This window comes from Streptopelia decaocto (assembly GCF_964273445.1).
Source record: "Streptopelia decaocto genome assembly, chromosome: 12".
Taxonomy (NCBI): domain Eukaryota; kingdom Metazoa; phylum Chordata; class Aves; order Columbiformes; family Columbidae; genus Streptopelia; species Streptopelia decaocto.
The window spans coordinates 10,483,613-10,987,857 of NC_138667.1; the positions used below are offsets into that span (position 1 = coordinate 10,483,613).

The 504,245-nt window shown below is 41.4% G+C and overlaps 1 protein-coding gene across 2 annotated transcripts; it reads left to right on the forward strand.

The window, feature by feature from the left end:
- Nucleotides 1-27,844: 27,844 nt before the first annotated feature.
- Nucleotides 27,845-434,309, forward strand: FSTL4 (follistatin like 4). 2 transcript variants are annotated; one of them, XM_082063280.1, is made up of 15 exons: nt 27,845-27,990; nt 221,822-221,957; nt 235,207-235,240; nt 286,204-286,452; nt 333,156-333,346; nt 336,809-336,929; nt 393,948-394,114; nt 405,653-405,773; nt 413,245-413,406; nt 414,419-414,553; nt 420,756-420,874; nt 423,734-423,883; nt 424,446-424,553; nt 427,593-427,702; nt 430,835-434,309. In XM_082063280.1, the coding sequence occupies exons 2-15, from the start codon at nt 221,829-221,831 to the stop codon at nt 431,535-431,537; spliced, it is 2,499 nt and encodes an 832-aa protein (XP_081919406.1). In that variant the 5' UTR covers nt 27,845-27,990; nt 221,822-221,828; the 3' UTR covers nt 431,538-434,309. The 2 variants fall into 2 exon arrangements, with proteins under 2 accessions (XP_081919406.1, XP_081919407.1); XM_082063281.1 differs by lacking the exon at nt 27,845-27,990 and adding an exon at nt 216,902-216,940.
- Nucleotides 434,310-504,245: the final 69,936 nt, after the last annotated feature.

A 504,245-nucleotide genomic window follows, 5' to 3' on the forward strand; every position in this document is an offset into this window, starting at 1 on the left:
GAGGCCCTGGGGCAGATGAGATGCTTTGCAGCAAAATTGTGTGTAACACCTGACTTATTCTATATTACAGAGGGGGAGAGGGACTCTTAAATTAGGTATGTGTTTTCCAGTCCACACAGGTGTCTTCCCTGGCTATAACACTATCTGAATCTGAGGTAGGGAACTGGTATGAGCTATGAATACATTTATTACTGAACGAGAGCAATGGGATATGTACAGTGTACGTGCCAACTGCTGTTGGCAAAATGCTGGATTTGGTTGAGATTTATCATAACAAATCCTCTCTGCTGGAGGTGGGCTGCCCAGGACCTTGGCTGCTGTCTCCTGAAGAGCAGCAGTCACAGCAGTGGGGCTGAACTGGTGACAAACTGCAGAAGAGCTCATCCTATATGACACTTGCAAAGTGGCAATGGGTTTTTCCTTTGCCGTTCTATAATTTCCTGCAAATAATTTTATTACAGTGCTGCCCAAAGGCCTCAACCCAGCTCAGAGCTGTAATGTACCGAACACGCTCTCACACCATTATAAAAAAAACATTAGGCTGATACAACACAGTGCATTTCTGTGAGTTTCTCACAAGCATTACAAGGTTATTTAATCTGTGCAAAATATTGCTGCACTTTGCTCTCCCTGCATCTGACTATGAGCTTTGCATGGCAATATGTGTTTTGGGGTGTTTGCACATCTGATTTATACCCACACAGCTTATGATTAAAAGGAAATTAACACTTCCATAGCAGCATTATTTACAAGGAATAGCACATTCCTTGTCTAGAAGATCATCCTTGCTATAACTAATTAACACAGCATACTTAATTGCTTTGTGCAATTGAGGGTGGAGTTCCATTTACCTCCAGTGAGATGTGGGGAGCTCCCTCTGTGCAGTCACCCCAGGGCTGCACTGGACCTTTTGGTGATGGCAGAACAGCCATAGGGAGTCTGACACCTACAATTATTTCCTTTAAAAACTCTCCCACAGCTGAGTATTTAGAATATTTAATTAGCTGAAAGCCGTGATATCTGTCAATCACGTGTTGCCTCAGATTTGGGGTTTAAAGGGCAGAGTTATTACTGCAGACTTATTATTAAAGGAAATTACAAGTACAGTTGGCTCAGATCTTGCTAAGAAACAAGATTACAGATGGGTAATGTTACCATGGAAAACCAAACACTTTAATCATACCCCGGTACATAGTAATAGAGTTTTGAAAGCCATGCTACCAGAAAACAAAACCTGGGTGTTAGATAGGTACTTGAATATTAGCAAGCACTCAAGGGAACTTTTAAATGTTTGAATTCATCATGGGGCTTTGCAGCCGCAGCAGCAAGTCCTCATGTCTATCTGGCATGTGTTAGACATGTATGGAAATGGCTGCACAGATTCACTGGGCAATGAAGAATTAAATCCTGAAGAGCAGCAGCTTGAGGATCTGGGTAGAAAGTGGTTGGACTTACTGAATGAATCTGTCTTATCCCATAGTTGCTGGAAAATAGGTATAATTTGCCAACAGTGACTTATATCAGGAGAGTTGTTGCTCCTTTTTCACCCAGAGAGAAAGTGAAGAAGGTTTACTCACTTGCTCATGGCCAGTGACTAGGAGATATTGGTGCCACTGTTCAGGCATGGACAGGTCAGAAGGTTTGGCCATGCTTTGGGGCAAGAAGTCAGCCCTGTGGGGTAGCAGCCAAGAGGGTGGGCTAGAAATCTGCATCCTTCCAGTGGAAAAATGTTCAATATCCACAATCTGAATAGACACAAACCCATGATAATCCACAATCTTCGATCTATTTAAAGCAAAATAGTCTCAAGTGCCCAAAGTTCTGATAGAGTCAGGATAAATTGGCTTTTACTGTCTCCTGTAATTCAAGGCTGAGTGAAGCAGAAATTGCATCATTTGGGATTTTCTCGTGTTGTGGCAAGACAATGAAAATGACTCACTTGGACGTTTTATTATAGCCACTGGGAACCAAATGTAAATTATACACTTAAAAATGAAGCCGATAAAAAGCAAGGAGATTTAAATAGGAATGTGGCACGTGGCAGTCAGATTTAAAGCCAGCTGGAGGTTATATAGTAGCAATGAGATTAGGAAAGCCAAAGAGAAAGCCCTGGGCAACATAATAGGTCTGATTTGTTATGGGTACATAGCTGAAATAATAATAGTAATAATAATAATAATAAAATAATCTGTTCTGCCTGTTGCCAAACTCTTTCCCTGATCTCATAACATCAACAAGACCATGATGAAATGCTGGCAACTTTTGGTGTGAGCCATAAAGTTTGAAGGCATGCTCTGATCTTCTCCTGAATGTCATAGGACAATGCCCCTCAATGCTGCAGACTGATAATCGTTTCTACTTATGCAATCAAGTTCTGAATATTTTGATGCAAGTTCTCTTAGGCAGGATTTAGTGCCTGAACTGTGATCAGTGTTGGTGATGAGATAATACCTTTCTTTCCCCTTCTTCTGTCTGTGCATAAAGAACAAGTATTATCAAATACAGCAAAGGGGTGAGTTTGATGTGAGCCAGGAGAATTTTTTGATTGTATTCCTGTGAAGGAGGCCTGATGCTCAGACCTCTCTGTAGACATATGGTGGTATCTCATGGATGTGTGCTAGTAATTTCAATGACAGAAAAAGATATTAATCTGTTACCTGGAAAGACATTTCTTGGTCCATTTGAATCTGGTTAGTATATTTCCCAAGCTCCGATTTCTGAATCTCATGAATCTGGGAAAAAAAAAATTGAGACCTGTTACAAATGGATCAGCACAGAAGCTGGTGTAAAGAAAATATGAAAGTTCCTTTCAAGGAGTTAGTGCATTCTGTGAAATCAGATTCACGGCTCAGCAATGTGAGTGAATGCATGAAGAGGCTGTGCCTAATCCCCAGTGCTCTCAGAGTCTGAGAACGGTCGCTCACGGATTTTGGGCTTTGCAGTCAGACAGTTACAGATTCACTGATGCTTATTAGTGATCCAGCTCAATCATTCTCTCCTTTCTCCTAGCTTTTAATTGCTCCTTTGACTCCCATGTTTGGAGGGATGTCCTCATGCCTTACCACACAGGCTTGCTGCCTCCTCCACGGCACGAGCCTGTCTGGACCGCTCCGTGATTTGTGTGGAGGAAATGGCCACGGCCAGTCTCATCATCTCCTCACTTCATTCTGTTACTGCTTGCTATTGCAGAGATCTTTATATTAATGCTTTGTAAAAATAAGTCAGAACATTCCATTGTTGCAGCCCAAGTTCATTGGAAAGAGTGTGCATTTAACTTCCAGGCTTGTTTGAAGGGAAAGTCATGTGGCTGCAGGCGGTGGAGATGGTTGCTGCTGTTTCTAATGCCTCCATCTGTAGCTCTGCTCCAGGAGAGGCTTTGTTAGATGCCAGCATCTAATAGAAGTTTTTGCCTTGCTGGTACCAACAATGTTTTTATCAGATGTTTTCACAACCTTGCTCTGCCAGACTGCATGTACCGAGTGTTGCCATAGAAATTCCAGCTGTGCTGATGCTATTACACCCGTAAAAAGTTCTTAAGCTGGTATTATAGCATGATAGCTTCAGAGACAGTTTAAACATTTCTGCTGCTTTTCCTTTACTTTCTTTCCAACTTTCTACACTTAAAAAAAGATAAATCTTTGTTTTCTGCTTCTCATCTCACCTCTCTTTCTGAGTTACTGACCTGTAGACTTATTGTTAGGCAAAGTATGAGGCGACATACGGGGCCCTCTCAGGTAAAGGACTCTGTCCTCCCTCCTTTGCTTTATGTCCAGTTTGCACACTATGAGTTTGTTGGTTAGACCAAAGACTACAGAAATGGAATTACATCTGCGCAAGCACTTGGCAACTAGTTGGTGTTTCAGGTTAGTCTTTTGTTAATAGGTAAGTGAAGTAGAAAACTTTTTATTTTGAGCCCTGAGGATAAGAATAAATAGTATCTTGTTACTTAACTGAATGCATGTCCAGTTTTAATGATCTGCTACATCTCAGGCATGGCAGAGGGAAAGAAAATGTGTGAGTGAGGAGTAACCAAGCCAAAAGCTGGAGCTTAGCTAAGAAAAAGGCTGTCTTTCTTGGACATATCTTTTTTTGTTTTAATTATCTATTTAACATTATCTCAAGAAAATCTTATTTTTTGACTAATTAGTTAATCCCTGTCTGGTGCTAATGAAAAACTATGTTTTGGGGAGGTTTGTTGTTGCACAGCTGAGGATAAGGCAATTAGTAGGAACATACACTAAAGCTGAGTCTCCAAACTTACACAAAATGCTTAACGAGACAACTGGGATAGATACAAACAGGAGCCAAATGTGTTGCGAGTTGCTCACTGTTATTAAACCGAAAGCATATGGGTTGGAGAGTCTCCCTGATCCCTGCCCCGTCCCTCCTGTGCTGTCTTGGCTGGGGAGCAGCTGCTGGAATGGGGTGCTGCGATCAGAGCTCCCCATCCAAATGTTTTGCAGAGCCTTTGAGCGCTTCCCCTTGCTGCCAGGTCTCCAGCAAGGCGAACAGCTTTGTTGCAAGCACCAGATCGCAGTGTCAATAATTGATTTTTTTCAGTTCCTACCGAGATCTTGGCAATCAAAGTCCTGGCAGCCTGAACAATCTCAGCAGTGAGGTAGAAGATCTTTTGTTTTGGAAAATTTTCTGAAGATCTATGTTTAATTGATATGGGGATTATTTCAGTTGAAAGAAGGCACGTTATCGAATAAACACCCTACCTGCTGCTTTAGTCAGCAGCCTCACGAATTCCTGTAATTCCAGTCTTGCACAGATCAAAAGAAACACGTACCATGTGGATCTTGACCTACAGCCATAATTCCTATAGCTGAGCCTCAAACGCATATTTTGAGGGCTGTTTCTCTGCAGACCATCTGCCTACCGCTGCACAGGCTTTGGGCTGAGAAGAGTCAGGTTAGGCAGTGCTGGTGGACAATTCTGGCTTGGGCTGAGCTTTGGGTGCAGCTTCTTCAAACCAGCGTTTCTTTTGGTGCTGGAGGGAAGCTCTTGCCCCAGGTGCATGTGGTGGAGGGGAGAGCTGGGTCTCCCATCTGCTCGCAGTGATGATGCTTATTTTATGCCCATTGGTATCACAGGAGATAGGAACCATCCTTCCTGGACCGTTATGGGATAGTTAGTGAGATGCATCATTCATCTAATGGCATCTTGGATGGGAGTCCGGCTCTTCATCCTCTTGCAGTAGGAGAGGGTGCAGGTGGCTGGTAGGTGGAGACTTATGGGTTTTTAATTTTATTTTGGAGAAGCTGGACCAGACTCGGAGGCATGACGTGCTCCACAGGTGAGCCCAGTTCAGCTCATGAGCATTACAGCTGCTTAGCAGAAATAAAACGTCCTTATTTTGGATGTCTCCCCCATGAATGTCTGTGAGGTCAGGATTAGCCCCTAGTATCTGACTGCTTGTGTATAACATCTCAAAAATGACTTAAAACTGTTGCTCTCAGATTTCTTGTATGCAACTTTCACACTGGAATAATTTTTTTTTTTTATTTTTTTTTTTTTTTTTTAGTTATAGAGCTGTGGTTAAGAAACAGTGCAGTCATTACAGCTGCTATGATCTTCTGCCTAACCTCCACCATCTCCCCCAGCCACCCCCCCGCAGCATCATTCTAAAACTCAAACAAATAATTTTCTTGAAAGAAACGACATCCTGGAATGAACTCCCAGGATGTCTGTCTGGAAAAGTGGTTGGGTCCCCTGCAGTAAATTGCACTGTGGTAAATTAGAGAGGCATTTCATAACTTCAAAACTGATCATTTTTTAATGAATGTTAATATATTCAAAGGAAATTCTGTGATCCAACTGTGCCAGCCAATGCAAGCATTAAGGCAAAGAGTCAATCAAGACATAATTTTGTGATCATATAATTTAGAATGGCTGTGTATTCTTTCTAACTCATTTTTTATTGCTGTGACTCTATTATGGATAACTGTAAAATGCTTTTTATGCCTATTCATTTATTCTCTTGACCCTTATTTAAAATATCTTTTTTTTACAATTCATTTTAAGCTGACAACATGTCAAACTCTGCAGGTAATAAGAGTGTTAATAAGAAAACACACTTTAACTGCAGCCTTTCTCAATGCATTACACATCAGTTACTAATTGGACTTGGGGAAATTGCTGAAATATCTCATGAATGTTGGGTCTCATCCACCGAGCATCCCTCTGGATCTGTGTCAGGACAGCCAGTTGCCTGATGTCTGATCCCTTTCCAATTTCTTAAGCCCAAATAGCCTGTGTATAGTTTAGATCTGGGAAGTGCAGAATTAAAAAACTGGCTAAAAGTCGACTGAAGTGATACAGGTCACATCATGGACCAATTTTTTTTTTTTTTAGCTTGGTTTCCTAGGAAAATGACACTTGTGTCAGCGTGCATGCTTGCGTGAGACTGTATCCTTTCTTCTTGTAACTTTTGAACCTGTTAACATATTTTAAACTGATGCTCCAACAGTAGAGGCTCTGAAGCGATGATATTCCTACAAATTTCATGACAGCAGACAAACAGTAGAGAAAATCCTTTTCAGAGCTTTAGACTATGGGAAAGGCTGAAGTGTTACCTCAACTCTTTGCTGAGCACCAGGGAGTCGGCAGAGGAGAGGGATCACCTGGCGGGGATGCTGCACATGAGTGGAAATCTTCCCCCAAACTCGGGCTTTTGAAGGCAAGCAGGAGCCACACCAGCTCTTGAAGGATGGCTTGTTTAGATGAAAAGGAAGAGAAAAGATGGATTTTTTTAACAGAGTCAAAAGCCCTGTTGTTTTTCTTAATTGCTCCAAGACATCTTTCACACTCTCTATTTTATCTTTAGATTCTTCACCTTGGAGTAAATCCAGAGACAAAGCAATCTGAAAGATTGGCCGTGTGCACATTTTTAATATTACTGCTCTGACGCGCATGTTTATACTTCTGAATGCAATAGTGTATTGGGCACAAGTGTATTTTCAACCATTCATCTATGCAGTACCCTCGCAGAGGCTGTGTCGGCCAGTATCTTGCCCTCCTGTTCATCTGTTGAGTTTATTGTTACTTGTAAGACACTCTCAAGGCTGCTGGTTGCTTTCATCTTGCCTTTTTACTGCCTTGCTTATTTTTATCTTCATCCTGTTGCCTCTAAAGAGGTCTTTGTAAAACAGTGTCTATCTGCTATGCATGTCTCTCTATTATTAATAATTCATTAATCAATTTAGACTAGAGAGAAAAAAGGCACCAAAACCAACAGCTAGAAGTGATCACAGCTCAGAAATGATGTGGCGCAGGTTTTGCACCTCAGGCTGCATCATTTGCTAGCGCTACCTGCAAAACTCCTGCCAGAGATATCTGGAGATTTTGTTTTGTTGATCTGCTTAAAAATATATATATATATTCTTTTTTCTTACATGGGAAAATGTTCCCTGGGAAATCGATTGATATTGTGCAAAAATGGCACCACGTTTCTGGAGCTGGTGTTTGATTTTTGCAGGGAAGCAGACATCCACGTATGTGCTTACCAGAGTCTGCTGGGCAAAGCAATTACAGGTTCATCAAGAATTAAAATTCACCAGTGACTGCACAGTCATTTTGCTGAAGCTTCTGGTAATAAAGTCAAAATTGTTTCAATGACATGTAGGAATTAATGCCTAATTCTGAGCAGGCAGCTTGTTTTTACAGCCAACATCATTTGCCAGTTACTTTTAGTACGTCTTGGAGAGGGAGATGTTGCCTTTATCTGTGCATGAGCCTGGAGACCTCCTTGGTCTGAAGAAATCCCATCCCATGGCAGGGCAGGACACGGGCACAGATCCCTGTGCCGCCCCTCGGGTTCCGTAGCACCCGGTGGACAACACCTGGGCAGCAGCTGGAGAGAAGACTGTGGCCACTGCTGTTGTGCTTTTTAACTAATTGCTCCCAGATTAGCACTGTCTGAGCTCTGATACTCCTCGGGCTGCTCGTGGTTTGGTGATGCTTCTGAAATATGTTATTTCAGATGCACACAAACTCCTCCTCCCTGGCATTCGCTGCTGAATTGTTTCCAAAGCCAGATATTTTACCATAACCAAATCTGCTCTACATGCCACGAAGCTTCGTATTGAGATTCACCTTTACTTTTGTCCTCCGGACAGAAAATAAAAAGATTTGCTTGGTTTTCCTATAACCTTCAGCTGGTTCGGTGCTAATCCTACAGTGTTAAGGCAGTTTAATGCTCCGTTAATTATTTTGGAGGCAGTCTGGGAGCTGCGCACGGTAACAACTACACTGCTTATTCCGTGGAAAGCAGCTTCTTAGCACAATGTTAACCCCCATTAATAAATGCAGGCTGGTCACCAAGGAGAGAGTTTTCCCTGTAAGGAAAGTTAAAGCCTTTTCTTAGTCTGCCTGTGACCCAGAGTTTGCCTCCTATAATCCTCCTTTCAGTAGGCACAAAGCTGCACATTGTGAATTAACGGAGCTTGAGCAACCCTCTGGAGGCAGATGAATCCCCAAATACGTAAGATGTTAAACAAGTTCACATACTTCATCCAAGCTTCTGCCACAAAGTCACAGGAAGGGATAACATTATGAGTTTGTAATTTATTTCCATATTCTTTAATCATATTTCAGTGGCTGTTTGGTTTATGACCTTTAAAACCACCTTAGATTTAGATTGATAAATGGGTGGCAAATAAATTTAGCAAAATAAGCAATTTTAGCCTATGGAAGGTCAGCAGAGGGCTATGCAATCATGGCTTCCATTAATATGTTATATTTCAGTCAAAAGCTTTGAAATGCTGAAGGTTTTCAGAGGGAAAACGTATAGCTTTGATGAATGGGTTTCTTCTAATAGCTGAATGGGAAATGAAAATAAAAGGGAAAAAAACACCTTGTTTCTGAAGCAGAGATGACGTTAGGCAGTGGGTTTTCCTCTGACATGGGGGCAGGACAGTCAAGTGGGTTCAGTAATGAGCAAATTACGTTTCAGCTTGTAAGGCCATTTGAATAGTCTTGTAAATTAGTTAATTGACAGAGAGTATGAGTAATAACTATTATTATTATTGACATGGGGCTTGAGCAGAGGAGAGCCACACAAGACAGGTAAACTAAATAGGCATCTTTATTAGCAGATATTAATAGGGAGAGAGAGGAGAGAGCTCAGTGATGTTAACTCTCCATTTCCCACTGGCAGCTTTTCCAGCAATGTCAGCCGAGGTCCGAGTTGCCTGGGCAGGGGATTAAGCCTCTTTGAAGCAGAAAAGTTTATTAAATTAATTACTTGCTGGATGTTAACTCAGCTACATTCATAACCATGTGCAGGGCTCCCTTTTTTGTTGGGGTATGAGAAGTTTAATGGAGAAAGCAATGCAAAAGCTTCTTATGGGGCTGAGATGGTGTTTTCTTCAAGTTTAAAGCTACGGAGCTTTTGTGTGGAGTAGGAACTTGTATCTGTCGAAAGCAGCAGTGAGGAAGAATCATTACAGGAGGGATCCAGGAGATAAATGAAAGAAGCACATTAAAAACTGGGTTAGAGCTTATTTCTGACTCTCACTAAAGAGTATTTTTGCCACAAGTGGACTTAAAAATCCATTGTGAAGTCTCATTTAAAAAAACCCAAAACAATGAAGCAAAGTCAGTTGTCGTTTCTAAGTGCTGTGGGTCAGATCACTGGCACAGATATTATAAAAATATCTCGACTAGCTCCCGCAAGTCACAGGTGCCTTAGTGGTGATGTGACTTGTGGGGCTGGGGTTTGTGTGGGACAGGGAGCTCTGTCCCCTGCGCGAGAGGTCCTGGGGCGGGCTGTGGTTTGCCCCTATGACAGAACCAATCAGGGCAGCCTTGGCCTGCTCTGCCCCGGGGCTGCCAGGAGGACGCCTGGCAATCATAGCATCATTTTGGTTGGAGGAGACCCTCAAGATCATCAAGTCCAACCATAACCCAACTAGCACTAAACCATGTCCCCAAGAGCCTCGATCCTCAGCCCCGGGGAAGAGCGAGCAGAGATGTTCCGTTGTCCCATTGCTCTGCTCCCACAGAGGCACAGCTCAGCTGCAGCCACCTCCCAGTGCCCACCACCAGCCAAGGTGGAGATGTGGGGCAAAATGTGGTTGGGGAGAACATGGATTGGTGCTGGCTGTTCTCCCATGTGTGTGCCATCTCTGCAAAATGCAACCCCCCCTGTTATGCAAAGCCATGAAAGTTAAAATGCATATGACAACCAAAGCAAAGACGTGTCTGAGGACCGATGCGCAGAGTGGTGGCGATGTGGGGCAGGGTGGCAGGGGCAGACTGGCTTTGTGGGAAGCCCTGAGGTTTACGCTGGCAGAGGACCTGTTGTCTCTGGAGCAGGGAACTGTTCATTAATGCTTGAATTGCCAGTGGTGTTTGCGTCTGATTTAGTATCACTTAAGTAAGTGATGTATGATTTCAATTAGGAAGCAAAGATGCTTACTGCATCTCTGTGATATGTTTGGATGGAGAAAAGTGCTTTGCACAGTCTTTCTGTTTCGGGGGAGGTAAATGGAGCACAGGGTGTCTGTGGGTTGCTTGCTGCAAAGTTATTTCAATGTCGGCTGGGAAAGCAAACCGTGCCAAGTTCGTCCAACGTGTGCCAAAGTCGATGTAAAGTCACTGGGGTGGACTTGAGGGCTCTGCTGGCACTGGAGCCAGGCTGGTGAGTGCCATTGGGGATGGTTTCTTAGCAAATTAGCTGGCACCATACTAAAATCCTCACAAAATAAATGCCAATCATGATTTTAAATGTTATTTTCAGAACCTCGTTGCTACTAGCTCTGCTGGTGAGAGATGTTCCCATGTTTCAGCTGTATGAACTTTCAAACTGTTGAGCTAAACAGAAGAGAGAGAATATTCCTTTAAAATATCACAGTAAAGGGTGAAGTGCTTACAAACAAATTAGAGTTACCATGCACTAATTAGAGGAGTAATTGGAAAGCCCCTGTAAAGCCATAACAGAAATCACTTAACTGCTCAGAAAGAGAGTGACACATCACCAACTGTGCCAGTGTTGTGTTTCCTACCAGATCCCATCCCATCTGCAGGCAGAGCAAGTTTTCTAGAAGACGAAAACCCCAACCCTAGTGCTTTCCTTTTGGTAGCCGGGAGCCTTTCTTTCCAGTGAGAAGACAGAAGAAATTTTTTACAGGTGATGGGGTGACTGGAGGTGCAGACAATGGCTGCTTTGCTGCCTTCTGGAGTATCCTCTAAAAAGCAGTGTCCTTTCTCTCTTGCCACATCCTACCTTGTGTGTGACCATTCCTGATTTACCTGCACAGTCCATCACTTTCCTGCATTGCTCCAGCATGCTCATTCCACCTTCAGGAAGGGTTTTCCTCTTAATTAAATGTGATTTATTTATATTGTGCTGAACTCCAAAAGGGTGTGAGAACCCAGCCCTCTCCCAACAGTTGGGGTCAGCTCCTGGGCATGTTGTCCATCCTCAGCTCAGGAGTCCTTCAGGTCTGGATTCCCACAAGCCACATTTTTGAGTTGAAGGTGAGTCTGACAGCAAGCTCTTCAGATTCATGCACTATTCATGCAGTCCTCTAGGCTCCAGTGAAGCCCTTATAAGATAATAAGAAATTAATGAAACATGGCAGTCTACACCTCCACTACAGTTTTCATCCAAGGATCTCTGCGTTTCACTAATATTTATTAACTGAGCCTTGCAATAGTCCGGCAGAGTCTGAGATTCATTTCAGGTCCAAGGGACTTGCTCCGTGCAGTGAGCCCTTGGCAGGGTGGGGGTAAAACCTCAGCTCCTGGGGTGTAAAACATCAGCTCCTGCTTCCACCTACTGGTCGCTGTGCAAGGACACGGGCATCCCATCTTGGACTCCTCACCCCCCTTGCTATCCCTAGGGTGCTATGGGGTTTGCTAACAGAACTCTTGCACCTTTGGGTACTCTGCTTTCAGCACTGTGGGAATGGAAGGAAAACTTTGGATCCTGTGCCTATTGTGAAAGGACAAGGGTTGATGGTTTTAAACTAAAAGAGGGGAGATTTTGGCTAGACATGAAGAAGAAATTTCTTACAATGAGGGCAATAAAGTACAGGTTGGCCAGAGAGGTGGTGGATGCCCCATCCCTGGAGACACCCCAGGCCAGGCTGGACGGGGCTCTGAGCAACCTGAGATGGTGAAGATGTCCCTGCTCATGGCAGGGGTGGTGCTGGATGAGCTTTGAAGGTCCCTTCCAACCCAAACTACTCCATGATTCTAAGGGGGGTGAAGATGAGGGAGCTCAGTGATATCAAACACAGTTGTGAGTAGAGGCAGGTATACTGGAAGGATAAAATGGGCACTGAAATGAAGGACAAGGTCAAAAATGATGTCCTACTTCTCAGCTCTCCTGAGTCAGATGGAGGGAACTGAAGTATCTGGAGACAGAAAGTTGCAGATAAGAAAGGGCAGAATAGCAAGCAGGAGAATTTAAGGCAGGACAAACCTGAGTGAGAAGGGATTGGCAAAGACAGGAGCTGCAAGGTGACAAGAAACAATGGCAAGAAAAAGGCATTCAAAGAAGAAAAAGATAATGGGCCGGGAAAATGAGAGCACCCAGGAAGTAATTTAGAAAGCACCTGTACGTGTCCATGTGCCCCTCTGTCTATAAGATGGCTGTGACTCAGTTATGCCCTATTTTTCAGAGGTATAAATGTCTTTTTTTCCAGCTAGGTTAAGTGTGGCATTGGCTCTTATTTCCATTTGAAGCTGACTGAGATCACCCATCACCGGGAGCCGACTGCCCGGCTTCAGCACTTGGAGCTCCAGGCAGGGCACCCTGTTGACCTTAGCGGTGGCCCCTGCTGAGGAAGCAGACCCCTACACTGTTCTCTTGAAAAGATATGCTAAAGAAAATTACTGCCGTGACTGACATGAGTGCATATCTGCCACGTATTATATGTAGCAATGAATGTGAAGGGAAAGAGTCCATCATTTTTCAGGTTATTGAATCTGTCTGTGTAGCCCACAGATATGAGGCAGTTGACATTATGTGTTTGCTTCAGAAATCAGAATAATCCCATCTCACAGGCTGGCTCCCTTTCACAGAGATTTTGTATCCTTTTTTTCTTTTTTTCAAAAGAAATTGGACAACTAGACTGAAAATATCTTTTATTCTTCTTGATTCCCAAACAATATTTGAAAGTAAGCTCATTCTGTACTCGTACCACTTTAATTTAAAATTGCTTTTAACTTAAAATCTGTGATATTAGGAGCTACACATCTTCCACCCATAGCTAGTGGCATCTGTGCAGAGGCAAATACACTAAAAATTGCTTGAGTGACTCCAGCCCTTGTTGAGTCATACCTGTGTTTCATATGGTGGTGGATAGCAGATGCTGTAAGAGCCCCATCATAGGCAGACTTGAGATAATCTACTTCTGCCTCTCAATATCTGATCCTAATCCCTAATAGTCTGCAAATGTCTTAGACCTAGAAAATCCAAGGTTTTATGTTCTTTACAGTGTTTTCTCCTGTTGTCAATTATAAACCTCAGTCTATTTGTCAATGTTCAGTTAAATGTCTGCACCTTCAGCTGCAATCCTTGGAAGAAACCTCTTACCAGCAATTTAAACCAAGACTGGTATTGTAATTTCTTTTCTCTACCTCCTAAAGTTAGATTTCCTATATATTATTTACAGTTGTTTATTGTCGCCCTGCTGTGATAAAGACAACAGCTTTGTGGCTTTTTTAGCAAAACTCTGTTGCTAGCTTGCTGTGACGTCCCCACACACGACTCTCTGTGTCAGCACAAGGGTGTTCCTCACGCGGTGTGTTGAAAGCTAGAAATGATTTACATCTGCAGAGTGTCACCACTGAGGTTACTTTTATGAAAATCAGTGCTTGTAACAGCTGCTTCATGTGGGTTGTTTGTGCTATTTTTTTGTGCAGTATCTCATCTTCTTCTCTTGGTTTCTGCTGGGGGAGGCTGAGCCTCATAGGAATGAAGAAATTTGGGGTCACATAGAGCTATTCCTCTTCCCGAGAGCAAGATGAACCCCTGTGATCAAGGCAAGCAGTGACAGTAACAGAAACCACCTGGCCATCCCTCTCCTTTCATAGCCCCGGGGCGCTATCAGTGATGCATCTTTTTGTTTCTCAAAGATGCGGGAGAAGGAAGAAATTCCAAGCACCGAGTGGGGTCCAGCAATGAGAAGCCTGAGGGAGGATATACACCTGAAGTCTTGCATTACCGCAAAATTGCTCTTTCAGGGAAATGTAGCAAGTGACAGAAGAAGGTGTTTGTCTTCTGTAAAGGAAATAAGGTGTCTGAGCAAAACCCAGTAGTTCCTGAAGGGTAGGACCAGGCCAAGCCACTTCATCTTTCGGGTATGTTCGTCATTCAGCTTGGGACATTTGTGACACTGAAATCTCAGAGCTGCACAGGTCTGAGGTGCTTGTGGTGATGCAGACGGCCCCTGGCATGGCAGCAGGGCTGGGGCTGGCTCCCCCTTCCCCCGCCGCAGACCAGAGAAGGGCTCTTTAGCACACACTTCCATGCAGACCTGAGTCACCAGGTACCCTACGTGTTACCTAAGATGTAGAGAGGTATATCTCACCTGACAAGGTGCTCTGCCTCTGCACCTTCACGTGTAAGAAAAGAATAATTTATTTAAATTTATTATGGCTAACGGGCTTATCTAACTACAGTTAAAATAACTTGCTGAATTATTCATGTGATATTTGGAATCATGATTGTGGGAACAAATTAGCTGACTGAAACCTGGAGACTGATGTTGCTCATTAATAATACATGAGGGGAGGCCGGGTGCTTGGCGAGCGGGCGGGCTGGCTCCCAGCATACAAATGGGTCATTTCCACGTTAGAAATGTTCTTCTGGGCAGTGGTTGTGTGGAAAAGTGTCATCAGCTTCGCCGCTGGCTGAGTGGTCAGATCTGTTTGCAGAAGCAGGAGTCTGCATTGCATCAGGCAGGTATTCTGTGCCCGCTGCTGAGGATATTTCTAAGCTGAAGCACTGTGTCCTGGGCAAAGGCATGGCTATCCCACGGAGAATTCACGCTTCTTAAAATGTCTCCAACAACAATCCAAAAGTTTCCGTCTTCAATTGTGCAAGTGTTCCCCAAAAAAGACCTTTTTATTCTAGAGACTTTCCTTTGAAAGATAAAATGGTACCCTGTGTCACTCAGTATTTAGCAGTGATACTTTGCTTCTTTTAGGTCTTGTTTAAAAAGTCAGATAATATGGTGGATGTGAAAAGAAAGGTATCTTATCAGCTGGAAATCATCTAATGGCCATTGCTCTACATAGACAAAGAAGTGGAAAATATTTTAGGACTTAGGATCACATTAGCTTTGAGGATTTGCCAGATGGTTTGGTGTGCCATCAGATAAGGATGATATAATACAAACAGGGCACGACTTGGATAATGAGGGGCTATATGTGAAGTGACATGATTGCTTGATTAAGATAATAGTTGAAGCATGTGGAGAAGGAAATTATAATTTCTATATTGCTGATTGTGAGGTTTATTTTAAGGGTGTAATTTAAAGATTGTCAAAATCAGAAAGAAAGATCCTGAGCAAAAGGAAGTCAATGAAAGAAAAAGAGAAATTGCTACTGAACAATAAATGTCTGAGGCCAACAATGAGGGGCTGGTGGGCAGTAAAGGGTGGAAGAGCTGGAGAAGACAAAGACAAGAGCTCCCATACTTAGCAAAGACCAGAACAAGGTGCCAAACACCTGTTGGGGTTGGGAATGGCGATGGGTATATCTACCTCAGCCTTTTAAGGTGCTGCCAAATTTCAGCTGGATGCATGGAAGCTCCTGCTGCCAGCTCTTCCAGCCACCCTTGTCCATGTTGTTGGGGGTACCAGCATTGAGGGCTGAGCTGGCCAGTTCCGCTGCATGTCCTAAGCAATCTGCACGATGCCATGCTTTTTTACTGATGGCAGATATGTGCAAAATGTATTGCTGCATGATCTGGGGGAAGTCATGGTAGTTTCCAATCAGGCCAAAAACTTCAGTGTGGGTCCAATTGCAACCAGCTCAGTGTCTCGATGATGCTTTGGTGATGATGAATGTTGTTGGTGATGGTTTTGGAGACCAGGGAAGGCGACAGACATGGTGGGCAAGATGCTGGCATGGCCCACAGCCATCTGCAGCAACAGACAGATATTGCTGTGTCTCCAGAGTCAGTGCCATGTGAGGACTTTCTCCAAGGCAGCCAGTTTTCTGTCTGCATTGCTGATTTGTTCATCTGCAATGTCTTTAATATGATTAATGTAGAGGGTTTTTCAAACTGATCAAGACAGGCCTGGTCTGCCTGTAATTTCAGCTAAATTACTGTGATATTCAATTTCAAACATACCTTTGATACGGTAATAGAAAAAGCTAATTTAGCATATTGCACAGACTTCAAGTAAAGTGGAGGCGATACTGAATATTGATCACATACATACACAGGTAGCAATACTGGGGGATAGTATTTCTGTAGAGACTGAGTGGATTTATTTTGTTATCCCTCTGCAAGCTTGTACCTTAACTCCTAACACCTTTAATTAGAGGTGTTCAGGGCAGGCTTTCAGCTTGCTTCCATTGTGTTCCCATTATGAATCAAAAGTTTATTTGCTTCTTTGGTTGATGTGTGGGAAATAATGATATGGCATATAAGCTCACAACTCGCACAGCCACCATCAAAATGCCACGGTGAATGAAACTACCCATGTGTTATGACCTTGATGCACAATTTAAACAGGTGATTTTTCAAGCCAAATAAAACCTTTCACATTAGGCAGTAGATGAGCCACTTGTATGTGCTACAAATGCAGCTCCCCTCTCTCCTAATTAATAATACAAAATAGTGGTGGAATAGATTTATGCTTGTCAGCAGAGCAGTTAACTGTCACACCAGTGATGAGTCAATGGCTTGTTGTATCCTAAGTGCTGATAATACCCAGATCTGGGCTGGGCACTAAGCTGTGCTATGGCCATTTAGTTTTCACACACCATTTAGTTATGCTTTCATTTCAGATTAATCTCTGTTTTTTTCCATTTTTATTTCCATTTTAGTGCAATAGGCTCAACAGTGACCCAGGTCACAGTGTGAGAACTTGCCATCACATGCTGGACTTAAGCTGTGACTGTTTCTGCAGTTTTTGGAGAGAAGGATGCCTGGCAGAACCAGGGGAACAACCATGTCTACATGATTCCTGTTGAATTTTATGAATTATAGACTAGGCAAATTTTGGAGCATGCAACAAAAGGGTCAGACAGCCCCAAAGAGACAAACATTTCACTGGTCATCTTGTATTTGCATTTTCCAGGAACTCCATAGTGGTGAACGCCCCCTTCTGCCACAACAGCAAAGCTGAAAACATTTGTGTCATTTTTGCTCTTGTCAATGCACTGCAACCTGTTTGGAATGGAAAAGTTTGCAAAGGTCACTTATTTTCATAACAGGTATTTCTGATATATTTTATGAAGATCTATGGGTAAATATAAGAAGGCTGCATTAAAAAAAAAATAGTAACCGAGTTACTGGAATATTTGAAGTTTCTGTTAACATGTCTAAAAGCAATAGAAATGCCATATACAGTTTGAAACAGGGAGGGAGCAACAATTTTTTTTTTTTTTAAAACTAACTGCAGAATGTTTGGATGGAGGGGATGCTGAAAAAGCAAATACTGGAAGAGGAAATCTGGTGTATGTGCAGATTAAACTGACAACACTGCAATACCTAGCCTGCTCCTCTGAAATATTAGTGATTTATTTTATGTACAGTGGCAGGAGATGTTACTGGAGATAATTCTGACCATTTCTTTATCCCAGTACTGGAGCAAACAGCTGGCAGAGGTCCTGAGCTTGGTCTTGGCAAAATGGCAGCAACATTGTCCTTGTTAAACGGGTAGAGAACTGAGGTGCTGGAAAAAGTGTGTAGGTGTCTGAAAGTGCCGCCAAAGAGGTAAGGGAAGGCAGGTCCTGCTTTGCTTTAAGCATCAGGTTGTCTTTCCCTCAGGCACTGCCCTAAAATTGTGTAATCTATCCAAAACTCCTTACGTTGAACCTGTTCTGAGCTCAGGGGAGCTGAGCTTGACTTGCCTGTGGCCAGTTAGAGCTGGTTTATATTTCCACTACCCGTCACCCTTTTATATTCTTTGTTCATATACATAAGATAATAAGGCTGAAAGAGGAAAATGGGTATGGTGATAGAGAATATATAAAGAGTGCAGATGATGCTAAGTAATGGCCGTTAAACTACATAATAAATCCTTGGAGATAGTACAAAACCTTTGCATCTGCTCACAAGGTAGAATTATTTCATTGCTTCCAGGCCCTGTAGGTGGATATATAAGTCAGTGCATCAGCATCTTCAGGGACACATCCATAATAAAGATAATACTAATTTTCATAGCAATGTTTTTTCCTGTCAGCCAAAGGTAATTAAGTGGTTAAAGGAGAACTCAGTTTGCTACCTAATGTAAAAAATAACTCATGCGTTTTATGTCTCCTAGTCTTCTGACTTTCCCCAGTGTCAGGCCACATTGGTTTTGCATTTACTATAACCATCTCTCAGTAGATGTGAGATAGAGCATGCTAAGTGTGGGGTTTCTAATCACTTTTCTTTTGTGTCTGATGTCCCAGCTATCTGGGGACGTTAGACAGGATCAGATCATGGCTCTGAACTAATCAGATTTAATGTAAAAGTAAAAGAATGGATCCCAAATGAGGTGGAACTAACAAATTAAAATAATAATGAAATTAAATGACAGTAATTGAAAAGGTTTCTAATGTCTTAGATGCAGTACCATAACATTCCTTTACTGTTTATCCAGCCTTGAGACCAACTATTTGCTTTCGAAAAGTTTTGCAGAGGTACACAGATTGATGTAACTCGTGTATTTTCTGTACCCACTCTATCTAGACTAATGGAAGAGCTATCATGGAGAGGAAATTGAGTTGGTGTTGGGGGTTTGTGCTTGTGCTCTGATCTTCAGGAAACTGTAGGAAATCTCCAGAAAATTAATTGTTTAGACTTGAAAGTGTTCCATTAAGCTGAGGTAATGGGCAAGTTTGGCATTCTTCAACAACGATCTCAGGTTTCCTCCAAATCTTACTACACTAATCATTATTTCTGCATCATTCAGTCCTGTATTTTCTAAGCTTGCAGAGCATATACTACCAAATTACTGCTGTAGCTGGCGAGGCCTCATAGCAGAGGTAGGTACATTTTAAATTGCAGTAAGTTTTGCAGTGTTTTAAAAGAGAATATCATCCCAGGGTGATGAGTTCCCACCTCCCCAGCAACAGAAGGGTTGTTAAAAATCCCCATAAGAATAAAAACGTGTGTTGGAGCTTAATTTTTGATGTTGTTTATGTGTGTATATAAAAGGGAAATTTAAGCCTTGTTTTCTGGCTGGGTCCCCATGAAGTCCATTCTTCTGAGGACCATGACCCTCCTGTGCCGCAGGACCAGTCCCTCCGTCGCTTAGGACATGTCCTGTGATTTCATATCCCTTCCAAACCTTAGTGTCTCCCATATGTAGGAAATAACTTCCTTTTCTTCTCTTTATTTGCTTTTTATGCTTTTAACAGTGTCTTAGTGGCAGAGAAGCCCACGGAAGTAAAAGCTCTGCACAATAAGGCTACAGCAAAATACTTGATACCAGGGAGGGATGAATGAGACCTTGAAATTACAGCCTGCAATATATGACTCAGTCCTGCTCATGGGTACTAAAGACATTAATTTCTGAATACTGTCTGCTTTAGTAGGTAATTTTTGTGAAATGCCTGGAGAGGCTGGTGCATTTCACCATATACTATAATGAAGTATGGCAGGTTTTAGAGAGATGAAGGACTTTGCAAAGGTGCAGCAGCCTGACACCAGGATTCATTTTGAGCATGAGTTGGTTCCTATTTTATCTAAGCCTAATTCCGTCATCCTTGGAAAGGAGGGTGCTTGCTTTTGATGGTGAATCTTGTTATAAGTACTTATTTGGCATGCCAGTGAATAAGAAAAGCTATCATGATTTGACATGTGAAACGTGAAGTCTCAATTACTTTTATGTTGTTTTTCCTTCTGTAGATGGGGAGTGAAAAATATATTTTAATTAAAAAGTGAAATATGATATCCAGATCTCAGCATGCCTCGTGGAGAACAATCTGAATTTTGGAGTGCTTCATAAGTCTTGGAGCCGAGCTTACATTGCACTTCACAGGCATGGGCAGCAGCCGTGGCTGATAACGCTGACTGATTTATTTGGCCGTTATCTGACAGTTTCTTTACTTAAGGGAAAAGGAGCCTGTGGATTACATCCTGCATATTCAAATAGCTGTTATTGTAGAGTTCCTTTATGTATTTTATATATATATATATATATATATATTTTTTTTTTTTTTTTTCCCTTGCAGACCTAATTTTTTAAGGAAATGAGGGTAATGAGGTTGTGCTTTCTGCTTCCCTTCATCACCTCGTGCCCAGCCACTTTTGAATCCCTTGACCAGCCTCACTTGAATTTTCACAGAAACACAGAGTGTTAGGGATTGGAAAGGACCTCAAGAGATCATCTAGTCCAATCCCCCTGCCAGAGCAGGAACACACAAGACAAAGGCTCAGAGATGTTAAATCTCTGAAAATGCTGTGCCAATCACTGGTGAAGCAAAGATATTGCTCAGGTAAAATAAGGAAAAATGTCATTATTATGTGTTTTTGCTGATAATGCATGAGTTGTTATTTGGCATCTAAGATGGACTGGCTGCAGCAGAAGTTCTTGACCATGCAGTGAGCCAAAATAAAGCCGAAAGCCACTGAAAATGCAAGCGCATTTCTGAACTTGTTGTGGTGCTAAGGTCATGTTGCCTCTCTTTTAAGGAGCTGAGCCTCTATCCACCATGTCACTACAACCTGGCAGGATATTTTCCACTGACCAGGAATACAAGCAAGTATGATCTTTTGCTCAAATTAATGCCTAATTAAATAAAAAGGATAATTCTTGGTATGCTGGGCAAAAATGTCTCCTAATGTATTTTGAAGAGCTATGTCTGAAAAAGTAGAGGGTGTTTTCCTTGCTTGTGTTTCTTGATAATCATTGAAGGTCCCTCATTATTAATAAATAGTAACACATTCCTTCAATCAGTCTATGTAGTATAAAGACCTTGGCTCCTCCTCCATTACAGTAAGTGGACTGAAACTAAAGCTTTTTGTGGAGCTCCCTCTAATTTCCGGATGTACCACACCACTTCACCAATAAAGCAGTATTTTTTTTCTTAACAGAAAATTCTATTTACCCAACACTTTGTGAAGTGAGCTGTGTTGAAAGCAAACCATCTTTAATATCTAGCCCATAATGATGCTTGCACTTTCCTCTGAATGCTCCAGCTGCTGGGGGCTGAGGTCACTGCATATTGGTGGATACTTCAGCTGGTGTTTCTTCAAAGCAGCCTCACTAAGCAAGCTTAAATTTAGTCCGTGCCTTACTGAATAACACTTGAATCACAAAATCCTGTGCTATGAGATTGGCAATCACTATGCTTGGTGGTGCATGGTTTAAGCAGTACCCTGTGTATCTAAAGCCGTCAACAACTTAAAAAGGAATCAAAATGACAAAAATATAGATGGATAATTATGCAGTATTTTAATGGAATCATAAAAAATTCATTATATTATTTGCATATGTTGCTCTCTTGAAAAAAAAAAAAAAAAAGACAAAAAATACTTTTTTTAAAAAAAATCCTACCTCTGTTAAATTAGAAAGATCGGCAGAATTTTTTGTGGTTTGCTCCAGAAATGACCTGGTGGAAATTCATGGCATAACAACCCAAAATCCCAGGGATGTGAGGACCACAGCAGGCGGGAGGTTCAGGAGCAAGGAGGGGGAATGCGGCCCAGCAGAAGCTCACATGGGCTGTCAGCCCAGGGTTTGCCCTTTCCCTGCCAGGGCTGGAGCTGGTGGAAGGATGTGGTGGACATGGTAGAAGACATCTGCTCTCAGTCCCTGTCTTTCTGCGGTAGAGATGGCTAGGGGACCTCAACCCCTTCTCCAGACGTATGGAAATGGGCAGGACTTGCAGAAATATGGGGTTGTGTGTGTAGGCTTTCTGCTGAGCGCTGTTGTGCAGATTTGGTGTACATAGCATGTGCTTTTAACCAGGTTAAGGGGTTCATGATCGAATAAAATAGGGTCTTTCTACATTAGCCCTTTTGGCACTTTATGTCAGGTTAGAGCTCATAATAATTGTTTATTTAATACTTTGTTTATGTCACTAATCATCTTTATGCTCAAGGAACTGATTGTATTTAAACCCTGGGAAGTCAATGCATTTGAGTAGAAATTTCTCTGGAGCTTGTTACTTTAAATATGAGAGCAATGGGTGAATCTTACCAGTTGCATCATCCATTATTGTATTTGGTTCAGGGGTAGCTGCAATGCTAGAAGGGCTGTTCAAATAAATGGTCATTAAGTATGACAGTGATAATGGAATGTGCCCTGTGAAAGTATCTAATTACTGACACTTTGAGTCTGTATCAACAATTTGTTTTGAAATAGAATATAATTAAATTCTTTTGCTCCAAGTACATCCTGAAGAGCAATAAACTTTCAGACTTCAAATAACAAAGAGTGAACAAAGGGTTCCATGTAAAGATGATTTTGAACATTTGGAAGATAATATTCTTGCAGAAAAATGTATGTCACGACTACCATTCTTGAACCTGTTTGCTGGGATCTATTAAAACCTGTTGATGGTTATGGAAATGAAAAGGATGTTCCCGAAGGAAAGGGAGAAGACGAGAACAGTAACAGATGCTACAGCACCACTGAATGCTTTACTGTTGGCTGTGGAAGATATCTAGAGCCTGATTTGAACAGTAATTGCTTTATTGGGTCATAGCTTTGAAAAGTAATGTGGCTAAATGAACAGATGCATCTAATCTGTTATTCAGAATAAGAATGATCATAGATGCTTCTAAGTGTGGAAGTTCATCATTGCCATTTGTTGGAACAGGCTGTGAAACAGAAATACGAGTCAGACTGCTAAGCAATAGTTAGCGTTAACTGGACACTTGGAAAGGTGTCTGCAAACACGTTTGATCCAAATCTGGTAGTTTTCCACAAATCTTAGTGTATGAGTATCACAGGTAGCAGCTTGTATTTTGCAGGTGAGGAAGCTATGGATGAGGTGGTAGGAACGTGCCCGCCAAATCACAGAATGGTTGGAATGGGAAGAGACCTCTGGAGATCATCCAGTCCAACCCACTGCTAACACAAGGTCACCAAAAGCAGATCACACAGGATCGTGTCCAGGTGGGTTTGAATGTCTCCAAAGAAGGAGACTCCACAACCTCTCTGGGCAGCCTGTTCCAGTGCTCTGTCACCCCCAAAGTAGTTTTCCTTCATATTCGGATGGAACCTCCTGTGTTTCAGTTTGTGTCTGTTGCCCCTCATCCTGTCATTGGGCACCACTGAACAGAGTCTGTTCCAACCTCTTGACATCCCCCCTGGAGATACTTATAAACATTGATGAGATCCCCTCTCAGCCTTCACTTCTCCAGGCTGATCAGACCCAGGTCTCTCAGTCTCTCCTCATAAGAAAGATCCTCCAGACCCCTCAGCATCTTTGTGCCCTGCCACTGAACTCCCTCCAGTAATTCCTTGTCCTTCTTAAACTGGGAGCCCAGAACCGGCCACAGTGCTCTAAATGCAGCCTCACCAGGACAGAACAGAGGCGGAGGACAACCTCCCTGACCTGCTGGTCACACTTTTCCTAATAGCAAAGCAAAGCCAGAAGGGGACCCAAGAGGAGCCCAGGAGCTGTGAACCCATCACTTGCTGGGTGTCCCTTGGGCAGTGGATGCTGCGTGTGTGGGTGCTGGCTCAGCCTGGGACCCTGCACCGGGCAAGAAGCATCTCGCTGTCTGGTCATGGTGACAACAATGGAGGCAGATAAAAGATGTCATGACGTTTTCTGCCTCCTGATGTTTGGTCAGGAGTGTCCAGGAGAGAAATAGGCTCTAGAAGTATTTTGAGGGGGGCCTTTCTAGGTCCTAGCACTTGTATTGTTGTCAAGAGTAAGAGTAAAATTCAGAAAAGAAAAGATGGCAAAGGAAACAAAAAAACATTCATTTTCTAGATTGCATTGCTTGTAGCTTGCTAGAGCTCCTCCCTGTTTATCTCTTTATCAAGAAAACTAGGTTGCATGCATTTTTTTTTTTTAAATGTTGCTTTTCATCTACTAGCAAGAAAACTTGGGAGTAACGTTGTCTTCTCTTTTTTTTTTTTTTTTTTTTTTTGAATTAATTAGAAAATATATAACCAAGCAGTATAAAACAGCCAAGAATGTCATCTCTCAAGTATCACAGCCTTCAATAAAAATCGGAGTGGCATCATTCATGACCATGTGATGTTTACAGCTGCTGCTTCTAAAGTGCATTGTGTTTCAGCGTCCACCTTGGCTCGTCTTCATTCTTGCTTTAACCTCAGTGACTTTGGCACAGTTATTACAGTGTTGAACTTCGCCCATTTTATCTTCCACAGAATATGAAGTCTGCTGCTTGCTTATCAAATATGAATCTGTGCACAACTGGGCAACATAATGCTAATGGCATCGATACAGCAAAAAAGATCTCACAACCCCTCTGTACTTTTTACAATTTACTTTGTTCGTCACCCATTAATTCTTATATTGATTTTGCTATAAAACACAACTGCATTCCTATCACAGCCCAAGAAAAAAGCACATTGATTATATTGGAACAAGGTATGTTGTAAAAATGAAATGCCTAAAACATTTAAATGTAGTAAGCTCTGCTAAAGTACATAAATCACATTGTTTAATGTTGTAAATGAGTGGTGCTGGCTTAAACAAGGGAAAAATATGGTGCCATAAAGCAATTTTGACACAAAATAACAGTCTCTGTTTCTCTGTACCTGTCATTTTAGAAATGCTATCAAGAATGGTTACGGTTGTTTGCAAGTGGCGGGGGGGAAATGTTCTCAGTATCCCTTTTAAAAAGTTCCTTCAAAGTCACTTTGTGAAATTGACAACAGTGGTGTTATACCTCGCTATAAATAAAACCTGATTATTACTGTGTCCTGTTTACTTTTATCATGCACTCATAAAAAACTTTTTGATGCATCATTACTAACGATGGTTTCACGAGCCAAAGTCGTCCCATGTGTTTGAATTTTGAATATTGATGGGGGGGGAACTGCAGCTGATTCCCACCACCTCAGTGACCACAGCCTCTGCTGAAGATCATGGACACGGTTCCCCCACCTTAAAGGGAAGATGGTTCAAAGGGAATTCATCTTTCTGTACCGCTTAGAGTTTAACCCTGAGTAGAGAGTACTACTGATTAGGTATAAATCTGCACTGTGAGAGTGTCATGGCAGTGAAGAATGAAAAAGGAGAATTCCATGATGATTATAAAATAGGTGCTTTTTGTCACCAAAATTTGGACTGAAGAAATCTATTCTAGTTGAGATTCCCGTAGTGCTTTGGAGCTCTGGTCATGATCCAGGGCTCCACTAAGCCCAGTACAAGCCCAGGAAAGCCTCTTTGGAGAGCCCGCAGTTAACAAGAGGCAACAGCCAGGCAGGGCTGGGTGTGGGTTCAACAGAAAGAAAGGGAGGATGGGGTAAGAGGATTGGGAGCAGCTTTAACAGCTTAAAAACCTAAGCTCTTTCCAAGGTTTTCAGAATACATGGAAATAGATTGGACTGAGACAAAAAAAAAAAAAAAAGAAGAGGGAGGCAGGAAGAAAGCAAAAATGAAGGTGATTAAGGTGGGTATTGTGCATTTGTGTAGCATTTAAGCTGGTCAGAACAGGGGCCTTGCCTTCCCTCTCAGTGCTGTGTCTACACATGATGCCACAAAATCATCCCTTGTGCCAGATTTTCTTGAATGAGCTTGGGAAGAGGGAGAAGAAGAATTAACTCATCTTGGATTAGAGATCATGAAGTAGGGATGGGACTGTTGTTTGCTGCCTAACCCTCGGATGTGTGCTTCTCTTATTTTAGTTCTTGCTTCATCTTGCTCAATACATTCGTCTTTTTGTTTCAGCTTTTCTTGTGTGTTTTTCTCACCTGTGAATCAGAGAAGCTGCTGCAGAATCTGGGATGGCTCTGTCAGACTTTGTTTTATCTGTCAGCTAAAGCCTCCCTGCTTCCAGTTACATCACTCTAAAACCCAGCAAAAGTCAAGCGACTGTAAAGAGGTTGCTATAGACTTCACCTAGCAAGAGCAGCATTTGTCCTGTTCTTCTGGAAAACAGAGAAGAAGAGGATTTATTTTAGGCGATGTGAATATTCACTAAAGCTGCTGAGACTCTTCCCACACATGGCCTCCTCCAGGACAAGGCTGATGGAAAAGAGGCTGGTGACAACCCCTGGCTCAGGCTGCAGCACTAAACAACAAACACTGGGGGAAGCCAGCACACCTAGAAAATGTCCTGGGTATAAGTCCTCTTTTTTGGAGAAGAGAATATTATCTGTAGGGAGGTGGCAGACATGAGACCGACTTTACTCAACAGGAAATGTGCAGCTGCAAAATTCCAGTTAATTCCTGGGTGCCTTGTTATTTGAATTCATTAGCCCCAGTTTTTCCCGTGTGGTTGACAATTGTTTCTCCTTTAAAGTCATAATGTACTCATCTGATGGGAGGGCTCTTGTCCCTATTGAGTCAGCACTGTTTTTTCCAGTTCTTTGGGAAATTGCACTGTTGGCAGAACACAGGTCTGTTCTTTCCATGGGTCTGTAGGGCAGCGAGACTTCTTCCTTGCTCACCTCTGCCCTCTTTCTTCCTCACAGAAAATGAGGAAAATTAATGGAATTACTTTAATGTTGAAAACTCCGTGAAACAGATTCCTGTTCCTGCAAGAGGGAGCTCCATGAGGCCAGTGCTTATCTAAAAGGTCAGCTCCAAGGCTTTTCTAAGTTAATTATTGAAGTAAATTATCTCAGGTCTCTCATCAACGAAGGCTCCATTTTCCAGGTTGAAGCTCTTAATTTTTTATTGCAAGGCTCAGTCCTGTGAGATCCTCAGAAGTTCATTTAGCGGATTATGTCCCAATGACAGCTCTTTCGTTTGACTGCTGCGAATAAAAGCAGCTGCAGAGTCCCCCAAGCCTGGGTGGGTGGTGGAGGGCTGGTCCCTGTCAAAAAAAAGGTGTGGAAACATGAAAAACCTGAGGAACTGGAGAGGAAAACAATAAAAGAAAGAGTCTAATTGATTCTTTTGTGAGTGTTAAGCCCATATAACTATCTTGCTTCACCTGCACGCAGCACGTCTGGAAGAGCAGGTTGCTCTGATGGATGGACAGGAGATGTAAGTGCTGGGGAAGTGACTTTAGATGGGCCATTTGGTACAAGTAGCTGGAACTTTTACAAAGGCACAAGAAGTATGAGGAATTAGAGACAATCTTCTTGCAAACACCAGGGAGCTGAATGTCTGGACCAGGCTTTTATAGGCTCTGCTCAAACGCCAAATATCACAGTTCCATGGTGACTGTTTCCTCCCCAAAAACCATCGCTGGGTGTTGGGAACACATAATAATAACCAAGCCAGGAAATATGGTTTATGGGGGATAAAATGGGGACTTTGTCTGAGGCCAACAAGCAGAGTTACAAACAGCCAAGCTGAAAAGCCAGTTCCCAAGCTTCCTTCTTTTTCGTGAAGGCTTTTTAACGAGCAACTCCTGCAGTCCTCTCCCCTTCTGACTCCTCCGCAGCACACTGGGTGTCTGCAGGAGGTTAATTACGGAACTAGGCAAAGCTGGGGCTTTCTACTCACACATTTTGAGTCACTAAGTGCTTTCTTCTATTAAAACTAACATGCTTTTACAAGCCTGCCTTGTATTAATCTAGTGAGGATGATTATCCACCTCCAAAATTACATGATCCTTTTGAGCCAAGGCAACTCTCCTGGAGATGTGGAAGAGGTTTTGTTGCTGGTTTCTTTGGACTTGTCCCTGCAGGGCAGCTTGGTGGTGAATTAGCCTGAGGCAGCAAAAGCAAAGCTCAAAGCCTGTGGATGACAGTCCAGCTCTGAGTAAGTTTAAAAGTTTTTCTCTGTTTAAGTCGAGTCTGAGCAAACCTTTCTCAAACTGAAAGCTGACCTTCCTGTGGTGCAGTGCTGGGAGCTGGTGGCAAAGGCAATGGGTGGATGGGGAAGTCTGATCTGCCTGGTCTGTTGTTATTTCTGGTGTATTTTTAATTTGTTTGGTTTACTGTTTTACAAGTTTCTGTAAGTCAGTGTCATGACCTTGGTATTAGTTAAGCAATTGGTTGTACTAAACAGATGTTGTGGAGAAGATAAAGTAGCCCAACTTCTGATGGGTTTTATTCACCTGTTTACCGAACAGGTTCTGCTCTTTCTCCAGGCAGTTTCTCTTTTAGGCAAGTTGTTGTTAATTTTAAGTGCTGTTTGTGATGGCCCAGTCTGTGCTTCTGAGAAGGTACCGTGCCCTCAGCTTGAAGTGTTTTGGTCTATGTAACTACTCAAATTGCTGTTTTCTGCCTTATATGCAGGTAATTGTTATTGCTGCAAAATGTTTCCTTGGATGATTATCAGTTGACTTGTATTAATATTTACAATAACTTTTTTGTTGGTAGTTTGTTTGCTACAACAGGAAATGAAATGCAAATTAATAACTGTAAAGATTAAAACATAATGAAATAGGACATGAACTCCAGAGAACTAATGGGTAAAGTGGCTCGAAGGCATGAAAAGATGTCCTTCAAAAACAAACATAGAGATAAATAATTTTGAGGCATTAAACTGACAAAGAGAAAGAAATAACAAGTATGGGATAAATTGTTTCATGCCCACGTTATAATTGCATTCCTTTTTCTTAATAAAAAGGTGACGTTTCTCCCCAAAGTTAAGCAGCTGTGTAATTGCTACATGGTAGATATTTCCATAACTTACAAATCAGCACATCAAAACATCTCTCTGTTTGTTTAGCTTTACTGTCCTCGTCTGGTTACTTAACAAATATATTGGGCTAATGGACAGAAACAACACTATTTTTTAATTTTTACAGTATTATCTCCTGTGCTTTGTGTTGTTAAGCAGAAATGTGTATCTGAAGCTGCTGGGTGCTTTTATGAGGTGTTTAAAGCCTGTCCAAGCTGACAGGTATTAATCCCTTCACCAACAAGGCTCTCAAGCCCTGACTTCTTTTCTCTGTTGGTGGTGTTTTGGTTTCATTGGTTTAAGTTATCTTAGATCCTGTGAAATCATGAGGTATCTCTGAATCAGTTAATCTTTAATAATCTTTCACGTGCTGTTTAGCATGGCATAGCTTTAGCATGGTGCAAACATCTGTACAGCTCAAGTCTTTAGCTAAACTATCTCCCCTTAAGATCAACAAGACATCATTCATGGTGGGGTTGTCAGGGCTGGGACAAACTTCTCTGTAATCCCACACCACTTGGATTACCCAGTTACAGCCTGAGATGTTTTGCTTCTTGGTCTGCCTTCCATTGCTAATGCTTTTCTTAGGGAAAATAATTCAAATTTGGACTTCAGAAGTACCTGGGTACTCCCAGGTGACGATACTTGCCTAGCTGGATTTTCAGGAGTCCTTGAACCTCCCTGGAAATAAACTGAAATGAACATTGAACCTGTTTGAATTCCCAGGCTTTAAAAAAAAAAATAAGTAAAAAAAAAAAAAAAAAAAAAGCGATTTCTATTCACCTATCTTTTGTGAATTTTCATGACACACTTTGAAGACTCAGGTGGGACCTCACAGCAGTTACTTGCCCAGGTGAAGTTTGCATGTGTGAGCCAAGGCAGTCAGGCTCTCCTGCAGCTCATGGCTGGAGCCTATAATGGTCTGTAAAGATTGGTTGTTTTTTACTCAGGTTTGTTTGTTTGTTTTAAAGGATATTCCTCCTCCTTCTTTTTTTTTTTTTTCTTTTTTTTTTTTTTGATAAAAGTAAAATCATCTTATTTTTAAGGTTGTACATGCAAATGCTATTTCTGTTTATTCTTAGACTGACATCAGAATAACTCCGAGTATGACATTGCATTCATTACCATGCATAGGGTTGTGATGGCAGAGGACTTATTCCTCTTCTTTGCTCTTTGGGTAGAACTCTCAAAAACATATCAAACCTCAAAAATTAATTTTTAAAATAGAGCTAGTTGTATAAAACCGTTTTTTTTTTCTGACTTTTTTGTCATTTGCACCTCGAATTCCCTTGGACAGTCAAACACTGACACAGGAGGTAGAGTGAAAAAACCTCTCTGGGTGGAAATGTTTTCAGGTTTTTACCATGGAATCTTACTGCCTCTTAAATGTCATCTTTAATCTCTCGTTCCATGTTTGTGTCATCTAGCAGGTTTTGATGGCCTTGAGACTGCAGCTTGATTGGTCACAGTTAGTGCTTTCCAGCTTGGTAGCACCTCATAATGACTGAGCAATTAGATCAAGCATAAAAATAATATCTTGTATGCTGTTAACTGTAGAAGATGATCTGTCCTAGTAAATATATCTGGGTGAAAAAAACGCTATCAATGTCTATATGCATTCTACTCCACCTTTTCATAACCTTGGTGGCAAGTTATAAAAATATTTAATCTGCTGAATGCAGACTTGGTTTTAGAAATAGTGTATTTCAGCTCTCCAGAAATAAAAATTATGGGCCTAATTTTCATTTTTGCTAGGGACTGCTTGTATCTATTTGGGGATGGATCCTCAGCTAGTGTGAGTTCTCATAGCATCACTGCAGCTGGTGGAGTTCGGATGCCTCGCACCTACTGAGGGTTTGTTCCTGCGTGTTCCATGGCCCCATCGAGTCAGTGCAAATTTACACCAGAGCATTGCACAGGGCCTGAACCAGAATGAGAAACAGGTCTAATTAGGTTTTGTAACTGAAATCATTATGAAGGTCTCTCTCATTTCCCCTCTACAAATATTCCCACTGAAAGGATTATATTTACAAGTGCTATTTATAATTAAATATTCCACTTGATTCACCTGCAAACAGAATGCAAATCATGTTTTGCTCTGCTAAAAGGCAAGGAAAAGGGGAAAGTGTCTTCAAGTAATTTATATTACATTTTGTAGTTAGCAAAAACACAGGTCTATGCAAATATGGATTTGTTGAAGTCTGTGTATTTTACTTGTAATGGTACTTCTTTTCAGTTGGGCTCTGTTGGGCAGAGGAGAGGGGAAAAAAGATTGATTTGCTCATCCTCTGCAGTGCAGCTGAGCAACCCCTGGGTTCTGCAAACCAGGTTGGAAAGTGACAAATGTCCCCAGTCAGCAGCTCTTACAGCCAGGCTGTGCTCAAAGTTTGCAGTGGTTCGGGGAGGTTAACAGGGACCCAAACCTCTCTTGGGATGAGAGAGGTCCTGGAGCATCTGTAAGGAGGTTGCATGACATCCAGGGGATTACCTGCTTCAATCCAGTCTGTCCAGACTTAAGGGAAGATTAAAACCCTGCTTTGGGCTGCCTCAGGGAGGAGAAAGCTGTCTGGAAGAAGGTACTTGGATGTGTAGGGAATCCTTTTATGCAGAGATGAGAGGAAGTTTGTCAAAGCACTGAAAGATGAGGATAGCCAACTACTTTGGTACCTCGTGGCTCTGCTACAGATCAGATTTTCTTGCAATAAATAAGCTCCTAATGATGCTTAAAAGCTTCTGGTGTTTGTTGCTGAGGATGGAAGGAGACTTAAGGACTCAATGCAAAGAGGGCACTTTTTTGCTCCGCTGCCTTGGGAAGCTGATACCAGGAGGTGACACCTAAGCTATGAAAATAGAATGTTAAGCAAGAGTCACTGGGTAATTTCAGGGTTTTTATGGTGTAGCCCATCTCCCTACCATAGTTCAGCTGCAGTCCTGGGTCATGTCAGGGGGATATTACATTCCTGTATAGGCACCTACTTATTTGCATTGTGAACCTTTCTGTAGCTGCTACAGCAATATAGTTCATTGATGTGAATGGTAAGGATGAAATAACTTGCAAATTATACTCCTGATGTTAGCTAGTTCTGAGCAGGCATGAATTAGTCTTCATGCTTGCACATAAAAAACCCAAATAAGATTATTATTCTTTTAGCTTTGTTTTCTTATTCCTTCTTGTCAACTAGAAGTTCAGGGGCCCTGGCGTGTTTGGGTGGGTGTGTTTGTGGCAGGCAACTTAAACTGTTATTTTTCGGTTCATCTGCTCTTCCTAGGGGAAGAGAATCTTTCAGGAACACTCCTGAATTTGCTACAGAACCCAGTTTTGTAGCCTTTATTTGCAAAGCTAAATTCGATTTTCCATTTGCTAAAGAATCCACAGTTTTCATCTTGCTATTCACCGAGCTTCAGTAGTTGCAGCTGCACAAACCCCCATGAGATCTGGAACTTTCAATGGGGCAGTTGATGGCTCTTTGGCACCTTTTGTGCCCCATTGTCCCTTGTCCTCGCCTTGGTCGGCACCAACAGTCACATCCCTCCTCACGGACACCACCCCGGCTGTGGGGACAGGAGGGGCAGGACCCCTGCTCAACAGACAGAGTCTTCAGTAATGGAAGACAGAAGCTCCTGGACCACGCTCGTCATTCCCACAGCCAGATCCGACCAGGTTGTAAAATGGGCGCCCCCCAGAATTTCTCCTTGGAGTGGTCTTGGAGCAGCAGGTCTGTGATCTGAGCCCTCCCCTCAGGCTAAGACAACATCAAAAGAGGCTTCCTGGGACTGAGAGCCCTCACCTTCTCCTTGGCGAGTGAATTTGTGTTTTTTTGTTGTTTTTTTTTTTTTGTTTTGTTTTTTTTCTTTTGACTATATACTTGAGTGAGCCCTTGTCTCCCCCAGACAAGTGTTTTTTTCCCTCTGGGTACCCTTTAGTGGAAGAGGACTCTTGTTTTTGTGCGTGTGTGCTTTCGATAATCATTCTTGTACAAAATGATTCTATGATTTTTTTTCCAGTTGTATCACTCATTCCTAGTTCCTCAGACTGCTGGCCACTTGTTTTATCAGCCCTTTGGCGGCTTCTGCAGTGCAAGGACTGGTGAAGGAAATTGGTGCATCAAGGGGGAAGATGCAATAGAAGATGCCACCATCTCTGTGAATTGGGTTGTTTTCCCTCTTTCAAATGTGCTTTGTGAGAGTGTTTACTAAGGAGGTGAAGTTTGAAGGAAACAAAGACAGATTCTGATTTATGCACTGAAAGAGACTGGAGTAATTTAGTCCTGAGTTATGGTGTTCAGGTACAACCAGATCAGTGGGATCGAAGCCCACAGGGAGTTTGTGACTTGTTCAGCTGTAACCACCATTAAGCACAGAAAACGCGCATCCTTGGCTTCTGCACGCACTTCTGCTCTGAAGCTTAAAATAACTTTAGAGAATTCTGAGAAAATGTTTCCTTGCGGGTATGTAGTGTCTTCTGCCTGGTATTAAGTGGGTTGTTGGTGGAGGCCACAACATTAACTGCTGGAAGATGCTGTAGCTGGCAGAAGGGGTGTTTCTGACCTACTCCTTTGCTTTGGCTGTAGTGAGCGTTTCCTCTTGGAGTGAGGCAGGGGATTCCATCCAAAAATGTTCCTAAAAAACTGGAAAAAGAAAACAAAAGGAAGTGTTTCCAATTAGATCTGTGAGCATGAGCCTTTCCATGGGTATGTGGTCAGTAGAGCTGACACAAGGAAAGGACCGTGGCTTCATTCAATAATTTTATACATAAGCTATAAAAGCATATTGTGTTCAGTTTAAATTACACACCTTTTAAATCATATTTTTGCTACACTTCAGGTATCTATCCTTTGGTTATCCCAGTTAATTGAGACCTGACTCTTCAGTTAATGACTGAAAATGAAATATTTTCATTACTGCGGCGATTAGGAGCTCCAGCCAAGGGTTAGGCTCTGCTTGTGTTAGATACTGTACAGTCATAGCTCAAAAACATGACACCTGCCTTAAATACCTCATAACCCAATAGGAAAACAAAGAAAATATATGTATCTAATTACAAGGGAAGGGTCTGATGAGGGGAGGCCTGGGAAGGCAATAACCAAGTGGCAGCTTGCACAGGGCTGTCATCAAACCCTTCCCTACAGGGGAATGTCACTGGTGCTGCCTGAGCAGATCTCCAAAATTAGGAAAATTTAAAGGCCATCTGCTGGCAGATTAGGTAAATAAAAATACAACGTAATTGGATTGGGTGCTCATTTCAGCCTTCTGGGTTAGAAATGATAGGGAAAAGGTCACGGCTATCTGAAGCTGACTGGATTTATTGCTTTGGCTTTTTGTAACCCCCGGGTTAAGATGTAATATCAATTTCATTGTTATCTTTTTTTAGCAATGGAAAATCTCTCTGGCAATGCTGCGTGCGATGCAGCACTGCCGGCGCTGGCTGGACCCCTGCCAGAGGGCTGCGTGTTTATGTGTCTCCCAACTGTGTTTGGAAACAAGTAGATTTTTAAATGACAGGACAAATCAGTTGAGCTGTAAGCTTCCAGCTCGAGTAATTGCAGTTCTGTAATCTCCTGCTTCACAATTTAGTGTTGCAGATGCCTCCCTCCAGGTGCTATGGGAATAGCAGGAGCTAAACTGCATCCCAAACAGAGAGATGCTGCGGAACCTCTGCTGCGAGGGGAGCGTCCCATGCAGGAGGTGAATCAGGTGAAGCTACTAAAGTGTGAAATGCAATTGTAGTGTTATTTTGGCTTTCCTTCAACTAATTGGGAAGTCCTGGAGACATATGGTGTGACTGAGGCAAAGATGAGGGATATATTAATTTATTATCAAATGCGAGAGACTCAACCTGGAAAATTTGTATTTGTGTATCAGTGACACCAGCAGGATACCTGGATTAAAAAAATGCACGCCAGGGGGACACAACTGATGTTTAAATCATACACATTTGATTTAAAAGAATTGGATTTGGAAAGCAAAATAACTGCTCGCAAGCTGATGTCTGTATTTTAAGACAATAGTCCAACAGCGAGGGAGCTGGCATTACTGCATCTACAGAAGTTCAACCAAATGAAAACATGACTAGATGGAAAACAAGGGACACTGAGGATGCACCTTTAATTCTTTAAGTAATTTCTTCAGAGCTTTTCTCTAGAAACATTTATTACTTTTAAATTTTGATTTACTACATTTTAAATTTCTGCTGAGTATTTTATTTTAATTACCAGCAATAATTTGATATTTCAGTGTGAAACTACGCTGCTTTTAAAACTTCCTAGTTGACCCTGAGGTTCTCAGGGACATGGTTTAGAGCCAGTGTTAGGTTAACAATGATATTGAGGGTCTCTTCCAACCAAAATTATTCTGTGATTTATCATGGGTACATGTTTCCTCTAAACACAGGCCTCCTTCACTCCAAACATTTCTTTCACATACACACTTATGTCTCTTCTCTATCATACCTCCCACTCACTGTGCTGGTTCCCACACACTAGAAGTGAAATGTGATTTATTTTCACCCCAACAGGACCAGTTTTATTACAGCATCATTATGCAATGTCACCTCACATGCCCATCTGGAATTCCCGCTATTTAATTTCTGATAGTTTAAAAAGTGTCCAAACAGTTAATTTTAGGCCAGTGTACTTTAGATACAGCCCCCCCCCCAATACATAGTTATGAAAATGTATTTTTAAAAGTCCAAACTCTTAAAGGGGACAAGGGCTGCTGTGTGGTACAACTAGAAAGAAACTAGAGGAGACAACCTCCAAACCACAATGTGAAGGGTGCCACATCAAAGATGACAGACTCTGCACATGAATTTTATTTAGGCAGGAGCTGGATGTTAAATCCTAACAAAGCAAAGCTAAATTTCCCCCATTCTCAGCCTCAGTTTTGCAGAGGTGCCATAAGACCTCTCTGGTCAGCATCTGGCAGCCCCACGGTTGTTGGAGAAGATACTGAAGAGCATGTTTAATAAAGTAGAACGAAGATGAGTATTATAATATGGGGTGTGGGCACACAAAAATGTCATTAAGGAGAAAAATGAGCTCCCCAGGCCCTGTAATGCAGATGTTAAACAGCATGTTTCTCTTCAGCCTGGTTTTTGGTTTTGTTCTTGTTTGTATGTGATTGGATGGTTTGTTTGTTTTTTCCACTTCTTGCTAGTCTCTGGCAATGGTTTGTTCAGCCTTGCAGAGGCTTTTGGGGCAAAGCTGGTGTTTCTGAGCTCATCTCTCTGATGGGTCATCCACGTACCAGCTTAAAGACAGTGGGATTTTTTTGGGTGCCCAAGGTACCCCGCTTGGGTCAGCACAAACCTGCTTGTGGGCTGCGGGAAGCAAAGCCAAGTCTTTTCCTGGTGCACTGAAACAAATCCATGGGAATCGAGTCTTTGTTCAAGGAAACAAAGCCCACAAAGATAAATGGGGCTAATCTCACCACAGCCTGCAAACAAACACCACTGTTCAAACCCAGACAGATAACACCAACAACCCCAGGAAAGCAGTTTGGAGGGTGGTTAATCACACAACCAAGCCAATATATTACTCTGTGACTTCCAATTAGAGACTTGCTGCTGTATAATTAAGTTTCTGACGACACTGTATTTAAAGTCATGTCAGTGCTTTCATTTATAAATACTGCTCTGCAGGTGCCTGAGCTCCCAGCTGGAATCTCGCTTTCAGGATCAAATCCTAGAAGTTATTTTTTTTTTTTTTTAAATTTCATTTTAGTTTTGAGTGGGGGAAAAACAACAACCATCCTTCTGAGCAGTTAAGGTACACAGGAGGGAAAAGAATTAAGCATTTCCAGTATGTTTTAGTTCTGCTTTAGGTCCCAGCTGTGGATATGTATGTTTTATTATCAGCATGAGAGTATGTGTGTATCCATGTTTGCATATTTCTGTAAATTAGCCATAATCAGTGGAACCTGTGCTCTCTGGTGTGTTTTATACTTCACATAAATTGCAATATTGAAATGGACATTAATTCACCCTTTTTTAATTTTTATTTTTTGTATTCTTTATTTATGCTCTTTCCTTCATAAGATTCATGCATGCAGAACAAACTGTCTTTGCTTTTCCTGCACGGTTTGAGGGTTCCCAGTCTCAGTGAGAGCAGGGCTTGGGTGATGTTTGGGATGGAGGCAGCCCTCTCCTGCTGGTGCAGGCCGGCTATGTTTAATTGTGTACCTCTCGGGTGTATTTAATTCCACAGTGAGGATCTCATGGGCTGAGAGTCAGAGCTGGTGTATGTCTGGCTGCCCAACAGTGGGACAGAGGTAGTATGTGATGTTGAGACGTAAGAGGAGATTCAACATATAAAGCAGTGAGTCGAGGGGGTTGGGAAGCAACCCCTGTCCCAGACACTGGTTCATACCATTATCTTCTAATCTGCCCAGATCTGAGAAAATCCTAACCTGAGCTGGCAGCTGGTCCTGTCCAGAACGACCATGCCTGTGCTCTCACTTTAGCTCTTGTGTATAACAACAACAACAAAAAGGCAATAGAGATGAGTATGATGAGTATTACCTTTGGGATGATCATTACCTTTGGACTCAGTTTTGCCCTGAACACCAGAGGAGACACAACAGACCCGTTTTTTTTCACCCCCAGCTCATGCATGTACACAAGCATCAGCAGAAGGGAGTGTGAGCATCTTTCTTATGAGGAGAGACTGAAAGAGCTGGGGCTGTTCAGCCTGGAGAAGAGAAGGTGAGAGGGGATCTTATTGATGCTGATAAATATCTTAAGGGTGAGTGTCAAAAGGATGGGACCAGACTCTGTTCAGTGTTTCCCAATGACAGGATGAGGGGTAACAGGCACACACTGAAGCACAGGAGGTTCCATTTGAATATGAGGAGAAACTTCTTTACTTTGATGGTGCTGGAGCCCTGGAACAGGCTGCCCAGAGAGGTTGTAGAGTCTCCTTCTCTGGAGACATTCAAAATCTGCCTGGACACATTCCTGTGTGATCTGCTCTGGTGACCCTGCTTTAGCAGGTGGGTTGGACTAAATGATCTCCAGAGGTCCCTTCCAAACCCAACCATCCTGTGATTCTGTGATGGACGCTGTCCAGGGCAGGGGATGAGGGTGTCTGGGGCTGTGCCCCTCTGCCAGCCTGGGCTGGGGACCAGGCTCCTGTCTGGACAATCCCCTCCTGGACAAACCCAGCTCACACATGGTGAGAGGTGTTGGATGCTGGTGGCTGCTGCTTGCAGAGGCTGCATCCCCCAAACCCAGCACAGTCGCTGCTCACATCAGGCTTCTTGGCTTGGCGGTGGCTCTGCAGACATGTGAGGTGGTGATGTGGACATGGTGTACTGGTGGTCTGGACGAATCTGTGCCTCCTCCTGGGCACTTGCTGCCTGTGACAGGGAAAGTAGTCTCATGAGCTGAATTTCTTTTAAACATCTTAAAATCATGCTCAAGCTGTTGGCCATTACAGTACATTTAGAGCCAGATGCGGATGCCCAATGGTCCTTTTGGTTAGTTTTTATTGTGCTGATTGAAATCCTGTGGAGTCCTGAAGGATGAGGGGTCCGCAGAGTCCCATGGGGTGCAGTGACCTGGCAGTGACTTTCTGCCGGAGGGACAGCAGATGTGGGTGCTCCTCCATTCTGAAAGGTGTTTGCTCCTTCAAATTCAACAGACGTGAATAATGATACTCACTGAGCTGTGGAACTGTGTACGTGCCCTTCCTGAGGACTAAACCATTTGATTCTGTCTTGCTTGAAGGTCTGAAATTTCCAAATGGATAACTGAATTCCTGAGTCCATTAAGCAAGGCAATTTACAGTGTTCTCAAGCTTTGCCCATGGAAACACATTAACACAGTTTCCTATTCAGCTTGTCAAAGAGCCATTATTCTAAATACAAAAAGGGGAAGAAAAATAATTTTGCTTTTTCAAAATTTATTTGTTGTGTTTGTACCAGCACAGCAGGGTCGAGCAGTGCTCTGTGAGGCCTTTGACAATATTGGAGGGAAGTAGGGGGGAATACCGTGTTCCCACATTAGGAATGCTCTTAGCAGCCAGGATCTACCCAGGTAGCACTTGCTGCTGCTGTGGAAATCTGCATTTTTCTGTTTAAGACATGACCTAACAAATGAAGAATGAAGGCAGCCCTCAGTGCAGGTCAGAAGGATATGTCTCGGCATACCTGACCGCTCCTGAAATCACCAAAATATACATGAGGAGACATGGTAAATTGTCCCTGATGCCATCTATGATAATTTGTCACTTCCAAAGAGATCTTTAAGGTGACTGATCACTTGTGAAAAGCAGTTGTGTGGTGGTGGTTTTTGTTTTTTTTTTCCCCTTGATACTCTGTCTCCCTCTTTGCACTGAAGGAGTATATTTCTCCTTTAGATGTGAGAAGAGGGATGGATTTGAGGGAAATAGGTGATGTGAAAAGAGGTTTCTTGGCTGGGGCTGGGAGTACTTTGTCTCCCTGAGTCTCTTCTTCCCCTCTGTAAGTCAAACAGATGCTCATGATATCTAGTTTCTTGCTTGTGGCTTTGGCTCTCAATAGCATCTGTGGACAAAACATGGTACTGAATAGCTCTAGGGATGTAATTTGTTTTCTGCAGGTATTGGCTAGTGACTTTTTAATTCTAATTTTGAAGAGAAGTGGAATCTATCAGTAGTTAATACACTTTGTCTCAGAGAGGCAGCCCATGTAATCTCGCTGCTCAATTTAATGCATTAACACTATTTTCCTTTCTGTCAGGAGGAGGCTGCCGAAGGCAGGGACAGTTGTGGAAAGGGACACCAAAGGGAACAGCACACATTATTCAAGTAGATGGGTAACTTTAGCCTTATGCTGCTCCCTTATGTTTCCAGCAGAAAACACTTTCAGCACATCGATATTGGGAATTAGCAGCAAATCTTGCTTATCTGTCATACGCTAAGTAAGCGCCATGTATTATCCTAGGCCACCTATGAAAAATTCACTTGAGATGACAAAATGAGCAGGACCTTTTACCTTTTAGTGTTGGTGGTATCTCCAGGAAGATCTACATTGAGGCAGCGTTGAATACAAATAGCTAACAGTAAATGGTCTCCTTTAGACAGAGTTAATTGTTCCTGATCTCTGAATTCCTTGTGCTGGTCTGTCTTTTGAATTTTTCATTATTGCTAATACGCCTTTATATCAGTAAGGAGGAAATATATATTTGTCTGAGTAACTGTGTTCCATTGTTGACTTGGGAAGATGCTTCCCTTCTCCATTTGGTAGGAGTTCACATCTTGCTGGTAGAAAGTTATTCTTTCTATTGATGTTGGTGGTATTTTTTTTTTTCAGTTCGATGCTTTTTCAGTCACATTGCAACAATCTGGTTATTTTTGTTTAATAGTTTCTAGAAACGTGCTCTACCTAGCAGGTGTAGCTGAAGCCTTATGGGTGGTCATTAAGAGGGTGGTCTCACAGCCTTCAGCAAAAATGGTGTGATAGAAATCTATTTTCAATATACATTTCAGCTAAAGTTACTTTCTCTTGATTTTCCTTCCTATGGCACAGCATCAAGAAGTGGTAGTTTATTCTGCTTTTATGTTCTAATTGCTATCCACTAGTTGAAATTTTGGCGGACAGTGTATTTGGACGAAACTATGCGCACAAGGGTAGGAAAGAAAGGAGAATACAAAGAGGATATTGCTGCAAGAAAAGATGCATTTGCAGGAGAGATTTACTTTGAGCCTATTTAAAGGCTTGACAGTTGAAATATGACATTCATACACATCCAGGAGGAAATGGTGTTTAGGAGGTAAGTGGGCACTCTTTATTATTATTGCTCCTGTCAATACAGGTGAGAGAAAAACTTCTGTAAAGATATTTCCGCAGCACACAGTATCTGGAGCTCAGTACCAGGAGGCAAGTTGTAGCCAAATGTTTGAGAACACCTGGGCAGGAAAGAAAATAGGAAAATGGCAGAAAAAACTCCAGAAGATCTGGAGATGCTGATAGATTGTGTTTGAAAGAAACAGCATAGAAGCAAGATGGTTACCTCAGACCAATGAGAAAAGTATTGAGAGCAGATATTTCATTGTGGTTAGTAAGCTGTCGGTGTGTGGGCATGTGCTCATGCTCATCTGTGGATGTGTGATCCTCACACTGACAGAGATAATTTGAGCAGAAATACCTGGATGCATGGTTTTTCCTTGTTCTTTCATTATTTTTTTCCATGCTTTTCCAACTCTTAAAAAAATAGCTTTTAGAAATGTGGAAAATGGAAGCCCTTAATGTTCTTTATCTTTCCTTGAGGTGCCTCTCTCAGAATAATCAAATGTGGCGCTTCAGGGTTAATCTGGGTCTTAGTAGACTCACAAACCTGGTAGGATTGTCCTGTTCTACTCACCAGTGAAGGGGCAGAAGTGATGTGGTATGAAAAGCTCCCGTTCCCAAGTTACCTCACGGTATGGAGGCTGTACTGGAGTCCCTCTTTGGAGCTCTCTGAATTTCCCCACTCTAAATCCTTCCAGATTTAGAGAGCATGTGCCTCTCGCAAGGCTCACGATTCATCACAGGTTTAATGGTGCTTTCAGGCTTGCGATGCAAGGTGAGACTTGCAAGATCACACTCTCCAGAGGTCACAGTTTGAAGGTCTGGCAAGCTCCTTGCTGTACCATGCTCTAAATAAAGCAGGATGTTATTTCCCAGGCTATCTTGTAAGGCTTACCACCAGGCTGCGGAGTTTGTCTGTGGCTAAGCCACTGCAGCCCGCTATAACTAGAGTGATGTGAAGGCTTCTGCAATTCCAGCTGATGATTCACAGCAGATCATTTGATATTTAGGGCTCTGTTCATTAATAAGTTATGCTCCATTTACCTTGTTTTCTCTGGAATTTATGAGTTAAAAGTGCAGAGTGCACCAAAAATGATCCATTCATCAAATTCCTCTTCTCTTTGCGTAATTGCCTAACCCATCATTGCAGCCCCCAGGGGCACATTGCACAAAAAGGTGTGTCCCGCATGAGGGAGCAAAGCGGCCTTAGGAGGGGAAACAAGGATTTGGCTTCTGGTTGAGTCTGCAGGTTGCTCCAGTTGCTGGTTTTTTGAGCTGTGTAGGCAAGAAACTTCTTGAGACAATTTGTTTTCTCTGTGCATACGCTGGGCACTGTGACAGCCAAGGAGATGTCCTGCTTGTCCCTGGCTCACACAGAGTGCTTGAATGCAAAGGTTGCAGCTGCAAGTGTCAAGAGGCAGAGCAGAGGGAGGACAAGCTGTTTGGGTAATCTAAATCCATCTGTGGTTTGCATGGATGTGTGTTAGCATAACCCGGACTGTGACACAGAATAAAGGTGAATTTGTTGAGTGACAGAAAATGCCCAAGGTGCCAGAAGTTGTGGTACTAAGGGACTATCAGCTATGGGAATGTGGAGAATCGGTGAAGGGGGCAGGTTGTCTAAAAACCAGAAGAGGATGCCCCTTTGCTTGTAAAGAACAGGAAAATCTCTGCAGACCACGGTGTCTCTAGCTGGCATGTAAACAACTACTGTTGTTTCTTTTTTAATGTTCTTTTCAGTTAAGCACATAAATACTTAAATGTTGGCACAATTACTTACTCATTGACATAAGCTGGAGAAGCAATTTAATAGCAATGAAGACAAAAGAATGACTATTGCATATATCCTTTTAATTTCCCACCACTTAATGGGTAAAGCCCCAAGCAGAAGACAAAGCAAATAATTATTATTACATACTGCTTTACAGGATGAATTGTGGAAATGTCTCTGCTGCTGTCTGCAGTGAAGTGCAAAGATTCCCTCAATAGCTTTAAATGACCTGTCTAGCTGGTAAAGCAGAGAGCCTAACGTAGATTAATCCAACATTTTTAGCGCTTGCTATCTTGTTTAAAACTGCTTTGGATAACTACAGCACCCTGCAATATAGATACACTGCCTGACTCCCTTCTTTCCCTGGGTTACTTTATGAATAACCATTCAACATTGCGAGTGTCTGGAACAGTCTTAGCAGACTTTAGGAGAATGGAGGTTGAGGAAAGTGGGGTTTAGAAATGCAAAATAAAACTGAATTTTGTATGCAAAGAGCTGAATTCTGTATTGCTGGGCGGCTGACTTTATTTTCAGATCTAATCTTCTTAGTATGAGTTGGATATAAACACAGAAAAACAAATGAGAGGTTTTGTGTTAGGGTGAAAGGAGATACTGAAGCTTGCCAGGGGGCTAGGGATTCATCTACAAGTAACGGTTATTGAGGAAAACAGTTACAGTTAAAAAATACTTTGCCCCAAACTGCTTCCTCCCTACCATGAGCTGGATGGGTTGGAGCTTTACCAGGCAGCACCAGAGAGATGGTAGACAGTCCTGGAGGATCCTGGTCATGATTCCTGGCTTCTCCTGTTGGACAGACCTGTCACTTCATCGGATTAAAAGCATTAAAAAATGTCTTTCAGCTTTGAAGCTCAGTCAGGAGAGGCTAAACCTGCTCCTTGGTCTCCAAAAGCCTGTGCACAGTTGTTTTCAACAGATAACAGGTGTCTAAGAGGTTTCTTGTGCTGAAGCCAAGGTGTGTTGGACAGTGGCTTAGGTTGAAGGCTGTGTAGACAGCTGTTGTCTTAGACAAGTCCTGGCTCAACTGGGGTGCTTTGTATGATGCAGAAGTTTGTACTGATTTATAGGAGGTCTCAAAATCGATGTTTGCTGGAGCTCTGGCTTCCCCACGCTGCCTGTGAGTGGGACACGGGGAAAGGCACTGGGTTGGGGAGGGGAAACCTGGTCTTCCAGAGGCAGAACTGGGGTGTGATTTATTCTGCACTTCAATTATGTTCAGAAAGCACACTTTTTTTAGTGGTTCTCTTGAAGCAGGAGCTAACTCCACTGGATATCAGTCCAGTTGATGATGTGCTCAACCACATCCAAGAAGGGAGACACCAGGCTGAATCTCTCCAGTGCTGGCTTCACGTGTCCATGCTCTTAACTGCACCGGGGTTTGTGTCTGGAGGTGCCAAGTTTGGAAAGATTGAAGTTTTGCTTTCAAAATAGACCCAGTGAATGCAGCTCCCGATGTAAGCCTAAAAGAATAAAAATTAATCTCAATAATTTATCTTAATTGCTACAGAACCTAAAGAGAAAAAACCTCTGCGTGTATGAGCAGAAACAAGAAATAAATATTTGGAAGTGTTTTGGGGGTCATGAGTATTGGATTGGAGCTTGTATGAATGTAATTTTTGTTGGGAGTCAAGTCTAATAGCAATGTAATTTATATGAAATATATAGCTGGGGGCTATGTCTCAGTTCCACTGAAGTTAATGGTAAAACTCCAGTGTGCTCAGTGGGGGCGGGATTTGATGCCAGGAGAAACGTTTTATTATTAAAAGTTAACACTTCATATGCAAGGGCTATCTTCAATTGCCGTGGTGTTTCTGCTGCGTAGGCTTAAGAGCTGAAGAACCAAACAACAGAAATAATGCACCAAATCTTCTTTTCAGGCTGCAATTCTCAATGCAGTGTTGTAATAAAGGACTGTATTGAAAATGTTTGCCAAATAGATTAAAATATGGTTATTTTACACAAAGAATCTTTGGAGTAGGGTGCACAGAAGAGCTGTAATCAATTTTTATCCTCTCAAATTTTGCAGTGTAATAACTTATACTGAATTCCAACAGGCAACCTACAGAAACAATGAGTAATTTGGCTTGCGAATTTTACATGCTTCTGTCGCTGTGCCTGTAGGATTATTTCTTCACACACATCGTGAGTGCTTCCCTTTCCTTGGTTCTGCCTGCCTGGGATTAATTTCACTCTGCTTTTTTCTACATTTTTGAAATATTTCTTGCATTTTAGAACTGAAGAGAAATTTTTGGTCCATACAAACATGTTTGATGACAGTTCTGCTCTGGGAGTGTCACGTGTTCCTTTCTTTTCATTCATGTGCACTTCAATAGCACTTTATGACCTTACAGTCCTATCAAACCTGCACTTCAGTGATGGGTATTGCTCTGTCATATCACTTTAGGGGATTGTTAATCTTATTAATTCCCACCATAATCTCAATTAAATGTGCAGACACCTTAGCTTTGCGCTCTTGTCTATGGAAAATGGATGGTCTCTATTATTGCAAGCTGATGGCTGAAGGTGCATTGCTGCTTATGGAGCCGCTGGCTGCTTTTTTAACCTTGAAAAAAGGTGCCCTGTAGAATGGTAACACTTTGCACAAGCAGGAATGGTCTGGTTTGCTCCATTTCAGACCAGTTCTTCTGCCAGACGTCCAGGATTCATGGGGGGCTTATGCATGCAGGTGAGAGTCAACTGGAGTTACCCACTTAAAAGATTTCAGCAGCATTCCCTGGGTGCTTTTCTGCATATTTAGGCAGCTAAATACATTTATGAACCTGGCTGCTCCTCTTTGAGAAGTGGCTGCCTGCTTCAGCGCAAAGCTAGGATATCCCTGGATTTTGGGATGGTGAATGTCTGTGACATTCAGCCTGTGATGACTGAAGGACTGTCCTGGTGACCCTGTTCCTTGCAGTGGGTCTGTGGGATGCTGTTACCAACCAACAACACAAAGATCCGCAGGAGCAGAAGAAAACCCGAGAATTTGCTGTGCAGCTCTTCAACTCTGTTAGAGGCTGGAGAGAGACAAATTTATTAGTACTTCATAGCATTTTTCCTGTTAATATTTCATACAAGTTAGTTCTTGAAAGGCTTGAAAGGAGTTCTGAAAAATTACCGAGTATTAGTTGTTAACACTGTTGATGTAAGTGGAGAATTCAGACTACTGAGTGGTTGGGTAGGACCTGCCAAGATAAAAAGGCTGCTATTATGGGGATGGGTTTTTTTGATGTATCTCTAGAGCTAGCCAAAGGGTTGTAAGGCTGTATGACTTGTGAGAAAGCATTTCTTGTTATAAGCATTTGCAGAAGAAAAGCCTGTTCCTAATCAGTTTTGAAGTCTGCCTAATTTGAAAGCAGATATTACAAAATCAAATCCGAAATGACAGCTGTATCCACAGCTGCCACACAGCAGGTTGTAACCTTTGCGGATGTCTTGAAAAAACAGAACAAGAGTTGATTCTTAGCTGTCAGTTCTGGTTTCCTCCTTTTGGCTGCACTTTGATATTTCCATTGACTGCACTATTTTCCTTTCAAAAACAGCCAAACTGGAAGATTTCTTATCCTGCTGCTTACTGGTTTTCTATTCTTATCAGTCCCAGCAATGTAGCTCTGTTACCATGATTTTAATTGGAAGCTGTATTAATTAACTTGACATCTGGTACAGTGTGCAGGATCGGGGCTGGGGAAGGTGATTTACCTCCTTGGGCTTTGTGGACCACCATAAGTGTGAAGAGCAAACAGCGCTGATTCTCAGATCCCAGCCCAAGCTTCACTTATTTCCACAAAAAGCAAAGCTAGTACTGCTAAATCAGCTGCCACTTGAAAGGCACAAGCATTTAGGAAATGGGATTTGAGGAGAGAAGGTTTGAAGCAATAGAAAGCACTTGAGGTCTGCTTCATCCATAGCTAAATGTCTTAGATATTTGCATTTGAAAAAGCAGCCACCCCAGGTAAGGCCTCTAGCCAGAGTCTGTAACAGCTTTGAAGTCCAATTCATATTTTCTTTTGCAATTTTTTTTCTTTCCTGAGGGCTCCATTGTGAAGGCCTGGGAGTGAACAAATATTATCCACAATGTTTCATTTTAATTCAAACTAATCTGAAAGCCTTCATGCTTCAATAACTACATACTTGGTGACTTAGTGGCATGTTCAGTAAATAAACAATAAAAAAGGGAAAAATAGTGTCTGAGTGTTTAAAAAACAAAGCCAAACCAACCAACCAACCAACCAACCAACCAAAAACCCACCAGAAAAATTCCCCCTAGCTCCCTCCAAAAATCCCAAACCAAACAAAAATCAAAACCCAACAAAAGCCCCCCCCAAATCCCCTGTCATTTGGAGGCTGATTCTTGGTGCTAAGGGTGGGCTGGGATCAGCATACCCCAGTGGCGCCAGGAATTTGCTGCTGCTCTGGGAAGGTCTCTGCAGTGGATGTGTCCAGCAGAGATCTGCAATTTGGAAGACTGGCCAAATGAACATACCAAGATTTTTGTCCCCCAATATCACTTTTAAGTAAGACCTATAAACTTCATAGCTTTACCCAGCATTTAATGAGCTTGGATGGCACAATAAACTGTGGCTTACAAGACACCATGAATTAAACCTGTTTTCCTTATTTTGATCCTTTTCTTATGTTTCTGCTTAAGAAGGAGCAGTACTCATCGGCAAGAGAGAACTGCATATAAATTATGAGATTTAAAGTAGCAGCAGTAGATAGCTATTTACTAATCAAGCATTAGTTATGGTAGTTAAGCATTTAGGGGTAATAAAATGCAAATGTGCTTGCAGCACAAGTTGTGGTTCTTAAAGAATTTTTAAGAAAAATTGTTGCAATAAGGTTATGGCTAATATTAATTGCTGAATTGACTTACTGTACTGGATACTCCTTATACTAAAACGTAACTTAAGGAATTTATTTTATTTACATATACAACATGACTTAAATTGTCTGATCTGCAAGGGAAAACATGAAGTCTTTCCTGGAAGATTCTCATTTTAGTGCATCTCTCTTAAAAGGTGGTAGACAAGTTGACCCTGTTCTTCATCTAGAGAATACATGAGCACAGAATATTGTTTGCTGGGCTCTAAAGATTGCTATGCTGCGAAAGGGAAAAGTAGACCACAAACATGCCCTCTGAGTCTGTCTGTCAGCAGGAACTATATTCCATCTGTTAATATTAGCAAGCTTTGTGCTCGTAGGTGATTTGCAAAATACTGACGTAGGTGAGTTATTCCTCACCTGTTCTCCCATCTCTCTTTCTTGCATGTGTGATACTACATTGGCATTGTAAATGCACCTAGTTAAAGTAAAAATGTAATTATATTTTTGTAGGTAAACATAAGTAAATAAATTTTAATTGGGAAATATTGTAAATAGAAATATCAGACATGGTAGATAAGCACAAAGTGCTTCTATGAAAAGCAGAAACTGAGCATATGTGATCTCGGTTGGTTAAGCAGGAATTGCTGTTTAGGAATGTGGAGTCCCTTTGCTGTTTGTGGAGAACATCAGAAGCAGCTGCTTTCCCCACAGCTGATAAAGATGCTTGCTAAAGAGATGCTTTATCATGAGAACTTCTCTTCTGTATCCAAGTGACTTGGAAATACTGGAAAGAGCTGCATATCTGTAATCAGTGCCTACCCCACTGGGGTGGGCCAAGTCCCCCTGTGATGGTGTCAGGCTGTGCTGATGGGTAACAAAATGGGACTGAGGTGCTGAGACTGGGAATGGCAGAGCAGCTGGGCTGGATCTGGCCTTTTTGGGAGCCTAGGGCAGAAATATGGTTGTAATTGGCAGCTACATCTCTCCCTGTGGAGAAATATCATGTGAAAAATTGCCCCAGTAACACAATTGGTGGAAGCAAATCTCTAAGGTGGAGATGCTGAAACCCCAATGTTGGTGCTGAGCGCCTGCATCCAATTGCTGACTGAGGTTGCTCTTTCATGTACCAGAATATTGGGACATTAAAGAGATTTCATGGGCTAATCTATACTTTTGATTGGCTTTAATGGTCTTTGCAGTCTGTTACTCATACACAGCATTATTACACAGCAAGCTTTGTAAGGCATTAGGTCATTAGTGCATTTGCTTTACAGCTTGTCGGTTTTGCTGCTGAGCTAACCTGTCGTGGGTGTTCTGGGATATGTGCTGTGCTTTTAGATGGGTCTACTTTATTGATAAAGGAAAAAAAAGTAATAAAATGAGAAATCTAAAATGGCTTAGTAAGCGAGGGAGTGGTGGCTGTCTGATGCAGTTCTTTGCTTGGGATCTGCTAGGATGGGATCTTGTTTGTTCCAGTCCTGGTGAAGTTGGACCTTATTGACTTGTTCCTGGAGAGGATCGATTCCCTTGCAATAGGTAACAGGACCAGACAAAAGGAATTTCTCAGTTTTATTTCTATTTCTTAGAGAATGTAATGTAAAATCTCTTGGGTGTTTCATTTTGTATGAAGATTTATAGACTCCTTAGATTTTTTTTTTTTTCTGGGCTTCCACTATGATTCTGAGGATGGGAGAAAGGCAAGTAAGTGTGCGACGCTGCTTTCTGTGGCCAGGCTTTGCAAGGGGGATTGTCACCCCTCAAATCTTGATGGAGGTGGTACCTGTGGCAGGGAACCCTGTAGCTGTGAGATAAGAGCTGTGCTTCAGAGGAAGGGTGCAGAGTGCAGAAGGAACATTGAACTCTGCTTTGCATCCTCCCTGTGTTGGAACTGTTTACTTTTTCTCAGCTCCATTCTCTGCCACTCTTCCCTTGCATTTCCTTTTGCTACATTATACCACTGTGGTTTAATAAAGAAAGGTACAATTCAGAAGCTCCTGTTTTGACTTGTGCTGCAGAAGTTGTTCCCCCACTGCAAAGTGAGGGACTTTTAACAGCAAAATAAATCAACCACCTGATGTGAGAAGGTCCTCATTAATGACTAATGCAAAGGCTTGAGTAAAAGGCATTTCAGCTGCAAGGCATTTTAGCAGGGCAGGCAGGGCCGAGTGGCTGAAAAAAGGAGCTTTTTATGCCAAAGGAAAGTATGTAAGTCCAAGCTGACTCATAAAACACAAGTTTAAGTTTTGAGGTGAATTTTTTTTTCACAGAACTCCAAACGATATTCAGGTGCTCAATGTCAGGACTTGGTTTTGTGGGCTGGAGGTGTCATGTGCTTGAGCTCTGATTTCTACTTCTGGCCCTTGGCAGGTTTTCTATATTTAAGGGCATTGCTCAGTCTCTGGGAACAGCAGATGATTTGATAGAGGCGATTTCAGTGTCAAGAATTTGGTAAAAAGAGATGCTTTGTGTGTCCTCTCCTGCTCTGGGGGTATGACAACACTCCCCTGTTCCATAGCAGTGTTGAATCACTGAATAAATGAATATTTTGAAATTGCACTGAGCACCCAAACCCCGTCATAAATATAAATAATCACTTGTATCCAGTTTTTTTTTTTTTTTTTTCCTGTCTTATAAATAGGACAAGATAAATTTTCTGTCAAGGACTGGAACCAGTCAGAATTTTCTTTTGATGGGAAATTCTGTCATTTCAAGGCGTTCCACTAAAAATTGGAAGGAAAAGATAAAATTATGTGGAGAAATAAAATTACAAAAGAAAAGTATGTGAATTATTCACAACATTTTTATTATTTCAATAAGACCAAATTATTGCCTTCCTATAACTGTGAAGTTTTAATATGATAAAATATTTCAATTACTTGAAAACATATTATAGCACATTAAACATATATAAGTGGAACCAAGTTAATTTTTCAGCACGATATAAAACTAGAAATGAAATTAATTGAAATAACAGGTAAAATCCAAGCTTTTGCATTTTGGAGCAGAGTGAGAGCTGTGCATGTTTCTTTTTGACTTCTTTTCTATTTGTCCAGGATGGATGTATTGCTACGGATAGTTTCAGTTTTACAGGCATGGGTTTTCTCCAGGAAAACAGGTCTGCAATGCAGAGGGGAGATGGCTGGCGTTTGACCAGCATGTAAAGCCTCGGAAAAGCCAGATGACTTAAGGAATCTTGTGGCAGGGACTTGGCTCAGCCAGTCCTGGGTTTGTTGTTCTGCCAGTAAACCTCTTGCCTGGGCTCCCTAATTCTCACTAAGATGGACAAATCCAGAGCAGCGGGGCTGTTGTGAGTGCAGTGCTGTTGAGCAGCTCTGCAGTGTGAATGCCGGGGCGATGGAGTCCTCACCCCACTCCCTCTGGGACGTGGGTGCAGACACAAGGACGGGCTCTCCTGGCTGGCAGTGATTGGCAGCCCCGCTTCTGTGCACCGCAGATGGTTCTTTACAAGCCTGTTGTGTGCAGATGATGAAATATTAATAAGCTGTGTGTGGAGTTTCGCACTTTTCTTTGTTCAGGTCTTAGGTAATGGAGACCACGTGTCCTCACACTTGCTGTGCTCGTGTTTGACAAGAGGATCCCAGGGTGGGATTGTTGATGTGGTCTTAAGCTGTTCTGCAAAGAGATGGTTAGGCTACGTGTTGTCTGTGTGTTGGGATCCTGCTGGCCCTGCAGGGATGAGAGGTGTGTGGAGTTAGGGCAGGTGTGGCAGGAGCTCTGCACCTGTGTCCATGCTCCTGGATCCCCGTGGAAGGTGAGGTGGCTGGAACAGGGTGATGCTGCATCCAGCTGTGCAGCACCACAGAGCTCTGTGCCTTGTTCTGCTCTGAGAGGAACAGTAACGATGAACCATCTGTAAAGCAAGAGAGATTTGCAAGGTTCACATTTATTAAAGTTTGTAAAACACTTTGTGCTCCTTCAGATGGATGCTGATGCTGCTACACGGGATATTTTACTTTTGCACTGCTTGGGAGAGCTGTTGTGATTTGCTGTTCTCCTGGCTCCTGGGGAATCTGCAAGGACTCTTGGCTGCTTTCAGTCCCAAATGAGATTTTTCTGCATCCTTAATGTATTGAACTTACTGTAGTATAAAGAACATCATGACACCCAGGAGGTTTTATATCAGATTTTGTATGAATAGCATTATGGTCAAGCTCAACTTTTGATAAAGGAGCTGAAACCCCCTGCTTTTGACTCTGTCAGTGTTTGGCTTTTATTGTTTTTGTAATGAAGGGAAATAGGTTGATGCAAATACACATTGAACATGATCATCAGCAGGAAAAATATTGCTCTGTATCTCAAGTTTTGTCCAGGATGGGGTTTTCTGGTCTGAACCATGGATGCATTCAGGTTCTGGTTCCTGAATAGGATCAAAATAGAAAGGAAGAGAAGCCCAAGGTCTAACCGAACGTAGATCCAGGACCACATGTTTGCAGCTGCACTGGGGTGGTATTGTAACTGCAGCAGGCAAAGGATTGGAGAATGGAGACAGGTCAGGAAATTCATAATTCCTAGTGATGGATTTGCAATTTCTAGTTGTTTCTAGAAAACTTCCCTCATCTTCGTTATGAAGAATGATCACACAGAGTTTGTGAAACGCTTCTTTTCTGGTTTAGATATAGGGGTTTAGAATTGTGTCTCATGTAGGTGGAAATGATTTTAAAACAAACTACAGCGGTTTAGAAAAAAGTAATAAAAATAGTCATAAACAGGACTGAACCAGTGTCTATCAAGACAACTTGAAAGAAGGCAGTAGGAGGAGAAGCCTGGCTTAACATATGGCTAATGACTTGGCCAAATTGCTGAGAATCGTCATGCATGTGACTGAGAGCAGAATAAAGCCCAGATGTAATCTGCTCAATTCAGGCCAGAAAGGCTGCAGGATGTTTTCTTCAGAATGAAGCTTTCATCTCTGGGTGTATTTTCTTTTTTTGCGCAGCAGCTTTGATGTTGGATTGCTAGCTGAGTGGCATCGAGCAGACCGTACCTGTGCCGGGGCAGCAGACTGGGTGGTCCAGAGCCCCCTCCCCGCCAGCGAGTGAGGAGAAGCTTGCTTTATTTATTTGATTTTTTTAATTTTTTCCTTTCTTCCCCAGAATCTACATTTTCCATGGAAATGAGCCAAAATCTGCTGAGATAATTTTGTGCTTGGCTATTGATTAAGTCCATCCTGTTCCTCAGCAGGCATTTGTTGTCTAAATGCTCTTTTTCTTTTCTCCTTGCCGATTATAGTGGCAGAAATGCAATCCCTGCCTTTATCAGAAAAGGAAGGGCACTTCTTTAACCATTGATTAGAGACACAGAGCTCTTGTCCAGCTGTGCCCTTCTTCTAACAGCTGCTGGTGGGTTCTCAGGATGGGCACCATGGGCAGACATGGAGCACCTGCGGCAGCTGAGCAATGGTTTGGATTAGTTTGTTGCTAATGAACACCTTTTTGAGTTGATTGAAATGGGTGTTAATATTAAAAGAGGTGCTGTGATGCTGATCTGTGTGTGCAGACAGGTTGTGTTCATCTCTGCATTGTTTTAGAGTGAAGTTAGTCTTGGATGAAATGATGAATTAATGCCAAAGTGGGGAGTATTGAAATATTTAATATAACATTCATAATATATGTCTCATTATAATAATATACATCTCATTTTGACACTTCCAAAACAAAATGTTTTTCTCTTTGGCTCCAAAAAGTATGATTTGAGAATAAAGTTAGTCAGTATATAGGTTTTTCTTTTAAATCAGAGGAACTGAAAGAGACATTACGACTGCAAATAACATTTTTGGTTGTTCTTTGGCAGAAGAGAAATCTGGTAGATTATTATGAGGATGAAAAATGAATACTTCTTTTTTTTTTCCAAGCACTTTTGAGTTTTCCTGTCAGAAAGTCTTCTTTTGCCACAGATCCACTTGGTCCCTCTTTCCCAAGTGTCCAGGGAACGGCTCTGCAGCAAGAGAGGGTGGAAAAGCAAAGCGCTCGTCCTTCTCTGGGATACAGCAATGGAGACGAGAGGCCCCCCTGACTTAACAGGGCCACCTCAAAATTCTGTCAAATTAATTTTCTCCCTATTGTTAAAATGCCAAACTCTAGTGATGGGGTAGACTTGAAAGGCAATAAACAAGGAAATTGCATATTCTATTGCTGGTGTATTAATTTTGTCGTTTGAAACATTAACTCATTTTCTGCTGTTGCCCTGGGTGCTGTCTCTGAGTGGGTGTGCAGGCACCTGGTGCTGGGGAAGATCCATGTGTCCTGGTTTGCAGAAGTGATGCAGAGGAGGGAAGAGACCCAAGTGACCAGTTTTCTCAGCACAGTCAAAGTTGGGGAGCTTAGCTCAGCCTGTCCTCAGGCTCTGAGAGCTCATGTCACGAAGATGTGAACATAATCTGTTGGAGAAGGGCCAGAGGAGGCCACAAAAATGATCCAAGACTGGAACAGCTCTGCTGGAAGGTCAGGCTGAGAGAATTGGGGTTGTTCAGTTTGGACAAGAGAAGGCTCTGGGGAGACCTTATGGGGGCCTTTCTGTACTTAAAAGTGGATGATAAGAAAGAAAGGGACAGACTTTTTAGCCTGTTGCAATATGACAAGGGATGATGGTTTTAAACTAGAAGAGGGGAGATTCAGGTTAGACACGAGGAGGAAATTGTTTACACTGAGGGTGGTGAGAGCCTGGCCCAGGTTGCCCAGAGAGGTGGTGAATGCCCCATTCCTGGAGACATCCCAGGCCAGGCTGGATGGGGCTCTGAGCAACCTGAGCTGGTGAAGATGTCCCTGCTCATGGCAGGGGTGGCACTGGGTGAGCTTTGAAGGTCCCTTCAACCCAGACTATTCGGTAACTCTATGATTTGCTCATTGGCATTTTGGCTGGATGCCACCCTTCCCTGGCATCCTGGGAAACATGCAACTCCCTGCAACAGGGTCCTGCCCCAGAGAGGGCAGACACAGTCTCCTGTTGCTTATCATATAAGCCACTTACCCGAAGTTTCTGACCTTAAACTACTGACTACTCTATGATTGACAGCTTAGGTTTTTATTGCAAATTTTTGGTTGAAAATGTCCCAGGTGCAGGATTGTTTTTGCAGTGTTATCCTGCTGAATTATCATTCATGAAAGAGATCAGAGATGGTTTACAGGCTGAAATTTAAAAGTGCCTGAGTTAGAGTAGAGGTTAAAAAGTATTTCTTGTGATACAAGTTCAGTTTCACTGGAGACTCAGTTTCCTTCAGATGTAATCAAGGTCATTAGAACTAAACTGGGGCTGAGTTTACTCATAATTTCTGTGTCTGGAAGCAGAAATTGCTGCAGGGTTCTTCATGCACATGTACAATATGTGCTGAATATATGGGCAGACATGTCACAGATGTGAACTGATTCATTGCAGTATAATAAATGACTCCATAAGCCACTAGAAAAGTGTGTCTCTGAACTATACATGTGTTGTGATGAGGTGACCATATTTTCATGCAAATCAGTCTATTAATAGATTATTTTCTCTTTTTTTCCTCTTCCCCCCACCTTTTTTTCTTCTTTGTCCCCTCTCCCACCCTTTTGTTCCTGTACTGACTTGCCATTTTTTTTCATGTTTCATTACATGTGTGCATTGATACACATGCGTTTCTGCACTGGAATGCTACCAAGATCCTGATCAAATGTGTGCTTTAGAAATATCTATGGAATGCATCTCCACTGAAGTTAATAAATGTAGGAGGGATGCTGCTCACTAAAGAGTAATGAAGAAACTGTAATTTCATGAGCAGCTGGATCAGTCCCACCTGTTTAACTCATAAACTAATTCTTTCTTCTGTTCTTTGGGAAAGACTTTTGTATTGACTAAACAATTGAGATGCAGTGGTACTGAAACAGGGAGTGAATAAAATACTCCCTCTTTCGATGTTCAAGAAGCCAGATGGCTATTTCAGGTGGTCCCAAATCCAGTGCTCCTCCAAGTTACATTTAGAACTGATGATTAAGCTTCCTTTAACTTTTTAATCTTGAACTGATATTGAGAAGTCTTTAAAAAGATGTTAAACAATGGACTTCCTAATCAATCACACAAAATTATAATATATTGGAAACTTATTATTAATAATGGACTATTATTCTTTGTGTATCACATCTTACTATCTAATCTATCTATATTAGTTACTTTTAAAAGGAATCAGGTGATAAATTACTCCATTAAAACAGAACAAAGAGACTTAAGCTCTTCAATGGGGAAAATTGCAAAAGAGATTTTTACAGCAACTTAACAGCTTCACCAAACACATTGTATGTTGTTGGCTCCCTGGGTGCTGTGGAGGATGTGGGGTTTGGGCCAAGGGATGGGCGTTTGTTTAAACCCTGTGTCATGGTAGAGAGGTGAGCAACATGAAGGCAACCTCTGCTTGGTGCAGCACGTGCATGCCAGGCAGGTTTTGTTTTTGTTTTTCAAGTTGATGATGATTAATTGCAAGTTTTAGAAGGGTTGTTTTGTCTTGGGTTCTTATCGGCTTCCATCAAGTCTCTGCTGTGTTCAGTGAGTCAGTACGGACTCTGAGTTATGGGAACTCCTCTGCTTGATCCTATGTAGGAGATGATAAAAGAAAAAGAAACCAGCAGCCCATGAGCTCTTCTGAGATTAAAGAAAATATAGAGGAGAATTTGGGTGAAAGACTGTGTCAGGACATTTGCATTCCACTTTTTGCTTTGTAACTTACCCATCTCTGACTCATTTTCTATCACTTTGGGGTAAGTTTTGAAAAAGTGGCTGAAACAGTCTGCTCATGTCTGCTTTGTTTCTGTGGGCACCTTTTCCTGACAGGTGTGGATTTATTACACCACTTCTTTAATGCACTTATTTTTTTCCCCTCCAGCATGCCATGCAAGTTGCTGTTCTCATGATCTCTTGGGTACGTGCCAGGTTTGGGGAGACGAACGCAGAAACAAACACATGTATGTTTGCATTTGTAATGGGTAGGAAAAAAGGCTGTAAAATAGCACTTTTTTATTTTCCTGTGGGCTGATAAAGAGCAGAATGTGTGGGTTTGGGGAAAAATTCTTTTCAGCTTTTGAGGCAGGTTCAATCCAAGGTGGAGGACCTGGGCTGGTTGTTCTGCTGGGGACATGGGCTGCGTGTGGGGTTGTTTGAATGCTCTGGGTACCCCGGGGCTGGTAAAATAATAGTATTGGCACTGTTATGTGCAGGCTTAAGCTCATCTACCTTCTTTCTTACTACAACTTATTGCTATTAGAATAGCACATAAAGATTGGATTGGCATTGCATGGCATTGAAACACCTTGGTGCATTGCGAGGTGCTGCAGAGGAGCTTCCAGGTGCAGAAGGAGAATTTGGAAACTCAGATGAGCGAGGAGAGAAAATCAAACAAATAAGCAGAATGGGATTCATCTATTTGAATGTGCAATGCACATATAAGGGAAAAATCAATTTACTGAAATCCGAAATAAATAACTGATAACAGAATACATTAATCTTGAATTGAAAACAAAAATGGAAATGGTAAATAAATGATTCTCTGAATGGGTAAGAGTGCTAAAAGCAGCAGTAGCAGAGTTGGAGGGCTAAAGGCGCTACATTTTCATATAAAACAAAATATAAAAGCAGCATAAATTGAGGATAAAGGCCCTCTAGTAAAAGGCCTTTCTTTGTTTACTGATGCTTTAAACAGCTTGTTTTTTTCCTCTTCATTTTGATTTAAAATAATCTAAAATGGTGGGGAGGGATTTTCTGGAAGTAGCACAGTGTGCAGCCTAATCTTCCATCCCACAGACTTACCAGCATTATCATAAAAATGCTGAAGGTTTTCTTGGTTTTGAACTCATTTTTGTGGAAGTCTTGACAAATGAGCCCAAGTGCATTACTAATGGAACTGGAATGATTTTCATGTGTATAGGGAAACAGGCAGTCTCTTTGAATTTTATATTTTCATTGTCTTTGACAGTGTTTGTAATGCCTCACAGGCAATAACAAACCCTTCTTCTGGGGTTTGGTTTGCCTGGGTTGGGATTTCCCAGTGCATTGTGTCATCCCAGTTCCAGCTGGCCCTGTTGTAAACTTCAGTATTGATGGGTGAAAACTTTCCCCCTGATTTTTGTGGGGAAAAAAGGTGCTTTACCAGCACCTTTAAATGTATTGTAGTGTTCCATTCAATATCCTTCTTGAGCCCCCGAGGCGTTACAGTGCTCCAGGGGTGCTTTGGAGCAGGAATATGAGGGTGATTTTTCCAGCCCCTCCATGTGTCCATTCTCCCAGTTGGGCTGCCAAGTCTACTCGAGGTGGGATAACGAAAGCACAGTTTTCACCTGCGGGGTATCACTGAGCTCTGTGACAAAATCACAATTTCAGCCTCCCCTTTCCTTTTCCCTTCTCCTCTGTCTGTTCATCTGTAGCACTTTGTGCAGAGGTGCTTATTATAATGCTTTTGTTTCATTTAGAACTGGTTTTGTTATAATCCAGGAACATGTACAAACACTTCAAAGAAAGAAATGGTTCGTTACAGTAAAACAGAAGACACTTGTGTGTGTTGGTGGTGGTTGGTTGGTTTGTTTGTTTGTTTGTTTGTTGTTTTTGATGAAGCCTTTTTTACTTAAAGCACAAAGACATTTTTTATTTCTCGTGGCTTGGTATTAACAGCTGTAGGAAGGACTCCACAGAAAACTTGTGAGCACCCCCATGAAAATGTATACATTTGGAGGTAACTGTTGCATCAGTACCTGCCTGTTCTCCTCCCCAGCAATGGATCTCAAGCAAAGACTTGATGTTCTAGGGTTTTATGCAAACTAGCTAAAAAAGGCAAATTAGTGCTGATGCAACATGGAAAGTAACAGATGATGCAATTTACAGTAACAAACTCTCTCTTTCTGAAACGAAAAGCTGTAAAATATATTAATAGGTCCAAATACCATATTTAAGAGTTAGTGCACTGTGACCTAGCTTGCTTTTGAACTGTGTTTCACAGTTCAGTTTTAAGAGCACAGTACTTATAGTTACAGAAGTTAAAAGCCTAGAACGTTTATTTTGTATTTTGCCCCGCAAATGGAGGGGGAGGCTACGGCCTCTGCTCTGGAGCTTCCAAGTTGTCAGAGGTACCATATGCTTGTTAATAGGACAAAAACTGTTACAGTATATCTTCCTGATGCTACCATTTCCAGTTAAATAGGGCATTACACAAGAGCCATAAACCAGTTAATCCTACGTCTTTTTAAGGGAGTAGTTTGGCATCGTTAGGGGAATGCCACTGGGAAGGAAATGTCCTGGATGGCTGTCCAGAGGGAGCGATGGAAAACGGAGTCTAAAGAAAATGTGATTTTTAGGTCAGGTGAGTTCATTTTAACACTGTATAATACTCATCTTCTCTAAACACCATATTCAGTACTATAGGAGAGCCTATATTTCTACGTATTTTGCTAGATAAAGCAGAATCTCTCTTTCTTACTTGGCTTTTAACAATAACTGTGTGTTGCAGTGGATTTCACCCTCTCGGACAATAAATATCTTGCAGGACAGGTGGAATTTTAAGACCTTATTTTGCTGCTGCTGCATGTTTGAAACTTCTATTGAAATTAATGGCGATTGCAGTCTTGTAACCGTGTTAGGAGAGGACCCTGTGACCTTATAAATGCAGGCAATATTGTGAAGCAGCCAGCTGCCTTCAGGTGGTGAAGAGCAAACAAAACTGCACTTTATATTAGACATCACTCATTTGTCCTTTCTCTTCTTCTATTGCACTCTGGGTCCTGATCCTATTAGCCACTGTGTCCTTTTCTAATTTACAAAAATAATGCTTCGCGCTGGGATCTGGGAGGTGATTTCCTGCATTGCCTCCATCAGCATCACTTTTACCAGAGCCGGTGTCTGCAAACAGCCGAGCTGTTCCAGTGCGTGCCAGAGAGGCTGTTTTATTTGCTGGCTCAGATACAAATCTCTTTTCAGTTCTCTCTCTCCCTTTTTCCAGCCCTGCAGAGAAAACTGATGATATTCGAGGCAGGAGGAAATGCCAGGGGTGGGCAGAGGGCAGGGAAATGAATAAATGACCATGTGATTTATCTCCGATTCTTCCCAATTATTATTTTCTTACCTTTTGCTGTGGTTAATTGCGTTTTTGCCAAAATATAAACTCTCCTGACTCCTTCGTGCACTATTTTCAGGATAACCATGTAACTTCTTTTCCTATAGTCTCCAACATGTTTAAGAACAAAGGTATTAGGGCAGAGTGGTGAGCATCAGTGTTTCCGGAAGGTGTCCTGTCAGAGGCTGTTCGTTTTGATGTGTGATTTTCAGAAATTTGGATGTTTCTTGACTTTTGCTAAAGGATTTATTTTGATATTTAAAAAATTCAAGTAAGTACATGCTTAACATAAAACTGCAACTCATGCTCTCAAGTCACTTCCCTGCTCTTGAAAATGTCTCTGTGTTTTTTTTTCCAAATGTAGAATGTTCAAAGTTCCATAAAACTTAAAATCTTGGTGTTCTAGATTACTGTTAGCAGTAAGAGATTTTTGTGTCATTGTAAATGAATTTGGAGATTTTTTTCTTTTCCTAGGCGGATCTAGAAGCCTGCATTTCCTTCCATTAACTAATTTAAAAATGTATTTGAATAAATGAATAATTTTCCCCCTAAATGCATTTTAATCCAAATGTTAGAGCACAGTATGTACCTTCTGAAAAACACAGAACTCTTTGATTGCTTTAAAAAGAGTTGAGCACCAACAGTGCTTGAATTCTGCCTTTTTTTTAAAATCTATCCTACCTGTGGAGAAACCAAGGGATATATGGGTTGAGGTGACGTTCCGCAGATGGCACAGAAAGCTGGATTAGGTTCCTGCAAAGGCTTCCTGGTGCTGCCTTCATCACAGGCAATATTTCTGGAAAACAAAACAGTCAACATGTTTATAGCTCAGGTTCAAAACACTTGAAAGAAGAGAACTCAAATAGAAATTCTGATTTGTTTCTCCTCTGCATGCCCCTTCAATCACTCAGTGTCAAAGATGGTGTTGCTGGGGTAGCTCTGCTCTGCTATTGAGTAGTTCTGCTCCCAGCTATCGAGAGGGATGTTGAATCTTACTGTAGTGCTAATTACTGAAAATGTCTTGGTGTCCTTTATCTGAATCTTCAAAGGGTGAAACTATTATTATAGAGAAATATCATATCACATGAAATATCGCAATTGAGTGTGCGAGGCCATGGATCAGGAAGATTGCCTGAATTAACTCGACTCGGTGATGAATGGGAAGGGTAATAACTTCTCAGAAGAGCCATAGGAGGCAGGCAGCAGCTTGATTAGCAGTGATATATCATGGGTGAGGTTCTAGGGAAACACAGATCCAGAAAAAAATGTCAAAATGTGACTCCTTCATGAGTCTGGGCTCTGGGGAAGAAGCTGGCAGTGAAAGAAGTGGGGGGAGACAGAGCTTCACGAAAAGCAGGCACAGCATTTTGGTGCCAGGGGTGTGGGGCAAAATGCACCTGGAAAAGGAAGAATTGGAGAAGAGGAAGAGTTTATCCTGTTTTCTGCAGATCGTCCTAAAATCTCCATCCTGGAGATAACTTATTCTGAACTACGAGGCAGTGATAATCCCTCTAAAAGAGAGTTCCCTACTTTCCTCTAGCTTACCCAAAGGCAGATCAGCGACTTCACAGAAATCAGTGGAGTTTGTTTTGATTTACTGTGTTTAAATGAAAGGATTATGCCAAAGGGCCCAGGGCCTTTAAGCTGCTGTACTTTATTGAAATCAATGAGACAGTGTCACATTATACCAGCTAAGGACATGGCCTGAACGTTTTGTTTCTGGGATGCAAATGCAAAATCTCTTAATGGGGACAGATATTTTGAGATCCTTCTCCCTTTGCTCTAAGTTGTATCTCTCTCCTAATAACTTAGTTCTAAATAGTCCAGGAAGAAAATTCAGCTGTTGATTGTTGGGTTTGGATTTATTTGTATAAATTTCTCTTCATAGCATAGCTTCAAACAGCTGGGATTCTGAAGATACTGTAATGTGGATTAAGATTTCATAATCTGATAACAATATTTAATAGACCAATCTTTATTTGCGAAGTCATTTCTTCCTTTTTCTGTTCTTCCTTAAAATACAGCTTTATCTTACGTTATTTTAAAACTTAGTAAAGTCTCAAGAAGTCTCCAAAGACCACCTACTGTATATAAACACACTGCTTTTCAAGATCGCTTTACGTGCTTTGGAATTAAGCTACTAGAGAATAGTCCAATATAAAAGGACTTAGAGAGAAGTAGAAGAGCAACCTCTATCATCTGCTAAAAAGGCAGGCTGGAGATCTGTGCTGAAGAAATTAGTTTATTATAAAATAAATTACTGGCTAATTTCATGTCACGGTCCCTTCTAGAAATGGACCTTGAACAAATACCCAAATTGAGCTGCTAATATTGTTCTGTTCTCTCACCGTACCTCCCCAAACAGACTCTGCTATTACAACCCTAAATTATTCCGATTTCTTCAGTATATGGATGTGCTGAATGCCAGATCTTCCTGCCCTGCCTGTCTCTGCTTTGCAACACTAGAAGTCGATATAGCTGTGAGAGAGTGAACCTTGTGCTCCTGGGTTATTAGATCTACATGTGGTGAAGTCACTGGAAACAATTGCCATGGTCATGGTGGGCTGCTTTTGGTAGCTATTGTAGTCAGAATTGCTCCGGAAGGTGCTACTTTGCTTCATCTCATTTGAGATCTGTAAGTGGTCTGTGCAATTAAAAGACAGAAGATGGAGCAGCTGTTGGCAGTTCAGAGCACCAGCCTTTTGCAGTTTGCAGTTTGAACTTGAGAAACTAAAGAAACTTCTATCCAGGGTTTAACTTCCAAAATGAGATGAGCTTTAGGAAGGTTGTGCAAAGTAAGGCAGTTGGAACTCTCACTTTAGGGATTTCTGTTAGAACTAGCAAAATGATGGACAATATTAAGGAATAAGTTATACTTAATAAAACAACATTTTATTTTCTACCATGCAGAAGGCTTTTAGATCCAAAAGATACTTTATGGCAGAGTCCTGAACCTCAGCCTTGCCCTGATTAAGTTCTTATTTCTCAAGTTCTTATAAAATGCTCTGAAGTTAAAAATTCAACATTTTTAGAGATTATAATAATGAGTTTTAGATCCTTTACCAGTTTATAGATAAAATGCCGTATCAAGTGTAAGCAGTATTATGTTCTGTTTCGCAGTTCTGGATAGCTCTGACTAGAACATAAATCAGACTAGACTAAAGAAGAGTATTTTTTTGTAATGTAAATTTATGGCATCGCACAATAAAGTGCTGCTTCTCAGTTACAGGTATTTTTGGCATTCCAGTTAAAAGTGTCAAAATAAATGATTAAATTCAAATCACCCAGCAGCAGTTCTGGTACCCCCATACTAATGTAATAAAGCAAATACTAAAGCTGCAAGACACAAATCCAACAGCGTCTTCCTGCTGTGTCATTAACTTTCTCCCAAATTGCTGAGATATTTACAAGTCTTGCTCTGTGTCTACAATACAGACAAGGAAAAACAAGGATGCTTTGGGGCTGGGGACAGCAGCAGGAGTTGTCATGGGTAGGGGAGAAGTGGGGAAGTCTCAAGCTAAGGATTTAACTGTCTGTGTTGTCCCCAGAGCAGACCCCAGCGGGGTCCTGTATGCTACTTGTCATCTCTTTAATGCCATCCTCAGCAATTATAGAGAAAAGAGACCTGGAGTGACTCTGTGAGTTTTTATTTACTTGATTATATTTTATATTTATATGAAATATATATGTTTATATATATGTATCTTCATATAAATATTTTATTTACTTGATTATAGTTCTGTGTCTGAGCAATGGGTGGTGGGAAGAGGCTTAGGGTGGCAGTGCCCATCTTGCTGGGGCGGCAGCAGCAAGAGGAGACCCCATCACTGGATTGTGCTCCGAGTCAGGCCTGCATAGGCAGGGCCTGGCCAGCTGGAAACACTGAGTCCTTTGGCTTTGGTTTGATGTGCAGATCCTGGGGAGGAGCCTGTGGTTTGTTCACATTTATAGTCTGGGAAAAGAGAAACAAACCCAAACACCCCCTCACGTCCCCCCACCCAAAAAAAAAAAGGTTATTAGCATCACTTTGAGTCCCTGAGTTATAACTTTTATTTTTTAACCCTCCTCATTAACCCCCAAAACTTTGGTAATACTGGCTACATAAACCAGTGCTGGGCTAAATACAAGTTAATTATCTGGAGAAAGATTGTGACAAAGCTAAATTTGCCATGAGAATTGTAGGTACTATTGTAGGTACTTGGGCTGGCAGATGCACCGCAAGAGCAGGGGTGACGTGCTCCTGGCCCATGTCCCCACCGCTGCAGTTCAGCTGGTATCAGTCGATGGTCCAACCGTGGCAGGGGTGAGCTTCTCCGTGTTTTAAACTTGACACCACAGAAAAACACGTTGATCTGGGGCTTGAATTACACGTGTGGAATGTAGAAGTTGATGATATTCTATAAAAATTCAATAAACCTTGAGAAGAGCATCAGGGTTGATATCTATAGTTTAAAATAATGGATATCAAGAAATTGTTTCTCATTTATCTTTACAGCCAAGTTTCAGAGGCACCAAAGAGACTTCATTAGGCTTTTTTTTTTTTTTAATAGTTTCATTTATCTCAATCAATGATGGGTTCTAGAGGTGGCTGACTATTATGTTTAATAATATACAGGATTTAAAAAAATCGCCATCCTTTCACAATTTTTGACATATGTGGAAAGGATGTATGAAATCTCTTCTCAGTGGGAGATAGAAATAGATTAAAAAAAAAAGACTTCATTATGCAAGATTAATGTGTCTTTTGTTGCACAATGTGATCTGTAGGCAGAATATTTAAATCTTTGTTTTACATGGATTGAAGTTTCATTGAAAGAAAATACTTTGGAATCTCAGGTTTAAGGAAATACTGGTACCTAAACACGATTTAATCCTGTGAATGCTACCCCTGAGGGGCCTCTCCAGGAGATGCAGTTTACCCTGGACCTTTCAACAGAAGTTTTATAGAAACCTGAATATTGGATGTAACTGTTTTAAATCGCTCCCATGCCTCTCCATCCCTCGGGGCACCAGTTGCCTCAGCCAGGGGTTACTTAAGGAATCTATTAATATCTGTGTTCAGTGTTGTCCCCAGGGTACATAATCTGAGTTTTGGAGCTGCTCAGCTCCTGGCAATGCCATCTCTTGTCCCCCTCCCCTGGGCCCTGTGCTCTGCTCCAGAAAAACAGTATTTTCTCTTGCAAATTTAACCTCAGACCCTGCATTTGGGTGTCCCAGAGCGTGGACGAGTCTCTGCAGGTTTGTACCTGCTGCTCTGGCTTGTTGTGGGCTGTCACAGCCTCTCATTGCACATTGACTTGATGGAAGTTAAAATTCTGTTTTCACTCCTCTCTCAGATAATTTGGTGACAGCTTTGGCAGAGCTCAGGAGGCAGTCCTGAGGAATCCAACTTACTTTTGCTCTTTAGTGTCCTTCAAAAATTTGCAAAACTGTAGATAAATGATTTTTCTTTTTTCCCAAGTTACCAAAGGCAGGTTGTTTGTAGAGTCTGACCAAGGGAACATTGTGTTTGGGAACGAGGTGAGGTGCAAACAAAGAGTTCATCTAATGGAATGGAGTAAGGAAAAATTATGTAGAGGAAATGAAGAAATGCAATAGATCTTACCGTCGTGGGCTCACAGCCAATGCTGCCATCCCAAGTGCTGCTCCCTGTGCTCAGAGGAATTAAAGGAGATGAGATTTGTTTTTTTTCATTTTATTTATTTAAAAGTAACAAACCTGGTGGCAAGCTCGTGGCTTATATCTGTGACAGGTGCCCTGACTAAATTGGGTTTTCTTTTCCTAAATGAAACGCTAGCCTACTCTTGTGCTCAGTGTGCTCCAAATTGCAAAGGCCAGGGTATGAGCAGACTAAAACCCAAGAGTTCCTGTGAAAGGGGTTTCTAAAAGGGATTGTCCTTCGTGGCTGCTAGAAAGGAGAGTTTACCTGGCACATTTGAATACTGAAGTCTGCCAGACAAGACATACATGAATATGAGGAACTTGTGAAGCTTCTTTTGGCAGGGAAGAAAGGCTGGTTTGGGGCATGTCGCGCTGATGGGGAATGGCATAGTGGTATCAGCCGGTTTGAAATAACTCTGGTTGTGTGGTAGTGATTTGTAACTAGTCCTGTATATGGGCAACAGACGCAAAATATGTCTTCATTAACTTTGATAAGTTATAGGAGAAATATAGATGAACTGTATAATTGCCAAGAGAGAAAAAATGAATTTCTGAAGAGAACTTCTGGAATAACTCTTCCTGGGAAGGGCAGGGTTGGCAATTGCCATGCTCCAGAAGCAATTTATTTCCTCTTGCTGCAAAATCTGAATTTTTGGGAGCCCACATTTGAACCCCAGGAACATCAGTTTGTTAATTCAAACCTTGTGGATAACTTCTATGCAATTTTCTGGTGGAGTAGTCTTGTTTCCAAAGGGTAATGGACAGAGAGTAGAGGGGGGAAAACTCAAAAGCATAAATGGACAGAAAGCCTTCAACTTCCATTGGCATAGAGGGAATTAGGAAATCTGGTCTATTACTGTATGGCTGCTATGTTTTCAGCCTTTGTATCAACAGAGGATGAGGGTGGGAGATGTTAACCCACTGTTCTGGGTGATCTGGGTGCACCAAGGCGGTTGCACAAACAGGTAAGCAGATGGAGTAGGTGGGTGATAGTGAGTTTGTGGCATGTAATGCTGCTGATTTTGGTTAGGAGAAATACAAGTGTGATGATTGTTCAAATGTTCAGAGTATAAATATCCAGATCAAAAATAGGTCTTTATTTTCAGAGATGGCCATGTGCCTTGAGGCTTCCTCCATGACATCCTTAAGTATCAGCAAAACCAATTCGATGAGGGCAGAGAGGTTTAAGCTAGTGCATAAATAAGATTAAATCAGACAGGAAATGTGTTAAAATGGGGATCCTTGGAGATTTTGCTGTGTCATCTGGTGCAAATATTAAGGCTGGCAGTTTATCTTTGAATAAGAGGCCACTGAATAATTTACACATTCCGGCAAGCATTCTGCAGCTGCAGAAGCAGCGAGAGAGTGGGTGATGTGATGGTAATTAAGGAGTTACCTGGAGTGCAGAATCGTGGTAGATGTTGTGTGGCTTTGCGAGGTCCCATCAAACATTAGCACAGTTAACATCCGGCGATTAAGTTCTCCAGATAAGTGGAAAAGATTAGACCTTTCTCTTAATTCACACCAACAGTTTACGAAATGGGATAATCAGACATGATCTTTCTTTGCAATTACAGCTTACTGAAATTGAACATAGTATTTCTTTCGAAGTTGTTCCATTCTAACACAAATCAATAAAAAATACCTGGGAATTTGTTTTAAAGGGATCTAAGATATGGTGTTTTCTATCAGTTTCTTTCAATTCACTCCCAAGAAAAATGCCATCACTTTTGGTTATGTAGTTTTATTTCATCTTCTTATTGCATCTCAAACGTGGATCTGCACTTACTGTATGTTTTCAACAGGTGGTGTGGAGTGTCATGCACAGCTGGATTTTCCCAGCATATGTTGTGGAACTGTCTAAATTTACTTTTGGGTTTTAAAACACATATTCTATTCTTACTATTTGTTAAAAATGGAAGACTGGTCTTCAGGTAGGTGGTTCAGGGAACCCTTGAAATGCCAGAAAGTCAGGGCCAAGCTCTGTTTCCAGGGACAAAGCTTTCCCTGATGCATTGAGAGGGCTGGGGCAAAAGGATGTCATTAGTTCTAAAGGCAATGCATTTTTATTTACATATACATATATTTATATATGTAAATGGGCTCTACATTTATGCTGGATTTCTCAGGCTTCTGGGTTTTTCTAGATCCTATTCAGTCTCTTTGCTGAGTGCTACTGAGAAATATAGTTTCCAAAGGTTACAGTCACTCCTGGGATCAATAATTCTGGCACAGCTGTGTACAAGGAATAAGTAAATCTGAACTTTCTGACATGTTGGAGTGTAGATTTCTGTGCCCGAGCAGGATGTGACCCATCTCTGGATTTGCAGGAGAAAGTGATGCACTTATACCAAGTTTACTCTGAAGCTACTGCCATGGATGTTTGCTTCATTAGGAGCTCCAAGCAACGAGGCGGGGGGGGGGGGGGGTTCATTTTGTTGCTTGTGGAAACTATGGGCTCTCAACTACATGTGGTGTTTGTCAGAGGGACTGCCCTTGGATTGCGGGTAGGAAATTTTGTGGGCAAAATGATGGAAGTGTCCTGGAAGAGCAAAGCTTTTGCATGGGCTACTGGTCCCTAGTGGGTCCTATAAGGCCATGAGATGTGAGTGGAGTGCTCTCAAGGGCAAAATCATGAAACCAGGCAGCCTGCAGTTATTCTTCCTCATGTTTACAGTGGAATTACAATGTTTTGAGCAATGCATGAGCTGGAGATACTACACTAGCTGCTGTCACATCAAATAAACTGATTATTAATCATCAATCATTGTCTATGTTCAGAACATGTTCACTGTATATTTGTACATATTTCTAAGCTAATCGTTGTTGATACAGTTGTATCAGAGATCTAGGCTTGTCACTTAAACTTGTAAAGTGCCTTTTATTAAATTCATCTTTTCATGCTTGCATTTTCAAGGACTGGTCTGGAATTTTCTACGAAAATATTGAGAAAAAAAATTTATTTTTTATAAACAAAACCTGTTGAAACAAATCAACCATTTGACAGTGTACCAGACCATCTCATTGGGTTCCCATATGGAAGTTGTGTTTCAGATGCTCTTTCACCTTTTTTGTGAGGAAACTCATCCACAGTGTCTCACAGCCCTACCAAAACTGGTACAATCTCTTCATACCAAGTTTGGCCCATTCTGGAGGACTAACCCCAGGATAAAATATCATGGGGTGTGGTGGTTGGTTGGTTTGTTTGTTTGTTTTTGTGTGGTTGTTGTTGTTGTTGTTATTGTTTTTGAACTATTGCTGTCTACACATATATGCTGAAGGTCGTGGCTTTCAACCAGGCAGTTTACCAAAAGCCCTTTTGAGATTACTATTTTCATTTTGGTTTTTTATTCCCATAAAAACGTTTCAGTAAAGGTCCAAAATCCAGCATGTCAATGGCCTCTTCTTTCTTGTTACTGATTATGCTGTCCCTTTCAAGGACGTTTAGGACGTACAGCATCTTGTGTGTTACACGACCACGTGTGGGTTTTTAGCAAGATGTTACAGCTGGTTCCCACTGTGCTTGAACTTGCCTAACGAAGTCTTCTGATGAAGAACTTAAATTTACATGACTCATTCTACCTAATCAATATAAAGTATTATTCCTTTTGAGTGACATTTCTGATTTTGAAACTGAAATTCAGGAGGGAACAGTCGGGGATCTCCCGCTCCCCACCCCAGTGCTGTGACTCGGTGTGGTTTTGGCTATGGGACAAGGAAACTGGACATATTTTAGGACCTGTTGTAACTCATCTGTGACTCTGGCAGAACATCCATCTCTGCTGAGTTTTCTCCTCTGTTTGCATTAGCAATGGGAGTTTGGCTAAAATAATAGGCTTGAAAGCTCTCTAATTTGAATCCTGTCAGTATAAAATTTGTTTCCTCTCCCCTTAGGATTTTTGCTTGTTGGTTTTCTTTGACAATTTTCTAATATATTTGAATTATGTCCTCCTCTTAATTTTAAAGATTCCTTCCATGTGAATAAATTTAAACTGTAAGACTGCAGCCATTCGTACTGACTGTAAATCCCAAGGAAGCTCAAGAGAAAAGAAACACTGCTCTCCAAGATACATTCCACTTTACTTAATTTTCTCTTGTTATGTTTGTGTCATGTCCAGTGGGGCTGATTATAGCTGTCTATGCGGTATTGTCATGATGTTAAAACAGGAGTTTTATGCAGCTAAAATAGGAGGCTTTGTAATACTGCAGTTACTTAGTGGTTTTTTTTTTTGGTGATGCTCGCTAACACACAAAGTTAACCTGGAACACAACTATTAGAGCCTAGACCTTCTTTCCACTCAATTTAGTGTAAAATTTGGCTTAGAATCAATAGGTTTTTGAGGCAAAATTTAAAATGAGCTACTTGCTGCAGAGGATTTTCTGTTGGGGATCTGTTCTTGAGCAGTTTTCATGCCCTCATGTCTAGATGGCTGATGGTGCATGTCTCTATTCTGCTAATTAAACAAGAATTCAAGCATGTCTTCATGGTATTGTTAAAGTAACACCTGCAGGATGCTGTGAGTAAGTAAGGGCTGAACTTGCTCATGGCGGGAAAGATCTATACACAAAGCAGCGTGATGTTATTTCTGCAACAGCCTGCAGCCTGGCAATTTCACTGGGAGAAAGTTAAAATTATTTCAGTAGTTGAATTTATTTTTTCCTCTGTAGTTTTCTGTTTGGGACACTTTCCACTGGTTCTATACATACAGTATAATGTATCAATTGTGTAAATTTAGTTCAAACAGATAAGGCATCTTCAAGATGTTTAAAAAAGGCCTTTAAATCAAAGAGGCATCTTTGTTCTCCATAATTTTGAGAATGCTGCAGCTTTCACGATATCCTGTTTATCAAGCATTCCTCTTTTCTTGGCACTGAGCTACATACTTTTTAATGGAATTTAAGAGTTGAGGTTTAAGTACATTGCAGGTGTGTTTTTTCTCAAATGTGTAGTATCTACAGGTGCTGGTGGATACCTACAGATAACCACAATTCAGCAACGGGCTTTGTGTCTGTTTCTAAATGGTTTGTTGTTTTTGAAAGGGGGCACTTACCAGTTTGAGTCATTTAGACACTTTGGAAAAGTTTCTCTTGTCCAGCAGTTCAAATATGTCATGGGTTATCAAATCAGAGTTCTGTTTCAAGAAATGTCTGGATGATCCTGGTTTACAGTGGGATGGAGTCATATTGAGTGAGGTGCATTGAGCTCTTCTAGAAATGAAAGGAAAGGATAAGAAATGGGGGGGAAAGTATAATCAAAACCTAAAAATGTTAACTTTATCAGTATAGGAGTTCTTAAAGTACTGCTTCAATATGGGGTGAGACAAAGAGAAAATAAAAAGCCAGAAGAAATTGCAGGCTTGTCAATACTTTTTGGAATCGGTGGGACTGGTCTCTGTCCTTCATTTGTACTCCTCTAGACACTTGCTTGAGTTTTACTTGGCCGTCTAATTGTTTTATTTTCCTATTTCACCTCAGGCTTCCTGGGGAACCTTGGTTCTCTATCCCCTAAAGGTCCCAAATTCTACAGCTTGGTAAGGCTGATTTTGTTACGCCAATTCCTGCTCCATTAACACAGTCCATAGGTTATTTCTAATCCCCAGAATTGATTTATTTAATCCTTGTAGATGCCATTTGTTACATATTATTCTCAGCGTTTATTCACAGCACAAACAGATGGTCAACGAAACCAATTAACCTTTCCCAATCTCCCTTTCAGGCTTCCCACATTTTTTTGTGTCTATGGACAAATGAACAAAAACTATCAGGGGACTTGATGCCAGAGTGTGATGAATAGGAAAAGCCGAATGGCACGTGGGCTGTGCTCAAATAGACCTCGGCCCCCTCCTAGGCTTGAGCTCTGGAGGAGGACTATTGCTCACAAAATAGGGACAGCTTAACCTCATTCCTTAGTTTGTTTATGTGGTGTGTGGGTTGGGTGTTTTTTTTTTTTTTTTGTGTATGGCATTTTGTTTGTTTTCTTTAGGATTTTCAAGATATGAGGTTAAATAACAGGTTTTGTTATAAATGACTCTTTCAATCATCAAAGCTTTTGCTAAGTGCCATGTGAAAATAAAACACATATATCTGTTTTATTAACAATAAATGTAACATGTGAGTAATTATAAATTGTGTTTGTGCCCTTCACTGATAAACTGAAAGACAGACCATGTAAATTTAGAACAACGTTCATTGTTAACTTTTATGGCAAAACCATAAATAACTATTGAGGTGGATCCTATAGCAATCTATTTATTCATGTAATAAAAACACAACTGCATTTGTGTTGTATGAAATATCCTTTGATAGCTTAATGGCCAATTAGTTTATTATCAGAGCACATGGGCTGTCTGGCCACATCTCTGTTGTCGTTTTGTCAAAACCTGACGAAAACAGCCTGAAGGGACTTGGCAGGGCGTGAAAGGGATGTGTCAGGGTTCAGAGTGGGATTTTTGAGAGTTTCTTTAGTCTCCACAGGGTTTCCTGGTCCTACTTAACAGATACTATGTTGTGTGGAGAGCTGCAGTTATTTTATCTAAGCTACACCTGTCTGTGCAAGGACCACCATGATGTTTCTTATGTATCTAATGCTGCCCGTGTGTCTGCACAGATTTTGTATGTGGCAAGTGAAGCTGGGACTTGACAAACCTACCAGAAAGACCTCACTTGGACTGCAACTTGTCTGGTTTCAGCAAAGATAACATAGTCCATCCCAGCTGGAATAACATCCCGCACCAGTTCCTCACTCCTGAATAGTCTTAACCTGTTGGAAAGTTTTACTCTGGGTCAGAGGTGAAGGTTTACTCAGGGTCTGAGGTGATATCTCATTGCCAGCAGTAGCCACGTGCTTGTCTATATATAGATGCCTGCCATTTATTTCTCTTTTTGCTTAGGCTGTCAGGGTTATTTAAGTAGAAAGCCAAAGGTGTTTCTTTTCATTTACACTGAGTTGTACCAAAATAACTCACTCTACGTATCCTCTCAAAAGAGTGCAGACTTTATTATCAATCCAGTTCAACAGTTCGTCAGATTGTGCTTGGTTAGCAGGTGAGACACTGTGGGCTGTAATTATTCATTTGGGTTAATCCTTGTCTCAGATTAGCACCGAGATAAAAAAATCCCCAGATTTTCAAGTCAGGCTGGATCTTAGCGTCGTTATGCAGAAAGAATCCGTATAGTAGAAAGAAACGTTTGGGAACTTCTTGCGTTGCATGTTTGAGTCTCGTGGGTGGGCAGCCCCTCCGAGCAGAGCCGAGTTCAGCCAGAGAAGCTCAGACCACAGACCCAGGTGCTCCCTGGGTGTTCCAAAAATTGGCGCTTTCTGAAGAGGAGGTTATTCCAATTTAAATATCCGTGCTCTGCTAATGTATTCAATTACAGATAGCTGTATGCTCTTTCAGAAATATGAAAATTATTGTCTGAGAAGGAATTATTAAAATCTCATTATAGTACGTAGTAAAAACAGATGAAGAAATCCTACCTAGGACAACAACAGCTGATGATATTTGTACAACAAGCTATAAACTCATGCAGCCCTTGTGAACAAAGGAAGGCACAGCATGTTTGAAGTCTCCATCCTCATCTTCACAAAGCATGGGAATGGTGAGTGAGGATGTCAGGAGAGGTGTCAGCCTCACCACCGCCTGCCCACTGCTCTAACTGCAATCCCCCAAAATTGCAGCATCCCCGAGGACATTCTGGGTTTAGTTTGGGATCTGCCCAGTGTGGTGGGTGGTCTGTAATTATGTCACAGTAATTGGAGGGAAAAGGCTCACATGAAATGGGACAGGTGTTGGAGGTCCAGTGGTCTTGTATGGTGTGAGTCCGAAGAGGGTGTTTCTCTGACCTTGCATTATATGTGAGCACATTAACATTTACAGTAAAGACTTGTCAGAAGTAGAAAGATTGGTTTGAGTTATGTTTGTTAATTTTAACATTTTGTGTAAAAACAGGGTTAGGTATGGTGGCTTTTTTTATTCTATTCAGAAAGCATCATTGAGTTGACTTGCTCGTGTGACATTCTGCTTCGAGTCTTCTGCCTGAAACTCTTCTGTTTTGTGAAGGATATAAGAGAAATATCTTGCCTTTGTGCCTGTTTTTTGAAACGGAAATGATGCTCCCTCTCCTTCAAATAAAGGGCATTTATGGCTGATAATATATTTTATTCTTCAAACCTTAAAATCAGAGGCTTAAGTTTAATTTTGAACTTGACATTCTCTGATTAAAATTTAAAATTTAATAGAGCTCTGTATGCATCCAGCTATAGGGAAAGTAGTATCCAACTTCCAGCTGGCTGCTCCATCTGTTGAAACATCTCTGTGTAACTAGTGGTGCTGTTTGAGGCAATGTGGAAAACAGTGAGGGTGGGCTTTTTGGTGGAAGGGGGTGTATTGAGACCTTCCCTGTTGGGAGATTTTTGCAGTCCAAGAAAAGTTTTCATTGAGCTGCTGCTTTGGCAGAAACTCTTTAAGGAAAAGATTTTGGTGGTGGGTGGTTTTGTGCTTGTTTTGTTTTTAGTAGCCTACCTCTGGTTTAGAGGGAGCTGAAAGGTGGTAATATTTATTTATCATCCTTTCACTGGTTCTCTCTCATTATTTTAATGGTAAATGCCACAGTTTAGGTAGCCGCAAAGCAACAGTTTTATTCAAAGCGTATATCGAGGGTTTTTTGAAGACTTCTTTAAAATCAAATAACCGGTGTATATTTATTTTTTTACTCCCATTTAAATGGGAGTCAGAGCTCAATGGAGGCTGACAAGGATGCTGTCACATGGAGAAGAACTTCTTGTTGTAATTTATGTACCTGAGTTGTCATTGGCTTTATTTTTCTGAAAAAAAGACTGAACTGGGCCTCCAAGTTAGTTTTAGGAATCTGTGTATTTTGAATTTGATATGGAATGAAGGTTGTAGTCCACCCACAGGTGAAAAGATGATATTTACTGTAAATAGCTTAGCTGGCTTGGTGTTTCATCCCCATGGATAGGACTGGACTTCTCTGACTGGCAGATGCTGTGCATCAAGTAGGGGATGCAGGCTGGGTGTGGAATATGTGTAAGTTCCAGGTCAGAAAACATGTGGCAAAGACGATAACCTGCCTCTTCATGAGCAGCTTCATTACCGAGTTAAATTTATCCTCTTCTATTTGCCTTTTAGAGGATCTTTGCAGAATACATACTGTAAAAATCATTAAAAGCTCAGGAGAATAAAGACAATCTGCCTTCACTCTCTATCCCAAGAAAACACCACCCAACCCTGAGGAAAAAAACCCCAAACAATAACAACCCACCACAAACAAACAACCTAAAACAAAACCAAAAAACCCCACCAAATGTCCTTCCTTCTGTCCCATGTTTCCTGCTGAGGTCCAGTTTTCTCCATCCTCAGCAGAAACAACCTGAGCAACACTTCCAGAGATGAAAGATAATGTGCCAGTACTAGAATATTTCTAGAAGTAGAAGAAATCTATAAGTAAACTGAAATTTTGCTTCAGACAGTAAATTTCTTAATTCTCTTCATGAACAGTTTCTTGAAGGAGTTAATTGCATTTTAAAGTGATGACTGATTATCCTAATGTGGTTGAAACCACTGCAATTAAAAGTAAGAGCAGTCAGAACAGTAAGAGCAATATTAATATGCAAAATACTTATTTTTTTCCAGCTCCCTCTTGAAACATTTCCACACCTACATGTGCTTTGCTCCTTTTTTTTAAGTAGATAATTAGTAAGCAAGTTAACTTGACAAACACAGCTACTGTTTTTTATGATGGTAGTTGTGAGATATTTCAGTATTGATATATTTCTGCTTGCATTTAGTGTTTTTTGGATTAAATCTAAGCTGCACAACTCAAGTATTTTAGTGGCTGTAAAGCAAACTGTGTTTTCCTCTTTACCCATTTGGATTCATAGCTATTGATTTGTTGAGAAAATAAATATTTTGGAGAAGTAACTCCTTAAATTAAGAGCTGGGCGTTTCAGTTCTCCCTGTTTTAAATCAGACTTTGGTAGCTTTGCAGAAAATTCTCTCCCTCGCTCTTTCTTATTCACAAGTGAAGGAGACTTAAAATCTTTAAAAAGTTTGAAACCAGTTCAGCTTCTAGCACAAGAGATCTATTCATAAACAAATATTGGTTTTAGCATTAAACATGAGCTGGGTTAAATTGTCCCAATTCCATTGAGCTCCATCAGTTTATTCCAGTTGGGAATATAGCTGACATATTTGCCAAAATCCTATGTAAGACTCAATTAGTGCACGAGTGTTTTTTGAGGTAAAATCCGGCAGTGTGACCACAAGCTCTTCTATTTTTATCTGTTGAAAGATTTGTTAATTGTTCTGCCTAATAAGACCATGTAGAATCTGGAAAAGTAGTCTAATTTCCTGCCTCACATGCTTTTTTTTGGTTTATCTTTTTCTTTGCTGTCAAAAACTCCCCAAACATCCATTAGTTTCATTTGCTATATAGACAATGGATTAATTTCCTATTTTTTCCCCGTTGTTGTGCTCACTGCAGATTTAATTAACAATAAGTAATCTTTCTGTATTCTTGCTGCCTGCTACTTCTGGGTTTTGTGTTATGATTTAAAAAAAAAAATTATTATTATTTTTCTCACAAAGGATCCAACCTCTAAATCCTTTACTTGGTCCCAAAATGATTTTTATGAGTGACAGACCTTCACATCTGCTTCCCTGTCCCTTGGGAAAAGGCTGTAAATCCAGCACCAGGACACTGCAGTTGAATCGACAGTCATTGCACCTACTGACTGGGGACTGTAAAATGCGCCCGTGCCAAACGCACGCCTCTGTTAGTTAACAGCTACTCCCATAAGCGCTACTTCACAAGAAAACTATATAACTGCCAGGATGATTTATGGTTTTCTATTGCTAAGCTTCCAGTCAGATAATTTTTCAGTGTCCAGTTTTCTGCAGTATTGTGTAAAATAGAATTAAAATCCAGAATTTGGTTAAACCCTTCACTTTGGGGAAATGACTTACTTTGGGAAATTAGTTCTTTTTGGGAAGTGGACAGTAAGGGTGTGGAGGGGCAGCAGCCCTTGGTTGCTCTGTGGCCCCTGGGGTGGGTGTAGGGTCTGGTGGGTTTTGGGATGCTGTTCCCCATCTCTTGCTGGGGCTTAGATAGAATCATAGAACAGTTTGGTTTGAAGGGACCCTCCCGCTCCCCCAGTGCCACCCCTGCCATGAGCAGGGACATCTTCACCAGCTCAGGTTGCTCAGAGCCCCATCCAGCCTGGCCTGGGATGTCTCCAGGGATGGGGCATCCACCACCTCTCTGGCCAACCTGGGCCAGGCTCTCACCACCCTCAGTGTACACAATTTCTTCTTCATGTCCAGCCTGAATCTCCCCTCCTTTAGTTTAAAACCATCATCCCTTATTTTATTACAACAGGCCCTGCTAAAAAAGTCTGTCCCCATCAACAGGGGGGAACAGGTGTCACGAGGAGCTTCTGAAGCTGGGGTATGTGCTGCATGATTAAACTGAAAAAGATGCCCAGAGCATCACAGAAGGTCTGGGAAGAGGAGGCCCTCAAGGTTTAAGTGTGAGTGGAGCAGCTTCTTTGCAGGAAGGCTATTACAGGAAGGGTGCTGGTATAAGCCTGGGCTGGCAGGACTATCTAGGTGGTGTCTAGCACGTAATGTTGGAAGCAGAAGCTTGGGAATGTGTGGGGAAAACCCACACCTTTAAAATCAGTGTGAGTAATTCAAGGGAACTTCATCATGTGCTGTGCCTCCTAAATGTGAGCTTGTGATTTCTTCATCCATATGTCCTGACTGTTCTCTACTGCCAAACTGGAATCTTCACAAATCAAGTGGCATTAATAAATACCCAGTTATTGACACAAGAGAGGATGTTGGCACAACTTGGTTCCTCCAGGCTGGCAGGTGAGGGATGCATCAGGTCCTTTCCTGATGAGTGTCAGTGCTGTCAGAGGTCTGGAAGCCTTTGTAGCTGCTTCTCACCCTCTTGGCTGTTGCAAGGTGGGGTTAAACCATGTTTAGAAAACCAAAAGTATCATTTGTTACATCTCTAAGCTACTTTTCTGTAGCGGGTGATTGCAACAGCTCATCCCCTCAGTGGATTGGTATTGCATTGCGTGTTGTTAAGTGTACCGCAATGCCTCGTGCAATATTTTAGCGTTCATGCTGCCCGCAGGTAAGGGAATAAGGGAGAGGATGTGTTTTACTAGAGAGAGAGACAAATATTTGTTGCTATTGTACTTTATTTGTGATGAAGGTGCAGAGCATCCTCCAGCAGCAGGAGCTGTTTGATGGCTGTTCCGAAATGAATTGCTGAGATTTTTGTGGTGGGAACTTTTTCAGCATGTTATGTGGTAAAACTCCATCTTATGTGTTTTTCCTCACACTCTGGTTTCTGAGCTTTTATTTTAACAGAGCACTGACTCTTCTGAATATTTGATTAATGAAAATTGGCCTTTTGCATGGGTGCACAGTGCAATATTTTATATTTTGTATTAGGCGCTGCAGTGAGCCCAGCAATTCTGCAGAGATAGACATTATGCAGCACAATGATAAAGTATGAAAGGTGATGTGAAGTTCATGAGAGGAAAGAAATAAAAAAGGAAACCATAGGTGAATGTGTCTGGGTTTTACAGCTTCTTGGTATAGCAGTTGCATTGCAATTCTGATATCAAAGTGCAGCAGAAACACTGAAACACGACACTAAATGAGACAAATTTGCCCTTAGGATAAGCCTCCACTTTATTTACATTTATATAAGCATGTGTTGATCTACAGATAGAAAAACCCCTGAAGAGGTGCATGGTGTTAATGTAATGGGTGAGCAGAAAGTTCCGGATGCAGGCAACAGAGCTGGGACGGATGGGTATCATTTTGCTATCCTCTTCCCTCCTTAGAAAACAAGGAATGCCTGGCTTAGATAAAATAAGTGTATAAATTGCCACAAACGTGGGTAATATTTATAGTGCTAATTTGTAATGTTGGATTTATCTCCTGCCTGGCGAGAAAGAGTAAGGGTGTTTGTTTTTTTTTTTTTTATGCCCTCAATAGCTGCTGCTTCTCAGTTTGTATCACTTGTCATTTTTTTATATCACTTGAAAGGCTATGTGTGAAAGTGGAATTTGTACCAACCTGTTACAGCACAGTTAAAAATAAGTTTGGATGTCCAGGTTTCCTCCCGTTTAGTGGAGGAGCAGAGGGCTTTCTCTCAGAGGACTGGTTAATTGGGACTCTGTTTAAAGGTATGAGTTTATTTCAAGATTTAAAATGAGTGCTGTGAAGGACTTGCCAAGGCAGAAGATGAAACAGGATAAAATGTAATCCTAAATTTTGAAGCTGCGCCCAGCTTCTAAACTGTTTTTTTTCCTGGGAAGAAACCAGGGTAAGATAAATAACCTTCCCTAAGAAATGCATGTTCTTTTGTGATTCGGAGACATACGATCAGAACACCTTGATTTTGGTTTTTGCCTTTGTGAGGATTTGTGGTCCAGGTTTTCTCTGAAGCGTAATGCTGAAAAGTTATGCTGGTGCAGGTGCAGATGGGCATGAGGCAAGGTTGGAGGGCTGGGGTTGAAGGAAAACCACTTGACCCACAGTGCTTGTCCTGCAATTTTTAAACAACTGTGAGCGAGCTTTGATTTTTAAATACTTCTGGACAAATTAATGTCTAAAACCTGCATTACGTTCAGACCTTGTTCTTTGAGATAATATTCCTGAGGCTAGAGAGACAGCACAACTACCAAGGTATCAGGTTAAACCATTTTACCTTGAACCTGGAGTATGAATTATTCAAAGCTTTCTCATTAGTATTCATCCACGTAACCTCACTTGTCACTCATCTAATGTTGCATTTTTCCATCTACGCCCAATTCTTGTCCCAGTCTGGACCTCCCAAACCCATGCATTTTTCCATAAGCTCTGAATTACAGGGGCACAACTGGTGGTGCTCCTTCTCCTCTCTAACTTCTGCCAGTGCTGAAGCCTTTAATTTTTATCCAGGCCTCCTAAATGTAAAGCCAACAGCAACACAAGCTTTTGTAGTTAAGCAAACCCATGAAGAACATGGCCAAGCAGTTTGCTGGCAAGTGCCTGTTTTTTTCCAAGGTCCCACTCTGCAGCAGATTCCATCGGAAAGCAAACGGTGCAGTCTGGAGCGCTCCGGTCCCGTCATGTCTGGAGGGAGAAGTAATCGGGTTGAAGCAGTCAGGGACAGGCTGGTGGCAAGTGATTTAAGTAGGAGGTGATCTGCAAAGGTAGGGACAGATGGAGTGTGCAGGTGTTCAGCTGCCGAGGGCTTGGCAGGGAGCTGGGAAGACTTGAGACTGTTTTACTAAGAACTTGCAGGTATTCAGATGTACCAGGTTTTACTAGGTTGGGTTTTTCCCTTAATTATTTGGAAGCTGTGTTTCTACGTGTGCCTTATCAGATGCATGAGAGCCCCTTCTTGCAAAGCCCTCAGGTGATAAAAATGATGCTGCTCCTGTCTGCCAGTCTGCCTGCACTGCCACAGCAGCTTCTGAACCTGTTTCAAGCGCGTCCTGACAGGGAACTGGAGGGCTTAAAATTCTTAGGAATGTTTTGTCAGAAGAAACAATTATCTGGAAGAGGGAAACCTAATGGACATAATAAAATACATACAGAAAAGTGCCAGAGACAATCAGGCATCATAAACCTTTGTTTTTTCTGGAACACATTTTATCTGCTGGCACCAGGAGATGAAAACTCGTGCGGGTATTTTGCCTGTCGGTTGTGCCGTTAGCACAGCTGGGAGCGTGTTGCGACGGAGGGAAGTGTTGTTAAGCCAGGTCGGGCCATGCTCTGGCTTTGCAGGACTGTGGGCAGCAGGGAGCTTTTGGCAGCTATAGGCACCTGGAGAAAACCCTGCTGTTCGATACAGCCAAAATGATAAATCAAAAGCAGTCTTCTCTATCTACGCAATTTCCTTCGGTATCACTTGGTTTCATTGGGAATCTAGATTGAATGCAAGTAGCGCATTCAAGTTAATTATAAATTTAAAACATTTTAGGAAATAATGAATTTACATATGATAACGACAACTTGTTTAAAGGTCACTGGGTAAAGACTGTTTAAAAATCTATTAAAGATCTCGCATCTGCAAGGCTATGTGATCAAATTGTTTGCTCATTCAGGAGCAGACTTCTCTGAGTTACATTTATTCTTGGGTAAAACGAGGTGGAAGGGGCCTTTTCAATTACCTTCATTTTAACATTTCATTTCATTTTTAAAGTAATGTGGAAGCTGATGATCCAACCTTGATTGCTATTGCGATGGTGACAATGATGATTATGTATCCATAAAGTCCACTGAAAAAATTCAATCTGTTCTGCTGCTGGTGTTGCTTTGTGTAATGTGTTGCATAAGTTTGTGTATTTGTGTCTTGTCTGAAGCACGATAGACGAATGTAGGGGCTTCTAATGGTTTCTGCTGCCAGATCTACCTCTTCTCTGACCTGGGTTGCTCCTGCAGCCAGAGTCATTTCAGGTGTCTGCTATGGGACTCCCATATCTGGTTGCTTCCCTTACACTGAATCTAGACCCATTCTTGTGTTCATTAAAAATGACAGCAAAGATTTAATTAGTAAAAGGAAGAGCTCGGGCTAGTCTTGAGAGGGGGATTTGTCCCATTTAATTTTGGGACCAGCACCTCTATAGCAGGGTAAGTGGAAAAAGCAGCGGTTGGACATTGGGTGCAAGAATTGGTGATTCCTGGGATTGATTCCAAGATGTAGATGCTCTTAAAAGTATTAAGACAGGGGAATTCCTGATAACTGGTACTTGCAGTGGGGTTAACATCCCTGTTGCAATCTGCTGCTGAGCTGCATTGCCTCCCCGCCAGCACAGTGCCATGCTGCTGTGTTTGTCCTCTCGCTACACCATGGAGCATCCGTGCCATAGAAGAAGAGGGACCAGCTGAAAACCGGCAGCCGCCGCTCCCATTAGAAGAAGTCTGAACCCGCAACTTCCAGTTTTTTTTTTTTTTTTCTACAATCGGCTGCTATTATCCTTGCTTCTCTGGCTGAATGAACCAACACAATTTTACTAAATAAGCCATTTGTAATGTCTCTGGTACACCATGGAAAGCAATTTTGGAGACTGATGACTGCAAGGTCCCTCACAATAGCAGGTGTGAAGTCCCCCTGCTGCAACCACTCTTGCTGAGGATGGTGTCACCAGTGCTGGCATTGAGTGGGCAGAGGTGACAGAGCACCGGTGACATACAGTGTCCGCCTTCTTCAGAGAGAAGACACCTGAACCCAGGTCACACAGCAGGAGAATGTCCCTTTACTTAAGATCAGATTTTGTAAGAGGTGTCACTGGGCCAACTGCCATTTGGAAAGAGTGCTGTGGCCGTTCCAGCAGATGGACGTGTGACTCCTGCCAGCCCCCCCAAACCACCCACAGCCTGAGTTTGAGGAAAGTATCCCCAGCCTCCTGCCATTATAGTAGAATGATGCCTTTGCAGACAAGCAATTAGATATTGAAAACAGGAAAATACCATTTTGTAAAAGAAAAACTTGAGAGGAAGGATGGAGAACCATCTGGTAAAATCAGGAAATGTTGTCTTGCCTTGAGGGAGATGGGGAGCGAGGGAAGTGTGTGCAGGTCTGGAGAAGATGTTGGCAGATTGGCAGCATTTGTGCTGGTGAATGTCCTTTGCTTTAAAGTGGACCGTCACTTTCTCCTGCAGCAGGAACCATGCCTTTGTTGCCCACACCTTCAGAGTGAGGGGTAAGAAGGTGCAAGAGCGTCGTGGCAGCCAGGCACCCCTTCCAGCAAGCCACCAGTTGCCATCCTTCTTCTGTCGCACCCATGAATCCACTTTTTTTATTCCCAGGTGTCTCAAGGGATGGTAGCTCTAAAAATGAAGCCTTACCCCAGGTTCTGTCTCTGCAAGTAGGTGGAGTTATGAATTGCACCCCTTGCAGAAGGTCACTGGGTTGCCCATTTACAGAGGCATCAGGATATTTATGGGGCACCTCATAGCATTTCTGTCAGGATCCTTTCTTCTAATATATGTGTTAGATATTTTGAGCTTGGTGTGCAAGAAGGCTTATAAAGCCTCCACAATAAATCTGCTTGTATTAATTCAATGGCTCTCTTGTGCAAAGCCTTTTTACTGCTCCCAGTGCCGAGTAAACACAAAGCAAAGTCAAAGCACAATGATATTTTTTTGAACAACTCGTGGGTGATGCAGAACTCTGAGGAAGCCCACGCAGACAACATCAGAGCCAAATCACATGAGATGTTAAGTCCTAACAAATGACTGGGCTTTTTCCTATGAGCTAAGGCAGAGGGTGTCCAGCAGTGCTTCAGGTGATCCAGTAACCTGTTTCCAATAGAGGACAGTGTTACGCAGTCACACTGACTGCTTATTAATTAGGATTTAAAATCCAAAGTCATAAAATTATCCAGTTGAAAAAATCCTGGCCTAAATTCTTAATGGGCTTACCTCTCCTGATTTTTAAATTCCTGCTGTTGCAGTGTTTGACCCCAAAATTCCCTGCAGCAGGAACCGCACTGTGTTGGGCTTTCTGGCATTTCTGCCCACTGCTGGTTCTTCACCTTTTTTCATGGGTCCCATCAAATCTCACTGTCTGGCAAAGAGGGCAACCAAATTGAGAGGAAGGAGTGTCAGAGGAGGTGATGCTGCCCAAACTGCTGCAAGTGACCGAGCAGGCGTACCTATCTGCCTGTACCTGCGAGCAGGGTTCATGGACAGCAAAGCCTGGTGAGAAAGGCAGCTTAAATAATCATTAAGTTCCTTGAGGCTGCCTGGCCTGAAGTCATTGTGTTCCCTGCTAGCATGGATTGCATTTCACTCCTTTTGGCCATCTGAGTAGTTTGCCTAGCAAATTTTTTGCTGTCAAAAAAACCTCGAGATTTTCCTCTTTCTGTTCTTCTGGGGCATCTTGACTGGTCTCTTTAGTAAAGTCTTAGGTGTGTTATAGACTGTGGGGAAGTGGTTTGCATTTTTGTCCAGGGAGGTATGCTATAGATTTTCAGAGGGTTTTCTGATTCAGGCACCCATTACAAGGCTGCATGTGATTGCCAAGTATGGTATTTGTAAGTGAAAGGTCTTCTCCAGCGTTTGCTTCCATAGATTAGATTGAGGAGTTCATAAGTTAGCACTAGACTGATTGCTAATTTTGGAGCTAAGTTATATGTTTGTGACTCTGTGCCATGGATAGCAGCCTCTGTGCCCAGTACTGGGGTTTTGCACCTTTGAGGAGCACAGGTGAATCCTGCTGTTAGGAGGCTGCTCGTCTCTCTCGGAAGGTGAGGTGTTCTGGATTTTAAACAGAAAGTAGTTGTTTTTCCTTCTGAGAAGAGGTTCTTCTAGAAAGAGCATCCACTCACCCTTAAACTGGAGGGATGGATGTTTCTCTGTTCCATCAGTCACTGCCAGATACATGGGGAGAAGCCTGTGACATCTGGCGTGGGATCAGATACTGCTTTCTTATCATATTTTCATACTGGAGTGGTTTGGCTATAGTATCAGAACACTAGGGAAAACCTCTTGACAAATTGGGCAAATAGATGCAGCAAATAAACCCCATAAGCAACAAAAGCCTTTTTTATTGCATTCCGAGGCCACATTTTATTGGTGAATTAATAGGAATAACTGAACTATTTTAGTGGCTAACTGGGAACAGTATATTAGTAGCAGTATTAATAAGTGTGGAGTGACAGGAGACTTGTAAGAGTGGGAAAATGAGATACAGTATTTATCCCTTGTGCAAAATCTCTTTTATTATTGAAGATATTGGGTTAACTAGGGATAGATTTAATACTTCAACTCTGTTTTTATTGAATAATTAGTAGTGAGCAATCCCAACTCTGGGACAAGGACAGAAATCCAAAAATCAAGGAAGTCATGAAAGGGAGAGGAAAGAAAAAGAAAATAGGTAGCAGGTTTGGTTTGTTGACTTGTATCTTTTTAGATAGTCAGCCACAATGTTAAGACTTTGCTGGAGCAGGCGGAGGGGCAGATCATCAGTCCAGAGACACGTGGGGAGGAAAGGGTTTATGAGATAAACCCTTGCAGAAGAGTTTGACTTTTCATTACACATCTCACCGCTCGCCAGCCTGTGCACTGCCAGGTTGGTTATAAGGAAGAATAAAGAAAAGTGTGTTAGTTGTGGAATGGTAAAAGTCTTACTTGGTTTTAGTTTCCCAGATAAAAATGTGTACCAAGAATAGCAGATGTATGACATGATTTTCAAAGAATGAGAATAAGATTTAAAAGCTGGGAGTTGAAGTTTTGAAAGGCTCTGGAGATGCTGGGTGTTGATGGAGGGCATGAGAGATGCCAGCATTTTTTGCACAGGGGGGTAAAATGTAAACCACCCATCTTTAGGCTAATTGTGCAGAAAAAGAGCAAAGTGCTGCAGTTTTCTCTGCAAAGTGGTGCAATTGTGCAGCAGTACTAACATTTACTGACTATGGAGTCTGCTTATTTCCCCCATTTTTTATTATCAGCAAAACTTTAATTACAGCTTACCTACCACCTTCTGCCTAGGTTTACAATGCAATAAATTTTCAGTCTCCCTATGCAATCTGCATCTCAAACAGTGCAGTGCTCTGGCAACGGATGTTATTGATTCCTTGAAGAAATTATAACAGCATTTGTTCCAAGGAAAACAGGAACACAGAGGCATACACACGTGCTTGCCAGATATTAAAATGTCCCCTTTCTCCACCAGCACTCACTTGTCTGTGCTTTATTAAGCTACAGGACTCCAGGTTAGAAACCCAGTGCAATTATTTTGAAGTGATTGATGGGAGTCAGGAGGAGCAGAAGGATGAACAGGAATTTGGACTGAATTTGATTCTTTACTTTCCAAAAAACAGAAGCAGTTTTTGTTTGTTTTTCCCTGCCCTCAGTTGTAGGACTATTTAAAACTGGTGTGCAGGAAAAGATTGTTGCTTAGTGATTTAAAAAGTAAATGAGAAATTACTTTGTAGTGTTTAACTGATTTTTTTTTTTTTTTTCTGTTTGAATATCGGGATCAGATGTGTCTGTGAACAGTAATTAAGTGTGGAATCAATGGGCTGTTAGGAGGGATAAAATAGCTAGAAATTGAGTAAATGAAATATTTGAATAACATTATCTGACAAATTACTGCTAGCTCGAAAATATATACAACAGAATTCATTTAAAGAGTCTGAAGATGAAAATTTGCTTCTCATTTAAAGTTTGTGTTAATTTGTCACTAGTGTTCAATGACTTCATGAGTGCCTTAACTGCTGCAGCATCTGGTTGACCTCAGCCAAAGCTCCATGTTTTCCACTGTACCTTATGGAGAAGACTTCCCAAATACTTTCATTTAATAAGCGGGATGGCTGTGTTCTCCTCTGATGTAAATTAGTTTAACGTGAAATTAGTTGAACCATAGTGATTAACATTCTGTGGAGGTCGTCGCTTGTTAGAAGATGCTCAGTCCTAAGGTGTAACCCAGCTGGTGCAGTGCTGTGGGAGCTTTCTGTTCCAGTGCCGTGATAAAATAGCTAAAATACCACCAACAAGAGAAAAACTGAACTGTTCAGGTGACAAGTGAAATACAAAACCTGTGACTTTGCTATTTTTAGTGCGGTGATGAAGAGATCAGTCAGAAGGGTGATGTGACTCATTCAATCACCGAGCACCGAACGCAGTATCGCAGCTGTCTCGTGGCTCCATTCCCTTCAAAAAAACGAGTGGGATTCTGCAGACGCATGTCAGGAGAGGTGTAAAACCGCGAGGATGCGCGGCTGTGTGCCAGGGATCACATCGCAACTCTCGAGTGCTCATCCTAAGCAAGAAAAATGTTCCTGTTCTTTTATAGTGCCAAGTATTGAACCTTGATAATAATGATTTATCTCTAGAGTTAAGCTGGAGGAATATTAAAAGGTTGTAATTGTTGGAGAACAAGCCTGATTTTCAACATGCTGTATCTTATTCCCCTCCATAATGAGGCAGGGAAGAGAACTTCCTTCTTTTTGAATCTCCTGTGGCTGTCTTGCTATAATCTGTTCCAAAGCAGCGTCCTGCAACTTGATCGGATAAGACAGTGTTGAAAAAAACTGAAGAGAAAACAACAGAAGTGAGGGGTGCTGATTTATTTTACCAAAATATTCTGAAAATTAGCGTAATGTTGGTGCAGGTCAAGCTGCCTCTGCTGGCCTCCATCACCAGAGCATCACAGGGTCCAGGGGCTGAGGAGGGGCGGTGGGATGCTGGTGCTGGGTATTTCTGTGTAGGGAGGTGCTTTGCTATCAAATGCTGCTTATATAGATGAGAAGATGATTGTGTGTTTACAAATACTCCCGTCTGGCCTTGCTGGCTGAAGGTGATCAAAAGTAGGAGCTGGAGGATGGTTTTGGCTAAAGACATGTCCCAGTTTGCGGAGAAATTATTTCAGTTTCTTTCTATTCAGTGATACTTTTTAAATTATTTTTTCCCTAATTCGTGTAGTATCTTTTGCTTCACTTCTCAAACTGAGTGACACTGCGAGGGTTAAATACAAGGATTTTTCAGAATTATCAGGTGTTGCTGATGTAAGAAAGCCTACATCTTTTATTTTGTGTTGGTGGTTTGGCTTTTTATTTTTTTGGTTGATGTAAGATGTGATTCTTGGCTGTGGCACTAGATGGTGTTTAACTAAGCAAACTAAGCAGGAGTGGGGAGAGAAACTGGAATCCCAAACAGAAAGTTACTAGGGTTGAATAAACAAGAATTATGGTTCAGGTGTTACCCAGGTGAATGAGCACTGCGTTCATGACTCCAAAATTCATTGGAAAAAATCAGGTTTCAGCACCCCTTTTGTTTTGAAAATCAGTAGCACTGACATGTAACCTCCACTTAAAAAAAATAAAACAAAATCCCAACTTGGTCTCATCTTCAGCCCTTATATAATCAATAATGATAAAGGAATAAATCTAATAATAAACCTTATGAATTCTGAGAAAATGAGAAATAGCATGCCTGTTCACTTGAGGAATTTCAATTTATAGTAACTCCTAAACAGGAGGAAGGTGCTTCTCAAAATGAATTACACTGTCCTTGTCCGAAAGGTTCCCCTCAGTGTGTGTAGTATATATGTGAGCATAGAGCCTGCTATAAACCAGTGCCGGTGCAGTGCAATTCCAGCAGCACAGCTTTCTGGGGCAGCCTCTTATCTTCTACGTGAGGCAGAAAATGGATGCTTTGTTTTCACAGCAATAATGGGACATGTGAGGCCACCAGATGAACAGACTTGGGGTAGAAAAAATATAACAAAAAGGCAAAAATGCACATGTTAAGTGTCCCCAAAATGCTTCAGGACACTTAGCCAAATTGAGCGGAGTTAGTTTAATACTGTACATTTCGTGTACTCACTTGATGTATAATCTAAAAATAACTGCCAAAAGGCCTTAAGGTCTTATCTAGGTAAACCATTTACAAAAACCATACAAGAAGTGTTTAGTTTGGCAAGCCAAGTGTTTTCCCGTGTGTTGATGCTGTTTAATACCTTGAGTTATGTTTGGTCAATCTCAAATTAAATTCCGAAGCTCTGATAAACAGAACATGCACAATATTAATAAAAGTTTAAAAACAAATGAAGCGATCCTCCTTCAGCTGGATCTCAGTCCTAAAATACATTTATAGTGATAGAATTAGCAGCTCTTTTGTTTTCATTTAGGCTTAGCATTGCTAAATGTTTTCTAAACCCAGCATACATGGATACGTGTACAGCTGAGATACATCATCTCAAGACCTAGAAGTAACACAATTTACCTCCATCATTGTGATAGAGAAGTGTTTTCAGCATGAGATATATTGTTTTCCTTGTCATACTGTGAAACAACAGAAAATATCTGAAAATGGCAACATTAGGAAAAAAATAAAAATTAAGAATGGAACATTGTGAACAGCAGTGAAGCCCTTGTGGGAGGGAGCAGCAGGTTGTGGTGCTGGGGCTGTGTGGCCACCACCTGTCTAGTCTTTGGAACATCTGCTCTGAACGTGTCACCATGGCTGTGAGTGACAGCTGCTGCAATCCGATGGGTGCCAAACTCAAATCAGGTTTGGTAATGCCAAGCCTATTGCACACAAACAGCCAACGCTGGTGGCCTTGTGTGGGACACAGGTAGGCTCTAACTAACCCCCAGCCAGCCGGGGGGACTTGGTGCTCTCTGTGTGTGGGTCAGGCATCCAGCATCACCACCGCTTCCAGCATCTCTTTCACCTACCTGCTTGTTTTGTCTCCCTGTCCTCCCTGGGGGATGCTGTGTTGCACCTCCTGATGCCAGCACAGAGCAGGTTCTGCAGGCTTGGGGCTCCCTTGTCACCTCTGGGACTGGAACAAGTGGGTCTTCCTATGGGACAGGCTTTCTGGTTTTATGTCCCACCCATGTCTGTGCCCCTGAGAAAGTCAATGTCAGGTTGTATATGCCCAGGCTGAAGTACTCTGAGCCATTTATTGATTTTTTTTTTTTCTTTAATAATGTTCTTGCAAACACATCACCCTTAAATTAAGCTTTTTCTCTGTAACTTTCTAAATGCTCCACATATGTGTATTACACCTGAGATGTAGATACTTCTGTGGGGTGAATCACCAGGTGACGTGGGGATGAAGCTGGAAGCGTAGTACAGAGCTCCCAAAACAGCCCATGGGCTGGAAGCCCTTGGTGTGATCAGTGGTTTGGGAAACTGCTGCCAAATTCAGGGAGCAAAATACATAGTGAAGTGCAAAGGTCAACACATGGGATTAGACCCTCTATCTTGACATTCGTGTTTTTTTCCACCAGTCTAACTCTTCCTGTGCTGAGGCAAATGGAGTCCCAGCTTCAAAAGACCATTTGTTTAATCAACTGATCTTTTTTATTTTATTATTGGTTTATACATTTATGTATGTTGTTTTGCATTACTTCTATCAAGCTAGCATTTTTTTCCCTTACAGCTAGGACAATCAAGTGATGTATGAAATATATAATGCTCTTTGATTAATATTAAATATGGAGAACAAATACATTTAGAAGATCTTTATCTTTGGATTCACTTGCTCATTTGCAGTGCTGAGGCTGTGGCTGTGACAACTCCTTGGGGACACGTGGGGTGGCTCCCTTCTCTTTCAAGCCTCATTATGATTGAGCAAAACTTAAACCTTTTCTCAGTATTGCTTTTTTGCTTGCATTTAAAATATTTTGGATATTTTTTAATTCTTTAACATCTTACACTTCTTACACTAAGTTTCATAATTGCTGCTTTTAGTTTACTTTTAAAAGTCAACAGGTTACAGTTATTAAGGCTCTATCCACCTTTGCTTTGTCCTTCACGATGTAGCAGAAAAAATGCTCCTTTATGCTTTGGAAGTCAAGGTTTGCTTTATGTGCAGTATTGTATTAGGTGAAATTTTTCCCAAAATAGTAAACAAGCATCTACAACAGCTCTGCTTTATTGCATTTTAAATTAATTTCATATTCTTTGGGGATGACAAATGTTAGGAGGAAGAAAGTATTTTTCTGAATGAAAGATATATTAAGTATATATGAAAAAAAATGTAATGCCTGTGCAAGATTCTGCAAATCTGTTATTTTCTAGCCAGAAATAGCTTTCTCCTGCCTCCAAATGGCTTTGAACACAATTGGTGTTATTACCACCAGTCATTACATATTTCTGTTACGTCTCTTCTCTTTTTCACTGCTTTTCTTGGCATTTGTGTCCAACTTGTTTGCACGGTGAGATAAGGCAAGTGCCATAGCTGTGAGTAAATACTCCAGACTTTCAGGAAACCCTGAAGAATTGTTGGAGAATGACACTTTGGGGGATTTGGGAATAGAACACATTTCTGCCAGCATTGACCAGGATCGGAGGTTATCAGAGAGGAAAGAAAGGACACTTGACAGTGATAAGTACTGTTGCTTTCAATATGCTCTGACCTTAAAGTCGGTGATGTTGGCTGTGGTGAATCAATAGTATCTCTCCGAGGTGGGACTGACCTTGGACATGTCCGTGTGACATTCGGTGCGTACCCTTGTGTGAGGCAGGTGGGTGGGTCTGTGTGTCACTGGCTTATGTTTTCATTAAGCTGTATTAACAATTAGAAACAAATCTAAAGATTGAAATCAAACCTAGATGTGTTAGAGAGATTAGGGGAGAGATGCCCTGTGCTATAGGGAAGAGCTGAAGGCAAAGACTGGAAGCTGGTGATGGTCCCACCTATTGTTCTACCTGACATCCAATGTCGGACACAATGTTGGTAGAGCTTTACTAGGGCTTCATAAGGTAAGCAATACTATCTATTACAGCAGATCTCTTGTTGCTCCTCACCTTTACAAGTTATTTGTAAATAAGAGCTTTCCTTTTGTGTGTAATAGAATTACATAGAATTACATAGATAAATCAGTGCTCAGCTCCCTCCCTTTGCTGTAGCCTCCTGCAATTTCCTCTGTGAAGTCTTCACATTGGATGGCCTCTCCAGAGGCTTAAAATGAATCACAGAAAAAAATGAAACCTGACCTTATGCTGTATGTATTTTTTATGACTGGAGCTTATCTTGTCAGGCCCAGTTGCCTAACTTGCACCGGAAAGAAATTCTGGCTGATGTTTCCTAACGAAAAGAGAGAGATGTTGTTTCTTCAGGGCTTGATGAAAGGATCAACCTTATATATACATTTCACCCAGGCATGACCTTGCTTAAGAATAAAGCTATTTCTGAGCTCTGTTTTAAGAGTGGCCTAGCGGAAGCCCCATTGCTTGGCAGCAATTGAATATGGAGGGAGAGGGTGTTGTGATGGGGGTGACGGTGCTGCTGTTGCTGCTTGGCTTTGATGGTAATTGGGTTAGGCAGATGTCTCCGACAGCTGCAGCTAATGGGCTGCCACGCTGGGCAGGGACCAGACCTCGAAACTCTTTCTGCTCCACAGCAAATGTATGAGCCTGAGCACATGGAAAAATAAAACCTGTTCTACATTTAGCATTATCATTAAGTTCTGCCTTTGCTACTAACTCAACAAATTGTTGGTGCTTTACACTTAGAAGGTGGCCTTTTCTGCATAAGATTCATTCTGATTTTTTTTAAATTTTGATTTTTGATTTTATTTTCCTATTTTATTTGAAATGGCTATTTAAATTATTGATAAGATCTTAAAACTGAGATAATTCACTTCAATATATCCAATAGACGAAACTATTTATAATTAACTGAGAAGCAGAGGTCACTTTGGTGTATAATAGCTGCCAAGACAAATGAATAACAATTAGGTAGTTTTTATGCTAAGCTAAAAATTATGCAAGGACTACCTTCTGAATAGCCTTGAAATGATTAGCAAGAGATTTGGGTGGCAGGGTCTGCGGAAGGAGGAAAGAAATCCAGAGAGGGTCTCAGAACTCTGCACTTATTTATTATCTGGTTAGACTAGGTGTGCTGGCACTGGAAACAACGATCTTTTAAAATAAACCTTATCTTTAAATCATAGTGACAGGAAAAACTATTGTAAGAACATGACCATACATAATTGAAAAGGACAAAGGGTGAGGGTTTTACATAAAAAGAATAGGATCTGAGTGGTGGCTCGCTTCAGCTGTCAGTATTTGCCCTGGCAGTTCCTAGGGCCGTTGGGATCCTTAGCTCAGGTGGAAACTGCTGTTATCAGTTGCATAACCTTTTGGTTTTCTTAATGTTAAGAAGAAAATGTCCCTAAAATGTTCCTACCACCTTGCTATAGGTTCCTCTGGGGCTTGCGTGCTATTTGAGGAAGCAAGACATGAAGGAATAGATTTGCTCATACGCTGTCTGGGTAATGTGCTTTTGTTTGCACGGCATACTTTATTGCTGAGAAACAATGAATAGTTAAAAGAAAAAAAAATTAATGTAGGCTACAATGCAGAGTTATTGCACCAAAGCTGAAACAACTGTAAAAACTAGCAACTGTTGCATAATGGAACAATAAAAAAAGCTCCTTACCTTTGCTTTCAGGACATAATATGAGTTCACAGCACAATATAATTAGATTGCCACATCACCCCTTGTAAAACTAGAAAGAAAAGAAATGTAGGGGTGCATTAAAACTCCTTTCATTTTCTAATGCCTTTAGAGAGCTATTGGACATAGAGGACTTGCTCCGGCAAAAAGCTCTAGTGAGCTATTAGGTTTTTCACTATTTTATGGTTTTTTTATTGTTGCCAGGCCTACTTTTTCAGTACAATGGCTTTGTCCTCTTTCCCTCTTCCAACCTGTCGCACATTCATCAATCTCACAGGTAACATTCACTGTAAAGATTAGTCCAGGTTCCTACAAAGCCCTGTGTCCTGCTGACATACCCTTCCTTTCCCCTGCTTTTTTTTTAGCAAGTCTCACACGGCTCCATTTATCTGATGATCTTGTGATACAAATTTCTGGTGTCAGCTCCAGATCCCACAGACAACAGGAAAAAACCTGTCATGCAAGGAAGTGGACACCATCACCTCTGGGCCAGGTTGAAGTGGAACACAGCAGAGGAGAGTAGAGACCCTTCTGGGTCAGAACTTAACTTTCTGAAACAGTTAACCATGAGCAAAGCCCTTACTCTTGCTACCCGTTAGTTAATGCAATTTTGTTTTTCCTCTGCATTAAGGCTGTAAGGCTAAAATACAAGTGGTCAGAAGGGGGGACCGAATGTTGAAAAGCAACTTTATTCCCTCAGTGAAGCTGATGAAATTTACTTCTAGAAAAAGACGACTTTGCCAAGGACAAATGGATGCAAAAACGCTGCATTGCCAAGGGTTGATTAGAATTGGGTCTTTTCAAAGAAAAACAATATTACTTATTAGTGCATCTGCCAAATTTTGTCCCAACTCCAATTTTTTTAAATCTGTGGAAATGTCAGAGCTGCTATAAGCATGCACAGCTGACAATGATAAGTTGTGTGTATCTCTAACCAGGAGTTTTAAAATGATGCATAGAGAGATCAGCTGAAAGAAAACTTGCAAACTGATATGAGCAAGAAAAATGTTCCTGATTAATGCAGTGGGGAAAAAAAGAAAGTTGAAACTTCCTTATGTCGATTGTTTTTATGGCAGTGGGAGATGTGGGCTTAGCAGGGAGTTGGGGATTGATCAGGACTGTCACCACCCATGCCAAACCCTTTGAGGCTTCCCAGGCAGTGTGGGCTGAGCTGCTGAAGCCACTGAGAAATAGATGGGATGCTGACCTGGTAACTGACTGTATCTTAGAATCATAGAATTATTTTGGTTGGAAGTGACCCTTAAGATCAAGTTTAACCATAACCTCACTCTGGCACAAAACCATGTCCCTAAGAACCTCATCTACATGTCTTTTAATCTCCTCCAGGGAAGGTGACTCCATCACTTTCCTGGGCATCCTGTTACAATGCCTGACAACCCCTTCTGTGAAGAAATTTTCCTAGTATCCAATATGAACCTTCCCTGGTGTGGCTTGAGGCCATCTTAATGTGTCCCAGTTCACCTTTTTCACCTGTTTCACATTTAGTAGGCTGTGACTGGTGTCCAGAGCAGTATTCTTGGATCCATAATATGTAAGTTCAGGTTGCTGTAGAAAGACTGGGACAAGCCTGTCTGGTTTCTTCTGTGTCCAGCCACCCTCCCCAAAAGCTGGCCCTGGGAGCTGGACTGGGTTTCCAAGCCACCCTGGTGGCTTTTGGGTCTAAGGCTGGGCTGCCTCATCCTCCAGCTTCCTAGAAATTTTTCCATTACTTTTTCCTGGTCTTAATAACGAAGTTTGCAACATTGTTTTGGCATTAATGGAGACCTCAGCTGTGCATTTCCGTTTATATTTGTGTTTTGCAGTGAAAGTGAGATCAAGAGGAATCTGCTCTTCACTTCATAGCTTGGATTTCCTATCTGAGTCACAGGACTTTTAGCAGGCTGACAGAATAAGGCTGGACCATGCCGTTCCAGAGACGAGACATTTCCAGCTGGCCTAGGCTGACATGATCTCTATATTAAATTAAATTCAATACCACAAATATCTTACAAGAACGGCACCTCTACTAGACTTATGCAAGTACTACATGTGTATGAGTGTACATGCAGGGTTACGCCATAGTTTTTATATATTTATATGTGTTGTGCAATTATCCCCGCTATTATTAAATTTCATTGAACCGAGTGTGTTGACTCTGCTGCCTGCAGTGCAGGAATTGAACAGTGTATTTCTAAGCATATAGAAGATAACAAGAAGAAAAAATAATTAACAAGAAGTCATGTCAAGCCTATTCAGTTTTCACTTAGAGCAGTAACAAACCTTGTGGGTAATAAGCCAGTTTCACATAATATTACCATAAGCAAACGTTTATACAGGGCAAGTACAAAACTGGATGGAAAATTGTCCACCAGAAAATACCCTGCAAATGTAGCCTGCTCTGCCTGGAGTGGAGTGGATGAGGGGAGAGCCAAGAGGACAGTTTTTGAGCACAAAAAAGTCTGCTATAAACAAAAACTGAACCACGTGGTCTTAGAATATTTCAATCAGAAGGCACCTTCATGCAGATGGAACTAGAAAGAATAGCCTTAAATTGAAATAAGGAAAAATCAGACTGGATAAATTAAACAAACAAAACCAGAAAACAAAATAAAACCCCAAACCAACAAACAAACAAAAGAAAACCACACAACTCCCCCCCAAGCAAACAGAAGAGAAAGGCCCTGTTTGGCCTTGTTGTCCCAAGGTAGAAGTCTGAGCTTTCAAGCAAATAAAATTGTCAGTGTTTGCTAGATTTGTGTGAAAGGACTGGCTGTTGCTGAATACAGCAGCTCCTAAAAAGAAGAGGAACTTATCCCAGTTTTGGGTACCTTTTTTCTGTGATGACAATTCAGCAGTATAGGAAATGGTCTGAGGAAAGCAACTTTTAGAACAGGCATTAGCATGTTAATTATTACAGTGTTTCGACATGCAATCACGTAAGTTCACCCAGAACATAAAGGCTAGTGTTCAAGTGTTGCTGGTGATCAGTTTCCAGAAACAACCAAATATGACTTTTTAATTTATTTTTGATGTTTCTTGCTAATTTAAATGTCACAGCCCATATCTATGTCTCTGTTACCTCAAGGGTAGGCTATTCAAGTGTAAACTATAACAGAGCTGCATCTCAAACAGACTTGAAAAGGTACTTCAATGCAGAATGCCTCTATTTACAATTAAAATGATATATTATTATTTATTATTTATATTGCGGTAATACCCAGCAGCTCCAGACATCTATTAGGAAGCCTTTACGGTCAGTGCAAAACAGACCATAAAGTAATGTCCCTACCCCGATAGCTTTCATTTATAAGTAAATCCAGCCATGAATCATCAGTATGTCTTCACAGAAACCAGATACAGCTGTGTTGCAGTGTTGAGGCATTAGTTTTCTGTCTTCTAGCTGCCAATGGACTGAGATTTTGCTACACGAAAGGCTCATTTTCTTTCTTTCACAGCTAAAATCACCTCAGGCATTCAGGCTTGGGGCTACTCAGATACATGGGAGAAAGTAGCTTAAAGAGTATGTATGGTTTGACTTATAAGTTGGCCTTAACTTGGTGCAAATAACAACAATCTGATAATATGTAAGCTACCTTTAAAATGTCCTATGAGACTTTTGGGGCATTAGTGACAGAGGAGTATTGTTGGGATATTCTCTCTCTTCCCTTTTGTTTCCTTGAGCTGAAAGTTTAGAATTCCACACCACATGGAAACCTTTTAGATCTGTTTACCCAGGGATTTATTTTTTCCTGCAGATACGTACAGGCTGACTGGCTTTGGCAGACAGTGCAGCCTGTGCCTTGTCTGATGTGAAAGGCCCAGTGCTAATAAGCTAATATTCTCAGTTGCACTCATAAATGATGCAGTGATCCTAACAGGCTCTTCAGTTGCTACCAAAGGTCCCTGATCCATACGTCTGAGTGCACTCATAAACGCTGCAGGAATAGGGAAAGTGTGCTGCTCATGTCAGGGAGCAGGTATGGTTGTTAACGTGCTGTTGCCCTTTTCTATTCTTCTATGCATCTAAGCTGTGCTTAGCTTCTGTCCCGTGTTGTGGAAGAAAAAGGTCGTAGTTCTGGGTGTGGAAAGATATTGCATATGTTTTGTGTTGAATTAGATGGCAATCTGATGTTGTGCTGACAATAATTCTTGATATCTGGTGGGTGGAAGGCAGGTTCTTTAATAAGGATGCTCAGGTGTCAAAGGATGTGGTTTCTCAGTCTAGGTGGTGGCGTGTGAGGTAAGAGTTGGGCTGAGATCCTTTGAGCTGGGACTTATGTTTTCTGAGACCTAAAACACATCATAGAAGGTGTGTTGGTCAGGCTTCTAAATGTGGAGAAACCAAAATTGTTATCCCTCCTCACTTAAACTTGCTAAGTGCTTGGTGGCATGGCCAGGTTGGTTGTTGGAGCAGCAAGAGGCCCTTGTGTTTTGTAAAATTAAGGCTTTCCAGAAATGTTATGTTTTATGAACTTGTATCTTAAGCAAATTGTATTGTCTGCTGCTCAAGTTGGGCTCTTGCTTCTCCTTTGTATTGTGTACTACTTTTGTTTGTTTTTCTGTTCAGAAAAAAGGGAGTTAATTAAAAACAGTATTTGAAGTGGGTCCATTTAACATGCATCTATCCAATACGCAGAGACATACCTTTTCCTGAAATTCCTTTGTTTTCTTTCCTTGACACAAAGGCATTGCCTTGACAGTCTTAGAAAAAGCAAGACTCCACTAAAGCCATCACGACCAGCCCAGATGTTCATCCTGCCCCAAGTCAGGGCTCTGAGTCCAGCTTCCCACTTGGTCTGTAGGAGACAGCTACACGGAAGATGAAGGGCAGCAAGAGACTCTTGTATCCACTAACTGTACTGGAAATCTGGGGAGACTGGCGTCCTTGTGTGTATGTTCAACCTGCATATCCAGTGACTCACACCTATGCCAACCATCACAGTCATATGAAGATAAGCACAAAATCTGCTTTTTCTCACTTTTTCTGCCAAAATTATTTCCCCCCTGGGTCTTCCTTTTCTATCTTGAAAAAAATCCCTGCTACCTAACCTGGAGCCTTTTGTTTTGTGTGTTTTTCTATTGACAAAAAGATATATTTTCTGACTAAATTGTTGCTTTGCTACATGACTCCAAGAGCGGATCAAGGCACCATTTGTTCCTCTGTTCCCTTTTTGCTGCTTGAGCGAATGTCTGTGTTTAAAAGCATTTGCCTGGATTGAACCCAGTAAATTCACTCACAATATTTAAGAAAAGCTGTCAGCCGTACTATGTTCCTTGTGTTTAATCCAATAAGTATCATACATGTTCAGAAGTACAGAACTCAATGCAAGATGTCTTTGTGTGCATGTGGGCCCGCATCTGGAGATTTATCTTCTGTTTTTCTTCAATAACCTGGACGTTAATGTGACCCAGCCTGTGACCAAAATTCCTTTGTCACACTGTACTCATCAGGGTTGGGTTTGATGCAGGGGCTTGGAGCATCTCTGTGCCAGAGGAATAAACCCGCCTGCCCCTGTCATCCCTCCTCTGCACGAAGAACAATTGTACGTCAGGCCTGCAGACGTGTTTATGCTTTCTGTGGTTATGCAGGAAACTTGAAAGGGAAGGAAAAGTGAGATTGATTATGGGTTTAGAGACTTACAGCGAGGATTAGTACTGTAAGGCGGAAACTCATCAGCTAGAAACGTCTAATGAGGGGAAAGATTGTGGCATGGTGTTTGATCACAGTGTGATTATGAAACACTAAACCAGTTTGGCTGTATAAAAACCAAATGTACTGTAAGATTAAACAGCTGAAGTATTTCCTTCATTTATACAGAGGCATTAATCAGGAAATTATCAGTAAGGGTACTGAACACCTCACTAATCCCTCACAGTCAAAACAGCTGAAAAAAAAGTTAGAGCAAAGTGAAGAGAGTTTGATAATTATGTGGGAGATAGTGTTATACAGGATGAAAATTTAAAAAGAGACAAACTTGTAGCTTATTTGGCCCAACAAAATAAAACCTTTGAAGGTTGCTCTATATAGGTAGACAACAAGAGTAAGAGAACTCTTAAACCCAGAAGACGATACAGCAACAAGAGCAAATGAGTACAGATAAGCTAGAAATTAACAGGATTTGGGAGCAGCATGATTCCGGGAAGCCCTTGCACGAGCTGGCAGGGTAAAAGAGAAAAGTCATTTAAGATGATATTTGACCTGAGTGATGTGGTTGCCTGCCTTTCAGGGGACAAAGTGACCCAGGAGAATACTTCCAGTCCCGTGTTTCTGACTTTTTTTTCTTTTCTTACACTTGATCAAGTAGTAAGTAAAGGTACTTATTATTTGGATGACTTTGTCACTGTTTGCAAAGTAATTCCATTTAGATATCTGTTCAATAGCCACGAAAATATTCATGAATCCTGATTGTTTTGTGGATTTCAGTGCCATAATCAGTCAAATAAGATGTGTTGCACCTTGATGACTAGACAGTAAAACACTCGTTCCTTGCTCCATATAAAGTGACAGAGATTTTAATTGCATGCTTGAGAGGTCTGGAGTTGTTTCTGAATGAATGAATGAATCTATTAGTGCTGTTGTCTTTGACTATAAATGTTCTTGCATAATGATGAGGAAAAGCTATTACATTCACTCCCACTCCTGTGTTGTGCAAATTGTTTTTAGCCAGTGGTCAACACTGCATTGAATTTGATCTCAAAAAGCAAAGTGGAAAACTAATGTAAAGTACCACTGACCCATTCAAAATTCAACCAGTTTTCAGATTATTAGAGAAAGTATTCCTTCGCCTTACTCACATCTTATTCTCTGGCTTCAGAGAGTGTATCTTGCTTAATATGAAGCCTTACTTTTGCTGGTAGGATTATTATGCTGGTGGGATGGGTCAGCTTAAGGGATCTTTTCAGGAATATCTTTTATTTGGCTGTATCTAGTATGATATATTTTCAAAAGGCAAATCCTAATGCCTGACATACTAGTGGAGAAAACCACTGGGAAGACTTTTGTATCAAAAGCAGTATGGTGTGCTTTATTACTGACAGAATATTATGATGCCTGCTGGCTGCATTTTTCTGAATCTTGCTGTAGCATCCAAAGTCTTAAGGGATTCCTCTGCAGGTAGAAAACCCTGTGATACATGGAAATCCTAAGCACTGGCTGTAGATTTTCTGGGCATGCTGAAGAGCTTTGCTAAAACAGCTGGAATAAACAAGAATTTATGTTTCCTGCTAAAAAAGCTGTCTTAAAGAGAGTGTTTAATATAAAGTAATATATATATGGATGATGCCAACTCAAAAATCACCCCAAAGGCTGGATGCATTAATTGCAGTGTCTTAACTAACGGCAACTTCTCTTGTAGTAAAACTGTAGTCGTTTGCTCTTGCTGGAATCTGTGAGTTGAGTATTTTTAGGCTAAGAAGTCACATACTTTTGTTCAGTCATGACAAACCCCTGCTGTAGTTGCAGATAACATCAGCCAAGGAGTGCTTTGGGCACTGTTATTATTTATATCCATTCTGTAAACAATCTCTTGCTGGGATAACTGGATCTTCAGTGAGTTTTTTATTGCTGCAAAATATTATGCTCATAATGTTATGCTTGACTGGAACAGTTATCTAGCCAGGAGTTGTGTCCCAGTAAGAGTGAAGGGACTGCAATTGGGTGAAATTACCCTGAGATGTGGGTTGACAGAGAGTGGGAGTCTTGGGCAATGAAGAAATGGACAAAATGATTTCACTAAAGGTCGGTTCCCACCATCCTGTATCAGAGTTGGACTTCTACTGCTGAATCGAAATGTTTTCCTCTTCTTTGTGCCAGACTCCATAAAACACATCAAAACACCTCTAGATGTTAGCATAAAACTCAGCAAGTGCCTATTGTATACCATAGGTAGAGTGGAGAAGAATGGTTAAAAGAAGATATTTAAGGACATAATTATTTGCATGGAAAATCCAATTGTTCAGAATAATGGATGTGGGAAGGGGAAATGGAGAGATTTCCATTATAATAATGTTCTGCCTGGGTCAAAGGGACAAACAAAAATTTGGAATTAGCCCTGGGTCTCTCTGAAGTACTTGTCTGCATATTTAGAAGCCTTAAATAGGTAGATCCTAAGTTTTTCTTGCTCTACTGCAGATTTGTGGTTTTTCTGCTCACATTTCTTCTGCAGTGTGTATATATCCTGAGCAATAACAAGCTCAAAGTTACATCTTTCATTCCTAGCTGCACAAAACCAATAAGACTAAATGGCTGAAATACAGCATTATGGAACAAAAGCTTCCTCCTCCCTCATTTTCTTCCTGCATGACACAAGCTGATGACATGTCCTCAGAATTATTATATAGAAAATAATCTATGAAATAAATCCTGAGCATCGCTTCTTTCCTCTGTGACACGGGGAAGTGATATCTCCATGGCACAAAATCGGTGCAACTGTGCACGGCGTTAGGTTATGATTTCTTAGTGTAATAGGATAAATTAATTCTTGCGAAAGAAAGCGGCACACTATTTGTCAAGGGTGTCAATACATTTTCACCTTTGTTTCCCTTTGTGAGCAAAAAATAGACAACAAGAGAACTAACAAATGGTTCCTTTCCTTTAGCCCCTCAAACATCACTATAATGATGGCAAAACAGTGGCAACTTCTATAACCATCATGAAACTAAGAATTTACTGTCATGTTTCTCATGGGATCTAATTTAAAGCGGTGCTCTTGGAGAAACTCAGGTCAAGAGTAAAGAAGAAAAAGTTGATGGAGATCTGGTTTGACAGCTGGAATATCACAGAGCACACCAGGTAAAACTCTGACGGGCTTTATGGAAAAGGACTTCTGGGGAGTGTGTTCGAATCCCAACTGACTGGAAATAAATAGCACAGCTTTTCTGCTTCTTTGTATATAATTTCCTTTACTCATGCATGCTGTAAGTGCAGACAGTTTTGCCAGGAATGTTTCCAGGATCTGCTCTCTTCTTGCAGCAGTCCTGGGACATGAGCCTTGCCTTTCCTTAGGAAAAGCCCAGGGTTTTGCACCAGGGTCAGTGAGCAGATACAGCAACAGCTCTTTGAAGACAATGTGACCTGAAGGCAGGGCATCCCTCAGTCTGTCAGTGTTTGTCTTTCACATGGATTTCTTATCTCTCGCTAGTTTGTAGATCCTGTAGCTAACATGACTTAAGAAAGAATCTTTCTGGTGGGTGAAGATGTGGCTTTGGTTGCCCAGAAATATGTGTTTAATGGTTTTAAAATAAAGGAGGGGAGATTCAGGCCAGATGTGAGGAAGAAATTGTTTATGCTGAGGGTGGTGAGACACTGGCCCAGGTTGGCCAGAGAGGTGGTGGATGCCCCATCCCTGGAGACATCCCAGGCCAGGCTGGACGGGGCTCTGAGCAACCTGAGCTGGTGAAGATGTCCCTGCTCATGGCAGCGGGATTGCATTAGATGGCCTTTGAAGGCCCCTTCCAACCCAAACCATTCTATGATCTTCCGACTTAAGCACTTCTCTATGAAAATCCAAAAAAATGTAGAAAATACCTAAATTAAGCAAAATTCAACATCTTTGCTTTGGATTTCTGTACACTGCATACAATTCCTTCCATGCTTACTCTAGGACTGATTTTGGCACAAACATCTGAGAGGAGCACAACAGCTTTTTTTTTTCCTAACTTCTCTGAAAGCACGAGAAAACAACATACCCTTTGGTTTTAGTCAACATTCTGAACTTCGGAGAACAAAGAGGCATCTTCAAGCTTTAAATTCCTTGTAATTTGTTTAAACTTTTACAAATGTCGTGTAAGTGAAGGACTGAGGGTACCTGCAGGGAAATGTGGGGGTTTTGGCATTTTTTTTTTTTTTTTTTTAAATACAGCAGGAACCCACAATTAAGGCTATTTTTGTGGATTTTGCTAACAAAACTGAGTTTTTAGCTTCTTTTATATATTTTTTTAATGGCTAAAGGTAGCAGACCACTTCAGCATGATTTAAAAAAAAAAAAAAGAAAAAAAGCCCCATAGAGTCTTTGAATTAAATGTTCTTTTTCCTTTAAACGGTTCAAGACTTTGAAATAATGGATGGTGAGGCCTCATATATTTGAGGGCTTTCCTTTTTGAAGCATCACTTTTGTTTTACCATCTGAAACATCCTCTGGGATCCTGAGAACACTTTTACAAAGCATGAGTCCAAAAGTCAACTGTTTATGGCAAAGTCCTATCTAGAGGGAAGGGAATAAGTGAAACTGAAGTAATTCACCTCAAAGATAAAAATAGACACAAATATCATCAGGTTTTGATAAAAGATTAAGTGTTGCCAGATTGGAGAGGAGGAGAGCAGGGATTAGAAATAGAATGGGGATCATTAAAGGGCAGGATCTCGTCCTGGGGGGTGATCCTTCATTTATTGATATTGCTCTTTGTAAGGACAAGCTGTCCCAAGGTCCTGCCCCAAGGTGATATTGAAGATCACAAACAACGGAGACATTGCCATTCAGTAACCAGGAACTGGCTGGTTGTAATTGATCTAAATCCAGAATAAAACCTCAGACAAAGCTGACAGGGATCACCTGTTCATTACAGCGAAAACCTCTGCCAAGTCTTTTAACGGTGTTAATGAATAAAGCAAACAATGTCACATAAAAAAAAAAGTCAGGACAGAAGTATAAAATAATTTGGAAACTGAAAGAACTTCTTCTGAAACCTTGCATTCTTAATTTTTTTAAGAGAAGCTGTACAAATGTGGTGCCAGACCTCATATTTTCCATGAATAAAATGTCATTGAGGAATATTTTTGCTTTCCTTAGTGTGGCATATTTGCTTAGAAATATCAGAAGTTTTCATGGGTTGTAATCAACAAATTCAGGATCTATGTATGCTGCTGAATTTTCTCACACCCTGGCCATATTGTGTTTTCTCTAAACAAACCTGTGCTCAAGAGCTGCCAGAAGCTGGCAAAGCTAAAAGCAATGTGTCTACAGGAAAGTACAATTTTGCTGTCTTTATTCTTGTAATTTAAATGGAGTAGCAAGAGCCGCTCTGTCTGACCCGAATTTTCTTTTTACCGAACTGGGACAACAGGAGGTGGTTCATCTCTATGAAGAGAAAATAGCTCAAGGTGGACCAGAGAGAGACGCTCTCAGCCACTAGTGATGCCAAGCTCTATCACAGCTCTTCAGGTCTTTGCTTTCAGTTCAGGCAAAGGACACAGGCTTTGGCATGCATGACTTAAAAATAGTTCATTTGATCTGCATTGAGGAAGGGGCATCCAAACCCAGGGACCTGGAGTATCCCCTAATATGTCCTCTCCTTTTGCAGGTCACTGTGAGTCCTTCGTTTTGACCTCCTCTCTATGCTCAGCTCTTACATCCCATTGTACATACAGTGCATATTTCACATAAAGAAACCCACATTGTAACATAAAAGTGTATTTTCCCAAAAAAGACATTTTTGACAACCTGACAAAGGTCATCTATACGTGCCAGCTACTCTTTTAAAACCTCAAATTCTCCAATACAATAATGATACTGAAATATGTTTTCATGCTTTAGAAACTTGTTTATTGTGTCCTTTTGTTTGGCTGCTGCAGAACAAAAAATGTTGTCTTCAGATTTGTTTGAAGTCTTAGATAAAGTCTTCTTGGATATACAGGTTTGTTAATGTGGTAAATTTGGCAATAATTTTGAGGTTTTAGTTTGTGAGTGTGAATTCCAAAAATCTTAGCAGCAATGGAATGATCCACAAATGGGTTAAATAATTAAAAAAAAAAAAAAAAGCTTTTTTCTAAAGGAGGATATAATCCACAGTTATTATCCAAGGTTTATCATGAGAAGAAAATAATCCTAGTTTGTGTTATAACTGCAATGTAAAGGAAAAGGTTGCACCTGAAATGGACAGTTGGTTTTATGATGTTGAACTGAGGATTCTGTTGGGAGACTCCACACCTGGCGCCGATCTCGTGCGTTACTTCCACACAGAGTCTTGGCCAGATTGAATGCATTTCAGGTAGTGCTGTAATTTCCACATACCAATCACCTTATGAAAATCTAGATGAAAATGTTACCAACTAATAAGGCCTAATTTCATCATCCTTAAGCACTGGAGATGAATAAGCAGTATAATTAGACTAACACTGTCAGTGGCCTTCAGAGGAGAATTGTTTTTAAATAAAGCCGACCTGAATAAGAAAATAATTGGATTTATGGGCTTTGGATGTAGATTTGATAGCACTTTTAGATGAAAAGCCTAGTTTATCAAAAGTGAAGTCCCACAAGGGGTCAGGCATAGGAAGGGCTTCAAAGGAAGGTACACAGCAATGTACAGCACCGTACAGATGCTTTGCAGAAGCTATAGGGACCTGACCTTACTGGTGTAGGGTTCTTCTTGAGAAGCAGCTGCATCCTTAGTCCAAATTTTATAGTGATTTTCATACACTGATCATCTAAGAGTAAATTTAAACTTAGAGGTATGTAGGTCTGTTCAAGGAGCTGTTGGCTCAAGTAGAGCATGTTGACCTGGTCCTTCAGTAGGTTTTGCTACGTACCTAGTGGCAAATCAGTAGGTGTTTGTAACAACTCTTCCCACAAAAAAAGTTCTTTATAAATTAACTTAATTAGAAATGACCTACCATCAAAGTACAATGCTGTTTCCCATCCAAAGAATTTCACTGACAGGTCTCAAGGTACCACAACATTTTTATCTACAAATCAATAGCAAAGCTCCCCAACACTTGTACTATCAGACAATCAAAGCTCTGATGGCATGAAAATCAGTCATAGTCAGTGAGAGCACAATACTGGCTTCTAATGACATGAGTGTTATCTGAGATTTGCAGGACCTGATCAATTGAATGAGACAGTAGTTGACAATCAATAGTTTTTTATCATTATTGCAACCCCATTCATACTGCTGGAGTAAGAGTTTTGTCAGCATTTTCATTTTAGGTATTTTTCTGGGTTTTTATTCACTCAGATGGCTGAACTCCATTTACCAGATGTTGTCTTGGAAGCAGACTTTGCTTACATCCCAAATAGCCGAGTGGGTTTTTATAACTACTTTTTATTGAAAATCATTTTTCTGTGTATCCAAAAAGGGAAGGTTAATGACTAATTACCTTAGACAACACTTTTTTGGGGGAGAGTTGCAGCAGGGATAACGCTGCCTGAGGACAACTGCTGTTGTCAATACTGGTATCCAGGCCAAAGTAGCCAATATTGCATAAAATTGCCCTGGTTGCTACTCCATTTGTCTATCATATACACAGGTGTTTTTAGGTCAATTTTTAAGTACAGAGTTAAAAACCTTGAATTTTGGCATTTATTTTATTAATAGGCCTGTGCAAGTAGAGCATGACATGAAAGTCTTCTCAGTCAATACTTTTCAAAAATAGAAGCCAAAATCAGTCTCCTAAATCTGTACCCAGGCTCTTAAATAGAAGACCTGATTTTCTCAATGCTAAGCCTCAGCTAGCTCCTGTTAGTTGGATACTCAGCAATCTTGAAATCAACTTATTTATGAGCTGAATTACAGATTTAAGAGCTTAAGTTCAGGTTTCTCTTTCCAACACCTCAATTTTGTCATGCCTGTGTTTTCAAATCTGGTGTTCCATTTGTGCTGAGTGTCTGGTTGAGAGACTCACTCCACCTGCAGCAAATATTTACAGCTTCACCCCTGGGTTAGCAGCTCCGAGGTTGCTTCTACCCTTCCTCATGGGTGCTGGGCTGAGCAGGTTGTCTTGAGCAAAACAGCCCAAGTCTCACCCCAGTATACCAAGGCAATGATGAATTCCTGTATCACCTTTAGTTGAGGCTGAAGCGAGACTTTGGTGATGACAGCAGCTCTGCCAGGACTAGCATTAAGGTTAGGGCAAGATGATGGGTTTGAATAAAGAGGCGGTGAAACATCCGGGTGCCCTGGAAACACTTGGTGCTGTTGCTCACTGCTGGCTTGTTAGCTGAGGACTTTTAACGCAACTACTGGCCCAAAGTAACTCAAAACTTTCATCTGGGGGTGGAGGAGCATGTGGGACTTGCTGGCTGGCAGAAAGAATGTGTTCTAGCAGAGAAAGAGGCCCAGGAGGGTGATTGTGGGGGCAGCAGGTGCCTGTGGGGCAGGATGGGACCCATAAGTTACCTTCAGCTCCAAAGCAACTTTCTTTGCTCAGCACACAAACCATCACCTCTGCTTGATGGGAGCCCAAGTTCATGGTCTGCTTATAAGACCAATGGAAAAAATGGTTCTTATTACATCAGGTCATGTACTTGTCCTTGCCCATTAAAAAAAATAATGGAGGTTTAGGATCAGATTCCCACCTTTGACTGGAAGTTAAACTGCTGGCCGTGCGGAAAGCTCTGTGCCCTGCTTTCATTCATTATTTTGTTGTGTAAATAATTCAGTTTAATATTTCCTCGTGATCTCTTGCCTTTGCTGCAGTTTCCTTATCCCTACAGCCATCAATTTAATCACATATTACAGCTGGATTTGGGTTGCTGGCTGGATATTATTTTTGGGCTCTCAGACAGGAACATATCTCTTTATAAATTCTTTATAATATTTGAAGAGAAATATACTATCTCATTTGAATGTAATTAACTTAGTCACTGCACAATTAGTTTATAGGATTTATTAATGCCACTATTAAAGCCAGCTAACAAGCTTTGGCAATCCCTGTGTGGATTTCAAACCACAACACAGATAGACATAATAATAAAATAGAAACTTTTTAATATTCTCCTCTGAGTGAAATCCTGGCTTCTCTGCATGTTTTACACGGTCTTCAAATTAAAGTGCCTGCCAGCAGTGCAAACCCTGAGGTCCTCACTCAGTTTGTAATTTGGCTGCTTCAGGCAAATTTCTATTGCCTTTTGGTCTGGATTTTTGGTTTGTTTGGGGTTTTTTTTTGTGTGTGTGTGTGTGTTTTTGCTTTTTTTTTTTTTTTTTTCAGGCAGGGGCTATTTTCTGTATTTAGAAGTAAGGGTGGAATTTGAAAGAAGTATTTCTGATAGGACTTTCCCTGTGTTTAAGCTGACATGATTACGGTAATTATCTTGCTGAGATAATTATCAGTGAAGCGTTCAGTTTTTCTGGGTTTGGTCTTCACTGTTGCTTTAACAGAAGTCAGTAAAGCTTGAAAGGAAAATTAGGACTGCGCTAATTTACAGAGAACAGACTCAGAGCATGGAAATGTTTATGATTTCAGTTTTATGTTTGAAAGATTTGTTCTTGGTCTGTGTTTATGTATTTATAGCAGTTAGAATCATCGAATGCCATGAGTTGGAAGGGACCCACACAAGTCATCGAGTCCAACTCCTGCACAGGACAACCCCAAAATTCACACCATGTGTCTGAGGGCCTTGTCCAGTCGCTTCTTGAATGCTGTCAGGCTTGGGGCTGGGACTAGAGTTTATATTTAGGGTGGCTAAAAAACAAACAAAAACCAAACAAACCATCCCCCTCCGCCCCTCCCAAAAGAAAAAACAAAGCACACAAAACCAAACCAAACCAAAAAATCCTAAACCCAAAGCTTCTACTTACCACATTTTGTATTTACGAGGAAATTAGAAAATGCTAGCCTTTTTATCTTCAAGTTTCCTGCTCGAGGTAAAATGGCAAAGATCAGGTTTTCATTGCGAGGTTATTAGATTTGGCTTTATGTGGATTCAGTTTATAAGAATTAAAGGAAGTCTTAACTGTGCACCTTGCCTTGCCCCTGTGGCTCTCTCAGCCTGGAGAGATGTGATCTTTTCCCCATAACAGTTATAGCTTTAAAGAAAATATAAAATGATGTAGTCGTGGGTAAGTGCCGTAAAGGCTGTGTGGTCCAACCTGGCAAAAAGGCACCTCCGTGCAGGGGGACGGTGTCCACAGCTGCAGTGACCCAGCCCCGTGGCCATCTTCCCTGTGGCTGGATGGAGATGTCTCCTTTTGGCAAAGCAACAGGCTGCAACCCATGACTGGAGGAGAGGAAACCTAATTATTGTAATTAAATCACAGGGTGCATAACGCCTTTGAAAACATCAATGCCTGGCAAGCTACAGAGCGTACTTCTGTGCCTCCGTTAGTCTATAAAATGAAAATAACATGACTTTATATTAAAAGGTCTAAGTGATGCTCGTATCTTGCCATGAAACCTTTAGGTGAGGACTGCTGTGTGGTGTGAATGCAAAAAGCACGGATGGCGGTGTTTGTTGCTAAATGTGGCAAGAGTTGATGGATATATCTGATTACCCACTAAAAAAAACAGGCTTCCTGCTGGCCACACAAACACTGTGCTCTTCGCACCAGCTTTGCCACTCCACACCTTCCATTTCATACAAATTAGGCTGTTTTTCTTGCACAGGACTTACTCTGCTCTTGGACTGGAGTGAGATGTTGTCCTTGGAGCCCACAGATATATGTGGTGAGCCCAGGTTTTCCCCTGAGAGCCGAGTATGTCTGTAGGGATGATTAAGTTCATGGAGCAGTGTGCCTTCTCCCAGGTCAGGAGCTGTGATTTCCCTGATTTTTTGATGCAGGTTTGCTCTCTTTCAAAGCCTGTTCTGCAGATTTGTCATGTGAGAACGGGAGCTCCCAGCTGCGTTGGAGGTGCTTTGCCATATGTCACAAAATAAGCTTTCCGACTTTACTCCAGGTGAAGCATCAAATTGATTTAAATTTTCTATGGAGAGATGGAAGTTATTTTCAGAATAATATTTTTCTGTTTTCTCTTTACTGCATTGTTATTTTCTACAAAAAGATATAGGATAAGCTGTTACTGGAAAAATAAGTGCAGTCTTTGAATGGAAAAATAGAGGATTTATGTTTACATAAATAAACATAGAGGGTAAGTAGGCCATTAGTTAGAAATTTCAGGTTTTGAATCAACATACATTGAAGAAATGGCTGAAGTTATAAGCATTAAAAATAGATAACAATAATTCAAGTTTCATAAGCCCAGGTAATTCCGTGTAGTTTAGAGCTTCAAATTCTGGTTGTGCTGAAGTTAAAGGCAGCTTTGCCGTTACCTTCGGCATGGCCAGAATTTCACCCTGAGGGAAGCTGTTGTGAGAGCACAGGATGATTTGCTGAAGCAAATTCAGATTTTCTTCTCATTAGAGTATTCAGTTTGGAACAGAGTAATATATGGGAATTTCAGTGATTTGTGCACCTGAGAAGTGGTGAGAATGGCTTTTCTTCTCCCTGTCCTGCCTCCTGCAAGGGGAGTCTCACCTTTACAAAGGGCAGGCAGAAAAATCATGCAGTAAGTTATTGCTTGGAAGAGTTTATGTCAGGCAACAATCATATAGATGTGACAAAACATCCAAAATAAACAAAGTACCTGAGAGTCCCATTCTGGATAGATAATACAGTTTAGATATTTATTCTTACACTGTTATATTTTTCTAATGTTTGTCAGAATTTCAGGTTTGATTCAATATCAGCAGCTGTTAAAATCTGGTTGTATTGCTTCTTTCTTTTCTACTTATACTAAATAATTATATTTGTACTTTGGAGAGTTGTGTTTTATATTAGTTATTGCTCCCTGAAAAAATATTTTCCTTGGAAGTGAATTAAGCTTAATTAAATAGACTGACTCTAATTCTGAAACTGTCCATCTAGAGTTGTAATGCTGTTTAATTTACCCATACTTATGTTGCCCTATAATTATCTTGGATTATCTTCCTTGAGAGGCTTGTTCTGGTTTGAAAGGTTTTGAAGAGACATGTGCTACAAAGTCATGATCATGAAAGGTCCCTTTTCAATCTCCATCCTTTAGAAAGGAGATAAAAAGGCTGTATGGCGAATATAACTGGCTTTGCCCCAGCATGGGCTGCCCAGCACAAGGAAGGTATGTTCATTGTTGTCTCTTGAGATGTGGACTCATAGATTCAGTCAAGTTTATGATGGATGTGACCCCAGGACAGCTGCATGTGGCTCAGCGAAGGACATAAACCCAGAGATGAATCTCAGCAGGGCTGGGAACAACTTGTTCTTAGCCAAGCTGCTTAGGTGTGAAATTAATTGCTGGAGTAATTTGGATGGAGACAAACCCAATTAGGACATGCCCATCTGTGAGGTTAGGACACTCTTCTACAAATGAAAAGGTATAAAAAAACCACCAAACCAAAACCAAACCAAAACAACAAAAGCAAACAAACAAATGCCACTAAGCAAACAAATAAACAAAATCCCCAAACCAAACAAACCCAAGAAGGCAGATACGAAGAGAGTTTCCCAGCTTCTGGAGCAAGGGGTATTATCAAAGTGCTCTGCAGGTTTTTGCCGCAGACCTGGCCTGCTGGGGTGTGCTGGGGACTGGGTTAATCTTCCTTTTAACTCAGTGGTCATTGGGCAGTAAGGAAAAATGACTTGCCCAAAATGTAAGTCAAGACACAAATTTGCCAAAGAGCATTTTTGTTGTGTGTTGTACATGTGGGTAGAGTTTAAGAGCAGGGTGGCACTTGAGTTCACTGGAAACCCACTGCTTTTTTTGTGGTTTATTATTCTAGTGATGTTTTCTGAAGGACCTGATGATTATTGCAATCTTCCTTCTTCTCCTTCTGCGGGTGTTTTTGATAGGATTTGTAACTTTGGAGAGAAGCCATTTCATGGAAGGCAGAAGCACCTTAATGCTGTAAGCATGGTCTTCCTGACAGCACCTGTCAGACCCTCCAATACGTTTTCACCCAGCAAACCTCTGCGAGCTCATCTGGAACCTGCTACTCACAGCTGCTTCATTCCCTTTTTATGGCCATTTTCCTTTACCTACCCTGTGTGTTTTTAAAACTGCCCATGACAAAAATAAACCTCTAAAGAAAACAGTTGCTTCTCTGGACCGAGCGCTGTCATCACATCTCTTAAACCATGTTTCCACCTGGGTTATGCTGACATGCCCAATCTATCATCGTTTTGTTTACTCGGCAAACATTGAGCTGTCTTTGGCATGTATTGTCTTTGGTCTTAAGTGATCCTATCAAATTTTAAATGATTTGCATCTATTATGGTTTTGGCAGCATCTCTGCATAATGTCTGGTGAGTTTATTAACCCTCTTTAAATTCAGATATCTGCTCTCTTAATTTCCTGAGTCAAATATCAGCACAAAATCACAGACCTGTATGAAGTTAAAAGCCAGAAAAATCAGTATTTTTTTCCACATCGAAAGATATTAGGAGAGATTCGTATTGTATTTGCGCTGACATTTAGTTACACACTTCTGCATCAATGAGCTTTGCTAGTTTGCTTTTTTTTTTTTTTTTTTTGTATTGAAACAAAAACTGCTGCAGGCATTAATGCATTGAAAAAAACCTATTCCCTTACTTCTTTCCTGCTTATCTTACTTCTTTTTCAAACTGAAGTCTTCCAAAGTAAACTCAAGCTCCTGTCCTGCAAGCAGCAATACTACACCCAAATCTAATTTAATAGGCACGAGTGAGCAGTTTTGTATGTGCACGGGAAGGAGCTGTGTTGAAGCCGCTTTGGAAAGATCGTACTCCAAGGCAAAGAAGTTAAAAGGTTATAATTTCATGTTTGTTTTTTTTTCCTCAGCTGCATCTTCAGGAACCAAGAATCCACCTACTAAAACTTATAAAACGTCGCATTTTTCAGGCCACGTGTTCTGATGGAGATTTTCCAAGAACAAATAAATGGCTGTTCCAGTTGTCCCCAGTGGGGATATTGCTGTCAGCTAGACACTCTCTGCGGTACAAAATAATTCCAGCTTTCATCTTTGAAGTTCATACCTCTTTAGTCAGTACCTTATTCCATCTATCTGTTGTTCAGGAAGCAGGTTTTCTACAGTATAGGTGGATGGTATGGCACAAACCTGAGGTGACATCCAGGTAAAACCACCTGGGAGAAAAAAATGTTATTGACTTCACTTTACAGAGGAAAGACGGAGGCACAGGTTGAATCGATGCCTTGTCTGAAAATAGAGTGGAAGACTACGGTAGAGCTGGAATTGGACTGTGATAATTTAAAAAGTAATACACAAGTTTTAAACTGCACATCTGTATTTTCTCCTGACTCTCTTGGCATATCGGAGTCACTTCCTATAATTTCACCATCAACATTTGCAAAGTCATCTTGAAGTAGTCGCTTTGGTGCAGTGCAGTTTTGGTTTTCTCTCTGTTTTTGCCCCGAGCATCTTGCACGGAGGTCCCTGAACATCTGGGCTTCCAGCTGTGAGACTTTCACCTCGCTCCCCCTCTCCCACGCTTGCTGCTGAACCTGAACTGGTTTTATGATGAGATGATGACAGCCATGTGTGTTTGCAGTTAATTTGTTCTGACTACCAAGATGCAGACCAAAAGTTTAGGTTTCCCACACTGGAAATAACCCTTCATATATTTTAAAATAATGTTTGAATGTTTAATGTTTAAAATAATGTTTGGTTTCCTTTTAGGTAGCTTTTCTACTTAAAGCACAAGTGTAGGTTTCATTTTCAGCAAGATACTAACATGTAGCTCCCCTTAATGTGTCCTTGTATTGAAAATCTCCTAGAATAGTCACTAGATTAGGGGATGCATATTCCTTCTAATCTTCCTCCTTTACTTGAGCTTTTGATTTGCCCACATATTTAATGTCTTTCTGGTCTTTTAAATTTAAGAGTAAGAAGAGATTCCTGGATATTCCTTATTTGTCTTTGATTATAACAGAACTTCATGAATAAAGAATCGTATCTTTGTATTCTGAACATAAGGGAAATCTGATAGTTCTTGAAAATTAAAACATGACATTGAAATTAAAATCAAATTTCAGTCTTTAATCTGATAAACAGGAAACAAACCAGTTGATTAAGAGGAACCAGACTGCTGCGTGACACCAAGTTGCACAACTGCTGAGCACCTTTAGACTCATCAAAGGAACCCTGTGCTCAACACCATTGGCACCGAGAGGTGAAATATCACCCTGTTAATGCAAATGGGAGTGGCTGCTTATTGGAATCAGAGTTTTAAAATCTGCTTAATTCCCTCTGTTTCTTCTTCTGTACAAGCACAGCCGCTGGTGCTGTGTCCCTTGCCAAGTGCTGAGCAGCTTTGCAGGTTCTCCCCTCTGAAGGGAGCTAAAAATATCGCCAAGCCTTGCAGGATCAAACCTGGAAATTTGTGACATTGTCAAAGGCAGCCGGTGCTGCAGAGCAGAGCGGCACCGAGTACCTCTAAATCTTGGAAGCAAAAGTTTCCTTTGGAAGTTCACTGGCACATGTAATAAAAATCCATAGTTTCTCGGGGTAACTCATGGATATTCTCACTGGAAGGGATGTTTGCAAGGTGTCATGCACTTCATGCGGACTCTGCAAATACCGAGTAGCTCCTGCATTCCTTCCAGGTCATTCATGGTGGTGATTATTCTGGTTCAGATGCCATCAGAAGAACATACAGGCCAGCAGGAGCTTTTGTCAGCGTTCTTCTGCACCCCAGCACAGCAATGGGGCTACTCCAAAGCGGGGAGCCGGAGCAGTTGCACAGACTTTACTCTCATCTGCAAGTCCAATGAGGACACGGCAGTACTTTCTTACCTTCAGGGCAGCCTTGGGGCAAAAAGGATTTCCAGTGAGAAATCCAAAGCCACTGCTGATGTAAGACAGCATCATTCTCTACATTTTGACATCTGCACATGCAGATACTACTGTCAAAACCTGAAGCCATCGTACAAGATTTTTTTGTGCAAGGTCATATTTGGTGATCACAAATCTCAGGGAAGAAGGGAATCATTGACACTTCCATGAATAAAGGGTTCTCTGCGCAGGTTTTAACATCAACTTTCAAAACAGCTGTTCTTTCTGATGTGCAAATTTCCCCTTTGGGTGTTTGGTTGCTGGCTTGATCCTTGATGTCTGGTTTTCCTCTCTGTGCATAGGCAGAAATACTAACCTTATCCCACGTACACAGTCATTATTGTTGTATTTTACACTGTGTGTGTGGGGACAGTGACTACTACCCTTAAGTGTTCCTCATGCTGAAAGTTGTTTTGGCCAAGCTACTGCCGCTACATTGATGTGTCCACCTCCCCACTAAGATTTGTCCTTAAGGATTCAAATGACTTTATCCATCAGCTCCAGGAAGAAACAAGGCAGGATAAGATAGCATTTTGTTAGATTATTATTCAGTATCTTGAGCAATCTGAGTGCTTTTCTTGTTGGAATTAGGTGAGGGATAGTGGAAAGGAAAACACACAGTCCATTTTCTTTACATTATCTTCTCTGAGGTCATGAAAGGATGATGAAATAGGTCCCATGGGATGTGTTTGAAGTAGTTACATTCCCAGGTTATTTAGTGAGTGGGCTCTCCTTATACTTAAAGCTCTGCTATTTAGAGTTAAATAAATAATTTTCTTTAATAGTCTACAATCGTTGTATGAATTATGTTTGTTGCACATAATGAGAAAAATTGCACTGTGCAATTTTAATATGTATGTTAGCATATTAACATTGGACTAAGTTTATGTTCAGAGAGATGAGTAATCACCTAAACATGTGTTATATTTTTTTTTTTTTTTTTGATGGCTTAGCAGCTAAAACAACACTCCAACCCCCTTCTCTCTCTGATAAGTAGACAAGACTTGCAGTGGTTTGAGGGGGATGAGGATGGTGCTGGTATTGTTTGAGTATTGTTTATTTGCTCAGTTTAACCCTGCATGTTTCACTATGGGGCAGTGCATGGTGATAAAACTGGAGGGGTAGGGAATAATATATAAAAAGCTTAGAAAAAAAATGAATCCATGGTTTCTTTAATTAAACTGATTCTTGGTCTGGACCAGTCTAACTTGGAGCAATATGGGATGCTTTTCCTCTAGGCCTTTGGTTCCCAGGCTTGAGTAAGAGGGGTTTAGGTCTCCTGTCCTCCTCCTCCAGATGCAGTCGAACTCAGGTCCTGGGTCAGTTTTATTTCCAAAGGAAAGAAAGCGTTAAGTTTTAATCTCTATATGAAAGACAGCAAAATATGCAGATCTAATACAGAACAATCGTTTAGCTTTAAAAATCTCCCATCTCTAGTGCATTTGGATAAATGCAGACCTTGCATGTGCACTAAGAAGGGCTTTATTAGCCTAATGGAAATGGCTTATGGTGTCAAAATAGGTCTGAATCAGTGGGGCCTGTGGTAACGAAACAGAGCATCACAGAAGTTTCTTTTGTGCCCTCAGCCAGCTTTTTGGAGAAGCTGATCTGCCCGCTGGGCTGGGGGCTCTGCCCATCCCAATACAAGGATATAATTTTCTGTTCAGTTCTGCATTACAGGCCAAAAGTTCATTGAGCTACTCTCTAAAAAATGTCGCAGAGGTTAATAATTGTATCTCTGGGGAATCTAAGGTTAAGGATGTGAATTGCCATCGATGTAATAGCATCTACTTAAATTCATGGATTTATGTCTGCATAGGGATCAGCAGAGAATATTCCCAATTGCATAATGAACAAAACCTGTCAATAGAGATCAATACAATTTTCAACTTATGAAAGACAACCTTTTCTCCTTCGCCTGCCTTGTGCAGCTGTCGCTCCCTGCTATGCACACTGAAATTACATCTTTTTTCATTTTACTTTATTTATTTATTTATTTATTTTTTAAAATAGCATAGCAAAACAAAGCAAATCTTGGTTATTTAACCATGGACGGTCCAGCAAGAGCATGTCCCACTCTGAGACAGTGAACTTTGTGTTAAAGCAGCAGGTGTAAGTGGGTGTAGGCATTTCCATATGTTCGCTATGCTTCTATACATATGGCAAATTGAATGAAAAGAAAGAGGTTGTTGTTTTCCAGGATACACTTAGCTTCACTGTTTTGCTCCTATAAAACTACTGGATTGTTAAACGACCCTGCCAGGGATTTTTCCTCCTCTAAACTGATTTAAGCTCACTTGTTCCAAGCTGGGACCTGACACACCACGGTGCTCATCACATTCAGCTCATCTCAGGACTTAGCAAGGAGGGAAAGTCAGGTCTGCATCACCCAGGACTCCTTCTGTGTTTGCTAAATCCTCTGTTTACCTGCAGTCACATTGCGTGTACCTGGAGACACATGTTCGCCTGTACATGAGGACAAAAAAAATATAGCTTTCTCATCCTTAGAACATTATGATTTATTGCATTTGTGAAATCTTTTAACACTGACTATCTGGGGCTGTGCTGACTGCTCAAGGTGAGAAGCTGTGGGGTATCTAGTGGACACCTGCATGGCTGGGAATTCAGAAGGGCCAGGAAAAGAGGCAAAACATTGCCAAGGAGGTCAAAGGTGCTCCTGGCAAGCATAGGAAGAACTATTAAGACCATGACTAACTGCTGGAACTAACAGTGCGGCACCAAGGGGGCCTTGACAGTCTCTTGCTGTGAGTGTATACTGTGATCAGGCTCCAAAAATGGGCTTCCTGGTACTCATGGATGTATGGAAACAGGAAGGCAATGGAGCAGAGTTTCGTTGAGTGTGTTATGAACATGGAAATGTGCCATTGTCCTACCTTGCCTGCCTCTGATCTGTCCAGTAGCCTGGAATGGGAGGAAAATTATTCCGCTGTCTGCCAAAATGGTGGAGGAGCCAAAGCCAGGGTCATGTACACTAATGTTATGATCTGGCTCATTGAACATTTCTATTCGTGTCTCCTGTAAGGGACTGAGGAGATGAACTAAATACGTTCTACTGCTAGAAGAGGTTTCAGCTTGTGACCTTTTGGAACCAGGGGCTTGGCTATGAAGAATTGTTTGTTGGTTGAGTGTTATCTGTGTTTTCAGTGCTGCAGAGATGCAGGATGCTGTGAATATAAATCTTCCCTGAAAAGAAGTAAGAAAAACAAAGGTAGCAGAACAGCAAGGCTTCTAGCAAAAAGAACTGTCGGTCTTAACGCTGGAATGTGCATATACAGTGTGTTTTTATTTATTAGAACTATCTGCAATTTAGTATTTCTCTTCCATGGAAGACTGACACTTCAAAATTCAATGAAAAATATAATTGAAAAAAATGTAGTCGTGCAACCGATGTTTTTGGTTTGTTTTTTTTTTTTTTTCTTTGTCGATGAGGTGAAAATGTTTCTGTTTGATGTTTCAGTGATACATATTTTGTTTTACCTGGAATTCCAAGTTATTCTGAGAGACACACTTCAGATGGCGGTCTACTTGGAATTGGTAATCTAATAGTAACTTGTTTCATAATTTTTAATTGGTATTCTAATTAATTGGTTTTGTCATTTGTGTTTTAATTGGATCAGCAATTGGTGCTTGGTTTTCACGTGTGACTAGAATTCAAAGTGTCTCTTGTAACTGATACCCAATCCTGCGAGGGTGGAAGAAAGGGAGTGTGGGTTTAGGTTTTGTTGCTGTTTGGCTGCTGTGTTTATTTTAACTTTATTTCTTCTTTCTACTCTGCAGTTGTTCTCACAGAGTGCTACTAGGAGAGGGACTATGCTTCTAATCACACCTAGAAAGCAGTAGCCTCTACCAAAAAATTGCACGGGGTGCAGTTATTTCATTTTTTGTTAACTAGCTCAAGTCATTAAAATGAAATATAACTCATGCTCCCCAATAATACTTAAATAACTTCTTGAATTAATGGCTGCCATTTTTCTTTGATGCACAAAATTATCAAATACTGGAAGCATCTTAGTGCTTTGAGGGCAGAAAGTGTACTTACTGAAATATTTTATTCTGTGCTCAGTTTCAAGCCTTTGTAATAAAATGAAGCAGGACCTGGCTATGAAGTGAACCTTAATTCAAGCAGACACATTTCTCTCTCGAGGGGGGTACGCTTTCCTGATCGGTACGTGTGCTGTTGTAGCGTTTAATATACCAGGTTTTTGCTTCAGTGGTGGATATCCAACTTTGAGAGAAACATGAGGGAAGTTCCCTCCTGGTAGATATTGTCTGGCAAAGATGGGTTGTGCTGCATAGTCCCTGGTTTCTCTCATTCAAGGAAAAAATACTTTTGAGGAGGCAACTTCTGAGATGGTCCATAAGAACAGCAGATGCCAGTGGAGCTGGAGAAGGTGCTGAGATGGCGTGGTGCTTAACATCTTTACCAAAGGCAACTTGCAGAACTTCTTTTGTGTTCGTTTGTTAATGAACTTTAAAATTCAAGTGCTGAAAGTGCACATTATATAAATAGCATTTTCTTACTCATTAGTGCCCTGCTGTCATCAGTGAGGGTGGGAGTTCACCTGCAGCATCCCTCTCACTGGGAATGGGCTGAATCCCAAGAATAACTGAACTGTATTTTTGAATTCCACATTGAGATTGTGGGATAGTTGGGTTGCAGGTTTTTCATAAAGACTTGCCATGAAATTCCTGAAAGACAGTAAATATGCAATAGTGTGCAGTGTTCTCTTTAGAGCAATGCCTCAGACTTGCACTATCCTTTTAGAGATGGTGTTTTTCATATTCTTTTTTCTCACATTGGAGTCAGTAAAGAATTGTTAACTTCCCCAATTGTGTGAAATCCAATGCATAAAAATGTGTGTTTTTATGAATTTTTATGGACATGTGAAAAACCAGTCAGAGATGAAAATAGTATTTATTCTTCAGCAAAGCAGCCTTATGTGATGGAGCCAGGAGATACTGTGACCATTAGTAGTGTTGGCATGTCCACGCTGCAAACGTACAGAGTTGCTAAGCAACATCCAGAAATGCATTTGTATCTTGGCACATGGGCATCGATCATGCAAAATTTTTCATGTCTACCCAGCCAGTTCAATTCGATTCAGCCAGTCTATGCATGTAGTGCCAGACATCAACCCATTTGCAGAAGTGGGGCCCTATCTGCTGGAGTAACTGGTGCTTTAGGGATGGGTGGCAGGTGTTGTAGCTCATGTCCCCTGAGATGGTGTCTGGGTGTCCCTGTGGTGTTCCTAAGGTGCAGTCATGCTTGTCCTTCCTTAAAACCTGTCGTCAAAGGATGCTGATAAGTGGAGCATTGGTTTTTGGTGTCCTCAACTTGAGGGTAAAACGAGGGGCACGCAAGTAGAGGAAACCTGATTACATTTCAGTAATAGGTTCAGAGGTTCCCAACATAATCAGTTTGTACTCTCTGATCTTTGGCTGAAAATTACTGACTAAATGTCAGTCTGTATCATCCTCTGCAGATCTTTGCAAACGCATAAATGTTACTGTTTAATATGTTGCTTATTCTCAACTCTATTATAAGTTTCTATTTTTAAGGCTATTGAAATCAAACTAGATTAGCTAAAATTTAGACTACTGAGACAACTAAAAGAACATTTTATTATCAGTTATTACTGTAGCACCGAGCTTTTAAGATTCAATTATTGTTTTACTTCACTGCTGACAGCTCCTACATCCTTCACTATTCTGATTTAACTTCTCACTGGCCCCTTTTGGTTTCCCTTGTCTGCCATGTATTGTTTTATAAATACTGAGGAAAAGAGCTTTCTTTCAGCAGATAGATAATGGGTGGAAGGAAACTCTTGGGAATCTATCAAGTTAAAACCATGGAAATGTAATCGAATTGTTAGCATTTGGATTAGGTACTTGGAAGGATAGACATTGGCACATTAATGATTTGTTAATTAATGCAGGCAAATAACATAGGTTGGAAAGGACTTCTGTGTAAATCTTGAACTTGATCTACTACATTTTCTACCTAACTCTCAGGCAAATCATGTATACCAGCTACAAAACCAAAACTCCTGGTAGAGTTAACAACGTGTCTATGTCTGCACCAAGCACAGGATTGTGCCTTTAGCACAGGAGCTCCACACTCAAGTCTTATTGACTTGTCTGGGGCTCCCTGACCTTCCCTGAAGCTCTGCATTGTGAAGGATAAATAGCTGGGTACACTTAAATCAACCGAGAGGAAATTCATAATATGTTTTTTTCTTCCTAGTTTGTTTGGCAATGATCAGGGTTGCAAAAAGTTTTATACCAGCTATTCTGGTAACCGTACGTTTTACGTAAATCAGGAACAAAGAGATCAAGGTGCAGAGGGTATTCAAATCTGCTTGACCTCATCCCCTTAACTGTGCCAGAATTCATGCTGGGATGCGGTAAGTACAAGAAAGGGCAGAACAACCAGTGATAACCATCACAGAAAATTCTCCAGGAGCTTCTGGTAGCCAATTCATCATAAGGTGTGAATCTCACCCCGGTACCAAGTGTCACTACAAGCCCTATTCATCATTTATGTCTCAAAATGCTGTATTTGGAGAAGGCAAGTGGAGTGTAGGCATTTTGCTGGCTTGCTGCTCAGGATGAATTTTGACCTAGATGCTCACAGTTACTCTGAGTAATCAGAGTAGAAAGTGAATGTATCTAGCCCTGAGAAAGAAGCTTTCCTTCTGAGAAGTTTCAGAGATGACAGTTCAAAATGATGAATGATGTGTACTGCAAAGAACCGAAGATTAATTAAAAAAAAGAGAGTTAACATTCTGCTCTATTTCATAATGTTGGCATTCTCCTTGAAATACATACAATATCTGTGTGCTGAAGTGCAGCTAGACAAAACACATCAAGAAATACTTTGCTTTGAAAAATATGATTTCTTGATAAATATTGCATTCAAGAAGGTGATGCTGCTGAACGCTCAGTGTCTGTTGGGTAGCCTGGCAAGACAATATCGAGATTATGTGCTGCACTCCCTGCATGTGTTGCATGAATTAGGGCTCAATCTGTCTTCTGCTGAAGTCACCACTTTGTTATTACCATGGCTGGAGTTCCCTGCACTTTATACCATCTCCTTCTGTGTGGTTCTTGTCCTGAAAGGAGCCCAGAACAGCCTTCTAGAAAAGAACGCTTTCCTGGCAATTCTGCGAGCGTTATTTCCATCAATATCAAACTAATTAAAACCTCAGCGATCAATATTCTAGCCTTTGTATTAGTTTCTCTTATCTATTTAAACATGTGTTCTTGCTCTGACTCTTCCTTTTGCCCAAGAGGTCTTAATTAAAGATTAACAAATCAGTTGGAATCAAATAAGAGCAACTGAGCCAAAGTAAAAATATGAACTCGTAGAAACCCTAACGCAAGCTTGGATTTTTTTTTTTCCTTAACCACTTACAAAACGTCTCTTCTTCATCTCATCTTTATGGTGCCCTGCAGAGAGAGAAGCAGAAGCTCATCAGTGCTGTGAGAGAGGCTGTTCCTCTGTGTTTCTTTTGATGCAAATAATGGCATCAAGAGTGCTGTGGCTACCAGTATTCATACCAGGAAAATACTTCACTGTTTATTTCACTGAAGTGAGCCTTTGAATGTGGGAAGTGATTTGTTTTGATTTAACAAGGTTGTCTAAAATGTAACAATTTCAAGTATATCCACAGCGCCTGTCAGTACCACGCAGTGATGGGGAAGAAGAGCCGAAAACACTGAGTCGAGTGTGGGAAGAGAGCAAAGATGGGGAGAATGTGAAAGGAGAGCTGTGGGTGTAGATTGCAGATTGTGAGAGAAGTGTGTCATACTAAGGGACTGCTAAATTATTGTTAGTGTTAATTAGTGAATAGGAAACATGAGTGTTTGTTTTTGCTGAGGTTTGTTAGCCTGTGGTAGGGCACAGACTGCCTCGGTTTACTGAACAACTTCTCTAACACCTGACTCAGCACACTTCCAAAGGTTTTTGGAAACTAGAAAAAAAATCCTTGCATCTATTGGACAACCTCCAGGCAAAGCCCAGTGCTTCAAAACTGCCTACCAATTAAAGCTGTTTGGGATTTAAAGCTAATTACAAATTTTGCCAGTAGTCTTGGTGGTGTCTCATGCCTGATGTCTCATAGACTGGATTTTAGAGAACATTTCTTCCTGGAAAGGTCTGTCGGGCATTGGAACAGGCTGCCCAGGGCAGTGGTGGAGTCACCATCCCTGGAGGGGTTTAAAAGGCATGGAGATGATGTTCTTAGAGACATGGTTTAGTGCTAGAGTTAGGTTATGGTTGGACTCAATATTAAGGGTCTCTCCCAACCAAAATGATTCTATGTTGCACAGATATGAGAGGTTTAAGCTGTAATGAGCATGAAGAAGGGTTTCCTGAGGCTGGAAATTGTTTGCTCCAAGCCATGCACTATCTTGGTGTTTTCCCAAACCCTGTGCTAGACTTTGAACTTATGGAGACCCCTGCCCTGCAGATCAGCACCTCTCTTTATAAAGGGGCGTGCAGCCATCCCCCACCCTGAGCCACTGCGGGTGGGAGATGGGCCAGTTCTGCATCTCAGCTTCACCTCGCCCCAGCGTGAAGAGCTGATCCATGCAAACGCTCTGATTTTATTTATCCCTTTATTTGAAGAGTCAGATCACTTGGCAGTTGACAATGTTTCTCTCTTCAGCTGCACAGATACAGTGCCAAAAGTGAAGCTTCTCCTCCTCCTGCTCCTTTTTTTTTTACCTGTGTTGTTTTTTTTTTTGTTTTGTTTTGTTTTGGTTTTTTTGTCTTTTACTACTTTGGCTGAAAGCAGCAAACGGATAAATGTGTTGACAAGCAGTAGCTTAGCAGAGAACAAAAGTGGGAAAGAACAGCTTGAAAGAGGTAATCTTCTCCTGTGTGAGAAGCAAATGCACATGGGAGTGAGAGATGAGCAGGTAATAAAGGTATTTTTCCCTTTAATGCATCCAGCTCCTGGTATGCAAGCAGAAATGAAATGAGAGAGAAGCTGATTCTTACCCAGACAGAGTAAACATCTGCAGCATGGGCTACATCGATGCAGTGCTGCGAGGGCTGCCATGGAATTAACTGCTTTCTCGGTATCAAGCCCATTCAGAGTTATCAACAATAACAGACAGATGGAAGTCTTGTGGTGTGTGTTTCTTTTTTTTTTCCTTTCCTTTTTTTTTTTAGTAGATATATATGAACTGAAAAACTTGCAATAAAGCTTGCAGCAATACAGCAAAGAGAAGATGCAGACACTCGATGGAGTGGCTCAATGAGGAAATAGTGAGAGAGATCACACCACCGAGTGGAATTTTCCATGCGCACTTTTTAATTTGTTTTCCTCATAATTGGTAGCTTTCATTCTCTGAGATGGACCTTTGGGATATAAAGATTGACTTCATAAACCAACATAACTTCTCCTCTCCCAGGTCCTTCTCTTTCGCCCTCCTTCTATCTCCTTTTCTCCTTCACTCTTCAGAAAAAGGAGGTGGAATATGTGTTTTACACAGATTTCTACTTCGATTTGTGCTGAGGTTGTGTCCTGCTTGGATTAGAACGTGGTTCCCATTACGGTTTTGGGTGCAAGAAGGAATGAATACTAGCAGCCAAGCAAACCCAAATTATAAGGGAGGAATACCAGCTGGAATATCACCATTAAAATAAGAATTCATTTTAGATGTTTCTCCCCACTGTGGGTTGTGCCAAGACACAAGGCAAGTGTATTTGGAACTGGCAACATCTAGGTCTAGTTCTGTGTAGCTCTGAGTGGCCTCTAAATCCAAATGTTTTTCTCACCCATACCTGTCTTGCTGTCATTCAACGTGTTTCTCTTATTCAGAGTAGACAAGCAATATGATGTTTTTTCTTTTTTTCTGTTGAATCACATTTATGAAAACTCATGTTTGCTTTCTAGCTGGCTGAGCCATGGTCAATAGTGCTTGTTTGGACTCTGAGCAGAAGAATATCCAGCTTGAACCCTTCTCAAGCTAGAAATTAACTTGCAAAAAAGAAAGCTCAGCTGACCAGTGGTTCCTAGATCCGCAGATGACTGAGATGGTCTGTTCCCTGCACTAAGTGACCTTGTCACCTACTGTACCTCCATGCCAGTTAGAGGTTCTGCAGCCTTCTGGGCTGGCAGGTAAGAAAACCATTCCCACACATTTAATTTTTTCTCCTCCATTTGCTTTGGTTTCTAAAGAGATTAAATTTCCTGCTCTAATATTTCCAGTTTCCACTGGAAGAAAATGTCTCCTTCAAACGATCTATAAACATAAATAACAGTGCACAGAGACTGGAAATATGTAGGAAATCTAAGATGTACATGCAGAAAATGTAACAGAAGAGATTTAAAAAAAACCCATAAAACATAATGTAATCTCACTATAGATTTAGAATTATGCCACCTCTTCTTCAAAGCCCACCAGACAAAGGTTACATTTACAAATATAATAAATGTCCATGGAAAGGAATAATTGCTTATAGACTTACCTGGTTTGTGCCCCCAGCTTCCTTCCCTTAGCACGAGTATAGCAGATGGCTGTAATGAGTGTTCTCCTATTGGCATTAAGCTGTTGTGAAAAAACAAGTAGACCGAGATTTTACCTTTAATAAGACTCAATATGCAGTTGTTTAAGGCTACAGTTCAGACTAAACATGGATGAACAGTTTTATGGGTAAATACATTTTCAAAAAGTTTCAGCTGTTTTTCTGAAAAGCTTAAGAGCGGCTGAAGGTGGCCATGGGAGAAGAAAGCTGCATCTCAGCAGGGCTCTGCTGGCAGCTGGAGAAAGGGGCAGCAGCTCTGCAGAAGTCAGCAATATCTGTCCAGGATCAAAGCTTGAAGCTCTTCTAATTTCGAGGGGACTGAAGATATGATACGGTCCTGTGGCTGCAGGTCTCAAACAGCTTTCCTAACCCCAGCAGAGATGGACGTCTGTGTTGTTTCCATCTCTACTTCGCTCAGGTCTTCGTTATCTCTTCAAGTGTTCTGCTACACAGGAGAGCCCAGTCTACAGCCTGCATGTACATGAGGTCTGCAAAATTAATAAACTCCCTATGATTTTGCGTGGAATTCAGGCTTCTAAAAGTTTTCTGAAGTTTTAGGTATCTCTTACCGTTACACCAAATGGAAGTGTGACCTAGGAGGTCACGTTGGATAAAGGCAGTCATTCAGCCTGTGCCACTATGATTTTCTTCCACTCAACCTATTTTGGAAAAAAACCTGCAGAGTATCTTGTTCAGAAGGCCCTTGCAAAGCTTATATGCTCTTTAAGCCCTCAAAATAGGGCATAAGTAGAACTTAAATGGTTTACAGACATTGGCCCAAGGGGGGAATATCATACCAGTAGCATTCAAATCTCCCTGTCTTCTTGGCTGGGCCTTTAGCTTTTATTTTGCTTAATAGTATTGGTGAAAAGCCAAAGAAATGATCCAAAAACCGAACTGGGTACAGAATCAGCAAAATCTCACAGTAATGGATATAAGACTTCTTTTTTCTGCCCCTTAGACCTTGCATGTAAAAAAAAAACATCAGCCATTTGCCTGTGCTGAGGACCAGAACTGAGCAGTGTGACCAAAGAGGTAGATCAGTGATCCCTTTTGCACTGTGACAGTACTGATACGGCTTGTCACAGCGAGAATTATTTATTTAAGGAGATTGAAATGAAAATCAAAAAAGTACATAGCAAACTTTTTTTTTTTAATAATATTTAGTAGGATGGTGGACTTAAGCCCTTAGTAATTTACAGTGGCTTAAATATTTTCCCTGCTACACATCAAAGCAAAGCTCTTGGCAATATATAAAATTTGACAGCTGCTCTCGAGCCCGTATACATTGCGAGCAGATCTGTCTGTTACAGGTAGCTTCTCTGTTAGGAACAGATAAGAATCTTGAACTGATAGGGAGAGGTTAAACCAGCAAGTTTTGTAGGAAGGATTTAACAAAAATCTTGAATGAAATCTGGAAATAATAAAAACATATTTATAAGTTTAAAGAGGATCCTGTGGAAAGGTGATAAGTATTGTGCAGTTCCTGCTAGATTGAGGGGTGTTTTTGTGCTGTCTTAGAAAGAGATAGTGTTCATCTTTATTTGTACTAGAACTTCTATAGAATGGGCTTAAAAGGTAAGATATATATGAGCTGTGCTCAGTTTCCAGCAGCAATGACAGTTTGATTTTATCACTGCCAAATGCAATATGCAGTCTTGTGTTCAGTAGCCCTCCAGAAATCGAAATGCATTTTAAATGCAGGTGTAAAGGATTTTTTTTTATATAAAGCATTTAAGAGCGTGGCAAATGCTCTGCCTCTTACACAACTTGATCATTACTTGGTGGTGCACCTGCAGGTGGGATTTGTGTTTCTCTGTGTATATGACTTTGGGAGGTGCAGCAATGTGGCTTCTAGTCAGGGGGTATGGTAGCTAAAAATTTAACTTAGCGGAGCATGTATCCTCGGATTACTGTTGTACAGCCTTTTGGTTATATCAAAGCAGCTGGTGTACAGATAATAGTCACTGTCATGAGGTGGAATGGGGTTATTGAATTGGTGCAAGAACTGTAAATTGAAGTGAACGCTGCTTTTCAGAGATCCTGAGAGGGAAGGGAGTAGCCAGGCTGAATCTTCTTGGTGTAACAACACGTGCACATAACTTTGCGAGGAAATAAATATGTTTCCATCCAGTTCCCTTAAAACTAAAATATTCCTCTTGCCAGCTTTGAAATAGGTAAGGGGACCGTGTACTCTTGAGGCAGACATTAGCAATTGCCAAGAAAACTGCTTTGAGATAAAACATATGGCTGGTTTTGAAACCTCACTTTGGAAATGAAGCAATTTGGATTCTATTCTTGACTCTGGCCCAAACATTCAATTATAGAAAAGTTATTGGAAACCCAGGAAAATTTCCTTTATTTCAGTTTTATGGTATATAAAATGGGAATAAGCGTGCAGGTTCTTTGATACTATGTTAAATATTAAGTGACAACATTATCATAGTTAGTCATTGATATTTGTGAAGCATGTGGAAATCTTTGAATATGTAACTGTGTTTTTGCTTGATGATGCTGTAAAGCATAAGTAAGTGAAGAAATAATAACTTCGTAGGATGTTGCTGATATTTGCTTTCCATAGATATTTTAGCTAATACAGCTCAGAGTTTGAATTTCTGGGAGTGAATATAGCCTACCTCTGCAGTGCCTCATTTGTGTGGGTATTTTTGGGAAATAAAGGAAATTTTGAATATACCCTGATAGAAATGGAAACTACTGTGTCACAGATATTTCTAGCAGGGCAACCACCATATGTAAGTGTACATATACACAATCTTGCAATAGGAAATGATGATCAACCCCCTGTTGTGTTAATGGATTATGACATACCAGGTGATGTAATATTCTACATATTTCAGTAACATGAGAAAAATACGTTTCACAACTTTTGCTACTCGATGCTTGAGTGAGAGGTTTACTTTAAGGTCAGATATGGGGTAGATAGTCCATGCTGGAGCATCTGTTGAACTGTCATTATGTGCCTTTAGACTAGAGCGTGGCTTAGGTAGAGAAACTTATTTAGTGTCAAAATCAAGAAAATTCTGTTTGAATTTGGTATGATTAAATACTGCTGAAATGGGTAGAAAGAATTTGAATTGAAGGAGCCTGTAGAGATCACTTGCTGCCAGCTTTAGAGAGATGTGCTTTCTCACATTTTAGTTAAACAGTAAAAGAAATTGTAAGATTGTTCTTGGTGAATCTTCCTTCAAAAAACTTGAAACTTTTTCCCCCAACATTTTTGGCCTTTTCATTCCCTTTGCCTTTTTTCCTCTCCCTTCTGGGTGGTTATGTATGATGAACATAAGATCGCCACCCCTGTAGCTGACCCCACGACCTGCTTCCTCTACTCTCTTTAGTCTTTTTGGGGAATATAATTTGCAAAAATATTCTTTTCTTGTGAAAAGTTTTTTGGCAGGCCTGCTATTAAACTCTCACTGCCTTTATATTTTTGACTGTGTACACCAAATTGCTCATAATTCCATTATGCTCCATATATCACTGAGCAGGGAGAGTAATTCTGGCATATGCTAATGTCCCTTGGTTTACACACATAAAATGATATGCTGGTAACAATGTAGTGAGTATGTTTTATAATGGGATATATATCATTATAAATGGAACGCTGGTTTTACAAAATATTTTAAGAGGAAGGTAAATTAGATCATGAAAAGTGCATAAGGGCTATAAATTATGCAGTAGCCTAAAGAATTATTATAAAGAGATTGGGTTGCGGCCTGATCCCACGAAACCTTTAACTGTGGCCATTAAAATAAACCATATCAACTGCTCACGGCCACAGAAGATTTATTACATCCCATGGAATGGTCACCTAAAACTTCAAAATTGTGTACCACATGAAAATAATGGCCACCCCTAATCTTGATGCAGTTGTTTTTAATGAGTGACATTAAATGGGAAATGGTAGTAGCTGAAACTGGAGTTTTTATAGTTCTCTCTCTTGACATTCAAAATATTTTTCCCTTGAGAAATGCCTAGAATTTTTAGATGGGAAAAGCTTCAATGTCTGATTTGGCTTGTGAAAGATGCTCAGGGGTGACACACTGAAGTACCACGAGATGGAGCAGTGTATTTGAAACTGTCACTTGTCATTTAAGTTCTTCCTTGGGTATTGTGAAATAAACTTCATTTTCCTTCCTGTCTAAAACAGGCATCTCTTAATCTTTCTCACCTTTTTTTTGTCCCCTAATTTCTCTAGTTTTTCTTTTCAACATCACATCATTTATTTTTTTACCTTCTTCAAGCTTATGCAGCCAAACCTTTCTCTCAGAAGGATTTCCTTCATGGGCCTCCCCAAAAACTTCTTGATTAGGTGTCACATCACAGCAGTAGTAAAGGAATAATTTTTGAATGAGATTATTCTGTTTGCACAATCATGGATGCTTGGAGAATTAGCAGCATTTCCGTCTGTTGGTCCCTGCTGGAGTGGGGCAGCAGCTCAGTCTCCCAAGCTTCACCAAGAGGTCTTAGTCCCCAGTAACTGAGCTGGGGCCATGCAGGAGGGACCTGGGGGACTCATCACGGTGTGGTTCTGTGGTATTAGATACTTGCTTAATTTTTGTGCTGATGAGAGGTGAAATTGCCAATTATAATTAATTATTAATTCTGTCATAGAAAATGCCCTTCAGGAAATCTGAAGAAGAAACTGCATTTATTTAATTTGTGAGCTGTAGTAGTTTTGGATCATGGCCTTTTTTGAGACCCAAAAGACCCTTCACTGCTTTGGATGAACGGAGTGATTGAATCAGTGTCAGTGCTCTGGCACTTGGCCTGAAATTTGGAATAACTTCTCTAGATAGCACAGTGAAGAAGTGCTGCTTATGACAAAGCAGAGGAAGGGATAAAATAAAGTATCTTTGAAAGGAATTAAATTAAATCCTGATTAGGCATTAAGCATGTCATTAATTTCTGGGCTATTTTGGGGAAGAAGAAACCCTGCAGAAATATGTGGAGGAGTTGTTCTTCTCTCCACAGTGCAGATTTCTCTGAGATTCCCAAACTCTCTTGTCCCTGTTCCCCAACCTGGGATCAGGAGTCACTGTCCTTTCAGGTGATTCAGGCTCTCTGTGTGTCTGAGAAGTTGAATCCCTAAGTGCCTGTAAGTTTATCAGGTACAGGTAGTAAAATCCCATTAATTTCAAGGGTATTGTTCATACTGCTGCAAAACAGGAATGAGGAACAATTTGGCTTTATAGGTGGGCACTATCCGTCTTCCTTTGACACTCGACCCTCAGCAATCTATGGGAAGAATGATGAAAAATTAATGCTACTGCCCATTTGCAGGTGTTCTTGGCGCATTAGTGTCAACAAGAAAGCAGTCCTATGTCCATATTTAAAAAAATGTTTGCTGCATATTGCATACCCTGTGACAATCTGCACAAACTGTCATTTGAATGCATTTTGTTGTTTGTTGCCAACCCTAGGGATTTTCTCATTAGTCTCCTGACAGGTTATTTTTGTTTGGTTTTTGTCTGTGGTTTTTTTTTTTCCGTTTGTTTGGTTGTTTGGTTGGTTTGTTTTAATTCTTCCTGACAACAGTGCTACAGGGGCTTTTTCAGTTTAGCCTAGTTTGATGGTAGGATGGTATTATAGTTGATAATAATTATAGTAATAGTTAACTGTACTTTGATAGGATGGCTATAATGTGTCTGTAATTGTAGCTGGAATTATAGAAATATATCTCATTTTTAAAAGGAAGGTAAAATTCTAACCTTCATGGTACTGGGGAAAAGAGCTTGAAAATGTTATTTTCAAAAGATGAAAAGCTGGAGGGTTGAAATTAAGCCTTTCATTACGTTAAAGCTTAATCTTGTGATACTAAATCCTTTTTTTATGTTTTGAGGGTCTGACCTGTGATTTTGGTGTGTCTGGGGCTGACAGCATCAATTACATTACAGCAACCCATTAAGCCAGTGGCCTTTGGGCACTGACCTTTTCATCTCTAGCGTTAAAAGAATTTATGCAGGCAGAGTTTGAGACAAGTATTTTTGTTTTCTTCCTTATTTTTCACAAGTTGGCACTAACGTAAGTTGCTTGTTCGGGGTATTTTGCCTTGTGCTGATGGACACCATGGTTTCCATGAACCCTTCTCTAGCGTCCTACAAGACAGGGATGAGAAAATGACTCAGTGTCGTCTGTCCATCCAGTTGTGTGTCAATGCTGAAAAGGGATATTTTTGCCATCCGTCATCACTTGATGAGGCTGCTTAAAAGGTAGAAAGAGACTGGTGAATCGCTTCTACAGGTTATAATCAGGTTTTGCAGAATTAGGCTGTTTTGTCCTCATAATTTGTGCCAAGCTGTCTCGGCTGTGGTGCCGCAGGTCACTGTTTAGTTGATGAAGGGAAGGAAGAGGTTCTGCATCAGCTCTGGCAATGACTTAGCCCTTGGTTTTGTAGGTTTGTAAATTGCCTCGAAGCCTGTGGAAGCTGCTGGATAATCATAAATGATAATAATGTGAGGCAATAAAAGAGATTAAGGCTGTCAGTGATTATTTCTTTGTGAATTGTATGAAAATGTCTCAATAAGATTTTTTGGTGTGGTTTTTTGGTGTGTTTTTGTTTGTTTGTTTGTTTGGTGTGTGTGCCTGGCATCCTGAACTCTTACAGTCCAGAAATCTTTCCTGGAAGTTTTTAACCTTTACACTTGGGTAGATTTAACTCTCTACTTCAACCAGTGATTCCTCTTGTGTTTTCGGATGGCTTATTTGATATTTATCCTGTTTGAGTTGGAAAACACGTTCCTTTTGTGAATAATTTGTTTTATCCAGTCCTCATGACTAGAAAATGAGCTCAAATGCCTCAGAGGAGCCAATTCTTCCTAATGTATATATTGAATGTCACATATTTCTCATTTACTTTTTTGACATTTACCATCCAGACTTATATGGGGCAATGCCATAAGTAGAAAAATGCTTAAAAATGTACCATTAAGCAGAAGAAAAGCCTCCAGCTAGTTTTAGTGGTGATTTAATTAATTATGAACAGCACAAATACTATGTGCATTCAGTCATTCTTCTTACATAGCAATTATGTGTATTATGAGTCTTTATCCCTGCTTTCTGCATATGGATAGACAAATATCTGTGTAATTAAACATTAATTATGTATGCATGAACCCTTAGTATATTCAGGTGTATATCAGCTAATTATAGCTGTCGATTGAGTCCAGATACTCTTAACTGCCCTTTTGCTCACATCTCTGCCCCAGCAGCAATGCAGGAGGTTGAAGCTGGTCCAGCCCCCAGCTTCCTGCTCCCAGACCGGAGCATCATCATCATCAGGTTTTTTAGCAGCTTGTCCTTCCTTCATCACTGTCTCTGCCTTGCCATGTCCGATGAACACTTTGGTGCTCATTTATTTGAAGCCTTGGCACTCTGGTGATGTGCAATCTGGCCATGTACGACCTGATTCTACATTCATGTGGATTTTTATTATTTTTTTTCTTCCTTCAGGTGTTGAATATATTTTTGTTTGGAAGCTCAGGGGACAGATACTTGACTGTAGGGTTAACTAGTAACCAAGTTAATTCTAGCTCAGCATATGTCCAGTCAGCGAGCCCACCTCTCTCCTGAGATCCTACCCTAACCCCAAATCTAACCATGCTCCAAAAATTCCTCTAGATATCAGGATAGGCCATGAAGTCCCTAATTCCCCTAATGCAACCAGTGTAGAGACACTTGCTAGCCCCTGACCTAAGTTTAGCAGTTGGCTCAGTAGTCCAGGACCAAGCACCCTGCAACCCGTCTTTATAAACTTATCCGTCTGGTAACTCCAGGGAAATTGTAGCTGCTCTTTCAAGTGCTGGTGGTGGAGGAGAAGCTGAGGAAGGCTGGAGTTGGGAAGTACAACATGAGGCACTCCTGACAATTGTCAAGTCTAATTTTCTCCAACTGGTCATCCTGTGCCTGTGGAGTAGGTCACATATCTGGAGGAAAAATGAATTATCTGCTTTCTGAGCTCTGAGGGCGGCAGCAGCTCAACCATAATATCAAGGTTGCTTTTCAGCCACCTTAAAAAAAATCATGTAGGAAAAGGCCTGAGGTAAAATATCAGAGGAGGGAGATAGTCTGGCACATCTGGAAGAGAAGACAGAGTTATAGCCCAGAAGGTGTAACTTAATCTCTCTTGATCTCCTCTAGCAAGTGAGTGGAAGCATCTTGGATTGCAAGGGGAGGGCATGCGTTTGGGAGCTCTGACTTGCCTTCGCCAGGGCCTTAGCCAGATTTTTACAACCCAGGGAGCAAAAGCTCATACTGTGATAGCAGAACTAGTGGAGCCATTCACAACTTTGGTGAGGGGACAGTGTGTCTGCAGGTGTTTTTAGTATGTCAGCTTTTGCTGATGTGACCATGTTGCTGAGTGAACACTTTATACACTTTCTATGATAAACGCCCATGAGAGTATTGGAGATCCAGCCAGCCCAGGTGTTTCTGACCCAGGTATCCAACCAAGAGGCAGCTCTAGACTGTCAGACGCCTTTGGGCAGCTTGTTAAACAGTCTGAGGCTTTTGCGTGTTTCATTTCCACACACATGAACTGGCCTTGAGCAGAACTTTCAGTGAGTTTGAGATCTTTGGTGAACTTCTTAGCTTCAGCCATCGTGTTGGTATCCACCTCCTTCTGAGCAATCAAAATAGTTATGATAAATAAAATAAGGCTACCATGTGAAATGAGGGCTGCTTTCCTTGTTGCGCACCTTCCAGCTCTGACACTGTAATGTTCCAGCTGATGTCAAGTAGGAGTTCTCCAAAGCAGCTTGTTAGAAAGGACTTGGGGCAGGACTTCGCCTCTGTCCCTTTGTTTCCAGAACACTCGCTGTCTCTTAGACTTTTCCCTGTTTATAGCTGTTTGTAAATTCTTAAAGACTACTCTGACAAGAAAATCATTGGGGAAAGGGGTAATTGAAATTTCCCAGAGGGAATGCTTTAAGGTGGCAATGACCCAATGGTTGGCCAACATCGCTATGAGGCTTCCTGTCCCGTTGTCAAAGCCGGTTAACTAAAAGGTTTTCTCCCATCGTGGAATGTCAGGCTGAATTTGTCTTATAGCATGAGGGTGAATCAATGAACTGATTAGCAATTGTTGAGTTGGATATTTTTGGAATTAGCACTGGTATGATTTCCAGGGTTTCTTTGTGGTTTTGAACATAAAGGACCATGATCAGGCCAAGCATAAACAGGAATAGCTCTTGTAGTTGTAATGGCTGGATTTCTCCCAGGGAATGTTTTGGCCCGCCATGCAGAAAAGGAGATGCTGGAGTAAAGGCTTTAAAATAAAGTAAATCAATTGCCATTCCTTCCTGTATTCTTTTCCCTTTTCTGTTTTAATATCATTGATGAAGTGACCAAACTGGTACCTGGGCATATCTGAAAAATCAATGAAAAAGTAAATCTTAAATAAATAAATAAATTAAAAAAAAATCAATTGTCCTGCAATGTGAATTTAAATGTGACCTGTTTTGCTGTACTGTGTATATACTATTTAAATTATCTGTCTGTCAAGAGATATATTTTTGCTTTATTTCTTTCAGCCGGATTCTTGTAGGACCTAATTTCTCAAGAGAGAAAGATGTTGTCTGTTTTAGTTTTTCCAGCAAAGGTCCCAAATCCAAGCTCCCTACGTCAGAACCTTTATGAGCTTTTGAGTCCTCTGAGGGCTTCAAAGAGCTTCCTAATTGCTTTGCTAGGTAGCAGGTTAACCAGCTTCATTTAGATTTTCTTTCTCTGTCCTTCCTCACCTTTGTTCTCCTTTTTGACTGCATCTCTCAGACCACTGTACAGGATTTTATACTTGGTGAGTTCATTTTGTTTTGGTTTAATCTCCCAGTTCCTATGTCTTTACCATTAATGGGCAGGTTCACCCCTGCTCCATAACATCTCCCTCTGGTTGCTGCCCAGGCTTGTTTCTGCCCACAGCTGTCTTGTCTTCTCTGCCCACACGTGGCTGCCAGCATCCCCCATCATCTCCTATCCTGCTGTCTGCTGTTTCTACACTCTCTGACTGTTGTCTCTGAGCTCAGATAATGAGGATTAACACAGACCACAAAGGGGATGTTTCATATAAAGTAGAACAAAATTAAAAAGATACGAGATCTTCTATGACTATCACTGCTGATGGAATTGCATCAGGGAAATCTCAGAGCCCATGTGGAAATATGTATTTTCCATATTTATTAATCATACAGATGTACCCAGAAGCACACTTGTAAATCTCTCACTTGTAAAGCACTACTCAAAGAGCATTTTCTTCGCATGAGGGTCTTTATGAACACCAAACCTTCATTTTTTACGAGGAACCAAAGGAACTCCAGCAGGTCTTGGCTGATGGTAGGGAACTGGCCAGCGATGGCTGGAAGAGTGCAATTTTAAACATATAGGAAATGTGGTCCCTGCTTGTTGGAGCGATAAAGGACTCAGCAAACAATTTGATTCAATGTGAATCACGCTAAAGCCATTTATTACAGAAACAAGCCTCCTTATATATGCAACTATATTCTAATCACGCGTCCACACTCCAAGCATGAATTCGCTAAATGAGTATCGTGGGCTGTCCATGTGCTGGAGTCTCACTGATGATACGTCCGATGATTCATGCCACGCCAGGACCCCGCTGATTGAGGAATGCCCCTCTTTGTCACAGCAGATTCTGTTCTCAGCTTCTCGAAGTGGCCTTGAGATTCCTTTGAGCCTGACTAATTCAGCAACAGATCTTTATCTATCAAAACCGCTCCACACCTGCTTATCCACAACAAGCCCTGTGCATGCAGAGAGGAGCTGTCTCAGCCCAGAAACTCCATTAAAAGAGGTATATATTGGGTTTTGGAGAATGGCAAGTATATAACCCCAAAAATTCTGATGCTGGCTGTGTGCAAGGGTGGGATACATAGCAGTCATCATTTTTCCTTTGCCCACTCTTCCTGACATGCAAAACAAAGCACAGAAGCAACTTGCCCTAAATTACCTGGTGCCAGGAGCCAAAGTCGGGTCTTTCGAGTGCAAGGGCAGAATCCAGTTCAACAGTCCCACCTTCTGTAGGGATTTGACAGCATAATTTAACTGTACTGTGATTTACTATGCCCTGCTACATGTTCTACATTGCAGTGAGGCTGACCAAGTTTGTAATTTTAGTGTATGTTTTCCATTATCGGGGAAGTCTGTAATTCACCTCCCTCACTTGTGTCTCATGCAGGAGCATTTAATATCCATGACTGTAAATTATCAGCATTCAATCTTTGACAGTGTGATAGGAGATAATAGCCTGAAGTTTCCCAGGTGAATTATTTCAGCTGTCCAATTTGTGACATCTTTGAGGGCTTTTTTTTTTTTTGCCTACCGAGAAAGTGTTCAGCATTTTCTGAAGACCAGGACCTTCTACAGTGACTAAAACTTATTTTGTCTGAACTCTTATTTGTACAAAGTCTGTTATTATGTGTCCTCACTTTAGTTCTCCCACTAAGCCTCCAAAAGGTTAATAAACGTAGGGCAGATAAATGACCGGTTTGTACTGCCAGCCGTTTTTTCCCAGGTTGCTGCCTGTAATTTGTATTTTGAAATAAGGTTTGCAAAACCTGCTTAAATTACTCGAGCATAAGTTCCAGCGAAAGTTCTTAGGGTCTGAGCTTTTTCATTTGGGTTTATTTAAAACTCCTGTCCTTGTTTTCTGGCAATCACTGTTTACAACGGTCAGAACAAAACTATCAGTTTGATATTTTGAAGACATAAAGGTAATTAACTTCTCATTTCACACTCAAAAGGAATCAGGTACTGTTAATGAAGTCCCATTTCTATCTTTGAAACTCTCCTCTAGCATGGAAGCATGGTATTTAGTTCAAATACTTGTCTCAATTCTACAATATATCTAGTGCAATAAATACTTGAGGCAATCTGTACATGAATCCAGCCTCCTCAGGGCTTTTGACACGGCATCATCCCCTGAATATGTGGTCAGTTTAAATATCCTTGTCACAATATGATTTATCCTGAGTGCAGAGCCCCAGATGATGCCTGCAAGACACTTGGTGACCTGTGCGTCGAAGTACAATGAACCTTATTATTGAATTTGCTGGTGGTTATTCCAGCTATTCTTGGTCTTATGCAAAATTCCATTTTCTAACAGAAGCAACACTGGGCAGTTTGGTCACTGAAGCAGAAGACCAGGCTAATTTCCAGCAAGCAGACTTTGTCGAAGGGTTGCTTTATCTTCTCAGCCTGTGTGAGTTTCAAAAGAACAAGGATCCTATGAAAGTACTCTGGGAGGTGTAAATGAAGAGCACATTGAAATCCTGAACATATGGAGAGTGTGTGTTATTCTGATACACCTTGTATGTGGTTACCACGTCTTCAGAGACATCTTTCCTTATGTGTGCATGGTGTGAGCGGTTGAACTGGCCACTGGCATGCACAGTTGCCAGGTACCTATTGCTTTGTATGTACGTCTCCATGCATACAATTAAAAAGCTGGGCAGAGTTTTAATACATCAGCAAAGACAATGAACTTTACTGAGCCATCCGCAAATCCTTCCTCCTTTTGCTACACGTAGCAGCATGCACTGTGTTTCCCTGGAAGGACAATTCGTACAGTCTATCATCTGTGGAAGTGAGAAGATTTAAAACGTTCCATTGTAAACTGTAGGAAAGCTCAGGCGTTAATGCTGTGGGAATGTCAGGACTTGTGCAGGGTGTAGTTGATCTCTGCAGTGTTCCACTTACCTTCCTCACTACATCTGTTCAAAATTAATTTTTTCTGACTGTGCACCTTAGTTCTGTGACTTGTCAGATTCACTAATGTTGACCACTTCCATTAATGTCAAGGCACTATCTGTTGACATAACTGGACAGACATGAGACTGTAATGCGTCAAATCCTCTCAGAAATGTAGGCATTTTTCTGAAAATGGCTGTTACTTGTTGTAATGATAAAATACTATTCAGGCTTGTTTCAAGAAAGTGGAAACAAGGAAATCACTTAACTTTATCTTGTAGAGATTTTGACTAAGGGATATCATGAAGTTTAAGAAAAGTGGTTGACTACAAAGTTTCACTCACATATAATTTATTAGAATTTGTCAAGAATTTTATTCTTATTGTTTTATAAATACTTCAGCTTTTTTTTTTGCCTGCTGTAAATGCAGTGTAAATTTCATTATTTCTGAGAGGTATTTCCTTGATGTTTTAATATTTACAAAAATACATTTTCTATGTCCTACCTAAGTGTTTTTATTGCTACTTAAAACAACATAAATGTTTTATTGATCACAGGTCACGCTTTAGGAAGCATGGGGCAGCTCTGACCCCAAAGAGTGTCATGGTTTGGGTGAGAGGTTGCAGCTTGGTCTTAAGTCCAGCTCAAGGTGCATTGACAATCCTTTTCTGCTGGGAGCATGACCACAGGGAGATGGATAGAGCCCACAGACTTCTCTTAATGGCCATCAAATAGTCATCGCTCTTGTAGTGGCTTTTTAGTACTGATCCATGGACTGAACTTTTCAAAAGCAAGTCAGGCTCTTGAGCCTGTGCCCAGACAAGTCAGTGGGATATAGGGTCATTGTTTTAAAGGTGCAAAGTCAGTGCAAATCTGACTCATAAACACTTGTAAAGGTCTACCTGAGCATCAGCTTTGAAAACACTCAAGTGAATTATACTGATATGCTGACAAGTAACACGGCTCTCCCTCCCCTCCCCACCCACATAATAAAAAGACCCATTAATTTTCATATTGCAATTTGTGAACTGTGTTCTCCTGGGAGCTGTTACACAGGGGAGCAGAAAGCCGTGGGGCGGGCAGGGTGGAGAGGGAGGAGCAGGAGTTGGCTCAGCCCTTGCAGTAAAATCTGTCACCGTACCTGAACCCACACCAGCACATCGTGCTGGGGAAATGCTCAGCCTATACAGGAACCATGGACTCTAAAAGAATATGGAAGCTCTCCTATTGTACCCTGAAGCACACCATTCCTTGGCCGATTTAGTTCTTGATTTATTTTTTTTTCCCATGTCTTGGCAGTTTTCTTCTTTCCCAAATAGCTGCACCATCATTATTGCAATAAATGGAAACAAGCATCCCAAAAGCTGTACACTTTTTAATCAATATTTGGAGTCACATTTACTCGGAATTACAAGTGGAGTCACAAAAATGTATTAAAAAAATACATTTTTCTTCAAGAGCTAAGCCAGCAACACTTGATTATAATGGAATGACTAACTATTGTATCTGGGCATTGTATCACATTGTATGGCTTTAATTTAAGAAAAAAAAGTGGCAATTCAATAACATAGATGCTGGAATTGCTTTTGAAACACTTTCATGCCTGAAGGATAAGTAAATATCTTAAAAGAATTGTGGATTATTTCTCCCACAATACTTACAACAAAAGACGGAGCAGAACTGGCTGGGTTTTAAAAAAACTCTGTACTTAAGGAAGGCATCCTGCATCCAGCAGCACCTAGGGAGAGTCGTGGTGTGATGCAGAAGGGGCAGAGAGAGGGAAAATGTGACAATCACCCATCAGAGCTCACACAGTCACACATATTATAATCTAGTATATCCAGCCTTTGAATAAAAAGCTTTTTATAAAGTTGCTTTGAAAAGTTAACCATTGCGAACATCGTGCTGTTACTTTCCTAGCAAACCTGAGTACTTGTGCTAGTATTCAGCATGGGCAACGGTTTTTAAGCCACTTTGGGTTCAGATTTTACATTGTGGTTTGCCTTTACACCATGTTCACCACCTTCATGAAAGAACAGATGGACAGCATGAAATTTAAGGCAGTTTTTTTGGTTTTTTTGAGAGAGAGGGAGATGAACATTGAGTCCTGTGGTGCAGCCATTATGGCCCAGAAAAAGGACACCCTCTACAGGCACAATCCCTTCTACTTGTAAAATAAAACTCATAGTATTTGCACTGTATGGTGAAGGGATGAGGTAAAAAACTAGCACATTTCCTGGTGGTTGCTACATGTATAAGAACGGAGTGAGAGAGAAAGAAAAGGTAGGTGGTGGTTGTTTGTGTGTGTGTGGTTTTGTATTCTTCTTTTTTTTTTCTTTCTCCATTTCTGTTTTTGTGTGTGTGTCTGTGTGTTTTTCTGGTTGTGGGTGATGGGTTTTTCGCATGTGGTTTGGTTTTTTTGTTTGAAGGAATTTATGTCACAGAGGGGTACCAGCAGATGAAAATGGAGACCAGAGGCTGAAAAAGTACAGTTTAGCGAGCAGATTCACACAAACATCTCTAATGAATGTGCCGCAGCCCCACTTGTGACAGGCACTCACTTCACTGCCACTACTCGTTCCTGCTGCACTGCATCACTCCCCACAGCCCATGTCCATCATCTCCTGTGTGCCCATCAATGCCGTGCTCTCTCCTCTGCCAATCCCTCCGCGCGGCTGGAGTGAGGACGATGGCTGTGGAGCTGTAAGCGGTGCAGTGGACGAACAAAACTTGATATAAATGAATTAGCCCCTGTGTTGCTTATTAATGATGCTGTTGGTGATGACAAGCCAAGGTAAGCTGGGAAGGCTCACCTTTCCTGAACAGGAGCTCACATCACGCTTTTTAGGTCTGTGAACTACAAAATTAATGAGGTTTTACAGCCTCCTGTTGTGCTTGGCAATGGAGGGCTGGGATATGCTTCTCAGAAATACATATTTTTAAAGTTGTACTTTAAAAATACTGATTTATTCAGAAGAGTTTTTAATGTCATATTAATGATTTTTGCCATACCCTTTATTTAAGTGCGTAAGTATTTTTTACAGAAAATGTATTTTATAATGTCACATTTAGTTCCATACTCCCCCAAAAGCATCCTCAGAGCAGTGTGAAAACTGTTATTACTATATGAGCTGTTCACTTGCAGATATAAATCTACATTCTGGGTTGTTTTTTGGTACCCTGATGGGCTACTTGCAGCATTTAATTTCTTTCTCAGTCTCAATGTACCTTAATTTTAATTGAGAATAGTAAATTATCTTGGTAATTTGAGATACTGTCAGGTAGAGATTTACAAATAGCAGGAGGTGATCAACATTGTTTGTTACTCACTGCTGGGAGAGTGGCCTGGGAAGATGATGGTATGAAGAAAAGCAAATTATATGTTGCATGTGAATTAGAAATGTGAAAGCTAGGAAAATAACTTAGAAAAGCATCTGCTTTTTCCAAGAATGGGGAGTGCAACACAGGCACACAAAGTAGAGAGGAAAATACCAAACACAAGCTTTGTCCTTATGTTCCACTGATTACCAGTGCTTTCTGTAATGCTTCCTGCATGACTTCTTTTCTTCCATCAGTGATTATTTCAGCAACTATCATGCCTAAATTTAAAGGCATTCTTCTCTCTTAAGTGAGGAAAAAACTGTGAGTCTTGGTCCCAATTGTTTTGGATGTGCACTTCACTCTGGATTTCTAACATTATTAATCTTTTCTGTGCTGCAAAAATATCCACAGTTTATGGTAAGAAAAAAGAATGACCTAACAGCCAATTGTTAATGACACATACTCTGTTATTCCACTGTCTGCCTGACTGGTTCATATCTTCACCTACTCCTGCTATTCTTGTTTTTATTTCTTCTGCTGATAGATTAGAAGAGGAGTTAAACCTTTCTACATTCACCGCTGACTTTTGCATAACAGTTACGTTCTTACAGTTGTACATGTCCTGGACTGTGCTCATGGCAATTTTTTCCCACCTCTTTTCAGTCCTCCCCTATATCACCCAATGGGTGGTGTCCACCTGGTTCTTATATGCAGAAAATGAGAAATCTGCCTTACTGTCTACAAAACTATGGGTTGTTGGCTTCCTTCTGCCAGTAATTTTCTAATGAACAAATGCACGGGCACTAGAAAAGCTTTGCTTGACTCCAGTTGCTATTCTGAGTCTCTCACACCCATTAGGATCTCAGTGAAGGTTTCCTATTCTTCTCGTTATCTCCTGAGATAATCCACATTTAGGCTTTATCTTCTGGAAACATTTTTGTCCAGACTATCAAAGGCTTTTTCAAAGTCAATAAAGTTAACGATGATGGGTGCACAATTCCCCTCGGAAACCTTGTTTTTCTTTTAGCTGCTCCTGTGTCTCTGATTTCATCTGCGATAAAATTATCCTCTTACAAAGTTTTGTCTGATGCTGACAGTAAGTCTGTGCTGCACCGATTGGTACAATCTGTCAGATCTCTGTAATTCAGCAGTTTGGCAATTAAAGCCTTTTTTTCCAGTTCCTTGTTAGCTTCTTGTCTCCCCAGATTCACTTGCGCTTGTATAACAGCCACACAGTTGTTTTCTTACATCCTCCCTTTGAGTGCTGGTTTTGCTGCACTAAGTGATTTCTGCTGCAGCTTCTGCCTTCCCAGAGAAGTTTCCTTAGCAGCCACTGGTGCTGATGTTAGTGCTGAGGGTATTTCTTCAATGGTAGGTTTCCCCCATTCATAACATTTTTTGATTGTCTTTTTTAACTATCATGTTCTGTCTATTCATTTTCTTCTTTCTTCTTTCTTTCTTTCTTTCTTTCTTTCTTTCTTTCTTTCTTTCTTTCTTTCTTTCTTTCTTTCTTTCTTTCTTTCTTTCTTTCTTTCTTTCTTTCTTTCTTTCTTTCTTTCTTTCTTTCTTTCTTTCTTTCTTTCTTTCTTTCTTTCTTTCTTTCTTTCTTTCTTTCTTTCTTTCTTTCTTTCTTTCTTTCTTTTTTTTTTTTTTTTCCCTTAGTTTATTTTCTTTCTGTGCAGCTCACAGAGATCATCTCTCTGATTTCCATATTGCTGTGGAGGAGAGACAGCGGGTGCAGGAGGACACCAGTCCCACCAGGATGTCCACTGCTGCAGCTTCTTCCCAGAAAAAATGGACTTTATTCTGCTGAACTAAGTCAGAATAGGCAATAATTTGGGAGAGCAAGGAAAATAAATAAATTTACTGCTTTTTGCATCAATTCTTATTTGATTAAAGCATGAAAGGAAGATACACACATCTAAAGGGAAAAGGTTTCCTGACTATAGAGAGAAATACTCTCAGTGCAGTGTTTTTGTCCCATATCAAAAAGCACAAGGATATGTTTTTGCCCTTTTGTCGCCAGGTGCTTTACTTTATTAACATTTATGTCACCCCTGGAATGCACACAAGGATGAGTTTTATTCCTATTCTGTGGGTAAATTTTCTCCATCCCAAATAATGTCTACACTGCTCAGGAGGCTGCTGAGGACTTTGGATTTTTTCCTTCTCCCTCTGCTCAAGTGGCAGTTGTGGAATCTCTCCTCTGGATGGCCATAGACATTTAGGTTAGAAAAATACCTTTAAGATCATCAAGTCCAACTGTTAACCTAACACTGCCCAGACTACCTCTAAACCATGTCCTTAAGAGTCTTCATCTACTCATCTTCTAAAGGCCTCCAGGGATGGCGACTCCACCACTGCCCTGGGCAGCCTGTTCCAATGCCCAACAGCCCTTTTTGGGAAGAAATTTTCCCTAATATCCAACCTGAACCTTCCCTGGTGCAACTTGAGGCCATTTCCTCTTGTCCTGTTACTTGTTACCTGGGAGAAGAGACCAACACCCCCCTCACTCCAACCTCTTTCAGGTAGTTGCAGGGAGCCATGCTGCAGCGCTACTGCTTTTCCCATCAATATCAGACTCAGGCAAGTTGTTATAGTCTTTCTCTCTAGGGTCAATGGTATAGATTCTTTTGTGTGTGATTTTTTTTTTTTTTAGTGTTGTAAATATACACTTGTAATTAAGAACCACATTTATCTATTTGCTGACTGTAAAATGGAGGCCAGGATCTTATCTCATCTTGTGAATTCAGCACATGCCTGATGCTTCAAATGGCCAAAAGCCGCACATAAAAATCTATTTGGAATTTCCTTCCTATTTTAAGCTGGTACTAATAATTCCTTGATTGCTGTTCTGGGTGCCTGAGAATGCAAATGGGCAGTTAGTCATTTTGATGCTTATTAGCATACACTGGTCTGCTAATTTCATGTAAATTGTTAAACCTGCGTGGGAAGATTAGACAAATACTAGCAGATGCATTTTTATATGCTGTGATATGTGCTTGATTTTTTAAAAAAAAACAAATATTCCTAGTGTGAGAATTGCATTGTTTGAATTGTTTGAACGTTTGAATTGTTTGAATTGTTTGAATTGTTTGAACGAGCGAGTTGAGAGTGTATGGATCAGGATCAAGGGGCAGGCTGGCAGGGCTGACACTGTTGTGGGCGTCTGCTACAGGCCGCCAGATCAGGCTGAGGAAGTTGATGAGGCCTTCTATGGGCAGCTGAGAGTGGCCTCACAGTCACAGGCCATGGTTGTTGTGGGTGATTTTAACTTCCCTGATGTTTGCTGGAAGGACCATTCAGCCAGCCAGCCACAGTCCAGGAGGTTCCTCCAGTGCATTGATGATAACTTCCTCATGCAGATGGTGGAGGAGCCGACTAGGAGAGGTGCACTGCTGGATCTCATCCTCACTAACAAGGAGGGTCTGGTCGAAGCAGTAAAGGTTGAGGGCTGCCTGGGTTGCAGTGACCACGAGATGGTGGAGTTCAGCATCTCATGTGGCAGGAACAGAATAGCAAGTAGAATTGCAACCCTGGACTTCAGCAGGGCTAACTTTGGCCTTTTCAAGCAATTGCTGGGGGAAATCCCATGGGCAAGACTGCTTGAAGGAAAAGGGGCCCAAGATAGCTGGGTGGCATTCAGAGATTGCTTCTTCCACGCTCAGGATCAGAGCATCCCCACACGTAGGAAGTCAAGGAAGGGAGCCAGGAGGCCTGCGTGGTTGAATAGGGAGCTGTTGGGTATGCTCAAGCAGAAGAGGAGAGTTTACAGGTCATGGAAGCAGGGGCTGGCCACTTGGGAGGAATATAAGGCTGCTGTTAGAGGATATAGGAAGGCAGCTAGGATAGCCAAGGCCTCCTTAGAATTACAGCTGGCGAGAGGGGTCAAGGACAGCAAAAAGAACTTTTTCAAATACATAGCAGATAAAACTAACACCAGAGGCAATGTAGGCCCACTGATGAATGGGGTGGGTGCCCTGGTGGCAGAAGATACAGAGAAGGCAGAATTACTGAATGCCTTCTTTGTCTCTGTCTACTCTGCCGGAGGCTGTCCTGGGGAGCCCTGTACCCCTGAGACCCCGGATGAAGCCAGGTCAATGGAGGAGTTTGCTTTAGTCGATGAGGACTGGGTTAGGGAGCAATTAAATAGTCTGGACATTCATAAATCCATGGGTCCAGATGGGATGCATCCGCGGGTGCTGAAGGAGCTGGCTGAAGTCATTGCTGGACCGCTCTCCATCATCTTTGCCAAGTCTTGGGAAACGGGAGAGGTGCCCGAGGATTGGAGGAAAGCAAATGTCACTCCAGTCTTCAAAAAGGGCAAGAAGGAGGACCCGGGTAATTATAGACCGGTCAGCCTCACCTCTGTCCCTGGGAAAGTAATGGAACAGCTTGTCCTTGGTGCCATCTCAAGGCATATCAAGGATAAGAGGGTTATTAGGGGCAGTCAGCATGGCTTTACCAAGGGTAGGTCATGCTTGACCAACCTCATAGCCTTTTATGAGAATGTAACAAGGTGGATGGATGGTGGCAGAGCGGTGGATGTTGTCTACCTTGACTTCAGTAAAGCCTTTGACACAGTCTCCCACAGCATCCTCACAGCTAAGTTGAGGAGGTGTGGTCTAGACAATAGAGTAGTGAGGTGGGTTGCAAACTGGCTTAGGGAGAGAAGCCAGAGAGTGGTAGTCAATGGTGCGGAGTCTAGTTGGAGGCCAGTATCTAGTGGAGTGCCCCAAGGGTCAGTGCTGGGGCCAATATTATTCAATATATTCATTAACGATTTGGACGAGGGAATTGAGTGTACTATCAGCAAGTTTGCTGATGACACCAAGCTAGGAGGAGTGGCTGACACGCCGGAGGGCTGTGCTGCCATCCAGCGGGACCTGGACAGGCTGGAGAGCTGGGCAGGGAATAACCTGATGAAATTTAACAAGGACAAGTGTAGAGTCCTGCATCTGGGCAGGAACAACCCCAGGTTCCAGTATAGGTTGGGAGATTACATATTAGAGAGCAGTGTAGGGGAAAGGAACCTGGGGGTCCTGGTGGACAACAGGATGACCATGAGCCAGCACTGTGCCCTTGTGGCCAGGAAGGCCAATGGCATCCTGGGGTGTATTAGAAGGGGGGTGGTTAGTAGATCGAGAGAGGTCCTCCTTCCCCTCTACTCTGCCCTGGTGAGACCACATCTGGAATATTGTGTCCAGTTCTGGGCCCCTCAGTTCAAGAAGGACAGGGAACTGCTGGAGAGGGTCCAGCGTAGGGCAACGAAGATGATTAAGGGAGTGGAGCACCTCCCTTATGAAGAAAGGCTGAGGGAGCTGGGTCTCTTTAGTTTGGAGAAGAGGAGACTAAGGGGGGACCTTATTAATGTTTATAAATATATAAAGGGTGAGTGCCATGAGGATGGAGCCAGACTCTTCTCAGTGGCAAACAATGATAAGACAAGGGGTAATGGGATCAAGCTGGAACACAAGAGGTTCCACTTAAATTTGAGAAGAAACTTCTTCTCAGTGAGGGTGACAGAGCACTGGAACAGGCTGCCCAGGGAGGTTGTGGAGTCTCCTTCTCTGGAGACGTTCAAAACCCGCCTGGACATGTTCCTGTGCGACCTCACCTAGGTGTTCCTGCTCCAGCAGGGGGATTGGACTAGATGATCTTTTGAGGTCCCTTCCAATCCCAAACATACTGTGATACTGTGATACTGTGAATTCCTTTTTCATCCTTTTTTGAATAAGTGAGAAGTAAAGTTTTGGTACATCATTCACAGTGACTATGTCAGGGATGACCTAGGATCACTCTTGGGCAGAAATACAGGCTGGTTTGAATGCAGGAACTCTATGGGATCCTGATTTTGAGATATCCACAGAATATATTGGTTCTGGGATGCAAAGTGAGAAAAGAAGAAATGCATCTGAAAACTGTTTGATATGATAAAGAGAAGCCATAATGAGGGGAATGACATGGAAAGCTGTGCAGAAGAGTTTAAATGAGAAAAGGGAGTGGTGGCAGGACCATGCAGGGTATCTTAGTCCTGTGGAAGTCTTTGTGCTTTGGGGCAATCTTTTGCCATTGTCACTTATTATTTTTGTTCAGTTAAAAAACAAACTTTTTCCTGTCATATTTTAATCTCGTATTTGCAATGTGACCTAGCTCCTGAGAAATTCTAAAGGTAATGGTAGACTTAAACAAGTTTCAAAGCTATAGATATAGACACAAAAACACATAAACATCACTCTTCCTACTGCTAAAGCACATCCTCAGAGCAAATTTCAGTAGCTTTATAAAAAATGCTGGCACACATTGTTCAAAGTGAGTAAAAACACGATTATTTTTCTGAAAAACATGAAACGCACTGGTGTCTAGGCAGATACTTCTTTTGTTCAGAATCAGCCAAGCAGCCAAAAACTGCAGAAGATAAGTCCTTAGAATATTTGAAGCCCTGGCTTTAGCTGGTTGATGTGCAAGCAGGGACGGAGCTGTTTGTTTGTCCTTTGATGCAAGGGCTTTCTGCTGAAGTGATGAGGGCTTAAATGGGACTGAGGACAAGATTTTGTGCAAAGTAGGTCAAGGGAGGAAAATCTTTACTGTCTACCTACAGCCTGTCTCATCTCTGGAGTAGGAGAGACCAATGAGAAACACCAGCTTGTGGCCCAACAAGTACAATTATTGTGTACTGTGTCTTCATTTGGATGCCACGCTCAGTTAATAACCAGACCTCGGCCATACTTCTTTATTGCTTAGGCTGAAGGAGAAAGTAATTAAACTTAATAGGTATTGCCCTTGCTTTAAGGCCACTATACATTTAAAGTTGGCAGCATAAATAATTAATACTAATAGAAGTCATGAGTCCTAAACAAAGACATTTGTTTGCCAGGTAATCTACAACACGTACTTTTTGGAATAAATTATTTATATTATTATACATCCTATACATGAACGTAACTTCCTGCTTCATGGGTTTTATTCTCTCTGTCTCAAATTTGCAGTGAATCTTCTTTTTTCTGTGTGTCTCTGAATGCCACTTCTTCCCCAGGATTCCTTAAGAAAAGCTATAAGCTCACTATACTTTTTTTTTTTTTTTTAATGTTAACAACTTTTTATTTGAACGCAAGCAAGAATTAAAAATATGTATTTCTGTGTTGCAAGTTCCAATAATGCTGGGCAAGCACTGGGTATACTAATTGACCATATGGCTCTTTGATATTCACAGAAGGGGGAGATATATATTATCATTAGAAATGTGATGATGTCAACATCTTAACGCAGCATCAATATCAACTCAGCAGTGGCATGAAAACAGCCAGCTTGAACTCAAGAAAGCTGTCACTACCATGTCCAGGTATAGCTATATGATCTTTGAATCATAATAGACAAGATTTTGCTTAGAATTAGTGTCATGTTTTCCCATTGTAAATCATTTTCTACTTACCTGCCAGTCAAGTTTGGCTTGGTTGGCTGTTGCATGGGAACAAATCAATTTCTGCATAGAAGAAAGACAGAAATCGCTTCTAATTGTTTTCTGGGGGAGCCATTAGATCATCCACGTGAAACCTAAGCCTGTACAACCTTGATGTATTTCCATGAATAACCCGTTTCAATACTTTAGTGACCCAATTATTTTAGTTCTTGAAAAAATGAACAAGTAACTTCAACTCTCACCAACTTCCCAAGGACAAAGCCAAGTACCTAAACGTATTCTTTCTACTGTCAGAATGATGTCAAAATGCCAGTCTGCTGGGTGCAGAAACTCCCTCCTCAGCTTGTGCTGAGCAGAAGAGAAACAGCACAAAGTCAAGTCATGCAGTGAGAAGAGGGGAAAATTCTTTGTAGCTCTGAAGCACAGCTTAAAAACACGAAGTGGCAAAAAGTGAAACATCTGCCTTAGGCTACCGACTTTAATCAGTGCTAGGAAGCTGTATATTTTATTTTGAGGTTGATTTTGTCCAACTTCCAACACTAAATTGTCATTATACCTTTTCCTTAATGTAAAATGTTCGCTAATACCAGACATCCCTGTCTGTAAATATGTTTGTGACTACAGCGTGTTGCCCTTAGGCCAACTCAATGAGCTTTGCACTTAAATAAGGTGTGTTTTATTTTTTCAGCCACTGAGTACATTCTGGGTCCTTCTCATAGTCTCAGGGTCCATTTGGTGGCATCTGCCTCACAATTGCTCTCTTACAATTTGTTTGCTCCTTAGGTGATTAATGTCTAAACCTTTCATTTTTAAAGACTTGTCTCTTTAGTAAGTTGTTAACTGGCTTTAATAATTCAGACCTTTGTTCTGTCTCTGATCCTGATGTCTGACAGGTTCTTTCATTGCCTCTACTCCACTTTCATTCTCTTCTGGGGTCTTCATCTCTGCCCTACCCCCTCCACTTTTCCTTGTAGCCTGAAAAATTTGACCCTGCTTTTAATAGCTCAGCTGGCATTTCACTTAATGATCCTATTAGACATTCTTGAAGCCCTTTTCATTCAGGATTCTCAGGGCTCTATCAGTGTCAATTAATTTCCAAACACCTCCGTTTTATCATGCAGATTTTACACATGGGTAAAGTGGGGCATGGAAAAGTCAGACAGTGCTCAGCATCGCAGGCAAAAGTAGCACAGCTTAAAAAATGGCATGATCTTCAGTGCCCCCGAGAACCTCCAGCTCCTCTAGGCTGCATTTGTAGCTCTAAGTGGTGCAAATCAAACCAGAGTAGATTTAATACCCATGCATTCATACCTTTCCTGTGTGTTGATGTGAATGAAGCATCTCTGTTGGTCTGTGCATTTACAAAATGCATGGCTGAAGTTAGCGTACTATTAAACCGAGTACTTCAAAGATGAGCTAAAGAGTGCTGGATAATATTTAAACTCCTTAGATAAAGATCAGTGTCCCAAGCATCCAATAACATACACATTTAAACATCAGGAAAGCCACTGTTATAATATCATTTTGGTTTCTTCTGCTTTATCTTGTTCAAACTAAGTTGAACACATTTATCACGACTGAGCTGAAATTTGCCACTTCAGTACCAAATCAGTTAATGGCTTTTTCATATGACCAGCACTGCAGGGGTCTTGTTTTGATATTCAACAAGAAGGACACATAAATGTAAATGCTTTGCTCCTGACTTTTACTTATTCTTTTAAATTGAATTCATGAGTTTTCATGTCAATACAAATTAGATAAATAGCTGGAAGAACTTGTTAGTCTGTTTCTGGTGGTGTGGGTTCTTTTAGTTTACTAGACTTGACTTGCATTTGTTGACAAAGGGAAGGGAAAGAAAAAAATCCATCACAATTATGCACAACTTGCTGCAAGGCTTGAAAGGGCAATTTGGAAATCAGATGATAAAGTAGTTAGGCAGATACCTTAAAAAATGGCAAAGAAACAAAATTCCTGCTTTTAAACTGTCAAGCAAGTGCTTATGCATTTGCTCTATGTATGTCATCAAATTAAACAGTAAAAGAATCTTCATCTCCTGAAGCGTCCCGCTAATATCCAGATATGATCTTGAGGGATTTTCCTTCAAGCCGTGCTAGACAAGACCTGATGGAATATGGTGGGTTGGTAATTGCAGGAGGCTTGAGCAGGAGTCAGAGCTATTCCCTCTCTTTCTCTCTGCTTGAAGGCAGCAACAAAACTCTTGTTGGTCAATTGTAACAGGTCAGGGGCACTAAGAAGACCCACGTTGAAGTGATGGTATGCAGCAAGAGGTGAGCAGGGAGGAGGCACCACATTTGTGTTTCTGGATGGTGTGGGGAAGTAAGAGAGACACACAGTCCCTCCTCAGTCAAAAGTAGACAAATGTAGCCAGTCAGCTTTATTACAACTCTTTCAGATAACTACTTATTTTCAAATAGTCAGCACATGCCTATTAAAAAGTAATATGTGTCAAATCTTGTCCCAGCGTGGCACTTGGATAATGAGCTCATTCACCAGAGGTTTCATGTTGTGGTCAGAGAAAATGCTCCTCAATTAGGACTTTTCTGTAGGAGGAGAAGGAAGTTCATGAAAATTAATTTATCTCTCTGATCGTTACCCCTTCTGACCATTTATGGTGCATGGCACTCTGCTACTGATGTCAGATTTTTCTCCCGAGCTTTGTCTAGCTCCTTCTTGTTTTGAAGTTTGTTTTCAAGGTCTAACGAGAAGGGTGGCAGCATCTGAGCCTAACCCGACACTTGGAATCACTCAGTAGGAAAGATGTGTGCCCATTCATGCATATTTGATACATCACTTCTAAAAATAAAAGGACTTTTTAATCTAAGAACAATGTGTTTTCCAGTTAAAGTCAGAAATAAATCAGATGACGCTGCTATTTTGAGCTGTCTTCATGCACCTTTGACTGCTATGTACATTTCCTAAGCAATAACTATGGAAAAGGAGGGTAAAAGTTGATCCTCAGCTTGTTGGGTTTTTTCCAGTAATACCTTGGGATGTCGGGGGCAGCTGGAAGGGAATGATGCATGTTGCGCGTCCTGTAAGATAAAGTTGAAGGACACAGCAGAGCCTTGGAAAAGAACTATAAAAAGAGCTTCTGTCTCATTTTTCAGGAACGGAGCAGTGGATCAGGTTTTCTTCCCCAGGCTGCTCACAGCCTTTGTCTCTCGGAGCGGTGGGAGATGGTAGGGGGCATCTCTGCTGCGTTTCCAGGCAGATGCCTTCATGTCTGCAGGTTGTAGCGCTGTCCCACCACGGCTCGCTGCTGAGCTACAGGATACGCAATAATTAAAAGAATTTATCTCCTTTTCCCAGGATCCTGCCTACCACAGCAGGAAAACATTCCTAATAGAATGATCTCAATGAAATGGGAAGGAAAGACAAAGGTTTACGTGCTCAGTGTTACTCCACCAAGGCAGAGATTGCCATTTTTCTGGGTGAAAGTGAGTTTTGCTCATTTGAACAACAGAAGCTCAAGCTGAAGCTCCGAATTAAAATGAATTAATAAAGCAACCTGAATTAGGGGCCAGACCCAGCCTATCCACCATGTACAACCCCATGTTTTTCTATCTCTGCATGTATGTGTGCCCTTCTGTTGTTCTAGTAATTTTGTGGAGAGGCTTTCTCTCTCACTATTTTCACTCAAATTGTAGAGATCCTGTAATCTATCTCAGACCACATAAAGGCACGCTTTCATGCTTGCTGTCCCCAAAATGATAGTTCCTCTTATCACAGGATCACAGAATCACAGAATGTCAGGGATTGAAAGGGACCTCAAAAGCTCATCCAGTGCAATCCCCCCACTGGAGCAGGAACACCCAGATGAGGTTACACAGGAAGGTGTCCAGGCGGGTTGGAATGTCTGCAGAGAAGGAGACTCCACAACCCCCTGGGCAGCCTGGTCCAGGCTCTGTCACCCTCACTGGGAATAAGTTTCTTCTCATATTTAAGTGGAACTTCCTGTGTTCCAGTTTGTACTCATTGCCCCCTGTCCTCTCATTGGTTGTCACCGAGAAGAGCCTGGCTCCATCCTTGTGATATCACTCCTTACATATTTATAAACATTAATAAGCTCACCCCTCAGTCTCCTCTTCTCCAAGCTCCAGAGCCCCAGCTCCCTCAGCCTTTCCTCACACGGGAGATGCTCCACTCCCTTCATCTTCTTTGTTGCCCTGCGCTGGACTCTCTCCAGCAGTTCCCTGTCCTTCTGGAACTGAGGGGCCACAACTGGACACAAGATTCCAGGTGTGGTCTCACCAGGACAGAGTAGAGGGGCAGGAGAACCTCTCTGACCTACTGACCACCCCCTTCTAACCCACCCCAGTTACCATTGGCCTTCCTGGCCACAAGGGCCCAGTGCTGGCTCATGTTCATCCCACTGTCCCCAGGACCCCCAGGTCCCTTTCCCCTACGCTGCTCTCTAACAGGTCATTCCCCAACTTATACTGGAACCTGGGGTTGTTCCTGCCCCATTGTCAGACTCTACACTTGCCCTTATTATATTTCATTAAATGTTTCCCCGCCCAACTCTCCAGCCTGTCCAGGTCTCTGATGGCAGCACAGCCTCTGGCATGTCAGCCACTCCTCCCAGCTTCGTGTCATCAGCAAACTTGCTGACAGTCACTCTATTCCCTCATCCAAGTCATTGATGAATATATTGTACAGTGCAGTAGCTACTTTCTATCTGCTGCTGTATTCTGCCCTGTGTGGAAGAATTGATATTGTTCATTTGTCTGTCGCACACCACTGTTAGGAAATGCAATGGAAAGGTTTCCTTTCCAAGACACAGCTCCTGCTTTCTTAATAAGAGAATGATAGATGCAAGGTCTTCTGTGTATTAAGAGAAAGGGAAGAGAAAGCAGGAACAGCATCCTTTTCCTCCATTCCCTACCTTTTAGTGTATCTGCTAGTCCTGAATTCTCTTCACCAGCACAAAGATGAAGGGCTGAGGTGTGCTTTTGTGTGCACAAGCAATAAATGCAGCTATTTCTAGTAACTAGATTTTTTTTTTTCATTTCTATTTTTTTAATTTTAGCCATTTGGCATATTTTGTCTGATATCTTAGTTAAGCCTCTGTTCTTGGTTATTCAATTGCAATTTTGTATAAACCAAAGGAAAAAAAACACATTAATTTATAAGGGCTGGCCAGAGCAGCAGGGTTGAGAGAGTGCTATCCTGGAATGACGGGTGTGCAGTGTAGAAGGTTGCTAGAGAGGGCTGTAAATTATGTCATGTGTGGTTCATCAATTATATAGATAAAACTGTGAAGGAGAGTGGTTTGTCAGAAAAGATAAGAAAAGGGGGAATGAACCTAGATATATATTCTGTGCTGATGATCTGGTCGTTTTTAGAAGTGAGAGGAGTCACTTGTAGAAGCCACTTAGTAAATTTAATGACTATTGGAAGGGACAGGATAAAAAAGGACAGGGATAAAATGTTAAGTATGCTTTCAATTTTAAAGTCTGTGCCACTTTCCTTTAAGTTTGTTAATGACTGGAGGTGTCATCTGGAAATAAAGCACAGGTTGAAGAGGATGGGGTTAGCCACCTCTCACCAAAAGGGGAAGGGGTCCTGGTTGGGGGCTGGATTTGTGCAGGGGCCGGGACATCACATAAAGGACTCCCAGGCTCATAATGGGTTTTCTCAGCTGATTAGATTCCAGATGTGACGAGGTCAAGCACTTCCTTCCCAAGGTTATATGTGCTTCCAAAGGTGAAGCAGCATAAGAAAAATGTGGGCATTTTTATCATTTCTTCTCTGTTTCAAATGAAAATAGGAAGGAAGAAGAAAGATTTGCACATCCAGAAAAATACACATAAACCTTATTGAGTATTGAAATTAACATGGGCTGGATTTACCGGCATTTCTCCTCTTGCCTTACCCAGATGTTCATTTTACCCTGTGCCCCTTCGCAGGGGGGACCTGTGGGTCAGAGCACCCTCCTCAAAGGCAGCTGCGAAGCAAGTGGAAAACAAATCCCTCCTCCTAACCATTGTCCCACTGGCATTTTTCTAGAGCAGAAGACAAAATGACTTCCTATATGTCAATGACAGAAAGTCCTCTGAGCTGTGTTAGAGAAGGGCCCTGTGCAGGGGACAGTGACAGGGGTAGTTTTTCTTTGCTGAGTTGCTCTATGGCTTTGGGTGAGGGGAAGGTCATTTGGGAAAAGAATAAAGGAGACCTCACCAAAACAAAAGAGGGTTTGCGAGGACGAGAAGGAGAAGACTGAAATGTGCAGTTTTCTTCTTGGTTTTAATAGGCTACCCATCATGTCCTTTAATAGTCTCATTTCTGTGAGTAATAAATCGTAATACTCAAAGCCCATGGATAGGATTGATGGGATGTTTCATCAAGGCCCTTACCATTAAAACAAAACCACCTCCTTCCAAAACCAGCCTTAATAACAGGTGTTATTGATGCATGCCAGTTTGTGGCTTTATTTGCCAAAAGATGGCAATATTTGAATATATAAAATTTTCCAAAGGGTGGAAAAATAGAGGTTGCCACTGTACTGTGACCACTGCCACCTCTGCCCTGGCTGGAGGACACTGTCATTGTCCAGGGCTGAATTACATCGTCGTCACTTCTTGATGAATTGATCTGTAGAGCTCATGAGGGTGAATGCTTAACTATTCCTGATGGGTCACTGCATTTTGCCTCCCCAGGTGCCCCTCCGTAATAGGTTTGAGGCCCTGGATCTTGAAGAAGAGGTAGGTGAGGAGGTGGTGCCAAGCCTACAAGCCAACAAGCCTACAAGATCACGTAGGAAGAGGCAGTCGACCTCACAACTTAAGACTGCCTCTGATAAGAAAGAAAGAAGGGTGATTGTAATAGGAAACTCCCTTCTGAAAGGAACAGAGGGCCCAATATGCAGAGTTGACCCTCATCTTAGGGAAGTTTGTAGTCTCCCTGGAGCCCGGATCAAGGACATCGCTAGAGAGCTCCCCAAACTGGTGCACCCGACGGACTACTACCCGCTGCTGGTCTTCCAGACAGATGGGGAGGAAGCTGCTTCCCGTAGTCTGAGGGGGATGAAGAATGATTTCAAGGTCTTGGGAAGGATGGTGAAAGACTCAGGGGCTCAAGTGATCTTCTCTTCACTCCTTCCATCTTCAAGTGATGATGTGGGATGGAATAGGAAAATTCACTCTCTAAATGGTTGGCTCCAAGACTGGTGCTACAGGCAGGGCTTTGGATTTTTTGATAATGGTTGGTTTTATAAGACACCAGTCCGGACACTGTCACGTGGGAAAGGTTTATCTCGCAGGGGCAAAAGGATGCTGGGGCAGGAATTAGCTGGGCTCATTTGGAGAGCTTTAAACTAGGCTCGAAGGGGGATGGGGTTGTAGCTGGGCTTGTCCCAGTGGGGCTGCAATCTAAAACTGATGAGGACCGGGTGGCCTCCTATGCCCCTAGGGAGAAACTGGTGTGCTCTGCTCGCTCCCTGAAATGCCTGTATACCAATGCGCGCAGCATGGGGAATAAGCAGGAGGAGCTAGAATCCTATGTTCGGTCGGGAGATTATGATCTGGTGGCAATTACAGAAACATGGTGGGACAGTTCACATGACTGGAATGTGGTCATGGATGGCTATGCCCTTTTCAGGAAAGACAGGCCAGCCAGGCGTGGTGGTGGAGTTGCTCTCTATGTGAGACAGCAACTACAATGTACTAAATTCTGCCCAGGAGCGGATGATGAGCGAGTTGAGAGTGTATGGATCAGGATCAAGGGGCAGGCTGGCAGGGCTGACACTGTTGTGGGCGTCTGCTACAGGCCACCAGATCAGGCTGAGGAAGTTGATGAGGCCTTCTATGGGCAGCTGAGAGTGGCCTCACAGTCACAGGCCATGGTTGTTGTGGGTGATTTTAACTTCCCTGATGTTTGCTGGAAGGACCATTCAGCCAGCCAGCCACAGTCCAGGAGGTTCCTCCAGTGCATTGATGATAACTTCCTCATGCAGATGGTGGAGGAGCCGACTAGGAGAGGTGCACTGCTGGATCTCATCCTCACTAACAAGGAGGGTCTGGTCGAAGCAGTAAAGGTTGAGGGCTGCCTGGGTTGCAGTGACCACGAGATGGTGGAGTTCAGCATCTCATGTGGCAGGAACAGAATAGCAAGTAGAATTGCAACCCTGGACTTCAGCAGGGCTAACTTTGGCCTTTTCAAGCAATTGCTGGGGGAAATCCCATGGGCAAGACTGCTTGAAGGAAAAGGGGCCCAAGATAGCTGGGTGGCATTCAGAGATTGCTTCTTCCACGCTCAGGATCAGAGCATCCCCACACGTAGGAAGTCAAGGAAGGGAGCCAGGAGGCCTGCGTGGTTGAATAGGGAGCTGTTGGGTATGCTCAAGCAGAAGAGGAGAGTTTACAGGTCATGGAAGCAGGGGCTGGCCACTTGGGAGGAATATAAGGCTGCTGTTAGAGGATATAGGAAGGCAGCTAGGATAGCCAAGGCCTCCTTAGAATTACAGCTGGCGAGAGGGGTCAGGGACAGCAAAAAGAACTTTTTCAAATACATAGCAGATAAAACTAACACCAGAGGCAATGTAGGCCCACTGATGAATGGGGTGGGTGCCCTGGTGGCGGAAGATACAGAGAAGGCAGAATTACTGAATGCCTTCTTTGTCTCTGTCTACTCTGCCGGAGGCTGTCCTGGGGAGCCCTGTACCCCTGAGACCCCGGATGAAGCCAGGTCAATGGAGGAGTTTGCTTTAGTCGATGAGGACTGGGTTAGGGAGCAATTAAATAGTCTGGACATTCATAAATCCATGGGTCCAGATGGGATGCATCCGCGGGTGCTGAGGGAGCTGGCTGAAGTCATTGCTGGACCGCTCTCCATCATCTTTGCCAAGTCTTGGGAAACGGGAGAGGTGCCCGAGGATTGGAGGAAAGCAAATGTCACTCCAGTCTTCAAAAAGGGCAAGAAGGAGGACCCGGGTAATTATAGACCGGTCAGCCTCACCTCTGTCCCTGGGAAAGTAATGGAACAGCTTGTCCTTGGTGCCATCTCAAGGCATATCAAGGATAAGAGGGTTATTAGGGGCAGTCAGCATGGCTTTACCAAGGGTAGGTCATGCTTGACCAACCTCATAGCCTTTTATGAGAATGTAACAAGGTGGATGGATGATGGCAGAGTGGTGGATGTTGTCTACCTTGACTTCAGTAAAGCCTTTGACACAGTCTCCCACAGCATCCTCACAGCTAAGTTGAGGAGGTGTGGTCTAGACAATAGAGTAGTGAGGTGGGTTGCAAACTGGCTTAGGGAGAGAAGCCAGAGAGTGGTAGTCAATGGTGCGGAGTCTAGTTGGAGGCCAGTATCTAGTGGAGTGCCCCAAGGGTCAGTGCTGGGGCCAATATTATTCAATATATTCATTAACGATTTGGACGAGGGAATTGAGTGTACTATCAGCAAGTTTGCTGATGACACCAAGCTAGGAGGAGTGGCTGACACGCCGGAGGGCTGTGCTGCCATCCAGCGGGACCTGGACAGGCTGGAGAGCTGGGCAGGGAATAACCTGATGAAATTTAACAAGGACAAGTGTAGAGTCCTGCATCTGGGCAGGAACAACCCCAGGTTCCAGTATAGGTTGGGAGATTACATATTAGAGAGCAGTGTAGGGGAAAGGGACCTGGGGGTCCTGGTGGACAACAGGATGACCATGAGCCAGCACTGTGCCCTTGTGGCCAGGAAGGCCAATGGCATCCTGGGGTGTATTAGAAGGGGGGTGGTTAGTAGATCGAGAGAGGTCCTCCTTCCCCTCTACTCTGCCCTGGTGAGACCACATCTGGAATATTGTGTCCAGTTCTGGGCCCCTCAGTTCAAGAAGGACAGGGAACTGCTGGAGAGGGTCCAGCGTAGGGCAACGAAGATGATTAAGGGAGTGGAGCACCTCCCTTATGAAGAAAGGCTGAGGGAGCTGGGTCTCTTTAGTTTGGAGAAGAGGAGACTAAGGGGGGACCTTATTAATGTTTATAAATATATAAAGGGTGAGTGCCATGAGGATGGAGCCAGACTCTTCTCAGTGGCAAACAATGATAGGACAAGGGGTAATGGGATCAAGCTGGAACACAAGAGGTTCCACTTAAATTTGAGAAGAAACTTCTTCTCAGTGAGGGTGACAGAGCACTGGAACAGGCTGCCCAGGGAAGTTGTGGAGTCTCCTTCTCTGGAGACATTCAAAACCCGCCTGGACATGTTCCTGTGCGACCTCACCTAGGTGTTCCTGCTCCAGCAGGGGGATTGGACTAGATGATCTTTTGAGGTCCCTTCCAATCCCAAAAATACTGTGATACTGTGATACTGTGATTTTGGACCAGATATCAGTACGCTGTGCCACCTCTTGAGCATCTGGGGTGACTTTGCGGCAGAGATGCTGGGGTGCTCACTGTCACCATCCAACATGCAAAACACCGACAGCTCACAGGTCTCATGGAAGAATTCAATGGGCAGTTTTTCATTAACAGCAAACGTGTCTGAGAAAATTCACTTCTGCTGTAAATCTGCATTGACTCTGCTGAAATTATGTCAAGTTACATCCTCAGCCAACTTGGGCTATTATTTGATTTTATAAGTTGTATCAAGACAGTATTTTTTAAAAAATTAAACCAGATCATTTCCCTTTTCTGTACCTTATTGCTGACAGAAGGCTCTCACACAGCAAAGTTTACCTTTCATTAGTTCCTGTGTAATAACCCATTAGGTCTGCTGAGAAATACCGTGTTTCTTATGCAGTGTCAACACCTACTTCCATTTACCCTTTCTCTTCAGAAAACACAGCATGAATCCCAGATGCTGCAGTATGCTGGTGTCCTTGACCCACTGGAGTGTTAAGAGAAAGTAATTAAAGGAAAAAAATTGATGAGGATTGAAGGCTGGTAAAATGCACAGCTTTTTGTTTTCTTTTTCCTTGTTGCAGTGGTGAAGTTCGCTGGGCATAGTGAGGTTGATGGGTTTCCACCTGGGTCACAGACTCTGTGTTGGTACTTCCTGAAGGCCAGAGGTCTCAATAATTTCAAGAACGTTTAATTTAATTTTTCGAATTTACTTTTTACAGTTTGCATCAAACAGACCTCTGAGATTTGCTCTGTCACTAAATAATTTTCTCTGTTGGGTGAGAAGATAAGCAAGGTTAAATGGGAAGATCGCATCTAGCATTTTTATCTAGGATGTTTACCAACAGAATCTAGTAGCAATTTGTTTTCATCTCTAACTCCTATCTTCAGATAAAAAACTACTGTATTTCTTGTGGAATGCATCAAAATCATGAGATGCATTTCAGATACTTGAATAATTCAGGTACTGACGTACACTAAAGCTCATATTTCCCTGATATAGTAACACAGACATTATGCTGTTAGTTTTAAATGATTTATTCCCATGTGTTAATAAAATAGTGATTCTGAAAGACTCTTCCAGCCACTGTTAGTTAAATCTTGAGTACTCTACCAAGTTTTCACAGTACTATAGTATCTGCAAATACATCCAATGTGAACACATGCTTCTGGGGTCTGCCAAAAATATTCTCTTGCATGAAGGGTTTCTTAACCAGTAAGACTGAGATGCTTGGCACCAAGTAACTTCCAAAAGCTGCAAAACACGTACTTTCAGATAGAATTAATGTTTCTGGTAGGTATTTTGGGGTTTATCTTCCTTTATTTTTGGCTAAAAAAAATAAATAGAGCAGTGTCTCTACATCAACCAGCTTTTCTGAACTTTGAAATTGCTATGTACGTATTTACTGTACGAGATCTGAGGAGTCTCACTGGACCCAGAAAACACATTATATCCCTTGAAGCTCCCCATTAAAGGGTTACTCAAAACATCAGAAAGGTTCTAATAAGGTTTTTTTGGTTGTGTGTTTTTGTGGGTTGGTTGGTTTGGGTTTGTTGGTTGTTGGGGGAGGGGATTTGTTCTTTCTATTGTTGGTATTTTTTGTTTGTTTTTATGTGTTTAAGTGAGTCTGTTCATTTCTGGATTCTTTCTAACTAAGATCTGGGTCCATTTGGCTGCTGTTGCTCTGGCTCGATGGACACCCAGCTGAAGGGGCGGCTGGTGGGTGGGGGGCTTAGGGCAGCTGCTGCCGGGAGGTCATCAGGGATGCAAGCCGTGGGAAGAGATGAGCCTCTTGATAAGAAGGGAGTTGCAAAGGTAGGAGGGTACAAATGATCCCAGAGGCTCTTACTGGGACTAACTGCCTTTGTAGAAGCTGTTGAACGGAAAAAAGAAGGTTAGTTGTGACTTTGTAGTGTGCCATGCTGGTATGTTTGGGAAGCAGAGCAGGGAGAGCGACTTCTAGAGGCTGAGTTGAGTCCTGGGGATTTCTGTGCTGTGAGGGGCTGTATGAATCAAATGAGCCCTGAAAGCTGCCAAATACCTGGTACTTGTAAACAACGACAAAAATATGTGTATAGTCAGAGACGAAGAAAGGCAAGGGCTGGGATTGCAGCTGGAGAGCAACCCTCTTCATTTGTGGGTTACTGGTGGAGCAGATGATGCTGTGCTAATTTGTCCTGGCCATGGCAGCAGCGGTGGACTGAGGCCTCCTTCATGGCTGTGCCTTGGTGTCCTTGTCTGATGGTTTCACCTGACATGTTCAGCTCCTGGCAAAAACCTGATAGCATCAAGTAGGGAGCCAGCTTAACCCTGTTCCTGCTGCATACATGACTGAGTTTTCTAGTCTTGTTCTGTAATGTGCTGTTTGGTTGGGGTGAGGTAGGTTGAGGCTTTGGAGATGGCTCGTGGACAGTTGATTCAATGCAGAACAGCTCCCTTCTGCATTTCAGAGACCTCTTATTCCAACTCTGAACTCTGCAGAAACATAACACTTCTGACCCTGATCTCCTGTCAAGAGTCTCAGAGCTGGATGAGAACTGAGATAATAAGTGTTTTTCCAGAAGAGGTAATGGAATTAGGATGGAGAGTCTCACTTGTAAGTATTTTAGGTAGTGAATAAATATCACAGACCTGTCTATAATAAAAGTGCTGTATTGCCATCAGTAAGACTCTCACTACACCTGTGGAAGAACTATCATAGCTAAATGACAGGTGCTCACATTGACACAATACTAATTAAAGGAGGTTTTTAAGTTTTGAAGCATAAAATAAAGCACTTGGTAGGTGCTTGAATAAGTGACATTTGTGTACCTAATTTAGGTTAACTTCTGATGTTGGTGTATAAGGAGGGTGGCCTGTGCAACTTGCTCCAAAGTCAATCTGTAAGTCAGTGAGGCAATTCAGAGCAGATCCCAGGGGTCTTCTCCACTTGGCCCAAGCAATGTCATCTCTACCCCATTTGGGACTTGTTCTAAATTGTTAGAAATTTTATATTTGTAATGTATAATTTATGTTTTTAATATGATTTAAAAGCTGAAATGTTGCTTCTACTGCAGTCTGACATCGAAAAGTCCCTTGAGCACTTCAGCAGTTAACTTTGAACAAAATGTATGTCGTGAAGAAGTACCGAATTGCGTCAATTTAATTCCCAGGTCACTGGATTTCTCCTGGTTCAACCGAAGTAGCACTGAGTGTGTTTTTAGAATTTTCTCCAGTTCATTTGTTCATTAGTTTGTTTTGGATTCGAGCCTACAAAAATCCCTGTAGAATGTGAACTTGGATTGCACAGCTCTTTATATTGAATTTCTGTTCTTTTTAGGGCAGGTAAAATGAAGCAGTTAATCACATACCTTAAGGCACATCAGTAAATACAGTATTTAATATGCACACTTTCCCATATAGTTACATTGAATAGTATGTGTACTTAAAGACCCTCATAAAATTGGTGGGGGAGGGAGTTGCTTTATGCCACTAGGACATAGTATTTTGAAGTGGAAGCCCAGATAGACTACAGATGCAGCACGGTGTATGTATTTTACTGGAGGACTAGTGGCCATTAACCCAAATTGCAGAGTTTGTGCTGTATTCCCCAGAACTGTAGTATTACGTGGATGAGTAGGTATGTTTCCATTTCATACAAATCACTTATTTTCCACCATCTTTGGCCAGGACCTCTGTGCTGGCTGGTGGAGCTTCAGTGCTGGAAGATGCAGCTTTTGGGCTACCCCCTCATGTCCTTGTGGTGTTGGCTGGGAGGCACAGGACCAAAAACCTGTATGGATGATGGTTATTTCCAATGGGCAGTGATACATTCCAGACAGCCCTAATACAGCTCCGGAGCCCAGTGCACGGGGTGTTGTTGCTACTTTTCCTGGCCATTGAAAACTTATGGAGCTCTAACTTACACTAAGTTATATTTATTTTCCTAACAAATAAAGAACAGCAGCTTGAGTTAAATGTTAAAGGAGAAAACTTTCAAATCCAATACGGTTGCATCATTTTGGTAAAGTCTCAGGTCAAGACTTCAGGCATTTCCCCAGGAACGAAAGCTCGTGAAAGTTGTGCTAAAATAGGATAGATGTTTCCATTTGTCACTGGTGGTATTAAGAGTGCAAAAAACAAGAACTATGAGTATCTCAGATGCTGGTGGTGCAAATTGTTCAGCTATTTGTGTGGAGGGTTTGGGTTAGTAAAACAGAAAAGTAGTTACCTTGTGTCATTTGGTTTCCATTCCTTTAATTTCACCATATGTAAAGAAAAGGAGTATTTTAATGACATCCTGGACAGGAAAACAATCACATTGGTTATTTTCCTGCTTCTCCTTTAATTTGTTTTGTTTTCACTTTGCTTGTGATTTACTGTGTGTGCGTGTTCAAATTCTAGGAAGCATTTATGTAAAACGATGAATGTGACAGATTAAAGAAGTAGAAATTACTGAATGCCAAGGTGTTTTAAGAAATGTATTGACTCAGGAAGGTTCTCTGCTGTTATCATGGTGATGTGCATCTCCGTTAGAAGAAAAATTTCACAGATACACCTAGGTTCATATTGAGTGATTATCTCAATTTTTATACATTTACTTACATCCAAGCTGCTGAATTTAAAAGAATTCCAAAGAACTGACATGCTCATTTTAGAGTACAGTTTTTAACCACTTGGTTGTTGGGAATAGCTCCAAACCAAGTAAATATTTATTGAAGTCTCTGAATCACAAAGATAGATAACCTAGAATGGAATATTTTAAGTCAGGCTTATGATTTTTGATGCAGCATTGTGATTTTGGAAAGGGGATGGGGGGAGCTGAGGTAGAATATTTCTGCTTCTGATGCTGTCACTATTGGCAGACAGGGACAATATTTTCTCCTGGGCAGTAACATTTGTCACGGATGGGAGTTCAGATCCAGGCTTTCTGCCTGTGTTGGGCTGAGCTGCTATCGAGCTGCAGTTCAGAAAAACAGACAAACCCCTTCCCAGGGCTGAGACAGGTTTGCATACAGTGGGCTTTGGGACATCCACGGACTGGGAGCTCGAAGTAATTCTTAATTTAATACCTTAAGGGCTGCATTTGTATTCCACATTCTACTTGGGACAAAACTGATCCCAAGAAAGGAAAACCCACTTCCCTGTGTTAGGGAGGTTTATTCCCTAACACCTGGGTGGCTCCATATTGTTTAGTATTTGAGATTTTTTCCATGAGACCCTTATTTTTCAGTGTTACTATTTGTTCTTAAGTAACTCTTCTTGCATGTTTAACTCTACTACCTTATTTTCCATATGCTAATGAAATTTGGGTTGTTTGTTACAGTTCCCTAATCAAACTTTAAAACATCTGTGTATTTAATGAGTAGTACTGGCAGTCTTAAGTATTCAGTATGGCTGGATGATGAAAACATTTAATTTTCTCAGTAAGATATATACAAGTCAAAGCTTCGCTTAAGAATGGTGCAATTAAATCCAAGTGGTCTATAGTTTTCCCAGACAACAAAAAGCTTGTTCTAGTTTTTGAATGTACATCTTCAACACAGAAAGTTGAGGCGACCAAAACTAATCACAGCAAAGGAATTGGCTCTAACTTCATGATTTGCCTCGAATACAAAGCCTTTCTTTATAGCAAATGATGAAGAAGAAGTAAGTTTAATATAAGTGCAGTGTCTGATGCTTGTGACCACCTTTCTGTTTCTTTTGTGCCATTTCCCCACATCCATGACCCATTGTCCTCCTCAAAAATCTGAGTGTTGAGACTGACATCACAGTTACTTTTGCCTTGGAGTATTTACTAGCAGCATGTGTTTTTTTTGCTTCAATTTGATGATTTCCTTGTGCTAACCCAACACCGAGAAAAGAGCAATTACCAAATGTTGCAGTTCGAGGAGTTCAAAGTGATGGAGGATACCTGGCCAGCACAGCCCCAAACCCACACTTCATTTTCAAGAATAATGATACCATTCCCTCCACAATTGATAGAGCTCAGCACTGCTGCCAACAGGAGTTAATTCCAGATTTGAAGGACTGTCCTATCCATTAAAAATTGAAGATTATTGCAGAATGTCAGTGGATTTTAAATCAAGGAAGTTGTATTTGCAAGAAAATCTGTCTTAACGACTAGCATCAAGTAACATATGGTCTTGGATTTGTCAATAAGAGGCGTCTGAACTCCCTTTTGGGAATATTCTGAGAAGCTGCTAATTGTTGATGAAGAGAAGTGGTAGGTCTTTTGATTAAAGTGATTAAAGTAATCTTCTGCTGGAGAATTTGCCCATTTGATATGAGTCCTTCCGACTTTGTCCCATTTCTGCGATTAAGAGTAACTATTTATTGCACTGACGGGGGTTTGGTGCTTTATGAATCACAGCGCTTGAACCAAGAGCTGTATTGCAGCACATGTTTAATCACTGGGCAACAGTATGGATATTTCCCCCTTTTCTGCCTCTATTCCTCCTTCTCCTGCTTATCTTGTTTTCATTATAATGCAAATTAAAAACCATTTTCAAGACCTTGAAATAATTTTATGAAATGAATCTTTGCTTTCCAGCCAGTCTTAATCAAAGCCCCAAGTCAGGCTGTGTTTTTATAGTTTTATTTTGGGCTGATTTTAGTTTTCTCTGAGGTGACTTGCTGCCATTGCAAAGAGCCCTCAAAGTGCTGGGGGTTTCAAATGCCACCTATACTTACTGGAAGACCAAGCCATTTGAAAGGCCCTAGCATTTTTATCCAGTTCTTCTGCTGTTCAATTGTGTGCCCTTGATTTAAAAACATTTACCATAGACCCTCGCTAAAAATATTAAATGCTTGTTGCATTTTTTTTCCAGTGACTTCACTCACTAGGAATTATTGAAGTTTTGTGTGAATAGCTTTACATTTTCCCTCTGTCTGCCTTTAAGTTTATTCCTTATCTACAGTTTTGCCACAATTCAAGTTTGCGTCGTCTGCTGACACCATGACTTTTCTAGGTTTGAGAAGACAGAAAGGATCTTGGCTCTCCCTTCCCAGTGCCACCATGATGATGCACAACTAAGCAGAGCTAAAGTGGGAAATTATTTCTAAGATGGTTGTCAGAAAACACGGCAGAAAGAGGCTGCTCAGCCCCCCTGGTTCCCTCCAACCATGGAGTGACAGTTTCAACAGTGAACTTAAACCACGTTTAATCCAACCTTCCCAAGCTGAATATTTCTTTTGATGTTTAAGGAGAAAAGTATGTCATTTTGTCTAATTCTTTTTGTCAGGGGAATATATCATCTGGAGATGAAGCCCTTTGCATGTCAGAGGCCCCCATCACCTATCATTGTAGCATTTCACACCTTTCTTCTGTGGCCACCGTTTGTCACCCTTTCCTTTGTGCCAGTGCCCAACTAGAAGAAGCTGCTTTGGCAGGTCTGTGGTAAACCAGCATCTGATTAGCACATAAAAAATTCTAAGTTATATGTGGGTTTGGTGTTTGTTTTCTTGTTATTTTTGTGGGGGGCTTTTTGTTTGTTTGGTGGGTTTGTGTGAATGTGGTTTGTTTGTGCAGTTTTGTTGTTCTTTGTGGTGCTTCTCTGTTCTGTCTTTTCTTTCTTGTCTCTGTTGGATGGAAAGAGGAGGAGGTGAAATATTTTCTCAAGAGTTCTCCAGCACATTGCAGTTGCTGATCTGTCCTCAGCTTGGGTGTTCACCAGGATTTTTAGCTGTCCTGTTCAGATCAAATGCATAACAGAAATACCTGAATATGGAGTATGGAAAAACTGATAATTAATCCATGGCAAATGGTAGTGCTGATGGTGTTATGTGCTGTATAGACCAACAGTTGAGTGGTATTCACAGTACTCCCAGGAAGCTGTGGAAGAGATGCTGGATTGTTCACCAGGGGCTTCTTTTGTCAGATCTGTATCCTTCCCCCCACCTTGTTGCTGTGTTTGTACAAATTACACTGAGGGAGCAGTGATACTGCTTTCTGTTCATGAGAGGTTAGGTTTGTTCCTAAAAGCTGAAGGAAAAAAAACCCCACAACTCCCTAGTAGTTGCTAGTTTTGTTCTAAGTCTAGAATTAAAAATAAATGGGAACTAGAATAATATGCTGCTTTATTTGCAGTCAAGCCTCTTGTTTCTTAAAAAAAAAAAAATCCATAATATGATGCTTAGGACCTTGTTAGGATTTGTTTGTATAATCTGCTTTCTCCCCATAAGTAGCTACATTTGTATTGAACTTTTCCTCATACAATTGCACAAGTGAAAATGAACCCCTTATTTACCACAACTAGCTGAACCATCCGCGTGTTCATGGCATTAATATGTTTTGCCCTCCACCTGGGTGTTGTTATTTAGAGGCTTGTCAGTACAGTGGCATTTAGGTTTGTCTTGGTTTTGTCACTGTTTGCTCTTTATTGATCAAACCTGCTGTACTGTGGATAGGTTAGTCCCCTAAGCTATATATTGTATTATTACTAGTGATAAGAGAGCATTCGTTGGTGCTATTACTGATATACATCTTTAGCCCATTAAAATGCAAATTTTAAGGTGTGCAGCAGATAGAAATCTGCACTGAAAAGGCTGGCTAATTATGACTCAAACTATTTTTCAGATAAGTGAGCAGTAAGTCATTATAAAATTCCTAATGTAAATCCTTTTATTTCTCTTGTCCCCTGACTATTGAACTGCAGATAATCTCATAAGGCAGTCTCTTGTTTCTAGAATTAGTGCCCAAGAGTTTATGCATTACTCTAAATTTGAAAGCAAACAGAGCTACAAAAAACAACCCATAGTGCCTATTATTTGTCTAAAGCTACATGAATATATGTAGCCCAAAGATATATAATTTATGTCAACAAGACCAAAAATGAAGAGTTTTCTTACCATGTAGCTATCAGATGCCTCTCTTGTCTGCAGAAATTATTTCTGGGTACTCCTGTTTCTGGTATCTTCTATCTCAAGGTTCATCAAGAACCTAGAGATTCATGCCATTAAATGTGGCTCCGGGACAGACCTGACCACTTTTCCAGCAGAGAGCTGCTGTCTGAGGACAGACCCTCTCGGATGTTGCCTGAAACCCTTCCATCCACCAGCACCCCATAGTCTCCCACACTGTGAAACTCCTTGAGAAATTCCTGCCCTGAGCAATTAACTCGGCTGAACTGCCAACACCGGTGTCTGCAAATGTATCAGCCAAAAGAGAATGTTCTTATCATCATTCAGTAAGAAATCAACAGGATCATTCGTGCGATGGCATTTATGTATGGTTGAGCCTGAACATCAATTTTTGTATGTGTGGATACTCAGCTGGCAAAGCCTACTATAGATCTCATTTTATCTGAATTGCTTTCCTACTGAAGTGTTTCTTGATCTGGTTGGTCTGGTGTTTTTATAGTTGTTGCTCTTTGAACATGGATGAACCCATTGTGTTGCAGTCTATAGCATGAATGCAATTGCTGTGATTACATAAAGATACAGGAGAAATCCAATCTTCTGCTTTGCAATTTATGATCTTCCAATTTAATATGACATTTGTGGTGATCATTTTTCTCTTCTTCCCAGGTTTCAACTTTTTGACTGAGAGATTAACTGTGCATGTGTTAAGCCAGAAATAAACCCCTGGCAATATGGCAGAGTCTCTTTGTAATAAAGCAGGTCTCAATATTTGTTCCAAACCAAAGAGGAAGCTTTTCTTTGAGTTAAAGTTTAGTTAGCTTTCCCCATGTCGATTTTTCTTTGACTCTATTTGAAGAGCCCACCTCCAGCTGGCTTCTGAGACACAACCAAGATCTTTGAAAGATCAGCAGCTACATTAAAGGCAGAACAGGGAGCAGTTCCAATACAGCAGGTTAAATAGGAAAGTCTATGTCAGGAGCTTTAATTACTTTGTATGACTCTTGTGCAGAGCCAGAGAAAGGAAAACCAGATAATCTCTGAGTACAAGCAGGGTGAGATTTATAAATGGCGCTTCTTGTTCCAGCTCCCACTGAATTTGGGGTGCAGAAGGATGAAGCCTGAACCCCTCTTTCCAGGGGGGATTGGGTACAACCTGTCCTCAGTGGGGGTTTGGGATCCTTTCTCACAAAAATAATGTCTCTGCCACTGGGATTCAGTGGGAGCTGGAATGCAGCAGGCGAGTGCTCTTCAGCCACAACATGTTTGAACTCATCTTACAAAGGCAAGATCGGTTCCACGGTCCTGGAAAAGGGCTCTTTAGCTCATCTGAGAGAGGGCTGGAGGGAGAAAGAGTTTCTCTGTTTTTTTTTAAAAAATATGTTCTAGTTTTGAGGCATTTTCTAAATGTAATTGGACAAGTGCAGCTCCCTCAGTGGCTGCTGCCGGAGACTTTACAAGAAGAGAACTAAACACTTTTATGCAAGATCCCCCTATATGCACATAGCTGCTGGCTTGCCTGCAGGGCCATGTGTCCCAGCTTTCCAGGGTGCCTTATATAATGTGGATTTTTATTTTTAAGTTCTCTATCTAATAATGGAATAGAAATCTGGATGATGAGGGAAAATATATGCCCTTGCAGATTAAAAATAGAGGGGGGGGGGGGGAAGAAAACATCGATTCATGCATGGATGGGTTGTTCTGTGTCTCTTCCCCAGTTTGTACACGGGTATTGCTTCTGCCAGTAAAGTGTATCGGTTGGTACCAGTTCAGGATCTCTCCCTCTCCTGATTTTAGAAGCATTTGGCTTTTAGGTTTGAAGAGCCTGGCTTGAACCATGCTTTCCAGAGCAAGTCTTTGGCATGGATTCATTCTGGGCTGCAGGTGGCACTTCTCTTTGTGTTAAGCTATAGCAGAAGGGAGACAGGATAATGTAACCAAAATTGCTTTTTTCTGCCCCTGGCCACTTCAGATCAATGAGAAGATCTATGGAAAGCCTCAGTGTGGAGAAAATAAAGAAAAACAAAGGGAAAAAAGAAAACTCTTCTCCTGAGTGATCGTTTAAACCCTTCTGACAGCCATGGAAATGGAATTTCACTTCTTCTCCGCAAGTCCAGCCCAGATTGTTTACTTTTATCTGTGGACTTGTCTTCACTAGTTTTTCACCTTGAGTTAATTGATTGATTGCCACAAGGCAGTTAGTTAACACAATTGCAAACCTGTCTGAGTGCTCTCCAAACATGTGTTGCAGTGTGTTATCCTGAGTTCCCAGTATTTTCACCGGGATCATATTTGAATAGAAAAACCTGTAGCATCTCTCTACCTGTTGGTCTGTGTTATTATAATATCCACAAATGATTTTTGGCTATTACAAATATTAAGACCGAATTTATGGCAGGGGAAGATGACCTTCCCTATTAGATAAAGTCTTTGTAAATTTAGTAGCTCAGGTAAACCTTAGCAGGATGCAAGTAACATGTTAAAATACTGATTCACATAGTGGAGATTGAAAGGCTTGTGTAACTGTGTACAACACAGGGAACAGACTGTAGAGGAGCATCTTTAAATTAGAACTATAAGTTTAACTGCGTCTTAGCAGAAAGCAATTACCCAGGCTGGAATTTGATCCAGTCATCAGGATTAATATGCCATCATTCTTGAAGAAAATGCCTTTGGATATTTAGATTTCATAAGAAGATAGAGGACTGGTTTTATATCTCAACAGAAGGAGACAAATAGTAAATAGCAGTAGCTCTCACAGTTGGCTCATTACAGAAAACTATTAAGATGTCATCTTCTGTATGGCTAGTGCCACAATTCCCATCACCTCTCTGGCAGTTTAGAGCTCGATTGCAGATGTGGTTAACACCTTTGCCTGTACAGCTATGATGTTTGCATGCATAATATAAAACATCTTGCCCATAGACCATTTTTTTTCTCTTACATAATTTGTTGTGCCTGCATAATAGTATATATTTTTATTCAATCTTTTACATATAGATGAGTTTTATTGAATAAATGTTGCCATTGTCCATTCTCCACGCCATATTTTAGCTCTGTAACTAGTGAGTTTATGATTCCTCTTCGATTCTCTTGCAGTAACAAGTTTGTTTATTGCTTTTTAAATCTCCTGCACTGACACTGTGTAAAATTAAGGATGTGTTAAAATTCTTTATAGTTTCAAAGTCTTTTTAAAATTTCACATTTCCATAACCTTGGAGACTTAGTGTTACAAATCAAACCCAAGATGTTGTGGCTAGCTGGGTCTGAGCTTGGGACAAGCTGCTGCAATCTGCTGGCAAAGTCACTGCGGAGCTTTTGAGGTTCCCGTGCAAAGACAACGCACCACTCGGCTCTAATGAGAAGGACCAAAATACTGTATAAGCATTTTCATCTAGTTTTATTGTTTCTCCTTTTGTTTTACAAGTTTGTGTAAACCCAAGCTGAGAACCAGTGGAGTTGTGCAGCTGGCTATATTGGAAGATTTGTCTGAGTAAACCAACTATATTTTTTCTCTCGGATGACAGAGGATGTTTGTATATGTATGAAACATCAGGACCGATGTAGTGTGGATTTGAACAGGCTTGTCAGCTACTATTATTGACAGAAACTAATTACACAGCCAACGTCACAGCTAATACATGCACAAATAGTGTAACTATAACAAGAGAGGTCTGCAAACATTCAAAATAAAATGAAAAACCACAAGTCCTAATCCTCCTCTTCCTTAAGTCAACAGTTTTACCCTTGAGTGCTGTAGATTGTGCCTGTTGTGGTCTGGCATAACACAGCATCAGCTCTGAAAGGTGGCAGCAAGGCAGGGACAAAACTGGAAAAACAATGGGGGCTACTCTGTTCTCTGGCTGGTGGAGCTCAGGATGGGACTAGTATAAGCTGGGGCACAATGGGGCTGGGCAGAGCCCTCGTGTGCTGTTGGGGTCAATCCAAGATCAAGATGAGGGGAAGGTCAATTCTTCTTTGGAGAAGACAAGTGTTGCAGTAGTTCAGGATAATCTATGCTGGAGGCTAATAGCTTCATAGACCACTTCAAGGATCTTTGTATCATCAAGTTTTAATATAAAGTTAAGGAAAATGTGATTTATCATAGATTTTCTAATGCAGAAAGGGGTTTTAAAAATAATGCCATAGTTACTAAAATTGTCCTTGCATGTGCAATCATATGGATGTATTTGTGTTTTGTGTGTAGCTTGGGCTTTAAGGTAAAGCCTTATAAGAGCTGAAATGTTAATTAATATGGGAAAATCAGAGACTTAGGCAAATGGAAGTCTTTCAAACTGTCTTTTCAATAACGTAACAAACACACCTTTTTCCTTTTCATTTTTGGTCTCATAAATGGGGGATGTTTCCATCCCTTTGACTGAAACACTTGAAATTGAAGCTATTTTTCAGCTTATGAAAATATATTTTTGCTATTTGGCTCTATTTTGTTTGTGCACTCCTATCTTCCAAGTGTAGAAACGCTTTTCTCTGTTAAATGCGGTTATTGAACTCCTCTTATACCGTATAGCCTTTTCTGCAAAGCATTACGTTATGGGGACAAGAGAGAGGACATCAGATAAAAAAATGAATCGCAGCCCCTATGTTCCCAGGTAATTCAGTGTATTAAGGAAAGGGAGGAATTTCCATGGGAGTAAAATGGCAACTAAATATCTGTTGAAACTAATGGCAGGACTCCCACAGACTTAAACACGGTGAGAGTCTGGCTGTAATTCAGTCACTGCTAAATTAATGTAGCTGTTTCAGAGAAGGCTGACAAGATCAGTGTATTACAAGCACAGGAACGGGGAGGAATTTGGGGGAAGAGGGTGAGTTTCATGGGGGAGATGAAATAGCGGAATAAGTCAGCCCCTCTCCCTTGGCTGGGGAATGAATGAGCAACATGTGGGCTGGGACCAGATTGTTGACTGGTGCGATCTGCAGGAGAGGGCAAAACAAATTAACACCAGCAACAAGGTGGAGAAGAGTTTCTTTCTCAGCATCTGAAGAGCACAGGGGAACCAGGAGCTGAACTGCAGCTCGCCAGCAAGGCAGGTTTGCCTGTGCTCCCTGGGCTGAATGATAATTGTGCCAAAGCAATCTAGGGAGGTTTTCGGATGCTGAGCTTGCTTTTGTTTTTTATGTGCCTGTGACAAATAATGGGTTTAGCTTCAAAAATGATGGTACTACATCATAGAGCTCTTAGTTGGATCTGGATCATAAAAATCAAAGCAAAAAACGCAAAACCAAACACACAAAAAACAACAACAAAAAAACCCCAAACAAACAAAAAAAACCCAAAACAAACAAACAAAGCAAAACAAAACACAAACCTGAAAACTATAGATGCTAGTCTACTCTTCTTCTATATCACTTTCCTTGCTACACTATCTGCATTCCTTCCAGTACCATTTTCAGTGTTGTAGCTAACATCCAACACGTGTTTCATTCTTCCTATCATGCAGTATTTAAAAAAAAGAAAACCAACAGTAAAGTCTTTGCATAATGTATGGGATGTTTTCCTTGGAGTAAAACTGTGCTGTGCTTCAGGGAACGGGCTCTGCCTGCTGCTCAGTGATACTGCCCTGCTCACAAACCCAATCTGTCACTCCCTGATTAAGTGTTCCATGTCTATAAATGTGATATTTTATGTGGTCCACACTCAGCCTATGATCTCAGCTGCTCCCCAGATGCTTCTTTTGGTGCTTTTGCTAGAGATAAAGGTGCAACTGAAGCCCTTGCAGGAGGATCCCAGTGAGCTGTGCGGTTGTTCAGCTCAGCTGGTAGTGACTGCAGAGACCTCAGTGTGGACTGGGATATCTTTGCGGGAAATCTGCTGGGAGTATGCTTAGGTGGTGAATCCAGGGTTATTTGCATGCTGCTGAAGTCTGCCTAGTTCAACTAAGTAGGTTATCTTAAGTGCATGTAACCACAGCTTTGCTCCTGATATAGGGATGCAACGAGAGTGCAGCTGCATGCAGAGTGGGCAGGGAGCTGCTGTCAGGTGTGTGGGGCTGTGGTTGCATCCCAGGGATTTTTGCACTGATTGTGTTATAAGAGAAGGAGAACGACATTGAAATTACTTATACAGACACTACAGCTGCTAGGAGAATACTTATTTGCAGTGTGGATGTAACCATATTTTGGAGCTGGTGAACGATGCTAAGTCAAATACTCTGGGGGTCAGGCCTAATTAAGATGTTGGTATCAGATTCTAAACTAATTATGCAGGGAAAGTGAGCTCTACATCATTATGTGCAAGTTGTTGCACACAAAGGTAATGCACACTGATTCGTGCAGTGGAAGAAGATGTGATCTGTAATACATGTGTTGTGCTGAAGTCAGACTAACCACCCAGCTTGAGGAGCACAGGGGCTGAGGCAGTCCCAGTCACTTAGAGTCACAAAAGCTAATTACAACGTGACTTATTTTTGAGGATATAGTAGTCTGCTTGAGGACATTCCCCAAGGGAAGAATGAGGCCAAATTCATCGGATGCCTTGTTCATTGTAAATAATTCACTGCTGTGCACGAGGGGACCCTGCAGCTGCTCTGCCAAGCAGCCTTCAAGCACAGCCTGTCTCCCCATCGCTCCGCTCCCAGCACCGAAACCACGGCAGAGCATCAAAATACTTCGAAAGGTACCCTCTAACAGCCCTTCCTCCAGATTGCAACAGCTATTTACATTTTGGTTCTACTGTTTCTGTTGCACAAATGCACCAAAAGTCCTATATTGAGCCATATTAAAAATATTCTGAGAAGCAGTATTTAATACTGTTCCTACTCCTACCGGCACCAGTGGCTGGTTCCACTGAATTGATGAGTAGGTCTCAACTGGCATCACTGAATCCAAAGGACAGAAAGCCAGGATAGAAATTATAAGTGTCTTCAAGGATGTAAAGGGCTGCTATAGAAATGATGGGAATAGTATGTTTTCCCTTGTGTTGAGGCAACAGGCTTACACTGAAGGAGAGCCAGGTTAGACATTAAGGAACAGCTTTTCTGATGTTCAAGAGAAGGTAGGAATGTGTGGGGTATTTTAAAAATGGTTGGTTGGTTGGTTGGTTGGTTGGTTGGTTGGTTGGTTTTGTGTGGTTTTCTTTGTTTTTGTTGGTATATGTTTAAAAACCAACCAACCAAACAAAAAAACCCCACAACCCAACAACAACTACCAAAAAAACCACACAAAACCCAACCTAGAAATCACCCTCTCCATGCAATTAAATTTTAAAGGCTTCAGAACTAGGTTAGACAAACATCTGGGACTATAACCCTGTGACAGCTATGGAAACAGTCTTGCTACTGCAACTCCTCCTCCTGCTCTGTGGCTTTACCTGTTTGACCCCTAAAGCCCCCACGTCCTTAAATAAATTTATCATAAGTCATCATCATAAATAAATAACAATGATTTAAGAAGGGTAATTTTGTGTGGGTCTTGCCTGCAGGCTGTCGTACAGAATAACTTCTGAAACTGCCATTTTACAAGGGACTTTTCAAATCCTAATGACATTTCATTTCAGCCAACAAATTTCTCTTCAAATCAGTCAAATTTTTAGTTACTGAATAGTTTACTTGAAGTCTCTGTGGTTCAGAGATTCCTGGTAGACAAGACAGCTATGTACAAATGGAGAGGAGGACACAGCGTCCTGGTTTCAGAGAGGCAGCCCATGTCACTTAGTGCGCTGTCCTTGTTGGTTTTCATCAGGGCATTAAAATGACCCAATTTTCTCCTGCTTTTGCTATTATCCTCCCTCACTTAAAGGTATTGGTGATATTTAAAGCCATCCTTCTTTGCAGAATGTCAATGCTAAGACATCAGGACAGGTAGTGGGAATTGCTCACAGATAAAAGCATCCAGAGAAAGGGTTTTTTGACTGAAGTAATGCAGATTTCTGAAGGTAGCCTGTGTTGCTCATGTCTGTGCTGTGATGGTCTGGGCTCACTGCTTTCCAGGTAGAAATGCTGCAGGAACAGACAAACGGTTTGGGGAGGTGGTAGCTGAAATAAAGATGTGGGTAACAACAGAAGTTGTCATCATCGCATCTTTGGACCACATCCCAGACAAGAAAAAACCCTGATGCTAGCACTGCATAATAAATGCAATATAATCAGAACCTATTATAATCTAGTTCTGCTTGAAATTCAAGTGGTTTGGACTGGAGTTCATTTTATATATGCCTCTAAATAAAGTTAATGTGTTCCCTACTTCCCCTTCCCCCTTCGTCTATACTCTATCTTAATGAATAACAGGCTTAATCACTCTGGTATCAAGATAGCCCTTTTACTGCCATGCAAATGTTCTTTGGTATATAATTTGTACATGCTTCACTCATCTATTATCATTGTTCTTTCTAAATGAGAAAATGCAAATGTTACACCAAGGGCCCGGTCTTCATAGCTTACTGAATATAATTCCTGACAGCAACATGAAGCTGTTTAGCATAATTTCCCTGTTAATAAACTGCCAATTACAGTAATTTACTTCTTAGCTTCCAAAGACCAAAAGGTATATGACAATTTCCAGCACACTCCCAGTTAATGTCTCAGTTTATTATTTTGCTATGTCCGAGAAAACAGAAAAATTAGAAGGACTCAATTTTTTTAAAGATAATGCTAATGTGACTCCCTTTCATAAATTCAGAAGCTTTTCTAATCTGAGAAGCAAAATGCAATTTTGTGGGTATGCACTCCCCTTTGCGCATGCACATTCATACACGTAAACCACTCAGAACAGTGTTGGCAGTATCTGTATAACACGTGAATGTGAGTCAGCTTGAAAAACTACCAAATTAAACTTGGTAAAAGCTGTTAGAAACACCTGACAGCCATGACAAACTTTTTTTCTCCCAGTAACTTCTGTTTTTTGTTCAAATGCCTCTCAAATTCAGATGGTTACACAGCACTTCATAAAAGTCAGTGGGAAATACTGCAAGAGACCAGGCAGGGAAAGAGAATATTTAAGGAAATGTTTACAGTTGCTGGGAAAGATTCAGAAGCAATATATTTAGAAGCAATTATGTTTTGAGCAGCTCTTCACATACAGTGTTTTCTGTTCAGATCTCTTCTCAACCTTTCTTATTAAAGGCAATATGCATGAAAACAGAATCCTTGTTTCTTAAGAGTTTATCTGATTTTCCTGCTTATTTCTTACTTGCTGCTCCATCTGCTCCTGAAATCATCATTCACAATGATATAGCTGAACAATTTCTGAGGCAAGCTGGACTGATTTTAGCTGAGGAATAAGCAATAGATGGGATCTCAGGAAATCAAGATCCTATTACAATGCAAGAATCTCCAGTAGGCAAATGTAGGAAACAGAAGTGCTTTTGCTTTGGTGTAAAGCTGAAAAAAACAACCAAGCTAGGTGGAGCCCTTCAGATGGTTTGCTCTGGATACTGCCTTTCCACCCCCTGCTTTGGAAGTCGCTGAAGAACCTGTCCTGGGGTTTCTGATCTATTATTTCTTTCAAGAATATACCCACAGATTCTGTGAAAAACTTTGCAATTTTTGTCTCAGATAATTGTATCTGAGTCCAAACAAATAAAATATATAAAATCCATCTTTCCCTCAGCTATGTGCAATCCTTCGGAAATATAAGAAACTCTGCCTTGGCTGAGCCTCCCATCATCTGCCAGAGAACAGCAGTAGGCTGCAAGTGATTAAACCCTGACCATAATATTTATTAGACATTCAATAGTCAAGTTTTGCAGAAAAAATTCCACTACCTGTATAGACACTCAAGCTAAAGCCTGCTCTGGCTAAACAGCTAGAGTGGGTTGTTTCACAGGGCTTAGTGTTGGTGTCACTGGTCTCGGTAATGAAAATTAATTGGCTCCTGTGGAAGCACGGTGAGGTCAATGCTAAGCGGTTACTTAAATTCCACCTTCCTGCAAGCTATGTTTAGAGCACAAAAGTGCATTTAGTGCCATTGCCACGTCGTCTTTGCCCAGTCACCTCCTGGTGTTAGTGAGTGCATCACCCAAGATCTCCAGCACCTGAACCCAAGTAGCCCCTACGCCAAAATAACTGACCCTGCCTGCTTGCTTTTGGTAGCAAACAGAGCAGCTTGCTTGCCCAGCTGACTCTGCATGGCCAATGTAGGCAGAGATCCAGAGATCCAGATCCGAGGTTCACCTGCACAATCACCACGATTACCACGGGAGACAGTCCCGTCAGAGCCAGTCGCTACAGCAAGGCATGCTCTTTGCAGAGAAATTGCAAGGGCTTTGAGGAAAAAATCCAAGCAAGCTTGTTCGGGGACATTATTCAAACAGAGAGCACCCTATTAAGCTCTTCATGTGTCTCTGATGTTGTTGATGGCATTTGCCTGCTCGGCCAACTCCTCCCCAGTGTGATGCCTCAGGCAAGGGCTCAAACTAAAGAGGTTCCTCCAACACTTTGAAAGCTAAATTGAAAAAAAGTTATTGAAGTTATTAAACTTTAAGAAGGTGCAAGTGTATGTGCCAGCTAGTTACTTTTTGATAAGTGTATGCTATTAATAGCACTTGAAGAAAACCAACTCAAGAGCTGCAGTATAGGTATTCTTCAAGATACTTTTGTCTATTATGAGATTAATGGACATAGGGCAGCTTGGAACTGATGCATTAATTTTAGTCACTTAGCTCAGTTTGTATTAATGAGAGAGAAGTGGGTGAATCCTATACAAAGACAGGAGAATATATACCTTAAGGGCATACATGGTGATCATACATTTTGTATTAGAAAATTATTGCTAAGCACTGAAAATAACTGATAACTAAATTTATTAGATGGACACATCCAACAAACAGGGCAGTGCAGCAATATGTATGACAGCAGCAATTCCATTTTCTGTTAGATGAAGCAAATTCTGAAATAAATCTAGGGAGTGAAATAATTGTATTTCTTCCCACTGAAGACCTTCATATGTGTGTACTGGGACTGTGTTGTGGTGTGTTTGCCTGTGCTTGTACCGCGAATGTGGGCTTCTGACCATGTTATGATTTTTTTATACACTTGAGTGTTTGGTTGGAGCTGAATGACTCAAATTAATCATATCACTTTGAAGAACCTTTGCTATCAGTTTTTTTATTGATAGACTAGAAATTAGGACTCTACAGTACTTCCTTGCTGGCCTTGAAGCTAGCAAGTGCTCTTCTTTTCTAGTCTGACCTCTCTCCCCTGCTCTTGCTGTAAGTTCATCACCGTAGCCCGAGGCTGGAAAAGCCTGACAAGGGGCTGCCCTGGAACTGGTGTCAGGTTATTAAATGTAACAAGGAAAGAGATTTATACAGGAGTGACACCCCCGTGGATCTGCCCGGGGGCAGCGGTTCTCTGCCTACACGTGTTATGTCTATACGCTGTCAGCCTGAGGACCGAGAGCCCTGCGTTAGAGGATGATGTTGCACCTTGTGTAGGGCAAGCTGAGGTGATGCTGCCATGCCGTTGGGTTGGTGCTTCACTCCTCAGACAGCCCAGTGGGGATTTAACATGATGGGATGAGCTTTCATCACTAGGAAGCCTGCAAATGTTTGTAGTTATAATTAGGAAATGTGCTAACACCCCTATTAACCTGATTGATGTGAAGTCTTGGTTAGGCAGAAAACTGATTTTTTCCCTGAGTGACTGCAATAGAAGATCCATTTAGTTTGAAAAGAGAGTTATAAGGAGTGCAAATTTCCAGTCATCCCTTTAACTAATGAACAAATGTTAGGTGCATCTTCAAAGGTTTATATTGATGGGAGAAACCCCCAAATGAGGATGTGCGTTATAGGAGGGCAACGCTTTTCTTTAACCCTATAGGTAGGACCACAGCACAGAGTCTGGATAACCAACTCCCCCACAAACACCATGCTGTGTCACTCACCCAAAGCAAAGCTTGCTGATGTGGCACCATCCTCACCAGCTATCAAATTTAGGACATGTCTGTCCTTCCGAAAGGACAAGGTCTTTTCAAAACTGGGAGCAGAAGAACGACATAAAAGCTAGACTGATTATATGAGTGCATCCGTACAGGTATACAGTTTGGGACCCACACTAGTATCTGCAGAGTGTCCTTGTCGCCACGGGTCAATGCTAGCTCTGACGTCCCTGTACCATCTTCCATGGCACCAGGAGGATGTGCCCTTCCTAACCTAACAGAGTGATAAAGAAATTCACTCTCTTTTTAATGCAATTCTAGGTGAAAATGCTTGCTTTTCAGAAATAATACGGTTTCTGCTAAAGGTTTACCATGGTACCAATGCACTAGTGATGCAGCTGTACCTCTGCTGTGCAGCTCTCCACAGCGCAAAGTTTCTGACCTAAAGAAGAGCTTGTGTGCCCTAAAGCTTTTTTGTTTTCCCGCTACTTTCACTGGTTTAATAAAAGATTGTAGCTCTCCATGTAAACTTTGCTGTCTATACCATGAATTAAACTCCTGTGTCCAAAAGTACTTGATGTTGTTCTTAAAAACCTTGAAAACCTGTTAATACTAGGTCAGCTGAAGAAAATATATAGAACCAGGGTGAATCATGATTTACTTGTACACAGACAACCAAAGTTTTGTAATATAATCAGAGGCCAAAAATCAGCTCTAAGTAGATGCAATGGAGCCACAATGACAGTTATTGGATGGCACTTTGTCCCATTATTGTTTACATATTAATTGAAGCCACAATAATACTGAAGTCACCCTCACTAAACATACACCACTTTGTATTTTGACAGCACTTCATAAACATTAATGAATTAAGCTGAAGTAAACATTTCTCTAATATCAACCTTTCCTGAACTGATCTGCAAAGACAGATTAAAGGCAATGAGGAGCACATTGAAGTTCAAGCACATAAAAATCCCTCATTGACTGTCCAGGGCTGGAGAAAAAAAAAAACATGGACCTTCCATCTGCTGCAGATCCATTAACAAAGTATCATAAGCAGCTTTTATGTGCCCTGTCATTTGGACATTATACTAATGTAGGGGAAGGAGAAGGGTCAGGATAAAAATACAGTTTAAAAGGACCTTGCAAAGCTCAATGAATTCAGACTTACAGTGATAGAGAGAAGGTCTGTGCTTATGTGGAAAAATAAAAAAGAAAAAGAAAAGAAATAGAAAATTGTACCCCAAGGTAATCTCATCTCACTGGTTAGTTGCAAAATTCAGGTGATGCCACCTTCAGAGCTTATATTCATGTTAAAATAAGGTGTGATATGATAGATAGCAGCAGCAAAGGAAGGCAGTGTGGTCAGCAGAGACAGAGTGCGCTGAAACGTGGGGTTTTGATGTCCGTAAGGAAAGAACACAGAACCGCCTGCTGGCCGTATGTTTTTGGACAGCAGCGGGTTTTGGGGTGGGCCGTGCCGTTGTCCTGCGTTCGGGATCAGTGCCGCCGGTCGCTCCTGGACATGGACTGAGCCGGGCAGCACTGGGCTGGCTTCAGCACCAGGGGTAAGGTACTTAACAAAAGTGCTATTTGCCTGAGTTTGGACAAGCAAAACTCAAATATCTACAGTTTTTTTTGCTGAACTTGCAGGAACTCCTGAATGCAGACTCAATTCCCCCAAAAATACGGACAAAAAACCTCCTTGGCATCTTAATGGTCCCTTTGGGAAAGCTGCCCAAGTCAGACGGTAACATTCAGTAAATCCTTGTTATCTATGCTTGCTTTACTAATGAGCCTGAGTATCATATTTAAATCCCTGTAGCTGCATCTCATATACCGGCTGGCGTGAAAATAAAGTATTTTCATGCGGCATTTGGTGTATATCACAGGCCGCTCTGCTCCCGAAATGCCGTTCCTGTTATTAGCACGTTGTGGGCTTTTGAAGGGTCACTGTGATAAATAGGACAGCGGAGGCCATCGAAGGGCAACATTTCAAACCAAAAATGTTACAGCTATTGGAGGGTAATTGAGATACTGTGTATTTACACAGGTCTGTCTCAGAAATATGTCTTTTAAAAAGGCTAAGTTTGATTAACGGTGTTCCTCCTTGGATCTGGGCAAAGACAAATTTAAAGAGTAAGAGGAACAAAAGAGCAAGCAGGCTGGAAAAATAAAGCGGAACATTTCCAGTATAGCCAGGCTAAGGGGGAGCTGTGGATATTGGCTGAGAGCAGACGGATGTGACTCTGTTGTGGAGGCAGGATTTTCTAGTGGCACCTTGTGTGATTTTAGCATGACCCATTTTCTTTTGATCAAATTTGTGCTGCATTATGCAAAACATTTTAAACAACATTCTCTGGAAGGGTTATTTTTAGTAGGATTAAACTTCAGGAACAAGCGTTCGTTGGGCAAGGCTCTCCTTCCTTGATGTGTCGTGCTGCTTTTCCAAGCTGAGTTAAGAGTAACAAATGATAATTTTTAGATATGTGGAGATCTGTGTCCCTGTTATGTCATTAGTAGAATCAACAGGCTCAAGGATGAGGCTGAGTTTGAGGAGCTGTGTTTGGTCCCCCCATCCTGAGCAGGAGCTGGGACTGCCATGAGGAAAGCAATAGGATTTTAGAAGAGAAACACCCAGGCAGCTTAGAGGATCATAATATTTTTCACTCCAAACCTCTGGGAATACTCTAGATGAGATGGAGGGAACGGCATGAGCGGTTATGAAGAGCTGCTTCCCAGTGCTTGAGGGGAAGGTGAGCTTCGAAGTGAATTGTTGGTTCTGAAAACACGGGCTCTCTTTGTATGCAGGAGTTTTTATGTCCTGCTGCCTCATTATCTCAGTAACTTATTACATTTTTATGTCTGTGTTGTGCTGCAAATGGACTGCCCATAATCCCCTTTTTTAAGACTTAATCTGGCTGGTGATAAACGCCCATGATGGAGTCAGCGTAGCATCTTCCTCTTGGTGTTGGGGGCACAGCATGAGCCATTCCTGGGCAAGCTGAAAACACTCCTCTGGTCTGTAATTTAAAATCCTCTCTATTCCAATCTGACTTTAAAAAGGTGTTGGTGTTGATGTTTCTGTGTGAAATACAGATGTATGTTTGCTTCTGGAAAGATCACTGCCAGCTGTCAGAGCTGCAGTCTTCTGTATGCACACAGCGATGATTTAATTAACATCCCCTTTGGTACCTGGAAGTTAACATCAGACAAGTCTCTAAAGCTGGTTTTTGAAGATTATGGTAAACTGGGTACTTATTGAGGTAGGCTGGATGAATTTTAGAAACTGCCTTCTCAAACATTCTGTGAAATAACTATTATGATTTCACATCACCTGTACATACAAGCCAGTTAATTTGTTTTCAGTGAACATTTGTATGAGTGAATTATTCACCCATCTGCAATATTTATCTTTAAAATGACTAGACAATTCAGCTCTGTGTGGAGATGTGCCTCCGTCTGAATTCATAAATCCATGATTGCTGGCAGGACATTTTCTGCAGGGGCTGATGATCTATTTATTCTCACTTCTCTTCTCTCCAAGGGTTAGTCCAGGCCCTCTTGCTTTGACATGAACTGCAAGCAAACAACTTGTGTAATATTTTACTACTTCCTAGATTGAATATGGAACTCCGGCAATGCTCTCTGCAACTGTGACTTGTCAGTTTAGCAGCTCTCTTGGATGACTATAAGGCAGCAATTTTGTGTGAATTTTTTTCCTTGCGCACAGCAGACATAATGAGCAGAAGGGATTATGTGATGAGCTGAAATTACTGGGCTAAATGAGGAATTACAAATGCAAATTTGGAGCCTTTGCAACTATTAGTGGTCAGCTCTGAGCTTGCTAGCAGAAGGCTGATTTTTGGGAGGGGATGTCCCTTTTTCTGTTCAGAGATGCTTGGAGATCCCACGCTCTGGGGCAGCACAAAGAAGACACAGAGGAGCATAAAATTGCCAATTTAGATATTGAAAATCATCCTACCAGAATTGGCCTTTCTTGCCCCTGTGGCTGGGATTGCCCCGGGGCTGAGATTGTGCCAGAGGTGATGGGGTAGTCACTGGGATTGGTCCGTATTTCCACGGGCAATGATTCTCCTGGAGGAGAACGGGAAGATTAATACTGGCAATTGATAGTTGCCTAAACTAATGATTCAGAAAATTGTTACAACAGCTTCATCTTAAGAGAGTCTGGGTTTTAAAGAACAGTGAGGATCTCACTTAAATGGCATTCCTCTGTGGTCATTAATAAAGCCATTCTTTGTCAGGGAAGATCCAATATGATGAGCATGAGGGACTCCGTCTTACTAGTCTGGAGATTTGGGGCTTGATCTCAGCTTGTATGAACTAGAGCAGTTCCAGTCAACTGAGCAGTAATTTCCATAACCTTAGGAAGTAATCCTGAATATCCACGTTTTTGAAGAGCAAATTTGCTGAAGCATTTACTTAAGAAAATGCATTATTTGAATAGATCAACATTTACTGAAGCACTAAGGACTGAGTAGTTCACTGAAATACGCTGTGTGAGGGACAGCTTTTACTAGCAGTTACTAAATGTTACAGTCACACTTTTGTCTAATTGCTGATATGTAGCATACAAAGAACTATGCCTGAATTTCTTTCCTAAGAGTCTCATTCTTCACATATTTTCTTCAACCCTCCCCAGATGGGAGAAAAGAGAGAAAGAGAGAAAGAGAGAAAGAGAGAGAGAAAGAGAGAAAGAGAGAAAGAGAGAAAGAGAGAAAGAGAGAAAGAGAGAAAGAGAGAAAGAGAGAAAGAGAGAAAGAAAGAGAGAAAGAAAGAAAGAAAGAAAGAAAGAAAGAAAGAAAGAAAGAAAGAAAGAAAGAAAGAAAGAAAGAAAGAAAGAAAGAAAGAAAGAAAGAAAGAAAGAAAGAAAGAAAGAAAGAAAGAATCTTGCTTTCTCTGTGGCAAGAGAGTTTTCTTCATCTGCAAAGGAAAGGTTTTATTTGCCCCTGCTTTAAGTTATTCTGAAAGAACTTACGAATCTTACCTTGGAAGTAAAGTTGTTTGCCTCATTAAAAGTCTTGTGAAGAAAGCAGCTAAAATACTGTAACCTATTTCCACCGATTTTACAATTTAAGTTCTTCTAATGCATGCATACCCTTTGTTAATGTCTACATGGAGAATAGAGTGTTTTATACTTGAACTTTTAGTACCCAAAAGTAAGAACAGTGCAGCTGCAGTTGTAGTCACAGAGCAGAAATGATCATACTCACCCTGGCTCTGACTGTTAAGTACCAAAAAAATAACCTGATATGGATAGATCTGTGCAGGAAAGATTTGCTTAGTAAAGGAAGAGTCTAAATCATAGCTGTCCTCAATCGACTAGACACCAGCCCTATAACCTGTATAATTTTGTTATCTGAGTTATTACCTGTGGTGTGCCCCCATCCATGCTGTTTTAATTAGAAGGATAACTAACAGAGCAGTGTGGCACCACTAACAGGGAGACTGAAGTTTTAGTTGAATGCACAAATTAGCTTTGAAGTTTTCCTACAGTCCTAAAGATTTTATGGTAATTTTCCATTTCTGCATAGGCATATTTGCATTTTGCATGACAGTTCAGCTCTAATCATTTGTCAGATATCGCCAATCTGTTGTCAGTAGGGTAGAGCCACCAGCTTAGGGAGCTATTAATATCACTGTGCCCATTGTCTTCAGTGGACATCTGGGAACTGAGCAAAACAGGCATTACAGCATCAGTTTGGCCCAGAGAATCACTCACATGAAGTCTGCAAAATGCTGTAGGTAACCAAGCAGGCATATAGTACCAGACCAATAATGCATTGCAGAGCATTTGTTATCTCCTGCTCTTGTTTTCTGGTTTCCCTTTACTACACAGAATACAATGATCTGTTTAAGCATGAGGGATTGTGTAACCCCTGGTTTTGGCAACAGTTAGAGATGTCTCTAGGTACTTACCAGAAACAGTGATTGTATGAACAGCTTTTCCTTTGATTACCGTTATTGGAACATGAAGGAGCAAACTGAGAATAACTTTGGAGCATAAATTCTCTGGATATCTCTTCTCCTCAGCCTGGTGCTGTTTTCATTACAGCATCTGGGAGGATGTTCTTGCTCCTTGGTTCTTCTGCAGTCTTGAAATGGGGGTTCCATTATCAAACAATTAAAAATACAGCATCGCTGTGACCTTTTATTTATTCGCCAGACTGGGTCTTTTTTTTTTTGGTGCTGTGCTTTGTCCCTCCTCCCCTGAACTATCAGCTCCTTATCACCAGGTCACAAATTTCTTCTGCTTTTTCAAACTATCCCCTTTGACTCGGTCTCACCTCTTGGTTTGTTTGTGCATCACCTCACCCGGCAACCCTTGCTGGAGATTCAGACTCTGATCCCAGTGTCCCAGCATATTATTGCATCTGTGCCACTGGCATAACAAGCCAGATGGCTCAAGGAATGCCTCATGTGTGCTCCCACCAGCACCTTCCCTTTCACCTCCTCCAGCTCTCTGCTGTTGCTTCCTCTGAAAGCTCATTCATTCTAACAGGGATTTCTCCTTCCGTCCAAGCCCTCTCCAGCCCCATAAGGCAAAAGTCTCTTTTTAGATCTTTGGTCACAACCTGCAGCCCTCCAGATCACATATCATCAAACTGTTTCCTTACCTGGCAATACCTCGTCCTCGTCCCTCTGCTGACTCCTCTCTGCTGCTGCAGCAGGACGGTGTCTCCTGGCCCCTTCGTGTAGCTGCTCTGGCACCTGCACATTCCCCTTCCTCACTGTCCAGTGTGTTTTCAGATCATGCAAATATTCACACAAGCTCACAGTTCGTCCTTCCACAGCCCTAACCGAACTTTAAGCAGCTGCTGTCACAGCCCAGGCCTCATTTGTTAGTGAATTCCTTGTCTAATTGATTATTTCACTAGCCTTGCTCTTTTAACAGCCTTATTGAAGTTCATGTAAATAACATCTCCAGTCTCACTCCTGTTCTCTCTTGCTGTCCCTTTCTCGGAGATATGAATCAAACATTAATATTGATCAGCATTTAATGCCAGACACAAGGGAAAATCTGCTTTCAAGTCATATGAAATATTAATAAAACACCAATGAGGGCAAAGGAGAAGGCTGCAAACGTGATGGCCAGCTCATCTTTCCTCCTGCTCTAATACGGTATTGAGATACAGCTGCGTTATGCAATGCTCTGGACTTTCACCTGCACTGAAATCTGGATTTCATTTTTAAGTCCAGATTTTGAACACTCAAGGGACTTATCATTCCAAAGGATTGACTGGGAGACCTTAGGTGCTTTTATCCTCTGTATGCACAGGATGGTTCCTCAAATATTGATGCTCTGAATTTTAACACCAGTCATTTTATCAAAGTTGGACATGTTAATCACTTTCAAATATTGTGCTTCATTGAGCCGGACATTTACTCATGTTCCACTATGTGTTCCCCATGAACTACAGTAATATTTCTAACGGTGTAGACAGGTGCTCAGGATCCAGCAACTGAGTTCAATTAGTCAAAGGGACTTTCAGAGGTAAGTGCCTGTTTTGATTTCAGGTAGGTGTGAGCTTGCTTTAGGTTGCTCCTCGGGAAACTCTGAAGGATAACTTGAATGCTGAAAGTGCCTTCTCATTACTCTCCTAGTAGTTTGAGACCACGGTGAGGGAGAAAAGAATAAATTCAGGTGTAAAGAAAAGAACACGAAAGATAAATGCAGTTAAATCTGTTTGGAGGATTTGAAAATAAGAAAAAGTCAAAGTGATCTGTAAAACTGTACTTTGATCTGATTTATAACCACAGCAGAGACATCACATCTGAGCTGCAGTGAGACGGGGAGTCTCACTCTCTGCTGTGTAAAGGTAATCAGGGATAAAGCTCAGAGAAAAGAGAAGGGTAGAAAGAAATGAAAAATAGAAGAGGAATATAGGATGAGAAGAACAGAGGACCCAAAGACAGGACAAAGAACACAAACATCATGAAAATTATACCTATAAAAGAAAAAGACCTCAGAGTACTATGTCTGTTGTGAAATTAGTTTGTTCGGTGCAGATTGTGGAGCGGCCCCACTGGATGGATCCAGGCACTTTGGATCCACAAAGGCATTGTCCAAAGTAGTTTTGGTGTGTTGGGTTTGATGCTCTCCTGGATTACAGCTGACTTTGATGTGGTTTATGCAGGTGTGTGTGAGGGAAGAAACTGTACTCTGAGAGCAATTGATGACTAATAACAGGATACAAGAAAATAAGAAAAATAGGGCTAAAAAGATTATGAGAGCCATCTAATCTGGAGATCTGTGATTATACTTCAAACATCAAATCTTGCTAAGAAAAAAAAGGCCACTCTTATCCCAGGTTGTTTTTTTATCATGAACTTTGAAGGTGCTTCAGTGTTTACCAGTATCTGCTGATTGTTTGATCTTCAAGTTAAGTGTAGCCCCTGTTAGATTTATGAGCTGCTGAAAGAAAGAGAAGCAGGGTTATATTTCTACTGCACTACAGAGTAACTAGAGATGCTGCAGTCTTCTAAATCATTACTGCTTGTTAGGAAAACTTTTCTTTTCAGTTCTGCTGGATGACAGTTCGTTTTAATTTTGATTTCTGAGGATCCTTTCCATCAATGACCTGAAGTCTGCGTAAGTGGGAATATAAAGCAATTGACATGAAATCAATATTAATTCAGGACTGTGTTGGGTTTTTTTCCTCCTTTTGTAACAGATACTTATTAGGGTGTTACAAGCTCGCAGGCTGAAGCCTCTGAGCTTCCAAATCCAGGACTCCCAGGCTCTTGGAGGGATGCTCATGAGTGAGCACCGGCAGTGTCCTTTGGTTCTATTGTGTGCTCAAATACATAACAAGATTAAATGCCAGTTTTGTGTTCTTGCCTTTTATCAGAATCAGTCACTGTGGTTATTTCCAAGACTCAGAAAAAACAGTCTGAACTTCACAGCTGTTTCACTCAGAAGTCTGTTGAGCATCAGCTTGGTTTGGTCAGTGTTCGAGAAGCATGGCTCTGGTCTGGTTTTATTTTGCTTCATTTTTTGTGGAAATGAGAATAAAGAAAAATACAGTGGGATTGGGGTTTGTTTGTTTGTTTTAATTGGTGGTCTTAAAATAGGTTTAAACCAGAATTTATCACCTAGGATCAGAACTAGACTTTCCAGCCATCATAGCTGAGATCTTAGAACAGATGATGCTGGTACTTTACAGAGGTTTCTCCCCATGCGTAAGATGTTAAGTGGAAGGAATCCCAGGGATGTGGGAGAGAAAAGCTGATGCCTGTGAATCAGTTCGGCACTGGAGTTACTGCAGGACGCTTTGCCTGTTGGCTATGGTGAAGATTAAGTTCTGAACATTTCCTATTTAAAGACAAGAATATGGTATTTAACGTAGATTTGAAGCAGGTAACACTGGAAGGACTCCAAGAGGAATTTGCTGTGCAAAGAGCAATGAGCCAAGATGATTTTAGGGGCAACATCTCAGGAGACTGAAGGGAAAAAAGGCTGCACTGCAGATGATGGGGAAAACTTTCTAGGCTTTTATCAAGCACTAATCTAAACAGTCAGCCCTGTCAACAGAGGTTCGAGCTCAGGAAATGTGGAGTTTTTTCTGGCTTTGCAACTTATTTTTAACCTTGAACGAGTAAATTTCTTGCTCTCAGCCTCAGTTTCCTGTGCTTGAAAAAGGCGTTCATGGTACTATCCCCCTTAATAGCATACTTTGCTATATATTTAATGAAAGCGTGTAATAAAAGTTTAGTGCAATTTGTTGCGTGCAGAAAAAGCTTTTCCAGTAGCTATAACCAATGGTGCAAAAAGATCCATCATCCAAGGAGGCTGGTCATGGAGCAGCTCTCTCGTCCAAGCGAAGAGAGCAGCAAGCTGGGAGGCTGCTGTGCAGATCTGCCTCTGAGAAGGATGGAGGATTTTAGTTTCCAGGGCTGTTAATCTGGCACCTTTAACCAGGTATCCATAAAAAGTGGGAAAAATGATGAATCATCAGTCTCAGGTGCTTGCTAAATGTTCTTGTTAGAGACTGTTTCCAATGGTCTGTAGCTTTAGTCTGCTAAGAGTAATTCTGTTCATCCTTCTGGCTGCCCAGCAGATGAGCAAAATGACTGACAGCAGAAATATTCCAAAACAGGGGATATTAAGCAAGCACACTGATGACTGATGTCCGCTGTTCTCCCAGGGGAGGTATCACTCATGTGATTTAAGTTGACTTCAGTGACATTTTTGCCCTTGAGGATTTCTCTCCTCCTTTGCAGAACTGTGTGCGCTTTCCCTGAAGTTTTGTAAAGAGCTGGGAAGGGAGGATCTTCCCACTGCGAGACTGTTTCCATCAGTGCTACAGGCATCAGGCAAGCAGGGCTTTTCCAGCGACAGCAAATGTCATGAGCAACCCAGGACAGGAGCTAGTTTTCTGCTGGCCACTTGATCAGACCTAAGATCCTGGTGTCAAGCTGTAGTGTCCTCAGCTGGCCCTGGGTTGCCCTGAAAGTCCACAGCATTGTCTCACACTGAAACAGCAGTTTTCGGGAAAAGCGGGGTCAGCCTGGCTTCCCAGGTTAAGGCACTGGTAGAAACTGGACAGGATCTGTAGGTCTGAAATGGGTTTCCTCAAAGATCTTGCTGGCTTTCAGGACATGCTGGCCAGAGTGTCATCCGCAGAGGTCACCTCTAGTGTGGCTGATGGGAACCCCTGGGAAAGGCAGGGGAGCTATTTTTGTTATATCGGCCAAGGCAAGGAATAAATGCATCTTCCTACATCGATGTATGCATCAAAGCGTATAAATACATGAGTAAAGTAAGTTCATACAATATCAGACTAGAAAGATGTGATGTAACAGTTTCATTATCATGTTTATGTCTTCCTAATTGCACTCCACTGAGATCACTTGCAAGCCTGTGGTGGATTTCTGTATATTAGGATCAAGTTGTACTTGATCTTAAGCCTTTTTAAACAGGAAGCTGAAATGAAAGGTGAGATTCAGAAAAGATCATTAATATTATTGCCTGAATTTAATACCGAAAATATTTTCCCTTAATGGAACTTTCTCCCTGTAAACATGTGACCTATTTTCTAGAGTCTATCTGCATATTTATAATGTGCTGTGGGAGCAGGAACTGAACACCAAGGACTTCACTGTTTGGGTTGCCTGTGTGCTCAACAAAGCAGCTGTTAAATGGAGGGAAGCGATTTGTGGCAGAGCGCAACAGGAGGAAATACGCCTTCTGCATAGATAATAATATTGATTTAAATCATATTAGTATCTGGTCTCAGAGGTCATCTCCAGCCTTGAAGTACTTTTGGCTTCCATGCTCAATGTTGGTTTTAGTCACTGGTTATTCTGAGTCACAGTTGTTAGAAAAAACTACGTAGAATTCCTTACTTGGGGATGGTCAACTATTATAGCAAACAGCCAAGAAAAAGGAGCTGGTCTTTATCATAACATGATAAAGTGTGACACAGAGTTCTGGAAAGGATTGTTTTAAACTTGCTCTTGCCCTGCTGCGCTTGTCAGAGACCGACGGGCAAGTCTCGCTGGCTCAAAGTGCTGCTGACAAGATTGAAGGTGTATTAGGAAAACTGCTTTCTCCTGGGCATGAAATTATTCCGACAGTAGCTAAGGAAATGTATTCCAGTAATCTACTGCCACTTCATGTGTCCTGTAGAGAACTGGAGATTGCTTCAGCAAAAAATAACATCTGCATTAATACTGTGTAAAATCACCAAGAATCAACCACTTGCTTTATTCAGCAGTCAGAAAAGCAAACTGCTGTAATTAATGGATGTACTTCTTTTTTTTTTTTTTTTTTTGCATGTGTGCGTATTATTCTGCCCATTTCACAGATGCAAACATTGAGTTCACAGAAAAAAGGCATCTTTAGAAACCATAATTTCAGCTGTATGCTCATACTTTGGAGGACTGTGACCCTTCTGTATGATATAGTTCTGCATTAGAAGTGCTTCACCCAGGTATGCAGGATAGGTGCTCTGAGAGGTCCTCGCCAAAGAGATTTGTTTCTGGGACACCAAGTGATGACCGAAGAAAATGAGTAGGAAAGCTAGAAGAATCATACTGAGGAGTCTTACTGAAGGCTTTTTTACTCAATATTAGTCTTATTCATAGCTGTTTAGGTTTGGTAATTGTCAGAAAGATATGCAGAGCTTCTGCTTTGGGAACCATCATTCAAAGTTAGTGAATAGTTCATGGGCTGGACCAATTGGTGCTCACTCCACCCCACTGCAGCCCAGGGAGGCATCTGCAAGGTCTACTCAGGGAGGAGGACTTAAGAGTGTGCTCCCAGTGCAGCATCTCAAAGTGTTTCCAGGGTGGCTAGCAAACTTAAAACCGCCTTGGCATAAAACCACCAAGTTTTATCCTCCCCATAAATTTGTCCAAGGACTGGGAGTGTTTTAAGGCACATCAACCTAAAGAAGTTTTAGAGCGCGCTGGAAGAGAGCTATAGTGCTGCGATTTACAGCCAGGAACGTTCACCTGGACAATAAGAATCCTGGTGCATTGAGCTGAAAAATATGCTGCAGTGTATGGTATTGGCTTGTTTGTAATAAAACACTAGCCCAGTACATTTTATTGGTTTTACAGCCATTTATTGTTTTGTTTTCAGAAATACAGTATGTAAGCAAAACCAATAAAATAGTTTACTACATAGTAATTGTTCAAGAAGAGAAAGACCTATCAGAAGAGGCATCTCTTAAAAAGTATTCAGTGGGTCTCATGTATCAAGAGACAAAATGGAGGAGGTGGTTGAAGACTGTCCTGAGTTCTCTCTTGTCTTTAGTGTGGCTGGACAGAGTTTTTCACAAGGCTTTGGAGCTTTACCAGTGGGAGCCCAAAGGAGCTGAGAATGCAAAGCAGAAGCACAATATTTACTATTGGTCATTTATCAGGCTTTTATTAAAAGGTTTTAGCAGGGCAAATCAGAGGAAACCTCTGACACCAGACACAGAATGAGCAGCCATTTGACTAGCAAGTATTGCCTTCTGGTGGCCAGTTGTTGCTCTCTTTCCCCTTCTTTTGGACTTTCATAATATTAGATATGTTTGCTTAAATTCAAGTCTAGGCTCTGCAAAACCTTATCTATGTGCTCACCTCTTCTTACTCGGTCAGGCATGCTACTTTGGTGAGGCTTTGCATATGACAAAATAACAAGTCCATGTGTATCTTTGTAAGATGGTGGCTCTGGATTTCAGTATTTGAATGGTGAAACTTGTTGATGATAAATGAGCCATTAGTGTCAGCCTCATAGGACGAAGTCCAAGGAGAGGCTGTTCAGAGAAAATCACCAGAGTTCTGACAGTTTAGGACAGAGCTGAGTTTAGTGTGGTTTACACTGGAAAATTAACCAGAAATCTCAAGGAAAGGACAAAATAAATGGGAAAAAGTTGCATCAGAACGGTTGGAGACTAGATACTCTTGGAACCTTTTTTTTCTCTCCTTTGTCTACGGTTAAATAATTTATATCAGCCTTCAGGTCCTTTGGAGTAGCTCAGCACTAATGTCTGGTGTATTTGGAAGAGCAAAGTCACCACTCTGCCTTATCCTGCTCAGCTTCTGCACACATAAGCCCCCAGTAAGCAGCGGCTTTTCCAGGGGACACAGCAGTTTTATGGAATAGCATCCACCTTTACAGCTCCATTGAACAAGACTCTTTTATATCTCCATGTAGGTAAAAACAAACAAAAAGCCAGCAAAACAAAACAAAACAAACAAAAAAACCCCCACCACATTTCCTGAACTTTCAGATGTGCAGGTGATTTCATTTGCAGAGGTACAGAACAGTCACAGACAACATTCTCCAGCTTTGGACACGTGAGTTTGGACCACCAACCAGAGAAGGGCTACTTCTTCCCAAAGGATGCCTTTGGGAAGCCAAATTCCTTCCACACATGTCAAGTGCCCTAACTTTCATCCTGACTTCAAGCTGTAAGGAGTAGTGTTTGGTGCACACTCAGTTCCACCTGCAGCCTTTCAGCAGCTTGGGATGTTTGCTGTAACCCATGTCCTATGTAGCCTTTTTATTCAGCTGTCTGTAGTTGAGCAGCTCTTTCCAGCACACCCACTACAGCTTCATCCTTCTACTGCAGAAACCAATTCCAAGCTATTATTGCACTGCTTAATGATCCCGTTCGGGCTGTTTTGGAAGAGTAGTCCTCAGCGTCTCACCCCAGGGATTTAAATAGGCTCGTACATCAAGGCCAAGCCTTGATAATTCCTTTATTTCTGGTGGTATTTTAAATCACAGGGAAACCAGGAGCTTCTTCTGAGCAGGGAAATTACTTCCTGCCATTAGGCAGCACATATCACCGACCAAGAGCACTCTTGAAATTTATATTCTTAACTCTGGCACTTGCTCGGATGTAACAAATTGGGCTGGGACAAACAACTCCTTGTTTCAAATGTAAATTTCTCATCAAAGGATTTGTTTTCAACAAAGTAAGAAGGTTTGTTGTTTTGATGGGGTTTTTTTCTTCCCTCCCCCCTACTCCATGTTTTTGTTTAGTTTACAAGCCCATATGCAGTTCCATACTGCTATTTCAAACTGTATCTCTGAGAGCTACCACACCAAATCCATGTTTCAGTATACTCTTCCCTATGTGCCCATATACTCTAGTTTCTTCCTTCTCCATTTAATTGCTTTAGCCTGTGAGTTAAGGATCAAATTTTTCAAATAAAAACGAGAACTTTTCTTTTGAAACTAATCTGCATTACAATTATAAGAAGTTGGTAGCATTTCAATAATCATACTCCTATTGCTTTGTTCAATAGATGTTAGTTCACATTTTTGAGAACTCCTTTATATGCTACTAAGATCATCCCTGTAAAATGACAGATTTGCTGACCTTTTTCCTCTTCAAAGGCTTTTCACTGAACACACTTGTGCTACAGAATAATTGTTGGTAGCACTCCTGAACTCCAGGTACTTTCTGTTGAACCTCCAGCAGTGTGAAGTTCTTAATTTCCAGAATGTGACATTCTCTTGACCCTTGTTGAGTGCCATCGGAAATTACTATAGATGGATTTATTTGTAAATATTGTTGTGTAAATAGAAGTTTATCAGAAAGGCAGGAGAGAATGATACAGCACTTTCCTTGGAGATAAATTTATGGGATTCAGAGCTTTCCTTGCATAAGGGCAGGTGGATTGTGCCTGGAGGATAAAATTATCTTCTAAGAAAGCACAGAGGTTGAAAGCGGTAGAAAGAAGAATTAATGCCCAAAGGTTCTTAATCAAAAAATCAGATCTACGTTTTATTTAGGATGCAACTAAAAGCTGCCAACAGTCTAAATATGTATGGAATTTTAACATGAGATTTGTTACACAATGCAAATATTCTAAAATATTCACTACTTGATATTATTAACGTAATTGGAATTTAACTCACTGATATAACTTGTTTACAGAGGTCTGTTAAAAATAGTATCAGAACTACAAAGAGTTGTGCTGTGTTAATGACAGGAGAAATTTTGTCAATCTTTCTGCTCCTTGATTAAATTCTGTAACTAATGAATTCAGCATCTGTTTTGGATTTTGCTATTTTAAGACTTAAAAAAATACAAAAAATGGCTCATTATAAACTATTGAAATTATAAATCACAGCATTCACATGTTTTTAAGACAGAAAAATTAAGAGGGTTGAAGGCAAATCAGCATCAGACCCAGCCTAGCTACAAATATTGGTTTCCTTGGCTCATATTGATAGGTCTTTGCCCTTACTTACTAACGCCCAATGTCAGTCATTCGATAAGCTACTAGTACTGCTTATTGTCATGCATTTAGTCTCAGCTTGCAGCTTTGAGATAACAACGTGTCTCAGGAGCAAACACACATAGACAGAGGCTGGAGAATGGGGCTCAGCCTTAAGCTCCTGTCTCGGGCTCTGCAGTGATGCTGTGGGTCACTTTTCACACAGCACTGGCAAAGATCTCTGATGGGCTCTCATGGGGTCATGAGATCCATCTCAAAGGACTGAACATTTCCTAAGGACTTTCAGACCACAGATCAAAACCAGAGGTGGGCATAACCACACAGGGAATGCACCTAAGCGGGGGCTTTGGGAAGCAGCAGCACCTGCAAGGGATGTGAGTGAGCATCTGAAGGTTTCTCTGGGTGCTTCCTTCCCATGAGGAGTTTTCTGGACCATAGACAGGTATGAGGGCCTGACTACCACACTTTGCCAACGTGGAAGGGGTTGCTGGGGCAGAGCTTTGGTGATTCTGTGCCAGCAGCAGTTCCACAGCTGTGAGTGGAGTCTCTTGGTGTATCGCTCTGGGAGATATAATTCCCCAGAGTCCTGAACTTTGCTGCTCTGGTCATTTCAGTGTCCAGGTCCCTGATACGAGAACACAAAATAGTTTCCTTATGAACACTGGTGCAAGTGGAGTAACAAGTTACAGAGCCCAGTCCTGCATTGCTAAGAGCAACAACCATCCATGGCTGTTGCAGCTGATGAACACTACGATGCCATCCTACCTCTTCCTATGCATCTTTCTCCACCATTTTCTCTATGACGTTCTCAAAATATATCCTGCTTCCACATGAGATGCCTCTGCAACCTTGTTCTCTGACCTACACTTTCACTGTTGTAGCTCTGTCCTCATGGTCAAGATCGCTGTGTGTCCCTGTGGGTCTTGTCACACGGACATATGGTGATGAATAATGCACAGAACTCATTTAACTGTGCTTCCATTCCTCGTGCTAGCTCTTGAATTCAAGTACTTCTTTGGTCTTTCTTTGTATTTGAGTTGATTGAGAGGGTTTAACCATATACAATATTCAAATTGCTTTTATGCATGAAGAGATTTTCAAGAAATCAGTGCACTCTTTGAGTGACATAATTAATACATGAACTGACTGCCCTTTAAAGACAGTAGTAATGCTCCTTACTATGACCAATGCACTAATATCACATTCAGTAATGTACTTTTTAAAAGTCAAATTCTTCATCGTTGGTATTTCAGAAGGGCATAGAAGTAGACATGCCGAGCTGTATTTATTAGCAGAAAACTGATTGTTATTACTGACCAATCTGTTTTTTAATGATTCAGCAAGCATGTTGGTTTTTATAGTAATGAATGTGGGGCTCTTAATCAGGTGATCTGACAGGTGTGCAATTTACCTGGAAAATTATTCTGGATTGAAAGTGTTTCTGTGAAGAATGAAAAAGGGAAAAGGATCTGTTAGATGTTGGCATTTAGAGGAAGAAAGAGACAGGAAAAGCTGAAGGAACAACATTGCAATTCTTTGTGTCTATTGTCTGTATGCAGATATTTGGCCAAAATTCCCAGTTAATGTCAGGGTTTTACTGTGCCCAACTCAAGGCAGATTTCAGGTCTGGTTTTGCTGTTTTCCACTGCAGGTCAAGGGAGCAGGAACATAATGTTCCTCATGAGCAGGAAGGTGGGTTTGGTGCTATGAAAGGCCACTGTAAAAGCAGCTGCAGTTCCCTTGTGCTTTGGTGGCACGTTTACCTTCCTTTACTTAAAAAGGAAATATTTATTTTCACTTTGAATGCGTATTTGCCTCATTCTTTACCCACTCATGTTCCCCCAAGGCATCTTAGGTCTTCTCTTGCTTCACACTCCTGAAAGATGCCTTCTCCTACATCCAAGAGCCTGGGCTGAAGGAAGGATGGTGGGTCTTGTGGGCTGCCATTCATGCTCAGCACAGTCTAAGCAGTTTCTTACACTGAGGAAGTCTACGAAATGAAATAGAGGACATACCTCTGGCAACAGAGATTGAGTGAGGCTCTTTGGAGACTTCTTCTGTTGACTTCAATGGCTTTTGATCAGTCAATAAAAAGTCACTGTCACCAGCGACTTTTATCAACGTACAATCTAAGAAATGAATATACTACTAAAAATACACCAGACCTTCCTTTTTTTGGTTGGCTTTAATTTAGCAATCTCCCTCCCTATTCTGCTCTCGGTGATTGACTAGATGGTACTGTTGTATTTCATTCTGTTGATCCATTTGTAAGTGGGTGTCCCATTCTGGGGTTCAACTTGAGAGAATTATTGGACACTTCCCCTTCCAATTGACTATAGATAAAGTTAAATGAAATCTATTTTTGAATGAATGAATGATCCCAATGATTTTCTCATGGAAGACTCAATGTGGTAAGCAGGTAGATAGGAAACTCCCTAGGGAGCTACTTTTCATATATATACTGGTGTTTTTCAAATTCTGGTGTAGCATTGGAATTAATATGCCAGCTTTTGTCATTTCTGTGTCCCCTATAGCATTTGAATGATGAATATCAGGCTGTGGCTGCTATCAGGTCACTCACTTGATCAAAGACTTACTGAAGTTAATGTGAAGATCCCCATCGACACCAGTGTGCTTTGTATCATCTCAAACTCACAGCACTGGGCTTCTTCATATTGTGCACAACTTAATATGAGGCCGCATGTGTTACCTGGAGGAACCACCTCCATTGTTATAAACTTTGAGTCCCAGGTATCAGAATTTGTGCTTCAAGATAATTTCCACTGAAGCGACTGGAAATTGTATATAAATAAAAATTTTGGAAACTCTAGTTGCCTATTACATTGGAGGACCAGGTGTACTTTTGCTTTTTTCTCCTTCCCTCCATTTTCTCCTCTTCTGCAGCCACAATGGAGAATACTTGATTAACATTTCAAGGTAACAGGTGTGTTTACTTTATTTGTTTTGGTAAAAAAGTCATCAAATATGACAGACAATGGAAACAAGGCATGAAAGCGTTCTGCTTTCTTATTCTTAAAGGACTAAATGGAGCAAGGAGGCAATTTCAACTCTAGCCTTGTAAATACCCTTACATTTTTTCTTCCTAGGTTTAGTATTATTTTTGTATTGTGCACTGACCTCATACAAAAGAGGGGGTGTGAAGCTGGTAGAGAATAAGCACCAGCAGTGAATCAAGATAGGTGAACTAACTCCAGAAGTAAAAGTGCATTGGAGAGAAGCAATATTGCAATATTTTTGTAGTGTTGGTGACACCTGAGCCTTAAGTATCATTTGGAAATACAAAAATGTCCTTTTATCCACATTGTTAAACTGAAAGGATTCCCTGTCTATTTGCTCTTTGTCATCAAAAGCTGTTGCTCATGATTGCACAGTATTTTGTATTGTCTTCTGTAAAACTCTAAAATGACTGTTTAGATTGAATGCCTGAAGTGAGCACTAGGTAAGTCAAAGCACATTTTATTTCCTTTCCGGACTTGGGAGACAGATATGTCACGCAAAAGCATCTTTTCTTTATATTACAATCACAAGGTGCTCTAGTGCTTTTGTTCCACAATGATGAAAATAACTCTTTATTTTTAACTGGTCTTGAAAGCCACTTGGTGGTGTGAAATGTGGTGTAGAGAAACTGTAAAGTTTAAGCTTATGGTATGAGTTGGTCACCGATGTCACCTGCAGTTGACCTTCCCAACAAGCAAATAGCTCAGAAATGTTCACCATAACTTCCACCCTCACAGACAAAACTCCCACTGCTACTGGAGTTATTAATTATTTCAATTATGGTAAAACTTGGGTAACTATAAAAAAACTGGGCTATGTTATAGCACAAACTACATAAATTCAGAATAGTTGATGCTCTATGCTCTGATGGGCTCACAGTCTAAACAGATAAGACAGTTTTTGGCTGGGGTTAGAAGTATAATATATAACACTTCAATAAGTATATTAAAGTGTTGTTCAATAATCTCACATCAGCCTATGGATTTCTTTTAGGAATGATGGAACACCGTCTTCAAATGTTATGATTCCCTGTATAACTTAGTATCTTGTTAGTCTTCAAAACTCTGTTTTCTTGACAAAAATAAATCAGTGACACAACGAGCACTACACACATAGCGTAGCCAGCAAAAAATATCTCAACTTCTCCTCTAAGCTTCCAAGGGCGAACATCACGCTGTTGGTCCTCAAATAGCTGCTGCTTGTATGGTGAGAAACTACAGCTTTGTAGCACAGGTGTAAACCACAACACAAAGTACTATCAGAACTGACTGGCCCTTTCATAAAATGCTCCCAATGTTTACAGTTGCATAAGGTGGATGCTTTTATTACGGTATTTGTTAGGTGTTGGCTTGACCAAGATTTCAGCAGGAACTTAGCTTGGGACTGGCCATGGAGGGATCTCAGACAAATTTATACCCGACTTTGATGCTGGTACAGTCCTCTTAACAAGTTGAGTAATTTCTAAGTGTTTCTCCCCTTAATAGTTGAAGACCGACTATAATTCTGTAAATTGTGTTCATGATAAGCAACAAAAATGTGATCAGCAAAACCAAGCATCTGCCAAAATAGTTTGCTCAGGTAACAAATTTGAATATCTGAAATACATGTTACCTAAAGTTAGAACACTTTTTATCCTTAGGGGCGGGAAGATTCAAAATTAATCATCATCTAGGGTAGGCCAAATGAGCTCATATTTTGCATTATTTATTACAAAGATCAGCTATCATTCTTTCCAGTGTCACAGTTCTAGACATTCATTTGTTTTGACACATCCTCAATGGAATGGCTTTCCTGTAGTGACAAACTGGGAACCAGTAGAGAGTCTCACCAGCAAAGGTTGTTCGTTTTCATGTAACATTGTGTTGATAATCTGGAAGCTTTGTATTAAACTAGTATAAATACAACAGGAACCACAAGAAGGGGAATTGGAGATCTAATAATTCTGTTTATGCAGAGTTGGTAACCAAGAAGATTATGAGAATTAGTAGATTTTAACAAGATGTTTGTGGTTTTATTCACTGCACAAGACATGGATGACTCAGAGCATTGTATGTACCATTCTTGGAGATGCTGAGCAGCTGTCTGTATTTGGTTCCATGTTTCAGTTGTACTTTGAAAACTTTTCTCTGTAGTTAATGGTTTTGTCGCAAAGTACACATTCCCTGCACTTTGCAAACCTAACAACTTCTTTCTGAATAAGAGTCTATTATGGTAACTAAGAGTTGCTGGTAGGCATGGAAATAATCACTTTTCTTGACCTAACAAAGGTGGTGTTCTGCTCTCCTGCACGAATTGCACACCTCAGCTTTTTGGATAATTTACATGTTTCTGATTTAAATGATGCAAGGCTGTTATTGCACTTTTGAAAATACAGGGCATAAATCAGTGAGAGTGGTTGTTCAGTACATCCGAAGCGTAGTCCTTGGATGTACACATATGTCACCTGCTGACTGAAATCAATGCTCTTTTGATCACCTAAGGACAGAATTTATCCCATGCACCAAACGGAAAAACTGAGCTGATAAAGAAACGATGGGACTTGCACAGAGAGAAAAAGGTTGATATCCTGTGCCATAAAAATCAAATGTGAAAAAGTTCATAATTTAAATCTGCTCCAGGTCATAATAAATAATTCAGTCCTCAATTATATGCAGTTTCTCCTTAACATAGAACTACATCCCCAGTTTTTTGTAGAAAACAGTCCACAGACCCTTATAATCTGTGCACGTATATATATATATAAATCGACAGATAAATATATGCATATAAAATCTCATGTCATGGTAATAATTTACTTCAATTTATCAAGATTTGCTTTTTCTCCATGAATGGTTACCTTGTTGCTTTCTTTGTACTATATGACCTACAATAACCCAACCAGTAAAATAAGGGTTTTCAAGTGTGACTTCATTGGATTTGCTCCCAAATTCTGTATATATAGTACAGATGCATGAAGCATTGCCAGCATAAGATTTAACTAAAACAGTAAAGCTGAATGCATGCTTTGCCAATAGCCTTAATTCAACCTCACTTTCTCCTCCTAGGATTGTCACTAATAGGCAATGACTACATCTTAATTATTATTTAAGTTTAATAGTTGATTATTATTGCTTAATGATATGAATACTTTTAGCTGTGGCTGATCAGAGAAATCACTTTGCATTTCAGGTTCCTGAATGGATATGTTTGCAAACATTTTGCGTAGCACGTTTATTTAGGAAGAGTTGAAATCCACATTTCATGAACATGCTTTAAATTCCTTTACCGCAAACACGTCAATTACTCTGGGAAAGGCAGTGAACTTTTCTCAGATATGACCAAAAATAATTTAAAATTTGGATGAATATAGGCTTATTTCTTTGCTTCATTGCTTCTTCACTTTTATTTGAAATAGAAAAATGTATATTGAATTAGGTAATAGGAGCTATATTGGAAAGTCTTTGTCATGCAGCAGATGCAGAAGAGCAACCTGAGTCAATGTGGCTTGGCTCATCCCACCTAATTTGGGGATTTAACTGAGACACACAACTGAATCTCGTTGTTGGCATTTGCCAGAACTGCCCTATGGTGTGTGCGTCCCTCCTGGGACAGAAAGGGGCATATTATTGTCTGAATAAATTTGTCTCCTTCCCAATTGCCCACGACCTAGAATGCACATTTGCCTTTCCCACTAACCAGAAAACTCAGCTCTGGAACAAAAAGCACACATTAGCCAGCCAGCAGCCATGTGTGAGGAAGTAGGTAAATTTTGCTCTGACAGAGAGGCCCAAGCAATTAAATTTGTGAGCTCTTCCACAGAAGAGTTATAATGCTCACAGATTTGCTTCTGGTTTCTTTTTTCCCCTCCCCACCTTGGTTTCTCTGGAGCCCAGACAGGCAGGATTGACTTCACCAGTCTGCGGTGCCTCTGGGACTGCCAATGGACTTGTTAAATTGTGATAATAATTTTTAGGCTGTTGGCCACGCATTTGTTATGAAATGAAGTAACTCTCTTCACATGAGCTGTCAGACAGAAATTACTTTTAGTCACAATCAATCTAAATTTCAACTGGAGACTTCAAGGTGAAGTCTGTGAACTTTGTTACCTATTAAAGGCCCACGAAGCTACTCAAGCTTTTTCATTTTTAGCTAGAACAGTATTTCTGTACTTATGTACTCAAAAAGCATTGTTTATATGCTAAAATTCCATAACATCTAATGCAATAAATCCTGTATTCAGGAAACTGCTTCCATCGAAGTTGAGATTTAATTTCTTTGGGCCAAATGCTGCTTTCCCCTCCTTCTCCTGTTCAAAGACATAAAATCCTTAAATAAACTCAGAGGGAAGTTTCTGGCCCCATGTCAGTAAAACCCAAAAGAGTGATTAAAAAGTTGTGTGTTTATAACATTTCATTGGGCCTAAAATTGTCTCTCTTCTTCTCACGCGAATGTTTAGGATTTATCAGGTAAATGGTAGTCTCATTATGCTCATTTTAACATATTCACCCTTAAACCATTGGAGTACAGAGCCCATGAACTGAGGCTTTGTGAACTTTAAAGACTTCTTGTTGAAAGAGTTTGAATAAGAGACAGTGACTGTCCATAAGTGCTATATAGTTATTTACAAGAGAATATACATTGTACTTTGCATTTTCACGTTTCTCTTGAATGCCTTTTGCTTACACTTCATTTTTAATCAAGCGAGCTGAATGCAACCCAAAACAAGACCTTTACCTAATGCTGTATTTAATGACCCTTTTAATACCAGTAGAGTTGGCTGTCTTCTCTCTTTCTGCTCTTCCCTCGTAGCTTTGGAGCGTTAAATGTGTTATAAAAATGACTTTTTGGTATGGTCCACAAATTAACTGAAAGGTGCAGAGAAGCAGTATACTCATCCAGCATGAAATCAAAATCAAATCAATGCAGATTATGTTATATTAGTTAGGCAAGTAAACAATTAAGCATGTTAATGTTACCTGCCCTGTCCTTCAGCACTGAGCAGTTAAGGAATTTGTTTTCCTAGACAGGTTTAGTTCCAGCTCACGTTGGTGATGTTGCCATTTTGTAGATTAATTTTTCAACCTAGCACGTCCTGTCAGCCTGTTGTTTTGAATCTGTTGGAAGTCTTGAACAAAAATGAAGGAAACGTTGATAGAAAGAGAGGGTCATCTGCTTGGGAATGAATTGTGGATTTTTATGTCAACCCACGATGCAGACTAAGGAATTATCCTCAGGCTGGAGTTGTCACACATAGCAGCCTCTTGCCAGGCTGGATTATGTGGGATTACACAGGATTAAGATGCTTCTGGCAGGGCCAAGAATCTGAGTCCCCAACCACCAGCATCCCACCAGCATCCACGAGCATCCTACCGTCTCAGATGCTCTGGCAGACTCAGGAAGGTAAAACTGCTCCAAGTTTTTTTGGTAAATATGAAAACTAAATAAGTCATCGGTTTTGATTTAAATTAAATTGTTGGTTTTTTTCTAGTTATTTCCTCCTTCTGAATTCCCCACACGGTTCAAATCGACGTTTTGCTCATTAAGGTCACTGCGAAATGAAATCAGCAGCTGGAATTCTGGGACAGAAAAACCTGCTCCATTGCTCTGCCCTTTTCTTCAGATCTCATGAAAGTCACTGCTCAATTTGTATGGCCTGATGGTCTTTGAAACATACGTTGTATATGCCCAGGTCTTCCTACAGTGTTGTATTTCACTTTTGATTTACTGTGCCTTGCTTTCAGTTCTCTTTGGATTAAGACAAGCACACCAGCAAAAATAATTAGTTTAGCAATATTAAACCAGTTCCAGAGCATCTCTTTGCTAGTATCACTGTCACCAAGCTCCAGAAAAGCCAAGTCTGACTTTAAAGTTCTCACAGCAATGTAGGAATTAAATTGAGTTTATTTGCACAGTTAATTCCCTAAAACATAATCTGATATAATCTGATTTTAGCTGCTGTTTTTACAGAATTCTTGATGAAATGGAATTCATCCAGTGGTCATATCTAAAATATTACATCTACCTCCTATCATGAACACAAACTGTTTCAACATTTTTCACTCTAAGTAACTCTTGCTTGATATACCCAACTGTATTTCAGTTGTCTCCATTACTTGCAAAATTTCAGATCACCTCAATTTTTTTCATGTTATTATGTGCTTTGTAAAGGATTATATCCCATGTTAAACAGTATTATAGCCATTACAAATTTTAATTGACATAATGTATTAGTATTTAAATCTAATCAGTGACTCCCATACCAAGGTAGCTTATCTCACTTTTTCAGTGGGGTGGAAGAGAAACCACAGAACCTCTAAGATGTTTGCCGTAGCAGCTGTAGTTGTAGTTTGATTAAATGAGCCATTGCTGCTTTTTGTGATCACGTAAGCTGCTGAAAACATGGGATGTTTTTCCTGTTAAGTTAAACTTAATTAAGATGCGACTGCTTAGGACCAGCCACCATCAGCCATTTCTTCGGTTTGGCGTTGGGGGCAGATGACAGGTATCTTTGCACTGTGGACAGGCAGTGTCTTCGCTCTCCCAACATTCCCATCCCTGAGCAGCCTTGTGTGCCTGGCACATCGAGAAGACAGTCCTGTTCCTTGTGTATTTATGGTGGTCATTAGCACATTTACTGTTAAATGAGATTTGGTGAGTAAGTGGCAGGGGCAAATGCAGGCATAAGTGTATTATTTTATATAGTGCCATAAAACACAGCCTCATAAACTCCAGGTTGTGGGGCTTTCGCTTCTCTCAGTGGGGAGGATCCTGCTGGCGTGAAGTAAAAAGTTTGTCTTCTCAGCAGAAAAATGAAAAAGGTCAAATAAAATTTTGTTAACAGGTATTTGGGGTATTTTTCCACTTTAACAAATTAATTATATTTCTTTTAGACCTTCAAAAGCTATTTTTATTATTATTATTATTTTACTCTGGACAAGGAATCCAGATTATGAGATCAGTTCAAACTTTACAAACATTGAAGCCATAAAGCTGTAACTCGAAGCATGCAAATGAAGAGAATGGTTACTAGGCTCAAGGGAAGTGGGATTTGGGTGACTTGCATGCTTTTTTGGCAAGGATTTACCGTTTTTTAGACTTTGACATGTCCAATGAAATTCTATTTATTTGTAATTTTTTTCAAGTTTCTGCACTTCTACAGCCTGATCTTGGTCTTACTGCCTACTTCACTCTCATTTATTTTGATGGAGTCTATTTTTGATTGATGGAGTTATTGAGGTGGAATGCTAAATTATTCCAGATTAGCTGGTTTTGTGTATATGTGTGGATTAATGGAAAAAAAGAATAATCACCAGCTGAGATTTATAGATGTTTCCTTTCTCCATAACATTCTTATGCTATTTGCTGACAAATATTATGGAACAAAAAGGACTGGGTAAGCTTCTGATCTAGAAAAGATGCTTTTCGCATCATGAAAGTCAGAGAACTTCTGCCAGCTGGTTGCCATGACCCATCCGAACTCTGGTAAGTAATTGTGAAAGTTTGTGCACTCTGATTCACTTCAAACAATGTGTTGCGCAATGTCAGTAAAGAACAAAAGCCTATCAATAATCAAGGGGTTGCAGTTAAAAAAAATTAATGTCTCTTGATATAAAATTGGATCTCCAGGTCTTCACTCATCCACTTCAGAACTAGTTCAAAGCTATCCAAGGTAATAAAAGACCTTGCTAAAATAAAAGACCTATCCAAGCTAATAAAAAACTTGACAGAGTTACTGTGTGTCATTTTCCAGGGAGCTGTAATACTGTGTTATAGCCAGTTCATTGAGAACTAAGTACAGAGCCCAAACACTGATGAAGCTTTTGAAGAAAAATGAATCACGGCTGGATCAGATACAGACACAAAAGTGCTGTGATAGAGGTTAAAACCATTCCAGGAGCTGAATGCCTTTGCTGCATAGAAAAAGATGTGACAATGAATTTCATTTAAAGACTGAATTCATTTGCCACAGGAACAATGAGGTTTTGCTTTTTTAATCAAAATGCAGACAAGTAATTTCTTAGGCAAGCAAAGTTCTGAATTATGCTAGGGAAGATACAACGTGAGCAAACAGTCTTTTCTGTAATACAGCTATAAAATATTATAATATACATATACATGAAATAAAGAAGTGATTGAACTTGTCATTTAATTGTATTATCAGATTTGTAGCCTGTGAAAATGCCAGCGAAAATAACACAGTATGCAGGATGGGTCAATTTATTAATTGTGGATAATTTTTGAGCCAACTCCAGTCAGTGTTATGGTATTTCTTATTTATAAGTATTCACCAACTGCTTGGATAAATAATTTTCAGCCAGCAGGTTATTTTTTTTAGTCAGGATCCAATGACTGGTCTCTGAGGTCATGCAGCATCATTTTCACCAGGATGCCTGTGATATTTTGCCAGAGTGAGCTTTTTGATGATCTAATCTTTGTGACACTCTAAATGTTTGTAACCTTCCAAGTAACAGGAGAAAAGCGTTAATTTATTCATTCATATCTTTGCAATCTTGCCCGCTTTCCCTTTCTCCAAACCAGTTCTATTACAGGTTGTTTCACTTGCTTCTTAAAATCGAATGACCTAAAATCTCCAGTTAGACCAGTCCAGCTGGGGGCCAAATCTTGGTCTAGGTATTAATTTTCAGTCCAACAAAATCTGGGTAGTTCATCTGAACAAGAACTTAGGACTCAAATCTATTCTCTAACAAAGCAAAAACACCAGTTAGAGATTGAAACAATCTGTCAATATGTGCTTCAAGTGTATGTCATTGTTAGTGTTTTCACCAGTAAAGGCACAAAGACTTGAAGGTTTCCGCTTACTTGAGGAGCAGCATTCATGTGGAACTGCCCCCATAGCAGCACCAGTAAAACGACCTGCCCCAAATAAAGCCTCATCCATGCAAGCTGTCCTGGTCAGGCCGTTTCTTTGCTTTCTTGATGATACAAATTTCTAGAGAGAATTTGGTCACCAGAGATGTAGAGATCAAATGATGCTGGCACAGGGACTGCACATACTCTCCAGCAGGATTTTAAAACTAGATTTCAGGTAGGCTTTAGAGCACAGAAGTCACCAGGTTTTCAAAATACTTCAAGACCAGCTGTACTTTTGGTGATCTTGTCACTTCTTTAACTGAATGACATCAAAATGGGGGAGCTAACCTAAAGCTCTTCCTCCCTTCCCAGGAGAGCAGCTCTCCACATGGAGCTAACACAGCTCCCCATATAGCTCACATATATCCAGTATGGAGAAAATAATCTCTAATGGGAGTGGAAAAGAAATTTGGTGACATAGGAAGTGGGGCGGGAGGAAAATGGGATGCTTCATCCACTTCCCATGAGAATGCTGCTGTAAAAATAGGTTTTGTCCTGGTTGTATAAGTCTCTTATTTCATCGGATTCATGCCTTGACTCCAGCATCCCTAGAAGGGCAAAGACCTCTAAGCTTGGCTGTATTTCCTCTTCATGCCGTGGATCTTTTCAGGTTTAAAGCTTTACTTATTTGCAGATACTTATTTGTACGTTCCTCAGGAAGCCTGGAACAAACTATTCCTGGTTTTCAGATTTAAGTGTGGATTTTCAGGCAGGGAGAGAATATTTAAATGCAGATATTATTAGATGCTACTCATGTGCCCAAGGGAGACAGGATCGCAAAATCTTCATTAAGACCACATGAGAGGCAAAAAAAAAAAAGAAAAAAGGATTCAGCTCTTCATATTATTCATAGATAGGAATATATTGTTTTGAATATTAGCTCTGGGTCTTGTCCCTCGAGATCTGAACATGCTGATGATGAGGAGTTTCAAACAGGTTCCCAGACATTAGGGAATCACACAATGCATGAAGAAGGTGAGATGAGAACAGGGACTAGAGATGTCCCCATCCTCTTTTTTTTTTTTTTTTTTGGTCTAAGATACATCAATATTAAAAAAAAAAAAAAGGCAAAAAACTAGAATAGCGGCAGATTTTGTAATCCTGTCAATGAAAACAGAGAAACAAGATATGTACAGCCTGCAGTTGACACTAACTTCTTTCTTTCTTTTCCACCTGAATCTGAGATAATAGGAATAATAACTGTTCCACCTGCCCACCGACCCAAAAGATGTCTGTTATTGCGCTAATCCACTTCTGCCACTATTGACTGCTGGTCTCTATGGGTTTGCCTTGCAGAGAAATAAATTACCCATCAGAATCAGGGAAACTCATGGCTGTGGTTTACACTCTGTCACCCACATTTGCAAGTGAGAAGTGCTGGCAGAGTACTTCCATACTTCAATTTTGAGTGTGTAAGGGTGTGCAAGCCACCCTTGGAAGAAACTCCTCAGCATATGGTCACTGTTGGATCACTGCTATTGTTTCACAGTGCTGTTGGGTGAGAAAAACTTAAGTATCTTCAAAATCAGCATTGTTTTGCTCCTTGATATGGAAATAACATAATAAGTTGAGGGTCATGATGCTGATTCCTCAGTGACACTGAGGTTATTGCATGCCCCCAAAGCTCAAATTAAACTGAGTGCAACTACTTTACAGCCTGTCTTGTGCCACCTTGAATTTTAGTTTATATTATTAGTTATAAGCTGCCAGAGGTAGCTAGTTCACTGACGGCAGGATGGGTGTTGTGAATGAAAGAAGAAAAAAATCACAACTGCCCTCCTGACTCTGAGTGATCCTCTGGTATCTTTAAAATCCATGGAAGAGGGAGTATGTGCCATTAAGTTGTGCAAGTGATTCAAGAATTCAACAGCAGCACTAGTAAAATGTGAAGCCAAGCCGAGCAGCCTCAGGCTGAAGGGAGCTGCACGTTCAAGAGAGAAAACTCTTGAAGATGCTGGGTTGGTACTTTGGAAACTTTGAAAGATCCCAGTTCAGACCTCATCAGGAGTTTTCATAAAGGTGAAAATGAAATAATAACTTTTTTACATGTGTTAATCTTATTTAATATCACAGCAGCAACTGTTCATTGTAATACTGCATATGTAATTTTCAGAACTTCTTGCTTCTAGAGAGCAAATGAAGAAGTTTTCACTATTGGTTTGGAGTCTGAGCCTCTGTCTTGCTCTTTTAGTTAGAAGTCAGCTGGATACTGGTTACTTTCCATAGCCTTAGAATAAATATATCCTAGCCTGGTTGCCTGGAACTTATAATGGCATTAGCTGTTTATATTCACAAAGTGATGCTCCTTTTTTCTAGAGGGTGATGTCAAAAGCTATTTATAAAGTCACAGAACTGTAGACTAACTTAGATGGATGGGACTGGAGGTCACTGAGCCCAACCTCCCGCTTGAGGCAGGGTCTGCTAGAGCAGGTTGCTCAGAGCCTTGTCCAGTCAAATTTTAAATATTTCAAAGAAAAGATCCCACAACCTCTCTGAGTCCCTGTTTCAGTCTTTAACTGCCCTCGAGGCGATTTTTCCCCCCCTTCTATCTAACCAGAACATCCCTGTTGTACCCTTGGCTGTGCATGTTCACTTTATGCCTGTGAGGAGCATCTGGGTCCGTTTTGCTGCCCTCCCTCTCTGCAGTGCAATGAGATCCCCTCCTGAGCCTTTGCCTCTTAAGGCTGAACAAACTCATTTAGATAAGCCTTTATTATTTCGTTTATGGAGTTACAGTGTAGCAAGTGTCATTAGCACAGAATAGCTGTAGAGAAATTTGGGGTTTTTTCATTCATTGTAATATTTTCTCCATCTGTGTTTGTAAATAGCTATGATAGGAAGCCATAATTGTGCTGTTTCCTTTCACACAAAACTTCTGTTAGCTTCTGTGCAAACTGTACACTTACAATTAAGGTGGCCCATCATGTTTTGGCTTTGTCTGTGACTTGTTTTGATTCCTTCTAACCCAAAGCAGCCCCCAGCAGTGTTACTCTGCCCCTCCTAAAGGCAGAAAAAGATGTAACCAAAGTTTATCCTGAGGACCTGACTAAGAGACAGGCAAAAGCTGCTTTCAATTGAAAGGATGCTGAAGCAAGAGGTCTTTATCTCAGTATTTCACCATGAGCTGTGAAGCTCCCACTGCTTTGGTGATGCACACAGGAGGTACCTGGGACTCTGCAGCATCCTCAGCTGAGCGCACACAGGTGTCCCCACACCCCTCCAAGGTGACACCGAGGCCATGACAGCACACAGCTACATGGCAGTTCATGGTACAAAGGATTACTTGCAGCAGGGGTGGGTTTTTCAGCCCTCCGTTCCCTTCTACAGAGCTGCAGCTGTCTGTGCTTCCTTTAAACCAGCATAAGTGCCTCCCCGTGAGATGTAGTGGGATATTTGCATTGCGGCACAGATGTAACCAGTGTAACACCACATATAACTCTACAAAGCCAACATCTGGTCCCATTAAACAAGATAGAAATATTGTTATTGGTTCCAGTGGGCCTGGTAACTCATTTATTCATTTTGCATTTTTTTTTTCTACAGAAAATAAAAGTCACTCCTGTGATTGAGTAACCTGTCTGAGCTAGTCAAAGCTCCGACCCAGAGGTTTGGTGGTATGAGCGATTACATGGTTGCTCGTGTGACTTTCACAGATTTTATGCTTTCTTCCAGGTCACTATCTATTATTTTCAGAACGGAAAATTCAGAGATCTGAAAGCACCTAATAGGTTGAGAGAGACAATGCCTTATAAAAATGTTATTGCTATTGACTTGGTGGAAGATTTGATTACAATGAATTGGCAGGGAAATGATTTAATACTAAACATTGATGGCTGTAATATCCAAGAGTAATTCCACACAATAAGAGATGAGAAAAAAATGCATTTCCTTTTACTGCGGGAGAGACTGTTGCTAAAGGGATAACAGAGGCTCAGTATAGTAACTCCTAAGAGTGATATGCTTCTAATAGCAACACAACAGCCACCAAAACAGTTTGTGTTGGAAGAGTTACAGTAGAAATTTGGCCAAAGGAAAAAAAAATATAAGGAAAAATACCATAGGCAGCTGAAACAAATGCAAAATTAAATTTTTACTCCTTTAAACATTTTGTCAACTCCTGTTACAAGTGAATGGCCATAAATAAGGCAAAACAACCAAAAATCAATGTCTACACAAGGTCCCAAGACAGATTTGTTGAAGCCATTCAACACTTTGCTTTCTCATTGGTGTATGTTTGAGCCTTAAGCATGAGAAATTTTGACTGCTGGCTCAAACTATGGTCCCAAAAATTCTCTGTCAAGCTTGATTATTTCCCCACTTTCTCCAGTTTTCCACTTACATCTACCTGTGTATCATCCGAGCAAGGGTTTTACAACTCCTTGTGTTGGTTCAGCTAGAGATTGTGTTACAGTGCAGCCAAATCGCTGTCCACAAGAAAGCAAAACTCCTTAGTATGATTCCAACCAGACACTCTTTATCTTAAAATAGAGTGCTACGAAGCCTGATGTCCTCTGCTTTTATTAGCAGTTCTTGAGGGGTGCTTAGCTGGCAAGAGCAGCATCTGCCACCGGCTCATTTCAGCTTTAACAGCCTGAGCGCAAACCTCCCAGGCTGTGCACAAATAACATTTTACGGGGCCCGATGGCTGGTGCTGGTGGTAGGTTTTGTTGTTCCCAGGCTGATGGTTCCTCTGGAACCTGGGCACTGCAGCAGTGCGCAAGATGCAACCCTTTTCTGAGCAATGGGGAAGGTGGGACCTCGGTCCCTGCAGAGAGCAGCAGTCTCGGCCCCTTGCCAGTAAATCTTCTTTTTTGAGGTAAACCATCCTTTTTACCCTGTTCTAGCTCACTGTGGTCAAGGGAAAAGGATGGGCTGCTGTTGTGGTTCAGAGATAATTCTTCAGCAGGTATAAACCCCACATTTGAGCCTGCTGGTGCAGAGGGGACTGCTCATAGCCAGTAGCATTAATTTACCATGAAGGGAAAATTCCAGCGTAAGTGGTCTCTACTGTGTATAAAACACTCAGTACCAATGACATTAGCCTTTTCTCTTAGTGATAAAATATATTTATTTGTGAAGTAGATCTTAATTTATCTTGGAAAAGTGTTTTTAGTTTTTCACAGTCGCATTTATAATGATTGAAAGCATAGGCTGGAGAGGACATCTTTCTGTAGCAATGAACAAAAATAAGAATAACTTTTCAGCATTACCGTATATCAATAGCCAATTATTTTTGTATGGATGGGTTATGGCTGGCTGCTAATGGACTGACAATGAGATAAGTCTTCCAGGAGAGAAACCATCATTTCAAAGACGGAGTGGCTAGCCTTTTAATTTTAAGGTATTACCAAAATCACACCTTTCACCTTTAAAAATTGTAAATGATCACAGTCTTGTTCTAAATCATTTAATTGCTGTTTGAACTGAGCCTGGCTCATGCTTTGCAGGGGTTTGTCTTTCTTAGCACTGATGGTACCATTTACATTTCTTAATCCTTCTAGAAGAACAACGTCCTCCTTGCCTGTACGCTCCCTCCCAGCCCGCTCGCTGCCCATCTGTCTGCAGAGGCAATTTAAGGAATCTGAAGCCAATTCACCCTTGCTCATATGTATTTCTTGAACTTGATACACAGCGTAGATGTGCACAGGCATAAAGTAAAACCTCTTAAGCAATGAGATAAAATGCAAAAATGCTTTAGAAAACTTTTCCAAATGTTCCAATGAGGCAGGCTTGCTTTTCTTGCTAGCTTTTCTTCTGCTTTGGTGCTTATTCTTTCGTCTTCACCTGTTTCATTCATCAGCTTCCTTCTCTGACATGGGGAGTTTCGATGACCTGGATTAGGAGTCCCATATTCTGACTGACTGCCCACTCGTGTTGTAACAGCTCCGCTAAAGCTCCTCACTTTAAACGTCCTCTTGAAAACAAGCTTGAAAGAAATATCACCATATGGTCCAGAATATGCACCAAGACTTCCCTATGACTCAACTGTACATACAAACAACCCAGGAAAAAAATCTAAACCCCTTATTATTCACCATGCCCATGAATCGTGGTGCTTTCTTGTCTTTAGCTAAACCCTGCCCACTGTCTTTGATGGTCTCTCCTGGGCATCTGGAAGATGAGACAAAAAAAGTGTTCAGAGATGGATAAATTGAGGAAAATAGGTGCCACTTGCGAAGCCACAAGGTTGGTCAATGGCTGAAGGACCTGCTCATGCTGGTCTCACCGTTAGCCTTGTAGTTACCCTTGGCTGGCAATGGAGATGGAGTGAGCTGCTGAAAGTTGCCACATGAATTTTAATTCACGTATCTGGGACTATTTATTTGAAGCCTTTGCATGTCCCCTACACAGCAACAAGCCAGCGGCTCTGACAACTCCTAAGAAATAAGAAATGTGCCTTGAGTTCCTCTGGCATTTTATATTCCAAACTTTGCCCAGTGGCTGATGGTTCCTTCCTCAAAGTGACATATTGATTGTGGGTACACGTAGGGCGAGTATGATTGTGTTCAGTGTTTTGAGCTCATCATCTGTTATCCCATTCTCATTGTCATCTGAGGCCCAGACAGTACCAAATTGGAAGCAGTAGTGTAGAAAATTACGAACAAATAAAAAAAGACTACAGCTGTGAAATGAATCAAACCACTGTTTCTATGTTTAGTATTTCCTTTGGTATAAAACATCTTTTACAATTTATTTTTGTATTATTTTGGGCTTACAGCTATGAAGGCAGGGATGAAGCACTGCAATCCAGCATCCACTGTTTGCCAGCACTTACCAAACAGAGCTATCGTTGACTAAACATAATGAAGGAGGAGAAGGATGGGTCACTAAGAGCAGCATCTACCTAGATCTGGGCCTCGACCCATTTTGACCACCCAAGGGACATACCACTGCTGCGCAGGCTAATCCGCAGACATCCTGGCTGGTAAAACAATGGGAGAAAGGTGCCCATGAAGAACTCCCGCATGTTTGCAGCTCTTGACCTTGGTCCTCTCCATTTGCTGCATCTTCAGTGGAGTGATGCTGTGAGGAAAGTTCAAGGCTGAGTTCCATGTCAGCTTCTCAGAGCAGCCCCTCAGTGCATGTACCCTGAGAGCCTGCTTTAAATATGTGCGTGTTTGTATGACAATGACCACATTAAATTTAAGCAGAAATAAATGGTAATTTAACTGGCACAGATACACAAGGCTGACATAATCTCTAAAGGTTTGAGGCTGCTATTAGATTTGTTCCTCCTTATTAATTTGTGACCAAGAGGATAATGAAAAACTGGCAAATCTAAAGTTGACATAAAAGGTAAGAGATATACAGTTGGCATGGATAATTTTATGCACTGTCATAGTGAAAAGGCTTTTCTAAATGTATGTAGGCAAAGATACATGCTGTCATCTTAATGAGCAATTAGAAGACGGACTCATAATAATCAAATCACAACTCTTGTCACATTTTTATTTGTTTAATATCTCTAGTTTTGGTTGAATATGGTTTTGAGTTCTTATTTTAATCAGGTCTGATTTAGGCTCTTGGTTCAAATAACTAAAAGTGATGAGCGTGAATCTTCTTGTTCTATTACCTCCTCAGCTTCTTGTTTCTAATGAATACAATGTTCTCTTAAAACCTCATGTTTAATTAGTGCATTTAGCTCACAGGGCTGGACGAGGGGGGTTTGTGGCTGATTCTCTGTCATTCAAAGTTTGAATTTCTAAAGAGGAAACCGTATCTTCCTCTTCTGAAGGTCACCTAGTAGATTTTGGAAGGGCTTCGGGTGGCTTAGATGGTTACCAGTTAATTTCTTTGCTGGTAGAAATCAGGGACTCTTGGCTATGTCTGTGGTTCTTTTTGTCTGTTTGTTTTTGTTTTGATTTGTTTGTTTTATAATTTTTTTATTTTAAAAGTCCAATAAGAGAATACCGTCTGTTCTTCAAAACTCTTTCTCTTAAACTAACTGCCGTGGTCACCTTCGAGTGCTATCGTATCTTCAGTGACATGAGCTCTGCCTTGCAAATCTGTTGTTTAATATTTCTCACCAAATTCCTCAAGTCTCATCAGTCAAAGCTGACAACAGTTTGCACATTTCCAGCTCCTCTCACTGAAGCAGATGAGACCAGGACTGGCCCAGGTATCTCCTTCTTCACAGTCCTCGAATGTGCCCACGTTATATTAAACATATTGTCACTATCAGCTTCAACTCCTCTGAACTTCTAGAGTGTTTTTACTTGCTGTCTTGTTTTCTGTGTGATTTTTTTTTAACTGAGTGAAGAGGAGGATGCTTAATTTTCATTTAGTGAACAAGTTATCCCGTAGTTAAAAAAAAAAAAAAAAAAAGCGCAAACTTGTTTTCCCCCTTTCTCTGCACAGAAATAGAATATTTCCTTCCTCAAATCTGTCCTTAAAATAGTCCATTTTTCTTTTCCTTCTAACTCACATCACTGGTTTTTGGGCCTCTCCAATTCCCAGTTCAAAGGAAAGCAACAGTTATTTTGCTTCAAACTCATCCAGCCCTGAAGATGAGGAATTTATCAGTTTTCCATTGCCAGCCCACTCTGGAGCAAGCAGCAGTGTATTCCTCCAGTTTGGTAACAGAGCCGTTTGCTTTGCCCTGCCTTTGTGGGCGGGTGAACCAGCGCGGGCGCACAGAAGCCCCGTCTGCAAAGCTCCCACAGCTCCTGTTCCAAAACACCCCTTGGGATGCAGCCAGGCTCCCACGGGGCTTTTAGAAGGTCTCAAGAGATTGAAAGGGTTTGAGAAGGAGGAGGATGGAGCTGGACGGAGGATGAGGGTGCGAGGCGGGGGTGCCTGGTGGTCCCTTTGTATAAACAGTGTTTTCAAATGGTTGGAAAACATCAAAATATTTTGAAGCAAAATATCAGGACCCAAGTGTGGAAGAGAAGACAGTAAACACGACTGTTGGTACCGAACTGTGCCAGCGGTGGGGAAGGGAAATCTGGGCATCCCAGCATCCCTGGATTAGGAGCACAGTTGCCTCCCTCCGCTGTATCCTCCAGCATGTGCGGATATAAATAAATAGGGGATGTGTGGATGCTGCACATGTCTACTAATGCATCTGGTGTTTATGTCTGTCTTTAAGAGATCCAGAGAAATTACTAAATACTTCAAATTGACAGCACAAACATCCTTTCATAGAATGAATGATGTCGGTGAGTGGCAAGATGTTTCTTCCTTCACTTCAGGAAATGGGGAAGAGTTGTCTCTACAGATATTATTTCCAATTTTTTTCCCTCGGGAAAGAGAAAAAGATCTCACTGAAGAGAATGTATTTGTCTCTGATTGGATTTCAGCTTTATTTTTTAAAACCACAGACCTCTAAAACCTATAGGCCAGCTGTGAAATATGCAGTCATTTCTTCTTTTAGGACACTCTACAAAGACATCCTTTATATTGCCCATACACAATTCACAGTGGATACTCCCCATTTTATAACGTTTGTGATTTCTTTTTTAATCCAAACCTTAAATCAGCACTTGCAGATAGTTTCCTTCCTGAAAAAGGAAACCAGAACAAACAAACAAACAAACAAAACACAAAACCACCCCAAACCAACAAAACAATGAGGATCCTTACAAGCCTTTGTGCATGGTTTGAGTAGAATAAGCTCAATTTTTTCTGTAAACACCCAAAATATTTTGAAGGTGTTGCATTTAAGACGCCAGAACTAAGGATGTGAAAAATCCCAGAAAACCAACCTGCCTGATCACTTGGTATTTCCTGCAAAGAAAATAAAAATTAAAACCCCACTTACTCTCAGGAAAGAGCCTCTTCTCCAACCCCTTGCCTAATTTTGTGGAATGATTTTTTGATAAGCAAATTTTCTTCTGGACTAGACCCAGTTTCTGATAGTAGCCTGTGTCTTTTTAAACATCTCAGCTAGGGGGGCCTGTCCTTTTCACACCAAAGCCAATGACAAATCCAATGTAACTCAGCAGGATCCAGCAGTATTTATAGTATTTATAGGAAGAAATACACAAATTGGTGTGTTTAATCAGGTCTTTAAGACAGCTCATCTCCTTCTGTTATTAATTGTGGGTGTTACATCGCCTTTGTGATGTGTCCAGTTTGCGCCTAATTCTCTTAAGCAACCTTTGAAACCAAACACCCTAAATCCCCTTTGCTTCTGCAGTTTTTGCTCTCCCGTAAACATCCAACCTTTTTAAAAAATAAATGAGAAATGATTATATTGATTTTTTTTTTGAAACCAGATGCGATGAAGAGGAGAACGAAGGAATTTCAATGTTTGCCTTTCTGTACAACCACTGATGTGGAAATAGAAGGAGCGCTTCTCGGAACAGCGTTCTCCTCTTGTGCAGTGCAAGTTCATGGCGGGTTACAGGGAAAATTCGGTGTCCCACAAGAGCACCCCCGTTTCAGGGACACACAGTGGGAGGTCAGTGGCCTCCTCCTGCCCAACCCCGGGGCAGCCTGCGGCCCGTACCGCCCCAAGCGGCTCTCCCGGCCCCGGGGGCTGCCTTTGGGGAGAAGGGTTATCAGAGCGGGGATACCGGCAACAGCACCCCGAGGCGCTGCCCACCCCCGCGGGGGATCCCCCGCGTGTTTCTGGCACCCGCGCAGGCACGTTCCAACGAGGGCTCCCGTGCCCCGAGAGAGCTGCCCCGCCGCTCCGTTCGCTGCCCCGCCCGCAGCGCCCCGACGGGCGCCCGCTCCTCTCCCCTCCCCGCCGTGTGCCCCGAGGGGGCGGTGCCGCCGTCCCGGCACAGGTGCCGGCGATTGGGTGGAATATGCAAATGCGGCGCTGACGTCAGGTGGCTCCGGCCCAGAGAGCAGAAATAGGGCCGGCCCGGCCCGCGCCGCGTACTCGGCCGCTGCCGCTCCCGTCCCGGCTCCGCCGAGCCGCCCCGCTCCCCAGGTGAGTGCCGCGGGGAGCGCTCTGCCGCGGCTGCCCGCCCCGTACCTCACGGTTCCGCTGAGCGCTGCCCCGCGTCTCTGCGCACCCTGCGGAGCGCTGCTCTCCGCGCCCGGGCGGAGCGAAGAACGCCCGTGGGAGCCGCGCCGCTTTTCTCCGCTGTCCGCTCCGCGCGGGATGCGCTCGGGGCTGGGTAGCCTTCGGATGCTGCCGCCGCCGCCCCCCGCAGACCCGCCGTCCGCCCGCTCCGCGTCCCCAGCTGGGCGCGGTAACAGGTGGGCGTCCGCAGCGGGACTGCGGGCTAGCGGGACGGGCTTGGAGGGTGTCGCCCCCTCCCCACCCCGCGCCCCACAACATGGGGAGCGAGAGGTGGCAATGCCGCCTGTGGAGTGGACGCGGCTCCTTCCCCTCGGACGCGGATGGCGGTGCGGCGGTTCCCCGGTGCTGAAGCTGCGAGGCTGCCGCCGTCTGTAGAGCGCGGAGCCGGGTGGCGCGTCCCGCCGCGGTCGCGAGTGGGGCCAGCGCTTCCCCCCGCGGCCCCCGGGTGGCGCCGTGGCGCCGGCGGCCGGTCCCGCGGAGCGCCCCGTCGGGGACCGCTGACCCCGGCTGCCAGCAGGGGCGAGGGTAACGCGGCGGGACGGGAGCCCCCATGCCCCGGGCGACCTTCAGCCTGCAGTGCCTCCGTCCGCAGCTAGCGGGTTGAGTTTGCAGCCGGCAATAGTGAGTGATGTTGGTTTTTTTTATTATTTTTATTTAATAAGAGATTCTGGGCTTTCTTCCCAATTTGTGTTAAATGCTCCTGCGTGGTGGAAATAAATGTTTTTCCGGTGGTGGTGGCGCTGGGTGCCCAGCCGGAGGGTGACAGCAGGGATGGTACGCGATTATTATGAGCATAACCTCAGAGCAAAACCGTGATTGAGAGGTAGCAAAGTGTCACGGAGGCAGCCTTGAAAACAAAGGTTAAATACCCGTGAGATTTGGGAGCTTCTTGGCAGTTCTTTATCCCTGCTGGACTGATGTCCCCTGCGTGTCTTCTGGGAAACACTGGAGGAGGATTTAAAGCTCAAAGGAAGCATTCTTATCTATGCTTTCACTCAAATGAAGTGTCTGGTTTGTAGTTAAACATCACAGCTGATTCCAGTGAGTTCTTAATGTAAACTTTACGTATTTACCTAAGATACTGTAAATAGCTGACTGTTATTTGGCTTCACTGTGTCTCACTGAAAGGTTATCTTAGAACTGCTTTTCTCCTTAATTTTGTAGCACTTGTAGCACTCAACAAGAAATTATGCACATCAAAATTATTTTACAGGTTATAGAATTGCTGTCTAGATAAGGCTGAAGCAATTGGAGCAGCTGATGGCAGAGGAACTGAGGACCAGATTCTTATCTGGTGTTAATAGAGCCAGTTTATATAGGTGTAATGGTTTGGTCCAAATTCTTTCCTTTTGCTATAGCAACAGTCATAACTTCAGGTAATTTAGTTCTAATGTGAAGCTTGGTGGAAATTATTAAAAGCTATTGTGAAATATTAATTTCTCAATACTAAAGAAATAAGCTGCAATTTAAGTAGCCCTGAAAACAAAACAAATGACTGCTTTTGGCAAATTCTTTAATCTTGTTACAGTCACACAAATTGAATTCTTAAAGCTTCTGTGTCGTGGAGGAAAAAGTTGTGGCTTCGCAGCAGTAATCTAGCTGTTTGACTGCTTGCGCTGCATGTCACAGAAGTGCTTTAAGCAATTTATTTTGTTCTCTACTCAAATGGCCAATGTGATTAGTCCCCTTTTTTTTTCCAAGGTGACCTTTGTTCCTTGAGCAGCTCTAAAACCTGTGCCTGTGTCTTTGGCTTAGGTCTGCTTGCCGTTGTTCCTCTTCATTCAAAGGTGTTGCACCAATTTTCTTGTGAGGTGAGACTCTCCCTGTGGTGTTGGTGTCTGCGCAGACCTATCCAAGCTGGGTGTGGATGTTCTGCAATTGCTGGTGCTACAACAGCACCTGCGAGGCTTGGTTGCGCGTCGAGGTCCTGCCAAGCTGAGCGCTGCATGTGCAAGCGAGATGTTGTTTGAGCTTCTTCAGGAAACTGCGTGTGGCATGGGACCATTGTGCTTGTGGTAGTATTTCTTGGTAAAGCAGTGCCAGCTGCAAGGAAGTCTGTAGTTAATACTGTTCTAGTTCAGAGAAATGAACCACAACCTTTAGGTAAACTTCTAGGCTTTGGCTTTTACACCGAAGAAGATACTATGCAAAATTGCTTTAGAAGTAATTCCCCCGAAGCCAAAGGAAATGCTGCAAATGGATATGGGGCTTGACTTTGCTTACTTTAAAGTAGTTTAGTTTAATTCTAGTATCTGCATTACAGTTACTAATTTCTGCATTGCATAGTAGATTAAAATCTATTTGTTCATACAGATTGCTAAGAGCGGGTATGTGATAAACCCCTGTCTTCTCTAGCCCTTGAGAGACTTCTAGTGTTTAGCCACAAATGTTGTTCATTTTGTTTTTCTTCTGAATACAGTTGCCTGTTTTATGTAGACATTTCCATATGAAAGCGCTGTGTCTGGGCAGTGATGTCCACACAGGGTCATATCCAGCAAATCTGTGCCTCGTTTGAGTGAAGAAAGGGAACTGGTGGTAGAACTTGTCTGAGTTTACAGTGGTGGTCAGGATCTATTCAATCAGTTTGAATTTTTGTCAATTTCAGGAAACTTTAGACTGCAATCCAGTTCATGTAATCTGCCTGCTGCAACTGCAGACCAGATTCTGCTCAGGGGAAGGTGATGCCAAGGTGTGGTTTAGGATGCCAAGCGACATGGAAATGCTGTATGATTTCAGAGTTAACCCTGACTTGATATTTATGGCGCACATTTGTTGCTTGGTTTAGGCTATTCAGATATATAACATATGTTAGTGTGTTCTCCTCCTATTATTACAGCAATTAGTGTACTGTCAGTTGGCATGCAATAAAAATAAGTAATTTCTAAACTGACTAGAAAAACATGTTCTACAAATTCAATTTATAAAACAAGTAGAATTTCTAGCAGGTGGAGGGTGCCTTTTCAGTTTCATCAGTGTTACAAACCTCTTAACCCGAATACTATCATGTTTTCTAGCAGTTAATTATTTACTGAATATACATGAAACTAGCTAGTCCCCTGTTTTGTTCTATGATTGTAATTTCAAGCAGTGTATGAGTCAGAGGTCTTTAGAACTGCGAAGTGAAATAGTTGTATTTGCTGTGGTGATATCACCCGAGCATACAAAATACTTCTGTAAAAAACGTGAGAAATAGTATTGCTGTGCAAGAACAATTCATAATGTAACAATGTACTTGTCGCTTATTGATATAGTGACTTTGGTTTATTAAACATTTATTTGTAGCCCCAGTAACATTACATCTGAGGTTTCTAATTGGAATTTAGAAAGCCTAATAAATTTTGATTTCATCCTGAGTGCTCTCAATTCAGGGTGTTTACATTAATGCTGAGAAGCAAAGCGTGAGCTCCATGGGTGTGTGATGTGCAGTGGCTGTGGGCTGTGCTCATTCCAGTGATGATGTGTCTTTTGGCAAGATTAAATAGCTGAGCCCAAGTCAGCCCTAGTGTAACTGGTCACGGCTCCAAAATTAATAGTGATGTGCCAAGGCTTGGATACACCCTGCAGCAAGCACATGTAAAGCACTGTAAAATGGGTCCTGTCAAGATGAGGTATGTCATGGTGATTTAATTCAGCTGGGCTTAATTTTGCTGTTAGCAGGTAACTTGCCTTGTTAATATATATTGCTCAAACCAAGCAGCAGTCTGTCACTCGCATGCTATAGAAATGCCATCACCTGCTTCATTAAGTGGTCATTAGGCTTCATTGTGGGTCTGTGTTGGCATCCTCTGTGGCTGCTGTGAAAGGTCAAAATTGCCCTCAGCTACCACAGAAATGGTATCAGGCCTGAAGACTCCTTCGGTATTTTTATTGTGAAAAGTAATGACACAGTCTGGTGTCCTGTTCCCAAAAAAGTTCAGATGAAGTACAGAGCTCTCCCAGCTGAGCTTCCAGGGCACCAGTGCAGGACTCTGCATGTTGTCTGATGGAACTAACATGTGTTTCATGCACTGAGTGACTGTGTTGGTTTTGCTTCCAAACTCTTCGGCACAGAATTTGTTGTAGTGGGTTTGGTGACCATCTGGGCAGGTGCCCTCATCTGCTGGACAAATGACTGTTCTGTGTGTTTGGTGTCAACTGTCAGAGCCTGGCTTGCTGTCTGGCCCTGCAAGCCAAATCTCAGCCTAAGGTGGTGGTGAGGGCTGTATCTGCTCCAGGCAGCATCATCCTCTCAGTCTGAGGGGAATAATGATATTTTCTGGCATGTTGCTGGAAGTGTCCAGTGTTGAAAAGTGAATGTGGGGTATCTGGGGCTTTCTTGAAGATCTGCTGAGGGGTACAAGTGTGAGTTACTGAGTATGAGTGACCCTGTGCTGCTGGGAGTTCTGAAAATGGGATAAAGTCACCCTTTGGCTTCTGCTGTACCATAATACCATGTTTTGATGTGAATAGCTTCTGGCTGCAGTAGTTAGTTTTAGAAATCCCAGGGCTCTGGTTCTGCAGGTGCTGTGTGGGAACAGACTGGGAACAGCAGGTCCTGTGGGTGATTACTTTGGGGTAAATGTTTCACAAAACTGCTGTGATGTGGGAATTCATTGCCAATACACTGGATGCAAAACAGGAAAATCGGTGTTTTGTTACATGCGCTGTGGGAACCTGCAAAGCTACATCTGCACTGACCTGAGTGTGGACATAAACTGTCAGCTGAATCTTCAGCTGTGCTGTTGAATCTGACCTGGGTTTTGTTGTGAGAGGATTGTTTTATGGCTGTTCTCTTGTTTTCAACAGGTGTGAAATGATGAAATCAAAAAGCTTTTGGTTATCTCTCATATTGCTTGGGGTTTTCCCATCGGTCACGAGGGGATGGATGGACACGGACAGGAGCAGACGGCTGTATCCGGATGCGGGGAGGTTGCATCAAGAGGTACTGTACCCCAGCTGCTGCTGCACCTACAACTCTTGTTTCTATTTTTATGCTGTGCTCAGATGTTCCATACTGTGAAAACAGAAAACAAGTGAGGGCATATCCATGTATATTTGTGTTAAACACCTGCTGAGGAGGTCAGTGAAGAAACAGTGAAGCAGAAGCTCTTGTACTTTTTTGAGTATCCTGACATGGTTCTGGGAGTGAAACTGTGTGTCTGGCCATTGTGGAGCCACTGTCTTTGCCCCAAGGACTTTACAGTATGCTCTGTGTTGGGGCTGCTGGGACCAATTAAGCTCAATTTTAATAAGCAGGCTTTGTCCTAGCTCTTCATGTGGGTGACTGGACCTTCAGATGAGAAACCTGAAACAAGTTAGGTTGCTGCTTAAAACAAGGAAAACTGAGCCATGGGTGGTTCTGAGAGAGCCACTGAAGTAACTGCCCACAGCATTTTCCCCCTGATTTTCTGATGTCAACCCCCTGCAAAACACAGAACAACTGGAAAGGGAACAAGGGAGCATGGTGGCCACAGCAGGGGATGGTGGCTTGATGGGAGGTGGGACTCCTCATGTGTTAATGTGGGGTAGTAACATGCTTCTCATTCAAGCCCTGGGCTTGTGGGACTGGAGAAGCAATTAAACCAGTTTCTGGTGCTGAAGGTGACAGTTGTGGCTTTCATTGTGATGATGTGGATGATGCAGGTCCCTGTTCTGGTCTGTGTCCGGTGCAGGCTGTCCCAGCAGGGATGGTGGCTTTCAGGACCAGAATCTGCAGCCTGGGTTTGCTGTATTGATGTGGGTAGGCTGAGATTTTCACATGTGAGTCTGAGGTGTGTGAATAGGCCATAAAAATCCAGAAATGTGACTTTTAATGGAAAGAAAATAATACTGAAACAATTTTTAGTTATTTAATTAGTTCCTGATTTTCACAGGTTTGCTAAATGATTGCTCACATGCCCTGGAAGTGGGATGTGGTGGGGGAGGCAAGGAAAGGAGACATTTGTATTTTTTTAGCTGCCATTGCCTAGAACACTTACTGGCAGGTATGCTAATTGCTGCCAGGCTGATGATGAACCCTTGATGGATTTGTTCTGCAATTGGATCTATTTAAGCCTCAGGATTTTGTTCTACTTGGAGAATCACATTTGTCCCAGTCACATCCCATCTACAAGTACCCACAGTTGTGTGCATTGTTTCAATAAAGCAGTTTAAGCCAATTAAAAAGATGCTTTTCACTGCTCAGTGGGACTTGAAAATCATTTCAGTGGAGTTGGGGATTCTGCAGTTCTGAGTTTTGTCTCAGGTGTGCTTTTTCCTTGAGGTCTCTATCATCTGTTCTGTAAAAGTGAAGAAAAACAGTTCCCCTCCATGCTTCCACTGATAATTTGTTGCTGTGTAGACTTGGGTAGTTCACTGGCACTCAGACATGTTCTTGTACTGTCTCAGATTGTGGGGTTTTTTGCCTTTTTTTTGTTAAAAATAAATATTTTGCACGCTTTTGCATTTTTTTTTAAATTTCCTTCACTGGTGTGTATTAGTTTTGATATTTTTGAAAAAGTTACTGTGAGGAATTAAAGTCTTTACTCAAATGATTAACATTAATTTTAGAACTATTATACTACTTGAAAGACATTAATTCATTTGATCTTCCTCTATAAACCATAAAGTTATTGTACCAATTATTTGATGTTGCTTGAGGTGAAAGGATCTATGCTAGGAATGTATTTGTTCAGGTTTGCACAGAATTTAACTGATGCAAATATTACAATTTTAAATGTACAAAGTATGCAGTTAAAATAGCTTCAAGGGGTGTAAGTTATAATGCAGATTTAAAAAAAAAAATTGTACAGAAAGCTTGTTCCATAAGAAAGTGTTTATCCAGTGTGGCATCAAACACAAGATGAATCTGGTAGCCCTGAACGTAGGTTTCAGGTGGGTCAGTGAAATGGAGATAACTGCTGTTCTCTCTCAAAAGGTGTTTATTTTATCTGTCTGAAAATAGTTTAGCCATAATACCTTTTGAATAATAGAAACCACCTGAAATCCCTTTCTAGTGATATTGAGCTTGCTTTGATTTGGAGCTCCTTGTTCACAAGAAGTGTTTATAAGTTACGAAATTTGTGGTGTGGTTAATATGTAATTCCATTAACATGTGTTTAAAACATTGAATTGCAAATAGAAAACCTTTTAGCAATTCACTAAAATCACTTTAAAAATATGTAAAGGGTTAATTTACAGGTCAAATAATTTGAAGTGTGCTCTGATCTAAAGTTCCTATGAATTTGATCAAAGGAAGTACTTGGGTATTGGTCACTGACCTTCACTAATACTTGTTCTGATCTACATAGGAACAAGTTTACTGAATCAAAAACATTGCTTAATTTATGTTCAGATTGCTAAATCAATTTCTTCATGGTCCATGGTAGAATCATTGCAGCTGTGCTTTGCATTTGTAAAGGAAAAATAAGTCTTGAGGCCATAGATTGCAATATACAGCACTTCTGCATGAGAAATTAACTCTTAGCACACCAGTGCTGTATGTTTTCCTGATGCTCAGCTTTCTACCTCTCTAATTTATGCAGTGTTCCTGAGAAGAGGTTTGTTTTCAGAAATAATCTTAGTCCTGATTAGAATAGTTAACACACATATGCATGCAGTCTGAAATTTCTTGGGTGTAGAGGAATAGAAAGCCTAATTAAAAGGAGGACAATATTAGTATTTAACTGAAAAGCTGCAGCTTTCCTGGTCCATGTTAATTTTGGAGAATATTGCTGTCATTTTTATATTGGAGAACTACTCACAGGCTGGTTCCAGAGGGTGTTGGAAAGCTCTGGAAGCCTCTGGGTGCTGCACATGGACCCTCATGGAGTGATTAATGAGGCACAACTTCCCAGGGCTGAATCATCATGGGACTAAATCCTACTGAGTGGAATATGTGCCAAAATAGCTCAATATGAAGAGCTCACCACTCCGGGGTGATATTTTTGGTCAGGTTTTGCCTGTGCCTTCAGCAAGGCTGATTCCATGCTGAAGGTGGGCATTTTAGAGGTGACCACGTTTCAAAGACAGCTCTGTGCTGGTTTAGAAGGGCTTTGAGTTGCCCATGAAGGACCAGGTGCTGTAATCTGGGGTCACCTCTCCTTTCCTTGAAAAGAATTCTCAAAAATGTAGCAGCCAACAGTGGCTGAAGGCAGTTTCCAGCATGAGAATAGCAGAAGAGAGGCACAACCTGGATCTGAAATAACCCTGGAGTCCAAATTTAATGGAGAACTTGGGCAGGAGGTTCTGATGGAAAGCCGGTGGTGCTACTCCACTGAGTCTCTACAAGATAATCCACACTAGTAGCTCAGACCAATTTTTTTTTATCTACTGGAGTATTTTACAAAAGGATATTATTAAATAGTGAAATTTGACAGTTAGCTTTCCTTCTGTTCCTTGCTTTCTGTGTGAGAGGCTGCAGTTCTGCACGTGCCGAAGCCACACTGTTTTTTTGGACAGTTCTTGGGGTAAGCTTCTCATCTCCTCAGCCCGTGGTGCAGCAAAGCAGTGCTGCTGGTCTCCACTGGCTCTTCCAGGAGTGGGTCTCACATCTGCTGCAGAGACCTTCTCAAACACAGGTCGGCACAGTGCTGCATCTCAGGAATTAAACTCTGTGTTTTGTTTTCTGAGGCGCTGCTGGCAGGTAGCCTGAATAATATTGTCCTAGCTGGATAGTGTGAAAATAGAGAATAATTCTGTGTTGGTACATGTATAGTTGGTTTGTGCTGAGTTGTTAAAGGAAATATTTGGATGTCATGGAGAACTCCTGAGCAGTGCTATGCAGCCTGGCAGGCATCTTGCCGTCTGTTCTGGGCTACACAACTAAAACTGCTCTGTGCTTTTGTAGAAATAATTAATTGCTTTCATGCCATGCTCTATTTTTGCCACCTGCTTGATTTCAGAAGGCTCAGGAGATACCAGAAATGTGCTCAGCACCCCATGCTCCTCTGGGGAGAGGCGCTGCATCCCAGGGATGATCCAAGTGCTCACACAAGCTCTGGTGGCTCTTGCAGGTCCCAGTGCTGGCACATTTGCTTTTCCCCTCTCGTGCTGCAAGATGTTCATACCTCCCTGATGCACCTTAACTGTTCCCTGGATGGAGCAAGGCATTGGTGTGCAGTGCCATGTCTAATTTGGACTGTGATAGCATAGTTCAAGGGTAAACTAGACCAGCTGTACCAATATTGCTTCAGTTCCTTGATTATTTGTACCTGTTATGTTTGTTACCTTATCTGGCTTGTACCTTAAATTATATTGCCAACCTCAAAGTATCATGTGGAGTTATACCAACACTTACATTTATGCTAATGAACGTAGCAACCACACTCATTTCTGTAAGCTACCATAACTTACTGGTGTTTGCAAAGTATTGGCTGTGTTGTTATTATTAGTTATTACCTGAACTGCTTAAAATCTCCAAGCCATAAATGTCACCGTAGCCTTCTGTGTGACTGTGAGCACTGGGTCACACAGCCCTTCAGTGCCATCCTGCACAGCATGGAGCATCCTCTGGAGTCCCCTCACAGCATCAACTGCGCTTGTCCGAGAGTATCAGTTATTGGTGAAATTCCTAATTATCTTCAGATTCTTAAATGTTGTTTCACTTACTGCTGCCACAAAAGACCACTGTTGGTTATTCCAAGCAGCATGGGAGTTGTGCGGATGATTTTGTGCTCCTTCCCCTGGCAAAGTCGTATTTCCTAATCTGACAGGAGTGCTTTGGGAAGTAAGGTACAAAACTGCAACGGCTTTTGATAAAAGCTTTTGCTTATAATTCAGACAGAGGCATAATTTCAGAACAGGAGCTTGGAATAAGACAGGCACAGTGTATCAATTTTATATGCAGTCAAAGATCTAATATCCTGGTGTTTATTTTAAGAATTATTATTAGTAATTGCTGCTGTGTGTGTGTGCGCTCTTCCTGCTTGTAAGGCAGTTTGGAGAGAAGGAGAGAATCCGATTTAAATTAAAATCTATACTGGGCTACAGCCTGCTCCTGTTTAAAACATTAATGAAGGTAAAGAGAGACAAGACATAAACTTATTTTTGTGTCACTTTGGCATGTACTGAGCCTTCCCTCCTGGTTACCTACATTTGTGGTATCTCTAACAAGCTGTAATTGCTATTTGTAGACCTTTCTAAATCTTAGCTAGTATATTATCCCTGTGGAGATGAGAAGCTTTTCCCTTGAGTGTTGGTTGACAGAGTATCTGCAGTTCAAGGTGCTGTGGCATGTTTTCATAGTATTTGGATACCCATGTTGGGGTCCTTCCTCTGCATCCCTGAACTCACCTGCCCCCTCCTGTGTACCCAGAGGGTTTAATAAATATGATATTTTATGGGATGCTGTTATGTTTAAAGTGCTGGCAAATTTGTATGTTGGGTTACTTGGAACAAGAATAAAATTTGAAGAATTTTAGTTTTTGTAGACGGTTATGGTTCAGTATCAAGAGTGTCAGGGATTGTCAGGATGCATCTAAAGCACTTAAAAATGAAAACTCTTGTATGCAGTCCTTTACAGAACCAAAATCCTGCTTCTGGTTAAGATGTGGTGTGTGGTACCTCTTGGTGGTCCTGCATTGCCTGGTGTGGTGGGGACTGTCACCTTCCAGCTAACCAGGACCACCAGTTTGAGTGGTGCCTTGGATGTTAGTGACCTTGAATTCTGGTGCTGTAGCTGGAGGCAGCAAGTGCTTGGATGCTGTTCCCCCAGGGAATGGAGGGAGCGTGGGCTGGGGGTGCCTTGCTCTGTGCTGAGGCACAAACTGATCCCAAGAATCAAATTCCAGTAAGTTTTTTCTCAGTCACAGTTGAGCATCAGTGAAAAATCACACCTAGGTGGGGAGATGCTGGTGTATTCCTGAAGCAGGGAATAAGACCAGAGTAATAAGACCAAAGTCTGAGGCAATTTTTCCTTGGCTATGATGTGGCATAGGGTTACACTTTCTCATATCCTGTTCAGAAGGAACTTAACCTTAAAAGACTAAATATTGACAATTATTTCCAAATGTAGTGTAGTTTCCCTTCAAAAAAAAGGCTGTAGCAGTAGTTTTTAAAGGAAGACAGCTCTACTTGAAGTACTTTCTACCATCATGCAGGGGAATTCTCATTTTTGTAGAATAGGAAGGGCACATCTGCAAATTTGGGGTTTCTAAAAACAGGTATCCCATGAGCTTCCATATGACAATGTGGAAATCCATGGAGCTATACCTGGGTTTTTCACCTGAAGTCTAGAAATAGTAATGAGTAAAATCAGAGATGCAGCAGTTATCTCAATTAGCTGTTGTATGGGTGAGCAGATGATACTGTGTGATGTGAGACATTAGAGCTGCTCTCAATGTTTATACCACACAGGACAAATCTAAATTGCCGGTGTCTGTACTGAAAACAAGCTTTCTCTAAACAGTAGTGTGTGATTTATTGTTTTTTTTTTCTGTGTGCCCTGCTCAAACCCAATGAAGTGGCTGTTCTCTCCTTCAGTAGCATTGTTTTTGAAAATACACTGTTTGTGTTTGTAAACAAAATCCTGGTTGTCAAACTAAGTTGTATATTAGTCAGAACCACTGCAAATGCTACAGTCTGTATGTGGGGTGCCTCACCTGTACTGGGTATCAGTGTAATTTTCTTGATGCCTCACTTGAGATAAGGAAGAGCATGATCTGAAGGAAAAAAATCTGAGACAAAAGTCTGTAATAGGAACAGCCACTTCTTTATTAATTTGCTAAATGAGTCAGGGCTGTATATTTAGAAACTGTACAGCAGTTAGGCCGATCCTGAGAGTGGGTTCCTGGAGACTTGGTGTGTGCAGAGGTAACATCTGATGCAGTGATAGACCCAGTGTGAGCCCAGCCATGTGTGCTGAATTTGATGTATCCCCTTGCACAAGCACTGCAGTCTTTTCCACAAAGGAGCTGGTAAGAGGGTTGCTACAGTACAGTGATACAGGCAATTTGTGGGTCTGAAATGCGCTACCTGTTCTTCTGCATCTCTTCCAGCTGCTATGTGAATTGGTTTTGGCAGAGTCCCCTATGCCAACCTTTACTTCTGGTCGTAAAAGGTCTCCTTTTGACTAAATCTACATCAGTATTAAAGGGCGGGAGACTGAAAACGCTGCAAGGTGAACTGCTGGACTTGCAGGCAGTTGGTGCCTATTTGGTACCAACTTGGTGGTACATGTTAAGCATCATATGTGTGGGATCAGAGGCTTCTAAACAAAAAACAAACAAAAAAAAAAAACCAAAACACACACAAACAAAAAACCCAAACAAAACCAAAAAGACCCAAGCAAACAACAACAACAAAAACAACAAATGCACAGCCTTATACAAAACTGTAAATACCGCTCTGCAAATGGAGGAAGTTGGGGGAGAAAGAAAATTACAGCGAGACAATGTACTGTGAATGTTTGCACCTTAAAATACTACATCGAGCTATTGCTCAGTGCTTCCTGCTTGTGATGTGCCCCTGTGCATGTCTGGATTGTAAGCACTCATCCTCTGACTTAAGTCAAAAGAAAACTCAGAAGAAATATCAGACAGGAACCTGTCTCTCCTAATTTCAAGCTTAATTGTGACTGTTTCAGTTCCTAACCTTGCAAAGTGTTCTTGCCTTTTCTCTTCAAATCAGAATGCTGGAAATCGTGCGTGGCCACATGTGGATGTACATGGACAAAAGGGAGAACAACTGTTGCAGAAAAGAATCTGAAAATGGTCCTTTTCCTCTCCCTGTTGGTAGATTCAGTGCGCATTGCACATTGCTTACAAACTAAGTATAAAGTACTACATAGCTGCTGTAACTTATAACAGTGCTAGTCCCTGCATGCATTTTGGGGCAGTATTTTAGGGCAGGGAGCCTTGTCCCATGCTTCATCTCTCATTGTTTCTAGTCAGTGCTGGGGATGTCTGAGTGCCTTGTGGGCAAATACATCAAACCAAGGGTACGATGAAGCCTGTGTGACTGTGATTTTTGGACAAACCACAGGCAATTTTAGTAGTGAGTTGGCATATTTATTTGGTGGGCTGCTAAGCATATGTATTATACTCTACACCTTAATGTCTGGTCCAAAGTTGTAGAATCCAAGTTAACATATTGCTTTTAATCACACACAGCAGTGACTACTGAGGTGATTTTATACAGGCACCAAGCAGTTATAAATTCTGCCTGTCTAATGGTTGTTTTTAACTGGCTGTAGATGGTTAATATTACTTTCTTAAAGACTGGACTGTGTCATTTTTTGGGAGTTGATGAGAGCTTCAAGAACAGCTTGTTTGTGTGTCTGCATCTTGTCCCCCGTCCCATGGGTGTTTTAAAGCTTTGGAGATGTGCTTTGTCCTGTGCTTCCTGCAGACAGTCCTGCATTAGCTTTGTTTCTGAATGACCTGCCCTTACTCATGCTGCAATAATAATTTTGTGTAGTTAGAGCATCCACAACTCTTTTGCTCAGCCTGTTTGTTCCTTGGCTGGAGAGAAAATGTGGGTGTTAGTAACAGGGATTTCCCTTGAGGTGTGGGAATTAGACATAATACGTGGCAAAAAAAGTTGTCACAGTTTTGGACAGCAGTTTCTTGGGATTCATAGATCATTATTTTCCAGATTGGAAATTAGCCTTCTAATGCATTGGTCTTGCTTGTAGTTACAGGTCTAAGAGGAACACGCACATGGTCCTTTCTTGCACACTCCCTGTTAACTTGAGCACAGCTCTAACAAGTTAAAATTATCAAATGCTGAGTAATGTTGCTGTAGTAAGGCTAATCTGGAGTGATCTTAACAGAAATCTGTATTCTTAGTGTAGTGTTTGGTCTCCTATGTTTTCTGGGCTTCACTTCCTAGAGACATTCCTGAGCAGCACCCTGAGGCACATTGACCAGAACACTGACTGGGGCTCCAGCAAACTTGGGTTTGCTCAAGCACAAGAGCTGAAGCCAGGTCTTCTGTTATCCTAGAGTGCGAAGAAAACCCCATTAATTCAATGGAAACTGAAGTAAAATACAGTAGTTGAGAAAGCAAGCCCTTGACTGTCAAGTGTTTTGGTGTAAGTGGGAGCCTGAGACGGACAGTGTTGGGTGCTCCCTGCGAACAGGGTGATGTCCCCCCCTTCTCCAGTGGGTCCAGGAGATGAGGGGTCTCCAGCTTCAGCTGCTGAAGAGCAGAAGCTCATGTTGCCGATCTCCCTGCAACAGGGATTTACAGGTCAGAGAACATTGCTGTCTTGTGTAGTGCACAATATGTTCGTTGTGGGTATATAGGACAAATGCAGATATATTGTTATACAGGAGTGTTTAAAGGTTTTATTTACACTGATAGCAAACAACTTGAAAGTGGTTTTGCTGCTTGGATCCTTCACTAACGACTCTCAGTAAATCAGTTTGTAGCACATTGGCTACAGAGCAATGGTACGATATTGTGTATTCCCTCTGTGTAGTTGTATTTTAATGCTGTACAATGAAGTTCCCCCGCTGCCCTGTGTTCGTTCTGAATGAAATCTGTTTTTTCATTCCAGAAGTCCTCTGCTCATCTGTGGGCCCATGATTCAGCATTAATCAGTAGCCTATGACACAGACTGGCTATTATGTCTTGGCAGGACATCTAGATGCTGTCTTCTGAAATACTGGCGCTCTCTTTTTGTAAGAACAGAAAAGGGCTTTGTGCAAAAGAGTTGTTGAATTGTATAAGGTTCATGGAGGTGTTTGATGGGCAACACACAGCAGCTACAGGGAGTGAAGCTGTGTGACAGTGGCTAGGGAACTGTTTCTGATTTTTATTTTTATTATTGTCCCTCCTAATCCATTCAGGATTAGTAATTGTACTTGATCACAGTATATCCACTCTCATGCATTGGCACTGAGTTGGTTGGTCATTGGGAGACGCAGTAGATACGTGTCTGGTGAAAAGCAATACTGGAGCAAACGTGCTGCATTGATTTCCACATAACTATGATTAGACACTTCAGATAGAGAACAGAAGGACCTTTTATTCTGTGTTCAATTAACTAACATTAACAAGGAGGAAAATAGGTGCTAAAAGCAAACCTTGACAAATAAAACTATTGTATTGCATTAATGAAATGCTATTTAAAATGGTATTCATGAAGAAGCTTTATATGAGAAAGGAATGAGAAATCAGAAACAAATTTTTCTCTTCAAAGCATATGACTTATGCTCTGATAAAATTAGATTTTTAGTTAAAGGAATTTGCAGTCATTAAGTGCTGCCCATGAAATACGTCCCATTTATAACCATCTGCTTTATGGCTTCTGCAGAAAAGTATTCTTCCTCAGGCAATGTGTCTGAGGACTTTAGTGTCATTTTTATCAAAATAGTTTGGCTCTCTACTAGTAACATTATTAAAACCTCCATGTGATTTTTGTTACGTGAGAGCAGTATCTTACCCTTCTAAGAAAGGGTGACTACTACTTTTTGTAAGGAGATTGTCCAAGATTGTGACCAGACTTGCTGGTGATGTCTCTTGCTGGTGTATTATTAATAGATCACTAATGGAATCATCTTACGTTCAACATATACCCTCACAGAGAGAAAATTAGCATTGCTTATTCTTTTATGTGCTACAGAAGAGAGAAATAATTTGGCTGAGGCAAACTAAAAAACATGACAGTCTGTGCCATGGTTTCATTTTCCTGGAGGGATAGAAACCCCAGTTGTCTCCATCTGGAGCTGATGCTTTTGTGGCTGTTCTTTAAGTCATAGCATGGTTGCCAGGTATTTTTCCTATTTCCCATTTTTGTTAAATGTTGAGCATTCTCAATGTCACCGGTCTTTTCTCCATGGAAGGGGATGCTTTGGGGGACACACCAAATGCTGATATTCTCCCAGGTAATGCAAAGTGATGACTTGCAGCTTGATCTCACTGTGTCTTCCCTGGCATTTCTAACAAGCTTTTTCCTCTGAATCCTGAATCTGTTTTTTTTGGGGTAGTTTATATTCATTAGAGTTTACAAGGGGAACAGAAGAAAAGAAGGGAAACTTTGAAGACCGTCCTTTGTTTTTCACGATGTCTACACAGCTCTTTTCATGGAGCTACCAAAAGGGTATTTAATACAAGGAAGCTGACACTTGAATATTTTGTAGAGTGTGATTGTCTTTTTTTCTTTTGATCAATGTAATAGTTGTAATTAGTTTTAGTGTTTCTAAGCTTTTGAAGTGCAGAGAATTCAAACAGCTTGTTAAAGTGAGGGACTCCAGGGGAACTTTAAAAGTACTCTTCCCTTTTGCATATATTACACGTACATGGGCTTGATGATAGCAGGCTGTATCTGAATTTTGTCATCCTGTGCCCCACCTCTCAAACTAATATTTTGAAAAGCTCTGAGAGGTCCCTGGAGTGTAACTGTCTATGCAGCTCAGAGCTTTGCTGCCTAAAGAGGATAAGTGCTTTGAAGTCTGTACAAATCCTGAATGCCATTTTACAGATTTCTCAAGAGCACTGAGGTAGCATCTTACAGGGAATAATAACTTAATATTTTTTTAAGCAAATACTGATTTATTTTTTTTTTATTTCTCTCGGTTGATTTGGAGGGTTGTGAGGAGGAGACCATTTCTGCTGTTCTGATCCTTCTTGGCTTTGGTGAAAGCTTTGTTTTTGAGAAAAGCAGCTTGCTGGTTGCTCGTAGGAGAGAGAAGCAGCATCTGTTGCCTACACAACTGGTGCCAATGGGACAAAGTATAAATTGTCACCATGTTTGAGCAGCCAGGAAATGTGTGATGTGCTGTGGTCCCTGGGATGGAGAATGTCTTGGTGGGATGGGCCATGTCTGGAGCTGGGTCCTGGGAGAGGGACAGGAGGCAGAAAGGAGCATTTCTGTAGGCAGTAAATGAGTAACTACAACATTGTAGTGTGAGATGTGTGTGATATTATTACATCCTTGAATAAAACATCTCACTCTGGATTACTGGATGCTGTCTGTACTCAGGTGAGGGAGGTAAAGCCTCCAGGAGTTAGCTGAGCGTGTACTGTTGTTACTTCCATAAGCTGATTTTTTTTTTTGTTTATTTCTATCTTCTTTTACTTTGAAAAGCTCAGTATTTTTTTATCGTGTGCTCTGGTGGCAGCTTTCTGTATTTTCAATTACCCTGTGACAGGGTGCCTGGCAGTGCAGGAGGGGACTGTGGATACATTCCATTAGATGTGTAGCACTATACTTTATATCCCTTCGTCTAAATGTGGTCTGCAGGGAGTGACTTTATTTTTTAAAAAAAGTGAAGATACAAATAAAATACAAATAAAATTCTAATAAGCATCAGGCGGGCCAGAAAGCTCTGATGTCTGGGGAGGCCATGTGTTTCTTTCCTATCAAAACGAGGAAAGAAACAAACATTTTTGTTATTTCATTCTCTGATAAACAAACATCGGAGAACAGTGAGCACTAAGGGAATGACATGAGGTTAGACAAGGCATGTCCACAGGAATAAAAAAACAGTTTTGTGAGCTTTTGTCAGGGGTTTGGTGAGCTTGCTCCTCTTGCCTCTGTGGGGCTGTACCATGGTGGAGATGGTGCTGGGACCAGGTGGCACTGGTTGCAAGAACTAACTCAAATGATGGAAATAAGTATTTGTAATTAACTCACAAATAATGTTACTTCTTGGAATTAAATATTTATTAATCTGCAATGCACTACTAGTACAAGTAGGTAGTGTTGTCTGGGAATGCAACAGCCTCAACACCTTATGCAACATTATCTTTAAAAGAAGTTTCTTTAGAGACGGCACTGATGCTTTGCAAGAAATAGGGCAAATGATGTAGGTGTGCAAAGACTGAAATGAGCCCTCAGCTCTAAGTGTGAGTAGTCAGGTTGCTTTGAAATTCTTCAGCTATTTGAACAACTCTCTGCTAAAAATATCTGTAACGGCTCCTCCCTACTCAACTTTAAATCTGTGGTACAGTAATAATAACCCTCTAGCTGCTCCCTTTTAACATCAATAGAGGAAAAAAAATCCATTTTAAAGAAGGGTTTTGTGCTGTGCCATGTAACTTATCACAGAATGATGAATCATTTTAGGTGATATATTGATCCATTAAATATTTGTGGACAAACTGAAATGTATGCTTGTATTTACTCCTCGTTCTGTAGACCTTCATAGATGCTTCCCTGGGACAATGACTAATGTGTTTTAGGGGTTTCTGTTCATGCTGCCTTTGAACAATTCTTGTATTAAAGAAAAAAACAAAAACACAAAAAATTCTCTTTTTCCTTGTAGGATTCCAGAAGGTTTGAAGTTACAAGAAGAAAAGGTAGGAAAAAACCCCAGTTTTCTCTCAATGTGTGTGTTGGTGTGGAGTGTTCTTGCAGTAACTTTTTAAACAAACATGAGTTTACACACTTGGAAGAGTGTACTGCTGTGGGATTTCAAAGAGACTATGTTCCAACACTTGTTTGGCAGTTTTTAGTGTTGCAAATTTTTTTCCAATGGAAAGTTCCTCTTCCAGCACAGAACTGCATGGGGGTATTGGGATGCATGTCAAGGTTTGTTGGGTGCTGGCAGAGGATCTGAACTCTGACCCTGGAGCATTTTGAGGAGAAAAAGCTCCAGACCAGGCTCTCCATGCATTGGCACACTGCAAATCCACCTCAGGGTGCAGCAGTGTTAAATGCGAGTTGTGCTGGTGCCCTGAGCTCAGATCCTGCTCCTGGAAACTCTTGTGCATTAGTAACTAATTAGCTGCTCTGTGATGGATCCCAGCAGCTGGGTGAGAATTGACCATCAAAGAGCTCATTCTGGTTATCATTAATTTTGATTTTGTTTAGCAGATGTTTTCCGGATCAGGCAGTTAGTTGCTTCATCTGTCTGGGTACAATGGGAAGCGGGTGGCACTCTCCTGTGCAACAGATTAATGTATTCCCTGTTCCGTTCCAGCATCTTCTTTAATTGCTTCAGACATTCTGTATATTGGAAAGAGGTTGTAACTACCACTGTTCTACTGCATAAATGGAAAAGGTCAGGTCCAAGGGTAACTTTTCATCTAGGCACATAATCTCCTTTTTATTTTTTTGTTGTTGTTATATGTGTTTATGGTGTGTGTATGTGTTTTTTTCCTGTGAGACTGACGCAGTGAAGAGTCGAATAAATAAAATATATGGCTGTTGCTAAAGATGAATTCTGTTTAGCTCAGGTTTCCAGCGTGTCTGTGTGTTTGGTCAAACTTCTACTCTTCATGGAGAGATCCAGTTTTACCTGGACTTCCACTGGTCTTAGACTAAGGAGTGCTCTTGGATGGTTCAGGGTTGCTTTGAGATGCAGAAGAGCATCTTGGGATCTGGATATGGAGATTTTTGATATGATTTGGGTCTCCAAAATTTATTTCCCAGTGGAAGTAGCCAACACCTACAGAAACTTAAAGCAATTTTTGAAAGCAGGACTGAGTTTATAGATCATATGGGTGCTTGGAAAATGTTATTTCAGAACAAAAATTGGATTTTGAGGTCAGCGCCTCTAGACACCAAATTTCCAGGCTCAGGTCGATTTCTCCTTGCCTTCACATGATGGGTAAGACTTGGCTTCCACTTGGAGGGGTGAAACTCTACCTTTTTTTTTCAGAAATGACTTGGATATAACCAATGCCTCTGTCAGAAAGCTTCTTAGATCCATGGATAGAGTGGAGAGAAAGGGATGGTAGTTGGGGAGTTAAGGTTTACAGATAAATTTGGCTTATGCCCAGCAACACGATCTGTGAATAATCAAGTATGTCTGAAGAACTGCAAACTCCTCAGAAGTCAAGAAGAAAATGCTAACAAACATGATAAATACATCTTGGTCACAAAAGCCTGTGGATTTGTGGAACTACCTGGGGATTTTCAGCAATGATTAAGTATCTTCCTCTCTGGAGTTAGTCCTCAATAGTGCCTATAAAATAATTCAACAAAAGCCTCCTTCAGAAACCTGTTCAGTATTAAAATGTGTGCAGAGCAGATACCACTCAGTGCTGGAAAAAAAATAACAGGAGGGCTTAAATGTTTGTTATACGCATGAAAGGATTTATTAGAAATTTTATGATATGGTATGATCTGATTTTTAAGGTTCAGGCCTTTTTTCCCTGAAATGGTAATTTTTGTGGATAATGGTTTTTTTACCTGAGGAAACTAGATGATTGGAAAGTCTTTGAGAGTGGGAGTTTATGCTTGTTGCCTTCCCTTGGTGGAAGATTTGGCTTTCTGTTGAAAAGCTAAAAAAAACTTTGAAAGTTAAAAATATCAAACAGAACCCATGACACAGGGAGAGCTGCAGTGAACTTGCTCTGTGCCTTTTATTATCCCATGCTCACACATGAACCAGGACAATTAGAAAAGAGCTTTTGGTGAAAGGAGAGGCAGTCCTGGATCACACTTTCCAGAATATTTTTTTGACAAAAGGTTTGAGTCCTTTAGTTTGAAAGCTTTTTTTTTTTTCCGAAGGAAACAAAGTCTTGATTGTTGAGAAATGGTCTGTGGGTAAATACTAACTTGCCATCCTTATTTCCTTCAACAAATAGTCTATTTAATAGATGGTTGATGGTTAGTTGTGCTGGATTGTGTTTGTATTAGATGAAAGAAAGAGATGTGAAAGCACTTTCTTCCTTTTTCAGCTGTGGATGAGTGTAGTTAATCTGGGAGCCTTTTTGGTTTCCAAAGTGTCAGGACTACATGTGCTGGAGAAATTTTGAAGCTGCTCCAAAGCCCATTACAGCCGATGAATGGCTTTCCTTTGACTTCCGTGAGTGATAGATCAGCTATAATTATGTGATCTTTTAATTGCTGTGGTATGAAGGGGAGATGCTTCCCTGACTGCAGCTGGCAGCCGTCTTCCACCATAATGTATGAAGACTGATTTCTTTCTGAATTTCAATGGAAATGGCTGCAGATCTCTTTTGTTTCTGGGATGCTTAACTGGTGTTTGAATATTATCCTTTTTGACAAAAAATGACCTTTTAACCCAAAAAACCTCATTCTGGTAGTTGATTAGAAGCTGCAAGTATATTTTCCTACATTCAGTTTAAGCTCATTAAGTTGAAATTTTGCTCTCAGTGGGTCATGTGTACGACCCACTGCAGTTTCCATCTGCGTTATGCTCATGTAATGAAAAACATAATATGGTGCGAGATTGTGTTGCTAGCTTTAAAATAAACTAACAACAAACTTGAGAAAAACCAGCATTTGGTAAACAAGCACAGGATTTGAATACCATCTCGTATTGCTCTTTTAAACTAAATTTGAGGGGCAAGTTAGAGCAGGCAGACCCTTTTTCAGTTATCCAGTCTTCTGTCCCCATTTCTAAAGACCTGTTCATTTTTTACTCTGTATATTTACATATGGCTTCAGGTGTTAGCACTGTTGCTGGTTCCTATGAACTACCTGCCCTTAGTGTGCAGGAAAGGGAAACTGAGCAAAAATGTTAATAACCTGCACACTTTCATCAGCTGCCCTGTACAGTGAAATGATGCAGGAGAGCAGAACAGAGGCAGGGAGCTGAGAACAGCAGCAGTTTGTGAAGATCAGGTGGAGATAACAGGTATTAAGTGGAAAAAATGAAAGATAATGTGCAGCAGAAAGTTGGGAGACTAAAGGGTTTCTGTTAGGTCAGAGCGGGACTGGGCCGTGCTCTGAAGGGAACACCTGGGAGCATTTGGCTTGACAGTGCCAGGTCTTAATACCAAAGACTGGTGAGTTTTCACTGTGTAATGAGTGCGGATGAATGACCACACAATTTATGTATATAAAAGCAATATACGTTCATCAAATTCCACCTCTAGCAGAACGGGACCTCTGGGATGTCCCCAGCTATTTTGTTGCAAGAACATGGGGACTAATTCTGTAACTTCTGGAGCTGATAAATGCTCCTACTCCTGTTGGCAATGTGGGGCTAAAGGATGCTCAGTACTAGAATAAATTGTCTGCTGAGGATAACTGTATACCCAAGTGCATGTATAGTCACATCAAGCATAAAGAGCCACATCTTCAGTAGATACAAGTGAGCAAAGCCACGCTGAATTTAATGGATCACCTTTGCTTTTTACTAGTTGAGAGTCTAGCCCAAACATGTAAAACTTTTAATTTGTTTTTATGTTGCTCACAGCTATCCATTCAACAAATTAGTGTCAAAAGATGCTTTTGAAACCATTCAGGCAAGAAATGTTCAAGCAGATTGCTTCCACTCTGTTTGTCCATACAATCTTATTAAATGAGATGCAGCTCCAGATTTATTCAGTCAGGTGCCATCATGCTATCATAAAGATATGAACTGTATCTGTTTTGAGTTAGAAGGCTGAAACCTTTCTGAAGTATTTGCAAGCTCTGTATTGTGGATGCCCTGTTTGTTTTTATATGTATTTATTAGGGATGCGCAATCCTCATGTTACAGTGTGTTTCCAACCACAATGAGGAGCAGTAGAATAGAGCACACCCTGAGCTTTGACAAGTTGCCATAGTTTTATTGAAAATCTCTGGGGCTGCATCAATTAGCAGTGGTGGAGGATCCAGCCAACAGCTTAAGAAATATTTCATTACTTGCCACTTGACATAAATTCTCATGTTCTAGATGAAAAACTGACTCATGGTTATAAAACAGTAATGCCCTTTAGAAATTCTATTCACTTCATCCCTTCTTACGCATTTCAAATTTCCACCTATCTATGGAAGATGAAAGGTTCTTGAAACTTGGCAGGAATGGCCAGTTTCTCTCTTCAAACCTTTCATTAACATGATGAAGTGATCAGCTGTAATTACTTTGTGTTAAATCACCTATTAATTTCCAATCCTGTTGTTCTCTTCCTGTTGCTCAGTCCAAGAAATGTTTTGTTCCTTACGACCAGGTCAAAAACTCAGCAAAATCAGTAGCTGTGGCTGATTTTGCTCTTCGGAAGCAGCTCTGCTCCCGGGATCTCAGCTGTCTGCCCGTCCCAATGACATCCAGGTTATATACTATACCAGCTATATGTATCTGTATGTATATGCTGTGTACCTGGAGTTGTCATGTTCAGCAGTACCAGCTCTGTCTTCAGGATGGGCCTTATGTTCAGTGGATGGGCTATACATTAAAAGTAACTGTTTTATAGGATCACAAGTAGGAATAGTTTCTATGTTTATTATACTGATTTTAACAATAACTCAGTCTTTACTGAAACCAAAGGTTCATGTCTCTGTCCATCTCAGCTGCTCTGTTTTCATAGAAAACTTTATCTGTTTTTTCAGGGCATATGTTATTCGTAGATGGCAATCTGTTACCTGGGGAAGGATATGTGACTGGGTCAGAATATTAATCTGATGTTTAGCTCATTTTTTTAAGTTTGGGAAACTGCAGTCCCTGAGTGTTTTTTGTACCTCATCCCGCTTGAACATTATTGCTCAAGTACATGATGCAGTGGGGATGCCTCATTTGTGCAGTGCTTGCAGAGAATTAGATAGAAATAATGAAGGTAAAAATATTTTCAAGGAGCTGCCCCAGGCATTTTTTTAAATTTGGATTTTGAGAGTCAGGCTAACCCAAACTGGGGAGGGGGGGAAAGGGGCAAAATTGTTCGTTCCCACGTATCTATTGGCAATGGTGTTTAATTATAACTTGGCATATTTTGTGGTTCCAAGTGACAAGAGCTAACAGAGGGAGTAAAACCATGTGGAGGGGGAAGAGCCCCAAATAATCAACTCATTATGCAGAGCAGTAAATTAAACTAATATGGATACTCCCAGAGGGTCTTAGTATAGTTGTTAGAATTGTGTGTGTGCCTCTGAGCAAGGATGAGTAGCTGCAAACACCAAGCAGTAAATTGCAGCTCAGCCACGAAATTTGAGTGGTTTTCTAAACTAAACAGCACTGGTCCTCATGGTCATGTTTGGCTTCCAAATGGCTGTTTGTTCATTCAAATGGATTACATTTGAAAATGTGAATGGGGCTGTGGTTGAGCCCAGCTTTGCCAGCAGATGTAGGAAACCTATTGCATGCACAGCTCTTACACTGCTGGAAGCAGAAAGGTTTTGCACAATAAACTGCTTGTAAATGGAGATATCGGTTCCTGTAGTGAAGTATTAATACTTTGGGGCAGGAGGAGGAAGGAATTCTGTTCATGGCGGAAGGGGCATGAATGTTTAGTGAGTAAATAGAATAGCATGTGGCTTTGCTGGAGCAGCAGATTGATGGACCTAAAGGAACTGAAGTGAAAACTTCTTGAGAAGTGCAAAACCAGGCAGCTGGTGCGAGTGGCAAGTTGGAGGAAAGAGCTCATAGGAAGCTTAGGAGGTGTTCAGACTTCAGTTCCCTGCATGGGGAGAGGGAAAAGATGGAGATGAGTCAGAAACTGAGACTTTGAGGTTCTATAGGGAGATGCAAAATAATACACGTAACTATTCTACACTACCATATTTCATAAATAGGTATCCCCAGTGCAGAGTGCTGAGTCTGGATGTGCTTCAAGGCATCTCTTTTTCCACCTGAAAGCAGGATAAACTGTGCTGTTTTGGCAGCTGAATAAGCCGCTGGTGCTGCCGGGGCTGGCTGCCGCCCCATGCTGTCCACCTTTAGACAATCCCAGTTCCTGATCTGAACATGTGTGGAACAGCTGGAGATCAGTCACCTTGTCTTGGCACACAAGGGAAGTTACTAAAAAAAAAAGCCAGGATACTGCAATTGCCTGCCTGCCTTGTATTTAGTATCCATTGTGGGTGGATATTGCACAGCAGTATCATGTCCTAAAAGCAGACCTGTAGAAATCTCAAACTGCAGTATCTCCACTGTAGGAGAGTAGAAGATGCTGGATGCTCATTTACAGCTGATGACTTGTGGCTTGAAACCGTGTACTGACCAGCAGCAAAACAATGGCCTTATTCGCTCATGTGGCTCCTTCAACTGCTTTGTCTCTAGGAAACCAGAATTGCTTGATGTTTAGGGGTTTTTACAACCAATTATATTGCACATGACTTGCCAACTTAAAGCTTGTGACCAAAGTACACACCACAAAGCCAACTTCATCAACTCAGCTTCTCGGAACAGTTAACAGCAAGGCAGTGCTTACTGAACAGGCTTTTGGCTTCAGGCTACGCAAGAATTTTAAGTCAAAAGCACGCAAAAAATAAGATACAGCCGTGTTGAAGGGAGGCATCAGGAAGCATGTAGTATCCAACCTGGAAGCTGGATCTTTTCTGCTCTCAGCTCATGTTATTTGGAAACTTCAGAAGATATATTTTCTGGACTTAAAGGAGAGTGTGGTGTGGTGGTGTTTGTTGTTGTTGTGGTTTTTGTTCTGTTTTGGTTTTTGGTACATGCTAAATGCTGTGACTCTTAGGGCACCTCTGGCAGTGTCTGCCCTGTGCCTGTGTCCCTCAGCCTGGCAAGTCAAGAGCATCCTCTGTGCTCTCAAGGGGAGATCAGTCCCAGCAGGTCATGGTGCTGCCAGCTCCTGCCTGAGATGAATAACCTCCTTGCCAGCTTGAATGCCAAATTTTGATGAAGGCTTAATAGAGAGATTAGTTTTATTCCACAGGGCAGTCTCTCCCTCTCTTTTTCACTTCTCCCTTTAATCTGTGTTCCACAGCCTGTAAATTGCCTGTCCTTCCTGAGAGATAAGCACATTTTTCCCTACCCTGACATCCCTTGATTCTACAAGCTTCTCTACTTTTTCCAGCTAAACTGGGTGGTCTTTTGGAAGATGCTACTTTGTTCCACAAACCTCATCTTGGCTTCATCTTCCCACTCCCCCACAAGCACTTATGTCCAATAGACCCAGATCAGTAAAGAGGACTGGTTTGCACTGGTCTTTTAAGACAACCTATCCTTAGGAATAAGAGATTTTCAGACAAATGGACTGTTTTTGTTGACTTAGGTGTCCTTAGCAGCAGCCAGGTTGAAATTCAAAGTGAGATTTGAAGGCATGGTAGTAATTTTGCTGAGCGGTGTATTGCTGTTTGTATGAAATACTACTTTCCTTTCCAGCCACAATTCTGCAGAAACACTGTTATGCAGAGCATTGCATGATTTGGAAGTCTCTCTCATGTGGAGAGGTCACATGCTGCTTGCAAATAATATTGAAAGGTGCAAATGCTTGGAAACCCTGAGTTTTCAGACCAGATGTAAAAAAAACCTTCTTTGTAAGGGCTGAATAAAAAGCTGGCAGCAGATGTTTCTGATAATGGCAGTATAATGTAATATGCAAATATTCTCCAACAAGTCACTTTATCCAGCCTGTCTCGGAAATTAGCAAAATAAGTAACTCAGACTTCGAACTAGAAAAGCCAAAGTCCGAGATGGATTGTGGGCTCAGTCAGGTTTTTGAGTCACGAATTTTGAACGTGCTGCTAGTCTACTTAGTCTGTAAGAGCATCGTGTATTTTCAATTACAGACTTATTAGGTTTCAATGTGCCATTTCTTCCTGAACTGAGCTTTAACCATAAGGCAATTAGGTTAATATTTCAGAGCTTCAACTCACTGCCCAAATACAAGATAAAATAAGACAGAAATTGTCTTTGTGCTGAGGTCAGGTACCTATTACATAACCAGGTGGCCATGGCCTCTACCTGTGGCAGATGTGGCCTGTGGAGCTGCAGCCTGGAGGGTTGTGGCTTACAGGAGTGAAGGCTCCAATGCTGCCCTGGTGTCTTCTCCTGGAGGTGCTGAACTTTCCCAGGATGGTGGTGAAGAGGAGAGCATCAGCAGTCCTTGCAGCACTTACCTGTGAGTCTGTTATCTTCTTCCACCGCATCCATTTCTCACCAAATCCCACCGGCTGTGGAGAATGAACAGTTTGGGTACTGTAGCCATGGCCCTGGCTGCTGCCACAGCAAATACGCTGCTTAAATCAGTGATTTTCCAGCTGGGCTCTGCTTTGTTTGTAAATGTGTCCTTTGGACTTTACATTTCCAAGCGAGATTTCAGCTCAGTAATTAGTGTGTCGTCATATTTTTTTAATAAGACCTTATGAGCCTGTGAAATGGTCCAGTTGTTCATGGTGTTTGGGAAAGAAAAATCTGCTGTGTGTAAGGTAATGTAATTACTTTTCTAAAGGAGTCTTTATTATGCATCTAACTGCACATTTACTGTACTTGATAGACCAAAATAAAACCACAACAGAATGAATAAGCCATTTTGGTCCATTGGGTAAATAAAACAGCTAAAGTGTTTATAAATATGTATTTAGTCAGCGGAGCTGATTGGTGACTCTGCAACTGCTCCAGAGTCTGAGTTAAGTAATCCAAGTTAAATAGCCTTCCATAAATATTTCCTTGTTTGTCAAAAGGCAGTAGTTATTTATCCATGTCGTGCCGCTTGTTTGTTGTGTTTGAGATCTTTTGAAGAATACTGGAGAAGTTTGTTTTGCATATAACAGAAGATGGGCACTATGTGTGTTTCATGAAGTAGCATCAGAGTGGTACTTGGATCTTGCCCCCTTCTCCTTTCCATCCTTGCCTCTCCCTTGCAGGTGGTACGTCTCTTTGTCACTCTTTTTACTCTTTCAGTTTTGGTGAGGTTAAAATGTGCCTTCTTTCTGCTGAACTTCTAAATTCCATCTGTTAAAGTGACCCCAAAGATGTGCCAGTCATTAGGGCAGAATCTCAGTCCCGCTGCTTTTTCTAATTAAGGGTAAAACTATTTGACACCATTATGAAACTCATCTAGTAACATGTTTTACCAGAATTAAATTAGTTTGTGTGAATAGTGATTCTAGACATATAGGGCCTACAGATTTCAAAGCCTGTTGCTTCCAAAGGCAGAAGTTGGATTCTGGCTTTTAAATTTGTTCAGTGCGTTGGTCCAGCTCTGAGGTTATCTGTAAGTTTTTGTTCCTGTGGTTTGTTGTGTGCACTAGTTGGTGGAAAGACCACAGCTGAAATGCACCTTGTGCAGCCAGCAGATAATAGCATAAAGTTATGTTCTTGCTTAGAAAATAAAAAGTACAAGAAAAAAAATTGCTGTTTAAATCTGGCAGAACTGGAAGACTTTAAAAATGTCACTTCTTATGAGATTTCAATTTAGCTTCTCTTTGCAACTGCAAAGTAGGTAACAGTGACATGCAGTGCCCCTTCTGTTTGTTTTGCTTCTCCATTGAAAAATCTGTGATATGTATAAATTTTTCTTCTCATATTTGAATGTTTTAAAGAATAACTTTTCTCTCAGTTACGTAAGTAATATCTTTTATTCTCCCTTTTAAGTTTCATGCTTTCCACAGTAGTATTTCTTCTTTGCCCATGTGTTTTTCCAAAATTATTAGTTTTCCTTAAACTACATAGTAGTTGTATTTAGATTTTAACTCTTATTGCCCCATTAAATACAGACGTTCATCAGCCGCTTTTAGCAGAATCAATATTGTGGCAAACCTGATTCCCTGGGAATAGTCAATGAAGCCAGAAATTGGAAGCGGCCCAACGCAGCTTCTCGGCTGTTATCAACATGTCCAACTCTGTTGGCACCTGTGTCAATGAGGGATGATCCATTGCCAGAGACACTTGTATGGAAAAACAACAGTTTGGTAAAACAGAGGGTGGTTATGATTGGAGCAGATGTGTGGCAGAGCGTGTGAGGTGACCGGTCCTGCACCTCGAGACGCTGCTGGGACTTACCCAGCGTGCAGGAGTCAGGATCCAGGCTGTGTCTCAACAATGTTCAACAATGACCCATAGAAAATCCTGATAAAAGATCTATATTCTCCTGACTTTATAATAACGCTTTAAACAGTGCACCTCTGCAGCAGCCAAAAGCTGAGCTAAATTAATGGATGAACTCACAGCCTCTGCTCTGCTACATGATGCTCAGGATGGCGGGACCTGTGTGGGGTTCCCAGTGCTGGGAACTGGAGTGATGTGTGGCAGCCAGAGTCACAGAAAAGCTGGAGAGAATGCTGTGAGGCCATTCCTGTAAAAACAAGGTTGATTCTGCCATTATGAGAGAGTCTATTCTGGGCTGCAAGATGTGCACTGGGTATAGGGCTGTCACAGCTTACAGTGGTCTGTTGGTGTCAAAACCAGTAAGGAGCGACTCCTCCCTGTAAGGCACAGCATGGGGAATAAGTCAAAGCCCTCACAAGTACATTAAATTATCCTGGAAGCTCTGACAGCTCTTCAGTACTACAAGGTGTCTTAATTAGAGGGAAGTCTCAAATGGAGGTAGCAGTAAAGGAGCAGAGGCAGCAGAAAGCCCTCTCTGTATTTTCCTTTTGGAAATATAAGAAATGCTTCCCGTGTTTGGAGTTTCACATTTGGATGACATCCCTGAATATATTCAAAACAGGTCAGCTGGATTATAGGCACTGCTAAGTGAGCATTTGTGATAGGTCACAGAGTTTTGCAATTGCCACTGGAATGTCCTAATGTGTCTCTGGGAAGTGCGGAGATGCTGGCGAAGTAATCAGGCTTTGAGTGAACTTCCAAAAGATTTCTTTTTGAATGTCAGACAATGCTGAAAATGACTCTTTACCACCTTTCAGTGTTCACCCAATACAAATAACGTCACCAGAACAAATCCTTGCAGATCTGTGTATCAGGCACTGCAATTCTCCCTTTGAAGGAAGGATGTTCATCAGAGCTTGTTTGTTATAGCTGAACCGTATTCTGTCCGATTAGAGGACCCCATAATCTTGCACTTGTCTTTAACTAAGCACTCTAGTATTTTTAAACAGAAATCATTATTATAGCCCTTGTCTTTCACCCCTTTTCATCCCTTTGCCTTTCTGGCAGACAGAAGCTCTGATGTGATTATTTATCAAGATGTTTGTTCACTGGAGGGTGAGACTGGTCTTGTCATGAGAACAGTGCTACTGGCCTTGCTGACTGCCTGTGCAAAACATGGACTTTTGCCATGGTTTTTCTCTGTTTGAGAAACATGAAGGATTATTTTCAGTATCAGATATCGCAGCAATTAATAGTGGGGTTGACATAAAAAAACTGCGTTTTATTGTATCCACTTAACAATAAGAACATGATGAAAATCATTAAAAACATCCAACTTATTTTCCTTTGCACAGAGAAACTAATATTGATTCAGTACTCTCACAGTGGAGTTTCCATTTTACTTTCGTGGGTTTTGTAGCAATAATTTTCAGACCTGCCTTAAACCAAACCTGTTGTTCATTCTTTCAGTGTATTCCCATGGGACAACAAGGTTTCTGTCAGCACGGCAGTGGAGTTCTTCTGGAGGCTAAATGGAAGCAGGGAAGAGGGAGCCGAGGGGGGAGCTTGGTTCGGGGTGTGCGTGTCCCCTTTGCCGATGCGCTGATCAGCAGAGCGGCTGATGTTAATGGTGCTCCCTGGAGAGCGGCAGCTCTGCCGGCAGAGCCATTAATTTCCAGCCACTCTGTCAGTGGGAGCTGAGCATAGTGCACTTATTTAATTTAGATATTAAATCTTTTTCTTAGCACAAACAAACACTCCTTTGCTAGCTTAGAATTCTGATAGGAATTAATTCTGATAGAAGAAGTTAAAAAGTAATAATCACTTCTTCAGTCATGCTCTCGGGCATTTTTTCTCCTGAGATTTTCTTCTTCTGCATCGTCTCATAGGAAAAGAGACATGAAAACATGACTCACTGGAGTGCAAATATCACCAAAGCTTGTGCCATTTCTGAGATAAAATCAACTTAAAACTAATTATCATAATATTAAACTTCATAGTACTATCACAAATGTCAGTCTCATGTAATCCAATAGTCATGATGTGCCTTTTTTCTTATGGAGCAACAACAAATACTTTAGGTCTCGAATAGAGTTTAACTTGTTGCTGTCTGATAGTAGCAGTCTGTCATTGCTGATCCAACCCTATTGATTCTGAGTTTCAAATAATTAAAAGCAATAAATTTAAGTAGCAGAATATCCTCAAACTGGAGTATAGCTTTAGTATTTTCCCCTGTAATTGAGGTCGCTTAGTTTGCAAGAAAGATATGACCTCAGAGAGAGACAGCTGGTGTTAGTGAGAGCTGTAGTCACACAATTATTTGTGTAATTGTGTAATTACTTGTCTAAAAAATAGTCTTTTTACATGGTGTGAAGAAAACTCTTCTCTCCAGCTGGGACTAATCTGTAGCACGTTTTCAGTGCATCCCCTGAAGAAGGAAAATGCACAGGAAGGAGCTTCTGCTTCTTGCTGGTGTTTGTATGTATGTTGGGGTTTTTTGGCTTTTTTTTTTCCCCCCCCTTTTTTTTGTTTAAGAGTAGGAGCACAGCAAAGTGGCTGATACATTGAAGGCTGTGAGCCATGGTTGTGTCCTGGACATGCTGTGTCTTTCTAAAGCTTTTGCAGAAGCAAACCAAAATACCATGAATTAGACTCTGTTGGTGCCCGAGAGGCTCCATCTATTCTGGTACTTCCAGTGGCAGAAGCAAAGAAGAAATTTATGAGAGTGGTTAAAAATACTCCTATTGATTCCTGGGGCCGTGTCAGTCTGAGTGATTTGGTACGCTTTACTTTCTCTGTGCAGACCTCATTCAGTCGCTATTTCGTGCCTTTGTCATGATTTCGGTGAGGCAAGTTTAAAAGGAAAGTGATATCAATTGATCTGATACAAGTTGTAAGTGGAAAAACAGGCACTGCTTTGGAAACGGCAGCGCAGAGATGCTGGCCCCTCTGGGATGCTGGTGCTCCCATGCTTTGTCCTGTATCGGCACTACTTGGCCCGAATGTATGGATTTACTGGATTTATTAGTTATTTCATTGATAAATTGCTTTGCTTTGGCAAGTCAGGCTGTAACCAATAAATAAATGCTATTATTTGGTCTTAATGGGTTTGGGGGACCTAAGATGTATCTTGATCATTATGAGCTTAATACCTATAGCTAAGCATCCTAAATTCAGAAATACTTTAGCTTCTTTTCACACAATTTTGAAAATAACAGGAACTTCTTGACTACTGAGTTTTTATCCTGAAAGTCATTGTATTGTCTTACTCGCAGCAAGTAACCTTTCTTATGTGTGAAATGCGGATAACACTAAGTAAACTTAGAAACATTGCGTGGGGTGGTTAAGGATTTTGGTATCTTTAAAATAAAGCCGTGAAAGAAACTGTGTGTGTGCCAGGGATATATCTCGCTCTGGCAGGAACAGCTTTCTGCCCAGGTGACACTGTGGGTCAGTGACAGATGGGGCAGCTACAGCAAACTCCTAAAATTATTGATGTGTTGGGGACCATAGTCAGGTCAGAATTTGCCTGACATCAATGTCACAGCATGTCAGGGATTGGAAGGGACCTCGAAAGCTCATCCAGTCCAATCCCCCCTGGAGCAGGAACACCCAGATGAGTTTCACAGGAAGGTGTCCAGGTGGGTTTGAATGTCTCCAGAGAAGGAGACTCCACAACCCCCTGGGCAGCCTGGTCCAGGTTCTGTCACCCTCACTGAGAAGAAGTTTCTTCTCAAATTTAAGTGGAACCTTTTGTGTTCCAGTTTGTACCCATTACCCCTTGTCCTATCATTGGTTGTTACCGAGAAGAGCCTGGCTCCATTCTCCTGACACTCACCCTTTATATATTTATAAACATTAATGAGGTCAATAAGTGTCTGCTAATGGGTCTTCCCTCAGTTGTGCTTCATAGAATTGTAGAATAGTGGGTTGGAAGGGACCACAGGGATCATCTGGTCCAGCCTTTCTTGGCAAAAGCCCAGTCTGGACAAGCTGGTCCAGCTGCATCTTAGAAGTGTCCAGTGTTGGGGAATCCACCATTTCCCTGGGGAGATTATTCCAATGGCTGATTGTTATCAGGAGAAGTTTCCTTCTTGTGTCTGATCAGAATCTCCCCAGGAGTAACTTGTACCCATTGCCCCTCAGCTTTTCCATGAATTCCTTGTAAAAAGGGTGTCTCCATCTTCTTTGTAGCCACTTTGTCAATACTCTTCATCTTCTGCAGAGCCTGGTTCATGCTGTGCTTGCACTGAAATATCGCATCCCATGTGGATGCGCAGAGAAAGTGATTCTTCAAGTCTCCTAGGAACGAACTTTAAGGCTCTTTTCTCTGGAACTAGATTTATTGGCTAGAGGGAAATTGAATGGGATCACTTGAGAAAGAGGAGCAGTGGCAGAATGGAAAGGCTGCCAGGAACCTGCCTGCTGCTGGTCAGGGAAACTGTGCGGGAGGCTCAGGGAGATGCAATTTCTGTCCTGTAGCACTTAGAAAGGGGAGAGGGAGGACTGAGAGGAACAAAAGAGAACCACATGCTTTGAAAGAAAACAGCCCCTTGTTTAGTCTGGTTTGCTGTTCTAAATCTTGATTGAATTAGTTGTTCATGGAGGTGAGGCAGTGACTGCAGGAGGCCAGGAGCCCAGATGATGGATTTGCTCTCTGCAGAAGTATTTACTGGGCAGCTGCTGGTGTTTATTGGTGTTTTGCACAATTTTTCCTATATGCATATTCGAAGCAGGTGTTTTTCCTGTTGAAGAACTTTGACGATTGTAAAAGAAAAAAGCTTGACATCTTAGCTGTGCTCGTTAGAGCAAATCTAAAGGGAAGCCCAGGGCATTTTAGCATCAGTGTGTCATGGCAGATGGTGTCCATTCGATGCTGAAAGGCTGCAGTGTGCTCTGGTGTGCAGGGTATTGCCAGCCTCACTTCTGCATGGGAAGCCTTTCCTTCTGCCCCCAAGTCCCCTGGAAGATGTGGCTTTTTTGCCATCATGCCGCAGCATCGCTCTGGGCCGGACGTGCTGACGGAGCTGCCGTTGCTCCCCAGCCCGCGCTGCCGTGTCTCACCCCCCGGCAGCAGCCCTGGGAGTTGTGTGCCTGGCCGTGTTTGCAAATTTGGCCTTTAGCTGCTTGGTCTCCTGCTTTGTTGACGGCTGGAGAGATCATGCAGAACATACAGAAGGATGCAGCGGTGTGCCGTGAATAGTTAAGTGCCTGGTTTGTGTTATTCCTTGAGCCAGGTTTGAGAGACAACCTTTGTGGTGATTATTTTACAGAGCCTCTGTTGGAGCAAGGGCAAGCTTAAAGGTAAAGTGACAAAATTCAGCATCTCAGCCTGAAGTACTGACACCCCCCTGTCTATTAAAAATCATTGTGTGCCCTTCCAGCAACCCTCCCTGTATGTAATGAATAGCACCCAGTGTGCTGGACGTGGAGTATCTTTAGAGGAGAGCTCCACTTTAAAAGTCAGGATGATTTTTCTGTTTAGCTGTGCTGAATTATTTTTGATAGATGTTTCTGTGGTACAGACCAGCCTCAAATGACTTTCCTCTGTACCTCATCGTGATACACAGCTCTGAAATAGCTTCTTCCAGCTCTCTCTGGGGAAGGCAGTGCTTTACACCAAGTGAGAGATAAGATTGCAAAGTCTGCGCTTATCTTCCTTAAGAGTAAATAAAAAGCATTTCAACAGCCTGAGGTAAATAAGTGTTACCCTGGTATATTGTAGCAACTTTTTCAAGTGGAGGCTTTGTTAATACTGTAGTACTGGGGCAATTCTCTACAGCTGATATCTGCAAAATCTCTTCAGTTGTGTATTTCATTATTTCAACAGATCTTACTCATCCCTAAAGGTTTTGGTTTAGTCTGGAGGAAAAGCAGATGTATGTACATGTGATCCAGAGTAATGAAAGAAGAATATGGGTATGCACGCTGGATTTTTTTTTCTTCTCATGAATAGAAGATCCAAACAGAAAAAAGCTATCACAACCATCTGTGTTCTTCCATTCAGTTAAACCAAGGGACCCCAAATCCTGGGGGTGCATGAGCCAGCGCTGGGGTTTGGGAACTTGCACGTGTCTGTATCCAGTGTAAATGCAGAATTGCTTGAGCCAGGAAAACACAGCAGAAACCCACCTGCTCATGAGATTTTTCAGGACTGACTGGACACGATTTTGCCCCTATTTGCTTACCTGAAGCCTTCAAAGGATTGTCCCTGGCTGTGGGGAACATGAGAAAGGGCACATGGTGGCATGGGCAGGGACAGATCATGAGCCTGGCTCCTTATCTAGAGCTTGTGAAGATTTTACCTCAAATGACTCATCCTGCTCTGTCCTTCTTATCTCTCCCGCAGCTTTGCAAAATGTATTTCACGTACACGGTGTCTCCCTGCTTGAGCCAGTTATCTGGCTCTCAACAGCTACTTATTCTTTCAAAGTACTCTATTACTGCAAGGATTTGATTTTTATATATATACACTCATTTTGCTATTGTGCTGGTTGTGTGTGGCTGTGGATGCAAAAGCACCTTAGCTCCATGCTTTCCCATACACTCCATCTCTCACTGCAGTATTGATATTTCTACATGTGGTAAAATTAATTAAATTATGTTCTCTATTTATGAGCTAGTTTATTGCTTTAATTATTTATTGCTACTGCAGCTAATTTGATTTAGGCAATATTTAGTTCTGTTTCAGTAACTTTTAATTTTAAAAACAAACTGCTGGTTTGAATTCATTGGCATTAACAACCTGTTATTGATTAGTTTGGCCTCACACTGTGTGATGAGGAAAGAGTGGCTTCATGCCATGCTAAGCCTTCAGACCAGAGCATTGACAGCAAGTTTAAATATGTTTTTCTGGGAATAGTTCTTTAGGAAGTGTATGAAGACTTGCGGGTTGTCTAAGGAAGGTTAAAGCCCATCAGCAATTTCTGTGGTTTGAGTTTATCTTTATAGGAAGGAATAAAGGATGCACAACTAAAAACTGTAATACCTCCTCCCACTTTTATACCTCAATCACAACACTTAGGCATGCTCTTTACTACAGAGTTTTTTGTTGTGAATTGATAATAACGTCTGTAGTGGTGAAATTTGGTCTGCTAGACTGTGTATCTCTTAAGGTTTGCTTTCCAATTTGAAGAACTTAATTCAAAGCCTACTAAAATCAATTGGAAGGTTTCCTCTTTCACTTGTACTTTATTTCATACTGTATCTCCAATAATGACTTGCTAGCTTTTCTGTGTCATTACCTTCTGCTGACGGTTCATGATTTAAAAGACCAAGAGGTTAACTAGCTTCTCTTCCACCATCTCCAGTTACCTGTGACAAAAGCTCAAGGGCTACACATGGGAGCAGAAACCAAAGGTCTTATTTGTAAATTATGGTTCAAGGTCAGTCCAAAGGGTGTTTATTGAGGATTCGGGGCTGATCCTTCTGTTCCATAGCTCGTTTCATGTGTCTTACGCTGGCATGGCTCTGGATTTGCTGAGCTGTGCCAGGCTGTGCACAAAAGGTGAGGAAATGAGCCCATATTCAGATGACTGCATAGGCTGTTGAGGACATAGGGACTTGCCATGGTGCAGATCTGACCTGAGCAGTGGGCAGGGGTGAGGGCATTGGTACTAAGAGGGTTTTAGGTGGATATATGGAGTGTGTAGCACATGGGCAGCATGTGGTCTGCACTGTCCTGTCATAGAGCACGTAACTGGGTGGTCTTTTGACCTTTCAAGTTGCTATGGGATAACACACACATTTCACTTAGGAAATGCTATGGATAGGGTCCTTTGATCTTTTCCCTGGTTGTTCCATGTTGATCAGATATTCATATAACTATCCTGAAGACTTCTAATGCCAGTTCTTTTGGTCTACACTAACTTCTCTAATCTCAGTCCTCTTTGCAAGTGAAGAAGGCCAAGATGGTTATAAGATGGGGGCTCTTGTCAGGTGGTTGTCATGGCCATAGCACTGGGTTTGTGTTCAGCCAATTTGAACATGTGCCAGGTCCAAACCTCTCCTGAGGCTGAGCTGTTGTGGTCAGGGTGCAACTGGGACCTCTGCTTGGTCCTTGTGGTGGGTCTGACAAATGTTCTTTATTCCATCCTGCAGTGTGGTGTTCACAGCATAGGCAGTGATATGAAACAGCTGCCACATCTCAAGCCAGAGGTAGCTGCAGCAGTCCTGGAGTGCCTATGTAAGCTCACATCGAATCCCCAGGGATGAAGGGCTCTATTAAAAATGTAAAATCATTATCGCTGATCTTGAAAGTGGACCGATGCATTTAACATATATAATTATAAACTTTCAAACAAGATGATTTCATCTGGTGGAGCATCTGGGAATTGTTTTTTCATTATCACGTTTTGAAGAGTGAAAAATCTTCCTATTCTCTCTGAGGATTTTGTGGGATTAGTTGCTGCTGCGTATTCCTGCAAATGTTTGTGTAGTTACACACATTTCTAATTCATTCTGCATCCTTTTGAGCGGTTTTGCGTTGCCTTCCCCAGTGATGTGCTGGGATGGTCCCCTTTAGATGGCAAGGAAAATAGTCAAGCTTTTCCCATAGTTAGTCAATTTGAAAAATGGTTTGACAATGTGTACAGGAGTTTACTGATGCAGCAAAGTAGTTGCTTGTGCAATCAATTTGGGAATAACCATACTGACTCAGAAAACCACCTGATAAAGTGATTTGCATGAATGATATTTTCAGCATGAAATGTGATAGGAAACATATGCTGATACTTTTATTGCTAGATTGTCTAAATTCCCTTCTGAGACTCTGATAGCAGGTCATGCTGTCCAGGCAGTAGCTCTGACCACTTGTTTGCAGGGTAAGATATAAAAAGAGGTCTCTGGTCCTGGTGATTGAAAATTTTGTTTCCTGAAGGAAGTGCTTCGTCAGTAGGATTTTAAGATAAATGTTACAGACAGTCAAAAGTCACTCAGAGTGTGTTTTTACCTGATAAGGGCAGCTCATCCCAATTTGGGTTTTCAAAATATAGGGCTATTTGCTGTTGTGACAACTGATCTTAAACTTTTCTGTTAGAATAAAATCTAGTAAAGGCAAAACCAAAGCATCTTAATTTTAAATTAGTAAAGACTGAATTTCATCAGTAACCTTAATTGCCTCTCCTGCCAATACTGAGATTTTTAGGCAAAGTTCCTGGTTTTGACAATGCTGGGGAAAAAGTTGATTGCGATGGCCTGAGGATATTGTCACAGCTCTTTAAAGTCCAGTTCTTGGAGAAGCAGCCAGGCAAATATACATAAACAAGAAAGGCACAAGAATGGGGGAAACATGTAGTTTGTGGTGGTTAATCTAAGTATGTTGCTTAGGAAACATGATTGTATCTGCTATGCACAACCTGACTAACTTGCGCTAGTGCTGGATTTTTGAGGCAAGCTTTTTGCTCTCTGTTTAAGGACTTTTGGCACTGTTGCAACAAGACTTTGTGAGTGAAGCCGGGCTCTTAGCAGAAGACAGAGTGGCAGAGAAAGGGCAAGAAAGGCTTGGGAAGGAAAATGGTGTGGAAGAGAATTGTTTGCCTTGCAGGTGGGATGTAGCCCTGCAGCTGAAGGTGGTGATGCCCTTCTGATAAGGTGCTCGTGTGGCTCTTGGTGAGGAGCTCTAATGGAGGAGATAGGAGAATGATGAAAATTTATTGCTTTGAGCTCTGTTCTCCCAGCATTTTGATCTTTACAAAACTCAAAGGACATTAAGGGTCCAGAATGAATCCATCATTTTCATGTCTAAATTCTTAATGCAGTTCTTGCATGGTATCAATAGATACTGTCAGACCAAAGGATTTTTGTCTCTTGTTTAACTCTTTCTGAGTGAAGTGGACAGTTGGAACATCTTTTGTACCGTAGCACTTGTGGGATTTGCCCCACTCTGTGTTTCTGATGGATAATTCCATTGTAGGGCACCTTTTTCTTGTAAATAACATGACTTATTCTTAAAGCTGATCTTGATCTTTGTTAGGTTTTAGAGTTGGTAAAGTTATAAAGGTGCTGTTGGATTTCCCATTTGAGTGATAGTTCTTGCAAGAGTTTCTGGCTTGCTTCTCTTATTGCTCTGTAAATTCACCGTATATCCAAGAACTATAGGACTGGCAGCAACTTCAGATGTCTTATTCTCTATTGAGCTGCCTGGTTGTCACTCCTTACTTTCAGGAACTTGAGTAGAAAGGAGAAGCAGGGCAGGAGAGGAAGAGGTAAATAGTGTGAGAATGGGAAGGGAAGGAGGAGACTGGTGCAAATCCTGTGCTTGGCTGGGTGTTGAGCTGATGTCTCGACCAGGTAGCAGCTTTCTGGGAGTTAGACCAGGCAAGTGTGATAGCAGTATAAATATTTTGCAATGAAAAATGCTCAAGTTCCTCTTGAGGAAGATTCATGGTAGGTTTACTATTGTTTTGCCATAAGTGATCCACTTCTGGCCAGCCAAGTGTGTTTAAATTAGATCAGTGCATAAGGCTCTTAAATAACATTCTTTTGTAGGATGTTTTAAGGGTATTACAAGTTTTTCTTGTGCTGTTGCTTTCCTGTATCCAGAGGGTAAGGCAGGAGATACTGATGGAGGACCAGGCAGAGGAGGCTTGTTTGGGAATAAAGATACTCCAGAGAGCCTTAAAAAATACAAGTTAAATGGGAAATTTCTCCTTGGTCTTACTAAGGAGGGAAGATGCATTGCAGCTGCCTGCCGGAGGCAGAAATGGAGCTTGTCTGGCAGTCAGAGCTCAAGGTTTATTACAGTTGGTTGATGGAAATCTGTGTCCCCCTCTGTCCCGTGTTGGAAGCCAAAGGACTTTGTAAGAAGATGGAAGAACATTTGATTTTCTTTAGGATTTATTGTCCTTTTTTGATGGAAATGGTACATCACCATAAGCAAAAGTAGCGACAGAGAAACTTGCACTCAATTTGAGCAATGTGAGCATGTGACACCTCATTTTTTTGCCTGCATTGGAAAGCTACTGTAAAGTTTGCTAGCTTTACACCGTGGTCACAACCAAGCTGTGATCTTTGTGCCTTAAGCCTTAGTGATCTTTTGAGAAAGAAGACATGAGCGAAATAGAATATTTTTGTAGACTTGTCAAACTTAATTATTTTACAAGGGTAAACTTAATTAATAGAATTCATTGACACCTGCGGTTGAACTGGCTAACACATTCTCTTTCATCAAATGTTTAACCACTGTTAATTAATACAATTTTACAGTCTGCTAAAGCATCCCTAGCTTTGTTGAGCCTTGGCAAAGGCAGGGGTTTCTTGTGTAAGAACTGTAACACTGATTCCAAATGCCACATCTCCCTTTTACTTGGAGATGCTCATGTTCTGGAGAAAGAAGTGTTTGAGATGCATTTTTATTTTTTAATGGGCTAGCATGGTTGTTCAGCCTGATTGCACGGAGCCTGTCTATGCAGCTTGACATGGAGCCCATTTGCTGCTCTAGAAACCGTTGCAAATCATTTTGAAGTCAGAAATTTGCGCATACAATATGTGAAATGATTCAATGATTTAACACTATTTAAAACAGAGAAGTTCCTGTTATTCCTCTCTCTTCCCTTTTAAGCATTTCCATCAAGAGTGTTTGAAATCAATGGCGTAAACTCCTCTGTGCATCTGAATGTCTCATGGAAGGAGTGAAGGTTTTGCTGAAAATTTAAATAATGATTTTGGAAACCAATAGCGACATGAAATCAGTACACCTGGCAGTCACTGTGGTCCTCGTGTGTGGCAGCAAAGGGAAAGTAGCTTTAAAGTGCACCAGGCAAGACAGTGCCCTTAGTGACTTTGCACTACGAGTTATGCTTCTCTTGATAAAGGAGTGTGGGGTTTGTTTTGTTTGGTTGTTTTTTTATAAGCACAAAACAGGTGATTAAAATCAACTTAAGTTTTGCATTTGTACAGTGGCTTCATTAAAACTTTAAAACATAATGGCTAGTAAAAAGGATCAGAAGTAAAAGGGGATATTAATTTTACTTGGTCTGTAATGTTCCAGCAGTTATGTTCAATCATTTGTGCGACAGAAGGCTGTAAAATATACCCTGTGTTGAGGTTATAGTAAATCTAAACATAGTTATAAATAACAAAATTCAAATATTTATTCACTGATCTCTAAATAAGGTGTGATTGAAGTTAATATGATGGGAGACATTTAATTAAGCTGAATGAAGAAGTGTGGTAAAAATCACAACATTGCCAGTGAAAACAGAAAATTAATGTGTTGGCAGACAAAATAGTTAAGGCTCTCAAATGCGCCCATAACTATGTCCTTTTGATAAATGTTTTGGTACCTCTGTGAATGCTTTCAAATTTATTCAAGGACATCCAAACACTGTAATATCTTGCCCAGCCTCTCAGTCAGGGTTGTTTTGTGTCCTATTTTCAGTGAAAACATTACAAGTACAGAATGTATTCCATAAGGAGAAAACTGGCTAATACCACAACTCTATAAAATGAAAACACAGTTTGCATTTAAAGGATTGATGAGTGTACTGTCACAGATGTCAAATTGGTCTTGGTAGCACTAAATCTTGTTCTGTGGAGTGCTCGATTTCTCTTTTTGATATTTTCAGTAAAAACATCAAAATATTTTTTTATTGATCCGATGTTTGCTGATATAATTCTCCTCCATTTTCCTATTTTGAAATTACTGGATTCAGAAAAGGAGGGTGTGGTTCTAGGATGTGGCTCCTGCTAGAGACAGTATTGTGAAGAGCTGATAAAATTAAGCCCAAAGTCTTCTGCTTTGCTGCAGTTTATTTCTTGTGCCCACTATGCCAAACTGCTCTGTTCCCATTTAGATCCCCTCTCCCTTTTTGTATCCTTTTTTAATTTTGGAGTGATCTAGTCAGTCCTGCTCAGATTCCAGTTTCCCATCAGACAAGCTGTTGTTGTCCTGTTGCTTGCAGTATTAATAATATCACCCTGGGGTGCTGCTCAGGGTGCACTAATGAGTCTGACTCTCCAATGCATCTGCCTTTCACAATGTGAACAAAAGCAGCATCTTTAAGTTTCTTTTCAAACCAGACCAGTGCCTAATTTGTGGGAAGCCCATGTGCAGCCTATAGAGGCAGGTTCACTCCATCAGAAAATCAAAATTTCTTGTTCCATACCAGGTAGATAGTAGGAGTTAGTATTCGTAGGAGTTAGTGTTCATAGGAGGGGTGTCAGAACCATGAACTTACCAAGTTGGTAAGTACTGACTTTGTGCTTTTGGAGGACTTTATCCATAAAACGAGGTGGAGAGGAGTCGAGGTTAGAACACCAAGCACAATGCACAGACAGATGAAACCAGGGGCCATTAAGAGCCCTGTCTCTTGAAGTGTGCTTTGTGAAAGAAGTACATGAAAATCCCTCACTGCAGGTCCCCATCTGTAACGGTGTTAATGGAGCTTTGAATAACCCAGTGCAGTATTGCTGCAGTCTCTCTTTTGTCCTACTTTTCCCATTATTACTGGTTCTTCTATGCGAACCAGGCTTGTCCTTTCTATTCTTTTTTTTTTTTTTTTTTGATATGAAACATGCAGGATGCTGCCAGGTGGGCATCCCTGCCAGGAGCATGGCAGCGCTGCACTGCCCCTGTGCAGGCACACTGTCCCACGTGGCTTTGCACACTCCAGAGCACAGATCTTCTGCACAGCAATTCTTATTTCTGCTCTTCCTTCTTGCTGTTCCCCCAGACCTGGGCTGAAGGGGATGCGCAGAACACACCCCTAGGGAAGCTGGCAACTGTAACTATTTGTTTCTCCCTCCATGCGTATTTAAATAAGTTGGGAGCAGAGCCCCTGCACTTGACATTTTATCAATACTGCCTTCATTAGAAGTTCACTTCTGTTCATTAAAGTTCCCTTTTTAAATGTAATTTGTCATTTCCATTCAAGTGAGAAAAGGGTATCTGGAGGAATCGGGTGGTTGCGTTATTTTTTGATGTTGTAGATTCACAAAGAAAATGGATGTTATCAGCACATTGTCTGATACTCCCCTCCCGTGGTGGGAGTTGATTCAGGTCCAGATTAAAAGGTTAAGACCCATCAACAGTTCTGGCTGGTACCAGCCCAGCTGAGCTTGAAATGGAGGGTTTCAGGGAGCCAAAACATCCTTGTCTTTTATTTGACTTGCTAGAGAACAGATATCGATGTCACCTCCCTAAGGGCAGATTTAAAATTCAGTACATATCTGTAGTGATTTGTTTAGAGTCTCATTTTTTTGCTTAAATTCAGTCCCTAAAACTTCACCCGATGATTCCTGTAGTGTCTTTCTACTGTGGATATCAATGTGATGACCCATAGACTACTCTTAGGAAGACATTCAGGCTTCATTAAAGGCTTCATCGATGCTCAAAATATGCTGTATGATTTTTAGTTGTAAGACGACGTTGCTTTTCCCTAAAACCTACAACAGTCAAGCTAAATGTGGAAAACTGGATTAAAGTCTCTTACCAATAAAAAAACCCTCATATTTGCAGTGTTCTGAGACTTCCCACTCTGTGCAAAAATGAGGAGTTAGAGGTTGGTGGTTGATCATCACAACATGCGAAACTGAAATACCAGGTCCAAAGTACTGGTGCGGTGTGTGTATGTGCTTGAAGGAAAGACCCAGCGTAGCTTATCCTGCTCTCTGAAGTGACTGTGCCTTGATTCATAATTAAGTTATGCTGGAAAGGCTTGGTGGCTTCTTGAGAAACAAATGGAACATTAATGTTGGCAATTAACCCAGTTGTTCTACCGTGCAAAAAGGTGCAATTTTCCTCTTCATGAAAAATTAAGATCTGTTTTGATCATTTGGAAAGCATAAAGTAAACTACATAAGCAACTTCACTACATGAATTCCAACGTTCGTGCTAGGTAAATATACAGCATTGCTCCTTGTAGGCCCAGAGGAACTAACGTACAATCTCAAAATAGAAAACCATGGAAGAAATTGCAATTAAATTTGCAATGCATTTGAAGAGCTGAAAGGGAATGGTGTCATACTTGAAAACGTACGCATTACCAAAGAGAATAAATGATACATTTTTTTTTTTTTCCCCTCTCCATCAGAGGCAGCACCAGCTCTCCAAATAAGTAGAGAGGGTGGCACACAGTTGGTTTCTAGCTCATTAATAAAGAGTTTCATGTACAGTTTCAAGATAATGACAGAGCAAACAGCGACTTATGCAGGAAGATGACTGGATGTGCTTTGTAGGAAATACAGTGGTGTGATGTTCTGCTGAAGATGTGCCCACAACGTGGAGTCATCTGGTGGGAAGAGAACCTTGCTGGCCTTGTGCCCATGTGGCATGTCCTAGTGGTATCTGAGATAGGCAATGAGCTTGAGCTAAACCTATATTTTAGTTTACTGTGAAAAGTAATGCCCTTGAAAGGGAAAGGTGGATTTTTGATGCAAGGAGAAGTCTGGCAGAGCTGTTGTTCACAGTGTTGGCACAGGGCATGGTGAGGGATTGCAGTTTGCCAAAATACCTGAAGGCAAAACCCATCTCTGCCTCCTGTGGCTTAAGTGACTCCTGGAATATATCTGCTTCATCTGTTCAGGGAAAAAAAAAAGGATGGTAAGTCACAATAGTGCCAATTGATTGCTATGGACAAAGTTTATACTATTTTCATTCTATAAGCTAATGGGTCAACGAAGAAGGAATGAAGGTCTGCCAAAAATGAGGAATGTTCATACCCATCAGCATTTGAGGATGATGTTTATTTAAAAACTGTTCAGAAGATAGAAAAGCTGTTGCTATCCAGCTGTGCTGGCAGTTGGACCTGAGGCTCAGTGTGACCAGGAATCCATCTGGGATGGAAAAGGTGCCTGTGCTGAAATAAATACTTCTCTTGGTGAAGCTAAAGAGAAAACGCCTCCTGATAGAAATGCGAACTTAACATGACAAGATAGGACAGAGGAACAGAGCAAGGATAGTACAGTTTTGAAAAGGACAACTCATCCAAGGATTTTTTTTTTATGTGCTTCAATGTATGCATCAATGTGTCTAATTGAAGGAGAAAAGTATTAATTGCATTCAGAGAAAAGTGCCAAGATGTATTTTGAAAAGCATTCAAATGTTTTGATAAGTTCTGGAGCACTTCACGGGGTGGTCTGGGTTTTTTTCCTAGCTTGATGTGAAAGGTATCTCTGCAATGTGAAGGAAAATTGTATCTTGAAAAGGCATCTAAGCTTACATTGACTTGACTGTCATTTTCATGCTAATAGGTTATTAGAAGCTGAGTTGAATGGAAGACAGGAAACCTTCAGGGTCTGTTTAAGGCGCCATAAATATGACTACTGCTGCCTCTTGTCTTTATGCAACTCTTTTTTTATTAAGAAAAAAAAGTAGAACCATCTTTTTTTTCTAAACACCTTACTAAAAAGAGTGATGAGTGTGTTAATTTTTGAACATTTTTTCCATTCTGAAAGTTTCCCCACTCAGCGATGTGCTCTTACCCTCTGTGGGCAGGGTGTGGATTTCGCACTGAGGCTGCTGATGGGAATCTGCTGGCACTGGTGCCGGGGGAGGTCTGGCTGCGTATGGAGCTCTGGCCAGCGGGGACGGCTCTGCCTTGGCCATCCCCACCAGAAAACCCAGCAGGGAAGCTGTGCATAACCTTTGGCAAAAGGTTTAATTTGACCACCTTGCTTTGCAGTGTCAGGACCCAGCAATGTCAGTTATGTGACATCTACTGTCCACTGTCACCGAGTAGAGAGGAATTGGCAAGTGGGAAAATATGTCTCTGGGGACAGCCGAGTCTTACAGAATTAATAGAAAATGAGGTATGGCGATCCTTTCAACTGGCAAGCACAGTGTTTCAGTTTACTTATTAATGCTTTTCTCTTGCTTCAACATGGAAAAAGCATATGAAGTCAGTGTGTTAGAGTAGTTTGGCATGGGGAGAAGCAATCCATGTGTAATGCTTCGGATTGCGATTTCTAACTTGCGACGAAGCACGACATTTTGATAAGGTTTTTGTGCACAAGGCTGGGAGATAAGACTGTTGGCATTCCTTGCCATTGTCTGCATCTTGCTCCTCCACCTTTTTATGGCACAGTCCCATACAACAGTTTTGGTGATGTGACAGGAACATGTAAAGGGTTTGGAAGGGTTTGTTCACTTCAGCTGCTTTTGGAACTTCTCTGCAGCACGGATAACATTTCTAACACCTACCGCACAGTGCTGAAGCCAAGGAAGGGTCATTAATATTTACATGACATTTTGTAGGAGTATACTGATAAATTTCCAGAGATAAGCCTAACACAAAACCCAATCATAAACAAGAAACAAGCCACAAACAAGGCAAAGTGAATGGTTATTAGCATTGTGTATCCCTGGCCCTTCTGTTGTCTGTCCTTCATGCTTCTGCCATATTGTGAAGGCAGTGAAAGTTGGGATTCTCTATTAAAAATATTTTCTTATTCTTTACTCTGATTTCTTTGCTCCATTCTGACTGCTCTATGTCTTCTAGACTTTAGATCTGTATTAATGGATGTTTGTTCATTCTTCAGTAAATAGATCAGATAGATAACAAGTATTTATTTCACAGTGCAAGCCTATGCACTCAGCAAAGCTACAAGCAAGCGAGATTTGCCAGAAGCAAAATCAATTGGTTTAACTGTGAATATTTCAAAGTTGGGTGCTGCATGTGAACAGAGATTAAAAATGCTTTAATGTACTTGAGCCATTTTTCTCAGCTACAAAACCATATCTGATGGAAAAACAGCATTGCTCAAGTTTGCAGAAGTGTAAACAATGCCACCCAAAAATAAATTACTAAAATGGCTGGTGTCAGTCCTGTAATAATATACCTCAGATGCAGAGCATTGATAGTCTGTAAACTGATTGTAATGTGACTGGGCTGCAAAGCTTCAGAGAAGGAACTGATTTAAGCTTAACCTGTCTGAAACGCATTCCCAGTTGTCTGAATTAGTTGGGCATTGGCAGGGTACAGCTGGGGCTGATGCCCGCTGGGATCTGGAGCCTGGCACTATGTTTCCAGGCTAATGTTTGGTTTTTTTTATTTCATCTTTCTTTTAAAGGAATTTTCCATTCTTTGTTGGCCATTAAGGCTTATTAAATATCAGCATCTTTATGGTCCCTAATGTGAAGGCAAGAGGTGTGAGCTCTCCTGTCCTTGAGCAAATGTATTTCTGTTGTATTTGAAGCTATGGCCCTTTCTCTCTCCAAAATCTACTGCGGGTTTATATGTTAATTTAAGTATGACAGATGGCCTTGGTCTGCAAATCTCCACTGTCTTTTTATTATGTAATGTTAAGTGCTCTTTGTGAACAGTCTTTTGTATGTTTGCTAGAAGTTCTTAGCTGTACGAACTTCTAGTAGAGAAATATATTTAAATTACCTCTTGGAAAAAGGGATTGATTTTATTCCTTGAATTCTACCATAGTCCTTCTAGATTTTTGTGAGAGAAGACAAAATAATTTTGCAGACTTCTCTCAATTTTAGTGGGATGATGTTTGCTAACTGAAAGCACTGGTTTTGAAGCCTTTCCATACTCAGCTCTCTTTGCATACAGCTGTAAACATTTTCTCCTTTTCTATATCTGTTTGATATTCAGCAGCAATGAATTAAATCTTCCCACTCACCTGGCTTCTGTGGTTACTGCCTCTGAATAATACTTGACTGTGACACTTTGCCTTATCGCCTTGGCTTGCAGGATGGGGAGCCCCGCAGTGACCAGCGCACATAACTCTATAGCATATGGAATTAAAAACAGCTTAAAATGCAACTAAATACATGAGGAAAAGATGTGCATCAAAACTGCATGTTTTTACTGTATGTTATTGGAGTTTGCTTGTTAGTGCAGTTGTATTCTTCTGAAATGAGTTAACTTGAGCATGAAAATACTGCAAACAATTATCTGATTAAAGAGTGGCAAACAGATACCACAGGCTATCAGTTTTTTGAAGACGGTGAGGAGGTGGCTGCTACACTTATGAGTATTTTATCTGACAGCACAACGTTGAGTTCTGGCTCAATATTATTGCTTAGAAATGTCCCGATCTGCTGCACAAAGCAGTCTCCCAGCTGGGCCTTCAGGATCATCTTAAACCAATGAGGAAACCAATACTCCATCCACCAGTTGTTCTGTAAAGAAATCTATATTCTCAATGTGGAAAAATCTCCCAGTTCTTGTTTCCAGGGGCAGGAGCTCTGCCCAAATCACAGGGGAGTTTCAGCACAAAAAATGTACTGGGCAATTAATAATTTTTCTCATCCCTCTTTTCATTTTTCCTTCAGAAAATGCTACAGTTCTGGCAAAGTCCATTGCCTCTTTTGACGTTGATGGTGTCTGACACAGCATTAATGTGTAGTCAGACATGAAAAACAATGCAAGTAGCATTGATTTGTTGTTTTCCAGGTTGGGTAAGTTTCTTCCTATTGAGGAAAGCGATTTAAATATAGCTCGATAGGCTGAGGGAATAAATACAACCAGGAGTTCTCGTTGCCAGCCATATAATAGTGGAGCTCACTCTGCTTTCAGGTGATTCTGGATGGGACCCTGATGATGCTTCCAGGAAAAAGGGATTTTTAGTTTCTCCTTCATTGTGGTAGGTGTTAAATGAAGCATCTGCCATCCACAAACCACACCAAATCCACTTCCATTAAGTTCAGCAGTACTTTATGTGGGGCAAAATTCAGCTAAAGATAACCAGGGGTATTAAATGCAGTCCTGTACAAGTAATCAGAATTATAGTTATTGGGTGTAACATTTCCTCTGGATGAAACTGGACAATTTTCCTGCACTTCTTGTCACACTGTGAAATTTTTCCTACATGAGCTTTGCTCCTGTGATGTCCCCAAGCTGAAATGTGTCAGTGGAGCTGGAGGGCCAAGGTGACACCCTTCACTGAAGCATCAGTGGGAACTCTGTGGTTTAATGCTGACCCAATTTCCTTTATTTTGCTATTTCACATATGCGAACTGGTTTTGAAAGCCCCATGTTTATCCAAGATGTGGAGATGCTCGGCCAAGGATGTGGCTGGTGGCACTGTGGGATGTGGCAGCAGCTGCTCCTTGCTGATCTGCATGAACCCTCTTCATATCAAGGCTAGTTCTGATCTTATAGAGAGGTGAAGGGTATTTTCTCTGGGTGGAAATCTGGAATTTAGCCATCGAAATAGCACCAAGCAGACAGAAACATTGTTTACTCCAACCACAATGAGAACACTATGCTAATGGCTGAAGTTAGATTCCGCCCACCCCCCCAGCCCATAATGTTATGTTCTCGCAAGGGGAGTTGTAAACAGGGATAGAATTTTACCCAGGGTCAAATTCACAAATGGTCAATGGATTTTTGCTAATTGATGTTTACAAAGCAAAAGCCAGTGGGGGCTGCTGGCTCCAACTAGTCACATTGCATTTGGAAGATCGTCTGGCACTACTTTTAATTAAACCTGGGAGTTGTTTGTTCATGATGCCTTAGGAATGAGAAGGCACTTCACTTCTTGAATTTTGTAAGGTTTTTTATTAAGTCTTCCCATGTTGTGCTTCTGCCTGGGAAGTTTCCAGGCCTCTGTATCCCACAGGGATGTGTACTTCAGGGAATTGCTGATCTGTATGTTTTCTCACCTGATCAGAAGATGTATTTGAGTCTTATGTGCAGTACCAGAAAATCACAGCAGAATCTAAACTATGTGTTTGCAATGCTTTGTATAATCCAAAGCATATTTCTAAAGTATACTGGTAATGGGCCTTTTAGTTACCTCCAGAATGGGTGCTAGGTGAGACATTGCATCACGCACCCCAATGAAAGGGGTGCTGGGTTTGCTGGTTTGGGATTGAAACCACCTTTAAATTAGTAGGAGGGAGAAGAATCAACAGGGGTGGGTGTGAGCAGGATTGGGTCTTGTTGATGCATCACATGTAGTGGTGCTGAATGGGGAAGGGGTGGGGGCACCTGCAGTCTCTCTGATAAATCCAGGCCCCCTCCAGGTGCTTCTTGGTGTTCCTCTGTGTAGTCATCTACAGTCGGTATGGAAGAAGCTTAGGAAGAACGAGCAGGAGGCAAAATACCAGGCACAGGTGGGTGTCCTGGGTGAGCAAGCTCTGGAATATTGCAGCAGGGATGGCCAGACAGTTCATATGCTCTGATGTCTGGCATGACACAGTGGCCAGAGTGTGTTTGAAGGACCTTGTTGGTTGTGGGGGCCCCAGTTCCCTCTGAGGGCTAGTTCTCCCCCAGAACGTGTGGCAGTGGAGGGGTGAGTGTGCCCTGAGAGGGGGTCTTATCAACATTTATAAATCTCTCTGAGGGGGGGCATCAAGAGGATGGACCAGACTCTCTTCAGTGGTGCCCAATGACAGGATGAGGGGCAACAGGTGCAGACTAAAGCACAGGAGGTTCTGTCTAAACATGAGGAGAAACTTTCCTCTGAGTGTGCCAGAGCCCTGGAACAGGCTGCCCAGAGAGGTTGTGAAGTCTCTGGAGACATTCAAATCCACCTGGATGTGATCCTGTGTGATCTGCTCTGGTGAACCTGCTGCTGCAGGAGGAATATTTTGTTCTCTTCTGAACGTGATTTTGGATAACTTTCTACCATCGATAGCCCTCTAAGGGCTTACGGGGTTGTTGCAGCAGTGTCAGCCCTGTGCTGGACATGCCCTCTACCCCTACAAACACCGACCCTGGTATAAAACTTCCCTAACAATTAGTTTTGCTTGGGTTTATTGTTTGTAGTGAGGCATCCATCACTCTGCTCGGCCATGCAGCTCTGATAGGAGTTGGGAAAGACTTCAGCAAAGATCAGGTTAAGGAATTTTAAAGCCTCTATGCAGCCCTGTGGTGCAGACAGGAGGCTGCAGAAGTCCTGCATTAGGTTGTTCAGGTTGGAGTATGGGATGTTGGTGTGTTTTTTTTTTTTTCCCCGTGTTTTCATTACTCAGCTGGAGGCTATCTAGCTCAGAGAGAGATCTTTCATTGAGTTTCTCATCGTATTAATTTGCTTGGAATGTTTACTGGTTCCAGATGTGCCACTAATTTTAACACTATGTTAGTGTAAGGTGACAGCAGGGATGCCATATATTGTGTTTTGTTAGTCAGGAGATAACGTAGTCCAGATCTTTCACTGAACTTCATGGGTGTGTGGAGGTTCAGGTGTTCAGAGAAGCCCTGGAAATACCTGATTTAAATTCTTCTCCAGCTACTGGAAGAAAGAAGATAAATCATAAATAAACTTAAATTATGTTCTGCCGCCTTTGCAGATTTCTCTCCCCACCTCATGTAGTAGAAAAATGTGTGTTGTAAATCCCATGTGAGGTGCTTTATGCTGGCAGTTCATGTGACTGCATTAAAAGGGATGCTCGCTGACATATTTCAAACTTGCACCTTTTATTTTCCACATGCAAGTGGGTGCAGCTGGGGGAGAGAGAGCAAGCGGTTTGTCTAGACGATGTGGTCTGTGAGCTCACATAAGAATATTGGATCATGACCTAGAGAAGGAAAAAGAAGAAAAGGAGAAAAAGAAAAATAAAGGAAGAACCCTCCCCATAACTTAGGGGCCCTTGTTCTTTCAGATAATGTGCTATACTCACTGCTCAGCACATCTGGGGATGGACACCCATCTCCCTGGAAGCAGTGAAATTAAAAAGCGCTGGTGCTACTGGGGGGAAAAAAAAAGGGAGAAATTCAGGTATGCTGGGGTGGTTTTAGGTGACTGGTTTGTGATGCTTCAGTTCTCTGTTTAACTTCCATATTCTGCTTTGAGAGAGAGAAGGGAGCAGCTGGATCAGTGTTACCACTTCCCATTGTACCCGCTCGACTTTCCTGCTGACACTTGTTAGCTGGATCAGAGAGGGGAAGAATATCCCTTTCTTGTTGCTGTGTCTGCACCAAGTTTTGTGCTTCAAGAATAAATCAGGACGTGTCTCATCTTTGTAATGCGGAGGTGCTGAATCTGCACATGGGCTGTGAAAAGAGACTTTTTGACCAAAGATTCAGACTTTGTGCTGATTTTTTTTTTTTGACTCAACTTAGCTGTACTTGCTGAGCACAACATGAAGGAAGCAAAAACCCCTGCAAATTGGATATTACAGCTTTAACTGCAGAAAGCTGGTATTTAGACTGATAATGGTGTGATAGTGTCCTAATATGTGCAGGGTGCTGTGAAACCAAGAGGATGAAGGTGATTTTCATTGACTCCCTCACTTTAGGGATCTCTTCAAGATCTCATGTGGTGTCTGCAAAATTCCTCCATTGAAAAGAGTTTGGCTCAAGAGCAGGAGCTGTGGATGGGCTGTAGGCTTGACTTGGGCTTTCTAGGTTAGGCATTCACTACATTTACGACTGGATTTGTGGACTGTGTCAGTTATATTCTGCCTCTTTAGAGTCATTTTATGACTAAGGGCAGAGGGGGTGATGAGGCAGAGAATGAATCAGTAGAAGAAGCTAATTTACAGGTGGGACTTCTGGCAGCCCCATTCCCAGCACCTGACCCTGCTGCGGGGTTCATTTGATCCTTCATTTCTGGGGAGTTTAGGTTTTTCCATGAATATATGTAGATGAATCTGGAGATGGTCGGAAGAAGCAGTCACTGTTCCAGCTTTCTCTTGTTTCAGTTAGAAATATTGACTGAAAGCTGGTTTAGATTGAACAATCAATTAATACCCCTCAGCGTGCACACACACACTGAATTAATTTGATAATCCCTTGTGTAAAGTCAGTGGAAAGAAGAATACTTTTTGTTAGTTTACAACAGGAAGAAAGTGTATCTTCCAAAGATAAATGTCACCGTATCGATCAAAATTCAGAAGAGTGTGTCCAAAACTTTGCACCATTGCTGGAAGATTGGCCATATTTTGAGTAGAGATGCTGATACTTTTTTTCCTTTTTTCCTTTCTTTCCTCCTTTTATTTTAATGGTAGCACCTTTTACAATCAATTGCATCACAAAACTTTTCAAGTTGTGTTTTGTTGTTGGTTCTTTTTGCCTTTTCTGTTGTTTGCTTGTTTGTTTGTTTGTTTTTTCATGGTGGTAGTACCAAGTAGTTTGTGCTCGACTGATCCTGCATTAATCTGGCTGCTGGTGGGGCAAGGGCGGGGGTACCCAGCTAAGGAAGGGTTTGGTCTGCGCTGTAATGGAGCTAATGGCATTATACTCAGGATAGCTGCAGGTACATCTGGTGTTAAACTACCGTTATTTCAACTTCACTATGCGAGAGCCTGCCAGCTCTCCCACTTGCAGCATATAAATTATGTGAATTGCTCATGCACTTTTTTTAACCCTGATTTCTTTTGAATTATGGATGATAGACAGGCCCAGAATTTGCTTTTAGTGTTCCCTTGTGACCGTGTGTGTGCTGAGTGCACTGAGCAGTCATAATCTCAGTGTGTGCAGTCAGGGGATGCATAATATCATTTGGGCTGTGACCATACATACAGCTTGTATCCTAACCATTAAGGGAGTTATAACATCTGAAACTCAGAGCTATTCTGGGGCAAGGTGGGTGCTTTGATGCCAGGTTTGTGGGGAAAAAAAAAAAACCAACAACATAACCCTCCGAGGCTGTAAGGATTCATAACCATGAACTCTGAGTCTCAGCTGGGTTTTTGAAAGCTGGCGTGATGTCTCGTTTCCAGTGAGCCCTCCGTTGTAGAGATTAGAGACCGTCTTTCAGGCTTCTTTGTTGGGAGGAATAATAACTCCTGTTTTTAATCAAAATATTATGATTATCTTCCTTTGAAGTTTTCAAGCCCATGTGTGTGGTAGCCATACACTTAGTTGACTGAATACTCTCGTGTGGGCAGGGAACAGGTCTGAAAGAAGATTGTGGCGACGTGAGCATTGGTCTCTTCTCCCAAATAACAAGTGACAGGATGAGAGAAAACGGCCTTGAGTTGTACCAGAGGAGGTTTAGATTGGATATTTGGAAATGTTTCCTCCTGGAAAGGGTTGTCGGGCATTGGATCAGGCTGCCCGGGGCAGTAGTGGAGTCACCATCCCTGGAGGGGTTTAACAGATGTGGAGATGAGGTTCTTAGGTACATGGTTTAGAGGTGAAATTGGCAGTGTTGAGTTAGTGGTTGGACCTGATGGTCTTGAAAGTCTTTTCCAAGCTAAACAATTCTATGGTTCTAATTAAAGTAGAATGCTCCAGAGCCGATGGGGACCCTGCCAAAGCTGCTGGTGTTGCTGTGATTTCAACTTCTCATACTGCTCCTCAGAAAGGGAAACCTTTTGAAAGACATTAATGCAATGTGTGGATATCATAGCCCTTCTGCAGAAGCAAGTCAAGACATTACCACTTTGAAGATAATTTCCACAGCATTTATTGAATAATGTGTGTTTTTAAGGTACGCTAACAGCAGGTGTTTGTAAGTTGTATACAGCCGCTACAGATGCTGACAAACAGTGTGTTAGCACTCCTGTTGTTGCATTCAAACACTGCATAAAATTTAATACTTTTTTTTTTTAATGCTTAAATATGAAGAAAGCTTCACTCTGTAGCATATTGATTTCACAAGCATTAGGTCTTTAATCAAACAGCCCTGAAGTTTTGCACTTCATTAACTGATCTTTAGGAGTAAAGTGCAAACTATTTGCAGAGAGCTGCCTGGGTGAAGTCTGTGGTTGCTGATAGCAATTGAAATGCCCAGTGCTGGAAGATTTTAGACAAAAGTTGTGCTTGGAGTGGAGACAGCAGAAGTTAGAGCTATGGAAATTACTGGGTGGAAGAAATGAGGATGGTCAGGTGTGGTGACAAGTATTGCTAAGGGAAAAAAACACAGCAGTTAGTAGAAAAAGTCTTTCAGGGCTGTGAAGTTGTATGGAAGTGAACCTTGGTTTGTCTCAGAGGAGAATGGGGTGAAAAATGCATCAGTGTGGCCGAATAAATCCTCCTGCAGGTCCCGTTGCAGGTGTAGGTGCTGCCCTAAGTGGCTTGTGCATCGGGGCTGGTCCTGCAGGAACCTGGGCTGGGTGCTGCTGCGCACCTGGCTGTCAGCTGCACTTCAGCTGCTGGGGCTTGTGATACCAAGGATACATCGTTTCCATGCATAATTATGAAGACTTATTAATACTGAGCATTGTATAACACATTTGCAAATAATGGCTTCATAATGTCGCCTTAATCATTGCTTTAAAAATGGCTAGAGCATTATCGTATTAATGTCTTTTTTAAAGTATGCCATCAAAGTTCGTTTTCTTGTATATTTTCCTTATTTTTATGTTTTCTTGTTTTTCTTTCTACATTGCTATTTTGGACATTTAGGCATATCCAGACAGTCACCAGGAAGATATATTAGCTAAAAATTCTCTGGAAGCACTTCCAAAGTATTGAGCTGTTTCTTCACAGCCTGCAGTCTGTCATTTGCATGCATGCATGTAAAATACTGTGTAATGAGATGCATTTAATAGGTGCAGTTCATTAAAGGCGTGCAGAGCGGGGCCTGCCCTTTGCTGCAGAGGACCACTCGGTCCCCAAGACTCTTTGCAAGCACAGACCTCTCCAAAAGAAACCACTTAATCCTTGGGTGAGCAAATATGATGGTAATGTTCTGTGCTTTGTTGTGTGCTATGATCTAATTGAGATTTAATGCATTCAGCCTTGTCCCTGCTGTGGACTCCCTTTGGACCATGCAGTACAAAGCTTGGTGCTAGCAGCTTTCTTTGCTGTATCCCAATTTATATTTTCAAATGCATTCAGGCACTTGTTACTTAGTTGAGAGTGTTCAAAATAGTTGTGCTGGTAGGATGCACAAGAAGGGAAGAAACGAGATCCTTGCTTTTCCTTTCAAAATGCAATATTTGCTTTAAGTAAGAGTATTGAATTATGAGTCTTTCATTCTCCCACTCCCATGTTTAATAACCATATATTTGCTACTAATTGTGTTAAATATATCTGCACCTCACATGATGGTATCTAATTCCACAACAATATTTCAGTATAAAGTCAATTAAAATTGCTGGTACAGATGTGCATAGCAAATCCAGGTAGAGACAGTGTCAGACAGCTTTTGCAGCTGGGATGACAAGCCCCTGACGGGTGGTCGCCAGCACTGACAGCATCTTGCTTTTATTCTCATTTTCTTTTTTTTTTCTTCCTCTCTCTCTTCCTTACTGACCGGTCATTGACTCAACTGAATGGTCAGACCTAAGGGATTTCTTTTCGTTGACAGTTTCAGGCCTTTTATTCCCCCCCGAAATGGGCGCTGTGTGTGTTCTTCCACCTGGGTAACCTGGAGGCAGCCATTTAGTGCCTGCAAGTCGTGTTGGAGTCAGTAAGTCACCCTCCGAGATCACCACAGAGACCTGCTCTGCAAATGCAACTCCCGTTGGCGTCGGTGAGGATTATCAACGGGAACAGCTGGCAGCTCTGGTTTGTACTTTAGCTAGAGACAAATATTTCCATTGAGATGTACAGGCTTTTGAGTCAAAGCTGCGCTATGTTATTTTGTGCAGAAAATTTTCACATGAAACTTCTTTTCTTTGTCCCCAAGTATTTGCTCTATCTGTTGGACAATCCCAGCTTGTAGCAGCTCTGAAGTTGTCTGAATCTCTCCATGCTGGGTGTTAATGGGAGTTGGAGCAGTTGAACACATGTGCATCAGTAGGAGACTTGTAAGCATAAAAATGGAATTTTCTCCCTGCTTTTTTCTCTCCTATAGAGAAAATAGGCCCCATTAGTACAGAAAGCTTTGGCAATATGGTATTCGCAGTCCAAGGCTGGAAAGCAGCTGCCATCCCCAGTGTGTTGTTCGGCAGAGAACTTCACTTTTCACTGCTGCCAGTAATCCTATTTACCGCAAGCACAAAATACCAGCTGGATTTTGGCTGCTGGATGTGTTCTCCTGTTACGAATGGGCTGAAGTCATTTTGTGCTGCAGTTGATCTGACGGAGTGATGCACGGGGAAGACAGGGATGCAGGAAGGGTGGCATCATCTGGGGGCTGTCAGCACAGCCGGCCCTTTCCCAGCCACGGTGTGATGTGACGAGCTGCATTGAGGGTGAATAGACACAGTTTTTGCCTCTTAAGCAAATGTTTTTGCAAGTGAACTTTTCCCCAGGCCATTCCAGTCATCTTTGTCTTGTCCCCATGTTTCCTTTGCATGCGCTCAGCTCCTGTGTTGAAATGCTGAGCTGCAAAACACTCAGCAAAGGTATTATAGGTGCACAGCAGGCTCACGGGGAGATGGTGGTGGGTCCTGTGTGGACCCTGCAGCATGGGAGAACCTGAGTACCTTGTCACAGGGCAGCACCAGCTTCTTCTCTGCTTATGAATTAATTCATCACTTGAGGTCTGTAAGCATAGGGAAAAGAGCTGTGTCCTCAGCATGGGGTGTTCAGTATTTGCTTAGCTCTGCTCCTCTTTCAATTAATAATATCTAGCCTTTTTGAAAATCTTACTTTTTAAGTTTGTGGGGGTTTTTTGTGTGTTTTTTTTTGTGGGGTTGGTTTGTTTGTTTGTTTGGTTTTTTTAAGCTTCTGGGACACTTTCATGGATAAACTAAGAAGACTGCTCTTCTACTGGCATAACTAAAGGTTGTACTAGAGATGTTTGTGATGTCACAAAAATTGGTAGAAGTTGTTTCTGTGGTCTTGCCATGGAGTCCAATACAGTGCACATCGTGTACTCCTGTTGGTACAGTCATACTGTATCCGCATGGTTCCACTCAATACGTGAAACGTGCCCTGCCCCAAAATATGTTTTATTCCATTCCTTTTCTTAAAAGAATAAAAAAACCCCATAATGCTGTTTTTGACCAATATACTCTGATGTTGATGACTGATGATTGCGGCTTATTCCTGCTTTTTATCCAAAGATTTTCCTTTTCTGCTATTAAATGTGACCCTCCTGTTTTTCATTTGGTGCCTTTGTATTCAAAGGCAAACAATGTTTTGTTGATTTTATCAGTTGTTGCTTGTTTTTATTCATTGTAGAGAGCACTTTGAAAGGGAAGGCAGTGAATACATGTACTCTTATATCTGCTATTTCAGATTCAGCTCTCCACGTGCTTTTCCTGGTGTGAATGAATGAGGAACACTCCTGCATCCTAGATGTGTGCTGCTGTCTTTATTTAGCAGCAAAATAAGTTCAGGATGGACTCTCTGCATAGCTGTGCACCAGCACTGATGCCATATGAGGGGATAAAGCTCATTTTTGGTTGTGCAGGGCTCTACCCTGATGGGCAGTTTCCCAAACCAGATGCAAATTAAGACAATTCAGATTAAGTTAAAAATGTTTGAAACAAAAATACACCACTGCAGAAACCCTTAATTTCTTACTGATTTTTATCTATTTTCACCTCTTCTGGATTTTTCTTTTGAAAGTCTCAACCTGAGAAACTAGTGTTATTTCTTCTCCTTATAATAAAAAACACAACAAAATAGCTAATTTTAGTGTTTCAGTGCTAATGTTCCATTTCTGCACTGGTACCCTCTGAGCCAGTTTTAACAGTATGTGAAGTTTAAAGGCTTTTCACTTTCAAGATGGCTTTTTAGTTGGTTTTTCATTTTACCGTGTTATCCTTTCAAAAGCCAATAACTCTTCCATCAAGGAAATGCATGTTAAAATGCCTCCTTCAGCACAGAGGAAATACAGAGTAAAGGCTTGTAATGCAGTAGAAATGGCTTTAATTTTTCCATCCTCCTTTGTATAAGAAGCATGGGGAGAAGTAACTGCTGGAGGGTAAGTGGGGATAAAAAAGATGTGTTTTGTTGAATTTAGGAGCTTAAGATGTTGATGCATATACTTGCTACTGATTGGTGCAGGTAGGGGTGATGGCAGGACTGGCAAATGACAGTGGATGTCTGCTGGGGGTATTTACCTCAGGAATAGGTCTTGAAATCTGATATTCAGGAGCAGGATTGTTAGTCAAACTGCCTTAAGAAAGAGATAAATCTTCAATTGTGGTTGAGGTAATTTCTTTTACTGTTGTGAAAGTAAAATCCTCAAAAAGGGGGGAGAAATAGATGTGCCCTGAGGACAGAACCTTGAAAGGCTTGGTGTTAACTACAGGCTCTTGGGTCTGGTTTGCATTTGCTGACAGTGACCAAAATGTCAGGGTGTTGTCCTATACAAGATGAAGGTTTCAGTGTGATAATCCTGGCCCCAGACGGAGCAGGTAGTGAAACAAACTTGTGTGTCCACAAAATACGGGAGTGCTGGAGTGTAACGGTGTCCTGGAATTAGACAACAAATAGAAAATTAAACCAGTGGAGAATTGCAGAGTTAACATAAGGCGCAAAAGAACTGGATGCAATTGCTTAGAAAATAGTGTTTATCCATATTTCTTAGTCTTGGAGAAGAACTTCATTAAAGATAACATATGAGAGAGAGGTGTGCAAATGGTTATTGATTAGTGTTGGGCTGTGGCAATGTTTCAGGCTGGCTTTGGGCTTGTGGAGCATTTACTGCTCACTCACACTGACCAGCACTGAATTAAAGGTTGAAGGCACTCTGGTCTCTGTACCTAGAGCACAGGGAGTTGCTGGGGCACATCTATAGTCAGGCAATTTGGGGGATAGGTTGTGTATTTTGTATGTTTTGGTGAAGTTGTGATTAAAACTGGCTCATTCTGCCTGGCAGTGCACACATCTGGGGACAGGTTTGAGCAGCACTTCTCTCCATCTGATGAGGCACCACCGAGAGGAGTTTGATTCCGCATTATGGTCAGAAATGGTTGGGTCTTGCCCTGCCGGGGTTTTTCTGTTTAAAAAAATAAATATATAAACGCATATAGATTTCTTTTTAAAGTGCTTCCCTTAGATCGTTCCAGTAGCTTCAAAGAAGCTTCAGCTGGAAAATGGCTGGGGTGTCTGGTGGGGTTTGTGGCTGAACCCCCCCTCTTGTGCCAGCACAGCTGGTGATGGAAGGTGCTCATTGCTTTCTCCTCGCTGTCCCACTGACCCTCTCTGGAGCCTTTTCAGCAGGAAAGGTTTTCACAAGTGCAGGGATCACTCTGGATGTGCTATGCCCAAATGTCTTTTCTCTCTTTACCTAGAAGGAAATCACTCACCACATCAGCTGCTCTGGCATACACCCAGGTCAAACTTCAAGTAAAGGCTTACTTATAAAAAATGCAGAATATCCTGCGAGTCCTATGGGTAATCTGCAGGTCAGCTTGTGATCCTCTTGGAGACCATGGTGGGATTGTAGACACCAGCTAAGAAATATTTCTGTTACACTGTACTGGACAGTATCTCTTCAATATTCGCCAGGGCTTCACCTTTTCCCTGTGTTATTTTCTTTTGCAAAGCTGAACCAGCAATGGAGGAGGAGTTGGAGGTGGCCTGAGGGCAGCAGCTGAGCTGCTGCTGGTCTGTTGCTGTGGGCCCCTTTTGTGGCTTTTGTCTCCTTAGGTCATTTGCATGCTGCGGTTTTCTCCTAGACACAAATGAAATGGTTCATTAAGGATGAAAATAGGGGATGCACATGGACAAGCAAATAACTTACTTGGAGTCAATAAGAAGATCCCTCCACCAGTTACTTTCCCTTTCTGAGGGATGGCTCAAAACTGATTTATAAAAATGTCCTTTCTTCTGTGTCCCAACACAGATGTAGTATATCCTCGTTCAGTAGTTGCATGATTGTAATTCTGCCCATAATGGACCTGTTTGGCTCCCGCCTCACACTTCTGTTATGTGATAACATTCCTACGCTTGTAATCTATGAGGCTCTAAGTCGACTAGTTTGGAAAACATAAATGGAATGTCTTAAGGAAAAAAAAAATGTGAAAAGACTCTGTGCAATCTCAACAGTTTCCAGCAGGAAGTTTGTGCTGATTTAGATGTGCTGCTGGAATGGCACTAATTCCGCTGCTGGGGCTGCCTCTTCCATCAAGTAAAGTAGCCGTGAGTCAAACATGCATCACACTTCACCCAGGAGTAAAAGCCGCCCACATACAAAATACCTGCACTAACACAAACCCCATTATGACTAAATAGCTTTAATATTTTTCCCCCCCTTTCTCTCCATTTATTTCCAACAAATGGCAGCTTTTATAGGAAAACATCAGGGCTCAGAAATAAACTCACAAAATGAATCCTGCCTTATTCTCACACAGCTGTCTGTCTTCATTTCTGCATAGTACTAAATGACAGAAGTGTCACAAGTTGTCGATACGTGCAACTATTGATAAACTCCCTCTGGAAGCTTCTGTCCCTGATAATTAGTCCAGATTGGGAGAGGAGAGGCGGGAGAAGTGACAGTAGAAGACTCCATGGATTTGTTGTCTTAACATACCATACTGAGTTCTCCCTGGAGGTGGATTTGCAGGCTCACTCTTGCTTCCTTTAGAGGGTAAGGGCTTTCTTTGTTAAAGAAAGGGGCTGGTTTGAAAATTTTATTTCTGGCTGCTAGAGGAGGGGTGATGGGTATAGGGGCTCATGGAGGCAGCTCCATTTGAGTATTTGTCCCTTATATTTTGCACAGTCAAGTGCTTCCGATGGTGGAGCAGAATGAAGCCCATTTCTCCAAGTCACAAAGTATTTCCAAGTAATGCTGAAAACCAGGTGGAATATGGAAGTTACTAGAAGATCGGGTATTTCACTGTGTGTTTTTAGGTTGTACCCAGCACCAGCCTAGCAGTGAGAGAGATGGGTGAAATGGGAAGATGGTGTTTCTACCTCTTTTATGTTTTCAGGGTGTGCTTTAACATAGTTTGAAAAATGTTTTTCAAGAATGCAACTTCATTTTTAAGGTTCAAATGTGTGAATGCACCACTTAAAGAACAGGAAACACTAATGGAAGTTCTGACACAGGCATCACTGTGATAATGCAAACTGAGGTCTCTAAAATCAATCGTGTTGAAACCTTCTGCAGTGGTGTTCGTACAATTTGGTGCAAGTCAGATTTTTTTAAAACTAAAAGCAGCATTCAAGAATAATGTAATAAGGAAGCTGAATGGATATTAGTTATAAAAGCTCATTATCTATTCCTCTTCCAACCAAAAATAAATGATCAGAATAATGTGTTTTTTTGAGAGAAACATGATGATGAGCTGGCTTTCTGTTTCTGTTCTTTTTTCTCAATGAGCCTTATAAACCAGTGCACTGAATGAGAAAATAAATAGGAAACTGAAAACATCTTTCTGTCCAATCTGAAATAACATTTGGTTTGTGCATATGTAAGGAGAAAATAGGCATACAGAAACAAATGCAATTATTTTCTGATGAATGGTCTTATTGCAAAGTAATGGGTCAAAAAAAATAGAAAAAGGAGAGATTTCTGTGAGACTGTAGAATACCCCTTTGATGGAAACTTGGCATCTTTTGTTCTTGAACCATTGCTAATATTGCAAGATGTCCCCAGTTTTTATATAGGCAGGATAAGCGATGGCCATGTGCTTCCCCAGCCACTGCAGCATGGCCCAGGACAATTGGTTTATAGATTTCTCCTCCAGGAAGAAATGGTCAAAGCAATGGTAAAGTTCTGAAAGTTTTTGGAATCAAATGTTGAAAAATAGGTGGAAGTGAGAAATTACTGCCTTATGCCAAGGAGGTTTGGGGTAGTGGAAGGCTCTGGGTTCAGGGCGAATTGTGGAGGAGCCAGGAGAGGGGAGATGGAGTGTCCAGGGTGAAAAGGAGAGTGAGCAAAGGTGATGTGGATGGACACAATTAAAGGTCAATAATGCAGACAACTGGGAAGGTCTAGACAGTTCAGCTTGTGTCCAGCAGCTCCACTGGTAATGTAATTGGAGAAATCGCCAGGAAAACGGGCAAGTCATCTATAGTTATTTCATTATAGGATTTGAACCTCCTCGTAGTCTCTGTCACAAAAACGTCATTGAAGGAACAGCAGAAAGATGCGTGACGCTGAGTTATTGATTTCTCATGTCTTTTATAGTAGCCCAGAGAGTGCTAGGGCTTGCTGTGCTGGTCAAAGGATAAAAGACCACTGAAAACAAGGAGAGGAGCAAGGCTGGTCCTGAGAGTATGAGTGAAGGAATGGGGCAGGCAGAAGATTGATGAGCAAGATTAAAGGCAAGGAGACTGGTTTTGAGCCTTGACCTATGGGGATTTCACTACCTTCCTTCAGAAGAGTGTATTCTTCTGATATGGAGTTTTACCAAAGAAACGAAAGTATTAATGTGATCTGTTCCCTCCAGATCTGATACTGGAAAGTTTCTGCATTCTTCAGACTGTGCAATACTGAGATAATTAAATAAACGATCAAGTAATGTGTACATTACAAGTACATGTGTGTACACACATGCATGTAGATGTACACATGCTGCTACTGTTTTCACTGGGTTGCTCACAACGCTGTAAATACAGGTGCCCAAGGAAACACTAAATTAAATCTTCCTGATCAATGCAGGCAACATATTGGTCATATATTAATGTAGTGCTGGTTTTTTGCACGTCAGTCCAGCAGATTTCAGTCTATGTCTATACTTGCTGCACAGTGGTAATATAATAAAATTGCCCTCAATACGCAGTACCTATCATAGATAACTTTATCTAAACATGTAATAAAGAGCAGTTTTATAAATTGCCTCTTTAGTAGCTCTTCCAAGAAGAGAATAATCAAGCAAATTGTGCATGGTAGAGTTTCATGGCAAGGATCTAAATATATATGGTCTCATATATTGGCTGGTATTTCTTTCTCAGTAATCTCCGTATAAACTTTACGTAATTTGGATCTTTTGATTTGTACTTGCCTGTTGCCTCTTGTTTTCCTGTTAGTACTCTCGCAAACTGTGATACCATCCAAAAATAATAATTAATGAAGCTTTTGATCTCATAATGGTTAAATGGATTTGAAATGAGGCAAAAATTAGGTTATTTACACTAGAAATAATGTAGTTATTTTAAATTTTCAAATGCCTTTTCATGATATCACCTCTAATGGGTTTCATAGTCCTGATAGCTGTAGAAATAATATTAATCTCTATTTTCATATTTAAAATTGATACAGAAAACTTGCCTATGATTTTGAGTGCTTCCTTGGTGTTATTTGCAGCATAACTGCACACTGTTGCTGGATTTTGGATGAGCAATTTCATTGTGTTTGTATTTCATGTTAAACTGGGGATACAGATTAAGCAGTTCCCTTGGAATTGGTGTCATCAGTATAATTCTTTGTTGAAATACTCTTTTCTAGAGAAGATTTTCCTTTCCTTTTGCTGGTTGGTGGTTTGGTTTTGTTTTTTGTTTTTTGTTTTTTTTTTTTTTTTTTTTTTTTTTTGTCTTTTTGCCCTTCCCTTCTGAGGCTTATGTGTCCTTCTCTGTCTCGCTCAAAGATGCGCACACACATACACAGTTAGCTCCTGGACATTGAAATGAAATAGTTTGCATCCATAGCAAAACATGTGCTTGAAGCACATCTCATTTTCTGTATTTTTCTCCAGGATAAGTCACTAGTTTTGCTTTATAAAAATGAAGAAATCATAGCACTAAAGGCTAGTAATGGAGATAATGAATGTACTGTTGCCATGCCCCTATTCCAGGTGATTTATTGTGGTTTTTCTGCCTCTCCACATTCATACCAGGCATGCAATGAACCAAGAAACTCCTAGAGCAGATTTTTGTAAAATTCCTGCTTTATGTGTCTTTTCTTATTTTATGGCAGTAGTGATAACCTACATAGCACATTGTGTTTTCTAACTGAACAGAAGCCAGGTTCAATAGTCAAGCATCTGAACTTCGATTACTTACAACCACAAGTATTAAAGGTGTGCTGGGGAAGGAAGGTTTAAGGCACCGTGCTGCAGCATCTGGCTTCATATCATCAGCAAAAGTGAAGTTCTAGCAAGTCAAGCGTATGAGAAGTGTCTGGTCATGTGTAAATGTGCATAATCTGAGTATGTGACTAGGTGTGTGAAAAAACACACTTGAACACATCCAGCTGTGTGTATATATCTGCATGGACTAGCAATGCATATTTTTCAGCAGTAAACAGTGCTGACGGGTGTGGCGTTTTGGACTGTAGAAGATCAATGTGAGGAAGGAAAAATGTTGGAAAACTGGTGTGAAGATGCTGAATGAACAGCTTGTGAGCTGTTACCTTGCTGGTTTACCTAATGGAAGTAACAAGCTAAGTTTAGAGATGGAATGTTTTTATCACGTTACAGATGGTTTGATTTTATTTTTGTTATATTTGCAAGGTGCAGCATTATCTTTAAAGGACTTGGCATAGAAGCTTCCAGTTTCAGCTCTATCAGTCTCCAGTGCCCCATAATTAAAGTTTCCAGTTCTGGCTCCAGTCCTAATGTAACATCTAAACTTTTTCCTTTAGCAATAAAACTGGCTGTCCAGCTGCCTGCAGGAGCTCACTGTTGCTTGAAGGCAAACTGGCCTTCTACATGTAAATGTAGTAATTTACATTTCCGCAGTGTATAAGAAAGTTTTTATGTGTAGCAATATGATAAAGCTGTGTGGTTTTTGGTTTTGCTTTACGTGTGGTGGGTTTGCCTGGTTGGTCTCAATTGAACTCTTTGGGAGTTTTGCTGAAGCAAGGAATAACGTTGTGTTTGGGAATCAAAAAAAATTCTCTGAGCCGTAGTCTGTAACATATTTAATGGCATGTAAAAGGTAAATGAGGTTTCTGTCTTTATGAATTAATGAGCAGCTGGAGGATGCACATTCTCCATTGTGGCAATAACATCTTCATTTTCTCATTCAAATCTTGCTTTGGGATGAAGGCAGCCTGCTAAGCAGCCTTAAGAAGTTCCTCAACCTGGTTATTTTACTGCCTGCACCAGGCTTTTGTTGGTTACCCATTGAAATTCCAAATTTCTCAGGGACAGACAGATAACAATTGAAGTAAAGTGTTATTATGGGTGTATGTGAGTGGGCTTCCTCTTTCTATCCTGTTGGCTTTAATACAATGTAACAACCCAGTCTCTTGCCATGCTGAGTAAACTTAGTGTTGAAAAGTGGTTTGTTTTGCAAGATGATACATGTTTTTAACCTAAGTAAATTAGTTTCTTTGCAACTAATAAATTAAATAAATTATGCCTTCTTCCATGCAGTACTGTGGGGCCTGTGAATGCTGTGAGCAGTTAGTTGGTTGTTTCACTCGATTACCTTTCCCATTTCTGTTTTTAATAATCCATGTAAGAGTGGGAAATTCAGTCACTTTTAATGATGTGACAAAAAACCCATAGTGGCAGCAGGTGTGTTCCGTGTGGCTGAGCTCGGTGCCCGTGTCCTTCCTGGCCCAGCACTGCTGGTGGGATCAACGGGAGCAGGCGCCTGGATGCGACCGAGAAAAGTCCCTTTCTTTGACGTGTGGTGCTGCTCTGGATTAATTAATTACCTGGATAAATTCAACAATGCTTTTGCCATCAAATGCCTCCTTTCCTTTTGGTTTCCACTGGCTCTGTTCTGTTTCACATCCCATCACTGGGCAGAATATCTGTCTGTACGAGTGTGCTTGTGGGGAGCTTTTGTTCTTTGAAGGATTTTGCAAATAGTAATTGAATTAAAGAGCTGCTATCAACATTATCAGATTCTGGCAAAGACGTCCCATGTTGACACTCTGCTTGCAGACATAGATTGCAGAGGACTTGGACTAGTAGAAGCGCATCAGGATTCTGGAATATGTGAATATTGCCTTTTTTGCGGGGGGAGGCGGGCATTCTGTCTACCCCTTTACCTGACTTAGGTGTGTTTAAATAGGAGTTCCTCTGGGAACACAGAATAAACCAAACTGTGAACAAAACAAATGAGGCATTAATGCAGCCAGGCTTTCTGTGGTTTCTCTGTAGTAACCAGGTGGATGTAGAAAAACCAAGGTATCTTGTTCTTTGTTGTTTGTTTTTTTTCCTTAATTAAGGTAGTGTTTAACTGAATCTTTGATATGTCATTAAAAAACTGAAAATTTCCATTGCAGTAGGAATAGTCTCTGTCTTCAGTAATGCTAAGTTTATATTAAAAACTCTAAATACCAAAAATATTTGAGGGTTTTGGCAGCTGGTGGGGCAGGGTGCTGCTGTGGCCTGCCCAGATGTGACCTGATGCATTAAATCAGAGCATCCCACCATGAATGAGGAGGCAGAAATAACCTTCAGTGAGATGCATGGTGCAGTCCTCAGCTGCTGCTGGCTCTCAGGGATCAATTTTTAGTGATCGAGACAGCACGAGAAGGGCTTTGCTGTAGTTATGTCTGAATTACATTTATATAGACGGTAATAGCTCCCGAATCTTGGTTTTTAAATATCTTTAGCATTGGCAGCAGTCTCTAAAGCATTGTCTTTGTGGCACATTGTGATGGATAAGCCAAGTGCTTATAGAGATGCAGGTTCTGCCACCGAGAGGAGGAGGAAGAGGAAGATGATGCTTGGCCAGGGGTTCCTCAAGCCCTGATCCTTTGTGCTGCTCTGATCTCCAGCAGACACTGTAAATGCAGATGGCCTTGGCAGTGAGGTCTCCCAGCGGTCACAAAATTTGCATTCTTGAGGACATTTTGCAGAAATGCTGGAACAATTAGTAAAGCAAATAAAGAATATTCAGATACACCTTCCAGGGACTGTGCTTTTTGCACTGCTCAGAGATGCTTTGACCTTCTAGTTTATTATAAGTCAGGAAAAGTCAATATTTCTTAGCTTGCCAAGTTGGAGGAATTTTAATGAGTTATTGAGTCAAATAGTTAATCCTCTGATAACAGATTTTTTTTTTTCCCTTTCAGATTTACAGTGATAAAAAACAAAGGCTTAGCAGGACGAAGCAAAATGGGGTTTTGTAGAAACTTTTGCTTCTCTTTGTGTACATGCTTTAGCTTCTCGATCAGTAGCAGATGAAACATAGCTTTAACACTGGGGCATTTCATATTGCCGTAAAATGCTGCGCAAGCAGGGCTGTGTTGTTGTTAGCAAGGAATTTAGCATGATGAAAAGGAACTGATAGATTGAAGTAGCTCGTGCTGATGCTTCTCACATCCCCATTGCATGCGATGGGAGGATCTTTGGGTGACATCTGACCTGCTCTCCTGGGCTGAACTTTTCTGCTGCTTGAAAAACCTTGGAAGATAAGAGCCCTGGGTGTAGTTTGGAGGACACTGGTGCTACAGTTGCTGCAGGATTTGTTCCACTGGATGCTGGAGCACATCTGAAGCACTGCTTCCACTTGAGCTTCCTCTGAAATCTCTAGTGCACACCAAAACCTCAGTGAGAGCCAAACCTGCTTCTGGCAAATGGAGGCAACAGGGATTTGCTTCAAAACGGTCTTGTTGGTCCAGACTGAGTCACTGGTCTGGGTGCAGTGGCTGCTGGAAAGCTTTGCAAGGCTGGCAGCGGGCTGTGCACGACAAAATGTTTATTCCTGCCTTAATTATGCCTTTTGCAGCATCCCTTTGTAATTCTCAACTTTGTGTACTCCAATTAGCACAGAATAATCTAATTTCCTGGAACTCTCTTCATTGCATATAAGGCTAATTATTGCTCTGACTAGTGGCTTGTTTGGAAGTACCCTGTCCTGTATGAGTTATAATAATGGTCTTTTGTAAGCCTTTAAGCGAGGAAACTTCAGAAGCAGGAAATGTTATAGCACAAGAGCAACTTCCTTAGCCTTTTAATAGTATCAAATAGCAGATAGTAATGTTCAGAACATTATAATCCGATGAATTCTTAAAAGAAGAAAAGCTATTTTTCATTATATGTCATTCTTCAGAGTGTAGAGATAGTTACTGGTTGTCCCTTTAACAGCGAGAAGCATCTTCTCACAATATTCCCTTGACTTCAGTGATAGTCTTTCTTGGTGCTTGTTTGTTTTGTTTTCTTTTCCAAAAGCTCTCAGCAATTGTCTGAGCTTTCATTGAAACCTGTCCGAATTTTAGCCCTGGGGATGTTCTGCTTCTGGCTCATGGGTGGAAATTGGACTCTGAATGTGGACATTGGTAAAATGAAGCTCCTTGTGAGGAGTGTAGCTTTTCAGAATTGCTTTCTGATTGTAACTCATGGCCAAAGTTTGGGAACTGGAGTACTCTCACTGGATTTTATTTTAGGGTCTCATTTCACAAAGGGCTAAAAGAACAAACAGCCACATGTCCATCACTTTTCAGTAAAGCATTTTCAGCACGTGCTTAATGTTGTGAGGAGTGAGAGCTGGAGGTTTGGGAGCGCAGATGTGAAAATGACGCCTCACTATGAGGAAGACCTTGAGGTGCTGGAGCGAGTTGAGAGAAGGGAACGGAGCTGGGGAAGGGGCTGGAACACAAGTGTGATGGAAGCGGCTGAGGGACCTGGGGGTTCAGCCTGGAGAACAGGAGCTGAGGGGAGACCTTCTGATCTCTGAACTGCCTGAAAGGAGCTTGGAGCCAGGGGGGGTCAGGCTCTGCTCCCAAGGAACAGGTGACAGGATGAGAGGAAACGGCCTCAAGTTGCACCAGGGGAGGTTTAGGTTGGATCTTGGGAACAGTTTCCTCCCAGGAAGGGTTGTTGGGCGTTGGAACAGGCTGCCCAGGGCAGTGGTGGAGTCGCCACCCCTGGAGCGGTTTAGAAGACACGTAGATGTGGTTCTTAGGGACATGGTTTAGAGGTGGATTTTGCGCTGCTGGGTTAATGGTTGTACTTAGTGATCTTAAATGTCTTTTCCAACCAAAATGATTCTGTAATTCCAAGACACTCTTGCAACTGCTGCTGTTTCAAAGGCTGCTCTTTTCTCCTTGGAAACCCTTGTAGCTCCTGTAATGATTATGCTGCTGCAGCAGATGGGTCTGGTCTCTTAGGGAAATGTTGCTCACACTGATGTTTTCTGCTCTTCCCAGTGCTCTATGGGCAGGATGGCCTCCATGCATCGTGTGAGAAGAAGTACTGCGGCCGGGGGAGCAAATGTGTCGTGAACAAGGAGACCGATCAGCCCGAGTGCAGATGCATAGAAGATTGCAAGTCCAGCTACATGCCCATCTGTGGATCTGATGGCAAATTTTATGAAAATCATTGTCAACTGCATCGAGCCTCCTGTCTGCAGAGGAAGAAAATCTACATTATCCACAGCAAGGACTGTTTCTTCAAAGGTAGGACATCATTAAAAATAAATGCTTCTGCAGGACTTTCATCCCTCATCTTACTGTAATCCTGATAAATGACTGAATGGTATGTTTTATCTCTAAGAGAGACATTTTTCAAGAATGTTTTATTCTAGGACACTGTGGAACGTAACACAATGTTTTATGCAACTATTAAGCCTCTGAGTGTCATCACCACCCAAAACGTAATCAAACTGGGAACGGATAAATAATTAACATCACTGTGTGCATGTGTGCACCGTAGTTGTGCTGCTCAGTACTTTCGATTGCTGGTGTAATAACTTTTTACAATCCAATTCATTTGATAAGGCTTTGAACCAGAGAAAGACCAAGAAAAAATATACAGTGTTACAAAAAGTTTGTTGTGAAAATGAGAAACAAGAACCTGCTTAAGCAAATGTCGAGGGCAAAGGAAAGGAGCTGTTTAGATGAAAAAAGAGGAGTGGGAAATGTATGGCCAGAACAGAGTTTTAAATAATTTTAAATACAGTTCTGGTTACCAGTAGGATGCATACATACATCTTTAGTTCTTTTACTGGTTCAGTAGCAAATTTCATTATCATCATTACATCAAATCACCAAAGGGATGGAGTCCTGTGTCTTTTCCATTAATATTGTGTATACCATGTACCATCCTGTCACAAATCAAGTGATTCTGCAGTAGCAGGAGCGTGTGATAAAATGCCAGGGAGTGGAAGAAGGTATAAATTATTTTACTTCTAATGAGAGGTCTTATAAAGGCCTCACTAGAGTATATCTTGAAAACTTATTGTCAAATATGACTCCATGTACCAACTGAAAGATTTGAGTGAGTTGTTGCAAATATATCCAGTGACATTTACGTGATCAAATATGAAAATAATTCCCTTTATCTTCAGCTCACTAGGCACTTGAACCCCTGAGGAGCTTGGCTGTATACAGAGCTATCCATCCCAGGTTCTTGTTTACTAACCTGATGCCAGAAGAGCCTATATAAGAAACAGGAGCCCATCTGAAGAGTTTTAAAAATAATATTTGTAATAAGATAATAAGATAATTAATATCAAAGCATTACTGTTCTTGTGCCTTGGAGGAGGCATGGAGACTGAGACCAGACCAAAATTTCCAGAGCTATCTAGGCACTGCACAGCATTGTAAAATCTCATTTATTTTGGAGGTGGGCCTATGGATGGGGCAGAGGATTGACTTTGTGAATACCAGCTGAACTGGGTTAGTTGGCCACAGACATGCTCTAAATTCGTCAAAGGAGGTGATTAGTGTGGGATCAATAGACCTTGTGTGAAGTTAATGTTCGAAAGGGGTCACCTGAAGGTATATTTTGAGGGACAGCAATGAGCAGGTCAAGGTGAAGAGGGATTTTTTTGCTTGCCACTTTAAAAAATGAGCGTCTGAAAAGGACACTTGTGCCTTGCTCCTAGTGCTGGTGTTTCTGCCTCTCAGTATTGAGTTGGGTCAGGTCACATATCTGGCTGGAAACTGCCTCCATCTCTGAATAACTGGCAGATGGGACTACAGCATGAGAAACCTCCCAAAGAAAAGGGAAATCTTAATTTCAGAGGTGCTCAGCAGCTCCCTGATCCCACTTGAAGCCAGGGGTTTTCTTCCCCTGACTCCCCAAAAAGTGTCTTCAGGTTTTTCATTTTTGTACGTAGCCCACCTTTTTACAACGGTGCTTCTGGCCTGGGGTTTTATACATTCCTTATCACATACAGTGTTAAAGAAAATGAGTTCTCATTGCAGTAATCAGTGCCTCTGCAATGGCTATATTATACCTAATGATACAATGTCACGCTTGAATACTTTCCTGAACACACCATGAAATGATGTCAGAAAGTAGTAGTTTTGTGTCCCAGTTTAAAGTAACCCTTAAACTCTGGCCATGGAGCACTGCTTAACTCTGCTTTTCAGCAGAACAACACTTTTATGGGAGAGAAGAAAGAAACAAACTTGCTTCTCTTCCCTCATTAATAAATAAAAAAGTAGTTCACACTGCTGTCTACAGACATTAAACGGAGGAAAAAAGTTTACCTTAAGGGGGGAATGATGCCACAGAGTGTGACTCTGTAGGAATATTTGGCTTCAGCCCTTGTTTCTGCCATGCAGTTCCTCAGTAACCTTCTGTGTATCTTTCCATTGCTTTGTACTTTAGTCTCCTGTTTCCAAATCAAGAATTATAGTGTTTTCTTTTAAATAGAAATTAGTGGTGAGCAATTAAGCTACAGGTTTGTAAGCAATATTATGAGTGTAACAAAGTGTAAGACTTTATGACTGGATAAAAATCTCAAAGGTGCAAAATATATGGTTCCAACTGGATATTAGATGTACATCTGTCAGTGGGCACGTTATTTCTGTTTGTTTTCTATCAAGTAGGTAGTTTAATTGTTTGAGTACAATTAGGCTGCTTTGTGTTTTTTTGTCCCAGTTGACTTGTTCAATTAAGACTTAAGTCTCTGCCTAGAGCTGAGGGACACTGCAGATTGCATCTGTGTCCTCTGCCAGGTTACCCAGTTATCATTGACAAACTAGATGGCCTTAACGTATGATGGAGATCAAACAATCCAACTCCACTTTGAGGTAGGTCTGTGCACAGTAAGCTGATAACAAAGCAAATGGCAATGATCTTGTTTTCCTTTGTTTAATTTGGGGAAGGATTTTTTTTGGTCTTTTGACATATTCATCACTTGTGAAGTACCTTGTAAATACTGGTGTGTAGCAAATACTTGTACGTGACTGGGAGCATTGCTTGATTTGTGCTACCTCATGAGCATTTCATTCATACTAGCAGTAGCATTAGGAAGAGCAGAAGAGAATTTGGCTCTGGGCAAATTACTGATTTCTCCTTTGCACAGCCTCGAATGAAATGTCTCCTTGAAACCCTGAGAGTTCAAGAAGTTAAAAAAAACTTGTGTGCCTTCAGACATCCAGATTCTGCCACAGTATTGTTTGCAGTTAGTACATGTCTCTTTAAAGCTACCTGGAAAATCTCACAGACCTGCTGGGTGGAATTGAGCCATGAGGAAACATCGGCTCTCTGGTGTTTGTAAACATGGGTAAATTATATCAATGTTATTTTGGAAGACCTCATGGAAGGTGGCAGTCCTTGGTGTGCAGACTTTGGGCTGAGCTGGCTGTGGGCGAAGCAATGAGAGATCCCAGCAGGAGATTGCTCCCCAGGCTTCATCTTCATCCTGCACCCTCCAGTGCAGCACAGCTCCCCAGTGCTGCCATACACAAAAATACAAATGCCATCTCCTTTTATCAGTTGACAAAGCAAATGATAAACAGGTGGAAAACTTCACTTAGGAGTTTGGAGCCCAAAGAGAAATACCATAAAGCAGAAGTCCTACATCCAGAGGTCTCAGGAGAAATGTCACTCCTACTCATAGCCGTTGAAATTCTCTTCGATCCAGTTGTTTTCACTTGTGTGAAATATAGTTTAGTTTTCCCATAGGAAAACATTCTATTTAAGACACTTCTTCTATGTGGCAGGGTTTTTTTTTGTATGTTTTCACTTTTTTTTGAGAGATTCCATCGTCATTTGATTTGAGTGTTGGTGATTTTGAGTGGGTAACAAAATACAGGAGGAGAAAATGCTTTTGCTCTTTGCTGAAGAGGAGAAGAAATAAGTTTGTCTTCCCCAAAAGCACTCCCAATACCCATGAAAACTGGAAAGATACCTGCACTCGTATTGACATTTGTCCCACAGTTGTCCAGAAAGAGCAGTTGGCCTGGAAACATTCCTATTTAATAAATGCCTTGGATTATGCAGCTATATCATTTTAGCACAGTGATTTGGACTATGCTTTGCTTTCCCATAGCGGTAGTCCCCTCTTTTCCACTTCTATTCATTTTCTCTCCTTTTGACTTTTTAAACCCACCGTCTCTTCACTCATTTCATTATTTTTGGACAGCAAAAGCTGCGTGTACACCACTCAGTACAGTTTTTCTTCCCTTACCTCTTTCCTTTCTCCAGAAACATCAGAGCATTGCACTTCTCTAGCAGTGTACATACATTAGAGAAATTCTTTCTGATTAGAAGTATGCTTTTCCATTTTCAGGGTTTAGGAGCAATTTTTTCCTCTTCTTTCTTTCCTTCCCTCCCTGCTCTTTCCTGCGAGATCAGCAATCCTAAAGCTCCCCTGCATCAGCCAAGCCCCTGCTAGAGCAAGGCAGTTGTGTTTCTTGCCCAAGCTCATTCCTTATTTTCTCTGGTTCTGACATCCTCCCTTTATCCAGGTGTATTGGTTTTTTTTTTGTAAAAAGCTCAGCTTTTCTTGCCAGGCTGTACAGCGGCTTTGTGCTGCAGCTGGTCAGATTTAGTGTGTGCTCTGGCATGAATTCAATCCAACTTAGTTGACCAAATTCTTGAACTTTCCATTATGTGAATGCACTGCACCTGTACTGATTACTTTATTCATTTTTTTTTATTCAGTCCAACTTCTGCTAAATGTCTAATTTTATGGATCTGACAGAATTTTATGTGGAGTGATGGAGCACTATAAAGACACATTCGTGTCTGGTATTCCAGTCCTGTTCTCTTTCTTCCTCCAGTCTCTCCTGAAATGTCAGTAGTAATTTTTCCAATAATTTATTCTCGTTGCTTAAAATATATATATTTTCTTTTAAGTAAATACATGACAGTAGTCTTGCCCCTCACACAAGGTCAATTTTTGCTCCACAATAAATCAGATTTTTTGTAGAGGTTTTGTACAGAATTTGGAAAGAAATCCTTGTGGAGAACCACCCACCTTTCTCCTTTCTGTTGCATACATGAGCACAATGCTGGGCTTGAGCCTTTCATTGTTGCTCTGAACAACATTTCATACCACAAACCTATATATAGCCTTCCAAAATGTACATGCCCATGTACTGGGGTGTGCAGGTGTGTATGCACATTGAAAGAATGAAAATAACATGTTCTCTCATGACATTTATGCACGTATAGCATAGAGGATGGAGCCTGTCTCTGCATGGGAGGGGAATGAGAAACTAGAGGAAAAGCTGAAACAGGAGGTTCAGCCTGGATGGATGGATGGATAGATGGAGCTGGTTTCCCAATGAGGATGACCAAGTGGTGGGACAGGCTGCCAGGTGCCTCCTCCATCTCTGGGAACGGCCCTGAGAAACCTGGTCTGACTCTGCTCTAAATTTTTAAATGCTGAGGCCTCTTTAACCCCTATGATCCCATAATCTTAATGATTTTTATGGCCTTAAGTGACATCTTTCCTTTTCAACTTCTTTTCTGTCTTTCCTCCAGTTCTCAGAAAGTTTCCTTCTAATTATGGAAAATTATAATCTTCTGCATATCAACAGAAAACCTTCTCTGCTTGAATGTAAATAAATTACAAACTTGGAGAAAAACCAAGCAGGGTAATAACTTGTGCGATGTATCTCGGCTGTAATCTGGAGCAGATATGAATTCAGCCTCAGGTGCTCGTGGGTTATTTCCTCCGCATTTTATTTGTTGTCCATGTGTTAGTTTGGCGTTTTGTTACTTTCAGTAGTAATTTGCTCTAGAGAACAGCATTTCAAAACATGTCTGAGAAGGTTCTGGTTGTTTTGCTCATTTAGTTGTTGCAAAACAGACAAACCCACTCTGTCGGCTGGTTTGCAGGCTGCAAAGAAACCTGCTCCATTTAACACTCACTATCTTTCCAGCTGGGAAAAAAGAAGTTCTGAGTGTGAACTAATGGCAGATTTCCCAGCTGGCAATTAATATTTGCTGATTTAACTTTGCAGCACTGCTGACAGGCTGCGTCGGCAGTGGCGAGGTGGATTCGGAGCCGTTGGGAGGCATCAATTAATCCCTCTCGGGAGGAGTCAGGGGTCTTGGACGTGTAGGTCTGGCCTATAATGATCTTTTCAGTGTCCAATGTAAATATATTAGGACTTTCAAATGTTATAAAGAGAGATAAGTGCTGCATATAATGGAGGTGTGTGTTTGCTCTCAGTAGAGCTGATCCAGTTCTTGCTATACTTGAATACTCCAGGACTCTGGATACCAAAGGGATTTCTTACTATTCCCAGGCTGCTTTTTCAGCTCCTTCCACTGACTCTCTTGGGGGTGGATCAATTTTATGCGGCTTTTCGGGCTGAATCCTCTTAAATGTGATTGGCAGCTTAATTCCTTATAAACAGACTGGATCCATCTTTAGGGTAAATTATGGAAGCTCCATTGATTTATGTGAGGAGGCGAACATGAGACAGTCTGCTCGTAGCTTCGCTAATAGGAAGTTTGTAGGAGTATATTTAAGAGCTTTAGGAGTATTTTCCATCCGTTTTCCTTTTAGAAGACCTTTGCTCACATTATTGAAATTCACAGAAGGGAAATCTTGGCCCTCTAAGAGTCAGTAGTGAAACTGTCCCTGATATAGTTGGGCTTTCACTGGAAATTAAAGGCTGATAACAAGACAGCACAAGAAAAAGAATCAAAATTAGCAAAGGTCCCAGAAGAAGTTCCCAAAGAAGAAATACATGCAAGATTTATTTATTAAAAAAAAAAAAAAGTCTTTATGACCTAATACATATTAATAATAGGAAGCCTTTTCTGAAGACCTGATGTCCGTAGTGGTAACCCTACAAGTTCAGAGAAAAGTGAGACTGGAGGACTGCGTTGGACACTACATTTGAAATGGTCAATCAAAAGGTGAATTGTGTCAGCTGTAACTCCTCACTGCAGTGCCATTACTGCATCTGCTTCGCCAAAACCCAATCGCTATTTCCTTGATGCTGGGACTCTGCACAGGCTGGTGAGGCATTTCAGATGCAGTAGGTAAAGCTGAAATGGCAGAAAACGTACCATGGGTGGAGCTAGTGGGCAAAGTGGTATCATCTAAAGCAATCCCTGTCAGCATTGCATGTGTTTTTGTAGCTCCAGTTTGAGGCAATGGCCATTTGGGGAGTGCAGGAGTAATGTGACATTTCGTTTTTAATATGAAATTCTGTAAAGTTTGGTTTTTTTACAGCAGTCATGACTGAGGCCCCTGTGAACAGTTTTATTTGGTGACCGTTATCCGTTTCATTTTATTTAAGGACCAGTCTGTGAATCTTCTCCAGTCACCAGTCTTGATATGTATGGCCATTATATCTCCCCTAAAACCAAACAGCTTCATATTGTTGTAGTAGCGTTGGTGCCACCATGATGGTCTAAGAATGAAAATGTTCACAACTTTTTTTTTTTTACTCCCTTATGTATTATTTCTTTTTTCGATTCTTCTGTAGCATCTGCAGTAATTTGGAGGATTTCTCATGTGTCAAATGTTTATGAAAATAGAATTGTGTCAAGCTATACCTTTCAGAATGCCGTTTCCTGGAGGGTGCTCATGGGCAGGACAGACCCTCAGCTGGGTGACACTGGGGACACACACGGACAGGGCTTGCACAGCAAAAAGCTCAGCTGGCCAAGCTGCTGGCAAAGCCCTTGCTGCTGCTGTGATTTCCCACTGATTCTCAGTGGAGCTAATGGTAAAATTGGTGATCTGAGCATACCTATATATTGGGAAGGATAGAACCTGATTCTGGATGCTTGGTGGCTGCACTCAGTTTTGCATATGTACTCAGCCTCCTAATGAAGCAATAATTACAGTTTAATTCAGTTGGGTCTCAAAACCAATAAAAACCAAAAAACCCAACAAGCCAAACAAACACAAAAAACCCTCAATGAACTCTGAGACCCTGAGAGAGGATGAGAATTTGCTAATTGCTTTAGAAAGAAAACGGAAAAGGTTAAGACGTAGAGATGAGCATTGACAGATTAAGACAATCAGATCGTGGTAAAGGATGCTGGAAACTGAATGGAGGAAAACAAATGTGTAGAATAAATTTTAGGGCTGGAGAGACTCAGGCAAGGAGATTTAGAAGTGCTTTAAAGATAAAAGGGACTGACACTTGAGAATAGTTGATTAAAAGCTATTCAGCACAAATGCTAATTTTTTCTGGGTGCTCAGTGTAAAAATCTGTGGAGCAAATAGAAATTCTGAGCGCTGGGGAATACCAACAGGCTGGATGCTGTGGATTCAATTAAGGGGCTGCGAGGAGAAAAGCTCATGCAGCTTCCACCAGCCTTTGCTGCTCCTGCCTCTCCGCTCGAGGATTTAACAGGCACTTTTTGCTAATACGCTCAAGAGGGCTGAATCCTACCGGAGGTGTCGTGAAGCCAGAGGAATACCATTGAAAATAAGCATTCTGCCAGAGCTCTGCAGCACGAGGTGCTGATAAAGCCCTTTGTAATTCCTCAGTTGCTTTTTTCGCATATTGCATTGAAGCCGTGTTCTTGCTGGATGTGCACAAAGTGCCAGCGGTGAGGTTATCTGCCTTCCCTTGCCCGCGTGAGATGAAACTGTTCCCACAAACATTAAAACTTGACATAGCGATCTAATGAAAGATCTGGTCTGTCTGCTCGTGACTTGAAGGCTCTTCGAGTAAAACAACTTCTTTTTTGGTAAAAAGCTGAGTCACGGAGAAGAATTTAAGTTTTAAAGTGCTTAGTTAATTAGAAGTACAACAGTTTGTGTTGCGATGGGTGCCACGGTGGCGGGGGGATTCACGCCCCATCCCCATGCCCAGCGCTGATTTGGTTGGTCCCTGTGCGGTTGCAGGGATGCAGCATCCAGCCATGGAATCATAGGATCATTTTGGTTGGAAAAGACCTTTCAGCCCTGGCTCACTGAGCTGCAGGTACCGATCGCTTGTGAATTAGCCCTGACGCTGGCACCTTCCTATGGGGTGGGCTCCGCTGCTGGAGTGTACATGTAAATCCCATTACCTCTCATTGAGGATCTGTCACAAATTAAGGAGTAGGAGGAAGGTTTCCAGGTGATATTTAAAGGGGAGGTTCTCACTGATAATATTTTGCGTTTTCCATCAAACTATCCAGAATGCTTTAAAAAGATTAATGAATTAGACCTTGCAGCACTCCTGTATGCCAGGAAAATAGTGATCCACCTATTATAGAGGAGGAATTGAAGTCTAGAAGAGAGCTGGTGACTTTCTCAAGGTTATAGAAATGACTATCAGAGCTTTTGTTAAATCATCCCAATTCTAGACTCCCTGTCCCTGTAAAATCCCCTGCTGTGTGCTGTTTTCCTGTAGGTTTTGCAGGGGTGAAGGAGGATCATGACCTGGCTGGTTCTGCTGAATGCAGAATCCCTTTGCCCAAGCAGGGATACAATATGTTGTGGTCAGTAGGGATGTGATTGTGGTGCATTATGTCTGTGATGGTGGAGTTGAGCTGTCCTTGGCATGTGGGACAGCAGGTTTTGAAACCCATCCAGCTGCTCTACTCACATAAAGGATTGCCTCATGTTCAGGTTTGGGGCTCTGGAAGGGAAAGGAAATATTGCAGTTTTGCAAATGCAATTGCAGCCTCTTCATCTCGTAATGATCTTGCTGAACAAAAAATATCCCCGTGGTAATAAACATGTGTGATGGAGAAAACCACAGCTCATTCCTCTTCTGCTCTTTCAGTTAAAAATTCAGAGGAAAGAATGGCACAGTTCAGAGTGAGAAACTTGCTCACTTGCAATTATATTTAAATGTAACCTTCACAGTAAAAAGCCTATTGGCATGACAAGTCCAGAGGAAGACATTTGTTTTCCTTTTGAGTGAGGGTTGTTTTCACTGAAACAGCCTGATGGGCTAAACAAAGGTTCACCTGTAGCAGGTTCAACATGTAAAATGCTTGGGATTTGTCTCTTCCTGCAATCACTGCAATCTCCTGTCAGGGACTGTCAGAGTTTTTCTCTTCCCTGCTTAACTTGCTTTTTATCTGCCACACTGACAATTTACTTGAGAGTTTAGTGAATGCAGCTGTTTCCCAGGAATAATGCGAGGAATTTCAGTTTGAAAATTATTTCCAAGTAATATCTGAAATTTTAGTGGTGTTTTATTTATTTATCCTACTCAGAGGGTTGTGATCAAGATGTAGAAAAGCCTGAGAGAAAGAATATGAGTGCACCCAAAATATACATGGGGCTTTTGCTTTGCCCTTAGAGCTCAGGTGAGGCTTTGCCGTCAGAGCATCGTCAGCTCTCTGCTGTTGTGGCACAGCAGCTCCCCAGGGAGGGTTTGTGCTGGAATTTGGGAGGTGTTGGTTCCTCTTGGTGCATTTTGGGCACGTGCAAGGACATTGCGAGCACCCATCAGTTCTGGGGACCCTTCTCCAACACCAGTCGAGCTCCTCACCAGAGTTTTTCCAGTGGAATCCATAATGCGGAATTCCAGGCGTTATTATAATTCCTTTTTTTTCCCATTAAATTGAGAGCAAGCCAAATATTGTGAAAACATTTGCGGTGAATATTTAGTTGCATTTTTGTATATAAGCACTTTGGCTGTATCCATGGCCCTTTAGTTTGCTATTCATGAATATTTTAGCAAATTGATTTGCTAACAGGAATGTTGCCAGGAAGCAAGTGTTCCTGAATATTTGTAGAAAAACGGATTTAACTTTGTATTTGTAGTTCCTTGCTGTGGAAGCCTCATCTCAGCGCTCCTCTGGGAGGACCTAAGTAGCCAATTAAAACAAATCTTGTTTGGAAATGTTGGTTCTCAGAACCTGCCCAGAAATAAACTCAATCAAGGACTGATCGACCAGCTGTGGTAAGTTACCTTTCACCATAGCATCTGGGTGCCTTGCAGGTAAACTGGCAGCAGTAGGTGAAATCTCCTGTGAACTTGCAGGAACTGCTGATATTTGGCCTTTTTTTTTTTTTGGATCAGAGCTGTGCTCAGGCTCTTCTGAGGGAAATATTTATAAATAAAGATTTTAGTTTGGGGTGTCCCATGTAACATGAAGGTTTTAGAAGGGGAAGCGGGCTCTGGATTCTGCTGCATTCCTCTGGTTTGAGTTGTAAAACAGTCTAAAAGAAAATTGACACAGTGCTGTTCTCATATGACCAGTGTTTGAGTATTTATACTTGAATTTTAGAATAATGTGGGGAAAAAATAAAAAATAAAGGGCTGTGAATACCCACTGAGCTCAAGGGCTCCAAGTGCTGTGCCGAAGGCCATGGAGTGTGGGACCATGGGTGAGCATTGCTGGGGTCACTCTGAGCAGGGGTTTTGGGGTGCTCCTGCATGAGTGTAGAGAGTTCTGTTCACCCAATGTGCAGGAACATCTCCATCCCAAAGACTCTGCAGCTCAAGGCATCACGGCAGTGCGTGATGAGGGAGCTCTTCTTTCCTATGGGCTTGATGGTGAGTTGGCACTTGGGATACCTGCTTGGGGGAAAGGAGGTTGGAGTAAGGAATATTTACTATTTAGAGCATAAAATCCGTGCTCTAAACTAGAGCCAAGTGGTTTTGTTTGGTCCATGCACTCTGACGAACACAGCCCTTGTTTGGGCGGCAGCTTTGCCCTCCTGCATTTGTCTTTTCTGTCCTGAGAACAGAGCGATCTGTGTTAACAAAATGTGGGGCTGCTGAAGCCCCAGTCACGTGTGGTTTCTGATGCTGGATGGTTTTTGTGCAGTTTGCTCAGCTGGCTGGAACCTGGCACGTGGATGTGCAGTAGAGGAGTCACACTCAGTGCTGGACCTCTCCATACATGGCTTCCTGTTACCTTCCCATTCGTTCCCTATGATGGTTATCATCAGACTTTAGTTGTCACCCTGGTGTAGGCATTTGTGATATGTGGCCATTTTCTAGAGAAAATTATTCCCAGAAGCAGGGGTCAACCCATCTAAATGCAGCAGGTGCAACTCAGATGGCGTTTGGGAAGAAGTCTGCATCCAACATGTACATGAGATGCTCGTCACATCTGGAAAACATCTGTCTTGGACTCATAAATTGGCATTGTCATTCTTGGAGTCACAGCAAAACAGGGCCTTGTGGGAAATGTTTAATACTCCTGGACACGTTGTGTTTTGGTTTAATGGTAAAATAGCTTGTTAGGTCCAAACAAACTGACAGAAAATCTTGCTGAAGCTGTACAGTGTCGAGCAAGTAAAAGGCTATTAAGAGAAAAAACTCAGCCCCTCTGAACCCATGAGATTTTGGCTGCAGTTTTGCTGGAACAGAACTGAAAGATAATTGAAGGCATTTTGTGGCCCCACACTGGCTTTCAGCTGGGTTTTATTTTACATAATGAGCCAGTGAAAATCAGAGTACAGTTACTTTGGGTTCGCTATAAAGATGTGAACAGGTTGGAGTTTCGGGCTCATCAGTTGTGGCTAATTCCTTTGGCTCTTCTAAAACTGAGAAGCTTAATTTTCCTTTGCAAGAGGTGTTGTGGGCACGAGCGGCACACAGGGCTGCAGCGAGCACGGAGAAGCCGTTGGTGCTTTGCTCCTCATGAGCAGCCGCTTCCCAAACGCATTCCTCTTCCTGCCCTGATGGGATTTCTACATATTTTGTACAGTCAGATTTCGTTTTTGGAGGCTTCAGAAAGATCAGGAATTGGAGAAAGGGTTTAAGAAATGCTTAGTTTTCCTGTGTGGTATTGTTATGACCATGAGAGTGGATCTAGTGTGTAATGGCATCTGATCTGTTTCATCCACGCAACTATGAGTCTTTGGTAACCTGAGATCTGGGAATGTAGTAATAGAACTTATTTTTCTTCAACCTAAGACAGATAAAATACTGTTATCTCAAAAGACCACGTGCCAATAGAAACCAAACTTAAGAAAGGAGATGCCTTGAATCCCCAAATCTGGTCTCCTTGCTCCTCAGAAAGACTGCAGAAAAATCTGTCATCCCCAAGGAGGAGCCTGAGAACTCTGACATTTTGCAGTGATCAGGTAGAATTACAGCATCTCTAGATATATCTTTAACCTATTTACTCGAATTTCATTCACATGATCTCATAACATCTGTTGGATCAGAAAAAAGCCCAGAGCCACATCTGCAAAATATTTCATGAAGTGTTTTGATCTGGGAACGCAAAATCTTGGTATAGGTTTCCTATAGAATATTTTATATCTGTTTTTTGGGGGGGAATTTTTTATTTATTGTTTTCCCCGCTTATTTAAGCTTTCCATTATCTTCTCCTTTCAGTCCCCCATCAAACATTTACACACTCTTGCTGCCGTGCTCTTTTAGAAGATTTTCTAAACCAGGCACAACCTGGAGTCAGCTCATAAGAACTGCAGAGATCCTGCTTGGGTAGGTTTTTTTAGCCATATTTCAAATATGTGGCTGTGTAGGAGGGTCCTGTGGCCAGGACATGCAGAGCTCAGAATTGTTGCTGGAGCCATCGCTGCCAGGCAGGCATGAAACACTGCAAATGTAAGTTGGGCTGTATCCCACGGTATTAAAAAAACAAAGCAAACCACAGTGTCTTTACCCAAGTTCAGAAGTGTACCCGATGGCAAGATATATCTGCAATCAATAAGTTAAAAGGCAATGTGAGTAGGATTGTGGTTTTGGTTTTTTTTTAAAGAACATCCATATTTAGTTGAAATGCAGGAAAAGCATTTTGTAGGGGCCTTGAAAATTATATTAGAACTCTGTAGATGGCTGTAATTGTTGTGTCTTTTGGCAGTATATATAAGGGGTAATCTTTGTAGACTGCTATGACTAGAATTACGGAGTTGGCAAACCTTCTAAAAACTCCCATTCTAAGGAAGGTTAAAAAAAAAAATAAAATGTAGCTCAGTGTATTGAAGAAAATACTTGAAACTTGTAGAAATAGTGTTCTAAGTCCTGGATTGAATGAGCATTTGAGTAGGTGTTGTATAAAGCCGACCCAATTGAGGTTTATCCCTGCTGAGACATTTCAAATGCTGTGTAAACAGATTTATGTACAAATTAGCTTGTATGATAACTCCTGCCTTTACATACTGCATGAGGTTTTTTTGTGTTTTTAAGGTACATGTTAGCCCCTGAATCAGTCTATTTCTGAGGGTTTAAAATAAACCCCAAACACTTAGCATTGTCATGAATCTTCTACTCTGAGATCAATGGGAAATAACATGGAGTGAGGAAACTCCTGAGCGCTTTGGAAGGTGTTGGTCTTAATTTTTCTTTCATTATTGCGTTTGGTTTGGTACTTGTTACAGTAAGAAAAGAAAAAAACAAACACCCCCTGAATGTTCCATAAGAAAAAACACAGAGTAAGTAAAATATTAGCTATTGGTTTATTGCCATTATATTTCTGGTGGCAGTTTACAGTTGTCTTTGAGGAAAGCAGGCGCTCAATGATGAAAATCACTTATTACCAGTAAAGGCTACTTGTAGGAATTTAGCACCTGTAACAGGTAGAAACTGGAAGTTTGTGGGGTTTTTGTTTGTTTTTCACAGAATCACAGAATGGTTAGGGTTGGAAGGGACTCTGGAGATCATCTAGTCCAGTTTGTTTGGTTTTGCTTGTTTGTTTGGGGTTTTTTAGTTTATTTCTTTTTCCTCTGTGTCTTAGTACCATGAATTGTTCCAAAATAAGAGCAATGAGGAACCATAAGGATGATGGATGACCCAAGCAAGTTTTGTCAAGTCAGTGACACTCGTATGCAGCTCCCTGCTCACACCGACTCTGTAACAGTCACTTTGCCACAGCGTTTGCTCTGTGCTGCTGGTCAATAAAGCAAAAGGTGCAGAGAAGTGGAAAACCAGATTTTGTTAGCATAAAACAAAGAGGAGAATTGACGTGCCATTTTTTTTAGACTGATTTATGCTTTTCTGTATGTTGTTCATGCAATAAGGGATCTTCTCAGTGGTTTTGGTCCAAGGGGTCCTGGGTTTCAGTCCAAGGGATCTGGGCCAGGGATCTGGTGTGGGTCCAATGGTGAGACAGGCAGGTGACATCGGGCACGCAGTGGAAAGCAAAAATATAAAACCAAAATAGGCTGTTAATTTTCTGCATGGGTGTTATTGGCCCATTTTTAGCAGACTATTTTGAAGAAATTATTAATTAGGTATTTTAATTAGCTGCTAAATAGTTCCCTGTTTGATTAATCTAATTACTTGTTCTTTATTTATTCTTTCTTCGTCCAAGGGAGAGCCTGTGTCAGTGCCGATTGCAGCCTCCCAGATCTGCCTGTACCGCTGGAGAAAATCTATGAGAATGGGCTCTCCCTTATTTTTATTTTCAACTTTTGTGTGGGTTTATGCACTATAGCTCTTTTCTTTGTAAATCTCTTCACCTCTACTTGTTAATATTACCATGCAGGCCAGGAAAAACGTCTGCGGAGAGCTCTCAAATAGTACTTAACCCAGGGAATGATGCCCCTTGCTGGAACCCTCTGCTGGCTCCTCTCTTCCTCCTGTTTTGCAGACTCTTGCACAGTTGTGTGACAAAATTCACGCTGAAAAGGTCATATTTTCTATGTTAATGTATCAAAGAGCTTCATATCTCTCTGCTGCATATCCTGGGGCAATCGAGAAGATGATCCCTGTCCACCTTTGCAGCTCCTCAGTCACCTCCATACATCTCGTCTGTTTCCGTGTGTTACTGGGTATTCCATTTTTTCTTGGAGCTGATCAGTCCATCTTCCCAGATGGTCTTCTGCGATTTCAATATTTTTTTGTAATGAAAATGCCAAACTCCTTCAATTTGGTGGATTAGCATAGAAATGATCGATAATAACTGATACGAGTTGGTCACAGGCACACTGTAGTTTGCTATTACTGTTAGACAAGGGTTTTAATCCTTAACTAAACAGGGAGCGTTTAGGAGAATTTCCTGCTGGGAGATTGTATTCAGGTGAGGTACTGACGTTCAGAATTTCAATAAAGTATTAAATCCCTTTTAAGCCATAAAAAATGAAAAAGTTTATGAAGGAGAGTAGCTCATACCTTTTAATTTTAGTTCTGTGAAGTAATTTCCCCTCAAAACACTACTGTAAATTAATACTTCAGTAATAAAATCTGTTGTTTTAAAATAAAAATAAAATTAAAATACTTAAAATAATGTAAGATAACTTTGAAAATTTGTGGAAAAATGCAATTTATGAAAAAAATCTCAGCTCAGGGGATATGAGTCAATGCAAGAAGGGATTCTCTGCATGAATAAACTGTAATAATTTTTAAATAATCACTGTTAACACTTCTGGTGACAACCTAAGTACATGATGGCATATGGTATGTCGGCTTGAAGCGCTGATTTAGAGTTTGATATTATATACCAGTTTTCAAGCTGTTATATATAAACTAGAAGCAGCTTTATATAAGCAGACAGGTGGCGAGGATTCAGCAGCTTGGCGGGCAGGTGGGATGCTGCGCGTCCTGCTCGCGATGCAAAACCTGTGCTTTTCCTGCTGCCTCGTCGCCCTCTGTTCCCTGTCTCTGCATTTTTTCATCTCTTTTGTTGCTGTTTTTTTCCCCGACATCTTGTGCCTTGGTGGAGGAGCTCTCGTGTCCCCTGCCCAGTCGGGCTCCAAGGCACCCTTGGCATTATTGCACTTCTTGGGCAGAAATTGAAATTTCCTTGTTTTTTGGACGAGGGAGGAGGAGAGGAAGGAGGCAGGGTTTCCTTTTATGCCAGTGAAAAAACTTCTAAAAGCTGCAGGTGAGCATTGCAAACCAACCCCATAAATTTTGCTGCTCAAAATATGTCCTATTTATTGTTGTAAAAAGCAAGTGTGCTTTTCCTCCATGAGTTAGAAAGCTTGCAGGCCTTTGATTAACCACCTTTATGTACCTTTTGCATAATTTCTTTACGCAGGAGCTGAAAATGAAGATGCTATCTTCTGGAGCTTTAGTAGCCAGCTTTTGGAAGGAAAATACTGGCAGTTTTCCCAAATTTCTGCCATCTGTTGGGGACAGCCTTAAAAACTACAAACTTGCATTTGCTTTGTACAAAATTTGCAGGTAGGAAGTCATGGTAATATAGAGAATGTATGCAAAGTAATGCCATGTAGTAAAATATGTTTTATGCAGCTGCTTTACTGAGGGGGAGAAGTTGCAGTTGGTCCAAACCCACGTGTGGTTTGTGCAAAGCTCCCAGGGATCATGCCCTGAAATGTGTACGTCCTGATGATTTTCAGAAACAATTTATAGAAATTGCATCAGCTACCAGAAGCATCATCCAAGGTGCTCAGAGAAGAGAGAGAAGCAGCTGAGGTAAAGCATTGTTCCCACTGTATCCCAGGGTTTTGTTGGTGTAGTTGTCATCCAGAAAGAAAGAGCCACCCTGGTGTAATTAATGTGGCCTTGAGTTCTTTCTCATTAGTGCAAGAAGGAACTGATTTTTCTTGTAGTCAGGGCACAGGGAGATGGAGAGGGGCATCGTGAGTACGTTGCTCTATTTGCATACACAGCTCCAGGAGCAGGAATGTGCTTGTGAAGTCGCAGTGAATTCAGGTGAGTTTGTATCACAAAGCTGTGAGAAACTACTTGGAGGATGAAGTGGAGAAGCTGAGGCTATCTGACCTAACCTCTGGTCAGAGAGGACATGTGCAACCAGCAGGATGTTTTCTGGAAATTTAAGAAGTTTTCCCTCTTCTTTTTTTTTAAAAAAAAACCTCAAGATGCTGCATTTTTTTTCTGGGAAGGCTTAAGAACAGAGCTGTGCTGAGTCTTGAGCAACGGGAAATCCAGTCTGTGATATAAGGAAGATTTGAAGACTTCTCAGCTGGAAGCAAAGCTCCTTGCCAGGCTCACCACAGCAAAATTTGTCAGTGCCCAGCAAGGAACAGAAGATATTGAACCGCTCCTGAAGGCAGGGAAGGAGCGCAGACTGCTGCTGCATCGCTTCGCACCACGTCTGTCTTTTTAATCTCGGTGTTATGGGGGATCCTGTCTGCTCCAGGGAAGCGTCCTGGCTGGATGGGCCTGGAGGTATTTGCCAGATGCAAACCCCGGGAGCAGAAGATGAGGCTTTTTCTCCACCCGGTTGTTGTTAGGTGAGGAGACACACAGGGCAAGAGTAAGGTGTTAGAGAAGATGATGCTTTAAAGCTTCCTCAGGAGTAGTTTTTTTCTTACACCCATCGTCTATTGCACTCACAAACTGATCACACCCAAAATTTTATAGTATGACCCTTGTAGGAATATTTATGAACATGTGTTTTAAAGACCCCATAGAGTGACAGGGGAGTGAGGCAATATGAATAACTATATTCTTATGTGCTCTAATGATGTAGGTATTTCACTGGGCTTGGGCTTTTGGGGCCTCATACAGATTTTGAAGTCAGGATTTAATTTTTGGCTTGTGTATTTTATTATGGCTGGATTAAGCCTTAATTATCAAGGCTTTCAACAATTGCACAGCAATAAATACATGAAAAGGTGAATGTAAATATGAGTTAGAGAATGAAATGCAAATATGTGTATTTGTGTAAAACGTGTGCTTGTGCCTTGTAGTCAAATTTACATTTTTAAGTAGCTGCTTTTAAAACACTGTCTGCTGAAGTCCCTTAATATTAAATAGATAAATCTTTCTCTTCAGACTGGATTCACGTGTAGAAATAGCTAAATATATTCTTAACACAAAGTAAATTTACAGGGTTGTGCACTCTATCTAATGCATTGTCATTTTAATGGATTCTGGTTTAATTGCTCATATCCCACAGCTGAAAGCAGGTTTTCCTCATTCTCCTGAGGACCTGTTGCTTCCTTAAAGTATTGGCCGGGGGCCATAGCCTAAGCTGAAACAATTTGCCGAGCATTTTCCCTGTGTTTGGAGCAGGACCACAGCCGCTGATGTTTGCAGGGAAGCTCTAGCAGAACAAGCTGCCTGTGGGGGCTGGTGCTGAGGCCACACGTGGGGCAGGTCGGGGGCTCATGGAGGAGCCCGTCCTTCCTTGTTTTACACCCCGAGTCACTTATGACCTGAAAAAAAATCAGCTGATTAAACATTTTTTGCTCCAGAAGTCAATACTGTCTACACAGTGAGCTCGGAGAGAGTGGTAATAATTCCTAATATCTCTGTAAGTCTCAATATAAAAATGAGGCTTTGCCAATTGATTATGTGGGCTTATCCCGGATCAGCCCCTGATAAATGGAATAATCTGGCAGGAGTGAGTCCTCTCGAAGGGAGCTTAGTGGAAGGAGATGGACAGTCTGGGGAGCTGGTGGCTTTCGTATACACTGATGGATCTTTGTAGTTATTCCCAAATTCTTGTGTTCACTTTGATGCTTCCTCAGTTTGAGCTGGCGTACCTGTTACCCTTCCAATGGCCAAGAGGCAGGTTGGATGTGGAGGAGGCACAGGGTTTTAGGTCTGAGTGGCCCCTGTGCTCTTCCATGGAATAGCAGCAGGTGCTCCATTCTGGGTTTACCTGTTGAACATGAGGAGTCAGATGTTTCTCCTGATGAGTTGGGGGTTCTCTCTGTAGAGTCACAGAATCATAGAATGGTTTTGGTTGGAAAAAGACCTTTAAGACATCAAGTCCGACTGTTAACCCAGCAGTGCCAAGTCCACCTCTAAACCGTGTCCCTAAGAACCTCATCTACACATCTTTTAAACCCCTCTAGGGATGGTGACTCCACCACTGCCCTGGGCAGCCTGTTCCAACATCTGACAACCCTTTCTGGGGAGGAATTTTTCCTAATATCCCATCAAAACCTCCCCTGGTGCAACTTGAGGCCATTTTCTCTCGTCAGGGGTGTCTCGAAGCTGTGGCTGTGCTCACCGTCGGCACAGGGAGTGTGAGTCGGTGGGTGTGAGGATGAATGTGAATAGTTATAGATGGTGTCTGCTTAAGAGTTTGATAGGTTGTAGTAAAGTCTTACCAGCAACTCAGTTCACGCCATGTCTTAAACTGCTTGTGAAATAAATACAACTGTCAGATCTCTAAGTAGCAATGCACAGTTTGTGCACAGAATATTTTTCATTCAAACCAACCCAGAGGTAAAAATTGATGAAATGCTCCAAACAACAGATGGCATATCCACAGTGTCAGTGCGCACGGGGGATGAGTGATACGTGTCCTAACACGTTCTGCATGGCAGTTGCTCAGGCACTTCTCTGTGCTGATAATGAAAACAAAGTGACCAAATTTGATTTGAGATCTGAAAATGGGGAAAGCGATACAGCAGCTGAAGTATGTCATTTATCTTAAGAAGTCTCTTTGCTTGGATTTCCCAGGGAAAGTTTGCAACAGAAAACACCCTCCTTAAGCCTTCAGCTTAACCCCCTCGTACGGGAGATCTGGGGGCTTCACCAGGGCTGAGGAGTCGAGCGCATGGACAAGAGTTTGCAGGGCAGTTGGCCTTTAACTTGTGCCAGTCCGACACACCTTCTTCTCGAAGAACTCCCCCGGTAAAACACACAGCTCCGTGCACCAGACTTGTCTTCCATCATTTTTTTTGACCTGACTCTTTCATGTTTTCTATAAAAAGAGAGATGACGGTCCCAGCCATCCTTCTGCTTTGCTGGGTTGCACTGTCATGTTATTTCCATGGACAGGGATTTGAGCTGAAAACCAGCTGTGTTTTCTGCTGTAGAACTGTTTATCTTCTTGGAGGCTGGGGTGAAGTACAGCATCTTTTAATGAGACCTTGTCATTAGCACTGATATTATTAGATTGCCTTGTTCCTATTTCAATACCTGTTGTTTTAAATATGTAATAGAAAAAGGAATGCTATACTGCAGCTAAAAATACTCCAGAATGGTGTATTTGTGGCTCTTGTTACACTTTGATGGTTGTGGCTTGTTTTGTTTTCTTTTCTGGGAAAAATGTTCTGTCTGTTGTATTTTATGAAGAATTGGTGACATCTGGTGATCACTTATAATGAGCCTTCTTAAGGCTGCTGACAAAAAAAAACCTTTTAGTAACGAAGATTTGTCTTGCAGCGTTTCGAGGAGAGAGACTGCAATTAGCACGTAATCCCTACCCACCGCTTGGCTTGGGGAAACACTCAGAGTTGGTGTCAGAGCAAATATTCTGTTTTCAGCGTATTACAGAATGAAAAAGGTTCCTTGGCTCTTAGGTCTGATTGAATAAAGGTTTATCTAGGTGAAAAGGGCAGCAGTGATGCTCTGCTCCCCGCGAGATGGGCACACAGAGCTCCCGATAATGTCAGAGGAGGGGTTGTTTGCAGGATTAATACTGGCTACATCGTTAAGTTAGTTGCATTTATATTTGTGGGCAGGCTGTTTTACTTCAGAGTTTTCTCATTTGTGTTCAAGGTATAATAACCCAAAAGTAAAAGAACTAGAAAGCTGGCTTGGTATCAGTTCTGCATTGATCAGGTCGGGGGGTGTTCTACGTGCTCCCCCCGTGCACGTAGTGCCCATCTTCCCTGCTGGCATCGAGGCACCTATAGCATATATGAGCATGCTGGCAGCAGGCATATGGATTTTTATGAACCAGATGATCTGCATTGTTTGTCTTTTATGTTTGGTTTTTTTTTTTTTTTTTTAACAACTCCCAGCTGTTAAAACCTTTTTTGATTTTTTTTTTTTTTAACGTGTGGAAGGTTGGATTGCTGTGGATTGCATTTGTTACATGAATCTGAACAGTAAGGTGACACAGGGGTGTTTTTTAGTACCTTTTAAGAGGAAAAAATAATGTTGTCTTGATCATAGAACTTTTATTCATAGTGTGAATCTAAATGGTTATAGTGTTTTGCGTTTGTTTGTAAAACAAAGTTTCAAAAGGAGTTCTAAGGCCTTGAAGTAGCATTGACTTTGTAAAATATTTTGTGATACCTTGAGAATTTTACTATGATTTTTTTTGTGACTTTTTTTTAATCAGTGAAATTCATACAAGTGTCAGGAGTCCGATAATATTTTTATTTTAAAAATAGTAACCTTGTTCATAAGGTCTTAAAAACTTTGAACAGAATTACTATCAGTAGTAATTAAAATACTTAATTGAAAATCCGCAATGACTTCTTGTCTCTAGCTGTGCTCTGCCTTAGAACTGTCTTATATTTTTAAAAAACCAAAAATTAGCATTTAGAAAAAGGGTTAAATACCACCCATTTTGTGCAAAACTATTGAAGGTATTTGGGTGCTTCAATTCATTGAATGCAAGCACTAAAACTGAGTAAAAATAGAGGCATACGACGCATAGAATTACAGAAACACAGTTTGAACTTGGCTTTGCCCACAGCGTGATCCTGGTGCGGGGGTGACAGCAGATTTTCGGCTGCTTCGTATTGTGCCGACGTGCAGCTGCTTTCGGTGAACGTGAAGCTCTGGAAAAAACTTCAGTCAGGTTTATTTTTTAAGAAAGATCTCTCCAGGTTATCTGAATTGTGCAAGCCTAAAGCTTGCCTATGTAATCCCTGGAGAAACCACAGGTTCTTGTGAATAAAATGGGATCTGAAATACAGAACTGGTGGCCATGGTAGCATTTCTTTTATTTCTTTGATCAAGTAAGGTCTGCTCTTGCTACCTGGTTTTGTAGTCAATTTTGAAAGTAGCATATTTCTGACCAAAACCAGAAATGTCCTTTTTTTTTCTCCGTCTGTTTGAATTTCTCTTTCCAATCCTATGAATAGACACTCAAAGGACGAAGGCTCGGTGTTAGCCCTGGACAACCCTCCATTGTTTTCTCGTGTCACAAAAACATTAAGCTACTGATATCTCTGGATTAAGTGAAAAACAAAGCAATAGCTGGGTCCTCGCAGACCCGGGGTAATGCACACACTGATATGCAAACCAGTAAGTGTATCGCTGTGGGCTTCTCATTTCACCAGTGTGCCAGAGGAGATACCAGTGCAAGGAACAGCTTGGAAGTGATAGTCTCTTCCGAACTCCAGGTCTGCTCCATGCACTTAGGTGGGACTTAGTGGTGTGACCTTGGAGTGGAGCTTCTCAGTGTAGGGTAGACCTCAATGTCATCCTAATGTTGTGGACCATTTAAAGCTGGTTTGCAAAAAATGGATACAGATGTAGAGTGGTCTCTGCTACTTATCTGTTCTCTCTAGCGTGTTTTGAACTTTCTGACTGGTTTATACCAAATTAAACAGCAGAGGCACAGAAACCCAGACGACAGGTTTCTAGAAGTTTGAGAACCCCTCATGGATTGTCCAATGGGAAGCCAAGGCTGAAGCTGAACTTGCTGAGAGACAGTGGAGAATTGACACAAGAGGGAGCCATTATGTGTGAAAATATTTGGAAATTGGCTCAGCAAGTCCCAGTGCTCTGGGAACAACTTCTTGTATGTGCAATTGCACAGGAGCAGCCACCCCATTTCTGTGCCAGGGGAGGGACAAAGGGGCTCAGCTCCCCTGGAACGTCCCCAGGGAAGGACAGCATTTGGGGTGTGCTGTCCCCAGATCCATTTTATGCTGTAGCTGCTGCTGAACAGCTGCTTGGTTGTGTTAGGTTTGGTTTCCAGTCCTGCAAACAGCCAGGAGTGATGGATGTTGGCGCAGGAGGAGTTTGGAGGGTGGATGGAGGCCAAGTCCAGACCCTCTTGCTACTGACCTATGGACGGTTTGCTACTTATTCCTTCTCAGCTCTGTATAATTTATTCTGGATCTGATGGACACACCTTGTAGAGGACATTTAGCACATCAACAGCAATAGCTGAGGAAGTATGCATGTTTTCTTCTCCTTTATTACTTTTTTTTAAGACATAGAAGGACTGGGTCCTTTTTTATTATTTTATCTCTTTTCCCCAAGAGATCAGTGCCCAAGCCAGGTGCTGCCATCTCATGCAGCACCCCCAGCATGGGTCCCCACCTCCCATTTCATCATTAAATTCAATTATTTTGTTTTATCTTTGAAAGCAAAACCATGTTATCTTCTGAGTGTATTTGCAGACTATAAGCATTTCCATGCTTCTGCAGGATACCATGTGACAAACCTTAATCAGAGATCTCTACTGCTTGGATTTATGATGTCTCTCCATCCTTAAGCTTTTCCTATTAATTAAGATTGTAGAGAATGTCTTTCAGCTTTGCCTTCAGCATTTCATTGCTCGTTTTAGCATGTTTTTGTGTTCAGCTGCCTTGTAATTTTTTTGCACATCTGTGAGCTCTGCGAAGGTGAATCTCTTGGCCCAGGTGGGACCTTGGGGCAATGTTGGACATTCAGGGGAGGCTGTGGAAGTCCTACACCTTTCTTGCAGTCTAAAGTCAAATGGAAAGCCATGTTTGAGCTCACTTTATACATGTCTCTTTTTCCTCACTGTGTTATCTGACTATACGTTGAATATGCTTGCACATTTCTACATATAAAACTTCCTGTAGGTAGCTACTTGGCCACGTAACGCTGACTCGATGCCACCTTCAGCTCCCACCACCCCAGGAATACGTTTCGTGATGCTTGAGCCAAGGCATAATTTTCAAATGAGAAGGTAGACTCACGGTTTTACTATTTGATAGTATTATTCATTCTCTAATAAATTATATTGCCAAAAGAAGAGTTTTTGACTGTTTCTGAAGCATGGAAAACTAAGTTTCACAGTTAAAATGCCCTGGGCAAGATTGTCAGTAGTTATTAATGTGGGTAATTGCATATAGTCTCTCTTCTAGCTGTGCAATTTCCCTTGTCATTTAGTTGTTTTCCTGTTTTTTAGTGGATCATATTTATCAGCACTTATTACCTATCACAGCAAGCACTGACAGGCAAAGACCTGCTCTGAGTCCCAGCGCCATAGATGCCCCGGTTATTTCTGCAGGGCCAGAGAACTCAGGCACATTTCTGCAGTGCTCCCCAGCAGCCAGGCTGGATTTGAAAACACTGCCTTTGTGGTATTTCTGATGCTACCAATGCCCTCTAGATCATGGGAGAACAGAAGAAGAGCAAGAACCACAGCATGGGGAGTCTGCTCCCAAAATGTGGAGGGGGAGAGAGGTGTAAGCATTTTTTTTTTTTAAGTTATTCTGTGGAATGGATATGAATTAGAAATAGCATGTATTTCCTTCCCTTCTCCCCAGTTTTAATTCCTGCTTCTTTGTGACATTGAGGGTGTTGCTCTGTTTCCTCTGAAGATGGAGATAAGATCTTTGGATGTTCTGATGAGGAGATCACTGCCTGTAAGGGGGATATCTGCTGCTTGATTTGTGTTTGAAAAGTGTGAGCCTTGCAGAAACATTCCTTTCATCACATTTTAGTTAGTTATTTAGAAAATGGAAATAGGAAAAAAAATTGTATTTTTAGATTGCATGTTTCTAACACTTTTTCTGACTAGGAAGGAAAGAGACGCCAGGTCCTCCAAGAACTGCACAGAGTGTGTTTCTCCGAGGCTGCTGTGGGGGTATGGAGAAGACATGTGTGGGACGTTATCTGCCCTGGTTCCTCCTCATCCTCTTCCTGCTGCCGTGTTTGCTGCCCATGCTGGCAGAGAGATGGGGTCATTTCAGAGCTTCGAGGTTCTGGGTCCTTTGCACTTACCCTCTAACAGGCTTTCTCTTCTCCCCCTGCCAGTGGGTGACCTGAAAAACAGCATCTGATTTCCTCTAATGGCTGATTTGTTTGAGAGGTCGGAAAGCGCAGCTGTAAATTACTATATAGCTCCTTATTTGTTGTCCAGATCAAAAGAATGCTCTTGATTTTGAAGTAATGGTGGAAGAACAGCAGAATTTCCTGAATATTTTTTTTTTTCCTATGTGGACTAGATCCTCCCAATCTTGCTTTGTTTCTGCCATTTCTGGCATATGTAAAACCGTCTGCTCCTGGTGGGAAGGTACCACCAGCAGAGGTGGGCAGATGCTGGGCCAGGTCAGAGGATGCTCTAGCTTTTGGTTGTAGCTGGTGGCACTAGGGAAAGCCTAATGCCTCTGGGCATAATTGGGAGGAAAAGGGTGGTATAGGAGGATTGCTGGAACCTTGTTACCAAGAAAGACGGGAGCATTTTCTTTATAAATTTTATTCCATCTACTGTGCTGGGAAATGGGTTCACACGGATCATCTGAATCCGTATAAGTCATAACTACCTGGATTTATGTGAACAGGTATTTAATTGAACTGTTTCTTCTTCTTCTTCTTTTCAATTTATTTTTTTAACATGAATGTTTAACATCATGGGGAAAAAGCGCCAAGTGAGGTGTCCAGCCAACCCAGAGAGTGCCACTGACAATATTAGCAACTTCGCCGCATTTCTGCCTGTAGTCTCAGCCCAAAACAAAATACTCTGGGGGGCAACAGGGCTGTAGCCAGGGATGTTCACATCGTGAATCCAGATGCTTTGTCAAGTGATGTACCCAAGGTGTGTTTGGGCTTCCCCCATGGGTACCAGGAGCCCTCAGTGCTATATTATTTGAAGTACAGTGTTGTATAGAAGTCGTTACAAACTTGCAATAATTTTTACCATCTTTTCTAAAACCTTGTTATCCTAGCTGCAGTTTTACCCTTCTTGAGGTTATTATTGGTTCACCTATACTGTTTTCTGCACACCTAATCATGAGTTTGAGCCTTCTCAATTTGCCCCTCAGTCAGCAGCCCAGTGTGGTCGGGGGACTGGGAGAGGAGAGGATTTGACTCTAAGGTGGCACCCAACATTGGCACCCATGTTGGCCCTGAAGCTCATTAGGAACCATCCCCACAGAGAGGGCTTTTTTCCTGGAAGCTGCTTTGACCTGTTTTATACCTACCACATCTTCAGCACCTTCAAAAGGGCATCTGACAGCATCACACCTTTCTCCTGAGCCACTGGGATTGCCTTGACTGATGAGTGGTGGGTTTTGGCTCCCCAAAAAATCACATCTAGATCCCCTTAACCCAAAGGCAGCTCTCTGAGAAAATGTTGGTAGTTTGGAGGTACCCAAGGCTGAAGCTGGCAGAAGCAGTGGCTGTCTTCACAGGCATGAACGGAGTGCTGGGTCCCAGTACCGTGTCACAGCACCAATGGCATCCTCCTCCTCAGCACGAGTTCTGTTGTCAGTTCCTGCTTGTTTTTGCATCAGAGACTGGAATGGTGATGATGTCCGGCATTGCTCGCTGAGCCATTGCCTTTGTGCTGCCCTTGGTATCAAATAAATGACTATTTTATGTGTGAAGCTTGAGGACTGCAAATAGAGCATAGCTTGCCATAGCAAACACATCTCTATAAACTGCATGTACTGGTAAGATTTTCACAGGCTAACGTGTTTGCTATGTCTGAATAATCACACTAAAGAGGAGTCGATAACCTATAGATTTTACAGAATACAGTATGTTTCCTGTCTGGTCCAAATAGCCATGACGTGTGTGGTCATTCCAGTATTGTAGCACTCATGGGCATTGCTGTCTGGCAGGCTGGGTAGCTTGGCACTGAAGTACTTGCCTGTATGTTTAGTTTTAATTCAGGTCTGATTTTGTGATCTGTTAGCTCCATCAAGTTATTTAGGAGTTATGAATTTGTTAACGTATAGACATTAAGCATGGTATGAATAAGGCCATTTCTTATTATTTCTATCCAATTTAATGTACTTGTATTATCATTTCAGGATACTGATTTGAATTCAATACTGTTTAGAAAACAAATACACGTCCAAATTGGCTACAGATGTGATTCATTTAATTTTGTGCCTTTCAAGATGTTTTAAACATCTGATGTACAAGTGTGGTGGGAGGTTGCCAAGAGGGGCACGTTTTTATTGAAGTCAAAGAAGCAAAAACTCTTCATCTAAAACAAGGTAGGATTTTTTTTTTTCAATGTTTAAAAGAACGCCTAATCAAATATTTTAATGAAAGGACGTTTCTTTTGGCTCTGCATTAATATAATGAGTGTCCAACATTAACGGTTCTTCTGCCAAGGCACATCCATTGCCAGGTATTTCAGGTGCTCAGCTTGTGGTGGCCTTTAAGGCTGGAAAGGTGATGATGTGACCAGTGTGAATACAGCCACACACTTGGATGAGCTGAAGAGAGACAGATCCCTGCTGAAGAACACCGTATAGAGATGGCAAAGGAAGAGAAAATAATTAAGCAAGTTCAAAACAGGTGCAGAGGATATTTTGAAAGCTGTTGGTTTTCACTCCTTAGATGTTTTTTTTTCTGTAGAAAATATTGTTTTTTCCTTCAGTATTAAGGGAGGAGAAAATAATAAACTTCAAATACATTTCCATTCTAGGATTTTTATTTTTTAAATTGGAGTATGTTTTTCTCAGAGCTTAAACTTTCATATGCAGGGGATGTTTGCTGGAAAAGCAGGTGTATGTCTGAAGCCTCACACCTGTTAGGGATGCAGCAGCCAGCTAATACAATTTAGAGCACAATTTATGGTGATAAGGATGCCAGGACTGAATTATGCAGCAAGCAGCTGCTCTGTGTCCTCCTATCTCTGGCCCATACGATTGCTGCACCATATCTTCGTGTGTGCAATCATGTGTGTAAATGTGTATAAAAGTATTAATATGATATGCATGCCCTGCTGAGCTGGCTGAATTTTGGGCAGTACGCTGCTGCCAAGTTCAGGAGAGTTTAGATTAAGGAATTCCTGAGTTTGTAGGTTTTGATGCTCCCCAAACCCATATTTGGCCTTAATGGACCGGAGGAATTATGCCATTTAATGTCTTCATAGCCTGAATCACAATATGTATTTGAGTGCCTTTTAACTGAGCTCTGTATTTAAACCTGTGAGCAGTAAAAATAATCCTACCTATACAGATCAGTGTAATTTTCAGGTTCATGACAGATGCAGCTGGTAATTTCATTTTCCTAATTTTAGTAGTCGTCAAAACCTTCAGCTGCAGTCTCATAAAGGCACTTCTTGCAGGGTTTTCCAATCCCCGTGGTTCGAGGCGAGTTGGGAGGATTTTGCATGCTGGTGGTGTGTGCTCCCCTCCCCACAGACGCAGGCAGCGGGGCTTCCTGAGCAGCGATATTCATGGCTGGGGCTGGGAAATGAGGAAGCATTTTTAGTAGCAGCTTGTGAAAAGTGCTATTAAAAGGTGGCCTGAACTCCTCCCCTCCTCCGCTCCCAAGAGCTCTTGATATGAGTTTGGGCTATTTTCAAGCTCCTAGATAGTGTATTAGAAAAGCGGAGGTGCAGATAAGCAATAGCTGTTGACTTTGAAGCCAAGAGATTAATAACAGCTCCTGATATTGTTAGCAAAAGACATGAAAAGGACAGTAGTGTGAGGAAGCATGCCTTGATGTTGTGGACTGCTCCCATTTTTTATTGACTACTGCAATCTCTACAAGGTTTGACACGGTCTTAGAGCAGTGCCATCTTGGTGGAACGATGGTGGACCTTGCTGGTGGCATCCTTCCTTGGAAATGGTCATAATCTTTTAATCTTCACATCTCCGAGGCTTCCGCAATTGTAGTTTTTCAGCTTTTCACTCCTCAAAGGAAATACCATAGCTGCAGTCTGTCCTTTTATGACTTAGAGAAGTCCCATCTGCACATACTTCTGCCAGGTGTTGGTTTAAATGTGCTGTTGTCACCCTCTTGAACTGCACTGTTCGTATTTTATCTCGGGTTCTTCTCTGGTCTTGTTGCACCCCAGCTACAACTAACAGCTAGGTGAGCACATGGAAACGGAGGTACAAGGCGATATGGCATTAGCCAAATGCATATTAACATTTTTCTTTTTTCACCTGCCTCACTTCACAAATACGTACCCATGAAAAAGCATGCTCATGGAAAAGCATACCCCTTTCTCAAGTAAGGCTTTTCTAAATGTCCTTTGAGGAGTTAATAAATTAAAACTGGAAAAATAAATTGGTTTCAGGGTCTCTCTGGCTTCTAATATATATATATTTTTTTTAATTTTTTTTTTTTTAAGGTCATGCTTAGCTTTTTAAAACAACCTGAAAGACTGTGGAGATCTTCTACCTGACATGAAAATTTGACTTAACGAATAGAAGCAAAGGGACTATTTTGACATTTGCCTGTCTCTAAGAAAGCAGTTCTGCTATAGTACACCACAAAGACAAAAGATCCCGATAAAGTGTTGGGGTGAAAGGCTGTCCATTAGCAGGATGAGACTGTCTGTGGCTTTCCTGGGGAGTGTGTGGTTTGTAAACCTTTGGGCTTGTCTTCCCAGGGAAATTTAAATGCTGGAGGTTTCCTGTAATGGCTTCCTCCAGCCTGCACGTACACAGGGAACAGTGAAGGGGTCTGGTAGAGGGAAATTAATCAACTGGAAGCCAAAAGCACTAAATAACACATTTTTAAAACGATGGAAAAAAGGTGACCTAGGGAGGGGCACAGCCAGAGAGTGGTCTTGGTTCTTTATGTGTTGTAGGAAAGGATGATCAAAATTTAATGAGCATCATAAAAAAATGTTGCTCCGCTGTCATTTGCTGGTTTGCTCAGGGCTTTGGCATATGTTGTGTTTTCCATGCAGATACGGGAGGTAAGAAGTGGTGGGCACAGTGATTTGTAAAGAAACAACTGTGTGGAAATGCATTTCTGTAGTTTCTCTATATGTCTGTGCAATAGAGACATCTCAGCCTGCGCAGGCTGAGTCGCTACTGACCTTCTGCGCCCTAACAGAGATCCAGATATGCAATCTTCCTAGATTTCTGTTTTTTAAAAGTGTGACAGGGTTACATTGTTGTAACAACTCTACGCATGAATACCACCGTCACGTTTTGTATGTGGGTCACTTGCAATATCTCTGAAATATGAATTAGGCCAACGGGCTTTTGGCTGGTATCTTTGAGATGGCAGGCAGGATGCTACCTTACATTAGATAGCAATATAATTTTTTCACAGCTCAAAATAAATTTATCTGACAGCCATAGGTATATTTTCTGCTTGGTTGACTGCAACTCAAAACATTTTGTGTTATTACAAATCCTACCATGTGAGGCATAGAATTTCAGACTATTAGTTTTAAAAGTTTTCAGATGTTTGGCTGCTGTTATATTAAAAAAAAAGAGCAAAACTCAAGAGGTTACTTCACCTCTTTACCAGGGAAAAGGTATTGAAATAAATAAGCACAGATCTTGATGTGAGTCATCTTTTCTGTGCTGCAAATGAGGGCTGAATCCTGCAAACTCACTGATACTCCACCATCCTAAAAGTGGGGTGAGCAGAGTGGGAGCAATCCTCTGCAAACATGGTAGTCCATGGAGAAAAATGCAATCACCCTGTTACTGCAGCATTAATATAAGTTACTTTTAATTTGCTTTAGAAGCAAAGTGGTAAAGACACAGCACGCTACAAATTTTGGTACTGCTGTTATTTGCCTGGCTGTGGTTTGAGATGTTTGGAAGGCAGGTGAGGGGAGGATGATGGGTGGCTGTGGTGTGCAAGTCATCATCATTGCCTGCCACATGTTTTAGCTAGATTTTTATTTAAAGCTTGAACACTGAATCCCCTTTTAACTTTTTGTCACATTTCATATGGCTTAACAGAAACTTGTAGTGATGTATCATAGTTAGTGCGTCACAAAACCACACAGTGTATGAGAAGGACCTGACATGACTGAGGGCCTGACCCTGTTTCTAATAAATGGCATTAAATTCTTTGGCTTACCTTCCCGAGCAGCTTTTGCTTGTTTTCTATAGCTCTTGTGTTTTATGTAGTGCTAAAGACAAGAAGAAAATCTCTTGCTCCAGACCATGTATAAACTGATTTGACTTTTTCGTTAATGTAAAGTCTTTGTATACTTGCAGGGGGCTTTAGCAAGATACCGAGGTGATGAGAAAAGGTTTTCACTGAAGAAACAGGCACACTATCAGCAAGTTTTACTGTCTTATAGAACCTGCCGTGTCAGAAGGAGTTCCTCACATAAAACAGAATTACATGACTCCTTCAGAGCACTCAGCATCCAGACTTTTCTCTTAACTGTAGTGCCAGCACAACGGCTCTGCGATGCCCAGCGTGCGCCTTGTGCTGCAGGTTAAGCTGCACGCGTTTTCTGGCAAAGAAAGAAAATCGCTTTGGGTGATTTTCCCAGTGGCTGGGAGTATAAAGCGCGAGCATCACTTCTTCTGCAGAGCCCTCAACAAATAAAATTTATGTCAATAAAACTATGTTAAACCAGACTTACCATTATCAAACCGCCTCTCTGAGCGAAGAGGAGCTAAATCTGTGCAGCATTTTAACATCCTTCTCTGCTGCAATATTGAATTTTAATCTCTCAGCTGTAATAAACCTCAGAATTTTATCCTCTTCAGTGGTTTGAGTTTCATTTGTGTCCTGTGCTGTTTGGAGGCAGGTGGGATTTCGATGTTCTCTGTGGGAATGAAGGCTGGCTGTAAATTGTGAATAAACCCCAGCTCTTGTGACACTTTAAGGTTACTGTGAGCATAAGGGCGTGTAGTTGTGCCAGTTCATTGCTTGGCAGAGCCCTGGGAACCAAGGGATACATCACTTGTATCTGTCACTTGTATTGTACTTAATGCACTTGAAATAAATATTGTGTGTTATGAATAATGGAGCAGAGAATGAAATGAAAAGATTTCCTGGTATATGAAACAAATTCACCACTGTAGTTGAGGGTCTCCGTAGTGCCATTTGGGCAGAAATGTATTAAGATGGTAACTGTGTTTGGAAGGCTATCCTGTAAATGGCTTAAACGCTTTCTTTGGGAAGAGTCTAGTCATGTGCATTCCTTTCTTCCCTCTTTCCCCTCTAAACCTAAAACACCTTCTGATGCTGGGGGGTCTGTCAGGAAGCAGCAGGCACCCAGGGCAATGCCTGGCACTGCCTCCATCCTCTTCAGCATGGCCATAATTTGGGGGTTTTGGCTGCGGCCGAGGCAGAACCAGGCAGTGTGTGGGTTTTCCATGGGAGCGGCAATCCTCGTCCAAATGAGAGATGGAAATTTGCGGAGCACCTTTCTTTACGGGGGGGATCTATGGGGAGCACAAGCAGACACTTTGCAGGGTGGGAACAGAAGTGCTGGTGCCATCTGTGCTGTGCCTGGCGAGCAGGTCCCTTGAGGCCATCGCTCGCTGCGTCCCTGCCTTTAAATTGGGCTAATTCCCTCTCGACAGAGGCTCAGTGTAGGGCTCTTGTGGATCAAAACATAGTGATTTGTCATTTGTGCTTTACCCTGGAATATGTGTCACACTCAGTGCTGAAAATCTTCAGGAAAAACATGTTTTCATCCCTCTATTTCTGCAGTAAGAAGCTTCCCTCCCTACTTTGGTGACATATATAATGAAAAATCCCACTGCCGACGGTTCAGAGTGGGGATATTGTTATCTTGACAGGCCTCCAGCAGATCTACTCCAGAATTGGTACCTTGAACCGCAGAAAGGTTATTTGCGTTGTCAGCAGCAAAGCACTTCCAGTGCTTGGATGACTGTCCCATTCATCATCTATCATTATAGTGCTTAAGAGAATAGAAAAAAAAAATCCCATGAAGAAACAGGAGAGGAATTCATCCCCAAAATTCAGCCTGTTGCATTGGTGAGCTTTTAGTTATTAATTCTGTTTCTTGATCGGCTGCATTTGCTGCTCATATGTGGGTTTAAACTAGAAATACAAATATGATTGTTTCTGGTGTCTGGGATCCGATGGGGGAGGACAGGAGGAACTGTATGAATTTGTGTTATAAATGAGCAGATAGAGTAGATTTGTTTGTATTTTCTCTGTGTGTTGCGGCCCGAGAGCTGTAATGCTGTGGGTGCCTGGGTACAGGCAGGTGAAGGTGTACTTGGAGGTGTAGCTGGGTTGAATTTTGTGGTTAATTGGCCGAGTTGGTGTGATGGGAATCAGAGTCCTTGTTCGCACCATTTGTCGTGCAGAAAGGATCTAGTTTAACACTTTTTGGATTTGGGACATTCTATCATTAAGTGTCAGGTTTTGGTTGTCTGTCATGGGAGGTTCTCTTGATTTCTGGGGTGGCATATATTGTGGAGGATGATTATAATAACAAAAATCCAACTGAAGCGTTGGTGTTAAAACTACTTCAGGTGGATTAGTTTTGACCTCATCAAATTTTGGAGAAGTGGACTCTCGCACATACCTATGCATATTGTAAATGCTTCCCTTTAAGTCTGTTGTTGTTGGACCAATTTAAGAGTTCTGTGTGAAACTCTTACTCCTTTTTAATTAATTATTTTTACATTAGAAGTGCTTTCTCCCTCATTGTGCATGTTTTCCTCTTTAGAAGTTAACATTTTATAATTACAGTAATGCCCTTTAGGGTGTACATTACAATTGACTAATGAGATGCCTGAGAGGTCTCCTAACAACATCTGAACAGCAGTCACAGCATATTGTTATTAGACTATTACACCCATACTTAACAATACTAAATACTCTAGCTTACTGTAATCATATTGTCCTTTAGTGCTTAGCAAGAGGATCTTGGAGACTTCCCAGTTCAAGTGCAAGGTGGGGAAGTGCCTAAAATCAGCTGTTGTTTTGCAGTGGGTTTCTCTGAGGATGTGGAAGGACACACAGTCTGGGGAGAATTGTGGTGTTTTATTATTGCAGTTGGGTTGAGAATGTCATGAGAACTAGTTGCCAGTGCATGTGCGTACCCTCTGCACTCCCTGTGTGCAGAGGCAGGCGTAAACATCATCCACCTTCTGAGTGGGGATATTACTGAGAGAAACAGGGTAACCGTAGGCAATGGCTGGCTCAGAAATGCTTAAGAGTTACTGTGATAGAGGACGAAGCCATCCAAGGACAGATCCTGCGGTGTGGCGGTATAGAAGCAAGAGTATTTCCAGGAAGACAACAGGGAAACCTGTTTATACAAACACCCAATAAAAAAATTTAATGTTCTTGGCTTCATCCATCACCAAGGATGGCATGCAGTAGCCTTTATCACTCACATTGCTGTCTGCTTTTCCCTTGCGTACCTCAAGGTATGGATAAGAAACCAGACAGTAAGAAGCAAAGTACGTTTATTAATGCAAGAGAGTTGGATTCATGGGATCCCTCGCAGAGTGGTGTTGAAGTGCTCCTTCTGACAGTAGAAGCCAGTGAATTGTTTGGAAAGGTAAATGTTTCAGAGCACAACAGGATCAGTAAAATTTACATTAGTGCCAGAGGGCTTTAACGTTTATTAAAGCTTCCAAATAATACATTTGCTATCTAGAAGTATTTGATAGATGTGCCAGTCAGCCATAAAAAAGTGAACATTGGTTACTTCCCAGAGGAATCCAGACAATTTTGCTTTCTCTAATAGGAATAAGGTGGAGGATTGTAAAATGTCAAACAACAGATTGCATAGCATCATCAACTGAAGTAGGCATAAGGAGCAAACATACCATTTATCTTAAAAAAAGCCCTTTTGATTTTGTTAATTTAAATTACAGGGTGTCTTGATTAAAGTCACGATGAAATTTTCCATATAGAAATGGGGACTGTGAGTTTGCTACAGGTTGCCAAGGCTTTCTGGTCACTCAGACCGAGGGACCAAGACTCTCCCTCAATGTGACTCTTGAAGTGAGCTGAGCTAATCATCAATGTATGAAAATCAACTCTTCCAGTTCATGATGGCAAGTGGATGTGTTGTAGATGTTTTCAGGTGCTTCAAATGGCCAGAAAGATGATGACAATAATGATTATTGTTATTATTTTGTCCTGCAGATTGCTCATGAAGATTGGCTTCAACATTAATACAGCAGCACTCCCCAATGGTCTACCAGATCTATTACCTTCATTTAAAACTGGCGATCTCAGGTGCAAAAAATAAAACTAAAGGGCAGCATCACATGTAAACGGATGTTTACAGCAGATGCATTGCAAAAGAGATTTGGTTTAAAACAAGTCTTCCTCTTGTTTACCTGTTGATGTGTTTGTTTTGGTTTTTTTTCCTTTTTTCTGACCTCCAAACCATCAAACCAAGGATGATAGATCTTCTTGTCCATCTCCAGCTTTTGCTGCTTCTGTATTTGAAGCTGTAATCCTTTGCTGACAGCCACACCTGATGCTATTGTGTTTGTAGGTAGAAGGGTCCCAGCAGATCTGTTGAGCCGTATTTTTGCTTGTTGTTTGTGTTTTGACAGCACTCGGAGGCTCTCACCCTGTGCCAGGAGCTCTCTGAATGCATGGCAAGAGCCTCATCTCAGAGCCTCTGAGTGGACTGGACAGACACGGGACAGGGAGGAGTCCAGATTAGTGCAGACTGAACCCCAACCCCACTGGAATCCCCCCTCCCAGTCCTGCAGCTCCCTCCCCCCCCCAATACTCCTTTTGGTCCATCACAGCAAAACCATGTTGATCAGAGCCTTCCTGCCATTGCTAGTGCTCCAAAGGGATCACTCTCTGCAGACAGACTGCTCTCACTCAGCCATCCTTACAGCAAACACATGAGGAAATGTGTAGAGTAAATGTGATCTAGTTAATTCTTTCTGAAAGCAGGGGTTTGGGTTGTACAACTTTTGTTGTAGAATTGCCTTTAATTACCTTTGATTTGTTGAAGTAATGAAACAGAAATCAAAGTCTGGATTTATGTGGGACACCCCTGTTTTCAGGAGCTCTGCTCAAACTCTTCTATCCAGGAGCATGGCTTTTCATAGATAGTATTTTTACCTTTTGTTGTTGTTGTTTCTTTGTTTTTCATGTTGAAAAGTATAGGAATATGAAATATCCCTTATGGGCCAGATAGACCACAGCAAAGCAGTGCTGTCTTTCCTGAGGACACAGTCTAGGTGATGATGCCTCTCTTAGCAATAACTTGCATTCAGAAGCAAACAGCTACCTCAATATCCCACGACAAGCTGATAGGGTGAGAGCAAATGTCCTCCAGTTGCACCAGGGGAGGTTCAGATTGGATATTAGGAAAAATTTTTTCATGGAAAGGGCTGTGAAGCACTGGAACAGGCTGCCCAGGGCAGTGGTGGAGTCACCATCCCTGGAGGGGTTTAAAAGATGCATAGATGAGGTTCTTAGGGACATGGGTTAGTGTCAGAGTTAGGTTATGGTTGGACTCAGTGATCTTAGGCATCTCTTCCAACCAAAATAATTCTGATTCCATTATTCTAAGTTTGCTAAGCTGCTTTTTTCGGCATTGCTTGGCTATTTTCTGGCTCTCCAGCCTGTTGGTGGGGACCAAGCCAGGGGAAGGGCAGGTAAAGGAGCATTTCGGGACTCCAGGTGTGTCTGGACCTGCGTGAACTGAGCACAGCACCTTGCTGGGCTCCCTCCAAAGTGCCACTGATGGATCTGCCCTCAACATCTCGGGGAATTTGCTATTTGAGTCCTGCTGTCACCTCTCTGCATTTCCCATTCCCCAAGACAGCTGACTGGTTCCCCCCACGTGCTGACTGGTTTGCTCCCCATCTATGCCAGCCCTCACCTTCCCCGCTTCAAATCCAATCCCCTGCCAAATCCATCCCCTTGGCCCTGGTGTGAGGATCCCTGTCCCTGTTGGGGGGTCCCTTCTGGGGGTGGCATCCCCAGCACCTGCCTGGCGTATGCCCAGACCCCTCTCTCGATTTATTTTCTTCTTTTTCTTAACCTTTGCAGAAACTGCGCCGTCTTCCCGGGCTGTTTCAATACAGTGTTTTTCAATAATTGAATCAATTCATTACACTGTGAATTTGTTTTGAGTTGGGATCTTAAGTAATTGGACATTCTTTAAGTTCATTTTGTTGTCACTGTTAAAAACAGCTGTGTATGGCACATTTTCCTCTCCCGCTGCCTGCCTCCCCATCTGCAACTTAGGATGTAGCATCACTATTTTAGTTTAGTAGTTTTTACAAAGAAAAACAATGCAGTCTGAAGTCAAAATGCAATTTGGAGGGAGTACACAGCAGGCGCGTGAGTTGGGTGTGTGTGCCTATGTAAGATCATGTCTCCGTGCAGAGTCATGGATTTATAGCAGAGTGGGTGTGTTGTGAATAAATTAATCATTAGACGTAGCCAGTTTTCTGTTCATGAATCATGCATAATTCACTTATGATTTCTATTACTGTGTTTGTGCTCACCAAATAGTTCGGACAAGTGGTGCAGGGATGAGTTGTTTGCTTTGACTGTGTGTGTTCCTTCTTCATCTGCTGTGTTGTTCATGCCTTGTTTCTTCTCTCTGGTTTGACAAACATTTTTAGTTTCTTAACATGAAAATAATAACTAATACTCAGCAGGCAGTGAATAATAAAAACAGCAGTAGGAATAGCCTTGTTTGCTTATGGTATCTCAAAGAAAACTTTCCCAGCCCCAGGCATTGCTGTCAGTTACGTCTTCTTTATGCCCGATATGCTGTCTGAGTGCATCTTTGGGAGAGATGTCCTGGCGGGATGAGAGCAATTGTCTACCATAATCTTCTAGAAATCCCTGGCCTGGGAACAGGCTCATGCTCTCTGTGGGTTATGGAGCATCAACATGTGGTACCACAAACGGTCTGAGCCAGCTCAGGTGATGGACACTGAATTGTGGTGGAGCTGCCTGCTGCTGACTAGAAGCCGAAGGTTCTTGCAGACATGGCCGTGGTCATGTTGCTGACCAAAGGATGATAAAATTCCCAGTAAAGAGAAAAAAACAGTTGTTTATAACATGAGCTGCCTTAGCGAGGGCCACTGTCATCAGAAAGGACAGGTAAGATATGAGCTGAGTCCAGCATCGGTGCAAACCTGGGAAGATGACGTATGGGATGTAAGACTTACAGTTTGATGTACCAGATAAATGTGTAACAAAATTCAGTATATGGAAATTGAAGCTAAACAAATTAAAAATAAAATATGTTTGCCCATTGAGACTAAGTAATCATTTGAAAAATTACTCCTATGAGTTTAAATCAGGGCTGGAAGCCTTCCTGGGAGGTGTGCAAACAAATCATGGAGCTGCTGCAGGGGAAGTCTTGTTAAATTTGGTGCTTGTGTAATAGAAGAGGTGAGAGTGTGTGCATGATCCTTTCTGGCTTTAAAAAAAAATCCATAAATGTGTGGCACACAGCATAGGCAGAGCCAGGCACTTGATAAATTGCATTTATCGTGTGCTATCCCACCTGCAGACTTTGTCCAGCCTCCCTGTCCTGGGGATGCTCGTCGTGTCTCCTGCCTGTACTGCTGCCTGCGCCCTCCCGGGAAGGAGGCAGATCTAGAACTTGCTTTTGGAGTTGGTGAACCAAGCTGTGATTCTTGGGTTACCCAAGAAAGGCTGCAGATCCATCTGTCTCTTTTCCTGTGCGTTTAGAGCTAAGGCGTGTGAGTCATTTAGGTTGATGTAGTTCAGAAGGTAATTGTGAGAGGAAGGAATAGAGTTTTTGTTTATAGAACGGGGAACTTACATTCTGATGCTGTAAGTTTTTAATATATTTTAAAAGCTCACAGAGTAATAGATGGGTGCTTTTTCTTGTAATAAAATGAAATAGTGAAATAGATATACGCTGGGGCAAGTTTTAACTCTTCCAGGTTATAGATATCTAGTGTTTAATAGTATCTGCTTCTCATGGTGTATGTTCCATTCCATTTCTGTGATATATTTGGTGAGCTCCCAGTTGCTGCTAAATTATATATGGATATCTGATAAATGTACATCTTATTAACTGAAACATATCCCTAAGATAAGCAAGCTAGTTTGGGCTTTTATTTTTAATTGAATTTTTTCAGCAGTAGCAGCTGAAGGATTGCTAATGTTCATGAATTTGCATGATGTTAAACATCTGCTCCTCTTAGCGGGAACTTTACCAGAGTTTCACTTAACTTTTAAATGCAAATCAGGAATAAAGCAGGTCCTCAGCCTTCGAGGGGTTTAGCTGTGTGTAAAGTCGGCGGGCAGGTAGCACTGCAATGGGAGCACGGTGCAATTAGCCAGCTTTGCCTGAATGTCACATTGACAGCCCATGGCTCCCTCTGTGCACAGCAATGGTGGAGATCTTGGTCTTTGGTGGTTTTTGGAGGCGGCAGGATATTCTTTGCGTTATTATCAGGCATTACAGAAACATTGCGCTGTGGTTACCTGCCGTGTAATTGCTGCAAAGCACTGCCTGGTATTTTATGGGAAGCTTTCTCTGAGCAATCAAGAGTCAAATGGTTGATATCATGACTTGTTGTAGATTAAGATTTGGGTTAAACTCGCAGATGTCTCTCAATTGCAAGAAATCTCTGAATTTCACAAAGTTTTCTCAATATTCTTCTCTCACTGCAGCGAGCTGCTACGCTTGCTCAGAGGAGTATGTTCATGCAACTTGTTGAGAAAAGCAGGTTTTTTCCCTTTTTTCCAACCACACAGGAAGAGTAGGAGGAAAGTCCAACTAACCTCTCCATGCATGTGCAAAAAAGAGCAATTAAAGGAAGACAGGCAGAAAGAGAAAGATAGAAAATGTGCATGGAGGAATGGGGATTTGTAATGAGACCTCTGAAGAACTGAAGTCATCTTTAATTTTCCTGTCCCTGTGTAAACCTGCTCTGTCAAGTCAAACAGGCCACAAGGCCACAGGTTATTGGTGTAAAGAGTTCACATAATCATCTCACTCAGATTCAGCAGTCTGTTGTTTTGGGACCATGTTTTTGCAGTTCAGGGGTGCCAATGCTTTCATTTTGTATGCATGAAAATGGGCTGATGCTGATAGGCAATTTAGCTGTAAATGGCAAAAGAATTAAGGAGCCACGCTCATAAATGAATCTGTATCCTGTAACAGTCAAGTCCTTTTCTGGTGCTTCTAACAATACCAGGTAAAGCCTGAGTAAAGCATATGTTGGGCTGGGCTGTTTGGAAACAAAACTTTTCTCAAATCCCTTTAATTTTGTCTAGAAATGTCATTTTCAGTAACTACATCTCTTTTGCCCCATGGATATGAATGAGAAAACAAAGCTTAGTGCTCCCATCTCCTGCACTGAATTTCTTCCTGGAGCTAGAAAACTGCTCTAAGAACAGCCAAAAATAACCAGCACGGTCTAAGAGGAACTGTGAAATAAAATAAATCTCCATATATACCTTTTTGTGCAGATAATCACATACTTTTGTACTTAGGCTGGATGCTAATGACCACACAGCTTTTGTCGCGGATTTTATGAAGAGCTGCAGGTGCCATCTGCCATTCGTGCAGCCTCTGTAGTTGTGCTGCAAAATAGCTCAGTCACCAGTGGGGCTCAGATCCTCTAAAGACATCTGTACGTGTTTAGGTTCACACCTACTGTCAGGTTAGCTGAACGCCAAGGACTTTGAGATTGGTGCTCTATAGGTGTTATCAGATAATTTTTGATATTTGAAGAAGTACTGACGTTTCTAGTAATCATTGCATTGCAAGGCACCTTGGACAACAGTCTTTTACAAGGAGATTAGTTTACCCATCAAAGCAAGCTCTGCACTTCCTCAGTTCATTTTTTATTTTATGTTAACTGCATTCCTTTGAAGGACACTTAATCCCCAGACTTGCTGTTTCTTGATTATCTACTTTGACTCAGGAGTGGGCTGAAGATTGCTCAGGGATCCCACGGTAAAAACCTGCTACAATTCACAGAAACCAGAAGCAAAGTCCTTAAAGAGGGTAATTATTGAGGGAACTGGATTAATGATCTGTCATCACAATTTAGCCACATTCACCGCTGACCTTTCACAGAAAGGATGCTCTTGATAAATGTAGTTCATTACTGAGTTTTGACATGAAAACAGAATGGCACTCTGTGTTTCTTGGCAGGCTGATCAATATTTTATCTGCCAAAGCATGCATATGTACTAAACAGGATGAATTACATAGCTGCTGCAAAACAGAGCAAGAAACCGCATTGCTTGGAGTGAGCAGAGCATGTAAATGTGACAGTTACTGGCCAGACTTTAGCAATCAGACTTAATACGCTGGATTTTTCTTTTACTTGTATTCTATCATATTGTTTTTCATTGCTTTTTTTTTTCTTTTTTTTTTTTTTTTTTTAATTCAAACAGTGCCAGGCTTCACTGGTTTCGAAAGTGCTGTAAATGAATAAAAAGGGCTTGTTTCTTCAGAGATCTCAGGGGGGAATTGTGGGCTTCCCTGGCCAGGGGTGTTGCAGCATCATTCCTCGCTTTCGGCTCCATCCTACATCACACAGCTGCGGCTGCTGCCGGAGGAGGGTTTGGGGCCGGAGACCACTGCAGGCTGCTGCTGGAGGAGGGCTTTAATAGTCTTTTTCTACAAAAAAGAAAGTGCCAGAAATCCCTGAATTTTGTGCAAGTATACTGAAGTTTTATCCAAAGAGCACAGGAGGGAGCTGCACCTTGTGTGAGGTTGGTTTGAAAGCCACCGGTGTTTTCTTCTTTGGACTACAAAGTGAGATGTTGAGCTCACAAGAGGAATACAGGCTGACTTGGGGAGGGGAACAAAGGCATCTCTGCCCAGAGCATCCTACCGTGGGCCAAAAACCATGCAGCTTTTCCTGGGAAGGCTGGTGTTTGTTGTGCAAAGCATTGCTATCGAATTACGTTTGTGTTCAAAAAGTAGAGTGGCCATCAGTGGCAGTGATACGGAGTCTCTTGGAATGGTGGAGTGGCCTTTTAATTTATTTTAATTCTGAAGCTGGAATCCAAAGATTATGGTCTTATGTGTTGTTATTGAAGTTAGTGCAAAAAATACCCCACCCTGTGTTAGATGATCAGCATTTTAGTTTTGACTTCAGATGCCTATGGGATGCCCTTAACAGTGACGGTCACATCGCAGTGTGTGGGCTGGGAGACCCACCTCCCAACAAGCTGCCTCTGGAAGTGCAAAACTTGTCTGAGCTGGTGGCAATTGCCAACAGAATCCGTGTCCCTGGGAAGCCCTAACAAGGAAACCAAGCTGAGAGACATCCATTAGCGAGACCTACCGATGAGAGAAACTGCAAACGATGAGCTCATGGTGCAGAGGAAACCGCTGTGGGCACTTAGCAAAGCAGGGACAAGAATACGGATAAGTGAGAGGGTATACAGGTGGCTTTTCAGTGATTCTTTCTGTTTAACAGCTAGGGGTATAATACCTGGAAGAACAGAAAACATGCAAGAGGCAGCAGTGCTGTCAGAAACATAAAGAGACAGTATTTAGTAGATAAAGGTGGTAGATCCCAGGCACAAGGTAAGAAGATTACAAGGTGTCATCAACAGCAGGAGATGGGGGGGTGGCAAGGAGAGAAGATACAGAGCTGTCCTTTGCAGGGCCTGTACAACAGCTCTGAAAAATGAGGGTTAGCAGCCTCTGGAGGGAATATAGGTTAAAAGACAAAAGAATAATGCTTAGTAAAGGAGGGGAAGGATCTTTACTACAGGAGGGCCTAGCTGTCCTTGGCTTGGGGTGGCCAAATGATTCAAGTTGCCGAAATGTCTCCTCCGTTCCATGGGAGGGGAGCAGGCAGTGTCTTTTGTAGGGTTCCTCCAGCATCCATGTCTGGTCACTGCAGTGCTTTGAAGCTGTGTTTGGAATAGCATTAGGTCCAGGTTACGCAGCAAAACACCAGCTCAAACAGCTCAAGCATTGATAATTTTGGAAGTAACACCTTGGTCCGGATTAATATAAAGTCATAGTTTCAGGTCAAATGGAGTATCTCCTTTGACCTGGAGTGGTTTTTCCCCTGTTTTTCCACTACAGTGATATATAAATTATATAGATATTCATATATATTCATATATGCATATATATATTACCGTTTTAGTGCATTTTCCTATCTTTTAGTTCAAAAAACCCACAAATTATTAATCTCGCAACCCTGGGATGTTATTGCTTTCACTTATCGTTTGACACATCGAGCACTGCTGAGCTGTGCCATGCTCTGAAGTGACTGCTCGTGCGTCACCGCAGCCCTCAGATATCAGGAGAAGATGTTCAAAGGTGCAAGACCCGTGGAGTCTTGTCACAGTCGCACTGTGGAGAGATGCTGAGGGATCCACTTCCAGCAGAGCTAAGAGTGTAGTTTTCTCCTGAGATAAGTGAAGGTAATGAGGTATTGGAGCAGTTTTAAGAGAGGCTGAGTGCACCTCCTGACCTTCCAACTGTGGCACGTGTTAACAGCATGCGAAACTGAACTTATTTTTTAAATAGGAGACATTGCCTTATTGCTGTTTTTCTTTGCTGTGTGTGCAGTGGAATGGCGTTATCCTGCCGTGCAGGATGGGGCTCTGTTGGTAGATGGTCCGTGACCCTGGACACAGCAGTAGTGTGGTGGGGTAAAAAGTATTGCGAGAGTTTATAACAGAATTTGGGAGTTCCTCCCAGAGACTGTCACCAGCTCCATCCTTCCATGGTTTCCTTTATTTCACTCTTCGTGCCCATCACATTCACCTGGAGGCTGCAGCATGGCGGTGACCCTCTGAAGGTCCCCAAATGAGCATACCCACCTTGGGCTGTCTTGCAGCCCAGAACAGTGTGTACTTTTTTACAAAGAGCAGTTGTCTGCTGCCTTTGTTTTCAGAGCATGGAGAAATCAGGAAGGGTTATAATGCAGGGAAAAGAGATTGCCATCTCCCTGCTCACACCATGCAACTCATTCGAGGGCCTGGCTGTGTCACCACTGGGTGGCCTGGTCAGGTCCCACACACACAGGAATTGAGATCCAACGTTTGTGCTCCTTGCACATACTGTGTATATTTTGCCATTGCATTAACACGATTCACACTGGAAATTCTGTTTAAACATGCAGTTGTGCTGAGTTTTGTCTGAGGCTCCAGTGTCCAAGGAACTGTCACACCAGTTAATCCTCCAGGCAGGTGCATGGGATCAGACCGGTGCCAGGGATAGCTGTTAGCCAGAAAAGTTGTCAATATAAGCTTAATAAAGTGAGAAGGCTTGTTAGAAGAGATGAAGAGTATTCAGAAGCACTTGGGTCCTTTTCCAGTTCTGCCTTTTGTGGTCAGAAAGAGGGTGGAGGTGAGTCAGAAAGGCAGCAAGGGAGGAGGGCTGGGAAAGCACTGCCCTGGGCACCAGTTAGAGAGTCTCTGGAAAAAAACCCAGCTGCAGAAAATAAAAGGTCTGGGAGGTGTAAAGGAAGAGCTGCTTTGATATATGCTACTGGTGAAAGTCAATAGGAGGATGAAGTGAGAAATAAAAAGGGCTGAAGGCAGGTGTCAGGGTGAGCAGATCTGGGGGCTGCGCGGTAGTCCCCACTGTGGAGAGGACTGTGTCAGCGGGTCAGCCCACCTGGGGGTCACCGTGTGGCATGTCTGTAGCTGTGATTGTGCTCCTGAATGGAAACCACAAAGCAAAAGCAAATCAATGAGATTTCCCTGTTTTCATTAGTCTTAGATGCATCTCAGGGATTTAAAGTTGACTGAAGATAAACGAAAATTCCAGCTCACAAAAAAACTATCATTGTAGTAACTAAAGTGGTATTTACAACAAGATTGCAAAATTACGTGATTACACTGCATGTGACAATCAATTTTAAATAAGCATATGATTGGAAGAAAGATATCTCTTCATACTGACTTCACAATAGGCATCATATGACATGTTTCTGGAGGGGTATGGGGGGTGTGGATGGGAAACACAAAACCCCACAAAAACCAATAAAAAACCAACACAAATAATAAACAAGACTAATAGCAGCTGACTAGTTTTTTTTCCATAGAATTAGTGGAACCAAGAGATCTTTGGAGATTGTTTAGAGAGAAGGAATAATTTTATAGCTCCTTAGTACCCCTGAGCAGTGAGAAACTCTCAAACCTAGAAGAGTTCAGGGTGGAAAATAAACCTTGTCTTGCAGTTATTGCTTGTGCAGCAGGAGGGCACTGATCCTGACGGGTGAACACGTGTCCAGCCTTTGTGTCCTCTCACACCTTCTCAAGTTGTGGTGCTTCTAAAGCTGTGAGCCCAAAATACAAAGGGTAAAAAAGAAATCTTGGCAGTCGATGGGTTTGCTATCAGGGAAATGCCTCCCACCAGGAATTGTAATTGGGTTTCAGCTGGAGTGGGACCAGAGGACCAAAAATGGTGCAGCTCAACAAGAAAAGGACGGGAACACCTAGTTGTCCGTATGCCAGTCTTCCGTTATTTTTCAGAGGAGTAATGTTTGGAGTCCTTTGGGAGCTGATCTACAAGGGTATTGTCCCTTAAACTGAAGCAAGACCAGGTTCCCTCAGATTTAATCCAACAGGGTCAGTGGTTTTAAAGCACCATTACAGAGAGTAAGGGCAACTACATTATAGAGAAAATACATTCTAGAGAAAAGGGCATCTAATGGGAACCCCTGACTGTGTCAGTACTGTTGGTGGGTGATGGTTGATGCCCACGCAGTGTGGGAGAGCTGGAACACGAGGGTGCTGCAGAGTCAGCCAGATTCCTGCAAGACACCAGCCACTGCGGTCTACACGAAAGCAAACAGATTTACACAAAAAAGACAGTTGCCATTCTTTATTCTGCCAAGCTCTGCCAGACAGCAGTTGAGCAGAAAAGGGCCATACCATCTTACATTACTTTAGTATGTGGATGTGTTTCTTCTTTAAGAGGATGCCCTGAAATCAGAGCAAGATTTTCCCCAGAGAACAACTGTGGAAGAGCTGACTGCTGCGACCATAGCAGGAACTTTCAGGGTCAGGAAGATTCTGTATGATTCCTCTGGCCAGCCTGGTGTCACTTCAGGGCAAATGGCTTGAGGGCTTTTCCCTGATACTAACCTTTTTCCCTGGTCGGGGGCTGAGGAAAGCATTTGTGTCATCTGCACGGGTTGATGTGCACGCACCAGTGGCATCCCAGCTGCAGGGCCTCCTCGCTGTCCTCCCTCTGACCGGCCGACCACCTTGGCCACATTTAATCCCCATGTTTGGCACAAGGTAACACTCAGGGTGTGCCATTTATTTATGTTTGGGGCACTTTCTAAACATCAGCTTCCCCAGGATTAGTTTTTTCGCTTTATAATCACAGGGTAGATGAATTTATTTTATCTTTACAAAATGTAGAGCCCATGTAATATGGATGGGGATTAGAAAGCTGAGTGTGGAAGTCTGCAACTGAAGCTCTATAGTCTGGAAGGTGACATGCTGAAGAGCATCCTTGACAGCAGGATTTAGAAAAGCTGCCAGCTATTGCAGAAGGTAACATCTGCAGGAGCTCCTCAAGCACAGAGCTGAGTGGCACTGTACACTCAGACAGCCTGGATTCTGCTGTGCCTTATTTTTCCTTTTAGTAGCTCCATCCTTTAAAAAGATTAAGGTGAATGTACGTGGTCTGGTAATGTGGTCTTGCCTTTTAGGTGACACCTGTACCATGGCAGACTACAGCCGGCTCAAAAGCATCCTCCTGGACCTGCAGGCTCATCGGCAGAGCCCACCGAGCAGCCTGGCCGAGGACGGAGTCTCCCAGAAGCGCTTCTTAGTTGAAAATATGTTTAAACACTTGGATACAAACAGTGATGGGCATCTCAGCAGCTCGGAACTGGCTCAGGTGAGTTTATTGTGCAATGAAAAAGGAATTATGAAGTGGATTGCATTTTTCCTTCAGAGAGTGAATGAAGTGTAACGCAGCAGCGCTCTTGTGAGAAGAGTCGTTTGTAACTGTCTGGCTGGCAGCAGGTAAAGGAGGAAAATCTACTTCAGTGTATGAGTCTGTCTCTGTGTCTCTGGGGTAACGGTGTCGTCACAAACATTTGAAGCTACTCTACAAACAAAAAACGTGGCAGTTTTCCAGCCCCATCCATGCTCCTGAAAATAGATACTAATCCTCGCTTATAACTGTCATCTTCTGAAGTATTTCCAGCTAGCCAGCTTGGGGAGAATTAATTTGGATTTTTTTAGGTGCATGTAAGTTAGGCAGAAATCTCTTAATTCTTCCTTCCTGCCTTCTGGACCATGCATTAACATGCAGTAACATGACAGCAAAGCTGGAATCATTTTTAACAGGCTTATTTTCCCCAAATCCCTAGGAAGATGCTGAAATGTTGATTAGCAGAACTTAATAATGAAAGAAAAGGTGAGAGCTTGAAAAAAATCTGTTATTTATAATTATGGGTGTGCTGTGTTAGAATTCATCTAATTGGTAAAGTAAACCAAACAGGCAGCCAACGCGCTCAACCTGGTTACTCTGTGTCCTGAACTTGCTCTTTGCACATGCAGACCTTGAGGAAACAGTCTCATAAGTATAAGAAGATGCTTTATGCCAGATGTGGGAAGATCTTGTCTTTTCCATTTAATCGTGTCATCTATGAGGAGAATTAAAAACAAATGCCTTTTAAAAGGCTTTTGGAAGCCAGTACCTGCCTGGGAGCTGTTCCAGGTTCCAGAGCTGGCACTTCACCCTGTGTTCTGCACGAGCATCTCATCTGCCCTCGCTTCCCAGCGAACATGAAGTGAGCTGCAGCTCCAGTGTGTAAATGTGAGCTGCGAGCACGCAGGAGGCAGACACAAGCTTGCTCCTCCCTCAGCTCACTCCTGTGTAGGAGAGTTTGCACTGAATTTTAATCCTCAGGCTGTTGACACGATGCACAATCCTTTCTGCACAATGCAAAGTGTCAGCGTAAATTCCCTTAGATCTCAGAGCTATGAATTTATACAATGCTTCATCTAAGTGCAATGATTCTTTTATAAAGACATGGTAGGTTTAAGTAAACACTTCTATCTGAATTCAAAGCCAGCTTTTGCATAGTGACATCCAAGTGTCTGTTCTACTCTCCATTTTTCCCCCCTTTTTACATGAAACTTATTCTGTTAGGATATTAAAACTCAGCTCGTGTGGAAATAAAGGTTTGGCAGCCTGCAAGCCATTATCATTAGGAAGAAAAAATGACCTGCATTTTAAAGAAGCAGGAGTCAGTGCTTTAAGGTTGGCCACAAAGTTACTATGGGTTTTATTTGCAGATGTGCTTGAAGCCTAGGTCTCTCTCACAAGAGCAAACATAGACATTGGCTACTATTATTTTAATTATTCTCACTCTTATCAAAATTGACAAACCTGCTTTGCATATCTGGAATCCACTTCAATTTGATGGACCAGAATAAGTTGAGCCCTCTCAGCCCAACATCCTCCACAAAGTCTTGCCAGCAGCATTGCTGAGTTGACAGTGTGATCACCTCTCAAAAGACAAAATAATGGAGCTAATGCAGAATAGAGATAAACCATGAATACTTATAATCCTGAGTGGAGTGGTGCTGGTCTTGGGTCCTCAGTGGGACTGTGGCTGGATTCCCAATCAGAGGATGTGTCTGCAGGGCAGCTCTGGGGCTCTCATACCAACAGGATTCACGGTTTACATGTAGCATGTCAATTCTTTATTTTTCTTGTCAGCTCTAACAACAAGATGATTTTCATGTGCTCTTACATGATCGGTTGATTCACCCAGTTTTCAAATGACTTATTTTTAGGTAATGAGCAATTTTTAATCTTCTCTCTTATAGTCTCAACAGAACTTTCCTTGCCTTGTTAGGTAAATTTGTGATTGATTTGCATTGGATCTTTAATTTGAAACTCTCTGCAACTTTCAAATTTCCCCAAAGATGGGAATTTCATTGCCTGTGGGTGAAAACATATGTGGTGCAGCTGAAATGAATGTGGTGCAGTGGGATCTCCTTCTCTCGCTGCTGGATGAGCTGCTGCTGTGCATTTCTTTCTTTTATTTAGAAGAAAAAATAGTCTCTCGAGCACTATAACCTTGTCTGCAAGGAAAAACTCGAGGCAGGTAATGTGCACTGCTGCAGAAAAAAGTAATTTTTAAGACCTGAAGGGCGATCTTTAGGATGCTCATTGCAGACGGATTCACCCTAAAGCAAAAAATGGCAGCAGGGTCCCTCTGGAGGGGACAGTCCTGCATTGGGGCAGTACCTGGGGATGGTGAGGATCTTCACTCACTTGTTTGTCCTCCATGACAGAATTGCTTTGAGCAAAAAAGCGGCAGCAGATGGTCTGTCCTCCTCTCTTTAGAGAGTGTAGTAATTGGAATGTTATTTCCATTTAAAACTTTAATGCATTTTAAAGTCAGATTCATAAATCTACTGAATTTCTTGCAGCTGAAGTGTTTCATGTTGTGTGTTGTGGTTTTTTTGTTTTTTTTTCTGACATTAAATCAAAAGGACTAGTAAAAACTTGTCAGTCTTATGAAAAGTTAATCAATTTTCAATACAAAGGTAGACAAAGGGAAATTTCCATCCTTAAAAGATTGATCTTGTACGTTGTGGTTGATCTCACTTTTATTGAACATTTTTACTTGCTAGGTGAAGGGTCATTTTTTTAGCATTATTACTTTACATTGCTTCAATATAATGGGCCAAGACTAGAATAGTAAATAAAAGAGACCCTGGGCTACAACAAAAAGCCTTCCTGCCCAGAAGATGCAACATTTCAGCAGTTTTCTTCACGTTTTACAATAAATTCAGATAACCCAACATTTTCATTATCCTTAGGTCTGATTTTGGCTATTTGCTAACTTGGATGTATGACTTCTAAAGCTGTCTTCATTTTTAATGTGGAATGTGTGAAATGTTTACAATACACGAGAAACAAATTGTCAGAGGCTGGAAAAACATGTTAGTGTTGAATTCACTATCCACTCTTGCCCAGTCTAGTGTTAAAAGCAGGGAATACAATTTTTGTCCTTACCTACACAGGAGAGAGAGAAAAACAGACTTTCCTTTTTCCCTGTTTTGTATGTATTTTGCAATACATTTGTGAAGTGAAAATGCGTTTCTGTGCTGCTGCTGAAGGAAGAGGCTCCTCACCCTCACCAGTACATGGCCCACGAAGCGCTACAGGAATGGGAATATCCATTGTATCTTCATAAAAAGCAAATACATAATGATGGATACAATATATCTATATCTCCCCAAAGAGCATTTAGTGGAAAATCTGCTGGGTGAGCTGGGACTGCAATCTGTCGCTTTACATTATATGTAAGATTACCTGTTCTCTTTGCTACAGCTAATGAAGAAGGAGGACCTGGAAGATGATTTATTGGATTGTACGCTAGAAGACCTTCTCCGGTTTGATGATTACAACAATGACAGTCGCTTAACCCTGCAGGAGCTCTATACAGCATTCCGTGAGTCCTGAGGCCTTTGTCTGTCCTGGGTGTTGAAAGCATGTGAATATCTACAATGGCAATGTAGTATTCCCAGACATGGTCGGCAAAAATAATCCCTTTTTGTATTGCTGTGAAAATACTATGGAAGACTAAAGGTTTCTAAAGGTTACTGTTCTCCAAAGAATAAGCGTGAGCTAGGAAGTTGGTAAAATTGTGTGGGGCTTATTGTTTTCTTGTGTATTTTGTTGTGCTGCTTGTTGTTGACAGTGGAGAGATGATGTTGAACTGGCCATGTCTGTAGACCTGAATATGTGGTTTCTGAGGAAACAGGGTTGGAAGCTGTCTAAATGTGGCAACATGGGTTAGTTTGCTGTGGGGAAGGTGTTTAACTGGGCATTCTGCCTGGCAATGATATTTTCTGCATTTAGTTTCCATCTAAGTAAATGGATTACAGTGTGCGATCTCAATCCATATCTCAGCAACATTTGCAAGGATCCCTAGATCACTGAGCTTCTTAAACAGTGTGAAAAAATAAGTACTTGTGTTATCCCATTTATCTTCATAACTTTATGTTCATACTTTAAGTTACACATTCATTGAAATCCTTCCCTGGAACAGGCCCACATTGTCTCCTTCACCTGAATGACAGAAAGTTTTATTGACGCCTATCCCTTTGGGATACTAAAAAAGAGAGAAAATGCGGGGGTTTATTCAACAATAAGGATAGTGAGCTACAGAATACCTGTATGTGATAAATGCGCTTTTAAACAAAAGCAAAATTCAGCCATTGAACTGCTAAGTGCAGGCAAAAGGCCGATAGCAAGCTGGTTACCTCTGAAGCTGGAATCTCTAATCTTTGCATATGGCCTTTTATAGACAAAGTAATTTCAGTAGCTCTTAATTTCCTTTTCTAAACCAGTGCACCTGGCTCCAGTGCCTGCTCAGTGGGAAATGCTGGTTGGGTGTAAGAGTCACCATGTGCCCACACCAGCACTTGCCTTGTTGATGCTCTTTGGCAAGCAACGATGCTAACGTAGATCTTCTACTTTTGCCAAAGATCTTCTTTTCTAAAGAGAGTGGTTTCTGTTTTCTTGACTTCAGCTTCTTGCTTAAAAAAAAAAAAAATAAAAATCTTAGGATAATAATGTTTAAAGTGCGTTTAAATTGCCCCCAGTTGTCACTTTGGACCTGTTTGAACCACATATGCATTTAATTCAACACAGCACACTCAAACCAGTAGATATACAATAAAACATAAAAACGCATGCATTAAGAAGGCCATAAAGTGAATTAACCCAGCTATAAAGACTTGACACGTAGTTATTTGGGAGCATATTTGGATCAATGGGTTCTCAAAGTCACAGCAACTCGAAGCTAAATTCCAAGAGTCATTTGTATGAGTTTTCAGTTCAGTGAATTTTAAGTAGACATTGAAAATAAGACAGGTACAAAATATTAGCCAATGAATAGAGATAGTGATCGATAAACTGCAAAAATTTAGTAACAAAACCCAAGGCGTAACAATGAGTGTCTATCAAAAGGATTTTGTATATGGAGAGAATTGTCTTCCATCTGAAGCCGAAAATCAGCCTGACTTCTCCATTTGCAATTTTCCCAGAATGTCTGCTTTTTGTCAAGTTCAGTTAATGGCTCATCAGCTTTTAATTTAAAAACAAAGTTCGTTGCTTGCAACTTTTGAAATGTTGGGGACTGTGTAAGCAAACTTTAGTGCTTGGTGAAAGTTACACAATGTAGGAAAAATGCTCAAAAATACTTCAAATACTTGTCTTAAGTGCACACTTTGTTTTGCAGTCCTTAAGCGTTTATGAATTTTTGCCTTGTTATGCCAGAATTTGGCTTGGAGTAGTAGTTTAAAGGTGCAACATCCTGCACGTTTTTCATATTTTTGGCCTGTTAGGATGGTCTTTTCGTTGCTTGAAATTCACCCAAGTCACTCATTTCTACATGCTGGCAGCAGGCTGCAGGGATGGCTGCTCAGCAAACCGAGGAACATAATTACCAGAATTCAGTGACATCAGAAAGTCTTAATCTAATTTATCCTCTCAAAAACTGTGTTACATCTGTTGCAGTGTGCCGTGCCCTGGTGTTTTGTCGCAGTGTTGGAAAGGTTTGAAGATGACCTTGATAATGTGAAGAGCTTTCCAATTTGTCATTCCCATGCTGCTTTAGAAGTTGCATTTTATTTTAAATAGTCTCATGGCTTTTCTGTAACTTATGGAGCCACAAAATAGTCTCTTCCTCTCCCTCCTTGTGTGTCTCTGTTTTCTCCAAGACCCACAAAGATTCAAATGGCATTTTTGATTCCCATCCATGTTGATCAGCACAAATGAATGAAAAGTGCATGGGTGAGAAAAATCCAAGTGTGGTTTTGCCCTTACAAGCACTACGTCTAATATTATTTTTAATAATAATTTCTAATCATGCTAATAATTTTCATACACATCTTAGCGCACGGTTTTGGATTACGGACAGAAATGATGGCCTACCCCATCATGTTTCTTCTGGTTTTCTGAAAGTTCTTTTGTTCCTGAATCCCAAGGATATGCCTTTTAGGAGTTTACTTGCATGCATGAGGAGGACTAGGAATATCTATTAACACAGGATTAAAGTATCACTTTTCAAATCACCTTAATCATATGTAAGTAATGTATGAGACCAATGAAATGCTCTTCTGGCAGGTCTGGCAAGCACAACTTGTAGGTGTCTTCTAATTTCTCATTAATAAATTATATTAGGTAAGCAGGCTCAGGACCATAATTAAAAAAGTAATTTTTAATATGATCTCAAGATTTTTCACATTCCAAAAATACAGAGTGTACTAGCAAGTGTCTTTGTCTGTTGTCTGTATATTGTCACAAAGATTCAATAAATTACTAAGAAATGAAAGGCTTAGTTGTCATAAGAGCTAAGGTAGAGCATGTGTCTGATTAATCAACATGGAGATGGTCGGGTGAGTTGGCAAGCACATCACCCAGCTGAGTCATACTTTAAATATGCTCAGATGAGTGATTTTTGGATATAACTTCTGGAACCATATCTGACTGGAGGTCATTAGAATTAGGAATGTCACTTTTGGCAATCCTCTTGTTTTCCCTAATGGGAAAGTAGCAGTCTGGCAAATGTGAAAGCCTACCAGAAGAAAGAAAAAAAAATCACTATAATCTTGTAGATCTGTATTATCATCAATGTGGACAGGTCAATTTGCTATACAAATATGTCAAAGAGAGGGAAAACATGCATTCCATCAAAGTGACTTTATCTTGTCAACATTGTTTAGCGAATAAGAAGTCGTTAACCCTACAACAAAATCCGCTTAAATTCTAGCTCACTGGCAATCAGAGTGCTCTCCTAAGCAACATCCCCTTCTCACCGTTGGCTTTTGCATTTTGTTACTTTTCTGAAAGCACAGAAAAGGCCTCTTGCAAGCATCTTTGGTGCCCCACAGCACCTCTTCCCAGTAGGTCCCAGAAGGGTTTAGAAAGTTTTTTGACTGAGAATGCATAAAAGACCAGGAGTATTTCATTAGGTCAGGTTAGAAATTATGCCCCAAGATAATTTCCCCATCTCAATGCTATCATGACCAACTGAGAGTGCCTTGCACTTCCCAGCGGGGCTCTTAAAGGCCCATGTGTCACACGGTTTCTAGGGGCTCTGCAGCAACGTTTTAAGATCCTTAATGTCATATCTGGCTGGGAAAAAAAAAAAAAGACAAAGGGAGTTTGAAGGAAAAATACCGAATTGTTGTTTTTCAGTCCAGTCATTATTTCCCAATAATTTATGCATATATGTTACATGTAGACAGAAAATTGCTATTTCTCCAAGATGAGCAATATGTTATCGTCTGTGGATATCTTATTATCTAAAGAACACAAATATTGTTTAGAAGGAGCATGCAGGAATGGATGCAGAAGAGGCTGCAGGATCAATGTGTTCTTCTCTTAAACTTCCTCTTATGATGCTGTTATACTCCTTAAAAGAAGTTTGCATTCTTCCCTGATTCAGTTTTAGTTCAGATTTTCCTTTTTTACCTGTCTTTAAGATTGATCAAAGAAGTGGGAGAGGGAACAAGTTGTTGATTGAGGAAGGAAGCTGTGAGAAGTGTATGTATTCTGGATAGACATCTAATCTTAAGGAAGGTGACAAATAAATGCTGTGTAAGGAAAATGAGCACCTGTATTTAGAAAAATGCATCCATAATAATAATATGTACTCGACGTACACATAGCAAGCCAGCTATTCCAACAGAAATTGCATCTGTAAATTCTGTGTTCAGGTGAAGTGTTTACTCACATCTTTACGAAACTGGCACGTAGGGTTGGGTGTTTGTCACTACTACTTTCCAGCTAGATTGGTCAAGCCTGGTTAATTATGTTGGACAGCTATATTGTGAGATAAAATGTTTTGCTTGAGGTGTTCTCTTAAGCAGTGCTGTAGCAACTGTTATCTACAGGATCAAATCACAGGCCTAAAATATTGACAGTTTGTGGACCATGCTCTGCCTCTTCAGCTGCAATCTCCTTGGTATGTGATTTTTCTTTCATGTTACTGCAGATATTGGTACAAAGTTGAAAATAATTCATTAGCTTACCAACATTGATTTGCTTCTTCTGTGAGCTATGGGATATCTAAACTTCAAACACTCCGTAGCAGGCTGGGGAGGGCTGGCCTCTCCTTTCGGTTTGAGGCAGCGTTAGAGGTGATGTGAAAGAAATGAAGTTTCCTTCAGCTGCCCAAAGCAACCCGTTCCTGTTTGCCTCGAGGAACGGTGTGCAGCCGTGTTACTGAGGATAAAGGCAACTAAAGGGGCATCTTCTAGAATGATGAATGTAATAGTGCAATCTTATAGCAAAAACAAAACTAAAAGTTTAAAAAGAAAATGAAACAAAAGGCAGAAATTTAAAGCATTTAGCTTATTTCTATAGTAGGTGCAGACTGGCTGAGATGATGGGAAAAAAACAACAGGCATTCAGGTCACTGACACAGCATTTAGTAACCAGTGTTTGCACAACCAAGCTGTGATCCTTTACTGGGTATTTAGGCTTTAATAGGTATTTAGGCTTTATTGGGACTGATCTGGCAGTGTTGAGCTGTAGGTGGATGCAGCAGCTTAGTAAAGTGGTGATACAAACCCGTGCTCAGGGGCTCCCTGCGCGTGGGCTGATGCTCCAAATGCACAATTGATCTGTAGCAAGAAAGACAAATTTATTCTAAGCAAAAATGTTGCAAATGCTAAAATATGGTTCCAGAGAAAAAAATAAGAATGCTCAGATCAGTAAAAAATACATTGCATGTGGATGCGTCTTTAAGGGTGGAAAGGGGGACATGGCTTTGCCTTAGGCCAAAAAGTGAATGTTGCTGCGTTAAGATCAGATATTCATTCATCTAACCAGGTTGGCTGTTGAGTTGTGTACTTTGCTTAGTTTATACGTTTTGGCATTATGATTTGAATTAACAGAGTCTCCTGAAATAAAATTCGGGCAAAATTAATAGCAACTGTAGACATGGTTAAAATTATTTTGATTTCATGCTTTTTGGTCAAGAATTGCCATCCAGATACTTTCAGGAAAAGGCAGGGAGAGTATCTGACACTGTTTTGCTGTTTCTTTTTGTGCAGTCGTATCAGTTGCATGCCGGAATCGGTGCATTCAAGTGTGAATTGCCAAACTCTAGTTTTTCAAATATATCTAATTTCAAAAGATACCATCTGCAAAATGTCAGTGATCTTAATATGTAACGATTGGATAAGAGAAAATGAGCTAATTACAAGTTGTTATTGGAAATCTATTGTCTACAAATTGCAAAGAAAACTCACAAGGATACAATGTACTGGTGATTTTAAAATGCTCTTCAGGGCGCATTGATTTGTTAGTCTTGGTTTTAAATGCAAGAATTTGCAGTGTGGAGTAGTGTTTGAGAGGTGATGTAATACAAGGCATATCAAATGTCTACACACACTTGCAGGGGTAGTATGTTTAAATATTTAGAAGTACTTATGAGTGGCTCACTAGCACATAAAACCAGGCAAATACTACTTCTCAAAAAATTATTTGATCCATTCCAGCAATGTTCACTGAAGCAATTTCTCAGACAGAAATAACAGCGTTTTCGTTTGCTTGCAGATAAAAAATTATGTCAGTGAACAGCAAATACAAATATTGGTGAGATCACGAAATGGCTGACAGTTCTAGATATACGTGTGCCCCTTCAGATCACATCAGTAGAGCTCTAAAAGGTGGAATTTGATTTGTCAGTGAGCTGGGAGTGCGGAATTGCAGGCTTTCCTAGGGCTTCCTTCTGGCCTTGCAAAAGCAGTTGCTATTTCTGAAAGCTGGATCCAAACTTTTCTGCGTTGCATTTACTTTCATTTTTTCCCAAAGTCTATCTGTCTTAGTTAAAATGCGTAGGATTTTATGTGAAGTCAAAAGGCGTGGTATGGTAGCATCCTGGCCAGGCTTTCCTAGGTCTTCTCTTATTACGTACAAACCAGAATATCTTAGCTGCTGCTTTCCTCTTGTTTTCTCTACCTGTTTTTCCTAGTGGGTAATTGTTAGATTTTTTCCTTTTGAAATCTGCTTTCATCTAAGGAAAGCTGCTGTGGATGTTCTCTTTCTTTGCCTTTTCAGGCATCTCACAGATTATTTGAATTGCTTCTCCACCTATATGCTCTTCTCTTCTCTTGGACCAGTTCAGCAGATTCATAGCTTTTAAAGCCAAAAATGTTCCTTAATGTCTCTCTAGCATTTGTCTCAGATGTATCTCCTGCAACTACCACTCCTGATTCATGTTGTATTTGTCTTGGGTAGCTCATCATGCCTTTTAGGTTCCACACCACCAGGATCAGTGTGGAAGGTAGAATCTCCCATGTGCTGTTATTGCCCTTCCCCACCATCCAGGCAGGGTTCACACTGGTCTTTGGTCACTGTTGTATATTTTGTCACTTATTGACCCTTTTCCCTGCTAAAAGTGGGGGCTGGACTAGTTACTTCATCTGGTTTTCATTGTATGGTTCTGTCCTTCACTCCTCATTCCTGGACATGTGGTCAATGTGTTATTTGTAAATGTGTATGTGATTATATTAAAATGCTTGATTGTCCATGGGCACAGGTTCCTGACCAAGCCAAAAAGCTCGGTGCCTCGGTCCTGCCTTCCACTCCATCACTCTCTGGTGTCTGTAATATCAGCTGGGATTTGCGTTCGTTCCAGATCTCAGTGGAAATGACAAACAGATTTGGGCTTTGGACAGCTCTTCACGTGGCACCACTAGAAACAGCCCCATTTGAGTGGTCCACTCTGAGAAATGTTGTTTCAGATCTGTCCGTCAGCCAGTTCTTAGTTCATTTAGCACGTACTTTATTGATACTGGATAGCACTACAGAGCTGCAGTGCTAATTTTTTAATCAAAATGCTGGAGCAGCCATCAGAAAATTACCAAGTATAGTACATATTCTCAGAGCAATGATACGATTTATGTAGAGCCACAGCTGAGATGTTTTTATTTTATGTTCTTCACAGGAGAAAATCTCCTTGACAAATCCAGGATGTCCAGAAAAAAATGTGCTGAAAAAAATAGCTATAGGAAATTGAATAAGCTGAACTCAAAGGTTCGTTCAGCTTTAATACTTCCAAAAATAATAAAAAACAGTGCTAGCCTATAGAGAAAAGTAAAAAGCTTCAGAGATGCTTCAGTGGCATCAGGATTTGAGGTGAAACGTGGCTGTTGCCAAAGTCTGTCTTTAGCACTGTCATAAAAAGCTCATTCTCAAGTTTCTTGATGATCAGAACTTCAGAAAGAACATCAAGAGCTGTCAATAGAAATAAATAACTCAGAGCTCAGGCCTGCCCTGCCTCCAAAGCACCGCTTCTGCTGTCAGATTTTCCCTCTGCAGTATATAAAATACATCTGCAGAATCTTTGTTTCTCTTTCTGCAAACCAGCAAGTACAGGTCCCACTGAACTCCTGCCTTAAGCTACATTTAAATCCTATAATTTTCACCACAGTCTGGGCACTGACATCCCACCAGTATTATTATAATAGAAACTTGCTGCTTGGAGAAGTAATTGGTGACCATGATTTGCCCCCCCAAAAAGTATGCTAAATATATGCAGCTTTTTTCTTTCTATTTGTCATCGTGTTCATCATGCAAATCTGAATAATGTGGTAGAAAAGGTCACAGGCACCGTCCTGGGCACAGAACCACTCAGAGTAGTGTCCTGCTCTAGGGATGGCTGGAACCCGGCATCGGTTTGCAGCACCGTGCATTGGTCCCCAAAACTGCTGGAGTGGCGGTGGAGTGCAGAGAGGGACAGAACAGGCAGTGGGAATGACAGGAGTGTCCAAGCAAAGCACCAAAAAAGAAGCAGGGTGAAAAAGAGAGAGTAAAAATATCCTCACCCTGTGATTCCATGAGGTATGCACACCTTTTAAATTTGAAATTAAATGGGAGAACTGAGAGCTTGAAAGAGCAGGCTAACATTTAAAATACACTTTCAGGCTGTATTTTGACATGAACTGTTTTCAGGGTTTTCCCACAGCCTGATTTCACGTAGTTGCAGTGCAGGACTCTGGTCTGATGGAGCTGCCTCTAAGTTGCTTTCTGCTAGTGATTGGTTTTGAAGTTTTTTCCTGAAAGACACTGCCCAGACCAACTTTTCCTGTGCTTTTGTTGTCCTGTTTGGCTCTGTGACCCAATCCTCCATGTGATTCATGCTTTATTTTAATCATGGAGAAAATTCGGCTTTCCCCAGTCTCTGGTACTACTGTGAAGTGGAGTTGCCCATCACAGCCCCTTTGCTGGAACTGTTCTGCAGCCTGGATCCCTGTCCTGCTGTGCATACATGGAAGCGGAAAAAAAAGCAAGATTATTTGGACCCTGAATTGTGAAAACCCAGGAGCCATTTCCAGTCATGACACCATATTGGCCAACTTCAGGCAGTGCCACTGGACGGTTTGTTTTTACAGCGGAGTTGCTATATATATGTATTTTTAATATACCACCTCACAGCTATTACTTGATAGATCTTGGACTCATAAAATTTTTGCTGCACAAATGTCTTCCTTTTATATTCTGCTCACCTCTGAAAGGCTACTGATCTAAGGAACCCATTGCTGGTCAGGGGAAAAAAGATATAATTTCTGCCATAAAAATCCAGGCACTTTGTACAGAGCCTTTAGCAATCTCATGAGAGGAACTGCAGCGCTACTGCTGCTGGTCCAGGCTTAATATTGTTCTGGGTATCTCACCTGTCTCTGTTAGCACAGCCCTCTCGAATGCCCTTAATGAAATTGGGAGCTGAAGGAAAAGCATTTGCTAATGCTTCTATGGTGAAATTGGAGGATGACATGCTGTGCCACCTGCTCCTCAGCATCTTCCCCAAAACCTGGTGGTTTACGTGCCCCACAGAGGGTTCCCCTAGAGGATGACTGCTCATTTGTGGGTCCAAGTCCACATGTAAAGTTACAGTTTCCTGCAGTTTACAGCAATGAAGTTAAAAATGAACCATTTGGCAGGGCCTGATTGGCAGGATGGGAATCTCAGTTTTTTGTTACGATGGTTGCCAGTTGAGGACACGTTGGCTGGGGTGGGAGGCATGGACCTTCCCGTCCTGCACAGCTTCCTGCAGCAGGGCAACCCAGGTTCATGCACAGACCGAAACACATGGAACCAAAGCTCCTTTTTTTGCCCTAAAAACCCAAACAAGAACATGGCAGCCCTGGCATCTGTAGCCGATATGCAGGCATGATTAGACAGGGTTTATATTTCTGCAGGACCTGGAGGCAAAGTTGTTCCAGAAGTAGTGATAACATCTGGTTGCATTTGGTCATTACTGATATCAGAGGCTGTTGCCTTCAATCTTTTCTCTTCAGGGGACTGCAGTTTATTGTAGCAACAAAGAGAGCTCTGTGCCAGGTTCTCCTGCGGTAAACAGCGTAAAAATCTGCCCTGTCTGTCTTAATTCATGTGACACCGTGGTAGCCACCAAAATCATCTCCAGCCCCTGAGAAAGCCCATATGGTAATTTATGCGTTTAAGAAGGTATTAAATGAATATGTATTCTGAATGTTTTAGAGAATACATCTCCACTTATTGTGACACTAATTATTATTGTTGTATTTCACCAACAGTATATATTCAGTGCAGTAGAAACCGCAAAAAATACCCGTGTGTCTCCTAGGTAGGCTACTTTGGAATCTGCTGTGAGGCGCAATACATCTTCATCAGGACTAATAGAGTTGTTTTTCTTCTAATGCACTTTACTAACCAATTGTCTACTAAAATATGAGATATATATGAGTCTAAATATGCTATTATCCTACTTATTTTTTTTAATATATATTTTTATGAGCTCATTCACTCCAAGTCAGGCAAGAAACACTCATGGAAAGACTCCAATGTGTTAATTGGTATTTATTGAATACTTCAGTGTAATGTGATGAGCGGGCACCGCGGATTGTAATTAATACATTGACATCCAACAGCTATAGCTGAATGGAAGATGAAAGCAATTTCTAATGGACATAGCATGCATTAATCTCGCAGTGCTACATGGCCACCCACCAAGTCAAGTAGCTTTTAAAGATGATGGAAGTGCATTTTCTGTGCCACACAGGAGTTTCGTGGCAACAGCAAAACATTGACGTGGCAGAAATATAAACCTGTGGGTGCTGAAGGGGCTGCTCATGGGCTGACTACTCCAGAGAGCAGCACATCCCTCCAGCGTCATCGTCTCCTGTGAAGGAGAGGGATACTGAGGGCACAAAAGAACAAACTCGGCTGCTGCCAGCCAGGTGAACACTGCTGGTGTCTTCCCCTGCTCTCCCCATCCACATTTGCCTTACCCTGCACCCTCGCCACCTTGGGTTTGGTGAAAGCCGGTGCGTTGGTGGGAGGAATTTGGCTGAGAAAATAGTTTTCTCCTTTCTTAAATAGAGAGTAACCCACTTACTCCTTTGATGCATTAGCACAGGTGGCCTCTTGAATGTAATGCATTAAAGAAATTATATGAACTGCAAATAATATGGTTTGTATTCTGGGGCATAAACAGGACTTCAGCAAATAAATAAACTGATGGCAAAAAAGCTGCTTTTCCGATTTCTCTTTTCAAGCCCTGCAATGAGGCACTCATACCATTATGTCAAATGTGTGTTGAGCAGATAGAAGTAATGAACTGTTGGATTCCTTTTCTGTAAGAGCTCTTTAACAGACAACGTTGGGGAATAAAGGATTTTCCCTGCAATAGGTATCATGTGTCCAAGAGCTTTAAAAATAAAAAGAGTGGTAGGTTAGCTTCATTCTTCTGGCTCCTGGGAGAAGACCAGCAGCTCCAAGCAATCATTGATCGGCTTTCCTTTTGTTAAACATTAGGCAAGAGATGACTTGGCAGGTGTAATTTCCTTTAAGGAGAAAGCAAGAGGGAAGGGAAAAGGAAATCTGGGGGACGTGGTACCTCATTGTAGCGAGCCATCACCTCTAGTGCCGTAACTCTCTAACGTACAGATCTTCCATCAGGCTTTGCAAGCGTTTTTCTGCCCATGGAACAAAAAGTGCTTCAATTAAGAGTTAATTGATCCACTGTATTCCTATAATAAAAGAAACTTTGAAGAAACCAACAGGGCCAGTGGCAAAGCAATTTCATTACATGTCTCTTGTCAGTGCAATGGTAATTTACTCTGAGGATTAGATACAAGTTGCTCATAGAAGAGGTTGAGATATCCGATGAACCAGTTATACTACTTGTGGGGATGTTTGGTTTCCTATGGTTATTATTGCTGTTGTTGTTGTTATTAGTTTTTGTGGACGATGCCCCACAGGAGCTGGATTGAGACACCCAGCTAATTTCAAATTCCAACTGCAAAAGTTTTCACTTGAAAACCACTTTAAGTCACTCGAAATAACAGATTTGTTTCAGTGCAGTGGAGATGGCTGGTGCTGGGCTCTGCAAACAGCCAAATAAATGTTACAGGTATTGCTAGAGCTGATCCAAGATAGTAGAAGTGGTATCTGAGCTTTACTGTTTCTCTTGCAATTATCTTGTAGACTAAGCAAGATGATTTTGCTGTGCTGACGTGTGATTTAATTAGTTGTCTGGGCTGTTTTGCTGCACTGTTGCACCCAGCTGACATGTCCAGGGCTCAGTCTCCAGCAAACCCAGCAGTGGTCAGCTTTGAAATATGTTATTTCTGGTAAATCTCTTATCCTTGTATCAGGTTTGTATATGAAATGTGAATTCTGCATACTCGATGGTCTTTGCCTATTCCAGGTTTAAGCTGGTATGACCTCTGGCAGTATAATTCTCCTCACATACGCCTGTAACTTTTAATAAGTTCTAAAGCTCATTTAATTTAAGAGGAAATGCTCATGTGTCACAACACACCTATTTATAAATATTTATGGTCTCAAGTGCAAAGAAACATCCTTTCAAGCCATTTCTTCTGCCCACTCCATAAAATGGCCACGACATCTCTCATGTTATAAATAAACCAGTGAGAGCCCTGGAAGGAAAACAGCACGAGGAGTAGCAGAAAGAGCTAATATTGTTGTTTTGTGGTTTTTTTAATGCCCCTCTGCCTTCCTTGGGCTAATAAAGTCTGATAATCATTTCTAAGCCTTCTCTTTGCATAACTCTTGGGAAAAAAAATGGTTATCAGTGTCTAAGAGATGTTTTTAAAACTTTTTTTAATGCTTAGGAATTATTCTGTGTCTATAGCAGATGGGTCTCAGTTGTCAGGGGCTATAGCATCTCTCTTCAATTCACAGACACTGAAAATCTGGAAAATTTGGGGGTAATTTATGTCTCTTCTCTCACAGATCTCTTTCTAACCGGAGTAAGAAAGAAGCCATTTCTTCAGCATTTCTTCACCATTTAAACCCTTCTTAGCCATATCTGTTGCAGGACTTGCCATGTCTTCCTCCTCCTCTGGTCTTGGGCAGTCTTCAATGTCCCTGTCCTCTTCAGAGCAGAAAGAAATGTATTTGTACTGTACATCGAAAGGGTTGCAGCTTTACTCATTACTGTACTATAGACTTCTTAGACATGTCCACATCAGCATTAGTTCCTTATGTTATAGCAGGTAGAGATGTGGAAATAATGGTGTGACACTGTCAGAGAGAATGTAATGGTTGCAAGCTCTGCTGGTTTCAAAAAAGGGATGCAGATGGGAGGTGTCCATGCTCCGGTGGCTGGCCATCATCTCCCTGCCTTGATAACACTTCAGGAGTTTCTTTTATCTTAATTTGGTTGGCAGTAAATCAAGAACTACACCCAGATTTCACGTGATGTAATTTTATTGTAACTGCTCATCACACTGATTGTGTGTCCAGTGCTGGCTGGTGGAAATGCCCCTGCCAAGTAGCAGGGTATCTTTTATCAGACAATGAATTTACATGATCTGTGGCTGTGGGACTGCTGTTTCCTGGCAGAGTATGTGTCCTCTACAAGGAGGAGAGAATCATCCATATATTAAAAAAGGTATTCATAATTTTGTATGTTTGAACGATGTTACAATGTCAACATCATAATCTCATCAGATCACAGGGTTTTAGTTAAATCAGAATGACAGGAAATTTCCTTGGGTTGTACTCGTCATCTGAAGAAACTGGTTAGAGTCTGAGTTTGTAGAGCAAACACATCAAAATGAGTTTGGAGACCTGCTGGAAATAGCAAGACCTATGTGGGTAACTTTCTTGCAATTTCTCTTATTATTAAGATTTAACTTCTGAAATTGACTGCAAATTTTGACTAGGAATCTTTCATTATACTGCCCAATGAATTTGTTGGTCTTCATCCTTTTGTGAACATTTTTTCTTTTTATTTTTCTTTTTTCAGTGCATGCAGCAATGGGCCTGGTGACCTCTGTCATAGCCGCTTACACAGGGTTTGCATTTCAAGTAATCAAAGTCTCTGTTAAGTGGGATTCCAGCTCCTTCCCCCCTGCTTCTCTTCATGTCACAGAACACAGAGCAGGCGAAGGGTTTGGGTTTCTTGTTGGTCTTACTGAAGCTGTCAGTTTTCAGAAAAGTGTTTGTTGTGTGGCTTTTTTTAAATAATAGTCTTTGCCTTTTTGCTTTTTCCACCCTCCAGAGGTGCACTTTTTTGTATACTTCATGTCTTTTAAGAGCCGTTTTCTGCAGGCAGCCCCAAATGGGTGGCCGTTAGGGTCTCTCATCAGGGTCTCTGACTAAAGTCTTTCATTGGGGTCTCTCATTAGTGTTGCAGCAGGGCCGGTGCCTGAAGATCCCGATAACTTCATGCAGAGCACAGCAGCTCCTTTTGCAACTGGGGATGCTCGGTGCTGGCCATGGCCCTTGCAAACACAGATCCCATCACGATGACATTGTCACTCGCTTTCATGCTGAACATCTCTCTTTTTTTTCTTCTCTTCGAAAAAGCCCAACTTGCCTTCTGGTTCAAATATAAACTTTTGAAGAATACTTTACTTTTTTTTCATTTTAAACGTTCCTCAGAGTGACTTTTCCCCGGAATATGACCTTGCCGTCACCGCTCGCTCGTCACCACCCGATGAGCTTGTTGTGTGAGCGGGGGGTCTAGGGGAATCGCTGCCACCAGCCACTATTTATCTTTCTCTGAAGTGTTCAGAAGCACAGTCTGAGACAGCCATCCTGTGTATCACACACAAGGACTGGAGTAACTTTAAAGCTGAGGTGCCCGTAATGTTGAGGAGTGATTTACAAAGCAGGTAAGGGATCATGCTCTGGGTTTTTAAAAGTGATGTGTTTGCTGTAGGTGGTTTCCCTCAAAGCCATTCTTTTGCCAGAAAGAGAAAGGAACCCTAGGACAGAGGTGCAAGATTTTAATATTATTTAAATGCCGTTATTCCGTTGCATTATATAAACATAACCTAATTGTGGTCATAAAAGTTAGAGGACCATGAACCATGGGGTTTTTTTCCAAGAGAGGATATTGTTTAATTTGTATAGAAAAGAAAAAAAACATTCACCATGTATTGGGTACGCAGCAGCTCTGATGGTTTTGGGGGCAGGTGAAGTTTATTACCATCTTCCTGAGCATGCAGGAAGACAAGAGAATATTTGGTCTTGGTGGACACCAAGAGTTAGGGCACATCTTTCTGTTCAGGAAAATTGAGGGGGATATGGTGGCTGCTACTCCAGCCATCCCCTTGCAGGAGTGGGAGCAATGAGGATGGCCGGGTGGAGGAAGGCAAAGAGGCAGGTCCTGGTTTCCAGTGCTGAGCAGGACTGTGTTGGCCCAGAGCTGTAACACACTGGTGAGACCTGGGAGTGAGACCTGCTCTGGGCACTGCTGGCAGCAGCCACCCAAGGGTTAAGTGGTTCCCCAGCCCTGGCTGTTTCAGGGTGATATTTGTGGCTATCTGGGAACACCTGTATTTGCCTCTTCTGCAGCTAAATCTACTCGAACAGTGGCAGGAAAAGGTGAAGAAAGGATCCTTGAAAAAAACCTCTGAGGCTGAATTGAGTAACTCTGCCCTGAAGAATATGGGACTGTCCAGCCTGACTGTTTGCCAGAAAAATAACATCTCTTGTTAAAAACAGTAAGGAAGTGAATGCAGTGCCATCTGTGCTCCAAGGCTATGTCCTTAAATCGGTGAACCTGAATTTATAGAAGTGAACCACCTGTCAGCTCCCTTGTAGGGGATTTTTTAAAAAGCAGCAATGTTCCTTTACATCACTAGCCTTGTCAGGGCAGTGCAAACAATGGGTCTTTTCTCATCATATTACCTGCCTAGAAACAGCAAATAAGAACATACAAAAATAGTTTTTTCAGAGCAAGCTCCCCTCCAGGAGGGCAGGGTAGATAGAGTCCGCATCTCGGACTTGCTGAGCTGTCCGGAAGGGTTCAGTCTAGGATCTGATGGCAATATTTCAATATTGATCATTTTCTTGCATTTGGCAGGTATCTGTTTGCTTCATCTCCCCTTCCCACCTCCCACAAAATTGTTCGGTCTGTCTGCTTGTTTCAGTCACATTTGGTGAGAAGCGAAAGTTTTAAATATGCCAAATCTTATTAAAAACAAACAAAAATACCACAAACAAAACACCACAGGAAAGGAAACAGAATTTATCTTTTGGTCCCAGCTGAGGGAAAAGCTGGAGAATGAGTTCACTGCCTAGAGACACATTGGGGTAGCACTGAGAAGGTCCTGCTAAACCCCCCGGAGGCAGAGCACCTTCGGGAGCTCCTGTCACCTTAGGTACTGAAGTCAGCCCACCGTGGGCTGGTGCTGGGTAAGGCAGAGCTGCTTCAGTGCCAGTGCTGTTGGAGATGCTCCTTTATAAGCCTAAGCAGGTAGCCAGGTGTTTATTGTCGAGTAAGTTACATTCTTGTTGTGTGAATTTGTAACAGCAGAGTGACTTAGCTGTGAATCATAGTTTTCCTGGTAGGACGTGCCACTTAATCATGAGATATCTGCTGCTTATCTGTTCTTATTTCATGACAGATTTTTCAAAAATAATGGTTCAAGAAATTCCATTTCATTCTTTTGCTCTCCTTACTTCCCGACATTGTAATATAAAATAATTAATCCTGATGCAGCTCACACAGCAGTTTGCAGCTCTTGTTGGTGATGCTCTGGTGCTCCAAGCAGAAGTAACTTGCATGGTTGCTTAACAAATTGACTGCCTAGAATTGCTTAGAGTACTCATTTTTGGTTTAGATTATTCTTTTCTTGGAGGGATGAAAAGCTTTCAGTAGGCTGCTTTTTATTGCGTCTATGGGCAAGCAGAAATATGTTAGAAGAGGACATAGCAGCTTTCCCATCTAGGTTTTGTGGCTCTTACTTATTGCATAAGGTATATATTTTACAAAAAATTAAAAAAAAATATACTTACTGGTTGTGCTTGGGCATCTGAGCTAAGGGGATGGTGAAAACCTGTGGTGTGTGTTGCAGACATGATGTGTCCTGAGGTGGGATTTCTTTTGCTGGATCCCCCATCACACGTCCTAGATGAACCGTCCTGCTCTGATGGCAGATAACAAGTGGCCCATGATCCTATGCAGCTTTGTGGATTTTTAATAAATTTTTGCCCTTGCTTTAGTCAGAGGGCTGCATCACTTGGGGATTCCTTGTGTCTGCCTAGAAACCAGAGAGAATAAATAGACAACTGTTTTGAAGAGGCATGCAGTGAAAATATAATTAAGCAATCATGCCATTGTTACCATTTTGTATTTACTTAATTAGGGTGTATCATCTCTTTTGAAAGCCCCAGTTCTTCACTGGTTCATTAAAGACTACCGTCTCCTCCCAGCTCCCTCCCATCGCTGTTTAGATAGATTGGACAGATCTTGTTAGCTTGCTTCTGGTAATGACGGGGACCAAAAAGTCATTTAAACATATTTGGCAGGCCATACATCTTAATGCTATCCAGGAATAATTCAACAGAGAAAGAAGTCTTGTGACTACAGGCTAAATGAAATGAAATTAGGGCCCTCTGCTCCCCATGGGCCCTAATCCCTTTGTCTCACTTGATGTAAATGAGATGGGAATGTGAGCTGCGTAATCAAGCTGGAGAAGTGATGCTCAGGGATCTTCAGTGGGGAGCCATGGTCCAAATGTCCTTTGTTGGGCACAGGCTGTTCGGTGCAAATACGCAAAAGCTTTTGCAGCGGTATCTCAGTGACCCAAAGTGCTGGTAACTGATGTGCAAACCCTCTGGAAGGGGGTTTGCCAGCCATACCAGGAAAACTTTGACTCTCCTTTTACAGCAATTAACAGGAGGAGAGAAACCGAGAGCAAACAGGGATGACAGGCCAAGGGTGTTTCCATACGAGGAGAAATGAAACATGTTGTTCATCATGGCTGTTGGAGGAGAAGCAACTGAGTATAAACAGCATACAGACATTTTTATCACTGTGCTATCAAACCCATCCCAGGCAGATTTAAGGCATTATTGCTGGAGGTAGCAGTCAGTGCAGCCAAGGAGGCATCTAACCTCAGTGAAGAAATTATCTAAGCTTCCTTCTACAATAAAATTTATTTCCTCAGCATTAAAAAAAAGGGGCAGATGTGTGTCTGGGGTGGGAGACGTGTCCCTCCCACCACGCTCCGTGCTGCTCCCGCAAAGCTTTCCTTTCAGCTGTAAACTTTGCATAGCAATTACTGTCTGGGGTAGCAACAACTTCTGGGTTGCATTTGTTTACATGAACCACACAAATCCTGAGGTTTCATTACCCAGCTTGTGGCTCGCGCGTAATTCAGGCTGGATGCCTTGTGCAGTGCCAAGCACGGCAGGGAACCAAACTGCCCAAGAGTGCTGGGTGCCTCTTAACCAGGTATAGTAAATTATAGTAACCTCAGAATTATATCTTGGAGCCCCAGTTTTGTGTGTCAAATGTGATGTGAGGGGCTCAGATGCTCTGGGTGGTGATGCTGTTTTAAGGTGTTTAAATTCCAAAGGACATGTAGCATCAGTGGAGCTTTTCTAACGTATGGCCAGGGTACGTCTAAAGTGAATCTCGGGGCTGCTGTGCTCACCCACAGACACTGAGCAGCTGTCATGGGCAGGGATGCCAGGCAGCCTCTTCCATGGTTGTTTTTGCTGCTGTAAAGTAATTTCCAGTATTGTGTTGTCAGTATTTGTTCTCCTCCTTCCCTTTAACTCCTTCTCCATCACCCTGTGCTCTCAAGTTAGGTGGCTCCAGCACTGATTTGGTTGCAGTTTAAGGATTTAATCCACTTGTAAAAAGCTTCATGACAAAAAAAAATCCCAACTTGTTCCAGGCATCAGATCTGATGTCAGATTCTGCAAGTTCTTTTACAAGTGTTTGCATGGTTGAAAGGAAAAGAAAAAAAAACCACCAAAACACACACACATCAAAAAACCCACACAAGCAGAGCCGTGTAATTAAAATGACAGCATAATAGAATAAAGGTGTAAGAGAAGGGATTTCAGCTCTGTTGTCATTTTAGAAACTTCATTATCCAGTTATGGGCTTTGATATTGCTATTGATTTCACATAGAAGATACTCAGATACTACAGTGACGTGAATCATATAAAACCCTAAGAGAGATCACAGCAAAGATATAGTAAGGTGGTGATTACAGCTTATATTTTTAGTGAAAACTTCCACTAATACATATAAATCTGTAATGAAATTGCTCCTTAAATGAATTATTATTCAAGAATTTTATTATCAATATAAATCCTCTATCATGTCATACTCCAATTAAATTAGGATATTATTTTATGTGAGATGGTAATTAACTAAGCTGGAATTTGGCCAAGTAGCCTTAATTTACACCTGGACTCTGAAGAGATATATGAGAATTTTAATATTTACGGTTGAGAACTACTTGAGTTCTCCATTCATCCGGAAGACAATATTTTGCCTTTCATTCACCATTAATATGGTAGAGCAGACCTAGGACTTCTTTAGGTTTACGTTTTTTAAATATGTTTCTGTCTGCAAAATGTCACTTACATATTTGTTTAAGGGGTGAAATTTCAGCCAGGTTAGGTTTTTTGGGTGGCAAGAATAAGAAGGTGATGGCAACGTTTTGCACATGTGAGATCATGCTGTGTATGTGTGTGTACATGGGAGCTGTGCAGGGAACCAGCCCAGCTGAGAGGGCTTGAAGTCAGAAAGATAAAAAGATATCTGGAATCAATATTTTTTGAATTAGGTTTCTATTTTATAGGATTAGAAATGTTTCATGAGTGACCTGGAAGAAAAATGTAGACTGGAGGCAAAGTAGAAATTATTACTGTACCTAATAACTTCCAGATGTCCAGCAATATTTTGAGTAGAAGGGTGAAGTGCCAGTTTTCAGGCATTACATATTATGAGTTTCAAAGTGGTGTTTTGTTTTTCTTGGTTAGTTGGTTTATTGTATTTTGTTTTGGTTTTTTAATTAGTGCAAAAGCAACCTTTGCTGGAGAACTGTTGAAATAACTGCTTCTTTCTTAGATATGAATAACTTTATAAACATGATCTTTAGTAGTTATGAAATGGGAATAACGTAGTGTGTTTTCTAATGGAGTTTTAAATCATTCCATTGCAAGCTTAACACTTACACAAACCAAATCTGTTCTATAGTAGTATAGATTAGTACACAAGTTAGTTGTACCGTGGTCAGCTCTTTCTTACAACATATCAAACCATTCATGGAATTTTACATGACTTAATAGATTTGTCACAGACTTAACATTAATAACAGTGTAATATAGTTTGAAGTTGCCCATCATCATGGTATTTTATTTCTTTGCTGTGGGTTGGCAGCATCAGAGCTGGCAGGTCCCTGGCTCTGGGGGTTGCAATGAAGGAGAAGGAGGATTGTCCATTGTGGTGATGGCAGGAGGAAAACTCCTGAAAACTCTAATGTTTGCACATGTTCCTGACTGTATAAAAACAGTCCTTTGTGTAGACCTGAAATGGGATTACCTATGTGGAAATGGCTGTAGTTTCATTCTAAGGCAATATTAAGTATGATGGGTACAAGTCATACATTTGTAGTCAAAGCCATGAGATCTGTTGGGCACAGAAACTCATTGCTGTCAACAGCAGAGTCATTTGATAACCTCACAGAAAAAAAATAACCCAGATAATACTCAAAGACTAACACAAAAAACCCCATAGAATGTTAAACTTGTCAGTATATGTTTGCTTAGATCCCACTGAATGAAAACCTATTGGTTCTTTCTCTGTCTTTAATAAAAACAAATCCCCTTTCTCACCTGGAAGCTGTCAGCAACAGGGAACTTTGCCCTTCAGATTATCGTTTACTGAATCTTCAAGAAATTGAATTGTTCATTATAGGTGTCAGCTGCGGTTTATCAGGACACTTCTGTCCCTCCAGGAAAGAACTGATTGCTCTAAGCATATAACTGATTTAGTCTAAAATTTTAGAAATCCAGATGCAGTTCTAGTGCATGTATATTCCTCCTTTCCTTTTAACATTATCATAGGAAATTTATTTATGAGTGTATGGCATTGACTGCCCATCACTCATAAAACACATTGAATTTAAAAGATAAAAATATATTTTAATTAAAATAACCCTTTCTTTTTATTAATATGGCTTGTGTTAACATTTACCTTTTTCTCTCCTGATATCCATATCTCATTTCTGTGTGGATCCTAAAGAACCAAACCTCCTCTCAATCTAAAAGGCCAGTGATCTTTTCAGAAGAGAGGGATTCAAGTAAAGACTTGTCCAGAGCTGGGGGTTCCTTCAGCCCCAATTCTGGGTGCTGTTATGGAGCACTGTGGGGTTGGTCTGGATGTGCAGCATAAGTCACGTTTACTTGGCATCACTGGATCTGACTTATCCTTTCACGCACTTTTTGGTGACTGTCCCTTCATCGTGTAAGCTTCCATGTGTAGGCATGTACTCATGGACAGATCAAGTGACAGTGTGATTCATTCTCAGCACCTGTTAGATGATGCCAGTGTTCCCAGTAAGCACAAGGATACAGTCTTCCCAGACGGTCTGGCCTCCAGACCATCGAAGAAAACACCACAGCACTTAACTGCAAATATTTTAGAATAAATTGTTAGTTCTTTCTGTCAATGGAAACTATTTTTGAGTTGCGTGATCACAAACCATGTACAACACACATCACTAGGCTTATTGTAATGCCTTGATTCAGTGGAAGATAATATTTAATAAGCAGCATGTGGGGTTCTTTTGCGAATATTTTACATAAAAGAATGTGACTATGAACCTACAGGAAAGGAAACTTAGAAGGATTCATGTATCAGACTTGAAAACCAGATAAAGATTCAAATCCCAGCTCGTCGAACATGACACAATCCTTTTTTACTCTTTAATGATTGTGGAAGATAAATGCTGCAGCAGTAGCTTGCGTGGCATGAGAAATGTTGTAAGAATAAGGAAAGGTGGTTAGTGGGGGTCCCAGCAGGAACATATTCTTCACAAATTGCGAAGGAATTTATGAGGATGAGGGGAGGGAGTGAAGCTGGATGCTCTGTGCATCACTTAAAGGACTCAGCAGTACATCTGCGTGTGTTGCGGGCACCTGCGAAGGGAGCTGGGTGGTGCCTCACAGGACATTTGCAGAAGAATTCTTTGGAGGAAAGTGAGGATATTTACACAGTGCTTTTGGAGAACTTCAGCCTGTGGTTTCCTGTAGGAGACTGAGCATGGGACTGACGTTTTAGGAAAAATGTTTTCTGATATTTTATAATAGTTAGTGTGCAGACATCCTCTATTTTGGAGAGAAGCATCATGAGGTTTTGTACATGGTGCTGTAAGCAGCCTGTAGCTGGTGATCATGCCAAAATGGAGTCAGGGTTTATGACATACCTTTGCATAAATGCCGTTGCTGAGTTTTTGTGTGTGTTATGCTGCAATACCTAATACAATGCTGAGCAGGTGATAAAGAAAATATAATCTTAAAGAGAGTAGGTTAAATAAGTGGCAGCTGTTGGACCCGGTATTTTGAGACTAACACTCCCCTTGCGTTTTTTCAGGTAGTGTTGTTTGGTTTATTGGTGTGTGCTGAATCACAGTGCACTGTATTGCACAGTGGAACAGGGCAGCAGCTGGAAGCAAATCCTGATGCCAGCACTGCCCGATCCCATGTCCCACAGTGAGGGTTCCCGTGGAAAGCTGGTCCTTGCCCAGGGGTGAATAATGCAGAGTGCAGGTTTTCTTGCTGCTTATAAACCTCTGACTCAGTGACATTTCAGCATCTTTGCATTGCATAGGAGCTCTCCTGGGATAAACAGGGACTGAGGGAGAAGGGACATTGGCTGTCAGCGGGTATGAAACACCTGGCTGCAGCGGTCTCAGTCTCATCAGGTCTGTTTATGAATGTAAAGTCTCTGTGACCACGGAGATGTAATCGATTGAGGACTACAGAATGGGCTTATGTATTGGCAAGACTGACTCGGTAGTGGAGTTTAAAATCCTTTTATGCAGTTTGACCTTTTTGCCTGTGTGAAGCAGTAGGGATGTGCTTCAGCAGAGAGGGTGGATGTACGTGCGACAGCCAGGGCCAGCCCTCCTGACCCATCAGCTGTACAGAATCCCATAGCACCTGAGATATGAAAATATCCAAAACCTGCCAGGGCTGGAGATCAAAGATTCCCACTCTGAGAGGACTAATAAGGTCTCAGCTCTTCTGAGATTTCTTTTTCCATCTCCCAGCCTGTTTGTCCTCCTGGTTCCCTTTGGACACCAAAAATAGTTCCTCTGATGGAAAAAAGTCAGTGTAAGCCTCTTCTTTGTTGAATCGTCAAACTGATTGCATTGCGTTGACTGTTTATCAGTAGAAGGGGTAAGTGCTGGGTTTCTCGATGCCTGAATTAACACTTAGGACACTATATAGCCAGCTGCAGCAAAATAATTATCTAAACCTCATATATAAGTGTGTATACATATATATATATTTTTTTTTTTTTTTTGAGGGTTTAAAAATTCAGAATCTTAATATGGCAATTTTCCATGTATTCCAAGATTCTGTTTAAACCTTCAACACAAATGTGGGTATGTTTATTTTGCAAGCGTCTATATAACGTGCTCCATTAAAAACATGTGGTGATGTAGAAGCAAGAGCTGTGCACATAAGGCAACTGCCCCAAAACACTGTCTGGATGTCCGGTGGCATTGTCATTTCATGAATTAAGTGCCTTAAAACTTGTAGGAAAAATTGTTGGTTTGTTTGCTAAAAACTCTTTCCAGGTATGGATTGCAAGCTGGTTTTTCCTTTTTATCCAAGCTCTGATGGTGGGAGCCTGCAATGTAACCCACAGCTACTTTCTCGCATTCATTCTAGGACAGTTCAGTTGCGGTAGGACCCTGTGTATTTTTCTCAGCTCATAAGAAACATTGCTATTTGGGGTAAATACTCTGCTGTTGCTAATGGGCTTAAAATTCATTTCAAGTTTTCCAATTACATATTTCATTTATTTCATGAATGTGAAATGACACTGCAGACAGCAAAGCTGTTAGCTGGCATGGGCTGAGTTCGGAGAGGTTTCACTTCTGCATTTTGCATTTAAACACTCAGAATTAATTAGTGACATGAAAGTTGTTCTCATTTACTGTGATCTGCCTTGCATTTATCTGGCTGAGATCCTGATGTGTACCCACCTCTTCTGTTTTATGTAGCAGGAAAAGAAAGGATGGCCCTAAAATAGTCTACAGGGAGGCTTTTCTTTCTGGCTTCAGCAGTAGCTCTGCATGTCAATGAAATGCTAAAACGCATCCCAGCCCTTGTCCCTCTCTGCCATTAAATATTAAGCACCTGTCTGAAGCCTCTCCAGGAATCAAGGATGGAGTATTCACTCCCTGTATCCTATTTGGTGGTTGTAGGCTTGAGGCAGGGTGGCATAAAGGAGAAAAAAGTGCATTTCTAGTTCTTGAGCACTTTATCTTCTTCCACAGTGCAACCTACAATATGGGCTTATATAAGTCAGGTGAAAAAAAATAAGTCTGGTATGTCATGACCTTCCTTGTCATGATTTATCTCGCCTCCCCTCTCGCTCCTACACCAGCTTTGGTGAAGTATCCACGATCACGAATAACACCGTGCAAAGTGAAGGAAGAAGCTGGCTTGTGCCAACTCATGCTTTCTGGTGTTCAACCAGTCTAAGCTTGGCACAAGAAGTGTTTTAGGACTGAAATAATTACTGATGGAGCATATGGAGCTGAACAAAGCCCGAGGCAGTTTATAAACTCCTACTGTTTACACTGTAATATGTATGTTAAACCTGTGACATTAAAAACAAGCTTTTCACCAATTAGCTTATATTGTTGCTTTTCTACTCAGATTAGACATGGCACTGCTGCCCACGCAATGCAATTCAGTTGAAGAAAAAAAGAATTACAGAAGGTTAGTGAGAGTTATTGCATCCTGGGTGGCTTTGTGCTCCGTACAAAAATACCTGTTGTGTTGTTCTAATCTACTTTGTCCTCTACCTTTACTTGCCAGGATATCTGGATTTAGGGTGGGGTTCTCTTTATTCTGTGTGTCCTCAAGATCGTGGCTTTATGTCCGTTGTTTTGGGATTTTATTTTTCTTTTTTATAACATGCCTGGCTCTGCCTGGCAAGTTGTTCCTTACTGTTGTGTAATTATTAAATTAATTGCATATATAGTTTTGAAAAACAAAATGTCTTGCCGGTCCTCCCTCTTTTCTCCAGGGAGTGTTGGAGGAGAATACCACATTATGCAGGCAACATTGTCAAGTGCATTTAAACATCCAAAAAGGACATAAATTCATGGTGGGAGTTCAGAAGCATGAGAGCACATTTTCAGTGGCTTCTCAGTGGGAACTGGGGATCCACTTGGGTGATCTTGTGTTCAGAGAAGGTGTTCAAATCTTAAAAAGTCTAGACCATGTTAAAAAAATGAAGAATAAATTATAATAAATAACAAAATGAGAATAAATAACCAAAACTAGAACAAGAGAAAGATAAGACCATCCTGATTTACAATTTTGCATTTACTGAAGCTACAAAATCCTGCCCATTTTTTTAGCTGTTGATGGATTGTGGCAAGCTCATAAAATCCCTTTTAGGGCCCTAGTATATGGATCTGCTGTTGTGTTACTCTTGGAGACAGACCTGAAGGTGTTGGTGTGTGGATGCCATTCACTGATTAAATTTGCAAATCAAGTATAGGTCCTGAGAGTACAAACTCAGGGACTGGCAGGGGTAACACAGTTGGTCCCAGCCCGCGATAAAGAGCTGTGCTGTCTTTGAACATGAAATTCTAGTGTTCAGGAGGGTTATTCTGTGGACTGTAAAGAGGAATAGCGTTCTTTGTTCAGTGATCAGAAAAAAAAAAGTGCATGTCAGAACAACGCGTTCCCCTCTTTATCTCTTTCGTTTATGCATGAAAAGGATCAATGAGAACAAATGCTTGGTGTAAACATTACAGATGATCATTTATTTCAGGTATCTTTTTCACAAAGCATAGGAAGCAGTCAGGTAAGACCCAGCAGGTAACTATCCCAGTGTTTCAGGCACTAATAAAATCTTAACACAATTCTTAAACTCATGGTTCTTCCACAGTATAAGATATATAGAAAGATGGATTATTTCAGTTATTTCATCTCAAGCTTAGAGTTTTACGTTTTTAAAAACAGCAAACTGATTTACAAGGTTTCTTCTGTAAGTTCCTTAAAGTAAATTACCTGTCACAAGGGTCGTGGATCCCTGTCTTTATGTTTGAATAAAACGTGTAACAGATTTATAGCATTAATAATGGGGCTGTCTGGGAAAGCTCTCAGTTTGCAACAGTAGGAGTGAAAAGATGGCAGTTTGGTTATTTAGCACCCTGCCTGTCTTTCTTCTGAAGTTCTGAGAAGAACTTGGCTGCTGATTATTTAAGTTGTGCGCAAGAACATTGACCTTTACTGGAAAGCCTAAAAATCCTGTTACCTGAATGGAGAGTCAGCACTGGCAAAAGCTTCGGATGGAAGAGGAGAGAGCTTGGAGGAGCTGTGTGGTCCCATAAAGCAGTGCTTCAGCATTGGATTTTACTATCTTTTCCCTGTGACCAGAGAAAATGTGTCATGAAATCTCCACTTTTTTGTGCCACTCATTCCTATTTTGCTGAACTGTATAATTTTATCAGAAAAGGCTGTGGGGAAAAATATTTTGAGATCCCCAGCTTTCCCCATCCAAGGAAGAAGAATCCATCTACCAGTGGTTGCTTGTGTGGCAATAACAGAAGAAATTCAGCATGTAATAAAATTAACTAAATATTGTGGGAAAGTAGGAGCCGTCTTGTCCTCATCCCTGATGGATTTGATGTGAATTCAGAGCATCCTCTTTAGCCCAACCAGGAACCACCCTCTGGCCATCCTGGCATCTCCTCCCCTTTGGACACCCTCCAGCATCCTGCTTTCTGATGGGAACCTCCCTGGCCTTGGCTGTCCTCCTGTAGCACTTTCCAGTGCTACCTCCCCAAAACCAGGAGTGTCCATAGCTGCCCACGTCCCGGTCTATAGGGCTGGTGGTAGGTGTCAAGCGTTCGAGATACAAGGCCCAGCAGATGAGGTGAGGATGCACATTTTAATTTTCTTCCCCAATTCTTCAGCAGGCAAAAAGCTCCAGATCAACTGATTCAAGCCACGTGGATTAAATTTGTTACCATTCCTGCAGAAATTGAAATAATGAAATTGCTATTTTAGAGCCTCTCTTTAATAAAATACACTATCATCAGACTAGCATTGTATCTCTACAGAAATTCATACACTCATGTGTACATCTCTGAAATTAGACTGGAGCACTTGAAATAAAATCCTGCACTTTATGAACAATTCCAGCTGGGGCCTGCTGTAATGATACTTCTGTATCAGACAGGGTTGAGTGTCACCACAAAATAGATGTAGCTGCTCTTCCATGCATACTTAGACTATTGTTTTAAATAAATGCATGTTGCAGAGCCCCAGTGACACAGCCTGTATATCTTACTCATCTGAGAGGAGTTTACATTTTATTCTTGTTTATCTGTAAACAAGCCACGCAGCTCCATGGCAAGTGAGAGATGGATGGAGTCACTAATGTGAAATTTAATGCATATCTGAAACGCATGCAGAGACATTCAGCTATACATCCTCTTTCTCTCCTTTTAACCAGATGAGCTTGCTAGAAGCTTGGACAAAAGCATCGTTCTCTTTTGATGAAGTGAAGGGTCATACGTGGGCAGAGCTGCCTGTGGGAGCAGGAACATGAGGTCTCACAGCTGATCAGCAGCTGCTGCGAGTCTGTCCCTGAGCCGTGTGTTCTCGAAGCCATCAAAAGAGAGCGCAGTCTGTGGCTTGAGGAACTCAGACTTTCCATCCTGCAGGAACAAACATCTTTTTGCCCATTTTTGGCATTTCTCTTTGCTCTGCTTCCTTAGATTCCTGATTCTCCAGCCCGTTGAGGTCCCTCTGCAAAGTTCATAAAAGGGTTTGTGCCTTATTCTCCTGACCACAAAGAAAGTAAAGAATATGGCTCTGAATTTTGCCTACAGACAGAACTGGAATAATTTGCACCTCATTTGCTTTGCTAGAAGGTTGTTTTGTTGGTTTATGTATATGAAGTAAAGGATGAAGGTACACTGAGTTAGAAGAATCATATTGATGGGAGTTGGCAAAATTTGAGAAAAAGTAAGTTGGAACACTATAAGTCATCTTTGTACCAGTATAGATGGTACAAAATTGAGACAGCTTTTGCCAGTAGAGGTGATGGGATAAAAGATTATACTCTGAACTGATATAGTCAGACCCATCTGAGAATGGTCCTGTGTCATCCTGCTTCTTTTGTCCCAAAGTAGTATTTCTGTGTCATGTTATTTAATGAAATACCAGTGCTGGGTATTTTGGCTCATTTGCAAACCTCCTGCTACCTGGATCTGAATAGAGAAAACAAAACAAAACCACACACACACTTAAAACCCACCTCTAGTGGAACAAGAAATAAGGCATGCATAGAATATTAAATCTTCACAACAGTTTATCTTGCATTATTTTTAATTACATTAGCTTTCCTGCCACGTAATTAGTCTGCAAATGTGTTCCTGAGTAAAAGATGTGTAGATTTGTTTGTACTGCTATCTTCCGTTCCAAAAGTGTAACAGTACTTTTTTATATGTTTTATATGTGCATAACTTAACTGGGAAATTCGTTAGATCTTTAAATGCGAACTGTAATTCTCGTAATCGTGTGTGTTCTTTGGTGAGTGAGGTTGCTTTCACTGTTGCTAATTGCATTGCTCAGTTCACGCTGTGCTGCACAGTTCACATGGAGTGCTGTAGTGGCCAGGAAACTTTTATTTTCCTAAGAAAATAAGCAAAAGGGACTATAAAATGAATGCATTGGGAAGGTCACCTCCACTGCTGTTGTAAAAGTGGATGTTCAGTGAGGGGGGATGATGATATACCACAATTAAAAATACAAAACCACAGAGAACAATAGACCCAGTCTCGAGATAGCCCAGTGCAGGATCAATCTGTCGATTTGATTTCTCAGTTGCACCAACTTCTACAATAGATCTTTATCCAAATGTTGTGTTACGTGTAGGGTTTAGGTAACATCTATGCATGTTACCTTGAAGTAATTTAGGATGAAGTGATACCTATAAAAGGTGAAGTTTACTTGCTTAGTTGACATCTAGATTAAATTATCATAATTTAAAATGAGACTATTCTAATGCAGAGCTGTTAGTTTAACTTCATCACCTTATTACTTGTCTATTCAAGTAGCATGTGTGGTACTTTCCAAGGAGTGTGACACTAATAATGTAACTACAGTGAAAAAGGAAATTAGCATTAACATTTAATGGTGTTTTTCTATTGATTCTTCATTAGACATTTTCAGAGGTCTGCTGCTAAGCCAGCTGGAAGTCCTGGACAAAGGAAATGAGCTGCTCAGGGTCTGGCAAATCAAAATTCCGTTTAGCACATGCAAAGTCTAAGGAGATTCTGAGCAAACTTTCTGTTCCCAGTGGTCTAATACATGGCGATGTATTGTAGAGAAAGAGCTAAACTGGTCCCTTAATCAGCAATCAGGTATGATTCACTGATTTTGCTAGAAAAGTGGATATTTAGGACTGTTAAGTCTGAGTGTCTGACGTGGGAGCATCAAGCAGTGAGAGGCATTGTTTGCCAAACTGAGAGGCAAACCTTCACTTTAATAACTGTAGAGCTCTAATGCTGTGTAGTTAACCAAGTATTACTGACCCTGCCGTGTAAGTCTGGGTCTCAATATACTGCTGTAAAAGTAATGTAGTGATTTCTCTTGTTTTCTATATGCTGGAGAGGATTTGGAGATGTTTTCCTTACTTGACCATTGTCTGCACTGCACCTGGGTGGGATTTTCCTGGTGTTAATATGGAGGTTTGCTCTATTTTGCCCCGGTATGCACTTTTCCCAGTCTTCTTTGGGCTATGCAAACCTGTGTCTGGACTTTTTGTGTTCTAGGAGCTGGAGAGGTTTTTCTTTCTCTGATGTGGGTTGAGTCTGTCTATAGGAAACATCTGCATCCTTCCCTTGGGATGTGAAACACCAGTGCAGTGTACCACCAGAATCAGTATTACTCTCAAATACTGTGGGATCTTAGATCCCTTTTTGATATAAACCCATTTTATTCAAGGCTGTGCAATTAGGAAGAAAACATAAAATCCAGAATCTGTAATTTACCTACCAGGTAACATGCAATATTCGTTACTGGATTTGGGGTTTCTCTGTACTCACGCAAACTAAATGAAAATAAAGCTGTAATATCCAGCAGGGTGTTAATGCCGAATTGCTGCTTTACATATATTGCTGGAATTTAAATACTATGCAAGAACCATAAACACAAAGTTAAAGTCATGCTCTGCTTAAGCAGCAGTCTACTAATTAGATCTTGAAGTAACCTTGTCTGGGTTTTGTGTAGGTTTTTACAAGGAAAATCTTTAAAACCTTCCTTCATCATCTGAGAGTTGAATTTGCTTCACAGGGCTCTGACACAGCAGTAAAAGCCACACTGTAATATTTATAATATTAAATTTATTGTGTGCAATAACGTTTATCACTGTCATAGTGATTATATGCCTCTAATTAGGAAAGAGCAGAGAAATCTATCAGCCCTCAGCAGTGGCGGCGGGGAGAGGGGGGAGAGTGCTGGTTAACCTTGCATCTAAACCCAACCAGCTGAAATAACACTCTTCTGCTCAACCGGGGTGGCTCACTCTTGCCACCTGCAAAACGCCACCTAACAGAAACTCATTAAAACACACTTTATGATTTTCCAATGCAAATTACCATGAAGCATGCTGCATCAGTTAAAAACAATCAAGTGTGTGTATCTTGTTGCTCAAGGTGTGCAAACATCCCCACCCTGCAAAGCCAAGGTAGAATGTTGTCCCTGTGTGGGCTCTTGCTCATCCCTGAGGGTTTGGTGCTGGGGAGTTGCACAAAACAGTCGTGAGGATGAGGAGGCAGCATGTGTTGCTGGCACATAAATGGAAATTCTGTGTGATTGCAACCTGGAATTCTCAAAATCCTCCTGGAACAACAGACATTGCTCTCACCCTCTGCCCGACCTCTGCACATCTGTGGAGGTCCAGCCAGCATCAAGTGACACTGTATAACACCACAGACTTCCTAAGTAGAATGAGAAACAGCCCTTTGCTTCGTTCTACCTGCAATTTATGTACAGTTATTTAGGCAGAGGAACTACTTCTGATTATTTTTTGTTGCGGTGAGTGAGAATACTAATAAGGGCACGGGCATTGCTGTGAACGTGGCCTGTGGCTTAATGCAGCATCTCATCACAGGAGCATCTCATGGTCTCCTGTGGTACAGACATGCCCTCTGCTTCCGTGGCTTCACGCGTGCAGAGAGGGGCTCGCTTTGGTGTTTTTTTGGGTTGACCACCAGATCTTTTCATTTTGTTGGACAAAGCTGTGGCAGCAGTGATGTCCCTGTGTAGAGGGAAGCATTTTTTCTCTTTAGAAAAAGGCAGCAATGCTGGTTAAGAGTCTTGCATAAGCTCAAAGCAGGAATTTCAACAGCTGTTTAAAATAGATGTTATTCCAGAGACCACAGAGGGAAAAAGCTTTTGGCTTTGATTCAAAAAGACATTAAAATGCATGCCTTAAATCCTCCCGTATTCAGCAGCAAGTTGAGCATTTACCTGGAATCAAAACCCAAGCTCCTGAAATGGCACTTCTGTGTCCATCTGGATCTGAAGGGGAGAGCGCAGGAGTGGGAGGGAGCAGAGCAGGCTTGAGTGATGCTCAGATGGGAAGGAGGCACAGGAGCCAGTACTGTTTTAAATATTTCCAGAGATTTATGGAACAGGATTTGATTTGTTTTTTGATATATTTCAGTCTGCATAACCACAAGCAAAAAAATACCCAAGACTGTACTTTAAAAAATTGAACCTCAGCTGCAGTGAAGTGATCAGTGGGATGGGAAGTGACCCGGGCTTGTACTTTGTGTTGATACCACTCGCTGTTTTAGGAGGGTTTTAGAGAGTGTTGGTTGACAGTGGCTGAACATGAGCCAGCGTGTGCACAGGTGGCCAAAAAGGCCAAGACCCCCCTGTACTGGGTGCTGGTGAGGCTGCACCTCGAATTCTGGGGTCAGTTTTGGGCCCCTCACAACATGAAAGACCTTGAGGTGCTGGAGCGAGTTGAGAAAAGGACAAAGAAGCTGGTGAAGGGTCTGGAGCACAAGTGTGATGGGAGCGGCTGAGGGACCCGGGGGTTCAGCCTGGAGAACTGGAGCTGAGGGGAGACCTTCTGATCTCTGAACTGCCTGAAAGGAGCTTGGAGCATGGAGGGTGTTGATCTCTTCTCCCGAGTAACAAGTGACAGGATAAGGGGAAATGACCTCAAGCTGTGCCAGGGGAGGTTTAGATTGGATATTAGGAAAAATTTCTTCCTGAAAAGGGTTGTCGGGCATTGAAACAGACTGCCCAGTGAAGTGGAGGAGTCACCATCCCTGGAGGGGTTTAAAAGATGTGGAGATGAGGTTCTTATGGACATGGTTTAGTGGTGGACTTGGCAGTGTTGGGTTAAGGGTTGGACTTAGTGACCTTAGATGTCTTTTCCAACCAAAATGATTTTAATACTCTATATAAGCATGGCTAGCCCCACCAAACTGCGGTGGGGAGGGGAAGGGAGCAAAGTCTGGGAAGCACAGGCCATCACCTGCCTGCTGCTTTGCTCTGCTTCATCTTCAAAAAACACTCTGGAGCTGCGTCTCCTGTGCTGGGACGGGCAGGGGAACAGCCACCGCCTGCGGATCCGCCACTGCAAAGTGGAATGAAAAAGGAGGAGGTTGTTAGTGGGATAATGCTGGCCAGGGTGCAAGGTTTTCTGTCGTATTTTTATATCTGAATTAACCTCAGCACCGATGCGTTCGACTCAGCACATTAATGTTTTGCCGGGATAGGTATTTTGTTGGGGGTTGGTATAAGCCATAGCAGCAAAGCTGATTTTATGCACCTATAAATGGCATGTGGACAAGGCAGATTTGCTGGTGCAGCTTATCGTTGCTGGGCCAGGATCAGCAGACTTTTCCTAGCAGGCACCTGCCTTCAGTGTGGACTTTGTCTCACTGTATACCCAGAAGACTTTTGAAAATCTTGCTGAAGACCTTTTATCCAGCACTGCTTTAAAGCATGTAATATTTAAATACTTTTTAATCATCCTAATATTCTTATTATTGCCTACACATGCTGCTGTTTCCTGGGGTCTTTATGGATGAAAGATGGGTGATACATCAAACCACTCCCTGGTGCTGGTCCCAGGTGCATCACCTAATGCAGTGATGCCGATGGGTGATCGGGGTTTCACAGTAACAGGCAAAACCCTTTTTAAAGGAGGAGTGGAGAAAATGCAAAGCAAGATATACCCAGCTCTTCCAATGGCTGTTAAGGGATGAAATATAAATCATATTTTTCTGGAGTAGTACAGTGAGTTACATTGCTATATGAAAATGGGAACAAGGCTGGAGTATCCAATTAGTAGTGAGCATGCCATGAATTATCTGCAGATGACATTTTTTAATTGAATTGCAATGTAATATCCCAGTAATGTATTACAATAATAAGAATATTAGGATGATTAAAATATATTTAACACCTGAGCCAACTGAAATGCTAAGATCCGGTGCTGCGTAGCACGCACGTGATGTGTATAAGTCTCATCAGTTCTCAAAAATGGATGGTGATTTGGTGGTGTGTGGCTCTGCCGTGTCATAAAGTTCCTCTCTGATGTGTGCTTGAAGTCTGCTTGTCAGTTTTAAACGTTTCTTCCCAACAATAGCAGTACTGGGGGCTGCCTGAAGTGCAAGCATAAGACATAATATACTTTTCATATGTCTAGCAGAATATGTAGGTAATGATTGCATGGAAAAAATGTAGTTCCTTCCCTGTTTACTCCAGGAGAGGACTGCGTACTCAGCATCAGAGCCAAAATCATCTGGAGCGAATGCAAGGGTTTCTGTTGGTGTTGGTGACTTATTTAAACTTGTTTATATGCGTTTAGGATTGGTGACTTGACTAAATACCACGAAGACAGCATGCGATGCATAGATAGGGAGCAGGCTGATTCCAGAAAGATGTAAATGTCTCGTTTGCCCTGGAGACTTGATGCATTGCTTAAACAGACCTATCCTACGCTTCAGTATAGCTCATACAGTTCCCTCTCCCATCACATTAATTACTGGCAGGTAAAGCATTTGCTGTGAAAGCTGCAGGTGGGAAAAATATTGAATTGGCCCATAGAACCTGCTTTGTGTTAGTTACCTTCTCAGCTTGCTTCTCCTTAGCAGAAATGCAACAGCCCGCAAAGTGAAATGCATACAAAATACATAATTTTACATATAAAATATATAATATTTTATATTTATATAAGTTATGAAATTGAGAACTTTCTGCTTGGCTTCAGTCGGAACAAAGGACACAACTTTGTCAACTGCATCCCTTAGGAAACTCGAGAATAATACACAGTGTCCTGCTGATAGCACAGCATGGAGAATCCCAGCCTCTTCCCACCCTGCACCTCCCTTCTTTCCTTTTTCCCTCCATTTTGTATCCAAACAGACCATCCGCTACTGAGTAATCCAGGAAAACCATGAAAAATGTCCATCATTCAGCTTTTCCAGTGCAACAAGGTTCAGTCCTCAGGCTGAGAAGCACAACAACCTTCTGTTGCCACAATCTATCATAAAATGTATTATGCCTTAATTGATCTTTAATTGTCCCAGCTTGGTTAGCACTTATTTATTACTGAGTAACACATACTCCGGAAACCATTGAAATAAAACGTATTCCAGGAATGAAATGCTGACTGAAGACTCCCGCTACCAGGCACAGGGGAAAACAGCGCAGACAGGATCCCGTTAGATGAATGCCTGTGAAGAAAAAGCCAGCCTTCTGTGAACAGAAAGATAAAATGCAGTCATAATTTAAACTGTTTGATACAGTAAACACTTAGATTATGTTTTGCAAATTCCTTACCATAGGGGTGAATCACTCTCAGTTCACCTACTGCACAAATATTGCGCTTGTCAAGGAAAAAGTGTTTCTGTGCATTTCCATTTTGGGATGAAATGGGTTTGAGGGAGAGCGCATATGCTGAAGCATGCTTAAGGGATGTATGGCTGTGTGTGCATCTATATATACAGGCATTCATGCATTCATATACTGTGGACATCTGAAAGGCTGCCAATTCCAGAACTAGAAAATCATCGTATGCCAGATTTACAGTTAGGTCCTCGGCAATGGGATTGGTGGGACAGGGAGAGGGGTGGTCGTGGGGAAGGCAGGGAATGAGGGGCTGGAGAGAACTTCAGAGGAGATGGGTTATAGGGCTGAGACTTTGAAATAATAATGTAGTTTCAGAAGTAGCCAAGAAAGGGCAAATGAGGCAAGAAAAAGAAGATTTTAGGAAAAAGATAGAGGTTTCCACTCCTGCCCACCCTGTGCAGGTGCCGACAAGCCCTGCGGTGCCTCCATTCCTCATTTCCCACAGCAAGGTTTTATTTCCAGTTCTTTCCCCTTTGCCAAAGCAAATCTGCTTGAGCTGAAATGCTCCATGCCAGGAACCTGCTGAAAATGAATTTGTCTTTTTTATTTGCTTTCTGGAAGCGGCAGTGAGAATTGCTCAGCAGCTTTCAGTAACAAGATTAGAGAAATGTCCAGTACTTAGCCCATGCTACGGAGAAAAAATCTTATTGTTACCACTATAGTGTGAAGTTCTCATATTGGATGTTTTGCAGTATTGGATTGAAACCAGGTGGCTGGGCTGCACTTGGAGTCAGGATTTTTTTTTCTGAATACGTATAAAAAACGAACCAAAATTTGAGAAAATTATGAGTTTTGATAATGTCGCTTTGTGTGTGCAGAGCAAGGTGGTCAGTGGAGAGAACCTGGTGGGGATGACCAATGACCAACCGTTGTCCCATAATTCCTATAATCATACAGACTTCTGGGAAGTTTTGCACCACTGAATTTTATGAAACAGTCACTAAACAGTCTTCCACTCCCAAGATTTTTGGGGTTTTTTGGTGTGGTTTTGTTTGTTTGTTTTGTGCCGGTTTTTTTTTGTTTGGGTTGGGGGTTTTGTTTTGGTTTATTTTTTATTTTCCCACCCAGAATTGCATTGATAATAAATTCCCACCTGTCAGAGCAGCAGACGTCAAGTATAACCATTTATGACTCATTAGCGTGGTGCAACTTCCATGAACACAGAAGATAATAATCTCAATTTGGAGAAGCACAATGCTTACAACCTTTGGTTGTGCAGACATGCTGGGGTTTAAAACTGTAGCTTTGGAATGATAAAGATTATTTCTACACCACCTGCAAGAAGTTCAAAAGATTTCGTTTATATTTTCTCTGGGAGTTGAGAATCAAAATCTAATAGAGATCTTTGAAAATGTTTGGGTCACACCCCTTGTTAAGATGAAGTTGATGGAGTTTAATCATGCTTTGGGGTGTGGTGTGGGGATTTCTGTGCCTCTGCAAACCCAAGCAGGTCAGGCTTGATGCTAAAATGTCCTTTCTCCTTCTTCCCAGGGTGCAATAAATAGGTGCTACGGTTTTTGAGGTGCTCCTGTATTACCATACAAGGAATTTTCTAGGTACCCTCCTCGCTGGGAAATCATTATGAATAATTACACTTTTTAATTATAGCTCCACTCAGAGCCTTACATATGCCCTTAGAGAGTGTCGAGAATCCTTGACAGTCCTGCACAGGATGTTTCTCTGCCTGGTGGTGATTTCAGGAGATTTAACTCAGTTTGTAATCTCACTTCAGCTTAAAGCTGGAGAGTTAGAAATAAGCTGAAAGGAACCACTTTTGTGCTGTTTTCCATAACAAAATGTCCTGAGTCTGCCAGCGAGAGAGCCTGACCTTTTAGGGTTCCCATTAACTTCCTTGCCACCCTGCCTTTTATTTTGGCTTTTCTGGTGGGCAAATTGTTTCAACGCTTTAATTTGTGAAAAGCCTGGGAGCGAAGGAACACAACAGGGAAGGAAAGAAGCAATCATGGCTTTGTCATCTGAGGGGGAGGCTGACCCTTGTGTCCTATCAAATTTAGTCCTAAATATATTTTACCTTTATTGTAAAATGCCCTTCAGCTGGCACAAGAGCTCCTCGCACCCTGAGCTAATGCATTCAACAGCACAGACTCTTTAAGGGGAGAATTGAATCTTGTTGCCCCTTGACAGAGATGGAATAATAGCGTAATGCAACAGAACATTTTTGAAATGCTAATACTTGCCACCTGCAACTTAATTTTATTTTTTTCCTTATTGCCTTTTTTATGACATTTCACAGTCCCATGGTCTCAATAGATGGATCTGCATCGTAAAAATGACACATTGATGATTTAAGAAGGATAGTCAGTCTGAGTGAAACGGATGGAGTGCTTTAAGAGTGTCAGTTTAGCACCTATTACATGGGGTCAATGTTCATTTTCAATACATCATTAAAGCATCCTGCTAAATCACTCAGAAAATGTTCATGTTCGCCTTTTTGAGCCACCATGTTAGATTACAGGGATAATGAAGTGGAACTGCACATAAATGGCAGTATTACACAAGCATATTTTATTGTTTTCAGGGCCACTGTTTTAGTTATTCTGAATATGAAACATTAAAAAATCCACGATGAAATACTGAGTACCTCCTTAGGTGACAGTTCCCATACTTAGGTTTGCAGTCAGCTACCAGCTCCATCAAGTTTGATATCTAGTGCAGTCATTTTCCCACTCTATCAGTTTTACAATATACAGTGTTCACTAAACTAATATCAATAAAATCAAAACTGCCCTCAGCCTGGTAGATAGTTCTTAAATTACATTACAGAAGATGTATTTCTATTATTTTGAGATGAACCTGGGAAGCTCAGTTATTTCAACAGAAGTCACTTTGCCAAGGTCATTTCAAGTGCAAGGAGATTTTTGCTGACTCCAGATGCTATCAGCAGTGCAGGGTCCCTGTGACACCTGTCACGATTAAAGTTTTGATTATTAGGGTAAGGTTAAAAATCAGACTTTGGAAGACAAGAATCAGGATTTGTGAACATAAGGTGTTAAATATTTAAATAAATCATTGTAGTCTATCCCTGACACTGACCCTTCCCATAGAACCTGCTGGTAACCGCTTGGTATGAACCTGGCTCTATGGATTGTGTATACTAATACTGAAAATATTAACTCCTGTTGTACTGAAACAGGGAGCACAGTACTGGCTAAAGCTACCTTCATTTGAGTAGGAAGAGAAAAAAATGTCAGGCTCCCGCAGGCTTATAAAATATTTATTTTCTTTTATTGCATTTTGTAATGGAAAACATGACTTTTATTTACAGAAAGGTGATGCAAGTATGTCCCAAGGTACCTGTTCATCCTGCCTAATCCAGGACATCTAACCGAGGGCCTTAAATTAATACCTCTGTTACTTTGGGCTTTCACTGCCTTCACTAGTCAGAGACAGGTACCTTAGACTTTCTCTTTGTTAATTACGGAAGGATCTCCAGTTTCGCTGTCCTAACTTGTAGACTACGAGTCAGCTACTTTGTTTGTTTGGGTCATGTCATTGTGGTATGTAATAAATAATAACAGATGAAGGCAGAATGAGCTGTGCTGTGGGAATAGAGAGTTTTGAGGGTATCGTTGTAGGCAGGATGGGGAACGGCTGGAACAGGGCTGGAGAAGAGGAGGGAACCAAGAAGCATGGTGCTGGGGAAGAGCCAAAGGGACAGCTGTCTCTGGACAAGATCTGGCAGATGACTGATCCATGTTTTCAGGAGAAAAAATTGTTGGTTTGCCCAGTTTTTTCCTGTTGTCTTTTCCTGTTGTCTTCTCCTTACGTAGAGCTGAAGTTTCTGGGGTCATATCATCTTCATCCTGTACATCAAGCAGCTAAGCGTGCCACACGTCATGATGTGGTGGCCTTTCTTCTTGTCTCCTCCTCTCCAAGCTAGTGCAGATGTCCTCTTTGTCCGCGTTGCAGACAGGAAGGATCAGCACAAGGCAGAGCCACGAGAGGCTTTGCCAGCATGGGAAAGGCTCCAGGGTGCAGTGACGCAGATACATGGAGCAGAAGGTGGCGCTGGCTGTTGTTACACGGAGCTGGGTAGAGCAGAGGAGCTTTCTGAGGCAGGTAATGATGCAGGCACTGCAGATTTTTTAATGCTTCAGTTGGGAAATTCCTACCATTAACAAGACATTTGTCTTAATGACAGGCTTATTTTAGAAAACGTTCAAAGCTAATAACTATACTCAATGATGATAGTGAACATTATTGAGTTTTCCCCATTCACCTGTAAAGGATTGTAAAAGTCTCCTACCCTAGTGCCAATAAAGTCTTCTACAGGCTATATACTCTGCTGCTCATCTCCTCTACCCATCTTCTTACCAGGACTTGCAGGGAAAAGTTACTTGAGAAGGTGCTGTTTCATGAAATAAGAGTTATGGGAAGAAACGATACTTAAATAAAGTTTTTTCCATTACAAATAGAACAGTTGTGATCCACAACTGGAAACTGTTATGCAAAGAGTCATATTCCTTATTCCTGTTTGGAAGAGCAGGGGTTGTTTAAGCACATGGTATTCCTTCTCCAGCACAGTTTTTTGTAGGTTTCAGCATCCTTTCAGGAAAGGGACCATGGCTCTGCTGTTCCTTGTCTAGGATCAGCTCCCAGCTGTGGTTCAAGGTTGACACAAGTCTCCTGTCCCCTCTTTCCCCCACAACCCTGAGCTGTGTGGAATAAACCCTTCAGCATCAACTGGGGTTGGGGAGCACCCTGCTCTCCAGGTAGGGGGAACCTTCCTTGGGTTCAGGGAAGGACATTCACATTTGTATTCTTAGAGCAAAATGACTTTCTACAAAGTCAGTAGAAGTGGTCCCATGAGCTGCGGAATTTGGTCCCGATTCAGAGACAATTTTCTTGTCCTTTCAATTTATTTTCTAGCCTTCCCTTTGGAAACAAGCCAGTGCTCACTCCATGTTCTTGACTTCACTTAATTGCCTGAAAAAAAATATTTTTGAAGATCTGTTAGTTTTATTTTATGAAGCTGCTCTGAGTTCTCCAGTTTGCCCATATTTCCTTATTATAGCACCCTCTTACTCTTTGCAAGTGTGGCAATAAATCAGTATTATCAGGTCTCTAGTCCTTTAGCATTTGGAAAGCTTCAGTGGGTAATCCCAATATTTTCCTCTTAAATTAGTGAAGACTTTATTTATGCCCTGCCCTCAGCCTTTCTGATCTTGGGCCGGTTCGGGGGCTGCAGTATTGGTTTCATGCGGCAGGGACACCTTGGTCCTTGCCACGGCCACCTAGAGACAGTAAGCAACAAGAGAAGTCACAATGTTTTGTTTAATTTCTCATGCCCTAATAGCTTTGCTTTGATTTTCTTACTGAGCACTAAATGATGGTCTCAAAGGTTTCTGTTCAAAATAAATAAATTAATAAATTAATGCTCAAGTCCTGTAGAGTGTTGCACATGACTGAAGCAATTAGCAGCTGCTCCCTCAGTAAGTTCTCTGCTCATGGGCTCATTATTTCACATTTGTCTGCACTGATCAGCAGCTGATTTCTGCAGCTGCAGTTCTTTGTGTCATGCTAAACTTCTGGAAGACAGCTCTAGCCTTTGGTTTACTCTGTTTCTTGACTTAGGGAAGCCTCTTGACCTTTGTGGTTTTCTGTTGCATGGAGAAGGGACCGTGCTTGCCCCAACTCCAGCATGGAGTATGTAGCCCCAGATTTTCCAAGGAGTTTGCCCTTAGCTGGCAAATGCTTTCCCTTCTCCCTCCCTTCTCCCCCTCAAGGAGGGCTGTCCCCATGCTGGTGCTGGCCGTGGCTCATTTTGTGGTTCGTGAAGCTGAAGACCCTGAGGGAGCTGCAGCATCTCTGTGGGATCCAGGAAGGTGTACACGGCGGCTGCTGTGTCCTGCAAAACCAGTCATTAAAGCATCTGGAGCACAGGAGCTCCTGCGATAAATACAGCCCAAGAATTTAACTATTACCTTGAGGATTACTGTACCGTCTGATTTAATTCTTCTGGCATTTCACTGTCAGGTCAAAGCCAAGTGTGATTCTGTTAAGAATTGCACAGAAATGCTGCAGCTGAAGCTTTTTAAAGGGTCATTATTCACCCTGCTGTATGCAACGCTGTGCAGAGATCATATCCTCTAGCAGCTGGCCCTCAAACATCGCCTCTAAACCTTTGAACCAGTGATTTGTATGATATGTCTTGTCATTTCTATGGCAAATCTTGCTCTATAAGTGATCTTAGCATGAGTTAGTCAGAAGAAAACTTTTCATCTCATTTAGTATAAACACAAGATCCAGAGCACTGGCATAATTTGGTTATAAAGGTTCAGACATGGTCTGATGGCTTGGAAAAAAGTGGCACTTATATCTGTGGGTCAGCATAGCTCTTCCTCTAGTGAAACCCAACTGAACTGAACCGTTTTGGCCTGATTCATATACATCCCTGCATCTGAAAGTTATGCTATGGTAAAACAAGATACTAGGGGATAAAACTTTAAAGGTTGGTAGTAAAAAGGTAATAAATAGGGATATACAATAGGCTGATGGGAAACTTCATTTATTTCCTGGAGTTACAGATGACCTCATAACTCATGAGTGGTGGAGCGAGGCGGAGTTATGAAAGTCATGAGAGGTTATCAATAAGAAGTGGAAAAAAATGAGTTAGTCTATTGTATTTTCTGTTTGTGTGAATCACCTGATGATAAATGTGACAATAATGTCAGGGTGATGAGGCTGGGAGGGAGCCCAGGAGGAGTGGCGTGACCCCCAGCAGCACTACTGAGACCCCAGCCTAGAACACAGGCCATCTGCTCCGTCAGAAATGAGGCACAAAGAAAAGCTTCTATCTTAAGTAGAGAAAAGACAAGGAAGGTGGCAGCACAGCCAAGGATGTGACTTGTTGTCCTGGTCCCATAGGCACCGTTGCCATGGGGTGGCAGACCTTGGTTTGTTTTTCGGAGAGGTTGCTGGTGCAGGTCTCAGGCAAAGACTGAGCAGGGATCAAAAGGCTCCAACAGTACTGACTCAGATGACTTACAGTGCAATGTAACAGCAGGAAGGTGTAGAACGTCTTTTGATGACATTTCTTTTGGTGTTAGACTGTTAGTTGAGTGGTTTTGTATTTTAATCCAGCCTCCAGTATCCTCTCAGAGTGTTTTTTCAGATTTGATGGTAACCATCCCCACTCTGGCCTTCTGCAAACCCTTGCAGAAGCCAAGGTCAAAACAGGGCATGACAACCACTGAAAACTCAAACCTTGCTCAGTTTTTAAGATGAGCATCTGCCTGTACATAGCTATTCCACCCATAATGGGATTACAGAGTAATCTTGGAGAGGCTGGAAGAGTAACCTTGGGAAATAAGGCACGTGTCTGGTTCTCGTTCAGATACGCTGTGTAACTGCAGCTAAATAACGTCTGTCTCTGCTTCAGCTCACCATCTGTAAAGGAAGGATTTTTACATTCTTTCCATAAAGGAATATTGCTGGAGAGAGGAGAAAACCCAACTATGAATTGTGCAGATATTCTTGTACTGGAGAACCAGCAACAGAGCAGTACCCAATGGAAAATCACTAGAGGAAAGTAAAAGAACAGTATTTTGATGAGTCAGTCAGAGCCAACACTCTTCCTGCTGACAGAGTATTGAACTTCAAAATTTGGTTAGAAGGCACTGTTTTGCTGACAGTACTGTCTTTCAAAGGACATGCAAAATCAACACCTGACCATCTGTAGTCATTTAAGATTCACTCATAACATTTTTTGTAATATAGCGGTTGTTGTTAACCTTGACATCCTGGACAAATGCCAGTGTCTCCCAGTCTATATTAGTCATCCAGCATAAAATCTTCACATCCTCTTCTGTCATGTAATACCCTTTTGAGCTCTTGCACATGTGCTGCATTTCAATCCTCGAGTGAGTGCAGGTTTGCATCTCCCACTACCATTACAGCAAACTGTAAGCTGCAGTGATACGGTCCACATAGTCCTGGGGTTAGGCCACCTCAGACCCAAAGTCTTCCCAAGTCTGTGTTTACGAGAGACCGTCCCATGCAGGTTTTCCCTTGAGTGCTCGGGCAGGCATGACAGCCAGGCTGCTTCTCAGGAAGGTCTTCAAGGACGTACGTGACTGGTGTGCAGACCCCTTCTCCCAATATATTCATGGAAGACTAGGAAGGAAGGATCTCCTGACTTTTAACTTCCAAACTCTGTAACTCTACAGGAGATAAGTGTGCTTTTTCCTTAAGCATGTAGCATAAATTTTGATGAGCAGTTAATGCTCTGAGGTATTGCGAAGTGAAGAAGTTGGGAGAAAATACTTTAAGCAAGTTACCACAGTGCAGTAGACAGTATTACAGAAATATTTCTATGCCTGTGTTGCTTGAAAATACTGGGGAGCACTGAATTTGCCTCGTTTAGTGTCTTTGGCTTTTCTCCTTCCTTCAATTACTATTATCTGTAACTTGGGAATAAAGGCTCCATTCAGTCTGAAAGGAGCGGTCCTGCGGTGGTTTATGAATGCTTTGTTTGCTCAAACATCTGAAATATATTACTCTGAGTCATTAAGAGCCTTTTTTCACAATATGTCCTTGACTTCAGTACTTCATCCTTAATGTACATCCTAGGTAAGCATTGCTCTTGATTTATACTGAGAGTTGATGATTTACAGTGCATGAAGTAAAATGCGATAGCCATGGCTTCAGAAGGGGGGATTTGAAATTACAGGCATAGCTTTAACTTAGGGCAAAGAACAGAGGTGCCTGTGCAGGCCAGTCCTTGGAGCACACCTTGAGATACCACTGATGTTCTTCATTTTCAGGTGCAGTCAGTGGCTTGCTGCAGGGGGACAGTCAAAAAAGCCCAGATGAGCAGGCTCATCATTTCAGACAGTGCTTGGATAGTTACAGGACCCAATCCTGTACTGCTCCAACCTATTAATATTTGGTGAGGTTTATCAATGAGCCAAACCACCACTGCTTTGCAGAGGGTCTGAAGGAATCTTCTTGGAAAGTTCCTTGGAAAGGTTGGAGGTGAGGTTTGCCTTGCTCGTGGCACAGCTGTCCTCTGCTCTTAATGAAAAGGGGGGTGGAAAAACACAGTCCTCCTCAACCTGACCTGGGCTGAAAGAGAAGTGTCTCTCAGCTTTTGGCACTAGTTGTGGCATTTTCATTTGCAGGATGCCCTTTTTATAGGATCAGAGGCAATCTTCTCAGTTCCACACTTTGGCATTTTGCTCTCTTGCTCGGTGTAGCCCTAGTGCAGAGAAGGCAAACAAACGTAGAAAAGATAGAGAAACTAGAGATCATGCACTTTTCTGCCACCATTGCATATTTCTATTGCAGCTCTCTAGGGCATGAACCATTTTTTTAGTATATGTTTGGACAAAGCTTTGCTCTGTGAATCCCTGATTGTGGTTGGGCCCTTTTAGTGTACTATGTCTCACTAGCCTTACATAAAATCCAAACCAAACCTTGTCAGGCATCATGTCTGGCACTGTGACAGTGTTGGGAATAACTAAATAATAGCTCCATGAATTGCCATTTGTTTACCCAAATTAATAATAATACAGATGAGTCAATTAAAAATGTAGGATTTGAGATTACTTTGAATGGATATAAGCCACAAAGGACTATACATCAATTAAAGTACTGCAGAAGGCTTTTCACTGAATGCCCTGCAGGTATGTGTTATATCTTAGTGAATAAATGTCATGTTACGTTTGTGAAAATCATTTCATTATCAAAGCCATGATTTACACAATGGATAATACATACTGGCATGTACAAGCCAACCACTGATCTTATTTATACTTGTATTGGCTGTAGGTTTTACACTGGAAGTATTTAGCTTTGACATTACCATTGTGAGCAGTAGCTACACTTTAATACTGTTTTCTGTGGTTTTCCTACCACAGAGATATTATTTAGGTAAGATATTAGCAAAAGCAATTGAGCCATCAGTGCTGATGTTCTGCGCAAAGCAGTGGCTTTTTATGATGTAGTAATTTGTATCTGACCTTTGCCGAATGGATGAATGCATTTTGAACGTTGTTCTGTGTCTCTGCGTAGCTGCGGAAAATCAAGGGGGAGGAAGGTCAGGCTGGAGCAGGCGAGGAAGGTTCCTGTTCAGGGAGGAACCGGCTGTGAGGAGGGACATTGCTTTAACCGTTCCTGTGATCCGGCTGTTGTGATGTGCACGTGGATGTGCAATCAGAGAGGCTTTCTGGTTTTTTCTTCCTATTGAGAGTGAATTGTTTCTTGGAAAAATGGAGCATCTGGTTGGTAATATTCGTGATGAGTGTGGTGCTAAAAATCTGAAAAAGAAACTATCCCCAGACTCTTGATGTGATGAATATTGTTATTTGTGGCACTTGGCATATGGTAGCTATGCTGGCAAATAATTTAGCATTAAACAAGCTTTTATTTGGCCCACTCGATTTCTGGGCTGTTGGTGTTTGTGTTTAAGTTACAGATTTAACCAGCAATAATTAATTATGTATAGTGTAATGTGCATTCCTCAAGTGTTCAGTTTATTGAGCTGATTTTAATTTGTGATCTTTAAACGTAAACAAGGCATGTACCTACTGCAATCAGCCTAAAATGTCAATATTTAATAGCCATTACCAAAATGGTGATATCTAAGATTGTATTCTCTTAGTACAAGAGAAATCTTTGTGTTGTGATCTATAATCACCTGTATAGGGAGGAGGTGGTGGGTACCACAGAGCCATTTAATGTCCCATACCAAGAGATAACGAGATGTAGTTGATCGAAAATGAGAAGGGAACAATTAAGAAATTGAGGGCTAGAGGGAAGACTATTTTCATAGGAAGAAGGGATGGAAATGTGCTCGTTATTTTAAATACTGTCGGTTGGAATGGATAATAAAGAACATGTGGCAGGAGAGCAGAGGTGGGTAAGGGCTGTAGGGGATATCAAATCTGGAGATGATGGGAAGAACCTATGACAACGGGGACGGGACACTGGGACCAGCCCTTCATGGGGTGACTAGACTGGGCAGGGACAGGGATCTGGGCCAGGTTGGAGCTGGGAGCAGGCTGGAGCTGAGCAGAAAATGGGGCCAAGTAATGCCCCTTTGAGGCCACACAACTCACTTAAAGAAGTCAAAGGTCCTTGCGAGTGTTTCTCAAGCTGGTTTCATGGTGAAGGGTGTTACAGAAAAATCCAGGAAGAAATTAATCATTTCTTCTTTCAGAGCTACATTTGAATAGTTGAAAATATGGTTGAGGATAGTAGATAAGAAAAAGTATTGAAAAGCTGCTCTCTAAATGTGCTCTGTCTGTTTATGCAAAAATAGCATACAGTGATGGAATTTGGAAGGGGGTGTGTGTGACCCGAGGGATGTCTCCGTTCTCCTTTCCTTGCTTCCCTTTGCAACCTGAATGTTCTTCTAATGCCAAGGGGTTTTATGTGACATAAGACTTACGAGCCTGAATGATAAAGAACAGCTTCTATAAATCATCTTGCTCTGCAGATTTCAAAGTTTCAAGAAGCTAACATCAGTTGGTACACAAAGTATGACTGGCCACATTTGATTTTGCCAGCATATCTTGCTTTTCTATATGCCTTTTAATATGATAGTCTGAATGATTTGTTTTTCCTGTTACTTTCAAGGATGCAGCATTTATCATTCTTGTATTACTGGAATTTAAGTTTCTCACAGCAGTAGCTGCAAATCTCTGCTTCAAAGTATTTTTTGTGTAATTAAATTTCAGTTTTATAGGTAGATTTTATCTGTGAACCTTTAAGGGTTTTTTAATGAGAAATCCACAGACATGACACGCTTGTGGGTATTCGTGCAGCACCTATTACCATGATTGCTTAGAAATCTTTTCGAATGTGTTGTTCCTAGAATGGCCTGAATGGCTTTCCTGTGGGGGAAACTGAGGCAGAGCAGGAGTCAATGTCTTTCTGGGCAAGGACTTAGATTTCCTTCTCCTGCCATCACCATCACTCATCTCCATCTCTGGAGCTCTCTACAGAGGTTTCACTCCACCAGAGAGTCCACCTCGGCAGCCACATGAACCCTGCACTTCGTCCTTCCCAAACCTTTTGTTGCCTATCCTGCACTTTCCCCTGGAGGCCAAAACCACAGAAATACGGACCTAACGCCAGCTTTGAAGTTCTGGTTCACAATTTTGTTCAACAGCCCCAGCTGCCTGCCAGGCATCGCACAGGAGCACGCATGAATTGCCCGGCCTTTCTGTGCGCTTCTTAAAGGGCTCTGAACTGCAGGGAATTCACCTTGAAAAGGTTTAATGGGGAAAAGCCTGCCCACAACAATAGATTAGTTGATAGCATGAATCAGGGGTTTTTCTTTAGGTGTTGTTCTTTGCTCTCTGGTTTCCCTTCACCCTCCTCTCCAGAAGGAAATGTTATTAAGTTCCCAGCTGCTGTTCATCTGCATGTTCCTGACTTTCTACTAAACTTTAGTTAAACAGTTTTGAATATGGGAAGGACATGGACGAGAGTGCTGATATAGAAGTTTTTATCAACTAATATATTTTTAAAATACGGGATGTTATCTGGATGAAGCTTGCTGTAACCTTGCAAGGTCCCCTCAGCCGAATTTGCGCCATTCGTGCCAGTTCGATCTATATGTCACTGCAGCACGTGTTAAATTGGTCTGAAGCCTCATTCTCCATGACAGCAGTGTCAGGACGAAGAGAAATACATCCTCAAGATGCACATTCAGCTGATCCCCGGCATAGCTGGAGTCTTTATGTCCATAATCTTGCTTTGCAGCCCAGGAGGTGGCATTTCTGACTCATATTATGCAAGTCCTATGTCAGCCAGAGGTGCGTGGCAAAAATATATGGGTATGCCCTATAGCCACTTGCTTTTTATTGCGTTGTTTTTCCCCTGCTCATGTAACTATAATTCACAAATGAAATGTGCTCTGGTTTTATACTGCTGGCCTGGGACCCGGGAAGCTGTTTGTAAGGAAAAATCACCAAAAACCTGGGAGAGAGACTGGACTCTGACTTTAATGAGGCAAAACCCAAATGGTCAAAGGCTGGAGTGGAAGGCAAAGGAGGGGGGTGAAATAGCTCATGACGGCATGGGCACAGGAGACCAGAGTCTTTGCATTTATTAAGTATCCTGAGCGTAGCTACAGTCAGAAAAGATGCAAAATCCATATAATCACCATGGCTGAATTTGCAGTCATCCTTAGAAAGCGCAGTGAAAGCTCCATGAAAAACATTACCCACGCTTATTTATAACTTGAAAGGTGTGCTATCACTGATTCGGTGGTTTATGAACGCAGCAAATGTGGGAATATGAGAGAAATAAATACACATGATTTTAAATGCTTGGGTTTTTTTTAGAAACCCTTCATGTGGGTTTTAGAAGCAGTGTGGGACTTTTTTTCCAGGTTCCTTGTTTCCTGGTTCATTCATTTTTCAATATATCAAGTTCATCGCATAATGCTTGCGGAGAACTCGGAGTAAAATGAACAGAGATTGGAGCGATTTGGTGCAGCCATTTTTGATGTCTCAGTGGTTTTAAACTATATGTGAATGCTTCTTGAACCCCAAATACCCTGTGGCCCGACTTGTCTCTATTTTCGAAGTAATTTACGTACACATTACAGCAGTTCCCACAAGTCATGCTGGACTTAATGGTCTGACAGTATTTCTGTGATAAACCCTGGGGGTTTATAGAGCAGCCATAAAAATTCACTCCAGGGAGAAACTTGGCAAGCCACATCCTCTACCAGAAGCTATCTTTTCTGCCTTTAATCAGGTATAAATCAGTTCAGCTGCTGTAACTTTCAGAAGTTACCAAAAAAAAAAAAAAAAAGTTTAGTCGTTTCATATGTTTTTTGGTCCTGTGAAGCTCTGAAATACCGTAGTTTAAATATAGATGGTGGCTGTTCTTAAAAGTTTCATTGCTTTGAAAGAACATACCCGTGCTAAAGAGTTCTCCATTTCAAAGCTAAGGTGTTTCTGAAGGACTGGGAAAAACTTTTAAACTCCTAGAAATGCTGAAATAAACCTTTTACTAGAGACAACTGTTGCTTTTGTGGTAAAGAAACAACTGATGCTAATTATTTCCATCATTTCCAATAGGTTAGAAAGTGCAAAACACAGAGAGCAGCTCTGAAACCTCTCTTCTGTCCCAAAAATCCATAATGGTCTTTTTTCTGTGGGCTCAGTGAGAGATTTTAATATTGCTCTTCCATAATTATTTGGAGAGTATGTATACGATAGTATATATAGTGTGTGTGTATATATATGTAGCATACTCTGGTGTGTTTTTTACTCTTCTTAAGAAAAAGAGACAGAACTTCTGAGTTAAGTGTTTAACCGTCGTGACTACCAGAAGTAATTAGGAGAGCCTGTTAGACCATTAGCAATTTCACTTTTCAAATTAATAAATTGACTGGGGAAATGCATGGCTGTTACAATCCAGGCAGGACACTGTTGACACAACATGGGAATATTTTATCAAAAATTAATCATATCAACATTGCTCTCAGTCTGTGGGAAATAGGAATTTAAAATAAAAACAAATGTATTTATGTAAACTGTTCTCTAAAATAGACTACTTACACCTATTTACATAATGAATCCATCACTTATCACCCTCAGGAGATTAGCTAATTAAGCACTGAACAACTTACATTTATTCATGTGCTTTCAAGAATGAATGAATTATCCCTTTTTGCACAAACTAAATGTTCTCCCTCTGATTAGTAACAGGAGGGCAGTGATGGGATTTTATGATGGAAAGTGTTTTGGTTGTTTTCTTTAAAAAAAAACCCACAACTTGATCTTTGGAATATGGTACATAAAGAAGCTGTGTTTGGTTTAAAGTCAGTATAAGTGATTTTTAGCAAATTTATTAGCTATGTGAATGTTCTTGCTGTAGATTCATATGGGAAGGCTAGGCTTCTTTTCTTGAATGTGTATGGTTTTTTGAAGTAATTTGCGTATCATTTAAATAAATATCTAAAACAGCAGTTTGAACAGTTGGCCTCTCCAGATGTAGACGTTTCCAGTGCAGGTGGCTCTATTGGAGTTCCTCACCTGAAGTTCCTCTAGAGTCAGTGTGAAAAATGAACCTTCCATGGGAGCAAATCACCCCACCTGCAATGTGTCCAAGCCAAGTTAAGCTTAGTTTTATTGTGCGTATTCTCGTTGTCTAAATAACCAGCTACTCTGAGCAATCTCATCTAGAGGTAGGGGTTTGGACTCAATGATCTTCGAAGGTCCATTCCAACCCAAAATGTTGTACAATATGTCAGTGACAGTGTATTAGGGACACACAAAATGTCTTAGTTGCTGAAGAACAGTAAAAGGCATTGTAATTTTTAATTGTTTTAGTAGCTGCTTTTCTCTTACATTTAATCTAAAAGTCATGATCACAGAGACTAGAAGGTTGTTCAGCTTGACAGGGATGAGAGACAGGGTCTTGTCCTTTAACGCCATGCCAGAGCTGAATGTCGCTGTGATTTGCACACATTTATTCTGAATTCCATGACAAGACAGGTTTTAGCTTTCAGTGCAAGATCAGGACCTACCTCAGGGAGTCATAGCCTGTGGCCTTCAAGAGTAATGACAGAAGAGGGCTTGAGGTACTGAGTTCTTTCATACTGCTAGAAACATGATTGTGCCTTTTAATGACTTGGAAAACAGCATTACTAATTTAGTAGAGAATTTACAATAAAATACTTCCTGAAGTAGCATACCCAAGGTCCTGAGGATTTATAAATTACATTAAAAACTTGAATTATTGCAGTTACAAAATAAAGCTGAGATATGAACATTTCTATTTAGCTTTATAAATCATTTTATAATTCACATTAATTAGGCTTATAAGCATTAAAGGAATGATGCATTGTGGTACCTCTTTTCTGAGGGAAAACAAACTCCTCAGATGTCCCGGGGAGGCCAAGTGTGGCATGGTGGGTATCCCCAAGGTGGCCAGAAGCAGAGCCAGCTCTTGATGGATGTTTTTCATAGAATATAAAGCCAGAAGCCTCATCCCAGTCACCTGCTCTGAACTGATGTGGGAGCTGTAGGAATTCTCTGGGTTAATTAGTTGTGAACAACTTGAATCATGTTCATTAACAGCTCTAATGTTGTTAATTAATAACATAAACATTTTTAGCAGCATGACTGGCTCTCCTGTAATTCTAAGCTGGTGTTCAGAAAATAGAGTTTTCTTTTGGGGCTGGGTGATGGATTGTCCTTTCACCTGACTCTGGGCAGGTGAGAAGACAGCAGACAGGTCTAGGTAAGCCTGGCTGGCTGAACCGTAATAACCAGAAAAATGTGGTAGCATGGCAACGTTTCTTCTGGAGATAGTCCTAAAACCAGCTGGCGGGACAGGTTTGCAAAGGCAGGCAAACCCAGGGTGATTTGTGTCTTAATGTTTTTATTAATTCATTTATTTGGTTTATAGAGTAGGGTAGAAACTAAATCATATGCTAATATGCATAATATATAAGCTTATTATACAGTGCTTTCCAGATTCAGACCCACTGTGAACTGCCCTTCATTTCTTTTAATCTATCTCTGCAGTGACTAATTAGATTACCACATCTCATCCCAGGGTCTCCTGAACTGTGTCACCAGAGTCACTCTTTGGCTGGCCAAATCTCATGTTCAGTTGTGTGTTTATAAATACATCTCATATATATATCATGGTCACTTAAAATCCATTAACTGTAGTTGACTCAGATTTAAGAAGGTCTAAAACTGTTCTCCCCTTCCTATGCAAAGCAAAATCTCATCAAAATTATTGGGGAAAATAATTATGAAAGGTATATATTGTTTTTTTTTCCTCTTATCCATTAATTGTTTTTATTTTCTTGACTTGGTTCCTCACTTGAGAATGTGTTTATTGAGAGGAGACTTTTATCTACTGAAACAAACACTAGGATCAGCATTGACCTTCATGCTGCAATATTGGGCCACAAGGCAATAAACAGATTTTACCAATGCAATGCAGTGTATAAACACAGCTGGGGATTGAGGGAAGGCAGAAGTTTGCATCCCATTAAATCAATCCTGACTTGAACCCTTGCTGGAGAAACACAATGTCTTTAGGGCTGCCTTACTCATGCCTCAGTTCACAAACAAAACGTCTTTTTGCTCAGGAGCATTAATTTGGGGACACGAATCTGTGCTTGAGACCTTCTTTGAAAGTCATCCTCCCATTGCTTTGAACAAGGCTACATTTTGGTTCATTTTCTCCCCACTGAGCAAGTTAAGGGATTAGAAAGTCTTGCTTTGTCCCCTACGTAGAATCTTAGCAATAAAGTCAGTTGCTCCATATTGTGTTTCAGAAAGGCAAGATATCAGTGAGCAAATTAATGAACAGCAATTAACGGTGGCAACAATGTATTAAAAAGTATATTTTCTTTAGATTTAGGGGAAAAGATCTAATTAATGATATTAAGCACTTTTTAAGGTGTGATATCTGTTTCTGAATGTAGTGTAGCATGAGCAAAGGCGAGCAACTGACATTTACTATGTAAATTATCTCCATGCAGTGCTAAATCAATGAGTTTTTCTCCATAGATGCTCATTCCAGGTTGCTCCCTGTAATGACCTCAATTATACATGTCTTCATTGTGAAATTATGATTGCCTTTGGCGGGCTGCAAATGACAGCGGAGAAAAAGGTTTCCATGATAAAACCGCACAACAAAGTAGTACCTGCTCGCATTAGTATTCACAGCTTGCAAAGGTGCGGTGCAGCTCCAGCTTAGCACCTTAAGCAGTGAAATTGGAGCAGAGGGAGGACCAAGGAAAATGTTCGGCAATATCTTGACATTTCTAACAAGAAAAGGAATTAGTAAGACTTCACGTTCTCATATGTAGCCGTGAGACCTGGTATTGCAAGGAATTTAACATCAGAACATGAGAACATCAGACTGGCTACAGCTGGGTCACCAAAGGGCCACAGTGCTTTGCAGCCTGTCTCAGACTGAAGGTGATATCATGTATAATATAATGTCATATAATATAACGTAATATAACATAACATAACATGTAATACAACAAACATAACATAATGAAGGTGTGAGAGGCAAGGCAGAGCCATCCTTCCCCTCCTGGCACACATGGAGGGATCCTGTGCCCTCCTGGATGGGGGGACAGGTCAAAAGGTGGCACTGCCCGAATCCCTGGAGCTGCACAAGCTTCAGGAGCTGAGCTGCTGCCATCACCAAAGAGTTTGCAGTGTCCCTGCTGCCTTTTACTGACCATGATTTTGGCTCAACACCTGATGAAAGATTACTCCAGGACCTCTGATACACATGGTTATACCCATTTCTTCTTAAAAGGTGATTATTACCAAGGCTTTATCGCTGTCTTGAGCTATTAAAAGTTGAGTTAAAAATCATAGTGTCCCATTCTCTGACAATGGCATCTCTCTCTCTGATACCAGAGTAGTTGGGAGGAATCTCTTTTTGTTTCCAACTGACGTGGGCTAAGGACTTGCTTCAGCTGAAATCCCGGAGTAGAGTACCAGGTTTGTATGACTTGATAAATATGGTCAGCTAGGACTGATACTAGGCGAATCCATTGAATGTAGAAAACTGTTTTGTATGCATCATCCTACAGAATTTTCAAATGAAGATAAAATTGCCTGATTTTAGGACCAAATTCCATTCCAGCCTGTATTCTGCAAGTCAGCGCACTTTGAATATTACCCATTTCTTCTGTTCGGTTTTATAAGCGTGGTAAAAATCCTTTTATCTCCTAAAGGTTTCTAAGAATAAAAAGGACGGTGTTCAATATTTAACCTAGAGGCAGTACACAAAATCATTATGGTGTCTTGAATAATTTGTATGCATAATCCAACTAGCATCAGTGTGTCTAAGCTTTACAATTTAAGTCCAAGATTCTGAGTTTTTTAAAAGATTTTTAAGAAGCCCAGCCCTCACATCCTCTTTAGAGAATCTCTGTTTCTTCCCCAGTACACCTGGTTGTGTAAGGAAATCTTTTCTGTTGATAACAGTAAGATAATGACTAAAGCCACGAAAAATAGTCTTGTATTAGTAGAAAAGCTATTAGATGTTAATAGGATGCCCTCAAATGTATGGGTAATAACATGCCCTCAAACATATTCCATAGAAATATTCAAAAAGGAGTGTGTTTGTATTGTTAAAGTGGTCTGTACTAATTTTACGCTTTAATATAAAAAGTCACCTCTTGGCCTGATATGGTTCATGCAAGAATGGCAGCTATGCAAGGTGTCTTTTTAATTAAAAGTTAATGTATTTTTCATTACTGTGCTTCAAAAATGTAAAACCAAAGCCTCTTTAGCTGTTATTTGGAAGATGGGCTGGGAACCTTAAATAAAAGGTTGGACCAGGTGATCCTTGAGGTGCCTTCCAGCCTGATATTCTATGATTGATTGATTCTAATGCGAGAAAACACTCAAAAACCATTGCTGAAGAGGAAGCTGATGGGGGCCCAGCGTGAGCCAGGGAACTCAAGACAGTGTGAGAAACAGCAGAGGGAATTAAGGAAAAAGGCAGTAAGATGAAAAACCAATTCACTCATAAATGAACGACCCTCTATTTTATTTCTACTCAAGAAAAGATGTCCTTATTAGCCCTACTCCATGCTACAAATTACTGTAATTATCAGTTCTTTATCCTGTCAAGTGCACTCCAAATATTTTATTCATAAAAAGAGCTCTATTTTATGCAGAAAATAACTCCATTATTAGCCCCTGTGGGCTGTTTACATGTTTCAGGCTGCTGGATGAGGGTGGTGGGGTGGGACATCCCCGTTTCTGTGGCTACAGGTCATGGTCCTGCGTATCCGCGTCTGTGGTCTCCTCCAGTCGCTGTGGAGGTCGATGTAATTTAATGATGTGTTTCTGGCGTTGCTGCTAACCTGCTTGTTGACCTTGCAGGGGTGATATTCTCCTTCCATTCTCCTCCGTTTCTCCATTTGGACTTGAAGGTTTCAGGTGTAGAAACTGGTGGTCCGGCTGTGTCAGACACTGTACTCATTTAATGCCTAGGCACTAAATAATAGCAGTAAGTTAGCCACACCTTCCAATTTTTGATCTCCCATATATCAAAACTGCAGTTACCATTTGTTTGAAACAGCTGTACTCTTTCTAAAAGAGCTGTAGGAATATTAAGTGGAGAACAGCTAACTGCTGGCAGACACGACATGCAACGCTGTATTGATCTTTGCAGCCCTAAGTCAGCCCCAGATCTCCAGCAGTGAACGCAGTTTGTGGCACATGGAATTAACTTCTCGCTTAGTTGGAAGAAGCAGGAAGAGAAAGGATGCAGAGATGTTTGGGTGCTGCTGCAAAAGCAGGTTTTGCACGATTTGCAATCAGTTGCTGAAACAAATCCTTCCAGGCTTCCCAAGGCTACTGAAATGGGCTGAATATTTTAGTGAACAGATTTAACAGATTTACTACTCCAGAGATGTTAAAGCAATTTTTCCATTAGAGGGTGTGAAGAGGTGGAAAATGGTGCTTGCAAAGCACAGTGTGGGTTTTTTTTATTTTTATTCCATGCATTTCCATAGTGCAAGCCCCATAAATGAGTGCAAGATTTTCCCACCAAAGCTGTTAACTTTTAAGGCAAAATCACATCTTAAACTGTGAATTGACACGATAAAAATGAGTGTTTGGATTCACTGGAAGTCAGCACTTCTTCAGAGGGCTGGAAGAAAGTACACATAGCATTTGGCTCTTACCAGTGTCGATACTCTGTAAGTGATACACAGATCTCATGCGGGTTGTAACAGCAGAGGTGAGAAGCAAACAATCAGGATGAAGAGTAATTTTGCCAGCTGGTGAGAGGGAGCAGAGTGACCCCAAATGTCACTTTATAGTGTCAGCACTGCTTGAAGTGGGTTTTCCCAAAGCACATGGCCTTGGGTGAGGCAGCATCGGGCTCTTTGCTCCCTGTTTTACTGCAGTTGATGCCAGTGGGAGATGAGAAAGGAGGCACCTTATGGCCAGGAGAGGCTGGTCCATTCCCCAGTCCAAGTTCCTGAGCTGGCTGAAGTGGCATTACACCAAGGTGCTGTGAACATTCCCTCTTCATCTCAAGGGGCTGTTACCTTGAAAAAACAGTTTTCAGCATTTGTATGCAATATAGTTTCAAGGCTTTCTTATTGCAGAGCTTGTGAATGAGAGTGAGGAAAAAAAAAATCATGTAAATTATGAGAATGCAACAGCTTTGAGGACGTGGCCTGAGTGCCCTGTTGCTGGTTCACTGCTGCGGAAATGCTTAATAATGACAAATCTGCACCTGCAGTAATTCTGATATCAAATGTCTTACCTGTCTGTATGGCCACACATGGCAAAATATGCAGACATATCTGGTGAGCCAGAGGAGATGATGTGACGTGGTGTGGTTTCAGAGATGTTGGTGTGGTTTTCAGTAAGGCCTGCTCCCTTGGGTGTTTCTTTTATGTGGTACATATAAATCAAAATAACTGTTTTTTTTTTAATTTAAATAAAATATGAGGGGGCTTCTCACTCCTGGATTAGTAGAATATCTGTATCTCAGATGGCATGTCTGTCTGCATTTGGCAAAGGAGTTTTTGTGCTTGCTGGCTTCCAATATTTGGGAAATTCAAAACTAGGTTTATTTATATTGCAGTGACATCAGTCGTATCTTAATTCTGCTTATGCAAGGATAGAACCTGACTCATTCTTGTGCCTTTTCAAAGGACCTTGGCAGGAATCCTCTAGAGAAACAAACCCAGACAGGCTCAAGCAGGAGAACCTTTGCTTGTCCTGTTGTAGAGTCAACTATTGCAGCCAGACTTGCCAGAAGGACCCATCTTAGTGTCCTAATGCCACAACTACCACTGGATACCTCGGGAAAATTATGCAGAGATTTTGATTGGGGCAGATTCAATTTCTCTGTTTCTTACTTGGCTTTATTGTTTAAGGGTTTTTTATAGCATAGATAATCCACCTCCTTGCCAACCTCCTTCAAAGGTCTTCCTGGAATTAGGAAGAAGGAAGGCAGAGGGTGGAGAAGGGGAACAGCTTCCTTTTGTAGGATTTGGTATTATTCCTGGCTTGTTGTTGCCTTTTGCAGAGGTGGTTCAGCTGAGCCTGCCAGAGGACCAGAAGATCAGCATTACCACCATCACCGTTGGCCTGAGCACCGTCCTGACGTGCAGCATCCGCGGGGCCCTGCGGCCCCCCATCATCTGGAAGCGCAACGGCATCATCCTCAACTTCCTCGACTTGGAGGATATCAATGTAAGTCCTGAATTACTCGTCATTTTCTTTTTAGGACATTGAGTGTGACTTCATTTAACAGATTATATTTTTAAGAGAACAAGTTTTATCTTATTATTATGGAAAACTGGAAGCTGGTGTGATATTTTGTTTTTGCGTGAATATGTCTCAGGAATAAATGTGGAACGACATATATGCAGCTGAGAACAGGGGTACTTGGGATATATTATTATGAAATTAAAACTCAGTAGTGTAATAACCCAGCACTTAAATAGCACTGATACTTCATCCCTTGTTTCTCATTCACCTTGGGGCAACTTGTGTCCATGGATTGCAGCCCTGGAAACGCAGGGGAAAACAGCTCTGCAGACCATGAACTCCTCAGGGGTTTCTTTCCTGGTACAGAGAAACAGGTTCATTGAGAGCATAAAAGAATGCATTTATAGTTGGCAATGAAATCTCTCCTCTAGCTAAATCAAATAATACATTCTTATCTTTGTTCCTCCTGTGTCACTTGTCTTCAGCCAATTCTCATCTCATTCCTTGGCTACTATTTCAGATAAGCAGTTTAAAATATGGGATTATTCAGCAGGGTGTGGCAATAACCTCGAAGAAAGATGAATCTCTTTTAATTTGCAGTGCTGGTCTGAAGTCTGAGTCATAGTTTGTAGTAAAGACAATACCTGAATGATGGTATAAACTTACTAATTTATTTAATAACATTTAATTACAGAGAGAGTGGAAAGTAGTGTACAAAAATATGGTCTGTATTTCATTTCTGTTTGCATTACAGTACACAGTAAATCAGGTTTTATTTTAATTACACTACAGCAAGAGTTGATGTATGGTTTTGTTCAGCTCTTGTTAATTTGGTAACCACTCAGTTCAGGGTTGTTACAGTCAATGCTGTAGCTCCCTAAGTTGTTATGTGTTCAGGGTTACTGAAATGTGAAAAATCTTTGGTTTACTCTTCTGCATTAATACATGAAAATTACAGCACATAGGACAGAAATACACACTGCAACTCGTTACATTATTTGTTGACTCTACCTTAGCAGGAAATCCATGTGCACTACATATAGGTGATTACTGTGTGCACAAACTCAGTAATTATAACTGAGCTGGTGAATCCAAATAGATTTCTTATAGACATCCAAAAATAATGAAAATTCCAGGCATTTATCTTACCTTTATGAAATTCTAGTTATGATCACATTGATGTTAAAAGACTAGAAGTTCATGCATGAGCTGGGCACGAAGTGATAGTCCAGGAATTGGAGTACAAAGACATCCTTGAAGGACAGATAACATATGGCTCTGCGGTTTCACTTGCAGCTCATACTATTTTAAATAGAATTTTGTAGAGTAAATTTTCAGGCTGAAATGCCAGTTTTTCTCCAATTTAGCACTAGCCCCAGTGTGGTTTACTTATAAGTGATTTTCTTTCTCCTTGATTATTAAACAGTAAGAGAAAGAAACATTAAACAAAAGAAACATAAACTGATTCCTGAATGATTCAACATCCCCTAAGACAGTCCCATACAATACAGCAGGAAAAAAACCCACTTTTTGATCTGTTTGAACTGGTATATCACTGATAAACCATGTCAAAGGAGCACTCTGAAATTCTTAGAAGGAGGGAAAAGAGGATTTATGCCTCAATTTTAATGTTTCACATGTCAGTTTACAACCTCTCTCACCCTGTCATATAACACCTGCTACTAGCGTGCATCAACTTCTTTTTATCCAATAAACACCTCCACACCTTTTTCATCTTTAATTAAACTGTAAAGTTTTGATGCTCTGTGTATATCATTGTCATCTGTATTCTGGTCTGGTTATTGAGGTGACACAAGTTGGGAATCACCATCTTTTATTTTCCCTCTCCTGCTCTGGACAATTTGTAGGACTCTTGAGCGCAGGTGTGTCCCCTCTCTGGCTATCGAGGACGGACACCTCCATGTCTGAAGCACTTGTTCTTAGCAGGGGTGAAGAGATGGTCCTTCAGCTGGTAATCCAGTCTTTTTATTTAGATTAATTGCAAGTTTTAAAAGACCTATACTTGTGGAACATGAGCCACATTCATCTGCATCATGAACATGCTTGTGTTTGGGGTCGATACTTGCGTGTAGGATGGAAGCAGCACCAACAAGCCCTTTGAGGGTTGCAATGTGCAGATGTGTGGAGCCACACATGCTCAGCGGTGCCACAGACGGTTCAAAGCTTCAGCCTCTCGTAGGTATCAAAACTCACATTAAACAATAATCTATGTAAAGGCTTTGACAGCAGGAAAGTAAAGGCAGTGTGCTTCTTAATATACTTGAAGTCGGTTAATTAAATTACTTCAGTTTTCTTTTAGTACGCCTCAAGCAGAAACTCAATTGCATTTCTGCTTTTCACAATAAGGTTAGCAATTTGGCTAATTGGAAGTGCAACAGGAGATTAATTGTACCTTTTTAACTTCAAGAAAACCCTCCCTGCTCCCACCACAGTGGTAATCACATACAAACCTACAGGATATTCATGTTCTTGGAAAAATCCTTGTACTATATTTCAATTAAACTCTTTCTCTTCCACATGCTAATTCAGGAAATCAGATGAAAACAGAAGCCAAATTCTGGAAAAAAACAGAATCCTTACAACTAGGTGTGAGAGCAGCACAGGAGAGGCACCGCTGAAAAGTCCTTTGTGGCTTTATTCTCTCCAAATTTCGTGACAAATGTGACATGAGAATGTTGACTATGTTCCAGATTAATACTAGAAGTGACAAAGATGGTTAACAAGAACCTAGATAATCCTGAATTTATGCAGAACTGAAAGGTTGAAAATTACTATAAAGCCTGGTTGTTTAAGTGCATTACTTAAATAATTTTGATGTGATAGTTTGATTGGCAACCAAATATCAATAACTTTTCATTGCTCTTTTAATCAAAAGCTTTCATAAGCAACGTAGTAATAATTTGTCTTGTCCTGTCTGTGAAGAACTCTGTTAATGAGTTGTCACATAGCAATTGCAAAAGAGCCATCTTAATGGTACATGTAATTAAACTATCTTTCTTGCAAACAGTTAAGATTGCTTTTAGCATAAAAAAGTATTATCCATAGATCATCCATATTATTTATCTATCAGAAGTCCATTTGCAGCTTTGCTTTAAGAAAGACACATCAACTTTTCCCATGCAGAAAATAACTGTAGTGTAGCTGAAACTAATAAGACTGTGATAGCTATAACTTGATTTCTGACTGCAAATAGTGAAGTGGTCAAAATGTGTCATCTTTCAAAAAAATATACAGTAGTCCTCTAGACAAGCAGTATGTCTTCCCAAATATGTGATTATAAAAGCATTCCACAGTTTGAAAATATAATAAACTCCTCATGGAGTCAAATGTATTTATTCAGTATTTATAGGATATTTTTTCACATGGTTTGACATTATCTCCAGAGAAACATAGATACATTTATAAACAAAATTTATAAACAAAGGTTTATGCTCCAGAAGGATGGTGAAAGCATACACAAACAACAGGGAAGAGAGTATTACCATAGGCAAACAAATGTTAAGGAATACAGGTAGATAAGAATTTGGTGAATTACCAAGTGTAATGCAGGTAGCTGTAACATAAATTTATTAGTATCTTTCATTTTTAATTTCATATTAATCCTTACACTTTAACTTGAATCTGCATTAGATCATTAGTTCAAAAATAAGCTTTCCATTACAGATCATTGATATACAGGTTTCTTAATTTCTGCTGATGCAGAAGGGGAGTGAGAGTGCTTTGCAGCTACTTGATCGCTTGTCTTTTTCCTTGTTTGATGAAAAATCAATAACTGCCTTTAACAAGCATGCTCCCGTGAGTTAATAAAATGCATCATATCAGTTGTTTACTACTGTCACTTGTGTGTATCAGTCAGCTCACCTTGCACAAAGTACATGGAGAAGTGTACAGTACCAAATCCACGTGCCACATTCTCAAGCCTTGAATGTTCTGTACAAAAAAGACCCGCACCAGTTTCATGCACGGTCAGTTCTTTGTTCCAGTGTTGGTATGTCACACAGCTGAAGGGCAGACGGTTTGAAGCTGTGATGAGACAAGTCCAGGTTCGGGGGAGAAGCTGTTCATCACGAGGACCAAGTCCCTCTTTGCCTTACTTCAGCAGAATCCAAGCCTGGCTCCATCTCTGCTCACCAAACCTCTGCCGGGTCCACGGTGCAAAGAGCACAGGGGAGTGGCAGAAGCGACTCTGGGGGGCACAGATCACTTTCTAAATCATTGGTTGCTCACATTCCACATCTGTCTGTGCACCTGGGAAGATTCACCTCCATGTATATCTCATGGCTCTTACAAGTCCTGTGCCTGCTTGCCTTGATACACGTTTCATGTATATTCATGTAAATGTCAATTTTCCATGTATAATATTAGAAACCCGAAGCAAATGGCCAGCCTTTCAAGTGCAAGTAGTTTGGGTTAGATTTCTCATTAAAACAGGCTGTATGAAGGCAATACATTACTGTTGATGTTTTTAGCATAGTTCCACTGTTAAATAATAAAAAGATCATGTGTGACTAACCCCACTTAATACCTTGCTAATAGAAATTGGGCCATTAAAATGATCAAACCCTGTGTCATCCCACGTGCTGCAGTAATACAGCGATGGGAGGAAATGACAGGAAGTTGCATGTTTAAAGCCAAGTTTTTTCTCTTTCAAATCAAAGTTTAAGAAATTGCACAGTGCTTCTAGTATCTTAGGTCTTTGCAGGCTCTAAAATAGAGGATAAGTGGAAAATTAATATTTACAGTATTTTCAGAATACATATAGAATCTCTCACTTTGCTATGATGAAGATCATAGAACTTGTATTCACTTGTGCCTTCAGCGGAATCACTTGGTTTTGGGTCACAGGCCAAAGTTTGTAGGTGATTATTGCAAATGCAGAAATACCTTCATGGAGACCGCATGAAGTTTAACAAGGGCAAGTGCTGGATTTTGCACCTGGGACACAGCAACCCTGGCTGTACATACAGACTGGGGGACGAGATGCTGGAAAGCAGCTCTGCAGAGAGGGATCTGGGGATTCTGGTTGTTACCTGGTCATAAATAACCTGTGGAGTATAAGGCTTGACCTTCCTAAACATCCTGGTTTTGTGGAGGAAAATGTTACTCTGCGGTGTCTTTGTTTTGCTTGCATTTTTGGAGGTGTATAGGGCACATAACCTGGTGAAAATTTTGAGAAGCTTGAGATGTTAGATGCAACTCTCCTATCGACAAATTGCATGCTCTTGGCTTGGGTGTCATAACAGAAAGCAGATGTATGAATACAGCATGAATCTTCTAAAAATGAGTAGGAAGAAAGGAGTGAGTCTGTCTCCTGTGTGGTATTAAGGTAACTAGTCAAGCATGCTCAAAAACAGGTGTTAGAAAAAAATTGAGAAAGAGATTAGAACTCTCTGGAATCAGTTGCGCTCTCCCATACCTGCTCTGACTGTCGGGATTGATAATGGAATTACAGACTGAAATCCATGAATCCCAGTTATGTACCTCTGTACTGTAGGGAGAAGGTTGTAGTTTATGAATACAATTTCCTTCCAGGATTGGTACTTACCTATTCAGCCATGGTCATTGCATTTTTCTGAAATATCTACTGGATCCAGTTAATAGAAACATTTCACTAGGTCTCTGGTATGCTAATTCCTCACTTTCAACAGCTCCAGCAGGATGGCTACCATTGATTTTCCTTGTGGTATTGTGTCTGTGAGGTTTTCGGGATATAGAAGTCATCCATTTTTATCTATGTTATAGTTGCACAACTATCTGAAAGGTTCATTTCCATATGTTCAAGTAAAAAACTCTTTTAGCTCATCAGCCAAGTCTTATGTTGTGCTAAATTCTTTGAGCAGAACAGCAAGAAAAGATAAATTAATACCACATCAGGCTGTGTTTGCCATAGTTTTCTGGCATTTGCTTAAGGCTGAATTTTTCTCCATGTAAATTTCTAAAGTGATAGCATGTGTAAAACCAAGAACAAATAATATTAATGAAGCATAGGTTCTCAGCTTGTCTCTGGAAATGAATTATTAAAAGCACCAAAGAAAGTGATTTAAGAGCCCATGACTAATTTAGTTTTTATTATTTTTATATGAATCACTCACGAATCTATTGTAAAAAAGGTCAGAGACATTTGATTAGTGAGAAGAAATAATTTTCAAAGTGATAGCCATTGTTGTAGATTTTGCATAATAATAATCTCATTAAACTCTTGGGTACATTTTGTTTTAAAATCCGGTAAACATTATCAGAGAGAGATTTCTAGGACTCTCAGGATCAGGCAAGTTTTTTAACATAAGCTGGTTGATATATTTTCACTGCTGTGCTGGTTACTATGGAGTTGTGGTGGCATTTCTCTTCCTCTAGTGGAAAACCAGTGACACCAGTTAGCCCCAGGTTTTGTTGGTAGGGACTGAAGACCTATGGGGGAGATTCCCAGCCTCCTTGGGCTTGACGGAAAGGGAAGAGTTTAAAAGTGAAGCACATTATTGTTGTTTTTATTATTATTATTATTTAGCAAGAAATCCCAGCAACTGGTGGGATTCTCCCAAGAGAAGAAACCATTTGGAGAACAATAATCACCTACAAACATTTCTGCTTATGGACACGCTTAAGTCAGTGTGGTAAGAGGGTATCAACTGTCTTTGGGACTCATCCCCAAAGTGTATTAGGAGCATTCAGTACTAATTGGGGTGATCTAAAATCACTGCATAAGTTTAAAATCGCGTGGGCCAGGCAGTGACTGCCTGCTGGGGAGCGTGTGCCCCATTGGCACCTGTGCCAGCCTTTGCCAATAGCTGCAGAGATGGGAGGATTTTCTGGTTTTGTGCCACGTGGACTTGTTTTTCTCCTCCTTCTTCCTATTGATAGCTATAAGGCAAGTTTGTTTGTTTGTTTGTTTCTCAAATAGCTGAAAGTTACCCTAAAAAATAATAAGCCTGAATCTAATTCCTCTTCAAACTTCCTGGAAAAAAACAGAAACCTTGCCAGAATTTTAGGTGCTTTAAATATGTTTCTATTCTGTGTCAGAACAACCCTAGGACAGGTTAGAAAGCTTAATGGAGCACAAGTGTGACAGGAGTGGCTGAGGAACCTGGGGGTTCAGCCTGGAGAACAGGAGCTGAGGGGAGACCTTCTGATCTCTGAACTGCCTGAAAGGAGCTTGGAGCCAGGGGGGGTTGGGCTCTGCTCCCAGGTAGCAAGTGACAGGATGAGAGGAAATGGCCTCAAGGGAAGATTTAGACTGGATATTAGGAAATATTTCTTCCTGGGAAGAGTTGTGAAGCATTGGAACAGGCTGCCCAGGGCAGTGGTGGAGTCGCCTTCCCTGGAGGGGTTTAGAAGACATGTAGATGAGGTTCTTTGGGACATGGTTTTGTGGTGGACTTGACAGTGTTGGGTTAATGGTTAGATTTAGTGATCTTAAATGTTTTTTCCAGCCAAAATGATTCTATGATTCTATGAAAAAGCATCTGAAATGGGCAAAAATGGTGGGCAGGTGGTGTCCCCGCATCCTCTAGCATTGGCCCCAGCCGTGGCTCAGCACCCCCAGGTTAATGTGGGCTCCATCTCCACCGCCTGGTCCTGGGTGTCAGAGCAGGAGATTTGTGGCATTACAATCACATATTGGATTTCACTTGAGACAGAATGTGAACGAGATTTATAAGCAATATGCAATGTTTTACACATTTCTAAGCACGTTGTCTCTGAGCCGTGGCAGATTGCATGACCAGGGAATGCATTAGAAGGGAGGAATGGGATAAATAAATATGAAAAATCATCTGTTTGGAGAGACCAATGCCTTGGGTAATCAGTAGTGATGGAAAGGAAATACAATACAAAAAAAAGTACATACCCATTTTCTAGGATCTGCTTTGTTATTTTTTCAAATTGACTGTGTGCAGTAGCAAGTTTTTTTTTAATTTATTTTTAGGTTACTGAGCTGTTATCAATTTAAAATGCAGGGTTGTGCCTTTTTATAATCTTGGAAAGTTAAAACGTATTCTGAGGTCACTTAATCAGTCCTTTATTTGAAGGGTAACTGGAAGACATAAAAGAAGCTCATGAAGGGCAGAGAACTTTTTATTCCAGAAAGAGAGAGAAAACATGAGACAAACTGCAAGAGAAGTCAATTTATCATCTGCCAGTAGTTGACCTTATCAATTATAAGCACACCTTGCTGATTTTTTTATTTTTTTTTTACCAGAACATGTAATGTTATTTTATAATGAAATTCATAAAATAGAGGTGATGAACACCTTATCCTTATCTGGCAAGGTGCAAGGCTCATCAGTTTGTGGGGGTTAAAATAGCTTCTGCCTCTTGTTCATATATTTTCATCACTCCTGTTTCTTCCTCTTCACAAGAAAATTCCTCAATGGTAAAGGAAGAAAGCCATGTCCCACAAGTTCTTTTTTTTTTTTTTGCCTTTCTCCTGGTTTCCTGCCCTTTTTTCATGGGTTGATAACTAAAAATGCTATTTCAGTTCACTTTTAGGCATTGCTGGGGGAAGGAGCAGGCCAGTCCTGGGGTGGGGGTGCAGCACTCGCTGTGACTCCTGGACAGCCCTGGGGTTCTCTGCTCTAAGGGTTGGGTGGTTTTCAGGACAGAAGAATTACGTTAAATAATTTTTATAGATGTTTATGGCTCCCTCTAACTGCTTTCAGGTTCGTGGTGACATGGAAACCTGGCTTTGCAAGCAAAAGCCATCAGAGAAAAGTCAAAGCACACAAAAAATGTTTCCTCTGCCTTTTTCCAGCATGAATTCTGCCTGTTCCCTCTGCCCGCCCCATCCTCTCCCCTGCCAGTTCTCCCAGCAAGCTCATATGCGCATATTTGGATCATAGAATCATAGATTGGTTTGGGTTGGAAGAGACCTTAGAGATCATCTAGTTCCAACCCCCCTGCGATGGGCAGACACACCTTCCACTAGACCAGAAATGGAGGGATGGAGCTCAGAACCTGAGTCCCTAAAAATGTTTTGTGCTAAACAGTTTCTGAGAACTTTTATTGAAAGAGCTCCTACTTGCCTGATACATGGTTTTGAAAGACAAGACGTCCTTATTGACTTGCACTCCCTTCTCGGCTTGATAAAACTGCATGCGGCACTATGAGGTTACACCCTGTGAAGATGCTTCCCAGCAAGCCAAGAGAGCAGCTGAGCACAGGGTCAGTGTTGTTAGAACCTACACCCGTTCACAGAGTGGCAAGGGATGCCCTGGAGCAGCTCCTAAGAGCTACCCAAGGCAGGGTGGTGGGGAGGGCTGTGGGAAATAGCCAAATATTATACCAGAGCTGCCCCCACAGCCTGGGACAGCATCCCATGGGGATGAGGGTAAGATGTAGAGTTAGAGGCTATTAAGGAATCAAAGACTCATCATTTCCTAATGCTCCAGGGCTCGAGTTTTTACAGCGCTTCCAAATATACCTTTATAAAATATATGCAGAAAGTGCTTGTGCATAAGAATGCATGCATATATAAAAATGTAACAGTGAAATCCTAATGTACTAATTATATCCACAGGGAAACATGAGGAGAAACTGTGAGCTGCAATAAATAAGCACAGAGAAAGAGTCATTAATTTGTTAGAGAATTCAGTATTCTTTTTGTAGCAGCAAATGTTCAGTTCTGAACCTAAATTTCATAAACACTTTTTCCTTCCCACATCAAATACTGGTCATTCTTAATAACATTGTATTCTTATGTGAATTTATTGTGTATGTGCAACTTCTAATGCAGGGCAGATAATTTTGTTCTGTGCCTGAAGTAAATGACATAGTGTTAACCTAAGTCATCTTTGATACCCTTTAAATGCTAGAAGTCAGAAAATAGTTTTTAAAAGTCATAAACCATGCTTTGACAAATATAAACTTCTACTTTACAAGAAAAATGCATTTGGAGAGGAAAAGAATAATGATATAATCTGGCATCAGTTTGTTTTTGCAAGGGTCTTTACTTATATTAATACATTTGTATGCATTGGAAAAAAACAGATTGTCCATAAAAAGACAATTACAGAGCACAAACCAAGCATTCGTAATATTTTTCTGAGATATCTTAAAGGAAGCAACGTACTTAAAACAGTGAAGATTTTACTGTCCTGTTTTTCCACAACTCCTTATAAATCATTCCATAAAAGTAGCCACCCTGCTTTTATTGATCTAAATTCAATTTGAGTTGCTTTGGGATTAACTTTAGAAACTGTTATTGAGTCCCCTCCACTGCAAGCATTTTCTCTATTTCATGCAGATATCATTTGAACAGGGTTGATATCTTTTCTATTTGCACTTACTCATGTCTCTCTGTTTTCTGTCAGGAAAGATCTAGCTGACCAAAAAACAGGCAAATGCTTGAAATGGGAATTTTTTAGTAGATATTTGTAATAACGTATTGGGTAGGTTAACCAGTGTATCCCATAGTGTGAAAGCCAAATCTGCCTGACACCCAAGGTGGCAGGAATAGCTGAGATGGCTTTGACGCCAAAGCAAGCAGAAGTAGTGCCAGATCGGTCCCATTCTGCAAGAGATGGGATACTTTGTATTGTACTTTTCTTTAAGGGTGCCAGCTGGCATTGCAGGTCTGCATCAGGAGATTCTAACTTGAATTTTACCATATTTTTGCCATGAAATTCATCAAAGAGTTTAGTTTAGCCTGTTTCGCTCATGGAGCTAATTAAAGAAAAATTGTTCAAGCTCATGAACTGTTTTTTAAATGTATCCTTATGGGTTTGCATAGAACTACAAACGTTCTGGAGCTGCAGAAGTCTGAACGTTAATGGAGTAACAAGAGAAGCTCCTTCATATACCCATCATTACTGTGGTTCTCTTAACTACAATTTGAAATAATATTCCTAAGCAGGGCAATTGTACAACGTATTCAAGTGCCAAAACCTCTCTACTGACTCATATTCTCCCTATCTATAATCAGAAATTGAAGTAATGCAAGAGCAGATCTGGGAAGATGAAGGGGCTAAAGAAAGATGCTTCTCTAGCAGTTACAAATCAAAAGTTTCTTTGAGAGAATGCTTTTTGTCTTTTTCCTTGTCTCCTGCCTAGGATATTGTGTGAGATAAGCGACAAACAGTTTCCATTCTTTCTCATCAAGTCTCAAGGTTACAGTGCATTTTCTAAGAACCAGCAGAGATAAAAGAAACCTTAACCCACCCAGAAGTTAGCATTTTGTGCATCTGAGGTTAACAGGTTGATATTAAATTCCCCCATAAATTAAGCAGCTGGAAATTGCCATCTTTTCATGTACAAAGAGCACCTTGTTAGCAACCAGCACAAAAGTTCATGTTCTCAGATGAGTTAGTTTGCTTTACTCTTAAATTGCCGCTCATTTTCTCCCTACACGTTGATTTATGAACTTTAAAACTTACTGTTCAAAATTCAAGCTGTGTTTCCAAGCTGTGGTGCTATCAAAACTGCTGAAGAGGTAGTCTTGCTTTGTGTGGTGTTTAAAATATTATTACTAAATAATAAGGCATCTTTCCTGTCTTTTGTTACATACAGGATTTTGGAGAAGATGATTCCCTCTACATCACCAAGGTAACAACTATTCACATGGGCAATTACACCTGTCATGCCTACGGCTATGAAGAGCTGTATCAGACCCACATCCTTCAGGTGAATGGTTAGTAAATGGCATACATGACAATCCGTGAAAACGTTCCTGTAAGCAAAGTTGCATGTTAATCTCATTTGCGCAGAGATGTGAAAGGCCATGCACCAAATAGTCTTTGTACGAGAGTAAACGCAGCATGGGGTTTGCTCGCTCTTGCTATCACACAGACAATCAAAAAGAAAGGTACCAAGGGGGGGACGTGTATAATTACCTGGGCTTCAGCAGGTATCCTGACTGTCAAACAAGCTGTCAGTAATGTTTCCGTAGAGTTAAGAGCAGTGTTTCACAGCATCTCTTGGACTAATGACTACTTTTGTCAACAGCAGTGTTGCTTCAATAATTTCTTCTTCCAGAAGGTAATTTCTGTTGCGTGAAATAGCTCAGGACAGTTAAATAAATACAGTGCAGTGTTTCCAAAACTAGCTATCTAACACACAGCTATAAATCAGATTATAACTTGATTGTAGTCAGCTTGGTTCACTGAGAGCTATTTACATTGGGTAAAGATATGGGCCACTGGTTTGCAAAATGAGGGCAAACCATTTTACAGGTGAGAGAATCACACAGGTCACACTCCAGCATCCTCGTTCCCCTCTGTCCCCTGGACCACACTTGTGCCTGGTGGAACTTATATTCAGGCATTTGCTGTCTTTCTTCTGACCTCAAACTCAGCCATATGGATTTTGTTTAAAATTACATTACCTTAAATCAGCATTTCACTGAGGGACCAGCCTGTGGAGTATCCAGCAGCAAAATCCTTATCCAACTTTAAACCCATATTTACATGTGCTAATATGACTAGCAGTATCCCCAGAATAGGAGACAGGGTAACCCATTGCTCACTGTGGGTAGATTTTGACATACTCTGGTATGAAAACATTTCATTTTACAGGATAATTCAGTAACTTTATTACAGTAGATATATTATAAGGAAAATTAATATTTAGTTCTTTCTTCAGACGTGTGCAGACCTCTACAAAGGAGAGAGTAAGAGCAGATAGCTACATACAGGTTAACAGAGAGAGGCTGACATGAAGAGAAACAGTAAAAAAGAATATTTATGCACTTTAAGAAGCACTGAGTTGGACGTGGGGTTTAGGTTTGACTGCAGCTCAGGTCTTCTGGATGTGTGTAACTGCTCCCCACCCACAGCGAGTAACTAGAGGGGAGCATGAAACACCTAGTTGATTTGAATGAAAACTGGCTTAATATTTCTACATAATAATTTGTCATCTTTTGAGACAGTAAACTGTAAAGTCTCAGCAATGTGGATAACTAGATTGTGCATGCTGCAGCAGGGAAAATAGGTTTCCTTCCTCAAAGTGCTATTTGTTTGATGAATAGCAGTTGAAAGAAAAGCGAGCTAACAACTTAATCCCGTGTATATTATGTGATATATTATGAGGCCTGAATGGAGTTTAGTTGGCAGACAACAATGTAGACTTTATCATCACTGAGAATATAAGGCCCAAAGGCTTTGAAACTGAAACCAGAATGAGAGGAAAGCTAGATGGAGTGCGGGGAGAGGTTGATTTGTTTTGTACTCATGCCTGCCACTTAGATTTAACTTATTGTTGAAAGATCCCATTTTCTTTTTGAATGGAAGTTTCAGACCACAGCTGCATGCAGTTTTTCTTATTAATACAAGAACACTGTTATACAAAAAATCCCAATCCGTGTTGACTTTTTAATGTTGCTATATAGTGACTAAACACTGAAAAAGATGCCATGCATTCTGTTATTAACCCAGACTTGCTAGAAAACACTGCAGGGTCTAGGAATCTTTGTCTTACAGCATCTGATATTCCCATGTGAGCCATTAGGCTTTGTAAATCCAGGTTTTGCAGTTCTTGATGTGGCTGACTGGCTGCCCACGTCACTAAATTCTCTCGTTTTCTGCCTGTGTGGTGGCTTCCTCCAGCAAAGGATGTTGGGGTAACAGCCCCCATGACAGGACAACGTTCTTCCCTTCAGATGCCTGGTGGGGTTCCCCAGGCAGAGCCCTGCTCAGGAAATCCTTCATGGTTTTTACTAACTTAAAGGACAAATTGAGGAATTTCTCTTGACGGGAGTATAGGGAAGAAGCTGAGCCAAGCTGAACTGAGTGAAGATGCCGGGATTCTAAGTGTGGTTGACGGGCTCTGTTCAGCACTGGGGATTGTCTCTGTCTGTCAGTATCAAACTAAAAACTCCATCTTCAACATGGGATGGGTTTTGTTGCTTTTCTGTGTTGGACTAAAACAGTAAGAGAATGTGACAGAACCAAGTCAGCCCAGAACTAACGTGTATCTGCTCGCCTGTCTCCTCCAGGGAGGGACTGATACACTTTGAACATCAAAAACGCAGGGGTTTTTATTCTATGAAAACAATCAGAATTTTTTTTTCTTTTTAAAAGAGAAAACTCCAAGTTGGGAAAGAGTAGAGAAGGAAGAACCAACTGGAAGTAAAAGGGTTTATCCCAACCCTTCCCAAGCTCACTGTGTCCGTACAGACAGGTCCCAACTTTAAGACTGCAACTCAGTTAATTCAGTGTTTTCAAAGCTCCAGTGTCCTTTGATCCTTTATGTACCACCTGGACCCTGGCTTACTGTTCCACTGAGGCCCAGCAGATCAGCTTACAAAATATTTTCCTTTTGTTGCCTTTCTCTCCTTAAAAGAATCTGATCCTGGTTATATGCATACTCTTCATATGCTTTTATCCAACATATTATATTCTCTTTATCTTGCTTTCTCATTTGTCTCTTCAGAACATAAAACTGGCTTGTAACAGCTCCTTGATTAGGTGATACAGAAAATTAGGAAATAAAAGCTTAAATAAAAAGATTTGAGACTGATTTTGACAAAAGTTTCTGGGATTTGGAGTTTGGCTTGGATCTATTCCAGACTAATCAAATTTATCAAAAGTTTCCCCATAGAAAGCCTTGCTTTTATTCCAGTATATTATCATGGTTGTTCCTTTTCTTGCCCACGGAAAGTAAACTGACTTCAGTGCAGTCAAATCCTGCTGGAATACAGGCACGTACTTGTATCAGCTGGGTCAGGATATCACAGATAATATGGGCAGATCCAGATGCTCCTTTGGACAAGCAGAAATAGTGAAGACCACCAGATGGATGCTGCAAACTGCTGCCTCACATCTTCAGTGTATTTACAGGCCTGGCCCTTAAAGTCTTTGGAAGAAAAGAATGTGCTGAAAGACAGCACAAAGTTTAAGAATGAAAAATTCATCTTTCGTGCTTGTATCTTTGATCAGGAGAAGCCAAGAACAGTAGGAAAGTTATGTTCTCTCCTATGTATGGATATTGCTTGGGAAATGTGTACAGCATAGTCTAACTGTATGAAGGAAAAGCCATTTATGACTTTCTAGAGGAAAAATAGTTGCTGAGGATAAAAAATATAATAAAATTGCAATCAACTATGAAAATTGATAGTTTGCAAATCAAGAGACTGCTGAGTGTAGGGTAGCATTTTTCTTGGTCCTCGCACTCTGGAAAACATCAACATAAATCAGAATGTTGTCTTCCTTGAAAACAGTTTTTAAAAGCTGTTTGATCCTGGGCCCAATTATAAGGCTCCAATAGGATAAATTTTCCAGTAACAGAGAGATGTTTTAAACACAGATGTTTTGTTAATATGGCTTTTCAAGAGAAAACATATAAGGCTGAAAACTTCTTTCAAATCATAAATGGAAAGAATAAAACATCTCAAGTAACTGATTAATCTGTTAATTATTACTAAGCCCTGGAGTAGATATGTCCTGTAGCAGCGATGTATGTCTCTGGTGTTTGATACTGCTATCTGTGCTCATCGTGTACTTTATCACCTGAGTTGTTTTATTGTAATGAATTGGTCTGTTCACAAGTAAGGTGTATTAATACTACTCGTTATGCAGTAGTAGGCAATCTACCCAATCTCTTACTTGTTTGAATGCCTCTTTTTTCCACTTTGCTTAAGATAATAGCATTTTTATATTGCCTTTGGCTGCAGACACAGTAATGGTTAGCAACGATATATACACCAAGGGAGATAGCAAAGGATAATCCATATATTCCAAAGTCTGGCACCAAAATCTTTGCAAGTTTAAAGCGAAAAGTGCTTACTTGGAATGTACTAATTTGTAGCAGGGGCAATAAAAATGAATTCTGCAGTTCACTGTTATCACAAGGCAGTTGCCTGCAATAATTCACCTGTGTAATGAATTATGTAAGACAAGGGAGAAGAAATGAAGAGTTTAAAAATCAAAGGAGCAGGAAAATTATAAGAGAGCAGGAATGGAGGTGCAACACATATTTCTGTAGGTGAACGAAAGCAGTTTCCTTGTTAATCACTCTGGAAGATACCTTACTATAATTCCAAGTTAAGCTAATTTTCATGCTGAACATGGACTCAGTGTCTAGGACCCCTGAGCTACCTTTTGCAATATAAATCTATTATGTTTTCACCTCTTTGAGTAATATATGTGGGTTTCTCACATGCAGACTAACGTGGTATGAGACAAAAAGCTGTGCGATGCAAGTAAACTCTGTTTTGTGAAGGAGCGCCCTGCGTCTGGGGAGCGTGATCATTGTGGCAGGCATTGGGAGGACTGATGTGAGCACCCAAGCACGGAGGAAACCTAAAGCAAACTATTGACAGAAAATATCAGCCCACACTGGTTTTGAAAGCATTAAATAGGTTGTGTCTCAGATGGGCTCTATCTCCATTAAGAGCTGGTGAGTGAGAAAAAAAACACTAGGCTCAGAGTAAAATTGCTCTGGTATCTTTGGCCATTTGAGATGTGTTAAGAGAAGGGCTTGAGCCCAGGTTGGGGCATCTCTACCTCTCCAGGAGGTAACCTGTCAGGAGCAGAGCTCTGCACAGGGCACAGGACCTCGCTGACCTTGCTCCAGACCGGGTTTTCATGCAGCCAGGTGCAAACACAGGCACACAGGTCATAGAATCATTTTGGCTGGAAGAGACCCTTAAGATCATCTAGTCCAATCATAACCTAGCTCTGACACTAAACCATGTCCCTAAGACCCTCATGTAGATGTCTTCTAAACCCCTCCAGGGATGGTGGCTCCACCACTTCCGTGGGCAGCCTGTTCCAGTGTTTCACAACCCTTTCCATGAAGAAATGTTTCCTAAGTCTTTCTGCAAGAGGCTGGGGCAGGCAAACCCCCAGGCAGGAAGGGGTCAGCATCAGGGGACTGGAAGAGGCAGGTTCTGCCATCTGTACAATTAGGAAAGTACCTGGGGACGTTAACTACTAAATGTCAGTCAAGTTCACCAGGATTTGGGCATCTGTCCTGCTTGGGTATTGCAAGTTTTTTCTTATGCATTTGTTGGAGACAAACTACCTCTCCTCTAGGGGTCTGAATAAATCACATACGCTTTCAACAGAGCTCAGTTCCTAAATCATTTTGTTCTAAAAATGTTACTAGTAGCAGGAAAATCATAGGTGAGACAAGCATTGAGTGCGGGACCTTCATAAAATTCTGTCAAAGTGGACAAAAATTACTATCTTTATCCCATCATGCCTGAAGCCACTGACTTGGAGAAATTTAAATTAATTTTCCGGGATACAGACGGAATCATGAGCTTTCAACTCTCAGTCTTATTCCCCTGAATTGCTTGGGCACTGTCCCTTAAATAAAGGCAGCGATGGCTGTGACAGCTGCCAGCTGTTTCCAGCAGCAGATCTTCCTTTGCTCTCCTTCTGCTTGATCTGCCACCTCCTGAAGTCGAGCTGAACCCTGACAGTGACGGGGGGAAGAAAAGATAAGAAGTTAGGAAATGCTTTCATTTAGAATTTGCAAACTCAATATAATAAAACAAACCTTGTCTTTTTTTGGTAACCTCCTGATTAAAAAGCTCTTACATGGTTTTATACTCACTACCCTGTGTCTCACAACACATTTTCTTCTCAGGTAAAGGGAATATAAGACAAAGAAGTAAGCCCACATGTCCAGGGCAGAGGTGAAGTTTAAAGCTGTTCGGTTCCTAGAAGTTCCCATTTTTTGGCTCCAGTTACCCCTAGGCATTTCCTCTCAGATTACACTTGAACAATCTTCTGCTTTTAAAGCTGTAAAAACCAAGTAGACTTGAGGGCTTTCTGTCGTGGCAGATTTCCTTCCAAGCTGATGACTCAGCTCTGGTTAATACCTGACAGCTGGTAGGTAAGACAGAAGTAAAATACACCTCTCTCTGCTAAGGCCCATAAAAAATAAAAATAGAAAGATGGAAAGTGTATGCTAGTGAATATGATTATTTAAACTGTCCCCATATGGATATATAGACACGTAGCAAGCTACACATTTCATTTTATTCTAAAGCAACTGTTAAGTCAATTTAATTTTGCCAGTCCTGGAGCCTGGTGATTGACTGTATAAAAACACAGCAGTGAGTTAGGTACCTTAAGCCAGTGATTTCCAGTGGAAGTTTTTTATTGACTCATTCAGGCTTTCTAAAAAACCCACAAATTTTCCTCAGTCCTTCACTAGTTCTAGCAGAGGTTACTCATTTTCCTTGAGGAAGAAGTTGGGTCTCCACATATCGCATCCACATTTGACTCTGACCACGGCTTTCCAAAACTGTACCCCGTTCAACATTTACATTGTGAGTCCCAACATTTCCTAATTTGGTAGAAAATTTCACCGCTTGATTATGAAACATAGCAGTCCATGACCACCCTACAAATGCCATCAGCCACAATACGGCACATCCTCGCGTTTGCTTTTGTTAGGTGAAAGGAAGGAGAGTCCTGTTGATTTTTTTTCACTGATATTACAATATTGCAAATTCTCTTTAAACTATGTGAGAAAATTGTTAAGAAATAGTTAATGGGTGATATTAAGCCTTGTTGATTTGAGCAATGAAGGCAACATGATTGAAAATCAATGAACTTGTCTGAAATTGTAATATAATTAGTAGTTCTGCCAATTGAGTGTGTTGAATAGTTCAGAGGGGCCTTCCTGAAGCAAGCTAAGACACATTTTGAAAGCCTCTCTGAAGAGAAGTAATTTATAGACATTTTATTTGTTCAGAATAACAGGTAGTGAATGTACAGGCAATTTCCTGATGTATTTTTAATTAAAATGTTAAATAATGTGCTACTTCTAATAGGCAAAAACTCCCAATTCCTTCCTAACTAGATTCAGTGAAGGTCTGGAGTTTATACTTTAATTTTTAAATGTGTGAGTACCCGCCTTAGGTTTTAATCCAACTTTACTGAAGTTCGGTCAGTAACAATGAAAGAAAGCAAGGACGGTATAAATACAACATCACATATCGGGATGCTCCCTGGCATCCATTTATTAATTTACTCTTTTCTATTGCTATTTTCTGCCCCCAAAGTTGAGCTGTAGAAAAACCATTACTGTAGCTTGCGCTGGAAGCTGATGCGTTGCTCATCTCCCCACACCAGACCCTCCTCTCGAGCCACTGACAAGGGCAGAACCTGATGGGGACTTTAGAGTCACCAATTCCTTGTTTCCCGCAGTGCCACCAGTGATTCGCGTCTACCCTGAAACACAAGCGCAGGAGCCCGGCGTGTCAGCGAGCCTCAAATGTCACGCCGAAGGCATCCCTAATCCCCGAATTACCTGGCTGAAGAACGGCATTGATATCATGCCAAAACTATCCAAACAACTAACGCTCCTCGGTAAGAACAGAATTTTGATTAATTAAACTATTGTAGACAGGGATTAAGGAGGATTATTTTTCACTTTAAACCAGAAGTTCTTGTACTTTCACTAAGCCCCAGTTGTTGGAAATCGTGTTACAAAACCCCTGTTCTTTCTTTTTATCTTTTTCTCCTGTGAATTTCTGGGGAAATACAGTATTGATTGATGTAAGTGGTAACGGCATTCTGTTAAAAGAACATGTGCCTGGTTCTCCACTGCCTCATCTTTTGTGTACAGCTGTGCAATTTAGAAGAGAAATGCATTAAATTATTTGTTGAGGTATAAGCACTATATTGGATGCAAGTCAGCTGAGAACCAGGCTGCAGTTCACCCACCTCTGCAGAGGGATTCAGGCTCTTGCTCCTGTTGGTCCTAGTTCAAATGAGGGTGCCACAGACACAATGAAAGGCAAAATTATTTATTTTCAGCTTTCTGTGTAAAAATATTTAAAACCTCCCCATGCCCTCTCGGGTCTGGCTGTGGTGTATTGCAGCCTTCAAACAGTGTTGGCAACACAGAAATCTCAGCGTGGTTGCGTGCGATATCTCAAAATCTCCCGAGGGTTTTAGGCAACAGTCCCCCTCCAGAACCCCAAATGATAGGAAGAACTGCAGAGAGACCCCTCCCAAACCCAAGTGTTTGGCAATCTGATGAAAAACCGTTTGCAAAATTGAAGTTGTTTTTCTCCGCTAAAGTCAAAGCATTTCTTTTTTTTAAACCAGAAGAAACAAATTAAATGTAATTTATTGTTTGCACTTGAGATTGTTCTTTGTTCGTTTCTGGTGCAGAGTGTGCATGTGCTAATGGAAAGAAGCAAAAAATCAGCTCTCACGAGAATCTCCGAAATTCCTCTAGTTATGTATGGGGAAATATTGTGCAGTGAAGCCACCCTGTTGAGCCATTGCCAGGCAGCTGCAGCAATGTAAGGCAATTAAGGGCAGTAAAAGCAATTAGCAGCAGTGAGGAACACTGTGCATGTCTTTCTTACAGCAAATGGAAGTGAACTTCATATCAGTAGCGTTCGGTATGAAGACACCGGTGCCTATACCTGCATTGCTAAAAATGAGGTGGGAGTGGATGAGGACATATCTTCGCTTTTCATAGAAGATTCGGCAAGAAAGACCCGTAAGTTTAATCTTCCATGTATTTACTTATTTAAAGTGAATTTAGATGTAACAATATACATGCAATTTGATAGTTCAGTCCATTGCATGCCGTGTGTTGGACTCATAAGATAATGACAATTTTGTCTGTGCTTTGATCAGAGGGTTGGATACTGTTCTGGGAAGGAATCAGGTGGGGAAGGTAAAAATCTTGTCATCCAGGACGATGGTGCCTTTCACGTGCCAGAAGTGTACCGGGTGTGGGGCAGTTAACATCTTTACTACACTAACAAATTGGCAATAGTTTTAGATATAAAAGAATCCAAACCCTAATATTTTGTTGAATTATGTGCAGTTTCAGAAGATAAATTTCACCAATTTCTGTACAAGACTTCTTTTAAAGCCAGTTTCAAGACTACATTCTCAAATATTTAGGTGCTTGAAAAATGTTTTGATTGAATTATGTATTTTACTAGTATTTACATCACCACCTAGCAAAATAGGTTTCCCCGGGTGTGAAATGATCTTCGTTTCAAAGACAAATGTTTTCCTAGCCATTCTTAGCTGCATGTCTCCCGTAGCAGTGCAGCAGTGTTATCTTGACCACAGTGCTCCCAAAGCAAAATTAATGAAGGTGATTAGTTGCCCCAGTGGATAAGCTCCCACAGGCCTGATCCTTCCTAATTCCACTGTCTTAACCACTTGGGAGATTGCCCGGGTTCACGGTGATACTAAAAGGCTACATGCAAATGGGATTTTTGCTACTTTTTCTGGCTGTTAATGTAGAGCAAGAATTAAAAATGAAATTAGCCATAAATATGCACTCTTGTGGCAATTCTTTGGAAAATATATTCTATTCCACATTAGATTTATGTGCTCTTGTTAATATCAGTTGTTTCCCTTGAATATTGAGCAAGGGAAATTACAGTATGTTGGGAAATAATAGGATGTACCTTAAAGAGAAATTCAAATGTGGATGTGCTTTTAGAGAGTATTTGAATCCTAAAATAAAATGTAGTTGCATGAAATTCCAAGAAGAAATGCAGCAAAGTGTGTAGCTGCTGTAACTGCCAGTCTCGGGCTTCTGAAAGATGTCAAGTTTGCTTATTGTACAGAAAATCACAGCCTGTACCATACGTCCAGTTACATTCAAAGGTAACATCATCTCTTTAGTAAGACTTTGATCTTTGCACAGGCTAAAGTTGACTGCATTTCAGTGAGGATTTTTCCCATGTCAGAGTTCCAGAATTGTCTCTAAAAGGAGCAAATGTATTTAGAACTATCTGTCTTTCCTGATATTTTATTTGAATTAATGTTGCAGAGTTTTCACAAATTAAACAGTTCATGTAAACATGAGTATTAATTCAGTTACTTGCTGCAATGAAAATTTTGACATTGTTTTATTGTTTTTTTTTTCTTTTCTTGATTATTTTCTGGCTTTCCCAATTTTCTGATGCTGCAGTTGCAAACATACTGTGGCGAGAGGAAGGTACTGCAGTAAAGTTCTTTTGTCGTAGTGATAATGTGCTTGTCTGCTTTAATAATTCCATGATGGGCCATTCTGCACTGACTTGCCACTAACTCTATCAACTTTCACAGTTACCAGATTAAGTACAGACTATACATTTAAAAGCTAAATTATTCAAATAAGAGATGTCATGCTCATAATATAAATTGTACATATAACTTCTTATATTTTCCTACTATGAAATACTAGGTGACTGTAAAATATATTAAAATGTGAATTTTATATAAACTGCCACCAGTGCAAGTAGCCAGAGATTCTCAAGCTGCATTAACAATTGCACAAGTGTCAGAAGTCCTCCAAAATTACCATAATTGAACAAGTAAGGCATAAATTCAATACACTGCATTTTTAAACAAGTAATTCAGGCTCTTCCTCCTCAGTAGCACATATTGATGTTTACTAGGTGAGCAACAGAAATTGTGTTCTTGACTGTATAGAAAAAAAACAAAAAACAAAAAACAACACAAACCCACAACAGGTTTTGCTTCCTTCTATCCTTTAATCGATGCAGGGTAAAGGTTGTCCTATTTCTCCTTGTTTTAATTGGCAGTTAAGATCTCTAGTTTGATCAAATTGATAGTGTGCCCTGCACAAGGTCAACTTCTGTGTATCTTGGAAGGCAAATTAGAAAAAAAAATCCTAAACAGCTAGTTAACTCAAAAAATATTATGGAGGCACTTGAAATGAAAAGATATTTGATTCTGTGCGTGCTCGTGCTGTCATAATTTCCCAAACACCCAGTAAGATGCATCAAGCAGAGGCCCAAGGAGCTCTGGAGCAGCTCACCCATCTGCCTCTGTAGATCTGGTACCCAGGGCACAGCCGGGGACCTCCTGGCACCAGCGGCTGCAAGCAGGGTCTCCGCTCACTGGAGGAAGGTTCTTGGGTTGAAAACCAGGCATAAGCCAGTTCTTTTGTCTGTCAGTTGCATAAGAGGAAGCTGGGACCTCAGTGTCCTTCTATCCTTGTGGGGAAGGTCTCTTCTGCTTCATGCCTTTTGTTTGGAGCTTTCTGCTTCGCTGTGGCTTGGCCCAAAGGATTTGAGGAGCACAAGGAAAGTGCGAGCCCTTAGTGACCGGTGCTACCTTGGCCTGATGCGTACCTCTTGTCCCGCTCTTGTAGATTTGTGCACACAGCAAATGCAGCCACTTGGAGGTCACGAGACATGGGGCAGCCACTTAAGACAGTTCTCCAGCACTTATTCCGAAATGTGCCACCTGCAAGTGCCTGCTGCACTCTTAACTGCTAATGTTCTTCTAAATGGCATTATGGGCACTGAGAATTGCTATTTCCCGTCTGCTTCAAAGTGAAAACTCTATTGCATCTAATCAGTCCAGCATCATCTGCATGGTGCTACATGGCTCTTCATATACTGCATCCCCTATGCTCCTTTTTAAAGAAAGTACTTGGATAACTCTACCAGATGTAGAAGTACAGTAATATTTAAAGAAGAGCTAAGAAGTTGGTTGCAGAAAGTCTTATTATAATTCTGCTGGACATTATGGACTTGCTGCTTGTCAACCTTGCACATTTGAAATAAAAGCATGAGTAATGTACAGGGAAAACATGGGCAGTAAATGCAGATGTACTATTGATGTTCCTAAACAATGCTATCTTTAGAGCAGGTTTATTCCCCTGCCTGTGTTGTTCTATAGTATTTGATCAGCACATTTTTTTTTAGAAAAAGAATCCATTGAACATACTTTAGCATGTGGAATCTTGACACAGAAAAAGCTGGAAGAGAGGAACAATATTTTGTTTTTACATTTTAACATATTCTTTCAATTCTGTTAAAATGAAAACTTATGTGTAAGTAGCAGTATTATCAAATGGATTGGTAGACTAGAGCTCCTTTGAAATGATCACGTCCTCATGCCCACAAGGTCTGTAGTAACTAAAGCTATCGGGACCATGCCTACACAGAATATTGCATAGAACAAGCTTTTTTCTGCAAGTAAGTTTTAACACAAGTAATTGGTCATTTTTAAAAGTCTATCAGGCTGTTCTCAAAACCTTTCACAAATCATTCACAAGTGAAACCTCAAGAAATGAGTGCACATAGCATGGCCAGCCATTAAACATGGACCTGAAAGCACATGCAGTATTTACTCAATGTACAAACTACTTTTTAATTGTGTACAAAAAATACTATGAGTAGCCCAAATGTGAGGTAGAGATTTTTTCATGCCAATGTTCATTTTTGCGGTGAATGTTGTTTTTTATCATGCCAGTGGGCAATCATCAGTTATATGAATGCATGCACTTAAAAAGCTGAAAGCCTTTTTGTTACCAAATTAAAGTTCTAAAACGCTTCCAAGCATTTAGATTAAATTGAGGAAAATTATTGGAGTATCAGAAGAGAATATTCCATGGTGACACATTCTCCCTTTTATCTCAAAGGAGGGAAATACAAATGCACACTCAGATGGAGGTTGTATTCCTCAAAGAAAGAAAACTCTTCTTGTCATTAGCTGTCCTCCTGAAGTGTTTAAAAAAATAAACATTTTAGAGTCAACTTCATCTGCAATGGTTCAGATAAGAACAGTGCAGTTTAGGAGACCCTCCCCATTCTTATTGGCATTTTGGGGTTTGGTTTTTGTTTTTTTTTTTTTTTGTTATACAGATTAAGTATGTTGCATTTTATAAAACCTTCAGCTTTTTAACTAGTTGCGTCATCCAACCTGAAATATCTTCAAATAAAGGGGGGAAAAAGTAAAACTGCTCCTCTTTAATCCTCTAGTTCCCAATGTAGTACCTGCCTCATTAGTTTAAATAACACAACTGAGCAAAGTTCTCCATTGCCCACCTCTGTACTGAAATAATTCCCTAGACTGAGGAGTTGTGGCAGTATAATCATGAGTGGAGTCTGTTTTACCGATGTCGATGAGATTGTTAGAGATGTACCCCAATCAAGACTTGGCCAATACTTTATAAGTCACAATAAAACATCTCCTTTGTCTATTAAAATCCTGCTTTATATAAACATTGGTGTAAAGTTTACGCTCTGAAAAAAAGTATTTTTAATTTAAATTGGTAAACTTCAAAAAAAGAGTACCTGAGTGCTATTAGCAATTTTTAGCCAGTCAGCAGGAAAACTTGCACTCATTTTAGTGTAAAATAAGTGATGGGACTTGCCAAGTCACTATATCTGCTGGGTAAATTTATTATCAAAATCTTAGTTTGGAAATACACTCTCATTGTAATAGGATCACCAGACAAAATCACACTACTATCCTGCATGAAAATAGTAATAAGCATCTTCACAATGGTCATAATTTGTTGCCTGCCTGTTTCCACTTTGTAGGATAAAAACCTTTACTTATGAAAATATGCGCACTCATTCCAGCCAGGGTTAAATTTGCCCTCTGATGTATTCACTCAAATCCTATCAAAGCAGATGGGGGTTGTGTGTGTGCTGTGAGCGTGGATTTTGGTCCAAAGTGCCCAAATGAAATGTTTTAACAATATACTTATGAAGAGTTAGCTCTTAGTCCATAAAGATAACTCAGTTCTCAATGGAAGTTCAGTATGTTTTTTTTCTACACGCATGATCCCACACAAACGTATTTATCCAAATTATACGTCTTTACTGTGAAGTTTTCCTGTGATGATTTAGACCTCAATCCTGCAAACACTTAAGAGACGTGAGAAGCTCTGCAGATGTGAGCTGGCACAAACCAATCAAGGGAATCATAACACTGAACCTTGTTCAGATCTGTAGAACTAGGACCTTATTTCACCATGGGTAAAACGTAATTAATTACAAATTATCACATCACCATATCGTTGGCAGATAAGTGCACTATCAGCATCACAGGGGGTGACAGTGGTCATTGCAAACACATACTGGTGGCAATGTGAAAAAGATGAAATGGTGCTTGGATCTTTCTAACTAGAGTGTTTGAAAAGATCCTGAACATTTCTTACAGATGCTCATTACGGCAATTGCATGTAGCTGAAGAACAGCTAAATAATCTGTGTTTTAAGGCATTTCTGCATGACAGAAATGAGAAAATATGATCTCGTAACAGCAAAGCAATGACAGGTAGTTTTCCAAATCTCCTGGAATGCCCCAGTTGGATAAATGAGTGCTATTGCAATGCTGAACTACTCCACATTTGTGAATTACAGTTTGCAAGATTTCAAAAATGTATTTGTTTTGGTGGCCATGGTTAGCTGAAGAAAACAGAGACTGTATTTTCATTCATGAAACAGATGTTAAACACATTGATTTTTGCATTGCGGTTACAAGAAATCAAGTAAACTGTTACAAACCAACTTTTAGCTTAATTTTAACAACAGCTTCTCAGTTCTCAAATTATTAGCAAGCTATTTTTAAGTAAAACATTAAAAAAACCTAAGTTATAATCTGAGGGAGCTACAGTGTAATATGGGGGCTTCTTTTGACCAAAGCCTGCTTTGGTACAAATGCACACGACCCAAACATAGTTATCTGCATGCAACCGCCACCAAGGCAATGCATTTTTGAATGTGTCTGTACCTCTTCACTCCTTGAAGCCCTCATTGTGACATGAAATTTGATTTTGTGAATGCACCAACTATATCCAAATGGCCAACTTCTGTCTAAGGCAGATTTTGTTTGTTGGGGGAGGAGGGAGAGGTTTTTAAAAAAGTCCTAACAGCTATAGAAGCATAAAAAAGAATTCCTGCTCCTTTTGCTTTATCCCCCTTCAAGGCCTGAGTGTTGGGAATATGTTCTATGTCTTTTCCGATGATGGGATCACAGTCCTTCAGCCAAACGAATGTGAAATCCAGAGACACATCAGGCCCGAAGAGAGGATTTTCACAAGTTATGTAAGTCCTAAACCCGACAGCTGGGAAACTTTCTCTTAATCTCTTCAAAGGTTGTTATTGCTGAAGGACACAGGGATTTTGGAGCTTGATGAGCTTTGTGTGGCATCCCTGAGGTTTATCATCTTCTCTTCTTGAAAATTAAGGGGTCCACATATGTAATAAGACAGTCATGGGGGATTACTGGCATGCTACAGAGACTTTGATGACAGTTATCATATCAAAATGTAGGCAAATATTTTCACTTGCCCTCTTTGACCTATTTACATATCCATGCCCAAAAGTTGTAACTGGGCTGTACAGAAAGTGTGAAACTCAATAGCAAGGAGATGCAGACATCACTCCATGGTGCTCACTGGCCCCTTTTACTGACAGCTCCATAGGCAAAGGAATGGGCTATTTTCTTCTCCTTAGAAATAGTTTCCCAGGTTAAACCGTGAGTAAGAGTGCACAGAGAATGGTTGTGCCATGCTGCTCCCCTGCCTCTTCTGCTCCTGAACCAGAGACCTGCACTGTCCTCATGTGCATTTTCTGCCAGTACTGAGTTTACCTAACCCTTGCTTTAGGAAATTGCAAGGAAAATTTGTTCAGGTGGCAGCGGACGTCAAGCACTGGCTCGCACACAGCGAAGCTCAATGTGGCACATGGGTAACACATGCCGGTAGGCCCTGGGAGGCCAGTGTTTTCAGTGACCTGTGCCGTGTACTCACACGTGGTAACACACAGCATGTATATACTCATGAAACTATCAAATCTCAGAAAATACAGGTGCTGAAATATATCCAGAAATGCTTTGTTAGTCACTCCATTATTCAGGTTTTTTTAAAAGGCTCAATTTGCAGGGGAAGCTGAGAATGCGGCTCCCTTCTGGAGAAAAGGGCTCAGCCTTGCTTTCAATTTTGGGAGCAATAAAAGGGCAGAACCACTATCATGAGCCCTGCAGGCCGGGTCAGGCTCTGCTACCATGGGCTAAGATCTTCCTGTGAGTCTGTATTCAGTATTTTTTAAAATCTCAATAAATTTGTGGTTGATACCGTTGTTTTTTTTTCCACTGGAGTATTGTAGTATACTTCACTTCAAATCCAGAGTGATGCTCACCCCAAGGCTGGTCCTTAGCATGAACTTATTAAGCCACACTTGAGCTGTAGCTACTCAAAGACAGGTATCTTGTGTTTCTTTTCCGAAGAGCTGTAAATATTGAAGAGGTGGTTCTGGAGAAACAGCTTGAAAAGAACAGAGGAGAGAGGGCACTTAAGGAAATAATGTCAGCACAGCGGTGGGCATAAAAAGGGATTTTTAACGTCATTACTTAGCTGCCTTTCAGAGAGATCTCTAAGGGTTTCCTACAGATATCCTAGGGCATTTTCCCTTGGTATACAGAGGATTGACTTATTTTTACTCCCTTTTCTCTTTTAGTATCTTGAGTGTTTGCCATGTAGACAGTGACACCAGCCTGCAACTTTAGGAGGGTTTCTCTACAACAGAGATTTCTTTATTTGCTGTTAGAAGGCACAAAATCAGACAGAGCAGCTGCAGCTGAACTCTGTAGCAGAAAGTCCGGTGACCTTTCCCTGCTTATGTTGGCTTTGGTGGATGTTGTGTTGTGAGAGCCCCAGCCCCAGGGCACAGGCGAGGAGGAGGAGGGCACTTCGGAGGCTGTTGGGTGTTTGGCCATTGTAACACGGCTGCTTCAAGCCCAAGGCTGGCTTTTGTAGCATAGTTTAGCTTGCAGTAGTGATGATCCCCAGCCTGGCTGGAGGGCAGAAAGGAACACACAGCCCAGCTGTTGAGTCTTGTATCTTCAACCCTTACACATGGTCTCCACCAAGGTACTGAACCAATGGACCTGGGCTGCTTTGAGGTGAAATCTTTTTATCCGGAATCATTACTCTGATACAGACCTGGTGTTGGCATTGCTTTTGCTGGTACCTTCTCTTTCCCCAAAAGAGTTCTGCTGCTCTAATCGCTGTCCTCACAAGGATGTTGTGCCATCATTTAAAGTGACCCAACTCTTGTATCAATAAGATTTAAGACCAACAGTTGTGCTCACTAAAATATATATGTGTTCATTTAGCTTTACCCTTGTTTCCACACTGCAGCCTGGTCCCACACAAATGTTCTTTCACATAAAACAACTCAACAGAAGGAAAAGCAATGAAGAGTAGCCAGCATGCAGGGGCTTGTTGGTGAGACCATGTGTGAGTCTTCAAACTGAGGGTACTGGTGAGCTCCCACTAAACCTAATATCAGTTTTGCAGAGAACTCAGTGAGTGAAGGATCAGAGACAAAATAAGGCGTCAGGCAGTTGTGAACAGGATTTGGTCCAAAGCAACAGCATTTGGTTCCTTTTGAACAGGGGAAGTGTCTACATTGAAGCAATAGGCTGTAGGATCCTACTTGTTTTGCTACCATTTCCCTGAGCACAAGCATCTTAGAGCATGCTCTCCTGAACTGAAAATGAAGGCTTTATGAAAAATATAAACCTGTGATTCAATTAATGTAAATCTCTGTTTTTTTCAAAGCACGGAGTGATATTTCTATTGCTAATAAATGCTGACAGCACTGCAAGTGTCAATGAACTGCAGTGTACTTCAAAAGACAGATCCATAGACTATGTGGTTATTTAAATTCAGCATGAGTTTGCAGGAGGTCCAGCTGGTTAATGTCATGGGGTAAAGCCAAGCTGCGGTGTGCTACCTGATAAAATAATTATTTCATGTTTTGCAGGAGAGAAAGGGGAAGAAATCATCTTAATGGAATCCCCACTGAGTTTTTTTCTATGATTTTCAAGGCTAAGCTTCTTTCTGCTGCAGGCCCTCAACTTGTAGAAATTAAACCTTTTCTCCTCTTTCTTTTTTTCAGGAAGAGATCTGTCCTAGAGGGGAAGGCGAAGGCACTCAGTCCTGCCTCTGGGCTTCAGCAGTCAATGTCAGAGACAAGTACATTTATGTGACACAGCCTAAGCAGAATAGAGTAATGATAATTGATATCCAGACTCAGAAAGCCATGCAGGTACTTACAAGGGGAATGCTTTATTCAGTGATGGCAAAATACTTTGATATGGGACAAAAAAAAGTAGATCTTTGCTCAGTGGATCTGCAGACATCACCCATGCTTTCACCCGTGAGTTTACACTTTTTGTAAACTCACTGGCAGGAAAAAGCCCTTTACAGACTGTTTGTCATCATCTTGGGGCTGCATCTGCAGCCAGGCTTGCAGCTAGCATGATAAAATAATGCTAGAATGAATTTCTGACTTACAGAGCCGCTGCCTGACCTCGGTTATAAGCAGGTTGGCAAGAATGAACTGGTGGGGGTATAATTCAAGCAAAAATTGTCCCCTGATATACTGGCTATAAGTAACAACAGAAGATGGAGTGATGTCTAGTTGGAAAACAGCACTGAGCAGCCAGATTTTTCTACTGCTGGTGCTGCTGCTGATCCCCCAGTTGATTTGGAGGTACTTGTGTGCAAAGCTGAGTGTAACAGTGAGAATGTCTGGAGTAAACTAATTCAGTGTTCGTCATGTGCATTTGGGTCACTACGTAAACACCTCTCTATTTTTTTTTTTTAAGTCCTTGGATGTTGACCCGTTACCAACCAAATTACATTATGACAAGTCCCATGACCAAGTCTGGGTGCTGAGCTGGGGTGACATGCGGAAATCCTCCCCAACACTGCAGGTAAGTCCTAGTGCACCCGAGCCTTTACCCTTACTTGGCTTGGCATCGTCGTTAGCAAGCTGGTGGCTGGTTGGTTGCAGGTAATTAACAGCATTTAATGGTCTCTATTTAAAGCTGCTCTTTCATTTGCATATCTAGTGTGTTCTATTCATCCCTCCTCCGTCCATCCTCACATATTTTTCCTGCTGTTTAATTTGGTTTTGAGCAATGGCTGTGCCATAGGCTGGCAGCAGGACTGCTTTGTTGCCAAGGTCTGTTTTGTTTAAGGCTGATGACAGAGCCAAGTGCTATAACACCGTACAGCAGGGGCTGGCAGCTGACTGCGAACGCTATGGACCTGCGATGCTCCAGGTCATTTGTGCAGCCTGTGCGAGCGCAGCTTCTTTCTCACTTGATTGAGGTCTAAAAGCAGCAGGTACCAAGAAGCCACAAAGAACACACTTTCTGCAGAAAAATCTGTTATTCTTTCGGCTATTGGTAGTGTTTTCATTGGAGGTGCAGGTCAGGCTGAGCAACACACTCAAGGTGGAGCCTAAGGCAGGGACTCTGTGTTCACTGCAGAGCTGCAGCACACCCTTCGCAGACATTATGATGACCTGCGAATTTTTCTCTCTGCAGAGTTTGGGAGCATTGCATGTAAAAAGAAACATTAAAAGGTGAATGAATTGTACTGTACCTCAATATTCATACCTCTTTCAGGATTACTAGCCTATCACCGTTATGCATTGATCAAAACCATCCTGTTCTTCAGTTTGGTAAAGGCATTTACCTCTTCTTGTCTTATACATAGGAGAAGTCCAGATTTTCTGCCAGTGCGCTAAATTGCTGCTTATTTTCTTTAAACTCATTTTGTCACTTGTGTCCCACAAGCCTTCATCCTCCTTTTGGATGATAGTGAAGCTTAATGTGGTAGAATTGTTCCTCACAGTAAAATGCAAAAAGGGGCTCCCTAGAGCATGAAAAGAAGCCCATAAACAGCAAACGTAAAACCTTGGGGACAAGCTCTGTTATTGGGTGTTGGTGTTTCCACTGGAGGGGTGCCAGGGAGCTCCCTGCAGCTGCTCCATGCTCAGCACCATCAGACCCACTGTTGATACTGGGCTCTCTGGGGCACAGTAATGCACGTAGATTTGGGCAACTAAAGTAGCTTCCATTTCTGGATTGCCCTGGAGGATTCACTCTTCAGTTGATGGTACAGAAACATAAAGTGCAGGCATCTGATGCGGCCTTTTGTTGCTGCTGTATGTCATATGACAGAGCTGACACGAGAGCTGATGTGATCCATCCAGACATACCCTTCCCTAGTAGTTATTTTCTGGCACTTACTGCCCAGCCTTTCTGGAAACAAAGGTGTCATGTGAATACTCCTTCTACCAGAAATGTTTGTGTCTAAGTTTGCATTAAAGCATTCCCCAACAGGCAGAGAAGAAGGGTGACTGTGCTTTCTGACCTAAAAACCTACAAATCTGGAGTCTGTGTTAGTCTGGGGCTGCCCAAGGCTTTGCTGGAGATGCTGCCCCATGAAGGTGGGATGAGCCGTCCCCACCAGCCACGTGCTCCATATGAGATACTGGCTGCAGCCTGTAGGTTTTAAATAGTAAGGAATGGACCAGCAACTCAACGTGGGCATTTTGAGGAAAATATGCCAGAAACAGAATAGAGGCAAATAAAGGAAGGTTTCTGAGGCAATTCCACCAGCTTGTCTCACCTGGGGACAAGTTTTCTGTACAGGGTCTAAGGAGACAAAATGGCTCTCTTTACCCTCCTGGACTTAATTTCTTCCATCCAGCTGTGAGAGGTTTCTGTAATTAAAGGAGAGATGGCACAAGCATGTGATTATTAAGAATAACACACCATCTGCACAGTTGGAAACTTGTTATAAGATTCCAGCTCTCAGATAGTCCTTTCTGTTACCTTTATGAAGTGCAGTTACACATGTAGAGAATGAGATTAGCGTCAGCATCAACAGATCTTTTCTTTTTACTGTCCGTCTTTCCCAAGAGGTGGGCGACAACTAATTTGGAAAAATCCATTCTTAAAACCTGCAGTTGTTAGTTGCAGACATGCAATAAAATATTTTTTTTTTAACAAAGATGCTACTGCATAGGTTGATCTCAGTTTCCACTCGTTCCTTGGCAGTCAGGGATTTATCAAACAACCCATGCAGCCAACTCACAGGATGCTGTTGTTTAGCCATTACTGGCTTATGGGAAGCAAATGTCTGGCTTTTTGAAAGCACTGTGTAAGAGTGGGCATCTTTCTTGAGCAATCTAATTGGAAGAAATCTAAATGGCATGACCAGAACATCTGTCTGAACTAAACCTTGTAGGGTTTTAGCATTTCCTTAATGAGTTATGTAGCTGTAAATTCAAAGTAACTACTGTTGCACATTAGAGCAGAAGTTCCTAATGAATGGGCTAAAGTCATCTTGAACCGAGCAAGCAATTTGAATATTTAACATTTTAATTATTGAAAAATTCCACGTCTCCTTTTCTGGAGCAATGGAGGAGCTGAGTGTCCGTGACATGGGGACAGCACGGGGAGGGGCGCACAGCCCAAGGGCCTGAATTGTATGTGGTGCAGTCCATGGATGAACAGTTCTTCAAAGTGATAATTAATTGCTGTGAGTTAGTGTTTGATCCTTCAAGCTGATAAATAATCACTGTGCATTTATGTGAGATTAATAAACATAACCATGAAATAAATGTTTATTTTAGACAGCGGGGAATAAATTGTTGTGGTCTTAGCGTTGTTGTACTATTTCAGCTCCTGCATGATGGCTCTTTCTCAAGATATAAACATGGTACGAAAGTAGAATTTTGTACTTACCTTACAAATGTCAAGCCTCAGATACTATTTATTAGCACACCTTTTTCCAGAGAGCTACACCAAACAATATTTTGAAGTTATTAGTCAGTTTTAGTCTTCTACATCCCTGGGAAAAGCCACTCCGTACCGTGCATGACTATGGAATCTGTATGTACATTTTGCCTTACTTGCTGCTTTTCTTGTACCCAACCTGGTGTGTATTTATTGTAGGTAATACCAGAAGCAAGTGCAGGGGAGGATCAGCATGTTATCCGTACACCGTTTGAAGGAGTGGATGATTTTTTTATACCACCTACAAATCTTATTATTAATCATGTTAGGTAAGAAATTATCTTAATGAATAGCAACAGTGACCATGCTGCTTTCTTCTAGTGGGCATCCTTCTAATAATCTTACAGCACTTGACAACTGTTAATGAGTGAATTTGTGATCAAACTAACCACTCTTATTCCCATTTTCACGTATGAAATGGAGAAATGGTTGAGCAAATTACCTGTAGTTATTCAGTGAATCAATGGAAACACAAGAAACAAACCTGGACTTCCCTCAGACCGTCCGCAGGTGTCCAAACCTCAGGCTGGTCAGTGATGGCTCCTTGCAGCAAAGCGAGACACGCTGCCCAGGGTTGCTTGTGCCAGGAATTCGATGGCCGGAAAACTGCCTTCCCTCCTCAAAACCGCTTTGTGTATTTGGGCAGAAACCCGTGTCAAAGATTTATGGCCTGAAGTGGTAAAAGTTTACTCTACCTGAAGCATGAAGCATGGTCCTGCCACGTGTTTTCAACTATTTACTTGTTCAAATATTGGATCTCTTTGTGAGGTGTATGGTTTGAGCAGAAAAATGGTATGCACTGCATATTAAAAAAGACACCTCTATAAACCATCAGTTTTGAATGTTAATGTGATGTAGTAGTTAATGAGATTGTATAACTAACATACTAATTACTTGGAATAGTACTGGCTGCTTCCCAAGCAGGCACTGGAAGCCTCCCATTAACATTATAAAAATTGATGGTAATGGCACAGCAATTTACTCTATTCTTACCATGTTATAACAACTGTTTAACCATCTTCTGTCTCCAGTATAGTTTAACTAAGTTCAACACTCAAAAAATCATAGTGTAACTCCTTACATTAATCTTAAGTTCCCTGCAGTGAACACTGAAGACAGGGAGGTCACACTTAAATGATTATGTGTTGAATCTGATCCAAAATAAATAACTTTGTTTCCCGAAACACAAAATAATGAGACATACTTCATGGTTGTCATTCTTAATTTTTCCCTACCTCATTTTTCCAGTTCACTTTCAAAATATCATTCTGACTAATAGTAGTGTCAGGAGGTAGGTGCCTCTGCTGAATGCTAAAGCTGATGAGAAGGTATGGTCTGGGTTCAAAGACAGAATGGTGGAACAATTCTGTTTCTTTTTTGTTTGTTTTGTTGTCTTTTTTGCTTCAGTGTGATTAATCGACTGTATAGAGATGTTCTTCCTTAAGATATATTAAATGTAGATAATTGTCCATAGCTTTCGATGCACAAAGCAGAGAATGCTGTGCCTAATTTCCTATTTCATTTGTTCAGGGCCAGGTCTTTGTCCGTTCTCTCTCACCCTCAGCACAGAAAAATAATTGCTCACAGTCTAATGAGGCTTACTGAGATCACGTTCTAAATTCTCCACTAAGAAACAATAAATGGCAATACCAGCATTTCCCAGGAAGGTGTATATTTAAGCAATCTCTTCCACCAGTCAAAAAATATTTGTATGCAAATGTTCCTGCATATGTATTTCAGCTGCCTGTTATTTCAGATGGATATCTAGGAATGTATCCATTTTTATTAGTTCCCAGGGTAGATTGTTGTCTATTAAAAACTCTCTAAGTGCAAAGTTTTCTTTGAGATTTCAGATCACAGATTTCATGCAAGCGCTGCACCTCTTCTGCAGCCGTGTGCACATAAAACACGTTCTGACCCAGTTTTTTAAATTAGAGTTTATGATAAGAACCATTTTTTAACTTCTTCAGGCATTTGGCCAAGCATTAAGGAAGTCTTGGGAAAAAATACTGTAAGGGAAAGCATTTTTTAAAGTGTACTTAAAATGCATTCATCCAGGAGAAATACAAGTGTCATATCCAATTTCTGCACACACAGTGCACTATGACTCTCCACTGCAGATATTTTCTGAAGTTTCTAATGGATGCGAGTATAATGAGAAAATGAAAGGCTTGGCCCAGTGATTTTCATGGGATCATACACTACATTGACTTGTTCTTTAGAAGTGAAATCATTGCTGAGTGTCTCATTGACAAATGGATTAAGAATAAAGAAATAAACCCAGTGTTTTAAGCAAAATATATATTATCTGTGCACAAGCACGTTATCCTCCATATTTCACAAAGCAATTTTACATCTTTCAGAGAAGAGATACAAAACTAAGCATTCACTTCATTTCCTTCTGTCTGCATTGAACGGATGAAAAGATACTCAATGTAGAATTAGTTTTTGTCAGTCAGTATCAGTGACCTGCGAACCCAGGGGAACACAAACAGGCTGTTTCTATAGGCTCCCTCTCAAATTAAGCAGAAACCTTTCTTGGCTATTCTTGACCTTTTCTTGTCTTCAGCAAAAGGTCAGATGTGCTGCAGCATATATCTTTTACAGAACATTTCTTCTCTGCTCGTTGTTGTCTGCCCTCTCTTGAGGCAGAAAGTAAAGACACAGTTTCTTCAGCTCACCCAGGCTGGTTTTGTTCCTCAATAAATGTTTTACACCTTCCCTGGGCTGTGGGACAGTGCTTAACACAAGTCTGTTCTACACCTCAGCTTTACCAGCTTCTGCAATGGTCCCCAGGTCCCAGGGGTAGCAAATGTGCATCACAGCTGCCATCTGATGCTGTAATTTAAGAGATGAGGTTGTACATGGTCTTCACTCAATGGTTATACATGCAGCTCAAAATCATTTTCTGGCCCCAGCCTGGCTGGGATGTGCTTTATTTTGAACAGTTATCTATTTTGAGATTTAAGAAGTCTTGAGTACTTCACAGTATGTTTGGGATTGGATTACTTATTGAATTACATCTCTTTAAACCTGAAACAGATTAGGTACAAAACTGGTCAACACTAACCTACAAAACACCTGAGCCTTAATATAATTCCTATTGTCTTGTCTGTTGGTCTAGCCAAGAAAAGGCTTCAGCTCTTGAAGATGTTATTTAAATACTCAAGCACATATTCAAGCTTCCAGGATCAGGCTGCTAGTTTTAACTGATATATATACTTCGTTTTAGCACTTTTTAGAAGCACTGAGAGAGATTTCTTACAGAAAAGAGACAGCAGTATTGCACACACTTACGAAACCAACAGGGTAGAGTTTCCTGGTTGTGCTGACTTTCATCTTTTCTCAAGCATATCACTGTGTCTCCAGAGATGACTTCAGTGTCATGTTTTCTATTTCAGGTTTGGCTTCATCTTTAACAAATCAAAATCTGCAGTTCACAAAATTGACCTGGAAACTGTGACCCACATCAAGACTATCAACTTCAAAAACCATAACTGCGTACCACAGACCATGGCTTATACCCACCTGGGCGGTTACTTCTTTGTCCAGTGCAGGAGAAATAGGTCAGTGGCTGCGTCACCGCAGCTTATTATTGACAGTGTGACCGATGCTGTCATTGGTCCCAACAGCGACGTGTCGGGCACACCATACATCTCACCAGACGGACGGTATTTGGTCAGCGCGGATGAAGACAGTGGCAGGATCAAAGTCCAGGCGCTAACTGTCCAAGGGGAAATCAAGTTGATTTATGACTTACAAACAAACATACATGTATCTGATCTGACATTTCAACCCTCTTTCACTGAAGGTAATCAGTACTATATATATGCTACTTCACATTTGCAAACAGATGTGCTTTTTGTAGAGCTGTCAACGGGGAAAATGAATGTACTGAAGAATTTAAAAGACCCCATCACATCCAAAGACTGGCCTTGGAGCAACTACAACAGAATTGTGAAAGACAGTGGATTATTTGGACAGTATCTCATTACACCAGCTAAAGATTCCTTGTTTGTTATAAATGGGAGGCAAAATACTTTACGCTGTGAGGTTTCAGGTATAAGGAGGGGTAACACAGTGGTCTGGGTTGGAGAGGTATGAAAGGGCAATAGCAGTAGAGCCTTCGTCAGGCAAGTACCAGTTGGACCTTTACACTGCAACAAATGAGCAGTAGCATTGTATATTTTTACACTGGGGAAAAAAAAAAAAAGAAAAAAAATAAAGAAAAAAACCCCTGTATAGGCTTCATGGTACAACACTGGTCTACTTGCAAGTTTTCTAATATAAGGTATGCTCTGCTAATAAGGAAGTGGTTTTGAAGGAATATTTTTTATTTGTGAGTATGATTTGTGGTTATGAGAAAAATGCTGGGAAGTGAATAATATCTCCACTGAGAGATCGTATAAGCCACGAAACCTAGTGATTCCGTAGAACAAAACAGATTTTGACTTTCCGTACTGAGGAGCTTTTATGTTATGTTCAAGCCATCCTTTTTCTTTCCTGTATCCCTTGCCCGTTAGCTGTGCTGAATATCCCACCCCGACACAGAAGCAGTGACCGCAGTTAAAATTCACCTTCGGATGATGAGGGAAAATAAGCATCAGAGAGCAGTTTTCAAGCCACAGAAACCTAGGAGAGCGATTTAATGAAAACTGATCCATTTTCTCTGCAGGATGGCTTTGGGAGGATTCACGGATGTGATTTCAGAAGGCGGCTTAACAGAAATAGTAACTGTCAGCTCGCTTGCTTCTGCGCTTAATTTTGCTCTTGGTACTACTGAAGGCAATGTTAATGAGTCCCCCCTCTTCTAATGCGTATTTGTGTGATCATATTTGTGAAATTTGGCATGAAATATCTAGGCCATTAGAGTGGGTAAAAAAAAAACACTGAGCAGGGGTCAGAGTTTGTAAAAAATTTTATTGAGAGGGGGGCATTAGCCTTTCAGCAGCTTGTGACTGCGGTCAGCTTGGGCACAATATGCAAAATCTGCTCTTCAGGGCCAGAGAATTAGTTACGGTTATTCCCATAGGAGGCAGCAACACTTCTAGAAATTGTTGGTTTCTCTCATTAAATATTTACTAGCACTGAATTCACTTGGTTCTTCATAAAATAATGGCTACAATGACAAAGAGTATTTTTAATAGAAAACTCACTCATTTTCTGGTCATAGCCTTAATTTGACTGTTTCTTTTCAGACATCCTAAGAAACAATTTTTCTTTGTGATTTTTTTTTTCCCATTTAGAGTACACTTGTTTATAGCCAATTATCTTTTAGTCACGAGCAAAGAGATTGATGTAAAACCAGCTGGGTTACCCTAGAATGCAACAGCTGGCATTGAGAAATTTCAGTTGATTTCCTATTAAAAATACAGATCCATTTGCACATTTGGAAGATATAAAAACTTTTCTTGTTGCCTTTTTGTAACTTTCTATGTCCATCACCATGAAGTAATCAGGGCAAGAGCAACTTTGGCTCATGCAAACCAGGCGAGCTCCACTGCCACCATCAGTGGGCGCATCCGAGCTGTTGTATCCCACATAATGCTTTGAAAATGTGGTCTTGATGTTGGTGAGAACTCTCAAGATAAACATCTGTCATATCGGAGGCACCCATTGGCCTTCTGAAAGATTCAGCTCGTTTTGCAAATGACCTTGTTGCCCAGAGTTTGGACGGCAGCAGCTACTGAATGCACGCAGTGAGATGCAGTGGCACGGTAATTATTTTTCTCCACAGATGCTTAAAGTCACCCATTTCACAATGCACACAGAGCGGTTTTAAATGAGAAGGATGCAGACTGACACTGGTAATCTTTGCTTAAACTTTTACCAAAAGAGTAGCATTTTAGCATTGCTGTAGACCTGAAGTAATTTAAACGATTTTGGTTCTATAGAGAACATATAAAAATCTGTTCAGACAAACGAAGAAGGGGAGCTGAATCCTATGAATTCATTAAACGTGGAGTCCTTGAAACTGCCCTTCAATACCCATAGGCTGGAACCTACATCTCTTTTCACTTATGAGCCATAGCGGTTGGAAGATACTATCCCATCATGGCAATGCAGATGTACAGAACAGATTGCTGTAGCTTTCCTTTAGCAATGCATGGTGTCTATGATTTTCTACTCATCCGATTAGGAAACATACCCATGTCAAGGAAAGGAGAAGACCAGCTTTGTAAGTACCTTTATATATGCACAACTCCTTTCTTGAACAAAGCTGTATCCATATGTTGCAGTCATCCTAAATGTGTTTTACCAAGGCCAAACACTGCTCTAGTGTTATCTTTTATGACTTCTTGAATATTTTATTATGCCTATGTTAAGTTTCCCTGTAGAGACGCTCATTGTGTCATAGATCAAGCAAATATTACTTTTTTAAGAATATTTAAAAAACCCTGTATATATCTGTTCAGGTAAATATTCTTGAGGCTGGTTTATATATAGGCTGTGAAAGATGTGTAACAGACCTCACTTCTTCCTGTTTGTTGCAAAATATTGGAATAGCGTTCACTTGAAAAATCCCACTTGGACCTTCCAAAGATGTTCCATTTCTTCCCTCTTCAGCCCAAGTTCTGGTGATGTGTTTTCCAAATTATCCTAATGGTTATATATATATAATACTTAGAAAATGAAGTACAACTTAGATTGTACACACTACTTGTGAACAGTTCCAATGACAGTCAAATCTGACATTAAAGTGCTGCACATTTGTTACTCTGATTTTATTTTTTTTATGACACAGAAATTTTATATATACTCAGAAAATGTTTCAACTTATTTTTGCCTTTCAGCTCTGTCAAAAAGAGACTATGTTTCCTGCTTTGTAGATTCTTTCCCACTCCCCTTGTGTTCTCCACCAATTCACAAGTAATTCCTAGCTAATAAATTAACTAGTCACAGTAATTAATTGAATTTAAATTGAATTAATGACCACTTGGTTATCCTGTAACACTCATAAATCAGTTGGGTGTTCTGACACTAGAATAATGGAAGAAATAGTCCCTAGTTGACATAAGGCTCTAGTCCCAAGATCAGATGCATTTTCCATTCGTTGTTGAGGTTAAACAGCAGTATAATGGAAATACTGTTTTGTCTTTGTATTTCTCTTAGTATTTTCACTTTCTGAATGAGTGTGAGTTTTTACATAACATTTTTAAGTACGCAGTTGAATGACTTTTTACAAACTGTCCACTTTTAAATTGGAGAGAAAACTAGTGAGTGCCTTAATTTGAGATCTGTGGCAATAATCAGTATATTATTTAAGACTTTGATTTTTTTTTTATTAACCACTACTGAGAAAAAAAAAAAATCAACAAAAGTCCCAAACTAATTCAGTGGGCAGAGGCGGGCATGTCCACAGGATGGGTGGGAGATGGGAAACTGCTCAGTAACCCCTGCAAAAGGGGCTGGGGGAGAGGGCGGGGGGGGCTCTTAAAAACCACACACCTTGAAGAAATTGGGCTGTGTGGTTGTGTTGACCTTCCACAAACACGGCTTTGCCCAAGAGACACACGAGTCCTGATGACCTATTGACAAGTACCTATTTACTTGATTTGTACCACGATTAGGTCTTAATTGCTAGAGTGCCCAGTAGAGTGTTCGGTACTGCGCAAAACAGATAAAAAGGCCAAGATCTCAATCCTGTAAGGAGATAATGACTAATTCCGTGTACAACCCTGCAGCAGGTCAACAAAATGAGCAGGAAAGCAGGAACTGAGGCTGGGGGAGATGTAGGAGTTGATGTGAGTGCAAGAACCTGGTTATTCATCAAAGACACAGGCATGCCACGATGCCCGTATGCTTTATTTTCCCTAATAACCCCTTTATCCCTCCCTATTCAGAGCTTTATTTTAAGTGAACATCCCGGTGGTTACATCCATAGCTGTTGCTTCTCTTCATCAAACTCTTGGGAATCTGTGACACTCGACCCTAAGGGTCTTGTGGCTCAACACCTCATGCCCAGATAATTTCTTCCCTAGAACACCTGGAGGCAAATCCTTATTCTGATGAAGAGCATCCCATAAGGCAAGCAGCGAGAGCCCGCTTTCCAAACTGGATCGCAACTCCCTCTCTACCTCCCATCTGAAACCTGCATTTGTCACTTGACTCACCACTCTGCACATTTTCTCTTGGGACAGCAAAAACAAACAAACAAAAAAACCCCAAACAAAACAAACAAACAGAAAAAAAACAACACACACACACAATAAAAAAAAAAACCCAACCTACAATACAGTTAGGTCATGGCAAACAAAACAGAGATCAATGTTATATTTGCCTCTTCTAGTGCTGCTACTTGCCCCTAATAGATCATCTACCCCCAGCCTGTGTGTGTTTCTTTTATATAAGAGATGGTGCAATGATATTTGGTGTTGAGGACAGGAGAAATTCCCAGCCAAGCACAGGGAGCCTGGGAAGAGAGAGCGCTTGTATCTCCTAGACGAATGTCCTGAAATGTCACCTTTCTTTCTAACCTGTCTCCACAAGAGGGTTAGTTCTTTTTTAATGATGATCTCTAAAAATAAAGAACAAAATCGCGAAGTTATGAGGATTTTTTAAATTACCCTGAAAAACAGGGAAAGGAGGCCAGCAGGCAGGAATCTCACATTTGGTAAAAATCAGGATACCTCCAAAATACAAAGGTCCCCAAATACTCAAGGCTTGTGTCTGAGCGGGTTGCGGCTGTGTTTCCAGTGATGCTCAGGTGACTTACAGTCCTCCGAGAATCAGTGGCTGGGAAGAAGCTCTGCTTTCCTTTGGGGTTTTTTTTCTTTCTACTCTTTTGATTTCTCTCTCATTGTGAGCAAAAAAAAAAATGCCTGAAAAAGGGATGAAATCTCATACTAGTGGCACAGAACTCGGTGGTCAACAAGGCTCTTCCATGTCTTGTCTTAAATTTGGGAAACATGGGGGATTGTGGATCATATTTTCCAAATACTTGTAGTTGTTAGACAAAAGGCAAGACTAAAAAAATAAAAGATCCCTGCTGCGGTGCTTCTACCATACAAACCACTGCTGCCTAGAGGCTTTTGTAATTAAACACTTCAGCATCCAACCCTTGGCTGTCCATGGTGTCTGTGGTACTTGACCAAAGCCATCAGCTAAAGGCAGCAGGCGCAGCAGGGAGCAGAAAGCCAGCTGCAGCCGGTAGACAAGAACCCATCCCAGTTAACAATGTCAGAGCATTGGCATTTCCAGAAGTCAAAATCAAGTTCCCGGATTAGCAAAGTTTTCTCTCTCCAGCTGCAGGCGTGTGATGGCCACATCTGCACCATCAGATGCCCAACCCAAAAGCTGTCTGCTTTCCAGTTGCTCTTGAACTTGCAGCAAGAGGGTGCAATGTTGGCTGGCATGTTGCCTGTAATCACAGCAGAGCTGTGAGTGAAGCATTAGCTGAAGAGGAGGGGGTTTGGTTGGCTTTTTTTGTTTGATTTTTTGGTGGGTTGGTTTTGTTTGGTTTTTTTAACTGCAAGAGGTATTGTAGAGCGAGAGGTTTTAATGTTTTATTTAAGGCCACAGTAAGCTTGCTGTTAATTGACTTCCAGAAGGTGGAGGGAAGTTTCCACACAGGAAAGTGCAGAATTTGTGCAGAGGATTTGCTTCGATCTGAGTGGGGTCAGACAGGGAGACGAGCACGTCTAGTCCCAGTGCAGATCAAATTCCCTGCTGTACGAGCACAGCTGAGCTCCTGCAGGAAGACACCACATGTTGGCACAGGCAGCAAGCGCCAGCAAACCCTCCTCCCTCGGCACTTTTCCAGTGCCCGAGCTTGCTCAGCACAACGTCAGCTCTGTATTAAACACAACCTCAGCTTTGAAGCTGGCTGACTGGCATCCAACTGCTGGCACGCAGGATGCCATCTTTATCCCATAGCCAAAATTACTCACTATTTTCTCTCTGTAAAATTATTTCAGTCCAGTAGCTTCATCAGTTTCTTTATGATTTCTTAAACAGATTTTATTCTATCAAGGCAAGGCATTTTCTCAAGCCTCAAAACTCTTTATGTGATTCTTCTTTTTTTCTTTATTATTTTTCATATTTTCAATAGTCTTTATTTTTCAATGGGGAAGGAGATGCGACCACATTTGTAGACAACATCTTGGTGTGGCATTGCCCTTTCTCCCTCACACATGGACCATGTTGGAAAAAAAATCACAGTGAGAACTGACGATTTCTAAAAGCAATAGAGCAGGAAAAATGCTGAAGCAGGAAGCACAGTACTGCCCTGGACTGCAACTATAATACCACCAAAAAATAGAGAACTGTGGCCAGCAAGACTGGAAAAGTGTGCCAGAGCCCCCTGCCAAGTTAGCTGAAGTGTCTTGGATTAAGCTAAAAACCCTTGCCATCAGACACTTAGCAGAATATTGAATGGAGGAGGCAGAGGGAGGAAAAATTAGGGAGGTTTTTAGCACCGAGCCTGGCAAGGAGGTGGTGAGGCAATTGAAACAGGCACTTGATGGAGTTGCTTTGCTGGATTCTTCATGTTTGCATAGTTCAAAACAGACTAACTACTGGTATAATTGCTCTGACTGTGTGTAGGAAAATTAATAGCATCCCTGAAGAGTACTTACTACACTAGGTTCTCACTTGTGGAGGCACAAAGCTTTCCCAGGAAAAGATATCCCAAGCATCCTTCCTCTTCTTCATGGATATTTGGGCAAACATATGGCCAAAAATAATAACCTAACAAATTATTATTCTCTCCAAATAAAAGGTGAGGGGACTGCAGGCTAAAAGCTCTTTTATTTATTTCACCAAACTTCATTGAGGACACTGAAAACTAGTGAAAATTTGTGATTAAATTTGAAAGCTATGGCTGAAGAAAACAAAATTTAAACACTTCTGTCAATACCTAAATCATTAAGAGCAGAGATCAACATTTTAGCACTCATTTGAATTTTAATAGACAAATATCTGCCTCTTTTGCTGCACTTTGTATTTTAGACACACAAGCCTATGATTTGCCTGTGTGGATTTTTTATTCATCCTGGACTTCAATATGTCTTTTAAGTCCACCATGAAGCACAACTCTAGAAATAGCACCAGGAATCTCAAGGGAAATTGGATCATGCCAGGGGAGCTCAGTCCGAAGAGCAGATACAGCACAGCTCAAGCAAAATACAGGTAAAGCTTCAAGGTAAATGTATGAAGTGGCAGGCTGCTAACTGATATGGGGCTGTTTTTTAAACTGAGGGGTTTTTCACCTTTTTTCTTTCTCCGCTTGCCTCTGAACAGCATTTTCAGCTGCTTATTCCCCCTGCCCCAACTTCATCTGTCTGTGAAATCTGTGTGTGCTCGCAGCTCTTGCCAAAACAGAGATCCTGCTTTCACCCTGCAGACAAAAGCTTATTCAGAAGGTGAATCAAGACAACCCCACAAGACCTGCTGAAAAAGCTTTGGGAACCTTAGTAGGTGGGTTTGGGTGTGTTATTTTTGTTGCTTTTGCCCTTGATGAAAGAGCCTCTGCATCACTGGTCCAATGCAGACCCTGCTGTCAGTTGTGCACTGTCCCCTATGTACACAGCTACAATATGTCAACAGCACATCCGTACCCTTTAAGTTTTGCTACAAGTCAGGTTCATTTGTCTCACGACAGACTAATAATGATTTTCAACACTGAACACATACACTGGATAATGTGCAGTGGAAAAAAAAAAAATCAACTTTGCCTGAAAAAGCCTCCTCTTTAATGCTTGTACATGTGAATTCCCCCCCCCCCCCTTATTTATAAAATATATGAAAGTATTTTTAATACATCAACTTTAGTAGAGATTTGTACTTACACAGTATTAGTGTGCAACATTTGAAATACATTTGTATTTACTTTGATGTGTTATATAGCACCACTCAGTGTATTTGCAGTAACACCTGGTATAGAAGAGGAGAGGCAAAAAAAAGAATCACATTAAGTGCTCTCTATAGATACTGTAAATTTCTTTTTCTTCAAATTTTACAATAAAACTTGTCAAAAGATCATGCTGACGATGTCTGTTTTATCCTTTGGGTGTTAGGATTATTGGTGACAGGATGGTGTCTCCCTTTTGTGCTGGGTATAAGTCTGCGATCAATGTCTTTTAAAATGTCAGCATGCAAATCCAGCTGAAATACAGGTGAAATGATGAGCAAGGCTCCTCTCCACCCTAAAAAAACAGATGAATGTGTTGCTGCCCATGTATGCACAAGTTTGTAACTGTATTTGCAGCTGGGAACTTGTGGATCTGGTGGAATAGGTGAGCTCCTCATTTTCTCATGCACTGCGTACTATGGCTCTGTGGTTTTACATTTAAGCTTAGCCTGCCACATCTGTGTATTTGATTTACAATTAGAATTGTGGGCTGGGAAAAAAATTAATCTGTCTTCACATGGAGCTGTTGTGACACTGACTCACAGATGGCTGATTATCGAAATGTCTAATAGCATCTTTGTAATAGTCCTAAGGCAAAACAAACAAACAAACAAACAAAAACAAAAAAAAAAACCCACACCAAACAACAAACACACACACAAATCCACCAAAAAAACCCACAAACAACACCACTTTTGAAAAGCATTATTTGCTGAAACAAATTCCATTTAATTAAGACATGAAGTCTGCGCTGAAAGGCATCCTAGCTTGTCAACAATATTAACCACAGCATACAGTGCTAGAGGTTATGCTTTGCATTAAGACTGCATGGTAAAAGACAGGAGCTTGTTGAAGAATTTCTTAAGTTTTCCTGTGTAAAAAGGCTAAGCTGGTCATTTTTCTTGAACACTATTATACTTTAGATGTTCAAATCAGTGCTGATGAAAACATCCCACTTGACAGCTTCAGAGGCTAAAATCCTATCTGTACCCTAAAAAACCCCCTCATTTTACCAGCATGGGTTGCTCTGCATGCCTTGCCCTGAGGTCTGCAGAGTCCTGATATCCCGGAGGGGCAGGGGCTGTGTCAGCGGGGCCATCAGCACTTCTCATAGCTGGATGGGTGTTAGCAAACCCCCCAGCATCGTGCAAGCACCTCAGCTGGACAACATCGCACCGGTGACTCAGCAGAAACGGTGGGCTCATGCACAGAGGGGTTGTACGCAGAGCCAGCAGCTCAAGGTCCACAGTATCCCATATGGCAGTAAAATTATTCAAGGAGAAATTATGCAGATAGTCAACATGTTCAAGCTGAAATGAATTATGCTGAAGACATCAGCACAAGTAGCAGTTAATTTGTTTTACAGTCAACAAAGGCAGCTTCGTTTGTTTTCTCCTGTTAGAGGCCCTGGGGGCTCAGGGGCTAGGGATACTTGGCGATGCTCTAATAAACTCCCTAAAGCTCCTGCTCATGCATTGCTATGTGACAACACTTGGAAGTTAGCAGGGGAAAAAAAGTTCACTGGTAATAACCATTGTGCATGTAGCACTACACTTTATCCACTAACAGTCCATCTGCTGGTTTTCCGGACGTGCTAGAGGGCATTTAATTGAGGCAGACTGGTTTTGGCAAGTGTGGGAGGAATAAGGGCAGCGGAGAAGGTGCTATTTTTAATTACTGCAGTTTCGATGCCAGGCTGACTCCCAGCTCCTGCTGCTCCCTGGCAGTTTCCCTGGATGCGGTGGGAGTGTCCCAAGTCTGGCCGCTTTGCAGGACTTGCCTCTCCCGGGCAAGACATGGAAAATTCTCTGATCCATGTCATCATTACAGTAAAAAGGAGTAAAAAGCACAATTAGCAGATGCACTTACCTGGTATTATATTAAAAGTAAGAGTACAGCAGTCTTCAAAGCAAAATCGACCACTGTCCGTCCAATAAGAGTCTGCTGATCGCTGCAAGCCAGAGTTTTATAACCGGCTTTACATTGATTAGCACCTTCTACTGACACCTTAATGAGTAAGAACATCAGCAGCGGGTCTGCAGACTCCAATGGTCACAGTATCAAACAAAACAGATCAAGCATGGGTTTGGGGAGCTATAATCAGGTTTGTGTCAAACATCCCTTCAAAATGTCATCAAAGCAGAATGGAGGCTGAGGCAGTCTTCACAAAACACTGAGTCATGATACAGAATATGTTAAATTTGTGCTTATTTAAATCCTTCCAGCAATAAAAATCAAACCCACTGGTAGTCATTTCAAAGTGTTTCCTTAAGGCAGCCAAACAAACCCCTGAATTACCATCTGCAGCAAGCAAAATGCAGACACACTATTAAGCTGGGCTGTAAATATTACTGAAAAGTACACGCTGATCAATAAATTAGGGTCTGTGGTGGGAACAGTGTTAACACAAGCGTGGAAGGAGATGCTCACCTATTTATTTGCAGTGTTGCAAATAACCTATTTATATGCAGCGTTGCAGGAGAGACGAGAGGCAGCTGATGGATGCCAGGTGTGTAGCACACGCTGTTCACTAAACCATTGAGATCGCTGCCAAGCACCTCGCGATCAATGGGCAAGTGACAGCCGGGAAGATTTACACTCACTGTCACACCTCCTCGGGAAGGCTGGGTGGTCCAGAGCGTGCTGTGAGGCTGCTGAAAACTCAGGGCCAAAAAAAGTCCGAGGTCAGCCAGCCCTGGGTACATTCCAGGGTTTCCATTCCATCACTAAAGTGAATGCAGCACCTTCAAGGTTTGCATAAAAAAATAACTGGAAGGAGCAATAGTCTTCTGAATATGGAGCAACCAAGAGGAATACTGGATTTGCCGATATTTCAGGTATTGGTGAAGGTGAAGCCATTTTTAAAATGAAAAAAATTCTACCTGCAACCCTTAAGATGGTTGCTAGCAGTATAAATAATATGATCAGTAATGGCTTCAATCCAGCATGTGGCTGTTGATGCCCTTAGTTCCCTCTGAAGACAAGGCACTGCATGGTAAGTAAATCCCTGTGGGATGTGAAGCAACTGTCCTGCTCCGGGACAACGTCAGTGTGTCCTGTGCCTCATGGGCTGTGCTGCTGAGCACATCAGCTGCGGCACCGAGCTGTAATTAACTGCAGAAACATCCCAAAAGTTTAAATCAGCATGCTTTCTTTTAGAAAAAAATAAATATGCTTCACTACATGGGACATGCAATTCTGTCTTCTTACAGGAACAGATGATACTTTAGTTTAGCAGCATCAGTTCAGTGAAGGTGATGTTGAAATCTTCATTAAACTCATCATTCCCATAATAAATAGACACAAACAAATAATATTTTTAATGCCTTAGTGGGTGAATTTTAAGTTAATACTTTGTCCCATTTTATTTACTCTATTTTTGGTTGTACCATCAAATAGTTTAATTATTTAATGACAGGGCAAGGCAGCAGCCTCTACCGTACCTTAGTAGGACATAGAAGTCATGTATGTCATGTGCGTTAATTGTTCCTATTAGGACAGTGCAAAAAAGTGTCCTGTGATAACAAAAACATCAAGAAATGGCTCTTGTGCCTTTACTCCAGATGCAAAGAATGGATTGTGGTTGTAAGGTGTAGCTTGGGCTTGCATGTACTCATAACCTTTGAAGGGCAGTCTAGGATCATTTCAGTTAACAATAACTGTATAAAAATAAATCCAGCAATTAGTATGGCAGCTGGAGGTGTTGCATAAACAGGTTACAGAGAGATGTAATAATTGCATTTCCCACACTCCTGTGCCCTGGTAGGTTTGGTTTGCTCAATCCCAGTATGGACCAGTCAGGTGTTACTCAAAGGTGGCCCCATGGATACCCCAGGACTGGAAACCTTGACTGGTTCCACTTTAGTAGAGCAAGTCTCACTGCATTGACTTGATGTATGACTGCAGGAATAAGGAGTGGGGAAAAATAAATAAATTTTAGTAGAGATAAATAGAATTTACAAAGCTGTCATCTCTAGCAACTTTGGCTTTTCAATTCATTAAAATTCCAGACAAATTAGATGTTTGTATTCATTTAAAATAATTTCTCTTCCTTGACCTAGCTTAATTTATCATTTTATGTCTTTCTGCAGTGCTTAGGAGACCTGCTGTTTAAATGAACCTAAAGGAATATTCGAGTAAAATATCAAGCAGTTATAATTAACAACATGGTACATTAAAACCCAGCACCGCAGCTTCCCTATGGCTATTTTTGCCAAGACAAACACAGAGTATTCTCCTACAGATGTAGGATTTGTATTTCTTGTAGTATTGAAGTCCAGACATCTTGTAACAGCGGTTTCACAACTAACACCTGTATCTCAGGAGTTCAACTGTAGTCACTGCAGCGGAAAAGAAACACCAAAGATGAAATTCTGCACCTCAACAAAAACTAATCCTTATTCAAATAATATTCTTCTTCTAATAAAAACCTCCCATCATTAATTTCTTCAGTTTTGTATACATTTTGGAATTTTGTGTGCTTGTATGAGTAGTTACATTTTGGTGACGCAAAGTGCTATTTATAATTTGTACATTCAAATAGTTTCAGAAAGGAGAGGCTGGATAATCAACAAACATCTACCCAAACATTCATATCTTCAATTTCAGAAGTAAATTTTTGTTTACACTCTGAGAGGTCTAACACAGAGCAACGTTTATGCACTCAGAGTTAGAAGTAACCCAAGAGTAAGCCTCTCTCATAAATGCATTATTCATTTCCCCATCATCAGAAACAGATAATGTCAATGAGGAGTACATAAATTTTATTTATCCAGCAGGCTTAAACAAAGACATAATGAATCCTGCTGAGGATTTGGTATCTTCTTTTTAAATGACTTGTATTAATGTGGTTGTCAGGTGGAGAGAAGGATAAGGAAAAGATACAGGACTTCCCCAACATCTTGAGGAAATCAGGGACAGAATGGAATAAACCAGTACAGAAAATACAAATATTAACTACCTGAAGGTGATACTTCCTGCATAACACAAAAACATTATAAACTCTAAACTGCAACAAAACCTAACATTCTCACCAAGCAGTTTACTCACATAAATAGCTAATCTGGGTGCACTAACATGGTCACAAAACATCCTTTCCAGGATGGGTCTCTATTAGATGCCAGCAAAAGCCATCACTGTGGTTTGACAAGAAAGAAGTACACATATATGTGTACCCTGCATTGGAGAACAGTAGCCACACAGCACCAACAATAAATGCAAAGAAGCAAAATGTGTATATATATATATTTATCTATACAGATATATAAAATTAAGTGTCTCTCTGAAAATAATGTGGATTTTCATTATGTTTATCAGCAAAGGGTGTTCTTTCCTGTATTTCTCCTACAGTACCAAAGTCTGTAACGTGGCATTGCTGCTGTTTCAGCCCTTCCTTATTGAAAGCTTTTTATAGAAAACTTAATTTAAATGTACACTTTGCTGCTCATGGCCATGAGTTTCCCAGGTGAGAAAGTTGACTCCTAATGCCACAACTACCATCTGTTGACTGTCTGAGATGTTCAGAGGGATCTTGCCATGTGGTCTGATTTGATTTCTGCCTGAAATCCGCGCTCCCTTCTTTGGATGACATCCAGAAAACACCTGTGATTTTTCATTTTGAAATGCCATTTGCAGCCTACTACATGCTGACTTGGGTGTTAAGAGACCTCTGGGGAACTGAGTGACATCAGCATGAGCAATTTGTCATAATGACTGAGAAAATTACAGGCTAAAATGTACATATCAGCATTACAGTAAAAGGAGGGATCACTTGTTCTCCCTTTCAAATACGTGAGACTTTCTGCTCCAGCCCAAGACCCTCTCTCACCCCACGCTGTACACGAAGCAGAAGGTAATGGGCCACGGCACAGTTTGCAGAGCATTCCCAGGTGATGGACACAACCTCTTCCATCCCAAAGCCTGCAAAACCAAGGTCAAAGATGTAAGCAAAAAAGTGCTCAGAGAGGAGGAAGTAGGTGGCATTTGGGGCTGGACTAGATGACCTTTGAAAGTCCTTTCCAACCCGAACTATTCTATGATTCAATGATTTTATCAGATTTGACAGCAGAACGGTCAGTTAGGCGTGGAGAGGAGAATTAACTAAGGATTAGTAAATAAGCATTGTTTTGGCCATCAGCTAAGCCTACGAACCTCCGTGGTCTGCTTGGAGCATTCCTGTTTGCACCGCGACATCTCCACAGGCACCTGGCAGGAGATGGACCTTGTGAGAAGGGACATGTCAAGGATTTGGCAGCAGCGCTGGGCTCTCAACCACAGAGCAAGCTGCCAAGAGCAGCAGGACGCTGTTAGGTGACAGGTGAACAGGCAGACGGACAGGTATCCACTGAAAAATAACTATAAATAAAAGTCATGGTCCAGTGAGTTCTCCCTGGTAAGGCTATTGCAGTCGACCTCTAGACGTGTCTGGGTGTGAGCAGAGGTCTCATTTTCATGTTCAGTAGCTGTTCAGAGCTCAGAAAGGGACCTCTGTCACTCTGGCTTGTAAGATAATAATATGTGTGTAATCTCTGAAGATCTCTATTAAATTAGATAACAAATAATTTGATAATTTTAATTTACTTTATGAATCTTCCAGAGAGTAAACTGCTTACAGGCAGCTAATGCAATAAACTTACTTTGTAAGCGGAGACCAGCATCTGTTACAATGAAGAGTCTGCAGCACGCATCAGGATTCTGCGCACACTCAGCTGTAGTTAGAGTAAATGTATCATTAAGTTGGTATCCTTTCCCATTCAAAGCACACTTTTCAAGATTTATGTACTGCAGACAATAAGATAGCAGGAGAATCAACTCGCACTTGATTCTTTTTTGCATTCAACCCCCGTCCCACGGCAAGATAATGTTAATAAAAAGGGTAAGACAGAGCATGGAAGTTGGGTCACTTCTATGCATGGCAAAGAAATAGCTTCAGCCCCACATACATCCGATGGCATGATAAAGGCAGAAGCTAAAAGTGCATTGTTAAGGTCACAATATCAAACTCTCACAAATCAAGAAACTTCATCATAAACCTTTCCTTGCATACAGATTGCTGTCAGAGATGCAATTGCAGGGAGCGGCCCAGGCCACAGCCTGCCCAGAGTAGGCAAAAACCTGGATTAATATGCCTTCTAAAAAATCTTAAATATCTCAGCTATGTGCAAACTGCAATTTTTCCAAAGTCTTGTAAAATCAACAAATGAGGCAAATAGAACTGACAGAAAGGAATATTCTCGATAAAGAAACCCACTCTTATCATGGATGTGACATCCAGACCTGAAGAGTACTATAAAAGATCAACAAAAACATTTATTTTTGCTTGGGCAAAACAATGTCTTTAAGGGACCATGTACACTCACACACCTACCTTTTTCAAAGTTACAATGATACCCTATTTTCAGAAGTGACCACTGATTTCTTAGGTACCCTTGCTGTTTGAATGGCAGAGGAGCCTGCTTTTTGGAGGATGAATGCTTTATTGCCATTGATGCAGCCTGTCTATATTTGTAATTGAACTGGCAGTAGAATATAAAAATAAAACCAAATCAGCCGAGCAATGCTATTGTGCATCTTAGCAGTAATAGAAAACCACATTGTCCCTTCAGGCAGATGAGCATAGCACTAAAGATATCTCCAGATGTCAATTATGTGCGAGATCCATTTTTATTGTAATTTAATCTACCGTGTCAGTCACACATACAAACTCTGTCAATGGTCATCACATACTACAAGAAAATGAGCCTTTCTTGCTGTTGGATTTTGCAGTTGCTGACTTCCTCCATTTAAAGAGAAGTTAACAAGGTAGTATTAATGGGCAGGAGTTGCTTAATAAGCAGTTTATTTCTCTTGGCGGGAAAGAGAACCAGCCCCAGCACAAGCACAGAGCTGCATCATCCATGTGCTTGCTGTGGGTGAAATTGTTGGCAGATCCACAGCAGGTTGATTGGGAAGAAAGAGCGTTGTATCTGCACTTTCATTAGCAATGATGGGCTCTTATAATCCTGCTTTTCTTCTTTTTAGATTCTGGGACAAGTCCCAGTGAGGGTCACTATGAATATGGATGGTTTGTGTCAAGGCTTTCAACTTTGTCTTGATGTCTTTCCTTCAAGAAGATTAAAGTCTTTAGGAAGAACTAACTTGAATAGCATGAAATAAAGCAAAATAAATCAACATGGGAGCCACACCATGGTCACCTACACAGCAAGATATCATCTGTGGTGGGAAAATCCAGCAAAGATAGCTGATTGACCCTTCCAGACAGAGCTACTGGAGAGCCACCCACCATGCTGAGCCCTAGAAAAGGTCCAACCCAAGTTTTTTGGCTGCTGAAAGGTGTCACTTGCTCCACATAAAGACACAGAGATACTGGCATGATGGATGGCCAAGAAATCCTGAAGATTACTCCATCCTAGACTAGAAGTTATTAAAAATTCTTGGGTCTTTCAACCGCAAGGAGACAATCCCTGTATATTCCCTACCCTTTGCCTGGTGAATGGGAAAACCCTGTGTGTCCTTTGTCCTTCTCTGGGCAGTTACCCACAGAAGCAGATGGGTGAAATGTGCAAAATTCACTTTGTGAGTTTTCAAAGTAAAGTTCAGCGCACTTCTTAACGTGGACCTTGAGGTCAGCATTTGTCATCATGCTTTATAGAGGAAACAGGCTATTTTTTAACCTCCTTGTCTTGGAAATGTGTCTCTTCTCCCCTTCAAAAAACCTAAGGAAACAAAATTTACAGAAAAGTCTACAACTGCCCATACTCAGAGGATGGCAGATGTTACTGTGTCCTGAGGCTTACATCTTACTAGAAGAGTGTTAGAGAAGATCTGTGTCCACAACCTAAAGCACAGGCACATCTGTCTTGACACTGGACCTAGAACTTATCCACGTATTAACTTATGGACTCAGTGATCACAGTGCTCTTACTATGAAAATTGGGTTGAATATGGGGCTTCAAGCTCCAGATTTGGACCCGTTAGTTCTGGTTGGGTCAACTGACATAGAAACATATGTAAAAGAACTCCTCAAAATAACTTGCAGCCTCATGGGCAATTCAGAAAAGTTGCATATGATTCCCTTATGTGCAGAAAACCCTTTATGAGCTGTGACACGAGGTGCTGTGTGGGGGGAAGGAGTTATGAGCTTAAGATGCACTGAAAATTTGATAACTGGATTAGGCACAAGAAAGAATTTCCTGAGGGGGGAAAAATTCACATCTTCTCTCCTGAGAATGATTTCTAGACCAATCTAATTTATTATGCATTCATTTGTTAAGTAAATATTCATGATATATAAGTGCTAGTGTCACTTTAATATTCTGATTAGCATGGTACATCTTCTCCTCTGTCTAGATAATGGCGAAAGTCATACTAATTGAAGTAATGTTGTGTGTCAAATGATATAGAGCTGATTTACTTAAGACTTGAATGTCTGCTCCAATTAACTTCCGAAGTAAATTGCACTGAAGTTCCTTTTTCTTTTATGAAACAGAATACATAAAAAGTAGGAGCTGCAAAGCAAATGTGCCTAATTTCTCTTCTATTACCTCTCCACGTATTCACTGACCTTCTGCCAGTCGTTTCCAAAGCAGAGAGAAGCCTGCAAAATCCGCAACAGTTATCTACTACTCCTGCAATAAATTTGTTATCTATTTGCAAACACAAGATCAGTGTGTTGTCTATTTCAGATTTCAGGCTTCTCCGTACACTGTACAGCTGTTACAGCAAACAGCCATTCACAACAGGAAAGAAACTACATGGAATAAAGGATGCAAGACATATAAAGTCCAGATGGTTGAGTGAAATAAGTTCATTGTGTCTTAACTGCTTTCTTAACTGTTCCTGGATGTGTTTATAATCCGCCTTTACAAGTCACATAGAAAAGCATCACTCGGGTGGGTTACCACTGAAGGCCTGACCTTGTTAACATCCACTGTATCTTCTCATTTGGACTAACATTACTGGACTGCTCCTGTGTTTTTTGCAGTTCAGAAGTGCATTTGGAAAGTAGTTTACATGACAATCCAGCATCAATTTCAGGACAAGTGAATGGAATGAATCATGAAATAAAAGGAAATATTAACTGGGCACCAACAGTAAAAAGAGAATTATTTTGGCCACTTCAGTTTGTAGTTCAAATGAAACAGAACAAAATATTCAATGGTTGCACAGATATTACTTAAGAATAAGAGGGCAAATGCATGAGAGACCAAAATCCTAGTTCATTTTATTTTTAGATAGCAAAATTACTAGTTCAGTTGCCAGCACACAGCTTGTATCTCAAGCCTATAAAAATTCATTGTAGTAGACCTTATTCAGGCCCTGACTTTAAAGCACTTCAGCCCAAGCTGCAACTCCACGCTCAAACCTAAACTCACCCATACTCACACCTACATAATCTCTGAAACGCAAAGCACTTCTTCATGTCACAGTGATTTGATGGGGAATTTAGATATCGGCTTCACCACTTTGCTGAATCAGCTCTTAGGAGATCTTCTGGACTTCCACAGTCTGTAGTGTCAAATCCCAGGAAAGGATTTATACAATCTCTGCAATATCAAAATGCAAGGAGTCCAGGAGGGGATGGGTGTGGGTGCCAGGATCCTGCGGGCTCAGCTGAGGACCAGCCCCCCTCAGCCCCAGCTGCATCCCAGCCCCTCCTCAGCAATTAGGACCTCTTTAAATTCTCCTGGCAACCCAGAGATACCAGAGAAGGAACAAGTAAATATTTAATCTACTGTCTGAGTTTTAACTGGTAGTTCTGGGAAGAGCGATTGAATTTCTATCTGGAAAGATGATTTGTGTGCTAAGAATATCAGAATCTGATGCTCACACAGGGATGTTCAGAACAACGAAATCTCCTCAGAAATACTTGAATTACTAGCATTTCAGCTGGACTCTAAAGGACTCCTGGCTGAGCCAAGGGTACTTTATCAGTATTCATGCAATGGACCAGTCGGGGGAGCTGCAAATATACCACTGATTTTCAAAGCCAGGAATGAAGTTGATTGGCACCAATCAGCCCCCGATAGCAATAGCAAATACAGTTTAATCAATAGCAGCTGACAACACTGGAATAGCTTTGGAGATGCAGATGTGCACCCAACCACACGCTCTGTCAGACTGGAGGATATCGGCTCGGGCGCAAAGGGGACGACACTCCAGCTCAGCTCCAGCGGCATAACCTTCGAAAGGACAGAAAAGCAGAGACTTAAACCTGAACTTCCTTATTTTTAATTCAGTTAATTCCTCAGGTTACTTTAATTTAGTAATTTGTATTTAATTTCCTGTTCAAGGGGGGAAGAGGATGAGGAGAAGCAGATGTTGCCCCCTGTGGTCTGTAGAACAAAAAGAGCCATGAGAACTCCTCCGTCCATCTAATTGCTTTTTTATTAAGTAACACAGATGCCAGGAAGATGGTGAGAACGGAGGTATGTCAAAACATTAACTTCTGCTGTGTTTTGGCTTTGTTTTGTGTTGGTTTTTTGCTTGTTTTCATTTAGATTTGAATTACCAGTAGAAAATAAGATTGAAAATAAGGTAGTAAACCTGCTTTCTCTTCCATCTATTGAATATGCAGTAAACATCTGGTTTTTATCTTTTTTCTAAAATGTGAGAGTGGAATGTAACTAGGGAATTTTTGCAATAAAGCACTGATTTTTCTAAAGGATGTTTAAGCAGGGTTTTATTTATGTGCTTCGTCTGTAAAGGATTGGTGTTTCTATTTTATGTAGAAGTTCAAAGTCATAACTGCTAAAAAAGGTGCAGGACTGATTTAATACAGGCTGACATAAACGCAAGTTTTGGCCACGCTCTTTGAAAACTTGTCAAATAGTGTAGCATTTTGAGATATCCTCTATGCAGCTTGCTATGGGTTGAAAATGCAAAAATTGCCTTAAGTTGCAAAGCATTCGGAAGCAGGCGTGCGTCTTCACCTGAGGGGGCGGGAAGGTAGGAAAGAGAAAACACATTTTTCAGGGCTGTTTGGTTTTAGCCATTTTGTCAGATCTGTCAAACACATTAATAGAGTCAAAAAATGCGAAATTCTGTAGCAACAGATATATAAATTAAATGGGGAATGGCCTCTTCTGAGCATGAAAATCTATTAATCCATTTCTAGAGCTCTTTGGCTATAGCAAAACAAGTTTAAGATGAGACAAATGAGATTGCTCTAACTATCCTTTAATTGTCATTGTGAAATGAGGAAAGCTGAGACACTGAAGGAAATACAGAGGGCTAACCCAGAAGGAAATTTGGTAGAGATCCTCAAGATCTCTTGGCTAGACACCTATACTGAGAAATAGTTTGACTGTTCCTGCTGCACTTTTGCAGCTGGAGCACATGCCGATCTTACATCTTGTCTATGTAAAGATCTTTTTATCTACTTGGATTTAACTAGTTCAAGAGCAGTGTGAGCTGTATTTTCTCCCAGCTCCAGGGGATCAGGGATGCTCAGACCTCAAGGTTTGCAGGAGATTTTTTGCTGGTAGAGAGGAGAGTCTATGTGGAGGAGGCAGTCTGCAGGCATTAACTGGAAGGAGAAGAATCGTAACTTTGCCCTGGGAAAGTGTGCAAGCATCATATTTTTAGGGAAGCGATCATTCTGCTGGAAGAAAATTACACTACTTCCTTCAATTAAAAAAAAAGTATTTCAAATCACTAAAATATGCAAACCATTCTCTTCTATTCCACTAGCTCCAAACCATAAAAATTTACAGCTGAAGCCAACTCCATGGCGAGTTGACGCTGGTAAAGGAAACTAGACCATGACTTGTTATGTAAATAAGGTCATAAAAGTCTTGAGATTTTACATGAAAATCAGATCTGCAACAACCATTCTGCCTTAGCTTTGTGGATTGTTTAATTTGTACATACAAGATTATGTGTTATTATACAGAGAAGGCATTTTATAAACCTTTAAATGATCAATCAGTTAAATAAATAAAGCATCTCTGGCAATGCCACACCAACCTTTTAGGAAGCGTCTCATCCTTCTGTCATTAACATAATCAGCTTGAATAATGTTTTCACGGCAATTGCCACCAGTGGGTCAATGTCTGCTATTAGCAACCTTTCCTCCATGGATCACCAACACCATAAAGCATGAGACAGCCCCCGAAGACAACGCGTGTCAGGAAACTTTCCCCAGCACCGGTGCCAGGCTGCTTTAATGCGGCACGTATTGTGACAGTAGATTGTCAAGGATCATTCAATGCAACAACAATTTACTGTCTCAGTGGGAGTTTTCTCATTTTGAGAAGTTCAGCAAGTGTTATAAATCTGTAAATTATATCAGACGTAAGAGGAAAGTACATATATACCAAAGCGTTTTGTAACAAATAAAAGTTGTACCTGCTGAAAAACTGCTTTTTCAACTCATATTTCCTTTTCTTTCATTGTTACCTTTTGGCATTGGTTCACATGGGGTCAAGCTGGCACAACATTCAGGCTTTAAAGCAGTTTGCTGTGGAAGAAATGCCAGTAAAATGTTTTAGAACAAGCAGTACTTGGCCACTAAACTTAATTAGAAGCAATGTGATTTAAACCAAACATCCAGGGGTTACCTGAGGGCGTGAAGGTTAATTGCAATTGTTACTGTATTACTTTCCAAACTCAAATTTTCATTCCTTGTATGCAATAAATCCTGCTAAGTCAGGATACAAAAAAAAAAAAAAAAAAAAAAAAATCTACATACAAGACGTGCACCTTCTCTAATTCAAATATAGGAACGTGTTCTGCAGAAAGCACCTTTCACAACTGGAAAATAACCCACTTCATAGGTTGGTGGAACTGATATTGCAGAGTTCAGGCTTTAGGGCAAGCAAGGGGGCAGAACCCACATCTCACTCCCAAGGAGGAACCCAGAGATGCCACCAGTGCAGCAAAGAGGTTTCAAAGCAATACGGTCCCTAGGAAATGTAACACTGCAAAATCTTCCATTGTGATTAAAACAGACATTTTTCTCATAAATACATGTATGGGGTTTGTATTTTCTTATGCAAAATACACGCACAGACAGATTTGTCACAGAAGTAAAAGAAAATTCTTCCTTATTTTAACAGCAATAGGTGGTACTTACCTCCAGCTTAGAGATTTGCACCCTCTGTTGGGTGGCTTTGGAATAATTTGGTCACTTCTTTTTACCACCAGGCCTTGCACAGTGAAACCATCAGCTTCTCCAGAATGGGAAAATGAGCTGGGGCTTCCTACAGGCTAAGGGGCAGCAAGAGGGCTGCTCAGCCTTCATGAAAGGCGCCAGTCCCTTGGTAAGCAATAATGTCAGATTTCCTGAAAAATATGGTTTTACTGAATAAGCAAACAAAGAAAAAATGTATTGATTTGAAAATAAATTCTGCCTTATTTTAAAAATTATTTTCTCCTGCTATTTGAGGTAGCAACCATGAAAGTCTCATATTTGGTACTCGAACATACAGTAAATTACTGTATTTAGTCTGCAGAATTTAACATTATTTATGCAATCAGGAGTTTGAAAAACAAACCCCACCTCTGTTTTCTCTTCTTGGAAGCATTTCAGTTATTCCCAGTTTCAGTTATTTTCAGTTCTACCAGTGTGATCAGCATATTTAAAATTCAATCAGCCTTCTCGTTTAAAACATTTCATGTGTGTGTCACACTAACAATCAACAAGAGTCCTGAATTTAACATCTGTTCCTACTAGTAAATGGTTTTAATTTGAGAACTGAAAAAAAATATATAAAGTAATTACTAGGCACTCAATCACAATGAATAATGTGTTTGCTACCAGCAGTTCTGTCCTGTCAGCAAAAACTCTGAAGAGGCAGAGTGGCAGAAAAGTGAAATTGCTAGAAACTAGAAAAAAAAAAATCAAAATACAGAAACCAGGAGCAGGATGCTGCTGCGCCCCTCACCAGGGCAGACGCAGGGGTCATTGCTGGGGGCTGCGCACCAGCCGGCCGGTAGGTACCAATGATGTTGTGCTGGCTTTTGCATCTCATCACGCCATTCCTCTGCCCACATTCCTGCTTGCCTTCTGAAAACAGGTTTGGTTTTATTGCTGCAGAAGGCAGGGAGGGTACAATGGCCAAAGCTGTGGCCAGGTCCCCAGCAAGCAGCCACCACTCCTCTTGTTTTGTCCAACGCAGCCCCCTCCCATCATTTCCTCAGCAACAGTTTCAGTTGAACCAGTATCTTTTCTGCAAGCAGTAAAATTGATTCACTCAAGAATAAAAGGAAAACCTGAAATAAAATAGCAGCAAGCAGGTCTGTGCTCTACAGAGCAAGTCCTGCCCAGCGCTTTGCATACAACCAGATCGGACGCCCTCCAGCAAAGATGTGCCTCTGCCATGTGGCGGGGAAAGCAGAAATAAACAGCTCAGATATCGCAAAGCAAAGTCCCGCAGAGGCTGCCGGCGTGGGAGCTCTGGGGCTGCTCAGCTCAGCCCCAGCCCTTGTCCCTGGAGAGCGCTCGGCTGCTGCTCCGGAGTCACTCTGCAGCTTCCCAAGGGAGACGCTGTCCTCCCGCCAGCCCCACAAGCAAATTAAAAATCACCTTGTTTTAAAAACCATGCATAGATAGACATTATACAAACTTTAAAAAAAAAAAAGAGAGAATTGTTTTATCTAAGCATGTTGCACCACTTGGATTTTTTTTTAAATCAAAATTCAACAATTCAAAGAATTACTTCTGTCCTTCTGAGTATTGAAACCTTTAATGTCGAAGACTTCACTGGGCCGGAGACATTTTCACCCCAGGTGTTTCTGGAGAATACAGGACTAGATGCCAACAGTCCTTAAAGAAATTACCAAATTCTGTGCAAAATTACCATTTTTTTTTAAGTAACTACATCCCTCTCAACATTTCTTTTATTCCAGAAGTAATATTGCAAATTCTTCCATTGTAATTATTTTAACCATGGTTGACCAGCAATTAAATAATAAAATATCCTGAGCCCCACACATTTTCTCTGATGTGAACATTAGTGATACCAATTCCACTGAAGGCAATGCTGAAAAAAATCACTGCTTCCAGCTCATTGGACTTAACCCAAAAAAAAATACATATTTTATAGAAACATCTTCTGATGATTCACTGTGTATTGAGGAGGAAGGGGAAAATACAGAAGAAAACATAGGACAGATTCTAACTAATTGCCATTACACTGATGGCAAATTAAAGCAGTGAGCCAAAAGACTGGTTTGAAGTGTCTAGAAATAACTTTTTATTGCCCAAATGTTGTTTTGTTGAGTTTAACACAGGCATCTTTTGCTAAGTGCTTGGTAATACAGAATAAGATCACATAGCACTTTACTCCTAAGAATTAGTGCTCGTGAAGGTGACACAAGAGTGACTGTGGGGTCTCTGGTACAACGTGATACCTGTGTGAGACTGAACACATTCTGTAGCTCTCACTCAAGAGGTATCCAGCTCTGATTTGATGGTAATATCAAATCATATATATTGATATTAATAAACTAAACCTCACTCAATGCTGCAGTCAGTCAAGGCTGTATCTGGCACAGTTATATCCTCTGGGTGTACCTAAGGGTGTAGACGGCCAAAATGCCAATATTGTTTGGACATACATTTTAGCTTTTTAAAAAAATATATTTTTAGCACATCTTCAGGCACCGGAAAACAAATGGAAACAAAATGGTAGTTATTTTGAAATATGGTGATGTAGAAAATACATATGCACTCCTTTTGGCCTCACAAGTGAGAAAAATATTTCATTTCTCACATTTGCTGGCAATGCTCCATTCAGTTCATAATACAGATGTATGATTTTGTACTTTGGATCTGCTCAGTCAGATGCACAACACAATTCTTAATTATTTCAAAATTATTTAAATGAAATAATAAATTTAGTATTTGATGCAATGTGGCTGCCTGACCCAAAGAAATATGTGGCTAATTATCATGCTTCCTAAGTGGATTTTTTTTCCCCACATCAGGCACTAATTAATGGCTACACTTGCAATGATCACTTGGAGTAATTGTGATGTTTTACCATGTTGTTTTGGACAAGAACAATATAATCTTCTTAATGAAAATAAATGCATAGATATTACTCCTAGGCCAAAATGCAAATGTAGTTGGTCTCATGGTTAGGAACATAATAAACGAAAGTGACCTAAAAAAAACAAACGAAGCAACAAACAGCAAAAAAACCCACCAAAGGTTAGAAACTTGCAATAGTAATTTTCTGAACAAGAAAACCCAGTATCAACTGCACCGCACTACAGAGACCCTATGTTGCAGGACCCTTAACAAGGTCACAACAAATGGAGGTAAATGGAGATCAGTCTAGTAATGAAAGGGTCTAGCCGTGCATATAGATTTTTGGTTAGAAGAAGAAAAATCAGTGTACCTTAAGTATGTTTTTAAAGCTTTTCTGTATAATAACTCACATGTGATAAAACAGCATTCAAAATCACGCATTCTCAGTCTAGCACAACCTCCTAACTTCCAGTTTTAGGTAGTGAAGTCCTCTTTAAAGGCCAACAACCTAAATTACAAATAGCCAGCAATAATAATATTGATTTAGCATCTCTAGAGGTACATTTTTTCACAGGTGTCTGGTTAAACTTCAAGTCCTAATGGACATTTTTAGTCTCTGCAGTTAGCCAAGTTCAGGTTTCAGCTGCATTTAAAGCTGCTCTCAGGGATCTAATCCATGTTCTGTCTTTGATCACTCTGGGAAAACTAAATAAAAAATAGGTTGCTGAAACATGAACAAGAATGAAGAGAGCCAAGAAGATGACATGAAACAAAAGCTCTGCCCCTCAATCCTGCTCCTTTTCATAAATCCTTGATTAAATGTGGAGAGGGTGACATAACATCAAAAAAATGGCCTCAGACTTCTATAGTATTTCACATGAAAAGGAATGTTCCTTCGCACTTCCCTTTTAGTCCGAATATAGGGGGTTTTTGTTACTGTACTTGCTTTAAAGAAAAACACAGCTTTACCTACATAGTATGGTATTTCTCATTCATTAGTTGTATTATATAAATAAGTATGTACACACAAAAAGAAAGGGAAAGAGCAGCTCTGCACACAGCTCTGCCTTTTTATACTGGGCTTCCTGCATGTTTGACTTGAAAATATTCTGATAACCTCTGTCTTTGCAAGCATAAGACCTGATTTACTAATGCATAATAGTGTGAACCAGAGTGCAAAATGAAGTAGTAATCTGAGCTGCGTTGTTAAAAAATGTGTAATAGAAAAAAGTATGTATTATGCACTTCATTCAAAATGACTTCTATGTGTGCATGTATATATATATATGCGTGTGTGTGTGTATGCACACATGTATGTGTATATATGACAAGTTTACTTATCTATCTATAAAGAATAGTGTATCCTAACTATGATCCCTTTAGTGGAAACCTTTCCAAAACATAATAAGCAAATCCGTTAAATAAAACTATATTTTGTGCTAACACGGAGCTGTTTGTAATGACACACGGGTGATTTCCCCTGGAGGACTGCACCACCAACACCAGCACAGAAGTTCCCAGCCAGGCACCTTAACCTATGGAAGAACTAACCTGGGGTACCTGCAGAACATGTATTATGGTTGACTTGGTTTTGCTGGCATTTCATTGGAAGTGCACAACTGTCAATGTCTGCCAAGACAAATTCACCCCTAATTCTCTTAAATTTACTGTTTGCTTCCAAAAGTATAAGCGTGAACTAATCACCCCAGTGATTAGCAGCTCTTTTAGAGAAGGAAAGCACTTAGTGGGTGGAAATAAAAAAGGTTGGTTTGTCACTATTATCCATAAGTTGGTTTTCTGAAAATTCCATTAGCCACTCTCCCCGCCTGCTGCCAGAGGAGGCTGCGGATCCCTGCACCCCATCTCCCGGGTCACACTATAAACCAAACCCTGGCTACCGTAGGTGCAGAGAACAACAGTCACCCCAGCCCGTGGCCTTTGCTATTCTGCATCTCTTTTGAACGCATTCACGTAGAAGCGAGTCGTGTTAATCTTACTCTTATCAGCAGTTTCCAGGACTTGGGATGGCAACTTTGAATTAGCATGAAGCGAGTAATTCTCCGAGTCCTTTGCAAGAGCTTTAAGCAATAGCTGCTGTATGAAATTATTCATTTCCCATTGCTGTCAGCAATCCTTTTATTTACTATGATTTTTCTGTCCTTTATCCCCAGCCCTAATTTTGACCTTTAACTCATCACTTACGTTTTATGCTTTCCACAGCCATCATACATGTCTATTCCTCCGAGAGGTTGCAGTGGTAGATGCTGGATGACAGCAGATACCCCTGCTCTCACTCCTGGGCAGAGATCAAGTCTGGTTTTCCCACGTCTGCATCCATCAAAAGTGCTGATATATAGAAGCAACCGATCCTTCCTGGCAGAGCTGCAGGAAAATGCCCCCAAGATGTACAGGAGGGACTGAAAATTATGGACATGCACAAAACTTTGCAGCTTGTCTCATAAACATGCACATCGCACAGCCAAAATATGAGTCTTTATGATGGCAAACACAAGCCAGGGATCTCAGCAGCTTGGTCCAGTCCTGTCCCTCAGGGCATCTTCTCTCGATCACTGAAAGGGGGTCCTGGACAAAGGGACACGTCAAGCAACAACGACATTTGCTGCAAGCAACCCCACATCTCTGCATTGCCATTGGGATGAGGTTCTCAATCACACTCAGCTGCAGTTCACATCTCACCTGTGCTCCCTGATGGTGTCAGTACTTCATGGTTACGAGATGTCACACCACATATTTCAGCCTGGGGACCCTGTTTGGCAGCCAGAAATGCCAGCGCTCATCCTTCCTGAGCACATCCTGCAATGGGAACGAAGGGCAGAGACGGCTGCAGCTTTGGCCCCTCTTTCACAATGACATATTTCAATCAGAATGACTGGTTCTTTAATTATGTGGGAGAAAGAGCTTCGTTAATTGCCTTGCCTGCGAACAGCAATCAATGGGACTAACGCACCCCGCACGACCAGGAAAATACAAATTGAATCATTCCTGCAGCTTTCATTTGTACACTTCCCATCCAGTTGCACAAATACACACTTCACATTAAATCCAAACCACATACTGGACATAAATTTATACAAAAGTATTAAATGGTTTCTATTTATAAAGTAATTCTGGGTGAGATTATAGATTCCTGGCTTGGACTGACTGCAAATTTTCCATCTTGTGACTTGATTAAAATGCATTATGAAAGAAAGATGGCAGCAAGGAAGCCTGCATTTTCAAGTCAGGAAAAAAGCGCCCGGTTTGCCCTGCTGAATGTCCTTTTGAGCAGCAGGAGCTGCTTTCGCAGACTGCCGCATCTTAGCTGCACACTCAGATAAGCCCAGCTCCAGAATGCTGCATTTCCCATTCCACATTTCCATTTAAAATTTCTGTTTCATATGATATTCTCAGACTAGCTACTTGCAATCTGGATTTTAATGCAAATATTTAAAGCTTAAGATAGAAACAGGAATAGCTAGCTCGAGAAACTGATAAAGCATTAGAAAGCCTTTTATCTTTCTAAGTTACCATTTCACGTTTGATTCAGTGCAGGAAGTAATTGTGCATGGGCCCATATGCATATTCTCATCAATGAAAATAAGGACAACGAGAACAACTGAAATAAACGTCACATGAAAATGCAGTTTTTAGAGAATGAGAGTATTTCCTGTCGCTGAGCATCAGGGGTGCTGTGGGTGGCAAGAAGGGCTGAGCTGAATGTGAGGGCTGCAGCCAACTCCCAGCTTATCCAAACCTTTTAAATATATATATATATATTTATGTATATATATATGTTAGTGTGTGTACATATACAGATACCTTACATAGATATCTATATATACTTTTTTATATAACCTTTATATATATGTAAAAAACTTCAGATATATTCAGATCTATATTGCAACAAATTATGAACTCATCTATTTCGGTTTCATTCTGATTTGACAACTCTTGAATTTTTTTTCTGGCACAAAACTACCCTTGAAATAGCGAATACCATCAGCTTTTCTTCTGGAAGGGGAAGAGCCAGTTTCAAGCCCTTGCACTGCCTGATTTGGGCCAGGAGGACACCCAGACTCAGGTATTACTCTGTATTATTCCCATTTAATCTCCTGATGCTTAAATCAAAACTAAAGCACATGGCTTGAAAACTTTCCTAAGTGTTTGTCTCCATCAGATGTAATTGTGAGCATCCCTTGTAGCCATATGAATATCTTCCTGGAATCTGCAAACCTAACATTTTGGATCTATAAGAAAATTCCAAGAGAGCATTCCTGCATTGTATTTTCAATTTCATCCTCCATTACAGAGTTAACAGCAAAACACCCCTAATGCCGCTTTTATAGGGATAATAGAAGCTATGTACCATGGCAAATATACCTCTAATAAAATGAAATGTCTGAATTGAATTAAATGAGATTCTGTAGGTATCTTTTGCTGGAAAATCAACCTGTTTCTTCTTAAATTAACCTGGCCTTCAGTCTCTTAACACCTAATTGTTACTTCCCCGGTATCCACTAATGGGTTTGAAATCAGAGGAACGTGAATGATAATGTGAACTGTTTAAATTCCTTCTTATTGATTTGGTTTGGTAGTTTCCAGCTTCTTGAGTGTGGCTCTGCCAATGCAACTCTGTGTATGTGCACACATGTCAGTACATGTGTGTGCACACATGTGTGTCAGTGCGTGTGTGTGTGCATGCGTGTGTGCACACGTGTGCTTGCACATGTGCATGTGTGTGTGCTCTGCAGATACGCGCACACACGCGCATGCTGCTGGTTTGGTACTCAAGCAATACATGAAATCCATCTGTGAAATGGTAAAACCATAATAATGTATATTCAGCTAGTGCTGAATTTCAGTTTGGTGATCATGTTCTCCAGGTCTGTTAAAATGACATCTAAATATATCTTTTGTCTTGGGATCCAATTCTTATGAAATTAGCAGACTCTCATTTAATTTTTACTGGCCCCTATATGATTGTCAGCATGGGTGAGGTTGTGCAATAGGAGACTGGGAAGCTGGATGCTTATGGTTGTTCTGAGGGTACAATTTGGGGTCGGTAACAGTTACAACAAGTAGCTGATGCTGTACTTTATCTGCTCATATTTTAACCCCTGGTCTTGGCAGGTAACTTGCTTCCAAGCTGTCGCTAACTCCAGCATTCAATGACATCTTTGACAGTGTCACTCCCCCTCCCGTCAGGCCTATTCAGAACTTGCTAAAGAAATCATAAAAAATGATTTTAACATTCTAGTCATACCCATCTCCTCATCTGGTTTCAGTAATGCCAGCCAGGTGGAATTTGTGCTCAGTGTAATCAATCCAGATAGTTTCCTTCCTTGATTAACTTTCTGCCTGATATTTTGATCTGGTGTTAATTTTGCTCCCTCTTTTTATCCTGCCATTCTGTCATCAGGGGGTGACCCCAGGGCCAGTGCATTGGAGCTACACGTGTTGTTTCCCCACTCCTGTCCCCTGCCCACTCCTGTCAGCCCCAGCATCACCCACTGGTCAAGGCTTCCACTGGTACAACTGTAATTTCTTCTCTCTTCCCAAAATCTGAAGCATTGCATCCAAGCAGGAGCCTCTATTCTGTTCTCCCCTCTGCTTGTTGAATGCCTGGTGTAATTTAATTCATATTTTAAAATATACACCTCTTCAGAGAAAAATATAAATTGCATATAACAAGGGAAGAGATGACACCCAGCAACACCAGTACCTCCAAGGCCCACGCACGCCTGAGAAACAGAGGGTTTATCTCCGCACCACTGTGTACTGGAAATATTTCTCTGCTCAAAAGAAGAGATATGGCTGAAAAGTAGAAGATACAAAAAAGGTAACGCTTCTAATGCCCAGAGAGATAAAGGCAGTGTCATTCATGCTCACAGCTATATTGAAAAGATTTGAAAAAATCCTGCGATTTGTCTCTTCTTCTGACAGAGGATGCTCGTGACCTGTTGCAGCCATGGGTAGTGTTGTGGCTGTGACTGCACAGAGCCAGACCCAGCACTGTGCTCAGAGGGCAGGTTTCCCCCGACACGGTTTTACCTTAGAAATAAAAACACCTCCCTCCGTAGAGCACAGTCAGCCGCAAAAGCCGTACTTACTCCACATTGGGGTTCTCAATCCTGATTTCCAGAATACCCTGAAGAATAGCAATTAAAAAAAAAAAAAAAAAAAAAAAAAAGCATCCCTCTTCTTTCTGAGCATTATTCTCTACATACATAAAGATATACTACTGATATTTTCAGACATGGCTCCAGCCACGTCTCCTGTATCTACTTAATGTTCAAGCAATCCCTGTTTTAAACCCCTTTTTTATAAAGACAGTTCTTACCAGTCAGGGGTGAATATATACAGTCTGACATCTCACACTGTGTGTCACTGCAAGAAGATGTGATGGGACAAGACAGAGCTCTCCATTTGGGATTCACGCAGGGGCTGGATGGACCATCATTGCTCGGTCGTTCCTTGCAGAAGCCTCGTTACAAACCCTCCGGAGCAGTGAGGAGGGGCACAGCTCTCAAACAGGGATCTGCATGGCTCTTTAGCCACAATTTGCAGCCTATGAGCTGCAAAAATACATTTATTTTAACCTAACCCCAGTCCATGGGCTCCAGACAATCCCCTTTTCTCAGAAAACAGGTAGCAAAAAAGTGCACTCTTAAACTGGGCAAGGTGAAAAATGTTAAACTTTTTTTTTCAATGCTATCAATGATTAGGTTTTAAATTTTTCCCTGGAATGAGAATGTCTGAAGTATTGATCACACTCATCATCTGTTTTCATTGGAGAAGATAATACAAGTATCATATAGTAAAGCACACTTTGAAGCATAGTGTCTTGATCCCACCTGCTTTTAATTAAAAATATTGTGAACGTATTGCATTAGTCAATTAGTCAATTAGTCTTCTGTCAAAATCTTTCTGCTAGCAAAAGGTGCAAGGCAAGTTTAAAGTAACCAAATCAGTGTCTCCATCATTGGCAGAGTTTACTGAAAACAGAAACATTTTTATGCACTGAATATTTTCTCACTCAAGGCAATTTGGATGTTTTCTATCAGATTATCAGCAGGCAGTAATATTTTGATGCTCTAATGCTACTGAAACAGAGACATCACAAAAAGTGCACTGCACAATTTTTAGCTCAAGGAAATCTAATGCAATATGCCACTTTGAATTTTAGTTATGTGTCCTTACACCATAAAAAACAGTAGGTATTTTGACTGCACAGCATAACCAATCTTCCAGGTACAACATTTCCCAGCTGCGTGACATTTCACTGTTACCTTTTTTAATACAGAGTTATAAGACAAATATCATTGGTGCAAAGAGCTTTAAAATCACACTACTTGAAAGTTTAGACTCTTGAGGAATACAGCAGTCCTTAAAGACACCAAACACCACCAGGATGAGAAGCAGCATAGACTTTCTCTGCCGTGTCAACAAATATTTTAAATCCCTGTTGAAAAAGCTCTGCAATTACATTATGAGAGAAAGTATCTGAGCAAGTAAATACTCCCTGATTTCCCCTGATGCTAGGACATGCTGCGAGCAAGTTGCTGAGACATTTCAAGATCACTTTGCATTTCAGGCAGGAGCTGGTGAACAGCTCATGATGGGTAATGAGGAAAAACCATCAGCACTTAGAGAGCCAGGGAAGATCCCTTGCAAGGAGCAGACTGAAGGAGATGACTTGAGACACATGTGCAGCCCAGAGCAGGACTCTTCCATTCCTGACAGCGTATCTGTAGAAAATGCCAAGTATTAAAGTAACTATTCCCTGGGGTCTAGAGGGAAACACACTTCATATCAGTTTGCCTGGAATGAGAAATCTTCCCTTATTTCATTGCTCAATCATAGAGAACAGTCAAAGGCACACATGTGAGAAGGAGAATGGGAGAACAGCACAAACGAGGAGCAGAGAAGAGAAGCACAGTATCCATGGGACAAATCCATGTCTTAGTACCAGAGAGTGTTTCCAGCCGGGTACTTTGTTACAGGCCTTCCTGCCTACCCATAATGACAGAGAAAATCAATGTTAACTGGTAAATGCTGCTGGCACGGTGAGATGATTACAAGAATAAATTCTGGTCCATTAAAGAACTGATGATCACCTATAACCTAATACTTACCAGTATTGTTGACCAAAAAACCTATCAGAGGCAATAAGGAATGGAGATGTATGTTTTGGCGGTTTTGTTCACTGTCCTTCCCTTCTCTGCAGCAGCGCAGCAAGACTTCTCCTTGCAAAAGACACGTTGAAGCAGCAAACATTGCCTGAAACAGCCTTTTTTTCTCAAGTGCTTTAGCTGCCCTTAATGTAAGAAAATGAAATTAAATTAACTAAAAATAAAAACAAACCACTAACACAGCAGGATGAGAGTCAGTTTTACTTTAAAGTTATTACTCAAACCTTGTGCCGAGCTTATGTAAGCAAAAAATATTTCCAGGTTTTGCACTTTTCTTCCCCTGCCCTCATTCCCTGCCATGGCTCGTGGGTCCATGCAGAGACTCCGCACCCAGCCACGGTCCTGCAGTGAGGTCAGGGTGAAGGTGCCAGTGCCACGGGTGCCTGGGGTGCCCAGCGTACCAGGTGCCGGCACAGACGTACCCGAGAAACACAGGAACATTCACACAAAGAAATTTCTGAAGCCAAATATACACAGCAGAAGTTTGTTTCCAAGGGTTAACTCAATTGAGGAACAGGGGTTCACCGGGAGCCCAGCATGTCCCTTCTGCACTCAAGGAAATACTTTGTAATGAAACATCCACGATCAAATCTATACAGCTTTGAGGAATGATTTAAAATTAATGCTTAAAAGCAGCACCCTTTTTGTGGATAATTTACACACCACAAGGAAGATGGGATTTGTCAAACAAACTGAGCACTTAACAGAAGCTGCTAAAAAGATTCCAGAGGTTGCTGAGCCATTTTTAGGCTCGGGATGTCTTATGAATATTCCTCATCTGCCTGGTTTCCAACCAGCTGTACTAGCACAGCGTCCCACTAGATGCAAGTTGAATTTACATAGCCTGTTCAGATAATCAGAGTTGTGATCATTTACATGAAACAAATGAGACAAATATTTAAACAACTAAACAGTCTGTGGTTTTATGAAAACATGATGACTGCATAATTAATTCTTCCCAGGCACCGTGAATTCCTGCATGGTTTGAACCAATGTTTTCAGAGTGTGACATTTTAAAAGGAGGAGAAAAGGCACTGTGTCAAGTCTGAGAAAACTACCTTTAGTGATGCTGGTGCCTCGACCAGGCAACCAGCCAAGAGGACTTGCTGGACAGTTGGGAGGGTTCCTACCCCATTCCTCAGCATTGTCCCGGCAACCACAGCCCACATTGCCCCCAGGAAGAAAAGGTTTCCTACATCTTAAAGAGCTCAGATACTAAAGGTGGAAAAACACCTCAGGGATGCCCAGCACTGGAATATCTCCTCTGTTATCTTTCATTTTCTCATCCACCTGAAATGCTAAGATTAATGACTTTGCAAAGTCTGCCCAAGCGCTCTCCTCTGGATGTTCCACTTGAAGACTCCCTGGCTCCTCAGCCACTTCCACATGACCCATTTGCTGGGACAATAAGCCTCATTTTGATCTGAAATTCTTCATATTAATAATGTCATACATTATATTTGACAGCTTCTACCCAATTCTCTGACTTTTATATGGCAAAAACTTCTGGCAGTGTTATTGGCTTTCCCTTTTTTATTAACTGCTCTGACTGGCAGCAATATCCCCAGCAGAAACGGATGCTCCTGGGGGAATTTTTCAAAGGTTAGATCCTCTCATGCTGATGCAACACTTTTGTCGTTATTTAAGAAGACAGATTAATCACTTAGGCCTATATCCTAATCACAGCAGGGAAAAAAAAAAAAAAAAAGTCAGATGCTTAAAAAACGTTTAAGCATTTAAAGATACTTCACAAATTTAGTCCCTGGTAATCAAGCACTGGAACAGGGAGAGCAGTGAAGGGGGAGAATGAGACAAAGGAACAGAGGTTCATTATGAGCCCAAAGAGAATTAAGCAATATGGCATCAGGAATGGAAAACGTAGCTGGCGAGATGTAAGAAACTTCAGGTGTTTTCTTAACAAGAAGGTAGATACTAACACAAAGAGTACTGATGCTGCAAGCACAATGGAAGTGGTAATAATGCGCAGCTTCTGAGGACACTGAAGCTACAAGCCAAAGTCACTCACAGGTGGATTCCACAGATTGTGCTGCAAAATAACTCCATAATTCCTCCAAAAAACATAATGCTGTACTGCATTCCTACAGTGCAAACACCCAAGTGAAAACGCATGGGCCAAGGGAAAACAATTTAGAAACTGGCCTGGAAAATTCACTGTTTATTGTAACTCTATGTTCATTCCATTAATCCACCTTTACTTTCTATACCCACAGTACAAAAATTGAATAATAGTTACTTTTTGGAGACACTCATTGTAGGGAATCCAAGTCATCTTGAAAGGGTTTGAGATTAATTATTTGAATTGATACATTTCAATACTTTGATCACAGAGACTTGTGATGGGTGAGATATTATTGAGAAAAGTCTAATGAAATTTGTTATGTTTAATATGTCTATGGTTAATGGAAGAGTGGAGTAAAAGCCATTTTAGCTATCTAACATGTGAAAATGAGCAATTGTGTCCAGGAGAGATGGATAGGGAGTGAATGGGTCTCTTGGGACAGACTCTCCTTGCCAAACATATCTTTTCACTATAGGCTATAGTGCCTGAAGGGTGTCTGCCCTCCCTACCTCCTGCTGTTGAAGGACCACCCCTCCTTTACTTCCCTCCCTCCCCACAAGGCCAGTATGAGGAATCCATCTCCTTTCCCCAGTTTCTTTCGAATCCAGCTATGGATCATGCTCAAGGACTGAAAGTGAGGTTTAGCATGGAGGGTGTTGGTCCCTTCTCCCTAGTAAAAAGTGACAGGACTAGAGGAAATGGCCTCAGGTTGCGCCAGGGAAGGTTCAGGTTGGATATCAGGAAAAATTTCTTCCTGGAAAGGGTTGTAAAGCACCTTGGAGTCACCATGCCTGGAGGTGTTCAAAAGATGTATAGACGAGGTTCTTAGGGACATGGTTTAGTGCTAGAGTTAGGTTATGGTTGGACTCAGTGATCTTAAGGGTCTCTTCCAACCAAAATGATTCTATGATTCTATGAGCAGTGCACACTAGTCCCAGCTCCTCTGGCTCTTAGACGGCAGATCATTGCTCCTGTAACAAGTTTATCTTCCATTGTACTGAATGCTCTCAGCTCATAAATTGTGCAAAGGTATATTTGGACAGGTGAAGTATATTTTCTCATTGCTGAGCCACGGTGGAACTCATCTGTTCAAATCAGCTCCCAGTTGTTTACATTCCCATGACAGAGTCCTGTTCATCACAAAGACAATATGAGGTCCAATTATTGTGGTCAAACAACTCTTAACTTTTCAGGCAAGTCAGTCATTGATCTCTGAAAAACCCTGATGCTGCTTGACTTCAGGCCTCCACGTGAACTCTGGATGAATGAACCAAGCTACTCCCATTGGGTTTGCAGGTTGCACCTGCTCAGGGCCATGTACGATTCCCTAAGTGTTATCCCTTTATCTGTCCCTATTCTGGGTTTTTTTGCAGGACTTAGTTCAAATGACATTTAGCTGAAAAAAAACACAAACAACCACAAAACACGACATATTCCAGCTCATGCAGAAAAGCACTTAAGGTAGCATACTGCAATAATCTAAATAATTATCTTCAGTGACCCAGCTCAGAGAGGCAGAGCTGAGAAAGGAAGGCTTTTGCCCTATTTCCACATCCATATGCAGACAGACAATAGGACAGTTTTCTTTGTAAACTTGGAAGAATCACAACAATTTTGCTTAAATTCCAGATTTCTATTCTGTCATATAACAAAGTTGACATGCTTTGTCTTCCTTCCATACATTGCAGCAGTAGCCAGTAATTTAAAACAGATCATTCAATACTTGTCAGATTAGCAAAGATCCCTTCCTAACATGCAGGACAGAATAAGCTTGAAATTAATAAAAAAAATTAGAGATTATCCAAAGCTTTATAGACCATATTTACTATTTAAAGGCCTGATACATACTCTATTGCATGTTCCTATTAACTTAATCAGATGCTGAATTATATCATTGGACTACTGCAAGTATATGTTTACAAAAATTAACAGAAAAAAGCAGCTCACCTTCTATCTCTGATCACTGGTCAGAACAGATAGCGTGGCATATTAGGGGAAAGTATGCATTTTCAAGGAATTTATAGAATTTTTTAAATGTATAGATTATTTCTTAAAAATAGGAATTTATCCCATTGAACTGAAAATGAAAATCTTAGCACCTTTTCATCCAAAGTAATGAGGCAATGCATTTATTCTTTACACTGCAAATCTCCTTATTTCAATAGACAGCACTTTTTACATGCTGCTGTACATTTGTCATAGTGAAGGCATTTCTTTTTCAGATTCCCAAGCATATGGTCTTCTGTAAAAAAGGCTCTCCTATTGGCCTAGGGATAGTTTTCACAGGGTGCAGACAAGGGGAAGAGCATTTTCACGGTTCCCCGAGGAACTGAAGACATTATGTCTCAATGGTTAATTTTTTCTCTTCCTAAAGCACACCTCGTGCCTGTACAAACCTTCATGATACATTATGGCAGAATTTAGAAAGCAGAATCTGTCCATCATTGTGGTGATAAAATCTCACGGAAAAAGAAGAGTTACCCTGTGCACAACCATATTTACAGATACAATTGTAAAACTCAGCCAAGTATTCAGATTAACCAATAACTCTTTGACAAGTTTAAATTCATCTTAAAAATATTCAAGAAAAGATGTTGAATTTATTCTTGACATGCCCCTCCTGTAGATAATAGCTTGCATAAACATGGTATGAATATTCAATGTTCAAGACTTAAAATATGGACTGTCAGTTAGTTACGTAAATCATGTACTATTACTTCTTTTCCTTCATGGCATATGTAACTAAGCAACAAATCATGAATTGAAACATTAAATTTAATACATTCTGCCCTTTACACGGTGATAACTGACACAGAGCTCTCAGCTCAACAAGACATGGGTGCTGCTGTCCTAAAGGTGGAGAATCAGAGAAGCATATCAACTCAAAATCAAATGATGCTGCCTATTCTGGATTGGAATTTGCATAATGAGACTTATTGCCCCAGCAAGGCTCCATTTCTTGGTTATTCCCCAAAATTAATTCAAAATATCAAGAACGGGATGAAACTTAAACTTGTTCTTGAATTTAGAAGACAACTGATCTATGTGGCCATGGCCACCACTGCATTGCTGGCTGTAAATAATCAGAGTACCTAAAGAATTTGTAAGAATTGCTGCAGATATTTTCAATCAAAAATGGGATGTGCTAAGACAAAGAGCTGCAAAAGCAGTGCAAAATGAGGAGCTCTCTTCAACAGTTAGAGGAGCTATTTCTCATTTAAAACAGAAATTGAAGACTTCTAGGGAAAAAATGGCAGAATAACCTTAGAGTAAGAGGTATTAAGGTACTAAAGGGAGTAACCTTTAAAGCCTGCCCACAAAATGGATCCCTGAAGTCCTGAATCATAATAGCAGAGGGGAGGAGAGAGCCTTGAAATAAATGAACATTAGTCCAGCATTCTCCCAGAGATGACAGAGAGTGCAGAAGTTTCATGCTAAACTGTTTTATTTTGTTGATAAAACCTGAACTCCTAAGTAGCAGAGAGTGCAAGAGGAAAGAAGAGAGGAAGGATAATATGAGGGCAAATAAATCTTTTCTTTTAAATGCATTTAGTGGTGTAGTGATAGGGGTAGAGATTACATTCAGTTTAATCTGAATGGATAACGCAGTCCACGATATTATCTCTAGTTTTCTTAAAATCTTGCCTGAAACTCGGCTTTAGCATTTCTTTCTGCAACAGTAGCTTCACTCCCCGGCTGTGCCATTTACCATAACACTCTGCTGTTCGGTTTAGACCTCTGCAAAATGGGCCTTCTGACACAGCACAGAAAAAAATAGTGTAATTCAAGGGAGAAATTGAACTAGTGAATAAGGAGGCAGAAGTCCTGAGCTGGTTAATTTGGGGAAAATTATACAAACCTCTTGTGTAAAACACATGGGATCCATCAGTAATAAATGTAAGCTGCTGTTGTTAACCAGATAAGAAAAGGGATTGCAGGAAGACCTACCTACCTAAAACTAGCTATTGGCTTTTACCTGCTTTGTACAGTCTTCGTGAAGCTGAGAAACATTTCGCCATTTTGCAATAACAGGTCGCAATCTTGTCTTTGTAATCTTGCAAACTAGCATACCTCAAGTTGTGCGGTCCAGATGGCTTACAGCTCCTGGCTGCTCCACCTTGCCATCCTGGTCAAAGATGCATTACCTGCTGTCACAGGGTTGCAGGAATGGGTCACCGCAGTGACAATCAGGAGTTGTTTGATCTGAATTTGCTTCATGCATCCACTCCAGTCAACGCCCCGCAGCAGGATTACACCTGCTGAATCATGGGATTATAGAATGGTTTTGGTTGAAAAAGTTCAACTGCTACCTCACATTGCCAAATGAACAACTAAACCATGTCCCTAAGTGCCACATCTACACATCTCTTAAATCCCTTCTGGGACGGTGATTCCATCACTGTCCTGGGCAGCCTGTTCCAATTCCTGACAATCCCTTCTGGGAAGAATTTTTTCCTGCTATCCCATCTAAACGTTCCTTGGCATAACTTGAGGCCATTTCCTCTTGTCCTATCCTTGTTACCTGGGAGAAGAGACCAACACCCTCCATGCTCCAACTTCCTTTCAAGTAGTTTTAGAGTGAGAAGGTCTGCCCTGAATCTCTCGCCTTGCTTCATGTTCACTTCTACTAAAGTTGCTACCCAGATAGTGGACTAAGATTATGACATAATAACAGTGCCAAATACAGGATAGACAAAATAGATGAAGAAGATTAGTTCTATTTTTATGGCAAACTTCCTACTGGTGCTTAATTATCAACAATTTAGTATCTAATCACTTGGTGGTTCCTACTTCCAGTCATTTTCTCAGTGGCACAAGGGCTTGCAACAGGGGTGAGTGGCTGTACCATGTCTGCTTGCAAATAATCTGTCACTTCACAAAGGGCTGTGGTGCCATTAGCTGGGTTAATTGGGTTGATAATTGTTGCCAATCCAGACATCTGTGCTCAGCTGCTGCCACTGGAGAAGAAAAAAGAACCTAAACACAAGTTCCTTGAAATGCTGCCAGCGAGAAACTTGCCCTCAGATGGCTTTTGCATCCCAAAGAAGTCACAAAGAGAAAGAGGGTGCACAGGGGAGAACCCTCTTGGCTAGCGAGATTTTCCTAGTTTCAGACATTATTTCTAGAAACACAATTTCCAGAATACAAACCCCTGATTTCCAAGAATAGATGTGGGAAAATTCATAGGTAAATAAGATTAGAAATGCAAATGGGATTTGCAAAGGGAAAATATCAAGGGAATTCTTTCAGCTAGCAAAACATGTGTTTTTAAGTAATCTTCAATACTGGAGATGTCTCAATTCCTCTATAGTACCTTTCTCAGAAGAAGTACTGGGAGGCATAAGTTACTGTTTTCTGACTCACAGATCAAGAATTGTTGTCTGCCTTTTTCCAGCTGAGGTGGGCATAGGACAAGGAAGCTTTAATTACTATGGGTAACAGTAGAGTGACAGGTAAATGGAGATTTAACTTTGTGAATGTATTGAGTTAGACAGCATTTTGTGAAAACTCACAACTAAAGAGATTTTTATGAACAAAATTGAGAGGTATTGGCTTTTTTTTCCTTCTAGCTAACATTTAATGTAGAACTGCTCTCTGTGATTGACATTACATTTTAGACGAGAGTTTTGTTTTGGTTTTTTATCTGCTCTAGAGAATGACGCTAAGTTATTTAATGGGATTAGTGATTTCAGTAATGTGAGTAGGTTGGTTGTCGTGATTAGCAGAAGCCAAAGCAAAGCAGCATTTGCTAACTGCAGAGAATTGAGACGATGTGGCTGGCCATGGCAGCTTATTAAATGTATAATGAGCTCAGGCAACTTATAAAAGGAATCAAAATTCTGTAACACAAAGAAGCAAAGTTCCTGAGTACCAGCATATTCCTGCAAGACTCTGAGGTGACAGGAGATTATTATAAAGTATTTAGTGAACAGACATCTAATTGAACACATGAGTACTGGAAAAAGGATTTAGGACAGTGTGTTTTTCTGAGCATAATTTTAAAGTTTGGCTTAAGCAAGCCAATAACTATTTGCACTGCAATGCTGCTGAGGAGAGCATCAGCCTCTCTTCTTCCATCACAGACCATTTTTCCCTAGCACTAAAGTATGACCCTTTGAATCTGTACATTGTTTCCGATTATATTTTTTGGCTTTCTGTCATCTGCTATAGTGAATTCCCCATGCATTGTAATATTCCCACTTTAATCAGACCCTGCTTTGATTTCAGACTCTACCCTCCTGACTTTGCCTTGCAGACCTTTCTCTCCGCAGCCGCTGTCTCTCAAAGAGATCTCCACACGCCTGCCCCCAGCCTTCCCCTTTCATTTGATGTGGTTGCTACCAGTCTGCAATGTAAAATAACAATATTTTCAGCAATTCTTAAACTGTTATTTTCTACAAAACACATAGAGCTTACCTGCATCATCTTCCAAAAAATGTACCACTTCCAGCGAAGTTAGATTTTGTTTGTGTGGTATTTACATGGAGTTCCCCAAAGAGGTACAAATTTTTATCTCAAAAAAGTGCATTTCCAGCATGATGTTTAAATACAGGATCTGTAAATCACATCGGACAGTGTAAGAAATTGGAAACAGCTGTAGGCGAGGAAGAGCACTGCCAAGAGCAGCTTTACCAAGGTTACCAATTTGGGGGTTTTTCTTGCAGTCAGGCAAGAGACTCCTGATTTCCATCAGGTCACTGACACCCCCTCAACTTCTCGAACCCAACAGTTCTCCTATTATCAAGTCCAGCACAGAGATATCCCTGCTGCTCTCAGATTGTGCTTTACAACTACAAAGTGTGCGTTCCTCCTGCCTCCCAAACTCCTCATGGCTGTTCAGGAACATGGGGTGAGACTCTACAGCAATGGCAGTAACCTTTGGGTTATGCGATCCTCTCTGTAGGTGAAGAAGCAAAAGACATTGTAAATGATGGTGCAAACTAAGGGTTGCAAGAGCTCTGCTCCTTTCCTAGCAGTTAACTCACACAACATCACCCCAAGGGACCCATTTGCAAGTTCTGTCATTATTGATAGTCTCCAAAACATTGTGCTGAAAGTTGTCTCGCAGAGAGGGGCTGGAGGACACAAAATTAACATAATGTACCACCAAAGGTGTTGGAGCAAGACTTAGAGCACATGAGCCAACAGACAAGAACGTTAAGCATATAACTCACACTGAATTTTAGCGAAATTTGGGAATCTGACTCCTTTCCCCTCCTCTACAAATCCCATCCCTAATGAAATTCAGGTGCTGGAATTGATGAGGGTCTGCAAGCAAAAGGAAAATATTAATTTAGCTCAGACTCCATAGCATTGTGCTTAGTAGGCAATTCTCTGGTATGTGGAAATGTGTGCTACCTCAGAGGGGATTTAACCATTTTTCTCCAATAGCAAGGAAAAAAGTTTTTTCATGTTCTTTTGTGAAGAAATATATACAAGCTAGGCAAGAGGAAGGTCTCGGTTCATGTAAAATGTAGGAAGATATAATGGAAGTTTCACAATACCCTTTCAAAGTACCCTAATACACATTGGGCAGACAATTTCAGCTGCTGAATTCATTCAACATTTCCCTAGTTTCTGTTCAAAACTTGTGAAATATGGTAGGTTTATGATTAGAGCATTGCCATTTATAGATTTTACTTCAGTCATTCATTTAGCAAAAAAACCCCTTGTCCAGCCAAAGAGAATAATTTAATCTCTGTCTAGTTGGGGAATATCTAACAGTGCTATTTGGCCCCAGCCGAAACTCAGGGCAGAGCAAGCCACCCCATCTTTTATTTTCATCTTGGTCCTCCCAACACAGAAAGTTAAGCAAATTATTTAAAAATAACCAACATAAAGAGCTCATTCAGTGGCAGCTGGTGGAAGAAAATTTCCTGCTTGCACAGAAGATGTTATTGCAGAAGGGAAGTGGCAAAAGAGACATTTACTATTCAATTACAGATCCGCTTCCATGCCAAAGGTGCTGCAAAATGCAATCTTGGATTTCCATGTAAAAAGGGAGACTGAGTGCTTTGGGGTGTTGCAAATATAACATGGGGTTGAATTCAAGCCAGATCAGATCTCACTGAAATGAATAGCACAGATTTTATCATAAAATACACACCACACCATCTCCTTGGATTAACAAATGATTTTATAGAAATCTTACGCATGCTGTTTTGTAACGATGATGAACTTTCATTATCTTGCTCTAAATACACAGGTCAGCACACAAGAGCATCCGAGGTAACATGAGGCAGACAGCTTGCAGCTCCTGAGGGTTTGCACACATTAGTTGAATGCATACATGCTTTTAAAAGAAACCCTTAGGGTTAAGCTGAAAAGTAAAAAAAAAGGGTTAATAATTTTGGGCTCCTTCTCGTAGCAAACTCTACTCAGAGGAGAAAAAGTGTAGTCAAAACGTAGCGAATTAACTGCAAAGGGCAGATTTTGACCTGATAAAATTGGCGTGGCTATTTAGGGAGCAAGATTTCATTAGAGTTGCTATAGCAATTGGAACAGTTTGACAAAACCTAATGAAGGATTATGACAGAAATAGAGAAGGTTCTAAGCTGTCAAAAGCTATAGGAACAGAAGCTTCATAGGTTTCTGAGCAAAATCCCTCGGGAAGTACACTGATCTCCCTGGAAGATATCACACTCGTTTCAAACATTTCTCCAGGGTATTCACTGAGCAATGATTGCGATACAAAACTGAGTGCCCTCTCTACTGCAAAGAGTTATTCGCAAATTTTCCCCTCTGAGAGGCTCACTTTATTATTAAGTGCTTTAGAATAAAAATACTTGGCACTTGCATGGCACCTCTCATCACAGAATGGTGCAGAAGTTACTCCTGATGCTGTGTATTAACCTCCTCAAAGTGGTATTAGATAGTCCTGTGGCTGAATAACTGAAGCCCGAGCCATTAAAGGATTTTATTCCAGCCTTTCCAGGGATGGGCTCCCAGATGCCCAAATAAACCTGATGGTGCATGAGCGGGGGTACCTGCAGAGTTCTCACCATGTGAGGTACCCCATGGTGGGCATGTGCTGCAAAACGTCTTCTAGGTCTGGCTGAGCTCTTGCAGTGCTGCAGGGCTTCTCCAAGGTGTCAAATCAAAGCTCCTGTCTGCAGGGGATGTTCTTAACTTAAACCCTGCATGGGGCCAAAAGCGTTGCTCAGGAGCAGCATAACAATATATATATATATTTATTCTGTTATATAAAGCCCAGCACAACGTCTCCCACCAGGAGAGAGGGTTTTCCCTCAGATCTAAGACTGAGGAAAAAATTACCTCATGGACAGCACGCACACTTGAAACAATTCCCCATCAAGCCGGCATGCACGAAGCTGGTCCAGCCTGCAGCTGCTCGTCCGTCACCAGAGCAAGGAGGAAGGAGGCTCTTGCCTCACCTTCAGCTCTTGGCCCATCCAAGTTGCTGTTGGTTTTGCTCTGCCCTTGTGGTCAGGGCTCCTGATTTCAAAACCTAGAGCCATCTGTAGATGAACAGCACTGATTTCAGGTGCAGGGTTTTTAGGCTGTTGGATGTGCTGAGGTGCAGCCCTCAAGTTCAGCATGTGGGAAGTATTCCATTACTGGGCAGAGCTTCAACACGGGATGGAGCTTGAAATGACAGACATTCACCTGCAGCAGGGGCTGAAACACTTTTTTCTTTCCTAGAGACTTCCGGATTGTGTCTTTACAACACAAAAATCTAAATCAACAATAAAACTTGTCCTTCACAGAGTTTGACTAATGTTAATGGAGTTAAAAGGAAGATAATTTGATACTGGGCTCTTTGAAGCCTCCAACTCCAGAACATCCCCCAGGAGCCTCCTACAACTGATGAAAGGTTTTATAAATAAAGATTCAAATTAAAAAGTAGATTTCTTTTCAATTTTGTAAGAATTGGACAGCCCAGTCCTGGGCAGCTGGCCCTGGGGTTCCATGTGGGGGCAGCTGAGACAGAGCATTGAGATGGAAACCATTAAGAGCTCTCTCTGCTATAAGAAATTGCAGATAGAACATGTTTTCCAAACATTTCTGTTAACATCTGTATGAATGAATTTTCTGTTTGTTCAGATGTATCAGTCAGCTGTTGGTGAGTGTTTGAAACATGCCTAAGCATCAAAAAATGTATTTTGACATTAACTTTGGTTTTGGCAGAAAAAACACAAAACATTTAACACATTGGAGGCCTTGACATGTCAAGTCAGTATGCTAACTGTGCTGTGGTAGCTTTAGATCACTTCTGAAAAATTACCTTCAGCCTGCGCTTGTCAGACAGACACAATGAACAGAGGAGTTGCTCACCAGTGTCAGTGCAGAGGGCACACAGAGCCCAGCACACTCAGCCATTTACTGATCACTGTATTAAACCTGCAGGTGATGTTCCAGTTTAACTCGGGGCCATTAGCCTGCTAGGTACTATGTCTTTCACTATATTCAAGAAATAAAGATCTCATTACATGCTTTGGAATATGTCTGACGTTGAAGTCGTAGCTTACTTTTACCCTGCCCTAAATAGTTCAGAGCTAGACGACAAAATGAAATTTTAATTTTTAAATGAAGGAGATTTGTCTCTGTTCATGACCCCATTACACTCATTTCCTATGAACCTTGTGATCCTACCTGGCATTTGCATCCAAGTGCAGATGGAAACACATCTGGAATTAACACCCGGCATCAGGTGAAAACCTCCTGAGCTGCCCCACCACCACACATCCAGCCCATGCTGCATGTTCCACATTGCTGGTGGAGAGAAGGCAAGTGGGGTCCACTGGCTGTGTGCCAGCCCAACCCGTGAGGCTGTGGGAAGGATGGGGAGTGAGACGAGGTTTCATTTTTGTGGTTTTCGGATTAGGTTCATCAACAGCACAGCTGGGAAAATCAGAAAAACACCAAAACACGCCAGTGATCTATCAGAAAAGCTAGCATCTAGAGCAGCCACTATCATGCATTTCAGAGCAAGATATAAAAAGTTAAATACAAGATATTCTTCTCCCCTACAAAATTCTCCTCTGATCTCCAGCAACAGGCTCCTGGTTCAGTAGCACTTCCCAGGGCTCCTGCTGTGCATCCCAGCCCCAACACAGCCCGTCCCCCCCGGTGACCCTGGGGCATCGCTGCATCCCTCAGGCATGCATTGCCACTTGCCCCGGACCCAGGCAAATGCTGGTTTAAGTTCAGAAGCACAAGTTTTTAATCTTTCTCCAGGAAGTTTTTGTTACTGTTAACTCTAATAACACTGGTTATTCCTCTTTGTCACATCAGATGGTTAATCTCTCTATCAGGTTCGAGTCTTCAGTCTAACTGCTACATCCTGGCATTCCTACTTAGCATTTAGACTAAGGACTCAGTGCTGTTAGGGGGATTAGACATTTTATATTGCCATGTTCCATATTTTAATATATTCGAGGTCAGAAAATTATTTCCACTGCACACTTTTGGATTGTTGCCTTTCAGTTTCAGTAAAAGTTACTTAGGACTTGCACGAAGAGATCAGGAAAATGGCATTTCTCAGCTGATGTGAGCATATAATGTGCTCTTGAGCAGAAAAGAGAGAAGAAAACACATGCTTTCCATTTTGCATTATTCATTTAGCTTTAACTATCACTCTTGATAGCCAGTGTGAACACATGTAGGTGTGGGAGGGAGCTCCTGCTGCCTATTTATCTAATTGTCTTACAGTTGGTCCAGGCTCATCAGTGAATGCCACTTTGGAAGTGACCGTTTGGAATTCATGAGTTTCACATCAAATCTCCCTTCTTCAAAAAGAAGGTGATAAACTTTAAAGAGGCCCATAATCTAATCATTTCTACAGAAAGAGACTTAATACATGCAAGGGCATGAGCAAGCCCTAAAGAAGAAAATGTGAAATTATAGTGGTGTGTATGTGAAGAGGGTTTTATGCTGATGATCTGCAATATTTTGTACAGAGACATTACAGCTTGGTTATCAATTACAATGTCCTTCTGGCAGGATTTTTTTTTCTGAATGAAAATTCTTGCACAATTATTACCAAGAAAAGAGAACGGAAACTCTTTGTTTGGATGGGCTACAGTCCTGCATTATAACCTGTTTCACTTTTCACATCTTACATTATTTTATTTTGGGTAAAAAGACTTTTCAGGACATTTGCAAACAGAGTCTAATATCCAACACGGTGTTATCCTGATAGCAAAAACACATTTCTCTGATAGTGTGAAGGAATTTGGAGAAACAAGCAGAAAACAACCACTCTAGTGATAAGGGGCAAGAGATCTTTGTTTCACTTCTTCAAAGGGATGGGGAAGGGAACCTTTCCAATGCTTGAGGGAACTGAACTTACTGAACTCAACGTGTCAAGTTTTTAGGTTGTTCCAAGCATGTTACTGATAGAGAACGAAAAATATGTGCATTGACTTCTCTGAGGGAAAGTGAAAAAAACACAGAGCTGATTTCAGGTCAGCTCTAAGCTCCTGGTGGTGTGGAGTCAGGCCCCAGCCTGCTCTGAGAAGGGTTGAGTGGTTTGGTAATGATGAAAATCAAAACTATGAATCCTCCTACAAGGAGCCATTCTAACTTCAGAACAGGCTAATAGAAAATATGTGCATGCTTTAGAGACCTGAATCTAAACACATAAATTCATTTTCATTCATCTAATCATTAAGCTCCTCAAAAATTGTGATTTTAAAGTAACAATGACCTTCTTTTGCCAGAGAAAAGTAACTACATACTGAAAAAAAAAAAAAACAACAAAACCAACAACAACAAACCACCTTTCTGCTTTTTGAGTTGAGAGCAAATTTGACTGAGGATTTGTTAAATTATCTGTTAAATTATTTGTTAAATTATCAAAAACTAAAAAGTTTGAAAAGAGTGAACAAACCAAACACATCTGAACCTATGCAGCTGACACACAGTGCTGCAATGGGTATGGGAGCCCTTTCTGTGTTCCACTAACCCAGAAACCAAAGGGAAGTCAAGAGGTTCACTGTTTCATACCAAATGTCACTACTGCCACTCCTCACGTGACTGAAATAGTGGAAAGAAAAACACAATGATGTTTGCAGGTTAGTCTCACACCTTAGTATCTCTGCTTTCTCGTAAGGCCATTGATACAACCAAATATATAAGCAAATTGAAGGGCAAGATGATTAAGGCAGGTGGTCGATCAGGCCAGCATTAGCCCCGTAACCCAATCTTTTCAGCCAGCCTCCAGACTCAATGAACAGCCAGTGTGAATCATCCACTTCAAGAGTCTCTGTCTCCACTGACTACAGAGTCAGGCAGGCAAAACCAAACTCACTAGGCTAAGCTTAGCCCCTCTGAATACTCAGCAAAGGGAGCGGCTCAGAAAATGTGAGGAAACAGTGATAATAACACAAAAAGAAACAGGAAGCCTTGATTTACTTAAAATAATAGTCACAGCATTTCCCAAACACTTTTTTTCCTCCTCACAGTCACTTCTCTCTGCTATTAGTGCTCTCTCCTACGCTTTCCATGTGTTTAGGGTCACCACAGAGTAACTGGCTACAATATGTTTGGCACAGTCTGGAGTAGCTGGGGGCCACACCATTAGACTGTCATTTTCTTAGAACTTCAAAACAGCCAAAAAATCAGAACAAGTAGCATTTGGGGAAGTTTTCGACATATGGCTACATGAGCAAATTTTAAACATATGGGCTATCAAATGCATTCAAGATGTGTTAAAGCCCATTCAGTGATCCCCAGTCAGTTATCACATAAGATTTCATAAAACGGAGGAGGTAGGTGCCCTTTTCAGTCTCACGACTAGTCCAGGGGCACTTCATCTGCAGGAGAAAGATGAGAATTCACCTCATTCAAAGGGTATTCATGAATTAATTGTCTGGGAATTTGAACAGTAAGCAACTCACCTTTGGGATTTCTCATCTTTGGTTCTGGTACTAAATAATATCCATTTGGTACTAAAGAAAAAAAAGAATGATCAAAATATGTATTTAATTTAACTTCATACGGGACATACAAGATAGCTGATTCATCCATCCTCTCTTAAAAATGAAAGCAATAATAGTTGTTTTTGATTATATTATCCTGCTGGGAGGCAGAAATAAACCTGAATGTGGAAACTTCTTAAATCACAACTTGCAATTTACTAAAACAAAACAAAACAAAACCAGAAAGGAATGGCATATCTTCTCATTTTATAGCAACATCCAATGTAAAAACGACAACAACAGCAATTCTTAACTATGAATAAGTAACCAATGATAGTAGATATTTTGTAATACAAAAATATTGTTATATAAAGCTGTAACATTTTTTCCTCTGAGAACTAAAGTACTTCCTAGTGTGTTAAGTATTACAGTGAATCATGGAAATTATTTGTTTGAAGGATGAAACTAATGTGTGGCTTGTAAGAGCACAACCCTACCTCTTTCCTATAGCACAAGCCCAAATAAAGATGTCCATCTTAACTTAGGCAGCAGATACTCACCAAGACAGCTGCTTGCAGTCAGGCTGGCAATGTGGATATTAATGTCATTCATAGATTATCAATAACCAAGAAAAGTTGCTTAGCATTTCAGTGATCAGCTTCAAGAGAGATTTTTTTCTGTCTACTTTCACTCCATTCCTCTGTCTTTGGTTTTGCTTTTGTCCAAGGACTTGCCATTGGCGTCTGGTAGCAGGTGAACGTATCCTCTGCTGCAATCAATGGTATCCTTGCCCTTCAGCTCAGCTTCAAGTGCTCTCTATGATGGCTTCAAAAATGTCAGCTATGGCATTTAAGTCAGCACTAGTAAATCAAGGAAGAGAAAAAAAAAATCCTGAATTTCTCCAGAAGTGCAGCTGAGATTCACCACTGGAAACCTGATTCTGTCCCAGTAAAGACTCACAAGCCAATTCACAAATCTGTCTATGGGGAGTACACCTTTCATGTGGGTGTTCTGGATAAAACTGTTCCCCTTCTAAAAATAATAATAGCACAAATACTACAGGGGGATTAGAGGCAATGACAAGGCCTTAAAAGGAAACACCACCATACTGGAAGGAGCCTAGTTCTCCAGGGGTTGCAATCCCTTTGCAAATATCTCCCTTTGCAGCCATCTCCTGTACACCTGCACCAGCTCCAGGAATTGAAGAATATTTCAGCAGTGTGCAATGCCTGCCAGCTTCTCTTCCCTGGAGAGAACAGCTGGGACTCGATATACTTCGGTGAGCACTTCCTTTACAAGGTTCATTAACACTTACAGAGAGCATGTAAAAGTTTGGGTTTCACCTCTGACAACCTGTTCACGGGCATTGCTGGTCCCCACTGGGCTGGTGGCACGATGCTGAGTCTGGCCAAAGGCTCCGCAGCGCTCCCAGGACACGTGTGGGTTTTTGAACAGCTCTCGTCAAGGACTAACAAAATTCAGGGATTGTATTAAGAGGAAGAGTAGAAGCAGAAGGTCATCAGAACAGTAAGAGATAAACATTAAGCAACGTTTGAAATAAATAAGGAGGGAGAAACCACGAGAAGCAGCAGCACTTTTAAACAAATTGCCATGGTAGAAGTAATTTGTTGGGAGAAAGGGCATGAGGAAGTGTTGGTCAGAGCTTTGGAGATGTTCCCTTTGACAGTGACATTATTCAGCCCATTCCTGAGGTCCATAACCTTTGAATTATCCCTGATTTTAAGCCACCTCCTGGGAACTGCAGTGGCTGAGCATCCCTGCTCGATCCCCGCTGGCCGCCCCAGCAGCATCCCCGTGGGGCAGCCGTGGTCCAGCTAGGAGGTCTGTCTCTGTTCTATCAATGGGACCATGTCTGCTCGCCCAGCCCTGCTCTCATGCTTGGAGGGGCTGCTGACTAATTTCCACATCCAGCGTGCTACACTTGCAAAAAGAAAAGGGACCTGTTCTCTACCTTGCCCTTTCTTTATTCAATAAAATGCACTGAGCACACAGATTGAAATCTGAGCCCTAGCTGAATTTAAACTTGTTATTTTGGTCTGCTTACTTAGTCTGTCATTTTCTTATCCATTTACCATCTTTTTTTCCTACCCAGCCGTGTGTGTGAGAGGGAGGTTTGGCTGAAGGTCATTTACACATGAGCTGTTGAGCCCCACACTGTGTCCCCTGCCAGCAGCTTTCAGGAGACTCTGCAATGTCCCCATCACAGCGCTGTGCATAACCAGGCACTGGGGGGACTTCCTCCTCCAGCCCAGGCAATCACTGGCTTATATCCATGTGCAACAGGAAGATTAATACATAGAAGAGACATTTTTAAGAGTAAAATAAGAATTATCACAGCCAGTGTTATAGTTCTTTCCCAGCAAAACTCTCCTCTGATGAAGGCTGACGAAGCAAAGTGTAGAATGCAACCCTTAGCAGAGGAGACTCTTTAAAAAGTCAGATTTAATTGAAACCCTTGGAAGCACTTCATTTTTGAGAAGTGGGCCACATTTTCCTAACACTGAAAACAAGAGCTATGTAGTGGAAGCATTATATCTAACACTGAAAAGAAGGACTATAATTGACAGTAAGTCAAGGAGCCCTTTAATTCCTTGGAAAAGCCAAACCAGAAGGATGGTTTCCTCTGAGAGCATCTCCTCCAGACCACCTGATTGATCTGATACTTGCGATTTAAACGTTTACAGTTTCTGGATGTTACGGTGACTCACATCAGGTGACTCATACACCACATGGTTCACAAACAAATGTAAAATATTCAGTTGGATCAAGGTATTGTTGGGAAACCTGGCAAACACAATGCTTGGGGCAGGAAAGCCACAGAAGTATTTAAGGGATAAGAAAGACCAACCCTGCCTCAGGGTTTCCATATCACAAATTAATTGTTGGCCAAACTAAAGGTGGGATGTTTTTGGTTAAACGCTTTGAGAAAGCTGTTTCTTCTGCAGGCAGCAGTCATGGGGGGACACTGTGGCTTGCACAGCATTTGCTCCACACCATCTCAGGTGCAATGAAAATTGGGTTTTCATATCAGCTTCGTCACTTCTTAGATTCATGATACCACTTTAGTGATGTGGAAAACCAAGGGTGGCTGGTCACAAGCTTCCCCAGCCACTCCCAATGCATTTGCTTGACCGTACTGGAGAACAGCAACAAGAGTATAAGGTTATACTGTTTGGGAATGGCACAGCCAAATTTCACCCGGTGCACACTGTCCACACTTCCTGTTTCTCTGTTCGCGCCTATATTTGCAGCAATGTATCCCTCATCGCCCCATTGCTACCACTCTTTGGACTCTCAGCACCCTGAGGCAATGACTTTTCAATGGGGTGACTAAGATAGGGCCAAACTTGGCTGTTCCCCAGCCTTTAATGTAATACAGAGGAGTTGAATCAAAATCAATAGCCTTCAGAGAAATATCATTGCTCACATATACCCCAGTGACTTGCACCTCGGCATTCTAGCAGTCAAAAAAGAAACACAAACAAAAAGCTTTATGTCAGGACAAACCATGTTCCATAAACACATATGAGGATGATAAATTTATGCACTTTAAAAAAAAAAAAAAGAAAAACCGTCTCGGCTCAACAGGGCTGTTCAGCATAACAAAGCTGCCCGAGGGCTGTGTATTGCTCTTATTGGCATTTTTTGTGGTCTAGATGTGTGCACAGCAGCAGGGTTTCCCAACTCGCCACTCAGTTTCTGCTTTACCCTGCAAGATCTCCCTGCCAGGTTGTTCTGAACAAATGCAGTGAGCGAATGGTGGGGCAGGAGCTCTGCACACCGCGACGGGCAGTGGGATGGGACCGAGACGTGGGACCACCACCCGAGCAGGCTCTGCAGCGCTTATTCCAGGCAATTTGCAGCACTTGTCCTTCTGTAACACGGACTCCATTTCTACTGCCTTCATCTTATTACCTAGAAGGTTATGTTTTAGAGGAAAGATAATTATTTGATTGTCAGCTGCTGTTTCATTTCTGTATTCCATTCCAGCAAGATTTTTCTTGTAACAATGTCTTTGCTAATGGACAGTCCTCTGTGCTGCCCATTTACAACACCTTTCCTATTAAACCTGCTAGACAAGGTCTGACACAACACAACAAACATTACTGAATTAAACCTTAGCTGTAAAGTAAGCAAGCCTTATTATACCCAATTTTACAGTTGGGTAAACTTACATATTGGAGACATTTAAATGGCTTTCCACAGCTTTACAGAATGAGTCAGTGAAGGCACAGAGCCTGGAAAAGTTCAGCTCTCAGTCACTTGCTCCAGGCTCCTCTTCGAGAAAGCAAATTTATTAAGCATATGGTTAATATTAAGCTTATGAGAAAGGGGGCATTAAGTCATTACAAAGCTCCCTTCCTTCAACATGCCAAAAACCTGCTGCCAGACAGCAATGACAGGATATTAATGGTACCTTCCACCACTCCCATGGTCAGAAGGCAGCTGTGATTTGTCATTTTGCAATGAAATGATGTGATATTCATGGCTTCTGACACAGAGACGGAGGAAAGCATGCCGGGTCAGGGGACTTTTGGAGCCTATTTGACCCCAAAACTTAAAGGAAAACTACAATAAAGCAAACAAAGTGATAAAAAGTGATACTGCTCTCAGAAGCAGGACAGTGTGTTTTGCAAAATCCAGATGTCCCTTATAGGGATGTCAGCCATCCCAGGATTAGCTTTCCATTAAAAAGCATTAGTCTCCAAAGACTGGCCAACTATCCTGGTGTAGGTACCAATGAAGTCAGCTCAGCAGGTGGAACCAAGCCTCAGCCCGCAGCACTGACTTACTTCTTCATACTCCCCCTGCTGCAAGTCCATTAAAATCCCAACTTTTTCTTTAGCATCCTTTCTGAATGCTTGGCTGTCTGTAAATAGATGCATTTTCTCTTCTGAGTGCTCAGTTCATCCTCCCAGTTTCATTCCACAGTGCTGCCGTCTTGCCTTTTTCACATCACAGGTCACAGGAGTTGCAATTACGTTATGAACATTGGATTGTCGTTACTGGCAGAATGAATCAGAAGGAGCTGGTGGTGAAAAGAAGAGGGTTTTATTCATTAATAACCAAAGCAAATTATAACTCCAGAGAAAATTGCACTAAATGCAAGTGCTGCAGTGGAGGAACTTGGGGGTGTAATGTGTGATTTTCAGGGTTTGGGGGGCAGAGCCTATAGGCTGGTTAGAAAATCGGCTAAGGAAAATAGTTTGCAGTGGGAAAATTTGAACTGAAACTATTCCAAACCCCAGAAACTGAGTCACTGGTGTATTTGGAAACTCCTCTAGACGGTAAATTGCTCTTTAGCTTAACTTGGACTTTGCCATCAGACAATATGTGTGGAGCTGTGCTTGCACATCTTATTTTAGCAATAATTATTAACTTGAGAAATTGGGAAAACAAGAACTAATTAAATACTAAGAAAAGGGACGCTACTGTACAATTGGCCAGACTAGAAAGGAGCTGGGACTGGGTAACAAATTCATCCTTCAAGACGTCCCTGCTACACCAGACCCCAAACCCAATCTCGTGCTTGTAAAGGACTCGAAAAGAGGTCATGGCCCAGGAGCAGCGTTCCTTTCCCCCGGCTCTGCCTCACTTTTGCTGTCCTAATTGAGTTTTTGTGCTGAAAATACATTTCTTCCGGAGGAACAAGAAAAGGGCAGGACAAATCCTGGCTGCTTTCCAGAGAGCTCTGGTTGTTTCAACATCATCCTGAGATTTAGACCCTAAAATGAACTATAAATGGATCAATTTTGCACTGCTTAATGGAGGCTTATACAAGGTGGAGTGGGGATTCCAGGTCTTCTGCCAGCTGGGACAAAAGCCCTAGAGGTACCATGCATTTCATAACTTGGGAAAAACTCATCTGGGATCCCTTATCAGTAAATTCCAGGTGCCCATGAACCAGATTGTCCTCACGCTGATATGAGCCCAAAAACACATTCACTAACCCATGTGGAGGGAGAGAGGGAGGAGGGGAGAAACAAGGAGAAATCAAGCTGCAGTGAGAACTTTGGGGGTCTGCCGAGAGGAGCTGTGGTGAACCCAACTTTGTTTTTCACCAAATCCAATGTACATGGGCAAAGGATGCTTATTCCAACACCAGCTGGGACCCTGAGTTCTCCCTTCTCTTTCCATGACACTTGCTGAGCTGGGTTTAACTAACAACCCCAGAATTTTGTCACCCAACTGGGGCCATTTGGGGTGGCTGAGGACACTGGCAATATATTTTGCCTGGATCTTTTGTCTGAATCGCTCAGCACTCGCCATTCCCACAAACTTCTGCCAGATCTGTGAAACCAGCACTTCAGAAATAGTCATGCATAAGCTATTCAGCCAAGGACAGATGCCCATCATGTGGGAATGGCTCCTTTTCTCCCTGTTTCAGCAGCCTCTGAGGAATGACAAGCACCAACCTGCTCTTTGCTCACCAAAAACCCAGGGAAAACTCTCCGTGCTCAGTCCAGATGACATTGCACCCCATGTAGGAGTTGTGACATTAAAATTTTCTCAGTGCATATTACAGAGAGACAAAGGATTGAGCTGTATTTCAGCACGTGAACTTTACAACCAGAAAAATCAAGCACGTGTCAGTGCCGCTGCAATTTCATCCGCTCTCTGGTCTCCACAGCATATGGTCTGATGGTGCTATTCCATTTGCTTTCCCTGGGAGAGCAGTTTGAAACGGAGAGAAATAGCATGGTACATTTGAGTTTATGAGGTATTAAAAGGGCTACAGTGAATAGTAGCCAAGGCACTGAAGTAAATTATTTATAGTGCAATTGCACTTTCTCCTAAACTACCCTTCAGACAGGTCAGGACTCGGACATTCACATTAAGGTCTTGTTAAAGAAGCCAAGGTTCTATCCAACAATACTGTGATATCCACAGATACTGTGGTTTTACATGAAACTGCGTTCTAGTAAAATTCCTTCAAAGTAGCACTCTGAGAATGACTTTACTTATTTCTCAGGTTATGAGCAGACACAGATTTTACATAAACCTCCCTTTATTTTCCCTCTTTTTTTTTTTTTTGGTAGGATCTTCTAATGTACCATGCTCTCTATATTTTGAAAATGTTAGAACAAAAGCAGACTCCCTTTCTTTCCCCACCAATACTGAATATAAGAGTTACCCAAGGGATGTCTTTGAGCTCAGGTGCCAGCTAGGTCCACAGAAATCTAATTTGCACAGAAAAATGGCACCAGTTCTGCATTGCAGAGAGCTGCAGTGATTTGCTGCATCACTTTTATGCTGTTGCAATGTGGACCTTGTGGTCTGCAGGAAAAAGTATTTGCTTTCCCAGTCTGGCAATGAAGTTTTTCAGCCAAGGAACATCTCCCCTAAGTGGTGCAGAACCCAGACACTGCTCAGCACCCTGCAAAGCCCTCCTTTTTTGCAGGTAGAGTTTCCTTTAGCTAGAGTGGAAGGAAAAACAAAACCTATCAGCCTAGGAAGTTAATCAAGGCTCTGTATGACAAAGGTACTATAGAAAAGAGATAAAACAAACCCTTAAGCTTAGTCAGGTAACAATTGCCCAGGAAACACTAATATTAAAGACTTACTTCTTAACCTGCATTTTCTATCCAGTCACAGCTGGTAACAGCTTGTCTTGCAGCCCTGGAGACAGGAGTTTCAGATTCTTTGGGGCACAGTTTCATAGTTAGAAAAGACTAGATTTCATGGCTGAATTTTGGAGCAGGGCTTGAAATCACCATTACCCTCCCGTCCTTGGACTCCCAGGCATCCTGCACAAACCCTGCCCCAGCCGATCGATGCTCAGCTCAAAGGATGCGAGCAGGACATTGATCACCCAGGAAAGATGGTACCCACTGGTCCTGGCGATGAGTGGCCGCTGTGCTGCGTGGTCCTGCTCTGCCTTGGCCATCAGCAAGCAGAGTAGAAATACCATCTCAGCAGCAAACTAATGGGTACATATTTTTATGAGACTTGATAGCACTTTAATTGATTTTATTGCAATTTATGGCATTTGCATAATGATGTGAGTCAATACAAAGATAGTGAAGCAGGTTATAAAAAGCATTTCAGAGTCTCATTCTCAGGGAGCTGAGTCCAATCTCAGTATTTTAACATTTCAAGTTTCCTTATTTTTTGTAACACAGTAGTTTTGCATAACTTTCTGAAGCAAGTAGCAGCATTCTGACAACATGCTGACTAGCATTAGCATCTGACAGTGCTAACTAGGAAACATCTGATGTCAACGACTGATGGAATTAAGTCTTTAACTACAGGATTTTAAAATGAATAAATAAAATTCACATTGTTAAATCCCCCTGTTGAGGACTTCTCAATCAAACCAACAATCTTACTTAGCTAATTGACAGTCACCAAAGAGGTGTCACTTGTTCAGGCCAACTCGTTGCATTGCCCCTTTTTTCCTTGCTTCCCAGATTTAGGCAGAGGTGGTGGCTGCAGTGCCACCCTCCTGCTTCAGCCATCTTGCCATCCAAAGCACAAGACACAAAGATGATTAATGGGCAGCATTATGACTTCAATGCAACTGAAGACCATTTTGTTATCCATGAGCAATTCTGTAAATTAAACTGTATGGAAGATCTTCTATGTGGAGTCAATGCAATGGGGATCTGTTTGAAAGGAAGACTTGTAGGTAAGTAAATATCAGATTATCATCATTATTAGAGGATTTTTTTCCAGCACTGATGGGATAACAGTCATGATCTATAACTGCATTAAAAGCAGTGTTCAGTAAATAAAGCTTGGCCAGCATCATGCAAAATGATGGCTGTAAATGGGAGCATCACCCAATTGGACTTCTTACCTTGGCAAAAATCAAACGGTCCTGTGAAGGATCGGTTTCCATTGCACATTACAGCCCACTGGCCTCATGCCATTCACTAGCAACAGCACTAAACCAGGAGATTTTTTGTTGTTCTCCAAACGGACTCCAGCAAATGTGAATTGTTGGAATGAGAATTTCATTTATAACAGATAACAAAAAAAGCTGTAATTCATGCTTGTTAACAAACTTGTGGAAGTAATTAGACTATCTTTCAGCAGAAAACATTACATCTACAGTAATAATAACAATAATAATCAGCAAAATATGCAATATCTTTGTTCTAGCCAGCTCATCCGTTTCTGTTTTTGCATCTTCATTTGATCAAACACTGTCCCAAATAAAGTTGCCATCTTAATTATCAAATCACTGAAATTGAGTAAAGCTCAGAACCAATACTAGTCAATACTTGGAATTTCTTTCAACTGACAGTCCAAAAACACTTTTAATGTAATAATCCTCACAGCAGCCATGTGATCTAAACAGGTTTCATTACAATCGGTCTACAGATGAAAAGTGCAAGGATGATAAAATACAGTCACATTCCCCCCCAAGCCTGACTTTGGGCATAAAGCAGAAACCCTGACCAAGAGGGAGGGAAAATCCGACCCACAGCTCTGAGAAGGGAACATTTCTCTTTCCTGCCCCCTCAGAGGGGATGAGAGGCTCAAGTCATTCCATGCTACAATTGGATGTGCATGTACTCTGCAAGATAAAATTACATCTACAGATGGTCTAGACAAAAAAACACAGCTAATTTTAGCTTAGACAGAACCTTGTGTATGTATCTGTGGGAATAAAATTAGATGCACTTTATGTACTTCCTAAATTATCAAGAAGAGCTTACTCCATAAATAAATATCAGCCAAAACCGAATTTTATGCTCTATACAATGTAGTTCAGTATTTAGGGGTTTTTTTCATGAAATATCACAAGTAGCAAAAAAGCATATTTCTTTTTGTACATCTACACAGACACATTTAGAGCTTGGTATTTTTTGCCTATCTTGTAAAATCCCATTATCACACAGTAATGTGTCCCTAGTACCCTTCATAGATTATTTTTCTGCTTTTCCAATTCTGTTAAATAATTAGTGGTAATTGCCCTAAGCAAATGGTTACCAAGCAATCCAATGCTGTCAGTAAGCAATTTGTGCTTTTGAGATGCCCTTGTCTTCACACGCTTGTGTCAGTGGAGCCCAGAGGAGGACAGACGATGTGAACATCTACCGCATTGCTCTCAGTATTCATGGAGGCAATCAGCAATTTGCATCAACGCAAATTTTGGCATAGGTACAACTGGAGAAAATGAGGACAGAAGGGTTTGGGTGAAGGATGGGGCTGACCAGCTCTGCCAGGAGGTGGTGGGTTGTCCTCCATCCCCAGACTTGCACCTGGTGTGATCAGACAAACAAGTTTGCGGACAAGAGCTAAAAAGTATGGGTAAAGAGGGTAGAAAAGACGGTGCCCTTGGGAAGCAGGTGTAAAACAGGCATCTGCAAGAGAGGATATGCAGAAGGACCAACAAGGAGGAGAGTGGGGAGAGCCTGTATCTGGAGAGAGATGCTTTGCATCCTTCAACAGGAGCAACAGCTGAATTTTCCAGAGCAGCCAGGAAAGTTTCCAATGTACACACCTCTTTCTCAAATATCAGATTCCTTGTAAATAACTTCAAAAGCAGTGCTGTGTTGCTCCCCTGCACACCTGTCTCTTGTTAGTCCAAAATTCTTTAACTTTTTATAGCACTTGCACAAGCTAAAAATAAAAACAAATCATTATCTTTTAGTGAGAATCCAAATGAACTGTACTTACCCTCAACACATTGAACCACCAAAACATGGCACATGAAAAGAAAACCAGAGATGCCACATCTTGTGTGTGGCATCGCCATTCTGCATGTGGGGCAGCGGGTCCTGCTCATGCAGCCCAGCACCGACCGCGTCGGCTGCTTTAAAGAGCCCAGACTTTCCCAGTCAAACACAGGAGATTTCCAAGCCTGCTCCTTGGAGCAACAACATAAAAATAATATTAAAGGCTATCAAGTCTTTATGTCATTGCATACAATGCAAGAAATTCAGACTTACCTGGAATACCTCTTCTCTGGGATTAATTATTTTTATTATGGACGGTGATCTTTAAGTTCACTGTCAGCAGCCAGCAGGTGTGAATGGTAAGTACAGCCCATTACACTCCAGACAAAAGGCAATTTGCAGCTTTTACACAGTGGTATGCAGAATAACTGTAGTGTTTTCACTATTCAGTATCTTTCATACGAAGAAGAAGAATTTAAAGCTCTTTGCAAACAGTAACTCTTAAAAATCCCTCCTGTGGGACATTTTACCTTCCCTTTATGGATAAGTGCACCAAAAAGTGCATTCAGTTTCTTTCGGACAAGGCTGCAAAAAGCAATGGTGCCTCCAACGTGATTAGAAGTTGTGATGCCAAATTGTGGCTCCAGCTCCCAGGATGACTTTAAAAATAATATATATCTTTCATTTATCACTAGAATTTAAAACTTAATTCCTCCATACTGTCACTTATTTCATTATCACTTCTTCCAGGTGTACAAATTTTCCATTTCATACAATACATTGCAACAGTTTACTAAAACATATTAGCACTTTAGTACTTATATAGCACAGATTTTCTACACTGCCATGTACTACTCTAATTTATGTTTTGACCCTTCAACTCTTCAGGGATGAAAATCAAAACCTTCTAAATCTACTGAATAAATAACTGTCTTTATTATAAAGATAGGACTAATATAATTCTACTCAACTCAGAATATTCTGAAGTATTGCTCATGGCACTTCTACTGGATAAAAATAAATGTTCAAACAATTTCATACTTCGGCATAGTGATATCTCTGTGATACATCATCCTGGATCCACATAATTATGAAGTAAAACTGAAGTGTATTTTAAAAGACCTTTTTCTCATTCCTCATATATGTAAAAGTCTCATCACTCATGCGTGCTCAATCCCTGTAATTGCAGAAGTGGCATCGTAGCATTGCTGTTTTGACAGCATATTCTAAGTAATTTTTCATTCTCAGGGATATTTTTTTTTCTTTAAGTAAGACAAACCTAATAACCCATTATACATTGCTGCTAGCACCATCCGGAACACCCAGTAACAGTGAGAAGGAAGCGCTGTCCCAACATTGCTGTGGCATTCACCAAAGGGAATCCACCTGGATTAACAACAACCAGCCCAGCAGATTCCCCCCAGCTCAGACCCCACCTCAAGGGCAAAGCAACTGCAGTGCCGACCAAGACAAGAAAAAAAACAAACTCAGAACTAAGGGGGTGGCCAGGCCCTGCCAGGCTGCCCTTGCACCCCAAAGCACCAGCTGTTGTCAACGATGCAGCACATAAGGCACTGAAAGTGGACATTATTTCATGCTGATAAGTATTTTACAGCTATATGTCCAATCTCTCAGTTGGATTTCAGTAAAATCTTATCAAAATAAATAAGTCATTTATATGCAGGATTGTATAAACACTCTCCACTCTGTCTTTGTCTTCCTGGGAAACCGGCAGGCTCTGTTTGCCTCTCAGTTACCTGGATAAACAGATTGCTAATATAACCAATATATGTGATAATATTCCTAAAGCATCGTTTTACAAAAGGGCAAAATTATTTGACCTAAACAATTCTCAATATGCTTTATATGTTAGTGTTGATAGAAATCTCTGCTGCTTCTCACTTTAGCATAAATGAAGAAACAACTGCAACAAAAGCCGTTCAAAATATGTTTTAAAAAAAGTCTGCAAGTCTCCAGAAATTACTTTCTCACTGGCATGAGCAATTTTGTCCTCATCATAAATCTGAGAAGTTCTGGTTCTCATTTCAGAAGCTGCTCAAATCTAGAAAATTCTGTTTTATCTGAAGTTTGATTTGCCAGATTGGTCCCCAAGCCCACAAAGCACTAAGAGGGAGATTCGCAGAAGTATTTAGGTGCCTAAAAATGAAGATAAGGAACTCATGGGATTTGAAATGAATGGGAACTAGGCTATTTTCACCAGCCTCTGTAAGAATTCATCTGGGCTTCTTAACAATCAGCAACACAACCAACATCTCATCATGTTCCTGCACAGGTAGTCCAACACCCGCTCATGGCAGTGTACCCGCGCGTTCAGCATGGTCTGTGCATTTCAGCTGGTCCTTCTGCTACATACATGGCGTGGGGACAAAGTGGAAAAACATGAGTGTGGCACATATCCAGTAGAGTCCTGGAGTTCTGTCATCCCTACAGGAGATGCCACTGCCATTGCAAAATGGAAAGCCGTGCAGATGTGCGCTGCATACATGGGTCATCACCTTCAGCAAGTACTTTGTTAACAGGTTCTGTGGGCTGATAGTATGTTAATCTCTTGACCAAGGACTGGGACCCATTTAGCTTCATCCACAGACATGCAGACAGCTTTTTACCAGTCAAGATGGACCAGGACATCGGCTTTGCTTTTCATCATCCTTGACCTGCTGTCTTACCCCATCTTTGAAGCACTCCTGCCAGCATGGGCTCCCTCTTGTCTAGTGGGGCACAAGACCTGAAAAATCCCACTGCCGCTTCATGTGAGAGTCAACTCTGAAAAAAGGCTGTCCAAGTTTTTGTCAGGAATTATGTACTTGTGTAATAATCCTAAAAATGCTACTGACTGACAGTCCCATTATTGGCTCGGGCTGCAGTTTGTGTAGTACCAAACCATAAGCCCTCCACTGCTTTTCTACTCCAGTATATTCGTGGGGCATTGTCAGTCAAAAATCAGCTTAAAATAACAAAATGCCTCACTTGCATTAGGAGTACAAATTCAGCTTAGGAAAAGGCAAGGCTGTGCAACCAATCTGTGGGTGAGGGACAGCACACGGGTGTTGGTCGGTGCTGGGCTACCCCAGCTGGGACACACTCTCCACTTAGCTCAGGGCCCCCACCATGCACTCAGGGTGCAGCACAGACCTGTCCTAAGGAAACTGGCCTTTTTTCCTCCCTAGTCTAATTTAGACTTCACGCTTGAGCATGTCAGTTCACTTTCTGCTCAGCCCAGACACTGAGAGTAGACTAAGCAGCATCTTCTTTATTTCACACCAGGTTTGCTCCCCGCTCTCTGCACCCAAGAACAGCCCGCCGATATCTGGTTTGTTCTTAAGAAACATTCACATCACCACCCAAAACCATTCTCCCTTTTCTAATTGTTGACAACAGATCTGTACATAAATCCAGGGGCATTGCCAAATGGCTCCAAGTTTGCATTACAATCAGCTGGCCGAGAGATCTTTCTTTCTGTTTTATCTTCCTCGTGGTGTGTGCCACAGTCTAGAGACAGAAGCCGGGCAGCGAGCAGCCCTGCATCCCAATCAGGGGTCTGGCACGCAGTGCCGATGTGCGGAGAATCCTGAACACAAAAACTATAGAAATGCTAAGTGTGATTAACCTTCCCTTTCCCTACCCTGCAGTCTCCACAGAGGCAAATTTGTACATGCTTAATTTTCATTAATAAAATCAATATGTATGCACTTGCACATGTAGCACTGCAAATTAGCTTTCAAAAAAAAAATCCGTGTGTGAGTCTCTTCCCCACAAATGAACTATTGGAAAATACTTTCACTGGCTGTGTTTTTCTCAAGATTTTTGGTCGAAATGTTCAAATTCAGGTGCTGAACACAAACAGTTCAATTACAGATTTATGTTTAAATAAATGGTCTCATTTTTTAAAAGCTAAAACCAAAAGTACTCAGAGTTACCTAAAAGGGCAGAATTTAAGTGAGAAAACAGTTTCTCTTAGCTTTTATCTTTTGTGATTGTTGTGAACATTTTGCGGAAAGGGTTTTTGTCCTTGGCATAATGATATTTAATAAACCATAATTTGCCTAGGTTTCTAACGAGGCTGGTCTGAAAAGCTCTCTACCTTTATTTCTGCATTTTCTGAATGAAATAAACTTTGTTCCCATCCTGTCATCTTTGCCAGGGTCTTTCATCTGTTCTGCTATTTTTGAGCTTTTCAGCCCATTTCATAAACTGCAACATAGACATTGCCAGATCAAAAAAAAAGGCTGCATTATCACCTCCAATTAAGCAATCAGGCTAAATGAACTCACCAGGGAACAGGAGTGTCTTTATATCACTCAACGTGGTGTCACTGCTCCCTTTGGCTTTGGAGAGGAGAGGAGAAACACAAAAAGCACCCAACATATGCTCCATCTCATTTTTAAAATGGCCTTCAAAAGGGATCTCATTTCTGGGGATTCACCCCCTACAGATGCTCGGAGGGGGCTCCACTCCAGGCAGATAACCATGTCTTCACTTTTTCCATGGGAAGTAAAAGAGCAACCAGAGTGTAACACCAGAGACAACTGTAACACGCTGTGCTCAAGTCTTTAAATGACATTCTGGGCCTAAATAATTAATTGGTTTTGGAGCTGGATAAGCAGAGGTGAGGTGCTGTGGGACCAGTGCCCAGCTCTGAGAAGACCCTTGCCCTTCGCAGAAAGGAAAAAAAAAGCCTTTTATGACACCTGAAGGAATGGGAGCTGTCTCTCTTCAATAAGACCGAATGTCTGTCTTAGCTAATACCAGAATTTCTTTATGTTAATGGCTCACAGGGCTCCACAGAGGATGCTCCCATCAGAGGAAACACCCTGTGCTTTGCCCTCCCTGGGGATGGCAACACCTGCATTTGATGCTGCTCTCCTGGCCTGCAGCTTCCTTTTTTTTTAATATTAGCAAGGGGTTTAAATATTCCAAGGCTTTTCTTTGTAAAATTTAAAAAACGCCAGTTGAAGTGCCATTCATGTTGAAAAGCTGCCTCTCTCCATCAAGGTTTCTTGGACTAAACACAACAATATAGCAGACATTGGCCATTAATAATTGAGAAAAACTCCTTCCCTGCATATTATTTTTCATCAGAATGATGTGTTATTAGTTTATAGATATATATTTTTTAGCTGAAGGCTTTTTTGGCAGCAATTTGGCCTTCACAATAATGGACTTTACTGTATGTAAAGCCTTGGAAAAATAATGTTGCTGAGAGATGCTCATTCATGAATGAATCTGGTCTGGAGAGGGAATTTGCTTTACAGCGAAATAGAAAAATAGTGCCATCTTTTGGGCTAACCTGCCAAGCCCAGCTGCATCCACACACCTCACACATATATCATACGTGTGCTTGGAAGGTGCTGCAACAATGGGAGAGCAAACTTTTCCCATGGGATCTTAATTGAGATTTCAGCTCTAAACCAAAAGAGCAAATACCATCAGTACCTGAGCAGCATGGAAAGACTTCAGAAAAAACACTTATATTAAGTACAGTCCACTCTCTCTCTCTCTGTATCTCATATATACCCATCAACCCAGCCAAGTGTTCTGGCATATTTTGACAACAGCAGGAACTGAATATTTAGCCAGCAAAAAAGCGTTTGGCTGTTCAGTCCCCCCGAGCTGGTCCCTGTGCAGCCACTCCTGATCCTCACTTTGGGAGATTTAAAACTGCCGATTTTCAGGCCCGGTTTGACAAATTGCCAGGATTAATTCCAGTACAAGGCTCTGAAAATCAGGGCAGAGAATGTAAGCCTCAGCTCTACATTAAATTGCTGGCTGATTAAGGGTAGTAGTACCTTAATAATCAACTACATAAAAAGGTTACACTCCCAAAGCACAACACATGATATTGAAATATTTTGCATTAATCTCATAAGGATGAGTGAGAGGGTTTTAATCAGTATTTTTGCCTATACATCTCATTTTCCTTTCTGGTCTCATGAATACAAATCTTCAACTACTCTTCCTTTTATTCTATCAAACTGACTTATTGGAATAATTTGGTAAATGTTTATCATACCGAGAAAAGGACACACTTTGGATCTCTTTCTCCAGACCATTGAACATAAACTACAGCACTGCATTTCACAATGTTATTTTTGTTTCCTAGGGTCATAGAGAAAATAATATTATAGTTTTGTTCCAAAGATCAGGAGCTATTTGACACAGAAAAAGTCATAGGCAAGCCAGCATCCAGACATGTACTGCAATTAAGATCTTGAGTTATTGACTTCACATTGACATCAGGAAGTCTATTAAATGCTGCTGTGGGCAATATGTATTTGACATTGTACAGGTGCACAACACACTGGCAAAGCATCCAAATGAATGACAAAACCCTACAGAGCTGCAAAAATACCCTCCAGCTACAAGAACGGGACAAAGCTACATCTTGATTAGTCAGCAAAAGCTGCTAACGGCGGTGATGGAGAGTCATCACCAAGGAAAATCTCTGTTCAAAGTCAGATGACATCTATTAAAAAGACTCAAGAACACAAACAAATACATAAATATGTATTTAATTATATAGATATACATATAGATATAGCTTAAAGACAAAACAAGTGAAGGACAAAAGTCAACATATATTTAATAGAGTCAACTGCTGAGCTCGGTAGCGATGTTCATAATTCACGGGGGAAAAAAATAAAAGGTGTTCCTCCACAATTTAGCTATCTAAACCTTCCCCTTTTATGCAGCCTTTTATTATGTTGTTTCTTTAGGCATCAGGGTTAGTTTGGCTTTTTGGTGGAGTGTTTTCTTCTTCCTTTTACACACAGAAGCTCATATGAGGAGTTTCCTCTGACCTTGGAGATGTTACGACTAGCTTAGCAATCATCTCGGATTTTATTCAAGCTTTAAAAGCGAGCAGGAGTGTTTGCACAGACATCACGGGGATATAGAGCCAGTTTCTGAAATGTTTGTCCTATAAAGACTCTAATGACATTGTGCTGGTTTTACTACTGCTACAACACTGAACCGTATCACAACTGGCACCAGACTTTTATATCTGTAATGACTGTCATCTGGCAGCTCTACCCAACACCTGATTATCTTGCTTAACCTTCACTTCCTAACAATTAGGAAAAGCAATATTAAAATTCCTCCCTAGGCATTTGCTTCCCCAAGACAACAATTTGAAACTTGAAAACTACTGTTAGCTTTTAAAAGAAGAGAACTCAGGAAAAAAAAATGCAAAAGGAAAGAGGGGAAACCCAAGGTGCATCAATAACTTAACCATTTCAAGTACTGCATTGTTTATTTGTTCTTTGGCTAGACCATGTCCAAGACTTCTATTTTTTTATTATTATTTTAATAGCTTTTAGAAGAGCCAGCATTTAAAACCAGCTACACCAAATTAAATGTGTCATCTGGAATAAAACTGTAACCAACTCCCCTGTAAGCCCTACACAAACTTTGTGCCACAGAAGCTTTTTGCTTGACTCGCTGCTCATTTGAATTTCATGAACACGAATGTAAGAGATGTGTGTTCCTGGGGATGAAAAACCACAGACAGAGATGAGATATTGTTCTGATGCATGGCAAATATCATCAGCCTAAGTGGAAAAGGGGCTTAGTGTGGATCCTGTCCATAAGGCAAGCAAATTCCCTGCAGCTCACGGAAGATGTTGCAATGTGAAAGGACTGCATTGTCTATCCAGGGCTTATTTCTCTAGGAATAGAAAAGGAAACTCTTAATAGCTGCTGAAGTCCTCCACAACTTCAAATCTCACATTTACAGCCCTCACCCATATGACTGCTGACAACTGGCAGTGGCGAATGAGCAGAAATTGCATTTTACCCACCCTGGGTCATTGTGGTTCTGCCTCCTTGAAGCCTCTGGGCAGGGAGCAGATGATGCTGCACACCAACCTCACCCCGAGCTCCCGCAGCGATCAGGCTCTCGTCTTGTGCTCTGGCTGTCTTTAAAAAAAATTCTATTTACAAGTAGAAATGTTAAGAATAGTAACACATCTAAGTGCCTTTAGGAACCTCAATTCCCGTCTTCAGCCACGACTTAATCTTTCAGACCAGAAATGCTGAAGTGCCTTAGGATGTGGATATGCAATGACAGGGATACAGAAACCACTATCATCCCACTGAAATCGAACAGAGGTAGTGACCAAGACCAAGTACATTTTGGAAATCCACTGCATGTCCCAAAAAACCTGACATTTACCTTAATATGATCCTGTGGCCTTTGGGAGCCCACATCACTAAAACACCATGGAGAAAATCAAGTTACTTGTTACCTTGGGAAATTCTCTGACACCTGAACCTTAATAACCAGCCTCATGCCTCTCAGGAGCACCAATTTGACACCAAAGCGTCAGTTTAGTATTATTACTGCCAATTCCAAAATATTCATCAAAACATAGCAATGCGAAAGGCTTTCTCCTCTTACTGTGTGCCATTTATCGACTTATCACCCAGCCTGGCTAATGTCTGAAATTGAGACAATAAAATCAAACAGGGGTGTGTGACCCAAACCCCTGAAGTGTGTCAAAACAGATTTTACTTTGTCATTGAAACACTTGATTTTTGTGAGAAGCAGAAACAGGATTTAGGGATAGAATCACATGATGTTGAACTGCACTAATTCTCCTTGACAACTTAGCTAAGTACATCACGGTCTTGCCAGAAGCTGGTACAATTCAACCATTCCTCTCTGCCCCTTCCAAAGCGGAGCTAAATCAGGAAAACCTTGACATGTTTGCACCTTATTTGCTGCTGCTTAACCTGAAATGTATCTGGAGCAAAACTACCCATAAAGCATCCAGGAGAAGCTGCTTTTCTTTGGGAAAATGGCTTGTTAGAAATGTCTTTGCATTCCTCCTCCTGCTGTTTGAGGAAGGACCAGAGATGGGCATGGCGACCATGTGTGGCACCATGGTGGAAACTGGTCCGATCTCCTGTGTCCATTTCCCAGCAGCTGGCAAGTCCGGGAGTTCAGCATTTCCTCTTCACTTGTCAAAGAGGCCACGTACACACCTGGCCTCCTTCTGCCACAGCGCTTAATATTCACACTCACAGCCCTGACACGGTGATAGAGCTCAGCAATTCAGGCTCCAGTGTTTCTTCGATCCTTTGCAATAAGCAGAACAACTATGTTGGGCTTAATGCTATTTCCAAGCGCCTGAGCTGCCTGTCACTGAATTATTGATCTGAAGAATTCAAGCTGGCCACACATCATTTGCCCATTGAAAAAGTCTGCCATGCCATTGATACTCACTGTATGCAATCCCGGCTGCCAGAGGCATCGGCCGTGATGGAGCGAACACTCCTGCCCAGTACCCAGCTGCCGTACAAAGCAGAGCCAACCCAAAACCAAAGCCAGCAGCAACACCACAGGAAGGCCTGGGTTAACATGCACCGCGGGCCCTCCCCTCACTGTAAGCTTTCTTGTTTGACAAGACTAGATGGAACATTTAATGACGCCTGAAAGCCATCCACGTTCGTATTACTTGTCCACACATCATATAAATACCTGGTACCAAACACCAGCACATAGACCACAGCGCTGAACTTCTCAAACTGCCATGTATCTATCTGTGGAAAAATGATTCGGATTAAAAAAATTGAACTGTATCCTTTGTCAGTCCCCCCCAGCAGTCAGTTAGCAGTGGACTGTCTGCATCATGGGTCTGCCCAGTGCCCGACTGCAGGCTCGGCTCTTTATTCCCGTGCAATAATCAATTCTGCAAATAAAACATGCCCCACAGCTCCCAGTTTTGGAGGCCAGGGCTGTGCTGCATGTTCAATTCCCCACAAGGGTCCAGCCCACACCTTCCAGGGTGTCATTCCCAAGTTCAAACAACCGATGGCACTTGACAGCCAGTACAATAGCTGCTGTCACTGTCCTCACTGTCCCTGTGGCCGGAGCTCCCGCTGGTACAGGTCTGCTCCCTCTGGCTGCAGTGACACTTCCACAAAGGACACAGGTAATGGAAGCAGCAGTTACTGATTTTTTGGATGTATATTTTCCCTAAGCTTGAGGAGAAGAGCCAGTGCCACATTTAGTCTTTTTCATTAGCTAATTTCTAACTGAGCAGGCTTCTGCACCTCTGAAAACCACACCATCACCAAAGGGCAGATTTTTAGTTTCAAACTGTATAATTGGCTGACAATTATGTTATTTTTAATATGTGCTTCAGTCATGGAGGGCTCTTCAAAGTAGCAAAGGTTTTACAGCAAAGCCAGTTAATGAAGTGCCTCCCCCTCGGTCCCTCTGCACGGAGACCCGAGCTGGAACAGCCTTTACCAGAGAAAGGGCAGCAGAAATCCATGAACATTCTTAGCTTCTGCTGCTGCTATTATTTTTAAGAACATAGCTTTGCTGATGGTGCACAAGGTACTCCAACCCCAGCAGACTTCTCCCACCCATTACTGACCAACAGCACCATGTAATGAAGCTGGGGCAGCTGTGATGGACACCACTGACAGAGACGGGGTAAAATAGCAGCTCCGCTCCCCATGCTGCTCCTGCACGTCCTTGGTTCTTTGTTTGTTCTTCCTGATGTCAAACGTACTGTTGGAAAAAACATACGGCCTTGTTTAGAAGTCACATCTCCAATTATATTTAATTACTACTGCTGTAAAGCCGAGGGTGACTTCTATTAAATTTAATTACTTCCCTCTGTAGATGGCAAAGGCGGATGGCTGAGGTGTGGCTCACGGTGACAGACACCAAGTGACGGCACTGGCCAAGCTCAGGCTTCCTGCTGAAATCTCCCCCCATCGCCCCTCTGATCCTCCCAGCAGAAGCCGAGCATGAGACCTTCCTCTCCATCAGCTTTCCTGCTAATAGAGAAAATAAAATGAGAGGAAGCAAAGGAGGCATTGCATCACAGCCATGGGTTAGTGCTGTGTGTTCCCAAAATATGATACACTGAGGTGGAGTGCCCCATCCCTGGGAGTGTTCAAGGGCAGGTTGAATGGGGCATTGAGCAACCTGGTCCAGTGGAAGGTGTCCCTGCCCCTGGCAGGGGGTTGGAACTAGATGATCTTTAAGGTCTCTTCCAACCCAAACCATTCTATGAGTCTTTGAGACAAGGTGTGCTCATAATCCTGGGCGAGCAGGTCAGGAAGGTGTGCATGAATCTCTGGCATCCCAGGTTTTCCCAGGTCTGCAGCAGGCTTCCTCCACACTCATTAGCCGTAATTCCCAGAGGACGGGGAAAACACGGGCACCTTTGCGGGAGGGTCAGCAGCACTTTCTCCCTTGGGTGCCCATGAGTTTTGTCTTGTATCAGCATCCTGCTGAACAGGTAAGGGGATTTCTGCTGCTCCACACGCATGTACCGTCCCCAGGACTATTGCACTGTGGGGTTGTTCCACACAAGTCATGTTTACTAACAAATGAGTTTGAATGTATAATAAACTTGATGTAGCCTAACTGATAGGTCTAAAAAAAAGACAATTATCTGACACTCTCAGCTATGATCCTAAAACAGATGCTTGAGTACATAAAATTATGTTGTGAGGTTTGAAACTGCAGATACAATTACAACCTTCGTCATTATTGCTGCTCATAAGTGTTAAATGCAACTACGTCTATGTTTGAAATCCAGTTATTACCATTTTTCTTCATCTCTTCCCAAGCCAAGATTGACTTGCAGCGTTGTCACACTGGTAATTACTCTCCTTCTCTGGTGAATGAAGGGGAATGAACAGAAATGGTTGTGGAACTCATTTAACATTTGTCTTGTGCAAATAACTTGTTTCTTCCTGCATTTCCAGGAGTGTTGCCTCACCCAGAAAAACACAAGTCTTTGGGGCAATACCCCGGGAAGAGACTTTGTGCTTTTAGGCTGCCAGAAATGCAGAAAGGCGGCACTGGGAGCCAGCAGCCAGCAACAACGAGAGCTGGGAGCAGTTTAAATAAATATGGGTCTTAATCTCCTGCCCACTTATTTTTTTTTAAGAATACCTTTTATAGTTTGCGTTTTCAAGGTTTTCTTCATAGCAACAAGAGCTTTACATACCCCAAACCCCCATCACTGGTTCATGTCGTCATATGCCTCCCGGACCTGGATATTCAGGAAAGCTAAAAATATTGCAAATTCTGGGACAAACCCCAAGAGCAGATGCAACAGCCTTAAAGCACGTAGTGAAAATGTCATGGGTGCTTAGTGCTGCTCCTGAATCAAGGTTGGATGAGAAGAACTGTTTTTTTCTCCAACCCCTAAAGCGCAGGAATTTGCCACAGAGCAAAGAGTGGTGCAGGGGCAGGTTTCGGCACTCCTGCTGCCCAAACACGGTCCCTCCAGCACATTTTACCCTCTGAGTAAATGACTGAGGATCTGACTGACCCTGCCTGCAGAGCCACAACCGCGGGGACACCTCAGGCTGTGTCAGCGGGTCTCCTCGCTTCTCTCTTTAAGCCAACAGAAAGCAGTTTTCTAGCAGGAAACATCTGCTAAATGAGCAGCCTTTTGTGTTAGAAGAGGGGATTCATGTCTCTTTTCATATTTACTTTGGAGGGACAAGTCTCAACTTTTCTTTGAGCACAGAATACCCAGCATTACTGCAGTCTAACAAGCAGTTACTAGTTTTTCCTGATAAAACTGCCCGAGTTTTGCAAATCCGTGCTCCCAAGGTGCAGGCTGGCAGCAGGACAGCATCAGACCCAGGCAAGGCTGAAACTGCATCGGGGATGAGGGTATGTATCTGCTTCCTCCTGTTTAAAGTCATTTTAGATAAACAGCAACAGATAGGGCTGTGCCAAACAGCTTTTAAAACCATTAACGAAATAGGAAAAAATTTAAAAAGGTAAAAGAAACCCCTGAAATAAAAATAACTCATTAAGCAGGAATGCTCGCTAATGAAACTGCTGCTTCTTAATTTGATTTTACACAACTAATTGCTCACTGCAGTGTGGCCATAATGACACTGTGCTTTCCAATAAAACCTGAGTGCTACCTGCTGTCTTCCCAGATTGTCCTACCAGTTTGCTGATGTTTCTGCCGCACAGAAAACCACCTCCCGCCCCGCGAGGTGCACCGGGGGCCCAGAGGCAGATGGAGACGAGAGGAGAAAAAGCCACAGCTCCTAAAGGTGGGATAAATATTATGGATGAAGAAGTATGGTCAGGACAAGGAGGAAATCCAGACCACATACCAGGCAGCCTTAGAAAATCCAAAATGCAAAGTGCTGAGATCCCGTGTCCTC

Coding starts and splice junctions, on each gene's coding strand:
- FSTL4 (XM_082063280.1), top strand. CDS start 221,829: ATGATGAAATCAAAAAGCTTTTGGTTATCTCTCATATTGCTTGGGGTT. Junction 413,407..414,418: donor CAAACAACTAACGCTCCTCG/GTAAGAACAGAA, acceptor TCTTTCTTACAG/CAAATGGAAGTGAACTTCAT. Junction 424,554..427,592: donor AATCCTCCCCAACACTGCAG/GTAAGTCCTAGT, acceptor TATTTATTGTAG/GTAATACCAGAAGCAAGTGC.